This window comes from Camelus ferus, chromosome 5, assembly GCF_009834535.1.
Source record: "Camelus ferus isolate YT-003-E chromosome 5, BCGSAC_Cfer_1.0, whole genome shotgun sequence".
NCBI lineage: Eukaryota > Metazoa > Chordata > Mammalia > Artiodactyla > Camelidae > Camelus > Camelus ferus.
The window spans coordinates 11,482,526-12,052,204 of record NC_045700.1 but is presented as its reverse complement, the minus strand read 5'-3'; the positions used below and the strand labels follow the sequence as shown (position 1 = coordinate 12,052,204).

At 43.4% G+C, this 569,679-nt stretch overlaps 4 protein-coding genes, 4 long non-coding RNA genes, 1 other non-coding gene and 1 pseudogene across 29 annotated transcripts; 6 read left to right on the top strand and 4 right to left on the bottom strand.

Annotated features, from left to right (window-relative positions):
* Window positions 1–42,298: 42,298 nt before the first annotated feature.
* LOC102511798 lies at window positions 42,299–42,932 on the bottom strand (annotated as a pseudogene).
* Window positions 42,933–103,878: 60,946 nt separating this feature from the next.
* LOC106731059 lies at window positions 103,879–207,918 on the bottom strand. 14 transcript variants are annotated; one of them, XR_004319773.1, is made up of 10 exons: window positions 130,572–135,002; window positions 127,256–127,500; window positions 126,917–127,018; window positions 124,565–124,708; window positions 124,013–124,082; window positions 121,197–121,254; window positions 105,760–105,858; window positions 105,365–105,492; window positions 104,492–104,523; window positions 103,879–104,029 (listed from the first exon to the last, which is right to left on the bottom strand). It is a non-coding gene; the product is annotated as an uncharacterized LOC106731059 (long non-coding RNA). The 14 variants fall into 14 exon arrangements; XR_004319771.1 differs by having other exon boundaries at window positions 105,760–105,861; window positions 126,917–127,500; XR_004319769.1 differs by having other exon boundaries at window positions 126,917–127,500.
* A 1,487-nt stretch (window positions 207,919–209,405) lies between these two features.
* DDX18 (DEAD-box helicase 18) lies at window positions 209,406–225,487 on the top strand. Its single transcript, XM_014565010.2, has 14 exons — window positions 209,406–209,562; window positions 211,106–211,570; window positions 213,654–213,794; window positions 214,926–215,061; window positions 215,428–215,528; window positions 215,637–215,836; window positions 215,930–216,044; window positions 218,347–218,486; window positions 219,345–219,506; window positions 219,809–219,961; window positions 220,671–220,784; window positions 222,166–222,222; window positions 222,533–222,710; window positions 223,734–225,487. Exons 1-14 carry the CDS (start codon window positions 209,478–209,480, stop codon window positions 223,874–223,876), a joined length of 2,190 nt encoding a protein of 729 aa, XP_014420496.1. The 5' UTR covers window positions 209,406–209,477; the 3' UTR covers window positions 223,877–225,487.
* A 9,749-nt stretch (window positions 225,488–235,236) lies between these two features.
* LOC116663575 lies at window positions 235,237–246,445 on the top strand. The gene is made up of 3 exons (XR_004319765.1): window positions 235,237–236,104; window positions 243,087–243,275; window positions 246,331–246,445. It is a non-coding gene; the product is annotated as an uncharacterized LOC116663575 (long non-coding RNA).
* TRNAT-GGU lies at window positions 245,134–245,205 on the bottom strand. Its single transcript has one exon. It is a non-coding gene; the product is annotated as a tRNA-Thr (tRNA).
* Window positions 246,446–247,696: 1,251 nt separating the features above from the next.
* Window positions 247,697–262,128, top strand: LOC106728465 (5-hydroxytryptamine receptor 5B). The gene is made up of 2 exons (XM_032479322.1): window positions 247,697–248,644; window positions 259,948–262,128. The coding sequence occupies exons 1-2, from the start codon at window positions 247,862–247,864 to the stop codon at window positions 260,278–260,280; spliced, it is 1,116 nt and encodes a 371-aa protein (XP_032335213.1). The 5' UTR covers window positions 247,697–247,861; the 3' UTR covers window positions 260,281–262,128.
* A 4,103-nt stretch (window positions 262,129–266,231) lies between these two features.
* CCDC93 (coiled-coil domain containing 93) lies at window positions 266,232–348,672 on the bottom strand. Of its 4 annotated transcripts, none has more exons than XM_032479318.1 (25): window positions 348,458–348,672; window positions 344,249–344,362; window positions 342,692–342,786; window positions 334,782–334,893; window positions 330,590–330,688; window positions 329,717–329,773; window positions 324,467–324,567; window positions 323,842–323,859; window positions 316,868–316,904; window positions 315,360–315,452; window positions 315,021–315,071; window positions 314,059–314,145; window positions 294,779–294,895; window positions 290,390–290,452; window positions 286,809–286,882; window positions 285,556–285,637; window positions 284,557–284,628; window positions 283,264–283,317; window positions 282,019–282,081; window positions 279,616–279,724; window positions 277,182–277,264; window positions 275,081–275,118; window positions 273,564–273,648; window positions 271,246–271,359; window positions 266,232–266,630 (listed from the first exon to the last, which is right to left on the bottom strand). In XM_032479318.1, the coding sequence occupies exons 1-25, from the start codon at window positions 348,497–348,499 to the stop codon at window positions 266,577–266,579; spliced, it is 1,914 nt and encodes a 637-aa protein (XP_032335209.1). In that variant the 5' UTR covers window positions 348,500–348,672; the 3' UTR covers window positions 266,232–266,576. The 4 variants fall into 4 exon arrangements, with proteins under 4 accessions (XP_032335209.1, XP_032335210.1, XP_032335211.1 ...); XM_032479319.1 differs by having other exon boundaries at window positions 294,779–294,892; XM_032479320.1 differs by lacking the exon at window positions 323,842–323,859.
* On the top strand, window positions 309,842–321,561 carry LOC116663576. Its single transcript, XR_004319767.1, has 3 exons — window positions 309,842–309,925; window positions 320,235–320,240; window positions 321,552–321,561. It is a non-coding gene; the product is annotated as an uncharacterized LOC116663576 (long non-coding RNA).
* Window positions 348,673–348,685: 13 nt separating the features above from the next.
* LOC116663574 lies at window positions 348,686–411,273 on the top strand. The gene is made up of 4 exons (XR_004319764.1): window positions 348,686–348,826; window positions 350,347–350,458; window positions 390,676–393,677; window positions 408,590–411,273. It is a non-coding gene; the product is annotated as an uncharacterized LOC116663574 (long non-coding RNA).
* Window positions 411,274–412,192: 919 nt separating this feature from the next.
* Window positions 412,193–437,624, top strand: INSIG2 (insulin induced gene 2). Of its 5 annotated transcripts, none has more exons than XM_032479314.1 (6): window positions 412,193–412,277; window positions 418,719–419,113; window positions 426,055–426,179; window positions 429,302–429,468; window positions 429,651–429,750; window positions 437,012–437,624. In XM_032479314.1, exons 2-6 carry the CDS (start codon window positions 418,870–418,872, stop codon window positions 437,168–437,170), a joined length of 795 nt encoding a protein of 264 aa, XP_032335205.1. In that variant the 5' UTR covers window positions 412,193–412,277; window positions 418,719–418,869; the 3' UTR covers window positions 437,171–437,624. The 5 variants fall into 5 exon arrangements, with proteins under 5 accessions (XP_032335205.1, XP_006191533.1, XP_032335208.1 ...); XM_006191471.2 differs by lacking the exon at window positions 437,012–437,624 and adding an exon at window positions 430,774–432,677; XM_032479317.1 differs by lacking the exon at window positions 412,193–412,277 and adding an exon at window positions 412,321–412,691.
* The last annotated feature ends 132,055 nt before the right edge of the window (window positions 437,625–569,679 follow it).

Genomic DNA, 569,679 nt, shown 5'->3' with positions numbered 1-569,679 from the left:
CCTTCTCACAGCAAGAGATAAGTTGGTTTAAAATCTTTCCTTGGATCTGCCCTCAGGTCCCCTTTGGACCTTGGGACCCAACAGTTGGTACAAGTTCCTCCCCATCTCTGATTCACTAGATCTACCTAATCTCTCTGATCCTCCTCATTGTGCAAACTTCTCCCCCCAGGACCAAATCAAATGATAACCTCTGCTGACCCCGACTTTATGTCAGGCTGTGAGTGTATGTGTGTTTGTGGATGCAAAGGATTTCGCATGTATAAGAAATGGATAGGGAAATCTCTATTCCCACGCTGTTTCTGAGTTTATTGAGGAGAGATTACAGGAACTAATCCACATGTGAGCATCGTAAGAAAAGCATGGTTACCAGGCTCGATGCACTGGGTACATGAGGAACACGAGGCAACTGAGTCTCGAGCAGTTTAAGGATGTAGAGCTATTCATATTTAGAGCCATAATCGGAATTTAAGTTTGCTCGTTACAAAACACTTGCTTTCTTCCACTCCCTGTACTGTTCTCTGGAGAGATACACACTAAGCTAAAGAGCAGGGCAAGTTGAAAATCACAGTTCAAGGGAACAGCAGCCGTCACAGGGCTTCTTGTGCAGAGTTACCTGCCAGGAGACTGGTGCAAGCAACAGTCCACACGCTTCACGCGTTTAATCCCCACTGTAACATCAGCCGCTGCGGTGAAGTTGGGGAGGACAGAGGCGATGTGGAGACGTAGTCAAGGGAAGTGATCCAAGGCTGAAGAGTGCCTAGAAAGCTTTCTTCAAACACAAGTTATCCAAGAAGTTAGGGGGTTTGTTTTGTTTTGTTTTTCTGTGCCGTGCTCAGGATAAGTTGCACAGAGAATGAGACAGTCGACAGCAGAGTCGACACTAGAGAAACGTGGATTTCTGGTTTTTCTTCCAAACATGTACTATTGTTTCTAGTCGCCACTGGAAATAAGACCTACAGTTACAAAAATACCCTTGATGGAATGCCTGCTTCAACCACTGTAAATGCAAGTGACTGAGAACACTTTCCAACTGGTCTAATTTTTCTGATAAACAGAATTGAACCATCTACTCACTGGTTGGGACTCAGGAGCCCACGGGGTAAAGCAGCATCTGGCATCAGCACGGGGAGGAGACGGCTTTACCATGTTTGGGAGTAGATGAGTTGGCTTTCTTGAAATAATTTTCAAGTAAATTACATCATACCATTTATTATTCAATGCCTATGTGAGCTAGAGCTGAGTGATAAAACAGAAAGACATATGTGTGGTAGACTCACTAATGGCCTTTCAAAGACGTCTCTGATCCAAACCCTTGTGAATATGTTACATTCCATGGAAAAGGGACTTTATAGATGTAATTAGGATTGAGGGACTAGAAATGTAAATAGTCTGTCTGGGCTGCATTAACAAGATGCCATAGACCCGGTGGATCAAACAACAGAAATTAATTTTGTCACAGTTCCGAAGTCTGGAAGTCCAAAATCAAGGTGCCATTAGGGCTGGTTTCTGGTGAGACCTCTCTCCCAGGGCTGTGGGTGCCTGCTGTCTCGCTGTGTCCTCACATGGCCTCTTTGTGTGCACAAAGAGAGAGAGATCGCCGATGCCTCTTCTTCTTGTAAGGACTCCAGTCTTACCAAGTTAGGGTCCCAGCTGTATGGCATGATTTGACTTCCTTCAAGACTCTAGCTCCAAATATAGTCACGTTGGAGGTTTGGGATTCAAATACGAATTCGGGGGAAACACAGATCTGTTCCTAACAAATAGGAGCCTGAATTATCCAGGGAGAGCCCAACCTTAAGAGCAGAGACTCTTCCCTGGCTGAAGTCAGGGAAAAGGAGTAGAAAAGGAGGCAGGAGAAATTTGAAGCATCAGAGAAACTCAACCTGCTATAGTTGGCTTTGAAGCTGGAAGGGGCCACAGGCCATGGAATGCAGGTGGCTTTTAGATGATAAAAATGACCCTGGCTGACAGGAACTCAGTTCTACAACCACAAGGACCTGAATTGTACCAACACCCCGAAACTCTCCCTAAGCCTCCAGAAAGAGATACATACAGCTCTGCCGACAACCTTAATTTCAATTATTGAGACTCTGAGCAGGGAAACCAGCTGAACTCACTGGATTTCTAACATCCAGAGCTGTGAGATAAGAAATCTGTGTTGTTGTAAGCTGCAAAGTTTGTAGCAACATGTTACAGCAGCAACAGAAAACTAAGAGACGTATGTTCCCTTCTCTCCCGGAGCCTACGTTCTAGTGGGATAGATGACAATAGAGTAAGTTGACAAAATAATTGTGAAGTGTAACATAACTGCTGTGTGAAAAATAAGCAAACAGACAAAACAGAGAATGTCAGAGGGGATCTGTATATTAAGAGCTGTAGGTTAAAATGATATTTAAGTTGACCAAAAGGAAGAGAAGGAGCTGGAGGCTCAAAGAACCAGAATAAGAGCAACCCATACAGAGGGAACAGGCGTGCAAAGACCTGGAGGTGTGAAACAGCTCAGAGTATTCAAGAAAATGAAAGATGTTCATAAGGTTGAGCACAGCAAAGGACAGAATTTAGAAAAATAAAGTTATAAAGACAGGCTGAGCAGAAAGCATGCGGTGCTTTATAAAATGTGATTAGAAATTTGGATTTTATTCTCAGTACAGTAGGAAATCCTTGTAAGCTTTTAAAAGCAGCAAAGTGCTCGGAGGATGGGATTCTGAAACAGAAAAAGGACATTAGGAGAAAAACTGGAGAAATTCCAGAAATGTCTTCTGTTTAGTGAATAGTATTGTACTTAGTTAATGGCATTAATTTCTTGGTTTTGATCATCGTATTGTGCTTATGTAAGGTGTTAACATTAGAAGAAGCTTGGTGAACAATTTACGGGAACTCTCTGTACAATCAGAGATGTATATGTGTGCAACCCTTTTGCAAGTCTAAAATTATTTCAGAAGAAAAAGAATGTCATGACCTCCTTTTTAATTTAGGAAGATCATTCTCAATTCTCAGTTGGAAAAAAGATTGCAGAGGCAAAAGAGTGAGTGTGCACGTGTGAATACCAGTTAGGAAACAAATTCAGCAATCCAAGTGAGAGGCTAAGGGGCAATTTAAAATCTGTTTTGAAGCAGAATCCCCAGGACTTGATAGAGAATGAGACGTGTGTGCGTGTGCACTGGTGCACATCGCTATATTCATTATCGAGTGAGCAGTGAAAGAGGAATGGGAGAAATCAAGTTTTAGGTTTCCAGCCTGAGAAATTAGGTAATAGCCTCATTTACTAATGGGAAGTTTGCAAAGTGTGAGGAGAAAGGAATATGAGTTTTTAAGTTTAATGGATCTCAAAATGAAGATATCAAATGCACTGAAATTCAAAGGTGAGGTCTAGACTGGAGATGTGAGGTAGGTAGCTGCGAGCAAAAATATGATATTTAAATGCTGATTCTTTGTGGTAGGAGATTAGAGGCACCTGCTTCTTATAAATGACCAGGAGGACAACATCCAGGAAAGAACCTCAGAGGGTCGGACCAGCAGACCCATGCTAGAGGGTAGAGACCATCCACTGAAGAGAAAATGCTTTTAACTTTTCACTGTGCCTTTTTGCTATCTTGGTAATGTTATTATCAGAAATGCCACAATGTTACAGCTCTGCTAAGCAGAACCAAAAAAAGAAATTGTCTGTTAATGCTTGAGCCATGGTCCCATTGGGAGAATAATAGCAGATGAATCAAGACTATGGACCATCTATGGAAAGGACTCTGGGGACAGAAATTTTGTCAGCATTTTGAACCAAGGGCTTCTCTTTTCTGTGGCTATTTCTAATATATACATACAATTTATATATATGTGTGTGTGTATATATATTTATAAAATAAATATATGCATGTACATTTATATTTATCTATACCTACATAAAACAAGCCAGTTATTTCTTCTTACCAGACATTCTGGCACAGGAGTTGTGGCATCTGAAAATCATTGCTGAGTTTCTTATCAGAAAATCCATAAGGGAATTTCCGGGCAGCATGTTTGAACTTAAAGTGTAAGCAATTTTATATTAGTCCCCTAAATCTAGGTATTGAGATTGAATGCTTATTTTTTTTTTATACTTCATGCTTAAGAAATTTATTTTTTATGGGGTGGGCTTATTTTATTTTATTTTTTATTGGAATATAGTCAGTTACAATGTGTCAATTTCTGGTGTACAGCGTAATGTCCTGGTCATGCGTATATTCAATATCTTATAATAACCTCTAATGAAAAAGAGTATGAAAATGAACATATTCTGAGATTGGATGCTTCTTAATTAAGTATTGGTAGGGTCTTCATTAGAATGATAGCCACAGAAAAGGACGAGGAAATGTTCACATGGCAGATGAGTAGTGTATCAAAGTCAATGGTGAAGGGGAATTCCCACCATTACCCTCTTTTCTAAGAATTATTGTATAGAACATTCATGTTATCAATCTTCAGTCCACACTGACCAAGTTCAATTCCTATCTCTCTCCTCCAGCACAATGTGTGAGCTTAAGTTTTGATAAGAGACTAATGCAGAGGCCGGAGACAAAACCTGGCTCACCATCTCCATTGCTGCTTGTATTGTGTTGCAAAATGGATGGTCTTACCTTCTTGGTTAGTTTATCTAATTGATATATAAAAAACACATATTCCTTTTAATTAATTTTTAAAAAACTGGATTTTAGATACATTGCATAATAAAATATGCTACGAATAATATCTATTTTGATATAACAAATACATATCTCATTAAAGAAAGAATAATTTAATTTCATTGGCGTGAATTTAATTTTCTTGTCCAAATGGTCATATTTTCCAAAAAATGTGTATTTTTCAGTTTGATTTAGACCCTTGAAGACAGAATTCCCTTTACTGCACAAATTTCTTATTTTTCATTTGAATGTATTGAAAACAATAGGGTCAGGGAATGTTAGACTGTAGTCCCTAACCCATGACTCTAAGTGGCTGCACCTGATTTTTCCAGGACTCCCTTACTATAGTGCAAAAGCTAGAGGTGATTGAATGTTCCAGTTCTCTGCAGATGCTACTGACTGCTGTTGTTCTCCACTATAGATGCCTCATTTACACTGAGCCTCGTCTAGTTTTCCGCTGTTAGGCGGTGTGCCCAACCCCAGCTGTCTACTACTCCAGGCACCAGTTCCTTTGCTGTTGACCTCAGCTGCGTGGGCAGAAAATAGTGCCCTAGCATAGGCTGCCTTTCACAAGGCAGTTACTTCAGTATCACAGTCCAGTGGGGGGGGGGGGGAGAAAGAGAAAAAGCTCTTCATTAGCTAGGGAGTTGTTGGCACTACCTGCTGGGACTGTTGAGAGGAACTCCCAGACCAAGTTGACCCTTCAAGGAAAGAGCGGAGATATCCCATGAAGCAATTGTACAAGCCTCTTAGTGGAACTTCTTTCTTAAAGCGGATCACCTGGTGGTTGACATCACTTCCTTGCTTAAAAGCATTACCGCTTTCTGTGTTTTAACATGGTTATCTTTTTGCAGACTGAACCCCCTGCTGAAATCTTCAGACATAGACTACTCGCCCCAGCATACCCTCTCTGGCAGTGGGTAAATGGCAAATAAAAAGGTTCTCTCCATCAAGTCGATTGACAAGGGCAGGTGGCAGGGTACTCGATGAAGCTTTTGCTCTCCAAGCTGCTTAATGTCTCCAAGATCAAACGCAAAGATCATGGGAGGAACGGGTGATCAGCGGGCGACAATAGATGACTGTGCCAGGTCCTGGATGAGATGTGCGACTCAGACAAAATGGACGGCCCCATTTAAAATGACTTCAGAAGTATCAAAGGAGGTCTCTGTAGTTACCGAATGTGCCTTCAGACTCGAATATTATTTTCCAGTCCTGCTGGTGCTACTATTGCAGAGTGAGAAGGAAATGTAAAAAGGGATTTCTCATCATTCAGACTTCATATTCTCTTTCCAAAGACAAAAACAAATTTTACATGTGGGTTCAGCAATGAGCCTGGGACAATATACCCCCATTCAAAGAAATATTTGTGGGGTACAAGAAAATAGGCATGCTGTAGCCCACAGGTTTTCACCAAGAAAAAAATATCAGATAATTTTTCCATTATTCATTAGGAACATTGAGTCCTGCCCTTACTAGAAAAAAGGTAATCATAAAAAAAGAGTTATTTATATATATATGTATATTTTTAGTTGTTGTATTTATTGGCCAAGTTCAATTTTCCATACTGATATTGCCTGTCAATTTCATTTATTCTGTAGTAGAGTTACAAAAAGCCCTCTAAATATATATCATATTTTTATAATGGTAAAAATAAAACCAAAAATTCTCCCAAAATTTTATACAGTAAATATGTTTTGTTTTTATTTTTAAAGTATTGATATATTTAATATCACAAAAATTCAAACAGTATGAGGGGCATCACATGAAAAGTCTGTCTCCTTCCCACTCAGAATCCCTGGTTTCCTCATTCTCTCTCTCAGAAATAATAACTATTTCTTATTTAAGGTCCCCTTCCAGAGATCATCTGCACTTTTACAAAGATGTATTTTTTCATCCTTTACACAACTTTCCATCCTTGCTGTTGTGCACCTTGCTTTTTTCCATTTAACTATTTCTAAGAAATGTTTACCTAAAGGCACACAAATGTTACCCTAATTTTCAGTGGCTACATATCATTCCATAATATATTTACTCCAAATTTTACTTTTCCTATCCCCTATTAATTGACATGTAGACTGTTTTCTATTTTGGGCTATTATAAACAGTGGAGCATTAATATTCTTATGCAGATTCTTCTGCACGTATGTTCGAATTTGTCTGTAAGATAAATCTTTCGGTCGAAAATTTGAAGAAAAAACATGCATTTCTGGTAAATATTACTGAATTGCCTTCTCAACAGCTAGTACCAATCTAAATTTTCACCAGTAATGGATATTCCCTATTTTTCCTTATAGTTGTCAACACAATGTATATTTACACTTAATTTACTTGGTCCATTTGAAAGTGCTATTTTTAAACATGACTTCCATTAATTATAAATGAGGCTTAGTTGTTTTCCATGCATTTAAATGCCTTTTTTGTGAATTGCCATCTTTTTCTCATTGATTTGAAATGCTATGTACCTATTATGTCGTGCCATATAACTCACCATTTTCATAGGTCGCAAAGGGCTGAAAATCAGCAGTTTCACATAGTACAATCAGATAGACAGACAGCTAGATGGATGGATGATACATCCCTCATCAAAATTTACTTAATATGACTTAAAAATAAATAACAAAAAATCTCTTTATTCTCCTTTTTCAGAAATGTCTTGTATATCTATCCTATTTTTCATATGAACATATAAAGATATCATCTTTTTCCAAACAAATTAATATTTCCATTTAAAAATGTGTATTAAGTTACATTTATAATTCAATTTAGAGATAATATCTTTACACTACTGCATTTTTCTATACTTTTCTTCTAGGATACAAAAATTTAATCACATAAAAATATCAAGTCCTTGATGTCTCTCAGTAGATATTTAAAGTTTTTCTTTCATACAGATCTTATACATTTTTTATTAATTTTATTCCTAGGTATTTTATAAATATCATGACCATTACAATGAAATTTTTTCTTCTATTATATTTTCTAGCTTTGGGTCTTTAGAAACAAATGGTACTCTTGAATATTAACTTTATAATCTAATAAATAATTAAATCATTTCCATTAATAATTTTACTTAATTTTATTGCATTCTCAAATATATAATCGTAACATTTGCATGTAATCATAATGTTGTCCCTGTCTCTTACCATTTAGACTTCTTTTCCTTTCTTATGTCTAATTGTATCAGCTAGCACTTACAAAACTATTATTTTGTTAAGCAAGGTTCTGGTTTCTCATTTGAAATACGTACTCTTTATGTATATTTTAGTAATTTATATATATTATCTACATTATTTTGAGGAAGTAGCCCTTTATTTCTGTGAATATTTGACTAAGTTTTTATGTAATACACCTGTTAAGTTTTATCAAATACTGTTTTGGAACACCTCTTATAGTGAAAGGATTATATGACTTTTCTCCTTTGATCTCTATTAACAGCAAATTTTATTAATAGATTTACTAAATTGAACCATCCTTACATTCCTGATGTAATTGTACTCAATTTCTTTCATGTGTTGCTGAATTACATTTGCCAGTGTAATATTTTATTTCAAAATTTCATATCAATATTCATAAGTTAGATTGTTTTATAGTTTTCTGATACAACATTATCAGTGCAATAATGGCCTCAGAGAAAGCAAATTGGAAATTTTCCATCTTTCTTAATTCTGTGAATAATTTGGCAACATTTGAGAAATTTGACCTCTGAAGATAAGCAATATCTCCCTCTGAAGTTGTCTGGGTCTGGTGGTTTAGGGGAGTAACTCTTTGGAAAATTTTTGGTTTCTTGTAAAATATGTAATATGTTTTCTTCTCTCTCAAATATTTCATGTTAATCATTCCTACTGTATCATTTTAGACTATTTTATATTTTTTCTCAGTTTTTCAATGAAATAAGCTATTGAGAATATAATAGAATGACACAATGAATATATTTTGATGGGCTTTAAAAGAAGGGTTTAAGTTAATGATTGTTTATCCACAAAGCCTTTGTATTTATCCATGTGACCTCTCTTTACCAACAACTGACAGAATCAGAAGACAAAGTAGTTTTATGTTTCAATGTGTTATATATGTAAGGTGTGTTTAAGGGACTTCTGACAACATTTCTATCAATAATGAATTTCAATTCACAATTCTATATTTACTCAAAATCTTAAAATCAGAATATATGTGCAAAATCCTGAAAAATAAATAATTTGCCCAAATTTTTAAAGCTAATGAAAGGTTGAGCTAGGCCTAGAGGCTGTACCTGAGAATTCTAAGATTATTTCCACTCCACTATATTCCTTTCCTCAAAAAAGCATGAAGAATTGTAATATTACTAATTTTAATTATATAATTTGTAGTTTAAATGTATAGAAGGGTTTTAAACAATTAGCAATGATTCTTTAAATGAGAAAATACTGTCAGTAAGCCAGAAGATGTTTAAGTTCTCTTCAACACATCTGTCAGCATAGGCAAATACATTTAAAAAATAATTCATGTAAACTATAGTTAAGACAGCATTTGTCATGTACTATTCTGATTCCTATGATATGCAAAGAAATGCTTTTTAACTACCAAAGGAGTAATATATGAAACTACAAAAAAAAAAAAAAATTAAAAGGCAGTGTCATTTTGAGCTCTGTTGTTCATCCAAGGGAAATATTAGTCAAAATGTTGAGTGATTCAGGCAGATTCATGGAGAAGGTAGGAGCCTTTTTTAAACACAATATTTTTTCACAACATTGGTGAAATTTTTGGAATCTGAAGACAATTTTTCAGTTTCAGATTCACACAGATGTGTGTGTAGTTGCCAAAATGACATTTAAATGGTATAATGATATAGAGAACAATTTTTCTCTTAAATTACTTAGAATTTTAAGCAAAGAAAAGTCTGTACTGGAGAGTGTCATTTGTATGATTATGATCAACTAAATGGGATCTAAGACTCTGTACTTGAACAGAAGTAGTCACTGTGTGCATTTTGACAATTAAGACCATTTCATTTTGTAGTAGCTATTATGGCCAATATGAGTGGTTGGAATTGGTTAGGTAAATTAAAACACATACGCTTGGGATTTGGAAAGCACAAAAAAAAAAAAAAAAAAAAAAACAGAATTCCATAAGATTTGGGCAATGAGCCACCCAAGACTGACCAACTTGAGATATTCATAAAAATATTTTATAAGCCAAGTTCTACCAACAACTTCCTTCAGAACTAACCACATCTTTTGATGGCTAAGAAGTGTCAAGGGAGGGGAGAAGAGATGGAAAAAATTAACCCAAGAATATCTTGACTCTATCTTTTCCAAATCTTTAATCCTTTTAATGTTCTAAATATACTATAGCCAGACATCACTATGTCTCATACCAAACATCAGAATCAGAATGATCACAATGAGTCACATGGGAGACATCTACCTTCTTCACTTTCTTTCTTTTACCTATACTCATCTAGAATCATAAATGATACTAAAGCAGGAGAACATTACCAGGGACATTCTCATGTTGTCAGTTGTGAATATGAATTTAAAAAATACAAAGGACTGGCAATTATAGACATTTTATTTTAAGAAACTTCAGTCAGTAGAAAGAGACATTCTTGAATTTTTTTGTCTGCCTGCTTGTGTTAATAACCACTTTTTAATTACTACAAATTCATGTCTGAATATTACTATTCTTCAAGAATATTAACTAGACTGTGTTAAACTTATGAAACAACACGCAGTGCAATTAATCCTACCGTGATTTTGCACTAAATCTTGATGGAGAAGAAAGGTCATAAAACACGAGTTACTACAAAAGTCACTATATCCTTCCCTTCCTTCCTTCCCTCCTTCCTTCCCTCCTTCCTTCCTTCTCAGTCTCCTCACCTGTGAAAAGAAAGTGATGGCCAGACTGACTTGAAGATCCAAAACTTCTAGCTGCTGAACTGTTCCTGAAACTCTGAAGGTTGCTTCTTTACTTATGTTTCTGCTGAAGTTAGGAATTTTTCCATGAATGTAAGTTTCAGTGACAAAGGAGAGGAAGAACACTTTCAAGATAAATAAACCATTCTTACATGATCAGTGGATTTAGAAGCATCCAGCACTGCATAACAAAGCAAGAATATCCATTATTTTGAGCACAGTTCCAAATATTCACAAATAGTTTCATAGCCTTATTCCCTGGTAATGGAAATTTATTGCCTTCCACTGAATCTACATCTTTCATTATGGGGCAGGGACTGAACCTACATTTCAACTCAGAACAACGTGGTTTAGAGATTTCTCTTTACTTTCTCTCTAGATGTCCAGATGTAAATGTATGTGGTAGGAAAAAAATATTCATTTTTACCTTGATAACCTCCATTTTTAATATATCAAACATCCTCCCTTGGTACAAAACTTAAAATCAAACACTAATTATAGATTCACTCTCATGACAGAATATTAACTAGAAGAGTCCATGTACAGAGCAAAGGAGCATATTTCTATACTATAATATATAGAATTGTGAATGCACTCAGCATTTGTCCTGTGGTGTTAACTATTATCCCTGAACCAGTTAGACAGTAATGCTGATGGTAAGAAATGCAAAAGAGATGTCGACATTCATGATGCTGAGGGAGATATAAGTATAAAATATGATTTCCTTTATTCCCCACTGGGAGCTATAAGTAAAGCTGAGTACAAAGAACTGGCATCTTGTTTGAGAACATGAGCACGGCAGCAAGTTATATGCAAAGGCAAAGTTGCAGGATTTTATGGTTCTTAATTGTTCCAGCCCTCAAGCATCACTATCTGTAAGTTGCCATGAGTGATGAGAGTCTGTTTTGTCTTCATCAACGTTTTATTGGGAGCGTTGAAAGGCACCTTGCCTACCACCTGGTGCCACGATGCACTAGAAATCTCTAGGACACTATAGCAGGGAGGCAAATGCTGCTGGTGGTCTCAGAATACTGCTGATTGTTGAGCTAAAATGGTTGTCTGAATCACAATCCTGTGCTTTCATTCAGCAAGGTGGAAAACAGCTCATTGTTCATACATCCTACAGTTATGAAGAAATCTTGAGGAAAGATTTGCTATGGAAACCCATCAGTAAAAGGTAGCTAAGTGGCATCAAATTGCAGAAACTACTTTACAATAATTAGAAGTGTTTATGAACTGGGAACGTGGTGAGGGCCTTGTACAAAAAAAAAAAGGAGTGTAAATATTCTCACATTAAATTTCCATGGCAGGAGAGACAAGAGACTAAGGCAGAGACTGTGTTTTGCAAGAGGAGGTCCTATAGCATGCTAAAAGAGCCGTATGTCAATTATATCTCAAAACTGGAAGGAAAAAATAAAATAAAAATGCTCTTGGTACCATAAATTTTATGTATTTTTTTTAAAATAATAAGACTGCTTCCACTCTTCTTTTTTCTAGTGAGGTTTATAAACATATTTGTCTAGAAAACATTCAATATTTGAAGACTATAAAGGAGTGGAGAGTGTTTTTAATGCAAAGTAGCATTCTAGAACATTCGTCCTGTAAGGTGACCTGGAGCTGCTCACTGAAATTCAGTCCATATTTATGCCTTGCTCAGAGTGGCAAATGTGGTCATAGAACTAGGACTCTGGAGACAAGCTTCTGGATTTACCATCGTGAGCTGGGTGATTCTGGGTGGTGTATTAAATCTTGAGACATAGTCTTCATTACTTACAGAATGAGCACAATAATCTGCACCACTTACCTCATAGGTTATTGGAGAGAATGATAGAAGATAATTTCTATCAAAATGTTTTGATTAAAATATGACAGAATTAGTAAAATGCTAATAATTTGTTCATCTGTTCAACAAACATTTTCCTAAATGCCTAAGGTGATGGGCACAATTTTAGAGGCAAGAAACTCAGTGGTTAGTCAAACAGTTCTTGCCTTTACAATCTTACATCTTGGTGAAGGAGAAAAACATAAATAAATGCATAAGATCAGATAGTGATAAATGCTAAGAAAAATAATGCAGCAGGGGAAGAAAATAGGCAGTGGCTGTGTTTGAGTGCAGAAACGCTTCTGGACAAGTTATCAGTGAAGACGTTTCTGATGAGGTGATATTTGAGTAGAGACCTTAATCACTTGAGAGATGAGACATGAGGATCTGGGGCATGAGAATTGGTGATTAAAGGAGCAGCAAGGACAAAGAACTAAAGCATGAACATATTTGGTGTGATTGAGGAACAGCAAGAAGACCGCTGAAGAGCAGAGATGCAAGAGGAGTAATAAAGGACATTGGAAAGGCAACCAGGGCAAATCACGCATGGGGCCATCATAGTGACTTAGGATGTTATTTCAAGTGCAGTGGAAGACTATCGAAAGGTAGGGAGCAATAGAGGCTATGCACTGATTTCTACTTTCAAAGGATTATTTTGGCTGCCAGTAAGAGTGGAAATGGAGGCTTCTGCAACAGTCCAGCCCACAGATGATGGTGGCTTGGACTAAGGTAGGTGCCACAGAGGTAACAGATTTGGAATGTGCTTTGAAGGTAGTGCCTGATGAGCTGTGAGAGAAATCCCTTATTTTAATGGAGGAGACCCTTGAGTGTTGCTGTCACTGCTCCCTGAATAAAGGTATAAAAGGCCTGTGCATTTCCGGGCTCCTCTAACCTGGTAGGGGCCTCAATCCATGCAGGTTGTTTTCAACTAAACTTAGAGTGTGTCTGAGAGGAACTAGGGAGGTCATGGACAGCTGCATCTACTCACTTGCCATCTTGACCTTGTCTACCCTTTACATGATTCGTTTGCTGGTAATAAACCAAAGTGAAAGCAACCCCCAATTCAATAAAAAATATATTTCCTCGGTGGGGGAAAAAAAAAGAAATTCCTTGAGAGGGAGGTGTAAAGCAGTTATATTGAAGAGTGGGGAAGCAAATTGACTAGGGAAATGTAGTGAGACTTACAAGCATGATAATGACCCACTGGAAATTAGTGGTCATTATTTAACATTAGGCCAGTTAGCATGGCAGTGTGTTTTCCATATCCATGTACAGCTGCCTGCAGTCAGGAGCCCAGAAGTTAGAGAGTTGGATATAACCACCTTGGGGTTTTGCCAGGAAGTGTGATGCAGGAAAAAGGGAGCTGGAGAGCCATCGGATGTAAGTTGGGTAAGAGGCATGAAAGGTTGGGCACTGAAAGCTGGTTGGGTCAATAGATGGAAGGACTATTAAAGTACACAACCCAGAGGGAATATTCTGGAAAGATAGAAAGTGTTCAGAGATGGATCCTTGAAATTGGTGGGTACCATTATTGGTAACTGACCAGGTTTGGAATGTGGCCCTGAACATGCGTGGCCATAGTGACTTGTAGCCTAAATAGGAAAGGCATTCAGCAAGTATTTTTGGCTGATGATTGGTTCTAATAGAGGCTTCCATACCAACTTTGAGATTCCAAATTCTTTGTGGAGCATTTTTATTTGCATATTGGGTCCCTTTATTAACCATGTGTTAAGTCTTAACCATTTGGGATACTTTCTTTGAGAAGATGGCATGACAGGGCTAATTCTTTTTCTGTAAAGATCATGGATAATACAGATCATTTTGGGCCTTTCTGAGACTTCAGCTTTCAAGTGTGAAAGCACTGTTTATTGGAGATCAAAATTCCATGCTCTAAGATGAAGAATTCCTTGCAGACTTTAATTCATTCATTTCTTCATCCTCTCTCTGCTCCTCTTCCTCTTTCTTCTCTTCCTCTTGCCCTCTCTCCTTTGTTTCCAGATACACAGGGAGCTAGATAGACACAAGTAATAAGTTGGGAGGTAGATATATAGATAAATAAAATATCCTTGCAATAGATCTTAATTTATCTTTTTGTGCTCAAATTCACCTGAAATACCCAGTGAATCAAGTTACGTCACTGCTGGATGGCAGTAGCGTTTTAGCATCAAAAGGGAAAACACAGCCATGAAACAAACACATTTCAAAGACTTATGAGATACCAGGCTGTGGTTCCTTAGCTCCCAGAAATTTAAGAAATACACATGGAAAGTAGAATCTAAAATAAGAAGTCACCCTGTGTTACAGATAAAGACAAATTAATATAAAATGTATGACTATATGGTAGAATGATTTAAATCTTTTTAACCAAACGCATCAGAACTTACATATCAACAGTCAGAGTTTCCCCCTTCAAAGTAGCCACCTTGGTAGGTTACATATTATATATTTATTCCAGGAATGACTTTAGCAAAGACGTAGACTGGCTTACCTGTGAGTATTGTAGACCAATTCTGAAGGCAGCGCACAAAGAAAGAAGACTAATGTTTTGAGCTGTGGCCCAACCATTGGACTAAAGCCTTGATCTTCTAAAGTGACCATTTTTGCAGTAGAGAACTCTCCTTTGGGGCCTTTGCTTCCTGACCCAAAGGAGAGCAAGAAGTAAGGATGCCTGATGTTAAAAATTCAGTTTCCCTAGTTCACAGTCCCACAGTTTGCAAAGTTACAGTTAAAAAGCATTTTATTCTTTAGCAAAATTAAAACAGTTGATACCAGAGTGAGGCCATCGGTGGAGTCCTGGAGAAGCACCTGCCTTATGAAATGCCCGAGGCAGCAGGGAAAGGCCGACGCACTGGCAGCATCAGCGCAGGTCCTTTCTCCCACAGAGTGAATGCATTTCAAGACCATTTCCCCCAGATCATGGCTGGTTCATTCCATGACCATCTGTTCTTGAAAACACAGAGGCTCAAAGGACAGCCACCTGAGTCACTTGGATGACTGAGGACTCAGTGAGCAAAGCTTGTGCTTCGGGAGCCCTCACGTTATTTTTAACATCCTGAGCTCCTTTACCTGTGCTTCTCAGTAAAACCATTATCCGGAATGCTGTTAGAAGCTGATTTGGTAAAAATGTGGCCTCTGGAACATCAGGTGTCCTTGCTCTTTGCTCTCCTGTGGGTCAGGAGCCAGTCCCCTCTCACAATTCCTCTCGTGTCCAGTTTCTATCTGGCAGGTGAGGCCGTTTTCCTCCCCAGCTTCTCTGGTCCATTCATGCTGCTCTTTGAAAGAAATAAAAGTCCTTCCGTGTGTCATGCCTACCTAAAGGGTGACAATCCCGTTGTTAATATAAAAATGATACACACTCTGGTCAAGAGACATTTTTTGTCAAAGTTCTTTCTATTTCATTGTATGTCCATCTCTCTGAAAACATAAGAATCAATTTTTATATAATTGGGAGTAGTTTAATGTGTTTGGGGAAGGTTTTTTTTCCCCTAGTTATAAGGTCTGATTATTTTTATTTAGGAAACTGGGGGATGGCGATGACATAACCATTGGTGACAACTTTGTCACGATTCAGAACGAAGGCCCTGGAAAAGCAGGAAATGGATCAGTAAAATAATATTTCCAATGACAAGGGATCTACTGCGGTTGCCAGGGCTGGAGGGTGGGAAAATGGGGAGATGTTTGGTCCAAAATTACAAACATCCACTTACAAGATGAGTAAGTTCCGGGAACCCAATGCACAGCATTGCAACTATAATTAATAATAACGTATTATTTAATTGAAAGTTGCTAAGAGAGTAGATTTTAATGTTTCCACCCCACACATAAAAACGGTAATTATGTAGGCTGGTGGAGGTATTTACTAACTCAACTGCAGTAATTATTTCACAATAAATTCATGTATCAAATCATCACAGTGTACACCTGAAACAATATTATTTGTCAAATATATCTTGATAAAACAGAGAAGAAGAAAAAAAGCAAAGTCTCATGTCTCACTTCATATCCACTAAAAAGTTTGGAGTTGGGGCTTGGAAATAAGTGTTTTATCAGACTTACAAGGTGATTCTGAGGACATTCAAGTTCACGGATTACTGCCCTAAAGAAATGTTCCCTGTGCCCAGACCTAATCTGCCTCCTTCTCCTGCCATCTTTGGAGCTTAGGGCAGACAGACCTAACTTCTATTTGCTTCTTGTTTCTGAATCCCTGCTTCTCTGTTCATTTGTGATTACCTGAATTCCAGATTGCTGACTGCCCATTGATAAAAATGTCTGCTCAGGCAGATCCAGCTTGCCTGCCACTGCTTGTCGAAGGCCTATAAAAACTGGGTGATGCCAGTGTTAACAGTATATGAATCACATTCTAACAAGTAACAACACTGCTGCATGCCTCCTACTATATCATGACTAATATCTGGGTAGAACCATCCTGCAGTGCAGAAGCTGACCTCACACAGCCATCTGAGTCTTGCCCAGCCTCTGAGCAATGACATCCAGGAGGATGGATATTAAAGAAGCACTGGGGTAGGTGACAACCTTTGCTTATTGCAACTTTAATCATCCCTATCCCACACCCTCAACTCCAACAAAGAATCCTAAGCATTTGAGGACCAGCTTCAGAAATAAATCAAAGCATTCTCCTGGTTAAATCAATACTAAGAGAGTTTTGAAATCTAGTGTCCTGTGGAGATATAAACTATGTCACCATCCTGGTGGTGGGTGCTTAGTTGAAGCCAATGAGAGGTATATAAAAGGTAATGGCACCCCTGATATAAACAGATGATATGACTCCAGTCATTTTGCATTTATGGTCCTGGACTTGAAAGGCCAAGGGGCATTGTGTTCCAGGGCCTGAAGGAAGTGTTTGCAGACAACACAGAGCAAGTGTTAACCTCTGTGGATCGTATATGAGGTTAACTCCAGGCAATGGGGAAAATCTATTGTAAAACCAAGTTTAACAGTTAGCTTTGATAAGAAAAATGCATCAAAGATAATTGTGTATTTTTATGTGTTTGTTTTTCTCCAGTCTTCTTCCAAGAATCCTCATTTCCTGCTAGTCAATCCTCTTCCCAATTAGCCGAGCAAAATTTATCAGTCTGGATAAGACATGAGTTTGATAAGACATGAGTTTGAGAAATGAGTGAAATGATGCTGTTAGTGACTGGCTGCCTCTTAGTCCTGCAAACCATCCATGTGTGAAACTGACTTGAGAGCGTGTTTGGAGGCACCTGACCATGGTGCCATTGGATGCAGGTACTTTCATGGTTTTACGTAACTAGGACAAGGAAAGCCATGTGTTTACAAAATGTATAGGTGCAGCAGCAGAGAGAATGAGATTGTGTTTCTAATTAGGTAGAGCCTGGTGAGAAAAAACTCATCCAAGGGTTCCTCAAGGCAAACCCTGCATCCTCAGTCCTGCACTGTTACCCACCAGTACATGCACGCCTAGTCTTTGAGACGCGTCCTGCAAATACCTGTATCTGAGCACATTTGATGGACTAGTGGGCAAGGTGCCAGGACCCAACTTGCACAGGGATTTTGTGTTTTTGGCTTTGTGGCTTTTACCCAAAGGATTCTGGGAGATGACTGGAATTGGAAGGCCAGATGGTATTTATGTAAGATATTGGATCTAGTCATATATCTGAGCCCTTCCCTGAGAGAAGCTGAATGTCCTGCTTTCATAAGGCACTCAGTAAGGACGTGAAGTTCAGGTGAGAAGAAGGATCAGTGGGTGGAGGTGCTGGCCTCATACCCACTTCTATGGGTGGCTTTGACATGGCAAAGGCAACAGTGCCAGCATAGCTCAGCACAGCCCTGGGGATGATACCTGATTCAGAGTCATCCTGACCACGTTATGCTGGCCCCATCAGCAGTGGAGGTGGTGAGGTGTTGCCCTTTCATAGTCACTGACCATCCAGGATAAAAGCAGAGCAAGTCACCATGAGTCCAGGAGACTCAGAAAGATTACAGAGAGATAAGGTTCTAGGGGAGAGTATCAGCATATTTGGGGTATCAGTCTTATGTGACCCATGCTTATTCAAATACTGGTAAAGGCTGAGTTATACACACACAGAAAAACTCAGGTCTATGAAGTCCATTAGCAAGTCAGTCTTGTTTCTATTTCCTCATCTCACCTCTTTGCTCCAAATCTTCCAGAAACTCCACTTCTATAGGATAAACTCCAAATGCACTATCTTGGATTTCCAGATCTTTTAAGTCTGTCCCCATCGAACTCATTAATCTTCGCACTCCACCCTCTAAACTGAACTTTGGTTACATACTGGGCTCTACGGTGACCTTTGGTGTCAATTTTTTTTTTTTTCTCCTCTCTGTCTGTGTATTCTTTGCTTGTCAAGACCCAGGTCAAGCTCTGCCATTTTTCCAAGCTTCTTCTAATCAGGTCAGCCCACAGCAACCTTTCATGTTCAAATTCTTTCTTAGTCTCATATTTCCTCTCTATGTGATTTACTTAGCTTTCAGCATACATCACCTTGTTAGTTAGTTGTGTTTTCATGTAACATTTTGTTCATCTCCCCCATTGCATCACAGCCTCCTGTTGGCCTGGCCCACTGCTGGGCATGTGAACTTGGTCAGGATTTTTGTGTGCCTGAGTCACTGGGGATCTGACACAGGTGTCTTTGTGTGATTGTCTCATGCTTCATTTTCTGTTGAGCTATGGAAGCAGAAGTTCCCAGTAAATGGCTGCTCAGTACAGATGCACATTCATTAGCACTTTGGCTGTCATGGCCCCTCTGGTGTTCCCCCTGCTGACTGGGTTTCCAGACCATTCCAGAGAGTGGGTGGTTTAAACCATTTGCTGACTTTCTGAGTGGGAGGGTGGTGCCCTGGGGCAAGGATGCAATCACTGGGCTCATTTTCGTCTTTGAACATAAATTCCCTGGAGCCTAGATTTGCTTTCTTGGAATAAAGTTATTTAATCATAGACTTCAGAGCGGGGAGGGAAGTTACATGTTGCACTGTTATCACTGTCATCTTTATCAATGAGCCAGATGAACGCGGGTTTCAATCATGATCTTACATTTATGATGACCATGTGACCATGTGACAGGTGAGTAACTTTCCTAAGACTCTGTTTCCTCAACTGCAAATTGAAGATACTGTTTCTCACTTAGAAAGTTTTGGGTGAAGATTAAGTGAGTTAAAATACATAAAGCATTAGAAGTCACAACTGATAGATAACAGGTTGTTACTAGATGATAACTACAATATCAATTATTATCAACCAAGTAATTATATCAAGCATATTTCTTATACAAGGTAGCAGAGATATAAATATGCTATCATGTATTGTCTTTTCCCCACAAATGCTGTTAAATCCAGTTAGAGAGATTGAACATAAATGTAAAAATTTGACCAAAATTATTGAATCCCTCTTTTGTGCCAGGTACTAGGACATATCCAAGCTACACAAAAATGACACATACGCTACCTCCTCTCAAGGAGATATCAAAGCATTCAGGGAGCTATATGTAATTTGCAATGATAAAAAAGGGAAATTCGGTGCATATATGTAATGTGGATATCAGGCTTTTGTCTGCAAGTAATAACTTTGAGAAAGTGCAAACTGCCTTGAGCATTAAAGGTGATACATTGTTTTTAATATCAGTAAGTCCGCCTAAGGACCTCAAAGCCACCAGTCACATCCTAGTCTATGTAAATTCGGTTATAAAATGTGTAAACTGCATGGTGCGATGCAGTGGAGCTGCACTGGGTAGGGTCTGGGGCTAGTGAATTAGTTCAATGTCACCAAGACCTAGATTGTTTTTTTGTCTTCCTGTTCTGCTATCTTCAGTGTTGGCTTCAAACTTGGGATTGTGGTTTGGTTCATGATGGTCACCGAATCTTCATGCTTTCTGTCCAGGAAGATGGGTAGATGAGATAGATAGACAGGTAGGTAGGTAGGTAGGTAGATAGGATAGATAGATAGATCGATTGATCATAGAGGAAGAGGGTAAGGGAGAGAGAATCTAAAGTCTTTCAGTCTGATCGGGTCAACATATTCACTAAGACAAGTATATCGTGTATGATTGGCTTAAGTTTGGATTCCTAAACCATTAGTGATCAGTTGCCCCAAACTAATTAGGGTACACCTTTAAAGCCAGAATCCCCATAGCTGCTGCACACATGAGAGGATGGAAATGCACTGGAATATCCAGAACTGAGCCTAAGCACAACATGGGACAAGTTGACCTTGTGGCTTTATTCATACATTGTTTCCTTTTATCAATATTCCTCATTGTATTCCAGGTTCATGATTATTTTAGTGGGCTACTTATTATATAATGCTAAAATGTACTATCTCCCATGACAATGACAATGCCTAAATTGTATAAATCCCCCAGGAGGAAAGCAGACAGTTGTCAGGTACAGAAATAATGGATGTGTTGGGTCCTCCTCACCTACTAGCTAAATGAAATTTTGTTATTTTTTCCTAGTTGTTTTTCTAAACATCTCAATATTTCATTTCACTATTCTTGTTCAGAATACAGGTAGGCCACCCATTAGATCCCTGGTCATCAATAGTGAGAAATTACCTCTCAAGAATTAGTGGGTCTTGAAAGCATGAATAGCATTTTACCAGACTAAACAGGTGACAAGAAGAATTTCCAAGGAAGAAGGAACATCATAAGCACAGATAAAGAAGCATAAAATTTTGTGACATATTTGTGAAAAGATGAACGCTCCAGGACTGTCAAAACATTAGGCTTGTAGGTAGAAAGAGTGATGAGAACTGTATTTAGAGTTTGTACCAACAGTTTTCTTGGTTGTAAGCAGTTGACACTGTGACTGGTTGACTGATGCCCCGAAAGAAGATAGAGATTTAAACAGATTAGGTTTAGGTCACAGGGTCTCCTCAGGACCTGGAAAATCAGACACAGAAGACAGGCAAGAAAAGGAGAAGCTAAGCAGCCCCAAAGTTATCTTTAAAATCATCCCCAAAATTAGTCCTGGAATGACACCACTGTCCCCACATCTTCTTCCACAGACACCACGAGTACTGGACCCTGGATGCTGGATGCCTCTGGATGCTCTATCATTGCTGCTCCTGAAAACTGCTGTCACTGCTGCTGACCCAAGGCCAGTGTGAACCCTTCCCTGCTGCTCCAAGTCATTCGCTCCCAGTTCAGAGCCAGGGACGGGCACGTCCGGGAGTCAACGTCAGTTACATGCCTGATACAAGAGAGGCTGGTACAATTGCGGCTCATCTTCCATCAAGACTCATATAGTAGATAAATTCCCAAACTTATAAAACATGGATAATTAATTCTTTAGGCAACGGAGGATGCTACTGCTGATGGCAAATACGATGGGAGAAATAATAATAGTGACTGTCACCATTTCATTAATGCTTAGCAACAACTTGATGAAGGGCATTATTATTCCCATTTTACAGATAACAGTTTTAGAGAAGTCAACCATATAAGGTACTTAAAGGGGAGTGGGAGGATAAATGTGCTCCAGGAAGAGCCTTTTCACAGCTATGCAGAGGAGGGCTAGGAGTAAAGAGACCCATCAGAGGATGAGAGCCCAAACAGAGGAGGAGAGGAAGGATTGGAGCGGTTGCCCTGGAACTTCAGTGCAGCGCACGTCAGAATCACCAGGAAGGCGTGTGAAACCACAGGTTGCTTGGCTCTAATCCCAGAGCTTCTTGATTCAGCAGGTCTGGCTGGGGCGCAAGAATTTGCAACTCCAACAAGCTCCGAGTTGATGATGCTGCTGCTGGTGCAGGGATCACATTTTAAATGGAATGCATTAAATGGATTTCAATTAAATAGATTAAAGAACTGTTTCTCAAACCTCGGTGATACATGGACCACTTTTAGTGAAATACATTATTGAGACCACCAACACCTCCCCTCCGTTTTTATTACAATATTACTTAAAATATACAGATGTGAAATTAACTACAAACTTCTTATGCATATAGCTCATATACAGCAATAAACCCTAAACCATGTTTAAATTAAATACAAACAAAAGCATGAAATTAATAAAATTTAAATTAAAACATTAACTTTAATGTGACATATTGTTCTCCTGAAATTAAAGGACCATTGTTGCATTTAAGAAAAAAAAAAAACATATAACCTCAAAACCAATTTTATTTTTAATCTCTTTTTGTAATGCTCATGTAAGGAGTGACTATTTGCATAAGCGTATTCTACAAAATGGTATTAATAACTTCCAGGCTCTGTTTGCAACCTTATACTCACTCAAAGCTCTGCCAGCGATCTCTACTACAGTGGCAGCTTCAATAGGATGTTTCCTAGTAGCTCTGTGAAGCGAGTTTCTTGCGCATGCTGAGAGAATTGTGGCATTACTGGAATCCGGATTAAACAGTCACTTAGTGTGTTATTACTGAGCTTGGGAACATAAAAATTTCTCAGTACATATTTACCGCTATACTTGCTGCTCATGATCTGTTACAAGGTGATGTGTGTCGTGGCCTGATCCATCCAAATCTTTAATTCACACACAGATGTGCCACAAATGGCGAGACACATGTGTCATTAGCCCTTTTAGTTCAGCATTTCTTACTACCATATGCTGCGTGATGATTTGATTCTGCTTTTGCAATTCCCTTCTCAAACAAATGCAAAACTTTTATCGTGTATTGTATAGCATCTGACTGCATTTGGATTCTCCAGGAGTAGTCCCTAAGACAAGGATTCTAACGATTGGAATTTATTAGGAAGCACCGTCAGGAAAGACCAGTAGGGGAAATGAGAGCAGCACAGAAGGAAGCCAAGTGAGGGCCTGATGCCAAGGGCAGTCCTTGCAGAGGATAACTTTGACTTAGTCCTGAAGGGGAGCTCTGCAAACAGGCCAGGTCACACCCAGAGTTCTCCTGACCAGGGACAAGGGAGCCTAAGTATTTATGCTTATGCACCCATCACCCCTATCAGTCACTGGGTAAAGAGTATCCCAGGGGAGACCCAAATTACCAAGCACTTCTGCAGGTTCTGGAAACCTGAGTGCAACCCTCTACAGATAGACAGGTGCTGGCCGTTGGGTTTAAAAGCAGTGCATGAAAACCCTGGAGGGATTGAGAGGATGTGGATGGAGCACTGAGAGACTGTTCCTTAAGCCTGGAAGTGGCATGGCTTGCTCATTCGTTTTCTTCAGGTCCTTGCTCAAATGTCACCTTCCCAGTGAGGTCTTCCCTGCAACCCTATTAAAATAACACCTTCTCCATAATTCTCTGTCCCCTATGTTAATACATTTTGCATTTTCCCATATAGCAGCAATAATATACATACTGTTTATACATGTGTGTGCTTTGTATATGTATCCAATATAAATAAAAGCTCCATCAAAACAAGGAGTTTTGTTTACTACTACATGTCCAGCAGTAAGAATAGTTTCCTGATATGTAGTAGACACTTAATAAATATTTATTGAATGAGTGCATGGATGAATTAATTAAGTTGGAGAATTAGGCAAGGACCAGATCAGAGAAGGCCTTGTAGTCCAAGATAATGATTATCCTATAAGTAAATCGTTTTTAAGCTGACACAACAGACTTGTCTGTTATGAGGTCATTCTGGTCAGAGAAGGAACTATGGGATGCCGAGCAATAAGCTAAAAGGTGATAATGAAAATCACGGTGAGAGATGATACTGGCTTGGACTTGGATCATGACAGTGAAGATAAAGATGTGGATACTCCTGAGAGATACTTAAGAGGTGAAATCAATTGTGGAATGTTAGATACTGATGCATCCATCAGTATGAGGGAAAGGAGCATGTCAGATACGACCACAAAACAGGATAGATAAGAAACGTTGGAAGTAATCATATGTTGCATGGAAAGTCATGAGATCATTCCAGACATGTAGAGTTTTAAACTGAGATGTCAAGAGGGCAGATGGGTATTAATGTCTGGAGCTCAGAGAAGAAACCTGAGCTGATGATATGTTTATAAGTCCCCTACCTTTTATTATTAAAACTTTGGGCATAGATGAAATTGTTTGGGGAGAGAATAGAGGATAAAGAGAAAGAATGTCTGGTACTGAGTGAGCCTCAAAGAATGAAAATAGTAATACTTAGACAAAGGATTGGGGTTCCCTCCAAGGAGATAGAGAGAGGAGTCATTACAGAAGCAGGGTAAAACTAAGAGATTCCTGTATCATAAAAATCAAGGGGGAGAGATTGTTTCAAGAATGAGAATACCAAATTCTACACTGAATAAAACCCACCTGGACTGAACAATACAGAAGTCTCAAGAGACCTGGGGGAGAGATTTGGTAGGTCAGTGAAGCTGAACATTACTTGGAGGGAGTCAAGGACTGAGAGGAAAGGAAACAAAATCAGCAACTAGAGCCAACCTTTTCAAGAGGTTTGTCTTTTATCTATTTTTATATGTAGTGATTACCATTTGCAAATCTCAAACTCCCAAATTTATCCCTTCCCACCCTCTTCCCCCAGTTAACCATATCCCACTCCTGGACATATAGCCGGAGGGAAATCTAATTCAGAAAGATGCATGCACCCCAATGTTCATAGCAGCACTGTTTACAATAGCCAGGACATGGAAGCAACCTAAATGTCCATTGACAGATGACTGGATAAAGAAGTTGTGGTATATTCATACAATGGAATACTACTCAGCCATAAAAAAGAGTGAAATAATGCCATTTGCAGCAACAAGGATGGACCTGGAGATCATCATTCTAAGTGAAGTAAGCCAGAAAGAGAAAGAAAAATACCATATGATATCACTCATAAGTGGAATCTTAAAAAAAAAAAAAAAAAAGGAAAAAAAAAGAAGACGTTAATAAGCTCATATACAAAACAGAATCAGACTTGTAGACATAGTAAAGAATCTGACCTTTAACTCTAATCAAAGCCATTTCTTACACTCCCAAAAGGCATAGACTTTTCCTAGAGACCCAAAGCATCTGGGAGACCATATCTCATAGTCATGGAATGGCACACACTGGAGTCAGACTGCTTTGATTACAATCCTGACTCAAACTTTTAGCAGCTACCCATCAGCCCAGGGAACATGACTTAATGATTTTGACCTTCAGTTTGCACAGTTTATTACAGTGTGTATAACATTTACCTGTTGGGTGGGTTGTCGTGAAGATAAAATTGGAAAGTTCATGCATTCAGCAAACATTTAATGATGGTCAACTATGTTCTTAATGCTCTTTTGATCTCTGGATAGTGGTTCACAAAGAAGATAGAGCCTATTTTTCCCTGGGTCTGGTACACAGTAAGCACCCACTCATTCTGAAGCCAAAAGAGACTTCCTCTAGCAATTTATCACTCCCTTCTCTTACTATCCCGTTTTAAGGTACTTCCAGGAAGCAGCATGGAACAGAGTGGTGAGGAGAATCAGCATGTTCCTGGGTGGGAGCAGAAGGTGTCCTCCACACCTGCACCCCAACGTTCATAGTGGCACTATTTACAATAGCCAAGACATAGAAACAGCCTAAATGTCCATCAACAGATGACTGGATAAAGAAGTGGTATATTTATACAATGGAAAACTACTCAGCCATAAAAACCAACAACATAACACCATTTGCAGCAACGTGGATGCTCCTGGAGAATGTCATTCTAAGTGAAGTAAGCCAGAAAGAGAAAGAAAAATACCATATGATATCGCTCATATGTGGAATCTAAAAAAAAAAAAAACCACAAACAAAGCATAAACACAAAACAGAAATAGACTCATAGACATAGAATACAAACTTGTGGTTGCCAAGGGGGCAGAGGGTACACTGGAATTTGACACAACATTGTAAAATGATTATAGATCAATAAAAAATGTTTAAAAAAAAAAAAAAAAAGGTGTCCTCCAGAGCCACCCAAGGCAACATAACCTTGAAGAAGAGCCAGAATCACTATTAAGGGAGACTCAAAGCCTCAGTCATACAACAGGCCGGCATCAGGTCTAAGGAAATGGTGGGGATGGGAATGAGGGTAACTAGGTTGGTAACTGGTAAAGCAAAGAAAGGCTAGTGATTGGGAACCAAGGCAACTGACACTTTTCAGATTATGCTCAGCAGTGACTATAGTAGATTAAAGGAAAACCTACAGAAAAATTTAAACACCTTGCAATCAGGGACTTTGTTTCATTTACTTTTGTAAAACTACCGAGTACAAAAAAAAAAAGCATCATTAAAGCAACAAATAATAATAATCATAATGTCAACTGCCTTTCATTGGGAGTTTATAGTGTTCTAAGCCCTGTGAGAAACACCACAAATCTCACTTGATCTTTACCATGACCTATTATTTTCACACTTATTTATTTCATGAAAAAAGGAGATACAGACGCTTACACATTTGAAGTGACTCACACAAAGTCACTGAGCTAATTAACAGTGAAGGTGAGATTCAAACTCAGGTCCGTGATCCTGCACAGAACTGCCTCTCTAAGGAGTGTAGGTGAGCTAGCTTTGGTTACTAACCACCTGAACCTCTCTAGATCTTAGTTTATTCATGTATAAAATGGATCTAAATTGAATCTACCTCATAAGACCTCTCTGAATATTCAATGAGCTAATTCATACATTGCACTTATTACGGTGACACATAATATGTATAACAAGTAATACCTAGTACTACCATTAGGCATCTAATTCTGGCTTCCAGAAGTCTGCCGTTTAGATGACATACACATCTTTGTCACACAGTGTTGATACTAGCTTGATTCGGACAATAAAAACACAACAAAAAAGAACTACAACTGGATCGTGATGGTAGAAACTCTCAGAGTGTGTTTTTACCTTGAAGAGAATTAATCAAGTTAAATTTAGTTGTATAAGAAACCACGGATCAAAACTACAAACAGATTTAAACGAATCAATTGTGTACCTCTATGTATGAATTAGCTTCTTCATCAACATAAAAACCCACTCAGGCTTGTCTACTGCCTTACACTTTTAGAAAGTGCTTCACAGGCATCTTCTTATTTGATCCCGACCACCATCCTAGGAGTCCGTACTGTCTCATTTTTCACAAAGGAACCTGAGCCCCCAGAAAGAGAATAAGCTTGCTGCATGTGGTATGTCAAACTCAGAGATGATCTAAGGTTAACTCCAGATATACTAGCTCCCCATCTACTCTTTAAAGCAGATCACAGCTCTGAAACTGAAAAGACATCGCTGTCCTAGTTTCAACCAATAAAAGCAAGGAGATGGCAAAATGAAACTCTTGTTATATGAGGAAAATTAAAGGTGTTTAAAGTTATCCAGGTCAACTGAGTTACAAATGTTTAAATGTGCCAGCAATACCCTTGCCCTGACTTGTGTCTTGTACTACTCCTCCTGGAGGTGGTTGTCCAGACCACCCATGGCAGAGTCAAGAAGAATGAATGGAAAGCAAGAGATATAATGATTCTGGACCCAATACTACATGTCACAACCAAGGAGAGTTTCCTGCTCTGCGAAAGACAAGGTAACTCTTGTCTTTTAAAATAATAGTGACATCCCCTTCCAGTTCCCATCTATTTTTGCATAGCACTTATCAATTGTCAACACAAAGGCGCTCAGTTTGGTTAAGCTAAAATTAAACCTTGCATTGATGAAACACCCTCAAGGCACTCAGTAAGATGAGGGTGATGAAATGATGACAAAGCAGATGATTAATAAGAGTTCATGCTTTTCCCATTTGGAGAAAAGTTCTACTTATATTCAGAAAAATGATTATTTGCTAAAGAATATGTTAACCTCAATTATTATAATCAGATTATAATTGGATTAGCGTGGCTATTCATAAGAGCACAATGACCAAAACAGAGAAAAGATCAATTGAAAAATTATTCTTTTTAAGAATTCAATTTAAATGAATGTTTTCATTTATTTTAGCTCCCACTTCAACTCCCGCCCCCATATGTTCCAAAACAACGTATAAGCATATATGTCAGTGGATTAGTATGTTTCCTTGAAAAATGCAAAATGCTGTCTTTTATGCAATGGATCTCATTCGGTTTCCTATTTTTGTTGTTCAATATTGCTTTTCAATGTATTTATGTTATTATCTGAGCATCTAGTTCACAAAATATTCTTGCAAAACTAATCTATCATTTGTATTTCATCATATTTTACCGAACCATGCCCCCAGTAATGGACACCTGGGATGCCTCCAACGCCCTGCTGCCAACAAGAGTACTGTCACCAACACCTTCAAACATATCCCTCCAGGGACCTGTGTGGGTTTCTCTGAAGTGGGATTTCTGGGTCATAGACTATTATCTACTTACATCCCCCTCTTGCTGTCATTTTGGACTCTGTGGTTACTATATCATTATACCCTCTTGCTAGCTGTGTGTGAGGGATCCTGCTGCTTCCTCACATTCTCACAGTATTTGGAATTAGCCACATTTCTGACGTTTAGCAATCTGATGAAGGTAAAGTGGTATTTTGTTTTTTGTTTTGATTTGCATTTCTTTAATCACCACTGTGGCTGAGCATCCATTTGTTTTCATGATTATCATTCCAGTGTTCTCCCTCATTCATTCACTGACTCATATCCTATACTTATTTTTTTCTAGTGCGTTTCCCATCTTTTTCTTGTTAATTTTCAGCCATTCTTTGTAATTTCTGGGTTTCGTTATGTATTGTTTTCAGATCATGCAGATGTCTTCTCCCAGACTGTCACCCTTCTGTTAAGTGTCTGGAGTGCCTTTTATTAAACAGAAGTGCTTAAGATTGATATTGACAAATCTATAAATCTTTCACTTTATGGTTGGTGTGCTTTGGGGATCACTCCAATATCATGGGGAAAAAAGTTTTAAAAGTCTTACTTTTTTTTTTTTAATTTTATAGTCTTACTTTTCAAAAGTGGGCTTTAATCTCTGGGTAGTTCATCTTCGTATATGGGGTGAATATTTTTCTACATAGTGTGAGCCTTTTTTTTTTTTTTCCAGCCCAACTGTTTATTTTTGATGTTCTGATCAGCAATTTCAATGTGCGGAGGAGGGAATTCCCCACACCAACAAGCAATCATTTGGACACCAGTAGGGTATCCAGGAGCTCAATCAATTTTGATTCTACTACCTGAAGGTAGTATCAGATTTCACACGTTAAGAGTTCGGTCCTACAGGACTGCCCCCCAACAACTTCAGATGCCAGTTCACAAGCCCAGTGGTTAACCTGGGCATCTGACCTGGCTACAGCACGACCTGCTCCTTGCAGTTCAAACACCAGTCCCAAGTCCAGGTTGTTACCTCTACTTCTCTGACCAACTAGATAGAAACCAGAACTTCCCACAACCTCCTCCTTTGGTTGGAATAATTTGCTAGAGTGGCTCACAGAACTCAGAGAAACATCTCACTTCCTAGGTCAAAAGTTTATTAAAAAAGGCTACAGCTCAGGTGGAAGAGATGCATGGGGCAAGGTGTGGGGAAGGGTACAGAGATCCCATGCTCTCTCTAAGCACACCACTGTCCCCACTCCCCATGTCCACCAACCTGGAAGCTCTCTGAATCCAGTCCTTTTCGGTTTTTATGAAGGTTTCATTGGCATTGTTGATTAAAACATTGACCTTTGATTTTTTTTTTTTCTAATTCTTGTTTTTTTATTGATGTGTAGTCGATTTACAATGTTAGTTTCAGGTGTATAGCAAAGTGATTCAGTTATACATATATATACATTTTTTTTCAGATTCTTTTCCATTGCAGCTCTTTAAAAGAAATTGAATATAGTTCCCTGTGCTGCAGAGTAGGTCCTTCTTGTTTATCTATTTTATATATAGTAATGTGTATCTGTTAATCCTAAACTCTTAATCCATCCCTCCCGCCTCCCTTTCCCTCTTGGTAACCACAGTTTTTTTTTGCTATGTCCGTGAGTCTATTTCTGGTTTGTAAATAAAATTTGTACTTTTTTTGTGGTATATATATATATACAGTGGAATATTAATCAACCATAAAAAAGAATGAAATAATGCCATTTGCAGCAACATGGATGGACCTAGAGATTATCATATTAAGTGAAGTAAGTCAGACAGAGAAAGATAAATAAAACAAACATTATATGATGTCGCTTATATGTGGAATCTTAAAAAAAAAGGCCGTTAGTGATTGATGCAAACTCCAGCTCTTCTTCCCCTCTCAGAGGTCAGGAGGTGGAGCTGAGAGTTCCAACCTCTAATTTCCTGGTTGGTTCTCTTGGCAACCAGCCCCAGGCTCAGACACATTCTTAAAGTCACCTCATTAACATAACAAAAGACACTTTCATCACTCTCAATACTTGGGGAATTCTAAGAGTTTGGGGAGCAGTGAGCCAGGAACCATAGTTGAAGACCCAAGGTACTTGAGACATATATAAATCACAATATTATACCAACCTACTCCTGATTTTTGATGCCACATTTATCACACATGAAGCTCCCATATACATGTGAGTCTTTTGTTATCTCTGTTTTTCCTGTTGATGCATTTTTCTGCCTCTGCGCTAGTACCATACTGTTTTGAATCGTAATAACTTATAGTTTGCCCTCACATCTGGAATAGCAAGATCGATTTTTCACTCTTCTCTTCCAAAATTGACCTTAGCTATTTGTGAACACTTATCCTCACCTAGATATAAGTTGCCCATGTTTGTTGTTACTTAGAAATTCCTCTTGGAATTTTTACTGGAATTACATTGAATTTGTAAATTACAAAAGACAAATTCCTCTTGGAATTTTTACTGGAATTACATTGAATTTGTAAATTAATTCCAAAAGACATTTTTATAGGATTAGTTCTTTCCATCATAAATCCAGTATAAATCTTTATTTTTTCAAGCCTTACTAAACACACATTTTTTCTCTTCAAAGAAAAATGATGAGTCCATAAGTTATGGCTGCTTTTGTTCTCCAGTGAGAATGTTATTTTATGGATGTTAGTGTGTGAAGATGATTTCAGGGCTGGAGGAATGCCATTGATTATTCTTAATATATCTTGGATCTAGCGACCTTTCAAGATGCTCTGATTTGTTCTCTGTTCTGTCTGTAGAATCTATTGAGTTATCTATGTAGATATATATATCCTCTTTAGGGAGCAAATTTTGCCTCTCTCCTTTCAATTTCTTACCTTTTATTTTTTTCACCTCTCATTTATTTATCCAGGACTTTTAATGCTATGGTAGTCATAGTGATAAAAGGCATTCTTGTCTTATTTCTGATCTGGTCATAAAAGCAATATATTGTTTCTCCATTACGTAAGATGTTTATACGTGGACTTTGTCAAGTTAAGGAAATTGCCTTCTGGTCATAGTTTTCTAAGTGTGTGTTTTTTTTTTCTATTACTAGTAAGTGTTGAATTTTACCAAACGCTCTTGTTTTCTATCTCTTGAGATAATCACTTTTGCCTTCTTTAGTCCATTAATGTAATGAATTATATTGATAGATTCTCCTAAAGTTAAAGCTTTCTTACATTCCTGAAATCAACCTAGTATCTTTTATTTTTATTATTCTGTTGAATGTAGTTAGCTAAGACTTCATTTTGGACTCAGACAGTTTATAAGACAGCATTTTCTGATGTACTCGAGGCAAAAAGTAAATACAAAATTCATGTGAGCATGTACGCTTTAGAAGTTGACCAGTTACTCACCATGAGAGAGGCACCAGAGCACACACTCCTTTCCTTTGTTTCCTTTCTTCCGTGTGGCAGGTTCTGCCACCTACTCTGTACCCGGGGGAGACTTGCTCTTAAATATTTAGATAGCGATTGTTAAAAAGAGAATCACATTAGCACTGGCAAGAGAAATAAATAAATAAATAAATGTGTCTAAGCATTGATTCCCTACCCTAGAAAAAATCTTAGATTTCAAGCACATTTGAACCAATGCTTAATGTTTGCAGGCAATCCCGTCAGAAACCCCGAAGCTGGGCTGCTTCCACCCCTGATGATCTATCAGCTGCAGGATTGCGGTACACAGCATACAAATTAAAAAAGGAGTCTGTTAGGAGCCTTTTCAGCCCTGCATTTACCACCACCCTCCTCAACAAGAGACTTGGATTGTTTTTGCAAAAGTCTGCCTCTCCAAATAAAAGCAGTATCATCAGTCACTGGAGAACAAAACTAAACATATGTCTGTTGAATGACTGCTGCGTATAGAATCCAGCATGCAGGGGCTGTTTATGCCATAAAAAGGTACCTGGTGGGGAACTTCAGTATGGGTTGCTGTTGCAATTACGGGTGGTGTTTGAGCAGAAAGCAAGGATCCAGGGCCTCAGGGCCCAGGAAATCCTCATTTCCTTTGAGACAGCTTTTTGTAATATACTGAGGTATAGATCAGTGTGGAAGGAAAACTCCAAGCAGGAATTAATTAATGGCTTAATCAGCTCACCCATATTTATTGAGCTCCTGCTAAGGCCTAATCGCTGACTCTACAAAGATGATGACACACAGTTTCTAAGTCCCTACTCTTAAGAATGCGGAGGGAGAGAGACCCACAGTAAACAACTAAAAATAAGCACCAGGAAGATAATGCAATGTGATGTGCTAGGAATACACGGGGTGCTGTGGGGGCAGAAGAGCTTTGCAGCCTGGACAAGGAGGCGGTCCAGTAGTCTGCTCAGAGGAGAAGATGCTTGAGCTGATTCCCGAAGAAGTAAAAGTTAGCTAGGTGTGGAGAGAGCATGTGTGTGTGTGTATATGAGTGTGTATGTGCACACGCATCTTGGTGTGGAAATAATGATGGGGAGGCAGAATGTTCCAGACAGAAGGAAAAACATATGTAAAATTCCAAGAGAAAGAGAAACATATATACACGTGATTGGCCAACTGCCAATAAATTATGAGACTCAAGAATTTTAAAAGTGCCTGTATATCAGGCCAAGGTAATTGGTATTTTACTAAAGGCTAACAGAAGCCACTGGAGAAGGTTAAGGCAAAGAATGACATTAGCCTTGAGAAAATGCCCACTGTAGCACTGGGTGTCTCCTTCCGACCACTACCCTAAAAACCTCTGTGCCGACTCCCTCTCTTTCCAGGAAATAGCAGGTCACAGAAAAAGCCTGCAGGAAAAAAAAAAATCCTCCACTTATGCTAATGACCCACCCTTCATCTTTCAAAATGTCCCCAAAGTGTTTGCTTGTACCCATGCAGCCATGTCTGCCAAAGGCACTGAAGGGCAATCAGAAAATCGTCCCCAAACTCCCAACGTAGGAGAATCCTTGCCAGTCAGAGACTGTCTCCGTGCTTCCTCTTTTTACTCTAGAAAACTGACTCTCCTTTCTACACCTTTGAAACTCTGCTGAAACAAAAGTGAGAGCCGACGGCTCCCTCTCCGAAAGTTTCTGATACCCAGCCTGTGTCTTGGACTTAGCTTTGTCTCTGACATCAGAGATGCTGCAGAATAAAAAGGAGGCTGAGGAGGAGGGAGTGGTTAGACTAAAGGCAAGAAAACAAATGAGGATGCTGATGCTGTGTTCCTGGAGAGGAAGGGAGGAAGGGAGGGAGGAAGGAAGATGGGGGGAGGAGCTTAACCAGGGTGTGGCAATAGAGAGCAAAAGAAACAAATGGATTCAGCATGCACTAAGGAAGAAGGATCAAATGAAGTTTCTGACTTCCAGATGGGAAGGTTAACATTCTCTGAGTGAATGTGTTAAACAGAACACTGCCTGCCCCTAACTAACCAAATTAAGGTTTTTAGAGGGGTGGCAGGATAAATTGGAAGTTCGGGATTTACACACTATTGGAAGTTCGGGATTTACACACTATTATTTATAAAATAGATAAACAAGAAGATTCTGCTCTATAGCACGGGGAGTTATATTCAATATCTTGTAATAACCTATCATGAAATATATATATACATATATATGATATATATATATATATAATCACTTTGCTGTATGGTTGAAATTAACACACTGTAAACCAACTATACTTCAAAAAATAATTAAAATGCAAAAAAATAAGCTTTTAAAACAATAATCGGAGGGAGGATTACAAACCACTTTCAAAAGTAAAAATACCATGAACTAAAATGGATACAAAGTAAACTCACAAGATTTTTAAAGTAGGCCCTCCAATGTGAGAACAAAAGTGAAAAAGGTGCGGGATTCCTGCCCCTAGGTCCTCACATGCAGGGAGAGCTGTCAGCTCATCACCTACAGGCACAGACGGGAGGTCCCGGGAGCAGACGGCTCTGCGGGGAAGTGTGACTCCTCCACCAGCACCTCCAGCGTCCAGGGCAGATTTCATTTACCAGCTGACACATCGTTGACTCCTCCTGACAAGTCAGAAGTGATAACACTGGGGCTTTAGCTATTGTCTCTCCTCCATCTCAGGGGTCCCCTCACAACTGCGCCCACGTGACTATTCCGCCTGTCCTTTCTCCTGCTCAGCGGGTCATTTTTTCACTCATAGGTGGTGAGCTCCCTAGAGGCAGAGCAAGGAATTTGGATTTTTCTCCAGCTCTGTCTCCCTTTCAGCTCCTCTTTTTCTATTTCTCCATTTCTCTCTGTCACTCTCTCCCTCTCTTTGCCTCTTCTTTTCTGCCTCCATTTCTGTCTCTACAGAGGCATAGAAATCATCCTTTTGGTTCCTCCTACAGTATCCTGACCAGTCTTCCTAGAATGTAAATGAAACCATGACTGAAAATGACTTCTTTTTGTTCTCATCTCTCCCCAGAGGACAAGCATATTTGTACAATCCAGCTTAGGCTCTCTTTTGGAACTTCAGGTACACAAGTGCACACACACATATACAATTGCAACATTCTATTTACTTTTCTAGCTCTTTAAGCAGAACCTTACAGACAAGAACCATGTGATTATATTTGTATCCCTAGCACCCAGCATAGGGCCAGATACCTAGGAGGTACTTACCCAGTATTTGTCAAATGAATGTTTCATAAATGTTTAATAAATGCAGAAAACCTAAGCTAATGAAGACTATGAGTCAGGCATCCTTGAAAGAGGTGGAATAATTAAGTATTAAACTGTGAAAATGATTAAAGGAGGTGTGAACAAATCGATGGACCACAAATTGTACCTCACAATGAACATGTGTAACCAGGGCAGCTCCTGGTTTGAGTTGGGAAGAGGGGAGGCAACTAGAGACAGTCTGACTCCCTGCATATGAAAAGCATCATTCCCACATAAAAATATGTCAGCTCAGTCAAAAAATACTTAGCTAATACAGTACACTCAGAGATTAAGACAGATGAAGTCCACATTCACTACCATTAATCCTGGCTGGTTAAGCTCTCTGAGTCGCAGAGAACAGACTCCTGTCTATTATAATAGTAATACAAGTGGTCACTGCTTGTGTGGGCCCCTCTGCAAGATTCGGGCTCCTTACAGAAGCAGAAATGGACTTCCTCCCCCATCCATAAAATATTCAAGCTTTTCCCAACCATCCCAGTCTAGGGAAGATTCAATAGACATATGGTAGAGCCTCCCTCAAAATTCATTCCCTGAAGAGATGAGCTCTTTGAACAATATGAGAACATGGTACAGATGGGAAAGGAGGTTGATGGATGGAAATGTAAATATGAAAGTTTAATGAGGGCTCTTCCTTCTCACCTAAAAGGAGATGGTAAATATTTCATGCCCTGCTCAGCAGGGCATCAAGCATCAGGTACCATTAGTGAGATAACCCTCATCTTCTCCAAAAAGCTAACACTGGTTTGTGATATTTCATAATACCCAAACCTAGCCCACCTCCCCTACTCCACACCGTGGACACCCAAACTTCCAGGGTCAAAAAGATGACTTAATCGTCTCAATAATGCTGCATTTTATTTCCTCCTTTGGTCTAGTATTTTGTTTTTGTTTTTCTTTTTTTTTTTTTAATTGAGTTATAGTCAGTTTACAATGTTGTGTCAGTTTCCAATGTAGAGCATATTTTTTCAGTTATACATGAACATACATCTATTCATTGTCACATGCTTTTTCACTGTGAGCTACCACAAGAACTTCTATATATTTCCCTCTGCTATTCAGTATAATCTTGTTTATCTATTCTATATATACCTGTCAGTATCTACAAATTTTGAACTCCCAGTCTGTCCCTTCCCATCTCTCTCCCCACTGGCAACCACAAGTTTGTATTCTATGTCTATGAGTCCGTTTCTGTTTTGTATTTATGTTTTTCTTTTTTAGATTCCACATATGAGTGATCTCATATGGTATTTTTTATTTCTCTTTCTGGCTTATTTCACTTAGAATGACATTCTCTAGGGACATCCATGTTGCTGAAAATGGTGTTATGTTGTCATTTTTATGGCTGAATAGTATTCCATTATATAAATAGACCACATCTTCTTTACCCAGTCATCTGTCGATGGACATTTAGGCTGCTTCCATGTCTTGGCTATTGTAAATAGTGCTGCTATGAACATTGGGGTTCAGGTGTCTTTCTGAAATAGGGTTCCTTCTGGATATATGCCCAGGAGTGGGGTTACTTGGTTATATCAGTATTTTGAACATATTAGGACAAAGCTCCAGTTGATTGCAATGTGCAGAGAATAGAAGGCAACTTTTGATGAACTAGATTGTGAGTTAATTGAAGTTTTTATTTCATCCAATGTTCTTGGAAGTCTATTTTCCTTGCAATGAGCTACTTTGATGGTAGTGACTCTTCTAAGCCCAGGGCTGGCATTGTTGTAAGAAAGAAGGGGATACAGCATGAGACAAGCATAGAGACAGAAGGAAAATCTCGGGAAATTGCAAGAGACAACAGGGAGTGGGTAAACCTTTTGCAGAGTCAAAACCAGGATCTAGAATGACAGAAACCTCGAAACGGCCATGTCAGGAAGGTGGCTTTGGAGAAGAAAAGCAAAACCAGTAGGAGTGCTAAACACCAAGTCAAGTCACCCAAAGAATTTCATTCTTCAAGGCAGGAGCAAAGAGAGTTAGGGCCCAGGGTGGGGAAATATAGAGTGAAGAGGAATAAGATGACAATAGATCTCGTTCAACTGACTGGTGTAAAGCAAGATTCAGTCCCGTACACCAGCAGCCTTGAGGGGATCAACAAATACCCAGAAACCTAAGAAACTCAAGGATAAGAGCTCCGTAGTGCTCCTAAGAACCTAAGGGCCATGTCATTGATTCCAGGGGGCAGTTAGTCAAGTAGATAAGCCCACGGTTTCTGGTCTCTAGCTGTGTGATCTTGTGGAAATTAGTTTGCCTTTCTAAACCTCGGTTATGGGATTTCATAGTACCTGCCCCATGTGCTTTTAGTCTGATTACCTCTCTAAAGTCATTCAAGGTGTTTGATACCTGATTTTTGTTTCCAGACCATTTGTAATGTTAGACCTCCACCCTGTAAATCTCCTTCATACACACACACACACACACACACACACACACACACACACACGCACCAGTAACAATTTTTGAAATGACTGCTTCTACTTACAAGTGTAAGAAATATCTACCTAGACCATTATCTGACTGATTCTGGCCAGAGAAACGAAAGCCAATAGACACCTGGATATTTAAAGAGAAGCTGAGAGCAAATTAGAAAATAATTGAGGGCTGAGTCAGCCTCCTTTCTGCAACTTCCTCCAATTCCCCTCTAGGGGGTGCCCTGTCCACTTCTGAGTATCCCCTGCTTTGTATCCAACTTCCTTCCTCCTCAGCAAAACTGAAAAAAAGACCTCGTAAAGGTCATTTTTAGGAGAGTGTGCAAGTCTAGGGTTCCTTCTTTCACATCAGGCTTGAGTTCTAAGTTTTTTTATCTCAGATGAGGAATAAAAGTCTCTCCGACTAGTTAAAGGGACATTAAACATTTAAGAAATTAAAAAGGAGATATATTACTAGAACCATGGAAGTCACAGCCAATCACCAAAGACTATTCTGCCCATTGCTAAAGCTGGTCCCAACGCAACCTATGGAAAATAATTGTCTTCCTTTAATAAATCAGAATCATTCACAGCCTCAAAAGTATCACTCGGGACTTTAGAGATTACTGTTAAAGGGAAATGAAGACTGTACCTTAATCCTAAATCACAGGCTAGAATTTCCTCTTTGGAGAAAAATCACACTTTTAAACTGCAACAGTTTCATCTGACCTTTTTCTCCGAAAACTGAAAACAAAGCCATTTAGTCAACTGAAGAATCCAGTTAAATGGTGTTTTCCTTGGTTTGGGCCTTTCCTGTGATCCACACTAAAGGGGTCTCTGTCTATTTCTTATTTACGAAACTCACTACCCAACAAAGCTAAAGGAGCCTCCCCATGCCAGCTGACCTGAAAACCTTCCTGACTTTAGCTTGATAAGAAACATTGAATTAATTAAAGGCAAGCACAGTGTCCTGAACGGAGACAAAGACTCTCTCAGTGAGAACGGCACACGCAAACCCCAGAAGCCTTTTATGGCCGGTACATGAGCAGTTCAGCCCCTCTGCTGCCTTTCAATTAGTTGGGAAGGTGGAGGCCGCCTGCTAGCTGGGCTTTGGAATGTGCTGAGTCTCCTCTGGTGGATGTGGCGTGTAATTAGTGGGCACGCTGGTGAGGAGTTGGTCCTGCAGCACACAGCTGTGGGAATCAAAACCACAGAGTTCCCACCCCCCCGTCGCTCTTCTTCAGTTTGCTGCCATGGAAAGCAATTCCAGGCGGCAGGGGGAAAATGCATAATGAAAGATGGAGAGTGTGCCCGCCTGCCTTTAGTCTGGGGTTTTGTAAAGGGGTTCTTTTATGAGGAAGCCAAGGTAACAGGGAGCCACAGAGAGGTCAAGCAAGTGGAGGCCAGAGCCCTGGGGCCAGAAGGGTCCCCTCCATCGGCAATCCAGCCTTTGCAGATGACAGCCCTTCTCATTTTCTACCCTAGAAGCAGCAGGTGATGGATCAAAAGGGTAGCAAGTGACAAGTTGCTATAAGAATAGTAGTTCAAAGTTGGAGCATTTGGGCCAGGCTGCCAGTCGTGGGGGAGTTGGAGAGACAGGCTGAATCTCAACGTATGTGGCACTTAGCCCGCAACTGGCATAGATACCCTCAACTCTGTTGTAGTAAAATTGTAGTAAAAAAAATTACAATATTAGCACCAAGTATATTAAGCATCTATTATGTGCTAGGTCCTTTAAAGTCATTTAGTTGTGACTCAAGCATTTTACTGGATAAGGAAAGAAGGGTTCAGAGAGGGTGGAACCGTTGGCTCAAGATCACATGGGAAGCAAGAGCTGAAGGTGGCCCCCGGACCCAGGCCTGCCTGCATGTGCCCTTTTGTACCAGAGCCAATCATTGTCATTCTCAGGGGCTTTCTGAGGCCCAGTGGGCCCAGTGTTCTTGCCAACTCAGACTCCTAGAAGGTTCACTTTTAGGACATGTGCTTGTCAAAATGAAAACCAAAAATAAATAGATGATGGCAGTCAAAGAAGCTACACTCTCTTTGGGGCTTAACTGCAATAAGCATGTAAACTCACCCTCAAATTATCGTGCATTTAGCGCTGGAAATTAAATTCATTAATTTTTGTGCAGCTACCACTGAAATCTTACAGCAAGTCCACTCTCTGAATAAAATATTTTAAAAATAATAACATACTTATTTCTGCTTATTAACAATTTAATAGCTATATGTTAAGCATTTTTAATTAAATGAAAAAGGAAAAGGTTGGATGGAAAATTAGAAGATAATCAAATGAGCAGCACCCTCAACAGAAAAGCAACAGAATCAAGACCTCCAGGGAGAGCTGTCTTCTGTCTTCCTACCACTGTGTTGCCCCTACAATCAGTTTGGTAAACCAGATGCAGAACGATTAGACTTGGGGGAGAGTCAAGCAGAGAAGATACCATGGAGAGTCTTGCATCAATGAATGTTAATAAATCTGGACCTCACCATTTGCAGCAACATGGATGCTCCTGGAGAATGTCATTCTAAGTGAAGTAAACCAGAAAGAGAAAGAAAAATACCATATGAGATCGCTCATATGTGGAGTCTAAAAAAAACAAAACAAAAACAAACAAACAAAGCATAAATACCAAACAGAAACAGACTCATAGATATAGAATACAAACTTGCGGTTGCCAAGGGGGCGGAGGGTGGGAAGGGATAGACGGGATTTCAAAATTGTAGAACAGATAAACAAGATTATGCTGTACAGCACAGGGAAATATACACAAGAGCTTGTGGTAGCTCACAGAGAAAAAAATGTGACAATGAATATATATATGTTCATGTATAACTGAAAAATTGTGCTCTACACTGGAATTTGACACAACATTGTAAAATGATTATAAATCAATAAAAAATGTTTAAAAAACTAAAAAAGAAACAAACAAACAAACAAAAAATAAATAAATCTGGGCCTTGTCTCATCAGACAACATTTTTCCATCATCGTGCCTGCCAACCAGGAGACAAATTGGCATTTCACAACCAGGTGTGCAATAGGTCATAAGTGAGGTATTACTAATAAAAATTTAAATAACTAAGATTTTTACATGATCATTTTTATAAATTCAAAGTTAGTCCTATAATGATATTCATATTCACATTTTGATATGTTTTCTTGAGTTGGAGAGAAAAAGAGGATGTTAAACAAAGCATTCCAAACAAAGGTCATAACCAGACCAAGGTGTCTCTTGGGAAGTCTCCCATGTGAACAGCAGCTGTCAAGTGACTCTCTGTGAAGAAAAGGCCGACGGTGTCTATGGTAGGGGTGGGATGTCCCTGAGGAACTGTTACCTGAGTTTTACTACCATGCTTTCCTTGGCAAACTTGTGATCGTCTGGGTATTCCACCTCCCCCGGCATAGAACTTCCTCTCTTCTCCTTGACAACTCTCATCATCAACCCTGTTCAAGGGTCAATCTCAGCATCTAGAACAAGACTTAAGACTAGGAGGGGCTCAGTATAACTTGGCTGTTGAATTAATCAAACAGGGATTCCTTGTACCAATCATCTGTCATCTGGTGCTTTGCTTGTTATGCAGCACTATATATTTGCAATAGATAACTGATACAAAGGTTGATACTAAATGTGAGTTCTGATAAAACAATAACCCAACAAATATGGAATTGGTATTGGAAATGGTTAAGAGACATCAAGGAAATTGTCATAGGAGATGTTATGGACTGGATATTTGTGTCTCCCCAAAATTCATACATCAAAATCCTAACCCCCAGGTGATGGCGTTAGTAGGTGGGGCCTCTGAGGTAATCAGGTAATTAGGGTGGAGCCCTCATGAAAGGGATTAGTGCTCTTACAAGAGAAAACCCAAAGAACTCTCCTGTTCTTTCACCACATGCAGACACACTGAGAAGACAGCCATCTCTGAACCAGGAAGCAAAGCTTCACCAGACACTGGATCTTGACCTTGGCCTTCCAGCCTCCAGAGCTATGAGAAATTTCTGCTGTTTATAAGGCACCCAGCCTATGGTATTTTGTCATAGCAGCTCAAGCTGACTAAGACAGGACACTAGAAAATACTGAGAAAACGGGTTTAGAATGCTAGAAAAATCATGAGAAACTATTACACAAGTCTGGAAAAATGGCAAGAAATAAGCTAGAGGAAGCTAGATAAATTGTTCATGTTATGGTGCAGGGCAACATTTGGTAACTTCACCCCCTTGGCTAAACCATTACATTTATAAATCCAACCACAGAGACAGCATCAGTCCTAGAAGCAGATATCTACATGAAACTTTCATCTGTCTTGGATGGTTGACTAGTGTAACAAGGTCAAAGTTCTTATGAACTTTCTGACACGGTATGGTTTGTAGAGTAAACTCTGAGACAAGAGTTCATCAAAAACAACAGTCAAGACCTTACCTTACCACTGAATTTATAAACCAAGACTTACCACCTGACTTCTCTGCGCCTCAGTTACTTCGTCTGTAATGGGTGCTAGGAAGAGAGTGGACAAGGAAAGGTGGGCAAAATGCACTTGCATCTCTTTTCCCGATAAGTACAGAGAGCACTCCAAAGTCAGGAAAGAAGAGCCAGCCAAATTTGCCAGGCTGAGAAGAAGAAAGATTGAGTGTGATTGAGAAATAGTTGTTTTTTGTTTTTAGACAGATCAAGGCTTGTTTTATAGAATGAGTGATCTATGTAATTGTCAAGGCAACAATGTACAGACAGGAGGGGAAGAACTTTACTTCTTGGTCTGTTCCTCCTTGGACAGAGTCTTGATGATTTCCTCTTTCTTGGCCCAGAGCCCTCTTCACGGCGCTTGTTGCTTCCCAGGTCTTAGACCTGGGGGCCTCAGCCTGGTCCTCCAGAAGTGTCTTCTGAGCCTTGTCTGCCTTCAGCTTGTGAATGTGTTCCATGAGGACCCACTGGTGTTTGAACACGTTACCCTTCACTTTCAGGTACAGGCTGCAATGCATATGGCGGTCAGTCTTAGATCCACAGTGTCTTCTGAACAGCCGGCACAGAATCCTCATCCAGGTTACCTTCTTGGGCATTGGAGCATTAGCAGTGCCCTTCCGCTTACCTCTGCTCATATGCCTGCCCTTCCAGTGGGCCACGGAGCTCTTCCGGCATTGAGCCTGGGAATGAACAGTCGGGATCTGCTGATGGAAGTTGGCATTGGTGATTTCATTGATCTCATTGGGGTCCAGCCAGATTTTTTTTTTTTTTTTTTTTTTTTGCCACAGCAAAGGACACTGGAAGCAAACTTCTTCTGAAGCCCGAGCATACTCATGGCTGAGGCTACAGCAGCAAAAGAAAACTTAGAAAGAATTGTTTTGAATGGGATAAAACACCAACAAACAAAAGTTCCATTGAGCCGAAAAAAATTACCTGCAGGCAAAGGAAAAAGATGTTTTGTTTAAACCCACATTGAATCTAGCAAAAATTATGAGACTAACACAGGAAAGAAACAAGAGAAGTCAACAAAAACATTTCTCTGGAAGATAAAGGCTAACTTAGGCAACTGACTGCTTTGAACTTCCAGAGAAATTAAAAAGAATGGAGACTTTCTTTGACAATAAAAAAAAAAAAAAGATCAAATATTAGAGGCAATAGAATGGGTGAAAAGGAGTGTGAGGTGCTAAGGAAGAAAACAGGAGGAAAATAATATCACTGCAGAAATTTAAGCTAAATTAGAAGTAAAAATGTACCACATGCAATGCTAAAGGAAATGGTAAGGAAATTTTAGAAGATATAGGAAAAAAAAACAAAACAAGAAATACACAGTACAGGTAACTGGCGTTTCCTGAAAAGCTAATAAAATAAGATGAAATAAAATAAACTTCAAAAATACATTTGAATCATAACTATTTATGTATCTATAGTTAGAATAAAATGCAAAAAAAAGCTAATTTTTATTAATTTTTTTATCACTGGGTAGTGGAATTTCATGTGATTTTCATTAGCTTTCTCCTGTTCTATATTTTATAGATTTTCTACCAGAAAACGTATTTCTTTGTGGTTATAAAAAGCAATGAGAGCTCTTACTTGAGTCCTCAGCATGTTACTCTGAGGTGTCCTGGGGGCTCAATCAAAGGCAAAACGGAGCATTGTAACATGACATGACTTCAGTGAAAGCAGTCTTTGTTCACCTCCGAGATAGCTTTCATGGTTCAGCCACACTATTTCCTCTTTAAAATCAGACAGTATTTGAAAGATTATTTCCAAGTTCTGTTTTTTCTTCCAAAACAGATGCACTTTATGGGCTTTAACTACTAACAAAGAAAAAACTCCAAAATTTCTAGAACCCGGATAAGGTTAGCATTTAGCACACATCACTCCTTAGTTTCATCTGTTTCTTCTGTCTAGAAGCTGAGATGAAAGCTTCAGAGCAAAGAGACAATGTTGTACACCTCTCTTGCCTTTCTCACAGTGCCTCGCATAACTTAAGAAACAGAGACAGTTCTTTAAATCTTTCTGAAATAGATCCCGCGTCAGTTGGAGAAGCAAATGCCAATATCAAACCAGTTACAGGTGTCTCCATTTCAAATCCGGACCTAGAAACCAGATGCAGGACAACACAGCTCTTTTTCCTCCTAGATGGAAATAAAACGTTTGCTTTAGTTAAATCTCCAAAAAGTCAGCAGCCTCACTTTTTCACCAATCCAAAAGAGAGCAATAATAAAGGACACAGGAATACTCCATGTTCGCACTTGGCTCCTTTGTGAACTCTTAACTGGTAACGATCAATGAAAATAGAACAGGCTTGCTCTGCAAACCATCTGCTGGAATATACTGAAGTTATGAGAAATGATCATTGAGTTTCACACATGCAGAAGGTCCATCTCTATGATCCTTCCCAAAAGGAGTTCAAGGGTAATCTGACACCCTTTCTTTTTCAGTTTCAGATAGATAGGAGTTGGTGGGCTTCATTTGTCAGGGAAAGCATCTTACTTCAGTTTAGAGAAGAAAACAATTTCTTGGCCCCACAAGAAATCTACCCAACTGTCCAAGGTCAAGGTGGAGGTTCTCATCCAAATATCAGGAATGACCGTGGAATAACATGACACAAAGAAAAACTACAGGTTAGCTGCGAGTCTTAAGCATGTGACCCCAAACAGGGGATTAAAACATAATAAAGTAATACAAGCATAATTTGTAGGATGGCTTCCTCTCATGCATCCTCCTCCACCCAAACTAGTCAAGGAGATTAATAAGTGCCCATCCAGGAAGGTAAATGCATTTCCTTGAGTAGGAAAAACAGATCTGTTATGGTCTCCAACAATTTACTGAAGAACTATCTTGTGTAGATTTTTCATTTAGTTGTGAATCTAGTAGACCGCCGTGCCTAGCACTGAAAGGAAATCTTTAGTATTTCTTGAATGATGAAAGGAATAACCATATAAACTCAGCCTATTTTTCCTTCTAACCTAGCATGCCCGTCTCAAATAAGACACATTGTTAGTCTCATTTAAAATGTATTGCAAGTGGAGATTCCTCAGGAGATATCCCACATTCTTATTTCCTTTTTTTCCCTTCCGTAGCCACTCCAATCCTTCAGACACTTATAAAAATGAGGAATAAGTTGTTATGACATTTTGCATTATCTTAATGATTTAAAGTAAGAATAAGAGGAAATTTAGAATCCCCAATTCTATTTACACTTACATTTGGGAAGATAATGATTTGCGGTACAAAGTACAAAGGTCAGAACATGAGAAAAGTGACTCGATACGAGTCTTCATCAGGAAATGCAGGATGAGATGGTTGTATCAACTTAGGAAAAATGCAAACTTCGTTTTCACTTACCTGTAGACACTAGTACCTTTCATAAAAGCGTAAGAGCTTAAAACAATTCATCAATATCCAAAGACATATTTGCTTAACATTTACCTAGTTCACTTATGTATATTTCTTAATACCTGTCTTCTTTTTTTTTTAAATAGAGGTCCTGGGGATTGAACCCAGGACCTTGTACATGCTAAGCACATGCTCTACCACTGAGCTATACCCTCCCCCACTCCAATACCTGTCTTATTTAAGATTCTGTGCTAAGTGTTGAAAGAATGCAAAGATAAATAAGACCCAGTCTTGGAACTCACAATGTAAGTTAAATGGCTACAGTTCAACATAGAATTAACTCACTTGGTAAATGTGGTTTATCACAGCACTGTGACTTATCAGGCACTATGCCAAGTACTGGGATGATGTGACAAGCATGTGGAGCACCCCCTGAACTCAGGGAGTTTACTGACCAGCCTAGGACTACTAATAGGTACACAGAGAGACTCAGAGTCCAGTTGGGCTGAGTTGGGGCTGGTGGGGCGGGTAGTGCTTGGGGGAGATCAGAGAAGCCTCATTAAAGAGGTTATGATAATACTCTAACAACGAGATAGTGTAAAACAACCTTCATCACAAATTGGACACTTGCTTTCCTTTCTGCTGACATGAGCCAATTTCCAGTCTTCAGCAGTGATGACTATATCTTTGTTGGCTATGTGTTTATTCTTCAGTATGCCTGCCTGGCTTATTTCCTGCATCAGTCTGTAAGCTCCCATGGTCATATCCGCTGAAATATTTATCAAAGTCTTTTTATAAGCAGAGATCCTACTGGGAGATTTTCAGTATCAGTAGAGTGAGCAGATTATCAATTAAAATTAGGGTTTGCAAATCCATATTTGGCAGAGTTGCAGACCACATAATCTGAAGAACTATTAAACTAAAACAAGTACACCCCATACAAAATATTCTGTTTAATATATGGCTAAGCCTCCAAGAAGAAATGGAAATCTCCGAGGTCCTTACCCTCCCATCAAAGCTGAAAATGTGTCTGGTAGTAGTCAGCACATTAGAGGTAGGGTTTCCTTAAGAGCAAACGTGAAAGCAATACTGAAATCTAGAGACCATTTCTGGGAACAGCAGGAAAGTGGAGGTACTGAATCTGAAACACAGCCAAGCAAGAGACCATCAAAGGAACACAGTATAACCCCAAACTGTGAGAATCCCCCAACAGAAGCCAACACATCCCTTCTCTGAAAGAAGTCATCTGTAATATAGGCGCATGGGAGTACCGAAAATCAAAATCAAACAAATTCAACACAATCGAAGGTCACAAAACAGACCAAACAAACCACCAGGAGTGAGACCCAACAGAAATAAACAACGGGCGTCGAGCTCTAAGGACTTCGAATTCTGAAATCATCAAATATAGACCATAATACAATTATGAATGTAACACATAAAGAAATACAAACTGGAGTCATAAAAATAAGGAGAATTAAGAAAATACTTAAAGTGACCAGGCACGTTTGTCATCGCTTCTAGAAATAAAAAAGTTATTTAAAAAATTAACGTTTGAGTTAAATACCAGATAATCCATAAGGAAGAGTAAAAGAGTAAAACAGATGATCCATAAGGAAGAGTAAAAGAGTAAAAAGAACTGGCCAAGAAGACAATGCAAAGAGATGGGAAGTAGCGACAAGGAGTTAAGAGAGATGGAAAACAGAATGAGCCTGTCTGACAGTCATCTCATCAGAGTCCCAAAAAGCAGAGACTAGAGAAAATGGGTCAGAGGTAATACTTGAAGAGATAACTATTGATTAACGTGAAACATAATGTGTCCTAAGCAGGGTAAATAAAGAAACCTATACCTAGGTATATTTTAGCAAAAACACAGACTATGGAGCCAAAAGAGAAGACATTTAAGAGAAAAAGAAAGATCATACAAAGCTGGCAGCTAGCTTCTCAACCAGAAAACAGTGGGATAATATCTTCAAAGAAAAATCACTAAACTTAGAATTGCATACCTAGACTTCCAATAAAAAAAAAAAAAACTACTAAATAAAGAAATAGAAGTGATCATAGAGATAAGAAAATTGAACAATTTATTTAAATTGTTAACGTGTATAAATCTAACCCAAAGTTATCTTATAAAATATTAAAAATAGCAATAATATCAAATGTGGGGGCTTCAAAGGACAGAAATAAAATGCTGGACAGAAGTTGCAACTTGGGAGTGCCTGGGTGATCAGAGTTAAAATATTCTGAAGTTCTTGTACCAAAGGAGTTTTTAAAAAAGAGATGGCTGGAGAAAACAAAGAATTAGTGTTGGTTATGTTCTAGAACTTAGATGGTGCATTATTGTTACGCTCCTCATTTGCATACATGTTACATACCTTCTTTGGAAGTTATTGAAAACTAATTTTGAAAAAAGAGCTTTGCTAAAGAAGCGTTCTGCTTCCTGGTACACAACACAGAGAACAAACCAACCTTTTGATGTCCTCATTCTCCTTCAAGACTCCTCTAAACTCCTCCACTTAATCTATTTACTTAGAAACATGGACTAACCTTATGAATGAAAAATGGAGGAGACTCATTTAGTTATGCTTTTTTCCCCTCTTCTTACCTGATAACAGCATCCTCTAGATTAACAGGGATCAAGTGAGATTTGTGCTTGCAAAATAGAAAATTAGCTACACGAAGTGCATTAACAAGCATCCGCAGCTTCTAGGCAGAGAAGACGACTTCACAGACACGGGAATTAAAAACCCTGTTATGTCGGTGTATGAGGAAGGGAAATGTTTTTCTGCTGTGTGGATTAATCATTGAATATGTTGCATGCAAGGGTGGTCGTGCGTGTGTGGGGGAATTGCTGAGGTATATATTCCAAGGTCTGCAACTCAACATTAACCGGTGGAAGTAAGGGACGTTAGGAATTAAGTGTGATACTGAATATGTTTAAATTATGGGTGTGTTGTGGAGGCGTGTGCATCTGTGTGTCTGTGTGTAGGTATGTCTGTTTTCACACGAGGCTGATAGAATATTATACTAGGGATATATTTGTTGGGTAAAATTGTGTGTTGTAAAGGATGACAGGTGGGAGTTTATTTGTATGGGAAGATATTAGAGAGAGAGAGAGAGAGAGAGTGTGTGTGTGTGTGTGTGTGTGTGTGTGTGTGTGTGTTTAAGTATTGTAATATTTTGTATCTTCACCTAGTTTCTTGTTCTAAATGACCAAATTATGTTTTACCAGGAATTTTACTGAAGGCAGCCAACTGTTAATATCTTTATTTCTCTAAATATGAAGGAAATAAAGGTCCTTATTGGACCAATAAGCATGTTGAACCTGTCCCCAGTTGTTAATGAGAACATTAGTTCACTTAATATTCTGGGTAACTGCCCTGTCTCAGATAAATAATTTCTACAAGCTGCCAAATCCTCTTGTGTTTTTGTTGTTGTTGTTGTTTGTTTATTTGCCCCAGCACTTGGGAAAAGGGAAACATCCAAAGGCCAATTGCCTGCCCAAGAAAGCCTGACATGTTAATGTCTTTTCTATCACAAATTTGCCTTGAACTTGTATGTAATAACGGAGCAAATGTTCTGTTACTTGTCAGAGTAGAGAATGGATAATTAAATATTTTGCTTTAACACTTACTATCCATATACCATTGTATCAAAGCAATTTCAAAAATATTACATTTAATCTTAACGGTAAAATTATATGCAATTAATCTTTATTAACAGTTCAAAGGAAATTATGTAACAAAAGGAAGTTGAAACTCACAAGGTGAGTCGGAATTCCCACCCTACTACTCATTAGCAATATGACAGTGCAAGTCACTGGAAGTAGATAGATTGCTCTAAAACTAAGAAGACAAAGCCACCTAACTCACAAGGTTTTCTAAGGATCAAAAAAAAAAAAAAATACAATACATATAGCACTGGGAAACTCCAAAGATCAGTACAGATGTCAACAATTTTTATTAATTATAGTTGCTATATTTAGTTTGTAGATGCGCAAAGATGTCAACAGTTCTGGTAAATTGTATTTCAATGAACCAATCTCTGTTGTGCATAGGTATTTCACTACTGTGAATGCCTGGTTTTGACTAATGTCTAGTACAATAGCAAGGTTGCTGAACCAGAAAATCTGTGTATTCTGAAAGGCAGTCTCATTATCTATTGTGCAAGGCATAGAGATGGCTTTTCCCAGCGTAACTCCTTCCCACACATGGACAACGTTTAAGAAGCACATTTCATGACTACTGTAGAAAACTTGTTGCAACATGGTTTTATAAAGTCTTCAGTAGGAAAATCTCAATAGAAGAACTAGAATATTACCTGAAAATAGATAACCCATTTGCTGTGAAATTAAATATCACACTCTTCATACTGCAGAGCAACAAACTGAGATTTTCTCCCATTGGTAATGAGAAAAATAGAAGAGTTTGAGATTAACTGTACTTTTAAATTTTCAGTAAAATATGTAACACATGATAAATTCTAGCAAAAGTAGCCTTTTAACCCAAGTGGTTGTAAAAGGGTCATATCTTTGTTTTCAGAGCTGTGTTGCTCATGGTCTTGTGTAACGAATGCATAAAATCAATCCCTGATTTTCTTCTCAATCACTATGACTTTTTTATTATTATTATGTCTGTCCTTTTGACCCATATGTCTCCTTCTTTCTCTGACCACTCTAAACATTTAGACACTTAAACCATCACTTGTTCCTATCAATTTTAGCCCTTAAATATCTCTTTTTTATTGAAATACCATCAGTTACAATGTGTCCATTTCTGGTGTACAGCACAGTGTCCCAGTCACGCATTTATATACATATATTCGTTTTCATATTAACCCTTAAATATCTCTTAAGAGAAACCACCCACTCCTCTCCATCACCATAAGCACCCAAGTCCAGGCCACCAGAACCCCTGCCTGGATGCAGGCACGCGCTTGCCTTCCTCTGATCAAGCTTCCACACTGAAAACACGGAAATGTTTTCCAAATTCAAGTCTGATCTGTCCCCAGATTCATGTCTCTGATGTCAAAACAGTTCATCTGAAACTTAAAAAGTACCCCAATTTCTTAAATGACCTTTCCTGTTTCTGCAGACATTCTCAACTGATAGCACTTCCTGAAGGAAGTCTTCCCTGAGCCCCTCCTGGCTGAACCCCCTTCATGCACCTGCACTCAGTAACCCAGACCTCTCTTTCCCAGCATTTCTCACAGCTCAGTCAAACTCTAGGAAAGCAGGAATTTTGTCCTTTTTTTTCTTTTCTATTGCAGTATCCTTACCGCCTAGCACCTTGCTCACATATAATAGGTGTTCAGTATTTGCGTAGTTTCATGAATGATAGATAGTTATCACAAGGATTACAACAATTGATGAAATAAAAAAAGGCACAGACATAAAAGTACGGTACTCTGATGCACATGAAAGATAAGATACTTTAACATCACCAGGACAGCCACATGGAGCTAGGCACACAGGGTACCCTGTGCATAATGAGCCTGTATCATTCAGAACTTCACCACTTTTAGCATCGCTCAGAATGGCTTCATGAAGGAAAATTTCGTGGGAGATGGGAACCCTATGTGGTACTCATTCTGCCACTATTCCACTGTGTAATTTTTGATGCAATATTTTATCTATCTGGCTCTTGATCCTCATTTCTGTTTAAAAAAAAAAAAAAAAAAGCGGCTGACCAAAATGGTCTCCACATCCTCTTCCAGGTCAGAGTCCAACAGCACCCAGTGTCACTGACAGACAGGCTGCATAAGCAGAAGAGCACTGAAGGAGAGACCTTTGAGTCCCAGACAAGGTGGGCTCTGAGCTGGACCATGAAGGGAAGAGTCAGAGGAGGTAAGGGCAGAAAAGGACTTTCTAGAAGAAGCACAGGGTTGGGAACACATGTGGTATTGGGGTAATAAGTAATAACACACCAAGCTTGGAAAAGAACCTCTCCCCATCACTCCGCTCTCCTCCTTCCTTGCAGAAGCTGTTCTGGGATGCCCAGACGCGCGTCAGTCCCTCCAGCTGGGAGCAGTGCCTGGAGACTCTCTTCTCAAAGCCTCGGTTCCAGCTACTTGCAGGGCCCCACAACCGTTCCCCTGCTGGGGACCTCTGGAAAGGTGGGGAGGCCTGGGCTGCACACGAGTCATACATGTGTCAGTGATATCCACCCACAGCCGAGCTGGGCAAGGGCACAGATAACGGAGCAACTCGTCTCCAGGGTCTGGTCAAAAATGCCAGGGATTCTATTTCCTTCCCCCCAGCAGGGAAATCAGCCTGCACCTGGAGGCTCCACAGAGGCTGTTTAATAAGACATTTGCTTACATCCTTCCTGCTACCTCTGACAATATAATCCTTTCTGATTCCTTCCATGATTTGACTGTAAATGAAAAAGTATGATCTCACAGTTGGGGGCAACAAGCCTGCGACACCACTGGTAATCCACCGATGCTCCTGCATTTGATCTGTGGGATGGAATAGAGACCAAGAAAAAAGCATGTTTCTGGCAAAAATAACTCTTCCTCCCATGTGGGACAGATTGCAGTCTTCTGGAGACAGTCAGGGGAGCAGGGAGTCACTCTTGCTCATTTTGCCTTAAAATAAAACCTAAAATCCCACTTTTATAAATGACTGCCTCCATTGGGCTTAAGATAATTTTAAAGCATCTACATCATAAAGATCTCAGGGAACTGAGTGTATATATGAAATTGGAGGGCAAGTGCAAGGTCAAGGTGGGCAAGGAAACTACGTGGGAAGCTGGGGGGGTGGGGAGAGGGGACATAATGAGCAGGAAGAAACATAGTCTTCCTAGAAGTTTGCTCACTTTGTTCCTACATCCCTAAATCCCTCTGTGTCTCTCAGAGTTGGGAAATAAAGGGATGTTGCAGAGCTGGGAGCCACACACCCCCACCCCACCCTTCACTCTTTGGAACTTTGCAGGTGCAGGGTCTTTGCTTGACCAAACTCCACTTACTTCATTCCACCTCCCAGCCCACTATGCCCCCGTGCTGGGGAGACCTGGAGGGAGGAAGGTGGGGAGGTCAGAAGCCTGCCTATCAGTTTTATTTACCATGTGGTTTCAGCATTCTCTCTTTTTTTTTTTTTTAATTGAAGTATAGTTGATTTACAATGTTATGTTAATTTCTAATGTACAGCATAGTGATTCAATTTTACATCTATATATTCTTTTTCATTATAGGTTATTACAAGGTATTGAATATAGTTGAATACAGCTATAAGTAAGACCTTGTTGTCTATTTTATAGATAGTAGTTAGAATCTGCAAATCTCAAATTCCCAATTCATCCCTCCCCACTCCCTGACTATTCTAATTATGAGGGACACAGCAATCAACAAAACAAAGATCCTGGTCCACGTAGACCTTCTATTAGGGGAGGAGATGGAGTCAGACAATCAATGAGAGACACTGAACAAGTAAATGACATGGTAAGTTAGAAGGTGTGATCACACAGTCTGGGAGAAGAAGTGGAGCAATTGGAGCAAAGAAACGACAGTGTTTGACTTACGTCAAGGAAGGATTGTTCTGTCTGCTCTTGTGGAGCCCCTGTGAAAGGAAATATTCCACGGAGGAGAAGGTTAACTGTTCGGACCTCTGGATAGGGTCACCAAATACTTTATCCTCCAAACCGGGATCCTTGAGGGTGAAAGGAAGCACTATTAATAATTATACAGAAACAGCAATTATGGACTGCAATGGTCCTGAGCAAATGGGACTGCAGGGTCACGCAAGCCGTGGGCAAAGGGAAAGCAGCACAATGAGGAGGGTCTGCACAGACATGGAAAACAAACTTACAGTTACCAGGGGGAAATGGGGAGGGAGGGGTAAACTGGGAGTTTGAGATTTGTAGATACTAACTACTGTATATAAAATAGATGAACAGCAAGGTCCTACTGCATAGCATAGAGAACTACATTTAATCCCTTGTAATGGCCTATAATGGAAAAGAATATGAAAAGGAATATATATATATGAATGTATATATAATATACATCTGAATATATATATAATTATATATATATATTATATATATATCTGAATCACTATGCTATACACCAGAAATTAACACAACATTGCAAATCAGCTATACTTCAAGAAAAAAATGATGCTTTCATAAAATTAGAAAAAAAGAATGAGGAGAGTCTGAAATACGGGTGAAGGGAACCCTTCAGCTATTTTTAAACGTGGTCAGGGTAGACCTCATGGAGGAGGATATGCCTCACTTTTCTGAGGCCCTGTTTCCTCATCTGTAAAAGAAGGTGCTTCGCCTGACATCATTGTTAAGGACGCCCACAGTTCCGACACTCCGCCATTGATAGACCAGGACTGGGGGCTACTCTCCCCAGGTCAGCTGTAAGAACGGGAAGAGGAGGGTGCCTGGGATTGTGGAGGGCGTTCATCAGAGAGGCCCATTATTGTGTCTGCAGGCTGCAGGCTGTAATCCTCAGCCCTCTTTTCAACCACCGACTGTACATTCTCAAAGCTGCACAGGCAAAATTTGTCCTCTGCTGCTGGCAGCCTTATTCTGACTCACAAACTCATGCGATGGCCACCATTCCTGAGGGGCAGAGCGATGTCTACTCTCTCTCAGTGATCATCATTCCTCAAATTGACCTTTTTATCCTTGTCCTGATGTGGTGTTTTCCACTGGGGGAAAAGGGGTGAGGAATAGCAGGAAGGCTGACAAAAAATGTTTATGAACTTTGGAGGTAGTTCTGGTTTTGAGAACTGAGGCAGTTCTCAGAGGAGAATATTTGGTTTTGAACAAATAAGCCAGAAATTACAGAAAACCAGCCAGGTGAAAATGTCTAGTGACAGTATGTGGGTGCTCAGGAGTGTGTAGAAAGGAGTCGATTCAGCCCAAGGATTAAGAGCAGTGCCTTCAAAGTCAGGCAAAATGAGGTTCTGATTAGCCACAGTTACTAAACTTCTGTGACCCTCAGTTTGCATCATTTGCAAATGATGTTGATACTCTCACAGGGAGGGATGTTTTAAATGGACATGAAGTACGTAGTGTATCCAGCACAAGCTAGTGCTCAGTGTTTGGGAGACATGGCAGTTGCAACAATGTAGAAAGACAACTTGGAACTGTGCTGCTTCAGAGGACATGGCTGTCATCCTCAAATGCAGCAGACAGAAGGAACGCGGCTGAAGATCACCATTGCTATGGAAAAATTACTGCGGCTTGGCGACAGTAAGTTACCCACAAATTCAGTGGCTTAAAAACTGACAACATTTATTTTGCTCACAAACCTATAAATTGGGCAGGACTCAGCAGAGAAAATATGTCCCATTCTTCTCTGTAGCAAGTGGGGCATTTTCAAGATGGGAGCTAGAATCATCTTCTGAAAACTCACTTGACCCGTGTGTCTGGGCTGAGGAGACTCCCATAGCTGGGGGCCGGACAGCTGGAGCTTTCCTAGAATTTCTATCTCTGTGTACTCTCCCCATGAGCTCTCTCTCTCTCCAGCAAGGCAGCTTCAGTGTAGTCAGACTTCTCAGAGCTCAGGGCTCCCAAGGCGCATGTTCCAAAGAATGAGTGAGCCTGGGTTCAAGGGGAAGAAAATAGACCCTATCTGTCAATGGTGAAGTTCAACATTATATTGTATGAAAAGGAAGTGGGGTGGAACAGATAGAGTGTGGCCGTGATTAGGAAATAGAACCGGCCACACTTGCCTTTTTCCTTTGGTCAGTCTTTTGACTCCTCCTCTTCTGGTTCCATCTCCATTTTGATGGCGTTCTGATCACTCCCATGTCTTGACCTTTGCTTCAGTGTCCTGTTAATAGATTTAAAGTGTAACAGCTTGAATTTGGGGTCAGACTAAAGCAAAAGCTATCCTTGTCTTGCTCCTTGTGTAACCATAGGGAAATAATTTCATCTTTCTGATCCTTAGGTCTTACCTGGACGAAAATGAGGATGAAACTAACACCCTACGTCAGGGTTCTCGATAAGTGATACTGTCTTTCTAATCCCAGTTGTTCCTGACCCTGGCCCCATGCAGACCAGAGACCTCCCTCCCATGTCTGCCCTTGTGGACAGCTCCTCACCCACCCTCTCCAGGTCTTGTGAGAAAAAAAGAACAAAAAATCAAATAAATACAAACAAGGGCATGCACTCCACAAGTACTGCCTCATATGCGACACTACTTCATCATTGCTAATGATGAACAGTCGACTTTCCCGGTGCCAGACGTTGGAAGCTGAGGGTGCCCTCTGTGCCCCAGTGTTAATTACTTCCTTGACTAACTCCGAGAGACACTTATTAATTTTGAAACTCTCTGCTTCTAAAGGGGCACACACCGATATAGCTGATGTCTCTTTCACTTTCTGAATTAAGGAACAAAAATGCCAGGCAGGGAAGAAAGGAAGAGTCTTGCTGAGGCAGAGAGAAAACAGGTGGAAATACAATCAGTTAAGACCCATCACCCAGGGACCGGTGGGGAACCGTGGAAAGAAGACAGACGCAGCGCTGCCTGACACCAAGTGACAAACAGACCTGGATTCTAATGAGTCTGCACTTTGGCACTTGAGGGTCTTGTGGTCTTAGGCTACTTTCATAGCCTCCGTGAGCCTCACTTTCATCTGTAAAATGGGATTGTGACACCTACCTTGTAGAGTTGCTGTTAGTAATAGCGATCATCTTCCAACACAGCGCCTGATCCACAGCAATACACACAAGACACCACGCCTAACACAACTTTTACAGCTGCTACTCCTCCTCCAGTCAAATCCAGGCTGATCATCACAGGTTCCTGGAGACTTCTATAGGAACACATGGATGGGTCCTACCACAGATCCACTGAATCAGAATATGCAGGACTGGAGTCCTGGGACCTACATTTTTTTTTAAAGATCCGTATATGATTCTAATGCTCAGTCACATTCAAGAACCACTCATTTGATTCTTGCCATCACTTTTGTACAACCTCAGGCAAATAATTTCATCTTTCTGATCTTTAGCTTCATGCTCACTTTGGATGAAATAATTAATCCATTTTATAGATGAGGAAAGTAAGGATGGGTGAGGTACAACGAAATGACAAACCAGTGAGTGGCAGAGACAGGTGTAAAATGGTTCCTTGACTCCTAGTTCATTCCTGCGGGGAGCCAGCTGTGTGACTGTGGAAAGGTCACTTAGACTCTCTGGGCTTTCATTTCCTATACAAAATCGAGATAGAACCCCAGTTTCCTTACCCCTGGAGAAATATGGGGAAAATTAACATGAGTGAAGTGTGGGAACATAATTGCACACTTCTAGTAGAAGTAGAAGATGCTGTCCTGATTTAAATCCAAGACCTAGAACCTCTCTAGCAGTTAGCCTCCCAGCTCTCTATCCAGATTACTGGACAGAGTCCTTATCTATTTCTATCTACTGGACCAGAGGGAGGACTAGATCCAGAGTCCCTTCCCAGAGGAGGCTGGAATTGGGGTGAAGAGCAGTTTATAGTTCCTTGAGGTGACGAGAACTTGGAATATGGCTACTAAGGTGGCTACCATCCCCCTGCCTTGCGGCCTGAGGCTCTGAGAAAGGCAGTCTGCTGAAAAGACGGAACACTCATGCAGAGAGAAGAGAAGATGACAGGGGCCAAATAAAAGCCCTCCCTGCCGCTCCCACGTTCTGGTGCCGTCCATCCCTGGGGCCTCTGACGTTCCTTGAAGCACTCCACTGTCCCTATGATAGAGCCCCACTTTGTGCCACAGCTAGCTTACGTGAGCTTCTGCTCCTGAAATCCAAAAAACATACAGGTACCCGCCCACTTGAATAAATGCTTTTGCTGACGATGGAGACAAGGCACAAAACAGAGGCCACATCCCTCTGCTCGCAGGAGGCCAGGGTCCTTTTGCTCCATTCGGTTACGTCCCTTGGGGTGTTTCCCAGCCCCTCAGAGGCAGACAGTGCGGAGACTTCTGATATCTTTATTCATAGTAGTGACCACCTTGCCATCTGCAGTGACGAGGACCATCATGTTCTGGAATCTTCTTTCAAAAACACCCAAGATGGCTTCTTGGCACCCTGCAGCTGTTTGTCCAGCCCAAAAGCAGGGACCAGAACTAGGAAATAACTGTGGACTTTACGTGAAAGACAAGTCTATTCGGACTTCTGTTTGGGGCCTAAAAGCCATTATTTTCCAAATCCCTGACAAGAAAGCTTAGCACTAACTATTTGGTGGTTCTGTAGTGAGTGCACTGTACTATGTAGTTGCTTTTTTTGCATTGGTCTCACTCCTGGATCCATTTTATGTCCCCAACCTTGCTTTGCCTTTTTCTTTTCCTTCTTATTTTCAATATATGTTATTTTGCTACATTTTAAGCCTTCTTAAATCTTTTCTGGAACAAGAAGCCATATAACAAAGTAAAAACAGATTTCCACTTTGTTACCAGAAAAATTCTTTCCCTTTTATGTTACACACAGGCACGTAAAATGATGGATAGTCAGAAATAAAATATTTAGACTCAATGTTCCATCAATCACCACAAGGCATTTATTGTGCCTTCTTATGTACAAAGACCGTAAGGACTACAGATAAGTGTAACAAAACCCAGGAAGCTTCCAGGGCAGCCTAGAGACAGGGGACCTTCACACAGGAAAGAAGAAACATCCAGAAATACAGCCATCAGTGGAGGGGATCCCTGTGGGCTGAGGGGTGTGGAGAAAACTCCATGAGGGAGGAATATTTGAGTTGGGCTTGGAGGAATATAGAAAATCCTCATATGTGGGGAAAAGATAAAGATAACAGGGCACAGGAAGGAGAAAAGTACATCCCGGGAGAATGGCATAAACTTGGGGCTGTCAAATTTGAGCATTAGCAGCCCCCAGAGGGCTTGTTAAGGCACAGGCAGCTGGGTCCACCCCCAGAGTCTCTGACTCTATGGGCTTGGGGAGGGGTGGGAGAAACTGCACTCCTGACAAGTTCCCTGGTACTTCCTTACTATTGACTGGGGACTCACACCCTGAAGAACACTGATCTACACAAGAGTGCTTCACTAAAATTGTCCGGTGATTAACTTGGGAGCCATGCAGACCTGGGCTTATGTCCACTCAGCCTCTCACCACTAACTACCTGAGTGTTTTCAGAAAACCACTTGCCATCTCAGCCTCCGTTTCCCCATCTTGCAAAGAAGATGAAATGATAGCATCCTTACTGTGAGAACTGGGGATCAGTCATGGGGTCTGATCTAGCATGTGCCCAATAAGTGGAAGCAAGTTCCGTGACATTTCCAGGTGTCAAGACCACGTCTTCATTATCTAACAAGTGTGTCTTAACTGCCCTCTCTGTGCCACATGCCAAGTATATATTTCAGTTGAGAAGAGAAGATACATGTGCAAATGAATGCGATAGGAGACACCATCAAGGGGGCGCCATGGGCACAGAGGGCACCCTCAGCCTTCATCTCGTCTTTCTCACCTTCTTTGTCTCTTTTGACCATTTTTAGCTTAAAATCTATTTTGCCTGCTGTAAATGTAGCTATTCTTGTTTTCTTTTGGTTGCAATTTTTTTGCAATATATTTTTTTTCATATTTTCACTTTCAGCCTATGTTTGTTCATAAAGCTAAACTGAGTCTCTTGTAGGCAGCATGTTGTTGGATTTTTTTAATTTCACCAGCCAATCTATGTCTTTTGATTAGAGACTGTAATCCACTTACATTTAAAGTAATTATTGATAGGTCAGACTTTACGATTGCCATTCTGTTAACTGTTTTCTGACAGTTTACCAGATCCTTTTTTGTTCCTTGTTTCCTCTCTTGTTATTTTCCTTTGTTAGTGGTAATCTTTGTGGTCGCATGCTTTGACCCCTTCATCATGATCTCATGTGTCAACCACAGACTTTTCCTTTTTGATTACCATGAGGTTTACATAAAATATCTTGTAGGTATAATACCCTGTTTTAAGTTGATAAGAACCTACCTTTGATAGCATACAGGAATTTATACTATTACTCCTCTCTGCCCCTTACATTTTAGGTTATTAATGTTACAGTTTATATTGTTTTTATATTGTATAGCTGATAACAAATTATAGTAGTTATAGCTATTTTTAATACTTTGGGGTTTTTTTATTTTTGAACTAAAGTTGTAAGTGATTTATAAACCACATCACAGTATTAGAGAATCTGACTTTGACTATATATTTACCTTTATTGAGTCTTACGTACACTTGTGTTTTTATGTTGTTAATTAGCATCCTTTTGGTTCTGACTGAAGAATGTCTTAGAGGGTCATCTTTTGTAAGCCTGAGCGTGTGGTCATTAGCTCCCTCAGCTTTTATTTGTTCTGTTGTTCTCTCTCTCTCATTTCTAAAGGACAGCTTTTGCCTGCTGGATTCTTGCTTGATAGTTTTTTTCTTTCGATATATTGAATACATCCTCCCACTCTCTCCTGGCCTGCAAAGTTTCCACTGAGAAACCCACTTATAGTCTCATGGGGGCTCCCTTGCACACGATGAGTGGCCTTTCTTGAAGCTTTCAAAATTCTCCTTGTCTTTGACTTTTGACAACTTAATTGTTATGTGTCTCAGTGTGGCCCTTTTCAGATTCAACCTATTTGGGAATCCTTTGGCCTCATGAATCTAGATGTCCATTTCTCTCCCCAGGTTTGAAAGCTTTTAGCCAATACTGCTTTCAATAGACTTTTTGTCCCATTATCTTTCTCTTCTCCTTCTGAGATTCCGATAATGCATACATTGTTTCTTTTAACAATATTCCATAAGTTCTGTAGTCTTTCTTTACTCTTTTTCAATCTTTTCATTTGTTCATTTTTTTTTTCTCTTCTGACTGAGTAGTTTCAAACGACCTATTATCAAGTTCACTGACTCTTTCTTCTGCTCGCTTGAGTCTGTTTTGAAGCTCTCTGTTGGATTCATCAGTTCAGCCATTGTATTCTTCTGCGCCTAGAGTTCTGTTTGGTGTTTTATTTCGATTCTTTGATGGTTTTTATTTTTTTCTTGAGGTCTCCTTTTGTTCATGTATTATTTTCCAATTTCATTTAGTTGTCTATGTGTTCTTGTAGTTCACTGAACTTCTTTTAGAGAATTATTCTGAATTATTTATCAGACAGTTTATAGATCTCTATTTCTTTAGGGTCAGTTATTAGAGCTTTATTAGTTTCCTACGGTGGTGTTATTTTTCCCTGATTCTTTGTGAATCTTCATTTGTTCCATTGGTGTCTATGCATGTAAGTAAGCAGTCTCTTCTTCCAGATTTCACAGGCTCAAATTATCAGGGACAGTCCATTGGTCAGCTCAGATTGCGGTACTTGACAAGTTATCTAGTAGCATCCATGAGCAGGTGGGGCTTCCTATTAGGGTCTCTAGCTGGAAAATACCAGTGCCCCTGCCCTGAGGTGGGGGAGGTGCTGCTGACTGGGCTCTGTGGCTGTGATGACCTACTGGCTGCACTTCATAGTCCGATGGAAGCACTAGCTGGACCCTGCAAATACCTCTGGTCAGATGAGGTCACTGGTTGTGTTCAGTGATCAGACAAGGGCACAGGCTGACTTCCAAATTTTCAGGGTCACTACTCAGGGTCCCTGGTTATGTGAGGCCATAGGCAATGCTCAACAGTTGAGCCAGGCTGCAGGCTTGAATCTGTGCCCAAATAGGGCTGTAGCATGGGGTCCCTGGCTGTCCAGTCACTCTGGTGAGGGAGGACTGGTGACTATTTTTGGCTGTAAATTTGCTTCCCTCCCCAGGCAAGGCTGTAGAACAGGCTCCATGGCTATTATAGCCATTGGCAGAACTGCCAAACAAAGTTCCCTGGATAGTTGGGGCCACTGGCTTAGCTCTGCAGATGGACAGAGCCACTGTCTAGGATTTCTCCTCAGGTACCACTGAAAGCAAGAATTTGATTTGCCAGGATCTGGGCACTGGTCATTGTAAGCCCTGGCCCCCTTCATCTCTGTCTGATCCCCAGTAGATTTCCCCAGTGACCCTCATGAGGCAAGACCCAAGCGAATCTCCTGGGAAGTATCCCACAATGCTGGGGACACTGCATGGTACACACTGGGCTCTCTTTCCACTGGAGAAATGATAGGCCCATTGGGCCGTCTCAGTGCAGTGCTGTGCCAACCTGGGAAAAGAGTAACGTGGTCAAAGTGAAACTGCTCTTCTTACCCTTCTAATGCAATCCTTCTCTGTCTCTGTGGTCCAGGCATTTGCTTCGGCCTCACTCTCGGATTCTGGGATTATCACATGGTGTCTTGTTTATGGAGAGTTGCTAGTTGTGAGCAGGACTGAAGTTAGGAACAACCTACGTTGCCATCTTCTCACCTGCTCTTGAAAGAGGGTATGAATGAGGATTCAAATCTCAACATTCAATTTAAATGTAAATCTCAATGATAATGTTGCAGTTTTCCGAGTGTTTAATAAAACAATTAGGGGAAAGCTAGGAAAGTAATCTTACTGTCTTGCCTCCAAAAAAGAAGGCAGTATAATACGACCACTAGTGAGAGTAACCAATGGGATGCTGTAAGAAGATTACAGTATTTGACCATGAATGGATGTGTTGTCCACAGTAGACAGGGCATGGCTTTAAAGCTACACAAGATAATCTAATCACAGTCTCAACTTTCTTAGCTGTGTGAGCTTCAGCCAGTCATGTAACCTCTCTGAATCTCAAATTCCTTGACTGTAAAATAGTACCTATCCTCTAGATTCTCTGGGAATATTAATCAACATAAAATGTGCAAAGAGATCAGCCTGGTTCCTACCTCCGATCTGGGCATCTGGAGCCTCGCCAATCTTGAAATGCTTCTTCCACACTGAAACATCTGCTTATCCATAACAGACTCTCAAGAAACGCCAGGAACTTTTAAATCACCTACTGTGCATGCATATGTGGTCAGCACTGCAAGTGGACAAGTGGTGAATTTACAGATGAATGGATTGTCCCAGTATTTCTTTCTCAACCCTTCACTTCTTGATCTGATATTTCAGCTTAATAGGGAAAGCTAATGGAACAGCAAATTGTCACATACATAAAAATTGGCGAATATCATTTCTGATGTTCAACTGGCAAGGAGAAAAAAAACAATATTTTAGGCATATTCGGATTTTCCCCTGAGTAAATCACTGAACAAATTCACTGTGGCTGATACTGGAGTGTCAGTTGCCCTGGGAGTGCATGCTAATTTACAATGGAGAGAAGCAGAGAGGGGCAAGTGGTGTGCACCGTCAGACTTTTGGATCTGGGAAAGCAGTGCCAATCTGACTGCACGGTAAACCCTTTGGGCAGGAATGATGTTGTTTTGAATCTATACAGCCCCAAGGATACTGTTGTTGCTCCATAGACATGAAATAAAATAGTACTAATCATAGTTTGCTATGGACATTTGTCAAACCTCTTGCGTCTGATGCATCCCACTGGGATTACTCCTGGCAGCTACCTAGAAACTAATTTCTAAGAAGACGACAGAAACTTCTTTCTTTCCAGAGCTTGTTGTTTTAATCATCCTCTAAGAGTAAAGAAATCACTTGTCATCCAGAAAGCCTTCCTGAATTGGTCAGAGAAACTGTTAATAGCCTCAATTCCACTTCTTCTGACCATGTATTTCCATTGGTTGCTCTTCTACATATCCACCCACTTCTTCTGACTATATATCTATCTCCCCTGAATGCTCTTCCAGATATCCACCCAAATTAAACCTTTACACTTATCCCTCATTCCCATAAATAAAAATTACTAAAAGTAACTTATGTTATTATAGGGTGCAATTAAGCTACTATGCAATGGCCAATTACTAGATAATGTGTAACCTTAATCAAACTACCCAGATTGAAATCCTAGTTCTTTCGTCTATGACTCGTATGACTTTGGGAAAATCATCTAACCCTCTGTGCCTCATTTCTTTATGCATAAAATTGGGATGATAATGTTACCTACTTCACAGAGTGGTTAGGAAGGAAGAGTAAATGAGTTAACATGTATAAAATATTTAGAATAGTGTCTGGCACACAGTAAGAACTAGATAAGTATTGTCTATTTTTATATAAGCTACAAAAGGCTGGCTAATGTTCAGTGCAAAGCAGGACACCTAATGCCCATTTGTAACAGAAATGTTTTAGTTAACCTCATCAGTCGCAGAAAACCAATGCAGTCCTTCCATTTGACCTCCTCATCTGCTAAGACTAAAAGCAGTTGAAGCAACTGCTATCTAAAACAAACCCAGGGATGAGCGTTGACTCTGACATAGAAATTGTCCATTCAGAAACCTGCCTTACTCTGTTTTGAAGGAACTAAACATGAACAGTTAAGTTTGTTGGGGGAAAAGAAAGAAACAAGAGCATATGTGATACTAGCGTGTGAGGTCAGTCTCCTTTGGTGAAACACAGTGAGACGCTCAAAGCATCCTACGGAAGGGATGTCATGGAAACACCGCCTCCCCCACCTCACTCTCAACCTTGTTCTTCAGTCAAATCTGACTACTCATTATCCCCTAACACTCCTGGTGTTTTGTGTCTGTGGCCCTCGTGAGTCACGCTCCATCCACCTCAAATATTTCCATCTCTCCCCACCACCCTTTCCTCACAGTAAATGCCATTCAACTGGACTCAGCCAACTTCTCCCTGAAGCAAATTTGACAGCTCTCCATGCTACACTCCACACAGACTAAACACTTGACTTTCTTTCTCACAGCTTACCCATTGGTCTCTCGTTCTATTGAATGCTGAGAATCTTGAACCAAGGATTGTCTCTGATGTTTCTCTATACCACTAACCTCCAGAAAAATGAAACATATGTAACAGAAGAGCAGTAACTGCTTAATAATTTAATTAACTCAAATATTGGTGAGAAGGGGGAGCCAGGAAAAATAAGGAAATTAGAAGCACTTCCTTATGCATAAAACACAGATCACTGCTTAACAGTTTCCTGAAGGTTAACCCTGACAAGAGATTTCCCCAAATCCTCAAATAATTTTGTGAACAAAAAAGATAAAAAGGAAACTCTTATAAAGTTAGAGTCTTGGAATCTCAATATGTTGAAATTTATCCTGGTTCTAACTTAGGAATTCCTCTCAGAAAATCAGGGATGTCCATTAAACACTGTTTTGATTCTCTCATAAGTGTCCTGATGAGGAAGGCATGTTGCCTGGAAGTGAACCCCTGCACACAGAAGGTCTCACAAGATCAGAGCTTCCAGCTGGCTTGGGTTGACAGTGGGAAGTGGAGACAAAGAAGCAAGAAAGCATTTAGCTTCTCCAAACTGCTAATCTAGGAGTTTTGAGGCAAAGTCTAAGGAATAATTCCTACATTTTAGTCCACTCTGCACTTGTAGTCATCGTCCAAAGTGATTTCTTTGCCCCAAAAGAATAGAACACTCAATTAGTTGAATTAGTTGTTCTAATTGTGCCAGGAAATCAGACTTAAGTATTATGCTTATATGAAAAAAAATTGTGGGTGTATGTGTATACACACACACACACACACACACACACACACACATATATATATAACAAGAGTTAGTCAAAAGCACTATATAAAACCCATCCTGGAAGCTCTGTCTCAGATTCACGTCCATCAGCTTATTTCAGCCGTGCATCTCAACAGTGACATCTACAGATGCAGGAAGAAATGTGTTAGTCATCTTACTGGCAGAGAAGTCAGCTAAGTGACTACTTTTCAATTCCAAAGAAAATACTCCTTTGTACTTTCATTATTTAAAGTATTTATTTATCATTCATTTGCCCTTATTTAATCTGGCTGAGTTTGGTTTTTTTTTTTTTTTTTCCGTTCTCTGAAGCTGAAGTTTAAAGTATCCCAGAAAGTCAAAAGCACACAATGCATTTACATCTGGGTCAAACTTATTTTCATAAATAAAACAAATAGCAGGAAATGAATCATGGTTTGTCCATTTTAGCACAGGAAGGATAGAACATCTGACCAAAGTTAATCTGCCTTAAGATAAACACAGTAAAGAAAATTGAGGATGAAGAGAATTAATCAACTGTGAGGTACTAGTGAATGCAGAAGATACCTGACATGTATCCTCGCCAAAGTCAAAGTCTTTAATAAGGATAAAGCAAGGTGAAGATCGCCATCTAAACTGCTTACACTTTGTCACTCAAACCACAAGGATTTATTCAATTGAATTCCAAAATAGAACATTGATTAATTTTGTGTTAGTCCTCTTGTCAGGTGCTCCAAAAACAAAACCTGGGGACCTTAAGTTCTCTGAATGAATTTGATTATGTTTATCCCTCCTGTTCAGAGCTCCTTTGTGACCTGGAGCAGACGGCATTCACCTCCCACATCACACAAGCGTTACCTCCAACCTGACAGTACAAATGGGATCAGAGTTTTGCACATAAACAGTGTCCACACAATAGCGCAATCAGTTGAAAATGGAAAGTTCAAACAGCAGTTTCAATGAAATGACACAGAACTATGGTTTTGGATAATTTTTATCTTCACTGAGCTGATTGAAATAAGCCTCTGTTTTCTTAAAAACAAACACAAAAACCCAGTCTTCATTCGAAGCGATCAAAATCAAAGCTAAAAAAGAAAGAAACTCCTACCACGTGCTGCCCCCAAGGGAAAAGAAAGAAAAAGAAATTCATTTTCTAGGGCTAACCACCCACGTTCATGCATGAGCATACAAAAGCATGAAAGTCTACAAAGGCTGGAATAAACACGCTGAAAACTAATCACTGTAGTTTCTGGCAGGCAAAGAAGCATTAACAATAATAAACCAGTAATAGCGTGCTGTGATGGCAAGCGACACTAACTAGAAATCTGAAGACTTGGGTTGTGGTTCATTTCCGTCTGTGGTGGATGACCTTGGGAAGAGAAGTACGTTTGAGTAAACATCTAAATTGTTATTTCCTTACATGTGACATAGAGCTCATAGCTGGCCTCACCTGACTCTGCAGGAATCAGCAGCCCTATAAAGTCATCATCGCCAATATTTTCATCACACCCACCGTCACCACCACCACCGTTACTAGAGAAACCTGTTCCACAGTCTCATTAACTGTTACTTAGTTGAACACAGATTTCAAAGATAGAAGGCTTATTTTCATCTTTTTAAAAATAGCCAGTGAAAAAATAAACAATACTAAACATTTTTGATGACCTGAGATAGACTTATAAGAGCAGACACATTGAATTGCCCAGTTGACCTCTGTATCAAATTTATATAAATAAGTTTTTTTTTCTGACTACTAAAGTGGTAGGACATGTTTATTTTTAGAAAATTTGGAAACTTTTGAAAAATATAAAGAATAAAATTAATCTCCACCCCAACTGGTAGCACTGCCCTGAAAAAAAGTGCTATTAGCAAATTGGTGTTTTTACTTACAGATTTTACTTTATTTTTGTGCAGCTTGAGGTTTTTAGGTTTTGTTTTTGTTTTTGTTTTTTTTTTTTTGGTAAGAATTATCTATGTTTTTAAAGAGCTAGTTTTTGATTGACCCATTCTATTATTATTTTATATTTCATTCAATTGTACTCATATGGCTATAAAAAATAAATGGCCTGAAGTGTCAATAAATAATGCAGAGTATATTCTTTAACAATGCAGATTATGTTCATTTCAAAATAAAAGGAAACAAAGAATTCCAAATGACTGAACCTAGTTCCATCTATCGTCTTAGTAACAAGAAGAAGAAAAAAAAGCTAGGTAGAGTTAATAAAGAGATCTGCGAGAAGTGAGAGAAGAGCGTGGTCTTCTGATAGACCTAGCTAGTCTATCAGATCTGTTTTCATGAAGGCCCTCCAAGCAAAGGGACACTAAATATTAAAGATGGTCTCTTTTTATTTATATTTGTTGATAAAATGCACCATCTCCCATCAGCAGAGAAAGTCATAAAAAGTTTGAACATCAAGCCTCCACAGGATGTGAGCAGGAACCAAAACAGGAAGAAGTGCTTTGGCAGCCAATCAAAAACACCCAAGCATAAGCTTTAGGAAGCCTGGGGCAGATTGAGCCCTCGGAGTTGTCATGGCCCCGGACTCCTCTGTGAAGCCGTCTCGGATTGTCACATCAAGGGGACACCCTCTTTGCTCCCTGTGCTGCCTTCCACTCAAGCGCCTGCAGCACTATGTGTGTGTTAGGATGGTCCCAGAACGTGACTGTGAACCCCTGAGCGGTGTTCTGGGACAAGATGGTGGGCTGGTGTGAAGGCAGTAAAAGAATTTGCCAAAGACCACGAGGAGCCAAGAACAAAGGGAAAGTTTAATAGATATGTTGTCGGTGAGAAGGTTCTTGTCTTGTCGCAGAAAGAATTCAGAAACAAGACGTGGAGGTCAAGAAAGCAAAGCAATGATTTATTAAGGAATGGATAGTACGCTCACAAGGAAAGAGCAGGCAGACCCAGGTGGGTGGCTGCCCTGAGTTTCTCTGGCATGCTGGTCATATGGGTGTAAAAATGAATGGGCAGAATTTTCATTGGCAGGGAGGGGTTTGGAGTCATCTTTCCTGATCTTCATCCCAGCTCCACCTTCTTGGGGGTGGGAGGGAGTGGGGAGGAGGAATTTCTTGTCCTTATTTAGTCTAGATCAGGAAATCTGATGAGATCATAAAGATCAAAAGGTTACATTCAGATGGTGGGGTTTCCTGTCTTGTCCCACCCTTCTTTGCCTCCAGGACACTTGTCAACGCAGAATGTATGCTTTCTTATCAGTCCGGAGAATCCTGTTTCTCTTGGTTTGTCCAAGGACCCCCATTGTTCATGAGACATATGATTTTCTGCCATTTGGCCCCTGTCCCCCTTTGTTCATATCTAGCTACCAGCCTGCTCTAATAGATATGCAGCTGCAGGCAACAGGGGGCCAGACAGACAAGAGGTACCTGTGTGAGCACCGAGGGAGAGCCTGCAGGGTCTCTTTTAGGGGGCTAGGGGCTATGCACACAAGGAGTAGGGGGGCTGCATGATCAGTCCATGCACAGGTGCCTGACTGGTTGACTTGAGTAATGAGATTTCCCACTCTGCTAAGGGCAGGATGTGAGGCTGGTCCTCCTAGGGCACTGTGAGATTAGCTATTTCCTGGGGGGCAGTTGGTTTTGTTATGGTAAATACACATCAAGGGAAGATGTTTTTTATCTTTATTATTTTATTATTTGATTATTTTATTTGGGGGGGGGGGCGGGGAGGTAATTAGGTTTATTTATTTTTAGAGGAGGTGCTGGGGATCGAACCCAGGACCTCATGCATGTTAAACATGCGCTCTACCACTTGAGCTATACCCTCCCCTCCAAAGATGTTTTTTATCTTAAAGAAATGCAGGCATAGGAGGAAGTGGGGTGTGAGGGTTAAAGGTGCTAGTCCGCTCCAGGCCAGGCACAGGGAGAGCACTGGAGTGGGGGCTTTATGACTTTAGGGCAGCGCCAGACGGCTCCACAAGCAGGGGGCTCTCTACCCATCCTCTTTATGTCTCTAATAGACATTAGCACTCAAGGAAATTTAGTAATCAAATTAATGAGCAAATGCAATATGGCCATTTTCAGAGCACAACACAGCCGTTCACAAAAATCTCAGTTCTACATCCAAAAAATTATCAAAAGCACTTCAGATCTTCAAAGAAGACCCTTGAGGGGATGATGAGGGTGACTGCATAGCCGAGCTCACCACTTGCCTGACTTCCCCATGGCGCAGCTGTCACCATAGCCCCTCTCAATCCTCTTTCTTTTTCTCTCCCCTGGCTTCTCCTTTGCTCTCTCAAAATTCCTGTTTGGGCACTGCAGGAGTGGCCCCTATTTCTTCCTAACAAAAATCAGTTTAACTCTGCCAGGCCCCAATCCAAAATTACACTGATTACTCAGAGCAGCACAACAAAACTCCAAGCTTGGCAGCCTCCTGGGACCAAAGTATCCTTTCTCCTCGGAAGCAGGCTTGAGGGAAGGCCATATAAATACTTAGGCATCGATGATGTGATTATCCTTGTGACAAAAAAAAAAAAAAAAAGAGACAGAGAGAGAGAATTAATGATTTCCTGGCTCCTCTCTAGGGATGACCTCAATGCCTTCATCCCTTGATCTGTTCATCTTATTACCATTTCCTCCCTAAAGTCTTCCCTTCTTAGAGTCAGGAACTGTCATCTCTAAGTAATGGGCCATGTACACAGATCCGATTCCTGCGATGAACGGGGACTATTTCCACTCCCACCCCCGCGTCTCCACAGGGTGCTCAATGCCTGTGTGTCATCCCTGAGCAATTTTCATCAACTCGCTCAGAACTTGACTGAGGAGAAGGGGGGCTGGAGCGGAACCGTCTCTTTAATGGGATTTTAATGTGATCTTCAGCAAACTAATCTTATTTAGATATCATAGGAAGCCATGTAATCTCGTCTGGGCACTCTTATTTCCTACAGAAAAGGGAAAGCTTTGTAATTCATTTTCAGCAACAGGAACACTTTAATAAGATCTGCTTCCAAAGGTTAAATGATCAGACAAACAGCTGCAGCCCCGAGACCTTATATCCATCTCATTGATTGGGGCAACCATGACAGCAAAATGACCACTACAAAGGTTGTTTTTTAAAAATAATGTATGCTGAGAGCTTATGTCACTGTCGCATGCCTCAATTTTTTGCCAGTGTCTTAGAGTTGAGGGAGGGCATGATAAAACGAGCTGGGGTCTGAAAGGGTTAAGTCCCTAGAATGGTTCTGTCTGCCATTTACACACCAGATGTAAACTTGACTCTTTCTAAGCCTCAGTTTCTTTACTAAAACTGATGATGCAATGGCTGGATTAAAACAGGCTTATGAATAGATGCTCCTTAAAGCGATATTTTTTTAATGTTTGTCCAAGGCATGATGAGAGGAGGGACTGGAGACCACCGTGAAGCAGAAGCGCAGAAGAGGAGGACTAGGGTAGCAATGCTCACACTCTCCATCATCAACTCCAGCAACAGCTCTGGCCCCAAGCATGTGAAACTCACTCGCCCCAGGAGAAGTTCCAGGAAGTGCAATCTTCTCCATCCCACCCAGGGATGTTTTAATTCCTCACAGATGGACTCCCTGGAAACCCATCGGAATACTACACCTTTAATCCAGCCCCGCCTACTTCAAAAAAAAATCATCGGAAGACCTAGAGCATTACCATCAAGTTGTACAAGATGCCATAGACTGAATGTCTGTGTCTCCCCCAAATTCACATGTTGAAATCTAACCTCTTATGCGATGGTTTTGGAGGTAGAGTCATAGGGGGTGATTAGGTTATGAAGGTGGAGCCTCAGGACGGGGAGTAGCGTCCTTGTAAAAGAGACCCCAGAGAGCTCTCTTCTCTCTTCTGCCACATGGGGACAGTGCAAGAAGACAGTTGTCTATGAAACGGTAAGTGGGATGTCACCAGACATTGAATCTGCTGCTGCCCCTGATTTTGGCCTTCCCAGCCTCCAGAATTGTGAGAAATAAATTGTTTTTTGTAAGTCATTCAGTCTATGGCATTCTACGACAGCAGCCCTAACGGGCCAAGACAATCTTTACTGCAGCTCTGTCATCTTTATGTATATGCCCCCTACCCTAAAGTGTGAACTCCTCCAAAACAGGACCTGCGCTTGGCCATTTGTCTACCCCAAGCACCTGACATAGGGCCTGGCACAAAATACATGTTTGTTGCTTAACAAAGATTTGTGCTGAATACATGTTGAGCAAAAGGATGAGCCCATGTGTCATGCTTAAAGGCTACAGACCTAGAGATTCTGTAGACATTATCTTCTTTAATTCTCACAACAACAACAACAACAACAACAACAACAACAACAACAACAAAACCATGATGTAAGTATTATTTCCTTTTTAGAGATTAACAAAACCAAAGGCCGGAAAAGATCTTTGTATAAGACATATTTTGTAAATGGCCACTTGGAACTTAAATCCTGGCTTCTCTGATTCCAACGTCAAGTTCTTTTTATGTTATCATGATTTCTCACCAACTTATATGTAAACTAGGAGTTAGAATTAATATTAATTGATTCAAAGCATGTCATTAATTTTGTTAAAATAAACATAATTCTTACACCATTTCAAGTTGATTAGTGACACAAAGTAAACATAATAATCATCACGACAATGTCCATTTGCTGAGTCGTATCTACTGAGGTGTCTTCTCTCCTAGAACTCCATCTCCATTCTCCCAAGAAAAACGTCTTCTTAAGGAAGAGCCCACCCTGTTTAAGGCAATGAAGATCCACCACCTACATATATGGTGAGATTTGAAGGAAACTTCTACTTGTTCTCAAAATATTCCTGTCACTCTGCCTTAGCTCAAGTCCCAGGAAACGGATTTTGAGGTAAAGATTTGTATGGAGGAGTTTTGTGGGGAGTATATTCAAGAATAATAGATGCAAGGGAGTAAGATGTTAGGGATAAAGGGAGGAGTTGAACCACAGTGCAATTTTGAGAGAGGTCTCTGCTGCTTTTACAGGAAGCTATGGAGCTGTGTAGCCCTTCAGAGTTGCCCCCAGTTGAGCTAAGGAAGCTGGACCTTTATGCCCCAGCATCAGCCAATATTAGATGCAGACAGCCCCCTGCAAGGGCCGTGAACTTGGCTGAGTCAGCCTCAAAGACAATGAAGACAATGCCAGGAGACAGATGTAGCTTAGAGTCATCAACAGCTGATATTCTCAGTAGCTGAGGGATGAGTGTGTCCATCATAAGCAGAGGGTGGAGTGGGGTGAGGTGGGGAGGTGGTGCCAGCGTAGTGTAGCTTCCACTGCATCAGTATTTCTGGATCTACTTGCTTCATCCATCTTGCAGCCATTCCCACTTAGGCTCCCACTTAGGCATAGCTCCAGGACCCATGGTGGGCTTGTTTCCTGGGTAAACGTCAGGTGGAAGGTCTGTGGGATGAACAGTATCTCCTGCTGCTATGCGTGTTCTCCAGACCACAAGTGATACTCATTGCCTCTCTTTTCTACTACTCACCCTAGATTTCCATCCCCATCAGTTTGGATGGCTTACATAGTGGAATGACTGAGACCCTCATCCTGAGAGGTCTGATCTCCTAATCACAACACCCTCCTCAAGCTCTGCACATGACCATTTATGTCATGTTGGGTGAGAGATTATCAAGAGGACCCCCCCACACACAGTGGCACAGTGGATCACCTGGGTGACAAACTAATTCCCTGTCCCTATCATAAAGCAACAGGATCAATGATTCCTGCCAGCTAGTGACTCCTCCTGCTGGCCTCTTGACATGAGCAGCCCAAAGTAGGTTGGTAGCAACAGCAGACCAAACATTAATGGACTCTTATTGTATCCCCTGATAGAGGCATTCTTTCTCTCAGAATAAAGTCCTCTAGACTTACAGAATAAAGTGAGGAGACAGGAAGCACAAATTCCCCAAATGGGTCACCACTCTTACTTCTTTCTACCCCTTGTTTCTCAGACCCTTGTAATATATCTAACCAACAGTTGCTGATTTAGAGTGAATACTGCATCCACCAAGCTGATGTGACAGCTGCCCCTTCCAAAAGCCATTTCATCGTTCCATCAAGCAGCATCTGGGTGGTTTTCTACAAGATACGGCCAGAGGATCTCATGATCACGTGCTCACTGCCTCACCTCCTTTACTGTGGGTCCCTTCATTTTGGATATTACACAAAATCCCTTGTCAATGAATTACACCCTGTAAATCCTTGGATACTAGTGCTGGCTGAGGCACTGGGTACAGGGAAAGAAAAATCATATCTGGAATGTTCTTTGACCTCACCCAAGACAAATCACGGTCCTTCAAATGTGGAAGGACTCCAGGGTAATCAATATACCACAAAATGGCTGGCTGTTCTCCTCAAGGGATGGTGTCACTGCAGGGGCTCAGGACTTGTCTCTGTTACAGGAAGTTTGAACACTTTGCTGCAGCACAATTATATCAGCCTTGGTAAGAGGAAACCCACGCTGCTGGCCTTATGCGTAAATTCCATCCCTACCATCGGGGCACTCATTTGTGAGCCCATTGCACCTACATTTGAGTGGTTGATGACCGAGACTGGCTGATGTAACTGGCCAAGACTATCTCTCTCTTTGACTATTTAGTGCTTTCCCCATGGTGGATGCTCACTGATGGGCATTAACTTGGCTTACAAAGATCACCCTCTGTGCCCACTCCTCTATGTCCATTTACACAATTCCATGCCCCAAATCTTTTAATATTTCTCATTCCAGACCCCTTACCAATCAGCCAAGACATTCACCAATGTCTGTGAGTTTATGTATGTTCTTACCTAGGGCCAATTCTATTTCCAAACAAAGTGGACAATTGATTACAGCACCCAAATCTTTGCCCCTGAAAAGTTTTCCCATTGCTGTTGTCTCATAAGGAAAGCCTTGAATGGGGCATAAATGTAGCATTAGTTCATTTTCAGCTTATACTTCTTGCCCCTAGGGACACCATGCTCTATTGACTATCTCTAGAACTTTCTGTGGGTTGTGCCCCAGGTTGCTATTCCACCTTGCCACTCATCACAATTTTACCCATTTTTGCTTCTGATTGTCACCGCCCAGCCTCTATTATTTCAGGATCTGGCCATCTCCATCGCAATCAGGGAGTGTGGTTCTATAACAGCACCTCCTACCGTCAGCCCTGGACTAACCTCGGTACTGCTGGGTCCCCTCTCACCAGGGCATCCCTAATTGCTTTGGTAAACGAAGTGGCCTGCAGGCTTTCCTGAAGAACAGTCAGCTTTCTTCCTTTTCGCAGCATATCCACACTAACATGCTCTTTTTTTCTGAGACTTTTGAGCCTTTCTTCTATTGTCTGCCACAGCAGCTGCAGTGTTTCTACTTCCCATTGCTTTCTCTAAGCTTCCAAGAGTCATTCCAGCAGCTTGTTAGCACAGTCCCCCAGTGTTCTTTTCTGTATCATGGGAGAGTTAAATCCTGTACCACCGGAGAGTGCTCCCATTTTCATCAATTCTCCCTTATCCAACTTTTTGTTGCATCACCCGTTGATTCAGCACCCTCAGGAGCAATCCGACGAATGCTATCCCAGCTCTGCAGGTATGTAATGGCGAGGTCCTGCAGTGCCTTTGGCATAGAGTCTGTTTTTTCCCTGAACAGACCCAGCACCTCACTGGCCAAGTTATGTCACGATTTGACAATATTTACGGGTATGGTGGCCAAGAAGGGGGAGTAAAATTTCATCAGAAGCTCAGTACGTGGTATCTTGCAGGCAGAGGTCTCGGCATTGTCTTCGAGCATGGAAGAGGAGGCCAGATTTTCAAAGGAAGGACTGCAAAGAGAGGGACAGTTTCAAATTTCTTGAATGCACTGACACGGATGTCGTCGTCTCAAGATTTAACAGTCCCATTGGATCCAAACCAGGGTCCTGATTTTGGTATAGAAGATTTCACGAGGCTTAGAATTTAACCTTCTCGCAACTTCCACGACCCTGAGTCTGATCCTCCACTTTCTCTGCTCTCCAGCTGTGAAAGACTTAGCGTTTCTTTTATGCCACCAAAGAGGTTTTCTCACTGACACTGATGACTCCAAGAATCATGGGGCACATGCACACCATCCAACATCATCAGTTTTTCCTAAATTGGTAATTAATCACCTTCATCCTTTTTTTTTTTTTTGTCTTTCTCCAGTGCCCTGATAGTACTTAGCAACAACTATCTGATTCCATATTCTTTCCATTCACTACCTCCCCTCTACCTTCCAAGCATGTGAATAGTACACCAGCTAGTGCATTCCCTTCTACCGACATCCCACCCCAGTTTTGATGATGGTACCTACTACTGACCATGGGGTCCTCCTTGCCAGACAATTCCAAAATCTCATTTGAGAGACCACTTCCTTGGATCACTTCTCGTACCAAGAGTCTCAGATCGAAGATGTGAAGAGAACAGTTTCCTGGAGAAGGGCAGCTCAGCCACAAAACCTCCGAGGAAGTGGCGGAAGCCAGTTGAGCAGAGAAGCTGAGCTACGGGCGTCAGTAACACCCAGCTCAGCCAAGCCCACAGGGAGCTCCACAGCTAGGAGCACCTTTCAGGGTTGTCCCCAAAGGTGACAAGGGGGACTGGCCTATGTACTCCTGCATCACTGGTCACTGAATATGGTTGGTGTGCACATTTGGGCAAGGTAACCCTGTGATTCTTAGAGCAGGATGCCCTGTAAGTCATCAGCAGCCAACACTGAGCAGCCAGGGGAGGGAGGGTCTCTGTGCAGAAGAGGGGATCTGGATTTTGCTCCACAGCCTCCACCACACCTTCCTTTGCATTAAAGAATCAGGGATATTTTCCATGTGCAGAAGATAACAAAATAGAGAGACTTTCTAATTGATAATGATTACCATGGTCAATTACAGTAGTTTATGGGATTAAACCCAGCAAAGAGCAAGGGACTCTGAGGTAGGAGATAAATCTGGCAAATATTGATGAGACGAGAGATAAGCACATGATGGGCCTTGCAGCATTGTCTTTTGGGTACTCCAGCTTAGACAGCCCCATAGCCAGGGGACAGTAGAAGAGCTCAAGGCTTCCAAAAAGGAAAAGGCAAGGAGGAATGAGAGAGAAAGGAACAGAGAAAGGAAGGCAAGCTGCTCAGCATGGCATGCTTTGTAACAGACTTAAGTCTTTTATCGTATGTGACCTATTCTCATTTGTGGAAAAAAAATAATCAAGATGAATATCCATAAATTCAATCCTTTCCCTCGGGGGAGTCAAAAAAAAGAAAGTACATGTTTCTTGCAGACAAATGTACTTCTATGACTTACCCCCTCATTTTCTGGGTCCAAAGTTATTTAAGATAAATAATTCTTTATTTTTAATATTCTTAGGCAGTTCCTTCATTCTTTCCATCTGTCCTTAAATCAGTTTTGAGACTCCAGGAAGTGCCAGGTTTGCTACTGGCACTGGGGATGGAGGGACAGAGTCACTGGCCCTCAAAGGAAAGACTATGTGTGAACAAATAAATTAAAGTGCGGTGTGGCAGGTGCTCTAGTCGGGGAGCACACAGGACACTTTGGGAGCAGAGAGGAGGAGCAGCCTGGATATCCGCAAAGGGGGCTTAGAGAACGTCACTGAGCTACCTTGAACATGTTGACTGAACCAACCAAGTCCATAAAGAGCTTTATCATCTCATCTTCTGTTTTATTTTCCACTCTGTCACTTTGAGCCACTTCAAGGACAGTGCCTCGCTTCAAATGATGTCTCTGAATCTTCCCTCTCAATATGGGAACAAGAACTTCTGAAAAGTATGATAACCCTTGCCAAATACAAGTACCCTTCACGTGGAAGTCTAATATAAGTGGCTTACCTCTGTGTGTATTTCTACGATGACAGTAATAATTTTAGGTTAGTTACTTAGTTCAGCTCAAATCGCAGATACCTCAAGATGAGAAAATAAGAGAGAGAACCCTAGAATTGTGAAATGAAAATTGAGGAAGGTTAAATGGATAGCAGTGCTAGAGCAGACCATTTTTATGTTATAGCCTCAGAAGAATTGGAAGAAATTGAACCATAGAGTTTCACGTTTACACTATTTAGATTGGCTGGATTTAACATGCATATTAGGACCTAACAGAGCCAGGCCCAAGTGTTCTACCACTTTCTAATGCATTCTGGAATGAAACTTGAGAAGAGTGCTATGGAAATTTGTAAATATGTTATTCAGAGGATAAGGTTTCAGCATTACTAAGGAAGCCAATAGTCTGCAAGTAATTGGACTACACTGATTCCAACAAAAAAGGATTTCTTTTCCTCTTAGCACGTGGGTCTAAGATGACTGCTGCAGACGCTGCCATCGGTCCTCACTCACAGCAGGGGAGAAGAGCACAGGGCTGTATTAGCCAACACATTCCTATTTTCAGAAAAGCAGATGGTTCCCCAGAAGTGCCCCCAGCAGAATTCTATGTAAGCTCATGGCCAGAACTGGGTCCTACAGCAATCTATAGCTGCAAAAAAAAAAAAAAAAAGGCTTAGATAAAAGAATATTTCAATGACCAGCCTCTATATTGCAAAATACTATGAGAGAGAATGGGGTGGGGGGTGGGGGTGTCGAGGAGCCAATTAACAGTATTAGCCACAGTTTTCATGAGTGAGGTTAAGCCACATACCATTAGGGTAAATTTTTGAGAAACATCTGTTCAATCAGGACAGCTAAGATATTTAAATAAAGGTTATAGTGCATTTTCTGTCTCAAATATTCAAGTTATTGAACATCCCTGGGAACACAGTGGGGAGTATGGAATTTGTAGGAAGGACTATACTTAAGGGAAAATATTACCCATTTAATGGATCTATATATTATCTTAAAACAAAAATTCAGTAGCTTTATGCTGAAATTTCCAAAGAGGAAGGTCCTAAAAAGTTTCTAGAGAAATGTGGAAAGCAAACGGAATTAATTGTACATAATCAAATAATGCCACTTGTACAGGACTTTCTCTCTGGTCATTAGACTCTAGCCTAATGTAACTGATGTCTGTAAGTATTAAGTTTAAGCCTTATAAGATAAACTTATTCTTGTGTTGCAGTTAAAATGTAGCTTCAGATACAATGTTTTAATTATAAGGAGGATGGTTGGCTTTTAGCAATAGACACCAAAAGGACTGATGAGTCTGATGAGTTAAGATGTGCCTAGGCTGCCCCAATGCCTATCTGCTGCTCTTGCTGAGAGCCACGACCACACTCAAGTTGCCCCATGAAAGTGAAGCTCCCTCCAGGATGCTCCAGGAAGTTTCCCCCGTGACGCCCTTCAGACCAGACTTAAATGGCAAGAGGCATGCTCAGGTTTATGCAGTTGCTGTCACACCTGCTAGAATCTACAGCCAAAACTACTCTCCTTCTCTGGTTGAATGGGGCAGACTGACCACAGCAACTCAAGGTCTCATGGATGCCTCGGTAATGCCAATCCATTTCTCGCCATCATCGGGATTTGCCATACAGCGTCTGTATTTGTGACAGCGAAAACCTTTGCCCCTCCCGCCACCAGGGGACCCCATTTTCTTCCTTCTCCACCTCTAGGGAAGTGGAAAGCAACATTAAACTCAGTAATGCCCCCACTTGTTTAGAGGCGTGCTTCCCATACTCCTTGTGGATATAGATGGATTTTTTTTTTTTTTTTTTTTTTTGCTTGTTTCAAATCCACCTTGGACTGATACATAATCTTACTAAACAGACACAGGACACAAAGGAACTCATCAATATCCACCAAACTAGTGTATCTCCTGTTCAGTAGGAAAAGTCCCCTGGTCATGCACATGGCTGTTACAGCAGTAGCAGGTCTCTGTGCCAGTTTCTAAATAATCTCAATTTCTGTACTCATCTCACTTGAATGAAAGTTTATACCAGGGCCCAAGGACACATTTAGAGTAGCAGTGGTTTAGAGAAGAGGAATCTGCTGTTAGATTCTCTTTGGAACCAGCATTTAGTCTTTAACCATGTAACAGCAAAAAGACTACTGATATCTCAGTTTTGTCTGCTGAATTCATTCTTTCACTATGAACACTAAAATATTTATGAAGCTCTTTCTCCTGAAATTCCCAAGGTTTCCATCTTCTAATTCTCTTACTCAAGTATAACCCTTGAAGGTGACGAAAGAATCCTCTAGCTCTGTCTACACAGAGAATATTCTGGGATCACCATTAACCACCAGTCTCCTGGGGCTTCCTGTTAGCTGACTGCTTCCCAAGGGGTAAGAATCCTTACTTTAGACAACTTGTTGATACAAGCCAAAGGCTGATTGAACATTATGGGCACATAAATCATTTCATACAGCTGTAAAAAGTATTCTGATGCATATTCTGTGGATAATTTGCAATTGAAAATCCATTAACAGCGTAAATGGAGATGAATAATGCTAAGACGTACTGGCCAGGTGTGCCAAAATAAATACGTGAAATGCATCCTAAAAGTGAGGTAGGATACTTCCTGTAAAGCTGTCCAATTTTTTTCCTCCCCTCTATTAAAAAAAAAAAAAATGAAGATGATTTAGATTGTTCTGGGACAAATCTGTTGACAGGGACACTAACAAGATGAATGAAAGTAAAGAAAGAAGTATTTGGCATAACAACAGAAGCTTAAAAAAAAGAAGTGTGAATTTGCCGGCTGCAAACAAACATCCAATACAATTCAGAGGTGATTTCAACCAGGACTCAAAAATTAGTAGAAACAAAATGAAATGCTGATGTTTCAAAAACCAGCTAAGCAAGAGGAATGGACAAGAATAATAGTGTCACATTACCAGAATTAGAATTCATTCAGAAAGATACTGAGCTAAATTTGTTTTCCTTCCAAAGCGCCTTATGTAATTAGAATGAGGGCATGTTTTCCATGTCTGTAAGCGTGATTGTTCTCTAGTGATCCAATCTAGGGGGAAAAAAGATGCTCGATAGAACTGCAATATTATGCATCAGGGAAGTGACATTCATACTACTATTTTCATTTCCATTCATTCTGTAAGACTTACCATTCCGGGGATCCACTTTTCACATCATAATATGAATATTCAAAATTCTACTTTATGTAGCACATATGGTTTGAATTTGAGTCATTCTTTTCCCCCCAGACTGGAGGGATTTCTCTCAAGCGAATCTGTGTGTGTTCTTTCACATATTCTTACTTTTTTAAAAAAGTTTAGACAGTAACCCAAGAAAAACATTTCTTCACTCTCTCAGATTTTTTTAAAATAAACAATCTAATGTTTTCCAAACTTTGGACAGTAATTCACTTAAATTCCAAAACCGTTATAAGAAAAATAAAACTTGGATGTTGAATTAAGTTTTGGAGAAAGAACCATCACAGAAAAGAAAATAAAAGTGTAAATGACAAAAGCCATTAATACAAAGCCAATGGGCAAGATATAATGGGTTACTGAAATAATGCTAAATATTCATTTCATTAACTGGAATGCTCAGAGCTTGAGAGATTCCAGTTAACTTAAATTTTCTAGATAATTGAAACTTTCCTCAAACATCTTTTCCCTTTTTTTATACCCATCTCTTAGAGTACCTTGAAATCATAACTGAATGTTAACTCAAATTGTACAGAAACAGAAAAGTAAAAGATCTGGGTTGAATATGATGCTTTTCCATAGGGTCATACCTGTGTGTGTTTAAATCTATCCACATTATGTGCATGAAGTTATAGCAGGAAGGTCAGGAAAGAAAGACTCTACCACTGACTTGGTGCTTGTGATGTGCTGAGTACCCTGACAGATGCTTTCACGCTTCAACTCACTTATCATCCCAGACAATCTTGAGAGAGAAATTATCCCCATTTCACAAATAAGAAAGTCAAAGCTCAGACAGGTTAATAAATTTCCCCCAAATCACACAGTCAATAATTGGAAAACTGAGATTCTAACTCAGGACTGTCTGGCTCCAAAGCCATTCTCTTTCCGTCATACCTTGTGACCCATCGAGATCTACACTGAGCTCCACCATGATTGGGCTGTAACGCATGAGACCATATAGTTCATGTCTATTGGCCTTAGTTTGTGAATCTATAAAATTAGTGTTCTTATCTGTAGGCGAAACTATTAGTTATCCTTCATTTTTTAAAAATGTATTAGAACTCCAAATTTCAGCTAGGCGCATGGCATGGACATTGTATTTCCCATGTTCCCCTGCAGCTAGACACGGCCATGTGACTAAGACATATGACTAATTACCAATGGGATGTGACCAGAAGTGATAGGTACAATTTCCAGTCACATTCTTAAAGGAATAGGTCATGCCCTTCTTGGTCCCTTTACTCATTCTTGAGAGCTACAATGCAGAGATGATGGCAAGAAATGGTGGACTTCGCAGACATGCACAACACTCTAGAATTGGTGGAGCAGTAAAAGAGGAGAAACCCTGTGCCTGAAAGCACAGAATGCCAAAACTGTCCGTAATGCTTACCTTGAGATCAACATGTAAGAGAGAAACCTCTGGCTTGTTTAAGCTATTGTTTTGTTCTTTATTACAACTGAATCTAATCCTAATCATTACCAGTCTTCTCCAACTCTAGATCCTATAACTGCAAGTTTTTCATAGCATTTTTTTTATGAACAGGAAATATGATATCGTTTGAAAGTGAATAAGTGAACAAGAATTATTTCTGTTGGGGGTGGAGGTCATTTGATTCCTCCCCTCAAAGTGGCAAACAGAAATAAAATTTTGTGGTTTACTTTCGCTCAATCAAAAAAAATATATTTTTTTGTTAGTGGAGGTACCGGGGATTGAACTCAGGACATTGGGCATGCTAAGCACATGCCCTACCACACAGTTATACACCTCCTTCCTTTGCTTAATCAAAATTTTACTCTACTATTTTATACAATTTTCTGCAAAATAAAAATGATCAATTTTCTCTTATCTGTAATGGGTGCTTTTAAAAAGTATTAAGTAATCTAATTACTAAACTCTTTCTTATGGGTAATTTATTAAAAGGCCCAGAAAGGGCAAGGGTTTTAGATACCGTCAGTCCAGAACCAAGATGGGCATGTAAATCAAACATTTTTAACTACATCTGATGTTTTTATTTCAAACATTTTACGTCTAAGTGCAAAAAAAAAAAAATCCCTGTTCTAGCTATTCCATGTGAATTTAAGACACACATCAACACATATATGATGAGGAAATAAAACATTTCATAACCAGAACTCCAAAGCCATGGACTTAAGGATCTAACTGGAAAGCAAAGCAAATCAATCTTCCATAATGGAGCTGAGAGAATAAGGAGAACAGGATGCAGTGGGGGGAGGATAGTTAAATTACAAGTGCAGCCTTTGATTTGACCAAGATGAGATTTGGAACAGTTGTATGGTTGCAATTGAGTTCTCAAAGACAGAGAAGATTGAGTTGGAAATCATGCCAAGAAGAAATGATTGTCTTCCTTCTGTTGGCAGAAGAAACTCCAGGGGGGAATGAATTTCCCACAAAGCATAACTTGAACCAAACCATCAGTCAAGGTAAACGCAGAGGAAAATCCCAACTCAACAGCTCTATTGAAGCAGACCGGCTCTGCTGCCCTGTTTGGCGATAAGCTACAGCTCCAAGAACTGGGGAAGCATTTTGTATTAAAGGTGGAACAGATTGATAGCCCACTTCTCTGAAGGGAAGTTAAACTCTCACATTTTCATAACACCATTGCCAAGATGGTTATTCATTCATTAATTCAGTAAGTATTTACTGAGTATCTACCCTATGCCATTTGCTGTTCTGAAAGCTGGAGACACAGCGGGACATAAAACAGACGTGATCAATGTTCTCATGAAACTTACATTATTGGGAGGAGGGGGAGACAGATAATAAACAAAGAGTATGTCAGGGGCCAATAAGTAAGATTAAGAGAATTAAGCAGAGAAGAAATACAAGAACGTTATTGAGAAGGCATGGTGTGGTTTCATTTAAGGTGGTCAGAGAAGACTTCCCTAAAAGACGATATTGAAGCAGTAACTGCATAAAGATATTTGGAGAAATGATGCACTGGCAAAAGGAGAGACATAGTTCCAAGACCTTAAAGCTGCCGCATGCCTGGTGTGTTCAAGGAACAGCAAGATGACCAGAGCACCTGAAGGTGAGTGAAGAAGGTAGACAGGGAGGAGAGGTGAGAAATGAAGCCGGGTAATAAGGGACATTGTAGGCTTAGGGTAAGGACTTGGACACCACTCTGATAAGAAGACACTGGGTGGCTTTGAATAGAGAAATAAACACAATCCCCTTTATCTTCTAGAAGGATTAGTCTGGTTGTTGAGTGGAGAATAAAGTAGATTGACAAGGGTGAAAATCAATTAGGAGCTACCACCACAATCCAGGGAGGTGACAACAAATGAAATGGTGGGAAGAGGAGCTGAGGAGGTGAGCAGTAGTTGGATTGGACATCTCGTAGAGACATAAAGCAGATAACCAAATATTCAATTTTGAAGTTCAGAGGAAAGATTAAGACTGGAGAAATAATGGATGTCCCTGGAGAATGTCATTCTAAGTGAAGTAAGCCAGAAAGAGAAAGAAAAATACCATATGAGACTGCTCATATGTGAAATCTAAAAAAAAAAAAAAAAGAACATAAATACAAAACAGAAACAGACTCATAGACATAGAATACAAACTTGTGGTTGCCAAGGGGGCGGAGGGTGAGAAGGGACAGACTGGGATTTCAAAATTTGTAGATACTGACAGGCATATGCAGAATAGATAAACAAGATTATACTGTATAGCACAGGGAAATATATACAAGATCTTGTGGTAGCTCACAGTCAAAAAAAATGTGACAATGAATATATGTATGTTCATGTGTAACTGAAAAATTGTGTTCTACACTGGAAACTGACACAACATTGTAAAATGACTATAACTCAATAAAAAATGTAAAAAATAAAAAAGACTGGAGAGATAATTTGGGGAGTTAGGATTTTATATCTGGTGGATGAGAACACCTGAGGAGCTAGTACAGACAGAGAAGAAACACAGTTTGAAGACTTAAGTTTTAGAGGTCACAATAATGATGAATGGGCAAAGACTTCTAGTTGCCTTTCTAATGCCCCTTTACCCTTCTTCCTAATAAGAGAACCTTGATATTATTGAAAAACAGAAATGTTCCAAGATTTAAAAAAAAAAACTACATTTCCCAGATTTCCTTGTAGAAAAGTACAGAGTATTAAGGTAACCTTGCAAAGGAAGTTGACTCAACTTGAAAGTGTGCCCTTTTGTACTTCCTCTTTCCTTTTCTTTCTCACCAGAAGTGGCTATGATGACCAGCACTGCAACAGCCATTTTAATTCTATGAGGAAATGTGGAGACTAGGAGCCATGTGCTAGGGAAAATGAAGCAGAAGGAAGGAAGCTGGGATGCTGATAATACATGAGCCACCTTACCAGGCTGGACTGTTTACCTTTAGGACTCAAGTTACATGAGAGAGAGAAACAAATACCTCATTTACGCCACTATTTTTCTGAACTCTCTTATTAGCAGCCAAACATAAACCCCAAGGATGGGCCAGCAAAGGAAGTTGAGGATTGGTCAGGGTAGCAGTATAGAAAGAAAGTGGGGTCCTAGAAGCTTAGTGTTTTCAAGGGGGAAACTGGTTCAAATCTTGATAATAGGATGAGTGCAAGGAAGACTAAGGAATAGACATTGGATTCTGTGACACAGAGGCCATTGGTATATTTGCAAGAATGATCTTATTGAGAAGTGATAGCAAAAGTCTAAACAGAGTAGATTTAAGAAAAAATAAGAGTGGAGGAAGTGGGCATAGACAGCTCTTGGGTTTGGCCATCAAGGAAGGAAAGAAATAAGATGTTACCTGGAGGAGGGGTGTGGGATTCAGAGAAGGTTAATTTTAAGATTACAGTGTTTTGGATAATGATCGTACAAAGTGCCAAGAGGTGATGCAGGAAGGGAGCAAGGACAACTGTAGATGAGCGTCCTGGATGAGGTAAGAAATGTGAACCCATAGTCCAAGCCCATGCTTGGGGATGAGGGACACCCACTCTTCTCCCTCCACTTCAATTGTTTAAGTTGAATACCTCTGATATACAGGCCAAGCACACACTCATCAGACCTCTTCAGAACATGCATTGTGTCAACAGTTACACCCTCAGGCCACAAAGTTTAGCAGACAAAGTAATCCGGAGAAAAATGTTAAGAGTCTGGAGTCAGACAGACCTGGGTTTGAATCCCTGCTCTGCCAGTAAATGGCTGCATCCCGAGATGCGTTCTCAACTTCCCCAAACCTTCTCGCCTGTATAACTCTGCCCACTGAGGTTGCTGAGAGAAAGAGATGATGCATGTGCAAAAGCACACAGTAAGTTTTCCTGCAAGGTTAGCTGCTACAATCATCAATTACTCTTCTTCACATACATTTTTAACTAGGTAACTTCTAGGCACAGTGAACAATGAGGCAAGAGCAAAAGTGGGAAAGAGCATTGCTGCCTGTGAACACGTGAAGTTTCCATGCACCAAAGAGACTTTTTTATCACTTCATGATTTTTTCAAGTGATGTGGTCAGACAAAAAATAACTCTGGTTCTTTCCCTATATGATTTTAGAGAAAGCTAGAGCAGGGACTTTGCCCTTTTAAATGTTTCACTAAGCACAATGACTGCCTGCCCTACACCACCTCTGTAATAACTGTCAAGGCGCTAGTGATGGGGGAAGAGTCTTCCCCACCTGAGCACACTTGAGTCTATGTCCAGGGCGAAGACCTGCCTGATACATTCATCACCCGAACCTGTGACAATCGATGTTCTCTGCCTATACGGTGTCACCTCCCAGCCCTGCACCACCATATGGTCTATTATGTGGAAATGATTAAACAGATTTTCTACCGTAGGTAAAAAATATATTTCCCACTAGATACAGCAAAGGCCCTGTAACTTTCTCCCAGGAGAGTGAGCCTAGAATTCTAAGTGACTCAGTGGGACAGGTAGAAGAGAAAGCCATTATGCTTATGGGTTCATAATTTGTGGTTTCTGTTAGCATAAAGAAAAATATATTCAGTGTGCTATTTCTCCTGGGCAAAATGGAGGTCAGAGGACTGCATTCAGAAATAATCTTAGACATCAGAGGCTTTGATGAACATTCGACGCACAGAGCATTCTATCCAAAAGCAACAGAATATATTCTTCTCAAGCACACGTGGACCAAGGTAAATCATATGATAGGTCATAAAAATGCATCTCAGCAGATTTCAAAAGACTGAAAATATACTGAAAGTATATTTTCCAAACAAAATAGTATGAAACCAGAAATCATAACAGAAAGAAAACTGGAAAACTCACAAATACATGGAAATTAAACAAGACACTCCTGAGCAAACAATTTGTCAGAGAAGTAACAAAAAAAATCAAAAAATATATTGAAACAAACATAACTGGAAACACAACATAACAAAACTTATGGGATACAGCAAAAGCATCACTTAGAGGGAAGTTCATAGGGATAAATACCTACATTAGCAGAAAAGAAAAATCTCAAGTAAGCAACCTAACCTTATATCTTAAAGAATCTAAAAGAATTAGAAAAACAAGAGCAGACTAAACCCAATGTTAGCAGAAGAAAGGAGATAACAAAAATCAGACAAGAAATTAATGAAATGGAGATAAGAGAAACAAGAGAAAAGATCAAAAAACTAATAGTTGGGGTTTTTTTTAAGATAAGTAAAATTGACAAACTGCTAGCTAGACTTAACAAGAGGAAAAAAGAAATACCTCAATTAAATAAAATTATAAACCAAAGAGGAAACATTACAATTGATACCACAGAAATACAAAGGATTATGAGAGACTACTATGAACAATTATAAGTCAACAAATTAGACAGCCCAGAAGAAACAAGTAAATTCCTAGAAATATATAATTTAACAAGTCTGATTTACAAAGAAATAGAAAATCTGAACAGATCAATAATAAGTAAGGATATTGAGTCAGTAATCAAAAATCTACCAACAAAGACAAGCCCAGGACCAGAAGGCATCACTTGTGAATTCTGCCAAATATTTGAAGAAGAGTTAAGGCCAATTCTCCTCAAACTCTTCTAGAAAACTGAAGAGGAGACAGCACTCCCAAACTAATTTTACAAGTTACCATTACCCTGATACTGAAGCCAGGTAAGGACACTCCAAGAAAACTACAAGCCAGTATCCTTGATGAATAAAGATGCAAAAACTGTAAACAAAATACTAGTAAACTGAATTCAACGGCACATTAAAAGGATCATACACTATGATCAAATGGGATTTATCCCTGGGATGCAAGGATGGTTCAACATATACAAATCAATAAATGTGATTAAAAAAAATTAACAAAATGAAAGATAAAAATCAATCCTCTCAATAGAGACAGAAAAAAATCTGACAAAATTCAACATCCTTTCTTGAAAAAACTTTCAACACATTGGGTATAGAAGGAACATACCTCAAAATAATAAAAGCCATATTTATGACAAACTCACAACTATCATCATATTCACGAGTGAAAGGTTGAAAGCATTCTGTCTAAGATCAGGAACAATATAAGGGTGCCCCCTCTCACCATTCCCATTCAATATAGTATGCATGCTACTGGAAGTCCTCATTAGAGTAATTAGGCAAGAAAAAGAAATAAAAGGCATCTGATGAAGAAAGGAAGAAGTAAAATTGTCTCTGTTTGCTGATGACATGACCTTGTATACAGAAAACTCTGAAGACTCTGTCAAAAAAACTGTTATACCTAATAAATGAATTCTGTAAAGTTTCAGGATAAAAAAAATCAACACACAAAAATCAGTTGCACATCTGTACACTAAAATGACCTATCTGAAAAAGAAAGAAAACAATCTCATTAACAGTAAAAACATTTATTATTTAAGAATAAATTTAACCAAGGATGTAAAACATCTATATCCTGAAAAGTACAACATTGATGAAAGAAACTGAAAAAGACACAAATAAATGGAAAAATATCCCATGTTATTGATCAGAAGTTAACATTGTTAAAATGTCCATACCACCCAAATCTATCTATAGATTCAAATCAATCTTTATCAAGATTCCAATAGCATTTTTCACAGAAATAGAAAAGTAATCCTAGAAGCAGTCTCGAGAAAGCACAAAGTTGGAAGCATCACACTTCCTGATTTCAAACTAAATTAAAAATCTATAGTAATTAAAACAATATAGTACCGGCATAAAAACAGACACAGAACAATGGAGCAGTACTGAGAGTATAGAAATGAATCCTTGCGTATATGGTCGACTAATACTTGACAAGGGAGCCAATAATGCTCAATAAGGAAAGGATAGTCTCTTCAATAAAGGGTATTGGGAAAACTAGATATCCACATGCAAAGAATGAATTTAAACTTCTATATTACACGACTCACAAAAATTAAGTCATAATGGACTAAAGGACATAAACGTAAGCCCTGAAAGTGTAAAAGTCCTAGTAGAAAACACAAGGGAAAAACCCTCGACATCAGCCTTAGCAAAGAGTTTTTTGGATATAATAACCAAAAGCACAAGAAGCAAAAACAAAGATAAATCAGTGGGACTACATAATACTAAAAAGCTTCGGCACAGCAAAAGAAACAATCAACCAAATGAAAAGGCAACCTGCGGAATGGGAGAAAATATTTGCAAACCGTGTATCTGATAAGGGATTAATATCCAAAATGTATTGAAAAGCTCATATAGCAACTCAATAGCAAAAAATAATAATCCAATTAAAAGATGTACAGAGGATTTGAACATACACCTTTCCAAAGAAGAATACAAATGGTCAATGAGGGCACGGAACGCTGCTCAACATCACTTACCATCAGGGAAATGCAAATCAAAACCAAAATGAGATGTCTCATACTTTTTAGAGGGGCTATTATCAAAAAAAAAAAAAAAAAAAAAAGGAATGTACCAGGAAACCTTGGTGCAAATTGGTGGAAATTTAAATTGGTACAGCTACTATGGAAAATAGTATGGAAGTTCCTCCAAAAATTAAAAATAGAGCTACGATATGATCCAGCAATTCCACTTCTAAGTGTATATCTGAAGATGAAATTACTGTCTTAAAGAGATATATGCACTCCCATGTTCATTGCAGCATTATTCACAGTAGCCAAGACATGTGAACAACCCACATGTCCATTACTAATGAATAGACATATATATATATGTCTATGTATATATATATGCAATGGAATATTATTCAGCCATAAAAAAGTAGAAAACCCCTGCCATTTGCAACAGCACAGGTGGGCCAGAACTGGCCCATGCACTGCCAGTTTTCAACCTCCAATTTAATCTGTATCTAGTTGGAGAGATTTAGATGAAACTAAACATTCTACGACTAAGCTGAACCAGATTGACTAAAAATGTTCCATTTCAGGGAGTTTCCTTGGCTCCCTGGTCAACTTCTGTTTACTCCACTTTCTCTGAGACTTCCTTGGACCCTACACAGAGGAGCAGTATGAGGCACTATATATTCTGTCTTAGGAAGGGACTGAGGCATTCACTGCACCAAATCTTCCTGGTACCCATAGGAATCCATAATCCTTTGGGAATGTCATCCTTCACATTTAGGCAAAGGTTTTCAAATTAGTTATACTTTGGAGTCACCTGAAGAGCTTTTAAAAAAAATTACTATTTCCCCAGGCCCCTTCAGGACCAATTTAATTAGAATATCTGATGATGAGGACCCCAGGCTCCTGTAGTTTGTTAAAGCTCTACAGCTAATTCTCATGTGCAGCCACAGTCTATCAAAGCTGCGTAGTACTAGAAATTCCCTTGCTGAAATGCAAAAAATTTGAGCAAAAGTGAAAAATGAAACAATTACCAGTAATCAGCATCTCTAGAATAAATTCATTTATAAGATGATTTCAGACCTGGCTAGTTAGCTGGGGTGGGCAGAGGACTTCAGAGTGTTAAGGCACTGTCCATAGAAGACCAGGAGTGAGAAGATGAGGATCCGTAAGAGAGAGGGATGGTGCTGGGTATCAGGGAGCAGTATGAGGGATTCACAGGAACATAGTAGTGTCTAAGTTCACACTTGAGTTAGCTCACCCACAAGCCAGGGGCACTGTCTTACCAGGATGAAGAAAGAGTTTACCTGCACATCAACTTTCAACCAGACAGAAATCTGGAATCAAAAGTCAACACCATTGTATAGAAACCCCACCCTACTGAAGTTGGGAGGAGACACTAGCTTCTAATGCAGTACAAACAGATACAAAAGAGACCCACAGATCTGCTTCAAAACAAAGAAAATACTGCCTTACAGGCAATGACACTTCCAATTCAGTTCTATGTGAAGTCAAAAGGACCAAGAGTTGACACTTGGGTTCCAGCCCTCTTCACTTTACCAGGTAACTGGATGCTCTTGGGCTAGACTTTCAATTTCCCTGATTTGTGTTCTGATCTCAAAGTCATCTTCTGGTACTGGCATTCTGTTGTTCTGTGGAAGATAGGTCAAGCTTAAGGGAAATGGGGTGGTGTGTTCACCCCTCAGCCCTGCCTTCCTCTGACTGCCTCTTTGGTTGCTTAGCATCAGGTCATCAAGCCAATTCAGCTTCATCCTTCCAGCTGAAAACGCTAGGTCCTGAAACCTCACTACTATATCCTTTCACCTCCCTTTGGTCAGAGGTTTCATTTCAGGTGAGTTTCAATGTGAAACAGTGATTGGAAAAAAAAATTCAAAAGAGAAGAAACCAAGCCTTCCTGAAACAAGGCAGAGATGAATAGTAACCAGAGCAAAATCTCCCCCTGAGCCTTAACCTACCCCATTCTGTTTTGCTGCTGCGCTCAAACTGTCTGATACCTCTTACCTGGTGCAGAGGCCCAGTGGAGAACCCAGGAGGTGTAGGTCTCTTATGAGAAATGGTGGGTGAGGTGGGGAGCAGACAGACCTGTCACTCACAGCTGGATGGGGACCAGCAGGCCACTGCAAGATTATTTTCAGAGGACAGTGTGAGAATTAGAGATAGGGAAGGAAAGCCAAATGGCCAAATGACTTGTCAGAGTAAGGAGAGCCTCATTCGGGGTATCAGAAGTTGATGAACAGAGTGGAGGGACCGGGGACCCAGGAGGATGAGGGCAGGGATTTATTGGTCCAATAGAGAAGTGAGAGGGTGATGTGAGCAAACACAGATGCAAACGACTGAACTCTGAAGTGCCTGAAGTGGCTTGCAATGTGAGTAGGTCACACACAAACGGCCAACACTTCTCAATAAAAACAAGGAAAAGAACTTTCTTGTTCTTTCAAATCTTTATTAAATCAAATGAAGCCAGGGTCCCGTGGCTGTGATTTATTGCACTGGGAAAAGCCAGAACAACCAAATGACACATTTTCTTTTACTCCTGGCAAGTAATTAGCCTCTGTGTTGTTAATGGGTCTGTCAGCAGCCCTGTCAAGGAGAAAGAAAACTCTACTACTTAGAGATGCCAAGCTTTTTGCATTATTCACTTTCTCCTTTGCCCTTAACAATATAGTCCTTTTTTTTTTCTGGTCCACTGTCTCAGCGTAAGACAGGAAGAGGAAGACCAGAAGTGGCACCCACTGACCACAAGGGCATGTCTCCACCCATGGGCAAATTCTACAAAATAATCACCGATAATACTCTCCATAAATCACCTCTTTAATCCCTGAAGCCGCCCTGAAAGATTAGCTCCAGTTTACAGGGGTAAAAAATAAAAATAAAACAACATAAGTTTGCAAACATTAATTCACCCAGGGCCAGGCAGATCCTGGAGGGCCAGGACTTGAACCCAGGTCTACCTGCCTCTCCACACCATTCTGGTGCCACAGCACTGTGCCTGAAAGCGGACAAGGGTTAGGTGGCATCTAACACCGTGCCTGGAATGGAAAGATGCTTCATTTATTTTTTCGCTGTCTCCCTCCCTCTCTTCTCAGTGACGACAATTGCTCAAATATCATGTGTATAAAGATTGAATATATCTGTGATGTTCAACCGGGGCAATTTTGTCCCCCAGGGGATACTTGGCAATGTCTGGAGATGTTTTTGGTTTTCACATCTGGGATGGGGAGATGCAACCGTCATCTAGAGGGTAGAGGCCAGGGACTCTGCTCACTACTCACCAGTGCACAGGATGGCCCCGCACAACGGATACATATATGATGCCAAGTGCCAAGAGTGCCAAGGGTGAGAAACCCTGGAATAAATGAAGCAAACGTGTGGTAGTATAAAATAAAACAAAAGAGTATTCACACTCTTCCTCTCTTATTCCCTGACGCAGATGTTTCTCTCACTGTCTAAATGGCAGTGGACTGACTCCCAGAAAGAGTCAACGGCTGGTGCCGGGATGGCATACTTGAGAATAAGTTAAGTCCATGGAACTTGCATATGCTCACCATATGTCTTGAGCCCTTACCCTCCAAATGCTAGGCTCCTACTGAGTTGCTCACTTCTCCCAACTACAGCTCCCTAAGCCATCCCTTGATAGGTTAAATTAAAACAAACAAAAAAAAAGACCCATTGTGCCAGGGTTCCTGAGGCACATGTGTGGTATTTGGAAGGCAGAGGGAGACGGACATTTTCTTCTGGGTACAGAGTCATAGACATGTGGGGTTCTTCTGTAGCCACGCTGCGAGCAGTCAGCAGCTCCGTGGTGTGGAGAGGCAGTCACGCAGTGGCAGTACCTGGATGGCAGCAGCAAAGCTAGTGGCAGCCTCCTGATCCCCCTTCTCCCTCGCTGGGGCAGAGGTGGGTGTGCCTTCATTGGGCCAGTGCAGACACCTCACCACAGGAGCTGTTCCCCCACCTCCAGCCCTCCCAAAAGTTACATCAGCCCTTGATGCCCTGTATTGAGTCCCTTTTAAATACCTACTGTGGTTTCTAATTCAGATCCGTACACTTGCCCTGACCCAAAGCCCATCAGATCCTGAGAGCCAGCACCTACGCTCAATAAGAACATAAATAAAACAGAGATTCTCCATGTGGTCCCCAATCCATGGCATTGGTATCACTTAAGAATGTTAGAAATGCAGATTCTCAGGCACCACCCCAAACCTTCTGAATCAAACTCTGAGGGTGGGGCTCAGTGATCTGGATTGAACAAACCCTTCAGATGATTTCAGTGCACACTGAAGTTTGAGAACCACTAGATTAAAAGGAACTCCATACGCAAATATTTTTCCTTCATTTGCCGACTTAAGTGTATGCCTCTTTCTGTTGTACAGTCACACTTCAGAGACCACAAATGCAGAATCTACGATTACAAAGAAGGAGCATAAGCTGAACTTGACTGAATACTTCTCCTCCCCTGATTAAAGATGGGGTGGGAGTGGGTGAGCCCAGGTGCTCAGTCCAGAAGAATCTGAAGCAGGTCACATAGAAAAAGACTCTTCCCTGCACTCCTCCTGGATGGAGCAAAAGGATGGGCAGCATACATTATGTGCTGGAAGGGATGTCAGGTCAAGCCTGATGGTCAAACTCAAATCTGGTCAATCAGGTATTCTAGATGAACCATAGAAGCTGAGGCCCTAAACCAGAGGACCCAGGAGAGTGCAAAGTGATTATCAACAGGTTTGGCTGAGCAGCTTTCTGGAGATAAAGCACCATTTTATTCAATTACATGTGTCATGGGCTCAGGCCCTGGGTTCTCTGATGCAAGAGGAAAATTAGCAAGCAAGGTAGACATGGTCCTCCATCCCAAGGGCTCCAATTCTTCCAGGGAAGGCTGAAAATGAAACAAATGCAAAGTACATGAAGTGCAAATGCAGAGCTGTGGGTTACAGAATACTAGCTTTATAGCACCTTGAGGAAAGGATTTGCTAAACAGGTGCATGGCTGCACAGAGGCAGGGAGGGAAGAGTGGTTAACCCTCACAAGGAAACACGTTAGAACTTGCTGTTTATGAGAACACTTATGCTCTTTTTAGACCATTTTTCCTACTCGTTATTGTAGATCCCTGAGGATTTCCTCTAGGCAACAGGTTGTCAACCTGATGTTCAATTCCACATGAGTTAAGATAATAAAACTTCATCTTTTTAAACAGAATCTGCAATTCAAACTTGCATTTTCCTGTTTGTCTAAATTGGTGACATCTGATTACGTTAGAAATTGACTCAGGCAGCGCCCCCTAATGTCAGAAAGCCTTCCCTGAAAATTAGACTTCTAAATGGAAACCAATCTAAGACCCCTGACCAATGTATTAAAGTGCAGTAAAGTGCCTGTAAATAAATAATAGACTATCAGATTTAGGTGTTAAATGTTTAAGACACTGCTTTCTGGATGACTAGACAGTTGATACGGTGTTAACTGAAATTTGCTTTGCATGTAGTTAATATTCATTCCTCTGTTGACGTCTGGTGTGCTTTGTAAAACATCAGCGTGGGATTCTACTATTTAAATTGGAATGTACCACAAGTTGAGACTTAGCATATAATTTTGTTTAAAATGCATTGCATTGAGTTTTGGGGACACAAATATGAAGTTTTCCTATATAAACCATGGTCAAAATAATTATACAAAAAGACTTGTAGGTTATTATATAAAATTTGAGTATTAAAAGTCAATGGTGGACTACTGAGAAAATTTTGACTGGGAAGATATTAGTGGAATACGCCACATCTCTCTCTACTCTCTCTCTCACATACAAACACACACACACACACACACACACGCACGCACATACAATTGTTTTGCCCTACCTAAATGTGTGATTTTCATGACTCTCTGTGCTAGTCTTCTCTGAATTCCCCTCCAGCTCCACTCCCTGCCATGCTACACCTGATCTCTGCCCAGCAAGCTGACCGCATCATGGACTGCATCACCCAGGACACCATGCCTTATGGCTTTTGAGTGGGCTAGCCAATAGAAGGCACCAGAAGAAAACTGGGGAGTAGGAAGAAAGAAAGATTTGAGTGTGTGTTTCCTGCCTCCCCACTTAGCCATAATCTGGCAATGGCTGAGTTTCTCTAAAGCTTTGGTACTTTGGGTGACCTACCCTTACAGCTTCTAGTTCTCGTGTAGTTCTGAAACCTTACCCCTTGCACATATCACTTTAGGCCTGGTTGCACAGAGTGGGGGGAAGTGGGTGGCAGGGGTGCATAATAGTCTTGCATTGTCACTGGTCCTTGAGTCTATCACCATTTCATGTCGATCCCTTTAATCTTGCCCACTCGCTCATAAAGTCCTTTTATTAAGCTGTCTTCAATTAAACACTTTGCCTATGCTTTCTGCTTCCTTTCAAGAATCTGACTGACATTCTTCCCAGCCACTTCATAATATACTCTGCATGGGCAAAGTAATCAATATTATTTTTATATATTTTAGCTATTTTTTTCTTTTTTTATTGAAATATAGTCAGTTTATAACATTGTGTCAATTTCTGGTGTACAGCATAATGTTTCAGTCGTACGTATACATACATATATTCCTTTTCATATTCTTTTTCATTACAGTTTACTACAAGATATTAAATACAGTTCCCTGTGTTATACAGTAGAACTTGTTGTTTATCTATTTTATATATAGTAATTAGTACCTGCACATCTCGAACTCCCAATTTATCCCTTTCCATTCCCTTTCCTCCCTGTTAGCCATAAGTTTATTTTCTATGTCTATAAGTCTGCCTCTGTTTCTTAAATAAGTTCATTGTGTTTTGGATTTTTTTTTTAGATTCAACATATAAGTGATATCATATGGTATTTTTCTTTCTCTTTCTGGCCCACTTCACTTAGAATGATAATCTCCAGGTCCATTCATGTTGCTGCAAATGGCATTATTTTATTCTCTTTTATGGCAGAGTAGTATTCCATTGTATAAATATACCACATCTTCTTTATCCAGTCATCTGTCGATAGACATTTAGGTTATTTCCATGTCTTGGCTATTGTAAATAGTGCTGCTATGAACAGTGGGGTGCAGGTGTCTTTTTGAATTAGAGTTTCCTCTGGGTATATGCCCAGGAGTAGGATTGCTGGATTATATGGTAAGTTTATTTTTAGTTTTTTGAGGAATCTCCACATTGTTTTCCATATGCGCTGCACTGTATTTTAGCTATTTTTCTTCACGCACATAGATCAAAAAGCTGATGGGTTTATAGAGATGCCTGGCATGTAAGATTTGAATGATAAAATTTTACTTAGTGCAGTAGTAGTAGGTGGTGGTGGTAATAAAAACAATAATAGCAATAGCTCAAATATTAGTGCCTACCATGTGCAAAGAACTCTGCTGGGTCCTTTATGTTCATCGTCTTATTAACACAACCCTACAAAGTATTTATCTTCCACTGTTTACAGATGAAGAGATTGAGTCACAGGTAAAAAGTACATAACTAATAAGTGGATAAAAGCAAGATCTGGACCCAGAACTGATAGAAAAGCCCTTAATCTTTTCATTATACATCTTATCTGTATATATATATGTCTTCAGTAGACAGAACTCTTGCCATTGCAAGGGGCAGAAAACCAACTGGATCCTGCTTAAAGATAAAAGGAGGTTATAAAGGTCCTGGAGAAACTCACAGACTCAAAACAAGAGCTTGATAACCTGGGTGTGGAAATCATGCGATCTGAACATCTGAAAACTCCTCCAGCTCCATTCTCAGTTCAATTTCCAAGGAAATCAGATAAAATGCAGGTACCGCCCAGGACCACATCTGCCTCTTTTCTTCACTTCTCTGAGGCCAGCTTCCTTTGCTCTGATAGGCTTTTCCATGCAGGCATGGAAAATCTGAGATGTTTCATCAAAGTATGAGATGAAAAATCTGGTCCCAGCCAAGCAAATCTAGGGCTGATAACACAACAGTTTGGCCAGAATCTCACAGACCCATCTTTTCACATTGCCACCAGGCAAGAAAGGGCTTTTCTCCAGTAACTCAAGTTCAAAAAATTCCAGGGATAGTCTCTGGTTGGTCTATCTGGGTTGCATGCTCACCTCTTAGAAAAATTAATACAGCCAGAAGGATAATCCAATTTGGATAACATCTCCATCCCTCTGGATGGGAGAGAGGTGATGCTTTGTTTGGCAGCTTGCTTGAGAAGCACAAGAATGAAGGGAGACCAAGCCAGAAGACTGGAAAGGGGCACTGGACAAACAATCACAGTGGATACACATTATGAGATCCTTGCAAGTCAAATTTGTTAATGCCTGTCTCACTTTGGAGATTCAAAAAGATGATGATTCTGGCTGAACTCAGATAGTACTTTCTGTGGGGCCCACTGACGTCCTTCAAAGTCCAACGACTCCCATTTCTGGGCTCTCAGATGTCTGACATTCTTTACTGGATATGTTTGTGTTAACAAACTAATAACCCTAGGTAATGAATGCCTAGTCTCACAATTGCCCAGGCTGGCTTGTTTCAGCCCACCTTATCAGCATCATAAACCCCACCACCTCCACAGACCCTAAACCTCTTACCTCACCTACAACCAAGACTTGTGCACAAGCTGATCAGACACCTTGTGACCAGACCTTTTAAAAGACCCCCAAAACTGACCCTCAGGGCTCACACTGGCACCTCTAGTCTGTGTGGCCCACAGTTGCCTATAGCAGCATACCCCTGATAAACTCCTTTTCTATTCTCATCCTTCATCTCCGGTAAATTCTTTTACCAACTTCTTGTCACCATGTCACCGACCAGCCGCCATTATGTCCCACAACACTTTTCCCTCTGAAACCTTTAATTCTCTACTTTTCCTGAAAGCTATAGGAGATGAAATGTCTGGTACCAGCAAACTGGAGCACAAGATGGAATGATTAGACCATGAGCATTCTCAGTTCTTGACTTCCCAGTGGTTAAGTCCCCTAAGGTGGCATATGGCCAAGCAGACCAAGGTGATTTCAGTCTAGGCACAGAGAATCATGTAAAAAATGGCAGGTCTCATGTCTCTAGGTAGCCCCTAGGAATCCAGCCCAGGGGTAAACTGGGAAGGATAATGAGAAAACAGTGCTAACAGTAATAATAGTATATAACAATTGGCTCTCACGATGTACCAGAAACTCTTCTAAGTACTTTGCATGTAGAAACTAATTTAATCTCCACAGCAACCTCACAAGGTAGATACTATAGTTTCATCCCCAGAGTGAGTTTAAGTAACTCACCCAAAGTAAGTGGTTCAAACACAGGCAGTCTCGCTCAAGAACTCATATCTTGAAGCACTATACTATACCCTATGGTAGAAAATAATTGAAATCATTAGAGCAAACCTGAACTTGCCTAATTATTGGATTGTTGTTGTAATTAAGAATTTGGAAAGCAAAAGAAAAGCCCCTTCCCACCTCTCATATGTACCCACAGATGTCACCTTACCAATGGAGCAACGTCAGCAGTGAGAGGCAGGTGATGGATTTCTTAAACAGGACATAACACATATATCATCAGGATAACAGCTGGTAAATTTTACTACCTCAAAATTTAACACTTTTACATAACAAAAGGCATAAAAAATAAAACTCAAAGATAAGTCACAAACCAGAACAAGCACTGTTAAAGTTCAAAGCCAACAAAGGATTAAAACCCTGAATATAAAAAACTCCTATAAATTAATAACTCAAAAAAATAGACAAAAGCTATAAAAGGCACTTCACAGACACCAAGGCTTGATAAACATATGAAAAGACTGTCAAAGTCATCAGTAGTCAGGAAGATAAGAGTGAAGCCCTTCAGGGGAACAAAATTTGCCCCCCCAAAAAAAATGTTTCTTTGGTACATGAATTATTTCAAACTGAAAACCGTCAAGGCCCAAAGGACTCAGAAAGAAATTTGACCTTCCTCTAATTGCTTACAAACTTTTGCTGGAGAGACTGTTCCTGGGACAGAGCTATCACAGAGATATCTGCAAGGAATATGGGCAAGGTGTGGTTGGGGAACACTACCTAGAGCTCAGAGTCCGCTCTGCCCCATTGTCTTTACGTGGCCCAGCAAACCCTTTGTTGTTTGTTTGTTTGTTTGTTTGTTTTGAATTGCTTTCCTCCCCTTTGAAATCACAAACCACTACCCCCAACACCCTCTTTTGTCTTTAGCCAAAGATGGTATTTAAAGTGAGGGCTTGAGCCATTTTGGCGAGTTTTTCAATTCTGTTTCCCTGGGTCTCTCCCATGTATACATATTATTAAACTTTGTTTGATTTTTCTCCTGTTAATCTGTCTCCTGTCAGTTTAATTCTTAGACCAGCCAGAAGAACCTAGAAGGGTAGAGGAAAGTTTCTTCCTCTCTGACAGCACCAATGAGAAATCAGTTCACACCCATACAATTGTTAATGAAATGCAAGTCTCACAAGGTCTGGTGCTGGCAAGGATGTGGAAAGTGAGGGCCTCATCTCCTTCCTCTTGGGGGTGAGGGGGTGGGACAAGCACACCTCTTCGGAGAACAATCTGACAATACCAAGCAAGCCCACATCCAGGTATTGGTCCTAAAATCATTCACATGTGTGCAGGAGGAGATATCCCCAAGAATGTGGGTGGCAGCAGTGTTTGTAATGATGAAAAATTTCAAACAACTCTACAATGCAAACCACAGGACCATCCTAAATTAATTGTGGCATATTTCTGTAATGAGCTATTCCACAGCAATTCAAAAGAATAAAAGGATGGACACAACACACATCCAAATAGACAGAAATGAAACTACAGCTTTGAATGAAGAAGCAAGTTACATCACGATATGAAGAGCTTACTACTACTCTTATAAATTTTAATTTACATACAATATATACAGTATAAATGTTAATGTCCATACAGCATTTACACATAGTAATAAACATGTTAGTTTATGTTTCTATAAATATATAGTTTAATTTTTAATTAAAATGATGATTAATTTAAGTGTAAAGTTTATACTGTATATGAATATAATTTTATATAATTAGATGTAACATATATAAATTATGTCTATATTAAATATAAAACTTAATTCCTACACAGTATGAGTTTGTCTTTTAAATTTATATTTTATGTAAATATGAGTATGAAAGGAAGCAGGACCTTCTGGGCTCCCCCATCCCACCCCCATCTCTTGTTTACGGAAAAACCAACTTCTCACAGGCCTCCCTGAGTCTTAGAAGAGCAGGCTCAAGCAGTTGATGAGGACAAGCCTGCAGGCACTGCGGGTGATGTTGATTCTGACCACCTATCTCAATGATTAGCTGAGAGATTACGCCTTCATTTTCCTTTAAAAGTTTCATGGCTGAACAGAATCTTTGGAGTTTGTTAGGTTTTTTTTTTTTTGGAGGGGGCAAATGCTGGGTGCACCGGGTTACAGCCATTCTGGGTAAAAACAACTTTCCTTTTTGTTCCAAGGCTGCTGCCTCCAGGATCATACCCCTCCCCTCCCACAAGTGAAAAACAATTACGCGTCTCTGTTGTGGGTCTAGTGCGGCAGCCTGTCTGTGACACGGTGAGGCACAGGTTGGTAAAAAATTTACCAGAGTTAAAGTATGGGAATAGAAAGGAGTTTATTAAGTTACACTGTCATAGGTAACAGTGGGCCACACAGAGGAGAGGTACCTGTGTGAGCAATGAGTGTTGGTTTTTGGGGTCTTTTAACAGGTCGGGTCACAAGGTGTCTGATCGGCTTGTGCACAAGTCTCTGATTGGTTGTGGGTGAGGTAAGAGGTTTAGGGTCTGTGAAGGGCAGTAGGGTTTATGACTCTGACATGGTGGGCTGAAATAAGCCAGCTTGAGCTCTTTCAAGATTAGGCATTATCTAGGGCTATTGGTTTATTAGGAGAAACGTCGAGTAAGGAATGTACTTTATCTGTTGAGGGATCACAGGCAGACCTCTGAGAGCCCAGAAATGGGGGTTGTTGGACTTTGAAGGACATCAGTTGGCCCAACATTCTCTAAGTCTCAGGAGGCAGCTGCAGAGATAAAACAAGAATTGGTTAGAACCCACTGAGTCCGAAATGGTGGAGGATTTGACTTCCAGTGGACATTGAGCTTCATTATACACTCACTGTAATGTATTAGCATGCTAAGTGACACACCCACCAGCGCCATGACAGTTGACGATTGCCATGACAATCACCAGAAAAGCTCACACAGTGACTGATTGGCTCCATCACACCCAGAACAGGGACATGATGGCAGAAGCCTCTCATAAAAGTCCACCTGGCCCGGCCTGGGCCGGAGCTGTCTCCACCGCCCATCTTGGCTGACAGATCCCGGCTCCAGCACCTCTTCTTCACATGAGTGCTTTTTCTTCCCTTCACCCTGCTGGAGTACTTTCCTTCCATTTCCCCTTCTGAGCAATAACGCAGCTGTTCACTTCGTCCCTCTGCCTCTGCTGTGCAATTTCTTTCACAGCCGGCAATGAGGACCCACACTTTGGTGGGCTTCCAAATTTAGGGGTCCTTCCATATGCTAACAAATATATCATAAAAATGTGAAATACACATGGAATAGTTATAAACATCGCCATAGTACTTGCCTCTGGGAGAAGATGGGAATCAGAAGGGATACATAAAGAACTTCAATTATATTTGTAATGTTTCTTAAAAAAATAAATAAATCAGGGTGGAAGGTATGTGGGTGATTGTGAATATATTTATATTTCTAATGTATTTTTATTTTTTAAAATGTATGTAACAAAAATATATATTAATGTCTCCAAGATTCATTCTTACGAGAGACGCAAGGGCTGGGTTGATGCTCTGAGGGCAATACGTAGGTCCTGTCTGTACCTCAGGGCCTGGCAGAGGGCGGGTCAGCCCATGGACCTACCTGGTCAGGGATGGAATGAGGGCCAACAGGGCACTCTCAAGAGCAAAGGAGACTCAGGGCACTGGGAGGCCAGGAAACTTCAAAGCAACCAGTGCAGAGAGGCTCTTTCTGAACAATAGGAGATAATCCAAAATCCATTTCAATTTGGCTTAGGAAAATTTACCCGTGCCTTCATTTTAAGGCAGAGATATCTGATGTTCTGAAAAGTCACACTGCAGTCAGATTCTCAAGTTGAGAGCTGGTTCAGGAAGAGTTAGCAAGCTGAACAGCTCCCTGCCCTCTCATTGGGCAGCCTCTCAGTTCTAGACTGGGTTGGAGACCAACTCCATCACTCAAGTAGAGGCACTCTAGGGTCCCCCTGGCCTTGGTTCCTGAACCCTTGCACAGATTCTTTTCTTCTCAGAGTTTCTATTTCCACGTGTGTGAAACACAACATGTGTACCTGTTTTGGTGCAAATGTACGTGTGTGTGCGTGCACACACACATATAAATAACGTTTCTCCAAACCTTCTGCCTCTCTATTTCATACAGTTATGTTAGGATCATTCCCACATGGCTTTTGCCAATAATGTTGATAAAGTAATTAAAATGAGCTAAATGATGAGGGTTGAGAATTGTGTGGGGGTGGTCATTCAAATAAATCCACCCACCATAACTACATAGAGAAGGGTCAGTGTTGATTATGTACAATGTGTGGAAAGAGCTTAACCCTTTCTAGCTTTGTGACCCCAGACAAGTTATTTAACCATTCTCAGCCTCAATTTCCTCTTGCGTAAAAACAGATTAATATCATTCATCTTTCATTGTCGAAGGGAGAAACAAAATGAGATAATATATGTGAAATCATATATAGAACCCCCCACGCTGTAATCAGTGATGGTGTCTGTATATTTATGTCTGCATGTGAGTGTTTATCTGTGTGCATTTATGTCTGTGTGCTGGTATTTATTTCTATGTATTGATATCCATTTCTCCAAGAAGTCTTGAATCTGCTCAAGAATATCCGAGGGAAAAAAAATAATGATTAGATTTATTAAGTGAAGTTTTCCAGGCTGCCTTTCTGACTCCAGGCAAGAGAGTTCTTGGCATGGCTTTCAGTTTTCACAGCCACAGCAGTTTTATCCTCCCCACCCTGACAGTGCCTGGGGATACCTCTGCATCAGAGTTCCTCTGGTTGACTTTCTTAAATGTCTGAGCCTCCCTATTATGCTTATAAGATGTTCATGGGTGGTGTGCTTGGAATCAAAATAGCCCAGGAGATGAGATCACCTACTGTGTTCCTCTCCTCCTGCCCTCATTGGCAACCGATATACACCTCAAGGGCTCCATCCTGACTTCACTGGGCCCTTGAAATCCCGTCTAATCTATGCCCCAGACCCCAGGCCCTCCTTTAGCCTACATCTCCCTGACCCTTATGTCCACTGCTGATCGACAACATTGATTGATTTGCCCCGAGTTTTCACTTTCACTTCTCAGCATAAAGTAAATGAAAGTCTTGGCCCAGAATTGAGCTGTGCATTAAATGGAACCTTTAAAATGTTTTCTGTAACTCAACTTTATTTTTGTTTGACTCCCTAATCCACAAGAAGGGCAAAACAATTTCTGTGAGCTGGGAGTTGTTCCTCTTCAAGGGCATTATTCCATCTGGTTAGCCTTTGGTCTGTAAGATCAGGGAGATGTCAAGTCCTAACTTATTCTACCCACTGAGCCCCTGAGTTTTAGCCACACCTGGACCCCTTGGGTGTATAGGAAAGTGTCTGTTGCCTCTAGATTGACCTAGTTCCCAGGAAACACCGAGTTTCTATGTAAGACCTCTCTGCTTAGACTCATGACATGCCCTGCATCTCCTCTGGGTCTCACCTCCTCCTAGAGAACCCACTAGGGAAAGATGGCACTGGCCCTCACTGCTCTTGGATCAAAGTCTGTCTTGGGTTCTGCCCTGACCATCATCCCTCCCAAACTGTTTTAGAGACCCACCAGCTTTCCAGTTCTTATCACCTCTCTCTCTATTCTCTCCCTCAACCTACGGTATCATTTTGCAGTCTCAAAATTTGGGAAATACCAAGAAGAAACCAACTGATTGATATTCTAAACATTTTATCCCACCCAAAATGTCAGGTCCCAATATATGTGAAAGTGGAGGGGAAGGAGGTGGGCTTGTATCAGTCACATGCATGACTTGAGTTCATACAGGTTCCAGGCACTCTGCTGGGCTCTGGGGATGTAGAGAAGAGTCGGAGATGCCTCTGCTCCCCAGAAACCCCCAGTCTAGGTGAGGAGACTGTCAAGAAAACAAAAAATTGCCATGAAATATGATAAGTGCAGTACTCATTAGATCAAGGAAGGAAAGTTCAATTCACTGATGGGCAGGGATAGGGTCTTGATCAGTCTGGGCTGTAAAACAAAGTACCACATACACTAGATGGCTTATAAACAGAAATTTATTCCTCATAGTCCTGGAGGTTGGAAGTCCAAGATCAGGTTGCCAGCACGGTCTGGTTCTACTGAAGGACCTCTTCCAGGTTGTTCCAGGTTGTTCCAGTTGCAGACTGCTGACTACTCCTTGCATCCTCACTTGGTAGAGAGCAGAGAGAATTCACTGGGATCCCTTTCATAAGGTCACCAATCCCATTCTTGAGGGCTCTCCCCTCCGTCCTTTGTGACCTAATTATCTCCCAAAGTCCCCACTTCCTAATACTATCACCTTGGGGATTAAGATTTTAACATTTGAATCTGGAGAGACACAGACACTCAGTGCACTGCAGATGGTGAGGGTGATTCAGAACATCTTTCTGGAATGGATGCTAAGAGGCCCCCTGACCAAAAGCATCCCTTCCTTCTTCCTGCAGGTACTTCCTGTCAGCCACACTCGTCCAATTCCATTGGTATTTTCCCACTGGGATCACTACTTAAGCAAGTCCTAAAAATAAATTCTTAGTGATGTTATGTTATCAGGAAAGAGTAACACATTAGCCTGCAAATATACTAGGAGGGTTTATTTATGATTAATTATTAATATGACCCATCTTTACCTACCAGAGACTGGAAGTTTGAAGCTGGGCCAGGTCCTAATTGAAGAGAAAACAGAAGGAAGGCTTGAGCCTGGACACCATCTTGGCTTCCTGGAAGCACAGCCTGAGACAAGGATTCTTATTCAAATGGTTTATGAAAGAATGCTTCTGAGAAAAGGAGACAGAGGGAAGGATAGGACAGGAGGAAAAGATAAGGATGTGGTCTCAGCTGGAGATGAGCTTAAGTCTAATTTATGGTTGGTCCCACCTTGAGGCAAGAAGAGGGAAGAGGTAGGGACAGCAAGGGACCACCTCCTTTTGAGAAGCTACATTGGCCGAGGGAGACAGCCCAGAGTGGTTATCATCAGGCATCTGGGCAGGTACCAACAGCATCTGTTACAGGCCAAGGACTAGCAGGGAGCCTGGGGTTCCTGACACCGCCAGGCACTCAGTAGAAGACTTGGAAGACAAAGAGAATGAGGCCAGAGGGACAAAGGTACATCAGCCTGGGATATTCCCAAGGATGGTTCCCAATAAACTACTTCTCCTATGGCAGCTCCTGGATAGAAAGGAGTATTCCCCCAACTTATTCTGCACTCTCCCAGCATTAGGCCTAGAAAAGCCTTAGACTCTAGCAATGGGAAGCACCCTCAAAGCTCTGATCTGCCTTCCCTCAACTGTGACTACAAGATCCCAACTCCTCACTCTCCAGGTCACAAAGGGCTGTCAACAGTCCCTACACCAACTACTAGCCCTGTTACCAAGTCCAAGCTCATACTGCTCACCACTCCACAGGCCAAGAAGTCAATGGACAAATTGTTGGGGCAAGGGAAAGTGACTTTATTCAGAAAGCCAGCAGACTAAGATAGTGGACTAGTGTCCCAAAGAACCATCTTACCTGAGTTAGAATTCACGCTTCTTTTATGCTAAAGGGAGAAGGAGTAAAATCAAACATTTCCTGCTTCTGGTCAGCCTCCAGAGGGGATGTGTTAATTCCTTCCTTTCTGAAGTCATTCACAGATCGGCCTGGTCAGGATGTTAAACAAAGGTATTTTAGCTTAATGTTCATTACCTGGTAGGTAGGGTTCCCAGAGATGGGCCATTATGTATAATTTAAGTTTATATGCAGCATCCATTTAGTGTTCAACTTGTAGCAAAAGCAGTAGAATACAAAGAGTAAAGCAAAAGACAGATCCAATATGGAGTCAGATTTGTTCTTCCCTGTGACAGCCCCTGACCAGCATTTCCCCTTTAATCTCTTAGCAATGCTGGCACTGTCTGGAGCATACTTACACCAAAGCTGCACATGTGGGCAAGAGATGAGATGCCGCCAACCTTCACCTCCAAATGATTCTCTGTGGTTTCTCCTCAGCAGAGCCACCCCATGCAGAGCTGCTGAGAAACAGATCAGACAGCTCAGCTCACAGCTGGAGAGAATCACTGCCATGCTGGGGAATTGGCTTTAGCCGTGGCCAAGCTTCAGGGGGAAAAAAGCCAAAGCAAATGTGAGGATTGGCTCTTCAGGCATCTCAGGGACTAATGGATGTGCAAAAGAATCAGAAAAAAAAAAAAAAAATCTCTGTATATGTTGTTAGTAATCATGATTTATAAAGTATGTCTCACCCAGTCCTCTGGTTCCTTTAGCTAAAGTAAACCACAGTCTTTCCTTCTAAAATCAAACATTGGTCATTTTCACAATTCAAATAAACTGCCAAACTCAAATAAATTAACAAATAGAATTTCCTCTGTGTACATCTTCTTCCCAGCATAGTCTCCTATGCCTCTGTCACCACTTTGTTTGCTGGTAAATGTTCCTGAGCAACAAAACATAAAGCAAGTAGCAAACAGCTATTAATAAAAATAAAAAAACTGTGGGAAACCCAGTTATGTTTGCTTCATGCTTATTCACTATGCAATCATGGTTCTGGTTTTACAGTCCATACAGAGAATATTAAAATAACTGTTATTTTTAGCCCTACTATGTACTAGGTCTTGAGATGCTAGACATTTGAAGTCCAGAATTCTCATGTGCAATTTAGACAGTACTACCCCTGTTTTACAAATCAATACCTAAATAGGTAAACTGAGGCACAAAGAGTCTCAAAGTTAATAGAAAACACTTACACAAAAGTTAATTAATCAAATATTTACATACCAAAAATTTTATTGTGATGAGGGCATACAATAAAGAGGCCTGAACTAGTCTTGAAGGTCAGCTAAGGTTTCTCTGAGGAAGTGGTATCTGGGACAAGTTATGAAAGAGGAGGTGAGGGGAGAAAGGGTCAAAGGAAATTGCATTTGCAAATTCCTGTGTGAAACAGTGCAGCTGCTTTGAAAAACATGCTAGCAGGTCCTCAAAAGGTTAAGCATAGAGTTACCAAAGGCAAATCCTTCCCGGAGAAGGAATGAAAATGCAGTCAGCTTCTGAGTAAACTTCTGGGAAACCTCTTAAGTCTGAGGAAGGCTGGGGGAAATACCCAAGGACCAGACTTCCTCTGTCTCCCCAGTTCCCATCCTCCATGGGGGCTACACCCACACCCATGTAGAGATTGGCTACACCTGTGGTTCTCAACCAGGGGCAATTTTCTCACGGTGGGGTATTTGGTAACGCCTGGGGCCATTTTTCATTCTTGAAACTGGAAAAGCGGGTACCACCTGCTCATGGGTAGATGGCGGAAACACACTGTCCCGCATAGAGAACGGTGTCAGCGGGGCCCCAAATCAAACTACTGGCTTTGAGTCCAGCCTCTTTCTGAAAGACGATTTTATCATTTCTAGGAAGAAGTTATAGAAAGAGATAGACAGACAGTGAGAGAGGAGTAAGTAAAAGTACTGGGTGTGGACAATCCCAGCTCAACATCTTAAAACCTTTCTGGAAAACTTTACTTCCCCCACACACATTCCACCCAGGGCTCCGTCCACTCTGTGTCTTTCTCTTTTCTAAGTCAAAGAAATTCACCTTCTTGGTGTTTTCCTTAGAATGTTAGCATTTGATGGCATTTGGTTTGCCTTGAAGACTGGACCAACGGACGCCCCCAAGTAGCTTCAAGATATTTGGGACATAAAAGTAATTCCTTGACAGAAACAAGCACTATTAGACACAGAGAAGCAGGTTGCCTTTGGCTTTGAGCAAACCCAAGGGAAGGTCCAAAGGCTGGCGAGCCCTGTGGTTTTCATCCAAAAGTTTATCAACTCTCTAAAATTTCTGTCATTAGAGCCAATTTGAGGGTGACAGTTCCTTTAAACTCAATGAAAAAGAATTCACGTATTGCATTTTACTCCTCATCTTGTATGCAGACACAGAGCAGTCATTATGACTTATATTCAAATTCCTTACCACATTCCTTTCCTTAATATTCTCCGCTGCCACTGCCGTCATCACTGCCGCAGCTGCATTAGCTAAATCGAGCCGTGCACATGCAGCCTCTTGCCCAGCTCCCCCCTCGCCCAATAAAACCACCATTCACTCTGCTCACATTAAGTAATGATTTGCAATGTCCTTCTCCCTTTTCCTGCACACGACTCTGCCAACAGCATTTCTTAATGCAAACAGTAAAAACTGAATTGCAAGCGTGATCCAATTTCGCCCTGCATAATTAGTGGATTAGACATCAGAGAAAATCCACTAGTTTTCACAGCTCATCCAGCTTCCCACCTCCAGCTCCCCACCTCCCCCGCCACCCCACATTCAGAAATAAAGGCTCCAGGAGCACAAAGTGAGAAAGGGCTTCGTTGCTAACGGACAATTACAGCTATTAAATTAGTTTCCAGATGACTCCAAGTGTGACTCTTTCTCAGTTGGATGTTTTTTTTTTTCACCTGAGAAAACAAAGCTGGGGATCTGAATGACAACAGCCAAGTCAAAAGTATTCACTTGAAGCTGCACACTTTTGCAAGAAACTTTGGAACGAACTCTGTAGCTGGAAAACACCAAGCCACTGAGTTTGTCTCAGCCTGGTTTCTGGAGTCAGATAGTTTAGGTTTAATTCCTGCCTCTGCCATCTGTGTAATACTGAGCAGGTTACTTAACTTTTCTCCATCTATTTCCCTACCTCTAAAATCGGTGGGGTTGTGCGTGTTCAGTGGGAGAAAACCTACAAAGTGCTTGGAACACTGTCTGGCACGTAGGAAATGTTCAAAACGGTCTACATTGTCTTCTGTGCCTAGAGTCCAGCTAGGGACAACAGGTGTCCCCAACCCAAGCACCCAGGCCACCCTGCACATGGAGCGGGAATCAGGGGCCTGGACCGTAGCAGAGGCCCGGGTCCCATCCTGTGCAGCTCGGAAGCCTCATAAACGTGTGGTCCATCCACCCGGCACTGCCACAGATTGTCACAGATGGATGCCGGAACCAGCTTTCCCCAGTATGGCAAAGGCTTTGTTGAAGAAACAAACAGAAGAGGCTTTTGCCACTGCCCATGATGTAGGGGCAGAAGTTGGGGCAGGGAAGTGTGGGAGAGCAGGGAGGGGAACAGGACTTCTCAGATTTTCTCCTGTACCTCTTCCCTCCCAAATGTCCACACGAGCCACCCACAGAGTAAATTGAGACGTCAACAGTTGAGCTGACAAGCACGCCTGTCACGAAAAGGCAATCACAGTGGGGTAGCTCTTCTGTTGCCTTAGCATCAGGAGTGTGGTTGCTGTCTCAGAAGGGCTTTAGGTGCATTTTCTCATCTAACACTTAGGACAGTCCTCTGGGATATGTGCTGGTATTTACTCTGATTTTACAAAGGCCGAAACTGAGGTTCAGAGAACTTAAGTAAACGCCCAAGGGTGCACAGCTTGTCACGGACAGAACTGGTACTGAAAACACAGATCTATTGATTTCGGAGCTCAGACGCTTCACCGCTTGGCCTGACTCCTTGCAGCTTCCTGGAGGCTGTGGGTTGGGCATCTCTTTAACAAACACTGTCCTGGGGACAGGTAAGGGGAAGGGGTGACATAGGGGTTGGGGACTAAGTGGTACAAACTATTAAGTATAAAATAAGTTGCAAGGATATATTGTACAATAGGAGGAATATAACCTATAAATGGAGTATAACCTTTAAAAATTGTGAATCACTATTTACACACTTGTAACTTATACAATATTGTACATCAACTGTACTTCTATTTTTTTTTTTTAATGTCATTCTGTAATAGAGCAGGACCCTATGGGGCCTTCCCAGAACAGATCCCCTCACCATGTCCTCCACCTGCCTCTTGTCTGGAGAAAAACTTTAGTCCTCTAGGCCTTCCCCGAGTTCCAAAGAGTACATTTAATCAGAGAAAGGAGAAAATGCAGAAAGAAAGGGAAACAGTCAAGCAGGACAAAACAATAATAGTCTAGCCATTAAACAAAATCAAGTACCTTTAGTTCCTTCTCAAGGGCAATAGATAATACTCTGAGCCACGTCCTTGAGCTGTTTTGCTCAAGGTGGAAGAAGTTAACTGTAGGCTGCCCAAAAACGTGTGGACCCCAGACTGGTTGGAACCAAAAGGTTGATGATGTTCACTCCTGATGACCTCACCACCAACCAATCAGAACAATACCCATGAGCTGATAATGTACTCTATAACTCCCCTGTTTTTAAGAACCTTTCCTTGAAAGCCTTCAAGGAATTTGGGTCTTTTAAATCCTAGCTACCCAGACTCCTTGCTCAGTATCGGTAGATTGGCTTTACTGAGCACAGGCAAGCAGACCCAAGTTTAGCTTGATAACAGTTCCTAGATGTTATATCTCCATTCAAACCTGCCCCTTTTCTGCTGAAATAAGCATAAACAGCTTTGCATTCATTCAGTGTGTTCTTGTTGGCTTCAGCACATAGTAGGTGCTCAGAATATAGGTGATGAGGTAAATTGCTAAAACGGAATTTTTTTCCATGTAATTTTTCACCGCAAATGTCCACTGCTTTCATGAGGCACCCAGCTCAGTGCTGCAGGGACACAAAGGCCTAAGACACCATCCCTGACCTCAAGAAGCTTATGGTCCAGTGGGGCTCCAGGATAGAACATTGAGTCTAAGGAAAGGATGCACTGGGGACTTGGAAGAAGACGTATCCACTGGGATAAGAAGGTTACGACCAGACTAGACGGAGGAGGGGGCACTTGGTAACTGCATAGCACAGGGAACTACATTCAATAGCTTGTAACCATCTATAATGAAAAAAATATGAAAAGAAATATGTATATATGTATAACTGAATCACTATGATGTACACCAGAAACTAATACAATATTGTAAATCAACGATACTTTAATTTAAAAAAAAAAGAAGTTGGCAACCTTTTTCTGCAAAGATCAGAGTGTGAATGTGTTAGGCTTAGAGGATCGTAGGATGTCTGTCCCGAGCGCTCAGCTGTGCTACCGTAGTGTGAAAACAGCCATGGACAATACTGTGTCAACGGATGAGCGTGGCTGTATTGCAATAAAACTTTACAGACACTGAAACTTGAATTTTGTATGACTTTTGCATATCACAAAATATGAATCTTCTTTTGATGTTCCCCCAACCATTTAAACATGTAAAGAGTCATTCTTAATTTGCAGGGCAGGAGACCGGATCTGGTTCATGGTCCTTTGCTTGCCAATCCTGACTTAGACACTTAGGCCCTTAAAAAAAAAACTCAGGAAATATTTCGTCCCAGCCCCACATGTTATGGTTGAGTATCGGACCCCCAGGGAAGAAGTGACTTGACCAAGGACATCTGGGACTTTCAGATTATCACCAGGAGCTCAAAACAAAGAGTATGGCTCTTCAACATCAGGCAATCACTGGCTTGAAAACAGAAAAATCAGTCTTTCAACTGCTTTGGTTTCATTCAATGTCAAACAGCCAGTTTAATGGGTCCCTCCACCCCCTAGAACTTTTTAGTTTGCTCTCTGATTTTATAACTTGGTCATGAGACGGCTGTATTAAAAATTCTTGGAAGTGAAACATGATGAGCGATTCTGTGTCACAACAAGGACCAAAATTTGTTTTCACCACTTGAATCTTACTAGGATACATTCTGAAGCACTGAAATATGTCTTCAACCTTCAGAAACGATAAAAAGATGACACTGTAAATTGACTATACTTCAATGAAAAAAAAAGACAACACTGTAACTTCACCTTCACACAAACTGCACGAGGAGAGAAAAACTACAAAATGTAAAAGGCGATTTTCTCTTTTAAAAATTGCTTTACATATTTTAGTTCCTGTATTTCCCTTGGGGGTTAGATATTTCGGTCACATAGTTATCCAATTAAAATGAAAACTCTGTGCTTTATCCTTTAGGCGAGGACAGCTGCCAGCTGCTAAGTTTTATAAAGTCTTTAATCTTGTCCATAAATATTTAACAAGAATTGGTTGGTACACAGGCTGAAGTAAAGTAAGAAATCAAAGAGAGAATCTTGGGAATAACCTCTGTGCTGTGTGAACACAGTATCACACAAAAGCCAAATGACCAGTGTCCTCCTTTTTTTAATTAAAATTACTATTAAAATATTTCTGAGTATTTTGATCACTCCTTTAGCCTGCTTGCCCTCACAAATGCACAAAAATAGGTAGAGTACAAAAAGATATTCAAGGGCGTATCCATGCCCTTTTCTCCAGGATCCTGCCAATTTTTTTCAGAGACAGAATCTCCGAAAAGACGTGTTTCCATAGAAACCCACAATGAGGATCTCTAAGCACGTTGGCAGCATTTGAAAATGTAGATCCCTCTTTTTCATTCTCATCTACACAAACACACACACACACACACACACACACACACACACATATCCATACAGACCCACATACATACACCACATCCTCACACCTACACATAGACCACCACCACCACCACCACCACCAGCACCACCACCACCACCATCCTACACATCATTATCCCAATATCCCAAACAGGCTAAAAACTCAGACTAATCAACTAACCACAAAAACACCAAGGATTCTTTGGTCTGCAGAAAAGAGAAGGCTGCCATTTGCCTAGACCTGGTCTTTGGACTTCAGCCCTTTCCCTCCCACCACCCAGTTCCATGTGGTAAGCCTGCAGATCTTTGAGTCATCTTTACGTTCCTCCCAGGTAGAGACCCCTCACAAGTTTTCCTTGTTCACTCCCTTCCACGTGGGATCACAGAACATTCTAGAGAATGGAGACTTTATGCTTCTGGAATAGATCTCTTAGAGCTTGAAGGTTTTCCCCACTTGCCTGTGTAACTAACAGATTTCAGGATCTAGCCCTCCTTGCTGGTAAGAAATTCTTCTTTAAAGCTACATGAAACCTCTTAACAGTTCCATAAACTCACTGATTGTGTCCTTGCTCCATCCACAGAAGAGAGAAAAATTGGGTGACAACCACCTCCTTTATGTCAGAGTACATTGGCAGATGAAAGACAGACCCAAAGGGAAGGAGGAAAGGCAGGAGGGAGGGGGAGAGAGAGAGAAAGATATTAATTGATGTTCCCCAACTTCCTTATTTTAGCTCAATGATTCTGAGCACTCAAGATATTCTTTGCTTCTCCAGAAATATTATTTTCCGTTGCTTTAATCCTATCTTGGGTCTCTCCTATTATCTCAAATTCAGGACTTTCTAAGTCTAGACACACCAAAGAGCCCAGACTCCTTGCTGTGGGAGTCACCTTGGCCTTTGCAATCACTTCCCTATAACAGTTGTCCATCCTGATTCTGTTCCTTTACACCAGGACATGCCCGCTGCCCACTCAACACTTCAATCATTTACTTAACAAATACTTAGGGAGGGCTAGCCATGTACCAGGCACTGTTCTAGGCACTGGGCTTAGAGCAATGAACAAAGTGACACAAATCACTGCCTACTCAGAGCTTACACATCGCCCCCAGTTTCATCCAGACCAGCTCTGGTTCCGTGTCTCCCCCAGTCCTCCCTTGACTCAGGGCTCAGCCACCCATCTACCATCCTGATCTTCCCCATCCCCATTGGATGCTAGGGTTGATTTCTCACTCCTTTGACTCTAGACTATTCCATAAGATGGCTCAGAGCTTCCTAGGGACATGTTTCATCACTGACATGAGCGACTATCTCAAATTGAGTCCCCAGATGCCCCCAAAACTTGGGTAGACAATTTTCATTACAACAGGTTAAAAACTTTTATACATTGCATTTTCTGGGTGCCAGGTGCTATTTAAGTGTCTTACACATATTAACTCATTTAACCCTCTTAGCAATAAGGTAGGTGCACTTGAGCCACATTCCTTTACTGACTCATGAATAGTGAAACTGTGGCTTGCCCGAAGTCACCCAGTCCAATCCTGTGGCTGCCGTCCTGCATTTGACAAACTTGGCTTTTCGTTTGCTCCAGATGCCTTTGGTTATGTTTTTGCCCACATTGCCTTTTCCCCAAGATCATTTGAAGTGTGATCCTTACCATGCATCACTCAGTGTTCCTCTCTCATGACTCCAGTGAAACTGAAGTGGCCCTGGGCCAAGGGCATCACCTTGTGGGTACCACTTGTTTCATCACACAGGTTGATGAAGAGGGAGACATCAAGGACCCGTTCTGTCAAACTGCGAAGAACCAGCACTCGTGCCTGCACCCTGCATCCCCGTTCTGCTATTATAAAAGGTGTCTGGGTTTTACTATCTCCTCCCATCTGGTGCTCCGTTATATTGTCCACATGACATCCCCTACCCTTGACATCGCTCATCCCTCATGTAACGATGATTACCAGCCTTCCACTCCCCTAAATTCTCTAGGGCAGTTTCCTACAGATCTAGGTTTTGTTTTATTTATCACTTCTCTCTGCCCTTTCTTGCCTTAATTGAACTCAGCCTCGGGACATAGGAAACTGGAGAACTTTTTTCTTCTTTTTCCTTTTGATGAAAGCAATATTGTTTCCTGGGGACAGTGATATTCCCCCCGACCTCCCACCCCTCCTCAAACACTAGTTATGCCTCAAAGAGCCTTTATCCTGTTTTCCCACTTTTGCTTGAATGTTTCAAGGTTTGACTTACATGTTAATAGTTCCTGATCCAAATGGAGGAAATGAATGGGAGGTGGCCTTCATTTTCCTCTCTTTTATCATCAGCTCCTACTATCTTTCCAAAGCATTGAAAAGCAGCCACTTTCTCATTCAGGACAAGCTTTACAACTCACAATAAAGGCCCTTCTTGTTATTTACCTAGACAGATGGACGGAAAAGAATTCGTCTGATGGTAACAGCTCTCAGTTACTTGTGGTTTGTGAGAAGGAAAGGCCAGCCAGTCTCAAACCTCAGCAAATGTATACCTATATGGTATGGTTTGAGGGTTCACCCCAAAACTGAGGCCATCTTCCATTCTCCCAATCCTCATTTACAACAGTAACAACAAAAATAATGCTCTTAGGGTCATAGAAAGTCACTAATATCTTAGCACAAATGAACATACTGAATTCCTCCAAGACTGGAGTGGCCATTGATTACACTCAAGACAAAGGCACATCCTTCTCCATTCCATTTTTCTTCCACAAGACAGAGGGAGCTTTCTGGAGCATTGTGCTACTATTCTGCATAAAACCCCTTCCATGGTTGCATTGTGTCTTCAGCCTGAAATCTAGGCTCGGCAGCCTGACAATAAAGCCCTGCAACACCAAACCCCTCAACCCCTCAGCTCACCTCCTGCACATCATGCGCTTCCCACACTATGGTCCCACCATCCGGGACCACACCCCTCTGCTGCAGTGGGCAGCCTTGCACGCCTGCTCCCCCTTAACTTGGCTAACTCCTTTTCCCCGACAAGACTCAGCTCATGTGTCACACTCCTTGGGAAGCCCCTCCTCACTGTCTATTCCTAGTCTGCTCTGGACTCTGAGGCAGTCTTGTGCTTCTTCCCATCACGGCTTTAAATGGAATGGTCCATGTCGTCCCTACTCACGATCAACCTGTCAGGAAAAAAGATGTTTCTCCTTTGTGTTTCCCCTGTGCCTCCTGAAAATAACATTGTACTCTAATAAGTGGATGAACAATGGGAAAGATGTGATGAATGAATAAATGAAAGAAGGGTGAAGATGGAGTAGAATCACCCAACACCATCAACCCAAGGGTCATAATTTTCCTGAGGGTATCCCCTGATTGGAGGGACCAGAAAGCCCAGCAGGAGGATTTATATGGAATGTATATGGAATTGCTACATATATAATGTCCCCAAAGTCACTGAGTTCCAGGAGGGTCTCAACTTTGCAGCATTGGAGTGATAAAGGGCAGGTCTCCAGTATTTTGCCAAGGGGACAAGCTTCTCATTGAAGCTCTGATAGTCCAAGACATTAAGGCATCATTAAGATTCGGCAGCAGAGCCAGCATGGACGGCTGATAGGAACTTCCTCAGCCCAGCTGGGGGCCAGGGCTCTCCTGCTCGGTCCCCTGAAAGTCTCAGCTCTTACTTGAGGACAGGAACATGCCAAACCTTAAATCTGCTACCAAGACTTCACTCCCCTGGAGCTAATTCAAAATTATCTATGGCAACAGGAGATAGCTTAGAGAACTCAGTTTGGTCAAATACCTAAGCCCTTTATTTTAGCCTGTATTTTCGGCTTCATTATCATCATCATCACCACTATCATCAATATGAGTTTTTAAGTGACTGTAGCACAGGTCTTGAAAAAGCATACAAATAACCATAAATGGGAAAAGTTTTTGTTGTTGTTTGTTTGTTTTCACAATTCTGACAAGCAGGAGGTGGATATCTTTAACATTTGACTTGTGAAAGGTTTATAAGAAAAACAATAAAGCAAACTTAGTTTTTTAAAGGAGACAGAGAGAAACTTCCACTTGTGGGGAACATACGTGTCCCTGGTCTTCCCACTACTTACAACTAAAAGCCCAGGACATTACATGTAAAGCAAAACAAGAAGATTCTGAAACGTGGAGGGGAAAAGCGGGCCAGCTAGGAAACTTGAACTTAAGGGACGACACAGTGGGGAGACCCCTAGTTTTTTCCTTGCCCCATGTACATACCCCAGACTTGGAGCTAAATAAACTGGCAACCTGGAAATGCCAATGAATACAGACCTAAAAAAAGCCCCTCCAAAAGCCTACTGTCCCTAATAAAAGGACCATTCAAAAAGCAGCCCAGAAAGACAGATGACTTTCAGACAATCATGCTCTCCTCCAGCCAAACATCACAGATAAAACTGACCCCACCCATGCCAGTGAAGGCCAGGTGGTGAGCTTAGACATCCATCCTCTTTGGTCTGTAAGAAGTCTGAACTCTCTCAGCAGGTGATGTCAGAGGAGGCAGAGTAGGGAGCAGGGCATGCAGAGCAGTTGCCTGTTGTCACCGGCATGTAATGGGCAGTCACGCAGTCCCCCACTCCCAGTTTATGGAGACCACGTGGGAAGTCCACAGTGACGCAGCACCAAGTAAGTCACCTACCAGTAGTGACAAGGCACCACGCTGGGGATCAGAGGAGGCCTGGCATCGAGTGGGGGCTTCAACCATCACCCACTGATCATGAGGCCACGCTGCCGCTCACCGTGGAGGCCATGTGGGAGCAATGACAAGGCATCTCTGCCCTCCCAGGCAAGGAGAGGCTAAAGACCTAAAGGTGAGTCAGTTCTCTTGCCCCACCCTCGGGGATCAACAGAAGGTGCAGAGGAACTGGTATTCCCACCCCGACCCGGCAGAAGCGAGGGTGGGCTCCCCTTCCCTGATGGAGCGATGCCACAAACACCAGCTGAAACAGAAGGTCTAATTAAGACAAAGGGTCCATAACGTAATACCCCAAATGTTCAGATTTCAATCAAGAATCATTCATTATACAAAGAACTAAGAAAGTTTCAGCTAGAATGGGGAAAATAATAAATATCCACATAGAGATGCTAGAATTATCTGACAAGGATTTTAAATCAGACATCATATAATGCTTCAACGAATAATTAAGAACACATTTGGAACAAATGGTAAAGTAGAAAGACTTAGCAAAGAAACAGAACACCAAATGGAAATTTTAGAACTGGAAAATACAAAAGCTGAAATGATAAAAATCACTGGATGGACTCAAACAGCAGAATGTAGAGGACAGAAGAAAGAATTAGTGACCTTGAAGACAGGACAACAGAAAGGATCCAATCTAAACCGCAGAGAGAAAGATACTGGAAAAAATAAATAAATACACATGCACAGATGCTCAGGAGCCTGAGATAAGGGTTACATGGAGTCTCTCCGTCTTACTTTGCAATACTCCATGTGAATAGACAGTTATCTCAAAATAAAAAGTTTAATTAAAAAATAAAAAGAAAGCAGAAAACAGGAAAGGTCTTGACTGACAGTTCACCAAAGAGGAAACAAACATAGCAAAGTTGGAAAAGGGGGGATGTTCAACCTTACTAATCAACAGATTTAGGACAGATTTTTCTTTAAAACAAGAAATAAATTTCCTGCAGGTTCTCCACATAATGGAGAGGATGTCCCCTGGTAACAAAACTTTCATTTGGGCATAAGAGGAACTTCTGAGTTTTATATAGCATAATAATTTTATGGCTAACCTACGCTGGGTATCTTTGTACCAGGGGCTACATTATACAGTTCACAAGGATTATCTCATTTAATCCTCACAGAGATTCTAAGAGGAAGGTACTTAAATAAACCCTCTTTCACAGATGAGGAAATTGAGTCTTAAAGAGATTAAGCAAATTGCCCAAGATTACCCAGCTCAGAAATGGTAAAGCCAGAACTCCAAGTCCAGCAGTCAGACCCCAGAGAACACTCTCACACCTAGGCTTTAGGAAAAGCTACCCTCCCCTGGTAGATAGATCTCTTGGAAGGAAGGATCAGTTTCATTAGCAGCCCAAGAACCTTCTGAGATCACAGCCCTGTCCCCCTGCTCCCAGATTCTCAACCAGCACCTTGGCTGGACTGGGTGTTCCTGGCCCTTAAGGTCCACTGAAAGGAAAGGATGCTCAGGACACCAAAAGGTGGGAGGCGTCCGATGGCTCAGGCACAACAGGGTCCCTGAAGCTCACAGGCTATATTTGGGGTGGCAGGGGACAGTGCCATCAACATGACCCTCACCCTCAACCAAGCCAACCTGACAGAACAGCTGAGCTTGAAAACACTGAGTGAGCGTGTGGGGCACGTGGACGAGAGCTTGAACCTCACTAGCCACACCTTGGCAGCTCCAATGACCTTATTCCCGAATATTTGGAAGGCAGACAAATTCCACCCTGTGGATTCTCAGGTGAGGCAGGGATGGGGATGTCGCTGGAAGGTCTCAAGAAGGACATCCTGAACTTCCTGTTAATATTGGCTAGAAATGCTGAAATCATGCTCTGGGGGTAATTAGAACAATATAACCACATTTGTACCCTGAATAAGTAAAGCAAGCCATACAGATTCTATTTGTTATCAAAAAAAAAAATGCATGTTGAAATAACAGTAGAATGTCATTCTTTTTCCTAAAATAGGCAGTAAAATATGATACTCCATGGCGATGGAGGATGTTTGATGCGACAGGGACTCTGAGATATGGCTGAAGGAACTGTAAGTGGATACAGGTTCTCTGGAAAGCTTTTAGCACTATGTATCCCAACCTCTGTGAGGCCGAAAAAGATTTATGGGGAAAGATGTTCACTGCAGCATTGTCCACGACAGTGAAAAATTACACAGGACAACAAGGGGAAGGTTAAACAAATTAGAAAGACCCATACAGTGGAATATTATTGGCCATTCAAGTTATGAAGAAACATGTTTATCGGTATAAGGAAATGCTCCTAACATAATGCTAAGTGAAATAAAACAAGACATAAAACTCGACATGCAGTAGGATTTCAACCATAGCAGACGCACCAGGTCAAACCAAGATGGAACGCAACATTACATAAATACCTAGGACCTCTTAGCAGTGGGATTTCAGAATAGTGTTTTATTTTACTTGTTTTCAGATTTTCCAAATTGTCTAAAATTGACATGGTCCCTTTATAATGGGAGGAAAACCAAAGAAAAATAGCTGAGTCCTGTCTGTAACCTCTGGGAGGTTACTAATGATGACAATAAACACAGGGCAATAGAACAGGGGCTAAAGCAGATAAATGAGGGGTCGGGGGTGGGGGCACCGCGTGTATATCCGTCCACACATGTGACTTTCTGGCCGTTACAAAGCCGCTGGTAGGAGGAAAGGATGGTTTATGTTTATTATTCGTCACTGTCACTGTCTGAGACATAACACCCAAAGGGGAAAGCCAGATGGCACCTCGTCTAAGGAAGGACAGAGAAAAGGAAGGGTCTGCATAATGCAGAAGCCAGACAACAGCTGGATGGGGCATCGTGGGGCGCGCGTGGAGATCAGCACTTGGGGTTGCCGGGCATTTGTGTCTCCGCTCTCTTCTTCCACCGCAAATCTCCTCCAGCAAAAGGCTGGACAGCCTTTACAGGACAACCAAGCGGCCCAGCCCCTCCCTACACACACCGCTGTCGCTGGGGATGCTCAGAGCTCTGAGCCTGGGGCCGCCTGACAGCAGGTTCAAAGCTGCAGGCAGGGTCTGACTCTGCAAGTAAGGACCCCAGACACAAACCCGGGACCCAGGGGTCAGGAGGGAACAGGCAGCGGGCTGGCTTTGTCGGATTCACAGTCGTTTCGATGGGTCAGAACAGCCAATCTCTCATCAAAGATCAAATCCCCTGCCATCTTTGTATGCAGGAGGGGAAGGGGGGAGAGAGAGAGAAATTTAAAATGTTATCTGTATTAATAGAAACAGGAGTACCTCTGGAGAATAAAATTCATGTTCAGAGAAGCACAGCCACCCCTTTCTAAGGTCTTTCAAATACAAATACAGCTCCAGCAGCGATGACACAACTCGAAGATGGTTATCAGCAAAGCCTCCCAGAATCTTATGACACGAACCAAGACGACTCCAACTAGGAAGCCAGACGAAAGCAGGTTGTGTTGACTCATCTAATGTGCAAAGCGCTCTCCGTACATCAGTGTAGGAGGAATAGTCCTAAATGGGTTAAAGGGTTATTCATTCTTCCCTGAATTTTAAAATCGAGTTTCATTGCTATGAAACAATTTGAAACAGGAAAAATGGACACCTTTGACCTGGGCCATATGCCCCTTTTGTTGTAATTGTATAAATTTTACATTGTTTTCTCATTGTCTCCTTTAACAGTTACCCCATTATCATTATCATTTCATCATTATTGTTTTATCTTTTCAGCAGCATCCATTCTTTGATAATTCTCGGTCATGTCATTGTATCCTCATCCTGAAATAAGTCTCTTTATTTTATTAGTTTTTTTCATGCTATTTACCTGGTCCTGTATTCGTGTTTTATATGTATTATATTACATTTAAACTTCAGAGTAACTGTCAGTATTATCCTGTGGAAGAAACTGGAGTTTAAGGAACTTAAATGACCTGCCCAAAATTGCACAGTCGTCAGGCAGTAAGTAGAGTGGGGGCTGGTTTGGGGGCTGTCATCTTCAAAGCCATTTTCAAAGCCCTTCATTTACTCATGACCCAGCACTTCCTCCCACTTGGCTCTACTGATGAGACGAAAACCATGCTGAGATCCTCTGAAGATGCATCCTGAAGGACACTTAACCCAGTGTGACGGCCTCAGATAATAATGCTGCCCACTGACTCCAGCCATGAAAATCTCCCAGAACCTACATTGTCCATAATTACTGATTTTATCACCACGCTATTTGCTTCTCTTACAGGGGAGCGATAGATAAGGGGAAACATTTTAGAGGAGGATAAAAACACACTATTTTAAAAAAGGCTAGAAGTGCAGTTGATAAAAATGTAATTACCTGTTTCTTCACGGAACACGTTGGTAAGGTATAATCTCTAGTTTCGCTCCTTCTGTTCCTGCGGGCAATAAAAGGCATTTAGGAAAATTGTTGGTCAATGTTTCTCTGAGCTCTAACTATCAAGCAGTTTTGCATTACAATTAATAGATTTTTTTTAAGACTCTGTTTTAAATGTTTTAAGACATTGTACTGAAGGTTCATGGACCTTTGGCTCCAGGATCCTATCCCATTTTAGGAGATTATTTTCTATGATCAGAAGAATGGTGTGTTACACACAGTGTCATACTCTGCGATGGAATTCAAGAACAGACCTCTCTCTAGTGCATATTTCAGGTTGCTGTTCTGTTTTGAGTGTTTTGATGTTAATGTAATCAACAGCATCATTTGTGATGCTTGTGAACACATATCTTTCAAAGAGGAAGTGCAGCAAAACAAAAATGAAAAATAAAAAGCACACATGTTCCTCTGCTCTGTCCTTTCAAACCTGCTCTGTAGGACAAATTCCTCTTTATAATCAAAAATGTATATGTTTTCTGTCATCCTTGTGTATAAAAAAAATCCTCTACTTTTAGACTCTCAATCTTTTTTTCATAACAAAACTATTCAGTCCTAAGCAAGAGTTAGAACTCTCAAATGCATTTAATAGCAAAGCTGCTCCTTCATCCAGGAGGGGGTCAAAGCCACATTCTTCATTTCCCCACCTGGAGCATCGGCCTCTCTTTTCAACTCAAGAGGATGCCTCTGCTTCCTCTAGGCACAGGACAGAGGAGAATTCAAGGGCAGGAAAGGATGACTTCCAGCTGTAGCAGAGGGTTAACCTTGGGGCCCTTTTGGTATTTCAGAACCCAGTGGTTGGCATCTTCTTCTCCTCCGACTGGTTGATTTTGGGGTCCCTCCTCAGCCCTGCCCCTGCAGCCCCCCAGACACAGGCTACCTGTTAGGTCCTAATGCTCCTGCAAGTGGTGGGCTTGAGCCAAGTCCTTATAAGGGACCTCCAGGCCAGCTTTCTTCCACTTGGCTTGCCCTTTGTCTCCTCCATCTTTGTCCCAAACTTTGAAAGTGTAGCCGATTCCCAAAGCAGCCCATTCTCTAGCTGAGCCACAAGATCTCACCTTCAGACTTCCTGCTCTGCATCCTGCAGTCTCTGTGCCTCCTGGTCCCCAGATGAATAGGTCCAACTCTCTGCATGGTCCCTCTGAATACCCTCTCACTAGGCAGAAGTGGAAGGGAAGTACCCACCTACCTTTCACCATCAGAGCAATGGAAAGAACGTACTCCAACATCTTGAAAACTTCCTCAAAGAAATCCTCTCCTGACTTTCCACCATCTCCTTTTTTTTTAATTGATTATGTATATATTTTTTATTTGGGGGAGGTAATTAGGTTTTTATTTACTTATCTTTAATGGAGGTGCTGGGGATCGAACCCAGGACCTCGTGCATGCTAGGCACACACTCTACCACTGAGCTATACCCTCTCCCCTTCCAGCTTCTCCTTTATGTAGACAGATTAGGCAGCATTCACAAATTAACCCACCAATTGTCAGCAGCTTAGCAAAACTTTACTCTGCTCTCAGGCAAAGCCTGCTGAGAATCTGGATATGTGGCGAGGGCTGCTCTTCCCCAGGTGACCCGGCATTCCAGGCAACTTCAGGTTTGTGGCTTAGCCTCGACCACCGAGACTAGGGAAGAGAGTGCCTGCAGAAGCCACACCCACTCTTCTACTCTTTGGCCTAGAAGGGACAGGTGTCCCATCCCTTCACAGCCTATTGACCAGAACAGTCCTGGGGCCCCGCCTGCCCGCAAGGAGGCCAGGGATGAAGGAAATCTCAGAAGCAACTGGTGAGTATTCCTATCTCAGCCACATCCCCCAGCATGCCAAAGGGGCGTATGGACTTTAATTTCCTTTAAAGTCCTTCAACAATAGAGCATCTCACTTTGTTACACGAGGGTTGTTGTTGCCTAATGTCTTGGGTATCAGCCAAAATAGAGACAAAGAGAGTCCCATTAAAACATCCTATTACGCATAGGTTAACATTTTAAAAGCTTACTGGTACAATGAAGAGAACTGACACGCATTGAGCTTCTACCAGATCATGTTGTTTATATGTGTGACCTTATTTAACCCTCACATGAATGCTAAGATATAGGTGGTAATGCTCCAATTTATTACATAATAGAACCTGAGACACAGAGACTAAATACATTGGCCAAGGTCAGTTCACTAGGGAAGGAGTCAGGTTTTTAGAATCCAGGTGTGTGTTTCACAATAGCATTCTCTTCCACGTGGCTCACATTTTGTCCGTCTCAGACAAATCCACCCTCTCAGCACTAGACATATTTAGAAAGCTAGAATAATGCATATGGGGTTAATATCAGGATTACTGTCAGAATCAATGATTTTAGCTGGATTTTAGAAATGTAGAAATATCACTAGGCTCCGAACAAAAGGTCTTTCTGTCATTTCTTCCATGGGATCTTGCCTGAGTGATGCCTTGGCACATGGAAAAACCTAAAGAGCACATGAAAAAACCAAAAGCTGTGAAGAATACAGTTCATGCACAGGTATGGATGAACAATTCGTACATTTTTCAAGTATTCACTGAATACTACCTTATATACACATATACATTAAATTTGAAAAAGATTTAATTGACGATTCCCAGATGTACTTCATTTTTGTTGATCTTTTGGAAGAGGTCGTCTAAAGAGAAGAATGTGTGGTCCTGGCTCATGAATCATGTAAGGAACCCAGCCTAGACTCTGTTGCAGTGGATGGAAAAGCTTGCTGACTCACTCATGCTTGACCTCTTCTTACTTGCCTACTGTTCTCAGCTCCATCTGGATCTCTGAGAGGTCTATTAGTCAGACATCCTCTTCCCGTTTACCTAGAATAACGTAAACCTTGAGACATTCCATCCACCAATGACTCATGCAACTTATAAAATATTCACACTGTACATCAAATAAATATGTCACACCATGATTTCAACCTCCTTCATTCTTGGGGAAATTGGTGTTAATGACTTATCTGCCCGCACATAAGAGTCCCAAGTGGGAGGGAATCTAATGAACTGGACTGAAAGTGCAGAGTGTGGTTTTGACTGTGTTTTGAATGTGGTTTTGACAGTTCATCCTCAAGAACATGTAGCATATAGCAATTCAGAGAGTGAGGAAACAGGCTTAACAAGCATGTCAGCCTTGACTGCTTGCATCCTATGGGATTAAAAGAAGGAAAAAAAAAAAGCCTTTTCAAAGGATTCTCCAATCCTAGGCAATAATCATCACCCATGGCTCCAGAGATGCTGGAGTGCTTAAGGAATTAGCAGTGGAGAGGGTAGAAAAGACAAAACCAAACAAAAAGAAGTACCACGTAATAAGAGTTGAAGTTTCAAGCAATGCTGAATGGCTCCTCCAAAAGCTGGCTGAAGAATCTCCATGCAGGTGAACCATTGTGTTTTCCTCCTCTCCTGAGGAAATCCAATTCAGTGCCACAAATGTTCGCTGAGCTCTCCTGTGCAATGGTCTAGCATTATTTTCAGAGGGAATACAGACATGAGTATGACACTAAACTTGTCTGTGTGTATGCTGGGAGGGGAGGAGCATACACAAACAAGGCAAGGTCCCAAGGCTAAAAGGCGACAAAAGACCAACGCACTCGACCAGAGTTACAGGTTACAGACTATTGAAGATTCCTGCCTGACTCAGTACCTGCTCACACACATGCACATTTGCTCTAGACCCATCTGACTGGCACCAGCCACCAGCCACTCCTCCCTTCCCGGGCAGAAGCTGCCTGTAGGTGCAAAAGAGATTACTTTGCAAACCAACAGCAAGTTAGGTGCTAAATATCTGATTTTCCACCTACCAGCCATTTCCATAAAACACTTTCCTACTCTATATTTATAAGTTCTTTATTGAACTAGAACCTCATTTCTACCTCAATCTGCATGATTTTCTCATTAGATTTCTGGTCTTAGACAGTCGTTTCATTTAACAAACTTATTTTGAACAGAAGCCATCAGCCAGGATTTGTGCTCAGTACTAGAGACAAAAATGAATATGATACAATCTGCATTTTTCAAGGCTTTATGCTTTATTAAGGGAGATAGAATATGCAAATAAAGCAAAGAAAACATGTTGTAGAGGGCTGCCTCTTAACCCTTTAGAACTATCAATCAACTTAGGATTTTGACCTCTAGAAGAAAACAAAGATCAGAGGCACGAGTGGCAGGTAAGACAGGTGGACAGAAGGCAGGCAGGGAGGGCAGCGTGCTTAGGAGGCATGGCAAACGTTGCTCACAGTCAATCCAGCAGATGGTCCTCTCCATCTTCCTTCTTATGGGCAGAGACACTTTGATCACAGAGAAGGAAGCAAGCACCCCACCCCCACCTTCCAAGGTATGAATCATGATCATTCTAAGTCAATGGAGAATCCATTTCTCTTTGCCAGGGATTGGTCTTGGGGTGGGCACAGTTCTGGCCAATGATTCATAAGGGGAAGTCCATGGGAGGCTTTCATTGTAGGATAAAAGGGCAGACTCTCTGAGAAGGAAGCTCTTTGGCATCATTTTTCTTGGGGCAAGGCCTTGAGCACATGGTGCCCTGGAGTTGGAGCACCCGTCTTGTGCCATAAGGTATAAACTAAAGAAGAGCCAACACAAGATGGCAGAGTACAAAGACATAAAGAGTCTGCTGAAATTGTTGAACCATCGAAAAACCCTGGAACTGTCTACTTATAAATTGCTTTGTAAGCTAACAACAAACAACTTCATAAATCAGGCCAATGTTCATTTCATGTCTGTTACCTGCAGCCAACAGCATCCTGAGTCAGGCGGGGTAGAAAAAGTCTTAAGTACCTCTCATAATAATTCTGTAAGGTGTGAAGTATTATTATTCCCATTTTATAGATGCATAAACTGACTAGTTTAAGTAAACTTTAAATCATCGTCTCAAAGATTATAAATAAATTCCCAAATGGAGATTTGATCATGAACCTAATTCCAAAGCATGATCTCTTACCACTATCAAATCTTACTATCACACACAACAAAAGGCAGAGTTCATGACCACAAAATTATTTGCAGAATGACCAGGAGTCAAGAAAATGGGTACAAGAGACTGTTGACAACTTAGCCATAAAAAAGAATAAAATAATGCCATTTGCAGCAACATGGGTGGCCCTGGAGATCAGCATTCTAAATGAAGTAAGCCAAGAAGAGAAAGAAAAATACCATGTGATATTGCTTATATGAGGAATCTTAAAAAAGACACAAACCAACCTATTTACAAAACAGAAACAGACTCACAGACATAGAGAACAGACTTATGGTTGCCAGGGTTGGGGGAAGTGGGTGGGAAGGGTTAAGTTGGGAGTTCAAGACCAGCACCTCTTGGGGAGTGATGGAAATGTTAGCATCCTGACTGTGGTGGTGGTTTCATGGGTGTGCACATCTATCAAAATCCATCAAATGGTACATCTGAAATATGTGTAGTTTACTGTACAGAAATTATACCACAAAAAAGTTGTTAAAAATTAAAATAAAAATGAACTTTTAAAAAGACTGTTGAGAAGCCATTTGAATTTATTACCCCTTAAATTCAACAGAAATTTACTGAGGGTGTGCTCTGGATTAGGCACTGGATTACAGAAAAATCCCAACCAGGCACCTGGTCATGGTTTCAGGAAAACAGCCAAACTCATGTTCTAGAACAGCCTTACCCTGAATCAATATGTTGTCAGTCATCAGCTGGAATCGGCATGATTCGATCATGCATCTAGAAGCAAACTATCTGGAGAACAGAAAACTGTGATTCTTCATGACTGTGTAAGGGCGAATATGGTATAAAAAGGTCAATTCATCATTCAGATGGTGGCCACAATCCCCATGCTTGAGGCCACGTGGGCCAAACAGTAAAATGAGTGGTGACAGCCTTGGCCATCTCTTATTTGGCTTCTGTGGTGCTTTTCCTCCCTCTATCACCTCCCCTCCTCCAGCTCAGAGGAGACAGAGCTCCCATAAACCCACCCTCCTGATCCCTAACTCCAGCCCTACATCACCCTTCTCGGTGCTGCTGGAGGTGCGTTCAGAGCTCCCAAATTCTTCTGTGCCACTGTCGACCCTGCTTCCAAATCTCTTGCAGTCAAGGTACCAGGGAATCAGGCGCTGCCCCGACTGCAGGCTCGCAGGCTGGCTGAGTATCCAGGGATTTCGCTCTTTAACCTCATCAGCAGGGAAGGCAGATTTTCCCGTATGAAAGAGTAAGACTGTTGTACAGAGCGCCAGGCGTAGTCTATGAGAAATGCTAAAAATAAGTAGCTCATATTTATTAAGTTGGCCTTATTATAACTCTACTTTTTTTCCTAAGCCATCAATCCCCAGGAAAAAGAAATCTGTTTTTTGTCATATTCTGAGAAGTAAAGCTTGCCTCTAATAAATTTCTCTCTCCTCTTGTCTCACTAAGTCCGCCCACTCCTTCTCTATTTTAGGCCAAACAGAAGTATCGATAAATGATCAGTTTCAGAGTCAAGAAAAGCCTCTAGCAGAACTCCATGAGACTCAGGCTTCGGGCCGGTCCTAATCAACATTTTTATCATCGATTTGAATATTAGTAACAAAGCGTATTCAACAAAGTCCCAACTGAAGCAAAACATCTTAAGAAGATGCATTGTTGCTGATGCCTGAGTTCAAAACCATAAGATAGTCAAATGCCAAATCCTGTACTTAGGTTCAAACATCAGTTTCCCAAAGGTTAAATGAGAATCTGGCTTAAAGTTGAACATGTATTTAAAGGTTCGATTTTTTGTTTTGTTTTGTGTTCCATTGCTTTTTTTTTTTGCAGACTGTCAGAGAAAGAAGGAAATTTCAGGGTATCAATTCCTTATTGAACATCCATGAGGTTCTACTCACTGTACCATTGTGGTAGGCAGAATTGTGGCCCCTAAAGATGCCCACGTCTGAATCCCCAGAGCTTGTAAATATATTATGACATTAAAAGGCAAAAGAGAATTAAGATTGCAGATGGAATGAAGTTTGCTACTCAGGTTAAGATAAAGAGATTGTCCTAGATTAATGCACACAAATCTTTTAAATGTGGATGAAGAAGGCAGAGAAGGATTTGAAAATGTTATGCTGCTGCCATTGAAGATAGAGGACGTTGCCACCAGCCCAGGGACGCAGGCAGCCCCGGGAAAAGAGAAGAGATAAGAAAGCACATCGTCCCCACAGAAGGAACACAGCCCTACTGTACCTTGATCTCAGCCCAGTAAGACCTGTTTTGGACTTTTGCATGCATAACTGTGAGATTAAAAAAAAAAACCTTTTGTTGTTTTGAGCCATTGATTTTGTGGTAATTCACTATGACAGCAAGACAAGCTAATACACCTATGTATGTTCATACACATTTACTTTCTCTTTTTTTTATTTGTTAGTCTAACATTCATTATACGGTATTACAACTCATAATTAATATATGGTGCTCAAATGGCCCACAAACGTATACAAAACTATTCAGTTGCATTAGACATCATGGAACTGCCGACAATTAAAAAATGTGATACCAGAGATAGACTGGGACTTCAAAATTGTAGAATAGATAAACAAGATTATACTGTATAGCACAGGGAAATATATACAAGATCTTGTGGTAGCTCAGAGAGAAAAAAATGTGACAGTGAATATATATATGTTCATGTATAACTGAAAAATTGTGCTCTACACTGGAATTTGACGCAACATTGTAAAATGATTATAAATCAATAAAAAAATGTTAAAAAAAATGTGATACCAATATTCATCCTCCAGAATAGCAAAATGAAAAAATCAGACAGAACCAGCTCTTGGTAAGGTCATGAAACAACGATGACTCCCCTACAGTGCTACTGGGGAGGGGAAGGTAAAAATTGCTCCAAACATTTGGAATACTTTTTTGCCAATATCTACTAACGGTGAAGATATGCATACCTTATGACTAATTCCACTCCTAGAAATATAATCATCAGAAATGCACACAGGGGACAAGTTCCAGTGTGTCCATAGCTGTACTATTACTAACCAAAACCTGGAAACCACCCAAGAGCAGAATAAACAAATATATTATGGTACATGCCTACGATGGAATATTCTTCAATGATGATGAACTATCACAGCACACAAAATACAGGTGCATTTTACAAACACGTTCAAAAGAAGATACGTGCACAAAATTATACACCAACACATTTACTTTTTATTTGCTCTTTTAGCTCAAGCATTTGTCTCCATTTTACAGATGAGAAAATGGAAGCACAGAGAGGTTAAATGACTTGCTTAAGGCCGTACAGCTATCCAGTGACAGAGTGAAATTCAAACCCGGGCCGGCCTGACTGCAGGTTCCGGGGTCTTTAATACACTCTGTGCTCTACGTCAGTGGTTAACACGCTGCTGACAGAAGCTTACGTGTCCCGAAGGGAACATACGAAAGAGTAAGTTTTGAAAATAAAATTAGGAGAGAGAAATGAAGAGAAGAAATAAGGAGAGATAAGAGGAGAGAAGAGAGGGGAGAGGAGGAGAAAGAGAAAATGCTGATGCTCTAAGTAAATGTTTTCTAAAAAAATTTTAGGTAGATTTGAGATGTAAGATGTATTTCTGACTGTGGTTGAAGTAAAGAAATGTTGAAAGGCATTGCTCTACAACACACGCCCTGGAGAGAAAAGGAGAATGGAGCCCAGCTGCTGCCTGGGAATATCCATCATCTAAAGAGAAACTCAGCAACAGATCACTGTGACGGAGCATCTTACGGGCTGGGTGGGTCACAATTGGCCAGAGAACCACAGTGGATAGGATGGGCTCACGTCCTGCTGACCGCCCACTGGAGGTCCACGGGGACCCCTCAGGAGCTCACACACAACGTGTACAAAGCAGAATTCACCACTCTGGACACAACGCTGCTGCTCCTCTACAGCTCGAGGTTGCAGTTAACAGCATCACTCCCACTTGTTCGTTCAAAATGGAGATAATATCCTTCCATCTCTTCTGTCCCCCAGACCATTAGACTCTGCCTCCCAAGTCCCCACACCATCCCTTCCCCTCCATCCCTATTGCCACGGCCTTGAGACCCTCCTCCCCTCCCATCTGGACAAGTGTGCGTCCTCCCAGCCAGTCTCCCTGACCCAGCCCCTGCTCTCCAGTCCACACTGCAGTCTGCCACCACGGGTCCTATTGTGTCTCCTCCCTCCCTGCCGCCCCGCCTGGCTTCTCCCTTGCAAGCCATTTTGCATGTTCTACATTTAGACCCAAAAGTCTCCATTTCCACCCACTTTCCCTAGTCCCAGGGCTCTGCAACCTGCCGGCATCAGACTACTTGAAAGCCCCCGCGTGGACCATCAATGTGCATACCTTGCAAACTTTGTACATAACTGCATTCTGTCCCAAGAATGATGTTCTTTCTGGCCTCCATCTAGCAAAGCTGGGAACAACTTCTCTGATTCTCTCAGGCAAGAGAAATCACATCCTCCGCTGAGCCCCCGTGGCTGCATGAACACATTTCTTTTACAACATTAATCCAAATGTAACCTGTTTCCTTCTCCAGGGCTTCCGGGGTGGGGACCACATCACAGATGTGTTTACATTCCAACATCTCGCTCAGGGACCAGGCCGTGGTGGGCTTTTTCAAAAAAATAAGTGGACAGTGGTTGGAAGGTGAACTCCAGAGCTCCAGAACTTGGTATCTGTCTCTTTCTTTAGCATTTCCTTCTGGATGTCTCCCATGCCCTTCAGTCTAACACATTGAGAGGGAGACTCGGTATTCCCCTCCTAAACCTGATCCACCCCCAGAGCGCTCCACTTCAGTACCTGCAGCCCCCAAACCAGACATCTGGTCAGCCTCCCTCATCCCAGCAACAAGCTGGTGGTCATTTATCTCCGATGCATATCTTCTACTATCTTGTCTTTATTTTCATCGTCACCTCCCTGTGCTAACTATCATCTCCTGCTTGTTACTGCTGAAACAGTTTGTCACTACCCCCTCTATATCCATATTTGCCCATCCCACACTCCAATCCATTCTACTAGCAGCAGCCAGTGTAACTGGGAGAGCTGATCATGTCACTCTCCTATGTAATACCTTCAACCCAAATCTTGAGATGAAGTTTATTTTTTCAATGTTGCCTTCTTTCTTTCTTTCTTCCTTCCTTTTTTCTTTCTTTTTCTTTCTTTCTTTCTTTCTTTTTCTTTCTTTTTTCCTTTCTTTCTTTCTTTCTTTCTTTCTTTCTTTCTTTCTTTCTTTCTTTCTTTCTTTCTTTCATTTCTTTCTTTCTTTCATTTCTTTCTCTTCCTTCCTTTCCTTTTTCCTTCCTTTCTTTCTTTTTATGCACACAGTGACCTGCTCAGTCTAACCCCTGATGACTTCTCCAGGAACTCCCTGCCTGTCCGGCCACACCAGCTTTCTCATGGTTGCACCTTCCCCCTCAGATCTTCCATGAAGCTCCTTCTGCTCAGGACGTGAATGGTGAGCAGGGACAATTCCATCAGAGAGGACATCATTCTTGCCTCAGCTTCACAGACTTTTCCTCCCGTAGCACCACGTAGTCTTCCTTTCTATCACTTATCAAAGCTCCAGTTTTGTTTGTAGATGTCTGACTGCTAGCCTCTACGTTTGCTAAAAGCAGAGACTCCATCTGGTTCATCCTTCTTTCCATCCCAGCTACCGACCTGGCTCACTGTAAGGGTTCACCTAACATTTGATCAAGGGAAGAATTTAATCAGGGGTGTTGGCTGTTCTGCAGAGCATTAGTTTCCCAGAAAAATCCCCAGAGCCCTGGCTGGGGCCAGAGGAAGGCAGAGAAGGTGAACACAGGACTCCATGTCCCACTTTGCCAAGAGAAGATCTGCAAGGGTCTGATTTAGATACTGGGTCTTCACGTAAGAGTGTATTTTGAAAATAAGCATTGTACTTGTAAGGTGTGTAAAAGTAAACTTACAAAGCAGGAGCACAGAGGAAAGGGGACGATCACAACGGAGAGCATGAGGAAATTTGGAGGACAATAGACTGTTTTGCATCTTGATTGCAGCAGTAGTTACACGATTGTATGCATTTGGCAAAACTCATAGAATGTGCTGAATTTTACAGTGCGTAATTTTTTAAAGCAAATAAAAGTAGGAGAGACTTGATAACTTTTGGAAGTTATTTCCAGATTCAAAAGACTGAAGGAATTTCACATCATGACAAAAAAGAGTGTATGCCGTGACCAAACACACACACACACACACACACACACACACACACACACTCATATAGCTTAGGACCCTAGAATTAGATTTTCTGTTCACATCCAAATACAAGGCTAGCCTGGATACAAGGCGTGCAGCCATTTTTCCCAGTGAAAAGATCAAAATATTGTTTCAGATCCACTTCAATATATCAACCATTAGAGTGAATTACATTGCCAAGTGACTATAACATTTATTTTATTAAATTAGTTACGAGTAAATATTTTAAATCACGTGTTATATACAATAACATATTGATTTGGAAATATTGCTTTCTTCGCTCACACATTTTATGAAACAGCTTTCTTGGAACTTTGCACACATTTTGCTGACAACAGAATGTCGGCTGTCACCAAAGCCCATTTTTGGAGCCACATAACACAAAACATGGTTCTTCAAATCACATCATCTTTACTCCCATAATAGCTGCTTAAAATATAACATTTTGTGAATCCGAGTGATGCTGTCACTGGGGTGATGTTTATCACCCTTGTGATGATAGTCCTGATTTCCATAAAGCAAGGTTTCTCAGCGGTAGCACTACTGACATTTGGACAGGATCATTCTCTTTCTCTGGCCTGTCCTGTGCCTGGCAGGAGGTTTGGTGACTTCCTCGGCCTCTATCCACTAGGTGGCAGTAGCACACAAAACCCCCATCAGTCATGATGGTCAAAAATGACCCCTCCCAAGAGCTCAGCCACTGAAAAGCTACTATACTTAAAAAAAAAAAAAAAAAAGATTCCAGAAATTTCTAAATATCTCCCAAGAAGCAAAAATCACCCCCAGATTAACAGCCATTGCCAGAGAGTAACCTCTTACTGTCCTGTTGCATCACAGAATTTTTAAATTATTTATTTATAACAACCACGATATTTTGAATTGCAAAGTCAAATATCCAGAAACCATTACTAATTTTTTCAGAAATTCCTTTGCTTCATCTTTTACTGATTCTATTATCTGAATCTTAATGTATTCAAAACAGCATCAGCTGAAGTCCTTAAAATATTTCCAAACTTATGTGTCTTCACTAGAGATTTGTTGTATTTTCTGTGTAAGGAAGATATAAAAGAATTCTTGCTCTTCTGAGGATTATTTTGGAGAAAACCTCACCTAAGATTCAGGCATCCAGGATAACCCAGCCTATTCTCACCTACAACATTCTCACAAGTGAGCATCCAGCCTTTGCTTGAATACTTCAAGTGACAGAAGCCTCACTACTCACCAGTTCTGATGGAATAGTTCCTCTGTGTAAGCTCAGATCTCCCTGCCCTGAACTTCTAGACATCAGACCACGTTCTGGACAAAGTCTGCTTCTTTGCAACAGAACAACACTTTAAATATCTCCAGACAACAAATGTATTTCTCACTTTAGTCGTTTCTTTCCAAGTTACAGTTTCTTTGATCCTTTCAGCTCATCAGACATGTCTTCTCAATGTGACTTCATCCTAGGCCTTGTCGATGGCCTCTGAGTAAGTGTGGCCTAGAAGGAACCCTGTGAAGTCAGCTCAGGACAGAGAGAAGGGGAGTTTGATCATCTGTGCTCTGGACACTTTGCATGCCAGAACTGGTCAGCTTTTTGATAAAAGAGTCATTCCATTTTATAATATTTAGTTTAGGAACTGTAAAAGAATCATAAACTCCACACAAGTAACTATTTCATCTTTCATTAAATACACCAAAGAACAATAATAAATGCTTTTCTGGACCTAATTTTGCCCAATAAGGACAGATGTTTTAGTGAAATTAAAGGCTCACAGGAGAAAGTGACCATGTATTATAGAGAGAGAGCCCCCAACCTTCTATAAACAGGAGAGAGAGAGACAGAGACAAAGAGACAGAAAAAGACTAAAAGATGGAACTAAAAATTTCAGTATCTTATTAGTATTTTTTGAATAGTCTTCTTTAGGCGTCATTCAGTGGTCCACTGTGACTCTCAGATTCTTAACTTGTGTAACTGCACAAAACCTATCCTGCTCCACTGGTTTTTGAAGAAAAGTCACGCTGCTGTGAGAGCTGGATGCAATGATGCTCTGTATCGTTTAGCTACAGAGAATGAAAAAAATAAATAAAGGCTGAATTCTGCTAAACCTTAGGGGAGTGACTATCCAGGCGCATTTCTCCCAATGCTTCATCCCAGATAGTGCAGAGTTGTGTGACTGAGGTTCAAAGCCATCCCATACGGGGATTTAGTACCATAGAGGAGCAAGTATAGAAAAAGTGATTTGATAACGATGCCCACCACGGAACTGAATGAAGTCTGATGGAGTAACTCTACTGTCTGGCTTTCCGATTCTCATTCCTCCAAGAGTCAAGGCACCCACTAAATGCAGACTGACTAACAGCCCTTGATAAAGATGCTTTGACGAGGCCATCGCTAGTCTTGGCAACACTGAGACATAAACTGCACGTGTGTCTGAGGGCCTTTCCTCCCCACCACTGATATTCTCTTGCGGGAAATCAGCCAATGTCCTGAAGTTACTTTCCCTGTGGGATGCAATGAAAATGGGCCTTGAGCCACAACCCCTAACCTCTGGCTTATTGCCAACCTCCCTTCCTCTTGAAAACTTACCTGGCCCATGGTCCTGCTCCCCCAAGCCCAGCTTAACACCTGGATGAAGGGCATGTTAATTTCTGTCAGCAGCAGACTTCCGGTTCACACGCAGCTCCATTTCAGATGGATGCCTGAACTCCAAGGAGTGACTCACAGAGGTAGTTGAGACTGGAAGGCAGTTCTGTGACATAGACGGTAAGGACAGTGCCCTCCACTCTGCTCTAGGCAGGTGGCCCTCTGCCCTGTGATGGGAAGCAGAAGGTGAGAACTGCAGTTTGTTTGCTTTGGCTGTGAATTTTTTTTTTTTAACAACTCACAAGCCCTTTAAGGATCTTATTACCTCAGTTATTTCTTCAAGTGTTCAAATCATCGACCGCCTCATCTGAACCGGGAGATAAGCCTAATTCTCACATCTGCGGCAGCAGGCGCGGGGCAGAGGCTAAGAACCACCTAATCTGACCATCAGAGTTTTAATTTCCTCCACCAGGGAGCGGAGAAGGCAATGAAGCTGTGAGCAGGACACATGCAGCCTGTAAACAGCCATCCTTCCTGCTCCCGAGCAGAGATCCAATACCAATTTAGTCTTATCTGTCTGGAAAATCGTTATTTGAAGACTTGGAAAGGTTAAGAGAGTTCCCGCTTTCACTTCTCGTACTTTCATCTGCAGCACAGAGAGAGGAAGGAATCTGACAAGCATGGGGCTAATTTGGTTCCCTCAAGCACCCACAGGGAAAATATTCAGATTGTCTCTACCAGGGTCAAATAGAAGTCAGAATTCACCGCATGCTCTGTCCCTCTCTGTGCTGGTAAAATAGCAGCCTTCAGAATAAAAGGTGGTGAGTCCTGGGTGGAGGAGAGAGAAGAAGATGCGAAAAGCCAGCTGGGCCGCTTCCTCAATTATGCTAAGAGCAGTTTCTTAAGCACCTATTGTGTGCCAAGCTCTGCAAGTCACCTCCCTCAAGGGGCTCACAGCCTAGGGAGAGTCAGTAAACCAAAGCTTATAGAATTGACTGAGTTTTAAAGTAGTAATATAATAGGGAGGCCAGTAAAATAGTAGCAGAATGGATGTGAGACACAGGGCAGGGCACAACCATTAAAAGAAGGACACAGCAATTAGCAGCAAGATGGAGGAAGATTCAACCCTCAATAGACCTTGATGCCCAAGATGGTGAGAGATCTGACTCCCAGTAGACCTTGAGCTTCATTATATGCTCATTGTAATATATTAGCATGGTGAATGGCACCCACCCCCAGGCGCCATGACAGCTCCGAGGCTGGCCATAAAAGGTCAAAAAGTGGGCGGTGGCCCAGCTCCTCGGAATCCCAGCCCCTTCCCCAAAGTAGTTGGAATAATCCTCCTACTTGTAAACATGTGTAGTTACCAAGCCCATAAAAACTAACAACCTCAGTATCTCATGGTTGCTCTCTCTTGCCTTCTGAGATGGGCCTCACTCCATCTATGGAGTGTGTATCTACTTTTGCCTTATACTAAATACCCCCACACCTCGTGGCCTCTCTGGCCTCTGAGACAGCCTGCACTCTGTCCTACGGAGTGTGCATCTCCCTGAATAAATCTACCTTCACTCTACTGTGGCTCGCTCTTGAATTCTTTCCTGATGGAAGCCAAGGAACCTCACTTGGTGGGGCGCGTCCCAGGGACTTGCCTGGGACCTGGGACGTGGCCCTCCTCTTGTGCCAGATCTTTCCTGTATGAGAGGGAGTGTGCAAATATAGGGGACTGTGTGGGTGTAAGCACTGAATTTTGAAGCATCGGGGCATTTACAAGACCTGTTTCTCACCTGGGGCAGGAGCAAGAACATCATGCCACTGGGAGATCTATGGAGAAAAGGTGCTACCTAAACTGGGGCCACAAACATCCAACATTGACAGGGTATCCATGAAGTGGCCTCTGACCACTCAAAGCTTAGAGACCAATTTCAACAGCTAATACATGTGTAACCATTAACATTAGGTAAGGGGTTCTTATTAGGTGCTGACCCTAAGCCCAAAACTAGAGCTCAAGGCAGGCCAGAAAAATCAGAAAACAAAGTCAGAAGTGAGGACTCTAGGCCTTGCAGATTAAACATAAAAGGTATGAATGAAGAATATTGCCAGCCAAGTCAGTAAGCAAAGACTGCTGTGGCCATCATGTCATCATCTGCTACCGCCACCCCCGACAGTGAGCAGAGGGAACTCAGGATGCAGGTGAGCAGGCAGCCCGGCCTCTGCAGCCACCCCCAACCATGCGCCCTGAGGGAACTCAGGGTGTGGAAGAACAGGACACTGGCCCCAGACAGCTGGGTGCATCGCAAAGGAACGATTCCAGTGAGCCCAGAGCTTTGTAAAAGCACTGAATTCCTGGAGATACCTGGCTTTCTTTAATTAACAGTAGTCTTCTGATGCTCCCACTACCTGGTATTTGTGGCAAACTCTAATATATCCTGGATCTTCCTTTGCCACTTTTGGAACTGTCTCTTAGAGCAATCTGAGAAGCTGCCTCCTGGGCTCAGGTCTTCAGAAAGTCCGCCGAATAAAACATAGCTCTCAACTTACAGGTTGTACGTTTTATTTCAGTCGACAAAGGAAAGAAGCGGGGAGGGCAGGCAAAGCAGAGGAGGCAGGATGCGGGAAAGCGCACTGGCAGAAATAAGCAAGACAATTAACAAAGACCTGTCAGGCTGCAACTGATGATTTGTGTTGGGAAATAGCAGGTGTTAATATTGCAGGCTCTAAAATTAATCACCAGAAGGATTAATGCACAAGCAGAATCAGAGTGCTGTATATTCGACTGGATGGCAGAGAGTCCTGAAGTCTGTTCTTACTCCTTCCTTTCCTGTATGACCCAGAGCCATTCCATCACCTTGTCTCTGCTCTCCAAGGTAAACGCTTTGGTGATGGAGAACGTCCCCTGCACCTTATCTCAGAAAGAGGCCCCCTTGCAGGAGCTAGTTACAGAGTCTGAGATGAAAGGCACAGATTAGAGGAAAAAGGAAGCCTTCCACCCCCACCTCTTCCCATTGTTTAGATAAAGAAGCAGAGATACAGAGAGAAACACGAATGTGGCCAAGACCACACCTCTGTCCTGTCAGAGGCGCTGATGAAGGCCCTTAAAGTTCACGTGGGCAGCACCAGATTGAAAATCCGTTAAGAGACGATCAGGGTTTACTTAGGTCTGAATGTTGGGAGAGCCCATAATCTGGCAGCAGAGATGGGGTGGTGACATAACAAGTCGAGAACCAAGAAAGTGATGGTGGGCTGGATTCATCTTTTTTTTTTCCTGTTCCTTATGGTGTTTCAACATCTTTAATACCTTGCTGGCCAGGGAGAGACTGCCCCCAGCAGGGCTAGCAGATTCCTTAAGGTAACAAAGGGCTCCGGCAGGAACAAGTCTTCCATATGTAAAAGACCCAGTCCAGAGCCCACACTCCAAACCACCTCCTCTGTCCGGTTTGTTCCCGGAAGGAGATAATATTCCTCTGCCCTAATCACCCAGGGCCAGGGACTAGGCAGTGAGGGACAGCCCCTACGCCCCAAAGCCCCCCAAATTATTCAAACTAGCTAATCTTAAAATAGCTAGTTTGTTCTGCCCAGCCTTTCCTTTCCCATGGAAGCCCCAAAGTAAGGCTGTGGGCTGGACTTTCCTGTCACTCCTGTTTCTACCTCCTGATCGAAGCTGGCACTTGCCCACGTAGCCCCACATGGTGTGCTGTGCCCCCTTTATCTCAAGAAAAATAAGTAACAGTAACTCTCCTTTCAGTTTTCAGTTTCATTGGCTTCTCTGTGTCATCACTCAGTCACCTTTATAAATTCAGACCGGGGCACAGATCTTGAGACCAGACAACATTTTATCTTGAAATAGAAATTTACCTCCAAGGGATCCTCTCTGGAAAAAGATTACAGACAATCTCTTAGATCTGAATAGCCCCACCAGAATGACAGAGCAGGCTTACTATTTCCTGAGACCAATCATGGATTCATAATCAGCATATCAACTTTAAAATGGAAACATTAATAAAACATCTAAAATGGTATGAAAATGAGCATAATGCTCACATATATATGTACATATATATCACACTCATATATGCATATATATTTATATATATATATATATATATATATATATATATATATATATATATATATATATATACAGTCACATTTTCTAATTAAAGCAAGTTCAAAAGACCCAAAAGGGTAGCAGACAGGCAGAAAAGTCATTTTATGTTAATTTGTTGAACATAATGACTAAACCTCTGTGGGATAACTTCAGCTTCCAAAAAAGTCAAATGTGATCAATGGTAGAAGCAGGAAAAATGTTGACTGTCAGAAATACAAAGAGAAATAAACACAATTAACATAATTCTGAAAACAAGTAGACAGTTTCAAATAGTTATGAAGTGGGTGGGATCACAGGCACGTACAGAAGCGATCACCTTGGAAAGGAAGGGGGCTCAGTTTTCTCAGGTAGAAGAATAAAGCAGAGAATGATGACAGGACAGAAATATCATGAAGTGATATTGCTCTGCCTTTTTTCCTTGGAAAAAGAAACTCTGACATTTTAGCTGGGAAAATGGCCATCTAGAGAAGACTGTATTCTTCAGACTAATGAGATCAGAGGACTAACTCCTGAGTAAATTGTAACATGATGTGTTGAATGTGATTTCTGGGGTGAGTCCTTAAACAGAAGGATATGCCTGTTTTCTTTCTTTTCCTCATCCTCCTTCTGGGAATATGAATGTGATGGTTGGATCTCAAGCAGCCATTGTGGATCCTGAGGATAGAGGCCACACCCAAGGTACAGGAGATTGCTGAGTTGAAAGGCATCTGGATTCCTGCGGATCATGAACATAGGGCCCTGACCCTCCCACTTCCTAACTATACATAAGAGAAAATAGACCTTATTCTGTTTGAGCTGCTCCCACTTGCAAGGGTGTTTCCTAACAAACACGAGGGTGAGGAATTTAATTATTTGATAGGGTTCACCTTGAAAGACTTGTCTTCTCGGCAAAGCAGAAAGTAAGATTATACACTGAGAGAAAAGAATGAGGAACTGATGAGATGAGGGCTTGTATATGGAACTAAAAGGAGTTTCCTGCTGAATGGAGTCCCCAGCTGAGAAGGAGGGCATGGATACTTATAAGACAGACCGTCTCATCTCAGTTTTCCACCAGAATGCACACCCACAATAATACTAGAAACAGGATGCAGACACTGAGGGGTTGTGTGTGCTTAGGGATGCTCGAAGCAGGCAAAACGGAAGAGTAAGGGAATAAGAAAAACTTGAGTGCCTGTAAAGGCACAGACAAAGGATAAGAGAACCCAAACAAAGAAGGAAAAAGAAGGGGAAAAATCGAAGGCTCAGGGTTACGATGAGGATAAAATCAGATACAGAGACAAAAGGAAGATGGCGTGCCAGTTGGCGGTGGTTAAAGTCATGAGCTTTCATGGTCAGGCAGGCATAAATCTGAACCCTAGGTCTTCCGTGTACTAGTTGGATTACTTTTGGAATATAATTTAACCCATCTGAGCCCCAATTCTTCATTCATAAAATGGGAATAAAAGTACCTCTGTGATAGGATTGGCCCTAGATCTTAGCATCGTGCCTGGCACAAAATAACTGCTCAAATAAAGAACAGGTATTGTGATCCAGTGAAGAGGATGTGTTTAAGGAGGAGAAGCTCAGAGTTTGAAATCTGAGAGGGTCGATAGCAGGGAACAGTAGAGGGCAGAGGAGGGAGCTCCACAGAGTCAAACTGGATCTGAGAATTCCAACTTCCTCCACCCCAGCACTTCCAGCTCTGCTAATACTCTGGTTTCCAACCTGGATTCCACACAACACTGTGATTGCTCAGATATGCCTCAAGGGATCCCACCAAGGAGAAGATGGAGACAGGGCCCTATGAGTGGGACCCCAGGACGCCGGGACCCCTGACCCCCTTCTCCACTCCAATCCGAGCCCATCTTCCTTTATAATTTTATGCATGTTTTATATTTTGGAATTCAGCACAAAATGTCATTCAGAAAGAGGTTACCCATGCTAAAAGAAGACAGAAGAATAAGCAGGAAAAGAAGAAGATAAAGAAGCCGAAGTGGCAATAGTAAGAGGAGGAGGAGTAATTTGCAAGCCTCAAGGCCAACACAGTTCTCTCCACTCCACGGTACATGTGCACCAGAGAACACCGAGGAAAACCCAGCTTATGGGCTCAGTCAGAGTCCCCCCAAGAAACAGACGACATACTCAAAAGGAGTACTTGAGAATTCTTTTCAGAGGTGTGACCAGAGTTCAGGGAAACCCTGAAGAGATGATGAAGTCCTCCAAGGCCAGCAATAGCGGGGAGCCCTTATCACTCCTAGACCTGAAGGGGCAAGTAGAGGGAGCGCAGAGAGATGCACGGGCCTGACTTGGCTGTGGAAGCTGCCAGCGGGCTTTCTGGCCTCCGGTGGAAGGATCCAGCCACCGCCATCCCATGGACCAGCAGGGAGGGAGCCAGGGGGTAAATTTCCTGGCCTCTCTCCCTCCCAACCCTCGGGTTTCCAGCTGGTTTGGCTTGCTGGCCAAATCCAACAGCAACCAGAGAACCAGGAGGCCCAATCAAGGCAGGTCACAGACGTCAGCCTTCCACGCAGAGCAAGGTGACACTGGAGGAAAGTGACTCTGTAGGGACGAGTGAAAAGGATCCAATACTGTGCATATTCGCTCCTTCTGCTAAAAATCCACTCTCCTGCCTCCCGATGCAAGTGCGCTCTGCTGACCCTCCCGGTGAGAAGTTCTCCGTATCTGATGGCCAAACGAAAGGAAACACACGTGCACCAGGCTTCTCTTGACTTCTTGAACACTTGGACACTCACCGTGTGAGATATCCATGGCTTCATGAAAGATTCCCCCCAAAACTTAGCAGCCAAAAACGGTGAGCATTTCTCATGCCACAGTGTCTAGGAGTCAGAAATTTGGGAGCAGCTTAGAGAGGTAGTTCTGGCTCAGAGTCTCTAAGGAGGTTGCTGGGAAGTTGTCAGTGAGGGCTGAGGTCATCTGAGGGCTTGGTGAAGCTGGAGAAGCCACTTCCAAAATGAGTCATTCCCATGGCTCTTGGCAACGGACCCCTCTCTGAAGGCTAGCTTTAGTGTCCTCATGACGTGTGTCAGCTGGCAGACCCCAGAGTGAACAAATCTGAAAGACAGAGACAGACAGACAGACAGACAGACAGACAGACAGGCAGGCAGAGGCAGAGACAGAGAGAGCAAGGGAAAAGCCACAAGACGTTTCATGATCCAGTCTCTGGAGTCTAGACTCTGGAATCAGAGCCATCATGACTCTTGACTTATTCTATTCTTTACAAGCAAGTCAGCAAGTCGAGCCCACATTCAGGAAAGGGCGTAGGGGAGGATGGTGGAGGCTCTACCTCTTGAAAAGAGGAGAATTAGAACTTGTGCACATACTTTTAAACCACCACACCCACGTTGACCTGTCCCCATGAGCCTTCATGTTGTACATCTTGCTAATCCCACCTGCCACAGATCATGGTGTTCACGCACCTTCCACGTGGAGAGGTAAGAGGCATGGTCCCCCTGGTCCCCCTGCAGCAGGTGACCTAGAGGCACCCAGCAAGACTCCACAAAGAAATGGGGACTCCAAGAACTGCAAGAAAATAAAAGCCAGTGGCACAGCCGTCTGCCCTGACTGGTTAAAAAAAAAATTATAATGAAAAGTGTGCTTGATTTCTGCTCCTCCCCTTTCTCAAAAAAAAAAAAAAAGCATTGCTAAACATAATAGCTGGACAGTAAAACAAAACATGCTGAAAATGATTCTGCTAAGAAGTTCAGACAACTTTTGAGTCAGAGCCCGCACAGCACCATGAACCCTACAGGCTTGCGGTGATTTGGGTTTGTTTGTCTGATGGTTTGTTATAGAAAGGGGTAAGGGAGCAAGAGAGTCGTCTGCCCAAAGGAAAACACAACATTTTGAAAAATAAAATGTCAGAGCTTTTTTGTGGAACAAAGAGATTTAGATTTATTGATAAAGACTGAAGTTTAAAACATTTCCAAACAGGAACATATTTGGTATTTGTCTTCAAATCTCACGTTATTTGCAGTTACAACGGAAATGCTGATAGCACTCCCAAGCACTCAGAAACTGATTCTCACACGTTTACTTACAGCTTCTGGTAGTTTTATGAGTTTCTGGTAAATACGATGTCTGTCTTTTCTCCAGCTTCTACACATTTATTTGCCAGACTGAAATAAAGATAATCACAGGCTTCATTCTTTCCTTGTGACAGATGTATAAAACAGACATCACACAAGCATAACGATGCAATCTATACATTCAGCAGGGTCTGTGTTCCTGCCATATGTTCGTGTATCGCCTGGTGTCAGGCATAAATGGTTCTGATCACACTTACGTGGAATCTCAGTGTTGTTGTGGTGTCATCCTAGCATAGGAGCGACCTTGTAAGGTCATTCCCTTCCCATCCCATTTGAGATACACTCCCATGCCCCCACATACCTCCTTGTTAAAAACCTAAAAAAAAAGAAAGAAAACCTCCAACCTCTTCTAGTAAACCTTTTTTTTTTTCAATCAGTTTACGGAGGAAGATTCTTATTTTTGGTACCTTGGAAACTGTTTCCAAGAATGCTGGCATTTAACCTTTCAGCTTCAGTCAAGGCTTTTGTAATGTGACTAGACATACCCTAATTTGTCTTTGTGGGCATTTAGCCATCTGCATGTCAGATTTTATTTAAGGAGAGGCCACTTAGAGTTTGATATAACTCTCATGCTAAGAGTGCCCAGAAGCAGGTGGACAATTCCCTGACACCGGACTCAGAAGTCGCAAGTGCCAATATCATAGCATCATCTTTCATTGTGACTGCCTTCCTGATGAGTGGAAGGTCATTTTGTGCCTCCATGTCTCCCTGTCTGTCACTGTCACACATAAATGGGGAGGCCAATCTTTGATTTCCCCCTGGCAGATGTCTAAGCAAAGAGAGGTTAAAAGAGGCCAAAGCTAAGAAATGTCCCCAAATTAATTCTTTCTGTGCATACCCTCCCTCCCTCCATTAGTGTATCTTCTTTGAGAATGCTCTTGGCCTCCTAGGAGGCCAGCTCCCAAGGTTTATTATCCTGCCTTCTTGAAAGCTGTTAAGTAAGGAAGCAGGGAAGCCAAACTCCTCTGCTCCCAGTGAGACAACACTAAGGTGTAACTTACCTTTCCCTGGAAATCTTGCTGAAGACTCCAGCTTGAGACCACATGCTCCCTTAGCTTCCTCCCTTTCCTTGTCCTACTCCCCCACTCTCTCCCTCATCTCCCTGGGAAGCCTTACTGAATAAAACGCTTGTACAGGAATTCCCATTTCTGGGTCTGTTTCTGGGGGACCCAACCTAAGAAATAGCCAAATCCAGAAAAGCAATCATACTAACAAAACTCTCAGAAAGAGTTATATCTTCCTTAAAAAACTAAAAATAGAGTTACCATATGATCCAGCAATCCCACTCCTGGTCATGTATCTGGAGAAAATTCTCATTCAAAAGGATACATGCACCCCAATGTTCATAGCAGCACTATATACAACAGGCAAGACATGGAAGTAACCTAAATGTCCATCGACAGAGGACTGGATGAAGAAGTTGTGGTATATATCTACAATGGAATACTACTCGGCCATAAAAAAGAATAAAATAATGCCATCTGCAGTGACATAGATGGACCTGGAAATCATCATTCTAAGTGAAGTAAGCCAGAAAGAGAAATAAATATACCATGTGATATCACTTACATGTGGAATCTAAAAAAATGACACAAATAACTTACTTACAAAACAGAAACAGACTCACAGACATGGAGAACAAACTTACTGTTACCAGGGGAGAAAGGGGAGAAAAGTGGGGAAGTGAGGGATAAAATGGGAGTCTGGGATTAGAGGATACAAACTACTATATATAAAATAGATAAACAGCAAGGTCCTACTGTATAGCACACAGAACTATATTCAATAGCTTATAATAACCTATAATGAAAAAGAATATAAAAAGTATATATATATACACATACATATATTTAACTGAATCACTTTGCTGTACACCAGAAATTAACACAACATTGTAAACCTACTACACTTCAATAAAAAAAAAAAAGTGTTCTATCCAGTAGGTACCATCAAGAGTTTCCAAGTTAAGACAGAACTTTTAGCCTTCGAAGTCTAAAAGGAGCTGGTAGAAGAAATCATTTAATATTTGTTGAATTTCCAGGGCTCTTCCAAAGACCTCTTGTACTGTGACCATCACTGCCAGTGATGTCCAGATGGTTTAAAGGAGAGAAAAGCAATAATTTGATATGCCCTATGGGTTTCAGTCAAGATAGGTGAGGTTATGCAATAGTTACAAGCACAACCCACTGTCACTGGCTAACAACAAAAAACGGTTTATTTCTCCCTGACACTCTGCAAAACCAACATGGGTTATCAAAGAACTCTGTTATTGAGGTCACTCAGGGACCCAAGCTGAGAACAGTACCATCCTGGCCTTTACGGCCACGTTCAGCGCAGCAGGGGAAAGAGTACATGGTGAAGCACACCTTGGTCCTCAAAGCTTCTGCCTAGAAGCGACATGGATCACTTCTGCTCATATTTCATGGGCTAAGGCAAGTCACATATCCACGACTAACAGGAAGTGACAGGAAAGTGAATTCTGCTGTGTGCCTGGAAGGACAAGAACCAAAATATTTGTGCCAGCCCTCACGATTGATCATGAGATCAATTTCTTAAATATCAACCAGCAGCACCTTGAGAAACAAGGCATGGACTGCTTCTAAAAAACAAGCCAGGCACATGACAACTTTGAGCTGCTCGAGTTCCTAGGAGATTCATTCATTCGATAAACATTTGCTAATATCTTCTCTAGACAAGGGATTTGCTTAGGCTTGGAGGCAGTAGAACGTCATGGCACTGGCCACATGCTCTGGAATTAACAAAGTGTGTGTCCCAGTCCCAGATCTGCCACTTTCTAGCTGCACAAGCTCAAAGAAATTACCTTCCTGACTCAGTTTTGCTATCTGAAGAATGGAGACAATAACAGAAGATATCTTACAGAATTAAGAAGGCAATTAGAAATTATAATGTATGCAAATAGCCAAGAAATGTTATCTTTTTTTTATTATTTAGCATTTCTTTCTTCTTCTTTTTAACTGAAGCACCATCAGTTACAATGTGTCAGTTTCTGGTGCACAGCACAATGTCCCAGTCATGCATATACATACATATACTCATTTTCATATTTTTTCTCAAGAAATATAAACTCTTATCTTCATTATTATTCCAAAGATAAATGAAAAATGGTACCCACCCTGGAGACGCTCGCTCCTAGTAATAGGATATGGCTTTCAACTCATTTCAGCTCTGTTTGAAAGATATTAGTGAGGACCTACTATGTGAGGGGCACTGGACTGGACACTGTGGCATAAGAATGAATCAGGTCCTGTCCCTGCCCTTTAAAAGTGTGGTGGGTGGGATTTGGTGGGTGAGACAGAAACAGAAACAGATCATTTCAGTGTTCTTTGAATGACAAGATGGAACGCAAAAGAGGAACATTTAGCCTAAGCAAGAATAAACAGGCAGCTTTTTGAAGGAGACCTTTTCCTGGGGTGCATTTTAAATGTGCAAAATCAGTTACACTTTAACTCAAGCTTAGCAAAGAAAGCTTCCAAGCCCCAGGTCTCCCAGAATGCCTCCCTCCCGCTGTCGGTGTTTGGCAGGTGTAGCTGACGGCAAGAGCGACTCCCAGCCACCCTGCTCTCATCCTCGATTCAGACTCTCAGATGCCCTGTTCCACGGGACTGCCAGTCAAAATCTGAGAAGGATACGCCAAGGGCAAACATCCACTGAAGGCGGCCCTCGTCTGCCCTAATGAAATCCTGGATTCTCCCCACAAAGTGAATTGTCATTAACAGATGAAACATCTCAAAACAGCCACAGCCTTCATGTCGCCGGAGTTCTGTGAGCAATTCTGCACAGATCTACGACCCTGTTTTAGCCATGCTGGGGGAGACTTTTTTTAAATTTCTTTTCCGTGATTCATCTGCTCTGGGGAACACAAAACCTCTGACTACATTAAAATGAATATTGGTCACTTTCAGTTCCGTGGATGGCTTATCTCTTAACCCAGAAAGACTAACTTCAGTTTTCCCAATGACAACAGTCAGACAGAATGAGATTAAGATCAACAGACGAGACACCTCCGAGAGAAATGAGGCATACTTTTCCATATTTAAAAGAGAAGACACATATGTTATAAACGTAAAGCCAGAGGGCCCTGTTTATATTTGCAATCCACTTGAAAAAGATGGTTTCTGTGGCAGCGGGAAATGTCAGGGTTTTTTCAAAGGAGCTACTGAATTTACAAAGATTCGCTCACTGCATTAGAAGTCTCTCTTCTTCTTTGATAATACGCCAGCTTTGATGAATTTGGGGTGATTTATGCCACAAAGCTTGTTCTACCATGTTCAAGAAGACACATGGAAGGGGTTTGCACTTTCTTCGCAACAAGTGGGTTCCTTACCAGGGCACTCGCCTGGAGATGTGTAGACATCCGTATGGAAAGGAAGGGACAGGATTAATTAATTCCATTAGACAAGAAACAGTCAGCATTTGTGAGCGACAAGGGGCAACAATCTGCCATTGATGTTTTGAAAGGATGCAGTTTAAGAATTTCTACTCAGGAGGCCTGCTGATATGCTGATAAAATGAACACCTGCATAATTGATCATTATTCTTGTAATCAAAAGAGGAAAGAAACATTTACTCTATCTTTTCATTGTTTGTGATTGTAGCTAGTGGACTTGGCATCCATCAGAGGCTAGAAATGCTAACTTATTACCTTCAAATGTGTACTGTTTCAGCAAGCAGGTGATTATAGTCACTAAGGGTCCATTAGCTGAGAAACAGCATCCTAGGAGCATGAGATCTTGGGTGGAGCAGTCTCCACTGGAAGGGAAAGGCAGTTTTGAGGAGGTGGGAGAGGATGCAGACAGGGGAGAAAGAAAAGAGCATTCTCAGAAAAATAAATAACCGTGAGTGGCCAAAAAATGGAGAGGAGACAAATCTAAGCAATTGCCAGATCTCTCTCCCAACCCAGACTTAAATGTCAAACTGCCTGTAGGAATTCTCCATTGAGATGTCCTTTCAGCAACTCAGGCTCACGGCCAAACAGAGCTTTTCAGCCCTCAGGCAGCACTGGCTTCTTTCCCTGTGCGTGCAGCTCAATGAAGGCACCACCATCCACATGGCCAACAGAGCTGGAAACCGGGTGGTCGTCCCAGACCCCGCCCTGTGCCCTCTCCTGCTCCTCACTGTTTCTAACGCTCTGCACTCCCCAGTGGGCACAGCCTGCAGTCCCACGTCCTGCCTTAGAAGATGCCACCCCGGTGCTCCCACGCATGGTCTTCCCCTTCCATCCATGTCCACACTGGTGCCAGAGTGCCCTTACTACATGCAAATGCAAACGCCTTTGAGGTTCCGCTCTTACTTCCCCAGTGGAGCCCCGTGGTTTTTGGAATAGTTTAAAATCTTGACGTTAGTAATCAAGGCTTGTCACAGTCCAGTCCCTGCCTGGCTCTCCATCCTCCCTTCTCAGCAACTACCTCTGTCCCTCTCTACAAGCACCATTTCCTCTGCACAGTGACTGCTCCACATCACCCTGAACACGCTCTTCTGTTTCACAGTGGCTGCCTTCGGACAAAACCCGATGGCCAGTGACTGAGCAGGTTGTGCTCCGCTGCTGGGGGCGGGGTGAGCTGTCCCAGCATCAAGCATGCTTACCTGACACCCACTGAGACAGCTCAGAAGTGGAGTCATTGGGCCTCTGAGACCACAAACTCTGAACGAGAGCCATACACATACGGTTTCGTTCAGCTCCTGCTCCTCTGTGTTTCACTTTGTCGTGGTGAATTGCGTGGAGCCAGGGGCCATCAATCATTCTGTGGACAGAGCAGCCGCGTGGCTACCAGTTAGACAGCGTGCATGTGCTCGGTTCCATTCTCACTTCAGCCTCACGACAACTCCGTGGGTTATTATTCCCATACCTTGGATGAGAAAAATGCTCTGAAATACGGAAAGGAAGCAATATTGGTCCCTTTTCCCTAGGAGCAGCTCATCGTGTCCTGAGGAGAGAACGCCAACTCCAGACCAAGCCTCTCTGCTTGCCTTTTCTCCCTCAAATTTAAAAATTACAAAGAATTGGCCTCAGGCACGATCCAGCCTTGTCCAGGGCAAAACAATCAGCGCTTGGTGAGAGCTACAGAAAGAGAGCACTATCTTAGATTTCCTATTCTAACCAGGGCACCTGCACCAACAAAGAAAGGAAAAGTCTTTCCTCTTTAAGAGAGAAATTTCATTATATAAACGTGCGAGCGCACACGTTGCCTCTTTGCAGACTTACCTGCAATAGAAACATGTTGAAAACAACCCAGATGTGTATTAATAGAAGACTCACTAAATCAGCTGTTAAAAAAAGAATGAGCTATATATTGATAGAGAAACAAATTCAATAGAAGGAGGACAAAAGCAAGTTGCAGAAGAAAAATGCTACCTTTGAGTCAAATGAGGGAGAAATATAAGAATGTATGTTGATGTTTGTTTGAATACGCATAAAGAAACTAACAACAGTGGACACCTGGAAGAGACTGGGTTGAGAACTGGGTGTTTGAGGGACAGAAGTAAGAGGGAATTTCCTTTTTATATCTTTTAAAATATTTCACTTAAACCACATGTCTTATAAATGTATTATCCATTCAAAAATTAAATGAAAAAGAAAGATCTTTCCCATTAGTACACCCTTTTAGTTTGAAAAGCTATTTCATATGTGTCACCTCACTGAATTCTCACAATTCTGTGAGATGTTACTATTCCCACTTTACAGATAAGAAAACCAGTCTTAGATTTTACTAAGGACTTACTTAGTCATTAAATAACCTGGAATGGGGTCAATATTAAAGTCGTAAAGACAGGGCCACAGCTGACCGTGATGGTGGACCTTCCCATCAGGCCCTCTGTTTGGCAGCATCCAGCAAGGACCCGGCAGCCTAAGCCCGGGGGAACCCACAGTGTTTCGTTTTGTGAGAGAGTTTACCATTCTCCTCCTCCCACACTGCTACCTGCAAAGGATGCCAGAGAAATCTAACCTTGAATTTAAAGAGTTACCTTGCACTGCAGCATAAACACCTCTGAGAAGCTCGATCCACTTGTATTGGGTACCGTGCTTTGGTTTCAAGTGTGGGAAACCAACTCTGGTAGCTCACTCTGGGTAACTTAAGTGAAACCAGTTTAATCATTGGTAGGGTGCAACAGACATCCTTGATCAGGGCTTCTGGCCTCATTCCTGGCCACCACCTGAGCAGATCAGATCCTGTAACTTTCCTGTCTTTGTCAAGCACTGATGAACAGTGTTTTCTTCAGGCATAAGCAGTGCAGTCAATTCTCTAGCGTCAAGGAAGGGGGTCTCCCATCCCTATTTGAGCTTCTGTGCACCCACACTCAGGGCAGGCCCACAGATCTATAGGCAGCTGTAGGGTGCGGTGAGGAGGGTGTGCTCTGTTCTCCCACCTTCCTCCGCCCTCTTCCTGTCCACACTGCTCTGCTTCTGGTTCTCCAGGTCAACACAGCAAGGAAAGACAAGTAAAAGGGCAGAGGTCCGTGTGGCAGATATTCAAATGTGCCCCTCTTGCTGGGGGGGAGCTTTTGAGGGTGTCCTGATGACCCTCCCGCAGGTACCTCCATGCAGCTCAGTCCCATGATTCCTGTTAGCCCTACCAGACTCCCCACAATGCTCGATTTTGTTGTGTCTCCTGGTCCAAGCAGATAGCCGTCTGGGATGGAGGAACTCCAGGAAGGCTCTGACCCAGCTACTCACAAGGACCGATGGCCTCCTGAAACCATGATGTGTCAACCCCAGGGAGCCCTCTCCTTACCCTGCTGCCAGCCCAGCTCCACCCAGTCACTGTCTCTGTCACTTCCACCCCAAATCCTAAGGGGCACCTCAGGCTCTCCTGGGGACTCTTTCATACCCTCCCTTTAGGAGGAACAAGGGGCGGGCTTATGACATCCTATACTATGGCTGTATCTAAAGGAGTTTTCTTGACTTCTCTCATGACGCAGCAGGCAGGAGGAGAGGTTAGGAAGTCTCATAACCACAAACACTCAGGATCCACAAATCCACAAACTATATTTATTTCTGTTTTTAAAAATTGGGCCATTAGAACATCATTTTGTAACCACCCTGCAAGCTCCAGTGAATTGATTAGTCTGGGCATTGAGCAACAACAGTGCTGACATCACACACACACACACACACACACACACACAAAGAGCTAAACACAGACATTATGTGGCTCTTGGTGATGAAACACACCACCACCTATAGCCTTGCCAAAGGAATTGAAGCTGCATCCAACCAAGCCTCTGGGTCCAGCTGCCAATTTGCTGGAAACCAGAAGAACATGTCGAACTGTGCCTTGAAAATGCAATCAGCAAAATCCAGACTATGGGAAATTCTGCAGATTAAGTAGTCCAACAGATAAAGTGTAAGAATAAAAGAGATGGAGAAGAAACCTCTAAATTTAAAGAGATGTAAAGACTTATCAATTTTTCTTATTGGCCAAGACTAAACTACAGTGTCTGCAGATGCACACTTAGGTGATAAAACAATTTTAAAAAAAAAAGCAAAAACCTGATTACTCTAAAGTTAGGCTTCATTTAGAGGAAGAAGCCTGCATTGGGATGGGAACATATGGAGGACTTCTTGATTATCTGGCAGAATTCTACTTCTTGATCTGGGTCGTGGTTAAAGGGATGTTTGCCTTATAATAATTCACTAAGCTTAAAGTTTTGGTTTGCTGGATCTATGTCTTATTTTATAACAAAAAAAAGTGTGCAAAGAAAGAAGACTAGAAAGAGCATATAGGAAAGAAATTTTAAAACAATTTCTGTCCCTTTTGTGGTCGGCAGAATAATGCTACCTCAAAGATGTCCACATCTTTGCACCCAGAACCTGTGAATATGCCACCTAACATGGCAAAATAGACTTTGCACATGTAATTAAGTTACAGATCTTGTCATGGAGAGACTGTCTTTGATTATCCAGGTGGACTTAATATAATCACGGGGTCATCATTCACTTAGAAGTGAAAATGGGAGACAGTAAATCCACAATCAGATGTGATGTGAAGATGAAAGCAGAGGTTGGAATGATGCAGTTGATGGCTTTGAAGATGGAAAGGGTCATGAACCAAGGAATGTGGGCAACACATAAAGGCTGGAAAAAGCAAAGAAACAGATTCTTTTTAGGGCCTTGGGAAGGAACACAGCTCTGCTGACACCTTGGTTTTGGCCAAGTGAGACCCACTGGACTTCAGGAGACCTTCAGGACTATAAGATGATAAATGTGCAACGTCTCAAGCTACTAAATGTGTGATAATTGGGCACAGCAGAAAAAGAAAAGCAGTACTGTCTTTCTTCCCAAGGCAGGAGGTAGTAGAAGGGCTCAAGTTCATGAAACTAGTGTGGCTTTGTGGAGTGTGTGTGTAAATATTGTTTCTCAGCATTGTCTTCAGCCAACACTCTCAGATAACAGGAAAAGTCTCCTTGAAATCTGTTTTATTAGGCAAAAAGAAAAACAAAAATTCTTAGAAATGTTAGGGTGGGGGAAGCACAACCTAATAGCTGTGAGTTATGTTTTATTCAGGGGACTTACTGAGAACTACAGCCCAGGAGACAGCCACTCAGATAGATCTGTTCCAGACAGGTAAGGAACTCTACCAAAGAGGTAAAGGAGGAGCCAGGATACACAGGAGTTTTGCGGGGGGAAAAAAATGTGGTTGAACATCAAAAGACTACTGCTAATCATAAAAAATAAATAAAATAAATAAAATAAAATAAAATAAAATAAACCAAACACCTCAAGTTAATGATTTTAGTGCTTTTCTATATGAGAAGATGCAAGAGTCTGGGCTCATTCAAATTATTCCTTTGATACGCATCTTAACTATCCAGGGCCAGAATCCTGTTTCTCTCCATCCTGAATTCCCCTTCAGGGGCACCATCAAGGTGGCTACAGTGGCTGATGGCTTGATGGTGGGCAACATTTATTTCTTGGAATGGCAGGCAACATTCCCTCTCCACAGCACCTCGTTTCGGAGGCATTTTATGACCAATTTGTCCCATGTCCCTGGGAAGTCTCATTCCTAAATCAGGCAAGGATCCTGTTGCTAGCAGAACAAGGGTGGAGACCAGCTCTCTCTGCTGGGAATGGGGTGCATGGCAGGCAAAGGTGGTAGAGCGGTCCAGCCAAGGCATTTCCCAGGAGAGGAGAGCAGGGTGGACTATGGAAGTGAGGGGGATGGAAACCTCAGAAGGGAGACAGTGAAGTCCCCCAACCTCTCCTGCTCGCTTCCGGCTAGTGTAGGCAGGACTCACCTCTATAGTTCACCTTTGCAACAATTCAACCCAAGGATGTAGATTTCTGACCAGAGTTGGGGGTGGGGGGAAGCAACTTTCTTAATATAGTAATTACACTAATACAATAAAAATATATATGGTTGCTTCTCTCTCCTAGGTAGGGCCATTAGCTTTTCACTGTCTCTTGCAAGTTGCCACTCCTAGTCCTTCGCAGCACCACCTAGAAAAACTGAATGATGTATTTTAATATTGCTCTAGGCACAGTTTGACCTTTAAATCGCATTATTTAAATATTAATGACATAGCAGGAAAGCAGCCTACTGACAGGTGTTATACAAGTCAGACAAAATAGGACACTAAATCTGCGAGCGCCTTTGAAACGCCCATTAGAGATAATGAGATCTAGGCTTGGATTTCCACACAGTGTCCAGTACTGGTTGGCTCCACATCCAGCCAGAATAAATTAACTGAACTCTGGGTTTGAAGGGAAAGAAATCGTCCTTCTTCCCTCAAAATGCCGTTTAATAACTTGTGCAGCTCCACGGGAGGATAATGGGAAAGAAACTATTTGTTTCTCAGACCTGAAATGAATGCCGCATTCTTCCAAGAGCTGAGTTCCACACTGCTGGACGAGAGTTGCTGCCTTGTGTTGCAAAACATTTCAAATAGACTCTCCCCTCTGTCCACATCTTCCTCCTGGCTGGCTTGACAGCACCAGGCACTCCCAAGTTATATTATAGGGTTTGGGAGATCTTTTAGTAGGAAATTGAGGCATCACAGGGTGTAAGGACTTATCCTTCTAAAGTACCCAATAAACCAAGGGCATCTCAGCTCCCCTCTCTTTTACCCCAGGCCAGCATTTCCTCAACCTCAGCACAATCATCATTTGGAGCTCGATAATTTGGTGCTGTGAGGGGCTGTCCTGTGCACTGTAGGATATTTACCAGCAATCTTGGCCTCTTTCCACTAGAATCCAGTGGCACTCCCCAGCTGTAGTTCCCACAACTGTTTCCCAAAGTTGCCAAATGTCCCCAGCAGAGGGGCAAAATTGGCCCCAGTTGAGAACCACCGGCCTCGGCAAATATATTAAATATATACCTCAGTGTCTTTTTTTTTCTTGGAAAATATTTTTATTTTGAGTAAGATGTCTTCACTGAAATTTCTTTCTTTTTTTTTTTTTAATTGAAGTACAGTCAGTTACAAAGTGTCAGTTTCTGGTGTACAGCACAGTGTCCCAGTCATGCATATACATACAGACATTCATTTTCATATTCTTTTTCATTATAGGTTATTACAAGATATTGAATCTAGTTCCCTGTACTATACAGAAGAAATTTGGGGCTTTTTGTTGTTGTTTTTAAATCCATTTTTATATATAGTGGCTAACATTTGCAAATCTCAAACTTCCAAATTTATCCCTTCCCACCCCCTTTCCCCTGGTGACCATGAGATTGTTTACTGTGTCTGTGAGTCTGTTTCTGTTTCGTAGATGAGTTCTTTAGTGTCTTCATGTTGCTCCACGGCTGTTCAAAACCCTCACTTCAGAATCCAACAGCCTGGACAATTCACCTGCTGATTAAAGTTGACATATTCTTCACGGTGCTCTAGACCAGAAAAGGGAATTAAAATTGCAATGGAACATAAGAGACCAGGAGGATGACTCTGAGTTAATCACCTTAGACTGAAATAAGAGAAGAAGTTCCTGAGTTCTAGGGGACTTCTGTCTGGAGCCATGCTGGATCCGACATGCTGTAGTTTTAACACCCATTTAAAACTGAGTCTGACTCTACTTATTTTAGAAATCGTATTTGTTGATCATGGGACACATGCAGTGAGCCATGGTAAAGACAATCTGGTGGGCGTATCTTCATATTTGATTTGGCTCAAGTTAGATATTTCCTAATACTTGTAACTGTGCTAGGATACTAATAATATCACTCAGAATAATCCAAAAAGCCATGCAATGATCCCAGCCTTCTGGAGTATATAGCCTGAGAACTTAAATCTATAAGAAGCTGCAGAGAAAAGTCCTGCTGAGTGCAGAAAGTAGCATCACCAATGAATCAACCAGGGACTGAGAACTTGAGCACCCACTGGGCACTGTGATGCCCACAGACAGGCATCTTTCCAGTGATGCTCAAAGGGGTGCTCAAAATTGTAAGCCGGACCCTCATTATAAACTTGCAAGTTATTTTTCTTGCTGTCGCCATTAGCAGAATATATTCAGGAATACACACAAAAACAGCGTCAGCTGAAGATCTACTAATGGTGACAGCAAGAAAAATAACTTGCAGGTTCATAATGAGGATCCGGTTTACAATTTTGGCTAACCCAAGTGGAGTTTTATGCCAGACACCATTTCATTAAACCACTGGTACATTTGATAAAAAGAAAATGTATGTGACTCTCTCAGAGCACAGCGGAACAGACAAGACTTGACCATCACAGTGGGATCTCGGTCAACCTATGTTCCTGGGCTGCTTCACACAATCTAACCTCCAACTCGAATCTCAGAATGTGGCCCCCAGACCAGCAGCACCAGCAGCACCTGGGAGCTTGTTAGACATGAAGATTCTCAGGCGCTGCCCCAGGCGCACTGACTCAGAGACTCTGGGTGGAGCCGAGAAATCTGCCTAACAAGCCCACTAGGTAACGCTGATGCAGCTACTGTTTGAGACCCGCTGACCTAGACAATGAGTCTCATGGAGAAATGAAATCAAAGCCTAAGTCACAAAACTGCTCATTTTTCTTACTACTAACAAACTTTTTCCAGGGCTCTTTGCATGGAGTATTACCCAACATTATTAGCATAGACTGTGTTGTCTGTAGGTGGATTAGGCAAAGAACAAAGCATAATCCACAGAATCCTAGTCTCTCCTTCCCCCGTGAAGGTCCTGAATGACATGAGAATCTGGCTAACACCCACCAAATCTAGGAAATTCTGAGCATCTTGGCACCTTCCTCTTTATCCCTCATACGCATTATTAGAGACCATATGTTATTTAATCAAAAGATCACATTACCCTGGGTAATGTTCATGAGCACCAGCAAATATTTCACTTACAAGCTGCCACAGTTAATTATCTGGAAAAATATAAATACTCGCATTTGGCCAAATTCCTTGTACCTCCTCCCTCTGTGTCTCTTCTGCAAACAGCAGCCCCAGCCAGCTGTCCCATTGCTTTTGCAAACAAAGCTCTTAAAACGCAGACCTACTGGCTTTTAGAAGAAAAAAAAAAAAAGTCTGTTTCTAGTTGGCAATACATCATTGTGAATGAATATGGGAAATAAGGCCAGGGCTCATCGGGGAGGCTGCAGGTTTCTGACCGAGGTGAGAAAGAACGCAGGCTGGCATCGGGTGCAAACACCCCAGGAAGGCTCGGAGGTTCCGTGCAGGTAGGCTCTGCAGCCAGACTGATAGTGTCAAATCCCAGCTCTGCCCCTCAGGCCCCCTCCTTGTCAGATGAGGAAAACAGAGTCATTGAGGATTACAGGAGATAATCCAAGTAAAGCTCTTAGCCTGGCATATAATAAGTCCTCAGTACATTTCAGCTATTTTATTACAGTTTTGTGATTGCCAAAAAAATCATTTCTGACTTAGCCAAACTGATATCATTAGAGAGCTGAGTTGAGCCCACGCGACTCTGGGCATCCCTTGTACCTGGTACGGAATTTGTCGGCTGCTGTATCACTCTCTGCCTGTCAGAGAACATTTTGAGCCCTCACTAAGTGCCAGGGTCTGTTCTAAGAGTTTGATGTGATTTCTGTTATTTAATTCTCACAATAATTGTATTGTTAAAATGAGGCAGAGTGGCTGAGCAACTTAACCAAGTTACACAGCTAGTGAAGACTCAAACCCAGTCTGTCATCACACAGCCCATACCTAACAGCTAGGCTATGCCTCCTCTCTGTAAATATTTAAATATGAAATATTTTTGATTAGGTGAATGAGCTCTTAAAATGCAAATACGCCTGAGAAAGGTAAAATCAGTCATTAACACCTTAGCGAAAAAAAAAAAAAAAAAAACCTTAGCATGAACATCTCAGCATTATGGGCATAGAAGATTAAGAGTACAGTCCAAGACAGTTGGGCAGTGATTTAGGCAAAATTTATTGTGTTTAAAGAGGAAAGTGTAACATATACAGTTTTTGGATGTATTAGAAGAAACAGACTTAGGAATCAGACTGAGCTGAACAAGCTATTTAAAAATCTCTGAGCTTCAGTTTCCCCTTTTTTAAGTTGGATTAAATGATCCCTACTTCATGGGCTTGCCATGAGCATCGAATGTAGAAACTCCACAGTGTTTAGCATATAGTAGCCACTCAATTAATGTTGGTCCCCGAAAAGCATTCTTTCCAAAGAAGGTGACCTTTGTGGTGCCGCAGTGGTGATTGGCATCATCCAGAAGACATGGAGTGTCTCTCTCCAATGTAGGGGTAATAACAGCCTCGAAGAGATTGAATATTGAAACCATTCTTGGAATCAGCCTTCTGGAGCAATTCATAGTCTGGATTAATGCACTCCAAGAGCTAAATTTATGGCAGAAGTAGATCTTGCTTTCTCAAAACCACATGGGAAAAAGGATGCTTTTTTTATAAAGTAAACAACTGGATGATGTTATTTGGGGATGAATGACCAGGGCTGGAAGAATTGTTTTCTGGCCTGCTGTAGACACAAGACATAACTCTTTAGCAGTACAGATTGTCAACAGGAGTTTCTCCATAGAAAGCCATGAAAACACATGTCAAGTGTGGTTTGTTCATTGCTCGTGTAACGCATAGCAGGACCAGGCAGAAATAAATCTCGTTAAGTTGGAATCCTGTAGGAAGCTTGCTTATCTGCACTGGGGACACCAAGATCCTGGCTATAAAAAATCAGGGGAAGGTCACCTAATCAAGGCACCTGGATATAGCCACATATGTAATGCCTAGAGATTTTTGTTGATAAATAATGCTACAAAGACTACAAAAGAACTTGTTGAAAGGCTGGTCCAACACGCCATAGGGAAAACAAATATAATTTACTATGCACACAAGTATCTAAATATCACAAAGAGGAATGGGTTCCGATATCCTTCTTCATTTCATTCTTACCAAGAAACTAGGACATAATTATTCTGGGGCACAGTATTCACTCGATAGTAGTTGTCAAATATCTAACAAAACCAGTGTGGCTAAAGAAGTAATTCTGGTCTAGACTATTTTCTGCTTCCAGGTCCCAGGGGCCTTTTCTGTCCCAATGTGATGGTATTAGGAAGTGGGGTCTTTGGGAGGTAATTAGGGTCAGATGAGGTCATGACGATGGAGCCCCAGTGTCCGTGTAAGAGTCTCTTTGACAACTTCATCATTAAGATCCTCAGGTTTGAGCCCAGCATCTTATATTCCCACTGATATGATGTCTAGAGGAAGAGAGAGAGGCCCCGTTTCCCACAGTCCCTGAGTGGAGCCTTTTTGACTGCAACAGATCTGACATGGGTCTTGGGGCTTTTCCTGAGCCAGTCACCACAGCCAGGAAGACAGAATGCACTGATTGGCTAGCTTGCGTCATGTGATCCATCCTGAAACCTGGAGCAGATGCATTTCCTCAAAGCACATGGGCTAAGAACGGAGGATCAGGGCACACCTGCCACAAAAAAAGAACATTTCTGCTGGGCCCAAAAACCACACACTTTCCCTGTAATAGTGTAATCATCTTTCAGGCAAGCAGAACGTGTCTTTAAAATTTTGGGAATTGCACATAATAAACACGGGATAGTCACTGAGAAAAAAAATTATTTGACGGGAACATAGTTGTTAGAGAAAGTAAAGAATATGAAAAGTTAAAATGATGTTAGTAACCGCACGCTAATATTTGAAGTTCATAATGACTTTTTTATGAGGGCCAATGGTAGGTCAATGAAATGACAAAGCTTTTTTATTATCTTAATCATTTTAAGGTCAGGAGGGATTCAGAAGTGAGATTATTGAAGAAAAAAAGCATTGTATGGCGAATTTATCTCCCTCACACATTTCCTCTCAAGAATATCCTTCCTGGTGGGAAAGGATAAATTGGGAGTTCGAGATTTGCAGATACACACTACCGTATATAAAATAGATAAACAACAAGGTCCTACTGTGTAGCGCAGGGAACTATATTCAATATCTTGTAGTAACCTATAATGAAAAATTATATGAAAAGGAATATATGTATGACTATATATGACTGAAGCATTGTGCTGTACACCAGAAATTGACACAAAATTGTAAACTGACTATACTTCAATAAAAAAAAAAAAGAAAGAAAGAAATACTTGTTCTTGCTCTTTGCTGCTGAGAGACTTTGAGACGTTTAGAAGACACAGATTCTAGAAAAACCACTGAGCAGCCCTAGAGAAGCAGGTAGTATTTGGTCTGCTGGTGAAGATTTTATCCATGATCCAGCCGTTCCCAAGGTCAATTCCACACACCGATCACGGAGGTAAGCACCAACCTACAGGCCCAGGTTACAGGTACAGGTTTACATGGCTCCCTCTGCTCCCTGATAACCCATGCTCAAGACTAGTGGTTTTTACCATTGCCTAATTTACCTAATCAAAATGTATTGCACTCAGCACCCTTCTGGGTGTACCAGTAATCAGAAGCTTTGAAATACCTCTGCTGAAGAAGAAGAAAATCTGAAAAGAAACAGTCTAGAATCAGTCATTCCATTTTCATTTGTTGGTATCTAGGAGTCCTCCAGTAAATTATGACCTACTCCTAAATTCTACTTTTCTGTGGAAATCATTCTATGCAGCAGAAAGGAAGGAGCAAGCCAGAGATTCACAGAAGAATGTGGGTTCCTCATTCTGGATTCTTCAAGAGGATTGTTCGTTCTGGAGCTTTACATATGTAGGCTCTTTTAATTCTCACAACAATCCTGAGATGTGCACTACTAAACCCATTTTACAGATGAGGACAGTAACTTCCCCAGAGACTCAGCCTGCAGTGAGCAGTGCTTTAAGCCCATGCCCATCTGATTTCAAAGAACAGATTTCCCTTTAGTATATCGCCTTCTAATTTTTTTTCCTATTTACAGGTAAGAAGAGAGCCATAGAAATGACTAACTTCTTGGCTTTCTTTGTTTCCAAGCAGAGTAGTTAACAGTCTTTCGAAGCCATTTCTTCCACTACCAATGGGAGGTGCAGAGTGCCCTTTCAAAAAAGGCTAGTGGAAAAGAAGGGGTATCGCAAGGAATAAGAGGGGTGACTGAAGCCACAAAGCCCTAGTGTGGGCTCTGTCCCTTCTTGGCTGTGTGTCTTTGAACAAGTTACTTAACTCCTCTGTGCCTTACTTTCCTCATCTGTAAGGTGCAGAAAATAATACCTACATCATAGGATTGTTGTGAGAAATAAATGAGTTATCATATAACAACTTAGAGCAGTGCCCAGCACATAGTAAGTTCCCAGTAAATGTTATCTCCTCGCCTGGCATGACCCACAAGGCCCTCAGACTCCCTACACTTATCAGCCCTGTAGGAGGAATGTAGTGTTTTGCATGTACTTGAATTAGTTCCTAATCTGTTGGCATACGTGGCCAGAGTTCTCTGCCCGGACAAAAGACTTTAAGCCCATCTGTTAGCTCAGTGGTTCTTAAGTTTGAGTGTAAATCAGAATCACCTGGAGGGCATGTGACCCCAGAGACTGCTGGAGCCACCCTTAGACTCTCTGACTCAGTAGGTCTAAGATGGGGCCAGAGGATTCTCATCTCTAACAAGTTCCCAGATGGTACTGTTGATCCAGGAACAATACTTGGAGACCTCCCATAACAGACACATCCTAGCACGTAAGTCTGCTTAGCTCGACTAAGTAAGACTTGTGATGCAGTGAAGGGATGCTAGTAATCAAAAGGGGAAAAAAATGACCAAAACCAAATGGACTGCAGAGGCTTCTGCCTTCTGAGGAGGGAGCTGGGGGAGTGTCATAAACCAGATCAGTGAGCCCTAATTTTTCTCTCCTCCTTTTCCCTTTCAGCAGTCACCAGTGGGAGGGAGAAGGACTGAGGCCGTTGCTCATGGTCCACTGAGCTGCAGGACACTTTTGTGTGCCCTTGGATGCACAGAGAGACCTGTAGCTGAGCTTTCTCCTGTTGTTGTTCCTTAGTGGGAGGAGGTTGAGGGTAGAGGAGGGAAGGCGAACAAACAGGATAAAAGAGAGGAGCAGAAAAGCACGGGACGAGTGCCAAGCAACACGGCAAGACGCTGGAGCTCGGGCTGGTGGAGGTGGTGAAGGGGTTTAAAGAATGTTGTCCAATTTTAGGTTGTTTGGATTTTTGGAATAGCAGTTCTTTCTGTTTGCCCAAATCTTCACCAAAGCCAATTACCACGTCAAGGCCTTGGGGTTTCGGGGCACAGGGAAGAGGTTGTAAAGCCAGGAAGGGGGCCGAGTTCTGCTGCTCAGATGATGCATTTTGGAACATGACAACATGAGGGGGACCGCAACGTACCCTGAGAACTGAATTACTCTGGGAAACAGAGGCTCGAAGCCAGAGGCAACCAGCAGAAGCGTAAGCCGCGCTCTCCCAGGATCCCTTGAGAGACTGGGAATGACTCTGACTTCCTACTGACTCTGGAACAGGATCAGAGCCAACCTCATTTGAATCTTGGTGGTCAGGAGACCTCCGCTGACATCTGGTTAACACAGAACTCCTCTGAGCCGTTTGTAGGAGTGAGCAGAGCTTAGCTTTCTAGGTTAGGAACCACCAGAGAGCTGTCAATGTAACCCTGAGCCCTCCTTTCTGCAGTCACCTTTCACAGGTGGCCTAAGAAGTGTGGGGTCCCTAGCTCTGCACACATTCAGCATCTTTAAGAGGGTAGCTCACGCCCAGGGGTTTGGGAGGCATCATGCTTTGAGAAGGAATATATTTTGTGCCTTCCCAGGCTGGCTCAAAAGCCCTGGAGAAGGGGAGTACAAAATTCTAAGTAACGGGGACACAGCAAAACACCGTTTGGGAAAAGAACATTCCTTGGTTGGTGGCAGTTCAAAACTAATGAGTAATCTGTATTAGCTTTCTGCTCTAATTTACATGGTAACCTTTTTTCTCCTCCACAATAAAATTCACAAACAACAGAGACATCTGTTTATTGGTCCCCTGTCTCCCATCCGCATTCATGAGACATCTGGGTTGGGGTGGCAGGAACTTCTAACTCGTCTACCCCTCCCCTGGCCGAACATCTGATTCCATTTCCCCTGGTGCACCCAGAGGGGCCCTTTACCAAGCTGTAACTAAAACCAGTTTCCTTGGGTGGGTTTTAAGTATGAATGGCATACCCCATTTGCAGATGGAATCATCCTGCTGGTGGATGAAAAGCCAAAGAGTTCCTGAAAATATCCTCCAGTGTCTGCCCCCTGCTTCCCGCCAGGTATGCGCCCTAAGGGGTGTGGAGAAGGGAGCTTTAGGTCAGGCTTTGACACCTGGGATCCAAGGGTATCAGGTCCCTAAGGATGCATGAGTGACAGAAGGAGAAAATTTTTTTTAATGGAGGTAATAGACATTGAACCCAGGACCTCGCTCATGCTAACTAAGCATGCGCTCTACCACTGAGCTGTACCCACCCACCCACCTCCAAGAAGGGGGAATTTTTATAACATGCCACAAGATATGATACAATCAGGTCCTGTCAGAGACACACTTCAAAAGAACATTATCTTCTCTTGTTATCACTTCTCTCCACTCCGGGGCTGCTGTTCCAACACAGTGCCCTATCACCCCACCTGAATGTCAAATTGCTGCAGGAATAAGTCCATAAAAGGACTGTGTGGAGTCATGTGACTGAGCTGGAAACTCAAGAAGAAATGCACTCAATTGTGCATGAAGGGAGAAAATGTCTGGAACTTAGTGCTCCTCTTGCTCCATTTTTTTTTTTTTTTCCTTTTGAAAGTTTAAGAACGGTTTCTTTCTTTCTTTTTTCTTATTTCTTTTTTTTTTTTTTTTTTTTTTTTTTGACCCTCTGTCTCAAGATGTCAGGTTTTGGTGGTGGCAGATCCCAGTAGCAAATGCATTTAGCAACAGTTGGGTTGCCACAGTCTACTTGTCCCTTCCAAGAACCTAGAGTCCTTCAGCTAGGTCCACCTCTTCCTAAACAACCGTTGGCCATTTTTCTCTAACTCAACTACAGCTGAAACTGAAGAAGGCGAAATTTCAGATCAGACACTTTCTACGTGCAAAACTAGAGCTACATGCTGGCTGCTAAATTTTGTCCTAACAAACGGTTTGCCTTAGAAGGTGTTAGTGGAACTGTTTACCCAGAACAGTTCCCCCAGGTGCTTCCATCAGTCTCCTCCTTGGCTTTACCCAATGAAGAAGTGGTACAGTTAAAAGATCTTGGTATCCGTCTCAATTCTGACTCCTACTAGCTGAATAACTGAAGAGCCCTGGTCAGTTCACTCAGTCCCTCTGAAACCCAGCTTCTCCTTCATCAGAACGGGAATCACTACATTTACCTTGTAGTATCTGTACTTAGTAAGTACTTAGGAAGTACTCAGAACACAGTAGACTTAATTTTCCTTTCACCATTGTTGCTGCTGTTGAGATAGGACTGAAGGAAGGATAGAATCCCGGTGGTGAGAAATTATTTCTTGAGGAATTGCATTCTTGGAAGTGATTAAAACACATTCTTGCACAAAGGAAAGCAGCCTTGCCTGGTGTCTGCCAGGCCCAGTGTGTGGCTGAACCACTGTGGCTCCATCTTGTCAGCTCCATCTTAGGCCCCTAGTCCTACCCCCTCCCTTTCTGCATGAGTGAGCTTTACCCTGCTCACAAGGAATGTGCCCAAGGCAGATGAGCCCCCTATCAGATTTTACCCTTCCCTTTCTCTGGTATAAAAACTAGAAGAGCGAATGCTTTTTGCTGACGCAGATGGTCAATGGTCCAGGAAGAATATTGGTCATGAGACGCCCCCCTCCCCAGGGGCGGAGGAGGTAAAACCCCAGGTCCTGTCGGAGTGGACAAGCTTCTCCCTTAGTAGTCAGGCTCTATTTTGAGCTTTGGCCCCTTTAAATCCCTCTGTACCCTTTTGGGTGGTGTGGCATGCAGGTACGAGTGCATCCAGATGACCACCTGCCCAGTACTGCCTGTATGTGAGCTACCCACAGTAAACTTCATGATCACATTTGGTGGAGTTGCCTGCTTCATTTCTCAGTCGCAAAGTCCCTTCTCACTTCGGAGGATGTTATTCAATATCCCCACCCTCCAACACCCAGTTATCCCACCTTGCCCTCCAGAGTTAAGAAATAGCTTAAGATAGACCTGGAAAGGCTGAAAAGCCCTCCCCATTCTGCCCCTCGTGAAAAACTCCTCAGTCACGTAAAAAATGGACAGTGATCTATTTAAAGGCTACCAAATATACTTGAAGGCCAATCAGAAAGCCACCTTGGTTGATGCTCACCAATCAGAGACTGTCACAGGACTTCCTCTTTTTATTCTATAAAACTTTCCCAGCCCATTCAAACCTCTGCTGAAAGGAAAGCGACATTGGGTGGCTCCCTGGCAGCTATAGGCTTATGAATAAAGGGCCTTTACTAATTAGTTGGGTCTCTGATTTGTTTTGGTCTTTGACAGCAGGGTAACGTATTAATTCCCCACACGTCATGAATTCATCCCCCGTGACTTGTTTCCAGAGGGTCGGTTTGGAAGAGATGTGTCCCAGGACACATATGCTTAGACAGAGTCAGGAGTGAGGCAAGAAGGAGACTGGGGCGCCTCCTGCAAGAAGAGGGACATGTGGCAGCAAACATGCTCCAGATACATGCTGGGATCCTGGGATGAAGAAGCCAATGCAGCTAAATGAGAAAGGGTATTTTTTAAAGAAAGAGACAACGTGATACAGACAGACTTAACCGAAGTAACACTTGCTTTCAGGGACTGGCACTAGGGATCTGCTTTGGAAATATTGTGATTCTGAGCTAAATGCACTATTTGTCTTCAGGTGTACAGAATATAAATCTCCGCCACTGGACTTGGGTACAAGAAACATCACATTGCTGTATTTTTTGTTTAGATTTAATTTGGTAAGACGCCTAATATCATGTGAACTCATACGGAAGTCCTACAGAGGGAGGAATGGCTTACATGAACCAGAACATTTGAGGAATGGATCCATGTTCTTACTTCCCTATTGGCTGCTGCTGTTAAAAAAAAAAATCAGAAAAAGGAGGAGGAGTGGGGGAGGAAAGAAGGAAGGAAGGGAGGAAGGGAGGGAGGAAGGGAGGGAGGGAGGAAGGGAGGAAGGGAAGAAAGAAAGAAAGAAAGAAGACAGTAAAGAAAGAAAAGAAAGAAAGAAAGAAGAAACGAGAGACGAGAGAGCGAAGAGAGAAGAGAAGAGCAAGAAAGAAAGACGAAGAAAGAAAGAAGAAAGAAAAAGAAAAAGAAAGGAAGGAAGGAAGGAAAGAAAGAAAGAAAAGAAAAGAAAGAAAGAAAGAAAGGAAAGAAAGGAAAGAAAGAAAGAAAAGAAAGAAAGAATCCAAGATGGAGCCACTCACCCCCAGTACAGCAAACAAAGACATAATTACAGCTTCGACCTCTCCTAGGTGTGGAATTTCCAGAATTTCCTGGGCATCACTAGTGAGGTAAACTTGCCAAAAACAATCCTTTCTTTTCTTCTGCTAATAACCTCCTTCTCCCTCCCATTTTTATAAAATCCTCCTATTCTGTACAGCTCCTCAGAGTGTCTTTTCTGTTTACTCGATGGAATGCTGCCTAATTCATGAATTGTCAAATAAAGCCAATTAGACCTTCAAATTCACTGGGTGGAATTTTGATTTTTTTTAACACTGCTAAGATGCTGACTGCTCAGGTTGGGCAGACTTGTTTAGGAGCTGGAATGCCCCTGGCCTATATCCAGCTGGGACTCGGAGATCTTTTGCCAAGACTTCCAAGCGGATCCACTCTCCCTTGGCTATGTGGAGCCACCATTCCATCCAGGGTACTGTGGACAAGCAGGGCTTGGGTCTCCACTTCTCATGGAGACCACCATCCACTCCCAATCTCTCCTTGATCACAGAGAAGCCATCCCAATTTCTGGAGAACAAGAAAGCCAAACCAGAACTGCCTCCTCCCCAACTCCTATTCAAAGTACCTCCATCCATCTGCTAGAGGAGCTTCTATCTCCCAGGTAACATCTAAGGCCACATAGACCCTTGGCTACCTTCATATATTGATGCAAGGGGGAAAAAACCTTAGTCTTTCAGGTTATCTGAAGTTTGCTCATCAGTGGCCATTGCACAAATGAGGAAAAGGTACCCCTTTCTCAAGACACATTGCTGCCATTTGTGAGAACATTTTCCATATTTGTTAGAACAAGATACTTATTGCCATCTTCCAGAGGATTTTAATAATACATACACAAAGCCATGATGTGTACAGCATAATGGAGCCTCCCTAGACAAGGTGCCTTTTTGCAGTGCACAACCTGCACAACTGATAAACCTAGCTTATGGCTGCACGTGGAGGCTCTGAAAGCAGAGAGCAAACAGCAAAAAGCAGGATGCAAAATAAAACCCATACAAAAGGATGAGGATGCAGAATGGTCCACCTGCTTAGACAACGCATGCATTCTGTATGGCTTTCACAGTGCCTGTTTCCAAATTTGAATTATGCACCAGGCAGTCTTCTATGAGATACATCCATCAGAATGTGAACCACAAGCCTCCAATATGAATATGAAAAATAACAGAGTTCCTCTTCTCTTAATCTCTAAAAGTATGCAGGTCCTTACCTTATGGGGAGAAAAGAAGCCAATCATCAACACCCAAATGCCAGCTTTCCACTTAAACCAGGGACAAGCCACCTTTACGGCTCAGTGACAAGGAAAACAGCCCACACATTGTGCTCAGACAATGGCTCCTATGCCGAGTCAACACAGCACTGAAAGAACCACATTTGGCCTCATTCGCTGAGTGATGTTTGGCAGAGGGTTAAGGAGGCACGGTCTGTGGACGAGGATGATAAAAAGACTATTCAAATGCCCAGGGAGGGGGTATGTGGTGAAGCCAAGGTACATTTAATCATACCAGCTTCCTCAGAGCTAGAAAAAAGGAATCCAGGGAAACTGGCAAGGAGAGTGGATGATACACATTTGTGCTGTCAACCAACTAAGACTCATAGAGAACATCTTTTGGTGGATGCTCCATGATGACACTCCACCCCAAGGAAACAGGACCAATGCTACTACCTGCTTCAACATCCCTCGTGTGAGCCAGGGTATTGCTCACACGCTCAGCACAGCTCACGAGGGCCGTAGAACCGGAGGCCCGGCATAGCCACCACTTACACGCTGCTTCCTGGCCCTCTCTCTACGTTTAATCACAGGTGTGCTGACTTGCGCTCCATCCTCATCTTGTTCTTCAGCCTTGGCACTGTCTCCAGGTATAACCTTGGTTCCTCTAGACACTGATCCTGCTGAGCCACAACTCCAGCTGTTTCTACCCGACCTCCCCAGCTCAGGCAGCCTGCTCTGGGCACCTGCTCCCTGAGGGTGATGCTCAGCCCTAATCTCCCCACTCCCCTTCCCCACAACCTGGAAGCAGGCAGCCAAAGCTCTCGGCAGAGAGATGGCTGAGAGCACCATCTTCCAAGACCCTTTGACTCTTCAGCCCCAAGGACTTGCTGGGAGAGGTATGTGGACCTCAACTTATACTAAATTCTACTATGTGGGGAGTAAGGTTTCAGCAACATTTCAGTGAAAAAAGATCACAAATTTTGCACAAGAGCACCCATGGAAATAGAAGAAATGGAAAGTGGTAATGCACCCAGTACCCCGTATGGTATGGTTCAAGTCATACTCTCGCCCCACTCACTCTCATCATATTTTTAAATAATATCAACAAGTAATAATTCATTGACCAGAACAGTGTCTTGGGGGCAATTCTAGCTGCTTTAGCCTTTAGCATTTATAGCCTCTGATACCAGACTAAGACAAAGGAGAAGATGTTTTGGAGACAGAAATTGAGGGAGCCAGGCTGCAGTGTCTACCACAGCAAAGGCAGGATTTGAACCTGGGTCTGACTCCAAGGCCTATTCTCTTAGTCACTATTTCTACAGACTCTGCTTTATTGCAAACAAAACAAAACTCTCAACCACGGAAACTTTAAAGGAGTTAAACGACGAGTGAAGCTGAGAAATGAATGAACTATTCAAACTGGTTAAGGGAGAAAACTTTATAAGGAGGCAAATGGGGGCCTAGAATGAGAAAGGAACCATCTCTTTCATTAAATGAGCCAATTAGAGAAGAGAAAAAGGAAAAAGGTGAGGTGGGGAGGGAGAGGAGAAGGAGGAAAAAGAGAGAAAAAGAGAGAAGGAGAAAGAAGGAGGGTGAGAGAGAGGAGGGAAAGAGGGAGGGAGGGAGAAAGGAAGTAAAAGTTGGGTTTAGTATATAATTCTATTTGGAATCTATTCCACATAAGTAGTATTAGGATTCACAGTTTGCAAAAACAAAAACAAAAACAAAAACAAAAACAAAAACAAAAAACTCTGAAACAAGTTAATAACTGTCCGTGGCTTGAAGCAGAGCAGGTTTTGCCACCCCAAAATGTGCCCCTTGGACATGAGGCTTATTTCGAGCAACTAAAGGCAATCAAAACCCAGCAGATTCAGGGAAAGCTCCCTACCTCCCCATCAACTGCCAGCATTTGCAATGGAAAAGGGGGCTGTACCAGGAAGAGAGCCATTGCCTCAGAGACCTTTTTATGAGAACCGTATCTGCATAACAAAGCAACCCTGATTTTCTAAACCTCCCCTCTGCCTTCCTGTGAAAGGCCTTCCTCCCCTTTGAAACCACAGACTCCTCCCCTTGCCTTCACTCAGGATGTCATGAAGCTTCAGTTACCTGGTTGCCTTTTGAGTCTTCAGATCTTTATAGGGCTCACGCACATACTACATATAATGTCATTTGTTTTTCTTCTATTAAGCTGTATTATATTAACTTAATTATAGACCAACCAGAGAACCTAGAAGGGAGGAAGCAGAAATTTTTTCCACTCCTACAGGCCAAACCCAAGTTTTCTTGAAGTTAATACAAACTTTGGGCCAATATTTAAAAGAGAGGAGGTTCTCTTCTTGCTCATCAATTAACCAGAGCTCTCTGAGCTCTTCAGTCACCACCAAAACAGTCACCTCCCTTGGGGCAAACTCCAGGTTTGTTCCTTTCTTAATGCCTGCCCTCCACTGGTCCTGAACTCTCCGACTTGCAAGAGTGACTGGAGAAAATAAGGAACTAATTCCACCAGGTTGTTGGTAAATACCACTGAACATATTCTCTGAGAACACTGATCCCTCAAGATGATGAACACGTTTCCCTGAAAATTGTGTATTGTGGAAAACACCTATTTAAATAAATTTAAACAACTTTATTTCCTTGGAAATTCCTAAACCTTTGCTGTGCAGATCTATGTTATTAATATCTGATAGGTGATCGCTGATATATCTCAGGCTTTTTTCATTTTTTCATTTTTTCCAAGAATATTTTGGGAGTTCGTATTACACAAACTTTTTGTTTGAGGATTTCTGACTTCATCAGTTTCCCTTCCTAGACCATCTGAAACCTAGCAGGACCCTGTGGGAACTTCCGGGACAGAATCCTCTGCCATATCCTCTGCTGTGGCTCCTGCCCAAAGTACCAAGTTACTAGTACCTGATACACATGTCCTGGGTTGTTTTACAGATGCTAAATCCACCACCAAATGGAAGATGTTAACTATTTGGTGACTATGAGCAAGTAGCCCCCAGACCTACTGGTGCCTAAGGCTTGATAATGTTAACCCCGCCCTGTTACCTCCCCATCAACCAATCAGAGAATTGCACATGAGCTGATCACACACCCTAAGACACCCGTCCCTCATCTGGCCTTTAAGAACGCTTTGCTGAAACCTGTCAGGGAGTTTGGGTGTTCTGAACACTAGCTGTCCTGGACTCCTTGATAAAGTGCCTGTAATAAACACTGCACTTTCTTTCACCACAACCCAGTGTCAGTGGACTGGTTTTACTGCACACAGGCGAGTGGACCCAGGTTTGGTTTGGTAACACATCTTGCATTTTACTGAACCACTCCTGGGTAAGACTCATAATGTTAGAGCAGGCAGATAGCTAGATATGAGCAGAGAAAGGGGGACACAGACCAAATGGCAGGAATTGGGCAGAAAGGAGGGGCACGGGCCAAATGTAGGAAACCACACACCATGTAAGCAGCAGGGATCCTTGGGCAGAGAAAGAAAAGCAGGAACCTTGGGGCTGATAAGGGATCATGCTTTTTGGGATGACAAGTGGCCTGGAGAAGAACAAAGAAAGGTGTGAAAAGGCAGGAATTTCTAGTGTCCGAATATAATCCTTTGCTCATTATGCCCTCATTTCAATAAAATTAGCCTTGCAGATCAGAAGTACCCATCATGCACTGACGCCATGACACTTCCGATCCAGACTAAATAAGGACAAAAATCCCTCCTCCCTTTGGGAAGGTGGAGTTGGGATGATAATCAGGGAATACGACCCCAAACACTTCCCTCCCCAGTGAATATTCCACCCATTCATTTTTACACCCTATGGAGCTAACTTGCCAAAGAAACTCAGGGCAACCGCTCACCTGAGCCTGCCCGCTCTCCCCGGAGAATGTACTATCCATCCTTTAATAAATCCTCACTTTACCTTTTTTTAACCTCTAAGTCTTATCTCTGAATTCTTTCTGGGACAGGACAAGAACCTGGAACACTGGTTGCATCTACCGGCAACATTAACAGTGGAAATTTCAGGTAATAGGGTAAAAGAATGAGGAAGAAAGGCTGATTCCTGAGCAAAGAGGCCAGATTTTCTACACTCTCACTCTTCTGCAGCAGATGGACCATTTGTGGGTGAAGCCAATCCTTCCAGAAGTCAGTGCAGACACTTTCTCAGGCTGAGTGTTCATCTTTCCAAAGGCATCCACAGAAAAGCCTTCATCTCCATTAGCAAGAGGAAATTCACATTCTTCATATTATAAACAAGAAATAAGCATAAAAGGAACCTGGGTCTCAAACACACTTTGTAAACCAACAAGCATATAGCGAAATCATTCTACTGTCTGTGTGTTATGGGGTGAAAAACAAAAGGAATTAAAAACCCACATTTCCCATCATCCTGGAAAGCTCCAAAGGGAAAAGACTTTGTAAAACAACAAAATATGTCTAAAGGAGGGAACTAAAGTGTTCTTGTCCCATGCAAACCCTCCACTGACCCTCGAATGTTCAAACTTAGGAGTCTCCCTTCTCTCCCAGGGAGAGGCAGCGGGCCCACTCCTGCTCAAAGTAATCATGGCCAACTTACCCCAGAAGAGGCTGCCTTTTTTGCACCAGATCCCAACAAATCTGCAGGCACTGCTGGCTCTCTTTTTGCTGTTTGCTCTCAGGCAAAACTGCCATTGATTTACAAATGCCCACTTCCCACACAAAGAACAACTGGCAGAGAATTAAGCTCCAGAATGTGCCAAGAACTGAAAACATCCCTCTGTGTTAATGAATGAGAATCTAAATGACAAAGGATGTCTTTGTGTGAGGCTACTGTCTCCATCCCACGGAGGTAATGACCCTGCAGGTAGAATTTTAGGGGACCTTCCATCTGAGGCACTGAAAACACATAAACAATAGGAGACTCCAAGTGGATATTAACCCTAAAAAGTCCCAGGCCAGTAATGAAGCTGGGATCACGAAGCCAGGACCCAAAATACATGAGCAGGAAGAAAAAGAACCTGGTGCTTTTCATAAATTATCAAACATCATTCTCATAAGAATCCTGCAAGGTGGTGGTTACTGGGCTCAGAGAGTTAAGTGACTTGCTAAATTAACACAGCTGTGAGCAGGAGAACCAGAGTTTGAGGGGGTCTCAGCTTTTCCCCTGTTAAAAGATAAGATATATTTAAAATCTTAAGATTTTATTGAAGCTCAAATCAATTCATATTGGGCAGTGCCAAACCAGAAGTGGTTAAGAGAGCTCCACCAACAAGGGCTAGGGGAAAGCTCTTAACAGAGAAAGTACAGAAGCAAGGAAAGGAAATTATTTGATTGGCTGAAGCTTACAGACTAGCTAGTTGTTTGTGACTGGTTGTCTTTAAGTGTCTTGATTTTGTAACCTAGAGGCATTTACAAGCTCAGATTTTGGTTTGCCCCTGAAGGGGAGCAAAACTCGCCACCCCAAAATGTCTCTGGCATGTAGATGGATTATTTTGAGCTGAAAAAATCAAGGCTCAAAAGACTGAGGAAGAAACTTTGATCTTCCCCCTAACTGCCTAAAAGAATTTAGATAGAGGGCCCATTCCCAGAATAGAGCTGTCACCAGAGACATCTGCAAGAAATATGCATGAGCTGTGTTGGGGAAACTCACAGGGCTTATAGCTCAGAGTCCACTCTGTGCCCCATTGTCTCTGCACATCCCCTCTCCAGCAAATATTTGCTTTGCCATCTTTAGGTGAATTACCTTCCTCCCCTTTGAAGTCCCAAACCACTACCCCCAACATCCTCTTTTGTCTTTAGCTGAAGATGGCACTCAAGGTGAAGGTTTCAGCCATTTGGAAGTGTTACTCAGTTTTCCTGATTCTCTCTCATGTCTACATGTTATTAAGCTTTGGTTTGATCTTCTCCTGTTACTCTGTCTCATGTCAACTTAATTCTTAGACCAATCAGAAGAACCTAAAAGGACAGAGGAAAATTTCTTCCTCCCTGACACCTCCACAGCAGAAGAGCCGTATCTGTCTAGTGGCTTCCTTGTTTAGTTAACTTCACCACCACCACCACCACCACCACCACCCACTCCTGCTCCATGGCAACTGTCTCCCTGTGGTCCAGAACCACTGCCTAGAACAGTCACTTGTTTACTGACTTCTGTTTAGTTTTTAAAGTCATGTGGGTAATACATGAGTATGGTCTCTTCTCTATTAACAACAAAAAGACAAGTAATGAAATCTCTCAACTATTACAGATAAGCTCCAACTCCTACTGGGCCATCACCCTCAATCCTTTCTTCTAAAGAGAAAACCAATGCCACCCTTTGGTGTCTCTGCTTCCAGTGGTTCTCCTTGTATTTACATCCAGATACGTGGACCCATGAAATATATAGTACTGTTTTATGGGAGGAACTCTCCCACAAACATATATTGCTCTGCAGCTCACTTGTTTTACTCAACAGTACGTCTTCGAGACCTTTCTCTGATAGAACACTCAGAGTTACCTCATTAGGTTTAACAACAGCAATGCATTCAACAGCAGGGCTGTGCTGTAACTTACGTAGACATTCCACTCTTGTTGGACATTTAAGTTGTGACTGGTTTTCTTTATGTCTCAGTCTTGCCATGACATGTGGTGATGGCCCAGGCACATTTAAGAACCTGAGATAGGACGGACCTCTGAGAATTATCTCAGAAAGCATCTCAGGAGAGAGAGATCCAAAGCCTATAACTGAAGTTTAGGCTCTGGAATTTCTGTCTGAAGATCCTCGACTCTGCTTTCTCCAGTGGCCACAAATCAAACTTGCTTGAAACTGAGAAATTACTGTTAAAGCAAGACACAGCCCATCAACCAGTTTAAGGAGGAGACTACAAAGAGAAACACATTTAAAAGTGGAATCAAATCCTCTCTGGAATAACCAAGGCAATTAGTCCTTAAAGATTGAGTACTCCGTGGATCCAAAACCCAAACCAACTGGAAAGGTTAATATTGATCAACTATGGGAATTTCAGCTCTAAAAACTAAACAAGTTTAAAATACAGTTAATACTACTCATTTCTTGTATTCATGTTTTCACCATTTTAAGCAAATGAGAAAACAGATTAGCTCTATATCCAATCCAAAAACATACAGGGTAACACTGGCTAAGAAAATCCACTGATGTGGACAAATGAATCTACTGCACCAGAAGAAGGAGAGGAAATTAATTTTATTCGCAACTCTTGCCATTCCAGGTATTCTTGGTTTGCATGAAGTTTCAAAAGATTAAGCTGTATTCTACTTGTTTCCCACCAGCTATGCCTGGGGAACTCCTACCCATCCTTCCCAACTCTGCCTAGCATCCCTGACTGTAGAACTGCCCCTTCCTCCCAAACCAATTTCAGTACCAGCCCAGGAGTACGTACATAACTAAATATCATAGCACTTCTTGTTTGACATTCAAATTAACTATGTGTAAGCTTTTTCAGAGGAAATACTATGGTGTGTGCATTGTGTTCCCCCAACACATAACAGAATTTCCAACACAGAGAAATTACTCAATAAACATTTATTGACCTGAAGATCTCTAAGGAAAAAGAGTACTCTTCTCATTCAATACTTGCTAAAGGTTTACAGAAATCAGACACAAGGGGAAAGCAGTAAGTCACTAAACTCATTTCGTCAAGTCACCTGGTAACTCCTTAAGGAATTAACTCTAAGAAGTAAAGGTTTTTCTTTCCCTCATTAAATTCAAATATACTTCCTAGAGTCTCCAGTATCTGGGATTTTATATTAAGGATTCTTGGTTAATTGAACAGATCTTAGAATCAAAGAACTCAACAAAAGGGTCTACAATTCATTGCAGCAGTTAGACCTAATATGGCATTTTTCACCTTTTCTAAAAAGCATCTTTCCATTTGATAAATAAAGCTCTCAGGTCCCACTCTCGAAGATTCTGCTGTGCCTCCTGGAGGAAGTTGAGGAAGTGCCTCACACCTGGGTGAGAACCTCTGGGCTATCTTAAGAGCTGAGCTGAAGTTCAGGAAACCACTTCCAGCATTTCCTTTATGAAAGCTCATGACCTTCAGGGTATTTACCAACTCCGGTGCTTCAGTTTCCCCCATATACAACATGGGAATAATAAACATGTCCCACCTTCCTAAAGCAGACTGTCAGCTTCCATCCTTCCTTACATCATGGCCAACCATCACCTCAGCTGTTGGAGGCTTCCTCAACACTGCTCCTGTACACATTCTCATTAAGAAAAATGCTAGATTCTGCTGTGGTCAGCTGCATATTCTAAAAACGACCACAGCAGTATCACTGGTTTCACATACTCTTCCAGGATGTTGACACTTCCCCTCATCAAGCAGTGGAATCTATTTCCACTCCCCTTGACCTTGAGCAAGTCTTTGTGACAGCTTCCACAAACAGAATGCATGAGAGCCGTGCTGCATAAGATCTGAGGCTACGTGACAAAAGGTGACAGATCTGTCCATCCTTTTAGCCTTCTATCCACTCATAAATTTTTTTTTTTAATTTTTGGATGCATTTCCAAGTAAGTCACAGACATCAATACACATCATCCTTAAATACTTCAACATGCATATCACTAAGTACAGCCCAATATTTGTTTGCAGTTCTTTTAGGCAAAATTTACATAAAGTGAAATACATAGATCTTATATGCCCATTTGATGAGTTTTATTTCTTGGTTTAAGTTATTGATATTTGGGGTTATTTGTTACCACAGCATAGCCCAGCCTATCCTGACTGATTCATTCCATTGCATGCTGTACTGCTCTGTGATGCCACTCCCCAGGAGTCCTAAATCTTCCATTCAGTCTACCACACATCCAGCCTAGAGCTGGCAAACTGGGAAAAGGGGGTGGTCTAGGAGGTCTCCAGTATAGTGATGTGGTAGCAAAATGGGACAGTGCACAGAGGAGTCAAAAGGCAAATAGAGATTAAGAACTCTAAACAAGCAAGTCTTGGAGTCAGAGGCCACTTGTACAAATTCAAGTACTCTTTCCCCTCTCCATCCGCTACCCCCGCCAAGACTACTAGAAAATATTGGAAGGAGACCTTGAGTATCCCCTTATGCCCTGGCTGGGGATTTGAGCCAACTTGACTTTGTTGGCACATTGATTACTCCTTCCTCCTTGAATGCTTTGTTTGGCCTCAGGGATCACCCTCTCTCCTGATTTTCCTCTTAGCTTCCTGATTACTCATTCTCAGACTCCAGTCTCTCCTCCCCTCTAAATGTTGGAGCATCCCAGACATCAATGTCTGCATCTCTTCTCTTTCCCATCCATCCTTATCCCCTTGCAGATCACACCTAGCTTCATGGCTTTAAATACAATCGATTTGATAAAATCTCTCAAATTTACATCTCCAGCATGGATTTCTCCCCTGAAGTCCAGACTTCATGATCTGATGGCCAACTTAACTTCTCGCTAATATGCACCTCAAACTTCACACGTCCAGAACAAAACTCCTGATCTTGCCCCTGAAACTTCTATTCTTCTTGATGTCTTCCCCGTCTACTTCATGTTCATGGCAACCCCATCCTTCCCATCACTCAAGCCAAAATCTTATAGTCAGCTGAACATTCTCTCTCCCTCTCTCTCTCTTTCCTTTTATCTGTCTCTCTATCTCTTTATCTTTCTCTCTCTCTCTATTGCTCTCCTCTTATTATATCAAGATTCATTCTTTTCTTTACCTTTAAAATATATCCAGAATCTGCTGACTTATAGACACTTTATCACTACTATCCTGGCCGAAGCTACTTCCATCATTTCCCTGGATTATGACAATAGAGTCCTGATAGGTTTCCCTGATTCTAACTTTGACCTCCCACAGTCTGTACATATCAGCCTGAGTGATCTGGTTACACATAAGTCAGAACATACCATGCTTCTGCTCACACATTTCCAAGGGTTTCCCATTCACTGAGCTAAAAATCCTTACCATGCTGCAAAACCTCCCTGATCCAGTCTCCTGGTACTTCCTATCCCCATCTCCTTCCATACTGCCTCATTCACTGCTCTCCAAACACATGGGCCCCTTGTTTATTCTGGGATATACCAAGCACCCTCCTGCCTGGACTAAAGCAAAGGAGTGTTCTGCTAACCTAATTAAAAGATGTAGTCAGTCACAAGCTTGCTCGGAAAATCAATTATGTCCACAAGGATTAGACTAATTTTCTCTTTCTAGTCTACGGACTCCAGTACAATGGCAACAACCTCCTTTTATGGTCACAAGTGGAGCTGTCACAGCTTCTAAGCCTTGCTCCTTCCCATGAGAGAGTCCAAAAGAGAAAGCAAGAGAGGTATTAGCATGAGGGCTCTCATCTCAAGTGCCGCATCTTGTCAGGGAGGTGAAACTTTTCCAACGGGCACTAGCAAAGCTCCTCTTACATATCAGAGTCCGCAGCATACCCGTTAGCAAAGAGGCACGTGATTACCACGACAGCCACCATCTGTCCCCCTGGGGCTGCGCACACTATGGCAACATCAAAGTAGATGTGACTGGAGAACTCTGCACGGTCTACAAGTTGAGAAGTATGTTTTATTTGGTGGATTTTCCTGAAGAATTCAAGTCTGGGAGACAGCCTCTCAGATAGCTCTAAGGGACTGCTCCAAAGTCTGGCAAGGAGGAGCCAGGATATACAGGAGTTTTTGCAACAAAGACCAGGTAATTGGAACAGCAAAAGATTACTTTTAATTAAAGAAAACCAGATATTTCAAGTTAAGGAATTTAGCGCTCTTCTATGTATGGGGAGATGTAAGAGTCTAGGCTCATTGAAATCATTCCTTTGAGATGCACCTTAGCCATCTAGGGCCAATATCCTGTTTTTTCCCATCCTGAGTTCCCTCGGGGCTCACCGTCAGGGTTGGCTGCAGTGGCTGAAGGCTGCAACGTCCTTTGCTTACTGATGTGGCAGGGTACATTTTTCATTCACATGGACAGTATAGGAGCAAGGAGGAATGGGGCAACTGGCATCTACTAGACACCGCTGACAGGCTTTGCGATTCAGAAGGAGGAGGAGCCCTGAACTCAGTACTTGGTCTGCCATTAAGTGTGTGACATTTATAAGTCATGCCCCTCTTTTAGATCACAGGTTCCTCATCTGCAAAATGAGGAGGCTGGGCTAGACTTCCTTGCCTTCCAGCTTGAATTTTCTCTTATTCTGTGGACTTCCACATGCCACTGTAAAGATCTGAGTCTCCCTGTGTGCCATTCCTCATATATGTACACATCTCCTAAAATGATGGAAGCACTGGGATGTCTTTGATCATCTATTTTTAAAAGAGAAGGGAAATTTTAATGAGAACATTTTGTACTGCTCATCCCTGCTGGTCCTTAAGAATAAAGGATCTTTTTCTACCATTACTGACATTTAAAAAACAGCCTTTCAGAGTTAGTAATTAGGTCTCAAAATCATTCAGCATAAAACTATGGGTTCCCAACAATTATTCTAGTGAGAATGACCCTTTCATATCTGTGTTGCTAACAGTAATTCCTAACCATCACCTTGTTACTCAATTTTAAAACAAAAAAAATGGAAACAATGCTCTCCTTAACACCGGCACCTCTGTCATCACCCTAACATACAATTGAAGTCTGTATGCGACCACACAAGTAGGCTTGGCCCCCTGCTCTCTGAGGGTCATTGGTGCTGAGAAGCTAGAAAACAAATTGTGCGCTCCAAGACTTCCAGTGGAAGGTACAGGGAGATCGATCTATCTGTGGAAGGTGAGAATTTAAAAAATAGACAGAGAGAACCAAACCATGTGTCTTTCCTATTGGCATGTCCAGTACCTAGGACAATGCTTACCATGTGCTAGTGCTCAAGGGCTTTGTATTGTAGGAACAGAGGGACAAGTAAGCCAATTGCTTTGCCAGAAAGCTCCATTTACATGTATCTTAGCATCTGCACAGATCAGCCATCATCCTGCCTCCCTCACTCTGCCTCCGGCCGTGACTCACCTTGACAGTTACCATTTGTCAGCCGGACTTCTTTGATTCTCCTGTTCCTGTGACAGTAATTGCAAAAATGCTTAGAGATGGTAAAACAAAGTTCAGCCCTCTACCCTTACACACAGATTCTTTCAGCTCCCCCCTTCCAGACTGAAGTGGGCATTGATTCAGGTAAGCCCTCTCTGAGCACCTGTTTTCACAGGGTATGTCAACCTTACCCCCAGCTACTGCCTGTTAGGGTCTCTGGGTCCATACTTAACTGGTGACACAAATGCCCACGACCTCAAGCATCTGCGCAGAAGTGTAACCTCAAACATGCTGCCGCTTTCTGGTATTTACCAAAACCTCAATTTAGAGGACAAAAAAAAGTTGTTTTGCAGAATGGGTAAAATCTATCCTTTTTATCCTTCTACCCAGATATTCTAAAGTCTGCTCTTCAATTAAGGCAGCCCAGCAGAAACTTGTGAATTAAGACTATCTTTGCCCCCTTTTCCCTTTCATGCTCTCAGAGGCTTTCACTGACTTGGGCTTTGGTGTGACACCATCAGTCTACACTGTGAAATACAAGAAGAGACCAGCAGAACCCCAGGTCTCTACGCGGAGAAGGCTGAGGACAGTGTTGCACGACACAGTGTGCTCATCAGGGAGAATCCCAGGAGGAACGTTACTCTTGCCATAATAATGGAATGAATTGTGCGTCTCCTTTGGGATGGGTTTGTTTTTATTCTCATGAACTCTGAATAGTATAACCCATCAAATGTTCTTTTCATTTAGTTTCTAGAATACTTACAGGGCAATTTGAGGCCCATCTGTTCCAAGAGTAACAGATCGTATGGTCTGCATTTTTGTTTTGCCTTCATTCCTGGTTCCTTCATATATCCACCAGTAATTGTTCTTCTTGTTTCCTCACTTAATTCTATTTATGGTGTTTTAAAAAAAAAATTACATGAATCCTTAGAAGGGCTTTAAATCATTCATGGGCAATGTGTTCATTTGTTCAAGGCAAATTACTGTGAAAGTTAATCTTACCAAATTTTAAGAGGCATTTTAAACATGGTCCTCCTTCCCAAACCCTTAGGGAGACATGGTAACATACACAAGACACTCTGATGATCTTCCTCGTAAGCGGCAACTAAGAAGAGCTTCAACCCACAATGAGTCAAAGGTCTGTGGGTACCGTTGTGTTTAACAGCAGTGCAGAGAGATTACTAACAGCAGGAAGGAATGTGGCTGCTGATTATTGGCCCAGAATTGGAAGGATGAGCACCCAAGGCAAATATTGTGTGTCTTGTATTTTTTGCCAAAGCCCAGCCTTAACATGGTAAGAAGCAAGGTCTGAAAGACTCTAAGAGTTTGACCAAAGGAATGTTGGTGGCGCCGAATGTCACATCAGGCCAAAACAGATGGCATGTGAGACCCATCACGATTCCACACAACCTTGAACTACCCCCTTGGTGACTGGCTCATGCAAATGTCACATGTTTAGATCAGGAAGCTTCGCTTTTACTCAGCATGAAGAAAGTTTAAGGTTGAAAATGAAAAATAAGAAGAGTTGATATCATTTCAGCTGCTGTAAAGACAAATACAGCCAGTAAATTTTTTAAAGGCTAAAATTTTAAATTCTCTAGGCTGAATATTGGGAGACACCGGGGAAGGGGGGTGGAATTTACAACAGATGTAATTCAATTCTTTCATTATATGTTGCAAAAATGACATTGCCTGATATTAAAAGTTCTTATGAAATAAAAAAAAACCCTCACGAACAGCATCAGAAATACAACCCAAGTCCTGAAAAAAATGAGATTGTGCCGTCCATCCCAGCCTCATTCCAAATCAAAATATGTATGTCTTTTATTCATAAAATGATACATATACTTACGAATAAAAGCCCAAAGCTGGGCATTTTGAAATGAGGTATCTAACCTCCGAAAGCAAATAAGATCATTTCCTTTCACATCTCTTCACTCCTAGCAATTACCTGACTGAATTTTAACCTGACTCGAAACAGGGAGGGAGCGTCTGTTTTCCCTGGCTGAATATCACAGCATCCATATGCATGTTTTCTTCCCTTCTAAAAGCCTATCACTCAATAAGATTTTTTATTAATTTCCTCAAGCAGACTTCCACTATCAGATGTGCTGGTCGTGCATCAGAAATGACCTGCGTTCAGTGGTTACTGGTCATTATGTAAGTGAAGGGGGGACCATCGCCTTCCGTGCAACTCAATGATTTAATAATTATTAATGAGACATTATGCCTTTGTACATTTCTGACAGATGATTAAGTGTGCTATAAATGTTTAACATCGCTCTCTGAGGTCTGGAAATGTGATGCCAGACGCCTACCCATGCTTTACACAATCAGAAGAGACAAATTAGATGATCAAAGTTTGGAGGCAATATTGATTTTTTTTTTTTTTGGTAATATTTACAAACTGCAGGTAAAATGTGAAATGAGAAAAAGCGTGTATGATGGTGGCAGGCCAGTTTCCTGGAAAGTTTTTCCCTTCTGCTCTTTGGGAAGCAATTTATCTTGTAGGCAGTGGTGTCGGAATAACTCCTGGGTCAACTTCTTGAGCTGTGTCTCCTCACATCAGGCTCCGGATGGCCGGAGGAGCCTCATTCTCACCCTTAGGCTCAAGGCTCATTTTTGTTAATCCCTGGACACAGGGACTTTGGCCCACAGACCAAAGCTGCATGTCATAATCACTTTGAATTTGTTTTAATATAAATTCCCAGGCCTCTCCCAGTCCAATTAAACCAGAATCTCTTGAGTTGGTCACAAGCATTGGTATGTTATTTTTAACTTCAAAATGTTTGTAAAATACAGCCAGGATTTGAGAACCTCTGATATAGACTAACTGTCGTGCCAGATTTAAAACATGGACCCGAAATCCTCTGACGTGCCTCCCATTTAGAGGAGAGGTCTAGGGCCCCTCCATGACAACTTGACCGATAAGTTAAGGCAAAAGTGATGCTGTGCCAGTTTCCAAGACTCGTCCTCAACAACAGGCAGCTTCCACCTCCTTCTTGTCTCTTAAGACCTCATTCTTGGAATCCAGCTGCCTTACTGTGAGAAAGCTCAAGCAGCCTTTGGGGAGGCCCATATGGAGAAACCAAGGCTCTGACCCAGAGTTCAGCTGAGCATCCAGACTTGCCAGCCGTGTGAATGAGCCACCGTGGAAGTGGCTCCTCCAGCCCATGGTGGACGTGGCCCCGTTCCCTTCACAGAGACGTGCTGTCTCTTCCAAGCCCTGGCCAGACTTCATGGGCAAAATAAATAATCATTGTTATTGTAAGCCATTAAATTATGTGTTGGCTTGTTAGGCAACAAATAACTGGAACATCTACTCACCCAAATGAGGTCAAGGAAAGGGACTGACTCTTTCAAAAGTTGAATTACAAATACTAATGTCTCAAAAAATGCTGCCGTCCACCTTCTCTTTGGCCAAAATAAGGAAACTCCTCTCCATTCTTAGCACAAGATATAGCACCTCCTAATCTGTACTAATTCTCTGTACTTTTTTCTAACCATCCCAAGCTTTGTTTACAAAATTAATTAGTCCCTTGATCACATAAAATTATAAACTCAAAATATTGGATACGAATTTTCCTTTGAAAGACAGCTTAGCTTGATGAGAAAATAATCATAGTCTTTGAAAAGCCAAATTCTGGAAGAGGGTATAAAGGCTTGGATGGAACTGATAAAAAAAAAAAAAAAAAACCAGATTGAGTAAGTAAAGAATACAGTGATGGATGGAGAAATTACCCTATGATGGGGAAAGGAGGGTTGTTTACACAGTGGGGAGCTGGGTGTCAGCAGGGGGCTTAGAATGGTCACTAGTTAGCTCCTGCCACCATAACAAAATACCACCAACTAGGAGGTTTAAACAACAGGAATGTGTTTTCTCACAGTGCTGGAAGCTGGTAGTCCAAGATCAAGGTGCCAAGGTTGGTTTCTGGTGAAACTTCTCTCCTTGGCTTGTAGACAGCCACCTTCTCATGGTGTCCTCACATGGCCAAGTTGTGGGGGCAGAGGGTTGGCATCTCTCTGGTGTCTCTTGCTCTTCTAATAAAGACATCACTCCTATCAGATTAGCCCTGGTCCTTATAACCTCATTTAACCTTAACTACCTCCTTAAAGACCCTATTTCTAAATACAGTTAGAGTGTGGGTTGGGCTTCAACAAATGGATTTGGGGTGGGGGGACACAATTTTGTCCATTACAGAATGGGAACTCCTTGGGAGACGTGGAGACGTTTTAGGCAGAACCACACCTTTCCTGCATGTCCCAGGCTGGGTGGTCATTTTGCCATCGTTGTTACTAATAGCAACAGCAATGATAACCATTGTTGATCAAAACCCAAGTTCCTGACATTTCACATTATCTCATTTGCTCCTCATTCCTGACAGCTGAGGAAGTGGAACACAAGGAATTTCAATGGTTTATCTGTGATCTCATAGCTGGTAAATATCAGAATAGGAATTTGAACATAGGTCTGTGGGTTTCAAAGCCCCTGTTTGCAAGGCTACATCAGGCTACCTATTTCTTTCATTCCTTTGCCTCTTCAAAAATTATGAATGGAGCACCCACTATGGTTCAGGTCTCGTGTTAGATTCTAGGGAGGCAAAGTCAAGCTGGCCCTTTTCAAAAAATGAATTATTCTGACATTAGTTAAGACAGTAAGGAAGGCTTTATTCAAGGCAATGAGGGTGGGAGTTGCTTTGCAACAGGGGAACGAGGTCAGGTTCAACCCTTAATATAACAAAGACAAGTGGGGATTTATAGCCAAAGAGCAGGGTGGAGATCAGTGGATGAAAAAGTACTAAGAGGAAATAGTAAGGATAAGGGGAATTCTTGCTAAGCCAACTCAACAATATTCTTGCTGAAGGAAGACCAGGGTGGTAAGATATTGAGGGTGGAGGATAAGGAATTTGACTGGATATCAAGGGTAGGGGATTTTCCCTAAATGGACTCAGCAGGACTTTTGCTTAAACCATGAACCAATCGGGCTAGGTACAAGGTCTAAATTGGGGTCTAGCCAAGAAGAGGGTTCAGAGGACTAGTCAAAGAGAGAGTCTTTGCCACCCTGCTTGCAAGGAGCTTATAGTTCAATGAAGAGAAAGACAAGAGTCAGCAACCGCAGTGTGGCAAGATGTATCTGTGGGTTTCCTACCACGCAAATCACTAGGCTTCCTCCAGTTCTCAGAAATGAGTCTTTGGGTCCGTAAACTCACAGAGAAAGTAGCCAAGAAAAGTGTAAGAGGTGTTGTGGGAGTCACTGCTGAAACCAAACCAGAGAGGCAGAGATCATGAGACAGTGCTCCAGAGAGGCTGCTGGGAAGTGATCCAACCACGTACCAGACTTCACTTATTTTTGACACTCAGTAGCAGGTTATCCCTAGAGCCCTCCTACACAGGTTTCCTCAGAGCAAATCAGTCATCTCTTCATGACACAGTCTTTGTTTCTCTTCTCATCTATTTCTGTGGTGCCACTAACCAAATTCTTGACTTGTGCCCAGCCAGCCCTAAAACACAGAGTGCTACTGGGCCATCCCTGCCTCTTGATTCAATTCTTATTTTAAAAGCTGGATTCCTCTGAAGTGCAAAAAAAAAAAAAAAAAAAAAAAAAGCAATCTGTCTCTAAATTGATTGGGAGGCTTGAAGAACTCCAGCAGAATGAATGGCCCTGGTTTACCCCAGTTCCCATCACAGACCTAGATGTACTGCCGAATTGACTGGAAATGGCCCGGATTGATTCTGAAATTGCTCCTAGAGATTGCAGGCACACAGACGTTGTCTGGGATAGTTTAAGCATTGACCACCGTTGCCAAGAACATCCCGAGGGTAGAAGCCCCGAGAGGTTCCCATCGTCCACACCTCGCCTTCTCTGCTTTCCCCCAACCCCCAACCAGTTCTATACACTTGTATCTCTTTCAATCTTCTCTGTCCCAGAGCCCTCATCTCTCTGCCTCCAACCTGCCAAGCAGCAAGGGCACAGAAACTATTCCTTTTTTTTTTTAATTTTTAATAATTTGAGACTGCTTTTTACCTTACGCTTTCCAAAACACAGCACTGTTGGAAACATTTCAATGTACCGTATAAAACAAGAAAATTGTAATAATTTGTCCCAAAGATTTTCGGAAAAGTATGTAAAACACTGGCATAATCATACAGTCTTTAGCTGAGGGTGTTATATTTCTATTATACAGTTATGGACTTGCCTTTTCTTTTATGCCCATTGGATAGAACAGTTTGTTTCAAAACCTTTTAAGTTCTGTTTTAAACAGCAAAACATTTGGGTAGTGACAAACTTGTATTTTCAAATTCTAAGCTATTTCCAGAAGACAGCAGCCCAGGGGTATGTGTCCTGGTTGATAAAGGATTTAGCTATCTGGGGATGTCAGGCAAAACTCCAGCGAAGAAGGAGCGTGAGATGACCTTAAAAAAAAAAAAAAAAAAAAGAGTCAGGATGGGGAGACATTGCATCGGGCGAAAACCCTCTTTCCTGATGGACAACAGATTAAAATGCCCTGGGGTTCACCCTGGCAAGCAGGGTGTGAATGACTGAAATCCTCTACTTTCCACAGACAGCAGTCAGGAAGTGAGGTCTTTTCTCAAGACAGAGGACAGGGAAGAAGCCAGGTGGTTGCATAGTCAAATTGCTGAATTCTTTCAGCTGTTCAGTAATATTGCCAGTGCAAGTTGGAAATGTGTTTAGATTTTCTCAGCGATGTAAGTAAGCCATGAGTAACCAAACTCTGCTATACTCTGTCAGGATCAATGGGAAAGAGGTCACATGTTCAGTGACCTCCTACCTAGTCATGACCTAGAAAAAGTGATCAGGCAGGTAACACACAGAGTGAAGCTCAGCGGATGTAATATCACTGGGCGTAACATAGGCGTGAAAATGGGATACCAACAGGACACGCCTGAGAGCCGGATCTGACCCTCTGCCAGCCAGTTTAAGACTTCGGTAACCCAGAAATTCTAGGGTGGTGAACATACGGACTTCTATGGTGTGATAGTTAATTTCAACTACATCAAGCCATAAGATGTCTAACATTTGATCAAACATTATTCTAGGTGTGTCAATGAGGGTGTTTCTGGATGAGATTAACATCAGTAGATCGCCCTCCCTAGTGTGGGGGGTGGGGAGCATGGAATCAGTTGAAGGCTTGAATAGAACTGAAACGTTGAGTAAGGGAGAATTTGCTCTCTTCCTGACCACCGTTGGATGGGGCTGCCAGTCTTTGCCTGCCTTTAGACTTGGACTGAGCCTGAAACTTACACATTGGATCTCCCAGGTCTCCTGCCTGCTGACTACAGATCTTGGGACCTGTCAGCTTCCATGATCCCTTATAATAAATCTCTTTATATATATATATGATCATATATATGAGCTCCTATTGGTTCTGTTTCTCTGCAGAATACTCGGTAACCCTGGGGTGCATAAATGCCTAGACCCTGCCAGGACAGAGGAATCAAGACAGAGACACACAGACAGAGAGACAGAAAGACAGAAACAGATGCAGACAGGCACAGAGCAGAGACACACAGACAGAGGCAGACAGAAAGAAAAGGAACAAACAAACACACAAGACGGGAAGAGCAGACAGGCATGCACACAGACATGTGCACACAGAGGCAGAAGCACAAAGACAGAAAAAGGGAGAGGAAAAAAGATGTTGCTCTCTGCAGTTCGCTCGTGGAGCTTCATTTCTCTCTCTCCGGGAGCACATCTGAGGGGAAAACATGCTCCTTACATCCCAACTGCTCCTCTGCCCAGTCAGAACCGGCTGTCTAAGAGACCTGTGAGCCGGCTGCCCGAGCAGCCTGCAAAGCGCCCAGAAGGAAAGGAGGGGCTGCAACACCTCCCAGACATACACGTGCCAACCTGCAAGCACACTCCAAGCCTGAGGCCAGGTCTCACCTCTGCAGGTGACCCCATGTAAAGATGGCACGCTGTAAACCGAGCATCTCAGTGTCACTGCCAGCTAGGGTCACCTCAGATCTGACACACCCTGGACCAGTTAAATCAGAATCCCTAGGGCTGGGGCATGGATGCTCTTTGCAAGCTCCTCAGGGGAACCAGGAAGCAAAGGGGTCTGGATCCTGCTGTTTAAGGCCATATGTCTGGGCTGCAGAGTTCAAACCTGAGAGCAGGAGGAAGGTATAGCTCAGAGGTAGAGTGTGCACTTAGCATGCTTAAGGTTCTGGGCCCAATCCCCAGGACTTCCATTAAACAAACAAACAAACAAACAAATAAACCTAATTACACTCCCCCCAAAAATACAGATAAAAAATTTTTTTAAAAAACCTGAGAGTAATACAAGTATCCAGGTTCGATGACATGTGTCACCAGGGCACATGACAGTTACCACTTACACCCACGAGGTCTACTTTCAGTGCCACTTTCAAAGCTCCAAAGAGCATAGACTAATCCCAACAATAGGACACTGTCATTCCTTGGTGCCAGGTTAGGAGCTCTGCGGATGTTGCCTCATTTAGTCTCACAACACCCTGTGTCCTGGAGATATTTTCTCCGTTTTTCAGGTAAGGACACTGGGGTCAGAGAGATTAAACTGTTTGATGAGATCAAACAGCTAGGATGCGGCAGAGGCAGGATTTGCAACCAAATCGTTGACTCTCCCAAAGGGAGGGGAGGCTTTGGGTTCCATTCCTTTCCTGTTGCCTGCTGTCTCCCACACAGATGGTTCTGAAAGTGAAAGCCAGCGCTGCTTTCTGTGAGGAGCACAGGGCCACACACAGGAGGGCACCCGGGGCTTCCACCTGGATGATTTCATTCTGGCCACACCAACTGCCCACGATGCTGTCGCCTACTTCAGCCTGGCCTGGGGAAAGGCACGGAGCAGCAGCCACCACGAGGGAGGGGCTGAGAGCGCTCGAGTTCCTTCACTGACTTTAGTTAAGCTCACCAAAGAAGTAGATCACAGGGGATCCTGCAGAACTTCCTCTGGTTTTATTTATCTTATGCCTCATTCTAATTTAACAACAACAAAAAGGAAACACCCATGTTCCTCTAACCTGCTCCACCCCGTTTGGGCTTCCTTTCTCCATCTGTTAAGAAACAGCGCCATCTACTGACACATCTCCACACTGTCCTTGTGAACCATGAAAAAAATCATCGCTGTGGTTGATGCCTTAATTACCAACGCGTTTCAAGGTGCGGCCCTCCCTTCCAGATGTCTGTTCTGTACTTAAAATCACATATATGGCTTCCTTTATTGCACAAATGACAAATGGTTGTGAAATTACACTAGGACTTTCAAGTATATGTCTTGAACCATGGAGTCTACAAATCGAGGGGCGATGAGGTGGCGAGGCCAGGTGGCCAGCACGTGGGTGCGGAGCAAAGAGGCCAAGGTGCCCGGCACAGCGGTGACCACACCTGTTCAGCTGAGCCTGCAGGAGCTGCACAGCCAACCCAGAAGGGCATGAACCCTACATTCCAAAATATCAAACAACTAAAAATAAGTCTGCTTGACTGCTGCACAGAAAATTAGAAAATATTGCTAACAGAAACCAAAGTACATCTAAATAAATGGAAAGCTATACTGTGGATTCAGGTACGTATTCACAATGGTGGGTGATCTCCCCCAGAAGGGGTAAAAATCGGTTCTAGGGGGATGAAAAATCTAACTGTCCTTATGTACAAGCACAGATATACGGTATATCTTGTGGCATTAAAATTTCATGGAGGTGAGGGTGGGTAATTGGGGGAAATGTTTAAAAAAGACTCTTTAGGAGAAATATTGGGGGGGGGGAAGTTCGAGAAACACTGAATTAGTTAATATATCAATTCTTCCAAACCAATTTATAGATTTAATTCGTTTCTAAGCAAAATTCCAATAGATTGTGTGTGTGTGGGTGTGGATGGGGTGGGGTGTGTGTGTATATAAACTGACAAGCTGGTCATCAATGTATATTGAAGGAAAAGGAAGGATGGAATGTTACTGTACCGTGTATCCAGACTTATGATAAGGCTACAAGAATAAGCCAGGGTGGTACTGGCCCAGAGGAGGCAAAGAGATGTGTGTCTTTAGAAATTAGACAAATAAAAATAAAAATTACAATGCAACATAATTACAGATCCATCAGAATAGCTAAAATTAAAAAGACTGGCAACATCCAATGTTGGTTGGTGAGACCGCAGAATAGAAGTTGGCAAACTTTCCCTGTAAAGGGCCAGATATTAAATTTTTTAGGCTGTGATGTCAAGAGACAAAACCAAGGAGATACACACACACACACACGCACACACACGAATGTACATGTGGCGTTTACATACACACGTGTACTATTTTACAATTTTAACTATACATAGTAAAAATTTAACATAGTTAAAATTGTAAAATACATATATATTTATGTATATATATGTGTGTCTATATATATATAATATATGTATATTCCATGTTTAACTCTGCCTTATTCTTGGCAAGAGACACTCAATGCACAAAATAATGAATGAATCAATTACCTTTAAGAAAACAAGCACCTTTCTCTTTAGTTAAATACATTAATTAAATAGACAAACTTTTCTTCCTCTAGAGCTGACATTAGTCTCAATTTCCACATTTGCAAGAGAATGGGTCATCAGCTCTCACCCCAAATACTTTGATGATGTATTTCTTAAAGACGGTAAAGATTGCAAGATGATACTTGAGGGCACTGTGAGCAATTGCCTTGCCAGATGTTGTCACTTCCCTCTGAGTTGTTCTTAGAAGACTGAACCCAAGTATCTACAAACACAACAAAATTCAACAAAGGAGCCATGTTCGGTCCTGATTTATTTATTCAGTGTGTGAGGGAAGACAGAATTTTCAAAACATTGAGTTTCTCTCTTGGCATTTAGTAATTCATCGATTCAACAAATATTTAATTAGAGCTTACCATGCCAAAACTTTTATTTTTACCATTTTAATGCAAATATTTCTGAAATATTTTTTATCTTTCTCTGCCTTGTACACACAGAATGCTGAGCATAATTTAATCTTTTCTTTATGATTCAGCCTCATTATGGAAACAAACTATACTCTAAAATGTTGGCTTTCAAATACTGTATATTTTAGCTGAGAAGCCTTGTTATACAATTTAACATACAAAAAAGATTTTTTAAAAAGAGTTGAAGTGAGAGATGAGGATATGGCCCAATCCCACCCACTTGGCACCCCTGGGAGAGCACGGGACACCAAGACTCCAGGAATCATCACAAGAAACCTCTGGAGCCGCATTGTAACACTCTCAAGGGCTGCTGAGAGACAGACGGCTGCTCCCATGCTCAATGATCCTAAAACATGATCCAAAATTGCTGTTGTTTTTTTAAGTCTGAATGTGTTTCATAGCGTCCTTCTCAAGATCAGCAATTGCTTCTTGCCGCCTATCTCGTGGCTCCCTGTATCTGCCCTCCTCCACCCACCCACCACCCCACATCTGTGGTTTCTGCAGATGAGAAATCAAAGGCACCACTCTTCATAGGCGTGTGGGTAGACCAAGAGTCCAAAGGCTGGTAAGGACTGGAGAAGCTCTTTCTTGAATAAAAGACATGGGCTTTAGGTTCTGGACCTTGAGTATTTATTTTGACAGTCACACATTAGCTTTTCTGTCTAATTTCCGTATTGTCAAATGTATATTAAAAGATTGGGATGTTTAGATATGTCAGGAAATTCTCTACCATCAAGGTGAGCCTGAATTAGCATTGTAGGTAGTGATTCTGTTTTCTCAACTAAGGAAATATTTCTAGGATCTCACACACTAAGAACTGTATCTACTAGTAACCTTTAAATGCAAATATTTGGGTTGACTCCTGTACATTTAAATATACTTTTATAAAATACTGGTGGAGAAGTTATTCTCCACCTCGCACACACACATATAAACATGAAATCTGTGCCCTTCATCTAATCCAAAATTGTTGGAATTCACTGAGTGAAAGTTGTCCCCAGAAATCAAATTGTTAAATCCATTCAAAGATGATATGTTCATCTCTGGCATTTCGGAGCCCTAATAATGGTGGCCATCTTAGTCAATTGACATCATTTCCTGATATTACGAGAGCATTGGGTAAAAGAATGCATTAAATACACTTCTAAGAGGAAAATCTAAAAGATACTGGCAGGACAGAGCAAGCAAAACATAAAGGCACTTGGACTCAGTTACATCCAATGACCAGTTATAGAAATAAAGTCAGTTCAGTTACTTAACCCTGACTGTATATTTCTCTGTGGGCCTTAAGCATCCTGCAAATTCAACTTCAGGTTTATTTCACATCACAAAAAAACATTTTGTCTATAACAAAACTATTGAGTTTGGGGAAACCACAATTTTAATGAAACTGAATATAGTATCTAATTTCACATATGTATAAAATCTACAGAAATCAATTCAAAATATAAGCAGAATAAACAGATAATCTTCCATTTCTTCACAGTAATAGAGCCTTACTTCCTGTATCTCATTTTAAATAGTGTGAATCCCTCCTCCTGAAAAGAGATCAGTTAAAAAAAAATAACAATATTTTGCCACTGATACATAATCTTTTAAGACCTATCAGAATGTGAGAAATATTTCCCTAAAAATTTAAATGAACTGCTGAGATTAATAAAAATACTTTATGGCTACAAATCATATCCTCTTTGAGCAATTAACAGTTGCCTTGTAGGTACCACAAGTAATTATTCATTTGAAAATAATTCAAGGTTCTTGAAATAGACCTATAGGAAAATTCAGGCTATCTGGTGCAAAGAATGGAGTGTTAAGAAAACTCACCACACACTCAGCCCAGACGTTGCAAATCCTGTTATTCTAACTCAGTAAAAAGGTAGAAAAACAAAGTTAACTTTTTTCTTTTTGCCTTTAATTGAAGAAAAAAAAAATAAACCTTTTTTTTCTTACCACAACAAGTATCAAATTTATACAAAACTTTAGCTCATCAAAAAGAAGCCAAGGCATAAAAGATTATTCAACATTAACAGTAAAAAAAAAAAAAAAAAAAAAAAAAAAAAAGATAAAAGCCAGAGTCCATCAAAGCCATTTCAGCAGCTGCTGCTACATTCTGCACGAAAGAGTCCACGGGAGAAAGCTAAACTTTAAACAGGGACCAAGGCACCCCTCCAATCTGCACTGGGGATATTTTATCAGCTTTACTCATTCAAAGAGACTATGATCCTTGAAATCAGATAGAAACGCTTTCAGGGCCCCCTGGTGGTGATTTATAGACCTTGGACACCAGATAAAAAATGATCATGAATCAAATAAACCAAAGCAGCCAGGACCTAAGACCAGGCTCTACAAACTAATATCCCCTCGACGTGACTCTCAGCGTTTTCAGCGTGTTTAGTTTGTCCACCTCAACCGGAGCTGATTCAATCTCTCTACATGCAGCCTCCCGCAACAAAATGTTTGTTCGTGCCTCTCAATTTGCTACAACTTAAAAAAAAATGAACAGTTAGCACCTTGACACAAACAAATCTCCCTGTCTCCCTCTTGCGATAATTTTAACCAAAAGCATATTGTACAACACTGTGCTAAATGTTCTGCAATACAAACTCATAAATCTGCGTGGAATCTGCTTATTTACTCACTCGCAGCACGGGCAAATGAATTACTCTTCGCTTAAATATTTCAAGTGTCGATATGTTGCCAAGAGTGGTGGATTTAACAGGATAGAAAAGCGTATGCAACTGATTGTCAACAGGAATTACAACCCCAAAGAAGGAGCTAATCAATGGCCTATTAAATCTGGCATGCTCTACCTAGCCGGGTGAGGTTGATCCCATAAACCACTCCTCTAAATCTACCTGAGAGGTAGATGGTCCAATTAGTAGACACCGAATTCACCAAAGAACCTGCACAAGGTGTTCAAACCTTGGCTGAATATCATAATCAACTGGGAAGTGTTTTTAACATGAGGAAGCCAGCCTACTCCTAGAGGTTCTGATTTGACTGGCCTGGAGTGAGGCCTTGACTTGAGTACTTTGTAAAAGTCCCCAGATCATTCTTAAAGAGAGTCAGGGCTGGGAACCCCCACACTAGTCCCAGGGGCCCTAAGCTAGGCCGTCAGTCAGGCTGTTCCCATGTCTGGATGTGGCTGAGTCCGTACTTCAAAGGGTCACTTTCTTTTTTATCTTTCTCATTTTTTAATATATATTTTTATTGAAGTTTAGTTAGTTTACAATGTTGTGTCAGTTTCTGGTGTACAGCACAATACTTCAGTCACACAGGAACATACTTACATTCATTTTCATAATCTTTTCCACCATAAGTTACTACAGGATATTTAACATAGTTGGGAGTTAGAGATTTGCAGATACTAGCTAACATATATAAAATAGATAAAGGGTCACTTTCTATGTCCATCTTCCCCTGCTTTTGCCATCCCCTCCTCTTTGTGATTACATGCAGGACTGTAACACAGCCAACCATAAACGCTACCCACCATTTAATATGTTGGGTTGCAGCCAGTCATAAATTTTGAAATCTCATGCTCAAAAGAATTATGAAACCTGAGCTCACAGGGTAACTTTGAAGTTATAAAGTTGCTGAGTTATATTTTTTGTTGTTACTCAACCCTCAAAGGTGTCAAATTTACTGGTGGGCCTCTCAGCAGGATTTTGCTGTGGACTCACACCTTCTGGACTCATCTTTTATCCTTGGCTTCTGTGCTATCGCATTCTCTTCTTTCCTCTCCTAACCTCCCTGGCTGCTCCTTCCCATTCTTACACCAGTGGTGTAAACTGTGAGAACACAGCGAGCTGGGCCCCACCCTCAGAGTTTCTGATTCAGCAAGTCTGGCGCGGGGTGGTCCAAGAATTTGCATGTGGAACAAGTTCCCAGGTGATCCTGCTGCCACTGGTCTGAGGACCACACTCTGGGAACCACCATTCTCCACTGCGTTGTGAGGTCCCTCAAGGCTGTCCCCTCATTTTACTCTGCACCCTCCTCCTATACAGTTACAACAAATCCTTCCCCTTAAATTGCACAAATGACCCCAAGTTTATCTCAAGGTCAGACCCCTTGTAAGCTTCCTTTATGCTCCATTGCCTACTCAGCTTCTCCACTTCATGGTTTCAGTGGCATCGTCGTCTCTACCACACTCGGGATCTTGACCCTACTCATACCAGGTCCACTGCCTTCCAGGGCTCCGTCACTCAGCGAATGGCTTCCCTGCCCAACTGCACAGGCCGAAGTCCTATAAGTCACAAGTGACACCGTCCCCTCCCTTCTGCCCATAACTAACAATCAATTCATTCCAAAGTCTATTTGTTTACCTCCCAAATATTTCTCACAACCACCACCTCCCTACTATTCCAGGCTACCGTTATCTCCCACCTGGACTATCATTCTCCCCAATTCACCCTGCATCTCAACGCCTCCAACTCTTCTAGTTTCCTCTCCACACTACAGGCAGTTTAGGTTTGTTTGTTTGTTTGTTTAACAAAAATCTGATGACCTCACCCTCTGCCTTTCAATGGCTTTAATCTAATTTAACTTAGTTTACAAGTCCTAGAAGGCCCCAGCCTCCACCAGCCTTGCCTAATGCTACTTTCTGTCCTGCTCTCTGAGCACCAACCCCACGAGCATTCTCTCAGTTTCCTGCCTCCATCCCCCGGAGAGATCCGGCCCATGTTGTCTGACACTGCGCACCATCCCGCCCTCCACTCACCCTTGCCTAGTTAACCCCTAACCCCTGTTTATCATTCAACCTTCCAGTGAAGTGTTACTTATTCTGAAAAGTTCTTTGTTACACACGTGCACTTCTCAACTCTGTAAGACCCAACACTTTCTTTATGACAAATATTTTATGTCTCCTTTACTGTCTTAAAATTAAATTTACAAATCCTATAATCTCCCTATACATAAAATTTTAAAAACAATCAATGCAGTGCCCAAGCCACGCTATAGAGCAGAAAGAAAAGTAATATAATAAAAAGCAGTATGTATTTCCATGTGTAAATGATGAGTTGTGACCACAAGAAAAAGTCTAGTAAATTAATACTTTATATTGCATGTGATTCCATACATATAACATTGTGAATGAAAGCGCCCCAAAGGAAGGAAGAAAGGAAGAAAGGAAGGAAGAAAAGAAAGAGAGAGAGAGAGAGAGAAAGGAAGGAAGGAAGGAAGGAAGGAAGGAAGGAAGGAAGGAAGGAAGGAAGGAAGGAAGGGAGAGAGGGAGGGAGGGAGGGAGGAAGGGAACAATGATAAACGAAAAAAAGAAAAAAAAAAAAAAAGAGCCCCAAATGCAGACCAAGACATGTTTGTTGTCCTGGTGACATCAGCAGCTTTGCCACCAGAAGCACCATTTTCCAAAGTGGTGAACAACTTCCACTCAAGTTGCAAACAAATAAAGTATATATTCTTATAACAATTTACACTGAAGTAACATTCTTGGGAAATTCTACGTTATGTTAAAATCATGCAAAAATACGTTTTATTGCTGTGTAAAGTGGAGTTCAGTTCCAAGCTCAGATAATTAGACACAGAAGTATCCAGAAGGATATTTGAAAGTCATGTGTGAAGTGAGACGATACTTCATGTAGAGGGCTGTCCTGGGTGCTGTAGGCCGTCTAACACTCTTTCTCTCCCACAAAATGCCTCCAGTCATTTTTAGATGCAAACAATCAAGCTCCTGCAGATTTCCAAAGTTCCTCTTAGGCGCCAGCCCTGCCCCCATGAGCAGGTAAGAGTAGCCTTTGCCCTTTGGTACTTACACATCCCATGTGTACTCACAGAACCCTGCTTTTCCTTTGTAATGATACATCCACATGTAAATATTCAACTAATATCTGGCACCTCCAGGGCACCAGGAAAGCAGAGTCTGTCTGTGCTTTGCTCCCCACTGTATACGAGTGCTTTGCATGGTACCAGCACACAGTGGGCACTCCATTTTGCTGAACAAATGATTGGACAGAACTCCTGTGGTGCTGTGTGCTGAAGGAGCAGACAGCTCTGTGCCTGGCTGTGCACTAGTGCCAGAGAAGGCACCAGCCAGCGTCCAGGACAGCCAACACAGACCACTGCCTTAACCATTAGAGTTCATGTGTATCTGTCCTGTTGTCTTCGAGCGGGTTGCTGTAACAAAATCCCACAGATGAGGTGGCTTATAAACCATGGAAATTTATTTCTCACAGCTCTAGGGGCTGAAAGTCCAAGGTCAGGGTGCCAGCAAGGTGAAGGCCATCTCTGGCTACAGGTAACTGACTTACTGCATTCTCACATGGCAGGCAGGAGAGAGGGAAAGTAAGCTCAAATAGTTATTAGGGCACTAGTCCCATTCATGAGGGCTGCACCCTCGTGACCCAATCTAATCCCAACCACGTCCCAAAGACCCATCTCCTAATACCATCACATGAAGAGGGCAGAGTTTCAACACAAGAATTTGTGGGCAAACATTCAGTCCATAACTTCTGTTACATTTAATACATTTCCTTTTTCCTTGAGAATTGCCAAGTTAAGCTTGTGCTTTCATTTACAGCAATGCCAAGGTAGAAGCCCAACCTCACTATCCGTAATAATCCCTCAAATGTGGTTGAAAGGACCAGAACACAAGTGTGCCATAAAAGCCAATCTGGAGGAGGAAACAAAAGAGCTTCCGGTTCAGTTTGCTGACTTCAAGTTATTCACAAGGACTACGAGTACCCAGGGTCATGGGGCACCTGGAAATCATTCAGATCACTACTGCTTTATGTCACATGTGATTATCAGGACCAGAAAGAGTGCCCAGGTTACTGCAAGTTACACGCATTGAGAACTAGCCAGAACCACGCTAGGTTCATGATGGGCTGAGCGCAAGTCACACATGAGAAAAAAGATACACATTTTTGGTGTCCTCATTAAAACTGATATATGTTTAAGTTTCTCCTCTCAACATATTTCTTATGATTTAGAAGGTGATATCGTCAAGCCATATAAATCTGCCCCAATTTATTGAAAATTGTGGCATTAGATAACAGGTTCGAAGGACAAACAGGCAAGACTGAAACAACATGACAGAGAAGAGATGGCTCTGGGTGAAAATATAATTCCATGGTTATGAAATGTGCATGATGACACATCTTTTTAAAATTAAAAATAGGTAGACAGTCAATTACTTAAGTGAGAAACAGGACAAGTGAAATGTCTAAGAAAGATAAAACTACCTGTGTCTGTCAAACAACATTTGCATGTGTACAATGAGTGAAGCATTAATCAGCAGTTAAGAAAGATAGCATAACTGTATGAAGAATTAAGAAACGATTGTACTTAATACAGGAAAAAGCTCTTATCATAAAAGCCACAAAAGCCTAGAAGTTTTAGATTAAGACATGGCAATATATAAGTTATTTAGAAACATCATAATATCTACCAGAAGAGAGAGATGGGAAAGGTAAAGGAAGTCGCCACTGGAATAAAGATTGGAGTGGGAGACTTATTTTTTTGTTGTAAATGTCACAATACTTTTTTCTTTCCATTATATATAACTATTATCTTGATAACTTCTTAATACTTAAGCTTCTAAGAAGGTCCATAATCAAAGACTATGAGCCACATGAACTCTTAAAGGATGCATTTATCTTATTCTAAGCCCTGTTTAAAAATGGTATAATTTAGTATGCTGTTTCAGTCAAAAAAAAATCCAAGTTCTCAAGATCTTAAACACAAGTGCAGAACTTCAGCAGTTAGGGCTGTATTTTATCAGACAATGGTTTTGGAGCAGACTGTGAACTAAAAACTTCAAACCCACAACCATAGTGACTTAAGGCTAAACTGCACATTTTTGGGTAACTTCGTGACCATAAGTTATTTTATGAACTGAAAACAGTGAGCTAAGTCTACAGGTTTAGCCCCTGTGTCTCCTTGTGGGTGTACATGCATGAATTCATCTCTCACCGTGACTTCTTAAAACACATATTTTTTTAGCTGAATAGGTATACAGAACTGAAGCGCACCCTACTGAAGAAAAAGAGATTGTAGAGATTGTGTTTCTTTTATAGACTTCATGTTAAAAAAAAGAAAAAAAGAATAGTTTACTATAAAAAAGTTCTGTACCCTAGGGAAAATTATGGTGTTCAGGATTATGAACCTGTCAGGCTATAAGTAATGAGTTAGAAGCAGCATCTGAAATTGTGATTAATCTGCTCATGATTCAGTTGACCCTACTTGGCAGCCTTGACAGCAAGTGGAAAGATCTTCAGTCCTAACGTTGCTTTGAGTAGAAACCCACGGAAGCAGGTTCTCAACGACAAAATTCTTTGAAGCTTTCCAAGTAAATGGTGAGGTCGGCGGAGAGGTAATCTAGCACAACAGGTCGATATAAAGAAACAGGTTTATATAGCCTGACCCTAAGATTTTGCAGGTGCTTAATGGTTTAAATCCTGTGCCCAGAAGAGGCTTCACTCTTCCCCTCCCCAGGGTGTCTGAGCTGTACCGCATGACTCACGTGTGTGTGCCTAAGAGGGCACGCCAAGGAGGAAAGGAGGACTCGGAGCATGTTTGTTCATTCAGTCACTTCCCACTGAGTACTGACTACGTGCCAAGCACCACACTGCGTGCTGGAAGACAAACAGAACATGTGCCAAGAGCTCAGAGTACAGGAAGCACATTTTTGATGAGCTCTCTGGCTACTTCCAGCCTGCATGAGGGTTTCTTTAAAGACACAAAATAGCAAGCCAAAGGAACACCTTATTGACATTATACGCTATTTATTGATAGCACTGTTTCAAGCCCTCGACACGTATTTACTGACTTCATTCCCTGAACAACCTTACGAGGTAATTACTAACATCATCTTCATTTTGCAGATAAGGAAACGAAGCAGAAAAATGTAAGTAACTGGCCCCAAGTTTATACAGCCTGACTCTAAGACGCTGTCGGATTAGGGGATGCCAGCTGGTTATCCCTCTCTCACAGACATGAGGCAGATTAGAAGAAAAGGGTGGAGGACAATAAAGAGACAGTCTTACTGTACAGTCACAGAGAATTTCCCCAAACATAGGGGCACAACAACACCAACACAGCTACCCTAATAGGCACTGAGCCAACATACCACACTCAGAGCTCAGGCCTCCCTTGTCTACACCTGCCCTCTTCCTTCAGGAAGTCTTATGCTTGGAAATGCATAGCCAGCTACTTGCAAAAAGTTGCGCATGATAATGAAGCACTAAGTATAAGGCTTGTTCATACAAGGGTGAGCAGAGAGGACTTTAAAAAAAAGAGGGGGAAAAAGGCAAGAGGAAATAACTAACCATGTACACTTCTTTAGCACCTTTAGTTCCACTGCAGTGCCTTATCTAAGAAAATGGGTGGAAGAAAACCACTGCAGGAACTAAAGGGCCCAGAAAACATAGATGAGATTGATGCCGTCGACGCGCTGGAGAGATGTCTACTGCAGGGGATAATGAGGCATGTGCATGATAGGGAGATGCACTGAGGCTGCCACCTCGGGATCCACTGGAAGATACAGGTGCATCACAGAAGGACCTCCAATGCCTACGGGAACTTCTTAGGCAGTTCCTTGCCCGTGGAAATGCCTGGGGCCTCCCCCTGTTCCAACCTTGAGGCAAGGAGCTAGATAAGGGGTGACGACTAGGAAAACAGGTAGGGTAACCGCCCATCACCAATAAGTGATTGTTTGCCTGGGAAGAAAGCACTTCCAACCAACAACAAAACGAAGCAGAACCAGCTCACCAAGGAAAATCAAGACAGTCAATGACTTTTTACTTTTTTTTTTCCTCTTCCTCCTCCTCACTGCAATGTCCAAGGAACAAGCACAAGAAGGAGGAAGGAAGAAGAAAGTAGCAGACAAATGCCTCATTCCTCCCCTTCAGATCTTTGCCGAGGACCACCTAGACTGCTCTAGAGGGAGGAGGGAGATCTGAGCTGAATAAGAGATTGACAGATTCAATAGGTAGATTTTTTTTTAATAACTTAAGATGAAAAATTACAAAAATCAAACTGAAATATTTTTAAGGGGCCCCACAACACAGCAGATCCAGAGATCTGACAGGACAAGGTAAGAGTTAAAAAGCCAAATTCTACCATGCTTGCAACCCAGTGAGCCTGAGATCCCTCCATCAAACCAGTTACGGTGGATTTGGTGTATGGGGGGGAAAATTATTCAATGAATATGGAAATAATCTCAAGATGTATCTTCAAATCCCGACTATGAGGCATTTTTGTAAAATCCTAAGCTGGATAATTCAAGTTTGAGGCTAACTCAACTTCTAATTATCAATGTTCTAATACCATTAATGATACTGGATATAAAACTTGCAATTTATTAATGCCATTAATAAATACCTGATATAAAATATATCCTGGGTGTCCTGGACAGAAACGAGCAATTAAGACCCATGTGACAGATGGGATTAAAACCCATGTGACAGATGACATTGGCAATAAACATTGTGATTTCAAAGAAAAAGAAAACGATTTCCACTTGGATCTGCACCTAAACCCTGGGCCAGACTGGCCACTGAGCCAGCATCAGTATTTTGTTATTTCCCAGTTCATATTAATTGTAGATAGTAAGAAACAACTTTTAAAGGACAACTAGATTGCTATATTAAATTATCTAAAGAAAATGTAGAGGGTGGTTAGCTCAGTGGTAGAGTGCACGTTTAGCATGCATGAAGTCCTGGGTTCAATTCCCAGACCTCCATTAATAAATAAATGAATAAATATATAAATAAATAAACCTAATTACTTCCCCCCAAAAAAATAATTAAAAGAAACTTTTAAAAACGATGCTAACTGATGCAGAAAAAAATTTAAAAATAAAGAAAATGTACCTTCATGTTTCTTTTTGCCTTAAAAAAAATATATTTTAACCTGAAGGTGCAGGCTAAGGTGAAGATCTAACCAATACTGGGCCTAATTCTTCCTTTGAGCTACCCAGGGCACTGGGCCCCCTTGTTTTAGCAGAATTGTTTTCCTGGTCTAAAGCCAGATGTGTGACCCCCATTTCACTATCTCCTTCCAGTGTGTGTGGAATACGTAAGAACACAGAATCAAATTTTTCTGCAATCATCAAGCTGGATGATTGCATCAGAGGGAACCCTGCTCCATCTTCTCCCAGGAGAAAGGACTCTACAGATGCCCCCCGAGGCTCTGCTCTGAGGAGCTGATGCCACACCCTTCCGTCCAGCCCTGGCATTCCACGGGTCCTCCCGGACACCATACCCCTGGCTTTCTCATCCCAGATTGGGCTCCCAGGCCCCCCATTTGGGGAAACAAGTTAGAAATTCTGGCAAACAGGATGAGTTAGTCTCTGCACATCCTTACATAAACCTAAGCAAGGGAACCTATGGAAGTTTGCAACAGACTGTTCCGGGTCATCAGCTGGAGAATCAAACCAGCTACTCATAAATTTCATATTTTCAGTATAATGTTCAATTAAGGTATATGAAGATGCACTCCTCTCAGGTTTCAGGAACCAGATTTTTCCCCCCTGTATTCTAAAAATGGATAAGCAGTGTCAGTTTTCAGCATGGGGTTTCAAGAAAATCTCATCTCAATAATCATAACTCTCTACCCAGGGCTAACACACTCTCTTTGCTCTGATGCAGAAAGGTGACCTTGGCTTGGATATACTCTTCCCAATTAGTCACATGAACGTAGTTAGAATTTCAACCCGAATTTCTGGTACAAAATACAGAAATTCTTCCACCAGATGCTTTGATAAGTGCAGTTTAATTACATTCACTCAATGAATGATTACATGAATTTATTTTAAATTTTTTTAATTAAATTCTTTGGAGGGGAATTAATTAGGTCTATTTATTTATTTATTTATTTAATGGAAGTCCTGGGGATTGAACCCAGGACCTCATGAATGCTAAGCATGTGCTCTACCACTGAGCGCTTCCCTTCCCCTTTGATTACATGAATTTATAAGAGATTTATTTCCCTCATCCCTCATTTTCTCTCCCTAGAAGAAATTCCAGTCCTCAGCTCGAGGGCTTCCCCACAGTTGTTAGTTGTAACGGGCTGACCCTGTTCCTACCTAACTCTCTTTTTAATTCTGCTCCATGTGCATGAACGATAATGACAGCTGTCACTTAAAACGCTGAGCATCATAGTAAATGTGCCTAGCCGATATAATCTCACTGAAGCCCCACAAAGCTCTATGTCCCTTCTACAGATAGAGAAATTGAGGCCAAAAATGAATAAATATTTGCCCAAAGTAACATAGCCAGTAAATGCCAGAGCTGGAATTCAAGCTTATAGCTATCTTACTCCAAGCCTGAGTCCTTAGCCACTAAATTTAATTTTCTTCTCTTGGAATCAAAACATTTAGTTTGGCAACTATAAAATACTATTTATACTAAATATGCATTATATATACAGCATTTTATGGATATAATTTACATGTATAATAATTGTTCATATTTATGTGTACTATATTTATTATTTTAATATATCTATGTATTATATATTACTATACATTTGTACATATATGGTACCTTTTCAGAACAATATCATATATGTACTATGAATAGCAGGAATTTTTACTCCCAGACAGCTCACCACCTGCACTCTACCTTCAATGAATACATCAACTCTACAGGTCTTCTCTTAATTAAATTAATCACTAAATCTTACCAGTTTTATCCTCCAAATACACCCTTGATTCATTCTTTTCTTTCCATTTTCCCTGTCATTAATTTATCCAATATAATTTAAATCAATTGATTGAGTGCCTACTATGTGCTAGGCAGAGTTCTGGAACCCAAGGATGGTATGTCTGTCTCTTAAGTAGCTCACAGTGTACTAGAAAGTAAGATAATCAAGAGAACACTTTACCACCCAGTGTGAGAGGAGCATAGAAACACAGCGCAGGGGCAGCGCCAAGGAGGGAGGGAGCAGTCCTGCCCCGGGGTTTTGGGGAGCTCCCCGAGGGGGCTGCACTGAAGCTGAGTCTTAAGGGATGATGAGAAGGAGGCTGACCCTCGCAGGCAGGCGCAAAACTAAAAGGAGGCAGGGAAGTGGGGGAGGGTGTGCCAAGCAACGGAGACCACAAGGGGGCATGAAACAAGCACCATGAAATCCCTTCCCTTTATTCCTGGACTAACCAAACAGCCCCCAGATCCCCTTGTCCAAGTATATCTGAACATCGCTGATCAAAAAAAAAAAAAAAAGTCCTCCAAATGCATAATTTTGACTACCCTCACCGCTCTTCTCAAAAGCCTATATTCTCAGAAATTATGCCCAAACTTCAGCCTCTTACGTAAGGACCTTGTGATCTGTTCCCACATTTCCTTATCTTCACTAGTACTTACCCAACTCTCCCTCAAAAACTTCTGATGAGTCCACTCCCTTGCAGACAGGAGGCTCCAGCCCACCTTACACCTCTGTTAAATCACCCCCCAACCAAACTCCATCCATGCTTAGGGCCCAGCTCCTGTGCCACCTGTCCTTGCCCCTCCTTTACCTGCTCCAGCTGCCAAAACTGCTGGGCCACTGGCACCATAAACTCAGAATTTTACACCCAAAAAAAAAAAAATTCTCCCCATTTAGTCCATCCTCCCCATCTGCCCACTGATACTCAAGTAACAATCCATTCCTATCTTCACTCATCCAAGAGGTATTTGCAGATCATCTATGATATGGAATTCTTCTCAAACTAAATGTTCCCTGCTAAACTCATTTTCCCCATCTCCCTTCCTCCTCTCCACCACCGTTCTCCAAGCTTTCTTCCTCTTCCTGTATCCCAGACAACATATCTCACGCTGGAAATTTCAGAAGCATACTTCCTCCTCCCTCTCTCTTAACTCCCCCATCCCATTGGTCACCCAGCTATGCTAATTCTTTCTCACACAGTATATCAAAACTCACTCTGTCCTAGTCCCATGACCTTCATAATGACCCTACTGAACCACTGAATCAGACACCTGAGCATCTTGCCTGTTCTCTCCACTGCTGTCAGGTCTTCTCAAACATTCACGGAGCACCTACTTAACTCCAGGTGCCGTGCTGGTGTGGGAAGTCTAAATGGGAATAAAGACATCTCTGACTTCCACCAAAAGCACGAGCATTTTGGCGGTGGGAGCTTTGGCTAATCCAACTCTATTTTGCCAGCACCCAGCCCATTACCTGGCACATCCCCGTGGATTACTAGGTACCAGTTTGAAAGAATCAGTGAATAAATGGAACGTTCTAAGTGTAGGCGGTCTCTAAAGATGAATAAAATAACATTCCTGTCTTCAAGAGAGGGAAATTAGCTGTGAAGTAAAGACCCAGACAACAGGTGTGATACGGGTAGGTAGTTTGATAAACTGCACAAAACCAGGTGATGAAGAGTCAGACTTCTCACAGGTTTTGCTGGAGTGAAATAGCCAGATAAAGGGTTGGGAGGCAGCGGTTGCTTCCCTAAAACTCATTCTGCAAAAGTAGTCCATTTTTTTAAAACTTTTAAGGAAATAAGTTGACCCAGTGGTTGTTAAAATCACTATGAAAGGACCATTAGGTGAATCCCAACACTACGCTGGGAAAGTATGGGGTGAGCAAACACAGGGGAGGGGAGACGTGGCTTGTACTCACGTGAAATAAAGCAGCAGTAAAAATGAACCGCTAGGAAGTAAGTTGTAGAACTTACCAGCTTGCAGCTGGTAGCCACTACCCACATTTACTCACACAGGTTGTTCAGGAAATGGCAAAAGTCGTATTTCGGAAAATTCTCTATCCGCGATATGGCATCTTGGATTAGATCCCGAGATAGAAAACAGACATTTGTGGGAAAACTGGTGAAATCTGAGTAAATCTGTAATTTAGTCAATAGTAATGAACCAAAGTTAATGTTTTAATTTTCACAAAGGGCTCATAGCTACACGAGTTGTTAACACCAGGGGAGCCTGGGTGCAGAGTACCATCATTGCAGCATTTTTGTAAGTCCAAAGTCATGCCGAATAAAAAGTGCATTAAAAATAAATCCCGGTTCCGAACTCTTATTTCCACAAGGTACTAGATGAACAAGGGTCAGTCTGTGATCCAAGAATCCGTGGTCAGGCTGGAGGGTTCACTGTCCCGACCACCAGCCCCTACTAATATTCAAGCCTCACTCCCCAAGCCTGGCCCAAGCCCTGCACTCACCCCTGCACAGCTGCTCTTGTCCTCCTTAGTTAATTTACTAATTAAATTTTATTTTATTTATTAGGGGGGAGGTGATTAGGTTTGCTTATTTATTTATTTACTTATCTATTTATTTATTTACTTTAATGGAGGTGCTGGGGATTGAACCCAGCACCTCATGCATGCTAGGTACGTGCTCTATCACTGAGCCATACCCTCCCCACTCCCAGTCCTGTATTGTTATTTTATGAAATATTGAGGCTTATCTTTGCCGGCCCTTTCTCTGGCCTCAGGTCTTTGCCTGGCTGAGTTTGTCTCCACAAAAACACCTTCTATCCTGAGTAGCATGCTGTCTGCGCCCCTTACAAATCTCTCTATTATATGACAGCATCTTGTTTCAACGTCTTTCTGAATTTAGCTCTGTGTAAAGTTACCTTGTTCATTCACGTGTTTCCCTTGTTAATATCTGTCTCCCGTCTCCAGGCAGGAAGCTCCCTGGAATCAAGAATCTTGCCTGTCTTGTTCACTGCTGATCCCCAGGGCTCAAAATAGTATCTGGCACAGAGTAGATCTTTCAGTAATAAATGAATACACTTATTGAGAGAAAGATTTCTGTTGAGTCTGTCACTCCCATTCTAGCCTCTAAAACTACTGTGGCAATAATCACTTGGAGAAGTGCGGTAATACTCCCCAGTATGCTCCTCTCATTTTCAGATCCATCAGCTCTTTGAAGAGACGTTTGTGAAGCACCCGCTGCCTGCTTAGTACAACGCAGACCTGCAGAGAACCAGGGTCAAGACACGTGAAGGATGCAACTCCCTGCTTACTTACAGTAAGGCTGCACTTTCCTACACACTAGCGGGTGGTTAAACTTCTAGAAAATAGCATTTGAGAGTTTCCAGAAAAGTCATTTCATGTGTCCAAATGCAATGATTGGAGAGAGTGGATCAATTATTTCTGACTCACATTCTAAGGGGTTTGTGAAATAGACTGATTTCTTTTCCCAGTGAGATGAGGCTTTTCCCTTTTTTATTTGAAATGAAAAGAAACCATGCGCGCACAAACCTGCTTTTCATTTTACAAACACTTGTCTGAGGTTTAAGGATCACAAATGAAATTGAAAGAACGTTACGGGTAAGGCATGGTCCATGTTAAATTTAAGAATTTCTAGCAGGCAGGTAAAAGGCAGCATCTCTGCTCCCTGCTCTGTCTGCCGCTAGCCCAGTGCACGTGCACAGCGGGTACTGAACCAGGAACTCATTCCCAACCCCACTCCCAGATGAGGGTGTTGCCCTGTCACAGGCTTCCCTTATCACCAGCCTCCCTTGGTTGTTTAACTGTCTATCTTTTCCACGGAAGCCCTGTAAGCTCCAAGAAGATGGCCATGTCGATCCTGGCCCACAATGCTCTTCCTGGAACTTAGCACACAGCAATCACATACTCCTAGCACCAACATGTCAGGAAATAAGTGTTCAATAAGTGAATAATAGAGAAAGGAATATATTCTGGGGAGGGAGATATCTGAAATGGGAAGCCCAAGCAAAAAGTTTTAAGGACTTAAACCTATAATGAACAGGTACTAAAACAGACTCTAGCAGTGAGGGGCCAAAGGATTTTCAGAGGCATGTGATTACTTGCCACTTCCCCAAACTTCACAGGTAATTTTCTTAAGTCCATTCCAATGATACTTACTTGTTGACCAGACCTGGTCTGGGAAATGCACTCTATTAAAACTCCCACCCCCGGTTTTGAGAGAAGATGCAAGGTTATCATTTCCTATTCCTTTCCTAAAATCTGGGAGGGGTGGGGAGGGGATGGAATCACTAGCCTTTTATCTGTCAACTGAAAGGTTGTCAATCCCTAAAATTTAGCATTTCCAAGCACCTTCAGGGAACATGGGAGATACGCTAATTGTTGCACCTAAGAGTGATGGTTGTGAATTTCAAAGTCACAGACCCAACACTCAGATGTGCAATCATGTGAAAATGTTACCAAGTCCAAGCTGGTTCTGCACACTGCAGGACAGGTCAATAAAACGGGAGACGAAATGTTGGGGCAAGGAATACCAACTTTACTGGGAAAGCTGGCAGCCTGAGAAAACCATCTTCCCCAAGTCAGAATTCAGGCTCCTTTTATACTAAAAAGTGGTGGGAGTGTGGTTGTTTGTTGCAAACTTTCTGGTGTCGGAACCCTTTGTTCTTGCAGATGGCTCAGGTCAGGGTGTCCCTGTAAATCTATAATGAAACAAATGTTATTTTCTGTCCTGCAACTTTTTATCTTTCTATGAATGGGAAAGTGTTATACCGCTCAGGGCCTTGAGAATAGGTGATCCTGTATGTTTCAGACTCCAGGCAATATTCTTTTATGAAAGGTGCAGAACCAGTACAGAAAACAGAGCACAGTGTTAGAGCCAAAGGAATAGATCTAATATGAAGTCAGATTTGTTCTTTTCTTTGCAAAAATATATTATGTAAAATGGAGACACAAACAGATACGTATGCATATTCTGTGCTCTTGTATGTGACAGTCAGGTGTGGCCACAAGAGTTGAACAGGAGAGACTCAAGAAAACATAGTCTATTATACTCACGGGTCCTAGAAATAGAAGGCATGTCAAACCATGCAAGGCCACCGGGAAAAGCACCAGCATCTGATAAAGTCAGAAGGGGCAGAACCACAGGGAGAGACTAGGTCAAGACTTGTTTGGTGTGTCCTCAAGAAAAGCGAGGCAAGGCAAAATAAACACTTTGGGGTTGACTGGTTTGGATAATTTAGATGGATTCTAAGTTGCTTGGTACCTGGCCTTGGGATGATTAAGGCAGAGGAACGTTGTCTCCGGGTACACAGGCCAGATGCAGGAGGTGTGGCTCTGGATTAGTTAGTTTGCATATTTAAAGGCGCACTCCTGACTGAGTCTTTTGCTGGCTCTAAAAACTGGCTAATCCCTGGAGGGGCAATCTCTTTTCAGCCAGAAAGGGTTTTTTTTATTTAAGATGTCAAAACTTCATAATATATAAAAAAATTAATATAAACAATACAATGTACATAAACACATATATAAAGACTGATACATATCAATTTAAACAGACACATATATACTTGAACTGAGATGTGTGTTTCTGTGTTATATGCCAGTTTAAATTTCTTTCTCATCCCTTAGCCTGCCTAATCATTAACAACTTAAGCACATCATGGTTTGTTTGTCTCAGTTTTCTAGTCCAATTCAGTGTTTTCTCAGTCGCTTTATTTATGTTCTGTTTAACCTCCCTCCCCAGTTTTCTCCCCCTCCCCTCTTCTCTGCGATTGTGTCTAATCCCCACAGGCTCATGCCCTGACACTCCAGGTGAACAAATCAGCTTTCATTGACTCTTTCAATTATTGTTCAGCTCAAATTGATTATTGCCAAAGGTAACTTGAGCCCATTGGGACCAATTTTGAAAGAAAAATACGAATTTCTGCAAGAACTATCCCAATTTTTTAACGTTGGCAACAATCTTTTTTTTTTTTTTTTTTTTTTTTTTTAATATACCCTCTCACACACACACAACAATGTCTACTAGCCAGTTAGACTAATTTCTAACCTGGACTCCTACAGGAGCCGTGGGTGACAGCTCTGGGGATTATGAACCTCTGTTTTTCAAACTGCAGCCAATCTATTAATAGTGTAGTAAAATTAATCTAAATGCATGCTAATCAGAACTTTTAATGGACTTGGAATTTAGGAGGAAATGAGTGACATCCATCAAAGGAAAAACATCAGTGTGAAACAAGAGTAAGAATATTGCTTTGAGAAATGTTATATTTAGTGTGGATTACCAAGTACCAAGTGACAGGGAAAGTGTATTTCTCACGAAAGAGAGAGGTCACACAAATTTAGAAACACATATATGTATGAAATTTAGGTATTACTCAATTTAAATCATCCAGGATCCAAAGAGGGCAGGAACATAAAAATGGAGACTCCCTAAGGCTCTGTGTTCAGCCTTGATTCTTCACTATTTCCACTGGGGAAACTCAAACGGCCAAATCGCCCCAGTACGCGGACAGCTCAGGAGCGATGGGAACCCGGTGCAGGGCCGGGCCTCCGCTCCCCTAGAGGGCGTTCCAAAGAATCCGTTCTCCAAGGGTACGACGCGCAGGCGCCCGGAAGCATTTCCGACCGGACACATTTCCTTTCTGCCTACCGTAAGCGTTTCTGCGATACATTTCCTGTTGGCTCAACTGCGCACGTGCGGTCTGGAAGGAAGTGACGTCACTCCAGAGCGCTGAGGAGCCAGGTTGTGGACCCACCGTGAAGGCGCTTCACCGACAACATGTCTCATTTACCGATGAAACTTTTACGCAAGAAGATCGAGAAGCGGAACCTCAAATTGCGACAGCGAAACCTGAAGCTACAGGGTGAGATACGCGCGCGGAGTGTGGCGGCGGCCAGGGTTGCGGAGGGAGCCCGCACGTGGGCCGTGACGCGCGGCGGCTGCTGCGGGCGCCGCGGCGCGGGTGGCGGAGCCCTGCGGCCCCGGTGGAGCGCCGGCAGCTTCCCCCGGAGCACGCACGCTTGCGGGGCGCGGAAGGCAGCCCGGGCGGCCTCGAGTCGGGTCCGGTGCAGGCGCCCACTCTCCGCGTGGCCCCAGATGCGCCCCTGACCTTTCTGAGCGGCGGTTCCTCCTTAGAGTTTGTGCAGGAGGCTTCTTGAGGTCCTTCCCAGGCCTCCAGCAGCAATTCCGATTAAACCTGCCTGCTCCACTTCCACCCTCCCCTTTCTGCCTCCCTCACCAGCTTCAGGCACCACCTCATTCCCCCCAGCCCCCAGTTCTCATTTCCAGTCAGACACGTGGGACTTTCTCACCTCTACGCCTGTCCCTTTCTCCCCATCTAGTTCATGTCTATATCGCTTGGAAACAAGCCAAGCGTCATTTTTCACAAAGCGTTCCTGATCCCGTTGCTTTCCTCTGCTCTCCACTCTATCCAAACTCCTGTAGAACTTCCTCACGTTCAGCTCCCCAATTGCTTTCTATGCTCTCTTGCCCTGCCTTCCCGTCACTTCTAATTTTACGTTATGAATTTCTTGAGAGCTTCTACAAATTTGCATCCTTAGCACATACTGACATGAAAAGGATTTTACATGAACGTCACTTTTTTCTCCTACCTCATTTGCAGTCCTAGTTTCCTGATAGTGAACCAGACGTCCTGAAGTTGTTCATGTTAACCTTTTTAGGTTCTGTGTAACGGGTAAACCCCTAGGTCAGTGTTGGAGGCATAATGCCTTACCCTAGTCAATTTCAATAGATCAGTTGACTGAAAAAAAAAATCTTGGAGGAGAAAAGAGATGTGTGGGTTTTAAGAATAATGTTTTTGAAATTCCCTTAGATTTTCATTTCCTACAGAATAATAAAGCATTACTAACTATTTCTGGGTATTTAAAGGTGAGAATTAAAAGATGCCACTAACTTTTTCTATATATAAACAGAAACTTCGGTAAAGACATTTTTAGTTATTTATATATGATAAACATTGGGACAGATAAGTGGTTTCATAGGCAGAATTTTCAGTTTATTGATGCCTAGGAAAGTATATTTATCAAATACCTAACATTACAATGTATATTTTGTAACTACCATTTTCTGGCCTTATCTGTTTAAATATTTCACCTCATTGAAGTTTTCTTGTTCTGGACTCTTAACTCCTTACAGACAGAGATGTGGTTTTTTGAAGTTAAGAAATCAATGCAGCTTTCCCTTTTCCAGCATTGTTACTTAAAAAAAATTTTGTACCTGTCCTGTAGTAGAACACTGTAAAATTGGAAGTGGTTTTAACGTACGTGACAAGGAAGTAAAAAGTTAAATCATTTCAGTCCTGGTAGCCATGAAATTTCTCATTTGGGATTCTAGTGTTTTTAAGTAAATCTCTCCTTTGTCACAGTGTGTGTTCTGTTTCTTAACAGGGGCCTCCAGTGTGAGCCTTTCAGAAACTCAAAATGGAGATGTGTCTGAAGAAACAGTGGGAGGTGGAAAAGTTAAGAAGTCTTTAAAACAGTCTATGAATGTGGGCTTGTCAGAAGCTCAAAATGGAGATGTATCTAAAGAAACAGTAGGTGGTAGAAAAGTTAAAAAATCCCTGAAACAGTCTATGAATGAGGGCTTGACAGTAACCCCAAATGGAGACATATCTAAAGAAGCAGTAGGAGTTGGAAAAGTTAAAAAATCCATGAAATCGTCTGTGAATGCGGGCTTGTCAGAAGCCCAAAATGGAGATGTAGCTAAAGAAACAGTGGGAAAAGTAAAAGTTAAAAAATCCTCCAAGGAATCTACCATACTGACCAGTGAGGAAGCAGCGATGCAGTCTCCCAATTCAGATTCAAAAAAGAAGAAGAAGAAAAAGAGAAAAATGGTGGATGATGCTGGCCCTGGTACGTGCTTTGTTTGCTTTGAACTTAAGCCATTCAGTGTTTTATACTTATCTTTCTGCCTTTCCTCTGTTACTTTGTCCAGATGACGTGCAAGACTCCGCCATACTCACGGGCATACTGGAAACTAGTCTGGTAGCTAAAGGAAGCGTTGGTGGGGGTGCATTTTAAGTTTTCTCAAGTTACCTAGTGACATGTCATGTCTAACAACCTTGAAGAAAACCTCGCTCTTAAATAAGAATCTCCTTAGAATGACAGAAATGTGCTCTTTTTGGCAGTTAACTGGGCTTTTGTGATGAACAGCACATACTATGATGTAGGATTTTAGGTTTACGTATTTGCAGAGAGAGTTGTGGGTTGCTGTCATGGAAGAAATCTTGGTTGATGGTAAGATCTATCTTCTTGGGTCCTTATGGATCAAAGGACTTTGCATTTACCTGTATTTTGCCCCATTTCTTTTTCCTATAAATTTCTGCCTTTGAAAGGAGACTTTGTTTTAATTTGGATACGCAAGATGTATAACTAGCAGTTAGGAGACGTCTGAATAAACGGAACTTTAATTTCCAAGCGAGTAGAATGGCCAGGATAGTGTTGGGGCTGAGTGGGGGCAGCAGCGCTGTATTGTTTCGGAAGATGTTTGGATATGAATAAGCTTAGGTGAAAGAGTAGGCATCTTAACTGAGATGTGAGCAAGCAGAGATTTCCAGAGAGGATAGAACAGGTGTCAGCAGACTAGTCCGCCTTTTTGGCTGTTTTTGCAAATAAAGCTTTATTGGAACACCGCAGTGCCCATTTGTCTACTTGTCCTTTGTGGTGACAGAGACCCCATGGCCTGCAAAGACTAAAATGGTTATTTGGCCCCTTAAAGAAAAAGTTTGCCAGCACCTGGGTTAGCATATCTATTCAGCTCCTATCTGAGATAAAGGTTTCATTTAGAAAAGAGCTCTGAATTTTCCAAACATGCATGGCTGTCTGTTTGCTGCCTATATGCTATAGCACACCTGGAAGTTATGAGAAATTGTTTAAAGAAACAGTGAAACAAGATAGAGAAAAGTATAAGGATTTGTCATTACGGTTTTGATTTAAAGTGATTGTAACCCTATTCTAGAATTATTAGTGCCTTTAAGAATCTTGTTCTGAGTGTGCCTAAGGGAATGATAGTACAGGGCTGGGAGTTTAACTCCTATTGGGAACCTTTGAGTGACCAGCTGATGATACCTGTGGCCTTTGAACGTGTGGGTCTCGCAGAGTTGACCATCTCCCAGGAGGGTGGTGGTAAGGCCCAAGGAAGAGGCCAGTCCTGGGCTACAGAGAGTCCTGAGTTCTGGTGTAAGTCAGTTCTCTTCTGACTAGCATCACTAATGCTGTAAAGGTATGGAAGCCCCAGCATGGTGGCCGACCCATTTGACCCAGAGTGGAACACTTAAGAGTGTGACGGTTTGTCTCTGGAAAGGTAACTTAGACGACTATGTCATGAAAGTTGTGAATGTCCAAATAAAAAGCCATCCGGCCTTCCCTTTCATCCCCCCAACTGCTGACATTCGGGGAACAGGCCAGTTTCTGTCCAGCTAAGTAGATTGTCGTGCTTGGCTTTGAGGTTTATCTCTGGTAACATGAAGAGTCTTTGGTGTTTCTGTTCATCTTTTTTTAAAAATTAGCTTTTATAGAAACTATGTTTAATAAAGTAGGAGGAAAAATTGATGCTTGTTATGAGTTGTTTAAAAAAAATTAATCACATACCCTTGAATTTTTTCCTCAGTGAAGTTTATAGACCTGGGTGTGATGAGTATACTTAAATAGTTTAGTTCAGCTTATGAAAGAATTTCTTGGTTGCTTAAGATGGTGTAATATATTAAGAAGCCTTAAAAATAAAGTTTTGTTGGCAAGCCTACATGTCCCCCCAGGTTTTTTAATGTAACCAAATTTTTAATCATGAAGAAGAGATTCTTGGCAAATTAAAACTGGAAATGTGTTAAGCTTTTGCATATCCGGCTGTTTGCATCATACATCTTTTATTCTGTGATCTCATTTGGTATTTTTATTTTAAGAAAAAATTGGGGGGGGGACTTTGTCTTTTAAACCAAAGATACTAAAAAAGCAAAAACTGAAGACAAAGGAGACTCTGAAGACAATGGCCAGGCTCCTGAGGAAACAGAAGACAGTGTGGAGAAGCCAGAGGACGGGGACAATGGCAGCGAGGTGCCCAGCCTGCCCCTGGGACTGACAGGTAACTTTCAGGGCATTTTCTAGAGTGTCACGCCTCCCTGGGTTGTGCAGTTTGGAGGTTCAGTGGTGATATTTGATTTACCTGGAAAAAACAAGCATTGACAGGAAATGATTTTACATCCAAGTGCTGCTTTTTGTCTTCCATTCTGTGTGCCTTCGTTCTGATGGTTTCTTTCTCTATTTTTCCTTTTTCTTTATTCCTAACACTAAATATTTTAACATACGCCCAAACAGCTCTTGAGGTCCTTCCTCTGTTCCTTTGGTTTGCCACTTTCTCAGGCTCATTCCACGCTGTAGTGGGAAGATCACTGGCCTGGAAGCTGGAGAGCAGAGGTTTAACACTGGTTCGGTTACTAAAGAGAGGGATGGAATTAACGTCACGGAGGGGCTTGTGCCAGGGTCACCTCCTTTGGCCTCTGTTTCTTTACAATAAAAAGTCAAGAGTTTAGACCAGAATCAGTTGCTCCAACCAGGAATGTCTGGACTTTACTCAAGTTGTTTGGTTGGAGTTTTTGGTTTGTTAAAATATTGAGACTTGCTTTAATCGCAGTTGCAGAGGTTATGGCAGTGGTTCTCAACCAGGGCAGTTTTGCCTCCCAGGTAGGGTGACCAGCTCATCTCAGTTAAGCATTCAAAGTCCTGCATCCTGTAAACCTCCTCTGTCCCCGGCAAACTGAGGGTTGGCAGCCAGCATGTCTGGTTGTCAGAACTGGAGGCGGGTTTCTGGCATCTAGTGGGTAGAGGTCAGAGATGCCACAGAACATAAACATATCATTCCTCTCTGAACTCTCCCCCTGCACTCCCATCCCCACCCCCACCCCGCCTTGACTGTTCATTCCATGCAAGTCCCTTGATGGTACCTCCTCTCCTTCCCTTATGATTTTGTTACAGTGTGGGCTCTGGGCTTTGAGTCCCACAGCCATCAGCAGTGGAGAGGCTTCGAAAGTGTAGGGTCTTTATCTTGGTGCTATATGGTAATGGCTGGGGTTTTGTCTTTTCTTACTGGAAGAAGCTTTTCTAAGCTAGACAGCAGCCCAGCAAGGCTTTCCCCTCAGCAGAACTCGTGTGGGTAACTAGAGCAGGCTCGCTATGGAGAGAAGCTAAATTTGCTAATGAGAAATGATCTTTTCAGGAGCTTTTGAGGATACTTCATTTGCTTCGCTAGCTAATCTTGTTAATGAGAACACTCTGAAGGCAATAAAAGAAATGGGCTTCACAAACATGACTGAAATTCAACATAAAAGTATCAGACCGCTTCTGGAAGGCAGGTATGATTAACATTGAGGTTCAGCCATTAGTGTCTGTTTTTAGTGCTCGTACTTTGGAAAGAAAATACCAGTGTGTTCTGTTGGTTTTGGACCGTGTTGGGTAATATATCCAGCCTTCATTATAGGTTTTAGGTTATTTACCGAGATTTGGAGAAAAGTGTTGACTTTTGCTTTTAGCACAATTCTTACTTCTGAGTTAAGTGTTTGACCTACATATTTGATTTCAGCAATTGAGAAGTTAGGGACTTTGTTCTTGTTACGATCTAGGCTTGGTGCCTGCCGCGTGTGTGACGGCACGTGGTGGGCAGTCAGTAAATACTTGTAAGTAGACTGAGCGTCTCTCTCCTTTTCCTTTTTAACATGTAGGGATCTTCTAGCAGCTGCAAAAACAGGCAGTGGCAAAACTCTGGCATTTCTTATCCCCGCAGTTGAACTCATTGTGAAGTTGAAGTTCATGCCCAGGAATGGTAAGCCCGTGGTCCGATTGTCTCTGCCAGTGTCTCACTGGAGCTCTTAATGGACTCATGGTGATGACCGCAGTTTGACTTTCACCAGAATCATTGTTTGCTTTCTAGGAACAGGAGTCCTGATTCTCTCACCTACCAGGGAGCTGGCCATGCAGACTTTCGGTGTTCTTAAAGAGCTGATGACACACCACGTTCACACATACGGGTTAATAATGGGCGGCAGTAACAGGTCTGCCGAAGCACAGAAACTTGCCAATGGGATCAACATCATTGTGGCCACGCCAGGCCGTCTGCTGGACCACATGCAGGTGAGAGGACGCTGTCTGTAGTGCCCGTCTTTTGTCTCGTGTGAAACATACACTTGACGGCTAACAGTTGTTCCTTGTCCTTTGTCTTGTTAGAACACCCCGGGGTTTATGTATAAAAACCTACAGTGTCTGGTTATCGATGAGGCTGATCGTATCTTGGATGTTGGGTTCGAAGAGGAATTAAAGCAAATTATTAAACTTCTGCCAAGTAAGTAGGTAGCATCTGCACGTGGGTTGCAAATAGCTGTTGGCAGTAGGTGAGAGTTTTTCCTATATGAGAACTATTAACGCCAGAATTCTAATATAGCCGAGTAGTGGTGCCAGTCAACCTTAGAGGTAGTTTGCAATTCAAGCGCCAGTCTTATTAGCAACTTAATACAGCGGTTTTGCTCTATGAACGGTTACAGTGCAAGTCAAGCAGTCCTAACGTACGTCTCATTCCACTCTCATCTTACTTTCTCTTCCCTCATCTCCCAGGTGGCTGTTGACCATTGCCTTCTGTTACGTTTGCATTATACCGTGGCTATAGCCCTTGCAGCATTATAAGCTGCTTATAGCTGTAATAAGACCATGGTTCAGTGCAGTATGTGGTTTTAATGCTTTATTGGGGTATGATTGACTGTATAATCCGTACCTACTTTAAATACACGATTTTGTGGGTGTTGGCCTGTTTACTCCTTGAAACCATCACCGCAGTCAGTTCAGCAGACTTTTCCATTCCCCTGCGAAGTTTCTTTGTGTGCCTTCTTAACTCCTCCCTGTGACTCTCAGCGGCAGCGCCGTCACCGCTTCCGACAGCTCATCGTGTCTCTCCCACAGGAGACCGTCCATCTGCTTTGTCAGCCTGGGTCATGGTGTCCAGGGATTTCTGTGGATGGACCCATACAGTATGACTCTCCTTTTGTCTGGCTCCTTGTGCTCAGCTAATGCTTCTGTGACTGACCCGTGCCATTCCACGTATGAGTGGTTCTTTGCTTTATTCCTCAGTGCGTTCTAGTACATAAATGTGCCACAGCTTGTTTATTGATCCATTTAACTGCTGATGTACAGTTTTAGCTGCTGTAAGGAAAGTTGCTGTGAACATTCATCTACAGCTCTTCTCACGGGCCTGTGTTCCCCGTACTGTAGGGTAATTACCTAGGAGTGGAGGGGCTGGTGTGTGTTTGTCTGGTGCCGTTCTCCATTCCCGTCAGCGGTGTATAGAAGCTCTGGTTCTTCCTAGTATGTCTTGAAATTAGGCAATGTGACCCCCCAGCTTTGTTCATTTTCAAAATTATGTTGGCTGTTCTTATCTTCTGCATATCTGTGTGAATTTCAGAGCCAGTGCGTCAGTCTCTGCACTTTCAGGGGCTCGGTTGGGATTGTGCTGAATGCAGATCATCGTTAAGAGACAGCATTGACCCATTCAGCACATGGATGAGGTGTATCTTCATTTGTTAGCTCCCTGATTTTGCTCAGCAGTGGTCCAGAGTTTTCAGTGTACAGATTTTTTCATGTCTTTTGTTAGATTTATCCCTAGATCTTTCATTAAAATTTTAATTTCAAAATGTTCGTGGCTTATATATACAAATACAGTTGATTTTCGCATATTGTTTTTTATCCAGGAAGTTACTTACTGCTATATCCAACTGGGTTGTCCAGTAGGAGGACCCTCCAAATGCAGCTAGTTGTTAGATTTTCTGTAGAGACAATCATGTCATCTACAAATAAAAAAATAAATAAAATTCTCCACTTAATTGTCTCCTTGCCTGACTGCACTGGCCAGAACCCCCCGAACAGTACTGAATAGAACTGGCAAGAGAAGACAGTGTTGTCTTATTCCCAGTCTTAGGCGGGAAAGCATTTGGTCTTCACCGTTAAGGGTGACATTAGCTGTAGGTTTTTGGTAGATGCTCTTTCTCAGACTGAGGATGATCCTTTCTATTCCTAGTTTTGCTGAGACTTTTCTTAAATGAGAAATAAATGTTAAATTTCTAGTCTGTTAATATGGCAGATTATACTGGTTAATTTTTAAACCTGTAACCAACCTGCATTCCTGAATAAACTCCTCTTGGTCATGATGCATTATCCTTTATATGTATTTCTGGACTCGCTTCGCTAAAATTGTGTTAAAAGTGTGAGTTGGTGAGTTAGCACTTTACAGTGTCCTGGAGAGTTTATGAAGTACTGGAAATATTTCTTCCTAAAATGTTTGATAGAATTCACCAGCAGAGGCCATTGGGGCTGGAGTCTTTATGTGAAGATTTTAACCATAATTTCTTTAATAAGATACAAGGCTGTTCAGGCTGTTTGTTTTTGAGTGAGCTTTAACAGTCTCTTTTTCAAGGAAATTGTCCATTTTATCTCAGTTGTCAGATTTATAGCCAGAAAGTTGTTGGTGATATTTTTTCTTACTATCTGCAATGATACCACATCTCTAGTCCCTGATGATTCTTGGAACATTTTGGTTATGAATCGATTCTAAAGAGACCCTGAAAGATTGAGGTTATTTTTATACGGGTGTGTTTCAGCACGCAGACAGACCATGCTCTTTTCTGCCACACAAACGCGGAAGGTTGAAGACCTGGCGAGGATTTCTCTGAAAAAGGAGCCCTTGTACGTTGGTGTTGATGATGACAAAGCTAACGCCACAGTGGATGGTCTTGAGCAGGTACTTGTCAGCACCTTCAGTTTTAAGGCTCTTTGGTGTTTCCCAGCAGATCTGGAGGACCATCTAGAAAGCAAACGGTTAATAAACTTTTAATTCCAATGTGTGAACTTGGGTATTGGGTCTCTGACTCTCCTGGTGTATAGTGTCTTTAACTCTAATTTGATCAGCTCTTTGTCTCTTAACACTGCTTGCCACAGGGTTGGTATTAATACATCACTACCCATTGTAGACAAGTTAAAAGAAAACATGTATTGTTTAATAATCTCTTGCTCTGAGCCATTAGGTGAGTTAGAAGATGGAGAGGCTGCTTTCAAGCATGTAGCTGTGGGAGTGAGGTGATGAAGACCCAAACGAGTTTGCTTAAAAATAGAGCTTTGAGATTGACTCTCTTGATGAATAAAGTATTTTCTGTAACAGTTTAGCTTTAAAGGCTTTTGTGGATTTTTTAATTTTTTAAAAATATATTCATCCAGCTTTGTTGTTCTGTTTAGGACAACACACTTAGGCTGTGGTTATGTGACATCTTGCTGGACCTTCCAAGAATGGGTCATTGATACACTCTGAGGGTTCCAGTTAATAGAGACGTTGGTCTATGATGGCCACAAGAACTTGATAACCAGTGGTCTCAGTAATGTGAAAAGTGCTTCGTATCCAGTGATTGCAGCCGTTACAAGGACTCAAAAGAGCCCAAATGAGTCTTACTTTAGGGATGCTTTGTTACAGCGAAGGCAGTAGTTCTGCTGTAGGTGAGGCCTGGCAGTGTGTGTGGTATTCACCTGTGCTCTCCGTCAGATCCTGTTGGTTCGTGAAGCTGCAAGTGTCTGTTATTTTGTGTCTGTTCTCTTGCACCTCTCGTAGGGATATGTTATTTGTCCCTCGGAAAAGAGATTCCTCCTGCTCTTTACGTTCCTTAAGAAGAACCGGAAGAAGAAGCTCATGGTCTTCTTTTCATCCTGTATGTCTGTGAAATACCACTACGAGTTGCTGAACTACATCGATTTGCCTGTCTTGGCCATTCATGTAAGTGACTGTGATCAGTTTACTAAAACAGGTTGTGTCTATCACATTATATAGATGTTGGGGTTTGAGGCTTCCAGCGTAGTTCTGAGAAGTTTGGGCGGTACTGGGTGGTGGATCCTGTGTGGAGGGAGCTGGGCTGGGGGTGGAGGGAGAGGACCAGAAAGGAGGAAGAGACGCTGTCCCTTGGGGGTGAACCTGAAATAAAGCAGGTTAGTAGTGCCGAGTGCAGGGGTTCCTCATCGAGACCCCCCAGAAGCAGCCCCAAGGTTCCTGTTGTAATGGGTGTCTCACTTTGACTCTAGGGAAGGCAGAAACAAAACAAGCGCACGACCACCTTCTTCCAGTTCTGCAATGCGGATTCGGGGACACTGCTGTGTACAGACGTGGCAGCTAGAGGGCTGGACATTCCTGAAGTCGACTGGATTGTTCAGTATGACCCTCCAGATGACCCCAAGGTAACTGGCATCCTCGGGGTGTCCGAGAATGGCTCTCCGTCAGGGAGTGAACCACCCTGCAGGTTCCCTGACAAGTACCACGTTCCACATTCAAAGGTTTATCCTGTCGTTGTTCGAGTCATGCTTCACTGTACAAGGGCTGCAGTATTTCTCTGCTGCTGATGCCTGTTTAGGGCCTTGGCAGGACCCAGAGAGGGTGTGTGCAGGGAGATCTGAGAGGCGTGGTGGGACCTAGGAATGTTACGGGCTTGGAAGGATCTGTGAAGAGCAGTGGGCCTCAGAAGGATATAAAACTGGCTTACAGCGCCAGATGTGATTCTGTAGTACATGTAGTAAAATAAGTTCTGTTGGGTGTTTTCAACAAACGATAGATTATATCGCTGACAGTCAGCCTTAAACATGTTTCCAAAAGCCATTTCGAAGATGAAGCCCACTTAATAGTCATTTGATTAGATCGTAGAGCTGATGTGAATATCTTGTCCAGCTTTCCTTGGCCCCAGTCATTGCCTTGTTCCCTCTTTGGGGTGTTGCCTGCAGAAGGGGTGGAGGACCAGCTTCGGGGAACGTGGTGACCGGCCGTTGCCGGGTCCGGGTCGGGAGCCGTCTCACACCTACTTGCTGACACGCTTGCTCCGCCACCAAGCAAGCTCTGGGGAGGCAGACGGCCCCCGGGCCCAGTGTGCTACCTCAGGTTTTCTGTCCTCCAAAGGAGTACATCCACCGTGTGGGTAGAACAGCCCGGGGCCTGAATGGAAGAGGGCACGCTCTGCTCATCCTGCGCCCGGAAGAACTGGGTTTCCTCCGCTACTTGAAGCAATCCAAGGTAAAGGGCTTTGCTTGGAAAACCTTACACTGGGGGCTGATTCCTGCCGATAGGGGTTGTTTGCCAGGGCAGCTGGCCTTGGGCCCCATTTCTAGGTGTGTCCGAGGAGTCCAGAGTGTTGGGGTGCTGAGGATGGCTGGTCCAGCCGTTCAGCAGATGAGACTGACATGGTTGAAAATGACCCCCATGGCTCGGTGTCTGTGTCCCCCGTCTCCCGCCTCACTCCCTGCAGCCCTGCCGGAAACCTCCACGCCGAGGCCCCCTCACAGCCGGTGAGGGTGTGCCTCCCGCTCCCTTCTTCTCCACCTGTCTCCCTGCTGGCCCTTTACCTCCCCGAGGCCATGGGGAGCCTGGCCACTCCTGCCTGTTCCTCCTCCTGTCCCTTACTCATCAATTCTGTTTGGCCTTGTGTCTCCCCTGTGTTAACTCTTCACCGTCTCAAGTCTCAGCAGAAAAATAACTTCAGACCTAAACCCACTCCCCCACCACTCACTCCAGCGTGGCTCCAGCTTGTCACCATCTTCAATCTGCCATTTTGAAATGTGGTTCACATTTTTTCCATTTACTTTCCACTCATTCTGGTCTCCAGCCCGCCCTAATGTGGCTTTAGCCCCTTTCTTGCTCGGGCTTGTGGACGCTTGTCAGGCCTTCTCTTACGTGGCATTTGCCTCATTGGCCTCCCTGGCAGTGTCCTGCCTGGTGGAGTCTCCTCTGCCAGCCAGCTGGGAACTGTTCCTAGAAACTGCCCTGTGTCCGGGGTGCTTTTGTCCTAGATGTCCTTTCCTGCCTTTCCTGATGGCCCCTGGTTTCAGCTGGCCACCGTCTCCCCTGGACGGCCACCTCCGGTCTCCTGCCCTCCTTCCCGTGCTTCCAGCATGAGTGCTCGCCGAGCTGTCGTCACTGTCTCCCCCCCCGAGGCTGCAGGCTCTCTGAGGGTCGCAGGGCTGTGACGGGGCAGCTGCTCTGTGCCCCCAGCACCTGCACGGGTCTGGCACTCTTGCAGTTACCTAAGAAGTGATGGCTGGTGAGAAATCCTTCCTGAAGGGGTTTGTGGACGGTGGCCTCTGCTGTCACAGGGCCGCTTTCCTGACACAGAGAGAAGGGCTTGTGGTTCGTCTTAACTGGAAGCATCAGGCTTATTGTTCACGTTGTGGTGAGGTCCTTATTTAGAGAAAAGGGCTTCGATGACTCCTTGTCCTTGTCCAGTTTCTCCCCCTTTCTTCCAGGAAGGTCCGTAGCACGGTCACGTGCAATGAGCAGAGGTAAGGTAAGGCTTCTCCACAAGAGGGAGCAAGTGTCTGGCCCAAGGAACCCCTGTCTTCAGTGCCTGGTGAGCAGTGGTGCCGTCCTGGTTACTGATCTTCATGCTTTTGTTTTCTAGGTTCCATTAAGTGAATTTGAGTTTTCTTGGTCCAAAATTTCAGACATTCAGTCTCAGGTATGCAGTGGGCGGGCGGGGGAGGTCACTCCAGCGCCACCTCTGTAGTGTCTCATTGCCCGTGTCCTCTGGGTCTCCCTCTTCATAAAGCGAGCGGTTCGGCCTGTGTGAGGGGTGGGTTCCTGGCTGCACTGCCCACCACGCCCCTTGCTGTCTGCCTCATTTCAGTCCATATCTTGCGAGAACTTTGTCACCATTCTCACTTGATTTTGCAAATATTACAAAGCTTGGAGCAAGTGTAGTGGAACAAGTGTTTTATATGAAATGTGCTTTTTTATTTTATTAAAACCAGTATTTCTTCCTGTTTCAGCTTGAAAAACTGATAGAAAAGAACTATTTCCTTCACAAGTCAGCCCAAGAGGCGTATAAGTCATACATCCGAGCGTATGATTCCCACTCTCTGAAGCAGATCTTTAACGTTAATAACTTAAATTTGCCTCAAGTTGCTCTGTCATTCGGTTTCAAGGTGCCTCCTTTTGTTGACCTGAGTATCCTTTTCTTTGTGGTTGTGAATTCATCCAGGAACTCGGGGACAGAAGCTTGACAGGGGCACTGGGGCTTAGCACTTGGGTGGGTGTGCGCTCTGGCTGAGGCCTGGGGGCCCAGGCGTTCATCCTTCTCACTGCCCGTGTGTCAGTGCCCGCTTGGGGTGGGCAGGGATTCAGGTCAGGGTGGAGACTGCAGAAACAAGACCATTCATGATTTAGACTTTAAAAAAGGCAAAGGAATTGAAGTGGAAGATTGCGGAGGGGAGAGTTGTACATTCTGGAGAGAGGCTTGGGGTAAAATGGCAGGCAGGGCCAGGCGGGTGTTAGCTTCCCTGTACAGGGCACACAGGAGCAGGACACCCTGAAGAAGCTGAAGGAGTTTATCCTCGCAGAGCCACTGGAGCATTTCCTACAAGGAAGTTGCAGGATCAGCAAAAGAGAGTAAAAGAAGTGCTACTCAAGATAAAAGGCAGAGGACTCCCCTCTGGCTGCTTTGTTGGGGTTTAGAACGCGTGCTTCACTGCACACAAGCCAGAGCGAGGCCTGCTCATGAACACGATGGTCGTAACTGCCGAGGGGACCAGAGGACCAAGTTTGGGGTGGCTGTCCCCATCGTGGGCTTGGAGTGAGCGTCCAGTCCCGTAAAGGGAAGAACAGCTCCTTCCCTTGGCAAAGCCCTCCTGATCAGCTCTGAGCAGGGGCAAAGGTCATTTGGACACTGAGGGTAATTTTTAACGTGTCCCTACAAACTTGCTGATTGACCTCATAACTCCCTATAAGTAAGTGTCTTCTGCTTCCTTGCGGGGAGAAAATAACTAATCTAACTAGTACTGGGCTTAAAAATCACACCTGTTTCAGTCCAGGGTCACATGGCCACTCCTGATTGTCGGGAATGTCACCCATGTTCGTGGTTCAGGGAGGTGGTGGGGGTGCCGGTGGTACACAGCCGGCGGTTCTCCTGTGGGTGGTACCTTGGAGCTCATTGCCTGTGTGTTGCTTGATTTCCTTAACGTTCACCTTCAGACGTGAACAGCAATGACGGCAAACTTAAAAAGAGAGGAGGCGGCGGTGGGTTCGGCTACCAGAAAGCCAAGAAAGTGGAGAAGTCCAAGATCTTCAAACACATTAGCAAGAAACCTTCCGACAGGAGGCAGTTCTCCCACTGAAGGCACGCCCCCCTCCCATCGTGCAGAGCTCTGTCCTGAAGTGGATTTTTTTCCCTTGCTCTGACGAGGGAATTTTGTTGCTCTGGGATTTGGACTGACCTACATGACTGTAAATTGACTTGGGTTGCAGGCGCTGAGCACTGGTATTTCCAGCAGGTCTCCTATTTGGGGATATAAAACATTTGGATATTTCTTGATTGCCCAAGAGCAAGGCAAGGGACCTTTTTAGTCTTTGTGATGACAGAATATTTTTAAGTTTAAATCTTTTTCCCCGAAATTATTATTGTTTTAGTATAACTCTTTTTGTATCTCTCCTCCCTGGTGTCTGAAGACTTGTGGCACGGCTTGCTGTGCCAACCTGCCTTCAAAGGCAAATGACCTAGCACCCTGGACAGGCAGTGGTAGTGGTGGTGGTAATGCAGAAAATTGTCTCGAGTTTGGTTTTTGTTGTTTTTTTTTTTTCTGATTTTGGTTGTTTCTTGGACCTTGACCGTGATTCTTGACCCCTCCTGAAAATGCTTCCCTGTAAAAAGGCAGAGGCTCTGGGAAGTACCTTCAGTTAAAGGTGGCACTGATTTTTATAAACACCGGCTTTTAGAACAGTGAATCTTTCTCCTTTTTATGTTTTCAAGAGTAAAAATAGAGGTTGTCTTTATCACTTGAATAAAGTATCCCTAGCAGTCCCAGCATTGGAGGTAGGGCTGAGGGAGAGCTGAGAGTTCTGAGCCTCATTTACAGGTACAATACTCTGCTGTTCTCCATTTGATAACTTGGCAGAATTTTGCTTTTTGTTTTGTTTTTTCTGTTTGTTTGTTTTAAGGCATAAAGGGTGGTGACAGTCCTCAGGCAGATTTGTTTGAAGTGTTAGAAGTTTGGTGAGCCCTTCCAAATCTGCAGAGCGCTTAGAGGGCAGAACATCCTTTTGAGAAAAACTGCCTCTTCCAGATCCATGAAAGAAAAATAGATCTATGGTGAAAACTGAAAAGGAACAGAGCAGCAGAGGCAGTGTTTTAGTCAGGTGGGGTTTTTGCTGTAGGAACCCCTGATTTTCTAGTGTGTTTTGTGTCCTGTTTCTAGTGTTTGTAATAATGTAATAACCATTTTGTAGCAATTTAAAACCAAAGCTGCTAGCATCATTTTGCTGTCGTGCAAGTTAATATTCATAGATTCCTATTAAATGTAAGTACACTGAGTATGAAATGTGGAAGAAACTGTCCGGTCAACCGCATTCCGGGAGGAGAAGAAAGGAACGATGCTCTGCATCTGGGCCCCACCACTGTCTCCCCAGCTGCACGTGTCCTGGGTTCAGACCTTGACTGCTGGACTCCTGGCTTCTAATAACTAGTTCTCTTTCCAGTAATTTGGTTTTCTTTTTTGTTTCAGAAATCATGTTTCAAAAAAATACACAAAAGCAAAGAGAAGAGTATTTAATCACTGAACAGAAGTAAATACTGTCAATATTTTGGTACATAACCTTCCAGTGTTTTGTATACATACTTTTAATTTTTTTACCAAAAGTGAAGTAAGGCATCCTCTACTCACTGTTTGTAACCAGGTCATTTCCTAACATGTCATTCTCCTGCGTCATTAAATAATGACATCCGTTTTGTATCTGGTGTGTCCCGTGGTCTGCCTGCACTTGAGTTGTGGACGGTGCGTATCCCAGGCCGGCCCTCCTTGTCTCAGCGTGTCGGTGCCCCCGTCTTGCCATTGTTGACCTCTGCTGTGAGTCAGTCTGGAGATTTTTTGAGAAAAGTATACAGAGAGGAGGTGGAAGGACTGACTGTAATAACGGCAGCTTTCAGGACTTGCCAGGAGCCCCGTGTGATTCTGCGATTCTGCGGGCAGGCCGGTCCAGCCAGGGAACATCCAGACAGCCAACCAGACCTGACCCACCAGGCCCGGGTTCGGGTGCGAGGGAGCCCGTCACGAGAGTCAGATACGAGGGCAGGGCGGCACCACCTGCAAGGCTCACGTGGGCAAGGAGAAGGCGGCCTCAGGTCCCCGCGCTGAGGGCACAGCTGCTGGTGGCATGTGGGGGCCGTTCCCCTGACAAAGGAGGTTAAGCAGCTTCCTCAGGAAGGCCAGGCAGCGTGGGCCAGGAGCCACGCAGACCACTACGTGCAGATAGAAACCTCTGGGTCCTCTGAGCTGCTGGTGGTAAGTCATTCCTATACGTTTATTTTGAGCTTAACTGGCCAGGTTAGTTAAGTAATGCTGAATTCAAAATAACCAGAAAATGATTGTGTTTATTCAGAAATGCACAATGATTAGAAGTGAGTTCTTTGGGACCGCAGTGCCTGGATTCAGATTCCAGCTCTCCCTCTTTTCTGGGCCTATTAAATGAGCAGAACAAAGAAAGTAATAAAACCTACCTCTTGGGCTGGTAAGAACTGAACAAGCTTGCGTGTGGTGTTCAGGCAGGCCCCGGCGTGAAGTGCGTTGTGCCCGTTAGCTGTCTTTACTGGTAACCTGGATCCCGCATGAAAGGCTTGCTGCCGACGGCGTCAGGCACAGGGGCTCACCAGAAATCTGAGCCAGGTTGGGCCTTGTGGAGTACAGACCAAGCGTTCCTGACAGTTTGAATCCCCTGGAATTCTGAAGATGAGACCCAGGTTTTGGGAGGTTCTCCAGCCCTGTGGTACTTTCCTGAGGCCACTGTCCACATAGGTTCATGCAGTTTTCAAGGCTGCTCTGGTTTGTACTGGGTGTTTGGTGGAGGGAACAGTGACTCTGGATAAACCTAAATCTTCGTGAACTACAAGCCTGCTAGGTGCCGGTTACGGCCGAGGACACGGATGTCTGTGGCTGAGTGCCTCTCGGGAGCCTGGTTAGTCTAGAGAAGACAGGTGTCATGGACAATTGTGATGTTGTTTTCCAAGTCATGTGACAGATGCAGATACAGAGAGAAATGTTCCAGCTGTTTCTAAGCCTGGAAATTCTGCATCCTTGAGTTCTGGTGGATTTCAGCTGTTGAGAGGGTGGGACCTCTGCCTATGGAAGACTGGCTTTTGTTCTGGGAGGTGAGTTCCCAAATGCCACCCAAAAAAATGTGTCACACAGGAAGCCCCTAACTTAAGATTTTCTTGCCTGATGCCCAAGGCATGGTCATGGAGGCCTGTAGCAGGACGGAGGAGTCTCCAGATGATTCTCGTGCACAGCTGGGTTTGGAAATGTTGAACCGGGCTCTTGCTAAATCTTTGAATGTTCTCATCTTGCAAAGTAAAAATACCCAGCACAGGAAGTCGTGTTAGTGTGTGTAGTCACCCACAGAGCAGGGCGGCCAGGGGAGGCACTTAAGACTTGGGCTTTCCAGAAGGTAATGGCTGTGCTGCTGTTTGCCTTACGCAGGCAGAAGCACAATGCGGGACAGTAACACGCTCGGCCCCCGCGCCTCCCCCAGCCAGACAAAGCCTCAAGATCCCCAGCAGTGCTCCATTCCTTTGGGATCCAGTTGGCTGGTGTTGGCACAGAAGATGTCTCTGAGAAGAAAGCCATTATCCCCTCTAGGACTCTGTCTTCTCTGTAATTGAAGGGAGGGGAGGTGGGATGTGAAAAATGTTAAACTGGATGACCACTAGTGGGCGTTGTTTGAAGGGATGCCTAACATCCACCCCTTCCTGTGTTTGGAGACCATGCCGTTTAAGTCCCAGAGGGTCGTCAGGATCACTTCCCATCAGAAAAGCCTCCCCTGTAGCCAGGACGAGGCTGAGACCCAGGTTTACCCAGATACCTGCCCCAGATGGTGAATCAGGTACTAAAACAGGAGCAGAAGCAAGAGGTGGCTGGGTCAGGGGCAGAGGGTTGTGGCTGTCGCATCCAGGCAGCAGCAGGACTTAACACCAGGCTGGCTGTGGCACATGACAGGCTGTGGTCCTGGGGGTTATCCACCTACCCCTATTCCTGAGGTCTTCAGCCATCCACTGTCATTTCAGTTAATTTCTTTCCAGTTTAAATCGTTCAGGACGGCTCTTTGTTTCTTGTAAGTAAGACCCTAAAGAAGTAACCTCTAAGGATTGGTCTTTGTTGGCAGAGGAAGACGATAAAGGGTTTCTTCCCCCTGCCTTTTGGCCAGAGGAAACGGGGTGGGGAGGGGCGAGTAGAGGGAGCTCCGGGGGGCACACTCCCTAGGCTCCATCATCCCCACCCCCGGGTGTCCTCAGATGCAGGCAGGAGACAGCAGCGGACTGAGCATCTGAGCCCTGACAGCTGATGGTGCCGGGCGAGGGCACAGGAGTTTTGGCTGGAAGCCCTGATGCTCCCATCCATACGGCTACCAGGGCAGCTGTGATTGAGAACAATTTAAAAGTTTCGTTTGTTCAAACGTGTATTTGAGCATCTCCTAAGAGTGGGACCACAGTGGTGTAGAGGTGATTCCAGCTCCCTTCTAGAAGCTTGCTGTGAGAGGCATATGGGACGAGTGCTAGGACAATACACTCTAAAGAGAAGATCCCCGTCTCCAAGCGCTAACTGATCTCCAGCAGCTCTGGGAGGGCGTGACGTCGGAGCTGAGTCCTGCAGGTGCTCTGCCTGAGCAAAGGGGTGCAGGAAAGGAGAAACGAGGTGTCCAGGCAAGTGAGCAGCGTGAGCAAAGGGAAAGAGGAAGCAGCTTGGGGTCGTTAGTAAAGTAAGAATAGCACCATCCACCTCACTGGGCTGCTGTGAGGAGTCTATGAACCAGTATAATCAGCCCGTCAGAAATACTAACTGTTAGCAGAGCACGATGTATGCCTGAGGAAGGCAGTGAGAGACAGGGCTAGGAAACGAGGTGGAACTCAGAAAGGAGACTAGAAAGCCAAGCCATGAAGTTTGCCTTGAATTTGGCTTGCAGTGAAGAGAAAGCAGGTGCAATATCCAGTTGTGCATTAGGATTCATTCTGGCTACTGTTTAGGGTGGAGACGACCAGGGGAAGCTGGAGGCGGGGAGAGTGGGGACTTGGAGAGGCAAAGAACAGATGTGAGACACTGTGACACTGCAGTCCTCCAGATACGATGCTGATTGATGCTGAGGTGACTCAAAGGAGGCAGAGTGATGACCACAAGGACAGGTGACGGAGAGACGGGGTACCATTCGCAAATACAAACAAGCCAATGTGTAGCCTTAAACCCGTAACCTTAACTCCTAAGCTCACTTTCCTCCCCTCGCTAGTGGGAAATACTCCCTGCCTTGCAGGATTATTGTGAGAATAAAATCAGTGAATGCATAGCATTTTCTCCTTAACAAAGGCTAAGTAAGTTTTAACGCCCTCACCTCCCATTATGAAAATGCTGTCTTGTGTTGTCTTTTTTCTTTTTTTTCTTTTTTATTGAGGTATAGTTGACTTACAATGTTGTGTTAGTTTCTAGTATACAGCATAGCTTGCCTGGAAGCAACCTAAATGTCAATCCACAGATGACTGGATAAAGAAGATGTGTATACACATACACTCACATACACACAATGGAATACTTAGCCATAAAAAAGAGTGAAATAAGGCCATCTGTGTTGCCTTTTAGCTGTTTCACGTGACAAAGCATTAGCTTCTTGGCCAGCTCGTCAGGGTAGACACAGGTATTTTCAGTCTCCCATGTAATTTCCTCACAGATCATGCTTGTCCTTGGTGCCTACATCTACCTCTTACTGAAATATATGTCTCTGAGCCTAGACCACTGGTCGTCAACTGAGGTTGATTTTGTGTCACAGGGACACTTGGCAGGGTGTGGAGACGCTTTGGATTGTCACACTTGGGAGGAGGATGCTGTTAGCTCTTAGCAGACAGAGGCCAGAGACGCTGCCAACCATCCTGCAGGGCCCAGGACAGACAGCTCCCCAGCCCCAAATGTCAACAGCATCGAGAATGGGAAACCCTGCCCTAGACCTTCCTTGTGGGAGTGGCTGGATCTTATTTCTCTTTGAACCAGCCCTTGTGTCCAGCACACAGAGTATGAGTTTAATAAATAGGGGTCGAACAGAAAAGAAATCAGGCAGAGGTGCTGACTTACGAGGAAGAAGAGGGCCTTCATTTGGAACCAAGCGACTTTGAGAATTCAGCTGTATATGCAGGGGAATGGCCTGGAGAACTAGAAGCTGGAGGAGAGGACATTTGGAGCCATTCCATCATCCATGAGAACTTTACTGTGTGTGAGAGGCACTGTACTCAACGCTGCGGCTGCAGAGTGAACCACTCGATCCCTACCCGTAAAGAGCTTGTGGTCTATGGGAGAGGGAGATGTGGGGAAGTAAATCCATCGTGAGCAGAGCCTGTGGGAGCCCAGAGGATGGGCAGCATGCATGGATGACATGAGCGTTGTCCAGAGACAGGAAGGGTTAGGAGAGATGTCTTGGGTGAAGGAGAAGAGTGAGAACTGGAAGGGTATTCCAGGCAGTGGGAACAGCATGTGCCAAGAGAAAATGGTGGAAATGCCTGGCTGGGCTGCATGAGAGGATGGTGAGGGGTGTAGCTGGGGACGGCAGGTGAGGCAGGGCAGTAAAAATAGCCATGGCTCTGTATTTGGAGAAGGGTGGGAAGCATCCGTAGGCTGACACAAAGACAAAGGGCGGTGAAGAGTCCTGGACAGCAGACCCACGGTGTCCTGTGTAGTGAGCACTGATCTATTAAATAAAATGGTTCTTTGTCTAGGTAAAGGGCTGCTGTCGTGTCCTGGAAAGGCAGTGCGCTCTGCCTTTGCCGGGTAGAACAGACAAAGGCATGTCCTTGGGCAAAGGAGAGAGATTGCAGGTGGAAAAGAGAAAATGAGGGTAGTTGATGGAAAGATGCCTCAGAGGAGCCTGGCAAGAGGGTTAAATATGACACTTTCCTGTTGGACCTCTTCCCCACTCTGAATGATACTTAGGAGGTGTTGGATTCCTAAGAGCATCCCTGGGCACCCTTGCTGTGGGGTGTAAGGTGGCGTCCTAGCTCTCCTGGCACCAGAGCCCGGAAGCTTTTCCAGGAACCTAGGCGAAAAGACCAGGTTCTGGTTAGGACAGGGGTGCCTAAGATGTGTTGGGGTCTGTGGCAGCCAGAATAACAGCCCCGCAATGATGCCCACACCCTAATCCCCAGAAACTGTGAATGTCTTTCCTTAAATGACAGAAGGGACTTTGTGGATGTAATTAAGTGATGATCTTGAGATGGGAAGTTTTCCTAGATGATCCAGATGGGCCCACTGTGATCACAGGGGTCAGTATAAGAGGAAGGCATGAGGGTGAGAGTCAGAAGGTGATGTAACAACAGAAGTAGAGGTCAGAGAGTCAGGGAGAGGTTGGAAGACACTACCCAGCTGGCTTTGAAGGTGAGGAAAGGCTGAGCCAAGAAATATAAGCAGACTCTAAAAGCTGGAAAAGGCAAGGAAACATCCTTCCTGGAGCCTCCAAAAGGCTCTGCTCACGCTGACTTAGGTTAAGGCAGGACCAGTTTGGACTTCTGATTGCACCACCATGTGGTGGCAATTTACACCACCGTGTGTGGCAATTCGTCACAGCAGCCATAGGAGACTAATTTTGCATCTTTCCCCTGCTGCCGGTTGAAAGGCTTACTCATATGTGTGCACGTTTCCCAGGATTCTTGGCAACTGTTCGGAAGAGAAGCTGTAAAAAAAAACAAAAAAACAAAAAAAAACGGACCTCTGCATTCAACCTTGGGACAGGGTTCACAGCTGCAAAAACTGGAGTTTAAATCCTAACAGAACGCCATAGGACAAGAAGACACTTTAAACAAGCTGTATTTTGACCCCAAATTAGACATCTGGCAGTCTCATTACAGACTATTCTGCAAACCCCCACATGGCCAGGATTAAATTCACCACCATCCCCTTCTTCAGAGAAGTGTCCTCTGCTAATTCTGGTTGGATCGACCCCTTTCTCATCTGTGATGGAGCAGGGCAGCGACATCCCTACGTGTATTTGTCTCCCTTAATTCTTTTAAGTGCCTTTGGGGAATAAACGGAATGCTTGGAGTCCTCAGTTTTCGAGTCCGCCTTCATTTTCATCAACTCTAACTGCTTTACATGCCAGGATGGGTTACCATAGCGATATGCTCTGAGCAATAAGTGGGCTGAATCGCACGGTTGAAGATGCGCAAGAGAAAAGACAGGTAACAACCTGAGAAAGTCCAGTCTGAACACAAAGCCTCGAGGCTGTTCAAACAAGGGGTAGATGAATTCCATGGTGATCAGTCGGGAAGTGCCACCCCCAGCTCGTACGGAATGCACTGTGGGAAGCCACAGATCACCTCCAAAGCCCCCACCTCCTCATCTCCAAGTCACCCATCCACCAAGCTCAAGTGAAAAAAAGACCAGTATCAACCTGGATGGGGGAGTGTGTGGAAGGATCTTTGAAATTCATATCAAAAAGGGGCATTTAACAAACTCCTACAGGAATCCTGGGAAGATGTTTTGTGGCAACCATGCCAGGGTAATTTTTGGATTTTTCTGAGGCCCCACATAAAAATAGAGGAACCAGAGAGAAAAATGAAAAAGCCACAGATAACATTTACAACAAAAACTGGGTTTCAGAGTCTCCTGTTGAATCCTAAAACACAGGTGGGTGGGACAAAGCCGCGAGCAGCCACAGACCTGCTGGTTATTGGCAAAGTGCAGGAGGAAACAGTGCAAAATGATGTAGCAGCCAATGGACCTAAAAATAGGAAAAGCCCGAAGATAACAGGGGGCCAGTCGGAGACCAGCAGCTGAAACTGGGAGGTTGCCCCCGTTCTATCATGAGCGAGGGCAAGGTCTTAAGGGCTGGAGAAGTCTAGTCCCTTTCAATTCTTTTTTAGTAGTTTTATTGAGATATAATATGTATTATTATGTAATTCACATACCATACAATTCACCCTTTGAAAGTGTTTTTCACATATTCAAGGAGTTGTGCAACCACCACCACAATCAATTTTAGAACATTTTTAAGCAGGAAGCCTGGGGTGGGTGGGGTTACAGCTCAGTAGTAGAGCGAGAGCTTAGCATGCGTGAGGTCCTGGGTTCAATCCCCAGTACCTCCAGTAACAAATAATTTTTTCAAATTTTTTTAAAAAGAAGAAAACTTGTATCCATTAGCAGTCTCCTCATTTCCCCCGCCTCCAGCTCCTGGCAACCACTAACCTGCTTTCTGTTTTTATAAATATGCCTATTCTGTATCTTTTCTATAAATGGAATCATACGATATGAGGTCTTTTGTGGTTTCTTTCACTTGGGATGCTTTCAAAATTTATCTGTGTTGTAACATGAACTAGTACTTCATTCCTTTTCATGGCCAAAGAATAATCCATTGTATGAATATACCACACTTTATTTATATATGTGTCCATTGATGGACATTTGGATTGTTTCCATTTGGGGGTGTTATAAACAACACTGTGATGAACATTTGCATACAAGCTTTTGTGTGGATATAGATTTTCATTTCACTTGGAATATCCCTAGGAGAATTGCTGGGCCAAATTGTAACTCATATTTAACTTTTCTGAGGAACTGCCAAACTCTTTTCCAAGGTGTCTGCACCACTTACATTTTCAACAACAGGGTGTGAGGTTCTAATTTCTTCACATCCTTGACAACACTTGTTATTGTCTGACTTTTGATGATAACCATCCTAGTAAATGTGATGTGGTGTCTCATTGTGGTTTTGATTTTCATGTCTCTGATGACAGTTATGTCACGAAGATTTTCCTCCATGCTGTCTTCTAAGGATTTTGTAGTTTTAGCTCTTACATTTGGTCTTTGATTTATTTTTGTGAATGTGGGTATATGGTGTGAGGTAAGGGTCTAACATCATTCTTTTACCAGCATTGTGGATATCCAGTTGTCCCAGCATTGATTTTTTTTTTCTTTTTTTTTTCTTTTTTTGAAGAGGATGTCCTTTCCTCCATTGAATGGTCTTGGCATCAATGTCAAAAATTAACTGGCTATAAATATATGGGGTTATTTTGGGACTCTGTTCCCGAGGTCTATTTTGTCTATTCTTATGCCAGCACCACACTATTTTGATTACTGTGACTCTGTAGTAACTTTTGAATTTGGACATTATGAGTCCTACAGCTTTGCTCTTCTTTTATGAAATTATTTGGGCTATTTGGGTTGCCTTGAAATTCTGTATAAATTTTAGGATCAGGTTTTTCATTCTGCAGGAAGGCCATTGTGATTTTAATTGGGATTATGTTGAATCTGTAGATGATGTTGGGGAGTATTTTTGTCTAAACAATATTGTCTTCCAATCCATGAACACAGGATGTCTCTCTCTTTATCTAGATCTTTTAAACTTTTTTCCAGCAATGTTTTGTAGTTTTAATTTATAAGTCTTGATCCTCTTTGGTTGACTTTATGCCTAAGTATTTTGATTTTCTTTGATGACATTGTAATGAAGTTGGTTTTTTTTTTTTTTTAACTTCCTTTTGGGATTACTCATTGCTTGTTTATGGAAATATAATTCATTTTTGTATGTTTGATGGATCTATAACCTGCAACTATGATGGATTTGTTTATTAGCTCTAACAGGTTGTAGGGGTGTGTATGTGTGTTCTTTAGGCTTTCCTTCATATAACATCATGTTATCTGTCACATTTTTAACTTCTTCCTTTCCAATTTGGATACTTCTCATTTCTTTTTCTTGCCTAATTGCTCTGGCTATAACTATGGTGAACAGAAGTGGTAAAAGTGGACATCCTTGTCTTGTTCCTAATCTTAGGGGGAACACTTTCAGACTTTCACCGTTGAACATGATATTAACTATGGGTTTTTTTTATATACATCGTTTATCATATTGAGGGAGTTTCCTTCTAACCCTAGTTTATCTAGTGTTTTGAATGGGTGATAGAGTCATCAAATGCTTTTTTTTTTCTGTATGAGGGCATAATTTTTTAAAGATTGGAAATAACACTCAGAGGTTACCCTGTACCTTTCCTCTATTTCATGTTCAAAACATACAAGAAAAAGAAAGAAAAGAAAATCTTATTTTTCCACTGTGATTGATTGCCATTAGCCCTTCCTAATAAAGTCATTAAGAAAAATAATGGCTAGTATTAGGCTGGGGAAGTTTTTAAAGAAAGACAGTCTGAGAACTTCCAGAATGTGTCATGGAGTCAGTCATGTCAGGGGAAGGGGTGGGTCCGGTTGTAGTGACTTCCATGGTCCTGTATTATTTCACCCTCAATCAAGAACACTGTGATACTAGGAGTCTCGTATCTTGCTAACAGAATATAAATGTTACTCAAAAGAGACAACCAGGAGGCCTTTTGACTAGATGAGTTCAATTGTCAGATTGCTCAGGAAACGGGGAAGTCTCCACTGGACCATACAGGCATAACACAAGAGACTTGAAAAAGAAAAACAAAAAGAGAGAAAACCCTCCATGACAAGATCATCTGGGAAGTGAAAAGGAATTTGAATGGAGAGCTTCATGACACAAAGTTTGAGCTCCTTTAAGGCAGCTTAAGTCCAGTTTATCTAAGATTTACAATAAAAATCCAGGAAATGGAGTTAATTCATGACAGTTGTTACAAAGGAAGGGAAAAGAAAGAAGCCGAAAATAATTTCTACAATGAAGAATGAAATACGAACCACAGTGAGATACCACTTCGCACCTACAAGGAGGTCTATCATTTTAAAAATGGAAAATTAGTACCTGTCAGTGACGATGTGGCGAAATGGTAACTCTCACGTTGCTGGTGGAATCTAAAATGATGCAGCTGCTGTGGAAAACAGTCTGGTGGCTCCCCAGGAAGTTAAACATAGAGTTACCATAAGACCCCGAAATTTCACTCCTAGGTACATACTGTTCGTAGCCAAAGGAATCAAAAACAGAGACTCGGGCAGGCAGTGGGGTGCATGTGGCTCAGTGGTAGAGCACATGTTTAGCATGCACGAGGTCCTGGGTTCATTCCCCGGTACCTCAAAAGAAAAAAAAAAAAACAAACAAACAAACAAACAAAAAACACAGCCTGGCTATCAACGTTCTTCCAAATCTAATATTTAACCACAATTTCCAGTGTCCAAACCACATCTCCAGCTCTTTCCTACTCCCCCAGCAAGTGTCTGCTTTGCCCCCATGAAACTCTTGTGTCACAAACTAGGGATGTTTATTCTCAAATCGCTTGAGTGATTCACTCTATCAAAAAGCATCCTGTGTTTTCCCCCCTCCTCTTCAGAGCCTACGCATCGACAAGTCCCAGCGCTTACAACTCCTCCCCCAGGAAGCCTCCCCTCACTCCTCCCACCCCATTGAAGTTTCTGAGAGATTGTGTCATTTGAATGGTAAGTTACAATTCTTCATTAGCCATCATCTTGTATTACTCTCAGCCTGTTTAAGGGGCACTTCTTTTGTCCACCAAATCGTGTCTCCTGCGTCCTACTCATCGCGGCTGTTGCAGGTGGGGTTCCCTAGGACACAGATACTGAGATGGAGATGCTGAGTGTGCAGGAAGTTTGTTGGGGTGTGGCTCAGGGGAAAACGTCACCTTCAAGGGCTGAAGGAAGGTTTGGGCTGAGGGAGAGACTGAGCTGTGATGCGATCTTCACGGAAGTCTCAGCCAAGCCTGTGGGGGGTTCTGAAGCTGAAATGACCCTTTTTAGGTCTCAAGCTGGGAAAGGGGACTGAGACCTTATGCTCTGTGTTGATGCGACTAAGGGGTCCTGGGAGGGGCTGCCGCCTGGGCCAGGGACTCCCTCAGTGGAGACAATACCAGAAGGAGCCGGGGGTGGAGGACCTCCAGCAGCCAGGGGAGCAAGTCCTCAGTCCTAAAGGGGGAGCTGAGTGTCAACTCTGGGGGCTTGAAAAGTGAGGAAAGTAAAGAGGGAATAAGGGAGAAGAGGGACGGAGGGGAGGGGTCCACTGTGTTGGGTCTTGTTTGGAGCAGGATGTGACAAAGTAGTCACTCCCTTATTAGAGCGATAAACTGCAGGGAGGCATGAGGACCACCGTGCAGAGCAACGGAGTGACCCTGCAGAGGGGCTCTGCCGGCCACTGGCTGAGCTGGCATTTGCACCCACGAGTGTCAGTCTCCATCCAGAGACCCCCTTCACTGCCCTCTCCGTTGGCAAACTGAGCGCTGGGTCACTTCGTTGTTTGGGAAGTCTTTGGAGACGCTGAAGGAAAACTAGGCGCAAAATGAAGAAAGAGGACCTCGAAAGTCCTCTGGTCTCCATTTAACCCTTAGAGACTGAAAGAAAAATTTCTTAGATGGAAAATAATTCCATGCACAATAAAGCCGTATTTTTGAAGGTAAAAATTACGTTTGCCTAAACTAAGAGCATCCCAGAGACCAGACTTTCTGTAAAGCCCCCCAAAGAGTTCCGACTTCTGGAGATAAAAGAGTGTGCCTGGAATGTGTTGGAATCTGAAGTGATAAACATCAAAGCAAATCCGTGGCGGAGGCGTGATAATGACGCTGTCCTACCACCTGCAGGGAATCAAATCCCAGGAAGAGAAAGATCAAAACGACAGGGAGGCAGGGAGGAGAGGGCAGGAGGCAGAGGTGAGCCCAGCTGGCAGGATTTGGGCAGCTTCAAAGTGTTATTCTCCACTTCCCACTTCTGAAGTTCATTTAGCGGCCGGGCATCACACCAGGGAAACAGGCACCACGGGGGTCTCCCCTGCAGCTCAAGAACCTGAGTTCATCTCAGAACACCACCTCCCCCCAACACACAAGGAATAAGTCTAGAGCTTCTCGAAATCATAATACCTTCTGCCCCCAAGGATCTTGGGCAAAATTAGTTTTCATCCAAGAGGACAGGGAGTGAGGGATTTTTTTCCTATAATCTGTACACAAATCTATGCCTTTTTCAAAATGTGTCATGCTTTTCTCTAACACTTTCCCACTAAAATTCACCAACAAGCAACACATTGCTAGGCTATTTCTTTATGGCTCTCTGTATTCAACCTAATAATCTATGCATTAAATTTACCAAGTACTAGGGGAGGGTACAGCTTAGTGATGGAGTGCAAGCTTAGCATGCAGGACGTCCTGGATTTAATCCCCAGTACCATTATTAAAATAAAGGAATAAATAAATTAAAGAAAAACCCTAATTACTCCCCCCCAAAAAAAATTAAAAAGAAAAAAAAACTCGTTCATTAAAAAAAAAGCAGTCAAAAGGTACAAACTTCCAGTTTTAAGATAAATAAATGCTAAGGATGTAATGTACACACACTGTCATAGATATAATTAACAATGCTGTATGTTACATATGAAAGTGTTAAGACATCAAATCCTAAGAGGACTTATCACAAGGAAAACAATTTTTACCAAGTATCATCTGGTTTTGGTCTATTTTTTCTAATTCGTGCTTCTCTCAATGGCTTGTTTCCTAACTGATGTTTTCAAATTGAGGCTTGCTTCTGTTTTCTCGATTTTGTTTTCTCAGCACATTTCTCTTTTGTTCTTCTGGAGTTAGAAATTGCAACTAGTGGTCATTCTAGGGCTGCTGGTCCAGTTATAGGATCTGGGGCTGAATCCCCTGGTACTTGCAGCTCAGATAGGGTACAGGATGCAAATTAGCCTGCAGGGGGAATGTGGGTAATTCTGGATCTCATTACAGCCCTCCTTCCCAGTTTCGCCTTCCTGAGTACTGAGAACCATTTAAAATGCAGACAACGTCCACTGAGACACACTCTCTTCCATGCGCCCCTCGTCTTCCTCACCTTATTCTGCTTCTGACTCCTTCTGATGGGAGACGGGGGCAACCAGTGGGAAGATAAACCAGAGAGAATTAGACTAGGGTTGGAACAGACCACTGAGCCTGGAGAACACTGAACTGGGCAGAGTCCTCAGTCCGATGGAACCCCTGCCAGGATAGGACCTGTTGGTGCCCTGGCAGCTCTTGGATGGTCTTTATTATTGTCATTGATACTGAATAACTTTCAGCTCTAGACTAAGAGTCTTTGCTTAGAGGTCTTTGTTTTAGTGATCAAGGAAGGATTTTCAAGGGTTGAAGTTTGAATGCATGGGGGGAAAAATTACCTTTGGTCATGTAAAGAAGAAAGCAGCTGAGGGTGGGGGGGTGTAAGTGGAGCCCATCTGCTAATTAAAACTCTAAGAGTAGTAGGAGGAACAATTACTCTAAGGCACTCTCTCCCCACATTCCTGCAAACAAATTAGCTCCAACACCCCCGCAGTGGAAAAACAAACACCAATCATGCCTAGCTGTTTCCTTGAACATGTTTTCCCTTCCTCATCACCATCTGATGGACGTTAACGTTACTGTGATGGTGGACTGGAGATAAGTCCATTGCTCATCTGGAAGAATTATTTTCACCCACTTTTATTCTAAGACAAAGCCACAGCAGTGGGGAGGCTGGGACCAGCACCAAACCCAGATTAATTCGTTCATGTGTGCGAGGTGGGAAAGACCCCAGACAGAACGCAAATCTCTGGATGGCTGAGGACCAGTGATCACCATTCACAGCATAGGGGAGGGATGTGCTTTTAATTGTTAAATTTCAGTGTAAAACATACTGGAAGAAAATGTGTTTAAAAATAGTTTTATAAAGGCAGGTGACACTGGCATATGTTAATGGATAGAGGATGTTGTTTTTAGGTTTATTTCCAACTGTAGATATAATGGGGTACTTGGCTGGGGTACTTTTTAAAACCTTGATGAAGACAAGCGGGAGGTGCGAGGAGGCGAGATGGCTATTTTAAAGTTGCAGGCAGCCTTCGGTTTCTCTGGAGGTGGAGGCCTGAATCTCACCTTTACTGGGAGGCAGTTCCTTTTGTTACCTCAAAAGGGGAAGGGAAAAGACTCCAGTTCTTGTCTTGCCAAAAAGATACGAATTCAAATGGGAGATGGAAGTGTTGTGTAGCGAACGGTTTTTAAAGTTTTATTAGCAAAGGGAAAGCACACCTCCCGGAACGCGAGGCGGCTGATCCAAGGGCGGACAGCAGTGGTCTCGGCCCCTTCTCTTACACCCGCTGAGAGGTGGTCTCTAGACTGATGGACGGCTCTAGCCCCTGAGTGCTTAGTCATGCTTGTCCCCTTTTGGGCATGTCCTCACCCATGATGCATACAGGAAAACCCGTGGGGGAGGGGGCCTAAACCACAATGCTAATTGTATTACAATAAGCATTGGGTCATGTCTGGTCTGGTCCTTGTCGCTACCACACACTTGTGGCCATTGGGTTCCAGTTTCTTGCTGGCGCTCGTTTAGAGGAAGTAAAGCTGCTTTACGCTGAAGGTGGGCACACCGCCATCTTCCAGACCATCCTCCCTCTCCCCCACCTTATCTGCTTGGTGTCCCCAGTTATCTAACTACTTAGCACTTTGAGCATCTTGGTTATGCCAGGGCAGGGGTGCAATCCCTTCTGGAACAGAGAAGCTCAGGAACCACAAGGAGGGAAACTGGTCCACACAGCTCCGTAAAAGCACTTCCACTGTGTGTGGAGTACTGGTCAGGTTCCCTTTAGGCGAAACAAATTCCTCCAAATGTGCATTTAGGCATGCTGTCCTTGAATTTTTTGTTTGTTTATTCTTGAGGGATGTGTGTGTGTGTGTGTTTATGCAGACACATTCTGGTTCAAGAATTTAATCGTCTGTGTCAGGAGCTGGGACAGTAGCAGGAAGGATGCAGTGACACATCTTCATTTCATGCTTGCTTGTAAAGCTCTATGCCAAGCGCCACTGCAGGTTTAAGAACTCTGCTTTCAGAAAAGGTACTACAACAGGTTTTGGTGTTGTCCAGGTGAAGGACTTGGGGATTAAGGAAAGGCCTTAGAAGGAACATTTGTTTTGGATGAGAGTAGACATTCTATGGGCCAGACACCGCAGAAGCGGGCAGGGCTGTGAGGATGAAGGGATTGAGGCTGGAACTCCAGACAGGCGACCACGCCTCATGGGCCCTCCCTTGGAGGGACCTTATCACCTTACAATATGGTGATTCCAAACCGCTGTCTCCAGCCCCCAGTGGTTCTCCCTGTGTGATTCCTTGTAAAGAAGACTGGTTATCACATGGCGAACTAAGGCAGGGGACCACGCCAATGGTGAGGAACTTTTTCTGGGAAGCTGTAGGAGCAGAAGCTGGACAGGACTAAGACTTCTTCAGTCAAGCAGGACATTTGAGAAGGGAGATGCCGGCCAGAGAGACACATCTGAATTACCTGAGTTGGTGGTTCTCAACTGCGGCAGTTTGACCCCTAGGGGACATCTGGTAATGTCTGGAGACATTTTTGGTTGTCACAGCTGGGGAGGAGCTGCTAGCATCTAGTTGGTAGATGTGAAAATGCTGCTAAACATCCAGCAACAGCAGTCCCCTCCCCACACAGCAAAGAATCATCTAGCCCAAATGTCAACAGAGCTTAGGTTGAGGAATTCTGACCTTGATGGAGGTAGTAAATTTTTTTAGAAGCTTATATGCAAATATCATAAAAGCTGAATCTCAAAAATACTAATAATGTTGATTTAGAAAGAAAAGAGCTGGTAAAAGACGATACCACAAGATGCATTTATGAAGGTCTGGTGTGTGTCAGGTTTTATTCTGGGTTCTGGGGTCCCAGCAACCAATGGGACAAACTTTTTGTCTTCATGGAATTTCTGTTCTAGTTGGGAAAGTAGACCCTTAAGAATCATGCACATTTCAGGTCATAATTATAATACCAGCTCTTGTGAATTAATGTTTAATTTCCCCAACTGCCCTATGAGATATGAGCTAGTATGTCCTCATTTAATAAGACACACAAACGCCTATAGAGGTAAGTAACTGTCCACACCTGACAGTTACATCAGTCCCAGTCTGACCCCTTCAGAACACTTACAATTGCTCTCATCGTCAAAAAGACTTCAGAGCTTCACTAGCTGCATGGCTTTGGTACCGTAATTTAATTTCTCTTGCTTCTTCCTTTATGTGCACAGTGGAGATAATAAAAGTATCCCACAAGGTTGTTGGGAAAATGAACTGCGTTGATTGACAGGAAGCGCGTGCACACGGTGAGGGTTAACAAGTTACGTAAGGAAAGTGGAAAGTGGAGAGAGAAGAGCTGGAAACCTGCTGTCGACCTGGGGTCCTCCAAGCGTGGCCCCAGGACCGGCAGCAGCAGCAGCAGCTGGGAGCTTGTTAGAAGTGCAAACTCTTGGCCCCCGGCTCAGAACCAGCTCTGGGGCTGGGCCCCTGCAACCCGGGTTTCAACAGGCCCTCTGGTGACTGTGATGCACGTTGACGTTTGAGAACCGATGCCTGAGTGCATTTGCAGGCGGCGGCTTGGGCTGTGACACAGGAGTGCCTCTCGACCCTGTCCTCACTTCCTCCCTGACCATAAATATGTTATTTTTCCTATTTGAGGGGGAGACTCTTTATATTTCTTTTTTGCTGTTTCTTTACTTCTGCTTGGCTTCATGCTTAACCAATCCTTTCTCTTCACTTTCTCCTGCCAGATCTCTTCCCTCATATCCTTCCACACCCACAGCTGCTCTCCGCCTTGGGTGAATTGGTTCTTGGCTCTCTTCATTCATTCATTCATTCACTCATTCATTAATTCATGCATGCATGCATGTTCACCAAGCCACACCAGGTACAATGTAGATGCAGGGAGGAAGGGCTGGGAGAGACCCAGCCGTATCCTCAGGGACCCTGCTGCCCTCTAGTGGAGAGGCAGAAACATGCCCTGTCCTAGGACTGACCACAGGGTATGGCCAGAGCCAGGGCATCGCTGAGACTGGGGGTGGGACAGAGGTGGGGACAGGAGCCAGCTTCTCAAAGGAGGTAGCACACTTATTCTGAGAGTTAACCAACAAATAGGAAAAGAGGTGGATAAAATGATATTAAAAATAATCTGGAAGAAGGAAGGGCAATGATATCAAAGAACAAATGCTTTTTAATAACAGCAGAGAAAGGTAGTGATGGGAGATGCATGGAAGCACTAAAGAGAGAGATCACCTGACTAAAGATGATAGAAATGCTCTACCTCTGTTTTCTTTAAAAGCAAAATCTGGCAAACCGGAAGTGAAGGAAGATGGCTCAGTCCATGTCTGGCACCTCCTGACCATTCTCTGCTGGTGCCCGTGCTTTGTTGCTGTTCTTCTTTTGCCCCCAGGTCTTTGCTCACCCTCTTCCTCCCTCTGGCTATGCTCCATCCTCCTTTTCCCCTACTTGCCTTGGGGAAAATTCTCCCATTTTATAACGTCCAGGTCAGGGACGGCCTCCTTCTCTTCTCCTTCTCATCGGAGGTGATTCCTCTCCCCCAACAAGACCAGAAGCCTTTGTTTATATGTCTGCTCACATACTTCACTGCATTCTGGTCATCCAACAGGTAGATTTCATTCTCTGCCGAGGGTCAGGACAGCATCTCACCCCCTGCCTCTCTTCCACCTCAATGTCTTGCACTCAACAGTCAGAGCTGGGCTTCACTGGACGGGATGACACACGGCCTGGGGGCGAAGGCCCCCTCCCCATAGCCTGCTGTGTCACACAGAGCAATGACTACAGAGGAATCAATGAGGTAAGTTCCCAAACCTGGCCATAAACTTCAGTGACAGAAATAAAGGACAGGAAAGCAATTTGCGATTACCAAGAAAATGAGGGGCAGTAATGAAGACAAGGTTAATGAATCCTGCTGTAATAAAAGAAAAAAATTATTCAACAAAATGTAATAGAATTACAAATGCCGAGAGAGGAATGACAGGGAAAAAATACGTGGCAACAACATGGATGAAAATCCGTTCTCTAATTACACTGAAATTGATCAATGGTCATAAAGTCAGTACCCAGACTCCTGTATAAAGTAGTTCAAAGGGGATGGATAATTTCCACACAAGGATATATAGATAATAAATTACTATGTGGAAAAATGCAGGATTTTTGAGCCATGGAAGAAATGCAAATTAAAACAATTAAAAGATATCATTGTGCACCAATTAAACATGCTTTCCCAATGATAACAAATGGATTTTGGCAAGGCTGTTGGTCTCTCTCTTGTTTCTCCAAAGGCAGAGCCAACAGAACGGTGAATCCATGAAATCTCTCTGAGGTATAATTTGAAAATATGTAAAAAGAACAAGCACCCTGTTGCCACAATTCAACTCAGTTATTAGATTTGGGAGAAAACGTAGCAAAGAAATAATCTCTAAAGGGCAAAAGAGTTCTGCTAATCGGAATGTAAAAGTCAGCAAACCAAACGCTTGTCAAGTCTTGTGCAGGGTTTGGGAGTTTACCCTGCTTGCGAGCGAACACGCTGCCCTGTAACTGTCTCATAGATACTGTCGGAGGATAGGAGACTCCTGGGTCAGAGACAAAGGACGGTATTCCTCTGGGCAGCAGCTGGAGCTGGAGATCCGCGTTCATTTGGGCTGTCTCCCCACATTTCCTGAGTCCCATGCTGGACCCTGCCCTGGCAGCGGGCTGTGTTAAGGAAAGGAACACTGAGCTTGGGGGATTCACCACATCCATAGTAACTGGAAGCAAGCTGGCCCTTGGCCCAGGGGAAGAGGTTACTCATCCTTTAAGGTGGCTTGCTGCAAACACAACTCTGAGAGGTGGCCTGGATAATGAGCAGTCAGGGCCTTGTAACCTTGACCTGCCCTAAGTGACCTTGCAGTGGGGCTCGGGGCCCCAGGATCACCGCTCCCAGCAGTGCCTCTTTCATTCACTCAACATAGCCATTCAGATTTATCAAGCCACCTTTTGTGCACCTGGCCCTGAAATGCAGTTGACCCTTGAACCACAGGGCTTTGACCTGCACATGTCCACTTATACCCAGGTTTTTTTTCTATGAATACCTACGACAGTACCACACATCCCCTGTTGGTTGCATCCATGAATATGGAACCTCAGGTAGAAGGGCTGACTGTAGTTAGAGGCAGATTTTCCACAGCGTGGCAGTCGGCACCCAAAACCCCTGGCATCACCCGAGGGTCACCTCTGGAGGCTAAGGATACCACATGGAATACATCTCCTGCGTAAGAAAAGCTTACATAGTAGGGGAGGCAAGTGCAAAAAGGAAGCCAATAAATAACATGATGGCGTTTTCTGTGAAGTGTCGTGAAGACAAAGCAGAGGAGTGGGACGGAGACACCTTTAGACAGAGTGATTGGCTGTGGGTCCGATGGTCAGGGAAGGCCTGAGATGGTGACACGGCCAGAGACCAGAAGGAAGTCTCCCTTGAGGGCAGGGCGCCCCAGGCACACCGCAAAGCCCTGGGAATGGAGTGAGCGTGTCGCATCCCAAGGAGCGGGAGCCAGGTGGCTGCAGGGCAATGACCAGGGAGAGGGGTCTGGGATGAGGGTTAAAAAGCCCAAGAAGACATGTAATGGAGACAGTATAGATTTTTAATTTATTATTTATTTTTTAGTTTTCCTTAATAGAGGCACTGGGGATTGAATCCAGGACCTTGTGCACACCAAGCACACGCTCTACCACTGAGCTATATACCCTCCACCCCCAAGAGATGTATTTTTCTAAAATGACAAACAGACTTCGTATGTTAAAACACTTTGTATGAAAGAGTTAAATGGAAACCATCAGGCTGGAGCCCCAGTCCAGTGTATGGAGGGCAGCTTGGTGTCATAGATCAAGGTGGGGCGGGGGTCGTTGGAAGAGCCGAGCCACAAAACCCTCGGTGTCTCTTCATCTGCACGTGGGAAAGATGCCTAAGAAGCTTGTGGGTGAGATCAAGTGAAATAAAATGTGTGAACGTGTTGTGTGGTTACAAATATTTGAGAGATTAAAACTGTAAAGCCACAATCTCCAGAAAAAGATCCCAAGGGGATGGAATCTTAGCTTTGAACTAGAAGTTAAAAATAGTAGCAGTAGTCCTTACAATGGAGCACGCAGTCAAGTATAAAACTAGAGTTTGCTAATAATCTCCTGACAGGTATAATTAGCCTCATTTTTAAAATGAGGAAACTGAGTCTCAGACAGCTTAAGTTGCTCAAAGTCTCTCATCTTATCAATGGAACCGCATAAAAAAGAGAAACTATAGCAACAGGAACAATGTTGAGAGAAATCTGCAAAATAAAGAGTTGATTTTTTTAGCCATGAACAAGGTATGTGGATAGAAGCCAAGACGGGAAAATAGAAGCGTGCCCAGGATCTGACTGGGGCAAGATGAGTGCTTTTACACTTTTGATATTCTTTGCTTTCGTCATGTTTGCCCAATAAAATGGGGAGAAAATTATTACAAAACTATTTCAAAGGTGAGTCACCATTTCCTTCTAAAGGATAGTCTTTGTAACACCAATTTTCTCAAAATTGTCCCAAATTTGGCTTTTTCCACGATTAAGTCCAAACCCTGCTGCTTGGCATTTACAGCCTGCGTGTGCATCTCCCGCCCGTTTGACCCCAGCCACTCACACTCCTGGCCAGGTCCCACCCTCCATTCAACTTGTCCGACATCTAAATCCCTTCCCTGCAGCTCAGCAACTGACCACACCCCCCATCCCTGTGGTCCCCGAAACAGCCCGCCATTTCCGGTGTTTTTATCAACCACTTGACACTGACTGCAGAAAGTCCAAGTATCTTTATTTTGATTCCTTTGCATGTTGCTTTTTATGCCCCAGGAGTGTGCTGTCAAGTCTGTGCGTGGAAACAAGAGAAGTCCTACACAGGAGGCAGGGAGCAAAAGCCCCCGCTCCATGAGAGGTTGAGGAAGGGGAAGAAAAGGAGGATATTTTGGGTGTCCTTCCTGCAGGATCCAGATCCCTAAAGATGCCAGAGGTGACTGTTCAGAGGACCAGAGACGGAACGCCTCCACCTGCTGCAGCCTCGGGGACCTTCCCGGAAAGAGCCTCTTCTGGGCGCTCTGCTCAGGCTGAGGCTGTTCCCAGAGTGTTTGCAGGAAGCCGGTGGATGACGGCTGGTCGCGCTGCTGAGACAAGAGAAGGGGCAGTTTGGGCTCTGGATTCTACGCTTCTGTTCTACTCTCAGGAACTAGAGTAATGCAGCTTTAAGTTGACTTCGTTATGACTGATCTATTTTTTAACATGTTAAGAGACTGAAAATGGGGCCACAGATGCGGGCTCAGGGAATTTCACCTTTCGCGTGGTTTCTACCTTTGCTCAAGGGTCAACAAAAATAACTCCCTCCTTACCCTGCATATGAAGAACTGGAAGACGAAAGACGGATACTAGGGTCAGGAATGTTAGCAACTCGAAGGGGAGGGCAGCGTGGGAATGCGGGTAGGGATGTGACGGGACGGGTCAGGGATGGAGAGGAAGTTGTGAGCGCTCTCTCCTCCGGGCTTCTGCCAAACTGCTTAGAAGCCGTGTTCTTTCAACAAAGGGAGTGAACTTCTCAAGGCACCGTGAAGCTGGGTGAAAGCGTTGCGAGTGAAGCAGCAGGCAGGATGGAGCCGGGTTTCGGAGCTTCCTGTTTGATTTGCCCCAATACCAGATCCTCCTAGTTCCCTCATACTTAGGATGGAGATCCAGGAAACCAGAACCTCTTGGTCCGGGAGAGGGCGGGCCCTTCTGTGTCTGGATGTCACTCTGTGCCCCAGGCCGGTCACAGGGATCCGCGGAGGTGGCGGCTACGGAATTCCTCCGCGACTGTGAACCTTCTCCTGGAACTCGGTATTAAGATGCTCTCCGCGCGGCGAGGGCGGGGAGACCTGAGGGACGTGGCAAAGCCCTGGCTCCTGTTAGCGGCTTCTCCAGACCACCCGGCCCCCTCCCACCCGGGGTGCCGCTCTGCCCCAGGTGCTGCCAGTGTCAGGGTTGTGGGGCCACTCTCCAAGCCCGCCCCTGCGAGCAGAAACTCGCGGCACTGTCGGATTCTCAGCCCTACGACAGCTGGTTGCCCGGGGACGGCGAGGAGAGGCGGGAGGGACTGGCGCGCCCAGAGTATCTGGTCGCTTGAAGGGTCCCACTTTTTTCTCCCTCCACTGGGAAAGAGGTCTACGAGGGCTCCATGCAGAGGCGCCAAAGGAGGGCTGCAGTCCAAGGAGGGACCAGAGTAGGGGCGAACTGGACCCCACTCTGCCCTCCCCGAGCACACAGTGCCCCCTTCCACGCCCCACCCGCCAGGTCCACGCAGAGCCCCGGGCGCGCGTGCGTCCCCGCCGAGGAGCCGGGATCCCCCGCATCGCGCGCCATGGAAGCGGCTAACCTCTCTGTGGCCACTACCGGCGTCGCTCTTCCCCTGGGACCCGAGGCCTGCAGCAGCAGCAGCAGCCCAAGCCCGGGCGGGGTGGCGGGATCAACCCCAGGCGGCCCCTCCCTGCCTGGCCGAGAGCCTCCCTTCTCCGTCTTCACCGTGCTGGTGGTGACGCTGCTGGTGCTGCTGATCGCTGCCACTTTCCTGTGGAACCTGCTGGTTCTGGCCACCATCCTGCGAGTCCGCGCCTTCCACCGTGTGCCGCATAACTTGGTGGCCTCGACGGCCGTGTCGGACGTGCTAGTGGCCGCGCTGGTGATGCCCCTGAGCCTGGTGAGCGAGCTGTCTGCTGGGCGACGGTGGCGGCTGGGCCGGAGCCTGTGCCACGTGTGGATCTCCTTCGACGTGCTGTGCTGCACCGCCAGCATCTGGAACGTGGCGGCCATCGCCTTGGACCGCTACTGGACCATCACGCGCCACCTGCAGTACACGCTGCGCACCCGCCGCCGCGCCTCGGTGCTCATGATCGCGCTCACCTGGGCGCTTTCCGCGCTCATCGCCCTCGCGCCGCTGCTCTTTGGCTGGGGCGAGGCGTACGACGCTCGGCTCCAGCGCTGCCAGGTGAGCCAGGAACCCTCCTACGCCATCTTCTCCACCTGCGGCGCCTTCTACCTGCCGCTGGGCGTGGTGCTATTTGTCTACTGGAAGATATACAAGGCGGCCAAGTTTCGCTTCGGTCGCCGCCGCAGGGCTGTGCTGCCGCTGCCCGCCACCGTGCAGGTGAGGGGAGGGCTGCGGAAGGGGGTCTCGGGGAGGCGGTGGGGGGGGAGGGGTGCTGGGGGAGGAGGAAGCCTGGCGGAAGTGAGAGCTGGGGGTGGAAGCTGGTACACTCGGCGCACGCGCGGAAAGGTGGGCCACCAGCGCACCGAGAGGGCACGCGGAATTTGCCCTCTGCTCTCCCAGGGCGCACACGGAGGGGCTCATCACCCGTGCCCGGCGCGCAAGCGGAGGGCTCGCCGCCCGCGTCCCCTGTGCGCGCGGGGGAAGGGGCTTGGGCTCCTGCACACGGAGCCGCAGCGGGAGCAGGCACCGCCGCACCACGCCGCTGAGGCGGCGACGGGGCAGCGTTGCTCGTTAGTCGGGAGGGCACGTCTGAGCCGCTGCGCCCTCTGTGGTTTTTCCACTGGAGCGTTGATATCCGTGGGAGTGCTCGGACTTCCCAGGCCCTGCTAGACTAAGCGGGATTGCAGGCGGCTGGGAATTTGTCCCGCAGATGAGCGAATCCTCGACCAGCTCCCTGCCAAGTGTCACTTTCCTTTCACTGTCCCATCCTCAGTACTATCCTTAGTAACTCGGGAAGGAGAGAGAACCCTGGGTTCAAATCTCAGCTCGGGACCCTGGGGCAGTTGCTTCATCCCCAAGCTTTGCTTCCTCATCTTTAAACAAGTGAATTCCTACTTTAAAGGGCTGTTGGCGAGGGTTATGGTGAGATGAAGAATTCCAGGCACCTAGTACGGTACCTGGCACGGGGGGAGGGTGGTGGGGTGGAGCTGGCTGGAGCAAGAACATCAACAGGGGGTGTTGATTGGCAATCTACAAGAGCCGGAACATAACCCGGGAAATTAATGAGATGCAGGAACCTGCATTTAGCAGAGCTTCTCTCCACTGTATTGAGAATCCAGGCTTTCTGCCTTCTGGCCAGGCCCTAATAGATATCAGCTCCCTCCTCTCTCTGGAAACTCCAAACTTTCCTTTTACCGGTGTGAGGGTGTGAGATCTTGAGAGCTCTCAGTCCTGGAGAGTGACAGGACTTACTGTCCCTTTCCTAATACAATATAGGGACCACAGAAAGGGGGCATGGTAGCAGGGGAGAGACAGGGTAAGTTTTGTGTTGTTAGTTCTGTTTTAATTTTGAAAATTAACTCAGCTACTTGGGCTACTCAAATATGTGTGTTTTAAAAAGCAGACCTTTTTTCTCTATTACATAGACAAGGAATTTTGTAGGATAGAATAGGAAAGTCAAGTCTATACTTGGAAAGTGTTGTTTGGGGAGAGCTGTATTCAGAATTAATGATGTACTTTGAAAGGTCCCTTGGAAATGCTGGGGGAGGTGATTACGGCTTTTCTATCTGATTGCTGAGGATGGGGTGACTTAATAGCTACATTGATCCAGGGTGCACCCAAAGAAATTGTGGTGAAATGGGTTCCAGAAAGCCTGAGTTCAGTGTTCATTTTTAACAGACCCCATTCGAACAGGTGAAACAAAGCACGTGTGCCTGGGTAGGAGCCTGGCCAATCGGGGTGGCCACTGATGGGGAGAAAGAGCTCTGGGAGTCAGAGGCTGTGTGGTGATTTAGCCACAGGCTGCCAGTGGGACTTGGGGCAAGTCCCTCCCACTCTTTGGGCTACAAATTCTCTTCTCTAATACACAGCATTGGTCTAAGTCATGGCTAAGAGTCTTGAATCATGTGATACGATGCTGAGGTTGTAGATGAGATGGGATTCGAGAGCATCCTGGATCTTTAGGCTCCAGAAAGCTGCCCCATTTGGGTAACATTGCTAAGTCTGCCAGTGCAAGCTTGCCAACCACAGGACGCCTAAACAGAAGTTTTAAATAATGTGCCAGGAATACGTTCTCAATGCCTTTCCTCACCTGTTTTTGTCTACACTCTGGAGGAAATGAGTCGAGTTGAATTTGGGTCCTGCAAAGTGTCTGTACTGCTTTCTGTGGGCGACGGGAGTCAAGGTAGCCGGAAGGCCTCTGATGACGAGGCTGTTCACATCCTTCACCTTTCTCAGGCTTCTGTGGCTAGGTCCCAACACTCAAATAGTATCAGAAAGGGATCAGAAACAGTTCCTCCCTTTTTGAAAGTAGAGAAGGAGAGAATTGCTGACTGAGTGTGTTCCCCCTTCCAGGCACTGTGTTTGATGCTTTTCATTCATCCTTCTATTGAATCCTCATGATCCAGACAAACTGACGTTACAGCCTCTGGTAGTCAGGATAAACTAAAATACACTGAGTAACAAAGAGCCCCAAGACTAACAGTTTATCTCCCTCTCATTCAGCATTCAACATGGGTCAGGTGGCCCTCCTGCTCAGCTCTCCTCCAGGCAGTAGCTCATAAATCTGAGCCCCTTGTCATTTTCTAGCTATGCTGTCCTGAACATGTGGCTTCCAAGGTTGCTGTGGAAGAGGAAGTGAGATCTGGACATAGAGCAGCTTCTACCTGCCTTGCCCTGGAGTGTCCCTTCTGCTCACACTCCCCTGGCCAGACCCTGGCTCTGAAATCATGGGGAGCCTGTGGCTATCTGGTGAGCACTGATCATCTTTGCTCTCCTTCTAAAGATGATAAAACTCAGGTGCTATAAAGTTAGTTCATCTACAACCACACAGTTCCTGGGTGCAGAAGTTGAAGTTTGCCCCAGATTTAAAAGTCACTGTGTTTTACCTTCCTGTTTCATTGTGTCGTGCTCTCTCCCAGAACTTAACCTCTGAGCCCTGTCACAAGTATCTCACAAGCATCTCGAACTTCACGGGAGGGAGGCAGTCATATCCTAGTCAAGATGGGTCACGGGGATGTCGACAGGAAAAAAAATGCACAGCATAAAAGTTGAGAATTATGTTTTGTTCGGCTGACTTGCTGAGGATGTACACCTGGAAGACAGCCTCTCAGACAGCTCTGCTCTGAAGAGGTAAGGGAGGAGCAGGATATATAGGAGTTCTGCAACACAACCCAGGTAACTGGAACATCAAAAGATTACATTAAAGAAAACCAGACATCTCACGTTAGTGAACTTAGTGCTTTTCTATGTATGGGAAGATGCCAGAGTCTGGGCTTATTGAAATCATTCCTTTGATCTGCACCTTAACTCTCTAGGGCCAATATCCTGCTTATCTCCATCCTGAATCCCCTCAGGGTGCACGGTACAGTGGCTGATGGCCACAACATCCTTTGTTTACTGATATGGCCGGTGACATTTTTCATCCACAGGGAGCAGGATCTCAAAGCTATGCCCATGAACTCCTTTCCAGGAGAGCTGAACACAGCTGACAGAGGCACCGCCAGCTTCTCTCAGGAGGTGGGGTTAATTCCCCCCCGCAGTCTTCCTTTCAGCTTCATGGACAGACCACTGCACATACAGTACACTCTGCTCTACCCAAAGCACCCCAAATGGGTTCTGATCGTTTTCCCCTTGCCCTGTGCCCTCTACTGCTTAGAAGAAGGAAAAAGCAAAATCAATAGAGAGCGTTCATTTGGCTTTTAAAATACGACATCAAATATTTTCTTCTTCTCAATTGTTTGTCTGATGGCTGTGCACCCGTTGCTCCCAGGACCTGTCTATCCATTATCGTGGCAGGGTCACCAACAAGAGCCACCCTTCTTTTAGGGGTCTATGGAAATGGTTTAATTTTAATTTCCTTTAAAGTTAGAAAAAAATGAATATCATATTAATGAATATACAATAATGAACCCAGCTTTGATTATGTTCATCTTTATAATAATATGGCCACAAAATATAATTTTTAATATTTTTAATGGAGGAAGGGCCCACAGAGGCCAGGATGCCTCAGGCTCGTGAACGTTATAAGGCAGCCCTGGTTGGTACCGTTTGCTCATCCACTCAATCAATAAACATGTGTTGGGAGATGGTGTGCACAGTGGTTCAGAGCATGGGAATTGGAAACAAGGAGACTTGGATTTCAGTTCTTTCTGTGCCACTCATTAGCACGTTCGCCAAGTGAGTTCATTTCCGTCGGCTTTTCCCCGTAGGTAAAATAGAAATATTGCCATCTGCCTTTTAATAGTCTTGTGGAGAGTAAATGAGCTAATAGCAGAAATGGAGTAACTAACATAGTAAACCACACATGATAGCTGCTGAGCTCTTTGCATTGTTTTTTTGAAATTCATCTTATAAATTATAAATCATGAATTATTATTTTATACCTCTTACTGCTATTACTCACCAATAGGGGTGGATTAGTTATTTATTTCTTAACAATTACATATTCAATATCTTGTAGCAACCTATAGTGAAAAAGAATATGAAAATGAATATATGTTTGTATATGGATGACTGAAACATTATGCTGTGAATATACCAGAAATTGACACATTGTAACTGACTATACTTCAAAAAAAAAAAAAAACTAAAAAAAAAGCCCAGCAAAGATGTATGAAGTCTTAGTTTCTGTGGGTTGGGCAATGGGAAGGGCTTAGCAGGGTGGTCCCTGTCCACGGTGTCTTGTGGTTGTGACTGTGACTCACTCACATGGCTGTTAGCAGGAGGTCTCCACAGAGCAGCTTGAATGTATCACCACGTGGTAGCTGGCTTCCCCTCATCCAAGAGGGTGAAGCAAGAAGGAAGTGGCAGTGCCTTTTACAATCTGGCCTCAGAAGTTACATTCCATCACTTCCCTTATATTCCACTCATTAGAAGTGAGTCATTAACTCCAGCCCACACTCAAGGGAAGGAGAATTAGGCTCCACCTTTGGAAGATGGTTCAGTGAACCGATGGGACATATTTAAAAAACCGCCACCACAAGACACGCAGGTAGTGTTCAGAATTACTTGACTGACCTTTTCTGACCTATGCACCAGGCAATGTGGTAGACTCTGAGGTTTCATAGAAGTGGTCTCTGCTCTCAAGGGATTAATTTTAGTAAACCACAATTACAGAATTACACATGCAGTAAAGTCTTACAGGTGCTCTGCTAGAAGTCTTTTCAGATTGGGGTGATCCTGAAAGACGGCATAGTGGATGGAAAACCACTTCGTAAACTAGAAAGGGCAAAATAAATACGTAGTATTGAGTTACAGGGTTTGTGACAACTTGGGTCTGAACTTGAGATAATGTTATATTACAAAATATTTGGCTCTCTATGCCAATCCGCTACACTCACATTAGTAAGTCTGTGTTGTCAGCATACAGTCTGTAACTCCTAAGTGACCTGAAATCTACACAGAGCCCTTGATGATTTTGTCACTTGTCCAAGGTCACCTGGACCACCCTAAAAGACTAAGTTGTTGGTGGGCTTATGGTTGGAACAGCATGTGGGACCTGGGTTCCATCAGAGCTCAGATGTGAGAAGAAGGTAGTGAAAAATCACCACCCTTGTTCTGCTTCTATGAAAAGCAATATGACACTCAAACACATTCCCATGCCAGACTGCAAGGTTATTTTCACTTTAGAAAAGTGAATTTTATTCATCAAATTGTACCAGGGGTGACAATACATCTATCTGGTTTATGGTTTGATTCTTTTAAGACTGGCATCTAATTGTCTGAAAGTTTCCAGAACTACTTGGGTGAACGAAGGAGTGTTTTCTCTATCCATTTAGAAATCTCTGTAGCCTTCCCCTCTCTATAAACTTCCACCTTGTTCCCTTACATCATTACGTTCATTCTGCCTCTTTACCTTTACTTCCATTTCTCCTTCCTCTGATTGGATTTTTGGGGAAGATTGGAAAGCAGGAGGAACAGAGGGGGATGTAGACAGTATGGTGCAGCGATCATGAATTTTCACCAGTGACCTTGCAATAAGCTACTTCTTAAATCCGTGTCGTTCTTGGAGAAGATTGAGCTTCTCAGTGAAAGAATGAGATCCAAATGCCAGCATCCTTCACCTTTTGGTAGGTCACCGAGTTCCTTGAAAATGAAAGAAAGCTTTGGACTTGCTGCCCAGAAAGGCACATAGGTGCTTGCTTGCCCAGCGTGCACTCCCTGACGCCCATCTCTGGAGAGAGGTGCTCAGCCTTTCCTCCCATCTGGCTCTCCTGAGGGATGGATCCCTCAGTGCAGTGGCAACTTGGACTCTCTGAGGCAGGGAAGTGGTTGTCAGGGGAGCCATGGCCTCCTAGGAAGGCATAACAGAACACTGAGGCTGGACAACACATGTGCAAAAGTCAAGATCTCTCCTCTCTCCATCCCAGTCTCCCCTGTGCCCAGGATCTCTGGCCTGGGAGGCTAGGGACTTCGGGGTCAGGACTCTTGCCTCAATGAATACCTTCCGATGGCACCTGGATGTACTGGGGGATGACTAGATTAGATGGTATTAGAGCAGAAACAAATGCAGTCTAATTTTAATTAACATACTTGATTATAATTTTCCCTGCTCAGCATTGACTCCAGTGGGTCCTTAATCATTCCAGGCTGACTAACCAGTCCCCCTACCCCCCCCCCAAATAATCCATATTTTCCAAATATAAGAATGATAGAGTTGTACCTAATGTTATGATCATACCCAAGAACTCAGCCGAACTGTACTCTGTTGTGTGTGTAATTACACTGAAGGGAAAGTTAATTTTTTTTCAAGCCCAGCAGTGCTCTATTTTAATTTTTTTTAACAAGAAAGCTTCCTTAATTTACTTTCTGCTTTCTTTTGCACAAGAGAAGCAGCCGAGAAAATTTCCTGTCCTCGTTTGCCAGACAAGCTAGACAGCTCCTGTTTACTCTGAGGGGCTATTTTGGTTTGTTATCGCTTTAAAGTGCCTTCAAGACATGCAGCTTGGAGCTTGGCTATCTCGGTGCACCTTGGACGGAGAGGATGGGGCCCCAGGTATGCCAAGTCCTGACCTGCTGAACTTTGGTTAGACATGGGGGATTCCAGTTACAATCCAGATGGCCTTCAACCAAAACTGGAAATAATTTCAGTGTCCTCTCCCCTCTCTCGGAGGTCATAGAGCTCGGTGAGTCACTAGGGTTAGCTTGGTCCCCCCACACTAGCCTTGCGAGGAGCCTCACCATGCTGGATGCCTGACTTATGTGTCACAACACACACACTGGTTGGTTCCACAAGTGATTAGGAACCTTCCTTCTTTCTGCTTTCCTTTTTTTTTTTCGGGGGGTGAGTAATTACGTATGTATGTATGTATGTATGTATTCATGTATGTATTTTTAAATGGAGGCCCTGGGGATTGAACCCAGGACCTCGTGCATGCTAAGCATGTGCTCTACCACTGAGCTACACCCTCCCCCACTGCACTTCTTATTAGGGTGTTTATCTGACAACATTAGAGGCTGACAAATATTTGTGGGTGCTTTCTGCAGCAGCTGGACTTTTTTTTTTAATTAGAGGAGAGGGGAGGGATAAGGGGACATGACGCTGACATGCGTGAGGTCCTGCCATGTGCTGCTGTCTCACTGTCTACCTCCAGTAAGCCCACCATATAGGTAAGGGGCCTCATGGTTGGACAGGTAGAAATGGGGGCTCAGACTGGAATCCTAGCCAAACACTAACTTGCTCTGAGCCTGGGTCTCCTCGTTCCTTCTTTACTGCTTGTTGTCATCACTAAGACGGTATGTGGACTCACATGGCCAACTCCTACACAACTGTCAGGAGCCATGAGGTCTTAGATTGTCCCCTGCTTGCAGGCTAGCAAGTTGGCCTCCCAAAGTTTACTGGATGCTGGCAGAAGACACAAGACTCCCAGATCAGAGTTAAAAGACTTTATTACTCATGGGACAGAGGCAGCATGAGCTTCTCCAGTGCATCCATTCCCTGTTCCCTCAAAGCCTTGTGGGAATTACACAGAGTGGCCCACTGGATTCACATCACACATAGTAGAGAAGCTCCCAGATGAGGGAACTCAAGTCTTCACTCTCAGGGCTGGACAATGAATAAACTGGCCTTTTGCTGTTAGGAAAACTGAATCTTTTATAATAGGTTGCAAGTGAACCTGCCCTGTTTTCTAGTTGGGAGACACCGTCTCTATCTTCCAAGGCTGTTTGCTATCCAGACATCCTTGACAGGCCAGTCCGAAACAAGGGCTGTCAGTGCCTTCGCTAGCAAAATGTGCAGAAACACAAGGGGCTTAAGAGTCTTCTCCACAAATATCTGTTTATTCAGTAAACGTTTATTGAGCTTTTGCTATACGCCATCCATTACACTGGGGTTCTTCAGTGAACAGGACACTCGTGGCCCCTGCCCTCCTGGAGTGCTGATGCCGACACGGCATTCAGAATGATGACTCTGAATCCATGCCCTGGTATCAGAGTGCGTATGGGAATCTTGGGACGGAATATTTGAAACTGGGACTTGATGGGAAATTCCAGAGCACAGTCCCCAATATACACAGTAGAAGATTAATGTCTGAGTGTATATTGTCTGGCAGATTTGGTCCTTAATTAATTTTAGATGGAAAAACTTCAAACTCTGCAGAGATGTTTAGGTGAACTCATGTTTTAGGTCATGTCTCAGAGCGGCAGAGAGAGACCACACAGGCCTGGAACCAGACAGACCGAGCAGGCACGTTGGTTCTGCTTGGCCTGGCTTGTGTGGCCTTGGCTGGGCCATCTGATGTCTCCAAACTTCTGTGCATCCAGGGCACCTGTCCTTTGGTCCTACAGCAGGACCAAAAAGCGCCGGGTGCTGTTGGTTGTCGGCATTCAACAGTCCGTATTTCTGCATTCTAGCCCGGGGCTGGAGGGCTCTTAAGCCTGAACGGTCATTTTCCAACAGGTGCACAGAGGGCAGTCAGGGCAAAGAGGCTGAGAAGACATCCAAGATGGAGAAGCTCGGGGATGGCCCCAGAGATGGCTGCTAGAGGCCCTAGGAACTTCCCAGGAAGCCACAGATGTCCATTCTGAAAGCAACCCGAGCATAAATGGGATCCTGAAATAGGTTCTGTGGGGACCTATTCTGATCACTCACTTTTATTCAAAGTGCAGAATAACAGGTAGGAGTTAAGAGGGTTGCCTCCCACCCAGAACACCCGAGTTTGACTTCCAGCTCTAATGATAAGCAACTGTGCGACCTTGGACAAGGCAGAGAAGCTCTCGGAGTGCCTTCTCGACTGTAAAATGGAGATAATGCCTGGAAGGTTTGGCGTGAGGATGAATGAATTAGAGTCATTCATGACAAGTGTGTAGCGTAGTGTCTGTTTCACAGGAGCTTTTCCGGAGTCATTCCTTGTGTCTTTCGGCTTTGTATTGGACATTACATTTCAAACAAACAAGCAAACAAAGCCAAGCTTGTCAGCCTCCCTGCAAATCGGGGTCATCCCGGATTGACTGGTTTTCTCTGAGACTGTTTCTGGAAAGATTCCACGCCTTCCGCCATCACTGCGCACCGGGTTTGGCAGGCTCAGGCGCAAGCCGTGACCACAGGCTTCCAGCAAACGAATACTTCAGCGGAGCAACGGGGGACTCTGCAAAATGCTGCAGTGATGGAAGCCGGGTGTTTTAAACCTATTTAATCAGTGGACTCCCCTTCTCTGTTTCTCTTCCCCCAGGATCCCTTTGAACTGAACTGACCCCATGTCTTTATCTCAGTAGCATAAAAAGGATTTGGAGTTGCATTACCCTGTGGAAGAACTCAAGTGCCTGGCAGGTCACTGAGGTCAGCGGAGGAATGGGTGGGGAAGTGCCCGTTAATGAGCTGAGTGGGAGGGAAACAAGTCACCTGCCACTTCCTCTCGGGCTCGGGTCATATTCTTCTGCCCCGACGATGGGCTGCTGGATGTTCACGGGGGGATTTCAGGGTGCTCAGACTTTTTTTGGTGACTTGAGGGTGGTCTACTATGATCCCTGGACAGTGCTACCTCTTCTAAAGGGGAGAGGTGACCTGCAGCTCCCACCTGCCTCGGAGAGGATGAGGATGGGAAACCTGGGGCCGGCTGGACCCCAAGCCAGGCCTTTGTAAGGGACAGAGGAGGGGGGAGGAGGGAAATGCGGCTGTTCTCTTGTGAAGTTGCTTGCCTTTTCTTTCTTTCTCCCTGAGTGGCAGGCAGGAGAATGCAGGTGTGCATTCACAAAGGAAGGGACTCTTCTGTGTCCACATCGCCAGGATCTGTTTTGAGGCTGATGTAGTGGTTTTCCAAACAAATAAACATGGGGGTGGGGGAGAGTGGCAGAGACGGAGAATTTGAAGGTAGAGCTGAGAGCGGGGAGGCCTGGGTTTACACAGGTCAGGCCACCAGGGGGCTTCTCCGCTGTCTAAGCTCCGCCATCCTGCCCCGAGTGAGGGGGGCAAGGACACTGTACAGTGCCCCGTGGCTGTGTGGCTCTCCTGCAGGCCGTCTCCAGGAGAGAAACTAGACACAGCCTTTGTCTGGGAGCCTCTTGCGTCTGTGTTTCCTCTGGCATCGTGACTGGCAGCATTCGGGGCGGGGGCGGGAAGAGACATCAGGTGTGGACCGTGCTGTTGAAGTGCTCTGTCAATCTGGCAGCTGTCTCCTGGGCAGCTATCAGGCGCCAGGTGGTGCTGCCAGGCAGGTCCTATTCATTCAGCTTGGACCAGAGGGCCGCCAGAGACTACACCTGTGACTGATCACACACACTGTTGCAAAGGAGGGGAACAGGGTGCCCCATCACAGGGAGCGGTGACTGAGTCTGGAGGAGTGGGAAGGCCACTCTGAGAGGGCTGGTGGCCTTTACTCAAGACGTAAATAGGAAATGATCGAAGGATGGAGGTCAAGGGTGGAGAGCGTGCCCGAGTCTCCATAAATGGCAGCTGATTATGACCACGAAGGTATCTACAGTTTGTTTAAGCCAGGCGATACAAAATTATCCCAGTGTTTAAATCGGTTTAGCACAGTCATTGTGTAACTCCTTGCAATGTGGACGTTTACGGGCTGCCTCTCCAGCTGTGGGCGCTGTGAGGGGCGGGATTGGGTCTGTTCTGTGCAGGGTCCTGGTCCCAGCCCCAAGCCCCCTCCGTGAGTGATGAATGGTGAGTGCCTGTTCCAGGGGGTGTGCCGGGGGCCCCCAACACACATTCCCAGTTCACGTCCATGACGGCTTTATGGTGGCGGGAGGGGACTTGGTCACCCAGCTTCACAGACGGGGAAACGGGCTCCTCCTGGGTCCGACACCGACTCCTGCTTGTAACTGCCTCCCTCCCTTTCTTGATCATATTATTTGACACAGGGGGGGCCACCGCTCTCACTCCCGGAAGAACCTTCAAAACTTAAAAAAGGTATGGTTTCATGAGCTTTCCTCCCTCATCTTTCTTGATGGATTTTGGTATCAATGCATCTTGAATGAGGCTGGAGGGGAGGTGTTGGCCAAGGATGGAGTAGCCTCCTTGCTTTATCATCCAGCGTTAACATTTTATTTTAACGCCATGTTTCCTTTGCTCCCAGGTGAAGGCGGCACCTCAGGAGGCAGAGAGGATGTTCACGGTGCGTGGGCCCCAGGGGTCCTTGCAGACGAGCGGAGACTCGGGGCGGGAGCAGAAGGAGAAGCGGGCGGCGGTGATGGTGGGTGTTCTCATCGGCGTGTTTGTGCTGTGCTGGATCCCCTTCTTCCTGACGGCGCTCATCAGCCCCCTCTGTGCCTGCAGCCTGCCCCCCATCTGGAAGAGCATATTCCTGTGGCTTGGCTACTCCAATTCCTTCTTCAACCCCCTGATTTACACAGCATTTAACAAGAACTACAACAATGCCTTCAGGAGCCTTTTCACCAAGCAGAGATAAACCCAGGGCTTGGAGAGACACGTGGGTAGGGTCGTCGGGAGGGAACCGGAACTCTTCCCCTTCACCAGTGGTCTGGGCAGGAACCTTCCCCCGACAGCTGAGCATCAGTGGTGTTTGGGAACCATCCCATCTCGGCCTGGAGTGAAGGAGCCAAAGGCACATCTTTTCTCTCTGGCCCAGATTAACCTGACACCACCGAAATATTCTAAGAGATAACTGTATTAAAATTGTGCAAAGAAACATTTCCCGTAGCATTTACATCCTGAAACCGGTACCTGGTTTATACACGATAAAAATCAAACAAGAGCATGTAAAGTAGCGTGCACAGAGTTCAGAGAAAATCAGGGTGACTAAAAGGGGAAAGAAAGGCAATTAGGGACAGGAGACATTGTGTAAAGCAGGACACTCCAACGACGTCTCCTGCAAGCCTGGACGAAACCAGGAGGCTCTGAACGCTGAGTCACTGGTAGGATGGATACAGCGCGGCATCTCGGATAGGTTGCAAGGTTAACTGCTGCTCTAGTAAATTTCCAGAATATAATGTGAGGTGGTAGTTTTCAGTGAAGAATGTAAAGCAGTGGTCCCTGACTACTCATCATAAAACTGCAGCCATCACCACCAAACCAGACATTCCAGATCCTTCTGCGATATAGTTTAAGCATTTACCTGTTTGCTTTCCCCACTGGAGTGTAGCTTTAGGAAGAAAGGTCCCTTTGCCTGCCGAGGACGCTGATGTATCACCAGGGCCTGACCCAGAGCAGGAGCTCAAACATTTGTTGGTTGAATGAACGCGTGAACAGAGATCTAGTTTTCTCATGGAATAAGAAATATGGAGGCAAGCAGTGCCCAGGTTGGTTCGGAAGCTCGTCCTGCCTTCAGGGAGCCAGAATTTTTCCAGCCTTTCACTCTGCTGAACTCTGTGTGCTGGGATGTCACTCCTCATCGGCTCAAAATGGTGAAGGCTGCTCCGGCCATCTTGTCCTTCCCCGTCCAACCTGTGACAACCTGCTCTCTTCATGCATCTCGTGTTGATTACCAGCAGGAAGGTGTCCTCCCTACTGGCCATGACTGGGCTGTGCACCCATCTGTAAATTGATTCTTGAACAGAAATGAGTTCTCATGGCTGTTTTAGAATAGCGGACATGAGTTCTGCTGGTCAGGAAAGGGGTGGGGAGAGGATCATGCACACACAGCGGGTTTCCACACAAGACAGGCATGGCTTGCCTTGGACCCTGGCCCAGGGGTACCACCTCCATCTTTTGCAGCCCAACAGCCAGGGGCAAGGGGTTGTGTGGTGAATCTCCCAAGACACAGGCACCCTTGAGCAGCCCTGGTCTGTTCCCAGGACACAGCCACATCACCGTCCACTTCCGCACCCCTGTCCCCCTCATGGCCACCCCGACCCTCACACAGTCAGAGCAGAACCACACTCACTGCTTCGTCCCCCCAGAGCTGCTCCTCCAGAAGAGCAGAGCCCCTCTTTTTGCTTCCCTATTTCCCCGGACACTCAAGAAGAGGAGAGCTTACCTACTTTTGGCTCAAGGATTTTCAATTCCTCAGGAAAGCAGATTTACTGAGCGAGAATCTGATGTCACGTTTCCATTTTTTAAGAAAAGTAAGCAACGTTAAAATCAAAAAACTTTATTTTGTTGAATCCACAATACATGTACATGGTACAAAAGTCAAAAGGTACAAAAGGTCGACAGTGAAGAGTAATTCCCAGCCCTCTTCCCAGGAGCCAGAGGCGCCATGTGCACATGCAGTTATATATACATACAGCCACAGACACACTTTTCTCCACCTCCTTTCTCTTTTTAGAAGCAAACACTGGTCTACAAGAGCCTCTTTCCCCCAACTCAGCCATGCATCGTAGCGACCATTCCCTGGCAGTCCATACAGACAGGCTTAACAGTCCATTGTATGCATTTGCCATCATTTATTTAACCATTGTCCTATGTTGGTGGTAGTTTCCAGCTTTTTGCTGTTACCAATAAAATTGTCTACAGGAAAAATCCTTAGCAGTAGCATTGCTGGCTCAGAAGGTTGTGCAGAAGTGCATTGTGCATTGCGTTTTGACAGATACTGTCTGACTGCCCTCCCTGGGGGCTGGACGGTTCATATCTCTGTCAACACTGTATCCAGGCGCTGTTTCCCACTCCTCGGTTTCATGTGGCTCAGTCATTTCAACCAGTCAGGTTACCCTCAGCTGCATGGCATACTATGAGCCAAAACATACTCACCATCTAATCTCTGACATCAGTGTGCTCCCTAACCCGCCCCCCGACCCGACATGGGGAGAAGGAACATCTGTAGAACGTCATTCCTCTGACACCTTTCCCATCCCCACCATCAAGGGTAGAAGTAACAAATACTCTAAGGTCCCCCAAAGCTGCCTAATTGTTCTCAAGCTAAGCTAATAAATTAGCTGAAAGGTTCAATCCAAACTTCGCTCATGCGGGAATGCAGAGCTGCAGTGTGGAGATGCTCTTTTATCAGCCTCATGAGATGCTGAGGAGACCGAGGTGAACAACGCAGGCAGGCAAGGTCCCTGCTTTTGCTGGTCTTACACCCCCGAGGGGAGGGTGGCCAACAGACGTGGCAAAGGACTGAGACTCAGACAGTGATGTGTGCCGTTAAGACAGAGAACGGGGAGAGGGCGGCGTGCGGCCGGGCTGCAGGCTGACGCTGACGGGTCTGGACGGGGCCAGGGGGTCAGGGAGAGCCCTCGCCCACGAGCCTGGGGGGAGAGCGGTCCAGGCAGAGGAGCAGCAGGTGTGAGCTGGAAGGCTGCCGTGGAGAGCCGAGAGCATTCCCCACATAGTCAGACAGGCCGCGGACCAGCTACTATATCCACCCCGCCGCCCAGTGTTTTTACACATTTATTGTGACAAGAGGAGACCGTGACAACGTTATTCTTTAGCAGCGCCTTCAGCCTGTCACCATGCGCTGCAGGAAGGAACGCCGTGACTGGGGGAGAGGACCAGGAGAGGACCTTGGGATTCTGAAGGTGCATCACATGAGCCAGGGCCTGGCCACCTGGACAGCGGGCAGGCCCCACACCCCACGGGGGCGCTCTGCTGGACGGCTCTGCTGCGAGTTGGGCTTTTCCCTCGAGGCCACCGCTAGCCAGGAGTGAATCATAAAGCACTTCCTGAAGTGTCCTTCCTCAGAGCGTCTTCCAAGCCAGCTGACTGCACCTCGGGCTCCGCCAAAGTTAACTGGTAACACTTCCTGCTGAAAGGCCTACCTCCCTCTTACACTGGTCACCGCTCACCTGCAGGGAGGGCGAGACAAGGCCGTGCCGAGGCGATGGAGCCCGGGGTGGCACAGGCTTCAGGCCGCTGCGGACTGCGCACAGCGTGCTCCAGGCAGGGCTGCTTTGGTCACTGCAGACGTGATCGGGGCCATCGACGGGGCAGCCCGAGGTCTCGGAGGAGGGCTGTGCAAGGCCTTCCCCGAGCCCGGCTCCCGGTTTCAGGAGGCCCGGGAGCTGCAGCGTTTGTCAGGGGGGGTTCCTCCGCCTGGGAAAGGCCTCCTGCCTACTGGCCCGTCCGCCTTCTGGTTCCGCTGCCAGGGCCGGTGGACGTGGCAGGACCTGGGTCTCCACAGAACGTGGGCAACGAACCGGCACCCAGTTAGAACCATCGCTTCTAATGAGAGCTCAGGCCTGACGACCTCGGGATGTGCACTGAGATAAAAGGGGACAGGCCCCTGACGTGCAGCCTCACAGCTGCTCCCCAGAGCTCGGTGCCTCCCTCTAGTGTGACCACCTGACCCCCGTGACCTGTGAGCCTGAACCCAGGCCAAGGACAGCAAAAACTACATCCCGGGTGTCTCCCCAGACGCCTTGTGATCATCTCTCCTGTCCTGCCTGCTCACGGCAGCTCTGAGTTCATTTACACCAGAGCAGCCCCCTGTACTCCCTGAGGCGCACGTGGACAGAGGGGAGCCCCGGGACCCAGAAGCACCCCGAGCTCCCGGGACACCGGCCTGTCAGCAAGCTCTCTGACCAGCAGGCACAACGCTCCCTGGGGAAACCTCGTTCCTCCTGAAGAACACAGTCCACAAAAGTAGCTTAGGGACGTTTCCCCCTTATTTTTCGGCTCCAGAAAAGCCTGGGGGCTTAGCAGGACACACAGCCCTGCTCTGTGGGTACACAAAGGGCAGTCCTGGGAGGGCCGCCCTGGAGGGCTTCTGAAATGATTGTGGCCTCGGGGCCTCTCCTCTGCCTCGAAGGCCTGACGGTAAAGCACATTTAATGTCCTCATCGCTCACAAAGGCACCATCTGCTCTGTGGGTTATCTGCGGCAAACAGGATTCTCAAGACCCGCTTCTGCAGTTTAATTCAAAATGCATTCAAGAAACAGAAACTAAATCATTATCTGCCTTAGGCCTTGGGGATTCAAGAAACGGAAGATACCTGCCCAGACCTCCCTATACCAAAACCAAACCGAATGCAACTCTAGAAATACGGTCCCCAGGTAGCACTTCCACGTTAAAAAGAATGATCGGTGGCTTTGGATGAGTCGTGCCAGCGTTTCCCCAATCATGCAGAGAGGAGGGGACCCGTAACCCCGGACGTGATCACCCATCCCTCCTCCCTACCACGTGAAGACAGACACGAGAACAATCTACCTGCTCAAACGCTGTTGTGAGGGAGGGCGTCCATGTGCTTCTCAACAGGATCCCCTAGATGCTTCCCTGAGTCTGAAACAACTTAAGAGTCAAACCATCACCTCCTCCTGGGGCCCTGGGAGCGCCACGCGCTCTTTGGCAATCCCTCCCTTCAGCGTCATTGATCCCTTACAAAATCCACACAGATCGGGGCCCAGGGCCCAGGCCAGGGGACACGCATGGCCCAGGAGCAGTGCCTGAGCACGTGGGGCAGCAGCCTCCTCACCAGGCAGGCCTGGCAGGGCAGCACTGACACCCGGGGATGCGGTCACTCCAGCACGAGTGTCTCTAAGTCTGCCCACGGCAGGCTTCTTTGGGAACTCAGATGAGCCGGATGTTCCTGGCACCGCACAGGGCGCCCTATCTGCCTGTTGAAGCTTTTATGTTTCGTGGTCCAAGCCCGCTGACTGGTGCGCATGCCAGGTCCGTGTGGAATGCAGTGCAGGCCTGGTGCTGGGGCGCACTGACCCTGCGCCCAGGTTCCCGCGGGCCCTCCGAAGGCGGATCCAGCCCACCTTTCTGGACTGGTCTCTAAAGCCTCCTGCAGAGACCGGCGCGCCCGCCCTCTCCCACCAAGTGTTGTACCTTCCCCTCCTGGGTTTTCATCACAGTTGTACTTCACCCAAAACGGCCTTCCCACCAATCTCTGCTATTAAGTTGCTCCCCCTTCAGGCCCAGACCCTGCCTGCTCAAGAAGCTTCCTGGGTCTTTGCACACCGTGCTGCTCTTCCTGCTGGGACGCCCTCTGGCACCTGCTCTTGGCCGTCCCTCCGGGACTTACACCCCGGCAGGGACTGCAGTGACTGGTGTGTGTGTCCCCGCCAGGCCCAGGCCTGACCTGTGCTCGGAGTGATGTGCTTGGCGGGGGGGACGCACAGGACCACCCCCTGGCTGGCTGGGACTCGCAGGTGGACAGGGTGAGGGAAGGTGTTGTTCTGACTTAAGTGTCCTCATGCCGAGGCCCCGTGTTCAATTTTTGGTGAGATGCCCGTGAGTGGGGTGTGAGGCTGAAGCCGAGGGCAGACGTTGTGCTTCCGTTGGAGCTGCTGCACCAGGAAGGAAGCCTGCTGGATGGGCCTGAGCACCAGGGACAAAAGGCACCGTGGGCAAGGGAAAGGTCCAAGTGATCAGCACTCATGTCGGCTGGTCATGCAGCTGAGAGCTTCTGTTCACTTAAAGAAAAAAATATCCCAGCGGTCAGGCTCCGGGGCCTTGTGCTGGGAGCCTGAGGTGCAGGGCCTTACTCCTCAGCGTTTGCTCAATTAACATCTACCGAACAAGTGGATTCCTCTTTATTCTGAGTCCATACAAATACAGGGCACTTCAAATGTGCAACGTTACCGGAGAAATAAAAGCTGAATTGACACAGAGAACAAATACTGCCCGTACTTCTTCCTCGGATGATGGGGTGTCATCCAAGCCGCGGCGTCTACACCATCTGATTCCACCGACGACAACCGACACAGAGGTGAACGGAAGCAAAGAGGAGAAAGAAAGTACCCGGGGCGTGCAGAGCGTCACCTGCATCTTCCCTCTGCGACCTTCAGAACCTGCTCACCACCTGTAGCTGACGCGTGGCGCTCAGGAGAAAACACCGATGACAAGGACGCCGCCTGGGGCCGTCAGGAGGCCTTGGTTTTCACCTGGGACAGCAGCACCTCGTTCTTGCGGCCCTCCTGGAGGGGAAGCGGAGAGGGTGGGACTGGCGAGGGCCGCTTCAGCGCCGCCTGAGGCGCTGGTGGCCTCACTCTCCCGCCCTCGGCCCCGAGAAGCAGCCTCCCAGCGCACTGCCCCCCGCACGGCCACTGCCTGGCCACACGCTGGCCTTCAGTGCCCCAACAGCTACAGTGACAACTCGCTTCTGGCCTGGCAGACTCAGAACAGGAGAGGAGTAGGCACTGTCATTCCAAAAGACGTCCTGAAGCCTCTAAAATCTTCAGGGGGCAGGAGCAGAAAGCAGGCGCTTTCTGTGCCAGTTTGGGCCCCTGCAGTGAGGAAGGCTCTGTAAAGCAGCCCGAGGGGTCGTAAGAGGCAGCCCCAGGTCACACAGCAGGCAGAGCGCGTAGGGAAGCTCCTACTCTGGTGAGACTGGAGTTAAGACTACCCTCAGCTGGGGGAGGGGAGGGCTCGGTGGTGGAGCACGTGCTCAGCAGGCACAAGGTCCCAGGCTCAATCCCCAGTACCTCCATTGAAATAAGTAAGTAAAAATCTAATTACCACCCCCCCATCAAAAAAAAGAACATCATTGGCTTCTAGGGGGAAACCCACAGAAGACAGGGTGAAAGATAAGCATCAAGGGACATGAAATGAGCTGTAGGAACGCATTACTGGATGTGCTGAGGCACACTACTGAGGGAGGTCACTGGCCCTGTGCCCTGCATGCGGAACCTGACGTCCACGGTGCAAGGCCGCCATCACTTTGTAGTCCCTTCTTCCAAAGCTGCTCACTGTGCCTGCTCCTTCCCCCGTGTTTGGAGTGGCCCTGACAGCTCAGGATACCTCCAGCTGCTAGCAAACCAGCTCCACTCCTTCCTGGGGCGTGCCACATGGAGCCCTGTTTACAGTGAGGGGTGAGTGTGATGGTGAGAAGGGCCTGAAGGGGTGGTCACAGCCTCTGGTCGTCATACTTCCCTAGAGATCCATTTAGTGTGGAAGAAAGGTTTTCTGTCACCCTTGAAGCCTCTGCACCCAAGACCCCTCAAGTCGGTGTTTCCCGCTCCCTGGGCTGGGCCAGGTGCCCACCCCTTGCTTTCTGATGCAGAGACCCGGGTTTCACTGACGTGCCGCTCACCCGGGGGGTTTATGCTCACTGCCCACTCAGAGCTGGGGAGGCAGCTCGGCTCCGGGCTGGGCGTAAAGCTGAATTATTCTGCCAGAAGCAACATACTCTGACACTTTTTAAGCACATGTTTTTCGAGGGGGAGATAGTTCAATTTTTCCTGGGGGTGGGAAGAGAACAAAGGTGAAGAGGGGTAACATCTGTTGTGTTAGAAAAGTGAACTAGGGAGTTTTATTTAAAATGAGTTATTGAGATTTGCTTGGGGGGGAAGAAACTTCCACCCCACCCAGTCCAAAAAAAGTGGGGAGGGGTAAGAATGGGAGAAGAACAGGCAGAGAGTCACACTATTATGTTGTTATACTATTTCCTCTACTTTTGTGTATTTTTGACAATTTCCATAATAAAGAGATAAAACCATAAAACAATGAATAAAGAAATAAATTAGTTTCAACTGTCACCCACCTCACCTTTTCAATGAAAAAAAAAAAAAAAAAAAAAAAAAAACCAACCCAAAACAAAACCCTCAGAAGCATCAAGACAGTGCTGCGAGAGAGTCCCCACCAGGGGCGATTCTGTTCACCGCACCACACTCAGGTGATGCTTGAGCTTTTCAGTAAAGACATCCGAGGCTGTCACCCGGGGTGTGTGAGCGCTGATTAAATTTCATGTGATCTCCTGGAGGCCTTTTGGGAGACCACCGAGTGATACTGGCTGTCTGCTCAAAGCAAATACAGAAAGGGCCCTTTAGGTATTTCTTTCTAGAAGAAAAGGGAAAAACGTCTCCTAGTCTCTGCTTCTTCCCCTGCTGAAGACCGCGTGGGGCTCGCGATGTGCCGGACGCAGTGAGTTCGGCTTGCTCAAGGTTACGTGCCCAAAGCAGCTTCATAAGCACCTATGCCTGGCAGCTGTCAGTGCTAGGCTTGACTTTCAGTCTTGCTTTGGTGACCTTGTGAGAGGCTGTGCTTTACAAACACAATCAGTGATACTGCAGTTGAGGTGGTTCCAGAGTATGTGCAGTCTGGCAGTTTCCGGCAGACATGTTATTAACAGCCCCTCCCAGGGCAAGCCGGCGGGGGGTTTAGAGATAACCCAGTGTCTCTAATTAAAGAGGCCTGGATCCCAGGGGAGGCTGGAGTCAGGGCAAGACCAAGATCCGGTGCCTGCAGGAGCCTGTGGGCGTCGTGGGGGCTCAACTCACGCATGGTCAGCTGAGCCCGTAAAGGGAAGAACGTGGTGGCCAAGACCATGCTGTGGATGACAGTGTGCTCTGCGTGGAGAATAGTCATTGCCTAGCACGGTGCTGGGGACCAGGACGCAGCGAGAATTCACAACTTGGGAGCAGATAACCGAGCAGGTTGGGGAGGCAGATAAAGGAGGCAGAACAGAGCGTTCTGGGAGGAGACGCCATCCTGGGGTGAACGTCTGACTTGCCAGTCTGTTTTTTTTCTACATGCAGTTCCATACTGCATATGTAAAACAGCAGAATTACTGGAGCTGAAGGGATGGGGTGGAAACTAGGGGGCAGCAAGCAAGCCTCTGCCACCACCTTCTCCTCAACACCTGGCCCCACATTACCTTGGAGGAGCTCGAGAAAAGATTCAGGATTTGGGAACGCTAACACGTGGCTGCTAATTTCAAATTTTTGCCAAGTAAAGTGGTAAAAAAAAAAAAAAAAAAAGTACACACTATCACCATCATTTTATAAGAGAAAGGCAATTTTAACATCAAAGAACAAGAGGACAGGCTGTTTTTTCTTTTAAAGGTGAGTCCTTTCAATGAAATGTATTTAGCTGTCTGAAGGGCATAGTACACTCGCCCTCCCTTTTTTTCCTGACTTGCTTTGGACTGAAGAAAACTGAGGCCAGCCCCCTGGTCCTGGGTGCTTCACGGGCTCCGAGGGACGCCCCCGCACCCCCCCCCCCCTTTCTGGTCTCTGACTGGGAGCAGCTGTGCCCAAGGCAGTGGTAATACAGAAATCTTGATCTTCATGCATCTGAGGGACCCGTTTGCTTCACAGGTCAACCAAGCCTTTAGCCCCAAGAGCCTGCAGTGCAAGAATGAGCTTTTCCATTTCACTTTTATTTGCTTTGATTCTGACAGCTTATCCTTACCCTGCCCAACTCACTTGCTTTTTGTTTTTGCTGTCAAAAGAGCAGAGCAACATCAGAGGTGTAATTCCCCTAATTCCCCTCCCCTGGGTCTTCTCTCTTTACGCATTATTTGGGGGGAAAGAGAGCTCTGGTGGGGAGTAGCGGGTTGCCGTTTGCTCCCTGCCTTGGGCCTTCCTGCGTGCTGCTCCCTGGCCGAAGCACTCGGGCTCTGCCCAAGGCCAAGTCCTTCTCACCGGAGAGTGGTCTCCCGACCACACTCTCTACCTTAGTCCCCCCAGGGCAAAGCCTGGAATTACTTCTGACTTGTGATTACTTGTTTTTGGGGGTTTGTTTCCTAGCTTCTTATCTATCTCCCCCGCCCACCCTGGACACAGGGACCTGGTCTCTCTTATCACCTGTGTATTCCCAGGGCCACGGCAGGAGCTGGAGGAACATTTATTGAAAGGGTGAGAGGTTGATTTTGAAGTGCCTATGGTTGTGGCTCCCAAAAGTTATGTCACTAAAAAGGGAAGGAGAAGTAGAGAAGGAAAAGACAGGGAAGGGAGGGAGGGAGGGAGAGAGGAGAGTCTTAAAAACATGCAAGGACAAAATGATTGGGATGGAAAGACTATTTTCTGTTCTGCAGCCCACATACCAGGATATAACTATCTTTAGCACCCCTGTATTTTCACCAATCCCCAAATTCACTAAAGCCACATGGGTTTACATTAGAAAGGGGGAAGGAATTCCCAAAAATGAAGCTGCTGTGATCTCGGCAACTGACAGAATGAAATCTTCCTTCTGGAAAAGCTCTTAAGAAAAGGGCACTTTTCTTTCTGGAATGACAGAGAGGAACTGTGCCGAAATGCAGGGAGAGAAGACGGCGCAAACGGCACTCAGCCGAGCGTGGGGGTCCCGGGTGCCAGGCCCAGTGCTGGAGCTCTCCTCTCTCCCCTGCCCACAGACCCCACCCTGCCAGGGAGCTGAGGGCTGAGTCCTGACGCAGGTGCACAGCCGGTGGGCGGCAGGTCTGACCCCAAGGCAGCCGTCCTCCCCGTCCACTTTCCTCCCACGCGGCTGCTCCCTCCCCAGCCTAAGACTGGAGGGACAATTGTAGCTCTTTCCGGGTGGTCCCTGAATGTGAGCTGATGGTGCCCTTTACCTGTGAGTCTAATGTGCTTACTGAGTTAGGAAGACGAAGTGATGCTGCCTAGAACTTCAACCAGGGCCTCAGGATGGGCCACAGAACAAGGCGATCGTGAGCTCCTCACGCACCTGGACTGTAAGATCTCACCGCCAACCCGCTGTTTCCCAGAATAGACCAGCAGAAAACCAGAGAACTGTCTGATTTTCAAATGCTGCTCTGGAGGTGAGCACAGTTCTCTCCTCAGCCTTGCAGGCCCCGCCCAGCCTCCCTCTTACCTCCTTGAACTCTTTCACGGTCTTAAAGTACAGCCTTTGTTTTTCTAACAGTTCCAAGTACTGGTCGTTCAACTGGTCTCTTCTCATTTTGTTCTCTTGCTTCTTCTTTTCCATCTGTTGAGACATTTCGGGAACACTGATGAAAAGGCACACTCTGACCAAAGGCGGCTGGCAACCCCCAACCGACCACTGTTACTGACGTTTTCATGGATCTCCTTTCATGCATCACTTTTGACGTTAACTTATTTGCGTGATATTGCAGACAGACTGTAATTTATTCAGCAGTTCTATCACTGGGCTAACCGTTCCATTTAATTATTACCATTCTGTGTGTGTGAGTACAAACAATTTCACAAGAAACGGATCGGTGGTTCCCTTTGCTCAGGACCCTCCCACGGACCGGACACCTATACTATTACTTGTACTCACTGCTGGTCTGTTTCGCATACACGCTGACCTGCCAGTTCTGGAGCCACCTGTGCTCTGGGGGACACACACTCCCCTGCCATACCTATCTGAGCAGGAGCCAGCATGGCACTTGGGCACAGAGGGCTCTGTTTTTGTTTTTGTTTTTGTTTTTAAACAAACACAACAAAGACATCCATCCACGTAAGTGCTGTTGTGCGCAGCGGACACACTTACTCCATCCAGGGGCCAGTCAATATTCAAACCCCACGTGGAGCCTGTGTTGAGAACTGCTTTTGGAGTGGACTGAATGAATTCACTCGTTTAACAAATAGTTCTTGGGTGCCTGCCACGGGTCAGGTGCTGTGTTGGCCACCAGCCACACAAACGAGAGAAGACAGCCCCCTCTGCCGGGGGACCTGACCACCCATCTGGTGCCCGGCCACCTTGTCAGGGAGACAAGACAGCAGTGAGGTGCCTACAGCATGAAGCCAGGGGGAGGATGGAGAGAATGAAGGGGTCAGGCCCATGTCCTTCCCCAGGAATGCATCTGCTAGTAATCAGGGAGGACAACTTCCTGTTGTTCTTTACTGTGGGCGAGAGCGGCTCCCCAAGGACCAGCGCGGCAGGGCGGGAAGACCTCCATGCTGAGGTTTGGGTTGGCCAGGCTCCCTGCCCTCCACCTCCACCTCCCTCAGACCCCAGATCATCAAGAAGGGACCCCATTCCCTCTTGCATGAGAGCTTGTCCCGCCCTGGGTGAGCATCCACGCACATGGACAGGAGCTGCCTCACCTCTGCCCTCTCTTCTGTGGCTGAACAGTCTTGCCATCAGTGATACACACACACACACATATATATATATTTGCTCCTCTGACATCATTTTACTGAAGTCCTTAATGGGGAGATTAATATTTAGCTACAAAGAAAAGGGTCTGGTGAGCTTTTGCCTTAGTTCACCTCTTGTAGACGGGATTACAGGCAGCTTGAATGCCTCTTTCTACGTAGGTTTTCATGACAGATCCTCCAGGCAATCCTTTCTCTCATGTGCTGACATTCTGGCCTCACTCACTGGACTACTTTGCTCCAAGTTTGTGAGAGGAGACGCCCCAGGTCCCCAGAAGGTTTCACCACTGCGCCTGAGGACCAGGTGTGTGACAGGTTTTTTAAGCAGGACGGAGAGCAAGAGACACTGGCAGTACTGGTTAGGATTTACCCGGTCGTAGTAGTGGGGGACTGCGGCTGTGTGAATGGCTTCCAGACCGGCAGCAAGTCTGCCTTCCCACTGACGGACCATGCGCGTGTAGTGCCCGAAGCAGCCAGCCCCCGTGCCGCCCCAAGGCCGGGCGACTCCCCGCTAAGCCAGCTCATCCTGGGAGCTCCCACACCACTTCCCAGCTCCTCACTTTCCTCTTCTAACTACTGAGGCTCAATATCCTCTCACTTCAGCAGAATTCAGCAATTATTTGCATTTTTATAGTGGGTTCCTGAAAACTAAAATGCTCTTGAGCTGCTAAGAAACAAATGCCTCACAGCAGAAGGTCGGGAACCGAAGACCCAGTGAGGAAACGGTTCTGGGCGGGAAGGAAAGCCTGGCTGGTGAAACGGGGGGTAATGCTCACTTCAGAGGGCTTTTAGGGGGATTTGCACAGTGCGTGGCACACGGTGGGTGTTCAGTCCTTCCTTGGGAGCTGTTGCCAAAAGCGGCGTCTGAATGACCAGGGCAGGCAGCCTGTGGAGCTGGCCTGCCCACTGCAGGGCCAGAGGCAAGCTGGGAGCCTCTGCAGACACTGAGATGTGTCCTCAGAACTGAGAGCACATTCTCAGAACACCCAGAAGAGGCCTGTTTCCCCAGGGCCTTCTCCATCACCAGTGTGCAACCCGGGCCACATTACAGAAAAGAAGCCATCTGACCTTCATCCGACTTTGCTTAATTCCTTCTACGATCTGCTCCATCTGCCGTAAAAACTGGTCCCGGGCAGCAGGGGAGGCCATGGCTCTGAAAGAAAGACAAGCAGAGGTATGAACAGCAAACAGGACTCTGAGAAAAGCGGGAGGCCCCAAGGGGTCAGCCCTGTTCCCAGATGATGCCCCAGAGCAAGCAGGCCCTCGCAGGACAGGATGGACTTGTGGGGCCCCTGCGATCCCAGAAGCCAATGACTCCCAACTCTGAGGAAGGCGTGAAAACCAACCTGGTCTTGTAACTGAATATTAATCTTTGCCTCCCCATCTCCACTCTCCCTACAGTTTTCTTAAACATGTATTTTCTTAAATAAAATCAAATATGGCTAAAATAACAAAAAATATATTTTTTACTTTGAGGTACTGCTTAAGAAATGAATACCACCTGGTTTTTAAACATCTGTGGATTTAGAAGCACTGCTCAAGATTGGTAGATGTTTTCTGAGGTTTTCCTAAAACCAGGCTGGGAAACCTGGTCCTGTTTCCAGGAGCAGTGGCTAAATGAGTGAATTTCCTGATGTCCTAAAACGTTCCCCTTCCCCTCCCGTTCTGCAGAGGGAATGACACCAAGAGGATCCGAGCACACAGGGACACGGACTGAGAGTTCCTCCACACATGCGCTGCCAGAGAGGAGAATTCGCCACAAAAGCACCCAAACATCAGCCCCTCTCAATGATAGGGCATAAAGATGAAGGCCCAATTCTAGAAATGTCACAAGGTTGTTAAGGCACTAACTGAATCTGAATATTAAAGGGAGCTGTTGGATTTTTGTTTGTTTTTAATTAGAAAGGAAGCTTAAAATCTAGTGCTTGTAGTCCACTGAGATCCTGGTTGCTGGTCACCTGCCAGGGGCTGGAGGAGATCACTGCTGCAGGGAGAGGAAGCTGGCTGGACAGCCAGCCAGCCCTGGGGCTGCCCAGATGGTGGGTGGTTCAATGGGCAGGCTCGAGGGCTGGTATAATGTGGGTACAGATGGGCCTTGCCATCCAAGTTTTGGAGAAAACACTGATACCTGAACAAAGCAGTTGAGAGGATGCACATTAACTTAAAAGCAAAATTTACCATGAGATTTGAAAAGCATTAAAAAAAAATTATATAGATTATTTCATTATCTAAATTTCAAATCATCTCTCTGTGCCCAAGAACAAGGGGCAGTAATCTAATTTTAGCAGGACAAAAGTCATCTACAAAGAGATTCCAGTAGTTAGGCATTTCAACATTAGTTGAAAGTTCACGTTTTCCCTAAGCTATTCCTTGGGGTTTTAAGAATTCGCTCTTCCATCACTGCGTTTTTGCAAGAACTCAAGGAGTGTGTCAGCCAGGACTCATCTGAACGTGGCAGCAGGGGTGAAGTGCGAGAACCCCGCCCCAAGCACTGAGTCTTGCTCGATCACACCCCGCAGGATGGAGGTGAGCGGGCACCAACGGGGCACTCGTGGTACCCACGAAGGGGGACAGCCAGCACTTACTGTGAGAAGTTCTCATGGATTGAGTTCAGCAGGCTGATCTGGGGAGGACAGGAAAAAACAGAAAGAACAGAACAATAAGCAAAGGCTGACAGATCCCTGTGCTACCCTGACCCCTGAAAGCTTGTCTTGTGTCTGTGGACACCGCTTCTGAAAGGACCACATCTTGTTCACGTGGATGGAAAGTAACGTGGGGGAAAAAAAGCAACATGTTCTTAGCCCCGTAGTTTTCCCCAAGTGCCTATCTTCTGACAACCTTGACCACAGGATGTAGGAAGCGGCTCCCTGATGGGCCCTAAACCCCAGCTGAGAAGCCCACGCCCACATCTGGGGTATTTAGGGGAAGCTGTATCACAGCCCCTTCTATCTGGCCAAACCCTGCACTTTATTTTCAGGGCTGTCAGCTTAGCAGAGACGGTCCTGGTGGAGAGTGAGAACTGTGCCCACCCTACCCCCTCCCACAGAATCTCTGCCAGCACAGCCAGCTGCCGGGTGGCTGAGAGCCTCCTCTGTGGGCTCGCACCACTCAAGGCTCCTCTCCCATGGAAATGCTTAGCCCGCACTGTGGGACCCTCCATCTGCCCTGGTGACAGTCGGGGCAGGGCTCTGAGTCTGGAGTCCAGAAACCTAGGTCCCCTTTCTGGCTGCATCAGTGACTCAGCTTGTGAGCTCAGGACCAGGCATTTCCTCTACTGGGACTCAGGTTCGTGGTCTGTAACACGGAGATGATATTCTTGTCCTTGTGACTTCACCGGCATGTTGAAAGCGAAAATACCACAGGCATAAATAGACTGGGAATAAACTATACGTGCAAGCAAATGCAAAGTTCTGAGTTAATGTGGCTTGGAACGAACCCCCAAACCCTCCTAGTTTTTAAAAGAATGCAACAACTTCAAACTGCTGATGAAGGGAGGTCAATGGGGTTCCAGGCTTTCTCAGGAGGGGCTGGCTTGTCCCTGAGTGAGGGTTGGCAAGTCTTCCCCTCACTGGGTGGGGGGACCCCAAGGCCAGGGTGTGCAGCACATCTAGCCCCCAGGCCTGAGGTAAATCCCCCCAGATGCACTCATCTATTCAAGCATTAACTAAGTGCCTGTTACGTGCCCATCACCATGTAAGGCGCTGGACACAGAGGAAAGAGAACCCCACCCCTCCTCAAGGAGGGCCTCCGGGAGGGCAGAGGCTGATCTGGTTTGACTGACAACAAGCAGTAGAGGTGACAATACTGATGCCTCCGTTTGGGTCCAGGTGGAAGATACACCTGTAATACTGCTATTAAAGTGGTAATTAGTGCAGGTTGCAGGGTGATGATAAAACGGAAACAGCTTCTGCCACCCTCGAGGTGCGGGGGAGGCCGTGGCGCCCAGCTGGCACTGTGTGCAAGGAGCTTCGTCGGCATTTTCTCATGCTGTCTCCATCACAGCAGGAGTTGCCCCCACTTTACAGGGGAGGAAAACGAGGCTGGACTGAAGCCCACGCCTGGGGGACCCCACAGCTCCTGCTCTCGCCTCCACGCCGAGCTGCTGCCATGAATACAGAGCCGCTCTTTGTTCTAAACACAGCTGTACACCTGCCCCGGTCAGGTGCCTTCCATCGCGGGAGCCCCGAGTCACCAGCGGATCTGACCCGTGACAGTCAGAGTGATGTGGGGGGGCTGCCCACTGCCAGCCCTCTCACCCCTGCCTTCAAGTTTACAATTTTAGTTCACACCTCCGTCTGCTACTAACGATTAAACAGCTATTTCCCCACGTCCGCTCCGACGTTCCGCCCTCCCCATTGCATTTAGCTGGTTCTCTCCTTCCTTTCAAACCCAAACTAAAGTTTCACCACCTCCAGGCCCCTCTCCGTCGGTACCTGTCGAGCTCCCACTGTTGCTTTTTATGATGGCGCCTCTCACCCAGCGCTCACGACCGCTGCCCACCATCCCCCCAACCTTGCCTGGCAGTGTGAGCTCTCGACCCCGCACCCCAGCCCCGGGCATGTGACAGGTGCTCCTCCCACGTACGCTCGGCGCGCCCCAACACCAGGTTCACGTGAACTGCCAGGGCCCACGGCACTGGGAGCAGCTCATCCGATGAAGCTGTCTTCTTTTTATAAAGGCTCTTACCTCTTTTTCCAAATAAACCTTCTTGTCGTCCAGGGTGTTATATAAAGTGAAGAATTGCTTGGTTTCTTTGTGCACTGCTGAAACTGTAAAGGCAAGGACATCGGCATGTGAGGAAGAAAACGCATCAAAACGACCCCGGCGCCCTCTCCGTGCTGGGGCACACCGCCGGACGCAGACTGGACTGGCCAGGGGTGGCATGCGCGCCTGACTGTGCGGAACCCCGAAGGGCGGGCGCGGGGGCAGGGCTGCTGCAGGCCGATGGCTTGTGGCAGCCGTGACAGGCCAGCCAGGACGAGCGGTGGGAGGTGCTCCCTGTCAGCGAGTGGGCCAGGTGGGCTTCCCAGCAGTCCTCCTGAGGGGTCCGAGGGGGAAGGTGGTGGGAGTGCGGAAGCCACCGCGCCACCTCTTCCTGTCTGTGCGGCTCCCTCCCTTCCCACCGCCCGTCACTTCTGTAACCCCGTGCTTAGCACAGGCCTAGGCAGCAGGCCCTCCAGAACACCCACTGGGCGAATGGCACTCCCACCCTAGGGCAGAACACACGCCTAATACGTGTGGATTCTCCCCGCATCCCCATGCACATGGCGAAGGGGGCCTTACTTACCAGGCTCCCACATCTTTACCCATAAAACCGCTCTTCTCTCTGCCCACCTCCCCTTCTCTCTCTGGAGCACCATGATCACCAGGGAACTGGTCACGGGGGTGAAGGGTTCCTGCCCAGACACAGCCCTTCTGCTCTGAGCCTGTGGGACTTCCTCCCTGTTCTGAATTCCCATAACGATAGCCAGAGGGAGACAAAATCCCAAGCCCTGGGCTCACTGTCGGGCTTCAGGCCTAAGTTGCCAGCTTCAGTTTAGCTGCAGCTAATGCTCCCGACGCCTAGCGGCAGTCAGGCGCGGCCAGCACCACGATGGGGTCTGTTCCCACTAGCTCTTGCTCCCTGAACGCAGGCTGCCTCTGGGGCAGCACAGGTCGGGGAGCAGAGAGAGGCAGCGCAGGCTCTGGGCACTCTCGGGTTCCTTGGGCAACTGCCACTAATGTTTAAGACCTGATTCTTTAAACCAGTCAACTTTGAACTTTATTGCCCAGTAACAACTGTGCCAACTGGGAACTGCAGGGCCCAGACGAGGCAGGGACTTTAGTTAGTGTGTTGAGGATTCTGAAGATTGTCCATCTAGTTGTGGGCAGCTATTAAATATTAAAGTTTTAAAGCAAGAGTGAAAATTGATCAAATTTCTGTGTGAGTAAAGACCTCCCAGACAAGAGTACGGAGAAGGGGTTAGACTCTGGGCAGTGATGAGAAGGCAGCCACAGAAGTCCAGGAGAAATGGACGTGACCATTACTCCGAAACAAGACTGTCAGAGCAGCAGGAGTCAGAGAAGACTAAGATGGGGGGGTCTGGCTGGGCTCGACAGCGACCCCAGAGACCAAGAGGAAAGAGGGGTTGGGGAGGCTGAATTCAGTTCTGCACCTGCTGAGTCTGAAGACCCAGGAGACAAGCCAGCGTGGGAGCCTAGAGGAAGGGGGATGGTCCAGGACCTGTTTTCAGGGATACCTGAGCTGGGTCTTGAAGGATTTTGGCTAACAGAGTTGAGAAGGGGTCCCAGGCACAGGGAAGAGGAGTCATCAGGGCCTAGGACGTCCAAGTACATGGTGTGTTCAGAGGCAGCGTGTGGGCAGGGGCGGCCAGAGCGGGGACTGAGAGCAGGGATGGGGCCCTCCAGGCAGGCCACTTAGACAGGGAGGTTCCCAGGCAGAAGGAGAGAGGTTTTTTTCAGTGAGTCCTGGGAGCTCCTGAGGATCTGTCCCTGGAGAGAAGTGATATGATCAGATAGGTGGATGAGGGACTCAGAGAAGGGGCTGCAGGCCAGCTAAGGTCGCTGGGCTGAGCTATGATGCAAGGAAGGACAGACAGGGTCGCAGCACCGGGAACAGAAAGGCAGTGACAGCTTTGAGGGCCACCCTGAGCCGGATGACGTGTGAGCACTGATTCAGGCTGAGAGAGACCCGGTCTGGATCCCTGGGTGAGCACAACATAGTTAAAGACAAGGACCACTTGAACAAGAAAGCCTGCACAGAAGAACAAGCCAGGACTGATCTAGAGATGCAGGGGTCACGAGGTTCCCTGTGAAGCTGGCAGATGGAGCCTGATGGCTGATGGGGAGGAGGGTGGGCTGGAAGCACGACTCTAAGAGCTACTGACCAGGGAGGGCAGTCAGAGCACCACGGTGCTGCTCCTGGGATCCAGGCTACGTGGAGTGAGTGCCGAGTGGGCCTGACTAGGAGAGGGAGCCCTTCCCGGGGGTGGCTTGCACGGACGGCGCTGTGACGCACGCTCCACTGCACTCAAGCAGGACGGAGCCCCTCGCTTCCAGCACCACCCCTCCTCCCCACCCAGGGCAGCCTCGGGAGCCCGTGTGTGGTGGAGGCACCTACTCTGGCGGTAGAGTTCAATAAATCTCTTCTGATACTGTATCAGCTCGGCTCGGCTGGGCACTTCATCAATCTTGCGATGCAAAATTGCTATTTCTCGGTTTCTTCGAGCCTAAGTGCAAAAGGGAAGGGAGACAGCACTACTTGGTGAAAAGGCCACATGTGGCCCTCTAGGAAGCCGAAACAGCACCCCCACCCGCCCTATGCCAGACACATGCCCTGGTACGCTGGCCCACAACCCTGCGGTGGCTTGTCTTCCCCATCCCAGATTCCAGTTCTGACCTGGCAACACGTGGAGAAGGCGTGGCAGTGAGCTGGAGCCCCAGGAGGTGTCAAATTAATGGATCGGGAAGGAAGATTCTGAATGGGGAGGGCATTTGTGGATGGTGCCCCCAGCCAGCCCACCGCCCGGGAAGACTCTAGAGCAGCTGATTCCGGCAGCGCCAGGTGGGAAACAGGCGATGGGGGTCTTCCCAGATGATGGGGACTGAATGATGCCCCTATTGCCTCCTTAAAGTCCACACCCCTCAGCCTGCTTGAAGAGATCCCATCACTTACTCCTGAAGTACCTTGCTGGCAACTCCCTCCACTGTGAAATGAACTGGGGTCTGCATCAGCCAAACCGTCCCTGACTGCATCTGTAACCTCTCCTTTGCTACTGGCTTCTTCACGTCAGCATTTAAGTATGTTCAAGTCCCTCACCCCTTAAAAGGCCCCTCTTTAAACCCTGATCACCTTTCAGCCATCATCCTTCTCCTCCCTTTAACGGCACAGTTCCTGAAAGCCAGGGACCCTCGGTGCCTCTGAGCCCCTCACTCTCCTCCAGGCACCCTTCCACTCACTGCCGCTGGCTGCTCCCAGCACCCACTGAAACCACTCTCGCCAGGCTCACCACAGACCTTCTCTGTGCATCTATGGCTATTCTCAGCTTCCAGCTTTCCTGACTTCTGGCAACGTCTACCCCTTTCTCTGCTGAGCTCCCCACGAGACCCTGGGCTCTGGCTTCCGGAGGCCTCCGGCTGCCTGCTGGGTCTCCACCAGTGGATTCCTTCTCTTCCTCTGCTGTTCTCACCCAGGCTTCAGTCTAGAGCCTCTTCTCACTGACACAGTGCTGACACCCAGATCTCCAGCCCAGGCTAGTCTTGGTTGCACATGCCTACTTGGCTAAGTACCCCAACTTTTCAAAGCCCCAAACAGGCCTCATTAACACTTCTATTCACGTTCCCACCCCCCTTCCCCTTTATGCGTCTCCTCAACAAATAACACAAGGATCTGGATCCACCTGGGGCCCCTGTTAGAAATTCTCCCACCATCCCGCCTCTGCTTCTTCTCTCATCCAGCTGATGCTAAATTCCATCAGAAGTAGCTTCTCAGTCTCTCGCCTGCCAGTTCATTTCCATCCATCCCACGGACCCTGTCCTGCCCGGCCTGGGCCTTCGGCAGGCTCGTGGTTTTACTGTGGCTTCGCTCCAGCCAGTCTGAAGCTGCCCGCGGTGTGAAATGTGCATGTGAACTCCCTTGTCCTTTGATGTACATGGACACGTCTTGGTTCTCCAACAGCCAGTCAGCTCCCAGCAGATGGGCCACCCACTTACTATTCCTGGGACCTCACGTAACACTGAATACAGAGCAAGCACACAGTCAGAAAGTTTCCAAGTACGTAGCTGTACTGTCCTGACTTTATTAATTCTGTTGTCTTTCTGAGATTGGTACAGTGTCCTTGTATTGAGGGCAAAGCTGGCCCACCCAAGTTGAACTTAAGAGCTCAGCAGGAGAAACAAGAGCCAGAGGAAGGAGAAACAGGGTCCCGCTGGCCCCTGCGGCCCTTTGGGGGCTCCTGCCGGAACCTGACCTTCCCTCCCAGAGAACAAGAGGAGTTTAAGGCCAAAGTGCAACGCAAGTTAATTCCTGGCTTTTGAGCTTCCACGAGCCAGATCCTGGCAACACAAGGGATTTTAGGATGTAATTTTAACTCTCTGGAAGTAGAGCCAACTTCAAAACCTACCTCCCCATATTTGACGGCCTTCTCACCAACCCCCAAGGTGAACAACCAGGAGAGCTAAACAGGCACTTTAACTTCAGAGAGGAAAAGTTCTAGACAAGAACATTAGACCTTGAATCCTGGCTCTGGCACTTAGCGCTGCTTGTCCTCAACAGACTGGAGTCATTTCTTTATGTGAAAATGAGGCTAATAGCTGCTCCGCACCCAGGGTGATGACAGTGAAACAACACACCAATGTGAGGTGTTAGCATCCAGCATCTTAACCCCCTGAGTTACACTCCAGGCAGAAGAGCAGCCAGCAGCCCCAGGACTGGGTCTCCTAGCTCTCAGACACCGCGACCCTCTGTTCTGCTGCAGGACACAAACTTGGTTAGACGGATTCGCTGGCTCTGGCTTTTACTCACCTGTAGTAAACGGATCTTGTAAAGTTTCTCTTTCTCCATATTATACCGTCTGTCTAGGTCTTCCTGAAATTGGAAAAAAAAAAAACACACCCCACAATTATACGGGAGTAAGAAATTTTCATTTTTTGATGAAGTCTTTTAAAGTGGAATTTTTTTATAACTCCCCTACCCTGGGGCCCCAAATTTTTTTCCCAAATGGTGGAGTTCAGGGTCGGGTCCCACGTCCTGTGAGACCCTTGAATATTCTTTCACTTCACTTTATAACAACTCCTCCTTCTTCCAGGATCCAGGCTGAATCCAGGGTTCTTAAGTGAAGTATCCCCCAGACCCACGTGCCCTTCCCTCTGCCACCAAAGAAAACCATGAGGAGGAGGAGACAATCGCTGCTTCAAGCGCCGTCCTCCTTCGTTTGTGTTGAGGGTGATGCGGGCTCGCCATCTACATTTCTACTTAGGCTGCACCGTCCAGCATGACAGCCACCAGCCACATGTGCCTATTTTAATTTACACTAACTAAAATTTAAAAAAATTCAGTTTCTCAGTTGCCTTAGCCACATTTCAAGTGCTCAGTAGCCACATGGAGCTAGTGGCTGTTGCACTGGACAGGGCAGACACAGAACATTCCCACCACTGCAGGAAGCTCTTTTGGACAGCGCTGAATTAAAAGAGAGAAACCAGCCCCTCACTGAACCTAGAGACGTAAGAGGCAAGCCGGAGGGAAGAGGAAGCCCAAGGACGTGAGCATGAGAGGCTTTCCTGCTTCTCTCTTTCTCCTCCCCTGCCTTTTCTAGTCCTTTCTCCTGGAGGCACTGGTTTAACTCAGAACAGGGCAGCCTCATCCTTTCATTTACGTACTACGACAGCGCAGCAGAGCTGGCCCGCAGAGCTGACGACGTTTACCCCCCGGCTCCTCACAGCCTGCTGAACCCTGGACGCCGCACCGGTGGGACAGCTCTGCCCTCTGCACCACCCGCCCTTGCAGCCTGTGGGCTGTGATGGCACGTGAGGCCCAGGCCAGCCTCTCCCCTTCTCAGCTCAGGTGCCAGAGTGGAGGCAGAACGAGGTGCTGGGGGTAAGCCCGTGGGAAAAGCGGCCTCAGGGCCATCCCTGGGGCAGGTATGCACGATGCCTGCAGAGGAGGAGGTGGCGTTAGAGGGGACGTGGGAAGCTGTCACAGGGAGGACACAGAGCTGGCTGCCACACCCACAGACGACAGTGGCAGACCTGAGAGCGGGCAGGTACTCACGTTGTGAGTCATCACAGGGGCCAGGGTACCGTGTGGCTCTCCTTTAGAGACAGTCTGAAATGAGGAAAAGTGATAAACACCATTTCTGAGTAAAAGGCTGGAATAGAAGCTGAGGGTCTAGATGTGGGAAGGGGTGGGGGTGGGCAGTTTACTGACCACGTTTGAATGGGGAGCAGCCTGCACACAGCCCCAGATTTTAAATTGTTCTCAAATGTCCGTCAGTCACATACTAATAGGCCAAACGGGTAACTGTCTCTGAACGTTGAGTCATAATTTCTCTAACAGGATGCAAAGAAGGAAACTGTGATGGTGAAAGTCTGTGATCTGTGCAAACCCAGGGGCTGGCTGAGCTGACGACATGAGCATCAGCGCGTCAGTGTTTCAGAAACACCTGGGAAGCCTGGACCCCGCTACCCTCTGTACCAGTCCTCATGGCTGGGGCTGTGACGAGGTTGCAGCCTGGCTGAGGTGACACAACCCATCAGGACAGGGTGGCGGCACCTCCACGGCCTCTCTCCTGCCCTGAGCACGGCAGCGTCCAGGCCGGCCCTCCACGAGGCCCCGGCAGGTCGTCCCTGGCCTCATGCTGGCTGATTGGGCAAGTCTCCTCCCCTCCCATTTCTACAAGGGGGAGGGTGCAGTTGATGGGTCCCGAGGCCACATCCTGCTCTCCACATCCTTGGCAGACAGATCCCTAGAAAACGAGCTTTGAATGGAGCGTGAGGAAGGAAAACAAAAACACAGTGAGCCCTACAATCTCATTTGGTGAGAGTAACAGACTTGTTTGTCCTCGGCCACAGTGGCTCCTTGGAAGATCAAGGCCTCTGCTCCAAGAGCCAGCAGGGATGTGTCCTCAGCCCGGGCTGCCGGAGCTCTAATGTCACACCCAGCGGGGCTGCCTGCCGCATTCCTGGCTGGCACGCAGCGCAGGGAGAAGTGAGCAAACTGGCCCAGGATTTAGGGGCACACAGGATGGGTGGGAACAGAGCTCAGGGGGCTTCTGGAAACACTGCCTCCCTAACGGAGGGGGAGGCCAGACTCCTAAGCTGGTAATTTCTGCCCTGGGGCTGCTGCTGTCCACACCCATGGCTGCTTTTACCAACAGAACGAACACAAGGATGTGGATGGAAATCTAAGAAAACCCTATGATAAAAACAGTCAAGGACTGGGCTGAGCAAACTGGCCCGTCTCTCACAGCACCAGAGCCTCTGCCGGTTAGCCCTCCAGCAGACCTTTCATGGTGGAGGCCACAGTGGCCCCCAGCAGTCCGGAGGACTCCTCCGGAGCCCCCACCTTTTCATCTCCATCTGGCACCCTCTCGGCCTTCAAGTGTTCAATTTCCTGCTGCAGTCGCGCCATCTCCTCCTTTAAAAGCAACATGGACGTTGTTAATGTAAGACTTGGACAGGCTAGTAATTGGATACAATTATTTACCTTGATCTAGAGTCTTATTTTCACGTTTTGTGAGTTCATGCTAGGACAAAAAGTCCATTAGAAGGTAGCTGCCCAGACTCCCACTTTTCAGCCTGGGAAGGTTTTTTCAGGAGGATACTGGCAGCTGGACCTCAGTCAGAGGGGGCCTTTCTTCCTGAAGGGCAGGCGAGGCTCGCAGTAACCCCTGGGACATGGGACGAAGGAGTGGCCTGAGCCTAGTCCCAAGCAGCCTCCTCTGCTTCATCTCTTCTCCACAGGCCTGTCCACCCTTCCTGGGACCCTCTGGCCCACAACCCTGCCTCACCAAGGCCCCCTCCACTGGCCACCCTCACTCCTGGAGTCAGATCCAGCTCCCAGAGGGCTCCTGTGCCACGTGGCCTCCCCTCCCCTGGACTCACCCAGAACTTGTCTTCTGCTGCTGCCCCTGCCATGGTCACCTGTGTGCAAGCCCCACCCCCACTGCTGGATTGCGAGTTCCCAGGCGGCAGAGCGGAGGCTTGGACACATATGACACACGGACACCCCAGGTTTTCAGGGCGGCCCTGGTTCATAGATGATATTCCTTTCACACTTTGTAAGACTTTCTTAAGTGCATCTGCACATCAGAAAACACTGTTCGACTGTGCTCTCAGCTTTGGGGTCTGGCACACACAGTGACTCTTCTGACTCACTCCAGTGTCCTCGGAGGACGCAGGACCTACCACAGTACCCTGTTCCTCTCGCACTCTGACATGGACCTGCCTGGTGAGTCTACCTTCCTGGCTGCTCCTGGATGGGGTGCCTCAGCAGCACGAAGGCGGGTAAAGCAGGTTTTATGGGAATCCTGGTTAATGTCTGCTAACACCAAGCAACACTTACACGACAATGTGCTTTAAACTCCTGTTCTTGACTTTTCAGATTTTCATTCATGGCTACCAGGGCTCTCAAGTTCTGTAGGATGCTGAAAAGGCAAAAAAACAAAAAAAACTGGTGACTTCCGACAAGCCATTGTGATTTTATGAATCACAGCTAAAACCAATACCCTGGTGAAAACCGAGATCCCAGGTAAAAAGGGACTTCTTTTAAAATGTCCTTTATCTCTCCCAAGAGTGTCAACTAGGTTGGTTTCCCATAAACGATGGCGACTACTGTTTAACTGACAGTATTACTCATTTAATAAGTTGAGTCCATCAGGCTGCATCCAAACAAACAGGACAGAATCTAGAATTAAAATGTCCACTGCAGAAACATCAATGAGTTTCAAGATCACTGGATATTTTTAATGATACCAATTATTCAACAGACTCAGAGCATAAACAGTACCGTCATTTGAATTCCCATTTTTAATTTTCATTCCAAAGGGAAACAAGTTGTTCAAGGTCATTAAAAACACTAATTTTAAATGAAAAATGTCATGTCTGATAGAACTTTGCTCCAAAAGAGCATTTCTAATCATAAAGCAAATAATCTGTAGGTACTTCTTTCCTAAATCTGCCCATCAAATCCAGAAGTGCTCACTCTGTGCCTGCAGGGTTTTAGAATTTCACGATCTCACTCAAATGAGTGACATTTGGGAGATTTCCCCACCCAGTTTGGTGCTAAAATGGTTAAATGTAAGTAACTGTTTCTTATAATTAAATTATCTAAAGACAGTTAATTAAAAAAATAAAAATCCAAAAACCCAGCAGCTGTGTCTTAGCAAAAAAATAATGTACCTTCACTCCCAAGGAGTCAGGGCTTAAATATGCGCTGTTAAACATTGGTAACACCAGTTGGCTCCAAGGAGAACCGGGTGGCTGAGGGACTGGGGCAGCAGGAAGACTTTTCAGCGTATGCCTTATTGAACCCTGAGTGTATGACTTAGTTTTTAAAAACAGAAAACAAAACAAAATAAAATACAAAGAAGTGCTGCCTCTGACCCCCAGGGGACTGGGAGGAGGCGGCGGCTGGCTCAGTGCAGACGGAGCCCTCCTGAGCCCGTGCCTGGGCGCTGGACACGCTCTGGATCCACAGTGAAGGGAGTGGCCAGCCAGCAGCAATGACCCCGGGGACCCCAGTTCTGTGCTCAAACCCAGGAACCAGCGAAGCTACCTTCTCCACAGAGAAAACAGGCACACACAGAGACCCCTTACCTCGGATCAGCTTTGGATTCTATCCTCTCGAGGGCTGCTTGCTCTTGGTCCAATTTCTCACTGTAACTCTTCAGCTGCAAGAGAGGAGGAGGCGGGCTGCTGGAGACCTGCTAGAGCAGACGGTGAGGGTTTCCACTCTCCTCCCCGGCTCCCACCTGCACTCTTGCCCCACAGGTGGCCATGCCCACTGGACTTGGCTGCACACTGAGAAAATCGGAGTTCAAGAGGAACAGGACGGGGGTGGAGGGACAGCACGTGAAGGTCAAAATTGGACCCTTCTCGACACATTCTGTTGGTAAAAGGAACATTGGTGATATCTTTAAATCACAGCAGCAAACGGGCAGAAAGCCAAAAGTAATGCTGACAGCAGGTGCCTTTCGGTAGGAAGAGGTAAATAAAAACAGAGGCTGTGACAGACAGACCTGGGTTGTAACTGCCGAATACCACTGTCATGGGCAGTGTTAAGTCTCCTATTTTCTTGAAAAACTTCATTTTTTTTCTGAGTCAGATAGTGAGGATTTGAAAAAAAATCTTAAGGAACTCAGGTTTTAATTTATAAAGTATGTAGACACATCTATAATAGAATACTAAGCTGTAAGAAAAGAAAGAATAAACAGCTTGTTTATGATAATCTCTAATGTCTACTGTTAGTTGAAGAAAACAACATAAACCCATGACTCTAACGTGCTTGCAGTGAGTATAAAGGAATGCATACACTGAATGGACATGCATATAAAAGAATTTCCATGTTATCTGTATGTGCATGAAATATTTCCGCGAAGATTCACAAGGAACTGGTTACCCTTTGGAGAGAGTAACTGTGGTTGGGTTTCAGAGGGACACCGTTTGAGCTCTTTGAATTCTGAACCATGTGAATGTGTGACCTATTAAAAAAAAATACAGGTAAGAAAGTTCCAAGGTTTCCAGCTGAAAACAGAAGAGCAAGTACAAGTTGCAGCAAGCCCTTCCTGCCTGAAGTCCTAGAAAGTCCAGGTGATTATGGTGAATCCTGGGAGGGGGTCCCTCGTGGGGAGTGGGACAAGGAAGACGGCCAGTAGAGAGGCAGGGCCTGGGGAGGACTGTAGCGTGGACCCAGTGTCGGGGAAGGACTGTCTGCAGGCTGGGGTCTGCACAAGGAACAGCCGGTCGGGCTACGCGGTGAAGCCCAGCTCCCTTAACCCAAGAGCTGGCACACGTGTCCCAGGGGCAGGCGAGACTCGGGAGGAAGGGGGAAGACCCCGACCCCCAGTATCAGTTACTACTGGCTGACTGCACCCAAGAGTAGGACCCCCTCCTAGAATAATTGCACGAAGCAGGCTGCCTAAAATGGATACAGGATCTATACAGTTGGTAGCAGAAATTTCAGAATCAAAATTAAGCACACCATCAGGAATTATCAAACATGTGAAGACGGATAAAACCATAAAAAACAAAGGTATCAACTCAACAAATGCATTTTCATCTGAAGGAAGAGTTTACAAACCAAGAAAATCTTTAGACACAGTTACTGCCCTTAGAGAGACAGGAGAGGATACTGTGTATATAAAAAGAATCAACGTGACACACAGGAAATGAAAGTTGTGATTGCCGAAGTTTAAAGTGGACAAGCTGGAACCTGGGGCCCCGCCAATACAGGGACCTGCAGCCCCACCATGTGTCAGGTGCCGTCCTCCGTCCTGCATCCTCCACACCCTGCTTTACCTTTCCCTAAATTTACTGGAAAGACAGGTCTTCCCTGGCGTTCAGTGCCACCAGGTTACCCTGGAAGGCCAGGCTGTGCTGGAAAGGTGCATCTGGGCACACCAGCACGGAAGGGCTCAGCGTGCGCATTCTCCCCAGTCCTCGCCTTGAAGAGATACGGAGACTGGAGCCCAACGGCAGAGCTCATTACTCATTCAGGGTCCTGGTCTTCAGCATTCCGACCCAATCAGGCTTCTTCTTGAGTCATTCAGCACTAGGTTTTGGAGCCTCCCACTTTTCTAGACGGGAATGCGTTTGACTGTCCTAGTGGACAGTCAGCTCTCTGAGAGGTCTTTGGTGCCAGGCTGTCAGCACTGGAGTCTGCACGGCCTCTCTGCTTTAGCTTCTCCAGCTGCAGACCAGGGATGTTAACAGTGCGTCGTGAGGGTTGTTAGGAAGAGTCAATGGACGGATACAAGCGACATGCCCAGGGCACACCCGGCACGTTGTACTGCTGGCTGCTGTTTTTATGTGAGGACAGGAAGATGATCTCCTGTTACTGACTTCACTCCCACCTTCTACCTTCCCAGCACATGAAAGGGACTCAAAAATATCTGACTTGGTGTTTAATCCCCAAAGCGACTTGACAGCCACATAGGATTTACATCCTAAGGCATGTGAGTGTCTTGGGAAACTGCTATCAAGATGTTTTGCCTTTAATCTCCTCCAGGTTGTTATACAAAGATGGGTCCGTGACTTGGCCAACTTCAAGCCAGGGACTCTGCAGCATGGACAACTGGACGACAACAGGGATTCTGCCCCAGGAGTCTGCCACCTACTGTGCAGGAATATCGTCTGAGGGCAGTAGAAAGCAAGCTGATGTCTCCAAATGGAACAAAGGCGTCTTTAGGAAGAATTAAAAAAAAAAATTCCTCTAATTGTCATTCTTGTGCCTGCCCTTTTCAAACATTCTGACAATAATTGAAGAGACTAGTCCAGGTCAGAATTAAAAAGGTTTGCCAGGTTTACAGCAAGGCAGCAAACTGAGTGCTGCATATTGTTAGAGAAATGACAATTTTAAATGTGCATATTTCATGTGAAATAAAAAAATAAATTAGGGAGGGGCTGCCTTGGCTTCAGAGATGTCTTTCAAGACCAGCCCTGCTTCCACGTGGTCCGGAAAGTACTAGGTGGGGCCCTCGCAGTGAGGCCTGGGTGCGGTAAAGCATTAGTCCTCCATGGAGACAGAGACAGGAACAGAAATACCTCAGCTCCCCTCACCACAGAGCTGGCATCATGGGTGCTTGTTTTCCTGGCCTGGTTTCCTAGGCAATCAGAAGTGGGAGGTAAGCAACGCAATGATGTGGACGGAAGACGGCACACTCGCAATGTGGATTAGGAAATGGATCGCAGGGTCAAAACAGACCCACCACCTGGGTCTTCCTCCTGGGACCCTCCTCCCTCATGCCACCTGGGAGCTCACCAGCAACTCTGCACATATTACACCCCTCTGTCGTCGTGTCACCTTACAGAAAGAAACCTGCTCACTCTTGAGGAATCCAGGATCTGGGTGCAGCTTGGGAAGCAGGGGCCCTTGACTGTGAATGACTGCCCCTCCGCGTTCTTCCACGTGGCCGGCCCCACCTGTCAGGCCTGCCGTCCTCGGGGAGCTTTCCTGACCCCGCAGCCGCGGCGATCTCTCCCCCCAGATCCTGATGGTTTAGAGCTCGGCCGCGTGGATAAATGATGGTTTGGGTCACACACTCCACGTGACTGTCCTCTGTCCCCAGATGGACCTGAGCCCCAGAGCAGGGGATCATGACCCCTCCGCAGGACTGATGCGAGCAGTGCAGTTGAAAATGATTCTCGACGGGCCCTGTGGGGGAAGGAGCTCTGCTCACCTCTGTCAGCGTTTTCTTTTTCTCCTCGTATCTGGCTTGCAGGCTGCCGTGACTTGCCTGCAGCTGCAAAAGAAAAGATAAAAGGCATGTGCTTTCATTTGAGCCCCACAGCAGCATAGACATGGGTTACACGGGTGGTCTCCACATTTCAGAGATGAGAAATGGAAGCCCGGAGAGAAACTGAGCACATGTGGGGATTTCAGACTCAGTCAGCACCGACTACACGTCAGGTGAGGGAGGCACTAGGTGTTCTGCATAAACCCTAACCGTGAATGGAGGACATTATTCTTACTCTACAGATGAGGAGATAAACGCTCCAGGGGTTAAGGTACTTTACCGAGGTTCCATAGCTGATAACTGATAAAGCCTGGATTCAAATTCAGGTCTGACTTCTCTGTATGCTACAGTCAACTCAGTGAACCAACTTGCCCGTTCACAGCACACAAACTGCACCACCGGGGCACCCAGAATCCAGCACAGGCTGCGCTGGATGGCAAGCGGGGCCAGGTAGACATGAAAAAGGAGGCAGGACGACAGTACTCAGTACAAGAAAGCGCATCTCCTTCACTGTCCGAAGTCCCACGGCCATAGACTTACACCTCAAAGCCACGTCCCTTTTCCTCACTAAAAACGTGTATCCTTGTGCTGTCTGTGATCCTGCCGCTTTCTGAAAACATTCCATTCAAAGCTCAAAGGGTTTGTCCATTTCTACTTTTGCAAAAAGGAAGTGGAAAAAGACCACCGTCAGGCTCATCAGACTCTTTGGTTGTTACCTGCTTACAAAGTAACAGTGAGAAAACTTGCCTCTCAGAGATTATTTCAAAGTAACTCGCCCCATCCTTGAACCGGTAAGCAACCTGTTGAGAGTTATGTCACCTTCAGAGAACTTTACTCCTACACGGTGCTTCTAGCCACCGGTTTTTGTGACTGATGAATCTCCAAGGAGGCCTCTCGGGAAGCCACCTCAAGTGGAGGTAGAGGAGACACTGGAGGGGAGCAGGGGTGCTCTCACTCCTTGCTTTTCACAGGGAGCCTTGTCTGGCAAGGACTTTCATTAACCCATCTGTGTCACTGGTAGGTGGGGAAAGTTTCTCCTCTTGACATCCTAGGGATGTACCCTTGAAGCTCCAGGAAGAGGTCCTGGCATCTTCCCACCTGCTTCACCCACTGTCCTGCTCACCTGCACCCCTGCACCCACCACCCACCCAACATTTACCCAAGGCTCTGCTCAGTGAGGTGTGTGATGGAAGAGGAAGACCATGGCCCAGTCCTTGCCCTCAAGGAGCCGGACCAGGAATCTGGGGATGGATGTGTAAGATGAGCTGGCTCAGAGCCAGGCTCTGGGGAGGCCAAGGAAAGCAGCACCCTGCTTACCAGGGAGGTCGAGGAAGGCTTTGCCCACAGAGACTCATGGGGGCTGGCTCTTGGCAGGGAAGCTGGAACTTGCTAACGAAGGGAAGACTCACCTCTTCTCCTTAATTAATAAGAGCCTTCTTCATCTTCTCACCTGACCACCTCTTCTTTAACAGGGAATGTTCTGGTTACTTGGCTAAGTTTTCGTCTTGCCAGAGTCTCAGCCATGATTCTCCTATCTCCGTGTCCTTCTTCATCATTAACCCCTAGACTTACCCCCCAGTTCATCAGCTGGTTAACACTGCCTTTCTGGATTCCTCTTCCTCAATCTCAGGCTCCTTCCCAGCTGTGTACTAGCTGAACTGCAGTCTATGCCTTCACCACATATTCCCCTGTTGGATCATGAGATGTTCTTTACTCCTCCTCCCCCTTTCCCTCCTCCTCCCTTCTTTCTGTTGGGCTAAGCCTCTCTCCATGGTTCCCACCCTCCAGGCCACACGTACATCCTGAGGCAGTTCAGGGGGTGAGAGTGGAAGGGCCGGGACAGATGCCCCAGAGGCCCGGATTCTTACACAAAAGGCTTGCTGTTGGTCCCTGCACCCCGTGACTTCTGAGCCTATTAGGTGATGAAGGAATTCTGTACACCGGCTAGCCTGGAGGCGAACCACCTTCTACAGGAGGGCAAATTTAGGGACAGTAACAAAGTTCAGTGGCTGCAGATCTTCCTGTGGGACGTTCCGGATGAAGTGGACTGAGTAAGTCACCGGCAAGGATGGTGCGTATTCTTATAGCTCAAATCATCTTTTGAGAAAAACTGTTTATGAACATGTTGATGTTGGCTTTTAATCTTTACCAAACATTCAGATCTAGGCTTATTTGAGAAACATACATGCTAATCTTTTGTTCCTTATATTTGCATAAAGCTTGTCTTCATAAAAAAGTGAATCCCTGCCTGTATCCTCACTTCATCCTTGAAGCAATCTCTCCAGACACATGTTGAGCATCACTTGAGACCCCCAACTCCTATGTGATATGTGGCCCTGGGTTAATCTCCCTTTCTACCTCATTTTCATCACCCAGTTGGCCCAGCCCCTGGCCAGGGGCTGCTGGGCGTGATGGTCATCTGCAGTAACCCGAGCCACAGCAAAGACTGCCGTCCTTTAATGACAGCCTGCAATACATCAGCCAGTGTGGCTGGAAACTAACGGGCTCTTGGTAAAAACTACTGCAAAACAGACTGATCAGAGAGGACCACCCTTTCAGCTGGACTAAGACTGTGCCTGAATTGCATCTGAGAGGCTTACCATTCCTTCTTCCCAAGTCTGGATGGGAGATGAAGCAACATCCACTCGTGCCGAGCTACTCTGGCTCGTGGGGTCTGCAGTTCCCTCAAAACCATCCTCCCTCAGGGGATGAAGACATTAAGACAAAGAAGCCTCATCCTTGATTCGGGGTCACGTTGATTCTGTGATGAGTTCTTTGTGAACCAATCACTTTCAGGTTCCCACCACTGGCAAGGGTCAGCAGTAGAGGTGACACTCTCTGAGCTAAGCATTAAAATGTCCAAACAAATCATCAAACGGAAACCAAATCACAGTCAAAATTTACATCCCTGTTTGCTTATGATCCAGAGCATTTTGGTAAAGCCAACCTGTTGTTTGTTCAGCTATGGCAGAGTAAATTCTAATAGAACAAATTCAAACAGAGGAATGACTAAGTAAGGACCATTTGATATAATAATATCTTTTGAATATGTGGGACTTGAAAGGATGAAAAACGTACAAGTTCAAAATGCCAACTGGCACCCATTTTTGGAAAATCAATTGTCGTATGAACTACTGGTGAACTGTTCTTTAGAGAGCCATATTCATTCCCAAAATCTTCTGCTGTTTGTGTATTTGTCTAATTAATTAAATCTTATTGCCAATGCAACTGAGGCATATAACGATTTTTTGTCTTCTTATGACTGATCCTGAGTCAAACTCCACAACTTCCTCTAATGTCTACTTCCCAAGGCAAATACATGAAAGTCTCCACAACAGTCCCACCCATGGCTCAGGATGCCAGAAAGCCAGCTCCCAAAGCTCTTTTAAAAATGACCTGGTTTCCTCCACTCCCCTACTGCCACTAGTCAAAGCCACTCACAGCTCACGTCTGGACTACTGGGCCAGACTCCTAATGTGTTTCACGAATCCCTTCTCATCCGAGTCCAGTCAGTTTCTGTTCCCACGGTGAACAGAATGGTCTCTGAAACATGCAAATCTGATCAGGCCCCTCCCCTACTTAAACCCTCGAACGGCTTCCACCGTCTGTATCATGACCTCTCTGACTGGACTCTGCGACCACCTGCCTTATTCGTGACTCTCCAGGCACAAAACAGAAATTGGCCAAGACCCTTCCTCTCGCAGGTCTGAGTTCATGTTCTGTCCTAAGTCGCCACCCTGCCCACACAGACATCCTGCTTGGCCAGCACCTACTCAGTTGCTGTCCTCTGGTCCCACGCTCTTGGCTCTCCTTCACAGCTCTAACGAAATGATGCTGCAGGACGTCTTTGTCAGTGTGTGTCTCCCCACTGCTACCTTCAGACCCCTGAGAGGAGAGATCGTAACTCGTTCATCCACCAGCACAGCCTAGCTCAGTGCCCAGCACGCAGCAGTGCTTGGCTAATCTCTGCAAATTAACAGACGCTCCTCTTGCCCTGTGATCCTCTAGAACAGAGGCTGGCAAACGTCCCCTCCCTGTAAGGGCCAGACAGTACATATTTTAGGTTCTGTTGGCCATATGGTCTCAATTCTGCCACTAGAGCTTGAAAGCAGCTGCAGAAAATACGTAAACGAATGGAGTGCATGCATTCCAGTGTAACTATTTCCAAAGACAGGCGGCACTGGACCCCCAAGGGCCTGAGTGTGCCGACCCCTGTTCTGGAACCTCCCTTGGCCCTTCTGCCACAAAGACCTTAACTCCATCCTTGGATTCTCCCTTTTGGAAGAACGGTTTCATGTTACTTGAACGAAATTACGAAAAGAAAACACCAACCTCTTCCAGACGTTTGGTCTTCTGCAGAATCTGCTTGTTCAAGGAAAGGACTTTCCGACGATGTAGCTGGGAGGTTCCTAACTTTTCTGGACTTTCTTCAGCTGATAGCTCAGACTGCTGTGGGAAACAGAGGGCACACCCAAAAAGGATTTAATTAGTCTGCCTCGGTTCACTGAGACAGCCCATCCCAGCTCAGTCTGGGCAGAACACTCCTGGGCAGACGGTCACACCAAGCCAGCGGAGCACGGGGTCCTGTGCAAAACCCAGTCCAGAGAAAAAGATTCTTCTGACACAAAGACCAAAAGCCCTTTCAAGAGAATCTACATTCCCAGCAGAGTGAACAGCACGTGCAGAAGCCCGGGGATATGTAACTGCCGTTAGTTAGGTTGACAGCACATAAGCAATAGGGTCTCATTAAAGGGTCTCACAGGGAGGAATGACATGGTCATCCCAGAATCTTCCTAAGGTCATTCTGGAGTTATCAAGAATGATTGTGAGGGGGAGGGTATAGCTCAAGTGGTAGAGTGCATGCTTAGCATGCACAGGGTCCTGGGTTCAATCCCCAGTACCTCCTCTAAAAAGAGATAAACAAATAAACCTAATTACCACACCCCTCTCCGGAAAAAGACTAAAAAAAAGGAAAAGAATGTGAATTGATTCACTTTAAAAGTATTGTACATATACAGTTACAAAATTTAATCATTCAGAAGCACTTACAATGAAAAGAAAAAGTCTCTCAACTTGTTTCTCCCCATCCATGGGCCCATTCTCTTTTAATCATTTCTTATTTCTATCCTTCTGGTGTTGGCAGATGGTAGATTTGAGAGGGATGAGAGATGCTGAGAGAGGCCAGCAGGAAGTTCCTGAAGTTGTGTAAGTGACAAGGGGATGGAGGAGGAGGACTGGGCAGGACGCGGAGCCTGTCGGGACGGGAAGTGGGTAAGGGAGAGACTTCTAGATGGGGTAATGAGGTGAATGCAGCAACGTTATCAAGAAACCATGTAAAGAAGGAGGCAGCTTGGTGTAGTTACTGAATACAAACACTGGCCTCAAGACACCAGGGAGGGAAGCCCCAGGGAAAAGAAACAAGGAGGCCAGCCCTACTCCAACAGGTGCCCTTAAAACACTTCTTGGATGATCACAGGATAGATAGCTTTATTACACAGTCAATGAATACCCATTATAACCGCACTTCCTTTTTTTCACTGGAAATACCCCAATTCCAAGCTGTTCATTAACTTTAAGCCCAAGTGCAAGAAAACTAGTTGAATATTTGATTTTCCCTGTATGCTTTGACAGTGATCATGTGCTTGAAAGTTTGGGAAGATTTACCTGTGGGGAAAAGAGACAGAAAAGTGAGAAGGAGGAGAAATGGGATGGTATAGTCATTGTTTAGATTGGTTAAGGATTACCCTGAATAATCCAGAGGTGTTTTTAATGGCTGATGAGTTTTTTGCTGCTTAAAGATGAAGATGGGAGACCACCAGCAGGATACGGCTGCATAAAATGCCAGACAAGCATCATTTTCTATCTCATGGGCTGGTAGGCCACAAAGGAGACAGAGCACCACCCCTCTTGATTTTCAAATCACTCATCAGAAACATAATTATAATTAACTAATTATATCTCCTCCACTCTGCATCACCCTGTACTATGTTATCAATTTGGCCACTTTTGTCTGTTACATATTTAGCAGCTTTTTTCTTATAGTTAATTTCAGGTTTGGGTTTTAATATGCAGCTTAGATCCCTTGATACTGATTTCCAAAATGTCACCAGCATCCCCTCAGAGCGTTTCACTTTACTAGCAGAATTACACAAACCTTCTACCTCATGACTTATTGATGTCTGAAATGGAAGTAATTCCCCAGTCACTGGAACCACGCCACATGGTGTGTCTCTGTGTTTGATGGCAGGATTATCTAGAGTGCCCGACCTCCTCTGGCTGTCTCTCTGGCTTTGGACCAGGCTGAGCTGTGGGCCAGCAGGCACCAGGAGATCCACGCCTGCCTCACCTCCCAGTCAGACTTCCTCCAGTCTGCGGGGGTAAGAGGGTCGGCGCATACTCACTCAGTGCTGTCCTGCACCTTTGGCATGATTTGGAAAACATCTCCAACTCTGAGCATGCTTTCCTGCTGATAAACTGCTTTCAGGGCCAAAGTTCCAAGAGAATGAAAACTGCATTTCCCACCCAGATTCCACACCCTCTTATCAGTGTACCTAGCAACAGGCATGGCTTTGTTTAAAACTATGACCTTTGATTTCACTTCCAAGAACCCTTCTTGCATGAAAACCAGTAGCTATCTTGGTATCTGCAAAGAGGATCTCCAGGCTAGCTGGCTATCCCCGCCTCCTGCCCTTTCCCTCTTGATTTATTTTTAGCCACATGGTCCCTTAAGACCCTTTAGGGGGGCTTTGAGGTCAAAATCCTTTTCAAAATGATATTAAGATATGATTTTTTTCCTCTCAATCCTCTGTGACTGTACAGTAAAATTTTCCAGCGGTTATAAGGCATGTGATGATATGATTGCTCTGATGTTAATGTGTAATATGTATATGATTGTTATTTGTAAGTGAATTAATATGTAAGCTTTTAGGACCTCAGGAATTTTTAAGAGTTCTTATAGGGTCCTAAAACTAAAACTTTTGAGAATCATTACTTTATTCTAAGGAGCCAGGCTCACTTGGGAATCTACCCAGTGATTGGGACAGCCTCAGTAACACTGAGCTCCAACCAACGGGGTGGGCCCACCCGTAACACTGAGCGGCAGAAGTTCTTTCTGATTCCACACTCTTACTAGACAGCAGCTTCAACCAACTGGAGAGAAAATACCTGTAGTGCACAGAAAGGATACTGAAGTCTCTAGACAAACTTACTATTACATTTCTGTTACCACAGTTAATGTTCCAAGCAAACATGGGCTTTCAAAATCCTTTCTCTTATTGCTAGGGAGCAATTCTCACTGCTCTGTGCAGTCCCCTAAATCTGCATCTACACAATATTAATGTACATTGATATCAGGATATTAAGTGCCATTTCCGTATCTGACATCTCTCCAGTGCAATTAAAGTGAATAACATGCACACGAACAGCCCACAGTACACACACATTTGTGAGTTCCTTCATCTGCCTGAGTCTAGAGATGGTGTTAAGCAAACTGCTTTGTTTAATGGGAAGTTATTTTTGTACAGAAAAAAATAATTTATTCCAGAGCTGAACCGAACAGAAAGCTGACTGCTGTACATTTCAAACATACTTTTTATTAAGCAACTGAAAACCTTCACTTCTTTCAAACACCCTCCTCAAAGCCAAAAGAACTAGACAGATGAAGGCAGAAACAGGTCTTTGAAACAGTATGGCTTATTTCACATTCTGTTCACTGACAGTCACCGTGGAAAGAAAACAAGATGACCACGTTAGATCTTAAAGGATGAGACAAAGTTGGACAGATGGAGAATAGGAGAGGGGGCTTTACATTAAATCCTTGACAGGAAAAAGAAAAATTAAGTCCTTGGGGATATCTTAACTGATTTCTACTTGGAAAGTACAACACCCATCAAAGAATGCCAACCATCTCTAAATATTCCATTTGTATTTACATTAGAGCGAGGGCTACAGTGCCAATCTAATTTTGTTCAACAATTTCAGATTAAGAACGTGCTTTCAAAACCACTCAGTGGATTAAGAAGGCTTCTAGTGCAGATTCGATGTTTTCTAACAACTGACAGACATCTGCAACTTCTGTTCTTCTGGGAACCAGATATAAATGTCACTGGGTAATATTAGTCCTGTTCAAAATAGTAAATTCCTAAGAGAAACGAAAATGATTACTTTAGCTAAAACTATATACCTTTATAATGAAAGAGACCCAAAAGGTTATCTACATATCAATCTTCCTAATACAGGAATCTTTCCTTTGTCATCCCCCCTCTCGTCCCCCATCAAAGCACGGCCACTAAGCTGTCAATAATAAAGGATCCCTAAGTCATGAGGGTGCCATATGTTCTCCATGCTGAACTGAAGAGGGACTTCAGTTTCTGGACCTGGATGAACCCTCTTACTGAAAACAAGTAAATAGACAATATAAATTTTTTTAATCTAAAAAAGGCTATGAGCTAGCAAGAATGTAAGAACTCCTGGAAGGCCAAAGAGGTAGCGAAAGTGGGCGCCGAGGAGGTACGTGTACCCGGGGAAGTTGGCTTTTTTCTGGAGAGTCTCTGCCAAAGCCAGCTGATCTCAAGCTCTGATTTTTACAATTTAACAACTGCTTTGCTTAATCCTTGACACAGATGTAAGAGTGAAAAATAGCTGCAATGAGATTGTGTAACAAAAGATTTGCCCTCACGCAGTTCTGCAGTCTGAATTCACACACTATATGGATGGTCCCAAAAATGGACACATCAAGACCACGCGCACAAGGGGCCAGAGCTGGGGGGTGCCCGGGTGCGTGGCAGAGCAAAAGCAAATCCTCTCTGGAAGAGCATGGCTTCAATTTGAGGCCTCAAAGAATTTCCACAGATAAATTTCCAAGCAATATGAACTTACAGTCAAAAATCAAAAGTGCACATGAAGTCAAAGCATCATGAGCAAAAGCCAGCAAAAACTGGCAGAAAGGGACCTGCAAACTCAAACACACACGTGCCCATTCCTCCCTGAAGCCACAGAGACTGTGTGTAAGCACTGTCATATAACAGTTCAAATTTTCTTACACAGAAGCAACCACAGCCCTGTCCTCTCTCCTTTCTACGCCAAGACATCAGCTCCTTTCACCACCTTGGCTTTTATCCTTTGGACACATCCCAGCTCATAATCCTTTCCAAGCATTCCCGATGGCATCTGAGCACTGCAGACAGGATGGGATCATCCACTTTCCCTGCTCTACACTCTGCTTCCATGAATGAAGCCAGATACATAAATGTTCTTTTCAATCTTCTTGACTCCCACTCATGAAACCCCATGGATTTCGAAGACCCATATGCATGTAACCTTGCTGAGTCTAAGATGCAGCTCTGAGTCCAGAGGTGAGCAACAGTCTCCCCACCCAGAATGCAACTACCATTCAGGAGGCATGAACAGAACCCCAGACCTCCCACTTTTACCCCCGGAACTAATGTCAGGTCAGGTGTCATCCTCACCAAATCCTGAGTTGGTACAACTGATTTTTCTGAAATAAAATAGCCTACATTTACCTTCTTTACGAAATGAATTTATTTGTTTGGGCTTATCATTTCAATCCAAGGTATTTTTGAAGGTTGATTCTATTCTCCAATGTATCAGCTGCCTTTTCTTTGCTAGCTTTAAACGACAACTCAAATCTGATGAAGCTAATTCCTATGTCTTTATCCAAACTGATAAAGCCCCTGGAAGGTACAGGTTAGGCTGCGTGGCTTGAGACAACCCCACCAAACCAACAACTCATTAGCTAACGCCATTCTCTTTGCTGTTAGTTTCTGTGTATTACACAACTCAGTCACTCAGACTGTATGAAATCCTGGAACAGTTTTAAGACACAAACATATTATTAACATTTTCCTCTCCAGATTTACAGGGCTCCTTCATCTCTAAATTCTGATTCGGTTTTAAATCTCTCTCCCCACCTTCTTTTGTCGTTCAACTAACCTTTACTCAGACCCTATTATCTATGGGGCACAGGATTAGGTCCTGGGGACACAGAAAAAGATGGAGACCTCACCCTGGGCCTTTACAGCCTAGTCAGGTAACACTGGCTCATTCACAAATGCAGGTGTTGTAGCTCCACACTCTCCCCAAGCCTCTGTGCCACAGAGGACGAGGGTTCTGAAAACTCATCTTGTTCCTCCTTCCCCCCTCTTCTTCTGTCCTTCCACAAACGTTTATGAAAACCCCATTATGTTAGGTACTGCGGATGCACAACGCTGCCAGCCCTCGCTGACAGCAAGCATTCTAGTTCCAGGAGGCAGGCAGAGAAGAATGAAATAGCGCCCTGTTCGCAGTGCTACAAAGGAGACAAGGAGCCCACCCACATATTAGAGAAAAGCCCTTCTTAGGAAGGAGAGTGACCCGTAATGACCACAGGGTGGGTCTCTGCAGGGCCCTCCAGCCACCCACCAGCCTCTACTCAGTGCTGCCATGTGCCAGGCAACAGGGGTACAGAGAAGAGAGATGAGATCTTGGCCCTCCAGAAGTTTACAGATTTAGGACATGACTTGTCTAATGCCTGTGACCCTAGGTGAAGAAACAGAGCCTAGAAAGAAGGGGTACAAAAACCCACCTCGCCCTCACACACCGATCTCAACCTGGGTTTTTCTATCTGGGCCACAGCAGGAGGGTCCCAGGAGGGTGACGCCTCCCTTGAGTCACACTTCTTCCTCAGCCCCACACACCAATGCTGCTAGAAAACATGTGTTTTGGGGTGAGGCCGGATGATGAGATTAGAGACATTCATACTTAAGCTTTTTAGAAACCACCCTGGTCCCATCTTAGGAGAGATTCTCTGACAATTTGAGTCAGGGTCTCCTGGATGCTAAGTGGTCCTGAGGGGCGGTAATTCACTCAGTCCCCAGCCATCTTAAACTATTCTTTTCCATTTCCCCTCAACGAGTACAGTTTTAAAGTCACCCATTCTGCCTAACTATTCACAGGAAAAGAAGTTTAATATCAAATACACCAAATGCTTTGCTCTGGGCAGATACTGACATTTCAAATGGCAACACCAACCAAGTAGCAACTGGCATCCCCTTGAGAACACAGATGACATTATTCTGTAATTTTATCTTTTTACAGGTTGATGGACACCTAACCAGGAGCTCCGCAGGGGAGCAACCATGTCTTACTAGTAACTCTATCCCCGCCCCAAGCCTGACACAGCCTGGGACACAGCACGCGCTCAAAAGGTGTTGCTGAGAAAAGAAATCATGCCACATAGGGAGTCAATTCTGTCAGCTGCCTGGCAGAAAAGAAATCAAGCTAAAGACTTAAAAATATCTCAAAAAAATTATACCAGTTGTCTTTACTTGGAGAAGACCTCATAACGCTAACTGGAATCTCAAAACCAGGGTAGAGAAATAACAACATGAAGAAGGCAGGTGATACAGCAGCAACTGACCCTCTTAAGTCAGTTCCATCCACTGCAGTCAGACAGATTCCCGAGGGCCTTCTGTGACCAAAGGCTTATGGTGATACGGCTGTCACATGCGCCCAGAACCCTTGGGTTTGTAACCGCAATGCCTTCCTCTGGGGAATCACTCCCACTCTCTTGTGCCAATCAACAAGCCAGCCTCCTGGCCAGAATGACTGGCCAAGGGAGGAATATGTGACCTGAGCTGTGCCTAAAGGAGGAGGATCCTTCGTTAGGCTCTTACACATGGATGTGGGGAGGGTGCCGGGGATTGAAACAGTCTGTGGTGAGGCCTCCAAGGTGTAAGAGAGGGAGAGAGTGAAGTAAGGGCACAGAGATCCAACAAGGTGGTCCGAGCCCCTAGGACCCCTGCATTCACAGACCCCCCCCAACCCCACCCCACAGTTATCAGAACTATAAAAGACTCGCTTTTGCTTATACCATCATTTTAGCAGAATTTCTACCACTCAGCCAAAAGGCTCCTATGAAGCTGCTGTCCAGTGAGCAACAGAACTTAAGGAGCAATTTTTTCTGCCGGTTGCAGCATAAAGTAGAGTAAAGATGATCATGGTAGAAGGCAGACAAAACCGACTCTAATGGAGACAAAAGACACAAACGTGGTTATCTGCATTCTCTAGAGGAGAGTTTCTTCCCATTGTGTTTTCATATGTGCATCTCTCACCAGATGGCCACTACCTCTCTGTGCCTACAGCCAGGTCCTAATCACCTAAGGAGATTCCCAGATGCTTGTGAGAGATATAATTTCAAGACAGAATAAGGGCTTCTGATGAACTGCCAGAGAATGGTTCTTGGAATCAAAAGGTCAGAAGCAGTGGGAGCCAGAATTTCTTAATTGCTGTTCAGGAAAATTTCCAAAACCTATTGAGAAAAAGAATTACTCCCACAAATAAGTCCCCTGATGACTCATCTGAGAATAAGATCAAGATGTTGACAGTCTTCTGGCTAGGAGGTTATACTCTAGAGAGCTGGATGAGAACATTTTAATGTGGTATTTTCCAGTGATATGAAAAGCCACTCACGTACCCCAAACAGAAAAGAATCCCACAGATTTCAGCAGTTTAGGTGTGACTCTGTAAGAGTGGGTGGGCTGTGTCGTTTTCATTTTTACTTATTTCTGTGGTTAGTTCCCAACATGACGTGGTCTCTTCTCTCCACTCAGCCCAAGGTGGGCAGTTAGATAGTGGGAGAGTCTAGAGAGGCCATGGAAGGCAGACACTAAGGACGGCCAAGGAGGCCATCACCACTAGGAAAGGCAAATAGATATGAGGGCTGAGGATCAACCACTTAAATAAGCTACTGTTAAGAATAAAAGATAAAAAATTGTAAAAGCAACTATGACTACAATAAACCATGAAGGGATAGACATGAAGATGTAAAATACAACGTCAAAAGCACAAAGTGTGCAGGAGGGCAATAAAAAAGATCTTTTAGAATGTGTTTGAACTGAAATGACCACCAGTTTAAAACAAGTAGATACAGTCATAAATCAACATATTGGGTCCCATGGTAACCACGTATCATAAAACTACACAGATACACAAAAAACTAGAAGGAAACAGAAGCATACAACTAAAGAAAATAAACCACAAAGGAAGAAACAAAAAGAAAAAACAGACACAGAAGAACTACAAAAACAACAGGAAAACAAGCAATAAAGTGGTAATAAGTACATACTCATCACTAATTATTTTAATGTCAATGGACTAAATGCTCTCATCAAAAGACACAGGGTCAATGACTGGATGAAAAATAAGACCCATCTATATATTGTTTATAAGAGACTCACTTCAGAGCTAAAGACACATACAGTGAGGGGATGGAAAAAAATACTTCATGCAATTGGAAATGACAAGAAAGCAGGTGTAACACTATTCATTTCAGACAAAAAGACTTTAAAACACAGTCTATAACAAAAACCAAAGGGCCATATATAATGATAAAGGAATCAATACCAGAAGAGGATATTACACTTGTTAACATATATATACTCAATACTGAAGCACCTAAATATATATATACCTGTTAATATATATGCACCCAATACAGAAGCACCTAAATATATACACCTGTTAACATATAGGCATCCAATATAGGAGTAGAGACATAAGTGAAGAAACTGACAATAAAACAATAATAGTAGGGACTTTCAATACCCAACTTACATCAATGGACAGATCACCCAGGCAGAAAATCAATAAGGCAATAGTGGTCTTAAATGATACAATTGACCAGGCGGACTTAAAAGATATCTATAGAACACTCCATTCAAAAACAGCAGAATACACATTCTTTTCAAGTGCACATGCAACGTTCCGCTAGGCCACAAAATAAGTCTCAACAAATTTAAGAGAACAGAATTTTCAGACTTCAACAGTACAAAACTAGAAATCAACTACAGAAAGAAAAATGGGAAAAGCAGAAACATCGAGACTAAATAACATGCTACTAAAAAAGCAATGGGTCAATGAAGAAATCAAAGAGGAAATAAAAAAATACTTTAAGACAAATGAAAATGGGAACACAACTTTACAAAATCTATGAGATGCAACAAAAGCAGTTCTAAGAGGGAAGTTTATAGTGATACAGGCTTTCTACAAGAAACAAGAAAAATCTCAAATAAATAACCTAACCTAATATCTAAAAGAATAAAAAAAGAGCAAACAGAGCCTAAAGTCACTAGAGGAAAGAAAATAATAAAAATCAGAGAAAATAAATAAAATAGAGACTAAAAAAACAATAGAACAGATCAATGAAATCAAGAGCTATTTTTTGAAAAGATTAACAAAATTGATAAACCTTTAGCCAGGCTCACCAAAGAAGAAAAGAAAGAAAACTCAAATAAACAAAATAAGAAATGAAAGAGAAGAAATGACAAATGATGCTACAGAGGTACAAAAATCTTAAGAGAATACTATGGACAGTTATGTGCCATAGAATTATACAACCTGTCAAAACTGAATCAAGAAGAAACAGGTAATTTGAACGGACAGATCTCTAGAAGTTAAACAGAATCGGTAAAAACAAAACAAAACTAAACAAAAATAAAAACAAAAACAAAACCGAAAAAACCAACTCCCTGCAAACAAAAGTCCAGGACTGGATAGCTTCACTGGGGAATTTTACCACACATACAAAGAACTTATACCTATCTTTTTCAAACTATTCCAAAAAACTGAAGAGGATAGAACACTCCCAAATTCATTCTGTGAGTCTATCAATTTCCTGATACCAAAACCAGACAAAGACACTACCAAAAAAAAAAAAAAAAAAAAGAGAGAGAGAGAAAATTACAGGCTAATATCTTTGATGAATGTATACGCAAAAACCCCTCAATGAAACATAAGGAACCTGAAAACAACAATACATACAAAGAGTCATATACCATGATCAAGTGGGATTTATTCTAGGAATTCAAGGATGGTTCAATATTCACAAATAAATCAATGTGATACACCACATTAACAAAAGGAAAAATAAAAATCACACGATCATAGATGTAGAAAAAGCATCTGACAAAATTCAACATCCATTCATGATTAAAACTCTCAAAGTTGATGTAGAGGGAACATATATCAACATAATAAAGGCCATTCATGACAAACCCACAGCTAACATCATAGTCAACAGGCAAAAGCTGAAAACTCTTCCTCTAAAACCAGGACTAAGACAAGAATGCTTACTCTTGCCACTTCTATTTAACATAGCATTGCAAGTCCTAACAATAGCAATCAGACAGAAAGAAGGGAAGAAAGAAAGAGAGAGAAAGAAAGGTATCCAACTGGAAAGGAAGATGTAAAACTGTTGCTATTTGCAGATGACATGGTACTATATATAGAAAATCCTAAAGTCTCCACCAAAAAACTATTAGAACTAATAAATGAATTCAGCAAGGCTGCAGGATAACAAGATTAATACACAGAAATCTGTTGTGTTTCTACACACTAATAATGAATTGCCAGAAAGAAAAAAATTCTGTTTAAAATCTCATTAAAAATACCTAGAAATAAACTTAACCAAAGAGGTGTAAGACCTATATGCTGAAAACTGTAACACATTGATAAAGGAAACTGAAGGTGATTCAAAGAAATCGAAAGATTATCACCTGCTCTTGGACTGAAAGAATTAATATTATTCAAATGGCCATACTACCCAAAGCAATTTACAGATTTAATGTAATCCCTATCAAAATACCCATGACATTTCTCACAGAACTAAAACCAATAACCCTAAGATCTATATGGAACCATAAAAGACCCCAAATTGCCAAACAATACTGAGAAAAAAGAACAAAGCTGGAAGTAATATGCTCTCTAACTTCAGGGTATGCTACAAAGCTACAGAAACCAAAATAGCATGGTACTGGCACAAAAAGAGATACACAGATCAACGCAACAGAATAGAAAGCCCAGAAATAAATCCATGCACCTATGGTCAATTTATTTATGACAAAGGAGGCAAGAATATATGATGGAAAAAAGTCTCTTCAACAAGTGGTACTGGGAAAACTGGACAGTTACATGTAAAAGAATCAAATTAGAACATTTCCTCACACTATATACAAAGAAACCCCTCAAAATAGATTAAAGATCTAAATGTAAGACCTACCACTACAAAATCCTAGAAGAGAATATAGGCAGAACACTCTTTTTTTTTTTTTATTGAGTTATGGTCAGTTTACTATGTTGTGTCAATTTCTGGTGTACATCACAATTCTTCAGTCATACATGAATATACATATATTCATTTTCACATTCTTTTTCACTGTGAGCTACTACAAGGTATTGAATATATTCCCCTGTGCTATACAGTATAAACTTGTTTGTCTATTTTATATACACCTGTGAATATCTGCAAATCTCGAACCCCCTGTTTATCCCTTCCCACCTTCCTGCCCCTTGGCAGAACGCTCTTTGACATAAATCACAGCAATATTTTCTTGGATCTGTTTCCAAAGGCAAGAGAAATAAAATAAAAAATAAACAAATGGGACCTAAAAGCTTTTGCACAGTGAAGGAAACCACTTACAAAATGCAAGGACAATCTATGGAATGGGAGAAAATATTTGTAAATGATATGACCAGTAAGGGGTTAATATCCAAAATACAAAAACAGCTCATACAACTCAGTATCAAAAAAACAAAGAACCCAATTAAAAAATTGTCAGAAGACCTGAATAGACATTTTTCCAAAGAAGACATACAGGTGGCTAATAGGCACATGAAAAGATGTTCAACATTGCCAATTATTAGAGAAATGCAAATCAAAACCACAATGAGTTGTTATATCTGTTAGAAAAGCTATCATCAGAAAGTCTACAAATAACAAATTTTGGTGAGGATGTGGAGAAAAGGGAACCCTTATATACTACTGGTGAGAATGTAAATTTGTGCAGCCACTGTGGAAAACAATATGTAGGTTCCTCAAAAGATTAAAAACAGAGCTACCCTATAATACAGTAATTCCTCTCATGGGTATATATCCCCCCAAAATGAAAACAGTAATTCAAAAAGATACATGTACCCTAATGTTCACAGCAAAATTATTTACAATTGCCAAGACACAGAAGTAAACTGAGTGTCCATCAAAATACAATTTATATGGAACCACGAAAGACCTAGAATTGCCAAAGCATTACTGAAGAAAAAGAAAGAGGCTGGAGGAATAACTCTCCCAGGCTTCAGACAATACTATAGAGCTATAGTAATCAAAACAGCATGGTACTGGTACAAAACCAGACATATGGACCAATGGAACAGAATAGAGAGCCCAGAAATGAACCCACAAATTTTTGGTCAACTAATCTTCAACAAAGGAGGCAAGAATATACAATGGAATAAAGACAGTCTCTTCAGCAAATGGTGTTAGGAAAACTGGACAGCAGCATGTAAATCAATGAAGCTAGAACGCTCCCTTACACCATACACAAAAATAAACTCAAAATGCATCAAAGACTTAAACATAAGACAAGATACAATAAACCTCCTAGAAGAAAATACAGGCAAAATATTATCTGACATACATCTCAAAAATGTCTCCTAGAACAGTCTACCCAAGCAATAGAAATAAAATCAAGAATAAACAAATGGGACCTTACAAGCTTCTGCATAGCAAAGGAAACCATAAGCAAAACAAAACAACAGCCTATGGAATGGGAGAAAATTCTTGCAAATGATGAAACTGACAAAGGCTTGATTCTAGAATATATAAGCAGCTTATATGAATTAATAAGAAAAAAACAAACAACCCAATCCAAAAATGGGCAGAAGACCTAAACAAGCAATTCTCCAAGGAAAAAATACAAATGATCAATAGGCACATGAAAAAATGCTCGATATCACTACATATATACACGATATATCACATATAGAGAGACACAATGGAATATTACTCGGCCATAAAAAGGAATGAAATTCTACTATTTGCAATAATTTGGATGGACCCAGAGAGTATTATGCTCATTGAAATAAGACAGAGAAAGGCAAATATTGTATGTTACCATGTATATGTAGAATCTAAGAAGTAAAACAAACAAATATATATATCAAAACAGAAACAAACTCATAGATACAGAAAACAAACTAGTGGATACCAGTGCGGAGAATAAAGAGGGGAAGGGCAAGATAGAGGTATGGGATTAAGAGGATATATTGCACAGCACAGGGAAATACAGGCATTATTTTGTAATAACTTTAAATGGAGTATACTCTTATAAAGATACTGAATCATTATGCTGGACACCTGAAAGTAATATAGTATTGTGAATCAACTATATTTATTTATTTTTAATTGAAGTATAATAAGTTACAATGTGTCAATTTCTGGTGTACAACATGATGACCCAGTCATGCATCTATATACATATATTCATTTTCATATTCTTTTTCATTAAAGGTTACTATAAGACATTGAATATAATTTAATTTAAAAAAATACTAAAAAAAAAAGTACCTGACACAGAGAAGGCATTCAGGGTAGAGTCTTCTGATTCCCCAAGACAGATCTGTGCCTCTAGATCTATAAAATGTTTTCAGATCCTGTTTCAGGGAGATGCTGACCAAAAAATGATTTAGTTACAGAAGAGTCACAATGCAGTATGGTTGGTTACTACGTGGCACTGAGGAGAGTCCCTTCCTTCCCTTCCAGGGAACTTGCACCTTCCTTGTCCAGCCTTGCTTGGCTCAGCTTCCTTCCTTTCCCTCTGGGATAGCAGAGTGGAAGCATCTGGGCGACAGTCAAGCTTTTAGTTTTCTGCAGATCACATCAATAGAATGCCAAAATGCAGTGAGCACGTTAGACACCAACATCACAGAGCACGCTGGTGCCTCACCAAGCACATTCTGGGAAGGGTGTGGCCCTCTGGAAACACAGGGAGATGGTGCTCCTTGGCGGGAGCCTGCCGACACTCATGAATCATACAGCTGGAAGCTTCTTCACATTCTTCTTCCCTGCTGCTTTATAGGAACCACATTCGATTGAGTTACGTATCTCAGTGATTTGCTGTGAAACACATGGACTGTGTACCATGGTACACTGTCATAAGAACTTGTGAATTTTACAATGAAAAGGAAGCCTGCATATGTTTTTTTTTAACTTAATTTGTATTTCTCAGTGCCTGTTGACTTTCCAACCACCTACATCAGGCAAGCTGTCTGATTCATTCCTCAGTCACACAGAATCATTTTCACACTTTAATCCACCAAAAATGATCATGTCTCCTTTCTTTACTAAGCAAAAATCTCATCCTAATTTGACTTCCCCTCCTGAGCATTCCTCCATCCCATCTCTACTCTCAAGGGTTTCATTACTGAGCTCCTGAAGGGAAGAGCATGAATTTCAGGTGAACTGCCAGTGTCTGGTTTCAGCCCAACTGATGCAGTAAGCTTAAAGAGAAAAGCACACAGTGGTGGGCAGCCCTATCAGGGCCCCACATTCTCTGCAAAGGCGGTGGGATGTATGTGTCTGCATATACGTAATTACGTTATGTGAAACTGTAACGTTTGTCTTGTGAGGAGATGTTTGTCTCGGGAGGAGTGTTTCCTTTGCTGGCTTTGATGAAACAAGTGGCAATCTTAGGGCAGCCACCTGGCAAGGAACTGAGGGAAGCCTCCAGCTGAGAGCCAGCTAGAACTGCTGACCTCAGCCAGCAGGTGCCAACGAACTGAATGCTGTCAATAGCCATGTGAGCTGAGAAGTGGATCCTTCCACAGTTGAGCCTCAGATGAGACTGCAGCCCAGATCAGCACCTTCACTGCAACTTTGTGAGAGCCTGAAACAAAGGGCCCTGCTACACTGTGCCCAACTGCTGACTCACAGAGACTGTGAGATATAAATGTATGTTGTTTTAGGCCACTGCATTTGTGGTAATATTGCTACATAGCAATACATAACTAGATACACAAACAGACAAAGAGAAAAGCACCCCTGACATCTGAGAGCTAATACGGTACTCTCAGCAAAGCCCTGATGTTGCTGAGAGCCGGACTGCATGCATAGTAGGCTTTGGTGTTAAATACAAACAATTCCAAAGAACCTCAACATCAGACAGGCCACAAAGAGCAAAGCAAAACCATGACCACTACTCTGTAACCATGTTTCTACATGGACGAAAACCTGAACACTGATCAAATCCCCCAAATGAGCAAACAATCCCTTATACTGGCTAATATGAGCTCATAGTTTTAACTTTGATTCAGTCCTCCTGTCTTAGAGAGATTTATTTAGATACCTATTTATTGAACTGCCCTTCTTTAAAGCATCCAATACAGAGCAAGGCCCCACTTTCTTGTACCTTCCCCCAAATGGCCTAACACAAGTCTGAAACCCACAGTAAGTCTTTTCTGACATCTCCTTACTGAGATGCCGTATGGTTCCCATTGGTACGTGGTCGCCCTCACTACAACCAGCAAGGCACCCAGCCTGTTCAGCTCAGGTGTGTTCCTAATGGTCTTTGGCTGGAAGGCATTGTCAAAACAAAAGCAAACAAAGAAAGCAAATAACAACAAGAAGAAAAGCAAACATGACTTTATCACGGAACTTGCATAAAAACAGAAGCATGAACCAATAAAGCAAGAACGACTACGCAGACAGTTTGAGTCAGATACAGAACACACATACATAACAGAGTACCTCTAAAAGAGTATAAATAAATAATTTGATGAACGGTATTAGGATGAGTGGAAAGGAGCAGGAAAGCTGAGACAGATTCACATTTTAGACTAAATAAAAATGAACTCTAGGTTAAAAGATTAAACACAATTTATGAAAAATGAGATGAAATGTAATGAATTATTTTATCAGATCTATGCAAAAATGACAACTCTTTCATTTGGAAACAAAACCAAAAAGATTGATCAATTTAGGGACAAATACCTTGCATAAAATGAAAAGCAACAGACAAATAAAAGAACAGCCCGAGAATACTTGCATCATTGTGACAAAATATTTAAATCTAGAATAGACTTTATTCACATTTTCAAGGAACACATCATAAATCCAAAAGATAAATGAGTAAAGGACATAGAAAACAGAGCAAACAAAAACACAGAGCCACGTTCAGTCCTCTCAGTGGTCCAAAGATGTGCCATTTTACAGCTACTAACGTGGCAAGTCAGACAAACGAGCACTCAAAGCTGGAAATGCTGGGGTCATGCTGGGAAGCCCCTTCACGGAGACAGTACTTTACACTGTTACAAATTATTTGTAAAGCAACATAAAGGAGTCACAACCCAATCATCCAAGTCCCAGGAAATCTTTTTGCAGAAACTATCTGCTCAGATTTCACAACAGCATTACCAACGATGGTAAACAGAAACAACTTAAAAATCTAACAAGAGGGAAATGTCTAATGAATTGTGCTGTGTTAACACGTTTATTTAGTGTACAAGTAACTATGAAGGCTAGAAACATGGAAATTGTTTAGGATTTAATGTGACAAAAAAATTCTGACAATCAAAGTGCAGATAAAGGCTGCCATTAGCTACATAGCTATAATTTGCAAGGCATTATTTTATACATGTTGGTCACATTTCATTTAATCTTCACACCTTGCCAGGAAAGTAGTAGTATTCCGATTTTATAGATGAAGATACTAGAGCAAAGAGGTTAAATAAACTGCCCAAGGTCACATAGCTGGGGAGTCAAGGAGACAGACATGAACCAAGACAGGACCCCAAATGCTGTGTTTTTAATTACACTGTTCTGTGTCTTTTATAGACACACAGGATGATTGCAACTAGGTACCACCGTGGGTATCTGGGGGCAAACACTGAAATATAATGTGCAAACGTGAAATAACTGTGATTTGGGAACAGGATTAAAGGCAACTAAATTTTAAAAACCATCGTCTTTAGTAATATATGATCTACCCAACGCAAGCAACAATCAGGCAGTGCACTTGCGAACTCCAATCCTCCGTAGGAAGTTTTAATTAGACACGGCCTTGGAAAAACACCTGTCCAAAACGACTTCCAATTTCACTCTTTTTCTGGCAGAACGGAATGGAGGTAGAGAATGAAGAACATCAGCGTGCAGCCACCAGAGGGTGAGGAGGTGAAAACTCAGGGGAGAAAGAGACCCGGAAGGAAACACGGAATTGCCGAGCTGACTGGGAAGACAGGGAAGCTTCAAGACTCCCAGACAAGGAGAAGTGGACTAGGGAGGGTCTGCCTGCGTGCTCCCTCTCGTATAATAATCTGAGCTCCTATCTGCTTGCGGTGGGCAAGTATGAAGATAAATCAGAGTCCCTGTGGAAACAGCAGTGAGTGCCCCAACCTTCCGACTTTTTGTCAACACTGGACTCAGCAGTGTCACGTGGCAACCAAAGGGCAGGTGCAGACTCACACCTGCATGCAGGTGTGCACGCCGACAGCAAGCCAAGACGCTGTCTTCTTGGGCAGTGAATTAATCACTCTTTCCACAGCTACATCCTCAAGTCTTTTGACTTTATTGATACTTTTAGGATGACCCAAATCTTTTTCTGGTCAAATCTCAGGTGGTAAATGAAAAGAGAGGTTACTCTGGATTCTATGAAAGTTGGATTAGAAAGCCCATGTTAAGAAGCACTGACTTGGGGGCTGGGGGAACCAGAGAACCCCAACCCCAGACATTCTGTGTCATTTGTAAAATTTAGTTTATGACATTACGTAAGTTTCATGTGCACATTTTGACTTCTGTGTACACTACAGTGTGCTCCCCATCGAAAGTTTACTTTCCGTCTGTCACTGTACTGTAGACCCCCTTTGCCATTTCGCCCTCCTCCAGCCCCCTTCCCCTTGGGTAACCACTGCTCTACACCATTTTACTCCGTCTTGCTCAGAAGGCCCCCCGCTTGGTGGGAAACGACCACATGCTGTGTTTACAGTAGATTATAACCTACAGATTACAGGTGACACCTGTTTCCCAACTACATGAAGTGTGCAACCGTTTCAGAAGAATACTGCACAGAGGGTCAGGGCAGAGCTAATCTGTCATCAAGGCTTCTGAGACAGGGTGAGCAGAGCTGAGTGCTTCACAGACATCAACATTTCAGGGGGCCACACTGAGTAGGGCTGGAGAAGGAAGGATGTGAGACAACGCCCTGTAAATCTGACTTCACCCACACTCCATGTCAGCCCAGCCGGAATCAGTTATGTGCAAAATGATTAATCACTGTCTCCCTGAAATAGTCAAGGTCCTGCTGCCTATTCTTAGGACGGAAAAAAAAATGTCTAATGCTGAAATACGACTTTCAGGCTTTTGTTCATTCCATACCCTTTTAATAAAGTAGAACACACAATTTTGCCTTGGGCTTGGCTGAGTTATGGGGTTCATTTCCTAAGCGGCACAGCTGCGTCCCTCAGCCCCATTACCAAATTGAGCCCAAGACACAGGAAGGCTAGTAGAGAAGGAAAAATTTGGGGCCGTAACTAAGGCATCCATTTATCAGATGCAGTAACAGCTCTGAGACAGTTTTTCTCTTTATAATTATAGAAAAACAGGTGCTGCAGAAGAAAATGAATCTAGCTAATGTGCAAACGTGGAGGGCGCTGCACGGCATGTGTTTCTGACAAACATGGCTGATGAATTACACCCGGCCTCCATCACTGCTGGGAGGAGGTAGGGAAGCAGGAGAGCCAATCCTGGAGGGACTGTCCGAGGCACCCGCTCCAGTGGGGTCCCCACGTACCTTCTCTGCGTACTCAGACACAATCTGCTTGATCTCGGCTGAGCAAAGACCCACGATCTGGCCCACGGAGCTGGCGGTCAGACGGCTCTGCAATCACAGGGAGGGGTGCTCTTAAGGCCAGGCACTGTGCCAAGCAGCTGGAGCCCCTGGGCATTCTGAGTGTTGCAGCAAAACTGATAAACTTCCCAGGGAAAAGTAATTGGGCTTTTGCTCATGTGTTCGTCAGTGAGGAAGGGAGAAGACAAGCCTCAGGACGAATGTCTCTTCCTCCTGGGTCACTCAGCTGACTGTGTGAGTCTCCTCGGCCCCCGGGGCATCTTTGGAGAATCACTCTTCACCATTTACACCCCATCCCAAGGTCTTTACTCTGAGAGCCACTAGAGAGAGTCTGAAGGGAACTTGGTGGGCATAGGACTCAAAGAAAAAAAGAAGTACCAATGGGAGAGGATGAGGGATCTCCAAATTCCTGAACTCTCTCTTGATTGCCACAGGCCTTTCCTGCCCTAAAAAGGAGTTCTCCTTTCAAAGCACTTGGTTGATACTTTTGGACAGTCCCTGCACTCTGGGAGCAGCAACTCTAAATTGGGTATTCTATCTTCTGCCTGGATGGTGTAGGAGGGAAACAGAAGATAAGGGCTCCTGTGGCATGGGATGAGCTTGTGGTGATGGAGAGGCGGTGCCGAACCACGGCTCTCCCACAGACGCCCTTGAGATGCCACCCTAGCTGGGCCCTCCTGTCTTCACAAGGGGCCTTCAAGTCTCCCTCCTGGAGGTTCCCACAGACGGTAACACTATGCACGTATGAAAAGCTTCCCAGACGATCCCAAGGAAACAGGGAGCACTGAGTGCTGAAAAGGGCTCTGAAGGCGGTCACAGGGAGGAGGTCCCCCTAAAACAGAGCGGGGTGGTTCCAAGTGTGCATCTCCGCCCCATGCCCTCCCACACGACCAGCCCCGCCTCACCTCCTCGTTGGCCATGGCAGTCATCGTGGTCATCAGCGACTGAATACGCTGCTGAAAGAGGAACAGGGAGAAGCAGCAGTGAGCAGGTCTGACCACGCAGGACTTAAGTAGTATGTCCAAATGGGTTTTCACAGCAGAATCCAAGGGCTGTTTCACCCCATCTCGTTTTAAGGTGAGCCTCACGAGAGGTGATGAAAGGAAACCGGGAAGGGTGGGGAAGGCCAGCCCACAGCTGTGGGAAGCAGCTGGCCATTCTGGAAAGCTGGTGATGAAAGTGAAATTTCTCCCCAAACAATTTACACAGAGACCTGGGGGTGGGGGGCTCCATGGACCACCCACCTCTTCAGCAGCCTGCAGCTCGTCTTCCTCATGGGTGTCCTCTTTTTCTGCAACCGACAGCCCTGTGGGTAGCGCTGTTTTCTTGTCCTCAGCCTGGAAGGGAAGATGTGGAAACAGCTAAGCACTGAAGTTAGAGAACCAGCAGAGAAAGGACAACACTGTAAAAGGGAAGGAGTCTGTGAAAGAAGACACAGATATCTGGAGAAGTGACCCAGTCCCCAGGAAAGAAGGCAAAATCCAGAGACCTGAGCTCCCCCTCCAACCACAGGCCGAGCGGGTGGAGCCGTGCGCCTTGCCCAATGCTGTCTCCACTCCTGAACTGCAAGCAGGTTAAATTCCTATCAGGTCACACGCCTCTGCCAGACTTATCCTAACCCTTTGATTGGGTCTTACCCTACCTTAATACCTTTAAGAGCAGATCACTGGCTTAAGAGTGTTTTTTTTTCAGTTGAGACCAACTGGTGGGATGTGAAAGTAATTTAGCAGGTATGACTGGCGTCAGAATAAATTAAACAAAAATAACCGAACAGATCAGCATGCATAACAGGTAGTAAAGGGTTAAGTCCTGCTTCATGAAACTTTTGTTTTGGGGACCATGTCTGCGTGCGTGTGTGTGTGTGTGTGTGTGTACGCAAACAAGCGTGTGTGCATGCATGTATGTACTGAGTCATGATGAAAAACAGAATTCCTACTTTCAAGGGGGGTCATCAAGCTTTGAAAACCACTGGTCTAAAGGATAAAAACTGAAACAGCCTGACCTGGTGATCAAGCTATGCTTCGGACCCAAGCTCAGGCTCTAAACATACCACACCGCACTCATGACACCTGGACTAATGACTGCTCCCCAAACCTGGCCTGCAGGTCCGGAGTCCTTGGTTTTAGCTCCATCTCTGCATGTACCCGCTGGAGACCTCAGGCTTACCTTCTCTGGGTACCAGGGTCTTCTAGGGTTGAATGAAAGGACTGGCCTCAGATCCTCTTCCCAGACCATCCCGATTCTGGGCTGCCTTTCTAGGGCAAGCCTATGACTGACCCTGGGGAACAGTCTGAGCTCCAACATATATTTACAGGTGACAAGACTTCCAGTTCAAATGTGCCATTGGACGTAAGAATGATAAGACCAGCCCAATGTCAATACTATTTCCTGGGCATCTCATGAGTTCTCCAATCTAACCAAATAGCCTATTTCAGAGCATGGTCACATACACAGACGTTCTCTCACCGTGTGAGGAGTGCTCAGGGAGTGGACTTCATCTTTACAGTTTTAGCGTTATTACAGCCTACATGTTTGACCCTGGGGCCATGACTTTCAATCACCCTTCACTTCCAGGCCCACGATGAGGTGCGGAGCTGGGGACATCAGGAGAAAACTGCAGTGGCCAAAGGCAGCCTGCACAGCCCCGCTGCCCAGGGTCACCCGCGGACCAGAGTCAGTGTCAGACAGGGGCAAAGGGGAGGGGCATGTCCATCTCTCAAACATTCTCTCCCATTCTCCAGGCTTTTCTTACCTTCTCTGTTTTGCTCTGGCGGCTAAATCCATATCTCCTGAAAGCCAGAAAAGAGAAGTTCAATTACTATTCAAAAAACAAATTTGATCAAACGCATTTTGGTTGGATTTCTACATGAAAAGCATCAAAGAGAATTTAGACTATTTGCTGCCTGGAGAATCTGCTTCAAGTGCCGTGACCACAAACCTATTCCAATGCTTTCAAATAAAGGTCCAGCCATTCTATTTACCATGTAAATACTGTAAATGGGGACTCTCAGCGCAGAGAACGACATTCTCTTTAAGTGCAATCATCACTCTGAAACAGGAACTGCATTTCAGATGCACAAGTTTAAGCTAAAAGCCTTAAAAATATCTGTATAAATAAATGAGAATGTGTTTGCTCAGGCTAAACATGCTTTCTAATGACTACTTCCATAGCCTCATTCCAGGCCAATTTTTATTCTCAAACACAACCCAAGCACGATGCCAACAGAATGTTGTCTGTTCACTTCATGCAACTTTAAATTCAAAGAAACTCACAAATGCACTTTAGTTTAAATTAGTTTATTTTCAGGTTCTAATTCATAACTATTTTTTTTTAAGCAATGCAAAACCCATTCAACCTAAAACTAAAACCATAATGCAAAGCACCCAAACTCACTTACCTTTAAAGAGTTTATAAGGAAATAAAATTGCAACCATTTAGGAAAGAACAAGCTAGGGACCCCGCTCTGCCCCCATTCACAGCACGACGCCTCACTGGCCGGGTCGGTGTGCCGGCCTCTCACCTGGTCTCGGCTCCCATCCCTTCTTCAACTTCCCGCTGGGCTGACCCGCCCCTGTCAAGGGCAGGAGGAAGCAGGCCCTCCTCGGCCCTGTCACGAAGGCCTCCCTGCCACGGTCCTCCTTAACAAACTGTTTGGCCTCACCTCCACCCTCCTGCACGCCCGCCACCTGAGCACACTGGGCTGTTCTCTGCCTCCTTCAGTTGTTCCAGTCCCTCCTCACACTTCAGCTCTAGGGCCATCTCTTCTTTGGAGCAGTTCCAGACTTCGCTTTGGGTGTCTTTGGTTATTTCCAAGAGTCAATTCCACTCTCAGTCTGAAAAATCTCAATCTGGGCCCCGTGCTTGGCCTGCCAGGTGATGAGTGTGAAGGGAACCACACACCGGGACACAAAAGTTCTTAGGACTTTGCTGACAAATCCCAGGCTTATAGCTGAATCTGGCGTACAGGGTGGGCTGGGCAATACAAAGTCTGGACACTAGAGTCTTCGCTCTGCTGCCAGCCAGCTGTATGACACGGGGAAACTGCTTCGCCTCTCTGAGCTTTGTATCGCCGAAGTGGGAATGCAAACATGACCCCAAGCCCTGTTTAAACAGCTCACGCAGGATTTCTATAAATCACCCCTGACAGCAGGGAGGGCTGGGAGGATACACAAAGGAGAGGCTGGGCATTTCAGCTGGACACTTCTCTGAAGCTTCCCCCATGCACAAACACTCTGCCCTGGCTGATCCATCCCTGCATCTGTACGTATTCCTCCTACTTCCTGGGCAGCAATCATGTCTAACTGACTGTTGGCATGTCTGCATCCTTCTCTAAGAAAATACAGAAATCAAGAAGCCAAAAGTATCACCTGACCTTGTAATAGGCTGTCATATAACTGGAGAGACCAAAAATCACTGCTGGGTACAGTGTGCCCAACCACCAGGCATAAATCCATAGGCCCAAAGTGCAGCAGACCAAAGGGAAATTCTGAGTACCCGTGCACATTCAGGAAAGGACCTACGGCGTCTTCCTACACTGCAGAGGCAGGAAAACAGACAACTCTATTTCCCACGCTCCTTCGCACCTGGGGTTCTGAGTACCGTTTGGGATCCGTCAGTGAGACGCATTTGCTGGGCTCTGAACCTGCAGCAGTTAGACGAGGAGAGAGCGAGAGCTCAGTGGCCCCAGCCGGTTCTGGGGCCAGGAGCCGTCACGGCGGTTTCTGACCTGGGCAGCAGTGGTGCGGTTTCTTGGTCAGTGGCTGCAGCACCAGCTTCCCAATTCCACGGGCTGTTAGCTACCTGCTCGATTACAGAGGCGGAAGCAGCATCCGTGGGGGCCCAGTTCTAATGGGATGTGTGGGAAGTGGCCCTGCCCAGCCTAGATTCCATCTCCTAACTCTTCCCATCCATCTCTCCAATCAGTCCCTTCTGCTGAAACGAGTGGGAGGGTCTTGCGTCCTGGACCAGGAACCCTGACCAACAGAAGGTCTCACCAGAGTGTCCCGCTCCTAGACATGTCCTTGCACCCTGGGAATTCTTCTGTTTTCCAGGCCTTTGGTCTGCAGAGACCTTTAGGGCAGAAGACCCCCTCAGGCAGATAGCCCTCATCTAAGGCCCAGGCACTCTGTGGATTTCCCAAATAAAGCAGTAAACAACCAAATCTGAGTAATTCAATTCCTAGCTCCCATCTACTCTTCCTTAAAGACAGAGGCTCTGGGAAGACTTTCCTGACCACCTAAAACTAGGTTAGGCCCCCTAGACATGCGCTTCGCTTCCGTGCTGACAACACCAAAGCACTCACCTCAGTGTACAACAGTTCTGTGCTTTGTGCAGTCTGTCTGCCGAGCTCCGGGAGGGGAGGAAATTTGCTTCATTCACTTTTTTCTTTACATTTTGAAATATGAGGTATAATTCATGTAGCATGAAATTCACCATTTTAGAATGTATACACAGTACAGGTTTTTAGTGTATTCATTATTTTGTGCAACCATCACTACTGTCTAATCCTAGAACAGTCCCATCACCCTAAGAAATCCACACCTGACAGATATAAATAGCACTCAGTCCCATTTTCCCCTCTCCTCTTCCCCTGGCAACCACTGATCTACTTCCTGTCTCTCTGGATCTGCCTATTCTGGGCATTCCCTGTAAATGGAATTATGTAATAGGTGGCCTTTTGTGCTTGGTTTGTTTCACTTAGCATGCCTTCAAGGTTCATCAATATTATGGCATGAATTGGTACTTAATTCCTTTTTATGGCTAAGGAATACCCCATTTGCATGCATACATCACATTCCATCTATCCTTTCCTCAGCTGGTAGACATCTGAGTTGCTTCCACTTTTTGGTGATTATGAATAGTGCTACTATGAATATTCACTTCTCTATCCCCAGTGCCTAGTTGCGCCTAGCACACAGTAGGTACTCAATTAATGCTTGCTGAATGAATGAAGAGCCCAGGTGATTTTCCTAAAGGACCCTTTTCTCCATGTGGCATGGCGGCAATGCTTCCCTGACAAAGAAGAGCTGTCCTCGGCTGCCTGTCAACGCTGCCTCATCTGCTCACGGGCCCCGGTGTCTCTGGCAGGGACTCTTCCACGTAGTTTGAGCTTCATCAGGAGAACGTGATATCCCTTTAGGTCTATCATCCCTCACAAAGAGCAAGGAGATCCTTCAACTTACTTCTCCTGCAAATGCATTTACTTCCCTTTTATCCTTCCTAGGTACACTGCTCTATCCTGCATCCTCCCTTCCCTTTTGCCCCGTCAGCCAGGCCCCTTCCTCCCAAGTGCCAGCCTGAGACGCAGGGTCATGTGCTCAGACATGTTCCTGCCTTTCCCCTGCCTTTCCCCCTGCCTTTCCCCCTGTTAGCGCCGACTCACCAAGCCGGCTGATGTCTACACTGTCGGCCCTCTCACCACCCAGTCATGTACTCACACCCTAGACCCAGGACTCAGTCTTCAGCATCAAGGATGTACACCTTCCAGAACAGAACAGTCCGAAAGAAACAGCATGAGAGCCACACATGTAACTTTAAATTAGTAGACTCACATGCCCCAGTTATTCCCAACATACTTAAACATACTGCGATAACTAAATAAAGCATGCATTTAAAAACTAAATTTAACTTCATTAAAATTAAAATTCTGTTCCTGAGCCACACTAGTCTTATTGTAAGTGCTCAGCAGCCACATGTGGCTTGTGGCTACCGCACCAGACATCACAGTTCCAGAAAACTAGCCTTCAAGAACAGCTGGTCCAGGGCAAATTCAGGCAGATGTCAAACTGCCTGGAATCCAGAACAAAACAGGGGCACTGCAGTCCTAAATACCGAGGGCTGCAGGCTCTGCTCATTCAGCAAGCACTTACTAAACCCCTTCTGTGAGCATGTCATAGGCCTTCAGAGGGGACACAGGTGGAGAGACATGTCACACGCACTTAAAGTGGCAGTTTTACAGTCTGGTTATGTGTTTAAGTTAGCTTCTAAAAGTTAATTAGACCCATAATGTAATTGAAATATTATAAAGTTACAATTGTGTTTAAGCCTAAAATCAAAACTATGAGTCTTACTTTTCCAACAACATAACATTTAAACAAATATACCCAAATGTGTTTTTAACAGACACACAGTCCTTAAGGCCCTCAGCATAGTTGACCAGACTCAAAGTCTAGCCTTATGTGAGCAATTGAAAGTCCAGAAAAAAGGGGAAGAAACTGGAATGCTGGCTTCAAAGCCAGATACACTGTGCACTGAGGCTGATGAGTGACCTTCAAACCCAAACAGGAATCACTGTTTTCAGACCTTCTTACTCTAGGAGTCAAAATACTCTCTCTCTTATCAAGAAGTGAGAAGAAGAAAAAAACAAACACTGACAACAGATGTGGATTCTGATTTCTAGATGGGGATGAGCAACTAAGGGGTGAAGGAGAGGCAGGGAGGAGCACAGTGAGTCCCAGAGCCTTGCCTGAATGGGGAAGGGGACTGGGAAGGACGGGTGAGACTTATCATCAAGGGGCTGGAGGGAGGGCTGCAGCCGGGGGTAATGAGAGCATAGGGACAAGGAGAATGGAAAGGAGAGGCTCAGGATAGGCTCCTCACTGAATCTAAAGATCATCCTATTTAAGGGCATTTGAGAACTGAAAACTGCTGCTGCTAAAGATGATGTGGTGATGATGATGATGGAGATGACGGTAACGCTATGGATGGTGATGATGATGATGAAAGTGAGGCTGAGGATGATGGTGATGGTGAGGATGGTGATGATGTGGTGATGATGATGGAGATGATGATGAAGGTGATGATGGTGATGGAGACAGCACCTAACAGTTGACATTTATTGTTTCCTACATGGAAGAAACTGTTCAAAGTCCTTCATCCAGACATTGTTAGGTAATCCTCATTTAATGGGAAAGATCTCCATGCAGTGGAGAGTACTGAACACAACCCTGAGGAAAGAGTCTGACAGCCAGAAAGGAGGGGAGAGACCTTCCCAAGGACAGGGAATAAAAGAAACACTTCTTGGGGCTCTAAGTTTTATCCAATTTGCTCTGTCAGTTTCAATAACTACTCTCTTCTTGTTCAGTCTCAGACCAAACAACAAAGACTGGGCCTGTCTTCCTAAAACCAAGAACCAAACTCTCACCGGAGGTTCAAATTAACATTTGTAGCTAATGGTAATGACATGCTTCTGGAGTCCAACAAACCTGAGTTCAAGTCCCAGTTTGAGGCTCTTACTAGTTCTTAACAGTTAAGAGTTGGCCTTGGGCAGATTATTTTTTTAATCTTTTGGAATGCTGTCTTTATTATTCTCAAAAAGGAGAATGATCCGAATAAACCATGAGACTTTCCCATTTTTCACAAGCTTACCCTCTCCTTACCAGAGAAGCTAAAAAAGAAGAAAAATAGCAAAATTACCCCATTTCCTAAAAAACAAAGGGGAAAAGTCTTCCATCAAACACCTACCCTGGGCTTAGAAATCAGCAGGAGTCAGCACGCCCCCACCAACAGGAACAAGACTGGGGTTGAGACACGTCACTTTCTCACTCTCCAAATGTGGGAGGAGCCCCCAACTCCCCTCCCTAAAGAAAGCCAAGCCAGGCACAGGCCTCAAACTGCACCAGCTGTTCCTGAAGATAAGCAGGGAGGTCCTAAATTCACCCAGCACCTCATGGTCACAACAACTACCAGCTATGGCTCATGGAAAAGATCCCATCTGAAACAATTTCAAGACAAAATACTGAGATATTGTCAGCATGGCCTCTGTGAGGTGGGCAATTTACTGAATCTGACCCCTTTTCAACCCCCAGGAACATTTGAGTACATCTATGATGTTGGGGAAAAAAAAAATGGAGGGGGAAGGTATAGCTCAGTGGTAAAAGTGCATGCCTAGCATGCACAAGGTCCTGGGTTCAATCCCCAGTACCTCCATTAAAATAAATAAGTAAATAAATAAACTTAGTTACCTCCTCCCCCCCAAAAAATGGAGGCACGAACAATACAAACTAACAAAACCCATGGCACTTCCCTAAGTACTCTTTGGCTCTGAAACATGTGACACTCACAGGGGCTGTTCCTCCAGCTCTGGCTTGCTCAGGGCAGTGCATCCTCACCGGTCCACTTGCAGTGGGGGTGTGGCTAGAAAGACCCCATCACAGTGCCCAGGGCATGTGTCCGTCCACACTCAGAAGGGCCCCACCCTTGGTTGTTACCGCCATCATGAAATTCTTAATGATTAATCATTATTCATGATTCTTAACCAGGGGCCCTGCATTTTCATTTTATAGTGGGCCCTGAAAATTATGCAGAGGGTCTGGTGATGCCGACTCAGAAGAGGGGCTCAATTCACAGCCACAAGTGGGGAGCTGTGGCGTGGCCCTCACACCCAGGTCAGGGCCAGAACTCACAACTTCCTTGGAAGGAATCGGACTAGTTTTCATTCTTAGGAAGAAAGGATCTGACCTCATACTACCTCCTTAAAAACAAAAACAAACAAAAAAGGCAACTGCAATTCCATTTGAAAGATGGAAGAAGTATGCCAAGAAAGCGTTAATTTCCCTCTGGTTCTCGCCAGCCCCCAGGGGCAGAAGCTGTTAAATGCTCACTCGGAAACGCTAGGGGCAGTGCTGTTAGTTCCAGAAACCCAGCAAGGGCTGGGCCGTGGGGCGGAGCAGCACACAGCAACCACTCGGACCAGAGGGCAAGGAAGCATGAAGAGACATACTCACATCAAGGAATCAGTTATCCTAAGTAGAAAATGCAGGACACAAATGAAGGTTAACGGGTGGAGTGTAGCAAAAATTCAGGGAGAAGAGCTTCCCTGTGTGTTTGTGTGTGTCTGTGTGTGGGGAGGGGGTTTAAGTAAAAACTAAGGCTACAGGAATTTTTTTTTTTTAAATTAGAGATGTTTTTAAGAAGTGACAAAAACCACTTCTAAATTCTTCATTTTCCTGGTCAGGACAATTTTTCACAGGGAACCAAAGCTTACTGTAACACAAAATCAAACTGCTGTAACGGCTTTCAGTCCTTCAGTTTACTGGAAGATGTTAACAGACCACAGGGGCACGAAGGGCCGACCACCTGAGGTTCTGCAAACACCCCACACTCCCCAGCTCCCTGGGGAGGGCAGAGTCAGGGCAGGGTAGGAATTTCAAAGCTCAGCCTTCTACCCCCATCAGGGAGGCTACCCACAGAAACTGGGCCAGTTCAAGAGTGTGGGGAATCACAGGCCAAAACCCACAAACTTAATCAGGTGAAAGCCAGCCAGGGCAATCCCAAAGAAGCGATTTAAAGGAGCTTTTCTCTTCAATGGTTTGATCAACCAGACACTTGAGACTGGGTTCTTCTCGTTACCTGCCATATTCCAAAAGCGTGGCGTGGATTCGCGATTCTTCATCCAGCAGCTCCTCTGCTCCCTGCTGGCGTTTGTATTTTCGACGGGGCTGGTAAGCATCCTGAGAAGCGGATGAGACAGAGAGTTACTGAGCTGTGAGGAGGCTCTCCTCCTGAACCGGCTGCTGGGTGGTCCAGCCGGTGAGGTGCAAGAGTCCTTCCCGGTCACGGTGAGTACACAGCTCTCCGGCAGAACACCCGGCACAGGGGGCTGCCTTCAAGGAGTCTGCCCCTTTGATTTTCACATCCGTAGCAAACATTTCTCCCCATCTATCGCTGTCAACTCTGTTTCAACTTGATGCTTTTTTGTCCAATGACATTTTAACATTTCATGCAGTCAAACATGTCATCTTACTTCCTAACCCAGGGATTGCCAAAAAAAAAGCTCCTGTATGTTGCTTTTATAGATTATACATAGCTTTTTAATCTAGTTAGGATTTTTTTTTTGGTATAGTGAAAAGTAAGTATCTATTGATATCTATTTTTTTTAATGGAAAACAAAGGATCCCAACATCATCAGCTTAATAGTCCACCCTCCCCTTGATTTAAAAAACACACATAAAAACGTGCACCAGTATTATACTCTTCCATTCCTCCTGCTTTGTGAGTCTTCATCCTGTCTCCACTGTTCTTTTCCAAATTTCCTGGCTCCTCTTACACATTTTCTCTTCCAAATGAATTCTAGTTATCAGCTTGCCAAGTTCATCATGGAAAGCTGTTGAGCTTTTATTAGAATCACACCAAATTTATAGATTGCTTTGGGAGGAACCAACATCTTTATAATATTGAATCTTGCCTTGAAAAGCAAGGTTTAGGTTTATCTCTCTATTCAAATCTTTTTTTTATTCCTTAATAAAACTTTCCAGAAAAAAATGCATATTTTCTGCAATCACTACATATCCCGACTGTTTTACCATCCAGAGCCACAAACTGTGCAACAATCACAGATATATATGTTAACTCAGACTCTTAAAAAAAAAATCCTCTCATAGCAAAGGAAATCTCAATTCTTAAACTGTAATACCAGAAAAGACTAGATATAAACCCTTCAGAGATACGTATCTTTTTTTACAAAAGTGTTTTGAGGTTTATCCTCAAAAAAAGTTATGAAAACATAAAACACACCATCAGCTTTCTCTGACTTTTAAAATTATTAGAGTATGATTTAGTTACAAATGTATAAACAAATACAGATTACTCTGTGTAGGACACATTCCAAAATTGCGTGTGTGTGTGTGTACACACACACACACACACACACTCCTAAATAAAGTATATGGCATGTAGCAGGTGCTCAATTAATGTAGATCCTCACCCCCAGATTACCTGGTTTGTCATTCTGCCCCAAATGAAAGTCCTTTCTGGCTGCCAAACTGACATCATGTAACACCTCAGTAATATTTGCTCAGGGCTCTGGTGCAAGCAGGGAGCTGTTCATGCGGGGTATTCTAGCTCGTCCCTGGACCTTTTCTCTGCCACTAGACGTCACCACACCCACTCACTACCTGGACATCACCGGGACCAGCACTATCATCAGGTTTCTCCAGACAGTGGCATTTTAATGCTAATTAGAATTCTTCCCCTCTTGATAATCCTGGTTAACTTCATTACTATCTCATTTTTTCTAAATGAAAAGTTTCAAACATACAGAAAAAAAAATCCTTTCTGTAACATATATATAATCTCTACAATTTTGAGGAAGAGGAATGAGACAGGTTCTGGGACGATACTGGAGGGCTGTTCTTATAATTTGCTGCCACAAATACGCCTCGTTTGCTGCTGGTGCCTACGTGGATAGCAAGCTATAAATAGCGTAAAACAGATTTATGGGGAAATGAGAAGCATCATAAACCCATATGACGTCAGTTACTGTGTACGATCTAATTGCCACTGAGCCTCACTGTTACAGCAGCACTGTATAATTGAGCTTAACTACTATCTTCCCTACTTACTACTCACAGAGTCAGTGACCCCAGACAGGAAACTGGGATCTTCTAAAAATGGACTGATTCCAAAACAACAGCACACTGAAACCAACAGCCACAAGGACCTTTTACTCTGCCAAATGACGACAATGTTGGCCTTTTGTGTAATTATTCCTTATACTTTAAAGTAGCTTCCAAGCACCTTGCTTTTTGAATTTTATAACCACATCACGAGGCAGAGCCAAGGCGGATGCTGTCACCTCCACTCTGTTACTCAGTCTGTCCAGGATTGCTAGGATAGGTACCCTGGCTGCGAGTCCCAGGGGTTCCTCCTACACTAACTTGCCCCTGGGGGGCATTCCAGTCACCCACCTGTCACTTAAGCTGAGCCCTCTCACGAGACATCATACAATCTGAGGCTGCCACCTGCATCGTTACAATGGTTTGCTTAAGTAAAGGATCTAAATGTCAGAGGTTTCCATACCAACTACAAAGAACTATTGCTAAGTCACCCTTTAAAGCAATAAGAGTCAGGAACACCGACATCTAGTCCCACCTCTGCCATCCTGACCCAGGGAAAGGCAGTTCCCCTCAATGAGCCTGTTTCCTTGTCTATAAAATGCGGGTTGGATCTTGAAGGAGACTCCTAGTCTCTCATTCTTTGTGTTCTTTTAACCCTGCAAAGATAATGACTTGGTAGCATGATTCCATCAACAATTTAAAGTCTGACATTAATTTTTTTGAAGACCTATGCTTTTATGTATGACTGCACTCTTCAGAAGGCATGCAAAATCAGTTCCTCCTGTTGGTAATAGTGGCAGCAGCAGAGCGGCTGTCCTTTACTGAATGCGAGGCACGTGCCAGGTATGTGCTGCTCTACACGTGCTGCCCACCTGACCCTCACACGTACGAGGGCACCATCCTTGTTCACGTACACGGATGACGGCACAGCACAGGGTAACAACGTGCCCCTGGTCACCAAGGCTGTAAATGACAGACACAGAACGACTCCAGAACTGAGACTCTTAAGCACCCTGCAAAGTGTGTTCTACCTCAACTTGGATCACCTCCATGGTGGGCTCAGATCACTTGCTCAGCAGATGCCAAAGGATACACGAGTGGGGTTAAAAAAAATCGGTGATCCTTTTATAAAGCAGAGGCCCCTGTGCTGAGGGTCACAGATCTCAACTTCGCAGGCCCAGCCACCAGTCAGGTTCCCTCTGAGTCACGTCCCAAATGGCAGGAAAGGGAGGCAAACACGAGCACCAGGATCGCATCTGCAGCAATGTCCTCACCACGGCCACCAACAGCCACTCCCTTGTGGACTCCAGGAGCCAGCGAAGCCCGGCCCAGCAGGAAGCGGAGTCCCGGGGGCTGCCTGCGCTGACCGAGAAGCTCACCCTCAGGGCCCACCCGACACCCCAGCCCACAAGTCCCTGAACAAACACTGCTTTCCACCCAAAGGGGCACCACAGGTGTTCCCACCACTGCATGCGGGGCCCTGAAAGATCCCACAAGAAAAAGTGATCATAACTGGGATAAGTATGCCTGTTTTCTTCATGTCCACATTAATAAAATCACCACCACCACCACCATGGAGGCCCCGGGTGCTGAGTGAGGATTTTCTTTAAAAACTCCATTGCAAATGAGAGGAAGAAAAAAAATGTGTCTCTAGAGGCCTGAAATGTCTAATAAACACAGAGGTGTCAGGCTCAGTTTCACTGACAGGCTGACCAACAGCTACACGGGCCTTTCATTCTCGGTGATACAGCCCCAAAACGTATTGTTTCTCACTCTCTACCCAGGGCTCCGAGTGAGATTTACATCTGAAGATAGTCGATTAAGCATTATATATTTTTACTTCATTGTTTTTGAGCCAGTAATACACAGACTCAGTATAAAATTCAAACAGCGCCGGGTTTACAGGGGAAAGAGAATTTCCTTTCCCCTCTGCCCCTGGTTCCCTGGCTCCCTGTATCAGAGGTAACCCTGCCACCTAGTTCTCAGATCTCTGCAGAAAAAATGAAGCACATTTAAACAAGGAAAGCAACTAATTGGTTATTATCTGTCCTGAAAATGCAACTAGGAAGAATCTTTAATAGCATACAAGACTCCATGCTGGTAAGTGGAAAAAAAAACTTACAAACTTATAGTCAAAGTAAAATTCTAGTTTGGTATAAAAATGCACATTAAAAACACGGAAGAGGTAGGTACAAGCATCAAAAGTGGCTGCTTCTGTGTTGTTGGATTAAGGTTGATTTTCTCCCTCTGTATCTATCAACCTTTAAAAAAAAAAAACTTTACGGATGTTATAAACTGTACACCAATTTCATAACCAGGGAAACAATTACTCTGCTGTTCTATCACATCCTCTTATTATTACTATTTAGTACTGCCACCAAATCTGAAACCAGTATCTGGCTTCAGAGTGGACTCTCTTAGAGGTTTTCCATTCCTGCCATTTCCAAAATGGAACCGTGGAAAAGATGCAAAGTACAACTATAAAGTGACAAAGATTCTTTTGTTCTGTTTTAAATGAGCATTCTAAGCCTTTCACCACGTCACAGTTACTGCTCTTTTCAGAGTAATCACCTCGAGAGACCACATATTTATTCTTACAGTAAAAAAAAAAAAAAAAAAGAGCAAAATAACTCTATATATTATTTCCTGAAGAAAGAGAACTTACACCCAGGCACTGAGGCTCCATTCCCGTCAGCTCAGGTAGGAAGGCCGGAGGGTGGTGTGGGGAGGGTGCTGACCAAGTTCTGCTGGGCTCTGGCCCAGAGGGTTCTGAAAAGGCCCCGAGCTCTTCCCTGGGCCTTGTGCTGGGGAAGACCCCGTGGTTCAGGTGCACCGTGCATGGTGACAAAGGCAATCCCAGAGTTTCCCACGCAAAGCTCAGAAGCTGCTCTGCCTGTCCACAGCCATCATGAGAGTGGGAGCCTCACCAGATCAGCTCCAGTTCATCATCTGCCCTTGGGAGCTCCCTGAAGTTCACACCTGCCACTGGCACAAACGAGGAAGGGCTTTGGGTTTAGAAAACTGGAACTAAGGAAAACACAGGGCTGTGGTTGTGGCACGTTCAACCCATGGACACTGGCATGGGATACTGGGCGGGGACGCAGGCAGGCCTCCCTCACACGCACATGTGAGGTCAGCTTCTGGGCAAGCCTGGCAGATAGAAACCTCAAAGGAGCAGGGGTTTCTATGATTTAAATCAAAGGGCTATTTGGAGGCTATGACCCTACGTTCTTCCCTTGCAGAAGAGCTCAGGCAGGGAGCTTACCGAGAGGTCAACGACTGTTTTGATGGCCCTTTCTCTTCTCTTGATGAAGTCATCATCCTGCAAGACAGAACCCAGGGATTAAACAAAGCCTGCGTGAAGACTGAGACAACTGGACTGCCCAGCAACCCGTCTTACAAACTGACTTCTCTTCACAACTTTGCCTGAAGAAGTCTCAATATTCTAACACACTGGAATATATTCTGCATGGGAAAAAGCCAGGGCCTCTGCAGACGGCTTCAAAGCAGATCCCTACAGCCGGTCAGAAAAAGGGGGGCTACAGAGTGTGGCGGTGAAGACAGGTATTCTCACTTCAAATCCTCATGAGCTCTGAAACCTCAAGCAAGTTATTGAACCTCTGAGCCTCAGTTTCTCCATCTGTAAAATGGGGCCATCTATCTCAGCGAGTAGTCGCGAGGATTAAAAAGTAGAAGGCACATGATGTGCTGGGACTGGGATTTAGTATCTGATAATGAGCAGCTTTTATTGTTGCTGTTGTGATTATTATTAAACTGTTACTACTGGAGTGTCCTAAGCAGGTGGTCTCCCGAAAAGCTTTATATGACTGTACAAAAACATACTCATGCTCTTGAAATTTAGTGAAAGCTTTGGATCAAGTGCCAAAATTGAGAGAAAAGGACAAAATTGTAGGGCTTAACATGGAGTGCCTATTTAAAGAGGCAACTCTAATGAAGCAGGAGGCCCAGTTTCAGTGCTGACCAGGTAGAGGCAGAGATGCCAAGACCAGGTCGGGGCAGAGATGCCACACAGGTGGGTGGCAGTGCAGGGAGCCTGAGCTCACCCTGCCCCTTCCCAGGGGGCCCCCAGCTGTGCACTCACGTTCTCAGTTGGACAAGAACAGAACAGAATGCTGACCTCGGGGAGGCGGTAGGTCTTCTGGAACTGGGATATGGAGTAGGAGCGGATGTAGTCACCCATCTCTTCTTTTGTTTCGATAGCCCGCTTCACCAGCCACTGGGGAAGGAAGCGGGGAGACGGGGGCTGACGGGGATGGAACACCACCGCGGTAAAGGCCGACTCCGGGACAGGGCAAGTCATGAACCCAAGTCACAGAATGTGCACTGAGCAGGCGACAAGAGACTCAGCACACTCTGCCCTACAGGAAAGGCCACCGCTGGGCGTCTGGATGCTGGGGTCCAGTGGGACCTAGAGTTGGCAGCCGTGCAGGAGCCTGGGAGCCTCACTCCAGGTGCCCAGGCCTCAGATTCCCCCTCCACACCTACGGCGGAGGCGAGAGTATCAGTTCCTTTCACTGCACAGAGGGACGGTGGGAGCAAATGAACACAAGTACTAGAGAGCCCTGGACATGCCTGGCGCACAGCTGGTCCCCACCTCCCTGCTCCTAGAGGCAGATCGCACTGGAACTCACTCCTGCCGGTGCTGCTGCTGCCAGAGAACCACTGACAACACCTAGTCTAACCTCTTGCGATAGGTGAAAAAATCCCCCCAGTATTCAGACTTGGGAGCAGGTGTGCTGAGTACACAGCCCCCGGCTCAGATGGGCCTGGTGCTCACCGCACCTGCCCTCTGAATCCACACAACACTATAAGCTAACAGAATCGGAAGCTCAGAGACCACACAGTCCGTCCCCTGATCCACAGCCCGCGGGCCCCAGAGCTGTGGGCCCCAAATCGGGGGCTTTTTAGCGCATCTGAGCCGCATGAAGTTTCCCAGCTCCAAGGGGCTGATGTGCAGAAGGGGCTGCTCTTCGTGTCTGCCTACTGACAACTCCAGGTACCTGAAACACACACACACATCCCGCAGCCTGCGCAAGACCCAGGTGCTCTGAAGGTGAGAGTGCAAATGCAGAAAGCGCCTCCGCTTCTCCTCCCCGGCCCTTCCTCCATTCCTGTTGTTACTCAAGAACATACGGAGGGGCTGCCATCTGTCAGGGTCGCCATCTCTCTCCAGAGAGCACTCCTAATGCCTTTGGGTGGTTTGGGACAGTAGCTCTGTTTCCCCGAGAGCACAGCCAGGTGCGAGAGCACAGCCAGGTGCGGCAAGGTTTACACACGCACGGGGCACTGGGCTCCTGCAGGGACGGCAGGAATGCAGCCAGCTCAAGGAAAGGACGCGCTTAGGAAGCAGGTACCCAGGGCAGGGGGGCTGCCAACAACTATTCTTTTAGTTTTAGGGGATCATTTTCTTGTTGCTGGTATCCTTCATTCATCTCCATCACTCCACTCCACCCCACCTCCGAACAATGACCTCAGGCACCCACTAAAACCCAGAAGGGCGGGGCAGACGATCAGACAGCACTGGGAACCACTCTAGGCCCTTACCGGCACCCCCACCCCAGCACTGCCCCTCAACTCAGGAGGCTGACTCACTGCTCAGCTCAGTTTCACTCTGCTTTCCTCTGCATCTGGAGACCCAGTTTCTGGCCTTTCATAGTTGTTTCCTTCTCAGCTCTGCCTCCATTAATTAGATCTACACTGAGTCATTGCGGCTGGATCCCAGCGCTCAGAGGAGAAAGGCAAAGCTGTCTGAGTCACAGGATTTCCTTTGAGACTTGGCTGCTCTGTTTTGGAGTTCCCAGCGTGACAGGCTGCAGAGGGGAACTCTAGGAGAGCTGAGCTCCGCCACGGGCCCCTAGCATGCGACACAAATGACTACCCTCACCGGCTTCACATGTCCCGTGTGGGAGAAAATGATGAGACCTGGAACTCCCAGGAGCTGCAAGTTAGCTCCGCTTTTCTCCTGGCCGCATTCAGGGTCACTGCAGCTGCGCTAACGGCGGGAACGAGGGTAGCGAGCCTCTAGAAGCACACCGCGCGACCAGCTCAGTGGTGCCCGGTGGCTGGTCCGTGACTGCCCTTTCACTGGTGTCCAGCACGACAGGAAGCACCTCCAGGCACGTGGTGAGTTCTTTATAAGATTAAACATATTCCATTTGAAGGACTGTCCTTTAATCTAAAAGTGGGGGTTGAATGGCCTTTCTCTGGGGGGAAGGGCATAGCTCAGTGGTAGACAGCATGTTCGGTGTACACAAGGTCCTGGGTTCCAACCCCAGTACCTCCATTGAAAAAAAAAAGGGTCTTTCTTTTAGGATATTATAGAGAAAGATACTGGTTACTTAAAAAAAAAAGATGTCCATACGGGCCAAAATACAGGTGGTGACCACAGGTCAACCAGCATGTTTGCTTTAAAATTTTACAGGTCCGTGAAGTGAAGTCTGGTAACCATTAGCTGAGGCGCTCACACCCAGACGGGAAGCCCTCCAGCGCTGCACTCACAGCACAGAACATCAGGCACTCAGAATTCCCAAACCAACTATGGAAAACCACTCCGCCTTCATCGCCTTCTCACATCTAGACTCGATTTTTGGCCCTCAAAGTTCTAGCACAGGACTGAGCATGGTCTGGTCACTAGAGATCCAGGCAACAACGCCAGCCTGGTGGTGCTGGAGGTGTCAGTGACAACCCGCACAAGGAGGACCAGCTACCATCCCCGCAGCAGACATCCAAATGGCATCCCGAGTCAAAGTCTCAGCCTCAGATGTATAAACACCATTTACAAATTTCATCACACGTGATTTGAAGTCTAGAGCAGGGGGAGACTCCCAGTCACAGGAACAGCCCCAGAAACAACCACGTAGCACTTACGAAGCACTAAACGGGCCAATCCCTCAGCCAGGTGCTTCACACACATTAACCTTCTCAGTTTTCATCCATAGTGGATTTTCCTCCAGAAAGGGGGAAGGAATGAACGGGCAGGTGTTTTCTCCGGACAGAAACTAGAAGGCAGGAAATCCTCTGCAGTGTCACCAGCAGAACCTCCAGCTGTGTTAGAGCCATCGGAATCACAAATTTGATACGGTGGTGGAAAAAAATCATAGCATCCTGTCAGGTAGCCGCTATCATAATTTCTATTTAACAGGTAAGTTACGTTGTTTGTCTGAGGTCACAGAGCTAGAAAGTGGCAGAGTGAAGATCTGAACCCAAGAAGTCTCGAGAGTCCAGGCTGTTCATTCCTATACTATATAAACTTAACAGAAGCACGAGACTTCTCCAGAGAGCGCTGTGCAGCTTAACTCGTGGTGGCCGCTTGCTGGCGGAGTGGGAAAAGCACAAGGTGTGAAGACAGGACTTTACGCTGGAATCTGCCTCTGTCCTCCCTGGTTCTCTGCTCTCAAATCGATTGTCCTCTCTGAGTCTCACTTTGCTCAGATGTAAGACGGGGATTATACTAGATGCTTCAAAGAACGCTGCTAGGATCAGAGGCAGAGCACTGAGCACACAGCAGGCAACAAAGGTGAGTCCCTTCGCTCCTCCTCTTCTGTGGTGCCTGGAGGAGGGGCTGACACAGCAAGAGCCACGGGGCCCTGGGGGAAAGCTGTGCTGGAGATAAGTCCCTCATTAGATATTTAGTCCTCAAATAAGACCTGAATGCCTACAAAGTGCCAGACACTCTAGGAGATGCCGGAGACACAACAGGGAGCAGCTTACGGTCTGATGGGAGAGACACAAAACCACCCAGACGCTTGCATGTACACGTCCACACACCGCAGTAAGGAAGTGCAGTGAAGGCAGGGATGCGGCCATGTGAGAGGACACAGCAAAGGAACCTGTTCTGGATTCGGGGGGCAGGGGAAGCTTTCCTGAGGAAGCTTCGTGGACATGAGAGCTGAAGGATGAACATGAATTAGGCAGGTAAGGAGAGAAGGGAAGAGCTTCCCAGCCGGAGAGGAAGGGATCGTGGCAGGAGGAGGCATAGTACATGTGAGGACATTTGAAGACGAGTCAGAGGGGCTAGAACAGAAAGCACCCGGAGAAGCAAGAACTCACACGGGGCTGGACAGGCCGAGGGGACCAGAGCCTGGGGGGCAATGAAAAGCTACTAACAGGTACAAAGATCGGAGCAGGTGACGGTGTGAACGAGGGCAGAGCGGGTACTGAGGACCTCTCGAGGATGACACCAGAGGGGGTCATGTTCTGCTGTCACCAAGTAGACACGAGGCCCAGCAGATCCAGGATCCCGGCCAGACGGCCCCAGAGCCAGACCCCGTCAGAATTCAGAGGGCGAGAAACCCCGCAGACGCTCTCACCTGAACGACAGGAAATATGTGAATGAAGTCCATCCCCTGGATCTGGTGCGGCTCCAGCTGGTGTGGACACTTCATTCTTGGCAGGACGGAGACGATTTTTTCTGACAGAGCTCTGTTGGGAGAAAGCAGCGAGCAGGAGTGAGAACGCAGTAAGCGTCCCTTAGGCATCTCCCTCGGCTGGGCTGCACCCCAGAGGAACCTGGGGCTTCTCAGTACCAGACCACCACTGAGCTTCTCCTGGCTGGCGGCAAAGGGAGAAAAACAAGCACCATTTAGATGTGTGTGAGCACGGAAGGCCGCAAAGCCGCCTTCACCCTTCATTCTAAGATTGGGTTCTTCCTACTTTTTGTATTAAAATATTCTGTTTCTTTATGATGTTACAATCACACTTGAGGTACAACAGTTGAGTAAGTTTTTAACACCCCTACATGGTAAAATAAAAGTTATTAGTGCCCTGTATTCTTTTACATTTCACTTGCTGCTCTACTTTTTCCACAAGTCTGGGAACCACTAGGCTAAACATTCGAAACTGCTCTAAATATCATTTGGGCAACAAATACTTACCAGACCCTGTGCTGGGTGCCCAGAGTATTAAGACAAAACATGGGACCTCGTGCTTAAAAAAAAAATTTTTTTTGAAGTTCTCTACTCTGGTACAAAGTATTTTTGAAATAAAAAATAGCCCTTACTTTTTTTTTGATACTCTAAAATTAATCCTGGATTTGAGGGAAACTCGTGTCCTCACTCGATTTTCCAGAGAGGAGTTTTCCACTTCTCACGAGGGACACTCAGCTCTCTCTCCCACACCTTGCTCCCGGTCCTCCCTGAACTGCTGGGGGAGGAGAGGAGGGGCCCCGCTCCTTGAGGTCCCTGAGCCCACTCCTGTCTCAGCTGGGAGATAAGCACCCTGGCATGGCTGGATGCTCAGCTGAGCCCTGGCCTGGGGAGGGCGGGGAAGTTTTATGGCAGGAGTGACAGACGCACCTGTGTGCGAGTCCATTTCACCACAGACTTAAATCTCCTTCTCTAATCAGCTGCTGTTTGATCTCCAACTGCCTGGTTCCTATTTCTTTGATCTGAATTGGATCAGATTCAAGAGAAGAGAATGGAGATTATTTAGCAGGTCCACTAACCCCCCAAACCATAGCATGTGGACCTGGAACCTTGAGAAACAGTCACAAGCCATGACCCTGAGGGGCCACACGGAGAAATGGGGGCTTCTGGCTCAGCCTACTTGGGTAGTTTAGATTACATTCCATCTAAGACCCTTAAAAAATCATAGCCAGTAGCAGCTGCTGGGCCTCATTTACAAGAGTCAGACTGTTTTCTAATAGATGGAGGCCCTGGTGAACAAGATCACCAGGTTCTTACTAGATGCTTCAAATGCAGCAAGTTTGGGGTCTACCAAAAGTATTACTTATTCAAAGAAATCTTGTACACCTTTGTCTTTCTGCGGTTCCATAATCCTTCCCAGGAGACAGACACCCTTAATACCAACTTCTAACCTGGGCCTGGATGAGAGCAGTTATCTTACCAACATTGCCCTTAGAAGGTTTGATGCCCTCAGTCTTGGGAGGAATGAAGTAATCTAAGGACAAAAGTCAAACGGCTCCCAGGGAACAGTCCTCGGAAAACACTCTACAAAACCATGTTCATAACAGTTAAAGCTGCAGAGGGAAACAGTCACACTCCCAGCTCCACTGATCATAGTATCAGTGTCAAGTCCAGTATGTTAAGAGAAAAGAATGCGAAGGGAAGACTGGTCCCTACCGCACACATTCACAGAAGGAAGGACACCCACTGCCCAGGGAAGAAGCATAGGGGAGGACATTTCCAGCCCAAACAGAAGGGGGGGGTGTGATTTACCCAAAAGACCTGAGAAGTGTCGGAGGGAAAGTGTCACATGGCCCCTGGGTGCTCCTACAGGCCCCTCCCTGAGCAGCCTGTCCTCGGCCACGTGTGACTTCTCTGCCACGAGATACAGGGCCTGCCCTGGTGGGGAAGCCTGTGGTTGTCCAGCTCTTCCTGGGGCCCAAATGGGACAGTTTGGTAGGATTACCAAACTCATTTGTCCACATATCTAAGGCTCTCTCTGATCAGCTTTATTTTCTAATTTGATTTCTCTAAGACTCCCATGCCTTGTTCCTTAATTTCCTTGTAACTTGTGAGGAGTAGAGATAGGTGCTTAATTGGCCCTGCTCCCTAGACTCCAAGCTTAACAAATGAAGATGATCAACTCTGGCTTTGCACCCTTGCTCAGGGCGGGTCTTAACTGTTCAGAAGGGGCCCCCTGTCCAGCAGGAGGAGAGCGCCCTCTAGCGGCCACAGATCTGTGGGTCGGCCTAGGGTTACTGATTGCCTACAACCACTCAGCAGCTTGAGAACCAGAAGCTGGGACCCCCAACCCTAGGCAGCCAACCCTCTTTCAGACAAGGCTCTCCTGGCCACTCCTCAGAGACAGCCCTCTTTCCCCGTTCCCTGAGGCCCTGAGGGAAGGACGCCCAGGGTCATCCCAGGGTTTACAACCCTCTTAAACCCGCCTCCTAGAAATTACTGCCAAGTCTGCACAGTGTCAGCAGCGTGTGGAAGCAGCTGAAGGCACTAATGCTGCTGGGAGGGTGGACGTGGGGGACACACAAGTTACCTGGAGGCAAGGGGCATAGGGCAGGGAGACTTCTTGCAGAAACCTACCAGTCTCCATTCGTTCGGACTCTCCCTGTCGATCCTCTGACTTTCTGAAAATGGGAAAACGATCATTGCAGAGCTCACCAGGCAGGCTTCCTAGTCTAAGATTTTAACATGCCTACTTTTCATCACAGGAGACTGGTTTGACTCCTTTAGGTTTTAAGAGTATTCAGTGCACTGTTTCCTCCTCCACTGCAAGCAGTTTACAAGAGGGGGAATTAAACCAGGGTCTAAATTCCAAGCTCCATCACCTACTCTGGGACTTCTGGCAAGCCGCCCGGTCCCTCTGGTCCAATACTCCCATCACAGAGCGAGGGATAATCCCTGTCCTGCCTCTTCAAGAGTGGTTGTGAAGGTTCAACAGTAAAACGCACGTGCAAGTGCTCTGCACACAGGTGCCTAGTAAATGTGCTGTAGAACGGAACTCAGTTATAAACCTAAAATCTCATTTATGGGCCTCGGGGCCGAGCACCCTGTGGTGACAGCACTTTAGGACAGGCTGGGGCTGGAGGGCGGAAGCTCTTGGAACCCACGTGAAAGAAGGACCAAGGAGGACAAGGCCCCCGCGGAGGACACAGGGAAGACAGCCGGAAAGGTAATCACGCCCTGCGCTGCCAGCGTGCTCCTCAGAGGTGCTACTGGCCACCTCTCAGGTCCGCTGGGACACGCCGGGGGGCTGCAGACACCTGGCAGTATCAGTCTAAGTTGCACCCGACCAGAAACTTTGTGGGGAGGCCCCCAGACACAGAACACATTCCAAAACCAAACAGAAAAGATTTCTGGATAATTCAGTGCCCTGTGGCTATGGCGTTTCTCCTACAGATAATAAAGACTCAATTCCCTGATGTACTGCTAGGAGTCTGGTGGGGCTTTCTAGGCAAACCTCTCTCCCCAGCTTTGCCTTCAATTGCAGTTCATGGCTCTGCACTTAAAAGTCACACACCAAGCACTTATCAGAGAATACAGTACATCCTCAACCCCTATCCAAACCCTTTAGGGGCAGATGTTTCAGAGCTCAGAACTCTTTAGATGTCCGCAACTTTGTATACCTAAGGGGCATATACCATGCATTACGTAAGACCCAGTAAAAGCCAGAGCAGCACCCTATAATCAAAGAAATAAACATTTCCACCGCAAAGCGTATCAATATTCACGTAAGTGGGATCAAAAAAGACCGTAAACAGCCTCAAGTCAGGTCAGGTCAAGTTTCGCTTGCAAGTAAGTTCTGTACCCACACTTAGAACAAAAACCCATTTTCAGTGTTTTTTTGGAGTTCAGAAATACAGATAAGGGATTGGGAACCTGTGTGAAAAACACGATGCTCCAATATCTATTAAGAGAACTGTCACTGATGGGAAAGTATCACAAACCCCAGAGACACCAGCATGAAAAAGGGGCTAAAACCCACTGAAAACTCCAGAGGAATTTAGGAAGGCAGGCTTTGTAGAATCAAAAAATAGTAAGACTAGCCCAGAAAGAATGCAATGGAAAGGAATCCGAGAAGATCAGGGGTGTCACAGATGTAAGAAGCCATCAGTTCAAACTGGAACAGAAAGAGGCTTCAGTCTGGAGTGCGCTCAAATTTGCACATACTAACTACTAAATATACAATAAATAAACAACAAGTTTCTTCTGTATAGCATGGGGAACTACCTTCAATATCTTGTAGTAACCTATAATGAAAAAGAATATGAAAACAAATATATGTATGTATATGTATGGCTGAAACATTACGCTGTACTCCAGAAACTGACACAACACTGTAAACTGACTATACTTCAGACAAACGAAAACTCACTAAAAAAAAAAGTGTATTCAAGAAGGCAGTGCATGCATGTCGTCAACTGAGAAGCTGGCTGGTCAGCTATACTTCAATTAAAAGAAATGTTTAACAATATGTTAAAATCCTCCAAAACTCTTCTTTGTGTAAGTAGAAACCAACATCTGAAAAAGACGCATGTGAAGCTGGCCAAATCACAGACAGAATTCACTGAGCACCATTAGTTGCTTCTGTGTTAAATGCTGGGGGGAAATACCAAATAAATTTGGTTTCCAGGTCATCAAATTATATAATCTAACTGATGAACCAAGTAGGACACTTGTGAAAAAATGCTTAAAAATGTAAAATTGTTTATAAATAAGTCCTAAATTCTGTGCTAGAAATTCTGTAATTTAGGCCTATAGAAAAGAGGATTTGGGTGATTAAGTGAAGAAGTTGAGGGAGTGAGATTTCCCAGAGAGGCCTGCCTGCCTGGTGGGACGGCAATGCTGAGTCCTGTTGGAGTGGAGGGTTTGGGTTTTCTTTTAGCCCAGGGTGTTTTGATGGAGACACCGTAGCCATCGGAGTAAACACAGCAGACAGGGATGAAGGGCTGAAGTTCAATGAGAATTTTAAACTGGAGGTTTAGAACCTGGGAGTCATTGACAATGAGTTTGAAAGATGAACATTAATGTAGTTTCAATAAAAATAAATTAAATTAAAAAAAAAAGAAACCGGCTGATCTTATTAGCTACAGGGAAAAGCATGTGCTTCTTTGTCCACAAGAAAAAGACGAGGCAAACAGAAACACAAGGAAAAAAGCTGTATGCCTATGACGCTAACTGCAGTGTGCCTGACTCTCCGTGACTTGCAGAGACCACCCCCACGGGCTGGGGGCAAACGCGTCAGAATCATCCTTGACCACTGCCCCGCCTCTTACACTCCAAATCCAATCTGTCATCAAATCCTGTTGGTTCTGCCTTCAAAACAGGTCCAGAAGGCCACCATGGCTAGCCCACTGTCCAGGCCCCCACCATCTCCTGTGTCTCCCTGCTTCCACCCTCACTCCCTTCATTCAGTCATCAGATGTGGGTTCCTTCCAAGACACACAACAGATTTCATCCCTCCTCTGCTCAAAGCCCTCCAAGGATTTCCTGTCTCACAGAGTACACCTGAGGTGCTTACTCTGACCTAGGAGACCCTACCTGCTCTGGCTCCACGGCCTCTCTGCACTTATGTCCTATATCCCCCCACCTCCCCCAGGTAAACTTCTGCTCTGGGCCTTCCCTTGGCATTTCCGTCTTAGCTCCAGCATCTCCTTCTCAATGAGGCCTACGTGAACTTAAAGCCACAACTGCCTCCCACCCCACGTCCCTCCTCATACCCCTCCCCAGCTTTAATTTTTTCTGGGGCACACACTAATACTACATACAACTTACATATTTATTAAATTAGTTCCTGGTCTGTCTCCCCCATACACTACAAGCTCTGTGAGGGCAGGACATTTTTCACTATGTATCCAAAGTGTCCAGATCAATGCCTGACCAATAGCAGGGGTTCGATAAATATCCACTGAGTCAATGATGAGCACACGAAAAGAGATCGCTTTTCACTGTGACAGTCTGAATATTCCCGTTTAAACAGCGTCATTATGGTCCAGAAGAGTGCATCTCCTTTTTTCTGACCCCATTATAATACTTCTTATTGTAAATAGTTTTTAGATTTACTTTTAGAATTTACTTTTAGATTATACTGTTAGAATTTACCTGTAGTTAAAGCATGGATAATTTAACTGCTATTATGGAACAGACTATAAACATTATGCCCTAATCATATAAAAGTGATGCTATGATGGTACCCGGAGGCTGAAAGGGAGAAGAAAAGACAGAGGGACTAAAATGTTTACCCTACATAGTTAGGACCCAGGAGAAGCTAGTTTATGTTAATGGGTCAAGAAATAGAAACATAAGTAGATTAAAATTACGCCAGTGATCACAGAACAACAGATAATTAAAAGACTGGAGCATGGGAGACCAAAGGGATGTAGCGAGTGGTACAGGTGAGCCAGCTTCCTCCTCGTGTTAGATGTAAGTGAAACAGAGCATATACGTAGTCGGAGATGTAGACGTGCCCACTCTGAAGGATCTAAACTACACTGTCAAAGAGGACTCCTTCCAGGGAATAAAACTGGGGTGTAGAATGGGAAGAGGGGAGACATCAGCTGTATGTTTTGCTCCCTTAGGTGGCATCTGAATTTTTTTTAACCTTTGTGTATGTAACACCTAAATAAAAATAAACAATAGGACAAGAACACAAATCCACCTCCGGACTGAGCTGGCCCAGCAGGGAGCAGAGCCCCCCCCCCTGGACTCCATCACGCCGCCTCCCACGGGAGGACTTCTCCCTACGGGTGGCTGGATGGGATGCCGCGGTCCCACACGCAGCTGTTAGGATGCAGGGCACCAATGACAGTACCACCGTGTCAAACTGCACGGCCTCCTTAACGAGGAGCCTAGAGATGCCTTTGCTCTTAGTGTTAAGAATTTTTGATTCTTAGGGACCGATTTTTCTTCTACTGTATGGAAACTGTATATTGGATACTTTAGCACGTTCTCCTCTTTTTGCTGGCTGCCAGGAAGCTTAGAGCCAAATCTGTGTTCCACCCTTAGGAAAACGAGCCTTGTGGCCGGCCCCTTACAGGTGTATTCCTTACCCCAACCCTGCCTTTTGTTTCCATTTTTTTTTTTCCCTTTAGCTTTGCTTTGTCTTTGCTTCACTCTTCCACTATTACTGCTTCCCAGGCATATCTGTAAATCATCTTTAATCCATCTGGAGGAGGAGGAGGCTTCAGAAAAATGACTAAGTCAGTCACAGAAGCACACAGATCTGGGATCACAAACCCTCCTTCTTACAGATAAGGGAACCGAGGCTTGTCCCAGGTCACACAGCTGCCCATTGGTAGGGCTGGGCAGAACTGAGGATCCCCAGTGGCCTCATGAAATCACCAAGGCTCTGGTGAGCAAGGGAAGACCAGCCGGGGTGCCCTCCGGTGACATCTTGTGCAAGGAGTTCAGGCTGCCTCCACTTGATGGGAGACAAAGTGAGGCTCTGCCTTAAGCAGAGGGAAGGATTCCCGTCCCCTCAGCTACTTAACTTCCGTCCAAACTCGCTACCTTTGGAAAGAGACACACCAAGCAGTCACTGGAAACTCTGATCAAGAAAAAGCACTGGAAGTAGCGTATGTAACGTTATAATAACATCAGGTGACTCTTGCATGCTAGCTGTGTGGCCCTGGCTTCTTTCTGTCTCAGCTTCGCAATCTGTTAAACCGCAGTCATATCCCTTGTAATGAAAACTGAAACAAAATACGCACAGTGTCTACCACCACTTCTGGCGCACAGCACGTGCTCAGGAGTTAGCTCTTTCTCCCCCTTGAGGCTCTTCCGGGCAAACGCGGATAACTTACATTTTCTGACCTATCGTAGAGTTCTCCTGAAAAAGCAAGTCAACGTCCACGTCAAAGTTGCAAGTGGTGATGCACCAGGTCATTCCTCCTACCACCTGCAAGACACACACACAAAATACCCGTTCGCTCTTCCTGGTTTGGGAAGAGGGGAAGAAGCGAAAGGCACATAAAATATAAATAGTTCTGACAGATTCAGTGAACATACAAAATCATGTGTCTGCAGAGAGGGACAATATGTGTCCTGGCTCCGTCTACCACAGTTCACCTACACAGCCCTGCTGAACAAAACTTCCTGCAGAGATGGGAACGCTCTGTCTCTGCAGTGCCCCGGCCAGTACCGCGAGTCACACGTGATTGCGGAGCACCTGGAATGTGGCCAGTGGGCTGAGAAGCTGACTTTTATGACGAAATGGACATATGATGCATGGATCCTCCTGATGCCGATGGGGACAGACATTAATTCTCAGCTGAGACAAGTCTGAATCCAGTTACAGGCAAGTGCCAAATTCCAGAGGAATTCTGTGTTTTATGGACCGGATACGTGAGTGGCAAGGGTGACATTTTGTGGCTCGTTACTTAATTCCCATACATCTCATTTTTTTCCCTCTACCTAAAGGAGATGAGAATCCCTGCTCTAGTTTGTCACAGGATCTCCCTGAGATGCCAACGAGGCTAAGGCTAAAAATCCATGTTGAAACAAAACCTTTTCAGGTACAGCTTGATATTAGAAGACAACAGTGAATCTTACCCCTGGCTATACTGCAGACTTAGGTGAGATGCCTCATAAAATACAGATTCCAGTCCCCGGTCCAGACCTAACTAACCAGAATTCCAGTGGGAGAGGCCTAGACGTATGTATTACAAAATCTGGGATGCACAGCCGGGGCTGCGGCCCACTGGAGGACTCAACGCTTTCCTCCACCAGGAAGCTTTCCAGGCCTGCCCTGTCCGATCTGGACAGTTCACTAATGTGCATGGTCGCCGTGGCACTTAGCGAATTGTGCCATTTATTCTACGTGGGCTGGCTTACCTGTCTCTCTTCCCTACTCTTTAGAAGCCAGGCTCTTTGAGTACAAGGCCTTTGTTCTTACCTCTGTGCCCTTGGCACCTACTACTCTGCTTGTGCATAACAGTCGTTCCAGGTTCTGCTGAAATAAAGGACTTCATCCCATGGTGACTTCTCCCTCCTCCAAACTCAGCATTTACCATCCATCCAGAGAGGATCTGGCAGCCATCTGTGAGCACCTTGACTTGGGACAGCTCCCTATTAACTCGGATTATTTTATCTGACATAAGCTGTATCTCCTCTTGAAAGGAGGAACTATTTATTTTGCTTATTTGTATTTCCCAACGCGTCGGGCACAAAGAAGGGACCTCAAGGTGCATCTACTGATACATGATTATTTTAATAGGAAATTTTAAAGCTTCCCTAATGAATCTGAATTAGGGAGAAACGACAACATGGGCATAAAGTAAAAACACAATCTCTTCTTCCTTTCCACGGTAAACCATGCCATCCTGACAAACGACAGTCTTCTGGTTAGAAAGACCTCTTACCTTGTCAAAAGGTGACAAGCCTTTAATTCTTGCCCTGAAATACCCAGCTGCAACCAAAAGCTCCAGAATTTCAGTCAACTTGACATTTTGTTCTTCATCTTCTCTTGTTTCCACCTAAAACAAAAGGTAACAGTTAGGCTGGTAAAAGCTACCCTGAATAAAGGGACACCAGGTGTATTCCCCGATGCCACAACCTCACTGCCAAGGAGCAGGTGACACTGGTTGCATCACTGCGTTCACACAGGGGCCTGGGGACACAGTGCTGTGGGAGTCGCGTGGAACAGGGTCCCTGGGCCTCAACAAGCTATTACTCGTTAGAGGTGGGGGCAGAAGACACTTACAGGTAGTCTGGGCTGTCCATCTGGTGCTGAACGAGGAGGAGTCCCGGGAAAGGAGGATTACAGGACATTACCTCTCTGTTCTCGAACACACGGCTTACATGACAGGCTTCCTGACGCGATTATAAACTTTCAGATGGAACAGCTGGTTTATTTTTTTCTTTTTTTATATTCATCTTAATCCTAGAAGTTACTGACAAGAGGGGCAAGAATAAAGAATTCAAACACGGGTCCCTCTGCACTTTTTGCTCAGAAGCAAACAAGGAAGGCTTTCAACCAAGATATATTACGGGGCAATTACTGCCATGTAACAGAATTGCCTTAAAAATAACAAATTCATTCAATATATTCAAATAGGGATTTGATTTAAACATTTTAATTTATATCCTAACTTCACTCCCTGGTTTTATCGATACTTTCATCTAAATATCCCAGTACTTTTGCCTCCATTTACTTTCCTGAATTGTGCCTTTCTCTCTCCCATTATTACAGAAAATCAAAAACCACCTTTCTGCCTAAAACACCACCAAGGTATCCTGGTTCAAATCCTTGTACCCACCTCTAACTACTCCCTGATCCAACGACACCTGCTGAAGCTTCCTTAACTACAGATCTCACGATTCCCCTCCCTTCCCTTCTCTTTACATGTCATGCCAGGACTACTGCAACTGCCTCTCAGTTTGTCTTGCTCATTCTCTCCTAAATCACAGCCTTCTCATTGTCCCTCTACAGCTCCGCACACAGCCCCCCTCATTAAGGCATCATACAATGTCTACCAGATAAATTCCAAATGTCTTACTTTGGTATTTGGCGCTTTGGCCGAAACCTATCTTTTCAGCTGCATCCTTTACCTGCCCCCAAAATGATCCACACATGGCGGTGGCCAATCTAAACAAACACTGCTCATTCCCACTCTACATGGCTCTCCTGGTGTTCTCTAAGCGCCCAGAAACCATCTTCACGTTCGAGCACCAATTCAAGGTCAACCCTGCAGCTTCACATGGTCACTCCTCAGCATTTCTAGTTTCTTTATCGTCCAGGTCATTCATACAATTAAATCTCACCCTCTTCTGAGTGACATGGTCTGGTGTTAACCTGCATGCCTGTCTTTCCAAATGGACTATTAGCTGGTTCATACAGTCCATACGTTATCCACCCACGTTTACTCCTCTCATCTGAAACAGCATTAGGCTCCAACGACACTCTTATTCAACATGGAATAACATGCTCAATTATTACCTAAAGTGCATGACCTAAGCCAGTCAGGTGTTAACAAAATGTTCTCATAGTCATGACACTGATAATGGAGACTCAAGTTTATTTTAAAGCACAAACTGCCAGGGGATGGAGTATACCTGTCAACACACAGCTGAACGTGGAATTATTAAAGTGACTGTTAACTCTTTTCAATGGGGGTGTGGTGGTGGCAGTGAAGGGGACAGCCTTGTGACACTGCTCATTTCACTTCCCTCTCAAATGACCCTAGTCTGACCTATCAAAGATTCTGAAGGTTAGCATTCACTAGTTCCCAGGAGACATGCAAAAATAAATATTAATTTTCACACCTTCTCTTCCTTGGCAAAAGACCTGCAGTGGTTGAAAAACATCTATAAGTAGTCTCTAGAAAGACGCTCAAAGAAATGAGAAAATAAAGAACAGTTACAGTTCACAAAAATGGAATAGAAAAGGAGAGTGGGACAACATAAGTGTTTCCTTAAAACATCTGGGAGGTAAAACAGGACCCCTTCACTTGTTGTTAAATCATTTATCATGAAAACAGTTCCAAGAAGAGGACAAGACCGCCCAGGAGGACCATCCCTGCCTCACCTTGTACCTACTGGGCACCTATGGACCACCCATGGCAGATGCAGGACCCAGGCTTCCCACCTGCTCACCCCCAGAATGGAGAAGTGTACTTTTGCAATACACTTTGCGAAATAACTTTTTGGCACAAGACACTGAATGGAGAATGTTAACGCGACTCCAACTTCGCTTCACAGATTAAAACTAAAAATGTGGAAGGGTCATTGGCTAATACACAGGGAATGAAAGAATATCCTCTTTTGAAGCTAGAAAATGTCACCAGCCTGCGTAATACAGGCAACTGTTAAAACTAAAATTCTCATACAGATGAATGACTGTGAGCTCTTACATCAGGCACATTAAATTGTCAATTGTCTTGTACTGCAGTTCATGTAGGCTGGAAGGCAGGGCCAGGTCTAGCTACCTTTCTATCCTTCACAAATCTAAAGGGTTTAAAAGTTGAATTTAATGAATTAACCGGACTAGTGACAGCTTAATTACATAGACCATCCATATTCATATGAACTGGTCTTTGAACTAAAAAATAAGTGGATTATATTCACCTTGTCTGCCTCCTAATTGCCAGGAACTTAGAAAAGTGACAAATCAGACCCAGTCTCCTGACAGTGAAGGGTTAAACAAAGGACAAACCAGAGCAAGTTGCTTTTTATTTTAGAAAGTACTGTGGGACAATGAATCGAAGAGATTTAAGGTAGAATCTGGAAGGCCAGACAGTAGTCCACAGCAAAAGGCCAGGCAAAAACCTGATGAGAGAGCTTAGAATAAAGAAGGCAAAAAAGAAATAACACATCAAATCACAGTACAGATCCTAGTCTTCACAGTTCCTGGTCCCATCAAAGCAACCTGAATGTCAGGTTTCACCTAACACAAGGGTTCTGACATTACACTAGCTAGGCTTTCTTAAGATAACAACAAAATGGATTTGCATTCTGGGAGTACACAATGACAGACCTTCTATCCTCCCATCACTATAGCCCCAGCCTTTATGCACATAACAGTGATCCCTCAATGAGTGGGTACTTGCGGGATTTAAGAACTGAGGATTTGGGGAGGGGGGCAAAGAAGCAAGATTGGCCACAGGCAGCTAAGTGTGAAGGAACCATGCACCATGTCCAGGAATCAGTCCCTCTGCCAAATGTGTGCTTCAGAACCTTCGGAGGGGGACAAAGGTGCAGCACGGATTCCTTTTCTTTCAAGAATCCAGTAAGATAAACTAGCTTTGGAGTAAATCAACTGGAAGAGTAGATAGATACAAACCACCTATCTAAGTGATACTTGAAGCCAAAAGGAAATGCACTTTCCCCTTCCAGCCAATTTGCAAATTCAGAAACCACTGATCATCCGGTAGCCTAGGATCGAGTGAGGACTTAATAACAAACACCTCTGAAAGGAAGGCACCGCTACCTTCTGGAGAAACAGTAACATTTCCGCCTGGCCACCCCGCGCCGCCGGAGAGAGCGGCGCGCTGACCCGGCCCGACACGACCCGGGGCGCGCACGGCTCCCAAACTTCCTCCCGCCGGCCCGGCCGGGCGCCGGGGTATACGCAGGGCGGCATTCCCTGCAAGGCGGCGGGTGCCGGCCACCAGGACCCCGTGGGCCCCGAAAGGCCGCGGCAGGCGCCGCAAGGTCACCGCCCTTCGCACAACCCAAGCCCGGACCATCTCACAGCGCGTGTCTCGTGACCACTGGGGGCAGCAGCCTGGGTCCTCGGGGCGAGGCGTGCGGCGCCGGGGACCGGGGAGACTGCCGGGGAGGGCCGGAGAGGGGGGACCCCGGGCCCCGCGGCTGCGACGGGGCAGGTACTGGGCTGGGAAGGCTCCCTCCGTCCCGGGAGACTGGCACTGGCTGAAGTTCGTCCCCGTCCACGCCCACGCGGCGGGGAGGGGGGCTGCTGGGCCCCCAGCGACTGGGCGGTGGACACGCTTGAGAAAAGGAGCGGGGCGCCCTAAACGCAGCCGGATCCCCTTGCGCCCGAGGCCCCGCAGGCTCGGCCCTCCTTCAGGAACCCCGACGTGTCAGGGAGTGGGGGCGGGGGGAGTCCTTACCTCCGGGAGACCCTGGCCCTCCGGCCCCTTGGGCAACCCCATGATCCTGTCCGACTGCCGCGCGGCGGCAGCGAAGCCCCCGGAGCGTCCAGAGGAAGCTGTCCCCGGCCCCGAAGCTGCTACCGGGGTGGAGTGCAAAGCGGGAACTTCCTCGGCCGCGGCCGCCGCCGCCGCCACCACCGCGGCCTCGGAGCACAGCGGCCCGGCGGAGCATGCGCACTGCGGCGGAAGCGCGGCGCGACTACGCCTGCGCGAGGGCAGCCCGGGAGAGGCCCGGACCTCGCCGGCTGAGGAGCTGCAGCGCAGCTTGCCTGCCCGGGCCGACGTTCTCCCGTAGCTTCGCGCCGGGGATCTGCATTTTCCTCCAAGGTGCTTTATAAAAGGGACTGTTCTTGTATTTTGGGGAAATATTGCATCTTGGCTCCCGTCTCCGCTTCTCACGGGAATCGGATGCCCCAAATGGGTCCGGTCCTCTCTGCGAGCCGGACTTCGGAAGTCCCCTTGCTCCAGGGTCAAAGTCAGAGCGCTGATGAGCTTGGCGATTCAGACCCTGGCCCTGTTCTGGCTCAGAATCGCGATGTCCCCTGATTAACGCGCACTTGGGCAGACTTCTAGATGTACGGACCGGGGAACCAAGTCCCCCCAAAAGGATTCTTCACCCTCGCTGCCTCCCTGGTGCCCGAGTGTCACCGTGTCCCCTGGGAACCGTGGTTTGTGATAATGTCCTCCCACCCCCACCCCATCATCCTCAGTGTCTGGGTCTTCCTGAGGGGAAGGCCATCTCTGAGAATGCGACTCCGGTATTTATTTTAGCTACATCATTTACGTGAAGCACCCCTGGTCTGTCCCAGAGGATGGCAGCTGTATAGGAGTTGTGTCCCTGGCCAGAAGCCCCTCGCACCCGCTCCATGGCTTCTCCAGGCTTTTTTTTTTTTTTTTTTAACGATGAAGAAAGAGGTGACTTGAAAACTTTTGCTGTTAAGAAGATCCTCCTCTCTGTGTGTAGGGTGGGAGGGGGGGTGTGTGAGGCTATGAGCTCTTTGAGATCAAGGGGGCTGTGTGTGTGTGTGTGTGTGTGTGTGTGTGTGTGTGTGTGTGTGTGTGTGTGTGCAAGCGTGTGTTCATGTGTTTCTCTCTGCATCTTAATAGGTACTCAGTCAATGTTTATCCTTGAAGAAATTCTTTGTGCCTTTTATACTCTTCCTGGAGTTTATCCGGACAGAACAGAGATTTTTCTGGAATGAGAGTATACAAGTGGTTGAAAGAGTTCTAAGAATGACCATGTCCTTTTAAAATGTAGTTAGTAAATATTGCTAATAAAACTGTGTGCCACGCCCCTAAAACTCCAATAATTTTAGAAATTTGAATATTCAAATTAAGCTGTTAAATGAGACCTCTCTTGCCTACCTCCGGTGGCATGTGCTCTCACCCACTGTGAAACCAATGAAACGCAATTTCTAAGGTGTCCACCCTCATAACTCCCCACACGCATTATTTTTGCAATCTTAAAACTGTCCTTCCCTGAGATGATATGGGATGAAGGGGAATAAAGGGGGGATAATTTGTAAGCACTGTTGGATACCCAGGCAGGTGTTGATGCCTAAGGGACAAACAGCACAATCTTGCCTAGCTGTGACCTAAATAGCTGTATTTAAAGCAGCCTGGGCAGTAAGGCCTGGAGAGTAATAGGACTCAGGTAGGCCACATGGGAATTCCCTGTTGTAAATGTCTTTGCAGTGTTTTAAATAAATATGAGCAGCTATCTTTCCCAGAAAGAGACTGTCCTAGTTTACTGTCTCTGTCAGGTGACAGTAGCAGAGTTGGGTTGGCAGCATGTTTTTTTTCTTTACTCTCTTTTCTTTCTTTTCTTTTCTTTTTTTTTTTTCAAGATCCTAGCAAAACAGCTGTGACAGCAGTCAAGAAAACTTGAATAGCCCACATTTGAGAGAAGGACCCCTGCTCGGCCATGGAGAACACCTCAAACACACAATGTCAGAAAAGGTTTGTAGGACTCCGATAAAAGTCTCTCTCTCCCCTTCCCTGCCTCAGGATACCCATACACACATTTTGTCTCCCTAGTGGGATATTTGGGGATTAGGGATCACTCTGTCCCTCCTGTGCACACAGAGGTGTGTGATGTTTGTCTCAGTGCAAGATTTCAGGAACTCACAAATACTTTCCTTCTCCCAGTAGAAGGCGTCAAAGTGAAGAGCTTCCTGTAAGGGTCACCTTTATCCTGGGTGATGTTTTTATGATGCCTCGATCATCCTGTCCTCATGCTTCTCCTCGCCCTTCCACTCCGGGGCTCTTGCCGTAACCAAGAGGGGAATCCTGAAGTCTTGAAGCAGAAAGGGACCTTAGAAGGAAACTATGGGTGTTTAGGAAAGTAGAGTGACAATTTAGGTCACTTAGCATGTTAGTGGCAATGCTGGGACTAGAGCCCCATATTTCTGATTCACATGTCCTTTTATTCATCCATCAACCAGCCATCCATCCAACAAATATTCCTGAGCTCTTTTATGTCAGTGGCTGTCAAACTTGGCTGCACGTTGGAATCACCAAGGGAGTTTTTAAAAGGTACCAGTGCCTTGGGTTCCACCTCCAGAGATTCTGATGTAATTGAGCTGCGGGGAAAACATGAATATTGAATTTTTCTCTTGGAATATATTGTTTCTATATAAAGTGATACAGGTATATGCGGGGGGAAGGATATAGCTCAAGTGGTAGAGTGCATGCTTAGCATGCACAAGGTCCTAGGTTCAATCCCAGTACCTCCATTGAAAATAATTAAATAAATAAACCTAATTACCTACCCCCTCTAAAAAAAAAGATACAGGTATATATACTTGGGCAACACAGTAATGACTAAAGTGACTCTATTATTGTTATGTTTCTTTATAGATTGCAGTGACACACAAAATTTAAGGCCCATAGACAAACTAAGAGTCTTTAGCTTAAATGAATTCTTCCTGAAAATTCTTAATTGTACGCTGATCTGTTCTCAGGCAGTAAAGTTTTACAAGACACCATCCTACATTCAGCATGTCACATTCCTGTAGTGAAAAATAGAGGCGCAGATGGTACAAGTAAATCTAATCCCCCCTCTGCTTCTGGACACAACTCAACACACACACACACACACACACACGGACACACACACTTGGGTGAGTTCTTCCAGTACATTTTTTCCAAACAGATGATAGTTTTATTAAAGAATTCCAACAGTTTCCATAATTGTCACAACCACATGCTGTTAGCTATGCTAGAAAAGACTTGACAAGGATCCAGCTACACAGCAACAAATAAGGAAGTACTTGAGAACATCTACTCCCTTCTGGATTTCTCGTGTAGAAAATACTGTCTCAGAGTTTCTTGGTAAAATGATGTAATAACTAAGCATTTCTTATTATGGAGGTCGGGTGGACTTTTTAAATTTCCCAGGTGATTCCAACGAGCAGCCAGTTTGAGAACCACTCTGAACCAGAGCCTGGTTCTTAGTGCTGGAGATACCGAAGTTAGCAAATCAGACAAGATAATTACTGACAGAAATTAAACCAGTAAATTAGTAAGATAGTATTGGGTAGAAGTAAGTGCTCTTCAAGAACAAGAAACAGTGCAATGTGATAGGAAATCATGTGTTGGAGTCAGAAGCTCTTTTGGATCTGACATCATGTACATCTTTGAGATGAAGGGGTCAGGATAGGGCTCTCAAGTGCCAGTTGAGGGGAGATCCGTATCTTAAGAAGGTGCTGTGGGAGGATCTCAGGGAAGAGCATTCCAGGCAGGAGGAGCATCTAGGGTGGCCTGGACAACCTCCCTGTGCCCCTCCAGGCTCACTCTTGGCTGTCTCACTTTGCTTGCTGCTGTACAGGGTTGGCTTATAAGGGCTTCATCAGCAGGGCCTGGGGTGTTATGATAGAAAAGAACAACTCTTAACTCCATATAGATCTGTTACTTTGACTTTAACCGTGGGCTGTTTCCCATGCTGAGTCATGCTGGTTCTGCACCTTTTGTAAAAGGATGTCACCTTTAGCCTGAAATATACAGGAGAGCCCTTTCTCAAGGCTCTGACCATTAAGGGTGTAACACTTTCGCATTCATATAAAGATAAAAAGTTGCAGAATAGAAAATAACAGTAGTCTTGTTGGAGGTTTGCAAGCTACATGGACAGCTGCAAGAACAAAGGATTCCAACACCAAGAAGTTTGCAACAACCAACCACACCCTCTTCCCTTTTTTGTATAAAAGGAGACTGAATTCTGACTTAGGGAACATGGTTCTCCAGGGCATTAGTCTGCCATCTTCTCGATCTGCCAGCTTTCCGAATAAAGTCGCTATTCCTTGTCCCAACACTTCATCTCCCAATTTATTGGCCTGTCATGCGGCCAGAAGAATGAATTTGGACTCGGTAACAGTTTGGGATCTGAAAAGTAGACTCAAAAGCAATTTGGCAAACTGTATCAAGAACTTAAAAAGCAGCCTTGAATATACTTTCACTTTTAGGGCTTATGGACAGAGCTCTTCATCCTAACATTATTTACAAGAGAAAAACCTGGAAACCATGTAAATAGCCTACGAAAAGAGAATGGGTAGATACTAACTACTATGTATATATAAAATAGATAAACGACAAGTTTCTTCTGTAGTGCACAGGGAACTATATTCAACATCCCCTATAATGAAAAAGAATATGAAAATGAATGTGTATATATGCATGACTGGGATGAAACTGACACGTTGTAACTGACTATACTTCAATAATGAAAAAAAATGTCAGAACAAAGTAAAAGTGATGGACAATCATTAAAAAAAAGAGAGAGCATGGGTAAATACATCATAAGATGTCCTTTTCGTGCAACATCATGTTGCCAGTAAAAATGTTCACTGCAGGAAAGAGAAGGGTAAGAGATGAGGCTATATAAATATTAGCAAAAATCTGTCCTGTCCAAAAATCATTAAAACATTTAAAAGGTAAACTGGAAAAATATTCATTACCTGTGACAAGAGTTCTTGCAAATGAGGAAGAAAAATTTAATAGAAAAATGAGCGAAAGGCTTGACTAGAGAATTACGTGAAGAATTGTCACTAAATGGATGAAAAGAAATTCTCAGCCTCGTGTTAAAAAGTAAAGATGAGGTACCTTTGCATGGAAGAAATGATCAATGTTTTGAGGACATTAAACTAACACTTAACACTCCTACTCGTTGAGTAAGGTTTTGCAAGGGTTTTGGAGGGCAATTTGGAAAAGTTGATTTTTCACCAAATATCCGTTGAGGGCCTACTGTGTGCCAAACACTGAGAAGGGTTCTCAGTGGGGGTGGGGGGAGTGACTCAGCACCCAAGGGGCATTTGCAGTTTTCACAGTGACCAACCATTTAGCACCCAGCCATTGAGGATGTCAAGTGTTCCATCTTGACTGAGTCACAAGAATTGCTTTGGCCAGAGGAATGTTGGGAGATATGAGATTGTGCCAGTTCTGGATGGAGGTGTTCGGAACCCTCCTGTCCATTCCATCCATCATGAAAACAGCTCCCTCTGCCTGGGCCCTTGAATGAGAAACAGACGTGAACTAGTATGCAGAATGGATATATATTATTTGGGGTATCTTTATGCAGTGGTTTAATATCCAGTGGCGAAAATGAACTAAAGTTATGTGTTTGAATATGGATAATTAGGAAAAACGGAAAGTTGAGTCTTCAAGAAAAATCAAATTCATAATGATTTGCTAAGTTTTCAGACGTTCAAAATAATATTATTCAATGCTTAGGGATATGTAAATGTGTAGTGAAAGTGTGAGAGCATGCATGGGAATTATGCCTATGATTGTGATTCTTCTGGGGAGAGGGAAGGGGATGGAGCAGGAAGGAGGAAGAGGACCACAGAGCATCTGTTCTATGTATAACGCTTTATTTCTTGAGGGAAAGAAGATTTCAGGCAAATATGATATAATGTCAATATTTGATAAAGGTGGTCATAAATACATGGGAATTATATTATTCTTATTTTCTGCATATTTTAATTATTTTATAACAAAATATATTGAAAATGAAATAAAGGAAAACAACTACTAAAGTGAATTAGCAGTGAGAACAAGGGGACAGAGGATGTAGACTCCTCTTGGGAGAAGCTTGCCTATGAACTGAAGGAAAGAAATAAGATGGTTAGGAGTCTGATTGATGGAGAGTTTGTTTCTTGGGCTTTTTTTTAAAGATGGAAGAGACTTGAGTATCTTTGATGAAATTGCAGAGAAGAAGCCAGCTGAGAAAAAAAAAGTTGAATATACAGACTTGAACCTTAGAGCCTTAGCTCTTACAGATCTCCCTTAAAGATTCATGTTTTTCACCCCAGTAGATTGTCAGCTCCTCAAGGATAGACAGGGGCTATGTGTGTTCTGTTTACCTACATACCCAGAACCTGCCTGGAACAAGTACATCATGGATGGATGGATGGATGAGTAGGTGGATGGATGGAAGTATGGGAACATTAGCGTTGTGTGTGCATCAGAATGGCCACTAGGTGGCAGATGTGACAGTCAGTGATTATCCTTTCAGAGAAAAGGGTTCAGATGCCCCCTATAATGGACCACAGTTAGAACGCTTCCCTTAAGTAAGTTAATGTAATATATGTGAAAGACACCCACTATTTACATGGAAATTTGAAACTATCTTCTCATCTATTGATGTCTCACTTCAAATATCAGTAGGTTAACTTAGTCATTCTTGAAAAAGAGCTCTTGTTGTGAAAGAAAATGCAGTTGCATCGACTTGTGGTTAGAAAAGGGACCGAACACATGTTTCCATCTTCTGTCCTAAAATCCAAATAAAATGATAGCAAAGTATCACAAGATTCCACAAGGGCCAAGAGAATGGAAGAAAATGGAAGAGGGAACAAAAATGCTATTATAACCAGTTTGTAAATGAGTTATACTTGGTAAGCTGCAAGCAGAACACCACCTGGCTTTCCTCCCATCCATCTTCCTTAAAGTTGCTCTGTTAGATTTCCTTTCCCCGCTGCCTGGATGACTGGGTGTGCGGATTCTAAGCCTCTTACAGGCACTTTAGGAGGTTATGATAATCTCCGTTTCAGGTATTAAAAAGTCCAGTCTAATCTAATCTTCAGTCTTTCATCCAATTCATAGCTTCCCCCATTCCTAGCTTGGGCCTGACCTGGAATTCTGCAAAATAGAAGTGCGGGTTCATGGACTTTTCCTTCATCTCTCTCTTACCCCAGTTCTCCCTCATCCACTGACTGATGCTTCTGCCCCTCCCAGTGCCACGCCCAAGGGGAGCTGGCGTTAGAAGAGGAAGGTTGCATTTGACTGGGCAGTTGTGCTGTCACTGGGGCTCCTGCCTGACAGGTGCCCCAAGCTGACCCTTTCTGGTGGGGATGCTTTTGTAGGAATTTTCACCTACTGTTTCCTAGGACTTTCAAACTTGCTCTGTTCTCCCCACACTTCTCTGGGCAAAACCCCATGACACTGACTACTCGTGATGGTCCCTTAATTCCCCTTCTGTCTTCCCTGAGGCGAGCTCATTCTTCTGGTGCAGATTTACGAGGTGGGGGTCCTTTCAAGCTCACTCTCACTTTGCTGCTTTTCCACTTAGTTCCTGGAACTCGTGAATCTCCGTCCACTCCAACTATAATGGTTTAGACTGTTCCTACTCTAGTCTCCTCTTTGTTCTACACAGGTATCTCCAGACAGCCTCGGGTGATTAGAAGGCACTAATCTCTCTGCCCCCCACCCATCTGACCCCCGTAGGTCCGGAGGACATGGGTCTGGTTTTCTCCCAAAGCATTCTCTCCCCAGCACGTTGCCTGGGTTGCAGCATAGAGCAGCTCTACAGGTGTCTGCAGCGTGGCAGGAGCTGGCTGGGGCCAAAGACGTTGGTCTCCAGCCATGGCAGATAGTCCCAGGATCTTGAGTGTGTGTTAAGAAGCCTCCCCTTGCTTGGCCTGAGGGGTGGAGAGAAGCATCCATTTTAAATGTTCCCACTCCCACATATAACTCTAAAAAAATCTGGACTTGTGCCTCCAGCCTTTCTTTCTTCTTCTTTTGTTTGTTTTTTAATAAACATGATTTTTATTTTTCAGTGGAGGTACTGGGGATTGAACCCAGGATCTCGTGTGTGCTAAACACGTGCTCTACCACTGTGATATTTCCCTCCCCCACTTCCTTCCTTCCTCTTCCGATTCCTTCTTCCCTTTCTTCCTTCTTCCCCCATCTGTCTCCCTCCCTCCCTCTTTCTTACTTTCTCTTCATATGTGTACTAGAGGGGGGAGGTAGGCTAAGGGCACAGGACCTGTTTTACTGTCTCCTAGTGGGACCTATATGAATGGTCTAGCATCCTTTTTTGGAATATGGGGGTACATTACATTCTGGCTTTTGAGCTTCAGCCAAAACTCCAAATTTATTTTTAAAAACCTCACTTACTAGCCTTGTATGCTATAATTATATAATTATAATTCTAGATAACTACTAATTAGAATTAATAATAATTCGAATAGAAAAAGGAACTCTTGGAATTTTTTTTAAAAAATAGCTAAAATTAAAAATTCAATAGAAGAGTAGGAAGAGAGAGCCAAGGAAATGTCCAGGAGGTCAGGCATCATAATAGAAGATGGTAGGAGAGGGGACTTACAGAGAAATAATAAAGACGTTTCCAGATTGGAAAGACCCTCCAAATGCCATGCATAATGAGTGGAAGAGTGGTCCACACCAAAACACAGTACAATGACATTTCAGAACACTAGTGATAAAGAGAGGATGCCAAGATTTTACAGAGTGAAGGACCAGGTCACAGAGAAGTGAGAATTAAAATGGCATGGTTTTTCAAGGGTCACACCAGAAGCTAGAACACAATGGAGCAACGCACTCAAAATTCTAAAGAAAAATTATTTTTACCCTAGAATTCTGTACTCCAGTGAGATTTTAATCAACCAGAGGAATAGTATAAAAATACACATAAACGTGCAAAATCTACTTGCTAGGTAGGTGCCTGTGACGTCCATTCTCCCTTGCTTCCTTTCTAATAGAACCTGCTGAATGTAAAAATATGCTGAGTTAAGTTCTCCGTTTCCCAGCCTCCCATTGGGATTAGCAGTAGACAGGTGACCCACTTCTGAGAAATAGAAAGTAAGTGGATGTTTTCTAGGAAGATTCCTTCAAAGGGGATAAGACACAGCATACAAATTATTTGTCCTTTTCCGTTCTTGTTTTCCTGCCTGGAAAAGTGATAGGAACCTGAGATTGTACCAGCATTTTTTTCCCGTTTCTTTACAGAGTCTTATTGCCCTGAACACTTTCTAGTTCGGTTAACTAACTTTGAAGACAGTAAGTTCCCCTTTTGATCAAAGCTGCTGACTTAATGTGCTTTATTGGTGTCTGTAGTCCCAAAGCCCAGTGGAGTAGATTTCAATAACAGGCTTTTTTTTTTTTAATGAATAAATGAGTCAAAGAGTGAAGAAATATCACAAAATAATCTGAAAAGAAAAAACATGAATATATGTATATACATAACTGAAGCCCTTTGCTGTACACCTGAAACTAACATTGTAAATCAACTATACACTTCAATAAAATTTTTTTTTAAAAGAGTGAAAAAATATCCTTCTCTATCACCCACCAAGACTTGCCCACTCTCCTTTTAGACTTGAGCATTTAATTCACACTTTATTTTCCTCACCATCTTTGACTCACAACTTCCGTAATTTCAGTGCCTTCAAGATCCTTCCAACCTCTGACCTCACTGTGTCTTGACTTCTACGGGGATGAACGAAATGATTCCCGGGTCTGGTTCCTTCTTGCCTCTTTATTTCCCTCTCTCGTGATTTTTTATTGCCTCCCAGCAGAACGGTTACCGTACCCTACAGCGCTGTTTCATCCGGTGACACTGCCGCCAGCTTTATCATCAGAACAACGCAGCCCTCTGATTTAAAACCTCAATATTGGGGGAAGGGTATAGCTTAAGTGGTAGAGCGCATGCTTAGCGTGCATGAGGTCCGATCCCCGGGACTTCTTCTAAACAGAAATAAGCCTAATTACCTCCCCCTCTGCCAAAATTAAATAATTTAATAATATAATAAATAAAACATTTTAAAAAATTCACTTATTAGAAATATTCTGTAGGCTTTAAGTTTCTCCTTTATAATCTCGTCCCAGAGTGTCCTCCTCTCCTACCTCCACATAGCCACCCTGGATTTCTCGCCTCTTCTCAAACCCACCTGGAATCTTACCAGCTCTTTGCAATTGTATATTCTTTTCTCTCTGCCTGGAGTTGAACTTGCATTCTCTCAAGCCTGCAGCCCTTCATCTCAGCCAATTAAAAATGAACCCATTGTCTTAGATCTGTTCCAATGCTACTTTTCTCTCATGAAGCATTCCCCAATGATTCAATCAGAATTAGTCCCTGGAGCCTCTATGGCTGCAAAACACTTTGCTATAATGTCGATGACAGCATTTATTAGGACAGCTAATACTGTATGTGGCTACCTGCGCATGTCCACTCTTGGAGGATGCTCCAATTCTGTGATGCTCCTAGACTTAGCGTACAGCGCCGGGCATGTAGTGCATACCAAGAAACTGTTAGATGAACCGTGTTGAGATTCAGGGAGCTGCCTCTGATGGTGATTTGAGTGTAGTGACTTGTGGAAATAGACAAGGGCAATGCATATCTACTCCCTTAGGAACACTGCCTCATAATTATTTTAAAAGTTTTCTGTTTTATCAAAGGGCCTTAGAAACTGCTTCTTTTTAAAGCTCCACCAAGTATTATTTTCTTAATTAATTATTGCAGAAGGATAACTATTGCATAAATCAATTCTCAACTTAGTTTGATCATGACCGCTAATGAAATAGATTGGAGATCTGGAGCCCAAAGAGAATGTTTTCAGATGAATAATATATTTTATTTGTCAGCAGTCCTCAGGCTCAATTTATGGTGAAATTAACTGAAAGTGGATTGCATATAATTGTCAGCTCATTGTCAGTCTGCATTTCTAAGGCCCTGAGTAGATAGAATGACGAAAGGTAATTTCGTTTTTCTTCGTAATTGCTTCTGGATAATACCAGAGCCTTTGAAGGAGAGCGTGAGGCTCTGCATTTTGAAGATTGCAAAGAAAATGCAAAGCTTGGGTTGAATACCAAAAGTTCTCAGTATATCAGCTGTAGCAGGATTAACATTTCTAGGGTTTTCTTTTTTCTTTTTTTTGGCAGTCTGTTCCACTAAAATTGTCTATACCAGATAACGTGATTTTGGGCTTGAGAGATGAAAAACACTATTTTGTGTGTCATCAGCGATAAAATGGGGATCTGAGTCCAGTTTGATATACGGTAATTTCTAAGAAGTGTTAAAAAGTGATAAAGTTTCTTTCAAATGATACAAGGGGTTAGTGGACATTTTTTAGGTAATTAAAATTACTAGGGAAGAGAATAATCTACAGCCAACAGAGATGGGTGAGCTTCTAAAGAACAAACGCAGACAATGGGCAGATAATGGTGGAGGAAGAAGGAGAACTTGGTGAAATGCACAAATAATATAGTAACCTCGGCTTCCTGTCATTTATTTACGTTTATTCTAAAAGTGAATTAGGATAAAGGAGGCTATTCCCAGTTGTCATGTCTTACATCACTAACTAGTAAAAAGTACCCAAGAACTGCACAGTCAGACCTCAGATCACTGCTTCCCACGGTGTGTTTCACTGAATAACATCTTGGCTTGCTAATCTTGTTCGCTCCACCAAAGGGCTCCATGATTCAAGTGAGTCTGGAAGTGTTGCATGTTGTTCCCCTGCCCTTAGGAAATCGTAATACAGTTCACACCCTGAGAAGCCCTGCAGTAGAACAGCTGTGTACTTGTGTATTTCACAAGTGTGATGCTGATTAATGCTGACTGATGCTTCACGGGGCGCTGGTGTCCCCGGGGAAGCCTGGCTGAGCAATGGTGCTCTGGGGGGCCATGCTGGCCGGCGATGCAAGGTCTTGGTCTGCACATTGAGGTGTAGTCCTTCCGTAGAGATTGTATCTGGGAGAGGAGTACCTGCACAATCCTGTGTGTCTATCAGAGCCTGACTCAGTGGCGCTGCTGTCTTGGGCAGAATGAGCAGGAGAAGTGGAGAGAAGTTATGGTCTAAATTAAATGAGGGGACACCCCCACCCAGGCGTGCAATAGGACAATAAAGCAGTGCTGCAGGGAGACCTTCAGTTGTCAACTCAGCCTGTAGAAAAAATACCTGAATTGAACATCCATTGTTTGCTAAGTAACCTACGATGTGTCTCTTCCTTAGAAGCCCCTCCTTAGGGCACAGAGCTGAGTGCAGCATCTTAACACGGGCTACATTGCCTCACACCACTCCCTTTCTGTTGCTTCTGGTCTCCCAGCCTTTCTGACACTCTTTCTCACCTTCCAGAGGCCAAGCTCTTCTCCCCTCAGTGCCTCCCTCAGGCTCATCTCTGTGAACCCCTTTTCCACTTCCAATTTCCTTGGAGAAGCCATCCGGGACTCCCCCTCCAACCACGCAGATCAGATCGAGTCTTCTTGGAGAACACTATAGTTTTTCTTGGTAGTACTTACTGCAAATGATTATATGTGGGGACATTGTATTGGGGTGTCACAGACACCCAGCAAAGTGCCCAATCTTGAAGAATTTTTACAGGCATATAAATCCAAGCAACCACCACTCAGATTAAGCAGAAGACATTTCAAACATCCCGAATGACCATGCTCTCCCTCTCCCATAAATGGTTCTCTTTTCTAACTTTTATCACCACCATCCAAGGAACTCCTGGTTTCCAACATCCTCCAAACTGGTAGGTCCCTGGAATCTCTGACAGGGGAAGGATTCAGGGAGTTCAGGAAGACTCCAAGTGCGACAGGGTCAGCGTCTACAACTGACTTTCCTTTTGAACCAAAACTTGCTTTCAAGGAGGAAAGAAGGCAGTCTGAGAAACATGAATGACAAGGAATCCTACCACACACTTCCTCTATTATTTCTCTGTGTTAGCCAACCACTTATGCCATAAATGATGACATAGAAGGGAAAAGAATTACAATTCCTTTTCCTTTCAGTCCTTCCTTACTCATCAGCAAGCCCAAGGTAGAGAGTGCTGGGAGAATGTGCACATATCAAGTGAAATAAAACAGTTGAGTTAGCAGCCATTATGGAAAACAGGATGGAGATTCCTCAAACAACTAAAAATAGACTTACCATATGATCCAGCAATCCCACTCTTGGGCATATACCTGGAGGGAACTCTAATTTGAAAAGATACATGCACCCCAGTGTTCATAGCAGCACTATATACAATAGTCAAGACATGGAAGCCACCTAAATGTCCATGGACAGATGACTGAAGAAAGAAGTTGTGGTATATTTATATAACAGAATACTTCCCAGCCATAAAAAAGAATAAAACAATGCCATTTGCAGCAACATGGATGGACCTGGACATCATCATTCTAAATGCAGTAAGCCAGAAAGAGAAAGAAAAATACCATATGATATCACTCATATGTGGAGCCTAAAAAAAGAAAAGAGAGGACACTAATGAACTCATCTACAAAACAGAAAGACTCACACACACAGTAAACAATCTTATGGTTACTTAGGGAAAGGGGGTGGGAAGGGATAAATTTGGGAGTTTGAGATTTGCAAATATTAACTGTTATACATAAAAATAGATAAAAAAAAAACCAAATTTCTTCTGTATAGTACAGGGAACTATATTCAGTATCTTGAAATAACCCTTAATGAAAAAGAATGTGAAAACAAATATATGTGTATGTATGCATGACTGGGACATTATGCTGTACACCAGAAATTGACACGTTGTAACTGACTATACTTCAAAAACAAAAACAAAAAAACAAAACAAAACAGTTGAGTTAGTTTTGTGCAGCCTTCCCACCATTCTGGTAAGAGCAAGATACATACCACAGGTATAAGCTACCAAATAATGAATTGTGTAATTTTGGTCACTTTGCACATGAGTTAAACGCTCTTAAATTTAAAACTGATATTGCACAATATAAAAATGAATGGCAAAGTTCATACTAATAACTAAAAATGAAATTTTTCTTTGCTTAGAATGACATTAAATAGCAAATAAAAAATCGTATGTTGAGAGAGAGCCAGGAAGGAAAGGAAAAGGCTTCATATTTTAATACTTTTAATGGCACTTTTTTCCTGCTTTTGTAACAAGAAAGATATTCTCAGTTTGCACTGGACCCTGCAAATTATGTAGCTGACCCTTCGCCAGAAAATCACTTTACCTCTTGTTGCCTCAGTTTCCTTATCTGTAAAATGGGCACCATAATATTGGGTTGTTGCAAAAATGAAGAATGGTGGGTACTTAGCAGTCAACGAATGTGAGCTGTCATTATAAAGATGAGTTGGTACAGAGTAGATGTGTAGGTGATTTGGTGATCAACCTTAAATTCCCCTCAAGAGTGACTTTATGTAAACCAAACAGTTAATTAGCTAACTCCCTCTCTTATTTTACCTGTGTTGACTTAGTTTGATGATTTCCTTGTAATTTGTTAAGGGGGTCACTTAATTTACCACCTAGATGATGCTACTGAAATTCGTCAGCAGAATACTTTAGTCAGTGGCAGGACGAGGAAAGTCTAGAAAAACCTTTCAGGAAGAGAACAGTGTGGCTCAAACTTCTTCAATTCCATATAAAAGTGGCGAGATCAGGATGAAGCTATTGTTTCTGTGAAAAACCAGAAAGGGGCATTTTCCACTTCCCAACAACAGATGGCGATGTCGCTAAGCGAATGGAGGATGTTCCTTGTTCGAGAAATTCCGTGATCGAGTGAGAGGAAGCAACGCTATAAACAACATATGGAAAGCAAAGCATATTTTAATTGGGTGTTAATAACTGCGTATTGAATCCTTGTCTTCTTCCTAATTCACAACAGTGTTATGACAGCTAATTAATAAGTAATTGTAAAGAAAAGGATTAATTATTTACAATAATATTTAGAACAGCTTGCATGCTTGTAATCATAAAACAGTTTTCAAAATAGATGAAGGCAAAGCAAGTTATTGTTCTGCTGTTGGAGGCACACGGTAGCGTCTCTTTTGGAATGACTTCTATTATCATTCCGCACCGTCTGGGTTTATTAAACAGGTACCATTATGCATTTGTTCCATCAAGTTTCATTCCAGCCATGGAATATAAAATTCTGTGTGTATTTTTTAAAAAAGGATTCCCTTGTCATCCTTATTTGAAATTATGTACATAGGGGTAAATGTGAAAGATTCCTTGTAGGGGAGAACTCTTTGGAAAGATACCAACCATAGAACAAACCTAAAATAAAATCCTGGGCCAAAGAATAAAGCTTCCCCCTAGAGTCTCTGTTTCTAGTGTCTGATTCTCATATATAAAAACAAAACTAAAAAAGCAAGTGTATAAGCCCAAACTTCTCCTCCTCCTCTTCTCGTTCCATATTTCCAATCTCTTCGAACTGCCTCATGTCTTCAGGATATAATGAAATCCCTTGCTCTGGAAGGAAGCCACAAAAGGTAGATTTCAAGACCTTTCCCTTTCCTCTCTGCTAGTAGCAGAGCTAACGCAGTTTACTTATTAGAGGAATCACCATGGATACTGGTACTCTCCCGCCAAGTCTACCCGAGTGAGGGGAATTGGAGGATTGAGGCAATTATCCTCATCATTTAAATAAACAAAGTCCCCCTCATTTTTGTTTTGGTTACCTGAGTTTTTCAGGTGAATGTCTAATTGTAGCTTTGAATGATCAGAGGGGGCTCTTGCTTCCACTCTCATATTAAATTTGCCAGCAGAGCTCTGGGCTCCTTTGCCGTGAAGCTCTTGAAGGAAGCGTCCCCAAGGCAGATGTATTCCTGTGCTCTCTGTTTTATCATCTCAAGCACTTCTACCCAGCATTTGGGTAAACAATGGGGGATAATTCAAGTCTAGGAGGAAATGTTTCTGAGAGGTAGATAACACTGAGATCTGGAAAGGGTGGATTGGAGAGACTGGACATTTTCAATCGGACAAAGACCTTCATCAAACCATGTCTTTCTTGGCAATGTGATGCCCAATATGTCCTGAATGGACCGCGTGTTTCTCCACTGGCCTGAGTCTAAGCCACAACCGGCTCTGACACTTTGGGATTTTATGGCTGGTCTTGGCTGCCTCCCTGAATCCCTTTTTTCTTCTCAGGCCATGTCTCAACGTTGCCCATGTGAATTCCCCCACGTTATTGCCCTTAACTTAATGCTGATGAGTATTTCAGGGAGACAGAGGGGCTTTGTAAGTGAAAGGCGTGACTGTTATTTCCAAGTAATGAAGCATCATATTACTGTTATTTAATATCTATGTTCACTGTCTTTTTTTTTAATTGAAGTATAGTCAGCTACAGTGTATCAATTTCTGGTGTACAGCACAATGTCCCAGTGATGCACATATGTACATATATTTGTTTTCATATTGTTTTTTCATGTTCACTGTGTGAATTATTCATCACCTTTTGTCTTTAAGTCACCAGCGTTAGGGTTCACAGGGGACCCTGGTGATGATGATGGCTATGGCGTGAGTCCCAAATGACTGTGATCTGCATTGCTTTTCATACTGTGCCTTTTGGAAGGCTGATTCTCAACTTCTAGCTGTTGCTACTGCCTCCCGTGTGTTTTGTTCTGTGACTCAGCATTGAGGGTCCCGATGGCTCCCTCATCTCTGATTCCTTCCCACCACACAGCAGCAGGAGATAGCCATGTTGCACATTCAGAAGCTGAGTATCTGTCTGATTGGACAGGATTTTGTGGCGGAAGGGCTGTATAATAGACGTGGACATTGGCAACCGACTGACCTGGGCTTGAATCTCATCTTTTTTTTTTCTCTTCCGTGACGTATCCCTTGTGAATCTTACCTTCTCAGAACTTCAGGTTTTGTTTCTGTGAAACAAGGATGCTAATACAGATCGTGGAGGGTAGGGACTGGGAATAATTTATGGAGGGGGGCTGGCAGGAGGGGAGTGTGAACTACAGCAGTCAGCGTCAGAACCACACTTCAAGCCGCAGGAGCGCAGGTTTTTATTTTGCTGTTGGTGCGCTTCATTCTCCTTTCTCTACTTCATGAGGACTTCATCCATCAGTGCTTATTTTCTGAAAACATAATGTGAGCCAAACCCTGTAGGGAACACAAATGACACGTGCTTGCCGTGACTCTGCCTTTAATGAATTGCTCTCTTGTTGAGAAAATGCATGAACATTATTATTACTCTTAATAATAATCATGCCACTAATAAGACCTAATACTCATTGAGAATGTTACTCTGTCATGCTTGGTGTTAAATGCTTTACAAATTGGATCTCATTTCATCATCCCAATAACCCATTAGACAAACACTATTACTGTCATCCTTCTTTTACCAAAGAGGAAAGCGGGGCTCAGAGAGGTTAGGAGGGTTGCCCAAGGGCAAGATCCCACAGCTGAGAGTGGCAGAACCAGGCATGTAACTCTAGAACCTGGTACAAAGAACCGTCCACCGTCAGAGACCGGAGAGGCCGGCATGGGGTGAACTCACCTAGAGGGTTTTTTGGAGGGGAGTACCATTATCTGAGTGCCACAAGGTAATCTTTGCAAAGGAATTGTTAACAGCAAAATGTAGCAGCCACAAAGAAGGCGAATTAGAAGTTCCCCGTGAAACCACACGTCCATCATTTTTCTGTTTGGCTTTACGCAAGCACCTGAATCTTCCCAAGTAATTCATTGTTGGTTGAGGTGGCCCCTGCATCCTGTGATCTCATTTGTTTTACATCAATCATTTGGACCTCATTGTTCCAAGAATCAAGGGATTTTTATGCCGGAAGGGATGCCCGGAGTCCCATTGTGAGCTCCAGAGAGAGAGGGTGTGAGTTACCCAAGATGATACGGCTGGTCCAGCTCGAAATCAGGCCTCCTGAATGCCACAATGGTCCTCTTTCCATTTTGCCACATGGGGCCCCTGCCTTTTATGACATCAGAGATGGGGGTCTAGGTTTTACCAGAATTCTTCCATCTCTTTTCCAAGGGCTTCATGTATGGCTCTATTTGACACCCATTCCCTCCACACCCTTCCCTTCTCTTAATCAGGGCAGGATGCATTTACCAAAAGGTGTTCTTAGTCAGTCTGCATCTCCCTCATCAAAATGCCACTCCATTGTCTTGCTTCCAACCAGACACAATGTACTGGGGGCCCCCTTCCTCCTGCCGAGGAGTCATGCTCCCCCTCTGACTAGAAGCAAAGAGTGTTCACACTCAAAATGCTGAGGATTTGATTAGATTTTAAAGTTGGCCACACACCCTCTTCCCGCCACCCAATATATTATGTGTTCGGCTGGAGACGCTTTTGTTTTGAAATAATGTCTTTATTTCAAACAAAAATTCAGAGCCTGGTTGGACAAACGCATAAACAGGACAAACGCATAAACGATTCAGAATGACTTCTTCGAAGAGGCCGCCTCTCGTCCGCTGTCAGTCGGTCCCTGCTGAGTTGTTTGATGCATTCACTGCATTTTATATTGCTTAATGTGGCTTATGTATCTGCCAATAAATCTGAAATACAGGTCACAGAATATGCAGCTCAAGGAAATCCATAAAAGTAGTCGAGAGAGCTTCACTAACTGCATCAGATGGCCAAAAGCTGAGGTCATTTCCTCTTGCTAAAAATGTAGAGCTTCATAAATTATTTTTATCACCTCCAGAGCCAAGCAAACAGTTTTGCACAGATGCCAAAGGGGTTGCATTGCTTTTGTTTCTCTTTAAGCTGAAAACGTTTTTCTCAAGTCTTCTCCAAAATGACTGCGCTTTTATTTAAAAAAAAAAATTGTTTTGGCATTATTTACATCCTAGCAGTTTGCACGTAAATCTAGGAACAGAAACACAATAGCATCTGATCAGAGTCTTCAGTGACAGTGACGCAAGGACCCGGCTCGGAAGATGGTTGTGACCGAGGCTTAATTACTTGCCATCATCGCGAGTTGACGTTGTTTCCTTTGAAACATTTTTTAAGGAGACGTTAGGTATGCATAGACAGTCAAAACGAGCAGCGAACGTTCAGTGAGGAACTTTATAGAAAACACTACTGAATTAACTTACAGTACATTTGTTAAACATGAGCACCTCTAATAATGACATTTCATTTAACAATGCCCTTTGTCTTTTCAGTTCATCAGTTACCTATTTCAGTAATGAACTGCAGTCATACCATTCTGATTTTCTCCTAATGTAAAGGCTCAGCTCACTTCACTGCCAGTGAAGCGTGTTGCTATTATTCAGTTCCTGGCTTAGGAAAAAAGCTATAGAATATATCACAATTCTAATTGGCTAACAAATATTAAATCCTATGATTGTTAAGGGCACCCAGTGATTCTGTTTAGCTTTTGATGGGGATAAGTAAAATAAAGAAAGGGAAACGGTTTGAAGGGGGAAAAAAAAAGGTTAGTGTGTCTACTTTACGAGCAGTAACCCAAGTATCCATTGAAAAAATACGAGCACACATTATATTTAATAGCTCAAGTGTTATCTTAATTCTTTATCAACAATTCATGCAGAGAGCTTAATACCAAATATTTTAGTTAGGATTAACAATCTGTGAAACAGAAGGTTTAGCAAATGAGAGATGGAATTTGTTCTACCTGCAGTCATACTGGGAGGCAAATATAAGCTCCTGGAAGGCTGGGTTGTTCACGAGACATTCTTCTTCTGCCAAGTAAATGCAGGCAGATTTGGAAAATATCATGTCTCTTGTAGCCCTGATTTATACCTTCCAGGGAAGGCAATGAAGCCTGTGTCCAGACTTATTTTTCGTCCCTTTTGCAAAGCTTTCCTGGGAATGAAAGATAGGTGTCTTCCTTGTTTTCCTTTTTTTCCACGTGGCAGAATTCCCTAAAGCATCTCATACACAACCCAGTCCCCCCCTCTGCCGCCCCCGCCACCTCTCTTTTGAACTCACCAAAACATCTCATTAGTAAAGGCAAGATTCAGCTCACCATAATCTTTCCCCAGCTGAGGCAAAGCTGCACAATTTACAATAGATCTCTGGAAAACTGCTTTTTACCGAGTGCGGCTGCATCTATAGATCTCTCTCAATTACCCACAGTAAATTTAGGCATTGTACAAGAGCAAATTTTACAGTCCATGAAGAGATGAAGTGAAATCTAGATGAAATTCATTGTGACAGATTCCCAGTTAGTGCTCTGATGTGTCTGTATTACAGAAGATAGACATTCTATTAGCATGGAAGCTCCCATAATGGACTGTGAATCATCTCAGGTAATAGAGATGCCAAGCAGAATGACTGAAAAGCACTATTGAATTCCATTAGAGCTCTTTGTTTTTAAATCAGTCATTTCTCGTGAATAACCAACTATACACTTCTTGACCCTATCTCCAAGTGATAATTGTGGACTAATATTACAATACATTAATCTGAGTTACTGTGCAATTAGCATTTCCATCGTAGGCTGATTTGGGGGTTCTTCAATGCAAAGGCCCACTCCTTTGGAGGCGGGAACTTGTGTTACAAATACACTGTTTCAGAAATAGGCTCTTCCACGATCCTGTCTTTAGTTCTGTTTCAGCATCACTGGACTCGTTCCTCAGTCCTACTGTGTACAAGGATTTTTTTGCATTGTGACTTTGTGACTCTTCCCCCACCTCTTTTTCCTTTAAAGACTCCCCCTGCACCAGATCAGACATCCGGGGCCAAATAATTATCACAGAGGGAAGTCTGAAAGGAAACCACGTTAAAGAAGCCAGGCTAGCAAGACGTTATTTTAAATGTGTAGTTAATCATCGGGAAAATAAAGAACATCACATTCTGTTGCGTAAACAGTCCCACCTAATCTGTCGGTCAAATATGATTGATCAGGCTTAGTCACTACTCAGATGTTGAGTACAGAGTGAACAGTTCGTGCAATGCTGTGACGCCTTCGGGATGCCTGCATGATCACCACTCGTACAACAGCTCGAGTTATGTGAGTTATTCTATTCAATTACAGCATAAACGCACAGCGCTTAGACCACCTGAACAGAAGGTGTTTCTTAATTCATTGCATTTGATACAAATGCAATAACAGCTTGTCATGAGGCAAAGCTGTCTTTGGCAAAGGCTCTGAAGTTAACATATATACATTAAAGACCTAACAAATCTCTTCCTGTGTCCGATGTCTTCCTCCTGATTTACAAGGCAGGAGAGAGGTCATTTTGAAAGGGGACTGTGGATCCAAAGCGCGGCAGCGTGTTGAGTCACTCGGTAGTCTCCCATAAATCCCTGGGGACAACTTTAGAAAGAGTCGACTTTACCTCTTCTGTCTACGATCATCTATTTTCACATCAGGATGAACAACATTATCCTCGTCTTGGGAGAACCCGAGACTAGCGCCTCGACGCGAGGCTCTCTCCTTAACGTTGTAATGACAGGTGTAAGATTAACTTTGTTAGGTGTCTAGCCACTCATGCAAACTAAATTAAATTAATGGAACAAATTTCTCTCATAATTAAGATAAAAATTCATGTCAGCTGTAACCTTGCTGTACACTAATTATATACAAATGATTTATCATCTGCTTCGCCCAGAATATTAATCCTTACCTCATTGATAACTGCAGCCAGTGTTAAGAGATGAGAGTTGATTAACTATGACAGATTGAGCAACCACAGCCCTCAGTGCCGCACACACGGTGAAACCAGTCACACTCAAGGAGCCCTCCGCGTTTCAAACGCATTCCCATGGAAACAGATGCATGCTTAATGAAGGATACTGAGATTATTTTCAATAATGACTGATATTGGAACAGTGGGCAGAGCTGATCAATAACAATTAACCACTTAGTCTGCTAAAGACATGGTTAGAGAAAGCAGGTTATTTACACATTAGTGGGACCTTATTCGAAGACGAGGACTCCATAATGTCTCTATGCTGTACTGTTTCTCGTTTCTCTGTTCTCCTGCCGGGGAGGGGTTGCGTGGTGCAGAGATGGTAATGTGCCAAGCGCCCTCCTGTCGCCTCTGAGGGCCTGCTTATGAAATGAGTGATTGATGTTGCCAGAGGTTCTTTGGATGCTCTCAAGATAGCTGCCAAATGTATCAAGGAATGTCCAAAAGCAACTGTGACCATGAAACTCATATTGCTTTGTAGGGATTTGGTTTGGTGGAAAACTGTACTGCCAAGGCGTAACTCAATTGTACAGCAAATTCTTTTGATCTTTCATTGTGTGCTCTTTTATTTAATTTTAAAGAGTCCAAGGCGAGTGGTGCAGATATTTAAGGAAACTCTGCCCCGTACTCCTGTCATACTGGCTGCAAAGGGCTTTAATAACATAAATTTAATAATGGCTTTCAAAGCTATTTGGAAATTTGCACTTTTATTTTGTATTAATTTGAATCACCCCAGGAGTCGAGATCTTGTAATGCTAATTACTAATATAGACTCCCAGCATCCCTGCCCTGACAGTCAGCTTGGAGAAATCCCAACTCCCTGCGCCAAAAAGTGTTAATAAAAAGTGATTAGCTACTTAGGCCAAGTCATATTATAAGAATGCATTATATTTCCCTTGAATGGGTTTTCGTGCATTCTCATTTCTCTGAATGAAGAAAATCGTGGAGGGAGATGAAAATCAGGCATTTTCAGCTGGCATTGTTACTAAAAGAATCACGCTTTTAAAAAAAAAAATCAGAATATGTATGACTGAAACATTATGCTGGACAACAGAAATTGACACAAGATTGTAAACTGACTATACTTCAATAAAAAAGAATGCAAATAAAAAAATGGGAGAATGCCTCTTTCTCCACACTTCTTAGACTTTAAACTCTAGATCTGAAAAATGCAAATAAAGAGAAACATATTCTGCATATTTACCGGTCTAGTCCATTTTTTTTTCTTTCTTTCTTTCTTTTTTTTTTTTTTTTTTGGTTATGCAGACCTATGTGTGAACCAGTGCCAACAGCTGTCACCAACTCCAACATGCTACATGCCTGTGAGAAGATTTAAGTTTAGGTAAAGAAAAGAACGTAGCATTTTTATTGTCTTTTCGCCCTGTGGGATGGATGTTCCCCACTTAAATCATCAGCCACAGGGTATCTGTGGCTGGGACTCCACACAGATGCTAATGAACTTGGAACAACATTTATGTGGCTGAACAAAAATTGATCCTAAACACCCCAAGTCAAGCACAGCCAACAAAAAATAGGCTGACACATTTCTATCAGGAAGGCAACCGGAATGTCAAACTCTTGAATGATATTAGGTGAACTCAGCTCTGTTTTACCATCTCAGTAAATAAATCTAGAGATGATAAACAATCATAAATAGCTGTAAAGAGTATTCCATAAAAATCAAATCTTAAGTGTACCTACATACCACTCCCATGTAACTACCCTCCTAGCCACCAAAAAGAACCATTTGCTAAATCTCCAGGTGGAAATAGATTTACATTTAACACAAAGGTAGTGTTAATTTTATATATATATATAAAATATGTATATAACATACATGTATATTTTTTATAAGTCTTCAGAAACTAGAGTATTGGAAGGAAATAAAACAACATTCTTAGGATGCAGGCTCATTGGAGTATCTGTTTATTATCTTTCCCAAAGCACCATGATCTTACTCCAATGCTGAGGACTTCAATCCTTACTACGGTGAAAACCCTGCACCCCTATACCCTGGCTAGAAAGGCGGTGGAGGCAGTCACCCTTTGCCTATCATCTGAACAACACAATTATTGGGAAGATAATAAGATTATCCAGGCTTTTGCTTCTCAAAATTATACTGAGGAACACCGACTGAGTCCTGTTTCTTGTGCATCCATCTTTAAAACAAATAAGGGAAGTGAGAATGTGCCGCTAAGCTAATGAGGACTGTGAGACAGAGCCATAGATACATTTTCTCACTTGCCTAATGAGCAAAGTGACAGACAGTGAAACAGTTCACACTTGAGTAATTCTCTAGTCATCAGCAACTGTGGCGGGGCCCCTCTTGCCCGGGCTTTGGAGGAGGCTGGTAGGGAGATGTAATAAAGAATTGCACCGCCCCTCCTCACCCTGCTGGCCAGAATAAGTTATCACAAAGAGAAAGGTCTTGGGGTACACTCCCCGAGGAAATTCAACCAGGAAAAAAAAAAAGTCCATTTAAGGCCTCTCCAGCCATAGATTCAGTTAGAATTAAATTAAAACAATGGAAAAAAGAATCACCTCATCAGGCCAGCTGCCTGAGGGGGTGGGGTAGCTAAGAATCTGAAAGGTGATGACCCCTCACTATCCAGCTATGAACACTGCTTTTATTTATTAAAAAGATTTTAATTGAAGTATAACAATGTTGTGTTATTTTCTGGTGTACAGCATGGTGATATATATATTCCTTTTCATATTCTTTTTCATTATAGGCCATTACAAGGTATGGAATATAATTTCCTGTGCTATACAGTAAGACCTTGCTGTTTATCTATTTTATATACGGTAGTTAGTATCTGCACATCTCAAACTCCCAATTCATCGCTCCACGCCCCCTTTTCTCCCTGGGAACCATAAGCTTGTTCTCTATGTCTGTGAGTCTGTTTCTGTTTAGTAAATAAGTTCATTTGTGTCACTATTTTAGATTCCACATATAAGTGATATCATATGATTTTTTTCTTTCTCTTTCTGGCTTACTTCACTTAGAATAATGATCTCCCAGGTCCACCCATGTTGCTGCAAATAGCATTATTTTATTCTTTTTTATGGCTGAGTAGTATTCCATTGTATAAATATACCACAATTTCTTTATCCAGTCATCTGGATGTCGATGGACACTTAGGTTGTTTCCATGTCTTGGCTATTGTATATAGTGCTGCTGTGAACATTGGGGTGCATGTATCTTTTTGAATTAGAGTTTCCTCCAGATATATGCCCAGGAGTGGGATTGCTAGATCATATGGTAAGCCTATTTTTAGTTTTTTTAATTTTCTTATTGAAGTATGGTCAGTTACAATGTGTCAATTTCTGGCATATAGCATAATGTCTCAGTCATACTTAGCGTCTAGAAAAACACATCTTTGACTCATGGATTGGGACTTTTAATTATTTCATTTAAATTATTTTATTTACTTAATAAAGATAGTCTGTATTTTATGGAGGTGAATCAGATGTTTGGAGAGTCTGAAAGCTAGCCACAGGCTGTGCAAGCAGGGCATGACGAGACCAGGACCAGACCAAGTTTCCCTGGGCTCTTTTCACTCACCTGTCTGTATGTAGAGGATGAAGGCCTGTGGATGTGCTAGGAAGGCCTACGGTGGATGCAAAGTGACAGAAGCAAACGATGTCCTGCAGACTGTGGTAAAGACTTTCTGTTGCCTACATGTTTGTGTGTTGAAAATTACCAGTAAAGAAACAGTACTTGGAACTCTTTCGGCTGGATTAGCATTAAGGGGAACTATATACTAAGAAGGTTCACCTTGTTTGCATGCGATGGTCTGGATGGGTTAAAAGGAGGAAGACAAGTCATGCCTAAAAGGTTGGATATGGTCCAACAAAGGAGGGATGGTTTCGATCTTATAACAGTGTTGATTATTAACTTATTGGCACCTAATATTCTTTTGGTAAATACATATATTATCTCTAATCATAATGGCAACACTAAGAGGGTGTGTGTTAATATTATTCCCATTGTATAAGTGAGGAACCTGAAACTCAAAACGGGATGTTTCTTGCCCATCACTGCCACCTTTCCCCTGGGGCCCGGCAAGCTGGTGTGACCCAAGGGCCAAAGCTCAATATCCAATATGTTCGGTTTTCAGTTATTTGCTTTGATGTCACTTATATCACGTGTACCTATGGCATAAAACCTGTTTAAAATATTTAGCGCAGTCTGTATCTTTTTATCTGAATGCTTCAGTGACCACAATATCTTAGAAGCTAAGTGGGCTGGTGCTAGTGCTTAGAAGAGAGTCTGGTTACCACGTGCCCAGGCTCCATCTTTTAGAGGTTCTTGACTTTATTCAAATTACTAATCACTTAGAGCATCACTAAAAGCCTTTCTCCCTTGCTCCCCATGCATGCTTAACCTAATTAACTATAAATGAGGAAAATGCTCTCCACATTAAAAGAAAATGTTAACCTATAAATTATCCTCCTCTTTCGGGTGAGGCTAAGAACTCCTTTATAAAGCTCAGCTATGGGGGCAGACTCTCTGTTTATGTGCCTCCCATGCCTGCCCTCCCTCCCTAGAATGGGCCACAGAATCTTTGGTCCATCTTGGTCTCTTCCTCTGTATTGATTAAGATGCTAAGTGTATTTTCTCAGGTGGTTCCCCTTCGTGTTTGCTTAAATATTCTCAGGAAACTAGAGTAATAGAGTGGAGAGCCTCTAACATGCCCTCAGGAGCTCATTGGGGTAGAAAAATAGCAAGTGACTTCCTAGACTCATCCCTCAGTCCAGGAAATTCTGATCATCACCCACCTCTACAGACAGATCCAGCCACAGAGAAGCAGAAGTCTTGGAAGCCTCAGTCTCCCTCTAGTTGACCCCACCGAGCCCTACCCCACTCTGCCTTCCTTTCAAGCCACTCCATTAGATGGGTCAACACATACAGGGAAGGGTCTTCTGAAGACTCTTGTTAGAAGGAGTGCCCATTGACACATTAATCTGAAAGCCCACATTAATCTATCAAATGACCCTAACCTTAACCTTTGACAGCTGAGGCAGAACAGGAAATTGGTTCTGGGGCAGGAGGAGAGGCCGGGAGTGTCGATCATCCCCAGGGGGAAGCTGTCAGGGAAAGACCTTGAGCAGCTCGTGGACTCAAGTGGAAGCCAGTTGCCAGGGACAAAGCAGTGATGATGAGGGGAAACAGAGCCCAAATTCCCCAGTCTTCCACTGTGTTCACAGTTGTCCCCACTTTTAATGCACATGATGTATTAGGAGGTTGCAATGAGTTAGGAAAATGCAACGGGCATGGACGATTTCTGATTCTCTTTTCTACGATGCCCTCACTCCTGTTAACCTTTGTTCTAGTTGCAGAGTTCTTCACAAACCCCAGTTTATTCCTGAAGCTCTGGGGGAAACTCCAGTCTTTGGGGACATTAGTAGGAGGTCCCTGTCCTCAGTCTTGCTATGGACTTACACCCCCAAGTCTACCCTGGGCTCTATGTGGCGGGGAGTGGAGGAGGCTGTGATCAGGCCACTGGGGGTTGCCTGAGTCCAGGCAGGCTTAACCTCCACATGTGCAGTCAATTCTTGATTATCCACACCAATGGTCTGTGACCCAAGCTCAGGTAATCCCAAATAATTGACGATCCAAAAGGAATTTCTTCTTGGCTTTGGAATACTTTCTAATTTTTCCAGCTGCGGATTTCCTTTCTCCCACGTATGCTTTCCTTGGTAGGATATTAAAAATCATTTATGTTCCTTTTAGCTGGGCACTTGGTCTGAGCAATGGCTTGAAGTCAGCTTCAGACTGAAGATTTGCCTACTCCATAGACAAATGATTCCCTTGCAGGCAGTTGAATTTGACAGCATCATATATTGCATAAAGAGTAATCTGTCCAGGCTCGGGTTGTTCATTCATTCATTCATTCACCCATTTGACACCCATGCATTGAGCGCCTACTGTGTTCTAGCCATTATACTATGAATTAGGGATTTAGGGATGAAAGATTGAGCCCCAGCTCTTGAGGGATATACCTTCTACTGGGGCTCAATGGAATAGATTTTAGTATCACCCTCTGCATCTGCCTGTACCCACTACATATTCACTTATCACTCGCATTTGCAGCTTAGTGTCTGTCTAGGCTTTCATTTGAGAAGTTTCAACATTTGCGAGGAAGAGCTGTAGGTGACTACTGGGTTGGGCAGGGCCTCCCAGAGAAAGAAAAAACACAGATTGCTCCCATTTTTGAGGCTCCAAATTTACCAAAAATGAAGAGATGTCAAAACACAGGTATACATACATGATAGATTTTGAATGTTTGCATTTTAGGGGGAGAGCATAGCTCAAATGGTAGAGCGCTTGCTTAGCATGCATGAGGTCCTGGGTTCAATCCCCAGTACCTCCAAAAAAAAAAAAAAAAAAGTAAGTAAACCTAACTACCTCCCTACCAAAGAAATACAATAAAATAAATGTTTGCGTTTAAAAAAATTAATATTTGAACACTCCAAAAGTAGAGATAGCATTTATATAACTTTATTTGGAGAAAATGACAAATGTCTAAATTTCAGGCTATTTATGAACGTGAGATCTGGTCCATCTCCCTCCCACTGCCCCCTCACACTCGACCCCTGCCAAGAAAAGCCCTGATTGACAGGAGGGAGGTCTAAATGGGGCTGAGTGGAGTCATTTCAATGCTCACAGGAACCACTGCAAATATGAAGCAGTTGGTTTGTGGCTCTGTGCCCTGTGGTCACAAGGAATAGTTCTCAGAAAGGCAGATGCCTCCTAAGTACTTTGAATCAAAGGGCATCAAATCAGTTGATTTCTACAAAGTCAGCGTGTTCCCACCCAGGGCACCGGAAGGATCCTGATGGAATTTCTGGGCACCGGAAGGATCCTGATGGAATTTCTGGGCACCAGAAGTTGTGTTTAAGTCCAGCCCTTTCTAGTGTCGTCCCTTCCCCCCTCCACACACATTGAGATTAATACTCAGTTTTCTTCTCAAAAAGCCCTTGGAAGATGAGGACATTTTGACAGTGTGAAAATTTGGAGTTAAGGGCCAGAGGGTGTCACTCACCTTATTTCTTTATGTTTGTGAACGTAAAACAGTAAAGAGCACCCTAACCTTTCTGGTGACATTTCACCCATTTAAATTTGTTATGATGGATGCTGTATAATTAATTTTTATCTTAACACCCATTGCTATTCATAGGAATTCTTTCCTGGAGCAGATCAATGAGATGTTTGTAAATTGTTTTTTCAGATCCTATGAGTGCTAGGAGGCATTTTCTCTCTGTGTCGACTTTTTCAGTGTTTGTTAATGTTATGACTTAGAATTATTAACTCCCACCTCCAAGATCTTGGGTCCCCTGTGGGTTCAGAACTGCAGAGTAGTTGGATACCTGAGATGGAAGAAGCCTTGGGCGACCTTCATGGCTCATTTGGTGTATTTGAAATGTCTGTCCGGTAGCCAGGACTCCAGCCTCCGCTCTGCTATTGGTCCTGTTCATACACAGCTTAGCCCTTTGCTTTCCCACAGAAATAGGTGTCTCTTTCTTTGTTTCAATTTCCTTCAGAATTCCTAATGTTTCACTACCTAACTTCTACTCTTCCTTTGCCTTGAGTCTTTCTTTGCTATTCCCCCCACCTAGTTCTCTCTTTCTTTCTAGTTATTTCCAACTGGAATGATTCATGTGTCACACAAATTGGAACTGAAATTTTCGTGGTTGCCAAAAAGACATTCAGAAGTCGATCCTTTAATACTCACATTTCCCGCAGGAGAACTTGTGGGTTAGAGGCATTCTCGTGTGGGTGTGTGTGCGTGTGAGTGTGCGTGTGTGTGAAGGTTTGTCAGTCAAACAGTGAGAATTGGAGGAAGCCACGAGAAGACCAACAGTAATAGACTTGTGGTTGTGGTTGTGGTTGTGAAAAAGCAGAAGATGAGGGAAGACGGTCCCCTTAGGGAAGAAGGTAAGGGATGAAGTGAGTGCAAACTTTCATGAAGTCAAAGTCAGGCTCATTTTATAACGAATGTGATGATTTGCTATCCTTTGATGGAAAAAAACCTCACTGTTTAAATAGGAGCTAACATTTAGCAAGTGTTTATTGTGCCAGGCACTGTGCAAGTTTAAGTACATGTAATGTTATATAAATGCACCTCACCAAATCTTTTTTTTAAATTGAAGTATAGTCAATTTCATTATAGGTTACCACAGGACACTTGACAACATTTCTATGCGTAGGACTTTTTATTGCCCCTACTTTGCACAACGAGGAAGCAGAAAGGTTAAGAATTATTCAATATCTTGTAGCAAACTTTAATGAAAAAGAATATGAAAACAAATATACAGATGTATATGCATGACTGGGACATTGTGCTGTGCACCAGAAATTGACACATCAGAATGGACTGTACTTCAGTATAAACAAACAAACAAACAAACAAACAAACTTGAGTCTCTGTGGCTTTAGAGTCTGAAGTGTTTGGCTATCATCTGCCAATGGCACAAAACTTATCTTTTGAAGTTACTCTCAAAGCATTGGGGACACAAGGACAGTTAGTTTAACAGCCCTTTTCCTTAAATCTATCTCATGACTGGAAGAAGGCAACTGGGATTAACACTGCGCTCTGGTCCAGGTACATGTTGCTGGGTGAGAACCATCCTAAAACTTCCCATTCTGTAGTATCTCATGAGCTTATGGCTCGGGAATTTAGGCAGGACTCAGCTGGGCAGTTCTGCTCCAACTAGCTTTGATGTAGATCACTCACTGGTATTTAGCTGGTGAGTGGGCTGCCCTAGAGGCCCCAAGATGACTTTGATTGCATGTCTGCACTTGGCAGGGATGGGTGGAAGGCTGGGTTCAGTTGACACTATGATCATAGCGTGGTAACTGGACTACTTACACAGCTGCTCGGGGCTCCCAGACAGAGTATTCCAAGACACAGAAAATAAAAGATTCTATTCTTTTAAGTTCTGGGCTCAGAGTTTGCACAGCATCACTTGTACAGAATTTTCAAGCTTACTGAAAGAAGGGGCCACTCTCACTAACTCTGCCCCGTGCATTCCACTTATATCCCAGGCCCCTGCCCCCTCCTCTCCAAGTCTCCTGAAACTTATCTGCCTGAGGTCACCAAGATCCTCCTCATCACCAAATTCAGAGATTTTTTTTTTCTATACAAATTTTATGTAAATTCTCTGGACCGGTGGACCTTGTCAACCATTTCTTTCCTGCAACTCTCCTCTCTGGGTTATTCACAATAGCTTCTTTTCCTCTTCCATCCTTTTAAATGTTGGCAGACCTCAGGGTTCTGTCCTTTGGCTTCTTGCCTTCCCCACTAGTGTTTCTCTACCAGGGACGATTGGGCCCCCCAGGGATGTTTAGCAATGTCCAGAGACAGTTTTGGTCATCACGAGTGGAACGCTACTGGCATCTGGAAGGCAGAGGCCAGGGACGTCGCCAAACACATGCACAGGACAGCTCCATGCCACAAATAATTATCCAGTCCTAAATGTCAAAAGTGCTGAAATTCAGAAATGCTGCTGTGGTTTTAAAAAAGAGGGTACTGGAGAGAAGATGAATCTTGCCAGCTTCCCCCTTTTCGGGAGCTGTATCTGAAAAGAGGTCTCCCTGGTGAACAGCATGGTGTGATGGAAGGGCAAGGGCTTCATGGTAAAGGGGTCTGGGTTTAAATCCCAACTCTCCCAACGTGGAGATCATAACTCTATCTTGTAGAGTTATCTTGCTGCCAAATCAGATAATCTAGATAAAATAACAAGTCCATAGCAGGTTCATAAATGTCAGCCCTTTCCTTTAAACCACATGACACAGCAGATGTCCTCATCACGGCTGGACTTAGGTCACCATTTAAAACTTAGGAGGTACTTACTACACGATAGGAGTTGAGTAAATATTTGCAGAAGGAAATACAAACAAATGAGCCACCTTACCTCTTTAAGGGGTTGGTTGCCCTGGGAGCTCTCTAGCTAAGTAGGTTTTCTTTCTTCTGTCCTTGTGGGACCGAGGGTTGAGAGGTAAATTGCATAGCTCTAATTGCACTGAAGGAACAGCCGTGAGGTTTTATGAGGCTGGGTGGTTGACTCGACATGCCATCCTCCAATTAGAGGGCAGGCGACTGCCCATCCTCTAAGGCAGTAAACGTAGCCTTTCTCTTGCAGTCCCAGCAAGTGGTTGGAATAAATTCAGAGGCCTCTGTGGGCGCCTCTTGGTCCTGAGTCTTGGCACTAATTACAAAAAAAATAGCTTTACCTATTTGGCGGGCGGTGGGGTGGGTGGGACTTTCTCCCTCTGCATTTTTGATGCCTATGCAGAAGCCATCAACACCTAACTTTTTTCTGAGATTCAAAGAAAGAATCATGATGGGGACTGCCCTTTGGGATTTTATACAGTGTAAATCATTGACACTCAACATCTCCCTTCATGTCCTTGTCTCCTTCTGATTCACTTTCCATGTGGTCGTCAAGGTAAGGAAGTTTTGGAAACACAAAAAGCATCATGCACTCTCCCCTACTGCGCATGACATTTAAGATGAGAGCAAAAATATCCCAGCATGTCATACAAACTTGCCTGTGGTTAAGCGTCTTTCCTCTGCGACTCCTCTTTCAGATCTCCCTCACTTCTGACTGGGTCAAAGACCCCTCACAGAGATGTGGGCCTCTCCTTCATGGTCCTTGGCAAAGTGAGACAATTTTTCAGTTATTAGTGTCCTTCTTTGATTAATATCAGTTTCTCTCTCATAAACTCTTTGCTCCCAGGCAGCAGAGGTCGTGTGTCTTTTGGCTTTCCATTGGGTCCCCAGAGCCTGACACATAACATCGGCTCAGTAAATACTTCTTAAAGCAAAATGGATGACATCATTAGTAAGTATCACTTCCCCACTTCAGCCTGGGACCCAACCCAAACCCACTTTTGTTAAAATATGTAGCAACCACTTTTAGCCAAAGAAGAAGTGAGACAGAAATAAAACAAGTTCATTGATGACGATGATGGTGACAGATAATATGCACGCAATATTAATAAATAATTAAATAATAGAATAATTATACCTAGAAGTTAAATCTTAGTATTTATTGAGTGCTTACTGCACGCCAGGTATTGTGCTAGGTAATGAGGGTAAAATATGGAGCAAAATTAGATATGGTGCCTTCCATGTATTATCTCATTCAGCAGGTCCATTAATTAGGTACAATTATTTTCTCATTTTGTAGATGAGAAATTGTGGAAGCTTAAGTAAATTGTTCACGATCATATAGCCAGTAAATTGCTGACAGAGCAGGTATTTGGACCCAGGAGTGACTCCAAAGCTATTAACCATTCACTTGCATAATTTTAGAAGAAAAGGGATTAGGTTAGGTTAATGCGTCGACCTAAGAGGTAATATCTATCAGTGAATGCCGCAGATACTAACAGACCCACCGCTATCCACAATGGATTGAGCATGACTGCGTGGCAGACACCATTTTAGGTACTCTACGCACATTTTCTCTAATCTTCAAAGCAATTCTACTGGTCGATATTATCATCTTCACTTTGCAGGTGAGTCAACAAAGGCCCGGGTAGGAGGAAGAGGCAGGCAAGAGGGCAAAGACAGGTGGGACACTTGAAAACCTTCCAGCTTTTAAAGTCTTTAATACAACTTTTAAATTATACTTTAAAAGCAAGAAAACCTTTGAATTCAGTCAGACACACCAAACCCAGACTGTGCAACGTTGAGACACTGAATCATGGACTTTTACAACTGAAAAAGACCTGAGAGATCATCTAATCTAAACCCTTCACGGGCCTTCTGGCTGAGTATAAAATTAGCTGACTCTTAGGCAGCTCAGAACTTTCATTTTATTCAGATAACATTATGATTTATAGGCCAATCACAACTTGCCATTTTAAACCACCTACTCAATTTAAATGAATTAGTAACCACTTCAATCAATTTATCACTACATTTGCATATAAGAAAAGTATATTCCTTTATAAATATTTTGCATTTGTTAAGAGTTACTAATTTAGGTGGGCGGTCACCAACAGGGTTCCTCTTCATGGAGGAATGAGATATGAATGCGATTTTTTTATCCAAAGAAGTCCCAGGATCTGAGGCACACATGTATTCCAGGGGAGGAAATCATATTCCCAAATTCCTTGCTCCTTCCCTCCCTCCCTCCTTCTCTTCCACCTCCTTTTTCTCTCTTTTAACCCCATGCCGCAGCTGCTTTCTCATCTTGAACAAGTGAGGATAGGTCATATTTCAAAGCTTTTGCCCTCTGGTCATTCACAGAATCTAGAATGCTTCTGACTCCCCATGCCATTCAAAAGGGGTACCTTAGAGAAGAAAAGATGACATTATCGGTGAAATTGAAGGCTCACCTGAAATTACTTTAACAGGAAAACCCCAACTCCCCAGGGAGAAATGTCTGCAAAGATACTGCTGGGAGCTCAGAAGAAAATATTATGTTCTAACCTTTTAAAAATTAATCCAACTATTAGCAGGGATCCCAACTGTATTTCATTCAGGCCATAATATGAAAGATACGATGATTAAACCAAGACAAATGTAGTGTCATAAGCAAATGTCACGCCATAGATTTACCTACCAACAAGACATTGGCATGGTTCAGGTCAGAGGTTAATTAAAGACATCGAAAGGTCATTCTGTGATTAGGTGAAAGCAGACTTTTAATAGGGCATCAGTCCGACCCACACTGACAGAAGATTTATGCCAGCCGCGATGACACCGCCACGAATCCTGCTGATAACGAGAGCCTCAATATTGGACTGAACAGAATGATGAATGGAGCACATATCTCCTCACGCTTCTCATTACAAGCTCTTTCACTCCTGGTGGCACTTAGCAGCGTTTATTTACTGGGGTTTGAAGGTGCGGGACAGCGGAACAGTATATCTAATACTTTTAAATGTAGACTTGAAATATAAAAATGAAACGAGATAAGATTAGCTCTTTGAATAATTGCACAGCTTTCCTTCCAAGATTATATTCACTAGTACTAACATTATTTTGCCCCCCTAATGTTCTCCTAGTGTGTGAGCAGTTCAAGAAAATTAATTGTCTGAGGCAGAAGGTCAGAGGGAAAAAATTACTGATAAGCATTCAACATGCTATAACATAGCACCTCACCACATTTTGCCTTCCAAAGCCCTCAGTATATGAACAAAGGATAATATAAAGACACGGATATACACATTCTCCCCAATGCCATATTTAGGGGTGCTTAAATGCTGTTCTTCTTCGGATTCGATTAGGTAGAGGATCTAGAAAGGAAGCCAAATAAATGAAAAATAAATAAAAGTCAAACAAACAACTTATAATATTGCTCAGCTGAAGGCAAATGTAAGAGAAACAAAAGTTCTGATAAACAACGTTTACTTTCCCATGAAACTCCTTTTCAACATGTTATATATTTATCAAACCACCAGAGTGTAAATTCTATGAATAAGTCCCAACACCTCTCAATTGGTAGACGTCATGAAAATTCTAACTACAGAAAATTGTTAGTATTATCAAAGGGCTCCTTTCTGTAGATTCAAACCTACCTGCTGCTGCAATTTCACAATAGAAAAATCAGACCCTTTCTGCTTGGGCCACCAACCAGGGGAAGATCACATCACATCTCACCCCAAGCCATGGCTTACATGTATTCAGGAATAAAGATGAGTCAGTCTGAATGGAAGTGGAGGAGCTGGAGACCTGCTGTAGGAGAACCCTGAGAATGTTTCCTTTCCTTTTTGCAGGCAATTGTATTCAAGGGTAGAGAACAAATCGTAGGTGGATTTATACAAATGAGTTACTCAGCCCACCATTTACAAACCCTTGGAGCCATGAGAATGCAATTATCTGTGTGTGTCAACCAAGCACACCCCATGGGGACCCACTTTTTAGCACTGAACAAAGTAAATGAGCACTTTGAGTGGCTGATTTAACCCCATCTGAGTGTATAAAACCTGCTAATAGTGAGGAGGATTTCCTTGTTGGCATTTTTAAAAATTGAAGTATAGTTGATTTACAATGTTGTGTTAGTTTCTGGTGTATAGCATAGTGATTCAATTTTTACATATATATGTAAAAAATGTATATATATTCTCTTTTTCATATTCTTTTCCATTATGGTTTATTGTACGATATTGAATGTAGTTCCATGTGCTATGCAATAGGACCTTGTTGTTTATCTATCTTATGTATGGTAGTTTGTTATCTATTAATCCCAAATTCCTAACTTATCCTTCACCCAACTCCTTTCCCCTTTGGTAACCATAAGCTTGTTTTCTATGTCTGTGAGTCTGTTTCTGTTTCAGAAATAAGTTCATTTGTGCCATATTTCAGATTCCATATATGTGATGCCAAGTGGCATTTGTCTTTCTCTTTTTGACTTACTTCACTTAGTATGATCATCTCTAGGTCCATCCACATTGCTTCAAGTGGCATTATTTTATTCTTTTTATGACTGAATAGTATTCCATTGTGTGTATATACCACATCTTCATCTAATCATCTGTTGAGGGACATTTAGGTTGCTTCCATATCTTGGCTATTGTAAATAGTGCTGCTGCGAACATTGGGGTGTGTGTGCCTTTTCAAGTTTTCTCCAGATATATGTAAGGGCTTCTGTTACCACTTCTAGCTTAGGATTTCCATAGGCCCTGACTAGTGTTCCCTGGACAAATCTTCAGAATAGATGACATAGCCATGCAAAGAGTTTCTTGTCTCCTCTATTCTGATCCATCAGAAGCTCATCATATAGACAACCTCCAGTATTAAAATGACAGGCCATTGCAAAGCCACCCTGCCTGTGACCATAGGTCTCAGCCAGGCCACTCATTCCACCAAGTAGCCATTAGGAAGCCCAGAGTAATGGCCATCAGAGAACTGTATTGTTAGAATAAAAATTTAACTCAGTAAATTTTAAAGATCTTATTAGCTTTATTTAGTGAATCATGAATTAGGCAGCATCACATCTAGGACACAGAGAGAAACTCCAAAGAGCTGTACAAAATGAAAGGCTTTGTAGGCAGAAGGGAATAGTACAAGGAAGTTATGGCAGCAAAGAGCAGGTTGGTTGTAGCAAAGTCACCTTCCTTTAGGGGACAGCAGGTTCTACTGGGCAATCTCCTCACTAGTGTGGTCCAGGTGATTCCAGGCTGACTGGTTTAATGTTCCATTCATGGGAGAGGATGAAACTGCAATTAGGTTAGGTATTAAGTCTTGGTTTGGTGACAATGAACTTAGCACAAGCAACTCCAGTTGGGGCCTGTTTTATCTTTTTAAACAATTCTCTGTTGATCAGACTCTCAACCTGAGAGGTGTGATGGGAACTTAAGGCATTACCACCATTCCCAGATACTGCTCTAAATTTCTTGTAGTTTTGGCTGATCCTTTGTGTGGTATTTACAGATCACTACTTCAGGTGGACATTTTTTATCTTGATCATTCTCTTCTTTCCTTTTCTGACATTATAGTTTTAGGGACATCATGTGCTTGCTTTGCAGAGGCTGTGAACATACATTTAAAGCTTTTGAGAGAATACAGGACACTAGGGAGATGACGATGGTTATTTATAAACAGGATAATTCCCACTATCTGGAGGGCACTTAGAAGTGATGGTCTCTAAGACCCAAACCAGTCTAAATCAAATAAATCAGAGAAAGACTCCATTGAAGGAACAAGTGGCTTGTTCAGTGATCTTATTTATGCAGCTGAGTTTCACCTTCCCTAGGAGTGTTAATCCAAGTGCAGCATGTGGTGTTGGCCACAGCCCAGACACCTCCTTGCTCAGCTCAAAGATAATCAAGGGATTATTAGCAAGAGCAACTTTGACCAGAAAGCCTAAGGATTTTTGCTGGATAGCTATTGTCTTAGCAGTGGGTTCTGCAATATCTTCAACAGTTAAGGAGAGATTGCTGATCCCAGCTTCATTCATACTCACTCCTAACCAGGCAAGAAGGGATCTGCCAAAGGAAGTGAATTCTGAATCAACCTGACAATATAAGTTCGGGGGAGTTGACCAATGAGTTGTTTCAGTTTGATTGTGGACAGTTAAGGACACAGATAACCTACAAGGCATTGCTCGGTTATGCACCAACCATCTAGGCATTCACAGGCTCAAGGAGAATGATAACCAACACAAACAAAGAAATTTTATTCGGGCACAAACCACTCCCACGAAGGTGACACCGTTGATGGGTTCATTTGCAAGGATTGTCGAATTTGCCTATTCAAGCCAGGAGTCATTTAGGCTTTCAGGACTCTTGGGAAATACAGCTCCTAGCCTGAAATAAAAAGTTGTTCTAAATTCTTTGCAAAGATGAATAATGCTGGTGATATCTTTTCATGATTGAGGGCAGATCTAAATCAGATCATATAAGAATATCAGATAATAAGAATGTGGAGATGCAGATGTTCTATGATTTGCATAATTATTTGTGTCAAATTGGGCAAGTACAGTTATAACAGGGGGAAGGTCAAAACAAGGCTCTGGATGTTCTGGCTAGAAAAGTCAGACTGTAAGTGACTTCTTAAGAGGCTCAGTTGTAGTTTATGGTGACATTGGGAATAGAAGAAAAATTAGTCACAGGAAGGACCACGGGGTCTCTAGCATAATGGACAGATCAGAGTTTTTGATGACAAATCCAGCAGGCTGAAAGGTTGCCCTCCCTTAGTAATGGCCTGGGAGATAAGGATGCCAGAATAAAGGAAAGGGAGAGAAGAAAGGGTTTCATGTTTAGGTAAAGTAGGAAGTCTTGATCTAGTATCGTGGGTGGAAGCAATCTACCTTCATATCAGCTACTTCTTTTCCTACTCAACTTGATTTAGGACCAGATAACATGTAGAGCCCTCCTCAGCTGTGCAATGTGTATCCAGGGTTCAAGGCCATCTTGTTTCACCATCGTGTCAATGGTTAGGAGCACTTGGTAAAGCTCTTTTTCATGAGTGTCACTTTTCAAAAACATCAGAGTAAAACAATAACTATCTATTAATGTAAAAGACTTAAAAATGCCCATTGTTAAAGATCTGATGAGAGTTTACTTGATAAGTAAATGTAGTTATTTCTGGGATATACAGCATTTTAAGATAATAACTGAAATCATGACTGATAATATTATACCAGACATATCAAATTTCCAGAAATTTCATACAATTTGGGAACGTATAACATATACCTATGCAAATATAACTTAAAGAAGGCTTCGTATTACTTCTTATTTGACGATACTTCTCATGTATTTAATATATCAAATAATTAGCCTAATTAGTTTAATCTGTCTCTCTCTTTCTCTGTCGCCTTCTCTTTCTCTCTCTCTCTCAACATCTCTCTTTTTACAATAAGAGAGAACAATTCTTTTGAGATGTCCCAGGGGTCTTCTGGAAAATCCCAAAGTTAGTTTCAAATAAAATAGACTTCATTCATAATTTGATTTTGGGAAGTGTGTCAGAAATATCAAAAATTTTGGATACTTGACTAAAAAGATCACAGATCATTATGAAACAATGCTCAATTATCCATTTAACTAAAGTGACAGTAAAAGATGTTAAAGGCAAACACATAAAGTCACACAGCTAGGAACACAACTTAAATCTGTTAATATTAAGAAGATTAAATTTTCTTAATTAATCAAAGTGTTGATAAAGACAATATGGAGCACAGTAAATTATTTTGATAAGATACAGAATCTTTGCTGTCTAGACAGATTACTTAAAAGGTAAAGAAACTGTCCCAATTTTCTTATCAAAATAGAACAAAAATCCAATAAAAACTTTGTCCTTGTAACACAGAGGAATTTAACTCTAATTTTGCATTAGTGTACTATTGATATTAAAATTCATTTTTTGACTTAAATAAATTCATTCCAATCTTAGCCAGCTTGACCACATATAAAATTCCTTTCCAAAGATTCTTTTTCACAAATCTACAACTTATAAAATGTCTCTTCAAATTTTTTAATATGTCTTTTCCGCTTTATCATTCTGGAACAATCAATCATTTTACTTTCCTTACCTACTTTTCATACACAGCTGTTTTCTTTCACACTTATTACTTCTAAGTAGTTTTAATTACATGTATTAATTAAAAATTTGAATCCTTAGAGTCCTTAATTCCTAGTGAAGGCTAAGCTGTAAGCAGTTGTGGACTGTCTATTACAGTAGCATTCTGCTGTGAACAAAAAATACTTCAAACCATATCAATAAACAAAGAATGCTGAAGCCATCAAGTCATCAGCCGCTGCCTCCACCTCCCCCCCGCCCCCAGTGAAGACAAGCCTGCAGCCCAGCCTCTGCAGCCACTCACAATGGTGCACCCAGAGGGGACTCAGAACAAGAAAGGACAGGATACTGGCCCTAGATAGCTAGGTGCTTGTCAAAGGAATGATTTCAATAAGCCCAAATGTTTGCTTCCTCCCATACATAGAAAAGCGCTAAATTCTTTAACTTGAGATGCCTGGTTTTCTTTAGATAACAAGTAATCTTTTATTGTTCCAACTACCTGGTCTTTGTTGTAAAGCTCCTATATATCCTAGCTCCTCTTCTACCTCTTGGGAGCAGTCCCTCAGAGCGATCTGAGAGGCTGTCGTCCCTGGCTCGAGTCCTCCAGCCAAATAAAACATAACTCTCAACTTTTAGGCTGCACATTTATTTCAGTCGACACTGAATTGGCAAACTTATAAAGACATTTTATAATTTCTAGAGACATACTTCTTCATAGCACAATTTTTCAACGTGGCACAAAACATGTTCACCAATAGAACCAAATATCTTAAGTTTCCTGGTAATAAGAAGCCAAAAGTAGATAAACTTGTGTTTGGTAATTAATGTTTCAATGTTTTATTTTATTTGGAAATGATCTTGATATTTAGACTACCCATAATTTAATTAACTTAGCAAAACTCTTAAGTTTCAAGTTATCAGAAAGATTTGGGGAAACTATTTAAGTAGACATACCACAAAACACAATTATTGCTAAAAAGTCACATAAAAATTCTTATCTCAATCACATCTATTTAATTCACTTATTCCTAACAATTATGTTTAGACTACTCCCCAAAAAAAACTTCATGAGGCAGAAGACAAAGTCTGCCATCACCCCAAACTATTTTTCCTGCTGAAAAATTCTGTAACAGAGATAACATGAAATTATTTGGTTAGTAAACCCAGGTTGAATATGAATTGCATATCTGCATTATTTTCAATAATATCAATGTTGATAACTCTAAAGACATGTCTATTTTAATTAAACCAACAAACGTAAACTAGCTTTTATTTACTGAATATTATCCTAGATCATAATGTACTTGAAAAATAGTTAGAGGAGTTTTTTTTTTAATTTCTGAGAGTATATGTAATTTATATAGTGCTTGCTTGTTTTTAAGCCAACTAAATAGAGTGCTTTACAAATTAATTTTAGCAATACCATCTGAAAGTAGAAAAAAATCACGCATCTTTAACATACATTCATAAACGCACATAAATGTACAGACAGACACAGAGATCTTATAGCTTTCATTTTAAAATTGTAGCCTCATGGATATGGTAATATAAAACTCACTAGTTTATAAAAGAAGTTGGATTTAAATTGTGTTTTGGCAAACGGAGTAAGTTAAGTTTACTTGCCCAGATGGTAAACTTTTTACTAATAGTTTTGAGGAAGACACTTACAATTTGTCATTTGCCTGAGTTCCAAATAACTTTTCCCCCTTTTGTTTTTCTTCTGATAAGAATTATTTTCCTAATGTTTGTATTCCAAAGGGATGGCCTAGATGAGAGTCCCTGGAGAAGGCCAGGTAGAACATTTACATCTCAAAGGCACAGAGAAAGAATGCAAATTTCTCCAAGAAGGACTTTTGTTTTCCAAGGCCAGAGTTTTTATCAGTCTTTTAAAATAAATATGGGAGATTAGGGCTTTGCAAAAAAGGTAGGTGAATTTTGAGTTGTTTCTGGAGCCAAGTTTCTGGTCTTACAAAGATTTGTTAAGATAAGGACAGTTGCTCTTAATTCCTCAAAGAATTGGTTTGCAGCCTAGATGATATCAAAGGGCTGATCCTTCCACCCAACCACATTATCTTCAATTTGCTTTTTTATGTCAGGGAGGAGATTTCCAACTAAGACAGAAATCAAAAGATTTTTATGTTCTGGATTTAGAACCGTTTGTCTTTGGAATGTTTTAGTAAATTCTTTCACAAAGGCCTCAGAAGGTTTCTCTGTCCCTCTGGGTGCACAGTTTTAGTTTAGTTTAGGGAAGGAGGCTGAAAATATTTCTAGCAGTATTGAACAATCCCATGGACACAAGAGGTGTTTCCAAAGAAGGTGCAAAAATATTACTCTCCCAAGATGCAGAGCACTCCCCAAGACAGCCAAATAGACAGTCCCCCTGAATGCTGGCAATAGAGTAGCTGCAGATGGAGTTCTGCCCACATTGCTGATGGTTACCAAGCTGAATCCTCAGGACACAAAACAAGACACACAAGAGGGGAGCACCTGTCACCGGGAGAGGAAGGATCAATAATCAATGGGTCTGAATTTGGAAAGAATAGGACCACATGAAATTTTATTTTTCTCTTTCAACAGGGTGTTACTGAACTCAGGTCCAGCTGCTCACCACTCAGAAACCAAGACTTGGGAGAGACAATTGTGATAGAAAGGAAAGTTGCTTTTAATCAGAATGCCGGCAATCCAGGGCGACGGTGAACTCAGTGTCTGCAAAAACCAACTCCAAAGATTCTGTTCAGCCATGAAAGTTTTAAAGGGAAAAAGGGGGTATTTTAAAGGGAAAAATCTCAGTTAATCACTGAGACAAGGGATCAGATTTGTCACCATCCTCCCTTCCTTTAGGGGTTCTGTTAGACAGATTACCTCACTAGTGCTGACCCAAGTAATTCCTGATTGACTGGTTTAAGATTCCATTCCATTCCTGAGAGAGGCTGAAACTGTAATTAAGTGAGGTATTAAGTCTTGGTTTAATGATATGGGACATATCAAAAGTGACTCAATTTGGGTGTTTTGTCTCTTTTTTAACACCACTGATCAATTTCTGCCAGTCCACATTCTGCCTGCTAGTACCCATGGAACCCTTCAGTAGTTTGTCTGTGTGTGTGTGAGTGTGTGTGTGTGTATTTTGCAGCTGTTTTGGGGTTGTTGGAATCAGTATATAGTAGATGGGGAAGTATTAAAGTTATGCAATTTGTATACAGAAATGATAATATTTTCCGGGCTTCCAGGAAGAAATACATAGCTATCCTTTTGAGGTTTATTTTACGTTCAGAGAAAATTTGAAACTAATCAAAGTAAATAACCTGTGTCCACTTCCCATCACAAACCACTAGACTGAAATGGTATGAAAATAACAAGATATCATTTACTCTTTCTTTTTGGGTACCAGGAACATCTTACAGAGAATTTGGGTAAATTGTGCTCTTTCCAAAAAAAAAAAAAAAAACCATGAAAAAATTGATTGATAAGTTAATATTTATTGATAGCCTATTCTGAGCTAGGAGTTACAAAGTATTCAAAATAAGTCATAGACCCTGCCCTCAGGGGGCTTAACCATCATTGAGAAGACACACAGAAACATCAAAGTGTGAGTCCCAACATAAAGCATTTGCTAAGTACTAAAGAAGTGGTGTAGACCAGAGTTGGGCAATTTTTTTCTGTAAAGAACAGATAGTAATTATATTAGGCGTGCATTTCTTATGGTCATTGGGCTAGCTCCACTACTCAGGTCTGCCCTTGCAGAGAGAAAGCAGCTCCAGACAGCACATAAGCACATAAATGAATGGGCGGGACTGTGTTCCAATAAAACCGTATTTACGAAAATAGACGGCAGGCTGGATTTGGAAGGAGGACCATGCTTTGTGGAGCTCTGGTTTAGACATTAAGTAGTGTGCATATTTAGAGAATTGAGAGAGTTTAACAGTGGGTAGAAAGGGAAGTCTTCGTGCAGTAGGAGGAGATTGAAGACTAAGCAGGAATTAGGTAGAGAGGTGATCTTCTGGGTGGGAACACTGTGAATAAAAGCTATGTATAATTGCAAGGCTTTGTGAGAAAATGGGTGGGAGTAAAATTAGAAAAAATGGGCTTCTCTGTGAAAGCACCCCAAGAGGGAAGGGCATTTGCACTTCTGACAAGCACTTGCTGAGAGATTAAATACACAATTTAGGTCCTGAGATGCATATTCCTAGAGCCATGGGGCCCAGTTCAGTTCCTTTTGCCCTTCCACCACGCTGCTTTTCTAGCCTATCTCTTTCTGTAGGATTGGCATTTCCCGCCCCAGGGCACAGAGATGTCAGCCTACAGGAAGAATGAAATTTGCTGTTGAGTACTGGGGTGAGTCACTTTGTGATGATTTTTCTATATGGTCAAGAGTGGCACACCAATCCAAGTGACGGAGGTACTTCTGAATGTCTGTGTCTCTGGTGACAAGAGCTCTCAGTTTAAGCAAACCCTTATGTCAAAGGGTGGCATTTCTTAAAGTGTATTAATCAGAACACTAGTCTGGCCAAATGATTCCAGGAAAAGGGGGTTCTATGGTATAAACAATGCTTTCTTTTGGATGTTGACCAGGTACATTGGTAAATTAAAGGGCATGAGAAGATCTGTTGCAAAGAAGTCTGTTTAACTTGTATAACCGTAAATTTCCCAAACACTTGACCACAGAACCGTTTCCCATGGAGCATCTGTGACCATCTCGTGGCACCCGTTTCGAAAAACAATGCTTTAAGGAAACTGATGTGAATATAAATATTGCTAACAGGTACTAGTTGTGGCTTCAAGTTAACGTGAAAGACAAAATGGGGGAGAGAGAATATAAAAAAATTCAGATAACTCAAGCATGGATTGGAATACAACCTTCTTATTTGTTGCACCCATTTGAATTCTGTTTGTCCCAACCTACCCCCAGCATTCTAGTTTCAGGTGAACAGGAGTACTAGAGTGCTGAGATAGGAAAGCAAAAAATGGGGAGCAGGAAATTTAAATTTATTTTCTTCTTCTTTTTTCTTGTTGTTGATGTTAAACTTCTGTCTTTGTCCCCTTCTTCCAAGTCCTTCTGGAGCCTTTGTTTGACTGAAAGCATGAAAATGATTGTCATCTGGAGCTATTCACGGCAGGCGGAACTGAGCTTAGAGGGAAAACAAATGTATAATTAGCAAGAACGTAAACATCCCCATCCAAGCCCAACTCTCCTTCTCTGTAGGGCAGACGAAGAGATGTGCAGAGGAGCTAGGCAACCCAGAGTCTCATTGAAGTATCTGGAGGATTCAACTGGGAAATTCTGTGCAATTTGCTGCAAACAAGTCAGACATTACAATCTAATTAAGTATAACCCTATGTTGAAGAGGATCTACTTAGCATTTCATAGCATTTCCTTTTCCTTCTCTATTTTCATTTCTTCTATGTGCTTCTGAAACATCCTTTCTAATTTTTATGCACTGTCCTGCTGTCTGGTTTTGTCAGCTTCTTCACTTGGCACGTAAGGATCTACTGTGTAACAAGTATCAGCGAGTCAGTGAAGACTTCGACATGATCCTCACTGTTGAGAGGCTGATATTCAATATGGCCAGAGAGACACAGAGGTAATAAATGCAGTCAAATGTTTAGATGTTATGTTCAATATCTGCATAGGGGTAAGAATGATGCAGGAAAAACGGATGTGGAGTGTGAGGAGGGCCGTGTCCCAAGTCTCAGCTGAGTCCCTGGGATGTCAAGTGTGGATCCTTGGCTTCAAACAGGAAAGAATTCAAGAGCAAGCCACAGCTGAGTAAACGTAGATTTATTCAGAGAGATGCATATTCCACAGGCAGAGTACAGGCTGTTTCAGAAGGCAAGATCAAGGCCACGAGGTGTGGGGGCTGGGTGCTCAGATTAGAGTAAAAGTAGGTACACACTCCATAGACAGAGTGTGAGCCATCTCCGAAGATGAGGGAGAGAGAGAGGCGGCCACGAGGCACAGTGTTGCTAGTTTTCATGGGCTCGGTAGCTTCATATGCTAACAAGTGGGAGGACTGTTCCAACTACCCTGGGGAAGGGGCTGGGATTCCCAGGAATTTGGCCACTGCCCATTTTTTGACCTTTTATGGTCAGCCTTGGAACTGTCATGGCGCCTGTGGGAGTGTCATTTACCATGCTAATATATTACAGTGAACGTACAATGAAGCTCAAGTTCTACTAGAAGTCAAATCTCCCGCCATCTTGAGCTTCAAGGCCTACTGGGGGTTGAATCTTCCACCATTTGGTTGTTAATTGTGTCATTCCTTGAATGGTTGTGCCCTGCCCCCTTCCCTCCTGTCTCGGGAGGATCCAGGGGAAGCAGTTGCGGTTCTACCTGGATATGCCAGGGGAAGTTTCATGCCGAAGATGACCTTAGAACCAAATCTTTAAGAATGAGCAAGGAGGGTGTAGATCAAACAGAAAGGTACTCACATCCTTCAAATATGTGTTGCTGGTTAGTTCCATGTGCAGTTGGATGATCAGCAAAACCTCAAGCCCACCCCATCCCTTTACTACCTTGTAGATAAGGGAACTTTATCATCAGGGACCTTCAGAGTGAAGTGTGTGAACCCAGGATGAGGGATGTTCAAGATGATCCACTAGAGTGTAGAAAGGAAATGTCCGAACTTTAAAGATGTTATCTCATCTCTTCGAAACTTCTGTTTTTGAAATTTCTATTTTTGAGTTTTATGATGTGTCTATGAATATCATTGTCTATGTTTATGACTTATAAATAAATATAAATTTATTGAGGGGTGCAGGGTGCATTTTTTTACTGATGCGGTGCAGGATCCAAGAGCTTGTAGACCACCTGTATGTATTATTCATCTAGGAAGTGGTTGCAAATATCTTAGATTTTATCTTTATTCAATAGACTATTCCTGAGAGTTTTCTTAGACATTATTTTTTTTTCTTTTAGTAACAGTAACACACTATTTTATGCCTCTAATATGTTCCAGGTTCTGAACTAGGCAATTTGCATAAAGTACCTCAGTTAACCTTATAATAGTACTAATAGTATAGGAAAACTAGCCCAGGATGTGATTGAAAAACTGAGGACCATAAAAGTTTAGTAATTTCCTCTAGATTAAAAGAGGCAGAGCCAGGGTTGAAATTACACGTAGTCTGACTTAAATGCCCATGTGTTGAACGATTAACAGTCGTCTTTTTAAGGTCAACAAAAATAAGTTACTAACATGCTTGCTTTGTTTTGTTGGAGGTGGTAGAAATTAAGTATTCATAGCCTTTTGCACCTATAATTTTTCTATGAAAATGCATATTCCTGTAAGCAAAAGTGAACTCTGATGCTTATTAGGTTATTCATCCTTTTATAATTGCATTTGGTTTTTGAAAATGTGTCTCTTCTTTGACTAGAAAGAATTACCCATCTGTGGTAATTTATCATTAATAGAACACTTATTTAGTACTTATTATGTGTCAGAGATTAAGTCCCCAGTTAAGTAAGAACTCAGAGTAATAGCTAGCAGGTCATGAAGTAAGAATTCTAACCCAGGCAGTCTCTTTGGCTTTGGAACCCATGCTATTAACCATTAAGCTATGATCCCGCCCCATAGAAGGGCACCCAGTTTTCTCAACAAGAATGCTTATTGCAGCATTGTTTGTAATAATGAAAACCTGAAAGCAAACTAAATAGCCATCAATAGCAGCCATCATTATATTCCATTCCCTGTGGCAATCCATGTGGAATGGAATACAGTAAACACGATGCAGCCAGTAGAAATGCTAACTGTTTTGGTTTCTTGGGGCTGTCATAGCAAATTAACCCTTACTTGGTGGCTTAAAACAAAGGAATTTATTCTTTCACTGATCTGCAGGTCAGAAATCCAAAATCAAGGTATCATCAGCGTCAGACTGCTTCTGAAGGCCCTAGGAAAGAATCCTTCCTCTCATCTTCCACCTTCTCGTGGCCCCAGGCGTTGCTTGTAGCTACCTCCATCCAATCTTTATCTCATCTTCATATGATCCTCTCTCTGTGTCTGCGTCCAAATCTCCCTCTCCTTTTCCTTAAAAGGACACCAGTCATTGGATTTAGGGCCCATCCTAAATCCAGGATGATTTTATCTGTGGACCCTTAATTAATTAAATTTGCAAAGACACTCTCTTTCCCAGTAAGGTCACATTCTGAAGTTCTGGGTGGACATAAATTTGGGGGGACCCTATTCAACTCACTATATTAGTTGAAACCTATATTTATTGAAATGAAAAATGATATATTATTAAGTAAAAAATCCACGAAATTGCAGTATGCTTAGCATGATTTCATTTTTATAAAGAAGTATATGTTAACCTGTGTGTATACAACACACAGAAACATGTTTAGAAGAGCGTACACCAAAATGGTAATATTGATTATCTCTGTGTAGTAGCATTATGTGTGATTTTTGCTCGTCTATCATTTTGTATACAATCTGAGTGTTTTGCTGTGAAGAAAAAAATCATCAGAAAAACACTTTCTATTTTTTTTTAAACAAATCTATATTTGACTCAAAAATTCCCAAACAGTATAATGACAAGAGTTTGAAACCCTGTTGGTCTAAAACTTTTGATGCTTACAGAACATCACCTGGGGGGAAGTCATTAGAAAGGATTTTGCTTTTTGTTTGCATGGAAAACCACTTTATCTGCTGTGTTCCTAATCGCAAGTCTTTTGTCATCCCCACCCTCATCCCAGTGCAATGACTACAAAAAGCCTCTAAACTCAATTTTTTACCTCTTGGTTAGAATCATACATCTTTTCCTCCACAGAATTTTCAGATATTAGGCAAAGGGTTTTAAAAGATTTCTACAGTATGAATCAATATCCCTTTAATCTTTTTTTTTTTTTTGGTTTCTCACTTTTTAAAAACTTTATTTAGTTTTTGAAGTACAGTCAATTACAATGTGTCAACTTCTGGAGTACAGCAAATTGTCCCAGTCATGCATATCCATACATATATTTGTTTTCATATTCTTTTTCAACATCCCTTTAGTTTTTCCATGTGCAAAACCTCAACTTCCAATATTGTGACTCAAAGAAAATACTGTCACACTTCTTTGCCTTCTCTTATGGTGGTTGCCCATCTCTGAATGCATAGAAGTTAGCCAAGAAAACATGTGGTTATCTGAAAGACAAATTTCTCTATACCTTTTGAAAATAAATTATTTCATTCCCATAATTGCCTAATGTTTTATGAGAAATTGAAATGCTTTTCCCAGTATGTCTGTTTTGTATTTGCGGCCAATCTGCTGCTTTTCTCGACCCACTTAGCATTGATCCATTACCATCAGCTGTCTGGTTGGGATTGCTTCGCTACTTGCTATCTCTGCAGTCAGAGTTCCAGTCCTTTGGGAGGTTCTGACTATTTTTGTCATCACCTTCGCAATTTAGTTTCATGTTTTGCAACATGAAAAATACTTTGGGAGGCTCTTCAAATTGCGAACAGTGTTGAGAATGTTAACAGACCCAGACGGTCAGATTTACCATGAGGTCCTTACCAGGCTGAGCACTCTCGGAGGGCGCGCACTGGGTTTGTCTTCCTTCTTATACCCCTATGCTTGTACCCAGTCTGGCCCACAGCTCTCACTCAATGAGCTTGCTTATTTGGCTTCCAAAACTCTAGACTTCCTATCAGCCTCATTAGGCTGAAACTCAGAATCTTTTTCCACCAGGGATGGGTAGTGACAGTGCCTAGCGGAGCCAGAGGAGAGAAAAGGCCGGCAGATTCTCCTTTCCTTGCTTCTGAGTATGCAAATTTGTCCCTGGGATAGAGGTCCAGTCTTGGCCCTCAGCTCTGGGCACACGCGCTTTAAGGCTATGATTTAAAGATGCAAGGAGACCAGCAATAGGAGAAGGAGTTTCTTCAGTGAATATGAAAAGGATTAAAAATCCAGGATATAGTGCCAGTCCCCAAGCCATCCCACCCTAGTCATCAGCCAGGCAAAGCGGGCAGAACCACCTCTCTCCCTCTGCCCCCACCCCGTGCTGTGCACATTCTTCAGAAGGATGCTGTATGTGGACCTTGGGGTTGGCCAGTCCGCCACAGACCATGTCCACAAGCTCCCCCACCCCCCAATCTCTGGGAGCCGTGTTGTGATTGATTGCATTTAACCATTATCTTGCGAGTGTGCGGTGAGTTGGTTGAGGATAACGGGAGCCTAATGATCGCAGGTTTTCTTGAAAGCAGGCACAAACACTGGATCCCATTTGTCCTGCAGGGACTGCGAGAAGCCCAGAGGAACTTTGGTTTATACAATGGGGGCAGCTGCTGCCTCAGTGCCAGGGGTAATTCCTTCCACAGAGGTAGTAAGACAGAGTTTTAAGTGTAGGGGAAAAGCCCCATCTCTTTCCCTGGCCATATAAAAGACGGGGAGTGCCAAAGCTGGCTGAATGCTCATTTTGTGACTGCTGGCATGACTGAACTTGGCATTGTTTTAGCAATCGTCTCTCAGAAAAAGGAGGTAACCTTGGTTAGAAAGGAGTACCCATCCTTGGGCAGCTCCATCCAGAAGCATCCTTAGACTGTTAATGTCAGGAGTAGAACCCACCTCCCTGCTGGAAGAATAAAAAAGAAAAGACAGCAGCTGAGTCCATTGGGATGCTGAATTACTGAACAACATTCTGCAGAACTATTGGAGCAGGAAAGAAACGCCTGTGTTGTTTGCATCATTTCTTGCTTCAAAAGAAGAGAAGCTAAAAAACAAAAACAATAAAGACAGATGTAAAATTTCTGTTTCCAGACTCCCAGTTGACACAGATAGAATCTGAAAAATAAAATAAAATCTTATTGCAAAAACAGCAAAACTGCCAAGGAGGGGAGAAAAGTAACCTCAGATCTGCAAGAAATATCAATCTTCAAAGTCCATTATCCAAAGACCTTTGTACATCAATACTTGATTTGAATTATGGAGCTGGGTTGTACCTTCATTTACATGGCATTTCCCCGAGTAGCTAGATAATATCAATACCTTGCATTTATACGGCGATCATCTTCCCAGATGGCTTCATTAAATTGTATGTTTTATGAGACCCACTGAAATGTGGTCATCTCTGAATGAGAATGATGCTCCCGGGTAACTCGGGGCAAGGGGAAAATCGTGTTTTGCATTTATGGTGTCTTTCTATCAGTGATCGTAAAAATCTTCAGTTAGCAAGCCTTGCCTGAGCATCTGTGTGGGCAGAGCCAAGGCTCCGCATGGTGACATACGGAAGATTACAAGGCGTGGTCCCAGCCCTCCAATACCTCAGTCTCCATTAAGAACTGTTTTTCCTTTTCACCAATGTGAAAACTTGAGGCCAGAGAAACTTAGGGAATTGGTGGAGATCTGATGGTATATTTTTCCAGAAATGAGAATCCTTATTTCCAGGTTTGGATGTGAGTGATTTTTGATAATAACACCTAAACATGTTTAAAGTATTTCAAACATGTATTTAAGTGGAATGGTCAAGGCTTTGGTTTTACTTAAAGAAGAAAAGACCAACCCCAAAAAAGGAAAATGAAGAAGTGTCTCTTATGTTGTCAACCTAGATTATAAATATTACTAAATATCTAAGGCCGTGATAACTGCCTTTAGGGACAGAGGAAACGCAGGATTCCAACTCCGAAGAGCTTGGCTGACTTGGGAAGTAAACGACTGCATATCCGTGGCGATTTCAAGGAAACAGGAAACCTCACTCATCTCTTGGATAAAGATTCAGTTTGTTGGCTTATCTCTCTACCTTGTACAATTGCAAGTGCCCCCAGGAGAAGTAACACATTAAGCCATGCCCAGCACAATGCTGGGCACACGACACTCACTCTGTGAGGATTATGAGGAATTTACATTGTGCGGATAAATTTATCATAGCCTTCCTTGAGAACTTAGTTTTAATGAGTTTGGAGGGGGAGTTGGGTGGAGAGGGTAGGAGTAACAGATGCCAAAAAAGGGAAGAAGAAATAGTTAAGGGTGAAAAGAAAGCAGAAAAGAGAGCCTGTGGGACTGGGAAAACCTCGTCTTATGATCTCTCTTAGGGACTGCAGCGATGTGTCATGTACTATATATTTTGAGATATGGGGATATGAGATTCTTATACTTAAAATACCTATGAGATTATACATCGTGGTAGAAGTCCCAGCTCTAATACTGACCTGCTTGGGATTTGGGGCAAGTCTCCCTTACCTGGGTCTTAGACATCCCATCTATTAAGGGGATACACTGAATGATGCCTAACATAACTTTCTATACATGGCATTCTGCTTTTCGATTTAAGTGAGAATATGGGACTATTTAGAACAAGAACTAGAGAAGCAATTATCCTGATGTTTGCTTAGCTTGGTGAAGAGACGGGATAATGTTAAAAATCAAAGGTTTCGTGACCCTTTCTTAATGTACTACTATAGCATTTGCAGCCCCTCAGTCTACTGATCAAAATATATTGGGTTCTATCCTGTCAGCGTTACAAGACCTTAGCCAACTTCAGATGCATTTAGAACAATGGGTGATTCATCTCCCGTCTACGTTTCTGTATATTTCTTCTTTCCTAAGCTGAATCTTCTTCAGGGCTGTCTAACTTGTGGTTCTCTCAGTTGGTAAGGACTTTAAAAAATTTGTAGTTAAAAATGAAACTGTTACCCGCAAAGCATTTTAAATTCCCAAAACTTTCCCCACAAAGTAAAAGTGCTAAATTATATATTAAAATTGGAAGTGCTAAAAGAATTCAGAGAGTAGAAAAATCATAATAGTCATGCGGAATCCAGGGAAAGCTTGAAAGTAGAAATGGGGCTAAAAGTTTGGCCTTGAGGACATTTTAGACTGGAATTGTTGGAGAAAGGCTTTCTACTCTAAGGGTATCTTACAAAGAGCAGGACTTCCAAATGTAGGTCTAAGGGCCATGCTGGCCCAAGGGGAAGTTTTCAATGATCCATGACTGTTAAGAAAAGTCATAGTGAGTACGTCTGAAAATGAAATGTAGCAATTTAAAGGACTGTTCTTTATTTTGAGATAGTATCCTTCTTTCGCTTTAGTGGTAACATACCCTTTTGTAAAATGATACAGGTCGTGGGTAGCAGATGTTTTTATATTGTGGCGTAATGGCATCAAATTTGGTCTCCGTTTGATGGTCTCTCTCATTCCCTTTGAAATTTTACTAGCCCGTGACATCCAAGATTTGGGCACCACCAGTTAGGTGACCGTTCCTGATATGTGACCTTTATCGCAGCCCTCCCTTATGTAGGCCAAGAGGCCGAGTACGGCTTTCTAGCCGGAGAGAGGACCACTGTGTTTTAAGATTTTCTTTCCCTGTTCCTGTGACTGGCAAGGCTTAGCCACGATGTGGACAGAGTTAAGCTTGCTCTGCTGGACCTACAACGTGTCCCGGGTCTCTGAACGACCTCGCACCCTAGACAACACCATGTGCTCTGTTGACTTTGACTGTATTTTTGAGCTCTATGCCACATTGGCAGCAGGAGAGCTGCCAACCTGTTTACCCAAGTCCCTGCTTTGTATTGATTACATAAATCAATACTATTTCACAACCCTTCCTCACTCTGTTGATGGAGAATGCTTTGATCGTTGGATCTTTACTTTAGTAAAGGCATGAAGAATTCTTTCTCACAAGCCAGTCTTGAGTATTTCAAGTGCTTCTTCACTCTGACATATGGGGTGGGACCACCCCTCGAAGCCACCATGTAAACATTCACGTCTCTCTGGAGGAAACATGTGTGGGGACACAGTTTTTCAGTAGAAAACTTTATGGTTTTCTCTTTGTCCTCGTGTCTTCTGGCCCCTTACTAAGGAATCCATATAAGAAAATTTTATTTGCTTTTTATGGGGGGGGTGGTAATTAGGTTTATTTATTCATTTATTTTTAATAGAAGTAATGGGGATTGAACACAGGACCTCGTGAATGCTAGGCATGTGCTCCACCACTGAGCTATACCCTCCCCTCCATATAAGGAAACTGTAATGATGATGCTAGGACTCGAACTGTGAAAAAAGTAGTGAATTTTCTATATTTTAATTGATGTTTTGCTAAATATTTTAGTATTTATATTTTATTACGTATTTTAATAGATGACAAATTTTCTACCTTTTTAATCAGCTCAGTATAATCTTTGAGCTGATATGGGGTAAAAAAAGATTTTAGAAACACAAACTCTGGTTTCACATTTCTCAATTCAAAGATGAAGGACACTAAGGCCCAGGGCAGGTAGTGACCAGCTCAAGGTCACCCAGCCGCTTAGCCCAAGTGCAAGGACTTGAAGTTGATCTAGTGCTCTCTCTCCTACCTCCCTCCAAAACCCCAGTGGAATTGAAATCATTGCAATAGCCACTGCCAAGTACTTAACAATGGATATTTGATGGTGGTCCTTTAAGTCTGTACCAGGGTGGTTTTCAGTTTTTCCCTTCATCAGCACAGGAAGGCAAGGACATCACACTGACTCTAATATTTCATGCTTAGCTCTGGATTCCCTTGGTTTTATATTTCTGACTCTTCCCTCCGTTTCTCGTAGGGCTTTATGATTTAATTTAATTTCAGCTTATGGCTGGCTTTGGTACCCAGAAAGAGTGGTAATTTGTCCTTTAAATTATTCACCCAGGGGAGTCAGTGTTCTTCGAAAGCGAGGGCGGGGAGAACCCAGAAGCTTCGTCCCCTCAGAGGGATACATGACACACACTGACACCTCATTCACTTGTTCTCCTGCCACCACACCTTATCTCCTGTGTTCAGCCCTGGTTCCTATAATACCTTGTTTTTCTGCCGAGCATTTCACATTCACAAATAAAGCAATTTACAGAGTATTTACACACTGACTGGTGACTAATTATATACGTGCAAACACTGCAATCATTCTGGACAAACAGCATTCCTCTACATTAGGTTCTCTGTAGGAAAGTGTCTGAGAGTTATTTGCAGAGAGAAATTTGGGGCAACAGTCTTGGCTCTGACATTCAATTTTTCAACGTCCGGGAGTTTATATAATCCAGGAAGCACCTCTGGACTGTGGCGCTCAGGTCTGAGCTCGGGGCTGGAAGGGTTATAAAAGGAAGGGGAAAAAAAAAAAGGGTGATGATGACCCTGGTGGATCTTAACGAAAATTGCTAATAAAACCAGGCAATGATGCGTGCAACCACTCACAAAGAACACAGGATGTTATAAAGTCACCTGCCGAGGTGTTTGGTACAGATGGACAGGTGCTGTTTTATGCAGAACTGGAGTACAGGATGGAGGAGACTGTAGCCTTTTTTAAGCTAAAAGGATAAGAGATGAATAATGTTCAGAGCTAATTTCTGAGCGCCTACCCTGTGCTAAATTCTTCACATATTCTCTCATTTAATCCTACTGTCATTTACTCCCACTGTCATTTCCACTTAGCAAATACATGTACTAAGTTTTACTAAGAAGTAAAAAAATGTTCTCCAGATTACCTGGATAGCTAGTAAGGGAGAGTAGGAATTACACCCAGGTCTGTCTGACACTGAACCACGCCGTTACACCTTCCCCACCCTAAGAGAAGGGTGACAAGCATTGTTAAAAGGCAACTATCTAGTACATAGACATGCACTATACACACACACACACATAAATATATGATTGGCAAATCAGAGGAAATTCTCTGCTACTTTTTTCAGCCCCTTATAAAAGCAATATACACTTTTAGACAACTAGATGTCTAGCTTAAGTTCAATTAGAGCTTCGAATACACGTATTACCTCTGGGAGACTGAAAGCTCTGTGAGCCCCTCATGTGTGAATTCAATTTGAATGGAGGAGTGTGCAGATCTGGAAGCACAGTGCGGTGAATGAGCAGGAGAGAAATCTCTTAGAGAGCACCTTGCTATGTTTTTTGACCTCAAATTGTGTGGGCCCTTGTCATAATTAATAGCGAGTGTTGCCACTTTCTTCTTGGTCTTTATCATTGCCTCCCTGACAAATAGTTTATAGTCTGTAATCTTCCCAGCGGTCTTCTCCCCCTGATGTTTTATACCTCTGTGACTTTGTCTCAGAGTTTTGTTTTGCATTTGCCTGCTCATCCATGGTGACCTTGTTTGGGCTTTGTTTAGTTTATTTGTTGCCTGATGATACATACCGAGCCTTACAGGGACCATTGGACTTTATATACATTCAATTTATTGACTGCAGTCATCACTGCTTCCCAACAGGCCCCAGGCCAAAACTAAACGATGAATGCCCTTCTCACTCAGAGGTTCCACCTATCCTGGTTCCCATCTGCTCTCCTCTTGGGCCATATGTTTTTTGTTTTGTTTTGTTTTGTTTTGTTTTGTTTTGTTTTGTTTTGTTTTGCAGCCAGCAGTGATCTTACTAATCGTCACAGCTTGAAGCAATGTGACCATGAGAATGCAGGTTAGTTTGCCTGCTTGTGACTGGATTGCTTCATAAGCACTTCTGTCACTCCTTTTTGTTTTTTCTTTTTCTTTCCAGTTTGTTTGAATGTGATATAAGAGCTCGCCAACAATTAAAACTTAAAATCAAGCTAAGGTCAGTAGTGGCAGAAGACATTTAATGAGTTTGTATCAAGAACATAAGCATCCTTATTATGAAATCACCCCACATTTGTAGCTACTACTGAATAGTGGGTGACCTCAGTGCAGAGTTAGAAAATGATAAAGAACTTATATTGACTATTCTGGGCATATTATCAAGGAGATGTAACAAAAGCTTTTTCTACAAATATACCAAGAATTATCTATTAAGGTCTCAGAGCCTGTCAAGCTCAGACAGCAGAAAAGTTTTCTTCTACATAATCTAAAAGATTTAGAGCATGGTCCTGCTCTAGGTCAAGATGAATTCTATGGAAAAAAAAAAAAAAAAAGCACCGGGTTGGAATCAGAAAATCTGATTTCTATTTTGACCCAACCGTTAGTAAACTTCCACAAGTCCTTTACCATTGTTAGCCTTCCCTCTCCTCACAGCACTGACAAAGGGCATACAAAGATGCTGCACTCTGGGTAAAACAAAAGCCTCCTTTCCTTGATAGAACTTACTTCATTCTCATGGACCACTGCCCCAGGCTCTTCCAACCCCAGCAATTAGGTTGTGTGTTCACCAAGAGTCCTCTGTGATTGTTACCAGTTGTGTTGCTGAAATTACATAAAGTGAATGCAAAAATTCATAGTCAGACAAAGTGAAAATATAAAAAGGATGGTTTTTGTTCCTACAACAGATAAGTTAAAAGCTCTGGATTCTTGGTTAAGGTTACTGTTACTAAAGAAACTTCCAGATGTGTTAGAGGTGGGCTGGATATTTGGAAATGACTGGACAAACATTGAGAAGGGTTCAGCTCACCAGCATTTTGGACCCTACCAGTCTCTGACCGCTATAAACAAAATCAAAGACATAAAGTTTTTGTATTTATGGAGCTGGATGAATTTGGAATGCAAATTTACCCGAGAGCCAGGGTTTGGCTACATTTGCACATTTTGTATGTTTTGCTTTTGTACTTTTTTATTTCCCAATGCGCCACTCATCTCCCCCTTGAGCGAGGGGTGGTATTATGTCACATCATTCTTATGTCAAAGCTGCTGTTCTCTGGGGTCCTACTTTTTACATTTGAGGTCTCTGCCTCTTAAATTTAGCAGACTCTAAGATTTCACATTGTCTCTCATCTGAAAAGTCTGTCGAAACAGAATTTCAGTTTTCCCAATCAGTAATCAGCCGCTTCCTTGCTCTGCTTAGCTTTCTGGGGTCCCATTTTCCCTTAGTTTTTGGTCTGCCAATCCCTCTTTTTCTTTTCAACTCTTTGATGCTTTTAAGGTGATACTTAAAATACATCTGTATAATCACGGCTTTCAGCTGGAGGCTTTTTCTGTACAACCTGGCCCACAGTACATGCTATAGACTTCCTACAAGTCACCTATCTATGATTCTTGCTGAGAAACCCAGCTGCCTTCTGAAATTGGCACGTCCCGCTGGAAGAGGCTGGTGCCAAGTCTGACAGCTTAGAAAGCCATAATTCAATTTTTTTTCTAAAGTAAAACTAAAACCTCAGGGTTCCTTTGCATTACATAATTCAGTCTCCAATATGCCAAAACAGCTAATACATTTTAGGTGGACAAATTGGTGGTAGGTAATGATTTGGCCTCCATTTCTTGATTTTTTTTTTTTCCTTACCTTAGTATTCTGAGGAAGCTAAATTTATGTAAATCATCGAATACAGTGCTTTCTAGTAAAACTTCATGTGGTGATACAAATGTTCTATAAACCGCACAGCCCACCCTGGGCCTTTTGCTCTCTTGAGGTGTGGCTGGTGTAACGGAGGATCTGAATTTTTACGTTATTTTATTTTAATTGCTGTAAATAGCTGCATGTGTCTAGTGCCCGCTGTATTAGTGCAGATTCTTTTTTTTTTCATTCTTCAATTTTATTAGGTAGAATTGTTACAATTTGACTGCACATATATAATATATTGCATGTAAATACCTATATACAATATACTGCACTTTTTTTTTAAAGTTTACATATATGTACTGACCATTGTTTCTAAGAACGGTTTAGAGCTTTAGCTTTTTAAACTTACATAGTTATCAAAGGAATAAAGCCAACCACAAAATAAGAACCAACAGAATGCGGTAATCCAATCATAAAGGACAGTCATATGTGCTTACACATATTCAAGAAGTCAATCATCCACGTTATAAATAATAAGTAGTTCATTTTCGACAGTGCAGATTCTAAGACAGATTTCTTTCTGCTATTTCAGGATAAACCCCTGTTATATAAGAATGCTACATAAAAATAATTTTGTGACCACGGTCTTCTCTTCAGAAGCTATGTAGTTCATGAAACTAAAATAACAGCAACCACTATTGCCACGAAATAACAACAACAGCAAAATGTTAATTAACCCAGCAAATATTTATTGAGCTCATATTATGAACCAGGCACCACGCTGCAAAGGGTGTCCTATACCTGATGATCCCTCTGCTTTCTGTGTAGATGAGGATTAAGTGGTTGATGATAGAAGACTTTATAAACAACTTTCAGTGTAAAATACAACTTCATTACTTCAAGTTCCCATTAGCATATTAGGGAGGAATGTTTATTTGACAGTATACAGTGTAGCCAACTGCTAGCTCTGTGAGATGATCTGAAACGGGGAAGAAACCAAACATTCCATGGGGCAAACTGTGTCCTGGAGTATCACAGGGTCTCAGAATTCCCACACTGACAATATCTGTTTAATTTGTTCTAATCCAATGCTTACCAACTATGAGCATTGAATCCCCACAAAATACCTGTTAATATTAATTCCATGGAATACATTTTGGGAATTGGAGATTTATACTAAGGAATTTTACAAGGCATAGGTAAGCAGAAACACTGGGTAACCTACATCATGGTTTTTTTTCCAAGTGGTGTTTGCGGATCTTCAGTGGGGGCTTGGATATATTCTCAGGAGCCCCTAATTTTACTGGAGAATTCTGAAATGATGTGATTTTAATTACACGATAACGTCCAAATATTAACACAAGCATATTTTGAATCATGTTGGTAAACATATTCTAACAGAGTAATCTACATGATTTCTCTTAAGATTGGCTTCTAATTGTCTCATACTGATTAAAAAAAACAACAGAGATGGATTTAAATGATCACTTGCCCCAAATGAAGACCAAACAACGGTAGGGTTAATTGTACAAATAAAGGTTTAATAAATGGAAGTAGTGAAAGAATTGAGCCATCACATGATAAACAGTAATAATAGCATGTTATATCTCAAAATAATTTGTTCTGTAGCAACTATTTCAATATATTTGAAACGTTTCAGTTTCAAAAAAAGCACCTTTTACATTACTGTAATTTGAAGCTTGCTTATTTTATGCTTTTGTTCATATTTACTTTGCAAATGTTTTGGTTTATAGATGTTTATGAGTTAAGTCTAAGAATTTTCTATCTAGTTTCATGTTTAGAACATTATAATTTTTGTTGGCTTGAGTAATATTATGATCAAAATAACTGAAGTCAAAACTAGGGTTACATACAAATTATTTTTGTGTGGAAGCACTGTGCTGGGATATTTCTGTTACATTTCTCAATGCACTGTATAGCATTCTTAAATATTTAGCCAATATTTAAAATTGGTTTGCATTCCATGTCTCTGCATCATCTGTTAAATTTGCTGTGTGGCCAGGGAAGTTCTGGAAAGTATTAAAATCTCATCACGGATAATCATGAGTTGACTGTGTTTCATATCACTGCAGATAAAAATAGCTTTATTGAACTACTCAAATACGGCAATGTCAGGTTTTGTGGATTTTTTTCCCTCTTGATCTCTATTGTCTTTTAAAAAAATTCCATACACAGCACACGCACTATGCAAAGCATGCTTTCAACGACCGCCTGGAAGTCAATGTTTCCAGATCTCTATTACTAGACCCATTTGCTCACTTGAATTCCAGATGCACATTTCCAGCACTCTCTTAGACATTTTAACCTAGATGTTCAACAAGTAGTTCAAACTCATTCAACCCCAGGTTCAATTCTTCTGTTCTCGTTCCAGATCAGTGATGACTTCCACTGGGCTCATCAAACTTGAAACCCTGAAGTCAGCTTCCACTCCTTTCCTGTCCTCACCCTCACAAGAGCGGTCAGCAAGTCCTGACGATTCCCTCCGTGCCCTCGCCATTGCCTTATTTCAGGCTTGTACCATCTCTCAGCTGATGACCGTGACAGCCGCCTACCTAGATTCCCTGACACACCAGTTACCTTCAATGCCAATCTTCAAACAGGAAGAACTTAGCTGATCTCACTGAGAGTTCTCAGCTGATTTGCTTCTGCCTATGGGAGCTGGCCTAATTTCATTTACAGAAACTTCTGCCTTATGAGGCTGTGAATTTGTTGAAGGTGAGGGCTCTGCCTTGCTCATTTTTTTTTTCTTACTGAAGTACAGTAAGTTACAACGTGTCAATTTCTGGTGTACAGCATAATGTTTCAGTCATATGTATACCTACATATATTCATTTCCATATTCTTTTTTATCCTGTTCATTATTTTTGTCTCAGTGTTTTATGAAGTTCTTTGCAAGCAACTGGTGCTACGTGTAGCTGAACGTTGACAGGGCACTAGTGAGGTGATAAGAGCACATGTTTTAGACTCAGATCTAGGTTTAACTTCTGCTTCCTCTGCTACTTTGTTACTAAGTGACCCTGGGCAGATGGACTTTAAGATAGTGATTCTCAACTCTAGCATCTCATTAGAGTTATGCAAGGGATTTATTAAAAGGGCCCAGGCCCATTCTTCACCCCCAATTAAATTAGAATATATGGAGGGTGAGGCTCATGCACTAGAAATTTTAATAGACCCACAGGTGGTTTAATAGATCCACAGGTTAATATGCAGCTAGGGTTGTGAATCACTGCCCTTGGCTTTCATTTCTCATCCACTATATGGGATCTACTTTAAAGGGGTTGTGAGCATGTGAAATGAAAGGAATTTAGCATAATGTCTGGCATCTAGTAAGTCATGAAGTTAATACAAAACCTCAATTTGTAAACTTCCTCTTCTCAATTGCTAACCACTGGGTGCTTTGCCTTCCTTTCAATGCCTGGAACATATCAAACTTTTTTGCTTGTAATGCCTTTGTATTTGCAATTCACCCTGCTCTTAGCAGATCCCTCTTTAAGTCACACCTGAAGTCACGCATGGTCTCCAGGGATTCTCCTTTATGCTCCATCACAGTACGCAGATGTTCATCATCTTCGTAGCACTTGTCTCAATTCGAAATTAGGTATTAATTTAACTCTGTACTGTCTGTTTCCCCAACTATACTGCAAGCTTCACAAAGGCAGGGACCTCGTCTGTTTTGCTTTCTTCCTCAGGTCTGGCACCAAGTCCCCGGGATGTGCCAGATGTTCAGGTGATAGTTGTTGAGGGATGAATGGATTAATAATTGATCCATCCCATGATCTCAAAAAGGCAAAAATCCTTGACTTTTTCTATCCCACGACTCTATGCATTCCCACATTAAAACACCACAACCAAAACCCAAACTAGTCCTAGAAATGACAGCCTCTAGTGTTTTGGGTTCTAGCTATTGACTAGAAAAACTGCAATCCTTTTTTTTTTTGAGGGGGATGTTTTTAATTTGGGTAAGGCTTCCAAGTCCAAGGTTCTCAGAGGCTTATTCATCAACTCTTGGGCAATAATTAATGTTAGTCTAAAAATATCTTGCTTCAACAAGGCAAATAAACTTTTGTGGGTGTTTGTGCTAGCTAAATAAAGAGGTTTTTGTTTTCAAGTTTACCTTTTGTTCCATCCAGTTGAGAAACCAAACAACACGTAAGGTTAATAGACGAAATTTTTCTCTCAAGTCATAGAATTATCAAATCATTGATACTTTGGCCTGTGAAAAGGACCTCAGAAATAAACTAGACCAATCCCTCATTTTACAAATGACAAAAAAGCCTAGAAATATGAATTTATTGGACATGTTTATGCACTTGCTGTCACAGTATCAGGTTTCAAGAATCCTTGATCAGTGTCCTGTCAGCCATGTTACACCAACTTCAAATTAACCCAAAGTTATTCTGATTTTTCAGAGTTCATAATTTATATTCTGGCATCAAGTAATTTGAGATTTTGATATTTCTGTAATAAAAAGTACCTATTCCAAATTCATGAGCATGACATTAATATCTAATGTCTCAAATACCTGTCCACACTCCAGGCTCTACCATCTATTTCATATTTTTCCAACTCTGAGCTCTTCAAACCTTATTGGAAGAAGACAGTGGTTCTCTGTATTTCTCCTAAGGAATTTGTACTTTGCCTTATGCTGCAGTAGGGATGACTGTATTGGATGTAAGAACCTTAGGAGCTGGTGTCACCTGGTCCCTGATTTTTAGGTCTTGTCTCTCCTTGTAATCAATAAATATTTAAACCAAAACAAAGATCTTTCCAGGTTAGAAATTTTCCATAAGGATTTTCTTGGTGGCAATTTTTAAGTGTTTGAAAAAGCTAGGTAGAGAACGCATGGCTTGGGTGAACAGGACTTATGTTGCTTTAACGTGAGCATTATGTCAGGACATTCTGCAAAAATTGGCTCTTTTCTGGATGCTTTCCTCCTTTTTAAAGTTCCTCATCCATTCAGTACAATACACCCACAGCTTTTTTCTTCTTTTTTAACTGTAGTGTAAAAACGTACCGGAGGCAGATTTAAGAGCTATAAGAAACACCAGAGAAGACAAGAAAGTTTATATAAATACACACTTAGATGCATTTTGTTGCAAATTTAATTACTCCTTCAATTTTCAGAAATAAATGTAGCAATAAAAAGGTCAGAAACAAAAAAAGCCATCGTTTACCAGTTCAAAGTAGAAAAACAGAAAGGAATTTCACCAACTAACATTTCTTTGCAACACTCTTAAGCAACTAATCTAAGCCCAAACTTCATCTAAAACCTTCCTCAAGACCACTGTAACCTGAGTACAACCATGTTACGGTACTTCTGACAAATAAGGGGTTATAATTTTCTCTACTTTGTATTTCCCTCTTTGTATTGTACTTTGCATTTTCTCTACTTCGCTGTAAACCTCTATGGCTCTTCCTATAAAAATAACTCTCCCCAAACCGCTTTACCTGGTCAAACTTGGGGAATGATTACTAATGAAAGCCACATAAATTACTGTGGGATGGAGAAGAGAGAAATATTAATTATGCTCTTTTCCCCAAATAGCTTATGACTTAGGAAGGAAGGAAAAAGGTAATGAGTAAAGGCTGGCAAAACACAAAGGTACTGAGAGTCAACAACCTTAGCTGGAGGACCGGCGACCTGCGCTCCAGAGCCCTGATTTCGGCTCAGATAAGAGGGCCGCGCCTCCCGGAGGGTGTGCGTGTGTCGCTGCGCGATTCTCTGACACCGCCCACAGGGTCTGGGTATACGTCACAAGCCAGGACTGCTAGGTCAGCAAACAACAGTTGATCTGGCCGCCTCCCACCACTAGCCAGCCCACGCCTACAGCCAGCCGCTACCCTCGCAGAGACCGGAAGTCCTTTTGCCCCGGCTCGCAGGCCCACCCCCGCGCACCGGTGGGAACCGGAAGTTCTCCTGCCCCTATCGGCGGAGCGTGGACGCGTCAGCCGCACAGGCGCAGTAGCGCTCGGGCGGAGTTGTGGGAGGGGAGGAGGAAGCCGAGGAGGAAGCGGCAGAGGGGGGCGGGGGCCGGTCCCAGAAGATGGCGGAGGCGGGGGTGAGTTGGGGTCCCCCGGGGAAGCTCGGGTGACTTGGTGCTGAGGGAAGGGGCCTTGAAGAAGGGAGTGTTCCTCGGGAAGAGGAAGCATTTGCGTTTCTGCAGCCTGGGAACCCTGCTGGCAAGTGCGAGGAGCCAGGACACCAGATGGGGCCTGAAGCGCGAGGGTCTCAGCTTACTGGAGAGGGGTCGGTGAGATCCGGAAGGGAACGGCGGGGAGAGGTCCTAGGAGAGGCGCAGGCTCCCCGGACAGTGGAAGAGTGTCCGGAAGGACAGAAGGCTGGAGGCCGGCGAGAAGGGCGACCCCGGAGATCTGATGGGGTGGAGGTCGGCGAGCTGTCAGCTGTCAGGACTTGGGAGGCTCGTAGCCAGGGAAACCAGACTCAGGCTTGCGAGGGGGATGGATCCGAAAGGGTAGGTATGTGTAATAAGTTTAGAATCTGCCAAAAGGTATGCTGATACTGGGTTGAGGAGTAGGACTTTGGCATTGTGAATTGGAATAGAAACCTTTGGAATCGGCGTTTGGATTAAGCCAAAGAGAACTCTTGCCAGGACCTAGAAGTCGGTTGGTGATAGTTTCTGCGATTTTAGGGTTGGTCAGTGGAGACTGGCAATCCGGAAAAAGAAAGCAGTGTGAGTATGATGGGGGACGAGGGCAAGGGTGCTAAAACTTAAGTGATGACCCATGTCCAGTTAGCTTTGTCAGAGAGTAAAGTATGGTGTTAGCTAGTCTAAGAAAATGTACCAGGAATAGCTTACTGTTTTGTAGGATTTATGAGGAGATGCTTCAAGGAGGAATGAATAGATTTGACAGCTGGGCCACTGAGACTGGCCGGCGTCAGTATTGCAATGGAGCTTTGCGTTGCAGGGGAAAACGCGCTTTAGTCTTGAGTGCGGGAGGAATGAAGGCGGCCAAGCAGTGGCTGGATTGTGTCTCCCAACTTTGGGGTTTGGCCCTGATAGGGAACCACTGAGTGAAAATGAATCCATAGGTGTCTCTACTAATAGGGATCCCACGGAGAAAAAAGAGCCACATACTCTTCCTGTTTCCTCCTTTCGCTGGACGTTATATCCAGTAGTGTGTTTTGTTATAGTTCTCAGTACATACCTGATAGAAAACAACCAAGCTGTGAATCACATCCATTTAGGAAAGAAGTTGATTCTTTTTAAACTGACAGCTGTGGTTTAGGTATGGTGGGTTGAAAAAGCAAGGATAAAATGAAATTAAGTAATTTAAGGACAGCTTGTTTTCATTGTTACCAGAAAATTATTCCCAAATGCTGGAGGAGTAACCTTTTTAGGGATTGAGATTTGACGTTTAAAAGCAGTAATGGGATGCGAATATGGCTTGCCTGATGGTTTCTGTGTTTGGGTTTTAATGTTGACAGGAAAGATGAGTTGCAGGGTCTTCAATGTAAACGTGTTTTTCTTCTGAGAAGTTTTTAGTGTCCATAGCCTGTGATTCACATGTGTGTGCTTTTATTTAAGGAGAGTTTCATTGATTTAAGTGTATTTTTCCCAATTGTAATGCGTGTTCTATTTTGAGAATGCCATTCTAATTACAAGAGCATAGAATAAAAAAGAAGTGAGGCAGTAATTAAACGTTATTATTTAGTGACTTTTCTGACCTAAGCAACAGGATAATCTGAGGGCGTAAACATAACTTCTGTGACTGCTGTTCCTTTGAAGATGAAGGATCTTGTTTGCTTTTGAGGTTGTTGCAATTGTTAAAATTAAGGTTACAGGAAATTTTGTTCGTATGTTTGTTTTCAAATGCTTGTTGCCTGGAAGTTGTTTCAGTGGCCAAAGTAGACTTTGATTTTCATTCACAAAGTCCAGAATCCCTTATAATCCTCTTTTATTTATCTAAAAGTAATACCATCAATCCATTGACAAGCAGCCATAAGCTGGGAGTAGTATTTTTCCAGTTTTGATGATTTGTCATTGATCTGTCCAAATTGTTTGAACTAGTTGTCTTTTTGTTCAGTAATGTACTTTATAGAAATTGTAGGTCAGGGCTCAAGGTGGAATTTTTCTTGTCCTGTAGAAGTTTTTTCTTTGTCAATTTTTTGGGGGAAAAAAGTGTTATTTTGGTATTAACAATAGTTTATCAACATGGCTTTACAGGCTGTTTGTTGTGTGGCACTTAAATTATTTTTGTGTGGTGTTTGTAGAAAAGGCAATTGTGGTGAGAGGGGAAGTCCTCTGGGCACGGAGTCAGAGTGCTTGAGGCTGGTCCTGGTACTACCTGGTAACAGTTTTATAATCTCAGAAAGTTACTTAACCTATTTTACTTTGTAAAATGAGGATTAAAAATACCCGCCTACTTCCTAGGATTATTACTGAGGATCTATTGCGATATTGTCTTTTAAATGATATCTTTATACCAGGGACTGCTTTCCTGATCAGAAAGTTATTTCTTGGGTAATCTAAAATTTTCAAATATATGTATATTTTTTCTTAAATTTTGGAGACTCAAATCTGTCATTGATGTAAGAGTAACATTGAAAGTTAAAGAAATGCTTTGTTTTAAGAAGCTCTTAGCCATACATAATCAGAAAACCAAACTTTAAAACAAACCAATTAGGGATACTTATTCCAAGAGCTTTCACTTTAAAATAACCTACTCCCCAGTGTGTGACTATTATAAACAACAAGCTTTTTTAGGAACTTACTTATTACCTAGTAGGGAGTGAATGATGGCCCTGTGGAATTTCTTGTCCCTTTGATGAGTCAGTCTGGCCATTTCCAGGAGTTCACTTTACATTTGGATAGTATACATTCTGGATCTTGGCACCTCATTTCACCACTTTGGGTCTCATTAGCTTTGCCAGTAAACTTTTAGATCATTGGTTCTTAACTTCTTTTGGATCACGGACTTTTTGAGTACTTAATATAACAATGTCCAGCTCTTCCCAGAAAAATGCCCATATGCACAACGTTTTTGTTTTTTGTTTGCATCAGACTCAGATACCCCCTGGAACAGATGAACTCCCAATTCCCTTCCATTTCTTAAATTTTAGGATACTGTGATTCTAAAGCATTAAAACTTTTTGTCTCTAGTAATTACGTACTATTGTATTATTATGCAGTCACAGAGTTAGCTTTTTGGACTTATAAAAATTGCTTTAAAAATTCTCATTCAAATAAACAGCAAACAAATGTTGTGTTATTTTTAAAAGCAGCTTTTGGGGTGAAGTAGGAACCTATAAAACAAACACTCTTAGGAAAGGCTGAGTAAACCGCTTCAGCAGAGTAACACGAACAATGTTGAAAGCCTCTAGCAGCCTTGAAACAGAATGAAGGAAGAGCCGAGCCATCCGTGGTTATCTCAGTGGGAGAGCGTCGCCTCTCTGGGGCATTTGGAAGTATGTAGGGATATTTTTGGTTGTCTCAAAGCGGGAAGGGGCTGTGCACTGGCATTTAATGGGTACGAGCCAGGGATGCTAAATGTTTTGCAACATAATTGCTTAGGACAGTTCCAGACAACAAGGAATTGTCCTGCCCAAAACGTCAGTGCCCTTTGACAAACACTGGTGAGCGACTGTGACGTGGGGCTACCACAACTGAGATAGCTTTTTCAAACTGAAGCTATTTTGTTCTTTTAAAAATATTATTCAACATGCAAGTTCCCTTTTGGAAGAATTCACCAACAGAAACAAATGATTTACTAGAGAAATTTGGGTTCCTTAAAATGCATATTTACTCTCTGTCCTCTAATAGCTGTTTTAACAGCAGAAGGTGGGGGATACTGCTGTGTCTACTGGAAGTTTGGGAAATGAGAAGTCGAATATTGGTCTAATACAGTATGTAAATTGGCCATATGATTTTTTTTTCTTTAATGAATCTTTTTACTCCTTGATCTAGCTCAGTGAAAGAAAATTTCAAGGGGTTCATACATTTATTCTTATGGTCTTTCTGCTTGGACTTTAGTTGGCATTAATACCTTGAGAATGTATTACTGCTGAGGTTGTTTTCCAGTGTCTACCCATCTTTTCAGTAACCAGATCCTCTTCTGTAGACCCATGTGCCAAAAAAGAAGTCTGAGGAGTTGGGCTGAAATGGGACTCAAGGTTTAGAGGAAAAGAGGATGGGTTTTAGAACCAGTCAGATGGAAGGCAAAGTTCCAGTGCTAATACTGCATGTCATGTGACCCCAGGCAAGTTCCTAAGTCTCTTTGACTTTATCTCTTTGTATGTAAAATGCAGCTGGCAATACCTACCTTTGGGATGATTCAGAGGATTAGAGTTACTCTGTGTCTGGCACGGAGTAGACCCTCTGTAAATGGCTGCTAGATCAATAGTCATGATGCTGCTGATGGTGATGAATTCTGTAGCTATTAAACAGCAGAACGTGTGACCTGCTGACAATGCTGGATCCCACGGCAAGGAATCGTCTGCAAGACCAGGTCAGGAGGGGATGTTTTCTAGGTTTTCTGGGATTTTTCAGTTGGTGTTTAGAGTCCATTTTCCCATGAGTCAGCTGTAATTTGTACTGTTTTCTCCAGGCTGCTAAACTGTAGATCTAGACTAAGTATTTTTGTGAGGACTCACTGGAGGATAGAATTCCCACCTTGGGTGTTGGGCACAGGGCTCTGTGTGTGATAGAGGCGCAAGAAAAAAAATAAGTCTGTTGTCTGTGTTTACCACATGGAACTGATAGGCTGTGAAAGTCTCCAGGACTTACAGATGTGAATCATTTTCATGCTGTTTTATGTCTAAAGTTACTACCCCACCAGTTTACATACAGATTTTGTTCCAAAATTCATTTGTAAGGTAGTTTGAAACTTGGAAACTCAAGAGAAAATGTACGTTAAATGATAATTAAGTGCTAGGTTAGGTCCTCCTTCCAAAAGGCTGCTTAACCCAATATAGTTTGCTTCAAAAAGAGTTAACCCAGTTTAATTAAACAAATATGACTGTGTAGAGCTCCCACTGTGGGCTAGGAAGGTAACTTTCTCAGTACTTAGATACAACATTTCACAACTTGATAGTGAATAAGACCTACGTGAAAAGTTTATCATCTATAAAACAACTATACGTATCTTAAGGTAGCTATTAGGATCATACTAAAATTATAAACAAACTGCTTTGAGATTCAAAGGAAATATCTATGTACTGACTGTGACAGTGCTCAAGATATATTGTTGTAGGTGGGATAATAGTAAGTTATAAAAACAGTCTGTATAGTACTTTCCTGTTAAAAAAAGTTAGTATTCATAGAAAAAACGTCGAGGAATACACAACAGTTTGGGGGAGCTGAACATAGCAGTTACAGATGACGGCTTTGGAGCCAGACAGATGACATGGCTTTGAGTCCCAGCTTTACTCTCTTTCTGAGGGTAGAAACTTGGTTAAGTGACTTATCCTTTTATTGCTTTTTTGCCTCACCTGTAAAATGGACAGAACAATTGCATTTAGCTTCTAGGGTTATTGCGAGAGTTAAATGAGTTGCCATATGTCAGGTGCTTAGAGCAGCTCGTAGGAAGCCTCAAATGTTATTTGTCTTAAACAAACGTGTACAAAGGAAAGATCACTTTGGTTTTGCAGGGTGAGCTAACACCTGGAATGATTGTGTTTACAAAGCCCTAGGTCTTAGGAGGCAGGAGCCATGTGGATCAGACTCCTTAGAATCTAGCCAAGAGGTTATTCTTTTTTTTTCTTGGCTTCCTTTCTTCTGCTGCCTACTCCAGCCTTCTCACAGTAGCTCCCGTGACTGAAACGGGGGTGGACTGGGTCAACGTGGTGGTGGGGACACAGCTGGGGCTCCGGGGAGAGCCGGTCAGGTGTGATCTCTGTGCTTGGTGTGTGTGTGAGTGAGTGGGTGGTGGGCTGTTTTTTCTAAGGTAACTTTTGTGCAGAAATTTGAATATATAAGCATTAAACATTAAAACAGGTCATTTTGTTCCCCTGTGTAGATTGTCCTCATGAGCAAGTTACATTTTATAGAGAATAGTACAACATTTTCAGCTGCAGTATGTTGATTTTCTGAAAATATAAATTTATTTGTTTTCTGTAAAGTATAAAAAAATTCTGCGTGGATCTCCAAGCCCATCAGTTACTTGGGCTTGGAGATTTGAGTAGAAGAAACAGAAAGCTGGATTTTGATCTTCCAGTTTCTAGTGGAAGTGTCTCAGACAACCTACCCTGCTTTTTCCCTGATGTGAAGCAAACTGTCTTAGCTATTCTTCTAAACTTTAAGTCTCTTAGGTCACTAATTCTGTCCTAGTGAACGTAACTGTAGCACTTAATTTTTTATTACATCATGTATATGAAAATGCTTTTTAGATCTTTTCTTATTCAGTAAATAACTAATTTAAATATATGTAAAAGCTTGTCATTTCATTATTTGGCCTTTTAAATTAATTAAGTATTGAAATCAGGATAATTGTATAGTCATTTATTAGGCGCACATTGATTTCCTTTTTCTTATTTCTTGCAGGATTTCTGGTAGGTCCTGTTTTAGGACGAGATGCAGTACTGTTGAAACGCCAATCTGCTTTGGTTCAGGCCGTTGGCTTTTCAGCTGGGAAGCCATTTCTTCTTCTTCTTCTTTTTTTTTTTTTTTTCCGACTTACTGAACTTATGAAACCATGGCGGAAGGAGAGAGAGAGTCATCTGGGCCCAAAAAGCGTGGTCCCTACATCTCATCTGTCACTAGCCGGAGTGTGAACTTGATGATTCGAGGAGTAGTGTTGTTTTTTATTGGAGTGTTTCTTGCATTAGTGTTAAATTTGCTTCAGATTCAGAGAAACGTGACACTCTTTCCACCTGATGTGATTGCAAGCATCTTTTCTTCGGCATGGTGGGTACCACCCTGCTGTGGCACAGCTTCAGGTATGTGTAGGCTGTTTCTGGAACGCTTAGAAAGGAAATAGGGTAAATGATTGTGGATATTGGCTGAGTAGTACTTTAAAAAAAAATTCAGCTTTTTTTTTTTTTTTTGAGGTATAATTTAAATACAGTACAATGACCCTGTTTTAAATGAGCGAACATTTTGATGCGCTTAGACAGATGCATGTATTCATGTAACCACCATCATGGTCCAGCTGTAGAACAGTCCTGTCACCCCCCTGAATTCTCCTGTGCCCTTCTGTAGTCCACTTCCTACCCCCAGCCCAGACTTCCACTGATCTTTCTGTCACTGGATTATTTTTGCCTGTTCTAGGATGTGAGATAAATGGAATCATAGAGTATAATAGATTTCTATCTGACTGACCTATATGACCTTTAAAAATGTAATCTTAAAAACAATCTTGATTCCCTCAGGAATGAGGCTTTGAACCTCTTCATTTTGTTCTTTCTTTCAACCCATTTTGTATAAAATTATTTTAAGTTATTTTGATTATCACTGTTTGGTTTTAAGGTTTTGATGTGTGTGTTATCATCGTGTTTTTGAAGTAGATAAAAACTTGAAAGATGGAAGACAGTTGACCCTTGAACAAAACAAGTTTGAATTTATATGTGGGGTTTTTTTCCCAAGAAATGCCTACCACAGTGCTACACCATCTGAGTTTGGTCAAATCCATGGATGCAGAACTGCGGATACAGAGGACTGACTGTAAAGTTATATAGTTATATTCAGATTTTTGATTGTACAGAGGATTGGTGCCCCTAACGTTGTTCAAGGGTCAACTGTAGTTCTATTCAAGTTTAAATCTTCATTTTGTTAATTTTTAGATTTTTGTGTCTGCTTTTTTCCTTGGTATCTTATTTTTAAATATACCTTCAGAATGGTAAATTCTTAATGAGATCGATAAAGTAGATTCTCTTTGCTTAAAATCATCATTATCCTACTAGTTTCTTTAGATCTTTTTTTGGCGGACAGCGTGCAGTGGATAAAGTGGAGCATCTCAGAGTGCATTATTGATGCTGGGCTTCCAAATGGGGTAGCTCTTCAGCTTTTTCTAATGAGACCAATAGAATAATGCTATTTTATATAATCAAATAATAGAAGGAAGCCATAACCGTGCTAGAAAAGAATTCTGATTGAGAGAGAAAATTGCATTATGAATGCTCATACTTAATATACGTAAATACTTTGCAATGTGACATAGCTCCCTCCTGGCTTACATCCTAGAGCTGGAGGGCCAAGGGGAAGGAGTTAGGTGTGAAATGTCTTAAAATGACCTCGTGAAACTTACTGGACAATTACACAGTCCCACTGAGTGGACGGAAGGGCCTGGTTGTGGTAAGGTTTCAGCATGGTTTATATACTGATGTCTCACTGTTACAGTATTCACATTAAAAGAGACTTGTAAGGCGATGATTCTTTGTTTCCCCAGGGTTATTATTATTCTCTGAGAGAACAGGCCAAGCAGTCCAAACAGAGAAGAAAGCATAAATCATATTTTATTATTCTCTGTTGTATCTACTATCCCTCACATATTTTCCTTTCTTTCATTTAAGTTCAGAAGAGAAAAAGTTTTCCCAACAACTTTTTCTACTTCTTTGTTTAGTTTCTCCTGTGGTAGAGCTGCTGTCTGGCCGCTAATAGAAGGTTTTTAGGACTCAGAAGAACATGTCTTTTCAGAATCGATGAAAGGAAGTTCAGGGAAGGGAAACTCTTACTTGCTGAATGTCTTCTAGTGTTCCGTACATATCCCCTAACCCCAGGGATCTGTAGGGCAACCTTGGGAATGAGATGTTTGGCATTGTGCCTGTTTTGGGGGGATGAGGGAACCGATGAGTAGAGGATAGCAATAAGCCGGGGGTCCTAGAGACAGTGAGGGGTGTGGCTGGGTGAAGTGTCCCATGCTGGGGGAGGGCAAAGAGGGGGGTACTCATCCTTCCCTCTACTCAGGGTGCCTCTTTTGAACCTTCCAGACTCAGTGCCAGGCTTGGATGGAGCACACTGGCCTGTGCTGCACACTTTGGGCTGGGGCAGGAGACCCTGACTGAGGTTTCATTGTCCCTCTGTTATGGAGAGGGGTGTGGGGTGCATCTGTCCCTGTGATGCGGGCACTTTGGCCACAAACACACATGTAGGAAGGAAAACTTCAACTGTTAATGCTACATGTCCGTCACTCTGTCCCACTTTCTTCCTTTTTCCCAGCCACTAGGCTTGTCACACAAACTTAACCTCATGTGGAGGATTTGCATGCACGTTTCTCGCCTGTGTTTCTCTTGAAAGCAGTGCATTCTACGAGGTACCCGGGCAAATGAGAGTCGAGAGGCCTTGGGAAAGTGAGGTTCCACTTGACTCTCCCCATGATGTTGTTGGGTCAGTCGTGATGTTTATTAGATGAGGGTGAGATTTGTGGAAGCTGCCAAAGATGAAAAATGGATTCTTGTATAATCCCTGCCTTCCTCTAGTTTTAGGGAAAATATTAAGAAAAAAAAACCTAAATGATGTGAAAAACAGTATGTACAGTTTACGTGTGTATATGGCATGCATATGGTTTTGTGTATATGTGTTGGTGTGCATTTTCAAAGCTCTCTCAGCGCTTACCATCTGAAATCAGAAAAACTGATCATTGCCCTTTGCTTTTCCTGTCCAGTTAATATTTAGGCACTGAGCAACCAACTTCTGGAGGGTCTCCAAAATGACCACTTTCTACATGTAAACCCCGTGCTGGAACACTTGCTAGTGGTGCTTCTGGAGGGGCAGCTGGTAGGGAACCCAGGGAAACTCCGTTTGATCTCATCTTCCTTCTCCTGCTTCTCTATTTTTGGTTTCACAGTGGGTGGTGTTTCAAGTTGATTCACTTCTTTACGTGCGCAGTGCATTAGAGCTGGAGTTAAGAACCTCTTGAGCGCGATGGAGAGCTGCAGAGGCATCTTTCTGAAGAGTAACTAGGAGGGAAAAGACAGCTATCATGTGGCTAAAATAACTGGAGAAGTTGACTGGCAGATCACAAGTAACCAGACAGTATCCATGCCTATGAAATTACTGTCTAATTTTAAAAGGAAAGGCAAACAGATCTTTCCTGTTGAGCCGTGCAGTCAGCCAGCCACCCAGTTCCTGGAGAGCCTTCGAGGCTCCTCCCTCTCTCTCACCGCCACACCCAGTTCCCAGGTTTCACATCTCTCCCCGGTCTCTTTCCTGGTCTGGGCCGTCACGGCCCTGCTTGGAATCTTCAGTCTTGTCCTTTTCCACCTCTGATTCGGTACCCCCCCCCCCCCCCCCCGTCCTGCATTGAATACTCACTGCTCTGAGAGCGACTGGCCCTCTGTCTTGCACAGTGTGATGGTGTTACTTTCCCAGTGTCTGCAGGGAACGTCTCTGTGATGCGGCCCCCACCGACTTGTGTCTTTCTCAGAATCTTTCTGGACCCCGAAGCTCCCTTTCAGTTTCCAGATGACCCAGGTATTTTCCCTAGTCCGTACTTTCCCTCAAATGCTTCCCTTTGATTAGAAAGGCCTTTCCAGACCACTCACCTGCTGAACACTTACTCCTCGAGGGTCACCTCTTCTGTGAAGCTTTCCCGACACCCTTGCATCTTGCCTCCCCTCGAGCCCTGTTAGTGCTCCCCCTAACGCATTACTCCATTTAATTGTTTCTCTTGTCACTTTGGGCCCAGGATCACATCTTACTCATTTTTCTTTTTTAAACCCCCAGTCCCCAGCAGATACCAAGAAGCAGACACATTATAAGGGCTTAAGGATTTGTTAGATGAACACATTACCTGTCCTGTCCTAGTTTTCCACTTTTGTATATATCATTCAGTGGTTTTGTTTTTTCAGCCCCTTTTCTTTGGAAAATGTTTGATTTAATGGTTTCTTTTAGTACAGTACTGTTAAATACATGACCATAAAAAAATCATGACTCCATATTAACGTTTGACAAACTTCTCGCTTTTCGTCTTGGTAGCCTGACACTAGTCACTGGGAAATAACCAAAATAGATCCTAAGAAATGTGATTTTTGCATCAGAGGACCATCTGATTAAGCAGGACCGTGTTTGTGTATGATTCTACACAGGCGTGATTTTAACGGTCTCTCTTGTTAAAACAAGAAAGTGGAGGAAAGGAAGGCCAGACACCCCTCTGGGAGCTCTCAGCAGTGCAGCCTCCCTGCGCTGTGGATGTTGCTCTCAGACTCTGCCAGGCCCTTATTTAAAGGAAAGAAAGAAGACATTTAATGGGAAGTGACAAGCTCCTTCGAATGCTCCCTCTCGGTGAGCAACTGAGAACCACGCACACTCAACGGATTTGATTTTTATTGGCAAACCCCGAGGTTGGCAGCGTGGCAGTTTAAATTTCTGTGTTTTTGCTTTCTCTCCTCAGTTGTCTCTCATTTGCGAGTCTGACATCACATACATAAAAAATAGAGTCAGTTTTACTTATTTATACCTTTGCACACACGTCAGTATCCTCTATGTGATAATTCTTTACCTGTGGCATCAGCTGCTGCGGAAAATTGACTTGGAATGCCCGGTCTTAGTTGATTTCCTCAGCAAGAGGCAAAGGTGGGGAGAGAGAGAGCAAGTGAGCGAGCGAGCGAGGAGTGACACATGAGCTGCTAGTTTCATGACCCCTTGAGAACAGAAATACTCATTTAGATATTTGAACTGTAAGGCATGCCTGTTGCCACTTTAATTTTGTAGAAACTTGGAAATGCTGTCAGTTAATCGCGCAGGATTTTAGAGCAGAACCTTTTAAGTAGGAATGTAATGTGAAACTTTCGGATTTATGAGTGGTTATTAGAGCTTTGCAATGCTGAAATTTGTTGTTAATCTCCTGATGGTGTGTGAACCATCTATCCTCAGCAAAAGCCCAGTTCAAAGGAGCATTTTCAGTTTTGTGGATTGTGTGAATGATGCACACATCATTACAGCATCTCCACTCCAGGTAGAAGGGTGGCCGTGCAGCCTTTTTTTTTTTTTTTAATTGAAGTACAATCAGTTTACAATGTTGTGTCAATTTCTGGTGTACAGCATAATACTTCAGTCATACATGAACATACATATATACATTTTCATATTCTTTTTCACCATAAATTACTACTAGATACTGAATTTAGTTCCCTGTGCTATACAGTATGAACTTGTTGTTTATCTGTTTTATATGTAGTAGTTGATATCTGCAAATCTCGAACTTCCAATTTATCCCTTCCTACCCCTTTTTCCCCCTGGTAACCATAAGTTTGTTCTCTATGTTTGTGAGTCTGCCTCTATTTTGTAAGTAAGTTTGTCTTTTTTTAAAGATTCCACATATATGTGATATATGATATTTTTCTTTCTCCTTCTGGCTTACTTCACTTAGAATGACATTCTCCAGGTCCATTCATGTTGCTGGGAATGGCATTATTCTTTTTTATGGCTGAGTAGTATTCCATCGTATAAATATACCACGACTTCTTTATCTGGTCATCTGTCGATGGACATTTAGTTCTCTTCCATGTCTTGGCTATTGTAAATAGTGTGTGCAGCCTCTTTTTAATGCTGCTCCACTGGCCTGCTAGCCTGTGATTCTTGATATTAATCAATTTCTGTTTTTCCTTGAGACTGAGCACACTGTTTGTGAGACAGAGCTGGCCAACCCCAGGCCAAGCAGGGGCTTCTGACCCTTCAAGCACTTAGATTTTGGTACAATAATTTCACGATACATCTTTGGTAATATCGGCCATTTTAAACATACTTTTCAAGTGATGTGACAGTTGTGTTTTTATTACCAAATGACAGCATAAACATTCTGTTTTTAGGAAGATTAACAAATTGAAGCCATCCAGCTATTTGTCTTAAATTTAATCTGTAGATTTCCCTTATAACTTGTTGAAGGATGTTTTGGTTGATGAAATACTTTTTTTTAAATGACTAACTTAGCATTTAAAATCTTGTCCCACTAAATGAATAAAATATTAAGGTTTGACAAGTATTTAAGTTAAAAACTGGGTGAGAATGACTATTTTGAGTCTCAATCACAGGCATTTTGCATACAGTTGTTCATAGTTAATTACACAGTTAGCATTCAAGGTGTGTTCTTTCCAAAAACTGAGAAAGACACCAAAATGATTTCTTATCTTTTAACAGTGAATTTATTTATTTATTTTTGACACCTTTATTGTGGTATTAACAGTGAACTTAAATTTTAACCGAAGATTTATAGTTCTATAGATCATATCTCCTCCATTTTTTCCTCTGTGCAGAATGAGTCTTACCTGTAGATTCCTGTTGACAGTTTCCTTGCTTTGACAGTCTGACGTAGAGTCTCATTAGAGGGCCAGGTTGGAAGGGAGTGTCAGGACAAGGCATTAGACTCAGGAGACAGATCAGAAGCTGCTGGAGTTGGAGGGTGGGAGTGGGGCGGCGGGGGGTGGCAAGGATCATTTCTGTAACAGGACAGCCGCAGCCATCTAACATTATTACGTTAGAACATTATGGTGAGCTTGTATGTGCTTATGCTCTGAGCTTCTCTTTATTTTGGTGCTGTTTGATAGCATGTTTCATGGTTACGTAGCTTAGAGAGAACACTGCTTAGCTGCCAACTGGCCTGATGCTCTTCAAGTCCGAGAGGCAGTAGTAGAAAAGCAGCGTGAGTCACCCAGTGCAGTCTGCGAAGCTGTGAAGCACACCCCCAAGTGGTGTCTTGCCTGTTAGAGTTTAAAATACCCTTGTCATCGTTTACGGTGCTGCCCTCGGTGATGCTATCCTCACATTTTTTCTTTTGGAAGGTAAGTTTAAAATATCAGTGATTAATACTAGTTAAGCAAGTAGAAAAGCTTTTCTAGAGAAGCTTTCGAATGCTTATTTATGACGGTTGTAGAGACTCTTTCAGCTTAAGTTTTGCCTGCACACCATCGAGGCTGACTTAATTTTTTCCCTTTTTTCCCCACAGCTGTGATTGGGTTATTATACCCCTGCATTGACAGGCATCTAGGAGAACCACATAAATTTAAAAGAGAGTGGTCCAGTGTAATGCGGTGCGTAGCCGTCTTTGTTGGTATAAATCACGCCAGCGCTGTATCCTTTCCGCTGTAATGAAATGCGTAATAACAGAGCCGCTTCCGACAAACCAAAGGTTAAACAGCCCCTCGTGGCTTCACCGTCGCCACGTTGTGATACGCCCCTTAGTGGGGAAAGCATGCGCGCGGCGCGGTTGAAGCCTCCGGGGAGCCGCTCTGCAGTGACAGGGTGGGGTTCAGCCTTCATCTCCGTCCGTTTCCCAACATCACTTAGAAACTTTGCAGGTTTGAACGTTTTACAGGTTCTTCTTAAATTAGGTTACTTAATTACTTCCACGTAGTTTTGGTAACTCTAACATTGAAACAGGTACATTTTCAAAGGCATTTCTTTTCTAAGATTTGCCAGTAAGGAAACGTGGTGGCTTCAGGTGCTGGTTGATTTGTTTTGTTTTTAATTTGAAGAAACCCCCCCCCCCCCATATATATATATTTTTTAAGACTGTCATCTGTTGGTTTTAATCAACACCAACAAACCACACAAATGCTATTAAAGGTGGCATTAGTGTAAGTAACCAACTTAGACTGTGGCCAAAAAGAACTTTTTTCCTAAGCAACGTATTTTTAAAGTTTGATCACTGAAAGATTCTTACGTTTTAATTTAGTGACTAGTGGGTATTTTCAGAGTGTCCCAGCTAGAAGGGTAAGGTGGCCTCTATTTCCCTTCTCTCCTCTGCCTTCTACCCCTCAGAAAAAAATACCCACCAGCGGAACAGAAGTTTTTGCCTTCATATGGTTTGTCTCCTTTCATCCTCCCTACTTCCTCCCTGTCCCCCTGCCCTCACCCCGCCATCTTCCCTTTGTAGAAGAACATCTGGAAATTGCTAGTTCGGTCTTCCCTTTTCTAGAAGATAAGGCTTAGAGAGTGGAGGTGGCAGGAGCCTTCGGGGAAGAGAAGACGTGTGACTCAGGCTGCCCAAGGTTTCCCCTCATAACTCTGCCCTGGGCTTGGGGCTGACAGTGAGCTGGAGAGAGGGTGGGTCCCGGGGCAGGGAGATTCCCGTGTCTCTTACAGAAAGTGCTGAGGGGTTTTGGAGCAGCTGGGGAAGAGGAAGCAAGGAAAGAAGCAGGGTCCTAGATTCTGAAGACCACCTGCCTTTCAGTTCCCGTGGAGATCTGAGAATTCGGAAGTCCTTCAGTGGCTCTTATTATTTGTTTGTTTTTCCCTTTTCTTCTGTATTAAAGAATTTCCCAGCATGGTTAGTTTGGTGAAATCTTTGAGATTTAGGATTTTACAACAAATCTAGTGTTTAGGAGGGCTTAAAAAGATAGACTCATAGAATTTTAGGCCTAGAAGAAAACTTTGAAATCACCTAGTTCCACATTTTCTTTATAAAGATAGTAAGACAAATGAAAGCTTTAGAGTTCCTGTACTTTGCTAAGTCATTTGTACTGCGAGACTGTGCGGGAGCTGAGACCAGACCCCAGAGATCCTGACCTGAGTCTGGGAACATGCATTCTCCTACCCAGGAGCCCCACAAGTGTGTAACGTCCTCTCTGTCTGGTGGGTTAGACCTTCCTATCCTAGACAGTTCCACTGTTTCTCAGTTGAGAAATTTAAATAACGTTTTCTGGTTAATTCTAGAGCTGAAAGAATGAACTGATTAAATTCTTTGATCATTCTTTTCCTTAAATATAGTAATCTTAGCTATTCTGTCCATCCTTTAAGCGAAACCCAAAATGTTTATAAAATTTATAACATAGACTTAATATTAGGTTACTTAGACTTTAGAAAATCATATTGCACTATTTTTAAGATTGATGCTTTACCTGTTTACCCTGGAAGCCTCCTTATTTTGCTTTGACTCTTACTGAAGTTCATTTAGTTAGCAAAGATAGAAGTCACTTAATGTCAGATTCCACTCTTTAAAAGAATGTTTATTGCAAAGAGAAATCAGAGCTCGCAAGTGTTTCTTTTGAGTTTGAGGTATAATGCCCACTGAAGAATAAAAGCTTTTTCAGAAAGCATACCCATAAACTATAGGTTCTTGATAAATCAAGCCTAAACCAGAACTGACCTTGAGGGGAGGGGCTCAACCGCTGAGAAGTGAGCAGGCTGGGTGTTAGGAGACCTGCTGGTTGGGTGGGAGAGGGGAATGGTGGTAAACAACGGGGGGTTAAAGGAAGTGGAAAATGGTTTTATATGCATTTTTTGAACTCTCCTCTTTTCTCTGTAGTTGCAGCATGGCCAGTTAGTTTGGCAAGATATGTAGTCTCCCCTGGGGAGATGGATATAGAGCCAAGATGTGGCTTTTGGGACATAGATAATGCCCTTTTAATGATACTTGAAATTAATTCCTTTAGTGTAATCCTCAAGCAAAGAAATGAGAAAATTGAATTTACAAAGCTTTGTTTTACCTAGAGATTTTGGAGTAGAAAAGGGCTGTCCATTTGTGAATGGATGCTTAAGAGGGTGACGGAAATAAAATATCATTTGAGCAAAACTGTCCTGTACCAGAAAGTCCGAGGCACCAAAATAGCTGGGCAGGTTGCGAGATAATGTTCACTTCAAGGCTTTATCTGCAACAAATTAAAACTGGAACAGTTGACATAATAGACAGGGATACTGTGTCCTTGGTCCTCTTGTTTCTGAACTGCATTAGTATAAAATGTGTCTGTCAGTAAATCATACACAGACTGTGGTACCCTGTTAAATAGCTGTCAGCGCTTCTATTTTCAAGTTCCTGTATTTTTCTCAAGTAATTCTAAACCTGTTTGAGAAGTAATACTGGTTTCCTTTTCAGCGAAAGTGTGTTCCTTTCACAACACTGTGTTCTGAGGCTTCCAGTTTTTTTTTTTTTTTTTTTTTTTGCAAAGGAAGCATTTCTTAAATAATGGGTCTTATCTGATAACTGGAAATGTATGTAGGATGCTGTTATTTTTGGAGCGATTACAGGTTGGTAAATTCTATTAGTGAAGCGTCATGCCCTCTGTGTATCTTTAGTAAATACTGGAGATCGTTTTAATCCCCCCTACTCTCCTACATTGTATTAAAAGACTGAATGCACTCTAGACTGAGCAATCAATTCCCTTCTCAACATTAACATCTCTTATTTTAGAAAAATGAACAGGTGATATTATTTGGTTACAAGTTTTAAGATGACTCTTTAACACTGACCTCAGAAAGTGGATTTTGATAACAACATACAGTTGTCCCTCACACTGGCTGCACTATCCATCGGACTGTGGTGGACTTTTGATAGATCTAGAAGTGGTTTTGGCCTTGGAGTAGGAATTGCTTTCTTGGCAACTTTGGTCACTCAACTGCTAGTCTATAATGGTGTTTATCAGTAAGTATTCTTTTTGGTGCTTGTTTGCTAAAATAAGTAAATGATAACCGAATTCAGAATTGAGATTTTCAAATTGCATTAGCCACTTTAATCGGCAGAGTAATTTATTACCATTGTAATTATCTTAATAAGTGCCATTGTACGTACTTTGTGGGTTGTTAAAGGTATTTCTGTTATTCCAGATACACATCTCCAGATTTTCTCTATGTTCGTTCTTGGTTGCCGTGTATATTTTTTGCTGGAGGCATTACAATGGGAAACATTGGTCGACAACTGGCAATGGTAAGCTCACTGTGCTCATTTAGTCACTTTTCTGTTACTGAGAGGTACCGGCAAGTTTTCTCCAGTCGGCAGTGGCATAAATCATTTGGAAGAATTTAATCACAAGTGTATTAAAAGTGGAAGGAACCACTGGATAGAAAAGCTAAAATGTGTTACAGACAGGGTGATATGATTTATTGTCCCATTTTTATTAATTAATTAATTTCACTAATCTGTATATTTCTACTCCATGAAAAAGGGACAGTTTAGTTTTAAAAGTGAGAAGAGGCGCTCCCAGTAGCTATGTTGCTATGATAGATAGAAATTAGGATGAGCTCCAGCAAATCAAGATGTTCGATCAGTTAGTAAGAAGGTAAAGGACCTGGTTGATGAGCCCGGTCGTAGATAGCAAGGGTCAGGGGGCGGCATTCGGATGTGCTGTCACTTTACCAGTGCAGCCGGCTGGGAGAACTGACTGGGTCACATTGCTGTCTGTTTATAATCTGGCCACCCAGTTAGCCTGAGTTCATTGGTGTACCTTATTTTGAATTATGGGTGTACATTTTTATAGCTGCACTTTAAAAATAGTTTAGATCAGGAGCTTTTACTAACATAATAGATTTTTTTCCTTTAAATTTCAAAGTTATTTGAAAAGATGTTATCTGAGTTCATGATATCAGTCCTGTCCTTAAGATCATGAGCGTTCCTTTGCTGATTTGCCTCAGCAAGCACTCAAAGGAATTTGTTTTGCTCCCTTTGATATTCTGGGATGGATCCGAATCATTTACTGTTCTCGTGTGCTTGTAATGTGGAAACCTCGCTTTCTCCTGCTTTTGGCTATGCCTCGTTCAGTTTTAGAATGTGAACTTTCTTTTACCCAATCACACTTGTCATTTAATCCTAATAGTTGTGTAACTCTCAGAATCTTTGAGGAATAAAGTGAGCATATATTAATAAACTGTTAAGTTTTAGACCTTTTTTAAATTTACATGAAAATTGCTATTCAGAATAAACGTTAACCTGTTAACCTTTTAATTTTTACAGTATGAATGTAAAGTTATTGCAGAAAAATCTCATCAAGAATGAAGAAAGCAAAAATATATCTTTTGTACAGAAAAATAAGATGGAAAGAGCATGTAAATGATAGATACACTAACAAAACTTCGGACTATAAAATTGCCAGGATGCAGTTTTTCCCTTGATCGGTGTATATATAGAGACAGACATATACGTATATATACACACACACATATTACTGCAATCTGTGATTGCTTCATCTGTAAATCAAGTACAAACCTTTATGTATTTGACTTAAATAACTGTAAAATATATATGCACTACATTAAAAAAAAACATGTTGATTCATAGATGAAATTTTTAAATTAATTTTTTAAACATACCATATACTGTATCACAATGTTGATGTGCCAAAATATTCTCTTGTCATCCTGCAGAGTCTAAGAATGCTTTGAACAATTTATAAACTTAGTGAAATAAAATATGAGGAAAGCCCCCCCCCCAATCAAATGGAAAGCTGGCATATTCTCTTTTGCTTACTGTTGTGCCTTTTTGTTTTTCCAATTACAGCAGTGTGAGTCAGGGTGCCCTAATGTGTGGTTAGTTTCTATTTTAATGTTGTCTTGGAGAGCTTTGGTGTTTTACTATATGATGAAAAAGAACTTCCATAGAACATTTCAAACCTGTGTCACTGGAAAGAGTCCAAAGAGTAATTTTTTATTTTAACTTATTTTCCTGGAGGTGAAAGTGACGAGCAGGAGAGTTTATCAGCATTAAATTGTTTTGAGTCTAAATCTGGAAGAATACATACAATTAAAAGTAAGGGCCATTAAAAATTTTATCTAGAATGAATATGTTTTAGAAATACATAATGACCTTCTGCAGTGCCACAAAGTGTTCAGTGATATTAACTGTCATTTGTAATACAGTGTTCCACTGCTTTTGCACATGGAACACATAAGGAACCCCAAACAGGTCATCACGAAGTTTCTGATTTTCTTGGGTCCTATAATCTATTGGGTTCTGTAAAGTAAACCGCTTTAGCGTGGCTTTGTTATATGACTGATGTCAGTGGGTTGCCGTCTGGGGAATGGATGGGCTTATAATTTCTTACATATTCACATGCCCATTTGTGCATAGTTCTGGAGTTAATTGTTTAAGAATATATTGGTATATTGTGCATGTTAAAGACCTTGATAACAGTTTTATACATATCTAGAGCCAACAACTAGAGCCATTAAAGTATGATTTAAACATATTCTTCGTTAACTTCCCCCCGTTGAAATTGATGGCAATTGTCTGATACACAAGGGTGGAATCTCTGCTCCTCTGGAGATGTGTGTTTGTGTGAGTGTGTGTGTGTGTGTGGGATTGAGTGAGAGGGAGGACGGATGTACGTGTGTATGTATGTGCATGTGCTCACGCTCTCTATGTCAACTAGATATTTTTCAATTTTTGATTTGCAAACCATTGCTGTCTGACTGAGATCTTGTATGCCAGACTTTAATCTGCTCCTATATTTTAAGGCTGAAAGTGTGGACATCCTAAAAGGATTTCAAACTAAATATATGTACACAATCTTAACTGTAGTGGTGGTAAACATACTACTGTAATTTATTATTCTATCTTCCAGATAATGTTATTCATTTAGAACAAATAAGGTATATTTTTAGAATCAACTTTGTAAGCGCTATAAATCTTTAATAAATTATAAGGCCTCTGATGTGTTTACTTTGAAAATTGCTGTTTAAAGCAAGAAGTATTAAATGTATAATTATCATCTTGGTTAAGAGTTTTTTTTTCTTCTTTATGGTTAATCTTAGAATTGTATTACTGAGGATTAATTTAATAAAATTAACATGTATGGTTAAATTTATTAAGAAATAATGAAGGAAACTAAGTTTAGTATTAAAGGAATTGAATGATTGTCATTTTGGAGTTCTTACATTATTTTCATATCACCCAAAGAAAATAAGATATTTATGACAAAATTGTTTTGATATTTTGATAAGTATATAAATATATTACATCTTTTTTTTTTTTTGCAAAGAAAGAAAGTGATAAACATCTTTTAACACTGATATTGGCAGTGCTTCCTTGCTTTGATTATTTAAAGTTTTAAAAATTGGATAGTTGAAAACTGAAACTTAAATTCTATGAAAGGACAAGCAAATAATTAAACTAGCAAGAATCCTGCTGGTACTCTTGTTATAAACTTCATTTGTTTTCATCGAGCTGCTTTGCCTTCATTAAGGTCCTTGGAACCTCTCAGTGTGCCTGTATCTCACACATCCCTTTTCTAGGTGGAATCCAGACTTAGTATCATTAAATACTTCCCTAATCTTTTGGCTCACTTACCTGCGTACTGGCATCTTTTCTTTTTAAGGTTAATTCTACCAGTGATGATCTGTGAATAGTAGTAGAGTCTTGTCTTTGTGTGTCTGCACACGTCTCTTTCATTCTTAAAGAACAGTTTAGCAGGCCACAGAATTCTAGGCTCACATTTTCCCATCACTTTGAAGATTTTTTACTTCTTGTCTTCTGTCATCTGATGTTGCAGATGACAAGTCTGCTGTTGGTGTAATTTTCTTTCCTTGGTAGACAGTCTGCGTTTTCTCTCCAGGAGCTTTTTCGTAATTTTTTCTTGATCCTCAAGGTTATTCAGTTTCACATTCACTTGGTTAGTTTTAAGATGTGTTTTTATTTTTCTTGCTTAGTATTCAATACACACTTTTGGTCTGTGGGTTCGTGTCTTCAGTTCTGCAAAATTTTAAAACGTGGCAGTGTATTGGGAGAGTTATATGGAGTCTTGCAAAAATATGCTGATGTCTGGATCCCAATCCCAGAGACTCTAATATAATTGACCTAAAGTGTGCTCTGAGCATTAGGAGTTTAATAAGTTCCCCAGGTGATTCTAATGTACAGCCCAGGCTGCCTCTCACAAGTGTAGGTACACGTAATTTATAGTGGAGGGTCCAGGTGAGAGATGTAGTGACTTTGGAAATGAAGAGTGAGGGACACATGACCTGGGTCCCTGGTGACCTGGGTGTGAAGGCTAAGTAAAAGGAAGTGTCAAAGGTGACTTAACATTTTTCTTCCTTGGAAAACTTTTAAGTGGATGGCATTTCCATAAACCAAAAGAGAAATGCAGAGAAGTAGGTGAATAGAAAAAGAATTTGGTTTGATATGTTGAGTTTGAAGGGGGTGAAGATGAATCATAAGCAGCTGGACATTTAAGCCTGGGTTATTAGGTGTAAATGAGGGCGTCACCCGCATACGACAGTGATAAATGCAGCCGTGGGAGTGGATGAGATCACCTCGTGAGCATGTTATAGTGAAAAGGCAGAGGTCTGAGGCATACTGGTATGTTGGCAGAGAAGCTGGTGGAGATAAAGGAGGTGTGGCCAGAAGTAGGAGGAAAAACAGAAGAGTAATGTGTTCAAAGCCAAAACAGGAGGGAGTTTCAGGCAGAGGGTAACTGGGAGTATGAAGCACAGTTGGAAGGAATAATTGGCCTTAGAAATAAAGGGGATGATACCTGATTTTTGTATGTGGAATAATGTTTTTTCTAACCTATTTTATCTTAACATTTAAAATATATCACTGTATATTAATAGCTCAAAGCTTTTTTTTTCTTTTTTTGAGTGAAAGTATATATTCAGGGAGATACAGGCCATCTCAAAAGGCAAGAGAGAGACAAGAGAGACAGAGACACAGAGAGAGGGATGGCTCATAAAATACATTTGAAGAAAGCTTGATCATATACTAAGTCATGTATTGTGAGCCAGGGGAACTGGGGGCAGCTAGAGAACTTTGATGAAAGAATGGAGATTTGGACAGTATCTATAAAGAATGGACTGGGGAACTGACTAGGGGCAAAGAGAGGATTTTGAGACAGCTTTGAGGCCACCAAGGACCCAGGTGAGGCTAGAGCTGGGCATTTGCAGTGGAGCCAGGTGATGTGGTTGCGCCATGCCTAAGAGGCTCAGTAGCCCAGGTTAGGCCAACTGTGACGGAGTAGATTGTCTAGTGGGGAGTTCATTGGTTGACATGGCACAAGGAATTGTGAAAAATTAATGGAGGCTCCTAACTCAAGAGCAAGAGATTTATCCCAGGATCTAGGCAAATGGGGGAAGGAGGTTGAGTCAGCAGTGCTAACATGACGGCGTGGGAGGACAGTGAGGGGTGAAGGGACAGTAGTTCTAAGGAGGCCAAAGACCCTGTTTGATGGGAAGGGTGATCGGTTTGGGGTTTGTAGTCAGGGATTTAGTGGCACGTTTCCACATCTTGAGGTCCAGGGTGTGAGCTGAACAACTGTGTTTCTGTAGCTCACATAAGTGGGTGGAAATCCAAGGCTGGGTGACCAGCTGTTAGTACTGGTACCAGTGGTCCTGGGATGATCCCAATGGTCGGGTGAAAGGAAGATCTCTGTTGTCCTCATGACCATTTGAGTGAAACACTTACCAGATGCCTTTGATTGTATTGGAATTTTAATTAGAGTCCCTTCTCCCCTTTTATATGCTTATTTTTACTTGTTTCATTGTCCTGGGTGTTTTAAAAACTCACTGCACAATCTTTGGGAGTAGGTCTTCTCTCATCATGTTCAATCGGAGACATCATCTCTTTAATTCTGGGCAATTTTTTTCCCTGTCTTTGCTGTTATTATTCCTTTGTTCAACTTCTCTGTTCTTTTCTTCTAAAACTCCTCTTTTCAGATCTCTGACCTTTTGTTCCTGTTTTCTGTATATCCCTTAGCTTTTCTCTGTTGTGCTACACTCTAGAAGAATTACTTAACTGGATCTTCCAGCTCAATGAGTTGTGCTTCAACTGACCCATTTAGCTGTCAGCCCATCAGTTGACTTTTTAATTTGTGATCACAATTTTCATTTCCAAGATCCCTTATTTTGTGTGTGAGTATGTGCGGAAGTGCGTTGTCATCCTTGTGTTTTCTGAGGCTATTAATGAATCTTCTGAAGTTCTAAGCTCTTCTAAAGAGCCGTCGCAGGGAAGAGCAGGATGAGCCGGCACCAGCCTGCCTGGGTGTGAGCAGAGCGCTCCCCGGTTGGCCTTGGGCACGTTGCTAAGCCTCTCTGAACTTAGTGCTCACACCGCTTGCATCTTGTCGCTGCCCGGTCCAGGGTGATGAGTGGAAGTGTGGAGGGACTGGCCAGTTGGCTGCTTAAGCAGGAGCCTGCTCTAACCCAGGAGATCTGTTGCCCTTTGGTATTACTGGCTCCAAGCATTAGCCACCTCTGAGCTTTGAATGTCCCTGGTGTCATTTTTAGGAGGTCTTAGGAGTCTGAGCTTTGGATTCTCTCCACCTATCCGCTCTCCATCACTTTCTTGCTTTCAGGGATTCCTTGTAGCGGCTGGTCCGTGGAGGATGCTTCTCCTTATCCAGCAGTATAGTTACGGGTTCCTTTTCTTTTAAAAAAATCTTCTGTTGTTACTTCTGTGGATTCAGGATAGGAGGGAGAAGCTACAGCCTGACTGGTCTGCCGCCCTGATTCAGTCTTCCTCACCACTTTTTTAGACCATAAAATCTTGCCATCTGCCTGATCGTTTGTCTCTCCATTTCAAAAACTCAATTTAGTTGGGAACTGAGATAAATAGGTTAAGTCAGTGGTTTCTTACTTGGTTTCAATAAAAATTGGGGTATGGAGTTTTTTTTCTCCCCTTTCGAAAAACATGTCGTTCACTGAGATCACTGTGCCAGGAAGTGCAAGCAGAGTGGTATCTGTTCCTCTTTACCGCCTTTCTTTTTATCTCTGATGAACTCGGTGAAACCTGTCATCTCTCTTTGTGATTTACAAGACAGACTTTCCCAGGGTATGTCAGCTGTTCTGGAGACAATGTTGTTAAGGATCAGATTTGGCAGATCAGATAGATAATGATGTGCTGGGAAAGCCTGGGCTATTGATGGGCCTCGTGTCAAAACTGATTGCCACGTACAGGCCATTTTTCCCTTTCACCATTGCCCTGGTCGCAGTCTTTTATGAGGATTTTCATGAATGAGGGGCAGTTTTGATTCTAAATTGAAATGTGTGCTGGTGTGAGCACATTCTTCTGTCCCACTTTGTCACGGCAGGGTTTGTAACTGCTAATTGTTCTGTGGCACCCGCAAAGGAGGGCTTGAAAAGTCATGAGCAGTTAGGAAATTATTTCCGTGTAATATTTTTTTGTCTTCCTGTTCTGAAACTAATAAATTCACTTAGTACTAGTGTGTTTCCATGAGTCCCATTCATAAGATTGGTCTCTCTTTTAGAAACATGTTTTAAGGAAACTGGTACCAAATGGGATCATGGACCAATTCACTGTGATGAGCAATCGAGCAGACAAGAGAGAGAACCCAAGCGCTGAATCTGTTTGCTTTAAGAAGGAAAGTTCTAAAATGCATTCCCTGGGAATTTCTGCCATTGACTGAAACTCATTTCTATGTCCTTTATAGTCATCACATGTCACTCCTAGATCTTCTGGGTTAATGTCTGCTCAACCAAGGTCTGATGGTGGCAGTTCTGTTGTGAAATAATTCTTTCTGCTTTGACGAAAGCTTGAGATTTTGCAGCAGGACATTACAGGAAGACAGAGTGCTGCACCATCATCTTAGCATCAGCTGCCGTGCATGGTCTCCACACACTTGGCTTGGGAAGCCTGCATGCAGACTGACACGTGGAAGATGGGGTTTCAAGGTGTTTGTCAAGACCAATCTCTGGATTTTCTATGCTACAGACTCGTGTGGGTCAATATCATGCCTGTCTGAGAGAGACAAGGGGGTTAGTATGTGTTGAAGCCCATCTTTCCAAAATGCATGTAAAATTCCTAACAGAGTCAGATTCAACTTTTTTTCCCCTAGGAAAAATAAATTAGTGATCGTTAAATCTTTGTTAGGATTAGTTCTGGTCTCATGGCACCAACTGACTGCAAGGGGGCCAGGATGCCATCCCTCCCCTCATGGACGGGAGAACCAGTATGGGTGGGTGATCACTGGTAACGTCCAGCACAGTTGGTTTAAAGCATTTTGTGGCTCTGTCTTCCCATGGGAATATATTCTTTCCTAAGCAATTCAGAGTGAACACAAAAGAAAATGAAAAAAAACTTGGTGGTAAAATTAAAATTATAGTCTTTAAAATACATAAAGTATAAACATTGTATCCAAGTCCTGGAAAGGTGGGAGAGAAGGAAGGAGTTCACGTTTGTCTTTTCCAATCACCTAAAGAAGAAGTGAGCGGGAGGGAATGAATCAGGCATTGCCTTGGTGCTTCCTAGGAACGTCCCTACACCGCCCTGCAGGTAGGACGATCCTTTTATAGCTGCCAACGTCCAGGTTTTTCTAAGTGGCAGAACAGGGTTTCAAACTCTGATCTCCCTTTGCGCCAACAGCCAAGGCTTCTCACCACCACCACCACCACCACACTGTACTGTCCCTGCAAGTCCCTGCAAATCGTTTTGCATGTGCATTTCCAGCAGATTCTCCAGACCATCACTGAGAGTAGGGGACGCTGGGCACTGAGGCATTGCTCACGTGAATGTGACCTTGACTTCCTAGACATAGGTTGAATATGTTACTGCACTCTGGGATCTGGGCTCTTTAGGAAGTTGACACAAGCATTCTTAGAACGTCTGATGACTTCAGCCCTCAGTGAATCCCACGACTCAGACCGCAAGCCCCTCTCGGTAGCAGGTGTCCCACCTCAGCTTCCACAGACACAGTCCCATGTGGAAGTGTGACTGCATATAAAGGAGATACAATTTTTTTTTTTTAACAGGTTTTGACTTCTGACCTTTTAAAAAGCTCAGTCTGAGAGAAGTGTGTGTGAGTGATGGTGCTGGGTGGTCTGGTTTTTGATGTGCCCTGTAACAGCTAAGCACTGGCCTTGTGGGATCCACGCACATGGCTTGTGTAGACGGCAAGTTCTGTTGGAGTCTAAGAACAGGATGTGAAGTCAGTGGCCAGGAAAGGCCTCTGGAAGGTGGGGGGCACCAGTACGGATGGGGTTTGAAGGGAGGGTCAGATCAGATTGGGGCGGGGGGAGAAGCATTCCTCTTTTCTGGAGAATCCAAAATCCAGTCTGAATGTAGTGAAGATTGCAGGTAGAGGAAGTGGCAGGACTTCAAGTTCTGATTAAGCCTGGACTTAAAACAAGGCTTTAGTTCACTCTGGGGATTTATTTATTTATTTTTGTTTTGTTTTTGGTGGGGGGAGGGGGGAGGTAATTAGATTTATTTATTCATTTTTCTAATGGAGGTCCTGGGAATTGCACCCCGGACCACATGCATGCAAGGCATGCGCTTTACTACTGAGCTACACCCTCCCTCCGCTTTGGGGATTTAAATGACTCCCAAATAGCCTACAAGCAGGGCATCTCTGCTTAGGCAGCGTCCCCAGCTGCCCATGGCCGTGACTCTTAGGAGCCTTCCAAGTTGAGACTGCGCCGTCTGGCACAGCTCAGAGAGTTCCCATTTTTATCAGACTTCTACAGAAAAAGAAGGTTCTATGGCTGATCAAGGTGTGATCCTGAAGTTTGACAGAGTCAGGAAAAGTCAGCCTTGGGGATCAGACAAATTCAGGCTTAACTGGAGGGGTTATTTACTGACTGGGACCCTGGGCAAGTCCTCCAGGCCTTCGAAACTTCAGCTTTTCATCTATAAAATGGAGATAAACGACCTTCCCTTGAGGGCTGTTAACATTAAATGCAAAAATAAGTAAACAGGCGTCCAATTATGTATTATTCCCTTTCCTTTCCCTTCTGTCTACTCCCTTCAAAGTCTGGGTGCTGATCCAGCATGTTAACATCAGAATAACCTCGCTAATGTTTCCATGAGAATGGAAGGAAGCAGCATGTGGGAATCCACGACTCCAATGACCGCCTTCCACAGCTCCCCTCTCCAGGTTAGTCAACAGGGAACAGGTTCCTAAGGAGGCAGCACAGAAAACTGGATGGTTGGCACATTGACTAATTATTCGGCTGGAGGTTTGGCCAGGTGAGTCTAGGATGTCATCTGGGGAGGGGAGCTGAGGTGCGGCGCCACAGGATGGCATGAGGACACCAGAGGGAAGGAAGGATGTGGGAAACAGGAGATGATAGGTTTTGTCAGCATCTTACTTTTGCCGAGGGATGATGGCTCTGTCCTCACACTTTACAGTGTCACCACTGTGAGAGCGCAGTTTCCCGGAGAGGGAGTTACATTTTAATTAGCCATCCAGCACCTGATTTCAAACATATCAGTCCTTTTCTCCAGGTCTCATCGTCTCGGATTATTTTTGTCCATGACTGCCACGTGCCTACTCCTTTCGTGTGTATCAGAAGGGAACCACCAAGCAGCCTGAGAATCCTATTACCAGACCTCAGGATATTAAATGTCGAGTTCTCCCCCACGGTTACACAAGTGCTGAAAAAGTGGTTCCCTTTCAATGGTGTCTTGTCAAAACGCCAGGCACAGTTTGTTTTTGACATTTGCCGGTCCTGTTAAATAATAGTCTTGCTTCTGTCATAGCTAATGTTGACTTGAAGGCATTTGGAGGGCATTTCTCAACTCCAGCCTTAACGGTGAGACCTGGGTCTTGACAGATATTCCTCTTGCTTGCCCAAGGCAAATGCATGTAAGGGTTGCAACCTTTGCTTTTCTAAACTCAAGAAAATCTCAAGATGGTCACGCACCACTTAAAACTTTAGATCTAATTGCACACACGCGTGTGCTCACAGCCGTGAAGACAGACGTGTGCAACGTACAAGTTGGAGTTTTTGAAGTGTTGCCATCCTGGGAATGACATTTGCATCAATTAAACAGTATCACGTTTTAAGCCCCCTGAAATCCTGGCTGTTCTGCCTTGGTAAACGTTTATCTGTTAGAATGTCACACTTAACTACAGATCTCTTTAAAATCAATAAGCAGTTTTATTGTTTCTGTATTTGCAAGGGAGCAAGCCCCAAGCACTGCCAAGCTAGCAGCAAACAACCACATGCCATCTGTCGGAGAGAACCCGGGCTCTTTTCACACACAGCTCTTTCTGCTGCTGCTACGTCCCTTTGAAATATAGTTTATCGGACTTTCCCCACTTTTGTGCGAAGGCATCTTTTGAATTTCCCTCTAGTGTCTTAAAGATGAATATGTAGAGATATCCTTCTAATGGGATGCCAAGTTCTGAAATGTTCACCATTTATGAGGTAAAAGAAGGGAGGGTAAGAAAAAAATTAGGCGGAGCAAGTGGGAATGATACAGATTTACTGTATGATCCAGCAGTCCTGTATGATCCACTCCTGGGCATATATCCAGAAGGGACTCTAATTCAAAAAGATACATGCACCCCAATGTTCATAGCAACACTATTTACAATAGCTGAGACATGGAAACAAACTAAATGTTCATCAACAGATGACTGGATAAAGAAGATGTGGTATATTTGTACAATGGGATACTACTCAGCCATAAAAAAAGAATAAAATAATGCCATTTGCAGCAACATGGATGTCCCTCGAGAATGTCATTCTAAGTGAAGTAAGCCAGAAAGAGAAAGAAAAATACCATATGAGATCACTCATATGTGGAATCTAAAAAAAGAAAAAAGAAGACACTAATGAACTTATCTACAGAACAGAAACAGATTCACAGACATAGTAAACAATCTTATGATTACTAGGAGGAAGGGAGTGGGAAGGGAAAAATTTGGGAGTTTGAGATTTGCAAATATTAACTACTGTATATAAAATACATTAAAAAATTTCTTCTGTATAGTACAGAGAACTATATTCAGCATCTTGTAATAACCTTTAAATGAAAAAATATGAAAACGAATATATGTATGTATATGCATGACTGGGACATTGTGCTGTACACCAGAAACTGACACATTATAACTGACTATACTTCAATAAAAATATGATAATTCTGTGGAATTGTGTATGAGTTGGCATCGTTTAATATGTGAAGAGGCCAAGAAATGCACAGTTGGTTTAAAATAAATACCAAAGGAATGGTTAATTAGACAAGTCTGTTTTGCAGTTTCAGAAAATGGAAGCACACCAGCCCAGTCAGCAGGGTTTCCAATAAACAAGACATCCTGGGTTTGGAACTTTATGTTTGGGGTGGTAGGTTGTAAATCTAATGGATAAGTGTCCATCACGTCCTGCTACACCCTTTTCTTTCACTACACTTGTGTCACAAAATTCATCTTCAAATTTCGAGAAATCATTTTTAGAGATTTCCAAAATTACAAAATCTGAACCTATGAATTACTGTATTGTCATCTCACTCAACCCTTTCTTTCCCTCTTTCATTGTCTCCCGAGGCTGATTTTTTTGGGGAGACTAGTCTTAGATGACAACAGGTTTTCTTCTTCAGACAGGGATATGAGTTCATCGAAAATCAAGATGTAATTATCCCATGATGAATCGTGTACCTCACACAGCAACTTAACCAAATTCTAAGGTTCACAGAGAAGAATGGTAAGAGCAGCAAGAGATCCTAAACTTCATCGAGGGTGGTCCAATCTTGTCATTTTACAAGTGCGAAGGCAAAACTCACATTGGTTAAGTGCTTGTCCCTGGTCCCAGAGCCAATCAGTGGCAGCATGAGACATTTCAGTAGCTTTAACAGAGAATTAGCATTTCAATTCATGAAAAATCTAGATTTAATTGCGTAACACTGCGAGATCCATGGCGATGTTGACAACTGGTAGGAAGTGGACATTCATGAATTATGAATGTTTCTATTGTGAAGGGCAATTATTTGTTACCTTAAGTAATAGCTGGTACATTGAATATCTATTATATGCTTTAGATGTAATAGATTTAATTACCCCATTAACGCTATGACATAAATATTATTGTTTACAATATAATATGAAAAAACAAAGGCGTACAGAGATCGTACATAACCTGCCAACATCATGCAAGTAGACGCTATAGCTGAGGGTGAGCCCAGGCCCTCATTCTGCCCAGGCAGCATCGGTCCTGCCTGTGATGTCCACACTGGGAATATGTTGGTGGAACCTGGTTTATTTGAAATGTTAGATGTGAAACTTAAAACATATATGGGAAAGTCATACCCTTACCCTTCCTAAACAATTTTAAATTTCATTTGAAGCAATGAACAACTTCACTGGTACCATCTTGATTAAGAAATGGATTCTGAGCCCAAGATTGATTATTTTGTAATGAAATAAATTAGATGTCTTGAAAGAGGAGTTGTGGGGAAAGATGATTTGCACTATGACTTATTAAAATGATGAGATATTATTAAATCAAAGAATTGGATTAAATAATCTCATAATGAAGAAATAGGATGTAAAGCACTTCTTACCAGCTATGTTTTCATTTGTGGCTTAAATATGAACCTCTAAGCCACTCTAGTGTCTTCAATTTTAAGATTAAAGTTGGCATACTGAAAAAATTCAAAATGATGTTGGCATGTTCACAAAAGGGTAACAATGAAATGGAAATTTTCTAAATTTTCATTGGAATTGCATGTAAAAAGAAAAATCACAGGCACTGTTTATGACGTTGGAAGTGATTTCTGTATGCTGTCTCTTCTGTTTGCACATTCACGACCTTAATGAAGACAGGACAGAAAAAATAGGATTAGGCTAATTGTCAGATCAAGGACTCTGCTTAATGAATATAAATGCAAGAGGTTAAGGATTTCATCTCCCTCTGCCCCATCTTTAGCTCTGAAAAGGATCGTCCCACATACCACAGTGAACTCCACTCCTTCCGTAACACACCCTTCCTAACGAGGCCAACCAGGAAACTGGAGCCACTAGGTCACGTCATAGAATCGGGGTTGGCTCTGTGGAGATCCAGGGCAGATGGCTACATCAGCTGGGACCTTCGGGGTGATGCACAACAGATTACCTGATTCAACACGACTTAAGCAAGACAGAAAGCGATTGGCTCATGAAAGTGACAAGCGGAACTGGCTTCACATGCAGCCAGGATTCAGGTTTCAAAAATTGCTATCAGGGCCCAGCTTCTTCCCATCCTTCTGTGTTGGCTGTGTTGGCATTAGGCTGGGGTTTTACAAGGCTGGATGGTGTTGGCAGCTCCAGCCTCAAGTCCTCCCCGATTCACGTCCATCTCTCAGGAGCCTCTGCTAAAGTCTCATCGTACCTTTTGGCTCTGGTCAGGTCAGGTGTCCCTCGCCACACCAGTCCCCATGGCTGGTTCTGCACAGACAAAATGCGACATGATGACAAAAATAAATGTAACTAAAAAGACAGGTGTTGTGTATCAGAGCCCAGAAGTCATAATGAACTGGAAGTTGCAAAGGCGAGAGAAAGTTGCTAATTGTGGAGGGAAACAGACAGAAGATGAAGGAAAAAGAGAGAAAAATCATCTGGTGTCTTTCTACTTCCCATGAAACCTACACTTTCCGTCTGATAAACTCTTTTAAAAAGGATTTAAACTGAGTGGTTTTCTGGTCTTTGTAACTGACCAACCATGGCTAAAATAACGTGCTGGAGTTCCCTTTACTGATTAACATTCTCAGTAATATGTAGGTAATACATGCCCTATAGATCATGTGCACATAGGAACTTGTGGGCTGTCCCATAATTCCATATGCTGTTTCTAAGTCCCGCAAGTACCCCAGCTCTGCTTGCTGGAACTGGAAGTTATTTATTTTTTAATGACCCTTGAAAATCATGAACACCTCATCTATCAAAGGAAGGAACAAGGCTGATTCTTGCTGATACTACAGAAAAAAAAAATCAAGACTTGGAACACCTTTTTACTGAACTTGACAAAGGTTCAGAAAATTCTTATCATCAAATGGATGGGGTATTATTTATAAATCAAGTTTGACGAAGTGATCATTGTCTATGGTGGTTCAACTGTCTCAGTGGGAAGAGAAGCCTGCCCACCAAACAGATCATCCAAAGAGTATTTGGAGGGAATTAGATGTGTCTTGGAGACGCCCATGAAACTGAGGTTCTGAGGTCATCTGGTTCTCTGAAAATACCTATACTTAGTTTCATGAAAAACTCATCTTTTTGCAGCTCTTTTCCTACTTTTGCCAGATACATTTTCATTTATGACTTAAAGTGCAACCAGGTGTGAAAATCCCCAGCTCGGCTGTCTTACTGGGTGTCACGGAAGCCCTCCTGATAAGGAGTTGGCCATACTTCCTTTTAAATAAAACCTTTTGCAAATAAGAACATTTAGGGCAATGGGGCTGGAGAAACCATTGAAGCGATTCCCTCAGATCTGACCTTGACCACGTGTAAACCATGTCATTCTTTTGTCTGAAATGAAAACTGGGAAAACTGGGAAAGGAGAGTCTAGAAATTTCTAGTCTTTCCAAGAAATCAATCCTATATTTTTAGCTGCTCTCACCTTTATTTGACATTTATCAAACGCTAGGTTAGAAGGCGTGGGAGGTGAATTTGCTCTGTAAGATGCTAGGAAGACATTGGATTCAGTTTCTGTTGGAGGGCACAGAGGAGGCAGGTTGTGGGACTAGCTTTGGACAAATCCTTTTATGATGCCATGGTTTGAGAAAGATCATAGTTTCTATTCTCATACTTTGTAGAGATTCTGTACAACTGGAGGACAGGCTTCCAGGGCTTGTAGTTGGTCCTATCTTGCTGGCTTATTATGAGTGAATCCAAGGGGAGCACCACCACCAACAGCGTCAGGTTCCCTAATCAGAGCTTTGAAAGCCTCCGTGTGTGGCGTTGCACACGACTATTGCCTCTAGTCATTTGGCCCAGGTCCCTACCCTAGCCAGCTTAACAGCTTTGAGTTTTGGTAAGCCAAATCATTCTGCTGGGTAGGATGTTGTTACAATTTCAGAATGAAATTCTCTTATCTGGCCAAAGCCATTATGTCCTTTCTTAGTAAAGTTGATACAGAGGATCCGTTTCTGTCCCAATGTCATCAAACTCCTTTCTCTTTTCATAATTTTTGGAATAAGTATGGAATGGAGGTGGGGAAATCTCGCCATCTCAAGCCAAGCTATGTAGGGAGATGTTAGATCACTTTTGGCAACAGAGAAAGACTCTAAGGGCTGGACTTGGATGTAAGAAATACACGAAACTCATCCATTTATGCGCTGGTTTCAATGATCACCCTCTCCCCTGAGAACTGATTAGTCTTCTTTTTCCCATTGGCTATCTTTAGTTCCTACTTGCCCTGAGAAAGTGCCCGTTTTTAAGCCTGACACCCACAATCCATAAACAAAAGCATAAAGGTCATGTGCATGGGAATTGGAGAGTAGGGGAGATGCTTATTGAAAATACAAGCCTCACTCGGAAGGATTTATCCCTTGTAGAATTTTACTGTTTTGTTATTTTATATATCCTAATCATATTAAAAGTGAATTTATTCCAGCTGCGTGATTTGTACAGGAACCAAAAATACACATTATTTAGGTAGCAGTAGATCAAAACATCTTTCCATCTACTATGGTGTTACCCTGTGGCCCTGTGAGGTGGGCAGGCAGGGGTTGCTTTAAAGGATTAACCTGTATCTTCCAGCAAATTACAGATTCTTTCTATTACGAAGCACTGCTTCTATGCAGTGCTGTATAGTGGGAAAGCTTTGGATGAAGGTTCAAATATTAGGGGTCTAGTTTTAGCTCTGCTAATAGTTTGCTAACTGACTCAACAACTTTTGAGTCTATTCCTTCACCTACAGAATGAAGCCACTGGACGAGCTGGTCTCTAAAAGAGGCAAGAGAGCATGACCAAGGGTGGGGTCCTCGCTCTGCCACACACTAGCAGTTTGAACGTGGACAAGTTATTTCACTTCCACTTGCCTTGTTTTCCAGTCTGTAAAATGGGGATATTGTGAGTCAATGTGAGGATTAAATAGCCGAAGACACACAAAGTGCCGGGAAGAGAGTTTGGCTCATAGTAAGTGTTCAACTGCTATTATTAGTGACATTGTCTTGTAACATCCCTCCAAATCGCGAAAGGGCCTTGTCTTACCCACCATGGAAATACCAAAGGAGAACTGAATTTTCCAACTTGGCTTGGTAAACAAAACCTGTGTACGAAAAAGTTAGAAAACCCTACAAAAATCAACCTAATTAAATAAAAGGTTAATTCTTCCTCCTTTCAAGAATACTAATAGAAATTAGAAAATATAGACCTTGGTCAATTTTAGGGGGACTTTCCTCAATGGCAAGAGTGATTTTTGGTTGGACATGATCTGACAGATGTCTCCAATAAACCTATGATTTCTTCACACTAACTCCCCCACCCCACCAACTGCCCTGCCAGGAACTGGCTTCTCAGCCTTTTCACATCTCAGGAAGCACATCCACTCAGCTCAAATGGACCAAAAATGAATAAGGATACAAAAGACATAAGCCATGTAATCTTAAAGGTAGATGTGCACAGCTTCATCCAGAGCCCAGCACTTAGGTTTTGTTTACCAAACCAGTTGGAAAATTCAGTTCTCCTTTGATATTTCCATGGTGGGTAAGACAAGGCCCTTTCATGACTTGGAGGGATGTTACAAGACGATGCTGCTAATAATAACATTTGAGTAATTTACTATGAGCCCAACTTTCTTCCTCTCTGAAGGAAGGAATAGATTTTTGCTTCGAGTGCCCAGGAAACAGCCACAATAGCTGACCACATCATTCACCACCATGAAGGAAGCCACAATACATTTCAGAAAGCAGAGATAACGTAGACAACATTTTTTTGTTCACAATGCAGTAAACATAAAAATTAATTTTAAAAAAATCAGAGAATTTTAAGAATGTTGTCATTTAAACAACTTTTGGGTTAAAGGAAAAAGTAAAAATCCAAATTGCAGAATTTCTAAAAACCAGCGATAGTTAAAGTACTACCTATTAGCTTCTGAATCTAGAGGATGGACTAAAGCAGTGCTCACAGGAAATATAGAAGAAGTTCCTATAAAAATATAAAGGGGAAGAAATGGAAAGAATTAAGAATCAAAAAGTTAGAAAAAAGAAAGCACAACAAAATAAACCAAAAGAAAGCAGAAGGAATAAGATAAAAATAAAAGAAATCAGTGAGTTAGGTAACAGGGCTGGGGGAGACGAAGTAAATAAGTGAACACCTGGATCACTGGGGCAAAGTCAATAAAATAGATAGGCCTTCTCAGAAATCAAGGAAGAGTGAACAATGTGAAAAATAATGAGTGACAAGAAGACAGTAATGAAGAAAGCAAGGAAATTTAAAAAAAAAAACAAACAACAATTTTGCACATGATGTCTCCAAATTTGCAAATCTGAAAGAACTGGGTATTTTTCTAGCAGAATATCGTTTACTGAAACCAGCTCTAAATAGACCAATTTTCATAGAAAAAGTCGGAGAAAGTTATAAAAGAATTAATTTTTATAAAGTACTAGGGGTAGAAAGTTTCCCAGGCGAATTTAACCAAACCTTTAAAGGGTGGCTGATGCCAACACTATTTAAATTGTTCCAGAGCATATATAAAAAAGGATAACTTAGAAATGATTTTTATCCAGCAAAGATAACATTGAATACTGTGGCTATACAGAGAAGAAATGATAAACGAATCTCACATGTGAATATTGATGCATAAATCCTAAGTAGAATATTAGTAATTGGAATGCAGCAGCATACGAAAAGAATAGTAATGCTTCATAACCAGCGCAGCTTATTCTAAGAACACAAAGACAGTTCATCAAAATAGACCTAAGAGGAAAAGTCAGATGATCGTCTCTGTAGATATTGAAGGTGTATTTGACAAAATTCCACACATGCTTGTATTTGCATAAGGAATCACTGGAAGGGCAGGTAAGAAACCAATGAAACTGGTGGCCCACGGGGGCAGAGAGCAGGGTTATCGAACAGGGCAGGTACCAGCATGGGCGAAGGCGAGGTTTTCCGTGTTCATCTTTTTATATCACTTTTATTTTGGAGCCATGTGATCATTTTACCTGTTCAAAAATGGGAGCTCTCCCTAAATGTTAAATAGTATTATTTCAGCTACCGTTGTATTTGATGGCAGGCGCTTGAGCTGTGCTCTTGTTGAAAACTCAAGCTTCAAGTGAATCACAGACAAGAGCAGTACTTTGTCACAGAATTGCAGGTCAGAGGGAACTGAAGGAAAGAACAGGTGTGCTCATTACCTTCTTTCCAGACACTCTCTCTTTGCTCCATCTTGACCACAGGATGTAGGCTAATTTTGGACTTGCTGTAGCACAAACAACCCTACTCCTGGGCTTTGGTAAGTCCTGCATCGTCCCAAGTCCACCATGCTGGCCGCACTCTGTCCTTTGATGAGGGCGGAAAACCAAAAATTAAGTGGTGTTTTCAGGTCATTTTGGCAGAGCCTGAGCCTCCAATCTTTCTATTATCAGCAACTCCCTTCCTCGAAAAGGAACTATAAAGCGGTTAAATGGGAAGTATGGCCCAGGACTACCCATAGGGTCCCGATGCATCTTAGAAACCTACTCACATGCTGCGGCTATCCCACTGTGTTTACTGAGGACCCGCTCTGTGCCGACACCAGGGACCCGGAGCTGAAAGTCTCCTCCCTTCCTGCAGAGAGCTCAGCCCAGAGGGGACACAGGCTGGTTTATCTACTAAAACCTGCTCCTACAGACGTGAGCAAAGGGTGCAGGAGAACCCCACAGAAAAGCTCCACAACCCAGCCAGCCTAAGTTTGAAGGGATGAGTTGGAGCTTGCAAGACACAGGGAGGGCGCGAGGAGTGGTGAAAACATAACTTGAGCGCAAGAGACCTGCACTCAAGCAGCCCCTCCGCCCAAAGGGTCCTGTACCTCCCCTCTCTTCCACCGCCCTCAACCTTCAGGTCTCCTCCACAAAGACGGTTCCAGAAAGGCACCCACTGTTCCTCTCTCTCACGTCCTGGTGTGGTTGATATGTTGGCCACTGGATCCCTAGGACCCAGTCCAATGCTTGGCATCCAGTAAGTGCTGGGTAAATGTTTGTTAAATGAATATTTAACACGATTGGTTAAGTGGTGTTCTTCAAACAAAACTGGCCCAGAATTTTACCATGAGTGTATTCTGTTTCTTTGGATAAATCTCTATGGCAAATAAAAAACAAACAAACAAACAACCTCATTCATTTCTGGAAGAGACTGAGGGACCGAGTGTTTGAACCCACAGCCAACAACTTGCAACATTCGGCTTGGGAACAGTAAATTCCTGATCTGAGTCCACTTAATTCTGTTTCCTTTGCTCTGTTCCCTCCCCACTCTCTACTTCCCACACAATATTCCTCCTCTCCCCACAAATCACGTCCAGGAAATCAAGGAAGTCAGTCATGTAGGGACACAAATGTAATAAAGAGCTCTAACCTTGATGTATATTATGCATAAATCCCAACGCTTTTTATTATTCACTGCATGATCTGCTGCTGCTCTCCAAGCCTTAGTTTTTCCCACTGTAAAAGAGAAATGTTACTTCTCCTCTGTTTATTGGCTATATTTGTAGAACTCATAATTGAACACCTCATACATAATAGATGCTCAATAAACAGGAGATGAGACTTCCGTTTAATAATAAGAATTGCTATTATTATTGGTGATGGCGCAGGTGTGTGTGCGTCAGTTCATCCATCAGTCTCAGCACATTACAAATACCAATCAGCAGGACCTCCTCCTTCATCCCATTATGTCTGTGTGTGCAGAGAGCAGTAACGCGTCAACAAATATATTGAGAAATTAATTAAACGTACTAAATGAGTGGGGCAGCGAAATGTGAAATCTTGGAAAATGAAGGCTGGGAAAAAATAAGACTTTCTGAAAAGAAGGTCTTCTTGAATTGCAAGGAAAAGCTCTGTGTTTTGGATATCTAAGCCTGGGTTTAAGCACTCAGATATCTGTTGGAAGTAAATTCTTGGTGTCTAAGCCAGATCCTTCAGGCTGTGACTTTCCTTGGCTCCTTGGGCAGGCACCTGCTTGTTCGTCTCCTTCCCCACTGCTCACTCTTCATCGCTTTTCTCCAGGCTCTGCTTCCTAGGCCCTTCCTTAACTAGTGCTTTCTGAGTCTTCCTCCTCAGGTCCCAGTGCACGCGCCACCCTGACTCTCCAATCATCCAGGCCAGGACCCAGCAATCATCCTTGATTCCTCTCCCTCTTTCTTTCATCAATCTCTGTATCTTTATTTTTTATTTTTGCTGAAGTATAGTCAGTTTACAAATGTTGTGTTAATTTCCAGTGTACAGCATAGTGATTCATTTATACACATACATATATTCCTTTTCATATTTTTTTCATTATGGGCTATTACAAGGTATTAAATATAATGCCCTGTGCTATGAAACTTGTTGTTTACCTATTTTATATGTTTATCTCTCTTATATTTTATATGTAGTGCTTGGTATCTGCAAAAGACAACCTTCAGAGTGGGACCATCTCCCCTCAGAAGTCTTTATGGACAACTCCTACCCCTCACTCAACTTGCACTCACAATATTTATGACATCGTATTATGGTTGTCTCTTAACTGTCCATCTCCCTGCGTGGCTTAGTGATAAAAAGTGGATACTCAAGAGCCACCTTATCTGGGTTCACATCTGGGTGCTCCCACCCAGGAGCTGTGGGATCTTGCATAAGTCACTTAACCCCTCTGTGCTTCAGTTTCCCCATCTGCACAATGAGAGTAATCATTGCAGGATGACTGTGGGAATGAAATGAGCTAATACACGTACAGGGCTGGGAACAGAGCATGGCACGTAATAAGCTCTGTGTGAGCGTGAGTTATTATAATTAGGTTGTGATTGCTTTGAGGGCAGGGCTCTGTTTTATTCATCCCTGAGTCCTCAGTGTCCAGCTGAGTCCCTGGCTTTGCATTAATGACTAATAATAGTAGCGCCAACAATGAAGATAAGAGCAATGGGTGTCTATCGACAACACTTCACAGAGCCTGTAAAATGTGTTCGCCTGCTGCCAGATACCTATGGTTACGCTCATTTCACAGGTGATGACACTAAGCCTCAGAGAGTGCTGGATTAATCCAATTTATTGGAAGAGAAAACAATAGAGATGGTATGCAAACTAGCCATTCTGACTTCTGTACTCATGCTTTTAGAATCTGGGGATTTTAATAGCTGACACTTGGTCAGCATCCTCTCTGTCTGGAAGTCTCTTTTCCATAATTCATCTGGCCGACTCCCATTTGCCCTTCAACTCTTGTTTCAGAGTCACTACTCCCAGGGGGGCCTCGCTGACCCTTACATGCTGCTTTGACTGTGTGCTACCAATGGTCTCTGTCTTTCTTCCCTTTTTCTGATGCCTCCATGAATCAGCGAGCTCTTCAAAGGCAAGAATCATTTACAATTCATCTCAGTACTTTTTTGTGTGTGACATGGCACTGGCAGATGAAAGTCTGGGACCAAAACCAACTGAAACTTGGTTCCTTCAGTGTGTGATGTGCTCACGTGGTGGTATATGGTATGGATCGCAGACAGGGGTGCACTGTGTGTGGGGCTGGCCAAGACTCCTCCCTCCTGCCTGATTCCAGCATCAAATTTCCTGGGCATTGTTCTTCCATTCTCCCTGTAGTTTCTCAACCCCAGGGAGGCCACAATAGCACCTCTGTTGGAGAGCTGGACACGGTTCCCAAATCACACCTTCCAGCACCCATCCTAACCTCCTCCATAGAAAGATCCTCAAAATCTGAAGTGATTTTGCTGTAGAGAGCCAAGAGTGGCTGCCAATGCAATTTCTCAACCCCCAACTTTCTAAAAAAAAAAAAAAAAGAAAAAGAAAAGAAAAGAAAAGGAAAGGAAAGTCTGTTTTGCCCTCTGTAAAGGCTGCAAAGGTTTTCAAGCCCTCGTAGTAAGTGCATATTCCCAAACTCTAGGGTATCTATTGCTATAAGCCAAGAACAGTGCCTTGTATTTAAAACATTGTTTTTTCTCCTCAAAGTCTGGTTCTCTATAGAGTACAAGTCTCAGTGACCTAAGCCAGGAATGATTCACTCTACAATCATGAGGATAATGTGTGGTGAGAATTTGGACCACTAATGAGGCACTGGTCCTTTTCCAAAGTAGAGCACTTTAGCAGTTGATACTCGTGTTAAGAGTTCAGATTCCAGGGCTATATATTGTAAAATGACAGATGCTTTTAAGCAGTTTTGGAAATTTTATTAACTGTTTGAACCTTGATATCTTTATCTATAAAATAAGGATCCCGTTAATGTTTTGCAAAGTAGTTGTGAAGATAAAATGATGATAAACGTACATGGTTATTGCCCTCAAGGAACCTCTTTCCAGCTAAACCGGGGAGGTAGATCTTTGGCAGATTAGGTGAGAGCCCTGCAAACATGTGAGAAATAAGTGTTGGTTGTTTTAGCTTCTGAAGTTTTGTGGGTTTTTTGTTCTACAGCAAGAGTTCCCTGATACCTGATACCACATGCCTTATCACTTGGGAGGATAATGGGAGTGGGAACCCACAGGCTGGTTGGCGCATGAGTGCTCCAGAAGACCCATGGGGTTTTATGAACAGTTCACCACAAATGTGTTTCTAGGTTTAGCTCCTCTTGATATGAGCTCTTGCCTATATTTAGACAAATTTTCAGATAAGCTTTATGACTGTAGAAGTTTTCCTAAGTGATAGGTAGGAAGTGCATGCAAAAGACTTCCTCCTTTTAACAAATTACCTCCTAATCAGGACTTTTCTTGTCTCTGTCCTCTCCTCCCCTTCCCTGCTTTGTTACTGGTATTTGAAGGATTATCATATAATCAATGCTAAAAAAACAAAACAAAACAGTGTTAACTGAAAAGTTAAGGGATTGTATATTTCTCTTATCTAGCATGCACATATCATGTATCTCACTCTTCATTAAAAAGAAATTATTTTGAATTCTTTGGTGATTTGTTTTCAGCAAATGAAACTTCATATTCATTTAGTTACTGTCTTCCTTTGAAGTTTTGTGGAAATATTGTTATGATTGGAATCATGCCATGTCCCAGTCTTTTTGTGTGTGTGTGTGTGTGTGTGTGTGTGTGTGTGTGTATATATTACTGAAGTATAGTCAGTTTACAATGTTGTGTCAATTTCTGGTGTACAGCATAATGCTTTAGTCATACATGAACATACATATATTCATTTTTATATTCTTTTTCACCATAAGTTACTATAAGATATTGAATATAGTTCTCTGTGCTATACAGTATGAACTTATTGTTTATCTATTTTATATATACCAGTATCTGCAAATCTCGAACTCCCAATTTATCCCTTCCCACCCTCTTCCCCTCATGGTAACCATAAGTTTGTTTTCTATGTCTGTGAGTCTGTTTCTGTTTTGTAAATAAGTTCATTTATCTTTTTTCTTAGATCCACATATAGGTGATATCATATGGTATTTTTCTTTCTCTTTCTGGCTTATTCCACTTAGAATGACAATCTCCAGGTCCATCCATGTTGCTGCAAATGGCATTATTTTATTCTTTTTTATGGCTGAGTAGTATTCCATTGTGTATATATACCACATCTTCTTTATCCAGTCATCTGTTGATGGACATTTAGATTGTATGGACATTTAGACTGATGGACATTTAGATTGTATTCTATGTCTTGGCTATTGTAAATAGTACTGCTGTGAACATTGGGGTGCAGGTGTCTTTTTGAATTAGGGTTCCCTCTGGATATATGCCCAGGAGTGGGATTGCTGGATCATAAGGTAAGTCTATTTTTAGTCTTTTAAGGAATCTCCATACTGTTTTCCATAACGGCTGCACCAAACTACATTCCCACCAGCAGTGTAGGAGGGTTCCCCTTTCTCCACACCATCTCCAGCATTTGTCATTTGTGGACTTTTTAATGATGCCTGTTCTGACTGGTGTGAGGTGATACTTCACTAAAGTTTTGACTTGCATTTCTCTGATAACTAGTGATATTGAGCATTTTTTCATGTGCCTATTGGCCATTTGAATGTCTTCATTGGAGAATTACTTGCTTAGGTCTTCTGCCCATTTTTGGATTGGCATTTCCCAATCTCTGGCTACATAATCCTCCTTGGCTTATACATTCCTCTAGAATGCCCTTTATGGCACCTAAAACTTTATAAACCATGTTTACATTGATGTTCTTCTCCTATTTCACCACTGATTGCTATTCTAGCCACCTAACAACGTGAATCTGGCAATCAGTCAACCTAGATATTAGCATGACCCGGCTAATTGCTGAGTCACCTTAATGAAGTTAAACTCTCTAAACCTATGTTGTCTAATTTCCAATGGGAGTAAAAGGTACTTACCCCATAGGCTGTTGTAAGTATCAAGTATGACGACAGGTATAAAGCATCCAACACAGTTCCTGGCACATAGTCACGCTGAAGAAATATTAATTTTCTCTCCCCCAGTGGAAATCTGCCAGTGGAAATGATTAAGTCCGAGAAGCAGAAACTAAAATGATTGGAGAAGACTGAACAGAGCCTAAGGGGTATGTGGGACACCAACAAACAGACCAACATGTGCATTGTGGGAGTCTCAGAAGAAGAGAGAGAAAAAGGGCAGAGAGACTATTTAAAAAAAAATAATGGCTAAAAAATCCCCAAATTTTATGTAAAAAATGAATATAAATATCTGAGGAGCTCAGTGAACTCCAAGATTGAACTCAAAGAGAGTCACACTGAGACCCATTATAATCAAACTTTCTAAAGACAAAGACAAAGGCAGAACCTTGAAAGCAGCAATACAGAAGTGACTCATCACATACAAGTTATTCTCATAAGATTATTGTCACATACAAATTGCTCTCATAAGATAAGTTTGGAGGCCAGAAGGCAGTGGGCCAATATATTCAAAGTGAAAAAAAAAACAAACCCAAAAAACAACAAACCAATCAAACAAACAAACCCCCACCCCCCAAACCCACTAACAACCAAGAATTCTGATCCAACAAAATTGTCCTTTAAAAGTGAGGGAGAAATTAAGACATTCCCAGGTAAGCAAAAGCTGAGAGTTTATTATCACAAGATCTCCCTGCAAGACATGCCCAAGGGAATCCTGCAGGGTGAAATGAAAGGACACTGACTTGAAAAAGCAGTAACTTGAAGCCATATGAAGAAATAAAGATCTCAATAAAAGTAAATACATAGATAATGATAAAAGCTAGTATTATTGTAATAATGGTTTGTGATTATACTTTTTGTTTTGACTTAACAGAATATTACATTGAGGGAAATTATTAGTCCAAAAGCTAATATTATTGTCACTTTGGTTTATAACTCCACATTTTGTTTTCTGCATAATTTAAGAGGCTAATGCATTTAAAATAATCATTAGTTTGTTTTAGGGTACCCAAAGTATAAAGTTGCACTTTTGTGGTATCAATAACTGAATGGGATGGGGACAGAGCTATAAAGAAGCAGAGTTCTTGTATGTTATTAAAGTTACACTGATAAAATTTAGCATGGTATAACTTTAAGATGTTAAGTGAAATCCCCATAGCAATGACAAAGAACTTACCTATAGAACATACACAAAAGGAAATGAGAAAAGAATTTACATATTTGACTAAAAAAATCAACTAAACACAGAAAACAACAAAGGTAATGAAGGAAATGAAGAACAAAAAAGCTATAAGGGCATAGAAAAAAATAGCAAAATAACAGAAGTCAGTCCTTTCTGATCAATAATTACTTTAAATGTATATAGATTAAAATCTCCAATAAAAAGACAGAAATTAGCAGAATGGAAAAAAAATACATAACCCAACTATATGCAGTATACAAGAGATTTATATTTTATGTCTAAAGATACAAATAGTTTGAAAATGAAAGAATGAGGCATGATATTTCATGCAAATAATAACTGAAAGAAAAAACCAGGGATTGCTACGCTAGTATCAGATAAAATAGACTTTAAATAAACAGGTTACAAGAGACAAAAAGGACATAATATGCTGATAAAAGTTTCAATACAGCAAGAAGATATAACATTTGTAAACATTTATGCACTTAATAATAGACCATCAAAATATATGAAGCAAAAGCTGATACAGCTGAAGGGAGAAATAGGCAGTTCTATAGTAAGAGAGAATTCATGACCTCATTCTCATTAATGGATAGAATAACCAAATAGAATTTAAGTAAGGAAATAGAGAACTTAACACATTCAGACAACTGAACCTAACACATGTATGCAGAACATTCTACCCAACAAAAACAGCATACACATTCTTCACATGCGCAAGTGGGACATTTCATGATATACCATATATTAGGCCACAAATTAAGTCTCAACAGATTTTAAAATATATATATATATATATATCATACAAAGTCTTTTCTCTGACCACAGTGGGATGAAGTTAGAATTCAATAGCATAAAAAAAGAACCCTGGAAAATTCACAAAATTTTGGCAAATAAATAACACATTTTAAAACAATGAATGGATCAGAGAATAAATCACAAAGGAAATTAGAAGATATTAGAAGATACTTAGAGATGAAAATACAACATATGAAAGTCTGCAAGACACAGTGAAAGCAGTGCTGGGGGGAAATTTATAGCTATAAAGATTTACCTTAAAAACCAAGAAAGATCTCAAATTAGTGACCTAATTTTGCAACTTAAAGAACCAGAATAAATAAAGAACAAATTATACCAAAAGATAGTAGAAGGAAGGAAATAAGAAAGGTTTGAACAAAGATCAATGAAATATAGAATCAAAATATAGAGAAAATCAAAACCAGAAATTGATTCTTCGAAAAGATCAACAAAATTGACAAACATTTAGCTAGACGGATTAAGAAAAAAAGAGAGAAGACTCAAATGACGAAAATCAAAAATGAAACTGACATTATTACTGATTCTACAGAAATAAAAAGGATTATAAGAGAGTGCTATGAACAATTGCACTCCAATAATTTGGAAACCTAGATGAAATGGACAAATTCCTAGAAACATAAAACCTACAAAGACTAAATCATGAAGAGATAGAAAATCTGAATAGAGTTATAATCACTAAGGTGATTGAGTCGGTAATCAGAATCTCCCAATAAATAAAAGCCTTGGGCCTGATAGTATCATTGGTGAATTCTACCAAACAGTTAAAAAATGAATGCCAATATTTCTCAAACTTTTCCAGAAATTGAAGAGGTGGTAACACTCCCTAACTCATTCTATATGGCCAGGATTACCCTGACACTAAAGAAATAAATATATATATTTATGAATGAAACATTATGCTGTACACCAGAAACTGACATAACATTGTAAACTGGCTATATTTAAACTAAAAAAAATTTAAAAAAAATTTTTAAAAGCCAGACAGAGACAATGAAAGAAACAAAAACTTCAAACCAATAACCCTTATGAACACTGATACAGAAATCCTTAACAAAATACTAGTAAGTTGAATTCAGCAATATATTAAAAGGATTATATAGCATGACCAAGTGGGATATATTCCTGGAATGCAAAGATGCTTCAAAATATGAAAATTGATCAGTATAATATGCACATCAACAACATGAAGAGAAAAAAAAAAACAACACATGAACTTCTCAATTGATGCAGGAAAAGCATTTGACAAGATTCAATACCCTTTCATGATGAAAACACTCAACAAAACAGGAACAGATGTAAACTAGCACCACATAATAAAAGCCATATATGAAAAACCCACAGCAAACATAATACTCAATGGTGAAAGACTGAAAGCTTTTCCTCTAAGAACAGGAACAAGACAAGGATGCTTGCTTTTGTCACTTCTATTCAGCATAGTACTGGAAGTTCTGGTCAGAGCAATTAGGCAAGAAAAAGAAATAAAAAGCATCCAATTGAAAAAGAAGTAAAATTATCTCTGTTCACAGATGATATGATGTTATATGTAAAGAGCCCTAAAGATTCCTCTGTTAGAACTAATAAATGAATTCAGCAAAGTACCAGGAAACTGTCCCCCTCCAAAAAAAAAAAAAAAAAAAGAAACAGAAGAAAATTTTAGTTAAAGGAAATCCGGTATCTCTTGCCATAAGGAGGTAATGTCAAAAATAAGTGTGATACAAATGACTAAATTCTGACCATTGTTGTTGACCCAAGGCTCTGAGTCTGAGGCCAACTTGTTTTTTATTGAAAAGGAAAATTAGAAATAAAGTGGTATTCCAACCACCAAACTAACACCAAACTAAAACTTTATCTTCGGGATAATCAAAATTGAAAAAGAAAATATTTTCTCACTGTATCATTGATTCAGTGTTGTTTAATATGATATCCAAAGTCTACCTAAATTTTACCACAAGTAAATTCAACCCTGTACAAGTCCATAAAAATCACACACAGTGATGTAAGAATGCAGAAAGATTGTTTGGATTTACACGAAGGGTGGAAGTGGTTCAAGATGTCCATGGTGAGTGGGGTTAATTGGCAAGTGCTTCTTGATGGGCCAATTTAAGGCAGGCAGGTGGATGGGATGTGATGGGAAAAGGGAGGGAATCACGCATCTAGAGCTTGGAGACTGGAAAGCTGTGCACTGGGGGATTAGGTTCTGAGGGGCATAACTTGGTAAGGGCAGGGGGCACAGAGAAATATCTCAGCAGAGAATCTCTGATATGGCAAAAGAGCTGAAAGCTCGGTCCAATGAAGTGAGCAAAGGGAAACGGGGCTATTGTGTCTCCTAAAACATACTGGCCTCTAAGTCACTAGGACAAAGTTTAGGAGTTGATGGGCCCCTGAACTAGGATTCAGAAGAGTTGTAATTGCTCTGGTGTGATTTTCACCACCTAGGCAAGTATATGCACTAACTCAGAGATTCCATGTTCAAATTTCTGCATGGGCCAGGCAGTTTATGCCCATACAACTAATTTGGTACAGGCATAAGGTAATAGGGAACAGTGAGGTGGCATAGAACACACAGGGCAATTAGAGGCACTCAGATTCAGATCAAACAAAGCACTGGGCCTATCAGACAAAATGTGTCCATGTCGTTGGACTCCACGTTGTTGGATGCAGCCTTGAATTATTTCTATGTGTTCCCACCACTCTGAGACATTCCTCAAAATTCAGATCTTGTATTGTGTTCGTTCAGGTTTCTAAGAAGCAGGCTCCAAGATGATATTAGACATGCAAGATATTTCTTTTTTTTTTAATTGAAATATAGTCGATTTACAATGTATTAATTTCTGGTGTACAGTGTAGTGATTCAGTTATGCATATATGTATTCCTCTTCATATTCTTTTTCATTTGAAATCTAAACAAGGTATTGAATGTAGTTCCCTGTGCTATACAGTAGGACAAGCAAGATATTTCTTGTTAGGGAAAACAATAAATGTCTTTTGTGAAGGACAAGGGGCAGGACGTCAGACTAGATAGGCAGGCGGAGTCTTCAGACTGAAATTCAGGTCTGACAGCTTTGAAATGAGTAGCGGGGAAGGGAGAGAGGGTAGGAGGAACGCCAGGATGTAGGGCAGTCCTGAGAAAGTCTTGGCCAGACCGAGGAGGAGTCCTCATGCGAAAGGTGTCTATAAAGGAGTCCATGTCTGCAGGAGGAATGGCATGTGTCAATACCCCTGCCACACGCAGACTTTGGCTGGGAGCAGCCCAGGGGAGGTGTGGATAAACACAAGGGTGGATCACAAGGCAGAAGCTGGAGCTGTCAGTTAGTCTCCCCAAAGCAGGAGATGTGAGCGAGGCTTTTTCACAGCCACCACGTGGCTGGGGCTGTCTGCTTCTCCGCGGTCACGTGGTGGAAGCTCCCGCAGCCGCTGTTCAGCTTCTGTGTTGGGCAGAAGAATCCAATAGCCTTTCCTCTTTGGGATCTCCCATACCAAATAGGTCTTGGAAGTCTGAAAATGACAAATGTCCACTACAAAAAGAACTTTGTGAAAGGTGTTATAACGTTTCCCATTAAAAAAAAAAAAAGTTTTCTTAGCCAACAGTTTGAAAAACACTTACTTTAAACAAAGTTAAACAGACTTCCAGGATTTCCCAGAGCTGTTACTAGGGTGGTGTATATAGTGAGACTCCAAAGGAATGAAACAGGGTGCAGAGTTTGTCAGATTTATTTGACTGTTGTCTGCCCCCATCCCAACACTTGTATTATATTTTTTACAGGGCATCATACAGCATACCTTTTGGAAATGCTGAACAAGCTGTGTATCTCCTGTTTGTCCCCCAGAGCCATGCCCCAACCTTCTCCACCTCGCTCCCTGCCCAGGAGGCTGACCCTCATGGACGGTGGTCCTCCCTTCCCCCTTATCGACCTTGTCCGAATAGAACATTGCAGGGGCTGGAAATGCTCTATTATCTGTGCCGTCCAGTATGGGAGCCAAAGTCTCAGTAGCTTCATGTGGCTACTGAGCATTTGAAGAGTGACTAATATGACTGAGGACCTAAATTTTTAATTTTAATTAATTAAAATATCTCCATATGCCTATAGCTCCTGTGCTGGGCAGCACAGTTCTGGATTCTGGCTGGGTTTGGTCAGTAAGAGGCACTAGCAGGAGACAGGGGTCGGAGGAGAGTAAAGAGGGTTATTGATTTCTCTGGCTCCCTCCTATGGTCATCACGATTGGCTGTGTCTTCAACCAAAGATCTCGGCTCTTGTCAGGCAGCCCGAAGATTCTATACCAGTTCTAATGTGTGGGTTTTCTCCCCACATGAAGCAATTCTCTGACACCAGCTGGGTGTCCTACAATTCAACTCAGTTCTGACACTACCCAGAGAGAGCATCAGATCCCACAGGTGAAGGGGATAGTCCTACAAGACTGCTGCCCTTCCCACTTCAGAAGCCAATTGAAATTTCAGTTTATTACTGGTACTTCTGACCAACTGTTAGGCAGTTAGATAGAGGTGAGCACTGGGCAGGGGGGGAGGAAGGGGAAAGGAACAACCCCGAAAGTGGCAGTGTGTCTGCATTCGGGAAAACGGACTCCAGAAATTTTTACTTTCTCTAAATGAGGGCCAGTAAAAGAAGCCAGTTGTCAACTGACATAAATGCACAGCCTAAAAGTTGAGAGTTATGTTTTATTCGGTGGACAATTCTGAGGACTCAGCCTGGGATGACAGCCTCTCAGTTTGCTCTGAGGGACTGCTCCTAAGAGGTAGGGGAGGAGCCAGCATATACAGGAGCTTCACAGCAAAGGCCAGGTAGTTGGAACAATAAAAGATTACTTGTTAACTAAAGAAAACCATGCATCTCAAGTTAAAGAATATAGTGCTTTTCTATGTGTGGGAGGAAGCAAACATTTGGGCTCATTGAATTCATTCCTCTGACAAGCACCTAGCCATCTAGGGCCAGTATCCTGTCCTTTCTTATTCTGAGTCCCCTCAGGGTGCACCATTGTGAGTGGCTGCAGAGGCCGGGCTGCAGGCTTGTCTTCCCTGGGGGGCGGCGGCAGCCACTGATGACTTGATGTCTTGAGCGTTCTTTGTTTACCGATATGGTTTGCAGTATTTTTCATTCACACAGTTAAAATCAAAGCGCTGCAGCTGCACATGGGAGGGGGACCTGGTATAATCTGACCCAATGAACCTGCCCCAAAGGGGATGGGCGTGCCAGAGCGCAGGGAACCTGAGTTGTCAATCAGTCAATCAATCATGAAAATGCCTGTAAGACGGGATATAAAACCAGGAGAAACAAAGGAACGGCGCCCTTTTTTCCTGTCTTGGATTGGCCCGCTCCCGGTTCTCAGGAGGGTACCATCTTTCATTATGTTTTTAACTTCACTAATAAAAATTTTGCTTATATCACACTTTTTGTCTCTTGTCAAAACTCTTGTTTTTTGAGTGACTAAGAACTGAGGTAATTTCTTATTTCCCTTTTCCTGGTAACACAACCAACTCTAGATCAGAGGTTTCAGTGACCTTTTCTTTGGATTCAATTCATTTGCTAGGGAGACTCACAGAACTCAGAAAAGCATTGTACTTACTAGATTGCTAGTTCATTCTGAAAGTGAGACAGGAAGAGGGCAGGGCACAGCCATTCCAGGAATAACACAACAATAAACACCAGAATGGGAACATTCAACCCCCATAGGCCTTGAGGCTCAAGTTGGTGAGAGATTTGACCTCCAGTAGACCTTGAACTTCATTATATGCCCATTGCAATATATTAACATGGTAAATAACATGCCCACAGGAACCATGGCAGTCCCAAGGCTAGCCACAAAAGGTCAAAGAGTGGGAAATGGCCAACTTCCTGGGAATCCCAGCCCCTTCCCCAGGCTAGTTAGACTTGTCCTTCCACTTATTAGCATATGAAGCCACTAAGCCCATGAAAACTGGTAAAACTGTGCCTTGTGGCCACCTGCTCTCTCTCCCTCTTTGAAGATGGCTGCACTCTGTCTATGGAGTGTGAACCTATTTTTACCCTAATCTGAGCACCTAATCCTCACACCTCGTGGCTTTTCTCTTGCCTTTTGATGTATCTCTAAATAAATCTACTTTACTCAACTGGGTCTCACTCTTGAATTCTCTCCTGCACGAAACCAAGCATCCACACTTGGCAGGGCATGTCCCAGGGGCTCAACCGAATCCTGGGACATGGCCTTCCTCATGCCCCACATCTGTTTTTCCTGCATCAAAAAGATGTAACTCAAGAAGAGCCAGATGGAAGAGATGCACAGGGCAAAGTATTTAGGAAGGGGCTTGGAGCTTCCATGCTCTCTCCAGCTCCTCCACCCTCCCTGTACCTCCACATGTTTACCAGCCCATAAGCTCTCTGAACCCTGTCCTTTTGGGGCTTTATGAAGACTTAATTACATAGAAAAGATTGAATCTTTGGCCATTAGCAATCAACCTCAATACGTCTCCTCTCTCCAGAAGTCAGGGAGTGGGACAACCCTCTAATCTATTGTTGGTTCCCCTGGCAACCAGCCCCCATCCTTAGCCACTTTCCAAAAGTTACCTTATTAACATAAACACAGGGTGGTTGAAAAGGGTTTGTTATGAATATCGACAACCTTATCGCTCTCATCACTTAGGAAATTCAAAGGATTCAGGAATTCCATGCCAGAAACAAGGATGGAGACCAAATCTATACTTCTGATTTTAAGTCACAATATGAGTCCTATCCACGCAGCCACCATCTCCCAGCTTCTGCAGGCATTTCCTTCCCCTGCCCCCTGGGATTGAAGAGTGGTAATGAAGGAGGATTAATAAAATAGCCACACTTAGGCTAACAGATTGCTTATTCTTCTGCTTGCCCTTAAAATGGTCAACTGACGTGACTGACCGGTTGCTACTCACAGCTCCAGGCCCGTTGTTAAAACTAAAGCTATTGATTTTACTGTTTCTACTTTATTCCAGTAATTGAAAGTAATAATCATGCTAGGTCTCTGAGTCCTTCTCCAAGGAGAAGGTCTGGTCACAGGACTGTAACCTTACAAAATAGCCTGAATTACCAAGAAGACCACACCTTGAGTGCTTATGAGATAAAGAGATCTAACCACTAGTCTCTGTAGAATTGGTGGCCTGGAGGCATCATGACGCCATTCTAAGTCTTCTGATGAGAAAATGATTCTGTTGATTGTTATCAATGCTTTATCGTTTGAGCTAAGGCTATATAACCACCCCACCCCATCTCCAAGGTGGGCTCATAGTTTTGAAGGCACTGGCCTGCTGTGAGTCCCCTTTGCCCAGCAAAGCAATAAAATTGCCTCTTTTCTTCTAAGCCCCAAGACCTTGTCTCTGGGTTATTTGGCTCGTTGGGGACGGGAACCAATCTTTTGGCAACAGTAAGTGCAACCCACTCTCAGTGGGCTCCTGTCCAACTGTAAATGTCTTGACCCTTCCCTGCCCACACATCACAAATAGTCCTATGCAATTCTGCTCCATGACTCAGGCTGAGCATGCCATCTGTTTCTTACCAGGACTCAGCCTGAAGCACCGAAATAAAACTTGTTTTTTAATTTTGCAAAATATTTTTCATGTAGTAATAGTGAAAAGAGCAGAAAGGCAGAAAGAGAGAATCAACCATTCTTTTCCCCAAACACTCCTTGCCCCTCCCCTACTGGTTTTCCTTCTAATGGTTACCTCTATACACCAGAATACCGCGCGACTAAGGCCGTCATTAGTGCTGTATTGACAGGATCTATGCCTCCTGTTGGGTGAGATGAGATTTCTCTCACTCGCATCATCCCTACCTCCCCTTTCTCTCTCCTTCCAATGTTCGATGGTTATACTAACATTTTTAACATCTTCTACTGGTTACCGTACAGCTTTGAATAATACATACATAAACTTCTATTTCTTGTTCCACTGTTTTCAGCTGTGTCCCTTAACCTTTCATTTTGCAAGATGAATGTATTATCTTCCCAAGCCTTCCCTTTCTTTTCCTCCTCCCTTTTTAGCTCCTTATTTCTGTCTGGCTAAATCTTTTTTACATTATCAGTGTGGATAACATTTACATTCTGTTTTGTAGCTGCTCGGTTTTCTATGCTTTGTCTACGAATGCTTCTGAAAACTGAAGGCCAGTAATCAGCACTTACATTATGGTGATATTGTTTAGTGCAAAACTATGTAGCGTGGATTTTCTTTTTTTCAGGTCCAATATCACAGTCCTTTTACTTAGTCCAAAGAGAACATTCTTAGTATCAGGGTCAAATGTACTTACTGCCTCCACTCTAGATTGCTTAAATTTATGCCATATTTTGGTTTGGTTTCTATTTTGGCCATGACTGTGTCATACAAATTTTATTTCCTTGAGTTTTGATTTTTTTTTCCTTATAGGGAGGGGAAAAAACCCCCCACATATGTTCTTATTATACTATAAATATCATCTGGTTCAGTGGTCATTTTATTAATTTCTTGGAATTCTTTTTCTTTTTCTTCTTTAAGACAATCTTCTTGAAACTTAGTAGTTTTCATAACTGCTTTCAAGACTGGTGGCAGACTTACTACCAGGGGCTTCTTTTCATTGGAATCCTGGTGAGTGATTCAATTTCCTACATTCCACAGTTCTCCCTTTCTTGTTTTGGCCATCCTTCCCTCACCTATTTCCTCTTTTGGGAGTACGACTCTAGTAAATTCTTTAGAAAATGTATGAGTGAGGCAAAATATTATGAATACTTGCATGTCTGAAAAGGAAGTTGTCTTTTTCTTATTCTTAAGCTGGACATAGAACTCCAGCTCCAAAATAATTTTACCTTCATAGTTCGAAGCCTCGATTCTGGTGTGTTCTAGCATCCTTCATGGCTGATGAGAAGTCTGATCCGTTTTGATTCAAATTCCCTCACTACCTGTTTACATTTCCCTCCCCTCACCATCCCACAATCTCAAGAATGCTATCCTGGTTGATTTGATGTTTCGTCTTCTTTGAATTAATTCTGATCAATATTTGTGTTTCTCTTCAACCCTTGGAATTTCTTTTACTGTTTTTTTTTTTTCAGTGTCTGTCAATTTTTTTTAACATTTTTTATTGATTTATAATCATTTTACAATGTTGTGTCAAATTCCAGTGTAGAGCACAATTTTTCAGTTATACATGAACATATATATATTCATTGTCACATTTTTTTCTCTGTGAGCTACCGTAAGATCTTTTATATATTTCCCTGTGCTATACAGTATAATCTTGTTTATCTATTCTACAATTTTGAAATCCCAGTCTATCTCTTCCCACCCTCTGCCCCCTACTTTTACTGTTTCTTTGCTAACTTCTTTCCCTAGTTTTTCTCTTACTCTTTCTGAACTTCTCTTAATTGGCCATCAGACCTCCCGGATTTATCCTTCATGCCTCTTTTTCAATCTTTTATTATCCTTCCTTTGTTGTTTTGCTCAGTGGTACAGGAAGTTTCCTCAAGTAATCTTTCTATGAAATTACAAGTTTAAAAAAATTTTTAACAATTTGATTTCCCAGAAATATTTACTGTTCTCATTGTCATTAAAAAAAAAATAATCCTGGTTTTTCTGCTTTCACCTTATGGATATAAAGTCTTTTCAAATCTCTTGCTCCTTGAATTCTCTTTATTTCGTATGTCTGTTTTTCTATTTTTCCCTTAAATGTCTGTTTATCCTTAGTTGTCCACTGACTTTCAAAAAACGAATGCATAGAAATGATGCTTTATGAATTGCTTGTTTATCCTTTCCCATCCAATGTTTGTTCATGTTTAGCTGTCAACTTATTTGCAAGGATGAGGAATAGAAAAGCTATCAGTTTCTGTGTGTGGGAGCAGATCATTTCAAGAGGCAAGCCACTCTCCACGATATTCCTAAATAAGAAAGCCTGACTTTGGGATGCCAACATACACACCACCTGTCCTGTTCTTCCCCAAATGAAATAATTAAATTTCTTTAGGGGCAAAATTGCTTTTTGAGGGGGCGGGGTTAAGCCTGGAGTCCTGCCTAGAAGACGCACAGTTTCTTCCCTATCCTCTACTATCACCCACCCTGTGTACTTTCGGCTGTGGACACCTCCTCTCAGATCTGCCATTAATATACTAACATTTGCCATACATATTTTGTCTTCCTGAAATCTGTCAAAATTTCTTCTTCAAAAATGGCACCCCTATTCTTCTCTCCATTATTATTTATTTTATCATTAATTTTTTTTTCTGTCATTTTGAAAGGATCTTTGGAAGGAGCCAAGTCAAATTCTTGACCTTGGTTCACCATCTTGAAATAGAAGCCTCTGAAATGTCAGTGTGGCAGTCCACGGTCCGCACTCTGAGAGCGTCATCTTAAGGCTTTGCCTGTCATGCCTCTAAAACTTCTCTAGAGTTATTTATAAAAAACAAACAAACAAATAAAAAGCTAACCCCCTCCCCCTAAAACCTCAGATAATTTGATGGAGAAATCGTCCCAGCTGGAAGTTTTATCTTTGCAGATGAAATAACCAAATGTTTATCTGAGTTTTCACTTTGCACTGCTGTATTACAGGTGACGTAGTAGGTTTTCAACAGACACCCGTTGAACAAATAAATGAACGAACGAATGAACAAGTGATGACTAACTACTGATTACAGTGAAACAGTATAAGGAAGTGGGTAATATGTATGTTCAGTTAAAAATAAGTGGAATGGTTTATACATTTGTAAATTCTATTTTTGATACATTTCTCTTAGCAGTGCAGATATTAATGCAAATTGATTCTTAAAATGAATGTAAATAAGTCCATATGTTTAAATAACTTTGACTGGAAACAGTTGTCTTGAAAGTTACACATTTATTCTTACTGATGAACATTTTTGGATGTTCTCTTTTAAACTTTCCTATACACTCTGAGCACATTTTGTAAAAGTTTCCTCAGTGGGGACAAACCTTTAGTCTTTGAAGGCATATTTTATCTTTTAAAATAGCCCAAGACTAGTCCAAATATATTCTTTAGGGCACAGTGAAGGATACAGTATTTTTGTGGTCAAAACCAGGTGATAAGGCAGATGTTAAATGGAGCTGTAAACTGATGATGAATAAAAACTCCCAAAGAGGAAGTCTTTTTTTTTGTTTGTTTGTTTGCTTTTTGGTGAGAAATAGCAGCAGCTTTTGAAGAAGCATACACTTCTCCCAGGCGTCCACTGTAAAGAGGGTGGCACATCAATGAGTCTCCAAAGTGAGACTCATTGCTTCGTAAGCACCTGCCATGTGTTATCTTCTCTATGGCCTATGATAATAATCACTGGGAAGTCGGTAACAACGGCAGCTGCCATGAATAAGTAAGTGCCTACCACGTGAAGACGGCGACTTCATAGATACCAATCATTGTGTTTGGTTATGACCTCCATTTTCACAGATGAGGAAACCACCACTTGGAATTAAATGTCCACGATACCCAGGTAGGAAATGGCAGTGCTAACTTGAAATATCAGGTCCGTCAAGCCTCAGAGCTGAGTTCTTCCATTTTACAGTCCTACCCGCACAGGTCTTTCATATATGAGAAAATGAAGCTTCTTGATCAGGGTGATTGAGTAAGTGATTGGTTTTCTGAGGCTAGCCTAGCGGCCTCTCCATAGCGCTCTCCTCACCCTTGTTTGATGAAATCCTTCTAAGCCAAAGGGTGGGGCGGGAGGGTGTCTCCAGCCAGTGTCTGTGTGCAGGAAACAACTCTCATGCACGACCTTGAATGGAGACGCAGGGTGAGTCTTCTCCTGTCTATGACCTGCTGACACGCCAGCCTCTTTAAAAAAAATTTTTTTTTATTTTAATTTTCATTCATTCCTTTCTGTTTTCTTGCCTCGGTTTATTTTGCTTTTTGATTTCTAACTGGGAGGTGGTAGATAGGTTTATGTATTTATTTATTTTTAATGGAAGTACTGGGGATTGAGCACAGGAGTTCGTGCATGCTAAGCATGCACTCGACCACTGAGCTATACCCTCCCTGGCTCGCCAGCCTCTTGAAGGAAGGAAAGAGGTAGGGAGCTTCAAGGTCATCTTTTCTTAGGAGGTGCAGGTTTTCAAGTGTCCTAGTCTTTCCCATGTGGTTTGGATCCTTGGACCTGTTCTAACTGGAGCTATCGGTTAAGCCTCTGACTCTAGCATTTATCTCTTTGGCTACTGAATTAGACTTTCCCCTCCCTACTGAGGCCCAGCCAGGACAAAGTCTTTCCAGATTTTCTTCTTTCAGGAGGTTTGGGTATCCCTTTGAGGCTGTCAAAACTTTGGGCAAGAAGGATGTGGAAGTAGAGAGCCTTCTCCCACTAACTATGCATTGGCCGTCATTCAAGCAGTCTGGTTCCTAAAATGTGGGGCTTAGGGTCATACCTAAGGGGATATGTGATCAGTGAGGGAAACAAGGGGCCACATTTCTGAACACACTGTGTGTGTGTGTGTGTGTGTGTCTGTGTGTGTGTGTGTGTGTGTGTGTGTGTGCAGGCATTGGGATAGTGTGTGTGGTGGTCTTAATAATTAGGAACCAAGACTGGTAAATATCAAAGGGCCCAACTGTGTAAAAATAATTCTTATATCCAGGGGTAACCAATGCCCTGAATGTTGTATCTGTGAGACCCAAGAGATCAGAGGCTGGCTACAACCCGACATTACTGCAGGGGTGTCTGGTGCCTCAGGCCTTGGGCACAGGAAAATCAAAATGTATTTGAAAACCCTGTTGGTTTGTGCACTCAAAGCTCTTCATAGACAGACCTATTGCTTTCCATTGGTTCCAGAAGAGAATTGAGGCAATCTTCAGATGGTAAGATGTTAATTCTGAACATTAGGAACAGTGCTGGCCCAGAGAGGGGTTGAAGCAGATTATTCCTATCAAATGTCTGAAAAAGTCCAAACTACCTCATTCAGTGGACAGCTAAGTGTTCGGCTAAAGTTGGTTACGCATAACTCTTTTTGAGGTGGGAGAATGTAAATCTCTATAAATACAGAAATAGATCTATGATTTTCTGTGTGATCAGACAAGGAAACCAAGGGACTACAAATCAGTTGCAGATTTGTAGATTTTCTTAGGAGATCTATTCTCTTTTCCAGAGAGTCCTCCTCCTGCTCTCAGACTCAGCAATAGGTCTCATTTAGGCTGCATTCTTCTATACAATGTCTGTGTACCTGAGCTGTGTGTTTCCTGATTGTGGTTTTCACCTGGACTGTGGGCCAGAAGTTTTTCTTTCACTGCGTCCAAAAGGCTTCTCTTCTGAGGACTTCATAAAGTCAAGAGATATTGAGTTGAGTGTAGAAGGAACCCTGGACGGGTTCCTAACAATGAGTGCTTGAGACAGGTATGTGTGTGCAGTAACTAGATACAAATATAACCACAGCAGGGTCCCAGGGTTAACTACCCATGATGTTTAACTAGATCCTCTGTTACTCTTCAGGAATGTGCCTCTCCTGAAATTTCTTCCACATCTCACAATGATCCAGGTCGGTTTCCAGTGGGCCGGCTGCATCCTTCTGTAAAGGTTGATATGCTAGCTGCCGACTCTCTGACTGCAATTGCTTGCAATCAGTGTTGAGACAACATCGCAGGCAGCCACGGTTCTAGAGCTCTAGCTGCGATTGCTCTGGTCATGCACAGAGCTGAGCAGATTCTGTAACTGCAGGTGCCAGCTGTCCAGAGGAGTCTCCGTGTGCATGGGTCTGCTGCAGTAAGATTTGTATAGACTTTCCTAACTTTTGGCAGGAACAACTCCTATGTTCAGTGCCACTTTGGAAAAAAAAAAAGTTTTTTTTTTTTTTTTTTCTGGTGATGTCCTGTATTTCATTGCTAAATGTTACTTGTGACTATAGCCGTTCTATAATATCAGATCCTTTTGTGACATTGACTACTTGGCCATATTGTGCCCAACTGTCAGTGAATCCCCTGGAGGAAATTACTCCCATGTTATTGTGCAAATGATGGCATTACTGCATTCTGCAATACATTCTTTGTCTCTTCATAACTTCTGGTGGTTGCTGGAAGTCCTTGGAATTCCTTGGCTTGCAGCTGAATCACTCTAACTTCTGCCTCTGTCTTCTCGCTTCTGTCTTCCCACTGTATTGTGTCTGTATGTTTGTGCCTTCACGTGGCCTTCTTATAAGGGCACTAGCCATTGGATGTAAGGCCCACTCTAATCTAGTCTGAACTCATCTTGACTAATTACATCTGCAAAGACCTTATTTCCAAGTAAGTCACATGTTGAGATTCTGGGGGGACATAAATTTTTGGGGAGGACACTAGTCAACGCAGTGTAATTCCAGATCTCTGGACAATGGATCCACTCCCTTTTCCAGGCACTCACATCTCTGCTCCCTAACTCAAGTTTTGCAAGAATAAAATCCCACAGAATGCACAGATAATTTGCCTAGTCTGAAATTTGGAAGAGTTCAGAATTTTAATGCAGTAACTAACTGGGTTCTGTCCTGGTAATGCTATAATTAGGTTACCTTTATTCCTTTATGAATCATTAACTTTGAAAACTGCTGGTTCAATCTGTGACAACCAGTGATACATCATCTTTAACCAGTCTGCACCATCATAAAAAAAAAAAATGCTGCTCAAATACTAATTTATTGCTCCGTGACACAAATGGTGCATCTTAAACAAACTCGGCCAATTTTAAGGATGATTTCTGGGCTGTTTAAAAAGGCTGCTTTTGCCAGCTTTTGGAAAATGTTGCTTTAAAGATGATTATTTTCTGTTTCAGGACAAATCCATGAATTCGGTCCATTCATCTTAGCCATAGTGAACTCATGCATCTCTTGTCCATAAAACTTGAATACTCGGGTGTCAGAAGTGATTTTTCTGAAGTTAACTTTTCCCATACTTTGAGTTATCAGTTTCTGTCTTGCTGGTGTGCATTTCAGTGGAGGTTTTATTACATTGTGTTGGCAGCACATTATGTTTTTTACACATGGATTTGATTGAGAAATGAAACTGGAATAAGAATGAGGTAGCAGCAGAATCTGCTGCAAGACTGAACTATTGCTGTTGTCAATCAGCCTGATTGATTAAATATGTTGGTACACATTTTTATTAAAATGAAATGCTTCTCTTGAAAAAAGGACCATTATGCCAATAGATTATATGACTCTCCTGAAGCGTGTGCCTGAGGAAAAGTCCTCTTGGCAGAGAACAATAACTGTAGATAGCTGGAACCAATAGGAGAGTTCAGATTAGATCTGGCTGGTTTTATAATGGAATTTTTTTTTTTTTTTTAATGTTTGTAAGATGGGAACCAGCATTTTGGGGGAACTACACTCTGTCCAAGGATTTGAGTTTGACTGGATTCTCAAACACTGTCCCTTCAACTGCTGATGTCCTGTGGTCTACTTGGCTTTAAGGCATCCAGTATGATTCAGACCTTTTTAAAAATAAGAGCAAACATTCCTCTCAACTGATGTTCCATTTCTCTCATTTTCTACTCACACCCATTTTTCACTTGCTGCTGTTATAAATCTGAAAAACTGACATCCAAACAGAGATGAGAACGGAGATTCTTGAGAATGAGAGTAGACGGGTTATCCCATTGACCTGGATCAGAATCCAACATTCTTGTCTGCAAAACTCTGAAATTTGGAGGAACTTCAAAGAGGAAGTGAGGAAGGGTTGGATATTAGACCATTACAAACCCAAAGAGATGGAATTAAGGAAATCAGGACTGCTCCCCAAAGGAGGAAATAATGATTTGATTGATTCTATTCAATCTGACTGTGGGTGATGTTTTTGTCTTGCTGTGTTCACTCAAGTCTCCTCGGCTGGTGCTGAGAATTCCTGGAGCGTTGATGCTCCGTGCTGGCTCGGGTCAGCCTAAATTCCAGGAAGCCTCTTTATTCATGGCCTCCAGGAAACTGTCTCTTGTTGGAATCCGTGTAGGATGATAACCCCAAAAGTCTCATGCATTAGTGTAAAACACAGAGTTTCAGAAGAGAGCTTTTCAGAAAAATAAGAGGGCAATAAGAAAAGAAAAATCTTTGGAGTAATTCCTTTAACACAGAGAATGCTTCTGCTGCAGGGCTTGTGTCAAGACTCATCTTGCAGGATTGAGATATTTTCAGCTGTATCCAATTTAGGGCTCGGCTTTTCCTTTCAGAGGGATTGCTCCTGAAACAATCTTCCTCACTGGTCTCCCCGCCCCCATCCTCTAAAGCTTGTTTGTAGATTTGGGGATTGCTAACAGATTTTAAGAAGAACAAGAAATCTCTGAAATACTGCATAGCTCAAAGCCCCAAACAGGAACACTTGAGAACTTGCCTTTAAAAGATTTTTTTTTTTTTTTTTTTGTCAAGGGGTGGTCTCCAGCTGTCAGTCAGCTTTCTTCTCCAGATTCAGCCATCAGGGATGAGGATCCCACAGAGATTTGCAGATTTAAGCTTGGAACTTCCTGTAGGCTCCATAGACCTTCTTTAAGGGTATGACCTTCTCTTTCTATTTGATTTCTTTCTTAGCATGTTGGATCTTGTCAATGCCAGATCCATGAACAGAGGCTACCAGATAGATGTCAAGAGCAGAATATCCAATAAATTATTGGGAAGTAAACAGTCATCCTGCTTGTCCAGCCAAGAGCCTGCAGTTTTGCCATTGCGAGAGGTTGGGAACAGATAGGGTCATTAGTAACAGTACACATGTTGGGGGTCAGGCTGAAAAGCAAACCAAATTTCGGAATTCCTAGAAGGCGCAAAAGTGAAGTCTACATAACATCAACCCAACATTCAGAGACAAAGTCGAGTAATTGAGAATATGATTGTCAGTCCGACCTCTAATCCAGACCTAAATCTATTATCTATACTTTTGGGCAGATGGTTTAATCTTTCTGTATATGACTTTCCTCATCTGTAAAGTAGGAGGTTAAGTGACTTTCTTATAGAGTTCTTGGGTAGATTCAATAAAATAATGTTAACTGAATCTCTTGTCTGGCACAACAGTAAATGCTTAATATGTTGGAGTGATTTTGCTTTCCAGTTTCTAATGTGGTCCCTTCAGAGGCAGAGCAGGCATGAATCGGAGAGGGTCTGAGCCCCCAAAGCAGGTGCAGAAGGGACCAGACTGGGAGTGGAACATGATAAGGAAGAGGTGGTCCGCTGGGACCTGGCTCTGGGCGGGCCCATGCTCTTATAGCAGAACACTGAGTGCACTTGCCCTCGCTGTTCTTTATCCCCTCTTCAATTTCTGGTAGTTTTGAAGAAGTTTCAGCTGCCCTGATTTTGTTGTTATTGTTGTTATTATGGTGTCCTTTAGTTAATATGTGGTTAAGGTATAACAAACTTAGAGAAAAGTGCAAAATCATAAGCAGACAGCTCAATGAATTCTCACAACCTGAGCACACTCACGTAAGCAACTCAAGGTCAGAACAGTTCTAGAGATCCCACAGCCACCTTCTTGCTCCTTTCCAGTCACTATTCCTGCCCCACAGGGTGCCATTATTCTGACTTTTATCAGTAGACATCAGTTTTGTCCATTTTTGGACTGCATATAAATAAAATCATATACTATGTGCTCTTTTCTATCTGGCTTCTTTAGTGTAGCATTTGTTTACCAGATCAACCCATCCATATGGTGGCTTGGATTTGGACTTTGTTCGTTCTGAATACATGTCCATAGCATTTTGTACTGTGAATGTGTGACCCTGTTCATTCTGTGTTGGTCGGTATTTGGAATGTTCCCAATTTAGGGGGATACTGGATAGCATTTCTCTGAGCATTCTTGGGCATGTCTTTTGTTGAACCTGTGCACTCGTTTCTCTTGAGTTTATCTCTAAAGATGGAATTACTGGGTCAGCTACCAAATAGTTTTCCAAAGTGGTTGCATCACTTTACTCTCCCTAGTAATGTATGTAAATTCTGGCTGCTCCGCATCTTCCCCATCTCTTGGTCTTATCTCTTTGTCATTTTAACTTTTCTGGTGGGTCTAGTGTACTGCACTGTGGGTTCAAGTTTTCATTTCCCTGGTGACAAACGCAGCTGGGCATCTTTTTTGATTGGAAATCTGTGACTTGGAGGAGCTAGAAGTTCTCTTCAAAGACATACAACTAATAGGTGATTATAAATGATGGGTCTCATGACACTCTGTGTCAACACTGCTTCTCCAAACTAAGGTGTGGATTTAGGCAGCAGTGATCAGAACAGGGGAGGCAAGATTGAAGCATCTTGAGTAGTACATTCTGTTCTGGGCACTCCACTCTAAGAAGGATGAAGATGAATGAGGGTATGTTTAGAGGAGAGTGACCAGGTCAGCAATCAGACCAGTAAGGGGAACAGTAAGAGTAACTGGGATTGTTTGACCTATAGGGAGAAGTCAAAGGGGAATGGAAAAACTGCTATTTAGTTTATGGAAACACACACACACACACACACACACACACACACACCCCTTGTAAACCACGCATTTATAAAACAAGCTAATCAGTGTTGGAACAGGCAAGCAACCAAACAAAAAGAGACATTTTAAGGGAGGTTCCTATTTTCTCCCTGACAGGACACACATTAACTAGACTTAGCAACAGCTTCTCTGGTGGGGAGATAGTTTTCTTTGGGCTGTCAGCAAGTTTTGATTTTTTCTCTCTCATCCTCCCAGAAAATTCCAATGTGATAGCACTGTTTCGAGTAGGTAGCGAAATAGCTAGTATAATGCAGAAAGCACCCTCCAGTCCCTTTCTGAGTGGAAGGATGGGGTCACCTCACTTTTCCAACAAGACTATGAACTCTGGATACACTATCATCCTCCCAAATACCACCCCCCCAAATCCTCCCAAATACCATCCCCCAAAATAACAGCCCTAGAAAGACATTTTCTAAAGGTGCATAGATTAGCAGTCCATACGTGATTATTGACTGATTAAATTAATACATCCCCAAAAGTCATACACATTTATATTTAGCAGAAAGAGAATGCCCTGCATATATGAAAATGAAAGGAAACACACAAGGGATATACAAAGTTGGTAGCAGGACTAGAAATGCTTCACACTGCATAAGCCAAGGAAGGTAAGGAGTTAAACTGGCCTCAGAGGATCAAAAGGCCAGATGTGTTGGGATGGATCCAAAAGTTATTCCACAGGATTGGAGTGGGAGAAAGAGAGCTATTGCTTGGGAACAGTGAGGGCTGAGGAGCAAGCAGTATGCTATTCAAAATCACGCATTCAAACACAAGATGCAACAAAAAGTGAAACAGTCCCTATCTGTAAGAAACTCACAGCACACAGATTAGAATATAGTGAGTTAAGTGATCAAATAGGGCGGATGTGATGTTTCATAGGCTTACGTAGAATGGCCACTAATCCCATCTGCCCTTGGTAAGGAAAGTCTTCCTCTAGAGGATCTCCAGGTAGGGAATGTGAGATAAAGTTCACATTCTGGTAGAGGAGGTTACATGTGCATGAGCGAGTATGATAAATTAGGACAGTGGTTCTTAACTATGACCACATATTAGAGCCACCTGGGGGACTTTAAAAACAACCAATCAACTTCCACTTCTGGCTATGAGTCTATGAGAATATGCCTGTATATGAATATATTTCCCAGTCAAGATAATAAAAGCTCTATAAAAGGAAAAAAGCAAACAGTTCCATGAAGGCATTGGAGAATAATTGAAGCAGCCAAGCATTGTGGGGCCAAGATCCTAGAAAAAAATCAGGCTCAATATTCTCTGATGCTTTTATTCTCGAAGTATTTGTTGATTTATAAGCATAATGGGACTGAGAGACTGAGCAGAAAGCAGTGAATCAGAGCTTTTGGCAGTCTCATGGGGCTAACAAGACAAAAATTGGAGTTCATGGCAAAGCAGCTGGAACAGGATAGACCAAGATCCCAGAGAAAAAAGAACCTCAGAGAAGTGAGTCCAATATTCTGTCTTGCTTTCACCTTGAGGCATTTGCCAATTTCTAAGTTGCATGGGTCAGCGTAGAGGCTATAAAGCAATGCAGAACTTTCTGTAGTCTCACAGTGCTGGAGGCCAATTATTGGAGTTCAGGACACAATACAGATGAAGGCCTTATAAACATTGAATCTTACAATTGAGATCCATATAGGCTATATCCTGAGATTAAGGGAAAATCTAAAAAAGATCAGCTCTTATGAAAACCAAAATCAAGTGTTTAGTCATCTCAATTATTACTCAAAGTAGTCTTTTCAATTTAATTACAAGCCAGAAGGAAATTAAAATTCTTGTAGAGGAAGATAACATCACTCAAGACCTCTACAATTTATTATACATAATGTTCAGCATTCAATTAAAAATCACTCAGCATTCTAGAAGGAGAAACAAGAGAAAGAAACAAACAATAGAAGCAGACCATTACATAATTCAGATATCATTATTTGGCACAGTTTTTATTGGTAATAAATATGTGCAAAAGTAGACAACAAGAAAGAGAATTTCATCAGAGAACTTGAATCTATAAATAGGAATTGAAAGAAATTTATCAAAATGAAAACTACAATAACTGAAATAAAAAGTCAATAGAGGAACTTAAGAGAACAATAGACATATCAAAAGAAATGATTAGGAAAGGTAAGTGTAAGCTAGCTGAAAATATCAGAATGAAGCACAAAGAGAAAAACGGTTGGAAAATGCCCCCCAAAAAGGTGTAAGAGTCATATGGAACATGGTAAACAGTTCTAACAACCTGTAAGTGTAGACTCAGGAATAGAAGAGAAAGAGAATGGAATGAAAGCATTGAGGAGATACTCTGTAAGAAATTTTCAGAACTGATAGAAATTGTCCAGTTGCAAATTTAATAAGCACTATGAACATCAAATAAAGTAAATAGAAATAAACCATACCTAGGAACATCAGAGTCAAACTGCTTAAAATCAAAGATGAAGAGAAAATCTTCAAAAAAGGCCATATTAAAAAGGCACATTATCCTCAAGGGAGCAGCAATGAAACTGACATTTAACTTCCCAACAGAAATGCTGGAAGCAAACTAGACAATGGGATGCCATATTTACCATGCTGAAAGAAAGTATCTCCCATTCTAGAATTCTATACCCAGTGAAAATATCCTTCAAAAGCGAAGATAGAATGAAAACATTTTAGACAACCAAAAGTTGAGGGAATTTGCTACCACATGTAAATCAAAATATATTTATTGTATATAACAGCAACAACAAAATCATGTCTTTAGGATTCAAAAGAACATAGAATTAAAATGCATGAATATTACAACATAAATGTAGAAATAAGAGTAAATGTAGTTACAGAGTTCTAATATTTGCATTATCTGGGAAATAGTAAAAGTATCAGTTTATGACAGATTCTAAGACAGCAAAATCTCTAGGACAATGTTTCCTGAAGTGTGATTCCTGGAACACCTGGAAATTTGATAGAAATACAGTTTCTTGGGTTTCCTCCTTGACCTGTTGGAGAAGAAAATCTGAGGTGAGGCCCAGGAACCTGAATTTTCAAATGCTTTGCAGGTGGTCCTGATGAATGCTAAGGTTTGAGAATCACTAGTTTAGAATAACCACTGAAAGAAGAATAAAAGAATTTACAACTAATAAGCTAATATTAATATAGGGGGAGGATGGAATAATAGAAATGATTGATTAGTCTATAAGGAGCCAAGAATGGGAAAATAATGAACGGAGAAGAAATGGGACAACTAGAAAACAAATAAGGTGAAATACTTTAAAACCAAATGTATCAGTAATTAGTTTAAATATAAATTCATTAAACACTCCAGTTAAAAAATAAAAAATGTCTTAATGGATAAAAGTACAAAATTCAACAAAATGCTACTTATATGAAAGATACATGTTAAATGTAAGGGCACAGAGAGATTGAAAGCAAAATGATGAAACAAGATACACAAGAAAATGTTAACCAAAGTAACTGGTATAGTTATATTAATATCAAACAAAGCAGACTTTAGAAGAAGCAATTCCAGAGATAAATAGGAATATTTCAAAATGTTAAAAGGGTCAACCTATGAGGAAGTTACAGTAATTATACACTTAAAATAGCCCCCAAATAAATAAAGCAAAAAATGACAGAATTAAAGAAAAAATAGGAAATTCTACTAACAAAGTGTGAGATTTTAACATAACTCTCAGAAAATACATGAAATGTCAGTAGAATTACAGAAAATTTAACAACCCAATTAACAAACCACCTAAGTGACAATCTATAGAACACTGAAACTTATAACAGCAGAACACATTTTCTTTTCAAGTGCTCATAAAGTAATTACCAGAATAAACTGTAGACTGAGCGGTAAAGTAAGTTTCCAAAAACTTCAAAGGATTGACATCATATATGGAATAGATTCTCTGACTATAATGAAGTATACCTGTATATAAATTAGACCTATGACTCAAAAAAGAAATCAAAATTGACTCCAAAGACCTAAACAAATTCAAATCTAGTCATATACAACTAAGAGACTACATCATGACCAAATGGGGATTATGTCAAGAATGTAAGGTTAGCTTGACTTTAGAGAATCAATCTTTATAACTCACCGAATTAACAGAATAAAAGAGGAAATATATCATATAATCTCAAGAGGTGCAGAAAAAGTACTTCATAAAAATTAAAACTGTTTATTATTAAAACTCTCAACCAAGTAAGATTAGAAGGGATCTTAATTTGCAAAGGGTTTGCATTTAATGCTGAAATATTGAAAGCTTTCCCTTTGACACTGGAAATGAGACAAGTATGTTCACTATTTAGACATTTAGACATATCACAAGTATGTATTTACAATATCCCGAAAGACTATATTGATAAATGTTTAGAACTAAGAACTTAATTCAGCAAAGACACTGGATACAAGGACAATATAAAATTAATTGTGTTTCTGTATACTACTCACAAATAATATAAAAATAAAGTTTTAAAGATGATAAACTTTACAATAGAAAAAAATTACCAAATACCTAGAACTATGTCTGAAGAAACAGGTAGACTTCCACACTTTCAATTGGACAACATTTTTGAGAGAAATTAAAGAAGACCTAAATGAATAGAAAGATAGACAATGTTTATGGATCAGAAGGCTTAATTTTATAAAGATGTCCATTTTCTCAGAATTGATCTCTTGAGTCAACGCAATTCCATTCAAAATCCCATGGCTCTTTTAAAATTGACAAGCTGATTCTTAGCTGTGTGTGACATGCTATGGGAACAAGAGTATCTAAGAACATCTAGGGGAAGAAGCACAAAGCTGGAAGACTTGCACTATATAAATACTTACTATGAAGTTATATTAATTGTTAGGTGGAATGGGTGCAAAGATAGACAGACAATGGAACAGAATAAAGAATTCAGATGCAGACCTACACATATATGGTGGTTTGACTTGTAAGTCGCTACTTCAGTGCAGTAAAAAGTATAGTCTTGTCAATAACCGGTTCAAGGTTAATTTGATACCCATTTGAAGAGGAAAAAGAATTAACTCCTTCCTTACATCATACACACAAATGTTTTTCATGTGGATTGTAAATCCAACTGTGGAAGGGAAACAATAAATATTCAAAAGAATAACATAGGAGAATATCAACTTGGGCAGCCAATATTTTTAAAATTCTATATACAACCATAGCAAAAGGATTGAAAATTGGACTTTATTAAAATGATTAAAATTAAGAATGAAAAGGCACTAAAAAGAGTGACTAGACAAGCCACAGCATGAGAGAAGGTATTTATAATATGAGCATCCACAAAAGAATTAATGTACAGAGTATATAAAGATCTACAAACCAACATAGAAAAACAGACTTCACAAAAGAGGAAATGGACAAAATGGCCAATAAATATATGGAAAGATCTTTAAATTTATTAGTTATCAAGGAAATTATAAGCACAATGTGATACAACTACACAGACATCAGAATGTTAAAAAATTTTTTTATTGAAATATAGTTGATTTACAATGTTGTGTTAACTTCAGGTGTACAAAAAAGTGATTCAGTTATACATATGCATATACATATATATCTAGTCTTTTCCAGATTCTTTTCCAGTATAGGTTATCACAAGATAATAGAGTTCCTTGTGCTATACAGTAGGTCTTTGATGTTCATCTATTTTATATATAGTAGTGTGTATATGTTAATCCCAAATTCCTAATTTATCTCTCCTCGCCTTTGCCCTTCTCGTAACCATAAATTTGTTTTCTATGTCTGTGAGTTTATTTCTGGGTTGTAAACAAGTTCATTTGTATCATTTTTTTTTTAGATTCCACATATAAGTGATATCATATGATATTTTGTCTTTCTCTGTCTGATTTACTTCACTGAATATGGTCATCCCTAGGTCCATCCATGTTGCTGCAAATGGTATTATTTCATTCTTTTTCATGACTGAGTAGTATTTCATTGTATATATATCACATCTTTTTTAATCCCAGAATGGTTAAAATTTTAATAGAAACTCAAATACCAAGTTTTGGAGAATGTGGAGCAAATGGAAAATTTGTAGCAGCATTACTCATACATAATATTCCTTGATGGAACAAGCTAAATGCCAAAGAACAACAGAATGGGTAAATAAAAAACAATATATTTACACAGTAGCATCCTATAACATTGGGAATCAGCAAGTTACTTTTACCACAAAAACATGGATGAATCTCACAAATAAATTATTGAGTGAAAGGAGTGAGCTATCAAAGAACACACGCTACATGATTCAATTTATATGTAGTTCAAAAATGGACAAAATTTAATCTATGGTACCAGGAGCAAGAAGGGTTTACCTGGAGAAGGTGGGTAATGACTTGGAGGAGGTGCAAAGGAGATTTCTGGGCCGTGAGCAGTATTCTATGGTCTCGATAGGGTGGTAACACAGAAATGTTCACTTTGGGGTTGGCAGATCTGAGCTTGAATTCTGGATTATTGGGAGTATAACCCCGACAAATATCTTAACCTTTCTAAACTCTCAGTTTCTTCATTTGTAAAGCTTAGTTACTAAGACCTAGTAAGGATCAATGAGGTGCTGAAGGTAAAGCTTCTAGCTCAGGGCCTGACCTGAGCTGGATTCTGGACAGATGTTAGTTCCTTTTATCTCACTTGGTATGCACTGCCTGACTCAGCTGGACAGGACGCCACCTCCAGCCCCTCTTCTCCCCTACCTCCCATGTCCATCAGTGAGGCATTCTTTGTGAAAGGACTTATCCTTTAATGGGGTCAGTGGCCATTTCTGCAATAGGGATGCAGCCAATGGCTATTCAACAGACTAAAGATACCTGACTTGACTGGGAACCAAACCTATAACCTTGACTTTATTGGGCTGGGGTGCAGGCTGTATGTACAGCACCTGTGCCTCAAGTGTGCAGGGTCATTTCTAGTTCCAACTCTTCACGGCGAGAGCATGGCCTCTCTGATGCTGATAGATGCCTGTTCCTCTTCTTCGTTCGGTCTCTTGGAGTGAGGGATGAAGCGATGATGGAGAGGGTGCTTTATGTATTTGGCTGAATCCCAGTTTGCAGGATTGGATTTTACCTCCCTGGATTCTCCCTGCAATTCCTCTTGGATCGAGTGTCCTCGGCTTCCTGTCCTAAACTGCTGGAGGGTGAGTGGCGGGCAGCTGTAAAACATCTGCCACTGCATTCCACCTTCATTAGAGAGGTGGGCAAAGTGATATACGTGTGAATTCTTCCAACAGTGTGTGTCTGTGTGCACTTGTATGAAATTTCTTTTTTAAGGATTTTCTTGGAGTTTTGGGGATGAAAGTCAGCATGGAGTTGGCGCTATCATGATTACAGTGAGACCTTCGTCTTGCTTGGGCAGATATAATGTTTCCCAGGCATATAACTTATTTTTTTTTTTCATTTAAAGAGGCAGCCTAGAGCACATTCCAACTTGAAAGATTTTCCTTTCTGGATAGTGGTTTTCTCCTCCAAGTCCTTGGGAAAATGTGGCCACATTTTTTATTGGAATGGTTGACTTCTTAGAAAAGAGCATATAGAGTTCTCATAAAGATTTAACTTTTATGGGTTCTCTAATTATTTCTGGAAAAAGAGATCACTGCTCAAACTGTGGCTCTATGGGGTGTGAAACCCTGGTGGGATGGCTGAGGCCAGAACCAAAGGTACTGAGTTCCCACTGGGTGGTGATGGTGGTGGTGGTGCAAACTGTGGATGGAGCTCAGGGCCAGAGGAAGACTGTCTCCCATAGAGTCGGTTTGAATCCATCTCTTTTGAGTTGTGTGTCCTTGGGTACTTAATCTCATCCCTGAAACCAGGACTGCAGTCCCTGCACTAGGGATTAAATGAGATAGTGGTCATCAGTGGTTCTCACCTGGGACCACTTTGCCCCCCAGGGGACATGCTTGGCTGTCGCAGCTGAAGAGGGTGTGTGAGTGCTGCTGGCATCTGGTGGACAGAGGCCAGGGTGCTGCTAGACATCCTACAATGCACAGGATAACCATCCCCCCCCCCCCGCCAAAAAAAACCCCAAAGAACTAATAACCCCAGAATGCAAATAGTGCCGAGGTTAGGAGACCCTGGTAAACATGACCACTTGGGCACAGCTTCCCTCTCTCTCCTCTTTCCTTTACGATACAATTTCCTCCCCAAACATTCTCCCTGCTGAGGACCTCCTTGGGATTTTAGATGTTTCCTTGGCTGGTTTGCTCTCCCATTCTTCACAGTGGTTGTTTTGGAGATCTTCACGTCTGTCAAACCTCATGTGCCACCAACTCTTCCCTCTTACTCTTAGCAGATGACAGGCTGACAGAGAAAAGAGACATTGATGAAAGTTCATTCAACTTTCTGCTCCCAAACCCACTGACCTACCTTATCTGGCTGAGGCAGATGCTACTGTTTCCAATCAAAAGCCACCCATTGCTTCTTTGCCACTGGCATCTTAATTTCCTTTGGGTGCGAGGTGGAGGTGGCTTCATCCCAGAGAAGTGAGCTTAGCCTTAGTCTAGGAATGATTCTTTAGCCCCAATTTTAGATAATGTGATATATCAAGAAGTCTTCTAGAGGCCTTCTGGAAACTATTTTTTCTCTCATTTAAGAGGGAGCTATATGAGGAAAAACTCTCTACCCTGTGCCAACTCATGCTTCCTGATTATGAATTGGTCATCAAAGGAGTGATCTTAAGAGCTGCTGCAGCCATCTTGTAACCATGAGGCAAATGTAAAGCAAATCACAGGGTTGTCATTTCTGAACTCCACCAACACTGAGCTGCTTAACTTATAGTAGCCAAAAGCTACCCCCTGACTTTGAAATCTGTGTTCAAGTCACCATCTTAGAGGATTTGAGCCTAAAAGAGTTTCTAACAGATATAACATCTTTGTTCATTCTTGTTCCAGTGAAGTGCCTCCTGGATACTGTCTTCCTCCATTTCCGTCAGGATTCTCCTCTATCATTGTTTCTTCTCTCTCTTCTATACATTTTTAACTTTTTCTTCCTATTGGCTTCTTATGAGTATTAAAACATGCCCAAGGCTCTCCCACCTTAAAAAAACAACATCATTTCAAAAACTCTTCCCAGGCTCATCCCCTTCCAGGTACTTTCCTATCTTTCATCTTGACTCTTACAGTAAGCTTCTGGTACTTTTTGCCTGTACTTGCTATCTCCTCCTCCCCACCTCCCACTCACCTTTCAACATTGGCAATCTGGATTCCCCTGGAGCTTGCCCAAGTCACCAAGACCTTCACTGCCCTATCCAGTAAATACTTCTCAAATCTTATCCCATGTGGCAACACCCTCTCTTTCCTTGGCTTCTGCAACATTTTGTTCTCTGTGTGATCTCCTCCCACCTCTCCAGCTGACTTTCAGTCTCTTATGTTGAGTCCCTTTATCCTGCCCACACCTTGGAGGGCTCTCTGCCAGCTCTTCTCTCTTCTTCTTTACTCCTACTCTCTGGAAAATCTCATCGACAGCCCAGCAGGCATTTATCTTCCATACACTCCTAAACTGCTACCTGTAGTCCAGAATTTTCCTGACCTGAAATCCACATATTCATCTGCTTTTGCCCAACTGCACTTGGATACCCCCCAAGAACCTCAATCTTGACATACCCCACATTAATTTCAACGTCTTTCCTCAAAACCTTGTATCAGATATCAGTCAGTGGTGGCACATTTTCCTAGATGCCTAAGTCAGAAGATCAGAAGTCAGATACCTGGGAACCACTGTTCACTTCTTCCTTTCCTCACCTTTACTCCAATTTTTCATGAATGCTTTGAGTCATGTTCTCTAAAGTCTTCTTGTTTTCTCTGGTCCCTATAATCTCTTCATTCATTAATTTCCTACAACTCTTTCCTCATTTATCTCCCTATGTCTATCTTGCCCTGTTCCAACCCATTCTGCTTTCAAAAATGCAAATCTGATCAGGAGTGGCATCTCCTGCTTAAATTTCTTCCCTGGCTCATATGATATGGACCAAGCTCATTACTGTGATTTATGAGATTCTGTCTTCTGGTCATATCTTCCCTTGTACTCTCTGAGAGGGTATAGGTGTCAGCCTCAACTTGTCCCAGACTCTTCCATTCCACCTCCTCTGCCCCATCCCACCCCAGCCTGGACAACTCTACTTGTCTCTGAAAGCTGAGATGTCACCTGCCTTGAACAAGCCCTCCTCACTCACCTGCCTGGATTGGAAGCCACTCTCATGTCTCCCTCCCACTTTGGAGCATTGAATCCACTGAATGCAAATCCTTTATGTGTCTGTATCCCTGGTAAACTGCAAGCTTCTTGAGGCCAGTCTTTGTGTCTAACTTACTTACCATTTGTAGATGTTCACTGAATATTTGTGGAGTGACAAGAATAACAGGATGAACGAGCAATTATGGACATGTCAAGAGCCCCCCAATCACACCATGCCGATAACGTCTCCCTCTGCCAGTGGCAGACACCCTCCCTCCTTCTCCATGTCTCTCTTCTGTGTCCCACTTTCAACCCAACACCTTCTAAAGTCCGCATGCAGTTTCTGCCCACCTTCACCTATGTAATCTTTTCAAATTTCGTTTAATCCCTAGGACAGTTGTGAGGCGGCATTATTACTTTCATTGTAGAGACAAAGTTCAGAGAGGTGAAGTAAACTTCCTAAGATCACACAGCTGAGAAGTAGCAAAGCCAGGATTCAAATGTTTGTCCTTCAAGCCCTGTGCTCCTCCCACCACAATAATGAATGTTTTATAGAGGTGTTTTGTGTATGTGAATTCGTTGTATATGAACACTCATGTCTCAACACTACCTCGAGTTGAGTTCTGTGGTTGAGACAACAGCATCGATCTTTTCTTAACCAGGATGTTCTCAGGAAATGCTTGTTGGTAGGTAACTGACAATTCCAACTTAGACTGCGTGCAGTTTCTGGGCGGAGGCTTAGGAAAGAGGAGTGTTCTTTGGGGCTGATTCCAGGACCTCACCCTTCATCCCTGCAAGAGGAAAGGTTGTTTCTAACTTCAAACTCCATTGCTAGCACAAAATGGGAGCATAATGAATGTTCCTTCTCTTCCCTCTGGCCCATAATAACTTCAGTGAAATCTCTCTGGGAACCTCGGAGGGACCTGGTTTCCTGAAGTGTGCATGGCTTGGAAGGTTTGTGTTTTGAAGGTTTGGTCATGATTAGGTGCTTTGTAAATGGAGCTCTAGGGCTGTTAAACATGGCAAATTATAGCCCTGTTAGTACCCAGGGGGTCCTGGAGGAGAAAAACCTCTAGCATTTGGACTCCACAAGACCCCCTTGAGAAATTTGATACTACCTCATCTCTCATCGCTGTCTTTCAAGAAAAAGCCACAGTTCACCTCCCTTTTGGTCTTCATTTGTCCCTTTATTTATTCACCAAATATATATATTTAAAAAGCAAATACAAGCTTTGCATTATCCACTGGGAATGCCGATCATAAATGATTACAATGACTGAGCAGATTCTGGGGGTGGAGTGTTAGGAACAGCTGTCTCAGGGAAGTGATGACCTAATGAGATCAGGAAGATACAAAGGCGTTACCCAGGTGCGGTGTGGGAAGCAGTGTGGCAGCCACTGGAAGGGGCTGCAGGAGAAACTCAAGCCTTGGTCCCTGCCTTTTGGTCACTTTAAGTTAAAAGGTCAAGGCAGCCTCCTCTGATATGGTTAAGAAACACTGACAAGTAGTACCTGTTAAGTGTCCAAATGGGTGAAGTAGATTTTTAATGCTAAAGAATTCCTATGGGGTGAGGTCATTGGATTTAAGCAGCCTGGGAAACTGGAGAGATTTCAGTTCAATGAAGAGGAGAAGGCTCAGGATGAGAGCCTCACCACCTAAGGCTACCTCCTGAGGAAGTGAGTTCCCCATCAATGGAGGTATTCAAGCTGGTCCACAGGGCCACGTACAGATAAGGTTGGTGGTCAGGGGAGGTGGCAGAATTCTTACACAGAGGAGAGCAGTGTGTTCTGAAACTTCAGTTGCTCAAATACCTCTCTCTTTCTTTTTGTTGTACCTCAACCCCAACTGTGCTATTATTTATTTAGTCACTGTTTTAATTCATGAGATATATTTTAAAAAGAAGCCAATGCAAACTTGCATTTATGGTGTAAGTTATCACTAACATTTTAATATTTATTAAGCAAAATTAGCAAGATGTAAAAGAGCACGATGGATCCCATCATTTGTGTAAGAGGAGATATATGTGTGAAAAGGTTTTATATATTTAGATATATTTGTCACCTATTGCTAGAAAGTTTAAAATGATAAAATAGCTGGTAATGCTGATTGCCTCTAGAATGGGATGCTGACAGGTCAGAGCACATACTACCTACTCAAAAAAAAATTAAAGAATGTGAAACATTTAAAAAAATCAGCATCAGTCACGTGTTGTATTGTATTTCATATATTAGAATGTATGGCATAGGTCCACAGAAGGGAGGTTTGAGAAACAAACACCATGAGGTTGCCTTTCCTTGTTTTCCTATATTTTCTAAAATTTCTCCAGGGAACATAGACATGATTATTTATTTGTTTGTTTATTTATTTAAAAAATTTTTTAAAAATTGAAGTATAGTCAGTTTACAATATTGTGTCAATTTCTGGTGTACAGCACAATGCTTCAGTCATACATGAATGTACGTATATTCATTTTCATAGTCTTTTATTTTAATATTGTGTTAAATGACACTGCTGGATAACGCAGAATAAAGCAGATAAGTGTAAGAGGTGGGAGGGCTTAGCAAAAGCTCCGCACAGACGTGGGGAGCAGAGATGGGATGAACCCTGACCTTGAGGGACCTTTGTGATCCAAGAGGGAGTTTTAGCCTGACTGGAAAAGGTTGGACCAGGGATTGGGGGTGGGGGATCCAAGCCTGGGATCAGAGTCTGACCTCGATGTCCTACAATGGGGCTGGAGGGATGGTGAATGGCTTTGGCTGGAGAAGAGTCCTGGAGGCTGAAAGCGAGCAGCACCTGTGGAAAGACAATGGGGAGGCTGGGGTAGGCACAGGGGGGAGTCAAGCCTGAGGCAAGATTGTGGCAACAGGGAGCCACATGTTTTCCAAGGCGGATGCATGGTTCTAAGAGGCACTTTTCAGCTTGCAATTATAGGCACAACCTCAAAAGCTGGACATGGCGGCCTTGGCTGGGTTGCAGGAGGGGTGCTAGATGGAGGGAGGGAAGGCTTGGGGGTACCCTGGGCAAGGGGGCAGGCACGGGCTTAGGAAGGGTCCTGCACTGGGGTGAGCTGGCACCTAGATGATGAGGGGGGTAAGTGGCCAGTCTGGGAAGATCTGTGTCCCCACTGCAGAGGTGGCAGGAGCTGTCCCCCTGATGTGGCGTGTGACCACGGTGTGCCTGCTGATCAGCACCAGGCAGATGGAGCCACCGTGTAATTGGCATATGGTTCAGTCACTCCTGTTCCAGTGGGGGCAGGCGTCCCACACTTTAGGAAGCGCTGGCTGGGTGGGAGGTGGGACTAGAGGACCTCAGAGGTCATAGAATACCAGTAGGTGTATGATTCTAGGCACCTAAGAAAACCCCTAACTAATAGGAGTAGTTGAGGTGGTGAGAGAGCCTGTGATTTCTCAAGATGGATATGACAGGAGTGAAAGCGATCTGTGGAAAGCAGGGCAGCTCCTAAAGCTTGATTTGGTGACTAAATGCACGATGCCCTGATAGAAAGGGCCGTGGGCGGCCGAGAGGAAGACAACACAGTCACCCATCCCTTTCTCTAGTGGTTGATGGATGGAAGGGGTCCCACTTCAGTGGGATTTAATAAAACCAACTTGGCCTTGCACCCTGATCCAGACTACTGAAAATTCCAGTAAATATAAGGCATCCTTCTCAGATGGCCTTTCAAGTCTCCTTGGACATGAAGTTAAAGCCTCTTAGAATCCTTAAATCTGAGGCTCTAAAAACATCCTTTCCCATAGTTCTGAAACCTAACACTGTGTTCCTCTCTCTGTCTGGGATTCCATCAGAGACGGCTGTTTTTACTCTCCTTTCAGACAAGGCAACAGGAAAACACATTTTCTTTTTTCCTAATTTCCTTTAGAAGAAAATGACATTTGCCTATACAGTTCTATTTTTTTCCCCTTTTGGTTTTTAATTATAAAAAGCTTCTAGCAGCTGATTTATTATATAGGGAACAAATTGTGTCTTTGAGACCCACTGCACTGTAATTACTTGAGTTAGCACTGCAGATATCTACGCAGGGGCCAGCAGTCAATTTTGACTCCGAATAGATAATACACGGACTGCTATTAAGTTTAATGTAGATTAATGTGAGTTGCTTCCCTTTGCACGTATGTGTGCAGGTACCAATAATTAAGATTAATTTCCACTAGGTAGAATGGCCTTCACTGTGCACAGTGCCAGAAAATGCTTCTTTAATAGCTGTTAATTGGATATATTTGCTTTGATGGTGAAATCCTGATTAGTCTTGTTACCCTGAAAACTCCTCTCCTTGCTCCCCCCACCCTGCCCACTCTTCAGGAGAAAAATAAATTGACGGTCGCAGAATCAGAGCTTTGGAGGTGATGAGCTCTTCCGCGCCCTCTTACTCAAATCCATCCCACTCACTGCATTTTCGAGGGACGCAGCCCTCGCTGCTTCTACTGACTGAGTGCCTACTAGGTGTTTTATGTCCAGGTTCGTTCCCAGGGACGACACCGTGAGATGGAAATGACGCCCCTGTTTCTACAAATGAGGAACTGGAGGTTCAGCCAAGTTAAGGCATTTACTATTTAAGATCACAAGCTAGAAAGGCATCGTAGGCGGGTCATTTTCTGAGTAAATACATAAGGATTTTAAACATTGCCAAGATGGGCAGTTATCTGATTGGCAGTGTTGTTCTTTCCCATTTTCCTGATCCTCTGAAGGTCGTAGCTCCCTCACCTTCTCTGTGTCTCCCTGAACTATTATCTCCTCTCCTCCCCGTACGGAATGGTTCAAGGCCAGTGAGAGAGAGAGAGAGAGAAAAGCAAACCCTCAGAGCTGGTCAGAAGCACCAGCACAAAGTCCATTTATTTCTTCAAAAGTTCTCAAAGGCTGGTTCATATCAGGCAAAGTTGGAACACGGTAACAGTTCTAGAAGGATGCTCCACTTCTTAGCACGAATGACCCTCCCCACTCCTGTTCTACAATGGGAGCTCCCTTCCTTGTATTTTCATATTTTTTTGAGTAGCATAGGCACTCTTATAAAAAGCAAAGTTTCCTGGCAACAGGAACCCATAACCAGCTTCTACAGGCTACCTCTGCTGAAGATGGAACTTGGCTGAGGGAACCACAAGAGGAGGAGAAAAGGCACCAAGATGAACTCTGCTTTTTCTCTATTTTGCTCCAGGAAATTGGAGGCTCCCGAAGCCCTGAGGTGTGATTTGGGGGATCAGAGAGCAGGATGATTTGGGATACCCAGCTTGCTGCTCTCCTGCGGCTCTGTGGAAGGACTTTGCTGCCTGGGACAGTTGAAGTGAATCTTGCCTCTGGCACCAGTGACCTGTGTGACCTTGGTCAGCTTCCTTAATGAGCTGATGACCAATTGAACCTCAGTCTCCTTTCCTCCGATACCACCAGATTCCCAGGTTTTCTCCATCTCTCAGAGAGGAAGTGATAACGTCTGTGTGAAGTATTGCACTTCATGCAGGAGAGGCATGTTCAATGACTATCACTTCCTTTCCCATTTCTAAGGACCGTGGCCCCACTGATGAGTGTAAGAGGAAGCAAGAACCTTCATGAAACTTTTTTCCTGGGGAAGCTGAATATACACTGACATCACTGGACAGAAACAAAAATTCTCCCTATGTCTCTTTGGAAGGAAATCATTCAAATCCTTCCTCATCTGTAAAATGAGGAAGTTGGACTCTGTTGGTGGAGTGCCACTGGCATTTTGAATGGGCAGTTTGCCAGTGCGTGCGACTGTCTCATAGATAAGAGCACGTGTAGCATAGCTGTCCTGCCTGCTAATGGCCCAAGCACCCGCAGCCTTTGCAACAGCTCACTGTCACACTCTGAGTGGCCCCCGGGGACACTGTGCTCCTATTCTGGTTGAGGACCCCTTGTGGGGTTCCCAGTTCTTGCAGTCTTCATGGCTCCCTGCCACCCTTTCCCCAGAGCATGGGACACCATGAGTCAGGCGTCCTGCCTGCAAACAGCCTCTGTGATCGAGGCTCTGCTGTGAGGCCCACAGTCCCTTGTCAGCCCCAGGCTTCCAGGACTGGTCCAGCAGGCCACCATTCTTCCTCACCGCTGGTGGCCGATACCAGCCTGGCTCCCGCAACCTCACCTGGCATGTGCTGGCCGAGGAGCTGCATGGTTGGGAAGAGGTGACGCGTCTTGGCTTCTCCTTGGTGTTCTGTCCCCACGTGGCTCCAAGTTGAAAGGTGCAGTTTAAGTCTTGTGTCCCATCTACCCAAGGTCAGGCCCCTTTGGCCAGGAGTTGAAAGTAAAATTTAAAAAAATTATTACTGTCGTTTAGATGTCAGGACACGATTTCAGGGACAGGAGACGCTGCATTCAGAGGTCTGCAGACAGACTAAGAATCTGGCGCAATACTGGCGTTTCGTGATGTTAATAATTGGGACATGACACTTTAGCGAGGAGTGGGACTTGGAGGAGTGGGACTTGAGTGGGGCCCGCAAGATTAACCTCAATAATGCAGGTAATCGTAAACTGGGCAACCTACCTGGCAGAGTAAAGCACTGGGGGCTTAGATGACGGTCGCTCTGGCTTGAATGACCTGAACAGACCAGGAGGGTTCAGCGTGGCTTTCTGAAGAATGCACAGTATAGAATCCTTGAATTTAATTCTGTGATTTTGGAGTGTGAAAATGGTGGGAAGAACGGACAGCAAGTGACATGCCCTGAGGCCCTGGCAGGGATGTAGCCTGCCCACCTGGGACTTATGCCGTGGTCTGCAATCATCGGGGGAGGCGGGCAATAGACGCTTCAAGAGCTACTGAGGTTGGCGTTGCTGTCAGGACTGCAGTTTATTGCATTCCATTACCAAGGGGTATTGTTCAGACCCATTCCTGCTTTGACTGGGATGTTTGAGATGAGGAGATGGGTGGATAGGAGGACAGATGAATGGAGGGAAGGTGGATGGAAGGAAGGAAGGAAGTATAAAACTGGAGTGTTTTGTGCAGTACCGGGTTTCATATTCCAGAAAGGAACTGTGAAACAGAGAAAAGCCAGAGAGTGAAAACAATCAAGAAAGATTCATAAAAGAAAAAGGAAAAAACAAAAAACAAAAAACAAAACAAACCTCTTCACTCCACCCTGTATGAGCTGGGATGTGCTCAGAGCTAACATTGAAGGATGTGCATAAAGCCAGCTCTGGCACAGCCACAAACCTTTTGGATTTCAGTCGGAAAATCAAAATGTTTCAAGAAGGTAGTTTTAACACAAATTAAAAGGAACATTTCTTTTCATTCTATTAAATTATTATACGGAACATGAGGTAGTTATGGGTCGGAATTATTACTGGGACTAATGGATGAGATTCACACGGAGGCAGGTTTAGCAGGAAATTTATCATTAAAAGACTGTCCAGTGATGAGGTGGACTTGGTGGTGACGTCTTGAACTCCTGGTCATTGATAATGAATTGTTAGGCAGTGAAAGTGATTCCTGCATTGGGTCAACGTTGGGCCAAAGATCTCTCAATTCTCATTTTAATTCCCAGGTTTTATGTTTCTAGAATCAAGAAGGACTTAGATAAATTCTTATGAGGCAGATCCCATTATAAGTCCTTACTGGAGGCTGAAAGATAGTATAACACAGATTTCTGGAGTAACGTCAAGGAGGAAGGATGGGGAGAAGAACGGGGTAAAAGGATGCTCACTAACATGTCCTGTGCGAGGACTTGTGCTGAGGTTCACATGGTCTCGTTCAGTCCTCACAGTCACCCTGTGACTTGGGTGTGATTGGCATCCCTCTTACAGATGAGGAAACAGATGCTCAGAGAGGCGAAGTAACTTATCTGAGGGGACACAGTCAGTTAGCAGCACAGATGGGGCTTTTGCCAAGCCTTTTTGAAGCCGAAATCCAAGCTCCCTCTGCCATGCCACACGCCTCTGGAAAGTGCCCTAGTCTGGAAATTCCCTGGGTGCTGCTGTCCACTTAGCTCTGGCCAGGTGGTCCTTGGGTCATAAGTGATGCGACCTGCCTTACCTTCTGCTGTCGTCACCTTGAGGCAGGAGGGCATATGGTTAGCATGCTGAGATGTTCGAGGTGTTCCCTCGCTGCTGCACTGCAGAATAGGTACCCCCCGCAACCGTCCCCTCAACAAATATATCACCTAAAAGTTATAATTGGGTAACATCCTATTACTTATAAATTTTTGATACCCTATTTTGACTTGGAAGTCAGGAAACCAGTTTCCTGTCCCTGGGCCAGCTTTTATTCTTTCTGAGACCCAGTTACTTTATTTTAAAAGGAAAAGAAAGAAGAAAAAGCTAAATTATCTCTAAAGTTTTAAAACTTATATACATATTTATTATGTAATATAGAATTACACACAAATTATATATCTATATATGTATATATTCATATATACATTCTTCTATTAATAATTAATATTTAAATCAACATCTGCTTATCTACACTAAGATCAGCTACAGTGATATAATTATCCAATAATCCAAAGATAGAAAATAGTTTAATAGCAACTGTTAGGCATTATTTAGCGATCTGGCTACAGTTTTGCTTAAAATAGTGATAAAATGAAATTTTACTTCCTAATAGCACCCTGACTGGGTGGTACAATCCTAGGAGGTTTGAAGGAAATTCCCTCGATTTGAAACAAAATCATGTGCAAAGTATGGCCACCAAGCACGAGTGGCCCACAGTCACGTGGGCTCTGGGGTCAGACTGGCCCGGGTCTGGGTCCTGACTCCTGACATTCCCTGGCTGGAGTCATCTCAGGCAGGATATTTAACTTCTCTGAGCCTCAGTTTCCTCACTGGGAAATGGGGAGAATAGGACCTATCTCGTAGGATGGTTGGGGACGAGACTTGTGCACAACAGTGCTCCGCAGAGGGCGGCTGTCATTGTCATTCAGGTCCTTATGTTTGTCCATAGCAAGGAATCAGGGGCGTGGTCAGAGTCTCGTCTCTTGCGGGGTTACAGAGGAACCCTTGCCAATCATTTGAGGAAGAGGCAGATCATCTTGACAGTAGAAACGAAGGTCTCAACCTCTGGAAAAGCCATGTCCATTGCTTTTAGCCATTCCAAGGAGGGTCCAGGGCTTCCCCTGCCTCTGGAAATTAGCCCCCAGTCACCAGAGCCATCCATCTCTTCCCGCCCTGTTCCCAGAGCGCCTCGGAGACCAGCGCTCCAGCCAGGAGGGGGTTAAAATCAACATTTGCAGATAAAGAGGTAAACATATTTACATTCCTCTCTTCACACTTTATGCATATGTCATGCAGTGAATAGTTTTAGAGGTCTGTTTGCACTATCTCTCCAGAATTTTTACAGTCTGGAGGACACAAAATCTCTATAAAGTGACTTATTGAAATAGAAGCAGATTGGTAAAACCGTTTCCCTCTTATGAACTGTGAAGAATGATCCTCTAAATGAAATCAGGAAGGAACTGGACAGAATCTTGTTTAATGGTCTGACAAAATGAATCACAACGATTCCAGACATCCATCACTGCTAAAAGGGAACCACAAATGATCTGTGAACCACTATATATTGATTACCCATGTAGTACAAGTGTCGGATTTAATGTTCACACACCATAGAGAGGCGGCAGGGACAGATGGTGCCTTAACTCTTCTTTGATAGATTTTAATGGTGAAATATTGATTTCTATCTGGCCAAGGCCTGCTGTTAGGGGCCAAAGTCATTTGTTGGGTATTGCCGGACACCCAGTCGGCCCGGCATAATCAATCATTTTTGGCAAGGCAGGTGAAAATTCAGAGGGAAGCACCTTGGAACCCAAACTGGTGTGTGATGTGTCTGAATCCAGCCACCTAGAGAAAGAGAAAGAGCGAGCGAGAGAGAGAAGGATGGGAGAGAGAGAGAGAGAGATGAGAGAGAGGAGTCTTGGAAATGGTGCTTGTAAAGAATTATTAATGATAAGACATGTTTACTGAGGAGAGTCGCAGCGAATCAGAGCTAACATGAAATAGTCCGGGAGCCTCGTGGAGAAAATGAGCCTCTTGCTAAGAGGGACTATATTTTATTTAAACATCCTTCTAAGGCTGAGAACTCAGGTAATCTGTTGTGTTACAAGCCACTGGCTGTTCTTGCCATCCAGAGAGATAACACTGAGACGCTAATAGGAACACATCAATCACAATCAGGCTGCAATTCCAGTGGTGTCTCTCCTCCCAGCTCCTCTTTAAGCTCCTTAATATCGGTGATAACATAGTTCGGGGGCTGCTGAGAGGGGCTCTCCCCTCTGAGGGTCATATTCATAAAGTGAAGAGCTTGCCAAGTCAGCACCCAGGGAAACGGATTCGTGACGGGGACTTCGGCACAGGGAGGGAGGGAGGAGCGTGGAGGACCCCCGAGGGCTGGAACCCAACAGGAGAATTTTCTGTCATCTGTTGCCCCCATCCCTAGTTTTATGATGTCGCTCCTACATCCTTCCTAAGAAAGGGGTGTGAGTATGTGTGTTACGTGTAATAATCAAGTAACAAGACTCATTCTCTCGGGCAGCTTCTAAATATGGTCTAGAAGGCAGTCCCCACATGGTGCGCTCCACATTTTAAGTGATGGCAACCTCCTGGAAATGGGTGTATGGCTTCCCGAGGAAAACCTGGGCGGGGGACATGTGAGATGGGTGGGGGCAGGGGGATGTCTTCAGAGTTTCCGCAGCTTTGTATCAGTCTCTAACCTATCACCTGCAAGGTCAAGCAGCTGGTTTGTCTTTCCCAGAGGCTACGCGCTCCTGGGGGTGGCAGGTGTCTAATTAATTGTTGTATCATCAGTACTAACACATGATCTTGGGAATCACAAGATGTCCAATATGTAATTATGGCTGAATACATAAATGCAGGTGTTTTGTGGTGAAAAGCAGTCAGTCACACTGCTTTGCACCTTTTGAGTGTCCATCTAAATGTATGTGTTGGGTATGCAAACATACACACTCAGGAAGGAACGCACTGACCATATAAAGCCGTGTAGCACATTTTATATTTATTGGTGTGATTTACTTTCTACGGGACAGCATAGGACAGGATGACAGCCTGTACTCTAGAGCCAGACTGCTTGGATTCAAACCCTGGTACCACCACTTCCTAGACGATGACTTTGGACAAATTGCTTCAACTATGTGTGCCTCAGTTACCTCATCTGTGAAATGGGGATAATAGTACATATGTTTCAAGGATTCAATGAATTAATGGATGTGAAACATCTATAATAGTACCTTGCATACAGTAGGCATAAATGTCTTATATATTTATGTTTAAATGATATATTTAACCAGGCAATATATTCAAAATCTTTAAATAAATGAATATGTATGTATGCATGGAAATGCATCAGCCTTTGGATGGTTGATATTAGGAATTCCAGCCAGTAGTTGCCTCTTTCTCAGTGATACAGGAACGCCAATCCTGAGAGCAGTAAGCTGAATTTGGTGATGGTTTGGAAGGGTGGCAGGTATTTTGATTCATTGTAAATTCACATACTCTCTAGCTACTTCACATTGGGGCTTCAATGAGCCTGTACTTGCCTGAGTGTGTCTCCTAAAATCTGTTCGCAGGGGTGCGTGTCTCTAAGCTGAACAAGTGTATATGTCGGAGCAGACATACAAAGCTTTTCAGGGCAAGATGAGGCCAGCTATGCCGACTGCCACAGCTGTGCAACCTGCCCCAGATGTGCGCGCCGCAGGCGGCAGATCCCGCTTAGATTATCTTGCTTACCTAATGATTTTTGCTTCACTGCCTTGCTCGATTGTGTTCACCAGGATGGCAGGCTATTAAAATGTCAAGGCACATTGAATTGTTGTTATCCAGGAGAGAGACCTTTCCAATCAACCTGTGTTCTAGGGGGTTGCATAAACTCCAAGAAGGCGATTGGAGAAAGGCTTTATGGCTTTTTTACATAAGACGGGGGTGACGGGGGCGACGGGGGCAGCTTGCGAGAGGGCCCTGGGAAGGGAAGGAGACGTGGGACACCAGTCTGGGTCTATGGCAGCTGGAGTGTGCTATTGAAAATGCCAGCTCCTCAAACGGGCTGGTGGCTCCTCGCTTTTGCCACCAACAGGGCTGTGCTGTGCGATGTCCTGGTTCAAAGAAGGGAGAGGGGGGAGCTGACTCACAGTGGGCTGTGGGGATGGGGCTGAGAGCCTGCAGTGCAGCGAATCAGGCGTGGGGTTCAAGGAGTTACATTATATGGCAGAATTACCAAAGGGTTATATCTCCGGTTGGCAGGAAGGGCTGGAAAGAAAAACCAAGGTTTCCCTGTAGCTATGCCTGTCCCAGCTCTGTGGTGGGCCGCGTTCTCTGCACCACGGGAGGTGGTGGGAGCTGCCGAGGGTGGTGGTGTCAGTGCTGAGCCACCAACCACAGTGTTACCCACGCGGCACCTCTGGCCCGGTCCCGGCTGCGCCAGCTGGGACAGTCTGCAGAGAGTCTTCTCTTCATGCCGTCAAATCTCATTTGGCCAAGGATTTATTTTCCTTCAGGGAGAAGGGGAGAGAAGGGGCAAAGGACGTTCTCATATTGTATCCAGCGATCAGAGCCGCCGAAGTCTCCAAGCGGACACTCAAACTTGCCTGGATTGACTTTTCCCCTTTGTTCACATTTGTTAGCTTTCCCCGGCCACGTTTGTTTCATTTCTGTTTGAGAGGGAGGGCTTTGTTTTTGCTTGGGTCTGGCTCTGCTCGGAGCTCCATTGGTCCCTCCCCCTCGTCTGGGGCATCATTGGCTGCACCCGCTCGGTGGCAGCAGGGAGACACACACACACACACACACACACACACACACACACACACACACACACACACACACACACACACACACGCATGCGTCCACCCATTCCTCCGCCAGTCTCCCTGCCTCCATCCCAGTAAGTCACGCCCGCCCGCCCTCATTCTCAGTTTCCTTGCCCTTCCTCTCCGGCGGTGCCCTCCCGAGCTGTCCCCTTCAGTTTAGTTTCTGGTCCCTGGGGCAGCCCATTTCTCTGGCTTAAACCAAATCACACTCGCACGTTTCCCGCTTCCCATCCTGCCGGCTTCTCTCTCACCTGTCTGGACACGTGCAGAGCATCTGTGTAAGGCTGCGGTCTGACTTCCCTGCCCTTGGGTCCTCCTTCCTGAAGGTGGATGATGGGGCCCCGGGAGTGTCTCTGGCCCACCAGGCCTGCTTCGGTCTGTTCCCCCCAACTCCTCCCTCTTGGCGCACTCCACCCGGAGCCCCTCCTAATGCTCTCTCCTTCCTTCTTCCCAGTGGGGTGAGGTGCCCTGCACTGGAGTTCCCAGCCCCCCTTTATCAAACCCTTAGCTTTGTCACGCTTTATTGATATGTCTTGAACCCCTACAAAGTTGGTAGTTCATTCATTAAATCAACAAATATTTATTGAGTATGCGCTCTAAGTATTAACTCTGATAAGTACTGCTGGGATGTAATGGGAGGAAAACCAGATATACATCTCCTCCCCTGGCATATAACAAATCCTCTCTGGGTTAGGCACCGTGTGATATTTATTTCTGTAACCCGGGACATACAGGTGCTCAGTAGATCTGAAATGGATGGGTGAACGAGAGAGTCAGTCCTCTCCCTGCCCACCTGAGCGACCTCACCAGTGTTTCCTGTTTGCTGTTTCATTATGCAAAACACAAGCTCACGGTGACAAACTAGACGAAAGATTCTACCTTCTCAAATTCCTGTGTATTTATAATCTCCTCGGGTCTCCGCAGCCACCCTAGGCGGTGGCTTTGGTCCATTTCTAGCGTTCTGTTTTCAGGCTCACTGAGTACAAAGCTGAAGGTCAAGTGCCCACAAGTGATGGAGCCCAGACCAAACTTGACCCTGGGCCCCGCACTCCTGGCCCCGCAGTCTCTACCGGACACACAGGCCTGCATGTCCCCGTCTCCTGTGCCTGCCACGTGTCTCCCAACCAGAATTTCAGGAAAATGGTTGAAGGGGGAGTTGGCTGATACCCAGTTTCCATTTATTTCTCTTTCAGATTCCTCTTGGACTCTCCCTGGCACAAGAGTTCTTGCTTAAGAGGAAGGTTGGTTTAATGGCTATTAAAATATGATTTCTTTTCTGAGTGTCTCTTTAGCTCCTACCCTGGCCCCCAGTTATCTTTCTGAAACATGGTTGGCTCAGCTTTCTCTTAATTGGATTTTCTGATGGCCACCACGAACCTGAGGCTGAGTGCCATGTCCATCACCAGGGCCAGGTTGTCTCTGTGATTCGATTTGTTTAATTAGTATAACTGGAAGGCCCCCTGTACCTGGGCTGGGAGGGACAGACAGCTCGCCAGGTGCTTTCTGGACACTGTGCTAATGGCAGCTCCGGTTCCATGTCAGGGACCTTAACCTCATCTACTTGTGGCGTTTGAGACCCTCGCTGTGTGGGCGAGGCCAGAGCTTCTGGGCCCCCGGGTAGCCTGTCACATGGGGAAGATGGAGAGGGGTCATGGGAGGGACGGAGTCACATGAGCAGATGGCATCGGCTCTGTTGTGTATCAGCTAGGCCTACCTGGGTTTCATCTCCATGAGTTGCAAGTGTCTTAGCTGTAAAATGGGAATAACAAAGACCACCTTCCAGGATTGCCACAAAAATTCAAGGAGACAACGTCTGTAAGGTGACCATCTTGATGTCTTGCATGGAGTGCCCCCCACCCCAATGTGTCTCTGATGTAAACACACACAAACGCAGACCCGTGTACACACACGCACACACACACACAGTCACAAGCTGCTTCACCCCAGCCGGGCACTCTTGTTCTTTTACCTCCATCCCACCCTCTTCTAATATTCCTTTAATTCCCTCCCTCCTGCCCCTGCCTGTCTTCCCTCCTGCGCCCCCTTTCCAACGTCCTCTTTGTGTTGGGCTCGTGTCCTGTCCTTCTCATGAAGTTTTCTCATCATGTGGGCTCTCCCTGATGACAGCGAGTCATGGGATCTGGACCTCTTTGGGCAGATGCTCCTTCTCTGTCACCAGGAGCAGCTTTCCTAGCTGCGTGGTCCCATCCTGTCGTCATTCACCTCCATGTCTGACCCCATCAGACCCTGGGCCCCTTGAAGCAGGGACTGTGGTTCGGGAGTGAACAAACAGGGGAGACTTGAAAAGGTCTGGCGGAAGGAAGGAGAAAAGGAAGGACTCTTTATGATCTGAGCTCAGTCTTATGAACCCCAAGGAGGCACATGGCCACCATGGCCCCTATGCACCTGGATGCAAATTCAGAAGAGGTGCTTCCTTCAGCCAGGGGACTGGCTTGCCCAGTGGGCTGGGTTTCAGACCTCACTTGTCTCCCTGGCTCTGGTGCAGGGCACAGTGCACAGCGTATGTGTTACGCTGTGAAAGGAGATGAGGATTCAGTGCAAGCTGCCTGGGCAATGGTCTGACTCATGTTATCCATCGAAGTCACCCAGGCCTCTCACGTTAAAGAAGGCCCTGCCCTTGGCCTGCTCCATGGCCATGGAGCTGCAGCAAGGCACCCATAGCTCCTCTTTGGGGTAACAGAGCTGCCTGCAAACCCTGGGAGACACGCAGTCCTCTGACAATGGCTGCCACCTTCATGGCAGTGGGAGGAAAGAGCGCCACCTCCCAGCATGTACCCTGAAGGTTCCCCTCATTGGATGACCTTTCTGCTTTAATATTATTGTAGAGGATGGCAGTCGTACATATGGCTGTGTTAATGCTAGCTTATATGAATTAAAACTAGTGCCTCTTTAAAACACCATGCAGTGCTTTTGGCTCCCCACAAATCTCCATGGAGGAGCAAAAGTCTCCCATTTCACAGATAGGGAAGTTGAGGCTCAGAGAAGTGAGAGTGATTTGAAGACCCTTTCCAGCGCTCTGTGGTCTCCCCTCTCAGGGATGGGACCCGAGCTCTGCAGTCTCGCTCTGAGGATTCTCTTAGTGTCAGATGTCTTGGAAGGACCTAGTGGTTAGGTGGGAAAGGGCATCTCTGGGTTGGGGCAGCAGATACGGTTTGAGGGACAGGCCGGGTTACAGCTTTGCTTGGCCAGCGCTCGGCCCATATCAAAACCATATGGACACTCCTGTGCTAGAACAGCATCTCTTTTCTTCTTGCCAAAGAACAAAAAAAGAGATTGGACCTTCGAGTTCCCAGGAGGCTGCACACACTTGAAGGGATTTTTCCCAATATAGCTTGTAGAAATATGAAACACTTTTGTCACTTTTTAGAAGCAGGGGAGGCAGAAAAAGGTCATATTTTCATCTCTTCAAGTTTCCAATAATAAAATGAAAATTTTTTTTTTCTTAATAGCTCCTGCTCTTTCAATAAGTCTCAGTGCTCTCAAGTTACTAATTTTTCCATGCTTTCCTGAAATTGCAAGTCTCTTTCCTCCACTGAGAGCCGGTGTTTGCCACAGCCTCAGGCTGAGTCTACTGGCAAGTGACTTTTTAGATAACTTTTAAAAAATCCATTAAGAGTGACAGCATCGTAGGGACAGGGGTTGGGGAGAGGTGAACATATTCCACAAATCTAAGCAGAAAACACAAAGCAGACTTGAGTTCAAAAGACAGTTCTGCCACTTGTGCATCAATTTTTGGATTTCCATGAGCCTCAGTTTTTGCTGCAAGTCTAAGCGCATCAGAGGGACACCTTGGGGAATGAATGAAATGACACGAGCGAAGGCACAGGACAAGATCTGGTCCACACTGGGCTCTCCCTAGACTCTTACCTCCCCCCCCCCAAGTCATTCTCGCCACCTTGATCCCCATTATGGGCTGCTCCCAAGGAACACTTGCATGATTTAACTCCAAGTAGCTGTTATGGGTTCTCTGCCTAATTACTACCTTTTTACTTCGATTGGTTCATCTCATACTCCCAGTTACAAGTGGGGTCTCTCAAGGATAAATTTGCTTTGTGTCTCTCCAGTTAACGTGGCCATCTGGGGTGTTGCATCGGTCTTTAAGCTGACAGCTCACAGAGAATGGAGGCTCTGTTCCACTTTCTTTGTATCTATGCCACGTGGACACTTTGAATCACTTCTGTGTCTTAGAATCACTTCTGACCACTATGCACATTTGACAGTGGCAGTCTCGCCCCGGGGTTCTGAGCAGTGAAAGAAGACTCTGACACTAAGTGCACCCACTGATGAGTTACTCAGTCCCTCTGAGCCTCAGTATTCCTGTCAGTACAGTGGGGATAGTGGAGAGTATCTCCCAGGGTTAGGTTGAGGATCACATGAAATCACAGATGTGAAGAGTGAGCCCTGTGCTTGGTACAGAGTAAGTGTTAATTTTACTTTTGATGTTATGTGAAAGCTTCTATCTGTCTGTCTATCTATCTATCTATCTATCTATCCGTCTATCAGCACATATTCCTTGTGATTTCCATTATAATATCTGAATAAACCACTCTTCACAAAACAATGGCTCCAAGACAGAATCAAAATTGGGCCACAGTCATTTCAAGGAACACTAACCGCTGTGCAGGTTATGAACTAAATACATTTAATTTGCTCACTCCACCCTAAAAGAAATTGTTTAAATGCCGGTTGGCATTTAGAATTTTTACCTGAACTTTGCAAAGCCAGTGACAGAGTCAAATAGATTAATATAAGCAAACATCTCATTAGCCTTGTAAAGTTAGTTTATACACGCAGAAATGATTTGCATTCCTAAAAGCAGAGAAGCTATTGCTCCTTCTAGAAATTCTATTAACTGTTGTCCTCTGTGGGTCAAAGAATTCTTCAAAGAGGTTCTCATCTGTTCATTCCATAAATATTTGCTGAGTCACAGAGGATGTGAAGAGTAGCAAGACACAGCTGGTCCCTGCCCTCTAAAAAGTCTCAGTCTGGTGGGGAGACTAAACTGCATCAATACACACCCGGGCTCTGGTACCCAGAGGGTGTGATGGAGTCAGAGGGAAGGGGCTTTCCATCAGGCTTGAGGACATGGCGGAGGAAGAAAAGGGAGGTCAGGGGAGGCTTTGTGGAAGAAGAGAGGTAACTGCGCCACACAGAAGAGGGAGAAACACTCTGACCATCACCGGCACCGCCACCACCGTCATTACTGTGGGTACTCATATATGATCTCTCACTTTGCCTTTATTCTTGTGAGAGATACAGAAGAAATACGAAGCATGCATTCTCAGGTCTCAAGAAATTTCCTACCTAGTTGGAGAAAGAGTGCACATCCACAGGAGATGGAAAGCCTCCAGCTTGTTTTGTGTTCTGAGGCGTAGAGGCAGGTCCTAGTGACTCGTGTTTACCAACGTTCACCCAGTGGGCTCTGCTGGGCAACAGGCCAGGCGTTCGGTGTGGGCACAGATACACAGGGGTGGGGGGTACACGCACTGCCCCTGGCCTCATGAGCTTTCAGCAGTTGGGAAGACAGATACTAAAGACATGACTACCCAAGTCATTCTTTAATTACAGTAATATTTAGATTCAACCGCTCTTAAGAACCGAGGAGCCATCTTGAATGCCTGTCTCCTTCTCATCTGCCACATGTGAGCTGGACCAGGTCCTGGGCTTCTTTCTTGGGAGTGAGTCTCATGTGACTTTCCCCTCTCCCCTCTCATCACCGCTGCACTGGTTCAGGCCCATGTGACTTCTTATGACTGGTGGGTTCGTGTGAAGGTTGAATGTGTAGGCTTTGGAGGGAGGCCACCTGCCCCAACTCCAGGCCCCACCACTTGCTAATTTAGTGTGACCTGAGGGTTCCTTGACCTCTGGGTCTCATCTCCCTCCTTCGAAAGTGGGGTGATAACAGATTGAACTCATTTGCTGGGGCTTCTGGAACAAAGTCCCACAAACTGAGCGGCTTAAGCCACAGAAATGTATAGTCTCTTAGTGCTGGAGGCCAGAAGTCTGAGATCATGATGTCACCAGGTTGGTTCCTTCTAAAAACGCTGAGAGTCAACCTGTTCCAGGCCTCTCCCTGAGATTCTGCTCGTTTGCTGGTGATCTGTGGCATTTCCTGGCTTGTAGATACATTGGCCTAATCTCTGCCTTCATCTTCACATGGCCTTTTCCCTGTCTGTGTGTTTGGGTCCAAATTTCCCCTTTCTATTCCACTATGACCTCACCTTAATTTATGGCATCTGCAAAGAACTTTTCTCCAAATAAGATCACATTCTGGGATCTGGGGTTTTGGACTTCAACGTGTGGAAATTTGAGGGATACAACTGAACTCACAACACGACTGCACATTATTGTGGGCACAAATGTGGGATATACATACAGCACTTAGAACGGAGCCTGGCACAAAGGACGTGCTCAGGATTATGAACTGCTTTTATTTTTCAGTTGAAGTATAGTCCGTTTACAATGCTGTATCAATTTCTGGTGTCCAGCATAATGTCCTAGTCATACATATACATACAGATACTGCTTTTCATATTTTTTCATTATAGGTTACTACAAGATATTGAATATAGTTTCCTGTGCTATACAGTATAAACTTGTTGTTTGTCTATTTTATATATAGTGGTTAGTATCTACAAATCTCAAACTCCTAATTTATCCCTTCCCACCCCTTTTCCCCCTTGGTAACTATAAGTTTGTTTTCTAAGTCTGTGAGGCTGTTTCTGTTTTGTAAATAAGTTCATTTGTCTTTTTTTTTTTTTTTATAGATTCCACATATAGTGATATCATATGATACTTTCCTTTCTCTTTCTGGCTTACTTCACTTAGAATGACGATCTCCAGGTCAATCCATGTTGCTGCAATTGGCATTATTTTATTTTTTATGGCTGTGTAGTATTCCATTGTATAAATATACCACAACATTTTTATCCAGTCATCTGTTGATGGACATTTAGGCTGCTTCCATGTCTTGGCTGTTGTAAATAGTGCTGCTGTGAACACTGGGGTGCATGTCTCTTTTCAAATTAGAAGGAACTGTTATTTTTAATTGCAATTTCTTTCTAACTAGTCTTCCAGCTCTGATTTTTGTCTGCCAGTCACTGAAATCATAGCTATTTCTTGAACACACAGTAATCACACTACATCTCTGTTCAGACCACAGGACTTACCTTGCGTTCATGCTTCTATATAATCTGGCAGAAATCCACCAGGCTTTTCTCCAGATTCCCACATTACATTATTTATAGCTTTGTCATATAATTTATGATCTCTTTTGCATTGTGATTTTCTGTGAATGCTAACAGCCTCCCAGGTGAGCCCTTTAAAGCAAGAACATTACTATTTAACTGATTCTTAAATATAGATCTATTCACATTCATTTTTGTAGCTCCCATCCATGTCCACCACAATGCCAGGTTCCCCCCAGATTTTGTGCAGGGCTGACTAGTGCTCTGTGTTTTTGTGTGTGTGTTTGCATGTGTGTGCGTGCACATGCATTTTTGCCTAGACATTCTCCCAGGAAGAGCAGCAACATGTGGTAAGAGAGTCCAGCTCTGTCTGCTGTCTTAGCTTGAGCTGCTATAACAAATTATCATAGACAAGGTGACTTAAACAATGAACGTTTATGTCACAGATCAGGAGGCTGGGCAGTCCGAGATCAAGGTGCTAGTTAATTGGGTCCCTGGCGAGAGCTTTCTTGCAGACAGCTGCCTTCTTGCTGTATCATCACATGTCAGAGAGAGAGAGAGATCATCTCTCTTGTGGCTTTTCTTATAAAGGGCACTAATCCCATTTATAAAGGCCCCACCCTCGTGATCTAATCACCTCCCAAGGCCCCACCACCACATATCATCACACTGGGGATTGGTGCTTCCACATGTGAATTGTGGGGAGACACAAAAATTCAGTCCACAGCATCTGCTCTGCAAGGCTTTGCTTTTTCCATTACGCCCCACCTCTGCTCTGTATCCAGCAAACTGACCCTCATCACACCAGCCTCCGCTCCTGGCCTCCTTTCTTAACCCTGGACCCAGCTAGTTCTCATCCTGTCTTCTCCCAGAATCTCCTTCTCCTCAAGCCGAAGTCTGAAGTTGTTTGTGCCGAGTGAAGAAGTGAACTGGCTGGAGTAGCTGATGTCTGGAAGAGGAGGAGACCGAGTGCCAGTGCTGAGAGTGGGGAACAGGGGTGGGACAGTGGCTGGGAGGAGCTGGTCCCACCGCACTTCCAGGCTGCCGTTCTGATTGCTGCTCCTCGTGTGCTGGTTCAGGCTCTGTGCCTTATTTATTTATTCTTAATACCTTTTCCTGTCAGTGGTGCCCCTCTCTCTGCTTAGGTACATCATCCTCTTAGGTACCTCACGTCTTCATGCTCCCTGGCCTGTATCAAGCCTCTCTTGAGAAAGAAGATGCTATCAATTCTCTGCCCCTTCATGCAAATGGAAGTCACAGGGTTCTGCTCCTCAGTCTGGTCCCTGACTAGGCACTGGAGGGCTCTTTCCTGGTGCAAGTGTCTCTGGTGAGGAGCTGGAGTAGCAGGGAGGGTTCCTACTCTGTGTAGCCAAAAGCTCTCCTTGAAGAGGGCTCTCCCATCTACCCTACGACTGCTTATCCGGAGATTTATTTCCTTTTTTTGTGAATCAGAGGTGGTCTTTGTGAGTCTCTATTTGCTATTCCAGCCATGTGGAATTGTAAAGGGGCAAATCATGTGGTCCCTGACATGAAGGCATGTCCATGAGATTGATGGGCTGAGCAGACACGAGGAACACAAATGACTGAGAAGCAGGGATGCAAATGCCCCCTGCATGTAGAAGTGGATAAGTGCAGACCTGCCTGGGACAGGAGAGGGACTGACTAAAAGGAAGTGATTAGTCCTTCTGGGACAGTCTGGGAAGACTGTCTGGAGGAGGTGGTCTTCTAGGAGGATGGTCAGGAGTGGTCCAAGGAGAAGTTAAGTATCTGCAGTAGAGCTAAGAGTATGGGTCCTGAAGTCAGGACGAGTCCTGAAACCGACACCAAGGAGAATTGACGATGAAGCTGCTTTCATTCACTTTGCTGCTCAGGTGAATTTCCTTTACCCTCGTGATCTCATCTGCCTTCCTCGGGAGTCCTGCCAATGCGGGCCTTCTCTAGCCCTTACAGAACCTTCATGCAAATTAGAAAAATATAAGCCCGGCCCTGTAGGCACACAGTTTGGCCAGCAGATGGCGCCTCGGTGTGAATTGGGAAAGCCGTGGCATAGGGCTGGGTGCACCCAGCACTTACTGAATCACTAGATTCCCTTCCTGCCTTCAGCAGAGCATCCCTGTGCAGGGTATCCTGTGCAAAATTGTACAGGACAGGCTCATCTACACCCGCTGAGCCCCAGTCTCCATTCTCTGCGCATATCAACCCCTTTCACAACTCTGTTAACCCTCACATGCCATTCCTTCTGCCTGGAATTCCTCTCTCCTTCTTTATAAATTCCAATTTATCTCTCTTGAGACTCAACCCAAGTATCCTGCCATGGGTGACACTTTTTGACTTTCTGAGGCAGAGTGGGTGATCTGTTCTTTGAGTTCCTGAGTGCACCCCAGGGCTGGGCACTGCTCGTCCATCAACATATTCCAGACCGACCCTGGCCACCCAGCAGGGCTCAGGAATGCCTGTTGAGTGAGTGGATAAATTGGGCAAGATTTTTCAATGCATCTTCCCATTTCTTCTTTCTTTTTAATATTCTGTGCCACTAGAGAGGTGAGCAGGGTAAGTATCATTAACTCCGCTGGGTAGTGAAGAAATTGATGGTTAAGGATGGTCAGTGCCTGATGGAGGTCCCAGGCCAGCTCTGCAGCGTTACTTCCCGCAGAAACCCTACCTTCCCTTATTCATAATGTGCTCAGTCAAATAAGATTACTTCCTGCTTCTTGGAGAGGCTCTGTACTTTCCTGCCCCTCTTCCTGAATGCCTTTCACGTATCTCACTTAATTAAAAACGAACCCAAGTTTAAGGGACAGCTCCAGTACCCTCTTCCCCATGAAGGTGTCTACAGTTTTCGTGCCGGGACGTCTTCAAGGCACCTGATCAGTGCTTGCATTGCATCTTGCCCAGGATCAGTAGTAAGCGTGCTCCTGACTCTCCTCTTCTGAGAGGTGGAAGTGTTGGATCCAGGACTCAGCTGGAAGTGCTGAGTGTTGGATCTTGTTTTGTTATGGTGTCTTTCAGGCCACCGGGGACTGTGATGTCTACACAGGAAGGTGCACAGTGTGTACTTCCTGGGTTGGAGATGGCTTGTGTAAGCTCAGTTATGCCTACCTGTTCTTTCATTTAAGTATTTGTTACCATCACTCACCCCTCCTTTTCCAGAATGGGATAGGGCAGCTCATCTCATTTTGAAGTAATTAAATCAGTGACTCTCAGACTATTTCATCCAAGACTCATCATAACAAATACTTTTTGCATCATGATCCTGTGTGTATATACGTATTTATTTATTTTTTTTCCTGAAACTAAACTTTTCCAAATTGGCATCTCCACTGACAGGGTGCAACACACTCTGAAGTTTCCTATTCAAATTCACCCTGCTTTTAAAAATGCTGGTTTGACCTATTAAATTGATTTCACAACCCACTCATGGGTCATGGCCCTCAGCTTGAAAAACACTAACCAAGAGACAGGATTCTGAGGAAGAGTAGGCCAGTGGCTTAACCTGAGGGTTCTGTCCTTGGGTAGAGAAGTGGTGGAGGCTGGGGTCAGTGAGGAGGTGTCCGGACCTGGAGTCAGATTTGTTGCCCAGCCACAGCCATAGGCAGTGATATGGGCAGATGCCCTGGAGTATTTCCACCTCCCGTTCTGTCCCCTGTCTGGCACCCACGATCCCCCGGCTGCCCCCCGGGAGCCCCCTTGTGATGCTCAGCCATGGCGAGGACCTACTCCTCCACCTCCCCACGTCTGCGGCACTCCCTCCCCCAGCCCGGGGCTGCTACACCTATTTGTCTCCCGAGACTGACGAGGGGAGGGATGTGGTTTGTTGAGTCTTAAATCCCCAGCACTTGCGGAGTACCTGCCCTGTGGGGAGTCAATGAACATCAGCTGAATAAATGAGTGAGTGAATAAACAAACTGGTGGCAATAACATCAGAGTCCCATTGAATGAGGAGTTCCAGGAGTTGCCAACTCAGACGCCCTCGGGGGTCAGGCAGGTAACGTTACTGGGGGGCAATGGGCATCACATCCATGAAGCCCCTTGGAAGGCCAGTATCTACATGTGTACTCCTTTCCTGTTGCTGTTGTAATAAATCACCACACACTTAATGGCTTGAAACCACAGAAATGTATCCTCTTAGAGCTGTGGTGGCCAGATGTCTGAACAGAGCCTTCAGCGCTAAAATCCAGGGGTCAACAGGGCTGGCTGCTTCTTGAGGCCCTGAGAAGAATCTGTTCCTTCCCTCTTCCAGCCACTTAGCTATGTAGTCACACAGCCTTCTCCTCTTTTGTGTTCAGTCTGTTTCAGTCTCCCCCTTGTAAGGACCCTCGGGCTCACAATTAAGGCCCACTCAAGTCATCAGGGATCATTTCTCATCTCAATATCCCTCATTATATCTTCAAGGTCCTTTTTGCTATGTAAAGTAGCATTCTCAGGGTCAGGGTTTAGGACCAGGCTCTCTTTGGGGATCATTCTCCAGTCTACCGTCCTGTGATTGGGCCAGGTCCGAGGGAGGGTGGAGCTCGGAGGACCCCAGGACTCTTCTGGTCCAATCTTCTTACTGTGGACACGGTAAGTGAAGCCCGAGGAGAGGAAGCGACTTGCCTGCGGCACTGGCTGGTTAGGAGCCCTCGCTCCGCGGTTGCATTTCAGGTCGCTGCCATTTCCCCAACAGCTGCTTCTCCGAGGAGTGCTGTGGTTCAGATATATATATTTTCTGCAGTGTATCCTCAACAGTGGTATCTAAAATGCCAGACAAAGATTTAGCACTTGCATTTTCCACCCTAAAAATCAGACATGTTGTCAGTTAGTTCGGGACTTTTGGAGTTGAACTAATACACGAAAAGCTGGTGTTACTTTCTATAGAGACGGTGCATCCTTGAAGTACTGAGGATTTTTAAAGCTCCCGGGAGCTGCCAGGGGCACCTTAAAATAAATGTAGGTACTCCTTTTTCTTAATCCCATTAATTATTCATGTCTTACTTTCCATTCAAGCTACTCATCTTTCAAGTACTCTATACATTATTTCCCCCCTGGCTGTAATCATGCAGTTCAATAAATCCAAAGAAGGTTACAGCCCTTCCGTTCAGAGAACCCAGATCCTTTCAGTTCTGCATAGGAAGGGATTAGGGGGTTTAACCTTCTCCTTCTAAGTTGAACCAGTGTCCGAGAAGAAATATATAAGAAGCAACTTGAGAAAAAGCACCAGGAAAGATGTGATTGATCAGTCCCATGGGACAGCCAGCCCAGTGTGTCCCTGGATATTAGCAAGGGGCAGGTCCTCCCTAATGGTCTCTCTGAACATGCCCCAGTACCGTAACCTACATGGCTTTGATATTTATTTATTTAGATAGATTGATAGAACTCTTTATACACACATATATACATCTGTATAAATACACATGCGTATACACACACACTTCTGTGTGTACATGTGTGTGTTCTTGTATGACCCTTTTAGAAGAATACATTCCATATCTTTACCCGAATCACTGCTGTGTAGAGTAGAACTTGATGATACTGGTTTCCAATACTCAAAGGCGAGTGAGGCAAGTGGGAAGAAGCCACTGTGATATTCTGGATGCGGGGAACTGTCCCTGTTCTGCTTTGTGATTCTTTTCTTAGGTCCATCCGTTGACAAGGCAGATGAAGGCTGGATATATGTCTTGGACAAAGTCTGGATGGGGAAGCGAACATCTTCGCCAAGAGCTGCGGGTTTACTCAGGTGGCCGGGCAGCCAATTGACATGACACCCAGAGGAGGACCTAAGATGTCCGGGCTGTGCTCCCGCAGACAGCAGGACAGTCATGGCTGCAATGGTGTGGATATTCCTTTGTGCACCTCGTGCAGCCCTGATCACTTGGAACATTTGTGGTGATTGTTTACGCACGTCTCTCTTCTGTCCTGCTGCACCGGAAGTTCCGCGCCTGACTGCCATCTGTTCCTCCAGTCTGAGGACCTGACACCCAGCACTCTCCAAATACTTGTTAAATGCATGCTTTGCATGGGATTTTCCTATTGTCAGGTTTTCATGTTTTTATCTTTTACAGCAGACAAACTTTGGAGCTCTCTGTAGCAGAAAATGCTAAATGGATCTCCAATGAGCCAGTAGGGTGGTGATTGAACCTCTGTGAGGGAAGACAGCTGGAAGCACTGGGCTCTGGGGCACAGAGCACTCAGCTCATCAGTCCTCACAGGCAGGGCTACTCAGCTCCAGCCGCTGGGAACATTTGTGAATATTGATTTGGTATTTCTAGATCATTCCATTTTTTCAGAAGAGGCTAGAAAGTATCTGTTTTAATGTGAAACTCTCTGGCTAGATTAGACCTGCCAGCCACCAGCTTAAGAACTTTCTTGTCTAGAGCAACTCTCTGACTAACCAGACGATCAGGTTTGTGCATCAAATAGGCTAGTGCAACAGGCAGTTGGGTCGCTCTTTGTCTTTCTCCTTCAAAAACACTTAATTTTGTTCCAGGAATATTAGATTATCAAATATTTACCTTCCATTGTGCTACATTCACGAACAGCTCCAGGATGACTTGCTTTCCTGTGAAGTGATCACATGAAATAAAATTAGAAAGAACTCTTATTACTTTGCAATTAACTTTGTCAGATCAGACAAATATTAATCGCTTGCTAAGTGGACAGTGGATTCTACACTGGACCCAAAGATGAGTTAAAGCATCATTCTCACCCTCCAGGACTAGTGCTGCCCTCAGCCCTGGGGGGAGGGGCCTTGCCTTGGTCCTGTGCCCAGACCAGCGCTGCTTGGACATCATGTACTCACAGACGTCCCAGGGACTCTTGCTAAAGTGCTGATTCCGATTCAGGAGGTCTGTGGGGAGGCCTCAGATCCTGCATTTCGGGCAAGTTCCAGGGTAATGCCTGTGCTGGTGGGTGGGGCTGTACTTTGAGCAGCAGAGTTTAGAGACCCTGAGCTGGCCCTCTGGCTAGAGCCTTCCCCATGGGGAGGAGTCTTGGAGGGCTCAAAGGGTGGTGCCCACGTGGAGGCCATGCCACCCGACTTCTTGGCCATACTCTGGGTGCTGGGACCCCTTCTTGAATGGCTCCAAGCTTTCATTTAAGACCTGTATGGTCCTCTTTTCTGAATCATCCTCTCAAGGGTAGACTGTGCCACCCAGATGCTCACCCCTAGGCCTGAGTTGTTTATGGGAGGTGCAGAAGGGACGGACATGAGGCCTGAGGTATCCACATACATGGACACACGGTCAAGCAATCTGATTCTCCTACACACTGAGGCTGAGAAACACTGCTCGAGAAGAAGTGGGACCAGAGGTGAATTGACAAGCTTCTTAGAAATCCTCCAAATGACATGAGATCGTAACCCAAGGACCACATCATCCCGCTTTCTCTGGCTACACTGCCAGGATGCCTTCTCTCTCTCTCTTCTTTTTAGCTCTACTACGAGCTTTTCTTGTGCATGTGAAATACATAGTATTGTTTTATTTATTTTTTTAAGTTTAATTTTTTGTACTGTTTTATTGTGTGCATGTTTTAATAGCTTCACTGAGGTATAATTCACGTAAAAGAAAATACATCTATTGAAAACTTACAATTCAATAACTTTAAATAAATTTTCAGGCTTGTGCAACCCCATCCCTGTAATCCAATTTTAGAACATTTTGGAACATTTCCTGACCACTAGCTTTTGATTTTGGACAAGATCATGTCCCCCAGTCTGAGCTTCCAAGTTTTCGGTTACAAAATCAGAGCTTGACCATAAGTCATTAGAGAATTTCCAGATCTAATTTCAGAATTTAGAGCTTTGAGAGCTAACAGAGAGGGACTCTGAAAATAACTCTCTTAAACCCTGTGAGATGTCCTCAGCTTCGCTGATTAACTTTGAAATCTGTCTGATCAGTTTTGTAAAACTTTCTCTTTAAAAATATATATCCTCCTGGGTGAGATGAGGGACAAAGAACATTTGGGACCAGTACTCTGTAGCAGCCCATCTTAAACTCCAGTGTGCGTGTGAATGCACCAGGGATCTTGTCAAAAATGCAGGTTCTGGTTCAGTACCTCTGAGGTGGGGCCTGGGATTCTGAATTCATAGCAAACTTCCAGGTCTTGCTTAGGCTGCTGGTTTGAGGAACACACTTTAATAGCAAGTTTCTGTAGCCTTAGTAAGTTTAATCAGATTGCTTCCCTCTGAAGACCTGGGGTCAGTCTGGAAGAGAAATGGTGTTTTATGGAGGGAGGGTAATTTATAGCAGAGCACACACAAGCATGCTATTTAGTAAACGTAATGTAATCAGCGAACTGTGACAAGTCATAAACTGGAGAGAATGTGTCCCTGTGACACGGGGTGGCCTCTATTCAGCTCTAGCCTGTTGGCCTGTAGAGTGATGTGGTCAAACATGGCCAGATTTTCCAACTGTTTTTCCAGCGCAGGCAAGTGGCTTAACTTCTCTGAACTTGTCTCCTGACCTCTAAGATAGGGGCAGGCAAAGCTTACCACACAGAGGTCCGGATTAAATATGACAATGCACATAAACCATCTAGTGTTTTATCTGCGACATAATAGCAGTTGCTCAGTTAATAGTAGCTCAATTAATAGTAGCTCATTATTATTCTTAATACATTCAGATGATTCAAAATTCCTCTTTATGCTTTGAAATTCATTACCAATTTAAGTAATGATCATGTTACAAATCAAAAACTACTGACAAATAAAGAGGAAAAACTCAGTGACAATCCCTACGTTTGGAGGTTAATCACTGATACCAAATCTAGGCACCCTTCTAGACTTTTGCATTTATAATTCTATTTGTGAAAATACAACTATTGTGTTTTTCAGCTTGCTTCTTCATGAACTCAACAACATATTGTGAGGAAATTTCTGTCAATAACTACATTTTTATATCATTTAAAAGGACTTCAGAGCACTTCTATTTTTGAGAAGATGGAGTAGATAAACTTTTTTTTTTTTTTTTTAAGTAGGGCAGATTCTTCTGAATCCAGGGCTAGACAAAGTGTTCTTAGACTTGACATCCAAAGCATGATACCTCAAAAAAAAAAAAAAAAAAAAAAAGATAAACTGTACCTACTCATCAAAATTTAAAACTTCGGTTCTCTGAAAGATCTTAAGAGGATGGAAAAACAGGCTACAGAGTGAGAGAAAATATTTGCAAACCACAAATCCAAAAGTATGTAGGATACAGAAAGGATTCTTAAAGCTCAACAGTAAAACACAAGCAATCCAATTAGAAAATGGGCAAAAGACCTGAAAAGACATCTCACTAAGGAAAATACACAGAGAGCAAATAAGCGTATGAAAAGATGCTCACACCCTATGCCCCTGAGGAAATGCAAATTAAAACAAAGAGCTACCCCTTCACACTGATTAGAACATCCAAAATCTAAAACGCTGACATCATCAAATGCAGGTGAAAATATGGAGCAACAAGAACTCTCATTCATTGCTGGTGGGAAAATGGTGCAGCCACTTCAGAAGACAGTTTGCCAGTTTCTTAAAGACTAGACATACTCTTGGTATATGATCCAGCAATCAAGCTCCTTGGTGTTTACCTAAATGAGCTGAAAATTTACTGCATAAAAAAACCCATAAATACATGTTTACAGTAGGTTTACTCTAATTGCTGAAACTTGGAAGTAATGATGATGTCCTTCAGTAGGTGATATATCCATACAATAGAATATTATTCAGCACTTAAAAAAAAAAAAGAGCTATTAAGCCATGAAAAGACAAAGAAGAAACTCCAATGCATGTTGCTAAGTGCAAGAAGCCAACCTGAAAAGCCTGCATACTGTTTGATTCCAACTCTCTGACCTGAAAAAGGCAAAACTATGGAGAGAGTCAAAAGATTGTTTTCCAGGGCTTAGTGGGGAGAGAGAGACTAGGCAGAGCACAGAGAATGTTTAGGGCAATGAAACTATTCTGTACAAATCTATAATGGTGGCTACATGTCGTTATATATTTGTCAAAACCCATAAAATGTGCAACAACAAGAGTGGTCGATGGGCTTTGGGTATAAGTCATGTAATGTAAACTGTGGGTCTGGGGTGGTGATGTATCAGTGTAGGTTCATAGACTGTAGCAAACGTACCATTCTGCTGTAGGATGTATGCCTCGGGGCAGGGGGCCTGTGGGGACTCTGTACTTTCTTCTCAATTTTTATGTGAGCCCCTAATGCTCTAAAAATAGTCTATTTAAAGTTAAACAATATATATTCAACATCTAAATTAGTCACTGGGGAATACAAATTAAAACTACAATGGCATATCACTACACCCCTATCAGAATGGCTAAGATAAAAATCAGTGACAACATTGAATTCTGCCAAAGATGTGGAGAAAATGAATCCTCCATTGCTGGTGGGAACATAAAATGGTACAGCCACTTTGGAAAACAGTGTGACTGTTCTTAACAAAACTAAGTGAAACTACTATATAATCCAACAATTTACTCCCGAGCATTTATCCCAGAGAAATGAAGACCTATATGTTCACACAAAATCCTGCAGAGGAATGATATATAGCAGCATGTAATAGCGCCTAATTGGGATACAACCCAGCTGTTCTTCAGTGGGTGAATGGGTAAATACATTGTGGTACGTCTGTACCATGGAATACTATTCAGCAATAAAAAGGAACAAACTCCTATACATGCAACAACCTGGATGCAATTTAAGAGTATTAAGCTTAGTGAAACAAATCCACTCCCAATAGGTTGTATACTGTATATTTCCATTTGTATAATATTCTTAAAGTGACAAAATTATAGAAATGGAGAAACAGATTAGTGGTTGCCAGAGATTAAGGAAGGAGAAGAAATGGGAGGGCAGCAGGCGTGGCTGTAAAAGGGCAGTATGAGCATCCGTGTGGTGTTGGAAAGGTTCTGTCTTGTGATATTGTTCTATTAATGCAAGGCATTCCATTGAGGGAAACTGGGTAAACTGTTTATGAGCTCTTTTCATATTATTTCTTACAACTGCTTGTGAATCTACCATTATCTCAAAATAAAGAGTTTAATTAAAAATACAATTTGATAGGTTACAAAAAGGACTGTGGACTATTGCACCCTATGAATGTACTGCAATTTATTCAGCCAATTTCTTGATGTCTTACATTTAGGTCGTTATAATTTTCTTACTCAGAAAGCGCTGGTATTAATGCCCTTCTGGTGAAATTTTGGCACCTTGTCCTTACACATTTTGTTATAATATATCCCTAGAAATGGAACTGCTGGTCAAAGTCTATGTCTTTTTTCACATATTCAGAACCCCTATGCATCCAAAGTGAAAAAAGATTCAATACTGGGAAGTAATGAACTGTGAGCCTTCAAGATGTGAACAGAAAAAAAAAAAAAGTTCAAAAGATGCCAGTCCTCTCTATTTTTATCTTGAGCAATTTAAGCTTGGGAGGTTGCTAATACAGCAAACATTTTAAAGACTTTGATACACATTTCAAAACTTTTTAACTTAAAATATGTGGATAATATTGGTACCTACATTCTGGGGTGGTTGTGGGAATTAAACACATGGCAAGCACTTGATAGAGGATTTGGCACATACTGCAGACTCAATAAATGTTAGGTGCCATTATGATTATGATTATGTCTGGAATCCACAAACGATGCAGTGATTTATACCCACCTGTAGGAGAAACTCATTGCCTCGCATCCTTGCCAACACCAGGCATTATCAACAATTTCCATCTTTGCCACGTTTCTTGTTATTTTAATTTGCATTTCTTAGATTACTAATGTGTTGGAACACATTTTTCATGTATTTATTGGCCCTTCATATATATCCTTTTGTGTTCCCACTGTTTATATTCCTCATCCATTTCCCAGTAAGAATATTTCTTTGTTGCTGGAAGGAATTTTTACATAGTAAGATCATTAATTGTTTTTCACATGAAATATTTTTATTGACTTGTTCTGCTTCTAACTCTTTAAACTATGTTCCGTTTGTGTTTTTTTTTCTTCCAGTTTTATTGAGATGTAATTGGCACACAGCACTGTGTAAGTTTAAGGTATCCAGCACAGTGATTTGACTTACATACCTCATGAAATGATGATCACAGTAAGTTTAGTGAACATCCATCATATCATATAGATACATTAAAGAAATAGAAAAAAAATTTTCTTGGGATGAAAATTCTTAGGATTTACACTCTTAACAACTTTTATACGTAACATATAGCAGTGTTAACTTTTATTTCTGATAGTTTCATCTTATCTACATGCTTTCTGAAGAAGTATATATTGTATATAAATTGCTTGAATTCTTATAAAAAAGAGCATATTATGCTACATGTAATTGTCTGGCACTATCTTTTCCCTTTTAATATTACACTGCTCAAATTAATCATTATACCTGTGTCTCACTGTGTTTTATTTTGACTGTTGTTATTATATGTAATTGTGTCCACATACAATTGTGTTTTCCCCACACTCCTCCATTTATGAACATTCAGGTCACTAGTATGCCTAGAGCTGTTCTGAATACACTTACGCATTTTTGTTTCTAGTGGAGCAGTGAATAGGTTTCTGTTGGGCATACACCAAGAAGTGGAATTGCTGAGTGATACAGTATGTGTGTGCCAAACTGTTTTCCAGGGTGATTACATTATTTTCCTTCCAGAAGCATTGTTTTTAAGAGATCATGAAACCACATCTTCTCCAACGTTTGGGATCGCTAGACTTTTAAAGGTTTTTGCCAAGTGAAGAGTGTTATGGAATCTGTAAAACAGTGTCAGCGTGGGTCTTAGATGTAAAAATAACATCTCATTAGTGCCTGCTTTGCGTGTCCTGATCAGTTCTTGTATTAATGGCTTCTGTGTTTTCTCTGCTGGAAGATGCTCACTTGCTTTCTCTCTTGTTGTTTTCATGATTTAATCTTTGCATATAAATCCTTAGCAAGATGCAATTCACTTTTGACTAAAAGGTATGTGAACTTAACCTTTTGTGATCGATGGATAGTACATTTCCCCACCAACAATCTTATTTTGGAATATCCCTCAAGGAGGTTTGTAGTTTTCTCTGTATACATTCTTGGAAAACTTCTTAAGTTTGTAATAAAGAGATTATGCCGACGACAAAATAGTTGTTGGTCTTCCTTGATGGGGCTGTCTTAATGTTGTGCAGAGAACCAAACAGCCTTGTCTGGGAGGACGCCTCAAACTCATTTTAGCCCCTGCTAATTCAGGCGAAGACAATTTTACCTGCTGGGTGCCTAGCCCATGACAGCCAGCCACGGTGTTCTCAGCTCACGGACCTGGCACGTACCAGAGGCTCAGTAAGTGCTTGTTGGTTAACATAAGATGAATAATTCAGCAATAATTTCACTAATGTCACCTAATTACGCACCTTGCTCTCTATGAACTCAGTTACACGTGCAAAACACTTTGGCTCTTCCTCATGGGAACATAGTCTTAATTTTCTCCCATACTCTTAAAAGCTCACCATCAAGTTCATTTTCTCCTTGAAGAAGACTTCCACATAAGAAGAGAGCTGCAACACACCTATGCATATGCATAGAATTGGACAGATGCTCTATTTTCCACAATCTAGCTTAGATTTGAGGAAAAAGTATCAACCTTTGGACCCTGTGGTCGTTATCACCAGGCAGGAAGGCCATAAAAAAAAAATGCTCCCTATGTGAAGGCCATGAAACCGTCGGCACCCTAGTGCTGACTAGCACCTTTGAGAGAAACAGCAGACCTCGGGAGCTGGTAATGTGTACTAACGAGCTTTGTATCCTGAAATCCATATTGCAGAAGGGATTGAAATCTACAGAAAGCCACATCTGTGTGCTCCTCGCCAGACCCCGGCAAGAAGCCTGAATACGGCATGTCATTATGATTAATTGTGGGTAATGAGGGTCTTATGAACCCAAGAAAGAGAAGTGCTTGTTTCTCTGCTGTTACAGTTAGAGCCTCTAATTTGTTTTCAAGCACTCTGCAGAGGAAAGCCAAAATAGAATAGGACTCTTCTATAGCCATCCTTTACTTCCCTGCCAGGCATTTCGGTAAATTAACATGCAGGGGCCAGTAAGGGAATTTGTGAGCTCTTTCAAGAATGTGATTTAAAAAAAAAAAAAAGTTTCCTGGTTCAAAGAATCTGTATAAAATCAGGCTGTAGGAGATCTGCTGCGAGTTCGCCGAGAAGCGCTCTGGTGCTCTTGAGTTCAGATACGAACAAGACAACGTTCACAGAAGCAGGGCGAATAAAAGAATTCTTTTATGGAAGCGGCCGTGTTTTCGTCATTCTCTAACCTACCAGAAGGTGGCGCAAATTCACTGCCGATACGGTAAAGGAGGACGTGGCTTTCTTTTCTTGAGCCCTGCTCTGTACAAGTACAGTAAAACGAAAAAAAAAAAAAAAAAAAAAGAAAGAAAAAAGAGAAAACCCTCCCATATTTAAAAATAAATTAAACAGACTCAAGATTTCATCTTAAAAACAGCCCCAAATAACTGGCGTAACATCTGTCAACACATTTTTTGCCAGACTTAGTTTTATGTGGGTCAAATTAAGGAACAAAACAAAACAAAACAAACATGGGATGAAGATTTAAGGAAGGTAATTTTCAATATCCTAATGTAAAAAAATTTAACAAAATGAGGTTTGTAGGGGCTTCAGACTAATGCTCCATGAAGGAAGCGCAGTGGAAATGGTAACAAACAGCCAAGAAGTGGTTAATGGGACATACATTTCACTCCATTTGAAAATATTCATTATTGTATTTTAATATTTGGGCATTTAAAATATCTTCAGGAGGAAGCACCGTGATTCCCCTTTTGTGTAGAAGCTTGTGCTTTGTTGAAATAAAAATCAAAACTTCCCCCCAGGAAGATAACACAGGATTTAGAAGACCCAAAAGGAGTGTTTAAAAAACAAACAAAAATAAAAATGAAAACAAAAATCCATCATTAACAGCAGAAATAACAAAATCCTCCTTATTTGGCGTGAAGGGAGCCACTGGAAGCAAGCCCTGGTTTACAGCAACTATGAGATGTGAGGCTGGTGCCCACTTTTCCAATCGTCAAGAACATTTTTAGAGATGTGACAACCACCTGAAAGGGAGAAAGTTTTTATTTTGTTTTTAAAAAATTATGATTTCAGTAAAATATCAATTGGGGCACTTTCAAAAAATCCCTTCCTAAACCATCCCAGTTTCCAAGACCACTCGTTCTAAACAGAGAGGAAGTATTTTTTGAATTCAATCAAAACAAAACAAACAAAACAACCCCCCCAAACCTTTCCACATAGAAAACAAAACAAAAGCCCAAAAGAAGGCTTGAACATTTTCAAATTAGAATTTCTAAAGACAACGCACCCAGAGAGTGACCTCAGAGTTCTGGGTTAGTACTGATTTTTCAGCCCGAAATCGAGCCTACTTTGAACAAATGTGACCAGGGAAAGCAATGTATTTTTCTTTTCCTAACTAAAATCTATCTTTTTAAAAAATTAATTTGCTCTCCGAAATTGCCCGATTACATTTTCATTTAACTTCGGTGCCGTGCCTTGTAATTAGCTTCTCTTGGAAGAAAAGAAAAAAAAAAACAAACCAGTAGAAAGAAAGGGGGAAAAAAAAAGAATTAAAAACAAGCTTGTAGGACGCAGTTAAAATGTTTTCCTTTATCACGCCTGGCGGGAAAAGAACCAACAACATTGAACCCAGGGCGGCGACGAGTCCCACGTCCCGCTCTTCCAGTCCCTTAAACCTCAACACCTTTTCTTAAAAATCTTCGGGGCTTATTGTGAAGCCAAGGGAGTCGCTTGTAATTTATTTGGGAGAGGGACGGGGTCTTGGAAAGGAAACTGGAGAGTTTACGAGGGGGAAAGGGTGGGTTTTATTTCCCAAATTATTTGCCTGGACCGGAGGGGAGTCGCTAACCCTTCCCCGGCTCACCTGGAAAGGCCCCCTCCTGGCACCCGCTTTGTTTGGCGTTCCTTTAAAAGCTCTCCTGTTGGCAGAGAGACCCACAATGAAACAAATTCTCATTTTATGACGTCTTTCCCCCTGTAGGAGTCCGAACAATGTTTGGGGGGCTCGGCAAGCCTGAAGATAAAAGAGTTTTATTTTAAATGCGATACGTGTCAGGATCAGACAGCGTTTCCTTTCAGCTGAACTACAGAGCGGATCTTCATTTCCTAATCCACTGCTTCCCCCGAAAGAAACTTTTCTTTTTCTTTTCTCTTTTCTTTTCCTTTTCCTTTTCTCCCTCCTCTCCCCCATCAAAGAGGCAGGGAGACGGGTAAGGGGCACAAACCTTCTCCCTCTCGCCCCCGGAAGTCACCTTGGACTCCCAATCGGTGTGCATTTCGGGGCAACCCGGGGCCTCGGCGACGGTTCTGGGTTTAGTTTGCCCGGATGAGGCTGCAAACCGGTTGGGGCTGGAGGGAGCGGCCGAGGCGGCCCGGGGCGGGCGGCGAGCCCAGCGAGGCGACCCTGCGGGCGGGACGTGGCCGCAGAACCCGCGCCCGGGCTGCGGGGGCGCACGGGCGGTGCCCGGGCGGGGCCGCGTCGGGCCCCGGGCGCCCACTCCTAGGAAGGGACAGGCCGGACCCCGATGCCTTCGCTTCTGGGGTCAGCTGGCTTCCCTCCTGCCACCCTGGTCCCCGATGGGCCGCGGAGGCGGGCAGGGCTCTCGGCCCTTTGTCCGCGCGGGTCTCAGGGCCACCGGCCTGGTGCCCGCCCCCTGGCAGACCGCGGAGAACCCGGGCGCGGACGGCCTTTTGCACTTTTCCGCCGCTTGAGTGGGAATCGAAGGAGCCTGGCATGAAACCCCGAAAAGGGAGGCCGTGATTTATGGCCGGCGAGCCGGAGTCTCGCACCATATGGTGGGATTTATCAGGCCCGGGCCGCCTTCAGCCCCTGAGCCCCCACAACGTCGGGCAAACAGCGCCCGGTCCTGGCGGACAATGTCGCCGGTCCAGATCGTGGGCTGGGAACTCCTCGTCCGCTCCTTTCCTCGTTTCCAGAAGAAGCTGACAGAAGACAGCCTTTCATGTATTTCTTTATCTTATGGTATTACTCGTGATTACACAAAAAAGTGTAACTAGTGTAGTTACTAGCGTTCAAGGGTAACTAGTGATCTTTGGACATCGGCACTTAACGTGAGGCCATGAGGCCTGTGGGACCCCTCCCTCCCGCACCCCCCTCACCCCCCCCGCAACCCCCTCACCCCCCCTCAACCCCCCGCCCCGCTTCCTCTTGGAGGAGGCGGGTGGGGGCGCCTTGGGCCAGGTGGAAGGTGGTGTAGGGTTAAGAAGCATCAGACCTCGAAGAAGGGCCGCACTTCCTCTTCGTTTTGTCGTCCTTTGTGTTACATACGGGGGCAAGCAAAGTCTGCCAATCACGACCATTTCTCTTTCTTGTTCTATAAAGACAGGGTCGTCACAGCAACAGGGACATGACAGGCTGGTATCTCTCTCGAGCTCCAGGGGGCCCTTAATAGGATTGAAGCAAAAGATCAAGCGAATGGTTTCCTATTTTAGGCCCGTAATAACTCCCAACTGCTTGCATATACATGGGCCTTACAGTATTATCAGGCGGTTTTTAATCCCAGAAAAGAGTAACCTGTTTTCTAGCAGAGTCTTGTTTTAAAGAACCCTGTGGGATGCATCCTCCCTCACCATCCTCCAGCCTCATCTGCCCATCTTCCCCTTTATTTGAGGGGAGGGAAATCTCCCCTTCGTCCTGATTTCACTTACCACCCACCCCTCCCCCAGAAGCTGAAGGTGTCATTTCCTTTCATTAATTCATGTTACCAGCTCAAAGTAAATACTCCGTTTAGAGGGAACAAAGACACCCCTTTTTGGTATTCAGTTGAAGTCCTTGGTGGGATCAGAACTTTGCGCATCTTTTGGAGAAGCTGGCCTTGGGTAACATTTAGCCAGACATCCCCACCCCCAACACCCTCCCCTCCAACCCACACACCTACAAAAGCACAAAGCAACCTAGGCAAGAATGAAAAGGTTTCTCTCCCCCAGGCAGCTGCTTCTGTTCCAAATGAAGTCACGTGGGCGTGCGGAGCACGCATGGTGGGTGGATGTCCCTCGTCTGTGCTGGTGGAGGAGAGAGAGGAAACAAATGAAATGCATGGGGCAAGGGGGTAGTTTGTTTTCACCCCCCAAGACCTGGGGAAACCCGTCAAAGGAGACTGACTTCAAAAAACTCAGACTGTCTGGGAAATCTGAACGCAAACAGCCCTGGAATAATCAGCACCATCAACATCTGTCACCACAGCTGTTTCCTTTCTGGTTGGTGAGAGAGCCTGTGTGGGCTGGCATTGAACTCCAAGCAACCGATCCAGCGTCTTTCTCTTCTAAACAGAACTCTCCAGGTCTTAGCCTGCCAAAAAATAAAACACAACACAAAACAAAACAAGCATGACATTGTCACCTTTCAGGTGAAAATCAATCTCCTGGTTAAAGTAGGTGAAGAAGAAGTGTTTTTGTAATGGGGATCACAGATGGGGAAACCGAGGCACAGGGGCAGCCAGTGAACTTTCCTGTTAATATCCAGAGAAGGAATCAGAATGGATGAATTCAATTCTCAGCCTACTGGATTCTGCCAGGTGTCTTAGAAGGCACTGGGTTACAAAAAAAGTGAGTGCTTTTTGGTTTATTTTCCCTTTCATTCAATCCAAAGATAATTGTTGAGCATCCAGGATGTGGAAGACAGAATGTTTTGTGTTGTGAAGGGTAAAGAATGAAATGTGGTCCCAAGCCTAAGAGAATATGTCAATCAAGGGCATGGATACAGCAACATGGCAGCTTGGTCCGAGGTTATGGGAGGGAGGTCTGACAAGGAAATATGGGGTGTCTGGCCAGAGTCACCAGCAGAGACTTCATGGAAAAAGTAAAGGTGAGAGAGGACATGGAAGATGTAGAGAACAGCATGCATTCATGATCAGAAGGGAACAGCAGATTCAATTTTCAGGGGATGGAGGGAGATAGGGCAGGAATGAAAGAGGAGAGAGCTAGTGCCTGACTCAGGCTTTTGGACTTGAGCCTGTGGACGAGGGGAGCTCTGAAGTGATGGATCTGGGGGGCATTTGCAGAGAGCTGAATCTAGGGCTGATGTCAGGCAAGGTCTGGGGCTGTGGAGGAAGCATGGATTCTGAGATCACGGTGGGGAGACTGTGGTAGGCTTGGGGGTGAGGGCTGCTGCAGGCCAGCGGCAGGAGGATGGAAAGAAAAAATGATTGTGTGAGCATCGGATGGATGTAGAGCTCGAAGCAGAGACACAGGTCAGAGGTGATGGGGCCTTCAAGCCTGGATGACCAGGGAAAAAAGGCAGCCTCGTTATGTGCAAAGAATTAAAATAACATTTAAATCCAGCGTTACACGCAGAGTGTTTCAAATATCGAGAGCTTCATGGCAGCAGAGAAACTCAGAGACCAACATTGATGAGCTTTTTCCAATGCTGAAGAGCTTTCTTTGTCAACGCCAAACACTTGGCCTCATGGCTGAGCCTCAGTGAACCGGAGAGCCAGGATCCCAAGCTTGCTGTCTTTGTGGGGTGGACAGAGAAGCCCATTGTAGGAAGCGTATATTCCCCAAGACGCATTAGTCTTCCTTAGCACCTATTTCAATTTTTATACCGTTATTGAGAAAGCAAGTGAGAGAAAGATATCTCAGAGGCATATTCTCTGCAACTCTCAGGCAAGAGGAAATGTTCAGGTGTGAAGACTGACATTTAGTTCCTTATTTTTCAGTTGCATCCACTAGTGGCTTGAGAATGTTCCAGAAAGCAGAGACCTGGATGATCACACAGCCAGTGCAGGCCAGACAGATGGAAAAGAGTGAAAGGGCCCTGGACTGGGCATTTGAGTCCAGAGTTCCCTACTCAGTGATGCTGACTAGGTTGGGCACCCTCTGGGCCTGGTTTCCCCAACGGAAAAAAGGGGTGGGTAGAATGATCTCGAAGGTCCTTTTCAGCTCCAGGCCAGTGGATCATTGTTTTTTTGATGTGGCTCTTTCTCCAAATTCTCCCAGCAGTTTCTTCTTGATATTCTGTATCCCGTTTTGCATGTGCAAACAGAAAAAATATTTATATTGGATGATTTAGACTTTATTCTGGATGTTAATAACTTCATTTGCATTGAACTTTATAAATACTTTGAAAGCGTGATGCCAGCTAGTCTCCCTTGATCCACAGAATGGCCATGTCAAGTGAGTCATCCAAGGTTGATATCCCCAAATGCACAGCTCCTGATAATCATTTCCTTCCATGGAGTCTACACATGCCAACATGCCTTAACACGAAATGTCTCATTTAGTCACCATGGTAGGTGCTGTTGGCCCCACTTTCCAGATCAGAAAGCTGAGACTGACAGGGCTGGAGACTCACTGAATGCTTCCTGCTCGTGGGTGGCTGAGTTAGGATTTGAATCCATGTCTGTCAACTGCAGCTCTGTGTTCTCTAAGGCCTGGGGAAATCATACAGGCGTGGCCGACTGTCTCCCTCTCCTGCACAACATTTCTTGTTTGCTTTTACCACCTCTGTCATCAAAGGAAACTTTTGGCCTGTGTGGCCTTCCATGGTTTTTGTGACCTTCCGTGATCTTGCCGTATGACATATAAGGACCGAGATTTAAACCAGGAGAGCTGTTGACTTGCCTGGTTTCCATGTTTACCAAGCACCCCGTACAGGTTTAATACTGTACCACAGGCTTCGGGTCCCCAGAGAAATATTAGAAATGTCTCATTTTACAATCTGAGATGAGGAAACCAGCTAAGCCAGTAAAAACATCAGTGAGCGCTCAGTCTTCTAGAACACGATGGAAACAGCCACACTTACAGAATGCTCACTCTGTTCCCACTGTAGCCTGGACTCTTGGCCTTAATTCTTATGACCAGCCTGTGCAATGGGCACTGTCTGTACCTCTTTTAAGGAGGAGGATGTTGGTCCAGAAAGGGTGTTGCAGCCGCTGCCCGGAGGTCCCACACCTCACAAGTGGCAAGGCCAGGATTTTAATCAGGGGCCCTGAGCACGAGGCCCTGACCTTCTTCCCTGGACCACGTAGCTTCCTGTTTTTAAAAGCATTATGCATAGGTTAGAGTGTGGTGCACAGACCTCTGAAAATGGGAGAGTGCAGGGTCTGGAGGTGTGGTGAGACCTCCTGTGACATGCTGAACAGAAAAAGCTTCTTGTTTTATAGTCTTGCCTCACAGCGGAAAGTGCTAATTCTGTGGGGGATGCTTAAAGGACCACAGGAGAAGAGAAGAAATCAATGGGCAGACAGCTTGGAATTCTGGGAAGGTGGGCTTTGGGCTCAAGTCTTGGCTCCATCATTTACCAGCTTTGCTTAATCTCTTTCCCCTCAGTTTTCCTCTTGGTAAACAGGATAATGATAGGTCTCAGTTTAGACTTAAGATACAGCATTTGAAACTTCTGACGGGATGGCCCCGTGGCAGATGCTTAAGAAAATGACGGTTACCCAAGGCAGCTATGCACTGAGAGCTCGTGGACAAAACCTACAAATAACATGTTGGTTTAAAGTGAAGACAGTTGGAGAATTTATTTGTCCAGTGGCTTCCTTGCCCTGCGTTTTGATTCATTTCCTGGTGTTTTTAGCCCTGGAATTAATAGATATGGCAAGTAGACCCAGTTCTGGCTATCTATTGCTGCATAGCAAACCACCCAAAACCGTGGCTTAAAGCAACACTCATTTATTTTGCTTACGAGTCTGAGGGTTAACTGGGCTTGGCTTGGCATTTCTTGCTTGGGGTTCCTCAGAGAGCTGTAGCCAGAAGGTTCTGGGGCTGCGGGCAGCTTCCCTGGAGACTGAGCTGAGAAGACACCAAAGCTGGGGCTCTGTGGCATCTCCCTCTAGGTGGTCTCCCCACATGTTCTTTCTGTAAAACTAGCAGAAGACTGGGGGAGCTATCAGTGGCCCGCTTGGGTCCTGTGCCCATTCTGGAAACAATCACCATGGCCAGAGGGAGACTGTGCTTTCATTAGCCAGGCCTGGATTGTGTACTTGTCCAAGCCAGCCTCACTCAGCTACTCAAACTGACTGTGGAAAAATGATGCTCAAGGGAAAACTGAAATGGGGCAGATGATGGAAAAGCATCAGTGTCCACTGGAGTTCCTTGCTTCTCATTGGTGCCCTGTAGACATGTCCTGGTGATAATGATGGATGGGAGTAGGTCTAACACCCCTGACACTGAGATGCCAAGGCCAGTAGCTTCTTTGCCTGGACCAGAGGCTGTGCACAGTGCTGTAGCCTTGGGGTTGGAGTACTGGGCAGCCTGAAGGTTTTATGGACCCTATGCTTTTGCTAAACTTGCATTTTCCTACAACTGCACCTTTCCATTCACTTGGAATGACCTTCCTACCTGTTCCCACCATCTGGAATGATCTTGCCCAATTTGAAAGACACAATTTATGGTCACTTTAGTCAAAGGTGAACTTTTCTTTGATTTTTATGGCTTTGTTGCTCAAAGCGGGTCCAAGTGCTGCAGCATCAACATCTAGTGGGGACTTGTCAGCCAAGTCCCCACCTCAGAACTATTGATCAGAGTCTGCAGTTGACTTCCTAATGTTCACAGCAGCACTATTTTCTACAGCCAAGACATGGAAGCAACCTAAGTGTCTATCAACAGAGGAATGGATAGAGAAGATGTGGTGTATACATACAATGGAATATTAGTCAGCCATAAAAAAGAATGAAATAATACCATTTGCAACAACATGGATACTAAGTGAAGTAAGTCAGACAAAGACAAATATCATATGCTGTCACTTACTTGTGGAGTCTAAAAAATAATACAAATGAACTTATTTACAAAACAGAAACAGACTCACAGACATAGAAAACAATCTTATGGTTACCAAAGGAGAAAGGGGTCGGGAGGATAAATTAGGAGTTTGGGATTAATAGATACACACTACTATAAAAATAAATAAACAACAAAGACCTACTGTAGAATACAGGGAACTATATTTATCTTGTAGTAACCTATAATGGAAAACAATAATCTCTAATGGAAAAGAATCTGAAAAAGAATATATATATTACAGAATCTGAAATTTAACATGATGCCCAGGTGGTGTGTAGGCACATTGAAGTTTGAGCAGCATCACTCCAGAGCAGTGGTCTGTGCAGTGAGGTCCAGGGCTTCTGGAGAGCCCCAAAATTCTTTCAGTGAGTCTGAGAAGGTGAAACGATTTCCATACTAATACTGAGACTGTATTTCCATTATCACTCCCCGTCTCCCATGAGTGAATAGAAGAATGTTCCAGAAGCCCCATGACCTGTGAAGATGGAATCCTTCTGATGGGTGTTGAAATGTGTGCTTGTGTGTTCTTGTGTTTTAAAGACTTGTTTTAACTTACAATATGATGGGGGTGGGTGGGTAGAGCTCAGTGGTAGAGCGCATGCTAAGCATGCATGAGGTTCTGGGTTCGATCCCCAATACTTTCATTAAAAAAAATATAAAAAAAACTATGATATGATAAGTGTAAACGTACATGAGCACGTTTGTAATTTTTAGGCATCTAAAGGAATCCTGAGACCAGAAAGTTTGAGAACTGCAGCTTTTGACCCTTCCGTCTTTAGGTAGGAAAGGTGTGGACTTGACCTCCACATCTCTGGCTTCCGGCACTGAGCTAAGCCCGCTGTTGGTGCTGGGTTAGTGGGTGTCCTGGGAGCACTACCTGTAACTCCTTGTCTCTAGTGGGGAGGAGAGGGTCTTGGTGTTACTCCCTGGGCATCTGGCTTCATGGAACCCTTTTGTTTTCCTCATGCCTATTCACACAGCCTCAGAATATAAATATTTGCTAAAATCTTTGAAAGTTAGGAAATCCTTTTGGGTAACTAAAAAAAAAAAAATATTTACCAACCCTCTGCATCATTTTTGAATTTTTTACTCTTCAACCCATGCTGTTCAATTCTCATGGATAGAGAGGGAAATCCTTTTCCCATTTAAAGAAAAGCAGCCCAGATTAAGAGAGAATGTGTAGCTTTCCAATATCACAGGACAAGCCAGTATATTCCAGGTCTTGGGTCTCAAATGCCTAGACCAGACTCCCTGTCACTAGTCTGTGGGTCTCAGACAATCCATAAATGAGCCCAGTGGTGTCCTGGATGCCTTATGACCATCAGCAGCTGAATCACCACGGGGTGGTGGAGCCAGACACACACTCAGGTGCCAGGAACAGGATGCGGGAGATGTGGATGTGGGCATCTCTGCAAGGGCTGAAGCTCACTGCCCCTTCTGGAACTCCATTCATCCATCCAGTGCTTTCGACATGCCCCCTGCTAGGCTGGTACCCTCCCTGTACCTGGAGATCTCAATTCTTTCTTTCAGCAGTATGGAGAAATTTGCACTTGTACTATCCTGACTTTTCACACATGGAAACTGAGACTTCAAGGGTAACTCACCCAGAGATACGATGGCTAAATGGCAGATCTCGCCTTTGAAGACCTGCCTCTCTGCTTCTGCCAAATCCCGTTGACCATCTTTCCTGATGGCTTGACTTGCTGAGGGGCTGGATTTATGATCCCCACGGTGCTTGTTTATCAGTCTAATCTGGTCCTTGAGAAGGTTTGTCCTAGGACGTTCAGAGTCAAAACCCCTTCAGGCGAGACTGCAGTTTCTCCCATTCCCCTCTCCTTTCCTTCTTCCCTTACATCCATCCTTCTCTCTTTAATTCTTCTCCTTCTTCCTCCCTCCTCCTTTTTCTCTTTCCCTCTCCTCCCACCGTAGACGCTTTTGGAATCCTAGAAAGTGCTTTGTAAGAGGATGAACTCTCCCTCTTCAAAGGTTAAAAGCATTGCTGTTCCGGTGCAAAAATGTCCTGTGTAAAAGCCAGCACCGCCACCTCCCCATGGCTGCCCTGAAATGGTAAGGAGCCTGAGTCCCTGAGGCTCTCCCACGCTGTAAAGGGCACTGAAATAGCACTTTTGGAATCCATTGGGCTGTTTCTATGCTCCACTCTATCCAAGGTAAACTGTCCATTACCCAGAGCTAGGGATTCAGGTGGGGGGCCAGGGAGCTATGGAGAAACCAGCTCGTTGAAATCCGGATAATCCCTAAACCTCATTTTCCCCCTTGCATATGACTGCCTCTCTGCCCTGCCCCCTTTTACAGGATCCGCCAAGAAGCCACTGGACCGCTTTGCCTGGCACTCCTTTTATCTTCCTGGCCCGAGGGGTCCATGGGCTAATGATCAGTGAAATCAGGAAAGGCCAAGAGGCTCAGCTAATCCACAAATTGGATCAACCGCCCCTGAATAATCAAGAGTTGCTGGCACAAAAGTTGGTTTCTCTCTTTGATCATCAGCATGCTCAGAACACACCTACGTTTTTTTTTCCTGTGGGAGCCCTCTGGAGAATTAAGGGCTGCTTCTGTTTTGGCCAAATAAAATTCAGATATGGGACTAAAAGAATCCAGTGTTCCAGTGTCCCAGGGGGACTGCTTTAATATGACAGTGAGGAGAGGATTGGAATTCTGAAGAGGTTGTGTAAATTCACTAGACTTGATGGGCAAGTTCCAGTCCGTGAAGATCAATCTCCACCAAGAGGAGAGGGGTTTAGTCATATGCAAACCTTACCATGCTGTATCCAATGCCATAGATCTTAGTAACAGCCCTACAGTGCAGTGATGCTGGCATCAGTAACTCAGCCATCCACCTCTTTTAAGAAAATTCCATCGATGGAAACCATAATTTGGAAAAGAAAGAAGGTAGGAAGTCATAATTTGCATTACAAGATGCTTCTGTTTTTCTCAACTAAGGCTGTCAAGTTCTTTTCAGTAGCAAGCATATCAGTGGTTTTTCAAGTGATTTAATTGACAAAAACTGCATTTACCCACGAGTCGTCATGAATGGGTCCATGTGAACACACTCCTGGTGTGACTAATATTTTTTAATTGAAGTATAGTTGATCTACCATATTGTGTTAGTTTCAGGCATACAGTAAAGTAATTTGGTTATACATAAATATATATATATTCTTTTTTTCAATTCTTTTCAATTATAGTTTATTACAAGATATCAAATATAGTCCCCTGTGCTATACAGGAAGTCCTTGTTGTTTATCTACTTTATATGTAGTACTGTGAATCTGTTAATCCCATATTCCTAATTTATCCCTTCCCCCTTCTCCTTTGGTAACTATAAGTTTGTTTTCCATGTCTAGAGTCTGTTTCTGTTTTATAAATAAATTCATTTGTATCATTTTTCAGAGTCCACAAACAAGTGATTTCATGTGATATTTGTCTTTCTTTGTCTGACTTACTTCACTCAGTATGATAATCTCTAGGTCTACCCATGTTGCCGCAAATGTCATTATTTCATTCTTTTCATGGCTGAGTAGTATTCCATTATATATAAATACCACATATTTTTTATCCATTCCTCTGTTAATGGGCACTTAGGTCACTTCCATATCTTGGCTATTGTAAATAGTGTGTTACTAATTTTTAACGGTCATTAAGAAACATCCATACAAACACTTGAACTTGGCCAAAAAGCTGAATGTAACAGATGCCCCTTTCTTAGTCTAGGAAGTTACTGTGCACTGTGAGTATATGAAGGTGGGTTTCAGAGCAAAGGGAAGCTGAGTTTTGTTGCATTTTCAGTTCTCTGAGAGCTTTCTGAGAAAGAGATGTTCCCATGGAAGACCTTTGAGATGGCGTGGACCCTAGACTCTACTTGCAATCAGATAGATGTGAGATTGAATTTCAACTCTTGCTACTTATGGGCAATGTTATTTACTGTCTCTGACCTTCAGTTTTCCTTTATGTCCACATCTTAGACAAAAACTCCAAGATATTCCTATCTCACTTAGAATAACATCCAAAGGTCCTTCTACAGACCCTCATAATGTGGCTACTGCTGACCTCTTTGATCTCTTGCCGTCCAAGCTCTAAGAACTCAGATGGGCCAAATTCATTTGTGCCTCAGGACATTTGCACATGCTCTTTCTGATCCTGGGAAGCTATTCCCCCAGGCCCACACACTCTCACTCATACCTCATTCAAGTTCTTGCTCAAATATTATGTCCTCAGAAAGGTCTTTCCTGGCTACACATCCTCAAATCCCTCTCTCTGGCCCTTCTACTGGCTTGATTTGACTTCTTGGTACTTATCTCCCAACACATACAATATTTATTCATTTGTTAACTAATTTGCTTTCTGTCTTTACTGATAAAAATGTAAGGCTGTGCAAGCAAGGACTTTGTCTTAATCACCCTTAAGTTTCCATTGCCTAGGAATTGATCTGCATATGGTCTAGACACCCAGCGATCACAGAACAAATGACCTTGGAAATGGCCATCAGAAGATCTACCTTGCAGAGGTCGTCAGGACTAGGAATGATGTAGGTAAAGCCTGGAACAGAATGAGTAAATGGTAAGTATTATTATTGTTGTTACTGTTATTAGCACTAGCTGTGAACTCTAAGTCCTTTGTAAATATTTGCTAAATCTATTGGACTTGAAGGGCCTGATGGACCTTTAATGGACAGTGAGTCAGTGCCTCTTAATCAACACACCTCAGGATCCTGGTTTCTGAGACAGCTGTCAAAACTCCCTCCTTCTGTTCCAGGATGTAAAACTCAAATGCTGGCAGAGGCAAGCCGGAAACGATAAACACGCGAGGCTGTCCATGTGGGAGCTATAGAGTTGGAGAAACCATGCTCCACTTCTGGCGAAGATCCAGGATTTTCAGGGTTTTTGTTTTTGTTTTTTTTTTTGCTTTTCCAAGAGAAACTGGAAATCCAAACTTTTCTGTAAAATGTCTTTATTTTAAAATGGTAGTGACTGTGTCGGCGTCCCTAAGACCACCCTCAAGTTTGGAGATCCCTGGAGGGACACACAGAACTCAGCATAGAGTCGTGCTCAAGACTCATTTTCCCGCACTCAAGTTGTAGGAGACGTGGATGGATCACAGGGCAAAAAGCCCAGGCTCCTTCTGCTCTGGCTTCCTTCTGGTCCCTCCCTCCCACGAAGGGTCGCATGGAGCCCACCCTTCTCCCAGCAATAGTATGCAGTGCCGTGCATGTGACGCTTCTGTGCAGGGAAGCCTGTTAGGGACTCAGCGCCCAAGTTGTTACTGGGAGCTGGTCCCTCTGCTGAGCACGTACCAATATTCCAGACTCTCAGGGGAAAGCCAGTGTCCAGCCTAAACCACGTTGTTTCCCAGTCGATGTACAGCGAGCCACTCTTCTCGGCTGGGAAATGTTTCCTATCCACGTAAAGAACTGTTTACCAGCCAAGTTCCCAGATGCCAGTCAAGGGCCTTGCTGAGGGTAGCAGTTTCAGACCTGCTCTGTTAACTCTTGCACAATTACCAAGTAAAAAATGTTACATTTTGTAGTATGGAACATTCCAAACATAAACACACAACAAGAAAATCATTATCATAAAGCCCCTTGGACCCACCACCCGGCTGCAGCCGTTAACACATCCCCATGTTGACTCTCCTGTGTCTCCACCCACTTATCTTCCTGGCTTGAATTATTCTGAAGCAAACCTCAGACATCCTGTTCATCTGTAAGACTTCAATAGATATCGCTACGTGATGAGGACACTTCGAAAATGATCTGGAGTGTAAGCTGCCTGTTTGCAACCTCCACCCCAGCCCCATGCCAGGAATCACTTCAAAATGATGACTGGCAGTTGACTGGCTGCCTTGCCAGACCCTCCCCTGCCAACATCACTATCATCAGGACTTGGGCCAGAGCGGAGGATAAGAGGGCACCTTTATGGAGTCCCCGTGCCCTGCATGGTCAGGGCCAGGCAGCCCGGCACTGAGTTCCTATAGAATATTTGTTTTGCCAAAAGGATTGCAGCGGCTGTTTGTGTGTGTGACGTGGGCTCCTTTTGGCTTGATTGTGCGCTGTCCAAGGGCAGGAGCTGGACCCGCTCTTAGTCTCGCTGTCTTCAGTGAGACCTGCTAGATGCTCTGTGTTTGCAGAACCCAGACAAGATGTGACTCGGAACCTCAGCAGAGGAGGGAGAACAGGAGAGTGAAAGCAACCACTTCCTGTGTGCTAAGGGAATTTATTTCTGAATAGTCCGGCTGTCAGTGCTGAGAGAGACGACAGAGAGAGAGGAGAGGCACTGGACAGGGTCAGGAATCTGGGATGCTCCTGAAGGCTCAGTCACTGACTAGCTGGGGTCCCTGGCCAAGTCCCGTCACTCCTCCAGCCTTAGTTCTCTCGTTCATAAAAGTGTACACCAAAAATTGACACAATAAAAAATAAATACATTAATTAATAATTTAAAAATTAAATTTTAAAAACAAAAAAAAGTATCAGGATTTTCATTCACTTATTCATCCACCCACTAATTCACTCATTCATTCATTCATTCCACAAGCATTATACGGTATGTATGTACTGAGCTCGGCACTGTGGATATGAAGATGAAAAAAGTCTTTAAAAGACAACCTTCCTGACATTGTTTTCTTTCTTTCTTTCTCTTTCTTTCCAAACAGCGGTACTGGGGATCAAACCCAGGACCGCGTGCATGCTAAGCATGCGCTCTACCACTGAGCTATACCCTCCCCCGGCACTGTTTTGTTTTGAAGAAAGTGTCCTAGAACTGAAGGAACAGTTTGAAAGCTGCTGATCATATTGATTCCTTCATGCTGGAAACGGGCACAAACTTGCTCGCGTCGTTCAGCTGCTGCCCGAGTCTGCACGGGAACCCAGGCCGGATTCCGTGTGCAGCTCTGACTGCAGTTCTGTGGGGCCTCAGTTCCATCCACCCCAGAATGACCCAGAGAGGGCCATTTCAACCAGAGGAGCGTGGCTTTGCAGCCACAACTGGGAAGGAGGGAGCAACCCCTGGTCTGAATGTGTTTGTAAATCGGCGTATCCTCAACCTGGTACCCAAACTGTGAAAATCCTGTACTTTTGCCTCCTGGAGAAATATTCATGAAATTGCTTTATGGTTGTCTTCCTGTGGGGACAGGGCATTTAAAAGAGGCTCCCTGAGCATCGCAGAAGCCCAAGCTGACTCAGCAAGGAATTCTCTCAGGTGCCACAATCCGTCTTCCTAGAATGCTGGGCTGACAACGAAAATGGCCACCAAAGGATTTGACATAATGGTGGAGCTGACAAGTTTTTGGATCTTGAACAAGAAGGCACGCTCCTGCCCGGGTGATGTGGGTCCTGGGGCTGCACTGATTGGTTAGGTTTCAGATCATGTTTTACAGTGACTGTTGCTGAAACTAAACAGGCGAGGAATTAGGGGACCAGTCTGAGTCTGGCTTGTCTCTTGCTAACCTCGTAATCTGGAGCAATTGTCTTAACTTCTGAGCCAAGACAGCAAGCTCCACTAGGCAAGGACTAAATTTTATCTGCAGCAGGGAGCACGGTGCCTAGTATGTTGAGCGTTCGAAATGTCAAGAGAGATGGGTTTCGGGGTCCTCTTGGGCCACTGCTTAGAGTAGGAATAATTCCCTGCTTTTTGCCTTGGAGAATAGTCTCCCAGTCACTAGTACTGTAGCTTCACCCTTTCCTCGGCAACGTCCCTTCTCTCTTCTTATCCGTTCATTCAAAACGTACCTTCTCTCCCACCCATTCAGCTCCATCCTTCTCTCCACTGAGCATGGGATCCTTTGGCAATGAGAGGAGCAGGGGGTATGGGAGGCGAGAGGAAGGCTGTGTGGGTTTCTTCCAGGTAAAGGGATGCTGATGGAAGAACATGGTCAGGTGGTCCCCTGGGTGAGTCCTGCATGTTCACTGGTGGATTGTGGCTGGAAGAAGATGTGAAAACTCTAGTCAGAGGGCCACACAATCACTCAACAGACCCATGCGCTGATGTACTAGACACCCTGGGGCAAGGGACAGAAAAATGTGACATATCTTCCCCGCAAAGGAATTCAGGCAGAAACAGTGAAATATACTAGAAGAACTTGCTATCATAGAAAGCAACAGTACAGGAGATGCGCGTGGCAGAGCCCAAATTATTAGGAACACAGAGGATCTGAGACAGAAGATACAGGCAGTACCTTCCAGGCAGTATCATCCTGGGAAAGGAGATGCATCCACTCTTTGGTTAGGTTGGAAGTGAAAATGCAACTTCCCAGGGCTGTTATGCACAGTCGAGCAGGTTGTTCATTGCACATGTTGTCCAACTACGGGGATAGTGGAGGTGGCAATGCAGCCCATAACCCTTTCCCATGGTTGCTCACTGTGCACACTAGCAGGGTTGCATGAATGCACTATGTGGGCTCCCCGGACACTGGTCGTCAGCCACACTTCATATCCAATTTCCTGCAACCTGGAGAGGCAGAGCTGTCTCTAGCTTTTCATCCACCATACTCCCCAACTCCTGGGCATATATTAGGGGCAGCTGCCTTTCCAGTGGCTCACGTTTCCATGCAGACTGGCTCTAAAACATTTGGGGTCATGAATCCTTTTGAGAATCAACTGAATCACGTTGCTGTACACCTGAAACTAACACAACATTGTAAATTAACTATACTCCAATTTAAAAAATGGAAAAAAAATCTCAGAGTGTGGAAGTAGGGTGAGGAGGGAGGCTCAGCATAGACACAGCATCATGTTATCTAAGTAGATTTACAGGTGGGCACATGTGGGAGGATGTACAGATGAGGAGCAGATAGGCATGGTGTTATCAATGTCAGTTCCTGGTTGGGTGTGAGTTTCTATTACAGATAAATAAGTGAAAATACAGAAAGGTCACACATAGACCAATGCTGATCTTGTGACATGATTAGTCTAAACCTGTTTATTGAGGCTGGACAAGGGGCAGGGTCTAGGTCAGGGAGAGCCCCCAGGGAAACATAACGGAAGATGGTCTTGAAAGTAATGGAAGAACCAGGCGTAAACTGGGGAGTAACGAGTTAGATTTGCCTGTTTCTCTCCTCGGCCCTCCTCTCCTCTCCTCTTCCCTTTCCTTCCCTTCCCTTTTTATTTTATTTTTCAAATTTACTTTGACATAGGCCATTATGATCATGTGCAGGGGGATGACTGGAGGCAGAGGACTGAAGTTAGGAAGCTTTCATTGTAGGCTCTAAACTAGTGTGGTGACAGTAAGGATGGAAGGAGGGAGACATACCTGAGACTTAAAAAGAAAATTATTGGCAGGGCTTTGCACTTTGTAATTGATTGGATGTAAGAAGTTAAAGGGAGGGTAGAGTTCAAGGCTGACTCCTAGTTTTTTTTTTTTTTTTTTCAGTTCCTCCTTGAGCTTTTATTCACTCTCCTAGTAGGAATTATTAACAGATAAAAGCTCTAGTTTCATATAAACAGTGTGGACGAAAAAGATCTTGTTTCTCTAGGGGGCAGGGAAAGTACAAAATTCTGCATTTTCACTTTGAACATGGCTTGAGTTAGAGGAACTCAGTCACCTGCAAACCTGAGCCTCCTTCTCCTTTAAGGCCCTTACTAACCTTACTTCCTGGGTAACCAGGAGCCCTGGGGAAAGACCAGAGCTTCCCATTTTGCACAAGCTCTGGGGTTTTAGGGTGATTTGGGCTTCTTTTTCTGCTTTTCCCCTGATGGAAAAAGAAAGCATGGGGTCTTTGTGCTCCAGGCCAAGGACAAGATGCAGCCACATGAGGCTTGCTAGGGTACCTGTCCCAGCCAGAACAAGCACCATGTATCCTGGAGAGAAGCCCAGTCCCCAAGGTTGTCATGGGGCTGGTCGAGGCCCTTGCTCAAGTGTGTGGTCCAGGGAGCTGAGGAGACAGTAGAGATGCTGTGGTCAAAGGCCCAGGCTGAGCATGATGCTGACCTTGAATGGACAGGCAGGTGAATGTGTAGCTCCTTGACCCTGGCACACTGAGGACCCCTTAGGCTCCTCAGAAATAGACCTGCCTTCCAGAAATTGCCTGGTTAAGGCAGAGCCTCTTCATGACATCTCAGCCAACTTACCTCCTACTAGGACTCAAACACTAGCTTAGATGAAGGGGTAGATTTTAAGGCCACCAACGGACCTAGGAAAATAAGAAGAGAAACCAGATTAATCTTAATAGACAATATTTATTGAGCACTAATTCCTTGCCAGGCACTGAACTCAAGAGGTAAAATTATATTTAATTCCCATGAGAATTCTGTGCTATCTTATCGCCATTTTACAGATGGGAAAACTGAGGCTCCAAAAATCATCACTGGTTCAAAACCACTATGACTACACATGGTTGTGGTGGCTTCACAATGTTTCAATTTGACTGGGATTAAGGGAATTTCTCAAAATTCTCTTTCTTAGATGTTGGGTTAAGGTGGGCCACAAGAGAGAGTCTTGTGGGAGATTTAGAGGGCAGGAGGGAAGACACGGCCCTTTCATAGCCCACACACATTGTCGCCGACCTGCTGGTTCACCTCGTCAGTGGGAGGTGGTTGTTGGACCAGCAACTACTTCACCTTCCCTTGAATCCTTCTCTAATTTCCTGACTCCTGGGCAGATGTGTGTTTAGGTCCATTACAAAGGGCTCCGTCTTCTGCCAGACACCCACACACTAGGGTCGGAGGAAAAGTAGAACTGGTGTGGGCTTAGTCCATCCTGGGGGCTCCAGGCTCCAGCTGTACTTGCGGGATGCACTTTATTGCTCTTGTTGACTGAAAAACAGTGAAAAAAGTGCACAACGTGAGAGTTGTGAGTCAAGTTTTATTTGGGGCAAAATGAGGACTATAGCCCAGGAGACAGCCTCTCAGATAGCTCTGAGGAACTGCTCTGAAGAGGTAGGGAGAGGTCGGTATCTGTGTGATTTTGGTGAATGGGGTACGAGCAGTCAGGCACACATTTTGGCAGAGGGTTCCTGCTGGTCCCAGGAAAGGACCTGCTGATCGCAAGAGCAGATGTCTCCATTCATGATTTTAGCGCTTTCCTAGATGCGAGGACACCCGAGAATTTGGGTTCATACAGTTTTCTCTTGAAAATATCTAACTATCTGAAGGCCTGTTCAGCAGTTTTCCCAGAGCACACAGCGCCTCATTCCTGATCTCCATCCTGGACTCCTTTCAGGGTGTGCTGAAAATCAGCAGTGCAGTGGCTAGTGACCTAATCCTTGTAGAGGCAGATGGCGAGTGATGAGCTATAGCTGGCACCTTCATCCTCCCTTCCCAACTGCCTGCCCTGCAGACTTTATGCTCCAGCATCAGATGCAAAGACTAATCTTAGGGAGGCCAGTGCCCATGATTGTGTAAGGTCAAATCTCTGTTAAAAACTTTTACATAAACATATAGAGATGCACATACATATATGGACATGCACATCGTATATCTCTATTCTTTATTTATTATCCCAGTGATTCTGCTTCTCTGATTGAATCCTGACCAGTGATCAATACCAACATAGTGGTGCAGCCGGGATCTGATCACTTCTCTGGTAGTTTCATCACAGGGCCTGCACACATACACACATGCACCAACTCAGATTACACAGTAGATGGAGTAGGAGGAGGTTCATTCCACTTTGGACACTGAAGTTGAGGTGCCCATGGGACGTTGAGCTGGATGAGTCATGGGCCATGGGAGGTCTCTGAGAAGCCTCGTGAGCAGCAGATGATCAGAGAAGGGGCAATCAGTGTGGGATGGCTGGAACTGGAAACAAGTTTTATGGTGGTGAGGCTTGATTTAAGTCTCAGAGGCTGGTAGGAGCTGGTTAAATGAGTGGGAGTAAGGTGGGCACTGTGGATGGGGAAATAGCATGAGAAAGGCCTGCAGCAGGAATGAGCGGGATCTGAGGCCATTGGCCTGAATGGTCGAGGAGGGGGCTATTGATTATATGGCCACTGTGATCTATTCAGGTTTGTGAATTATATCTCCCCAAGGATGTGGTGGACTCTGGGCTTGTGTATTGCATCTGATAGAGTACGTTTCTGGTTTAATTGAATTCAAACATTTTGTGAGCACCGACTATATGGCGGCACTGTGCTAGATAAAAACACTAATGAACAGAACACCAACTGTATCCTGGAAAAACTTGTGTTCAGGTTATAGATATTCAATATATTTTTGTTAAGTTGGATTGAATGGAAATCTTGGGCCAATAACAGTGCTGGCTCTGGACTCCTGATTCCATTTTGGGCCAATTGTGTGACAGAAATGGTGAAACTCAAGTCAATCTATCCATACACCCATCCCCTACATCCATTCACCCAAAGCTAGCTTGATCTACTTATCTGTTCCTATTTATCTATCTCTGTCTATCAATCATCTATTCTTTCTTCTTTTCTTAAATGGTGGGGGTGGCGTGGGGCAGGGCTGGGGGGAGGATTTGAGCAGCCTGCAAAATTAGACATACATAAGATGACCATTAAAAGATAAAAGCAGATAAAAAGAAAGCTGAGAAAAGCAGGTGTGGGCAGAGACAGGGACAAAATCAATTATTGGAGCTGAGCGTTGAATTTAGTGCCAGTTCAGTAGAAACGATGGCAAAAAGAAAAGAAGAAAAAAAAAAAAAGAAAAGGGACGCATGCTTGGTTATCCAGTCAGTAATCTCTGAAGAGAGAAGGAATACAAGTTGGAGAGAGACTTTCCTGGCATCGTGTGGAAGGAGGATTTGTTTTGTCAAGGCTACGTAAGGACACTGGTAGCATAATCGCCACCGTCTTGTGCTGTAGTTCTGCAAAGTTCCTCAAATGCTTCTCCTGTCGACCCTCTATAAAGGCTAAGGGCATAACTTTAAATCTTACCTCAGCACAGGCTTTTCTGTGGGAAACTAAGATAATGTCCAGCTACATTACATTCTGATGATTGGACCCCGAACAGGACTTGAGCCTTGAGAACTGAGAGAAAGGGTGAGGGATCTGGCTGCCAGGCTCTGCTTTTCCCATTGAACCACCAGAGAGCCTTTGGCTTAGGGACTTGTAGTCGCCATATGCCAGAAATTTCTCTTCATATTTCTAAAATATGGAATTCAGGCCTTGCTGTGTTCCAGGGGAAGGAGAGCTGGACCCTTGGCCGTGTTTCTGTCCTTTCTTTCCCAAATCCAGGAGCAGAATCACTGCTCCAAGGATGCACCTTGGCTTAAAAAGGATTCAGACAATCATACCCTTCCCCTGGTCATAGAATAACTTGGAAGTCCCTTGGGGAATTGTGCCTCAAGGTACAGTGCCCAGGGATGACACATTTCCTTATCACGAGTAGCTTATTTGCAGTGGGGCTGGTTCAAGGCAGAGCTACTTACCAGGTTGGCATCAGCCTCGTTTTGGTCAGCGGCTCCACTGTATCGAGTGTCACAGCATTAGCTTCACTGGTCCCCAGAATCCATCCCACACTCAGGGCAAACCCTTGACGACATGAGGTCAGCCTTCAGGGCCTGCTGGAGTTGTGAATGATGAAGCAAGTGCCCCAGCAGGAAGGCCATTGGATCCACGGTTCCATCAGGATTCATTAAGCATCTGCTAGATAAAGCATCGAGAGGGGCTCCAGTGTGTTTCCGGGAAGGGAATTGAGAGAAGGAATTTGAACTTTGCAAAAGAAATAAAAGAGATAGACTTGGGCATTCAGGATTCTTCAAAAGGGTCTAGAGAAAGACCAGACAGCATCCAAAATGGGACCACCCATTGAGAAGACCACCTAAGTACAAGGGCACAGCACGGTGCCTCTGACTGCATGTGTGGCTTTGGACCGCCCTAGAACCATTTGCCCTCAGGTTTCCCATCTTCATAAAGTCAGAAAAGCAATACAGCTGCAGCTTTACTGGATTGAGTTTGGGGAAAAAGGAAGACCATAGTATAAGCGTCCGTCAAGGAAGTAGAAAAGGGCCACATGAAGATACAAGCTGATGTTGTCATTAACACAATCATTACTGATTTAAAATAGGACCTGTGAAATCAACCTGCTTTGGTTTCCTGGTCAAGAACGCCAGGCTTACTGTGGAGGTCTCTCCAGCGACACGAGCATTTATCTACCTACCTTTCCTCCTCAGCGGGCTCCATCAGGCAGCCTCCGTCTCCTGCCACCCTTTGCACCTCCATACACAGTTTGTCTGATTCTGATGTTTAGGCCCGTACAGAAGAGTTGTCTGACTGCCTGCCTTCTTGCTGGGTGGCTTGCTGCTACTTCTGCATGGATTAGAGGTCCCAGCTCCTTCCCTCCCTTTCCTATTTCATGAATGCTGCTCAGCCCTTGCTGCTTCCGGCCAGAAAAAACCCACTTGTCTCAGCTCTTTCCAGACCTCTTCTTCATTTCACTATACAAGCTATTCCCTTTTACATTCAACACTGCAGTTAATATATCATAACAGTATATTAATAGTATATAACATATATGCTCTATTTATACTATATATCGTATTATATGTATATAACACACACATGCTATATATACTACATACATACCACTATTATATTCACTCCCCCGCCCAGGAATCACTTCCCCATCTTGAACAGAAATCCCTCTTTTGACCTGGTGGTATTTTATATGTTACCTCTCATGGCCTCTTTAGTTTGTTTAGTTTTATTAAAGTTACATGACATTGTTATTCCAACAACCCCAACTCTAAGATTGACTCGTTAGTCTTTCTTCAGCAGACAACTTTATAGCACTGTTCTGATGATGTTTGAATTAATTGCTTTGTCTTATATCACGCAAGAGAAGACCAGGAGCTGCTGGGATGGATTTGAATGAAAGATGGAACCAGGTTGACTGAGCCTGTGACTAGTGTATCCAGATAGCTCAGAACCTGGGCCTTGCTGGGCTGAGGTTTTGGATGGTCATTGTGTGGCCCAAGGGCCTTGGACATGTGCTCTGGTCTCAGTCTGAGTCCCGACCTCCAATATCCATCTTTCATCTGTGAGCCCTTGGTAAGCAAGCCTTCCATCTGTAGGAGAATGCAGGAGCTGCAAAAGTACTAAATGGGAGGGTGGGGAGGCATCAGGGTCGGGAAACTGGATTCCAGTGCCACCTTGTCACTTACAATTAAGTGACCAAGAGCAAGTCACATCATAGATCTGTGCCTTGGTTTCCTAAAGATCAGCATTGGATTTAGGGATTTTTCCAACTCAAAATTGCGAACTATGGTGGAAACAGAGCTGCAATCACTCCTTTTTTATGTGGGGTGGACAAAGAGTATAAATCCCAATTTGAAAAGAGCCTGCCCCTGTGGTGACATGGCCTAGCCCAGCTTTCTCCATCCTTTGATTCAAACTGGAAATATCTTCTCACTTGTTGACAGGAAGTGGTGATCTTTTGGTCAGAAGCTGAGAGAACGTCAATATGAAATACTACATTTTATGGCTTCGATGATTTTACTGAAAGATCATCCCTGCCCGCTGGGCATCTGGCACTGGGAACAGGCCATAAAAGTCTTCAGTTCCATCTATTTCAGGCTATTTTACCCAGAAAGATTTTGTAAGCAGGGAAGACATGCATTTTGAAGAGCATTAAGAGCTTCTGAAATTGTCATTACCAGTTCTCTGTCTTTCTCCCTTTAATGACATGAGTGGCAGTGACATAAGAAAAAAAATAACAGCCCAATCTTTGTGCTTTGTAATGAATAATAAAGTATTTTAACCTCTTTAGGGACTTAACACCACATTAATCTTTTAATCCCTAGAAAAACCAATTTTGTTGACTTGAAAAGGGGATATTTAACTTCATCCAATTAATTTTCGACCTAAGAGATGCCATGATTATGAAGATTAGATTGAATAGATTCATTGGCACTACCATATTGGGTATCAAGTAGCGACTTCGACACCAAAACGTAGCATCAAAAAAAGAATTTTTTTGGCCACAATTTTGTTTAAATTTACTCACTTTGAACTCATCAGGGCTTGGAGGCCTTCACATCCAAGCACTGTTGCCTGCACTGAAGGACTCACATCTGCAACTACTCAGCCAGCCCACAGCCATTAAACGAGGAACTTGGCTGACACTTCTGCAATACCCACTCCTTTCTCTGTTTGAGCTCCAAATTAGAACTGTTCCAGTGACGAGGCTGAAAAGCCTGCTGCAGGAACATTCCTAACAGTACAAAGTTAGCTAAGTGAGAACCCAATTTTAAATGACACCGCGGGGGAAGCACACCACTCAGATTGTTCTCAGAACAATGGATTAGAATTGGAAATGGAAGATAAATGGATGGAGATTTATTATTTTTGCATCGGACTCCCGCATGCAGACAGGGAAAGGTTTTAATTCCAACTTCCCCCATCCAGCCCAACCCCCAGGCAGAACTGAATTTACAGAGATGGAAGAAAAGAGATGACAAGAAGTGAGGGTTATGACACTGCCACAAATATCCAAATGGGGCAATCAAAAGCCCCCAGGTTCTTCTGGCTGAGGATAGTTCCCTTAAGGATGAAAAGTGGGACTTGGGAGATGTCAGAATGACCCTTCAGTCTCACCCCAGCAGCCACTTTCAGTAGATGTCATTTACCACCAGCCTGTCACCCAAGCAGGGAAGCAGGAACGCAGATTCTATGTACTGGCATCCCCTCTGTGTCCTGCTCAGTGCTTGGCATGCAGACAGTGTTGTCCAGCACAGGAATTTCTCCTGAGGAATAACATGGCGGGACTACAAAGAAGGGACACTGACGTTCTTTACGTGACTTGTGAGGGAGCGCAGACTCAGGGAGGAATGGGAGGTTTTAGAAACAGATACTGAGACTTTGTCCTATCGTTGGCTATCTCGTAGCCTGAGCCTGACTGCTTGACTAATTTAAGATCTCATCCACTGAATGGCGAGAGCGGTACCCATCCCTTAGCGATGTTGCAGGCTTCCATAAAGTGAAGTCAGGAAAATCCCAGCACAGGTACCAGGAGATGTTAGTTTCCTTCTCTCCAACCATGTGGAAATTAACCTCATTGTCTGATTAGCTTTGAAAGAAGTAATAGAAGTTTAAGGGATGGCTGAGGTCACCTAGTTTCCCCCATTAATTTTGCACATGAGAAGTGAATTGTCTTGCTCAAGATCCGATGGCTAATTGATCATGGAATGATCTAGGACCACAAATTCTGACTCTCCTGCATCAGAGGTGTTTCCACAACCTCATGTGGTTTGGTTTCCCTAACTTGCTTGAGAGGATGCATTTCTTTCTTTCTTTCTTTTTTTTTTTTTTTAACACTTTTATTGTTGTATAATTCCTGCATATAAACTACACGTATTTCAGATGCACCATATGATGAATTTTGATAGATGTAGCCGCCTCCACGATCAAGACAGCTAACAGTTCCATCACGAGGGGATGCATTTCTTATTGGGTTCATCTTGTCCCAGGTGAGTGAACCCAGCTGCTCTTTCTTTTTAGATGGGGAGAGTGGTGTCCTTCTGCTTCTGATCGCAAATATTCCTAACTTTTTCAACTTCCCATTTGGGTGCCTTGTTGAATGTGCCTCAATCCTGAAATTGCCAATAAGTCTTCCATTTAGTTCCAGGGAAGAATTTGGTGTTCTCTTAGAAGCTGTTTTTTGGCTGAACTTTTGCCCCTAAGTGCCACAGCCTGGCAACTTGATACCTGCAGCTAGACCTGAGCACGAGTCCAGGCATCATTAGGTTTGCTACAAGTGAATCAAGGGGGTGGGTTTGCATCCTCAGATGCAACTCTGGGCTGAGCGCTGCAGGGGCCAGGTCCAGCTACGTGGGGCAGTGGCCTTGGACCCTCCTGCTTTTAAGTTTCCCTGACCATTTCCTGGATATGAGTGGTGAGACTGAAATGGGGTCGCCTTAGGGCTGGGAGCAGGGACAGAGGCCAAAGCAGGGACTCGGGGGCCTCATGGTTCAAGTAAGGGCGTCAGTCACCAAGCTCCACTGCACTTCTTGGGAGAGAATTGCGCTTCTTCCTGACAAGGACCGGCCTCTGAGCTTGGCCTTCCTGAGGCTCCATGATCTTCAGAAATGGTGGCATTTAAAAGGAACCATTTGTTTGAGTGGAAGTTTCCAGAAAGATCCTGGCAACAGGCAAACCCTGAAAGGCTCAAGGAAAGGAAAAGAGAAACATTTGGCACCAACGGAAAGGCGGTCCACATAATGTGGGCCCGTTGCTTCTTCTGCGACTTTCTTCATTCATTCAGCAAATATTTTACTATGCAACTTTTCCATACCAGACATTAAGGATACCATCGGGAACAAATCAGAAATTAGACCTGCCTTTACAGAGCCTCTGTTGTCCTTCCTTTTTCCTAAATGTACTTTTTTAGAGCCCTAAGTTTGCACAGTGAGCAATTTCCTTACTCTTTGTAAAACACTTTATAACTGATTAACCATGGGTAAACTGCTTTGTTGACATGCCCATGAATATATTCAAATTCTCAGTTTATTATAGAAGCAACTAGAATCTGGCGAGATTAAATGCCTTGGCTTGAATTGTATAATAGTTGATTCTCAGATTCCCATCTTCTAAGAGTAAGTTTGCCCAAAACTAGGACATCAGTCCAGGAGCCCCTAGCTTTTCATAAGGATACGAGCTGGTACATTGGTTCCTGACTAGCAATCTCAGGAGAGGTAACATAGCTCAGCAAAGACCTCCTTGCAAGCTAACATGCTCCCAGCTGCATACAGCTGGAGCAATCCCCATCCTTGGTCTCTCCAAGTAAGCATTGCTTTTAACAGACCCTCTTTGGCCAGCGCATTATCTTTTCAGGGTGATCGAAGTTCGCGGTCTTCTACTGCAAAATGGGCCAACACAAAGCCAGGTTATACTCTAGACTGATTTTAGGTGCCAGTGCTGTTTGAAATGGAAGTTGATTTTAGCTGTGTATTTTAAAGGGGTTGACGTGCTTTATTGGCTGGGATGCTCCAATCCTTGAATGCCTGGCCACCTTGACGTACTTGAGGAGGACTTGAACTCCACTGCTCTGTTCATTCCCATAAAACTAGGAGATGCCTGGTCTCCAGCTCTGGTCTAGCTGCCCAGGAAGCCTGAAGGATGAAAGAAGAGCACACTGAGACACTCTTAAATGTGGTCACCCTTGGTGCGACTAGGTGACCCTCCCCTCCCCAACACACACACACACACACACACACACACAGTCAGGACCTACTGACTCTGTAAGAAAAGAGCCAGTGGGACAGCCCGAGGGAACAAGCCTCACCTGGCCTGTGCTGTTGCTGCACTGCAGGGACCCCCTGATGGCTGTGTTGCCCTTTCTCAGCTGGCTGTCAAAGGACCACTCTCTCTAAGAACCAAGCTCTCGGGCAACACTGTGTCCTTGGTCCCACCAGTAGTATGAGTGTGATCTGATCATAGTGAGGGAGAACTCTAACCCTAACTGCCTTCCTTGGCTGGGCTTGTCTGTTTTCTTGCCCCCTGGGTCTCAAGAGGAAGGGAGACAACTTCCAAGCTTACTTATGTTTTACTCCATCTCTGTGTAATGATCCATCCAGCTGGAGGACAAAGAATCTGCTTTGCTGAGCCCTGGAATGAGGAAAACCCTCCAGTGGGCCTGCCGAACTATTCTCTGATATGACAGCAGTGTCCCATCTCTGCCCATATGCATTTTAGAAACAGAGGAGAAAGACCTGAATATTTAAGTAAAAAGCATCCCGCACAAAGAGTCAAACAAAAGCCAGGCTGTGGGTCTTTAAATAAAGAATCACACAGAATTGCCTCTCCCTCAGTCCCCACGTCCACTTGTAAATGTGCCACATTATCCCATCAGCTTTTCCTCTTTGGAGTTTCCATGAGAGACTGGTACCCAGAGTTGCTCTGAGGCAAATTCTCTGTGCATCAGTAGAGGGGTTCCTTGCTGGGCCTCTTCCTTCAGAATCTGCCTCCCCTCTATTCCTTGCTCTTGCCTGGTTCCCAGAGCCAGACGATGCAACTGTAGGGGAGGCTGTCCTCTCCCAGAAAGGCTCCAGGGAAGCCATCCAGCAGGTATGGAAAATACAAAAGGCCAAAAGGAAAAACGACTTGTAAATCCTCACCTGCTCCTGGCCCTTAGCTGGGGACCAGTTCCTGAGCCTCACCAGATTAAAAAAATACTAGTTATAATACCAGTGGTTAGATTTCCTCTGCCCCAGCTCTTCCTCTCCCTCCCCTCCTGCCTAATAATAGTAGAATTTAAGATATGAAAGGCTGAGAGCATAGGCTGCAGGCATGAGAGCAGCACGCGCTGGAGGCCCGAGGGTGGGTCTGGGAGGAACACGGAGTGCTCAGCCTTGAAAGGACTGGTCCAGCTGAGTAGGAGGAAACAGGGCCATCTTCAGGCTGGTTCTCCTGGCCCTGACCCAGTACCACGTAAGGGCTTTGGAGGGGCCAGTATCCTCCACCCTGTCTATCATTTGCAGATTAAATCTCCCTAAATAGGCCCTCACACTGCAGACTGTCAGCACTCACCCCTTGCTCGCTCTGTCAATAATCCATCAATTAAAGGCGGCTAATAATATGCATTGACACAACAGATTAGTGCGACGCAGAGGCCCTGGTGGTGAGCTCTTCCAGTCAATGGTGGTAAGATTATCAACCCGGCCATTGACGTTGGCTTCATTCTTCCCTCTCCGGTCCCTTGTGAGAGGCCAGAGAGCTCCATTCAAAGCCAGAGGCTCAAAAAACAAAAGCGTAATCTCAGCATGAGGGCCTGAAAAAGCAATTCGGATCAAGGGAAATTGGAGGCAACCCATGGCTTTCCTCTCTCTCACCACTGCTTTCTGCCTTCTTTGTGCTAAAATTGTCACTTGTGCGGAGTTTAGCTCAGAGGACAGGAACTTCGAAACCTTCTGATCCTTTCAACCCAAGGGGCGCACACAGGGCGCAGGGCAGGCTGCTGTCCACCACAGCCTTAATTTCCAGGCGCAAGACAAGGCTGTGGGGCCACACTGCCTCTCTCCCCATCTGGGCAGTGGACACGTGGCTGCAGCTGGCCTTGCCATAGATCTGGGCTTTGGGGAACAGGGGCTACGTGCTTGTCTAGGGGGACAGTCAAGAGCCCGCCCGGCCCTTTCCTCTTAATGCTCTCCTCTTTAGAGGCAGCTCTGGCGTTGTTGGTTTGTGATGCTCTAAGCAGAACGGCGAGTCCACGGCCATGCAGATGGGAGGCGGGGCAAACCTAGTGCCTGAGGCCGTGGTGATGCCACTCAGGGAGCCAGCCCCACCCAAGACAGAAAGGAAAGGCATGTCCATCACGTAATTGGGGAAGCCTGGGGGTGGGGCGGGGAGGAGAGAGAGGGAGAGCACCGGGATCCAGTAGATGCAGACACTCAGGGAACTAGAGGCTAAAGGAGGTAGGAGGATTGAAAGGCTCAGAGGGGCTTCAACGCCCACCTGCGGCATCTCCGGCCGCAGAGCATGGTGTGCCTGCTATTGTATGCATGATAATGTGATTCCATCTGGCAGGTGAGGTGGGAGGGGCGAAGACGCCCCCTTTACAAAGTGCTAATCATCATTGTATTCATTTTCTAGGGCTGCCACAACACATACCACAGAATCAGGGGCTTAAACAAACAGAGATCTGTTTCTCAGAGTTCTGGAGGCTGGACGTCCAAGATCAAGGGGTCAGCGGGGCTGGTTCCTTCTGGGGCCTCTCTCCTTGGCTTGCAGGTGGCTGCCTTCTGGCTGGGTCCTTTCGCTGCTTTTCTTTATACTCGTGAACCCCTGGTGTATCTTTGTGTGCTCAGATTTCCTTTTCTTCCCAGTCAGATTGGATTAGGACCCACCCTAATGGCCTCATTTCAGCTTAATTGCCACACTACAGGTCCTATCTCCAAATAGAGTCCTCTTCTGAGGTCCTGGGGGTTAGGACTTCAATATATGACTTTTTGGAGGGACAGAATTTAGGCTAAAATGATCTCCAAGGATAGCTCTAGTGTGACTTGGGAGAATTTAGGCCTCAAAGGATGTTTTGCCCCAAGTGGACGCCTGCCTTCAGGAAGGGGGCGGTTCAGACAGCAAGCATTTTTTCTGGAACAGCCACTATACACAACAAGGAACTCATATCCCCCAAGAGGTGAAAAAAAGAAATTTCAATAGATTAAATTTCCTAAATTTAATTAAAGAGACTAATTTTCTTGGATACCATCTCTCTGGATGTTTTCAATACTTGCCAACAGTCTGACAGTGGTGGGGAGGCCACTTCTGGGAAGATCTGCTGTGTCCTGCAGTGCAGACTGGAACTCTCTTTATAAGAACCCCAGGGACAGTGTCCATGACTGTACAATCCTCCCCCAGGTCCATGGCCACCGGGCTTTGCATCCTTCCCAATGGAGTTGGCAGGAGATCACTTCCCTGTTCCATTGATGTTGGGCTGGACCAGGTGAGCTGGCCAGGTGACATGCTGGAGCATCAGGTGTGTTGCTGCATGGCCCTGACTTGGCTGGCCCCTTTGTGCACGTGTGGTTTGCTGAGAGAAGATCATGGTTCCAGAATGAAGACACATGGGACAGATCTGCAGGGCCGATCCAGCTGATCTACAGACCCATGTGAGAGGAAAATATACGTGTGCTTCTGTTAGCCATTGAGACTTTGTAGTTGTTTGTTACTCAGCAAAAACTGACTGCTACTGATAGTGATGATAGGAACCGGCCCTGCCCTACAGTGGTCAGTCCTTCCTGGAAGGCTGATCTACTCTTCTAGCCCCTTGCATTTGAAGGTCACTCCCCTCCCCTGCTGGCTGGTACCATTGCTGCTCTGCCCTCTGGCCCCTAGGCTGGTCCAGCTCCCCCTCCACCTTTGTGGCAAGAAGAGTAGCTTGGCATTTATCACTGGGATTCCACTTGTGAGGAAAGGGTTTTGCTGCTAAGTGAGTTTGAAGACCACCAATCGAGTTTAATCATCTTGACACTTGGACCATGAGACTTCCCTGGTAATAGTGGATGAGCCAAAACTAAAAATCGCAGTCTCATTTCATGCCCTTCCCCAACCCCTGAAGGTTCAGATGCTCTCAGCTGACATCTCCAGGAGAAATTCCTTAGAGAAGTTAGGCACTTTGGGTATGCACCACTTTTCTAAATTTAAAATTACATATGCAAATGTTAAAAGATTATTTTTGGACTTAAGGTTGGACAGAAGTGGACTAATTATAATCTTCAGTACATAACCCCCTGTTGTCTTTGGTCCCTTAGTGGCTTTCTTTTATTTATTTGTTGAATTTAGCAATATCACGGTCACTGTATTTATTTCCTATTGCTGTTGTATTGTTGCTAACTTACCACAAACTTAGTGGGTTAAAGAACAGATTTTTTCACCTTGCGGTTCTGGAAGTTAGAATTTGAAATTTGAAATGAGTCTCACTGAGCGAAAATCAAGGTGTTGGCAAGGCTGTTTCTTTCTGGAAGCTCTAGGCTCTAGGGAGTAATCTGTTTCCTTGCCCTTTTCCAGCTTCTAGGGCTGCACACGATCCTTAGCTCGTGGCCTCTTCCATTTCCAAGGCCACAAGCACTCGTGTCACATCACCCTGACTCTGACCCTGCTCCCTCCCCGTTTCACATTTAAGGACCCCTGTGATCACAGCAGGCTTACCTGGACCATCCAGGATCATCTCCCCACCGCCGTGTCCTTATAACTTCATCACCTGCAAAGTTCCTTTTGCAACATAAGGTAGCAAATTCACAGGTGCTGGGGATTAGGACATGGATGTCTTGGGAGGGGGCCCATTATTCTACCCATCACAGCAACCCAAGAACAGAACGTCACCTATGTGCTCAGCCCCTCTGCCAAGTTCCTGCCTCCTCCAATCAACGTAACCATTATTCCGAATAACTTTATCATTCCTTTGCTTTGTTTTATAGTTTTATCATATATATCGGTGCATATATTTGTATATCATACATATGGGTATACCAACTCATGTGTTGATATATGTATCACATATACATATATGTACAGACATATGTATATCAACACATGTGTAGAGATATGTGTAGGTGTGTATATACGTGTATGTGTATACATCCCATGTCTGTGTATGCTGAACAAAAAGTTGTTTCATTATGCTTGTTTTTACAAGTTTTTTAAAAGGGCATCTTACTTAATCTAGTGTTTTTAGACTTGCTTTTATCCCTCAACATTGGTTGAAACATTTATCCATATTGTCACACGTAGCTGGAGTTCACTCATTTCTCTTGCTCTATCACATGCAATTGTGTGAATAGACAGGTTATCTATTCTTAGGATTGTTTTCAGTTTTTTTTGTTGTTACATGAACAGGTGTTGCTAAGAAGGGTACTACACATTCTTGTTTGGGGCACATGTGCAAGTTTTTCTCTTGTATGCCCAGGGGAGGCACTCTTGGTTCATGAGGAATATGAGTATTCAGTTTTATGTGACAGTGCCAACTCCCACTGCCATCTGCAGTGTTTCCGAGAGCCTGTTCATCCAGCCTCGGTAGTTTCCACCTTCTTGTTTTTGCTCGTTGTGGTATTGATTTGTAGCTCCCTGGTTGTCAGTGATGGTGACCATCTCCTCATATGTTAAATGTCCACTTGTATTTTTTTGCTGTGAAATATTTGTATATCATCCATTTTCCAATGGATTATTTGTCTTTTCCTTAATATTTTTGTCTGCTCTGGGAAATAATCCTGTGCTAGCTAAATATGTGGTGAATATCTTCTCTCATTGGGTGACTTGTCCTCCCACTTTTTAAAATTTCCTTTATAAGTTGAAATGTTTTATTTGAATGTGGTCTATGTTTCCTTTTAAAGTTTAGGATTTTTGTGTCTTGCCTAAGAAATCCTTCTTCCACTCCCAAGGTCAGGAAGATACTGACTTATCTGAAACTTTAAAATTTCACTTTTGACATCTAAGTCCTTCAATCATCTGGACCCAATTTTTGCAAGTGGTGTAGGGTAAGGATTCAATTTTTTTCTGCAATGTGGATGACCACTTTTCCCATTTATTGAGTGGTCCCTCCATCCCTTCCTGATCTGTGCTGCCACTCCATCATATATCAAAATCCCATATATGCATGGATCTGTTCCAGGGCTCTGTTTTTGTCCCACTGGTCAGCTAGTCTATCCTCTGCCAATACCACACTGTTTTGATTATCCTGGCTTCACAACAAGTCTTGATATTTGTCATGGTAAGTACCTCCTCCCTCACTCTTTTTCTTGTCTTATTGTACTACCATCTTAAAATAACTCTGTTAAGTTTCATAAAAACTTCTGTTGGAATTTTGATTGGAATTACCTTGAATTATTGATCGATTAAGGAAGATTGGACATTTTTATAGTGTTAAGTTTTTCTACTCATAAACACAGCATTTATTTAGATCTTCAATGTCATCTTTCTGGAAATTTTGAGAAATTCCTGTGTACAGGTCTTGCACATCTTAAGTTAACATAATTCTCAGGTACTTTAAGGACATTATTATTATTAAAAAAGATCTTTCAAAAAACCAGTTTTCCAATTATTTGTTGTAAAGAATGGAGTTAACTTTTGAAACTTGATCTATTATGCAGTCATCTTGCTAATATTTTCTTTTATTTCTAACTATTTACCAGTGGATTCCTTTATGGCATTTTCAGATAATGGCAGTATTTTTCCTACTTTCTAGTATATTTTCATTCCACTTTTTTTATTATAATTTATATACAATAAAATGCACATATTTTAGGTGTATAGCTTTGACAAATGAAGATACCTATGTAATCATCACTCCAATCAAGATAAAGAGCATTTTTTCATGTGCCTATTGATCATTTGTATTTCTTCCTTGGAGAATTGCTGCCTATTTTTGGATTGGGTTGTTTGTTTTTTTCTTATTATGTTGTATGAGCTGCTTATGTATTCTGGAGATCAAGCCTTTGTTGGTTTCATCGTTTGAAAATTTTTTCTCCCATTCCATAGGTTGTCATTTTATTTTACTTCTGGTTTCCTTTGCTGTGCAGAAGCTTGTAAGTTTCATTAGGTCCTATTTGTTTATTCTTGCTTTTATGTCAATTGCTTGGGTAGACTGCCCTAGGAGAACATTTTTGAGATGTATGTGAGATAATGTTTTGCCTGTATTTTCTTCTAGGAGGTTTATTGTATCTTGTCTTATGTTTAAGTCTTTGATCCATTTTGAGTTTATTTTTGTGTATGATGTAAGGGAGTGTTCTAGCTTCATTGATTTACCTGCTGCTGTCCAGTTTTCCCAATAACATTTGCTGAAGAGACTGTCATTTCTATTCAGGGTAAAGTGTCCTGCCCATTTGCATCTACTATCCCTTGTTCCTGTGCCTGGCCACCCCTAATTTCAGCTCCATAACCATAAATCATTTGCTAGTTCTAAAACTTCATATAAAGGAAATCATATCATACATACTCTTTCTGTTTAACTTCTTTTACTCAGTATTAATTACTGTGAGATTAATTCATAATTCTGTGTATTTGCTACTGGTGCACTTTTATCACTGAGTAGTATTTCATTGAACGACTATATCACTGTTTACTCATTCATCTGTTGATGAACTTTTGAGTTGTTTCTAATCTGGAGCAAGTATTTTTGAAGATGGCTATTTTAAAATTTTGTAGATAAATACCTGGGAGTGGTCTTGCTGAGTCAGAGTATCTTTAGGTTTAGTTTTATAACGATAATAAAAAAAGGTTTTTCAAGGCAGTTATTCCACCAACAAAGTAGGAGTCTTTCAGTTATTTTATATCCAACACTTGGTATGGTCAATTTGGCATTTTTTTAAACAACTTTAATGCAGTGTATTATATACAGTAAAATGCATCCATTTAGGTGAACGGTTTTGATGAGTTTTCACAAATGTATACATACATGTAATAATCAAGATACAGAGCATTTTCATCACCCCAAAAAGTTAAAATCATATGTCCCCTTTACATATGTCAATCCCTCACCCCCAGCTCTAAGAAGTTATTATTTTGCTTTCTTTTATTATAGATTAGTTTTGCCTTTTATCTTTCTATTTTTAGTCACTCTAGTGAATGTGAAATCATATCTAATTATAGCTTTAATTTGCATTTTCCTGATGAGTAATGATGTGACCATCTATTTTTTCTTTGCACTTATTGGACATTTGTATATCTTCTTTGGAAGTGTCTGTTCAAGTATTTTACCCATTTAAAGAAATTGAAATATTTGTCTTCTTTTTAAAAATATTTTCAGCTATTCTAGATCCTTGGTATTTTTGCATAAGTTTTATAATCAGCTTATTGATTTCTGAAAAACCCTGCTGGAATTTTGATTGGGATTGTGAATTGTAGATCAGTTTGGGGAGAACTGACACATTAACAGTATCGAGGCTTCCAATCCATGAATATAGCATATTGTCTTTTGATTTTTCTCATCAGTGTTTTCATATTTAGTCTATAGGCTTTTAGTCTTACAGATTTTTTTTTATAAATTTTGTTTCCAAGTATATTTTGTGCTGTTATAAATGACATTATTTTAAATTTTTTATTTTCTAAATATTTATTGTTAGTACAAAGAAATAGTTTGTGTGTGTGTGTGTGTGCATTGGATTTATATCCCACAACCTTGCTAAATTAGCTTGTTAATTCTAGATTTTCCATTGATCTCTAGGATTTTCTATGTCGTTAACTGCATCTTTAAATAAACATAGTTTTACACTTTTCTTCAAATATTAATGTCTTTTGAGTTCTGTAATATGCTAGCTCTCTGTCTTGCAAAAATATTGGATAGATTTGAAAGTGGGCACCTTTGTCTTGTTCCAGATATTAAAGAGGGATGTTTGTAATGTTTTCCCATGTAAGGTGATGTTTTTTGTACAGCTATCCTTTTGTAGATAGCCTTTGCCTGTTTAGTGATGTTTAATTCTATTCTTAATTTATTGAGAGTTTTATCAATAATGAGAATTTTTATTTTCAATGCTTTTCTGGATCAAGGGATGTTATTTTTTTTCCCCTTTGGTCTGTCAATGAAATGAATGATATTACAGATATTAAAATATTAAGCCAACTTTGCATTTAAGCAATAAATCCAATTTGATCATAATGTATTATCATTTTTTTACAGTGTTGGATTTGGTTTGTTAATAGTTAATCTGTGGGGCATAGATTTGGACTCAGCACAACTTCTGAAACTACCCAAGGAAAGCATCAGTTGTTTTATAGATAATTAGTTCATTGTCACTGGAATTATTTAAGCAGAGACTTAAGGACTCATTGTCAGGTTTACTTATTCATTTTCGAAACATTTCTTGAAGATCCACTATGTGCCTAGAATCTTGTTAGGTACTGGGAACATAAACATTCACAGGAGATAGTTCCTGTTCTAGGGTGTTCCTGAGCTAGAGTTCTCACGGGCAATGACAGTCATACAGTTGAGAAATGATGTGTTCCAAGCTATCGATGAATTTGCAGCTTGGTTCACAGGAGCTGATTAAATATATACAACTGTATGATCTTTCTATGTATTTTTCATGTCATATACCTATACACATGTGCATATATCTGCTTATGTCAGGAAGTGTCAGGATCTGGCTGGATCTAAGAGTCAAGATAAAAAATGGATTGTTAGTAGGAATATTGGATTGGAACTCAGAGACCTGAGTTCCAGGTTTAGTTCTGATACTATCTATCCTTGTGACCTTAAACAAGGAACTTACTTACTTTCTCTGTGTTTCTGCTTTTCTATCTATAAAAAGAGAACATTGGACAATAATGGTGCATTTTAAACATCAACATTCATTAATATTTTTTTACTCTCAGCTGCAGAACTCCTTTTCAAGTGAAATTTTGTGAAAGAAACTCAACATGTAAAGTGTAAACATGTAACAAGTACCTATAAAGCGCTGTAGCCTTGTATGGGGGTCTGAATCCCCAGTCCTTAGGCAACTGTTCACTCATTCACAGCCACCTACCCTACTGACTCCTAAGGACACTTAGTAGAACCTCTAGGATTCCTCAAACCATAGTTGAAAGCCAGTGAATAAAAGGATCTATAAGGTTTGAATGAGTGCTAACATTTTAATTCTGTAAGTCTGTTCTTTTGTTTTGTCTAGTCCAGGAAGCCTCCCTGGAAGCAGAGGTTTCTGAGCTGAACTCTGACAGATGAAATAAACACAACCTACCTGGCAACCAAAAACAGGATAGTCATTCCAGCAACGAGATGTAGCCTATTTGTCTCTGCTCTATAAGTACATGGCTTCCAGTGGGTGCTGGACGACCCTGTTGGAAATCACATGTGGGTTTACATGTCAGTCTTTACTGCTTAGTAATTATGGGACTTTCAGTAAATTACTTAAACTCTCAGAGCCTCAGTTTTCTTTTCTGTAAAACAGAACTATTGATACCATGATGGATTGCTGTGTGGGGAGGGCGAGGGAATACGCTATTTATTAAATCTCAGAGTTCAGTTCCAATGAGCCTGGAATGTAATAACTGATAATATATATCAGTTCTTCCTGAGGACCTCCTTGAAGGCCTATTTCTCCTGATATTTCCCAATGAGAGGATCTCTTTCAGCATTTCCACAGCCTTTGAAGTTCCCATACTAACTGCCACCTGCCCTTTGCCTCTGCTGTATTTGACAAACACACATACTTACACAATGTGCCTTCTGCTTTAACGTATAAACACTTCTACATTATTCATCAAAAGTATCATCTCGCAAGATCGGCCATAAAAAGTTCTTCACATTCATTCACACAAACAGGTTTTTGAACCCTTTCCAGAAATAGAAATTGCAGAAGCAGAGGCAAAGGCGTGTTTGTTTGTAGGCCTTTAAATATTGCCTCACAAAACCACTTTTCATCTTGTTCTCAAAGGGATAAACTTCTGAGCAGTGGGGATTAACTGATGTCAGGTTAGAAAAGCAGTCAACACCAGGGTCGAGCAGCCTGACAAGATTAGTCCCCAAATAAAGAATTTACAATCTGTTTTAAGACTGTAACTGTAACTTCCTCTGAAAGCTTTCAGTACCTTGAGAAAGGAAGCAAGTTCTTGAGGCCTGGGGCCATATGGCTCAAAGGCAGGCCTTGAAGTGAGGCAGGAGAGGCAGTAGGATGGGTGGTCCTTCTCCTCCTTGGGAGCCATAAGGAGGAGGCCACAGTTGGGTACCACATCCATGAGGAGCCCCAGCAAGATGCAGAAGCGGCCATCCATAGGGGCGACCGAACAACACCCTGGAAGCATCCAGTGGGACCTGATAAGATGTCACGATGAAACCATGCCTATCTCCTGTCCCCTCATACTAACACTTCCCCACACTTTCCATCTTCCAGTTTCGATTCCCTTCTTCTGGATGCCCAGTTTCAGAAACCTCCTTATCTGCAGTGCAATGCTTCCTCCTAAGCCTTTTCTATGGGCCATTCTAGGATGGTGACTTTGGCCAGAGGGCTCCCTGAATGTTCCCTGGCTCCTGTCGCTACATGTCCCAGTACCATGTTGGGTTTGGCAAGGCTCAGCTCGGGGCTCAGCATGCAGGTCCTGGGGTCGTCTGACTGCCTGAGCTTGGGTTCCCACCAGTCTAAGCCTCAGTCTCCTCATATGTAAAATGAGGATTATAAATAGTACCAACTTCATAAAGTTGTTAAAGACTGAAATGAGACAATGTCTGCCATGCACATAATCAGTGCTCAATTAAGAGAAAAAAATTGGGAAAATTATCACACACCAGGCACACAGTAGACACTAAATACATGTACATCTAGTATACGTGTGAGTTAAAGGTCCCTGTTACGGGTTGAATTGTGTCCCCTCAAAAAAGATAGGTTAAGGTCTTAGCTCCCAGTACCTCAGGAGGTGACCTCATTTGGAAATATGGTCACTGTAGATATCATGAGTTAAGACGAAGTCATATGGGAGGAGGATGAGTCCCTGATACAATGACTGATGTCTACGTAAAGAGGAGGCCATGTGAAGAGACAGGAACACAGGGAGAACGGCACCCGAAGACAGAGGCAGAGACTGGAGTTGTGCAGCTGCAGCCAAGAAAGCCAAAGGTTGCCAGCAAACCACCAGAAGATAGGAAGAGGCCAGGAAGCATTCCTCCCTGGAGCCTTCAGAGGGAGCGTGGCTCTGATTTTGAACTTCGAGCTTCCAGAATGATGTGATGGTAGGTTTCTGTTGTTCTAAGCCTCCTTGTTTGTGCAATTTTGTTATGGCAGCCCTAGGGCATCCATATAGCCTCCCAACCAAGCTGCGCAGAGAGCATTCCCACCAACGCCTGTTGCCATGTTTGTTTACCCCATTCTTCTCGGTCTTCTTTGCCTGGCTTCTCTGTAAGGCCCAGAGCTCGTCTTGCATCTACTGTAAAAGGACCATAGTAGACGTAGCAGTGCATGGTCATTTAATTGGTCTGAGTCAGATGGTTGCCTACCGTCCCAGGTGTGTGCAGACGTACCAGAGAGGCTGGTGGCTGAGATGCTTTATAAGAGCTGGCTTGTCTTCATCCTCCAAGTCCCACTGCACAGGTGCTTACCTGCAGAGACTGCTGACAGCTATCTCGACTCCTTCTTCTGACTTGCCCTTGTAGTAGGTCCTTCAGTTGGCCAATCCAGAGCCAGCATGGGTGACCATGGGCTCCAAATCTTGACTGACCAATGAGCACGTACTTCATCATCGAAACAGATGGCCACAACGCTGAGGGCCATCTCTAAGCCCCCCTGACTTGTCATACCCACAGCTGGGGAGAATACATATCTCCTACTCTTTGTGTGTATATTTTCCTCCTGAACACAAATAACAATCCACTTGCCCCATAATTAGATTGGATTATGGAATAATTACAACCTTGTTTGCTCTCGGCAGATTACATGGTAATTATACTTGGCATTACCATGAAGAACCAAGAAATTCCAACGATGTCATTACATGGTTATTTGTACAGTACAATGCAACAGTGTAATTATACATGCAACATTTGCTTTCCAATAAGAGAATGATTAAAACAATGCTAATGCCTCAAAGTGTTGATTAAGCGCCAACATGATATGACATTCACAACATTGGGGGGGATGTCTGTTTTTTAATTTTTTCTTTAACACAGCAACTTCTACCTTCCCCTAGGCTCTCCGACAAACCTCCTTAGTGGGCTGTGCTGTGGTCAAGAAGGTTTGTGTGACCGTTCATGGCGCTCTCTGCCCTCAGAGGTCACGCGTGCTCACAGCAGCTAGGGCATTGCCGTCCACAATAAAAACCAGAGGGAGCTGGGCATTTATCGCTCAACACAACTGATAATCATTTTTTCACTGCTTTGTGAGGTCACCTTTATGGCAGAGAGAGCACGGGACATGGAGCAGGGAGAGAGCTTGACACGTCAGAACCCAGAGTCCTGTTTAGAAACTGCCTTCAACCCTCTGTGTAACTTTGGACAAGCCCTTTCTCACGCTGGACCCCAAGTGCTTCATCTTTAAAACCAGGGCCTTGGAGATGACCTTGAAGGGTCCTTGTGAGCCTTGGAATGTGTGACAAGATGTGGCATGGTAGTCCTTGTTAGTTCAGTTTCATATATATTAGGATTCCTAATGGATAATGATCTTCTTTTGGGAAGGGTCTTCTCTTGCTCTCTCTCTCTCTTTTCTTTTTTTAATTCCCATAGCGCTCAACAAATGCTGACTGAAAGCATGAAAGCGTGGCTTTTCCCTCTGGTGCAGATGCCACTGAGAGTATATCACTTTATTGGCAGGTTGGATTCCAGTGTCGTCCTTGGGGGTAAGGTGAACTTGGTGTCACGGGAAGATGGAGACTGGAATACTGACCACCTAGATTTGAATCCCACCTTTAAGACCTTGAGTGCTTCTTTTTTTATACCTCCTTGAGCCTCAGTTTCCTCATTACTAGTATGATATGAGGACAGTAATGCTTACCCTCGAGTTCTGTGATGCTTAGAGATAAAAATATTCAGGTACCCAAAGTCCCTAGCACTGTGTCCTGCCCAAGGTAGACAATATTTAGTAAATAGTGGTGGTTTTGTATGAGCATCATAAATTAAAGTTGCTTTGAGGATGCAAACCATGGTGCTCCTGTCTCTGAGATATTGTCCCAGCATGAAGAGGGGTTGCCATGGGTGATACACCCATCGGGTCAAGTCAAACTTAGGGCCCAGGGCCAGCCTGCAATGCCTGTGTGGCTGCAGGAGCTAATCTCTGTGGCATCCACGTGTGTCTGCGGCATCCATGTGTGTCTGCTGCTTCCCACCAGGTCCTGCATTCATCGCTCCAAATAACTTTCTAAGGATCTCCACCTGTGTCCTTGCCAGCGAGATACAGAGCTGTGATCTCCACAAGAACTTGACTCTGGTCAAATCCATTGTGTCCTCCTCTGGTCGATGTGGGTCCTGCAACCAGAAATGAGGGTAAGGGGACTGAAATTCAGACACCCACCTTCTAGTAAATGAAGACCGGTCTACACTCTCCTCCATCTTTCTGGATTGGCGTGGAAATCAGTGTGTGTGTGTGTGTGTGTGTGAACCCTGCATACCCATGCAGAAAAAGACTCATTCCTCAGGCTGATGCCGGGTGCCACTGGGTCTGCTGAGGGAGGCGGGCTGAGTGGAGGTGGGGGGAGGGGCGGCAGAGAGGACTCTGGGAAAGGCAACCAGTTGTATGAGCAGTTTATAGGCCAAATGATATTTCTGCAACCCTAGTGATCGCTGAAAGCTGTTTGGAAGCCTGCCAAAATCCCAGTCCTGGCAGATGCAAACATCACTTATCGAAAACCTGGGAAACCAGAGAAGTTGGATCAGTCCGGAGCGTGGAGGGTTACATGAGGAGGTTGGCCTTACCCAGAAACACAGGCAGACCTCGTTTTACTGCACTTTACTTTATTGCATTTCACAGATATTGCATTTTTTTTTTCCTACAAACTGAAGGTTTGTGGTAACCCTGCGTGGAGCAAGTCTATTAGCATCATTTTTTTTTCCCAACAGTATTTATTTGCTCGCTTTGTGTCTTTGTATCACATTTGGTAACGCTCACAATATTTGCATTATTATTATATTTGTTATGGTGACCAGTGATCTTTAATGTGACTATTGCAAAAAGATTCCGACTTGCGGAAAGCTCAGTTGATAGTCATCATTTTTCAGCAGTAAACTTTTTTTAGGGTATGTACACACATTTTTTTTTTTTAAGCCATAAAGCTATCGCACACTTAATAGACTACAGCATAGCATAAACATAACTTTTATATGCACAAGGAAACCAAAAAATTCGTGGGGCTCTCTTGAACGCGATTGTTGCTTTATTGCGGTGGTCTGGAATTGAACTTGCAGTATCTCCGAGGTCTGCCTGTACTGGGTAAGTGGGGAGCCCACAGCAGAAGGGCCACTGCCCAAGGGAGTAAAGCGTTCAGGACAACAAGCCTATGATCTGGAGAAGACAAAACTCCCATTTGACTCACGCACATGCTGCTGTAGGAAACCAAAAATCCCGGTGGGGAGAGCAGACGCTTCTCCGGTCTTCAGATATTTTAGAAAAATACTTTTCTGGACAACTTTGGGAAAAAATATAAATATTTTTTATACTGCCTTTTCAAGCACTGTGCTACGCACCGTGCAGCAGGAAATAAAAATGAGACAGTCCTGTTTTACATCCAGGCAGCGTGAAGGATGTGGAGAAAGGATGTGGGTGGGAGGTGTAGATCCACTGATGGTTTCCAGGGCTGGGGAGTTACTGAGTCTAAACTCCGGGTGGACATTTCCAGAGCTGGCATTTCAACCGGAATATTATACACTCTGTGGTTGGCCTGGGCTGGATGGATTGGTCAATGGAATAGAGTCCCACCAGGACCGGGGAAAGGAGCGCAGGCAGGGAGGAGAGCTAGCCTTAGAGCCCACCTCCACCTGGGTGGGGAAGGGCACATGCAGATGTGAGTCAGCAGTGCCAGGAAGACACCTCGCCCAAGATGCTAGCCCTGGCATCTCCGTGGTGACTCGTTGTCCATCCTTTATTCTCAAGTCTTCTGTTTGAGAGGCAACACCACTGTGGCAAGGTGGATCTATGGGCCCTGGAAGCTGACAGACAGGGCTCGAATTCCAGCTCTGTCACCTCGATTGTGTGATCTTGCGTAAGTTACATAGCTTCTCTGAGTCTTAGTATCTTTGGCTACAAAACAGAGCAAACTATACTTACTGGTTTCTGGAACACACTCCAATGCTCACAAAATGCTGACTGTAATCATTTTACAGGCAGTTTCCAGCGGGGTTAAGCTGGATTTAGATGGACTCAGGGGAAGACCCAGAGCAGAGGAGGTTGGATGTGGGCCCAGGGTCAGCATGAGAGGCTGTTGTGACTGCCGGATGCCCTGCCGACCGCTGGGGACAGAACCCTTGCATGCCCACGTCCTGAGGTCACTCACCAGGCGTGCCTCAAAGTCTGACGCCTTGGCCAGTAGGTAATGAACACTGGCCTCATAATTTCATCTCGCTTTGCCTACAAATAAAGTCCTAAATGTTTAAAAACCATCAAGGGCACTGGAGCAAGGATCTGGAAAGCAGCCCGACTCTGTAATGGGAAGCTGTTGCACCCAGAGCACGTTTCTAGGCTGTTCTGGTCTCAGTTTCTCCAGCTGTAAAATCAGGGGTTTAAACTGCATAGTTCCTAAGGTGACTTCCAGCTATAAAATGTTATCATCCTGAGGAATTTTTTTTCCCTTCCAGGATATGTGCCCACATTGTATATTTGAGATGGGTTTAGTTTTAGTGAGACAGGCTTCATTCTACACATACATAGGCGTTCTATAAATATACACACACGCATGTGTCTACACAGGCATTGAAAGGGGAAATTGTCCCCACACCTCAGCGCTTTCAATTGAGCCATCAAGTCACTCAAGGATTTATGATGGCGAGAAAAATGTGTGCGCTGTTTTCTTCTCTCCGGGGGACCATGCCAGGATGTAAGACTCAGGTTGAGATAAAGAAACAAGACTTTAATGAGTAAGTGATGGCTGTATGGAGAATGATAGAAACTCTCCTCTCTGGTTCTACATTTCCGTGGACCAGCTGGGCTTGTCCTCTTGGAGTATCTGATGGGCGTCACTAAAAGACATCCCTCTTCTCTCAGGCACAGCTGTTCTCAAAACTCTCCCGATATTTGGAATTGGTTTGACTCCCCCCAAGCCTGCATCCCCCAATACTATCTGTTTCCTTGGCTTGTCAGTTTCTTTCTCTGTCATTCATGCAACAAATGCTTCTTGGGCCCTTACAACTACATGCTCATTGTGTCCGGATATGTGCTATGTGCTGGGGCTGCAGCCATGACTGGGACAGACTCATGTTCTCCCTCTGGGCTCTAGCAGGACTGTGCTCTCTAAGATAAAGCTGGCTACCCCAAATGTCAGTGTTTTAATATTATAAAGGTTTATTCTTGGCTTCTGTAATATCAATTCAATGTTGTTGGCAGGCAGCCTTCAACACGGGCATTTGAGGACCCCAAGCTCCTTCCACCTTATGGTCCTGCCACACCAGACAGCTGCCAAAGTCCCTGACTTCCTCCTGATAGATGGATAGCGTGTGAGCCTGGAGAAGGCCCGTCCATGTCTGAATCATTTTAACTCCGAAGTCTGACTCTCTTCACTTGTGTGAACATGAGTCCACATCTGCATCCAGATTCAGGGGTGGTGGGAAGGGCAGACAGGATGGAAGGAAGGAGGGCACAGGTGTTTAGCGAACAGATGTTAAACAGGCTCTTCCCATATGAGCTTTGGGGACAATGAAAGAGGAGGGTTGGAGCACGATAGCAGATCCAGTCTTGCCCCGGGGACAGAGATGGCCTCCCAAGGGAACAAATAGGAGTTCACAGGACACACAAAGGTGGACAGTTGGAGGCTTGGAGGTACTGGTTGGGTGTCTTCAAAGGTGGCAGGGCAGGGGAAGGTGAGGACAGAGGAGTGAAGTGTGGGTCATGTGCACTGTGTCAGAGGGAGCAGTGGGAGGGGAGGAGGCTGCAGATCTTGAAGGCTCTTACAGGCCATGATAGGACATTCTGACTTGGTGCTAAAGACAAAGGAAGGTGTGGGAAACTTTTCAGCAGGGAAGTGAGCTGGTGCCACTTGGAAGGCTCACCTTAGCTGCAGGCGAGCGGGAAGCAGGCAGGTCAGTTGGGGTCTATTGTAGGTAGAGATGGTGGACCACAGCCTAAGATGCTGGAGGCAGGAAGGAGAGAAGAGGGAAGATGCAAGAAGTGGTCAATGACCTGTTGGATTTCCCTGGTCCGCGCCCTCTACCCTCCAGCTTGGATCCCGACAGCAGTCCTCTTGCCACCACTTCCTCCACTTCTACTACACACTTCAATGGTGCCACTGTGTCACCCCCTCTGTGGGTCCAGACTCTGCATTGCAGGTAACACAGTCCACTCTGGCAGGTTTCCATGGAAGTGAGATATTTACTGGTACAGAAAACGCACAGAATCACTGAGAGGACTGAAGAAACAGATTCTAGAAGGGCCTTTCTGGAGGACCTCTCAGCATCCCACTTCAGAACAGTCGGCCGAAGGAGGGGACACCTCTGCCATCATCAGGAGATGGCCACCTGGCCATCACCTCCTTAGTCACACTGCCACCCTCTACCAGCAACACACATGAGCCTGACCCCGCCTCTTCCACCTTAAAACTGCTCAGATCAAAGCCCCAGGGCAGGGGCATCCGAGCAGTAAAATCAAATCACATGTTTGCCTCCTAATGGCAACAAAAGCTGGGAAATGTAGTTTTGGGGAGTCTCTGATGGGAAGGTAGGTTTTACACAATGCAGAATAATGCAGATGCAAAGAGCGTGTTGGAAAGATTATGGGCAGCCACAAATCTTAAGAGTCTTCACCCTGTGTCTCTTACATCATTTACGGCTCCTGACAGCCACTGGAGGCTTTTCCTGCTCCCACACAGACGAAGAAACTGACTCAGAGAGGCCAACAAGCTTGTCTAAGAGCACACAGCCTGCAGCTGGTGGAGTCTCACCTGAAGCCTGCTCTGTCTGTCACCAAAGCCTGCACTGTCCCCACTGCGAATGTGAAATTAACAGTTGTTTATTACAGGAAACTCTCCTCAATCTGACCACCCCAGCCAATTCGGTTTATTTTGCCCAGTGCCACTGGGCAGGTGGGCAGACAGACAGCAGCCACCTGTGAAGCAGGCGGTACCCTCTTGCGTGCCTGGGCTGGCCTGATCTGAGCTGTCTGCGAGATCCAGCCCTGACTTTCAGAGCTGGCCTTGTTCACACACAGCCTACCCTGCTGCTCTGGGCAACAGTGGCAGAAACACAGTCGTTAAATTTTAATTACGGATAAAAGGGGTTCATTATTCGTTGCCATTCCTCATTGTTCCTAATTATGCTCGTTGCGTGATAAAATAAAAGACTCCATTTCCCGTGCTTTGTTCTCACTAGGGGCTGATGGAGAAGAAAGGCTGCCCTGCCTCTCCCCTCGTCTGAGCTGCGCCTCTGTAACCTCCGGCCAACCGAGGAGCCAGAGGTTAAGAGGGAAGTTTCTGGGTCGGAGTAGCCTGGTTTTGAACTCTGCTCCCTAAGTTCCAGAGGTCAGGCTTTTTTTTTTTTTTTTCTTTTTTCTTTTTCTTTTTTCTTTCTTTCTTTTTTTTTTTAACCACGTTAGGCTTGGTAATGTCATAGAACCTTCTTCTGGGGGTGATGGTGAGGATAATGTCACCTAAGATGACATTCATCAAGTGCCTGGCACAAGAGGAACATTTCAGTAAGTGCTAGCTACTTTTATTACCATTTTCAGGGTTATTATCAACTGGAGACTCACATACCAAGCTAAGAAGTCTAGACGGCTCATCTAAGCAGTGGGACATCCCTGAACGGGAAGCAGGGAGCGCCATGATGGAGGGCAGGTGCTTAGTCATTCGTCCTGTCTCTGTGCAGTAATGAAGCAACTGGAGGTGTGAGAGGAGGAACATTTGTAGTCAGTCCCCCGTTCAAAGTCACTTTAACAAGAAAAATGTGACATTTGACTTGTTTCTCTCGTTCTAGGGATGGGTTTGTCCTGAGCCCATGGTACCACGCAGCTGCTGTCATCCTTGGCAGGAAAAGGCAGGCTGGCTTTGGGGCTGCCCTAGTGGGTGAGAGCAACAGGAATGGATTGGGGGGCGTAAGCCTGCACCTTCGTGTCATGTACAGGCCTCTGCAGCACCCAGACAGGCCAAAGACTTGAACTTTCTACTTCCCTCAAAGTTAATATCCAGTCATTTCTCAGTATCTCAGTGGGAATGGTTCCAGGACCCTCCCTCAGAAACCAAAATCCCCTGATGCTCAAGCCCATTATGTGTAATGGGACAGTCGGCCCTCCACATTCCAAGGGCCGACTGCATCTCTGCTTGTTTAATTATTCGAGGACTCTGAAATTAAATTCTCCTAAGGTTGGGAGTTTTGCATTTAGTAAATGCCCTTTTTCTGCTTGTGGAGTTTATTTGCTCCTGTAGAAAAAAAGAAAGAAATGAAACACTTAAAAAGATTATTTTTCCCATTTGACACCGAACTGAATATATTTATTTGGGTTAAAATGCGTATCTCCAGAACTGACAGAACATTCACAGGGGTGAGCACACCTCCTGCCTGGCTTGCTGTGGAAATACTAACACTGAAGGAAACCAGTTCCCCGGATTAATTCTCTTTCCAAGAGCAGTTACTGTTGAAGGAAGTGGGTGATTAGCGCCTCTGTAGTGAAGACGTTTCTTTCACATTCAGAAAGAGATGTATTAGAATTCAGCTGGTCAAGGAACAGAGGATAAAAGAAGACAAACAGTTCTTTGGATAAAATTAAGGGTTTTTTCAAAAGCCCTGCTAGTCCGAATGTTGGGATGTTACTGAAAACCAGAGGCGTGGCCAGAAGCTCCTAGCGGTCAGCGCTTACCATCCAGGGTTGGGACAAGATTGGGCCGTTACATGCTTGCTCTCCAGACTGTAGCCAGTGATTTTAGGTTCAGATGGAGATGGTTCAGCCTTTGACTCCCAGGGGTCAAGTAGTGAGTGGTCTGGCAGGTGCTTCCCTAAGACTTCAGGAGGTGGCTTTGTTCTGGGGAAGTCGCTGCTGGTCTGTGTTGGTCCTCAGCTATGTAGTGTCTGAGTCCGTCCTGGTCTGTCACACCCAAGGAACTCAGCCACATTAGCTAAAGATCCCAGAGACAGAAACAGACACAGCGGCCTTCCTGGAGACAATACCAGCTGGTTACAGAACTGGGAACTGCCTGCCTTCACTGCTGGTTTTTCTATTATACCCTGAGGATGCCTCTGGCTTCCCCAGAGGTGGCTAGGCTGAGGGACGTGGCTTCTGGGCCCCCCACACCTACTTGATCCAGAACTGCTTTCCTTTTATCTGCTTTACCTGCTGGAATTCTGTCTGAGATTTTGTTAACAATTTTTTGAAAATCATTTTCTTCACTCACATTAGGAAATGTATGCCATGAAAGTTTTCCCAATTTGGAAATACATTTATTCTTTCCAATTATAAAGATAGTAGATTATGACATGGAATATTTGAAAGACGTTGAAGAATAGGAGAAGAAAAAAAAAAGCCCAATTACCCCAGCACTGCAATGTTTTTATATCTTTCCTTCTGACTTTTTTTCTGTTTATGTTCTTATATAGTTCAGACAGTACTGTTTTGCCAGTGTTTTCATTTATGATTATTTTTGCTCTTGAGATGATTTCAAACGCATCTGTGACAAGGGTATTTTTTACTTCACTCTTGTTTTTCTTGTTATTACTTCCACTATTATTTTTATAAATTATTTCATACATAAATCTTTTGTAAATTTTGGGTTTTTTTTTCTAAAGATCAAATCTCAGCAGTAGCATTATAGGTTTAAAACATCTGGCTGTTTTAAAGGCTTCTGGAGTGTCACACAAGCTTGTTTTTCAAAATACTCTGACTTGACTGATTGTCTTGTCCACAAGTCAAAAGAAGCTGTCTTTTGGAGCATACTTTCATCCGTGCTGGGTATTTTTATTTTTAAAAAATGGCAGCTGGTTTCTTTGGTTATCAGTGAATTTGGATATTTTAGTATTTATTGTCTGGTTGTATTTCAGGTGTTCGTTCTAAAAAACAAATCTGAGACTTTGCTTTCCTAGTTAGAAAGGCCCCGCCCCCTCTGGGCTTACACGTAGGGCAGAGTTTCGTGGAGCATATGGGTGTGAGCACACACATGTGACACACACTTGAACTAGAGAAATATTTTCCAGCCTGCTGTCCATTCAGTACCTATGTGACCTTGGACAAGTCCCTGGATTTTTTTTTTTATTGAAATATAGTCAGTTACAATGTGTCCATTTCTGGTGTACAGCACAATGTCCCAGTCATACATATACACATGTATATTCATTTTCAGATTCTTTTACATTAAAGGTTATTACAAGATACTGAATATAGTTCCATGTGCTAGACAGAAGAAATTTTTTTTACTCTATTTTTGTATATTGTGGTTAACATTTGCAGATCTCAAACTCCCAAATTTATCCCTTCCCACCCTCTTTCCCCCGGTAACCATAA

Coding starts and splice junctions, on each gene's coding strand:
- CCDC93 (XM_032479318.1), bottom strand. CDS start 348,499: ATGGGGTTGCCCAAGGGGCCGGAGGGCCAGGGTCTCCCGGAG. Junction 334,894..342,691: donor TCTACGATAGGTCAGAAAAT/GTAAGTTATCCG, acceptor TTCTCCCAACAG/AGCTCTGTCAGAAAAAATCG. Junction 330,689..334,781: donor ACATATTTCCTGTCGTTCAG/GTGAGAGCGTCT, acceptor TTCCTTCCCCAG/TGGCTGGTGAAGCGGGCTAT.
- DDX18 (XM_014565010.2), top strand. CDS start 209,478: ATGTCTCATTTACCGATGAAACTTTTACGCAAGAAGATCGAGAAGCGG. Junction 219,962..220,670: donor ACCCTCCAGATGACCCCAAG/GTAACTGGCATC, acceptor TGTCCTCCAAAG/GAGTACATCCACCGTGTGGG. Junction 222,711..223,733: donor GCCTCCTTTTGTTGACCTGA/GTATCCTTTTCT, acceptor GTTCACCTTCAG/ACGTGAACAGCAATGACGGC.
- INSIG2 (XM_032479314.1), top strand. CDS start 418,870: ATGGCGGAAGGAGAGAGAGAGTCATCTGGGCCCAAAAAGCGTGGTCCC. Junction 419,114..426,054: donor CTGCTGTGGCACAGCTTCAG/GTATGTGTAGGC, acceptor TTTTCCCCACAG/CTGTGATTGGGTTATTATAC. Junction 429,469..429,650: donor GTCTATAATGGTGTTTATCA/GTAAGTATTCTT, acceptor CTGTTATTCCAG/ATACACATCTCCAGATTTTC.
- LOC106728465 (XM_032479322.1), top strand. CDS start 247,862: ATGGAAGCGGCTAACCTCTCTGTGGCCACTACCGGCGTCGCTCTTCCC. Junction 248,645..259,947: donor CGCTGCCCGCCACCGTGCAG/GTGAGGGGAGGG, acceptor CTTTGCTCCCAG/GTGAAGGCGGCACCTCAGGA.